Genomic DNA, 576,716 nt, shown 5'->3' on the forward strand with positions numbered 1-576,716 from the left:
ACTTCAGCTAAACGGATCAAAGTTGGAGGGTGGCAGGAATTGTACTTGGAGTTCCTGCTTCTGAAACAGGTGGTGCTCAAAATTGGATGATGCCATGCTTGTTATATTGCTTCATCTACTCTGATTAGTTCCTCTCCCTTGTTCACCAGCAGAATTAACAGCAGGGTGGTTGGTGTGTGATGAAGAAGCTGAATCACTGACATTATGTTACTTTGAAAACAAAATAATTTCACAAAAACTACCAGAGTCAAAATGATTAACTCCCCTGATGCTAACAGTCATTTGTGTATCCTTTTGGCTAGGAAACAGCCACAAGGATACGCGTGTGTGAGGCGAATCTCTCAATCTCCTCCAAATTCGCTGGTCTGGTATGAACCTGTGTCTTTGACAGTCCGGTCCACAACATTCACTTTGGTTTTCTGGTGGTAGCTCTTGACCAGGAGTGACACATGTTGGGGGTCACTGTCGTGTTGGAAAACAAAGCGACAACATAGATACAGTTTTGTTGCTGAAACTTGTGGTCACATATCCTTCTTTATTCATGATTCCTTCCACCTTGACGAGACTCCCAGTTCCAGATGCACTGAAACACCCCCACATCATAAAACTCCCACCACGTTTCACTGTGGGGACGATGCTCTTTGTATTGTTCACCGCTCCCTTTTTTCTTCAAACACAAACAGCCTCTCTGTGGGAAAACAGCTCTAGTGTCGTCTCATCTGACCAAAGGATGAGCTTCCAGTATGCATAATCTTTCTCCAGGCTGTCCTCAGCATACTTGTATGCTGAATTATGTTGAATTTGCTTGGAAGTGTCTCTTCTGTAGAAGAAGTTTTTCTTGGTATACAACTTCACAGTTCAGTCCCGTTCAGGGTTCTAGTGATCGTCTTCTTTGAGACCACAATTCTAGTGTCTTTGCAGTTGTTCTGGGGTATCATTAGTTTTTTCTCAAGGATCTTTGAAACCTTTTGCTTCTGTCTGGTTTTGTCTGTTCTTTGAATTTCTTGATGATACTTTTCTCCAGTTCTTGACCCCCCCACCCCCACTCACTAAAATAGTTTTGTGATTGTGTGGAAATAGAAATAAGTCACGCTTCCTAGAGAAAACTAGCATGTTTAGAAATGCTGTGAGAAAAAACACTTTACAAATACTTTAAAATCCGGATGATTTGCTGCTAGCACTTTCATCTGTTGCAGTTCACCGTGGCTCTGACTTCGTGTCAGGTTTCCTATATAAAATGGATCACCTCAAGCATTTCCTCCACACATCGCATCATCTTTTGTGCACGAAAAACCAACAGCATATGATCTCATGGTGTTTATCTAAAGAGGCTTAGTAAAAACTGCATGTGCTTAATTGTGCAGCGTAGCAGCACAGAGCCCTTGTTTATGTGAACTTGGATGTCTGTTCTCATCCGAAGAAATGCCCCCGATCCCGAAGACAGAAGAAAAGGCCACCCACAGGGCAAGTAGCTGTCATCGTTGATTCACTGCAGGATGAATATAGTAAATTCTTAAGCAACCTCTCTTGAAAAAACACCTATTGAGAAACTTTACAAAAGAGGCCTCTTACATTCTCCGGGTGGGAGATTACTGGGATGGTTGGTGCAATTATGCCTCCTCGTTCTGAATGAAGTGGAGCAGAGAGTTGTAGCTAATCTGCAACTCAAACAAGAGTAAATCCAAGCTAATCAACGGAGAATTACAATGCCAGGCACAGGTGAAAACATAACAACTCGGGATGGGTGTGTGAGTGTGTGTGTTGGTGATTCATGCTATGCTTTTCACGGTGAAATACGCCCCAGGGCAAGAAACAGCTTAGTCAAAGAGACACTCAACACATTTGCAAGGAAGTAAACACGCAGCAGCTCAAGAGCAGGTAGAAATGTGCATGTCAGAAATATCAATCAGAGCCTGTCACAGCAGCACTTAATAACAGAGGTGTCAAAGACTATGTGTGCCTGAATATAAACTCAATAAATGATTTCACTGGTAGTTGTCTGAGCATGCAGGTCTGGAAGGCTCGCTGGAGATTTGGTGTTTTTCTTTTTTAAAGCAAGAGAAGATGTGCGACGAACCAGATCCATGACTCAACTCATCGAGAAATTCTTACCTTTATCGTTCAATCAACTGAAAAAAAAAAAAGGTGTTGACTTTGGGGAAAAATCTTTAAAAACTAGTTTAAAGTCGTGTGGTGAGCTGGGAGCACAGACACAGGCCAGCTAATCTGTGGTGTTATGACTGAAAATACCCCTGCTTCCAAGGGTTTTCCTCCATGTGGGCATGTTGCTGCAGGTACAGCAGAGGAGACGAAATACCATCCGAGCAGCTGAATGAGTTGCCGAGTCTGAGGGCTTATCAGACGGCCGTTTAGGGTTGAGGAGGGACTCTGAAAGGTTATCGCGGCAGCAATAACTCTCTCTGTGCATTTAAAGACTGCGGGGGAAACAAAGTAACCGACACAATGCTCAAGTTTACAACGTGTGGACCAGCCGTATATTTGATTAGTCTAATCAGCGTGTTGCTGGGTGATGTTAGATCACGCTGCAGGAACATGATCAATTTTTCTGCCTTTGCCCCTGCTGTGCCAATGAAACAGCTTCATTGAAATTAATGAGAGGGCTCTGTGTGTGTGTGTGTGTGTTTTTAACACTGCTATTGTTGGTCTAAATGAGGCCTTAGGTGTGAGAAGGGTAATGACAGGCTTGCTTCTGTTGAGAAGAGATGAACCGCATTTCTCCTGTGGTTATTATGCTCTCAACTAAAAATAAAGCTAAACTCATTTTTCCCCTGTCACCTCATTTAACCAGACAGGTTAATAAAAACATTAAAAAAAGAAAATGATCTCTTGTGCCCTGAGAAAATGGCATCATTGAAACATTTCAAAAGAGTCTTTTTCATTTTGCCAAACGCGTTCTTTAATTGAAACAAGAAAGCAAATTATTTATGCATTCACAAAAGGTGTAATCATACAATTTTGTATTCTATACAATTAACTAGGATTGATTAATTAAATAGAAAATACCAGGAATTCAAAACAAAGACCAAGCTGATACTAATAATATGTCAGCTCTGGAAACTCCTGGCAAAAATAGTGGTGGTGGGGGGAAAAAGTTGCTTTTTTGTCCTCTTCAGCTTCTCCTTTACCGTCAATCTGCAGCTGATGGGACCAGTCCCTTCTTGGCACCCTGATGGTAGTGGCTCTCCAGTTTCCCTGTGAGAAAAAAATGGGGGTGAAAGGGAAGGGTGGGAGTGGAGAGAAGAGGAAGGGATGAATCAAAACACCATCAAAGGGACAGGGTGACCTTTCTGAGAGCTCAAGGCCCGCTGATTACAGGCGGACTCGGGTAGATGCACAAAGACAGGCCGAGAGAGAGACGGAGGCAGTGAGATGATGAGGAAAAAAGACCGGGGAGACCTTTTATTCACTGACAAAGAGAGATTAGCCCACAGCCTTTTAATATACATATACAGCCCTGATTTGGATTCAGTATAATTCAACAGCAACCATGGCTAAACACACAAAGCTGATAAAAAGGAGTACATGTATGGATCTAACATCACCTGAAATGTAAAAGAGTTTCATATAATCCTCTCTTTCACCACCACAGTGGATTTAAAATGAACCAGTCAAGCTTTAATTCAATTGGTTTAATATAAACATTGTAATAACTGTTTAGACTTAAAGACATTTTGTATGGTCTCATAATTTTTAAAGGCTCATTGGACAGTTAACCCGTTTAGGTTAAAGATCAAGATCAGCCCTCTTGACAGAAATCGTCACAACGCTAAAAAACAAGCAGAAAACGTCTGGAGTTTCCAAACGATCAGGTGAACAGTTTGGGAGCTCTGCTCCATTATTTTCCAAGGGGTCGCCATAGTGGATGGGCATGTGGACGTATAACAGAGATTTATTTATTTTTTTTAGCACTGATGTCTTTCCTGATGCAACCCTAACATTTATCTGGTCATGAGCACACTAGCTTGTTACCCCTGAGGCTGGGTTTGTGTCTCCTCCTGGTCTCAAAGTGGGGATCTTTCGAATGTAAAGTGAAAAGTTGAGGCTCACTAGAGCGCAAAACCACTGGTGTGCATGGTCATATTACTGGTTCCTCAGTTAAGAAAACCTCCTTCACATCACACATCAGGAAGAGAAGAAGCTACCTGTATCATCGCCCTGGTCTACAATCATGAGGCGTCAGGATGTAAATGCTGAGGGTTTACCTCAATATGCACAGATGCCAAAGACAGGAAGGACTGATTAGACTTTTGCAAAATTACAGAAAAAAGCCTGGGCAACTCTGGAACAAAATCCTTTCATCTGATGACTAATTCAGACTTCTGCAGGTAGTAACCTGACGTGCACCTCCTGAGTAACTACATGTCAGGTCGACACTGCCAGCAAAACTATTGTGGTTCACCTGTTCAGCAGCGTCATTTCCTTCTGTGCACTTACAGCTTCTTTTTTACCACAGTTTTTGCATTTTTAGAGAGACAGTAAGAACCAGAAAGAAAAAGACCACAACCAGGCCAAATAGGTTGCATCATAGGCTCTACAACAGCTAAGTCAGGCCTAAGATAGCCCAAGAGGAGCTTAGAGGAAAATAACGGGATGAGCCTGGAGAGCCACATCATCTGATAATTTTATGGAAATTTTCGTTATGATGTTGTCGTTATGTAATTAGTTGAGCTGATCCTGTAGCACTAGCTTGGTTTAGTTGATTTTTTTCCACAGCTCCTGTATCCTCACTGCCTCGCTGCCCTAACAGTCGGCATAAAAACTGGATACTGCAGTGTGCAGAAAAATAAAAGTTATTTATGTGTGCAGTAAAAAGTAAGGAGGCTAATATTGATCCTTGTGTGACACCTCTAACACCCAACTTGACTTAAGTCCATCTGCACAAACAGTCTTATCTCCAGCAGAAAGACTGAATTTATATCAGTAGCAAACACAATAGCAGGAAGTCAATGGAAATCAGGAAATATGAAAAGTCAGTAGTAACTAATAAATATTACAAATTTATGTCTGTGCATGTCTCCCAATCTGCCAAGAATGCATCAGTGAAGGATTTCTTGGTAATCTTTTTGGATTTGGTAGTTGAGGCAGCACCTGCACAAACCTGCTGATTAACGCTCTTCTATTTGTAAAACCATACACCATCAGCCTCTTTTGTTGTGGATCCACGGTTACAACTCGTTGCTCACCAAACTCATGGGAACCTCTGCTGCGACTGTTTACACAGATGAAACAGCTGAGAATGTTGAAGAGGGATTTTATCGAGTTGCTATTTATACGAATGCCTGTAGCTATGGCGCGTAAACAAAAACCCTTGCAGCCACTGACCGGAGCTGACCTCCTAATCTATCGCGAGTGCAACTTGTTGTCTGTCAGAACGGCATTCCGAATTTTCATCACATTCAGAATTTCTCTATTACAGCCCACGGTCTACTGCTCCGTCCCTATTCTGCACAGGACAACCTCTGCCGGTTTTCGATACCTCTTGTTGACCCCGTCTCTTACTGCGAAGCAAATAATAACCCGGCGTCTCTCAGCCTCACACAAGCCTCCTGTTTGTCAAACTACGACATTAACTGGCTGCTTCCCCCCCACCCGGTGGCTGAGGCAGGGGGAAAAAATGATACAAGTGTGACAGGCAGGGGCGGTGGTTGTCACTTATGCTTTCTTTTCATGTTGTCATGTTATGGCTGAACTCTGTGGGTAGTAGCAGCATAAACAAGGTGTTAAGGAGAAGTGCTGTTTGCTCACCATTTCCAAACCTCTCTGAATGGCTGTCAGTGTGTGTCTGTTCTGCCAGGAGCGAGTGCTGCTTAGGTGTGGAAACACCCCTGGAATTTTGTTAGGTGAGTGCTGCCAAAAGGTTATCCAAGATTACTGTAATGATACATTCACCCACACAGAAACGCAGCCTAAGTTAAAAAGGCTTTTCTGAGCCATCCAGCAGACGAGGTCTAAGAGTGGTTATATTGTAGCATGTATTTTAGGAGGAAAATAAATATTAGATGTTAAGAGCGCAATGACTAAACCATAAAATATCGAGGTGGCAGCTGAACTCCGGAGAGCTGAAGTCAGAGCGGTGTTGTGCCAGCGTAAGCAGACTTTTTTTTTTCCCTTTAGTGTTCTCCAACACTTCAACTTCTCTGACTTGTTCAGCCTTAAAAAAACAAAAAAAAATCACAAAAACTTCCTTTTAGAGCTGTGTGAGTGACAGCTGGGATCAAAATCGAGGAAAAATTGCCACTGGCAATTTGACACAGTGACATTTGTGTATATTTTAACTGAAACAAACATGATATTGAAACAAGCACTTGAATCATTCATCAACTACACTGTCCATGTTACTTTATGTCGGTGACAATGGCAACCTGACGTAAAAACAAAGGCCCCGCCCTGACACCCTCTAAATCATGTTAGTCATAATGAAAAACACATACAGTTCTCCAGGCTTTCTGAAAGTCTTTCAAACTGCTTCTTTGTACCAGTGTTGTGTCTTCACATGGCAGACAACTAAAAAGAATTTTATTTTATTTTTTTAAATTCGCATCAGAGAGAGGTACAACAGTGACAACAGTAAATCATGCTTGATGGAGGCTCTGTCATGGTTTAGGCTGCATTTCAGCCAATGGTGTTGGCAATTATGTCAAAATTTATGTAATTATGAATGCAGAAAAATACCACTAGATTCTGATTCACCATGCAACACCAACTGGAAAGCATATGACTGACAAAAGCTTCATTTTTCAGTATGACAATGATGCCAAACACACTGCCATTGCATTAAAAATTATACTTAGATAGAAAAACACACAGCGGAAGACTATCAGTCTTTTTGGATCGGCCTCCCCAGAGCTTGGATCTCAACTTTATTGAAGCAGTGTGGGATCATCTTGACAGAGAACACAACAAAAGGCAGCCAACATCCAAAGAAGAGCTTTGAATGTCCTTCAAGAAGCCTGGAGAAATATCCCTGAAGACTACTTAAAGAAAGCTAGCTTAAGAGAGTTTAGGCTGTCACCAAATACTGAATTTCGAGCTTGTTAAATTTGTACAAGCTCTGTTTTTGTGTTATATACTGCATTACCATGCATGTTTCCACATTTCAAAAAAATAACTGCACCTCAAATATTTCCCATTTTCCTAGCAGAAACTATAGAACGAAGGGTAATTCAAACCTTTTTCACAGTACTGCATAGTCATGCTAATTTCTCTCCTCTGCTGTCCACAGACTTCAGTCTATGGCTGTCACTGTGTATGAGAGGGGGAGGGATGGAGCAGAGCACGTAGCACAGTAACAGAAGAGACGAGGCACAGAGTTACTCAAGCTGATTAAAACTCTTTGCCTACAACAACAGTTTTCCAACCTGTGTTAATTCATCTAAAACCAAAGATGGAGCGATGCTGGCTGACTCCAAATGTCTGTAAGCCTGATGAACACAAACCACCCAACCCCACCACAAAGAGGTCAATCTGTGGGAAACATTGGATTTCCTTATAAAATGACTAGTTATGCAATTTTAAGGACAGCCAGCGTGCTGCATTAATTCATTTTGTGAACAGTTGAGTAAACCAGTAGTAGGTCGAAGACGGCAGGTTATTCAAAAAAGCTCCAATACTCTGTTTAATTCAGAAAATGTGGGCTTCTTTACGTGACACTTAAGCTGCAGAGATCGTCTTAAGGTCTCAACTTCGGGAGGATCTATTAATGAATCTTTAAGCCACCTGGGTTCAGTGCAACAAGGTGACAACGCGGCATTGACATATCACCTCCTGAAGGTGTTATGGTGAATGTGTTGGCAAACAGTTCCTATTCACACCTCACCTCCAGCAGACACGGAGAAGAATTAGCATTTACTACAAATAACAGGCACCTGGTCACTGTGAATTCAATCTTCACTTTGTTTTTGAGTCCATCTGGCCCTTTGGCTGATAAATGCTCTGCTATGTTCCACTTACCAAAGACAATTTCAGACCTGTAAACAGCTTTAACCACCAAGCTCACAGTCTGCGATGTCAAATTGTACTCATGTGAGAACACTTCACCTAACTAGACAGTTCGTGGTGAATGGGTGCATTTTGTGCTTCATCTTGCACACGCTGTGTACACAGTAGCCTCGGCTCACCCAAAAGGAGTATTCTCAGTAAGAATGAGTCTGAAGCAGCGCTGAAAGTGAGAAAGGGCGACTTTTAGAAATGTAATGCCGCGATTCTCCCAATATTGTCCAGAGTTTATGTGTGAAAATGGATGTGCCAAACAACTTAAATCTGTTTTCATAAGCCTTTTCTCTGAGCACAGTAGAGTGCTGTGATAGAACCTCTGATAAGAGAAAGTGAGAGAAAACCAAAACTCTTAGGGAAAGATATCAAAGACAAGCTTAAAAAAATAAATAAGAAATTGAAAGCTCTGTAGAGAGCTGTTCATTTGATCTTGTGTTAATATAAATATATCCAAATATATTTGTATTTATCCCAGCTACCTCAGGGCGAGAGGAAGGGTACACCTTTGATAGGTTACCAGTCTGTCACGGGGCTAACACAGGTGATGCGTTCTAGATAAGTCGGAACTCAGATGTTGGGACTCAAGAGTGACGTCATTCGAGAGTTGGTGCTTTCCAGGATTTGTTTTGGTTCTTGGCAAGGTACGGCCATGCACGTAACACTAGCAACACAGCATAATACTTCTATTTTGTGCTTAAAAAGACGCATTTATGGATCGAGCCTGGTCAGTGTTCAGCGACTTATCAAGTCAGTCGAAAATACAGAGCAGTGGAAGTACAGATCCAAAGATTACAGTTCAGTGTCAGCATCTTGGATTGCTAACTCGGGGTATGTTGGTCTACTCGGATTTCCCACTCAACTTTCCGAGTTGAGTTCCACAAAAGATTTCCGACTGGGAACTCAGAATTTTCAATTTATTCGGGAATGCACCAAGACAGACACACAACCATTTACACCTATGGGCAATTTAGGAACACCAATGCACCTCACCTCTTTGGACTGTGGGAGGAAGCCGGGGTACCCGTGGAAAACCCACGCAGACACAGGGAGAACAGCTCCACACCTAGCCTGATGGTGGATTTGAACCCAGGGCTTTCAACAGTACTAATCCCCTTGATGCTGTCCTACATAAATATAGCGATTTATCAGGAAATCAAGAAAATGAAAGCTGTTTCTTTTGTTCAGTTCAGCCTTTTTAAAAAGTTATTTTTTTCATCAGTACCTTCAAGAGTTAATCTGAAGAATAAACTCTAAAAAAACAAAAACTCTTTGACCGTTCGGTATTTACTTTGCTTTTAGACTAGCTGTTGGAAACCACTTGGTACTTAGTCTAAGAGTTTGAGAAGTGGCAATTTTGTAAACCTATTAAAATACACCCTGAAGCGAAATATGGAAAAATAACATCGTTTTATGCAACTGGGCACTGACAACCAAGGACGGCAACAAGGGGCACAGACGCTGGGCTTCACAACAAGTTCGACTCTCATATTCAACAGGAAAGTCGGTCCGGTAATGTGACATGTTCCATGTGTGAAGGCGACTTTTGTTAATGGAGCTGCTGAGCTGTCGCATTTCAAAATAGGCGCAGCAGAGCTGAGAGAGCTAGAGGAAATGCAAGTGAAAGAGGAGGGGGGGTTGGGGGTGAGGGAGTGGGTGGAAAAAACAGAGAGACAGCAAAAATGAGACAGAAGGGATGAGGAGGAGAAGTGTGTGTGTGTGTGTGTGTGGGGGGGTGTACAGGGAGAAAGGGGATACATACAGGAGGACAGCAGGAGAGGTGGACAGAGGGAGGAACAGAAAGGCTGGCCCATCGATTGGCTGAGATAATTTCCCATTGATTGCTGCACTGTTTGGAGATTGCTGGAGAAAGGTTTATTGCCCACACGCTGCAGCTGGGGAGGAGGCCATAAAATAAGCACCGATTGTCTGCAGAGGGCCAGCTCCATCATCAGCCCTGTAAAACACACTGTGCAAGAGAGACGGATACGCACCGCACTTGGATACTTTCCTTACGTATTAACAAATATGACTGCATGCATACTATTCCCATTACGCGCAATGGGAGAACGCGGCTCACTGTCGATGGAAAGCGCTCTTGCATAACCCCCCTTGAAAATCCAGGGGCAGCAGTGCAAAGAGTATTTATTGGATTGAAATGGAGGTCCATTGACATCCTCCCTGACATCAATAACATGCAGGCCCATCCGCTCCCTTGCAATAATAATCACAAGAATAATTGGCTGGTTGCTGTTTCTCTTTCTGTGAGAGTAGCTGCCTACGCACTCAAGGATACAAAAAAAAAAAGGCTGATTTTGGTATTCTTATTGTGTCTTTTTATTACACACAGATCCCAGTGCACCTGAATAATAAACCTTAGAACAACTATGCATATACACATTAACCACATGTTGACACACCTTATGAAGACAGTTTGACAAGAGGAAATTACTTTATGCCTACAAACGATGACACCGCTGAAAAGGAAAGTGGAAAACCATCAGCGCTGTGATTGAATATAACACCTTCAACGGTATCTCCTCCCCACTGGGATCTCACCATAACCAGTGCAGAGTCTATGACAGGCATAGTGCTTGGAGAGCGGGGCTGTGACGGCACACAGAAATCGTGGTTGGATATTAATCTTGGTTTCTGAGTCACAGTTTTGTATGTTTTCAGCACAAAGGATCAAACAAAAATACAATTTTTAAACTGGATTTTTAAAAATTCTAGCTTCTTAGAGGACCATTTGAAGAGCTTAAATGTTGCTGAACTCGTTAGTAGTAACCCATTTGTTAAGTCATTTAGATTTTTCTATGCAAGATAAAAAGTCCCAGCCCTCTTTTTGAATGTTACCCTGACACGAGACGTTAACGAATTAAACCAGACGACACAGGAAGCTGGAAAAATCAAAAATAATCCAAAGTCTGAGTAACTTTGAACTCTAGCAACCCATCAGTGAGAGAAGCTATGAAGTTTGTCATTAGCCAATTGATACTTTTTTGTAAGACGTTCCCACATAAAGTCATTTGCAGCCAAATGGAAGTTACAATAATAGATGCTTGGAGGAACCTTTTTATCTGCTGTTGCGCCTAAAACATGGCCGTAGTATGAACTGACTGACCACTAGTTCCTCACTGAAAGCTGACTGGACTGTACTGACCGAGTTTCAGCCACAAACACAGAGCTAGAGCCTTGGGATGAAGGATTCTCTTGTGATCTATGTGATCAAATCCAGCTGCCTCGCAAGGCAATTTGAACATGTGCGAGGCACCAATGCGTAATCCAGGGTAAAGTCCAACATTCTCCTTTATTACTTTATGTTATCAAAGATTTAAAAACCTCTAGACTAACATGACAAAAATGGTCCTCATTTTTCTTTCAATTTTTAACTTGAGGATGTCAAACTGTGTCCTTCCTTGAAATGATTGTGGTTTAGCAAATGGATAAACAGTGCCAGACAAGAACTCCACTGGGTTTACGAGAAATTGTTGTTTGATCACAATCAAACAACATAGATATGAAAAAGGAGAAGTCACCAGCATCGCTAAGAGGGGCAAATTTGCGTCTGCCTGCACTGAGAGGGGATTTTTGCTTGATCACTGAAAGGGTTTGTTGCTCAATGATTTGGGCCAAAATAGTGCAGCCTTTAAGTGCACTCATGCACCAGAAAGTGATCAATGAACTATGTTTTTTGAACAGAGTTCTTTGGTTGTTCTTAATTCCGTCATTGCCTACCTGTTTTTCTTTGACTGCATCTTTGGCTGATTTTTGGGTTCTGCATCACATATAAATGATTTGAGCTGGTTAACAAAGCTCAAATGTTTTAGGGAACTCAAAAATGGCAGTGGTGTTTCCCATATCTCAGTAAGTATGACGCTGGTCCAGTGGTTTTTGAAGATGGAGAAAAAGGGCGCCCAATTAATCACAAATCCTGTAGCCTTTTTCATTCTACTCCAGTTCAGCAGATCTGCCCTTTTATCTTCTTTACCATATCTGGCCTCAGCTTATGCACCTCCAGCTCAAGTCATTCTGCATGTGAAACCAAGCTGACAGCCTGCAGCACTGCAGGAAAGTGGATGTGTACAAAGCCCTCAGTAGCCAGGGGAGAACAGCAAGAGAGGAGGGGAAAAACTGCCTGGATTCCCATCTTGCTGTTAGTCACACCTAATTTACATTCCCTTCCTGTGCTGCCGAGCTGGTGAATTTACAAGTGGATAGAGAAGGTGCTGTTTCAGACTTGTGTTGGCATGCTGTTTGCAAGGGGTTAGGGAGACGCATCAACCATGCTTCCCACTGCAGTGAAAACAGTCTCTCTCCATCTCTTGGTCTTTCCAAATCTCCTGCCTGAAGCTGTTTTCACAGAAACTGAGGGGCCGTAATGGCTGAGTGATTTCTCCAACCAACAGCGGGCTGCTGAGCCGGTTTAGTCACGCACATGACAGTTCGTCACAACTCGCTAGAGAACCAGTGTCTGACAAGGCAGGGACAGCAAAGGTGCTGCTGGTTGGTGGGAGAATGTAGAGCAGTGAGGACATGATGATAGCTCATTCATATCGGTGCTTCGAAAATCCCACACAAAACAGAGCTCAGACTCTGTTACTGCTTCATTTACTTTTTCTTCTTCGATGTCGTGCTGTAGTTTGAGTTGTAAGAACAAATATAAATAAAGAGTTTAAATAATTTAGCGATCTTGCTGTAATACAATTTTTGACATCTTAAAAAACCCCAGTCTGGAATTCATAAGCACTATGTACAAGTATAAAGTCTGGTTATAACTAGACATGCAGTACTGTGCAAAAAACAGAAGTGGGAGGCCTAAAAAATATATCTATAGCAGAACAGTAAACAGTTTCTGAAAGTCATGTCCTTAAGAAAGTGGAAAGACCTGACAGACTTGAGAGGTACCTTCATCTTATCCGTTGGCTTTATAGAAGGGAAACGGGGAGAAAAGACCCCAAATTACACAAGATCTGTGCCAAAAGAGGCAACAGGTCTTATGGGTTGATGAATCCAAATTTGATTTAAATCATCCTCAATATGTCTGAAGGTACAACAGTGAGTGTATACGGCTATCTGTAAAACATGGTGGAGGCTCTGTCATGGTTTGGGTCTGCATTTCAGGCAGTGGTGTTGGGGATCTTATCAAACAACACCTTCATTTTTCAACGTGGCAATGATCCACAGTGATCCACAGTGTTCCTTATATACTGTACTTTCTCCAAGCAAAATATAAAGAAATGAATGGTGACTTAAGACTTTTGCACAGTACTGTAATTGTTCATTAATTTCATTCATAAGATAAGAGATGAAACACACTTACTGATACTACAACATATGTTTTCATATGAAACACTGCAGACTGATAAGCACTAAAAAGCTGCTTATTAAGCACCTACATGGCCCCAAACAGGGAGACTTAAAGTGCTGCCAGTTAATTTTCAAACTTGCCAGTGGCCAGTCTTAGTCATCCACAATCACACAGCTCCATTAACATTTCAAGCAAAACAAATAAATACTGAGCATTCCCTCATGTTAGAGCTCTTAAGTTTATATTAATTTTTAAAGCTGCAGGGTAAAAAACTGATTGCCATTGTAAGGCGAGTCTAAATTCCAATTTCCTGCATTTGACAGAACAAAGACTGATGTCTGTGTACTACCAGCTGTGTCACTCTGATACAGAAACCTAAAGTAAAAAGATGAAGGGGAGAACCTGAATATCGCTGCACATCAGTCCTGGTTTTGTTCGGAAATTGTTTTCAATTTCAGTCTCACTTCTCCTGCTTCTTTTCTGAAAGCAGAACAACTCAATCGCTGCCAGCACCGACAAAAGTGTTACAGTTCACCCACAAACATAAACAGTGGCAAAAGCAGCAATGTGAGGAATGTGGAGGGAAAAAAAACCAAAACAGTTTGGAGCGCTGCCCATTTTTACTCAAACACAAACCTGGCTAGCTTCTGCGGAAAGCGAGCATGACTGTCAGTTTCTGAACGTTACAAACTGAGTGATGAAGACATCCTCTGACAAACTGAAAGTAGACGGTTGGAAAGGCCCTATCCGTCTGGCCCCACAGGTTAACAGTTCAAACTTCAAGATAAGCAGACAAAAACTGAGAGTGCTGAATCCTAACATCGTCGTTAAAGGGCTGCACTGGGAGATAAGACATCTGTCGACTCTCCTGGCCTTTGGAAAATGTCTTATAGCAGAATTTTGCTTCAAACAAACTACAACTCAGCAAAAATGAGCTAAACTAAACTGAGACAGAGGTGGAGTCTCTGCAGACGTTTAGTGTTTATGTAAGTCTACACAACCCCCCCAGAACTGAACAATACAAAAGTGTCATTAGTTTTAGGGAAAGAGGCCCGTTGGGAGTAATCAGTCTAACTGTGTGAGCTGGAAGCAACATTGACACAATTGTGCCACACAGTCTATATATTGATTACACAATGGAGGTGATCCCGTGTGTGAAAACGAGACTATGGTTCAGTTTTCAGAGCTTTCAGGGATGTCCGACAAAGAGTACTCTGACCATCATCAATGCTGCATATTTCACATTTCACTTAAATATCTTTTCAAATTAAGGTGATGTCATAGTTAAAAACTTCACACTGAATTAAGCACAAAAACGTCGCTATCCAATAGCAGCTGTTTTCTCCTCCAACAAGGAAAAAGTGAGGCCTCTTTTTTTTTAAAAAAAATACAGATCGCCAACACCGATATAGTCCCTAATAAAGACTTTATGATTTACTAATTTACAAGATCAAGTACAAATTTTGCAAGGCAATGTTTTATAAGACATTTACACAAAAGCTCTTAAGAAGCTGTCCCTGGAAATTATTAGGAAAAGGGCAAATGACTGGATACACATGTATCACAGGGTAACTTCAACCTGAGGAGTCTGAGGAGCTCTGAAAGCCAGTTACCTTTTTAGCACGTTGGCATACAATGAGTGCTATCTTTATAAGAAAACACTGCACATAAACAGCCTGCTAAATGTGTCTGCTTAGATCTTAGGAATACATTTATTAATGTTAACACATTCTTCTTCTTGTTCTTGCTTTAGATCCGTTAGCTCAAAAAGTAACATGTAACTGTTAGCAAGTAAAGAGAAATGCTCGGGAATGTGTGATTATGATATATGAATATTATTGTAGCACAAAGGAATTGTTACTAAAGCTTTACTAATGGCATAAATGAGTTACATTTTGTGAATGTATTTGTAAAAAAGCTTAAACATTAAGTTCTATAAGGATTCTGTATTGTGAGGCATACAGGTTTCTAGTCTGTTCTTTAGATCACTTTACATCAAACTATCATCATCAGTCTGGTCCAGTTGTGTTCTTGCTTGCTGTTGGTGAGCCAATCAGCTGTGCTTCAAATCTCATTGATCTTCTCTCATTCTGCCTGTTAGTGTGTCATTCATACGACCTGGCTCTAGGGCTGTGCGATATGACCAAAATCTCATATCCCGATATTAAGACATCTATCGTCCGATAACGATATAAATCACAAAAATGTAACATTTTCTGTAAATTATGTGAATGTCGGGCAGCTCGACTTGCGTGAAGTGTTTCCAGCTGGGCGTCGCGTACCTGGAGTCGAGTGTTTTAACTGATGCATGAAACGATACATTTTTAGACATAGGTTGTAACAGCCGCCGTTTTCTTTGTATTTATTACACAGCGTGCTGCGGGGAAAAGCCTGTTCTAACGTTTGAGTCTAAGGTTTATTTTTTAGCATCTGACGGCTCTTTTTTGCTTCTCATCCGTAAATACTCTGCATCTTTCACGTGATTCAGTTTATTTTGAAAAGTCTCAACAGGATCTTGAGCTTTATTGTGAAAGGTTTATGTGGAAAATAAACAAGCGGACACGAGGTGGTTTTACCGTCGTTGTTGCTAACGACAACGCATAAAAACAAGCGCTTGTCCGTCTGTAGTGTGGTTATATTAAATATAAGAGAAAGAGAGAACTTTAGGAAATTAATATAGCCGATACAGTGACCATCAAAATAATGAAAAAATATTGCCGTAAACAGTTTATTTTGCGACACCACGAAACAAACAATAGCGTAAAATGAAACGATAGACGTTTTTCTATTGTCATCCGATATATATCGTTATATCGAACAGCCCTACCTGGCTCCTCCTCATCCAAGTCGCTGTCTGCTATTTTGTAATATGTTTAATAGTTAGCCTGATGTGATGCAATAACCTCCCAATTTTGGGTATGAATAAAGTTCATCTTATCTTGATGTAATCTTATAACATGTTCCAAGCTTCTCATTAGAGCAGGGCGATATGACCAAAAATATTTATCACGATATACATTTGAAAATTTGCGATAACGATATAACTGACGATATAATTGACACTAGACAAAATCCTTTACAACTCCACAACTTTATTAGTGCAAAAAACCCATCAATGTATTTTCACTTAAACAAGCAGCTGTTTTTTATGTGCATTAAAGTTATATAAAAATGTAACAGTGCAAATTCCTTGCTGACAGTTTAACCGAAAGGCATTTCCAGTGGAAATTGGCCGACATATCCTCAGCATAACCATGTATAATATCCACAAAACTTAAAAAGAGGTTATACACACACAATACGGTAATATTATGTTGAAGCACAGCACGATATCACTCCGCATGAGGCGCCTGCCTCACGATAGCCTTAATGCTCCGACAATCCATCAAGCGGTGTGGCTTCGGAGCTTAGCAAAGTCGTACTAAAACATTTGACAGATTTTCGAGCGCCGTGTACCACATAAAATTGTTTCGAGGTCAGTAAACCCAACCAGAATTCATACATAAGGCACACGGGATTATAAGGGGCACTGACGATTTTCAGAAAAATCAAAGGATTGATTTTAAGTTTGCCGTATTTTCCAAACAACACTGTAATAACGACGGCCCGCTAGCATGCTCTACCAAAAATAGTGCTTTGTTGTGTATCTGACAGACGAAAGCTAAACCAGTTCCACACCACTGAAGTTGCAGCATTTTTACAAACCAATTCTGGTTCATCCGTTTCATTTAACGATCCACTTTCGCTCTTCTCATTCTGCGTCGCCGCCATGTGCGTATGTAAACATAGGCACTGCGCATGCGCGTTTTACCCATATTCTATCGCGATATTTCATTTTCCTATCGTTGCCCAAATTTACACCGGTATTACCGTGAACGGTATGATATGGCCCAGCCCTACTTCTCATTAGACGCATCCTTTACAGGGCTCGCAAAATCGCTAGCCCGACGTCCCGGGGCTAGCGATTTTTCCAGTCGGGCTACCAAAATCTATCTCTGCCCTGCCCGTCGGGCTATAGGAAGGACAAATATATGTCAATGCTTTCGCATGCTTTCGGACATGTAGCTGGGTAATTATGTCATTGGCATCGGTGAGCCACTGTCACTATGTGACATATTGAAATCGCGTTTGAATTTGCTCTTGTTTTTTGCTTTCACTTTGCAATCGCGCGAACTGTGTATAGAGAGCGGCAGTACTGATTGGTGAGTGACGATAATTTGCGCACCAATTCCTCTGACATCGTCTTATCAATCGTTAGCTTACTATGCGAACATGACAAGTGAAATCTCCGCAGCAAGCTTAAACATGTGAGAGGTTGATCGCGCGAGAGAATCGCTCAGCGTTATGTGAGTGCGTGTGTAAAAGCAGCAGGATATATATTTTAGTTCTGCTGAGCCAAATAAGACAGGTCAGGGTGAAGAAAGGACAGCCAAAGAAAAGCTTGCCACAAAACGGAAAAAGTTATGACAAATGAGACTATGAGGGGAAAAAAGAAAGTGCAGCTTTATGGTTTCATGGACAAAAGAATTTCTGTGGCTGCAATATGACAAGCTAAATAACCAGGGCTGCACATAAGTGGTCCGCAGGTGCGCATTCACTGTCAAAATAATTAACGCAAGACAAGATAAGAAGTTGCAATGCGTGTTTGCGACATAAGATTTTCTGGAGGAGGACAGACATTTGTTAAACTCTTAAAGATGTCGAAGAAGCTCCTTTAAGCAATTACTTTGGTGTTCCTCCACCTCCAAAGAAATGTCAGAAGGCGTCCGAACCACAAAAGAAGTGCGTATTCTCTGAAAAGTGGTTGTAGGAGGTGAGCTGGCTTCAAACAAATGATGAACGCACAGAGATTTGGTGCAGAATGTGCCGTGAAAATCCCACTCTAGCGGACAAAAACAGTGCCTTTTATATGGACGCAAACGCGTTGCAACTTCTTATCTGTGCGCGCGTCTTTTTATTTTGACAGCGAATGCGCACATGCGGACCACTTATGTGCACCCGCTTAAATAACATAATGTTCTGCCGGGTGTGTTGTTGGTTTCCCTCGATTTCTGAGTCGACAAGCGCCTTTGTTACTGGGACCAGTAATTTTAAGAAAGGCCCCATTAGAACCCATGAGAAATGCAAGAAATGCATTATTGCTCAGTCTGCAATAACATACTAAAATCAACCTGAAAAATCTGTTTAGAACAGCGTACTGTGTTGCAAAGAGTGAACTACCATTGGCAAAATTTAGCAGTCTTTGCAAACTTCAAAAAGCAAATGTCCTCGATCTTGGTTCCACTTGCCTCTTACCCGTGACTTCAGTGGAAATTTCAAATTCAGGATCTGACACAGACTGATTCATGTTCTACACAGTTCTTACAAGTTCATAGAAATTTCTGTTCAATTAGATCCAAGTATTTGAGTTGATGATTGTAATTTTTATACAATGTTGTAATTTGTGTTTCAACAATTTTATAATTAATGTTTTGTTTCGTTACAATATTATACATTAAATTTAATATTGTAACGGAAACAAAACAGGAAACAAAACATAAAAAAATTGCTCCCTTTTTTATTCGGGCTACTTAAATTTATTTTGGGCTACCAAAAACTGAAGAGTCCCTGCCCGAAGGGCTACCAGGGATTTTGAAATTTTGCGAGCCCTGCTTTATGTAATCGTGGTTCTAGTGATTGTTTTTCCTTCCACGTTCATCTACATTCACACAGCAAAGACAAATGATAAAGAACGTCCAAAATGTAGCTTAATCTTCTGATAAACTGGACAACCAGTAGAGCCGAGCTTAAATCCTGTCAGACAAAGAATTTCAAATTCCCTGCATGTATTCACACCTCTGGAGCCAGATGATAAAAGTTTCAGGAACTGCTTGGAGCCAAATTCCGTTAGCTCAGGAAATTAACATTCACTAATTTTTTGCTTTTCCACATTTGATGAAAATAATGTTTAATTTGATGCCCTGCAGGTGATACTGCCGTGGAAAAAAAAAATATCTTCTCAAAGTTGAAAACTTCTATATCTGCCTGAGACTACTAAACATTTTTTTACACTTAGCTGCATCCACACCATAAACAAAAGTAAACAAAAAGTAAGCGAAGTGGCAAACACACAAGAAAAACATAAAAAGAACACTAGCAGTGTGTAAGCTAATCTGTTATCAGCTTCAAGGTGAGCGACTGAAGTGACTACCAATGACAGCGAAGGATATCACTGATTGACATATGACAAGGTAGTGTGGTACGTTAAGGGGTTACCTAGGTAACTAGAGCCTAGAAAGTCCAGTGTGAGCTGACAGTCACCTTCAAAGCGACGCACGAGGAGCAAACTGTTCCCTGTGTGGACGCAGCTTCAATCAAAATAAAGAAATAGCTCAGGTGATGAATCTGGTGTGCCGGTATGACAATTTCCGAACGCCTCTAAAAATGTTTTACACTTCTTTGATAAAAGACATAAAAGCTGCTGTTCATCTTTTACTGTCACAAAAGAGAACAAGAAAAAGTGACTGAAAAGGAATTTTGAGCAACCAAACATTTGTTGTAACAGCTTACGCATTAATGAAGTTCATCTTGTTCATTTTTCCTTTTACAAACTTTGCAACTGTCTTTCACACCAAATGGCAAATTGTTAAGAACAAGAGGAGATTCAGAGGAGTGTTTTTTTTCTACAGAATTTTACTGTTTTGTTTGGTATTTGCTCACACCTCATATCCTGCTGATAAAAGTGAATGAGCAGATGGATGTTCCTTTTGGAAGGCGTGCATTACATGTCCCACTTTGCCACAGCACTGCTGACGCCCGACCCTTCTAACTGACACGTCGTTAGTTTAACGCCGCTGGTATAAAAGAAACAATAATGCCGGCTTTTCAAGCACAATTACAGGGGAGCCTGTAATGAGGTTTGTCGCTTTCTGAGAGCTGGCTGGCTAATGTGCCACAAAAGATTGAGCAGGTTCGTCCACAAAACACCATCAGACCGTCACAGATTAGCATGTGTGGGCAGTGTAAGTTTGTGCCTGCTGCAGAACTGTTTGTTATTGAGAATTACTTCACAATAACTTACTTCCTTTAATCACCAACAGACAGAGGAGTCTGCAAACACAGCTTTGAATTTGGTAACGAAAGCTTTGGAAAAAAATTTGATCAATTCCATTTAGATTTTTTAATCACTTCGTTTTGCCTTTTGGAGTGAGCTTTATTGAGGTTTTATGTGGTGTAAAATAAAGCACATGGTTTTATTATGTGTTCCTTTCAAGTAGATAATATTGTCAGGGCCACAGGGTTCTGATTCTCATTCGCAATAGGAAACAAAACAAAGTCAGCTGGAGACAACATGAGTGCCGCAGAAGAAAATAAAATGAATTCTGCAGACTATGTCACTTCTTGTTTAAAGTATAAATAAATTGTAAGATCACTGACAGGGGCTCACTGTGTTTTATGGATCTATTTAGCATTTCCCCACAGAACTGTGTCTAAGCATTAATGTCCTCTTTAGTCCTTGACTAAAATCCCAGAGAAAATTAAAGACCCTGAGATGCAGCTTAAACAAATTAGAGTTTCAAATTTACTCACTTGACCTGACTTTACCATTTTGGCTTTGTGCTTTACAAGAAAGAGCCACAGTTAGAATTTTATCAAAGCTACTCATTATATATTTCTATTTTTAACAAAGAATACCATATTTTTCGGACCATAAGGCGCACCGGATTAGAAGGCACGCTGTCGATGAACGGGTCTGTTATGCTAACATAGCGGAGTCGCTAGCGATCACGTAGCACGTCATTATATACCAGCTAGTCCAACTTCAGTAACCCTACAAAACCCTACTGCTGTTTAGTTTTCTGTCTTCATTTATGTTGGAAGTAATAGCAGAGCTGTACAATTTAATTTTTTCAGAAATCTCTCAGTCAGAACATGCTATATCATGCTTAGGTGGAAACTAGCGAGCTAACTTCCTGCTAACTTCTAACTCCGTAAATTTAATAAATCTGTTTTCATGGATGCCTGGATGTTAAACTTAATTGTTACACTTGGTAAAGCAGCAACACTGACCATTTTATTAAAGATGAAAGAACTTAGACAGTTTTTAACTCTCAGTGATGCCGCAGTGTTCGGTTGACTTTGGGACCTGAAGCGGAGTTTGAACCCGGGTTACTCAGTGAGGCTCCTGACTATGGTAGCCGTAATGCTCCGACAATCCATCAAGCTGTGCGGCTTCATAGCTTACCAAAATTGTACTAAAACATTTTTTGACAGATTTTTGAGTGCCGTGTATCACATAAAATCGGTTCGAGGTCAGTAAGCACAACCAGAATTCATACATAATGCGCACAATTAAAAGGATTTTAAGTGCGCCTTATAGTCCGAAAAATACGGTACACCGTGAGCTATACGAGATGTATTATGTGAAGATAATTATCCTCTGTTGTTTATTTCCATCATTTCCACTGTATCACTATACACTGTAATCCATAAAGGTCATATTAGACCTAAAGAAGAATTTAGAAGCCATATTGGACCAACCATTTTTCTTATAGCTGAATTAAAAACCAAATCAGTTTCTTAAAGTTACAAACACCTTTTCAGATTATTCCAATTATAGGTTGTGAATGTTTACACCTTTGATTAAGCCTTTACATGTAGAAAGCTTAGCCCAGTTGCTGTTGACATGTGAAGGCTTACAGAAATACAAAAAAATGCATTTCTGTACTAATAAAGTCAAAGAAGTCATATTGTAATACAGACTAAAATCCTTACATAGGGTTTATTTCATATTTAACTTGAAGACTGTGATCACGATTGCCAAACTTAAATAGCTGAATATCAAAGTGTAATGAAATGCTGAATAGATAAAAACACTGCTGGTCATTAGCTGCAAATGCCCCAATATGACATATTATTATTATTATTGTATTGCAGCTTCATAGTCATGTCCGCTACACCAGATAAGGACAGGTAATGAGTGGTCTGTCGCTTTTAGAAAGTAAAACAAAGTGTAATAGTGATTTGGAAAAATGACAGCACTTCAAAATTATGACTCAGTAATTGACGAGAGCAGAAATTCCTCTTACCGTTTGTGCTGTTCAGAAGACACTAACATCACATTTCAATTGGTTCAAAACGAGCTGTGATGTGTGTCGAATAATTTTACTTTAAAGCCGAGAAGGACATAGCTGTTCATTTTTAAACATGACTTTTGTAATTAGAAATACAGTTAAGAAGGAAAACCACCAATCTTCTCCCACAGCTGGTGAAAGCACCTATTGCCAGCTCAAAATGGAAATCAGGCTTGCCACCGTTGAGAGAGCATTTACAAGAGTGAAAATGAGGGCAGTCATCCAGAAGATGTTTTATTCTTTTCACATTAGCTTCTATCAAATTCTCTTGTTAGAGCAATGCGTTGTCACCAGAACACCAACACAGGCAGCTATATCCAAACACTCTGAAAGCCCTGTCACTGCGCGTTGTTTAAACAGCTGTCAAGTCTCAGCAAATTAGGAAGGACAATTTTCATGTTAAAAGAGCTGCTAAAAAACACCTAAATGCTAATCTAACAGTGAAAGCAGGCCAGACTGATACAGTGACGAATGGATTCAGATAGTTCTTTGAGATTTTTCGTTTTAGCAAAAAAAAAGGGAAACAATTTGTTGAATTACTGATTAGATCAACACCAGTTTATATTTTGATGACTCACTGTTTGAACGTTAAAGTTAGTTTTTTCGAATAGTGTGAAGGAAAAAGTGAAGCTTGAATACTAATCGATTGGATTAGATACTCATTCACATCGGCATCGATACAAACAGTGCTGTCTTCGCCTCCTCCAGCTGACACACAACTTCACATGACACTGCTGCACACAGAGAGGCACGCACCTCGCCTCGCTAATAAATTAAGTAGTTAATGTTCATAACACTGGCAGGACTGGAGGAGGAATTTCAGAGGTCAGTAAAGCTCCTGTTTCAACAACAATGAAGTATTGAAGAGTTTTCATCAGTGTTAACCTGGCTGGCACTCACATTAACATTGGCCATTTAACTTTTAGCAATTACCCCAGTAGCCACATTAGCTGTCGGTATAATCATCGCTAATGTTGGAGCGGGGCAGCAAATGTTATCAAGTCCTGCCCGTCTGCAACATTAACAGACACTGTTAATTTAAGGATAACACAATTATGTAAAAAGCTCCATGTTTCTCTTAAAGCCCCAGACTGAAGCTGAGAAAAGACTGGGAGTTTATCTAACCTACACTATTTAAACTGACGTGAAAATGCGGTGCCAAGTTACAGCACGACCTCAGACAACCAAAAAATTTGTTTTGGGTCCCCCCCCCCCCAAACTTTAAAAAATCTTATTATATCTGATGTATGTATAACTTAAAATAATGTTTTTTGGACAAGTTGAAATAAATTGCAAGCAATGCAATCACTGATGTTAATCTGTATTTTTTTTAAAAGCTGCTAAATATTTTGTCTTTTACCCCCGACTATGACTTAAGTGGACTATTTCTCGTTGTATACTGTCATGTGAGAAAGAAAAACTGTGGAAAATATGTAACTTACTTATTTTTCTCTTTTGTTTTTTTACAAAGGAGAAAATGCTATGTTTTGCTTTCATATAAAGATTTTTAACATTTAAACAACTTTTAGTAGTCCAAGAAATGAATCACCGAACTTAAAAATGAGCTTCTAGCAGATTACTAATGAAATCTTTAATTTCAGTTTAAATTTGTTGGCATTATTAGAAAGAAGTGTCAAGTACTTACTTAAATAAATAATATAACCGATTCTGCAGGGACTACAATTAAATGTTCTTTATGCCTAATTATGGACAAAATGGAGCCGATGTGCATAGTCTTATCATTTTATGCCTGCGCTGACACCACATCTCCATTTCTTACAATTCTTTTTATAATTCATGCTCTAGAGACAAGAAAACCTCTTGTCAGGCTACACACACTCATGTGCCAAGGGCTTTGAAAAGCTACTTAAATCCTCACTAGCCACAATGTCAAAGGGACAAAATATAAAGTGTAGCCTACTTTTCTACAGCCGCAATGGGACTCTGAAAAGGTGAATACAGCCATGTTATTAAAGAGGGTCCTTATAAAGCGGCCTTGGCCACATCTAATTAGAATGTAAATGTAGTGCGGGATGGGGATGGATCACAGAGGATAGACATTGGCATTTAGATTATGCTGAGACTAGATTACTGATGACACTGTGTGTTGGTGAGATAGCCTTTTTGAGAGCGGCTTGGCAACTGACTAATTGTGTTTCACCACTTGCAATGTAGGCCACTGCTGTTATATTGCTGGTAATTCACTAAGCGAAAGAGAGGTAGATTGCTGCATGTGCACAACGCTCACAGTCGTTAACGCTAAAACATACATACCCAAGCACGAATGCACAGGTGAGAATATATGTACTTAAACGCACACACTCCAGCAATCCGGCTCGTCTTGTTGTACTAGATTGAAAGAATGATGTGCTTCTTTGCGTCAAGCTTAGGCTGGAAGCTGCTCAGAATAAATCCTCCCTCAATTCCTCACTGAGGGCATATGCCATGAACAGAAGACCAAACAGAAAACCAAAGACAGAATGGAGACAGCTAGAAAGAGGAGGAGAGAAAGAGACAGCGGCGAGAGCGGAGAGGGAAGGAGGGAGGGTGAGTGCAGAGAGAGCAGAATGGAATAAATTGAAGCTGATCTGGTGCTCTGCATTCTGAGGAGGCTGGATTTGCATATCTGTGCAGCGGTGCAGAGGGAGAAATGTGTCGGTGCTGACAGCAAGCTGAATATCTTAAACCTCCGCTGACACCCCTGCAGGCACTCTCTCCTCACGTACTCTGATACACGGTGGAAGGAACACAATCACAAACACACACACACACACACACACACTAGATTTAAGGTCAGGAGATGGGAAGCTTTGTGCATTGCTTTGTTCCTGCACAGTGATGTACAGTAGTGCTTGTTGTTTAACAGTCAGTTCAAGTACAAGACTCATCTCTAGGGAAAGGAACCAGTGAGGCAGGCCATTCACTGCTGCCACTCAGAGACATAACTATTCATATATACACACACCAATGTGTTCATATATACATATATATATATATATATTTATTAGGGGTGCAACTATACACAAAATTCACGGTTCGGTTCGGTTCGATACTTTGGTGTCGCGGTTCGATATTTCTTCGACACAAAAAAATGTTCATGCTTCTTTAATTTGTCATTTATTAAAATTATAAATATATATTTTAACTCAAAAGTACAGTTTTTAAATGTAATGTTGCTGAAACAACAAAGTAATAAAAAAATAAATCTATCTGATCGAGAAATCCCTCATCTTTGGAAAAGACAGTTTATTACAGAGAAATGGCTCTTTCCAAAATAAAAGCTATACTATACGCTTCTTCTGGGGTATATTCTCAGCAGCATATTAAACATATCAGGTCCCCATAAGGAGAATCATGTGCTGACGGCTGTCTAAATGACTCGGGTAAAGTTTGTAGCATGCTGCTTGTTGTTTTTGTCTGCTTCCACTTGTCTTTGCACTAGGATGATGTCGCCGTAAATGTGCAGTCATATTCATTGTGTTCCCACTAGTGCTGTCAGCGTTAATCTGAAATGACGTTAACACCACAACACGGCAAATCTCCGTTAACGAGCTACCGCGGATTGCCCCGTGCGTGTGGCTGGACGGAGTCAACACGTTAACGAGCAAACTGCGCTAACGCAGTAGTTCCCACCCATGTAATTGAGCATTGCGTGGCACATCCGACATACTGTTTTACTTTTGTCCATGACGCGCTTACCTTCAGGGTCATACTTCACATGAAAACCAAAATAGTTCCAAAAGCCAGATCTGAATGCCGGCGGGGGAGGTTCAATTTGCCATGTTGCAATGAGCTTAGCTTCTGTCTTGCTAGCTTGCGCTGCGCTCAGTGGATCTGCGCTCGACAGTGCAGCCTAGGCGGAGTAGTCGAACGCAGATCCACTGAGCTCTCAACACAGACAGCATCGTCAGAAGAAAAGTTGATAAAATAAATTAAAAATGTTGTATTGTTCGATACACATGCGTACTGAACCGAAAGCACTGTATCGAACGGTTCAATATTGATATGAGTATCGTTGCTCCCCTAATATATATATATATATATATAAATAAATATATATAAATCACTGTCTATTTTCCCTTATATGGTATAAAGTAAATTGCATTTGTGGGTTGAGCAGCAGAGTTGAGTATGTGGGTTACACCCATGAAAAACTTGCCATTGCCAAACAGTTTATCCCGCTACTGCGTCTTGTTTTGAACTCCGTGTCTTGTCCACACTTTAACCCTGTGATCCAACTGCTGTAGGCAGAATGTGGGCTCATCACTAAATAGTGCTAATCAGGCACCTGATTGTCTGCACCTGGGGTAACAGAGGCTCAACCCACAAATGCACTTTCCTTCACTGTATATATAGACAGAGCTATACTGTATACATATCAGTATATTAAGCATTTTTGGGGGGGCATGATGCTTGGCTTTCTTTCCAAGACAACAGTGATGTCATTCTCATGCTTGTGCAGTATCTCTAAAATCAGCTTTGTGTAAAATAAAGGGATGAAGAGCTAGCCTTGCACTTAAAGAAAACAAGTTCTTCTAAGCTCATTAAACAATGTTTTTGCAGGACAAGTAATTACCTTTTCTAATTTTCATTACTTTTTCTCAGAGTAGGGTTAGGGTTCAGTCTTAGACGTTCCATAAATCTGCACCATATGAATCTTGTGTTTCTCTTCTGACTGAGTAGGATTTGACCAATAACAAGGAGCAAATGGACAGCACAAGTACATTATTGATTTTGCTCGGATAATAGACATGTTAATGCACTATACTAAATAATTTAGTAACATGTATACCATTATAGTTTTTTTTTTGCAATATGGGCAAATAGGCTGTGTATTAGCTGCTGAGCTTTACACCTAATATCCTAATGTTTTTTATTTTTGTAGTATCACACTATGTGTCTCCGGGGTCCTTTCACAGGATTATATGATATCTGCATAATGCTAGCATGAAGCTCTTTGCAGCACACTTGACGTCTTTCAAATACTTAAAATCCTCAGTGGGTGAGTGGAACAAAAACCTCTGCTTCAAATGTCTGAGACAAGACATTTGACGGGGATGAATTATTTCTTTTGACAGACAATTTCAAAGACCTAACACTTTGCCAGACTATCTTCATGCTGTTTATCAAAAAAAGCCCGGAGGGGATTTAATTTGGCAAGTTGTGCTCTTGCACTGCCATCAACAAGAATCACGGGAACACATTTTATTTGCCTGACATTGTCGAACAGCCACCATCATTCTCTGATTAATCTTACACCGCTCGAGGATTTATCTATCTGTGTGCTCCATGTGGTGCTGCACGGCTCAAATGGGAGAGAAGAGCACAAGCGGTGCCAGGGTTGGTGCTTCACACTCCCACTGCACATAATTCTTACTACTTTGGACAAAAGCCTGCACCAACTGGTGCATGTGTGTGTTAACGTGTGGGTGAGAGGAGAAGTTCTGACAATAACAACAACAGTTGAGGCTTTAAATGCGACCAACCCTGTTAGTCGCATTTTTCTACAAACGCTTTAGCGTCAAGTTTGAACTCATTTCACGACTGAGCTCGAGCACCCATCTCTAATATCAGGAATCCCTCCAGTCTGGTTAAACCGATCATTCAACTCAAGGTTACAGCTGGGTGTCTACGCAGCTGAAAAATTGCGGCTGGACCTGTCACACGTGCTAGAGATAGGGAGAGAAGAATGTGAACTTGTGAAAAATGGGAGTATGAATATCAAGGTGTAAGTACTTGTGTGTGTGAGACTATGCTGAAGACAGTCTAAAGAAGTGGACAAGCTCCCTGGCATGCCTGAGGCAGAATGACATTGATCCAGCAGATCTCTCTCCATCAGTCTCCCTGACAGAGGCTTGTTCATAAAAATGGAAATTGAGCTATGTTATTTTCACGTGTGCAGGCTGACACTCGGCACGGCGGCAAATCCATCCAAAAATAAATATATCCACACACTGGTGTGCAAAAATAAGGTGTGCAGCTCGGCAAAGAAGTGTGCACATATTCTGTGCAAGACTCATTAATATCGTGGCCCCAACGTCTCCCAACAGTCAGGGGAAATGTGTGGTGTTATTTGAACATATGGTAAATACACAAACATTTCCTCCACCACTGTTTCCCTCTGCAATTCATGCAAAGGAACACTTCAAACATATGGAGAGCAAATAAACTGAGAGGCAGCTGAGAGAGGGAGCACACAGGGTTGAAGGAAGTAAGAGCCCTTTGCTGATTAACAGATTGCTGTCACATGTATGATGATTATACTTAAAGGGTCTAAAATTTCAGTAGCGCACGGGTGGCTGCAGAGGTGGGCGGGGTCGATAATTATGGCAAATATGCCACAACATGAAATTAGCTCTGTTATTTGCATCATTTGTTAGTTTAGCAATGTTCCGTGTCACATGCTAATTACCCACAAGCACTGCAGACATGTGACAAACGCTCAGTGAACAGACACCAGGCGTGCCGACACCGTTTCATCATTATTTCAAAAGCTGCGGCAGGCACGGGTTACACGCTCATGTTTATTTTATCGCAAAGTTACAGCAAATAATGATCTATACAGAAATCCTGAGTGTGAATGCATTTATCACCTAGCTCGCATTTTACTGTCTCATCAATGTGGACAAACTGTGGATCATCTCTAAAAATAGACGGATACTTAATCAATTTAGCTCCCCCTCTGTTTGTCTCCTTCAGCAACGAAGCAGGCTTAACTGTAGGGTAGCAGATGCTATTGATTTTTTTTTTTTTTTTTTTTAAGAGTGGGGGGTGGGGAGGCACAGAGGAGATAAGGCTAATGATGGAAATTTTCAAAACGACTTGATGCTTTTACAGGGAGTGGTGTTAATGGGGGGGCCTCAGTTCCGCTGGACACGGTGTAACCTTCAGAAAGGAAGCGTCATTGAGACGGGACTTCGGGCAGCATCAGCAGAGCAAGCATTTTTATAATTGCTGCTGAATATTCCAGGCTTTATTGTGCCTGAGCCGAGCATGATGGGCACACTAATATTTACTTCACAGTGCTAATAAGATGCACTGTTGTCTCTGTTTACTTTGATGTGTAAATATTGATGTAGTTAGTGGCAAAGGAAGGGGAGTACAAGAGATTAGCTCGAATTCAGACGGGCTGCCTGTGCTTTACTTCAGATTTTTTTGGTTTTTTTTGTCATTTGAAATCTAATATCTAATATCTAGTGTGACAACATATATATATATCAGAGATTAGTTGCCATTTGATATGTATTTTACCCAGCTAAATAGTGTCAGGCACCAAAGTTTGAAGCAATTTGTTTCACTACAGCAAATATGCAAAAGGATAGACTTGTTATTTGGAATGAAAGCTCAACATTTAAACAGTGGGAAGCCACACTTGGATCAAAGCAGTGCAATACAGCCACAAATGTGTTTTGGGTAAAGGGTGTGTCTCCAGCCATAAAAATGTCACATTTGTGATTTAGTTCAGTCACTTTTAATGCCCGTGTGGTCACAGAATTTTAATGTCTATAAATACAATTTAGGTTCATGTCCGTCACAAAATAATTACTGCTTACATTTAAGAATGAAGAGTCTTTATTAAAACTGAACGACAGATTTGACTTACGTTAATGCTTTCATGAATAAAGCACTTCGATGGTGGATGAATCAACTACAGGCAGCGTCAGACCTTTTCCATGGCACCTTTATTTAGTTCAGTTCCCAGCAGGACCACAGCTGCTTCATCCACTGGGTTGTGCATCATAACTGAAGTGGAAACTAAATTAAAGGCCAGTGCATGTTTATTGCATGCTGGTGAATGATCGCAGACACTTCTATTGCTCTACAGTGGGATATGTGTACGCAGGCGAGTACACAAAAAAAGGAAGGCAACAAGTTGGAGGAGGTCTAAATAAGAGCTTCAAATGGGACACAGAACATACAGTAAACATACAGCACGTGAAATGAGCATCCAGTGGGCTTTTTCTAGTGGTTTGTTGAGCTGCCAAGCCTTTGCAGTCACAGATTTTGGGACATCCCAAGACCTTTCTACTTCAGCAAATAATAAATTCTCTTTTTGCGAACCCCCAGAAGCTCGAGGACTTGGAAACCATGAACTGGCCTCAAATCTTAGATATGAATCACCAGAGTTTAACTTAGTTTGTTCTACAGTATCATAAAATATTTGCTACCCTAAAAATGCATTCTGAAAAGAAAAAACAGGGCATGGTCTAATTGTCCCTCATCCATTGCACCTCAGCATTAAGGGTTTTTTGCAGTGATTTATTACAGAAGCATTTGGCACAAGCACTTACAAACATTAGAGTGCCGTGCTTTTTTTTCCTCTTGTTATTTTTATGTCTACAGCACACTGTAACAAACCCGCTCTGTTATGAACAATATGGCTATATATCACTGCGCTTCCCCTTGCAGTGTTTTTCTTTTTTGTACCTCAAATGCAGGTTTTGTGTCTAATATATAGAGTGTTGTGGAGCTCACTAGGAAAGAGAAAAAAGGAGTAATCAGCGGGGCTTTAGCCTACAGGTCTGCATGTAAAGTGGGTCAACTGTGCTCCTGGAGAGCTTAACAAGCTGCTAGAGGAATAAGGCAGTGCACTCGATAATTAGCAGGAAGAAGAAGCAGTGTGTTTGAGGGAATCGGGTGCAGATGAGAGAACGAGTGGGTGTAAGGCTGGACTAGCAAGTGACAAATCTAAAAATCAGACTATTTCAATCATGCGTTTCTATTTTTCTCCTATGAGATTCCCCTAGTTTTACAGCTCAGCCACTATTTTTGAATCACTTTGTGTGCTAATATTCTAGTTCACATGCCCTCACTGAACTTCATACATTTTATCAGTGTATAATAAAATGCTGTATTATTTCAGCCTTCTGTGATCATTTCGTTCAGTGTCATCTGTCAAAACTGTTAAGCTGTGTGAACTCACACATATACGTTTAAGTTTTCAGAGAACTCTTGCCCTTCTATTTTGGCTGCTTTGTGAGTCTGACACTGTTTCACATTTGCTTTAACGTAACTAAACCATAAAATAAAAAGGAAAAGATTTCACAGTAGCAAGGCGATGCAAAGCTGATTTTGACCTTTGAGGAAGCAGCTCTGTTTGATGTGAGTGCAGACAGCAGAGGAGGAAATGGTTTCAGAAGCAGTCTTTGTCACATATGCTCTGGCAGTTATTCTTTTATTTCCTACACTGAAGCATACTTCAGTGAATTTTTTTTTTTTTAATGATCTGGGCTTACAGTTAGGACCTACTTTTAGTAAAATACACAAAATACAAAACCTAATTAAGACCAGCCTTTCTAATCAGAGCGTCAGGTTTTGAATTTTGCTGTTGGTGTCAAAGTGAATCCACAAAAATGACAAAACAAACATCAGTAAGGGACAGTTGGTGCACATCACCATGACAGGAAAACACCAACCATCAGGGTTAAAAACACAAAACACACCAGGTCCTGAAATAGCCACTCCAGACTGGCTCTATCATGTTTCTTTTTTAGATAAATTACTCATTTCAGTTGCACTTAAAGGTCAAAGTTATCGGTTTCAGGTGTGCGGCAGCTTTAGTTGACTAATGTTTCGATATGGCTGGTAGTTAGCTAGGCGTCGGTACTGCCCCTCTCTACCATGTTCAATGTTTGCAGTGTTGTTTTCTTATGGAGCATTTTTAATTACATTTTCTGACAGATAATAGGGTTCATTTCGTTCTTAACTGCACCAACAGCCATTTAAAAAAGATCTATGGTCTAGCTTTAGTAAGTAAAATTCTAGTATTTTATTTGTATGTTGTTTTGCGATTATCTGTGCGGTGTATCTAAAGAGTGTATGAATGCAACTTGCTAACTAAGCTTGGCATCACTGCTTAGAACTGAAAAACTACTCCAGATATGTCCATATATACAGAAAAGAAGACAAGACATAAAGATGTAGTTTAGCAACATTATATTGACCGATATTTTTCAGTAGCAAACCTGATGGTGTTGGGTCAAATCCATTCCCAGCCATCAGTAATCGGGCTATTTCCACAGCTGAAGGAGGAAGATGCAGTCGTAACACCACTATAAGCAGGGGAGCTCAGCTGGAGTTGGTGTGTATGTCTTTTGTGTGTCTGTGAGAGTGTATAGATGTGTCCTTTCCTAAAAGCTCAGGTGCTCTCAGGCGAAGTGTGAAGAGGGTTTTTTGAGGCAGAGAGAGAAAGAGAGAGATAAAGACTTAAAAGCTCATACAGTGAAAAGCTGCAGAGCCAGTTGAAGCGAGAGGAAAAAGTCACTCCCTTCCCCACTCCTGTAAGCTTAAGAGACCTCACTGCCTCTGTTTCTACTGGAAGCTGACTCAAATCTCACATCATACATCTTTCCGTATTTGCCTCCGCTATCATCAAGCAATATACATTTTACTGGAGTTTTCCAAACCACAAACTCGCCTTAACCATCCACGCGTTTAGGTGTTCTTGGTCTCACAGCACAATAAATGAAATATTTTTCATTTCTGGACCGACATTTGATTAAATCACCCGATATGGAAGCATGGAAGATTATTTAGAGGTTAATAAAAGCTTAGTCACGTATTTGCTGGATCTTTCATTATGTTAGAAACATCTTTCTGCAGACTAGAACACGTTCACATATTCCATCTTTTATTTCCTTTCGATTCATTTTTTTACACCATTGCAAGCAGCAATTTTTCAACTAGCATGATACTCATACACATCAATATCACAAAAAAAGAAAAAAAGAAGACACATTAAATGATAAATACCTACTATTAGGGCTCCACAAATGCTCAAAGGGAATCTGTTATGTTTTTTCTCTAATATATCACAGTGTTAGATCTTCATATTAAATGTAGCCACAATTTCAGGTGACTAAGCTTGATATTTTATTGAATGTCTTTATTGAAAAAGTGTCAGGTGAAAATGTGAAAACCATTTGAAATGGGTCACCTGTACTTATGGGCCATCAGTTCCGGTAGATTCAGCTGCCTATTACGCTGTCTAGTATGTGACTTTAGTTTCAGTTTATTCATAGTTTCCAGTCCTAGGTGTCAGAAAAAAGATTTAAAAACCACTGTATACTCTATATTATCCATCAAATGACAGGCCAGCAGATTAAGTGACAAGCTAGGGAACATAGTGGAGGCAGCCATTTCAAAAACAGAGAGTACCCCTGGGAGCCCGGAGCATTTCCACATGAATGGCAAAGTGCTTTGATAACTGCTGGATGTGTATAAGCAACAGTTTGCTGACTCTAATTTTGACTGAATAAATGAAGTGAAAAACCACCATCGTAGGTTTAATGACAAACTAACAGCATAGAAGAGAAACTCACATTACTCCACAGACACACCACAGGCAATGAAAGCACCCCCGGAGTCGTGCACGACGCATACAGAAACAAAACTGACGTCGATCAAGCTGTGCGAGTCCGAGGAGGCTTGAAGGCAAATATAATCAAATACAAGCAGAATCAATAATCTTTTTACTCTGTTATTCTTCAGAAAAAGGGGTAAAATTAATCCTCCTTTCAAGCGCAGTCCGCATACCATAATCCACTGGCTGCTACAATAATGTAAATGTACCATCGTACCCTCACTACCACTTTCTCCCTTCTTTCCTCTCTAGTTCTAGCTTATTCAGTACAAACATCCAGTTCATTACACTTTTGTTTTTAAGCCCTAGACAACAATCAAAGAAAGAACAAAAAAACTGAAATAAGACAATTTGGTCAGATCAACAAAAATGATATAATACTGGTTTTGCCAAAAGTGAGATTGTTGACATTTTTTAACATTTAAACTGACATTAACAAGTCTAACAGATAAACTAAACACCACACTGATGTAAAACACACACACGCAGCAGCTGGGTGCAATAAAGTAGTGCTGCACAATGAATCGATTGAAATCTTGATCACAATTTCAGCTTTCCACAGTAAAACGAACGTGATCGAGTGATGTTCAAAATGCGTGCTCCACCAAAAGACCGCAAAGCGAAAGCAAACCAAGCGCTTCATAAATCAGTGCCCGAACGCGTGCCTGCATGCTCCAATCATAGCTGTTCCCTGCAGCGTGCAACTCCAAGTTTCCTGGACTAGTCTGTACGAGTAACGCTACGTTAAAAACAGATTTATGCAACAAAATTAAAAAGCAATAAACATCTTTTTGTTACCAAAGTCAACAATCGTGACAAATAATTCTCAATCTGATTCTGATCCCAATACTGATTAAAATAATTGTGAGGTTCATTAGGGCCATAATCAGGGAGCCCAACAAAAAAAGTCTTGAAAGATTATGAGAGTATTTCAATGCGATACTTAAGAAATAGTCCCTCGACTTTTCCCTCGACAGTTAGTGTTTATGTTATTCGCCAACAGCAAATAATATATATCACAGTGTATAGCTCCTGTGGAAGAAGTTATGTTCCCAGGGAAATGGTATGCCTCTATTATCCCTTATATTGGGATTCTTTATTCATGAAATCATGAAGTTCACATGCTTTGTGTGTGCTCAATATGGAGTAAAAGGAGATGCTGAGAGGAAAAGGAGAACCTAGCGTTACTGTAAATAACAGCTACAGTCTAAAAACTCACAGTGGGCTGAAATGAGACGAGTGGATATAAATCCAGTGAATAATGTGAATACATTAGCTTATTTTTAATTCATTTTTGTCATGTTATAATTTATAATCTTATAAATAAATACCAGTTCAGTAAAATTGTGTTCTTGGATGTATTTATTTTACCTTATAAAGTCATGAAAATGATGTCTAAGTAAAGTCTGATATTGCTTTCCACATAAAGGATGACTTCCAGGCACAGTGAGGACTACAGCTTATTCATTTAAAACAGGTATCAGAGCTACAGTCAGTATGAGCAAATGTATCTGTATTAGATCAGAAGTGGAAAAAGCTGGATCAGTGCATCCCGATCTCAAATATGGCTCATTTGAAATGCACAACCACAGTTTGGCAGAAGCATCTTTTACAGTCTTATGTAGTGCTTCACTGATTCATTGAGGGCTTTCCAGTGATTTATCTCTGTAACCAGCTATTTGTAACTTTAGTACTTTGGTTTGGGAGAGTACAATGTTTCTCTATCTATCTATCTGTGATTTGAAACACACACACACACACACACAAAAGAAGTATCCCCTGTAGATCGCCATTGTTAGATTTTTCGTGTCTGGCCAGAGAGAGCACACACAGCCAGCTCAGTAGAGTGAGCCACTTACAGTTGCTCAATAATCCATTTACTTGCATTTGCTGCTGCCATGACTGTAATTTCAATCACACAGACACGAGGCAGATAAGTGGGGAGCTCGCTACTGAAAGCTGCCTGGTGGTGACATGGGTTGAAATTGACCAGTGGTTCCTTGCTTGCTCGTCTGGTACACCACAATGATGGGAACAGAAAGGCGTAAAATTTAGGTTAGAGCCTGGACTTCATTCATTCACAGTAATGGATGGATGGGAATACAAAGCTGCTAAACTTGCCAATGGAGCGATTCTTTACCTTACTTATTCCAGCAGACACCAAGGATACTGTAGAGGTTTCTTCTCATTATAAACAGGCATACTTTTATCTCCCTGAATAAACTATCAACCAATTTTAAGACTGAATAATCGTTCCCATTATTAATAATTTAGATTATGGATGCATGTTGGATTTTTCATTGAGCCATTATTTCCTGTGTTGCATAAACAAAACGTTGGTACTGCACTTCCACACCTCATTAACAACATTGTGATCACTCAAGAGGTTGTAGATTTGGTGACCACTCTCATATCATGCGATGAGATCTAGTAAAAATTTACATGATGACACCATGTATGCAATAATATATTGCCAAGAGAATACTGCCTGTGTGCCATAGTGAGCCATAACACCACTTCACCGTGTTTCCAGGCAGCTTCTTTTCCCCACAAACCATTTCTTGCTGCCTCGCCTCATTAGCATTGCAAATAGCACCTAAAGCAAGAACAGCGATGGCAGCAGCAGCAGAGGAAATGGGACAGAATTAACAAATTATGTAAGAAGTGTGGAAAGGAATGAAGGAACAGAGTGTAGCAACAAGAAGGTGGGTGACAACGAGGAGGAGGTGGGAAGAGCTTCTTACAAATCTGATTACACCTTAGACTTGACAGTCTGAGATGACATCCACTTTCGCTGGTGCCATACCTCAATCTTGCTGAGATTAGACACATTTCTGTACACTGCCTTTCTGCCTGACAATAAAAGAAAGATGCACCAGCGCTCACAGTCAGATTACGTAACAAACGATTTCTACAGAGTGGAGGATTTAGTCTGATGTTCTCTAATATTTACAGACAATTTAGAACTTCTTTCACAAGTACATAATGATTTAAACACATTTTCAAAGTCACATTATTGATTTACGATCGAGAAAAGAACAATTTTTTATGCTACGGTGCCAGAGAACATCGCCTGAGAGCAGGAGCCTATTTCTCTGGGAGAAAAGACTCAAAGACTTGAAAGCTTTATTCCTTTAAGATGCTCATGTTTAGCTGCCATATGAATACGCCTGAAAATGAATTCTAGCAGCTATTAGGGGTTAATACAACTGTACAAGCAACACACAAAAGGAATCAATAGATGTGGGAGTTGAATACATTAAGCAGACAAAACAAAAGCGACAATAAAAGACAACAACAAGATAAAAAGGTAAGTTGGAATGCAGCCTATAACCTGTTTATTGACACTTCCACTGCTGTCAGACAAAAACAAAAAACCCACTTTGGTTTTTATGTTATACACCTACTTTATGTGGACTTTTCATCGTCGCTGACTGAGAGTCTCCGCTGTTATTTAAGGTTGTACTATTTTCTCTACTTACCACTGAGTGCCTGTTTCGCTGTGTGCACTCCTCGAAACACACAGCGCAGAACAAACAGAGCAGAGAGTAGAAAAGTAAAGACATCTCTAACTGTCAGAAGTACAATATCAAGGTCAGAGGTAACCAGAGCCAGTGCTGGTTATCTATTTGGAGATACACACTTGCACCACACTACTACTAAAAGTTTTGAACCACCCCTCATTTCTGGTCTTGAGCAATAGTTCTTCAACCGTTCTGAAGATATTTTGTGGACACTGTCTGCCTTCTCACATATTTTTTTTAAGTCGTTGTACGTGACCATTTTGAGAAGAAAGTCTTTGTTAAGCAACTTAACACCCACCTACGAATCATTCAGGCATAAAACAGTCACCTAACTCAAAGGAAGAACCACTGTTGTGGTGCATCTTTAGTCACTTTGTTGCTTGCAGATTGTCACAAAAACATGTAATTTGTTCCCATTTCTTTAGCTGAATATAAAAAAAGATCATGCAGTTTGACAGACACAAAATAGTATTTTTGCACCACCAAGTTGATTCCTAAAGTGCTATTAGCTAAAACAAAAAAACTAAACAAAAAAGAAGCTGCAGGCCTAAAAACTACCTATACTAGATTAGTATCTAAAGGTTATGTCCTTAAAAAAATGAAAAAAAAAAAAATACAAGAACTTGAATGAAAATCAATGCTAATATGTCCTTTGAGTAGTGAATCCAGAGGTCATATTTCTGCCAGGCAAGTAAAAGTATACCTCGGTAGAAAAAAACACATTGGAACATTATTAGTCATGGATTGGCCTCCCCAATAACACAACATTATTAAAACAGAATAAAAAGGCAGACAACATCCAAAAAAGAGCTTTGAATGCCCTTCAAGAAGCCTGGTAAACTAATCCTGAAGACAACTTAAAGAAATGACAAGAAAACTGAAGAAGAGTTCGAGCTGTGTTGAAGAAAAACGATGATCCTACCAAATACTGACTTTGAAGTTTGTTCGAACTGTACAAACTCTGTCTTTGTCTTAAATATTATATTTCCACATACTATTTCCTATTTTTTGGTAAAATATATGGGTCAAGGCTTTTGCATACTACTGTGGATATATAAATATTGTATTTTAAACACTATGAGCTGCAATCCTAAAGAGGCTATACTGCACAGGAAAAATACTGGCTGTGCTGAAGTGAGCTCATGTACTAGTGGGTAATGCACTCTGAGAAATGCTGTAATGAAACGGTATTGAAAACGAGGCCAGAAGGAAGAAAAGGACAGGCCCTGATGTAAGTGTCACTACTCATCATCTGGTGAAGTCAAGGTCAGGACCCTATGTGGTCCCATGGTATTTCTGTTTAGCTTTTAAAGAAATGGCCAGAGAGAAAGATTGGTGCTCTAAGATTGCTGACCAAGGCTCCAGCTGATTGCCCTTTATTTCACTGATCTTGCTCAGAAAGCTCTCTTTTAACAGAGAGCTAAAACATTTCACAATAAAACCATTTTCAATAAGTATGGCTGCTGAATGTTGGCGTTTCCTGAAATCTCTGCCTTCCTTTGCTCAGTCACTAGAAATAATGCCAACGGGAAAAAACCCCCCAGCTTCATCAAAGATCTGACGGCAAAGAAAAACAGTAACAATGGTTTTAAATGTCAGCAAATATTTCTGTCTCTGCACTTATTGTAATTGCTTGTGACATGTAATGAGGCAGGGTTCTCTCTGAATCAGTCTGCCAATTATGTGGCGTGAAAGCTGGTCTGGTTTGTGTGGTGTGTCTAACAAAATGTGGAGGCCCCTCTCGCAATGGGGGCAGGCTCGACTTGGATGCTTCTGCACCGTGGCTGCAACTGCTCAGCACTCAGTGGGGGTAACACAAGGAGCCCTATAGTGCGGTAATGCAATATTCATGGTGGGGTGTGAGCAGAGCAGTTAAACACAGCAGAGTTGTGAGAAGACCTTGCAGCCCTCTATCAGGGAGCAGCTGCAGCTCGGGCTTGTTCCCCTCTCCAAAGCCGATCCTCACGCTCAAGTATTGTGTCTTTCTTTCTCTGCCCTCCCCTGTTCCCTCTCTGCTGCCTCTCACTCAACCATTAATTTTTAATCACAACTTAAATGGCTGCCTTGGCTGTGGCTGTGGGGGCAGCGAGTCAAGGGCTCTTGCCTCTGGTTACAAAGTAGGAAATAAATTTGAGGAGATCAAGCTAAACATACATGGAGGGTGAGGACTGACTAGGGAGAAATGTAGCAGGAGGAAAAATATCAACTTGCTGCTGCCATTACAGCTTAATTAGAATTTCAACTCTTTCATCTTAGACTTTGCATTGCGACTGCTACAGGAAAATGAGATGAAATTAAGATAGAGAATTGGATTTTTTTCCCTTTTTTGAAGGATTTTTGGAGGCCATGAGACAGAATGAGAGGATGAAGTGAGCGGATTTAGATAATATAAGACAGATATTTAGAGTTACCAAATAGCAGACACATGCTGATACCAGAGCTTAAAACAATGAATCGATTAACAAAAAATAATAATAAGCAACAACTGCATTACTCCAGCTAGTAAATTACAAATTTGCTTCTTCTCTTTGCAATATGCAATTTTAGACTGTGTGTTTTGGGGTTACGCAGTTTAAGCAAGCTCAAAATATCAATTAGGACGTGAGGAAATTCTAAGTGTTGTTTCATAGACACAACAAATTAGTTAGGTGTGACGATAATCAGAAAATAAATGCTCTCAGAAGCAGCAAAATGCCGAGAGTATAAAAATACCGCTCACAGCAGGAGTATATAAAGAGCTGAAGCACTTCTCCGTGAAGGACGAGGTTGTGTCGATGTTGTCATGAGGTGGCAGCACTCAGGTTTTCCCCTGCATTATTTATTTTCCGTACTGGGGTGGTCTGACCCACTCTTATAATGAGAGCTAGAGTCACGGTCTGTTTGGAGTCCCGGGGCAACGGCGTGCAACCGTGTCCCTGGATCACTGCTCAACCACACAGGCCTCTACACAGCCACTGTTTGCTCAGACTTCACTTGGACTGTAAAAGTCAAGCCTTGTTGACACATCTGTGCCGTCTCTCCCCGAGGCTAATGGCTATTACATCTGTCTGCTTCTTTTCAGAGCGAGAGGAAAACTACAAGAATCAAATGCTTTTTTTGAAAACAGGCAAAGTGAAAACACTGACAGATGATGGAAAGCTGACAGCCGCCTCTGAGGGGAATTACTGCTGCTGATATTTTCTCGCAAGTGCACTCAGATGATCACATTAGTTAAGATGTGCTTTGAAAGAAATGTTGATGGCTCTGTAGCATCAGAGTGTCAGTGTTTACACTAATACCACTGTGCTTTTCACAAGTCTGTCTTTACATTAATAGGTAACGCAATATTTCTCTCAAGGGCGCCTAACATAAACATAACAATATAATAACATCTGGCAACAAAGCGCTGCAGGGAGACCCAGGATATTAAGAAACGCTGCTGTAAGACTATTATATAAACATTTAATAACACATACAGTTTACTCTTAAAAAGTACATTCCTTTTTTGATTCATGCATTTACTTGACAATATAAAAAGCTCTTAACAAAATTGATTTCTTAAGTCAGATTTTCATACATAGCAAACCTCCAGAATTTGGCATAAGTCAAAGTTGGTTTGCACGTTCTCCCTGCGTCTGGGTGGGTTCTCTTCTGGTTCTCCAGCTTCCTCCCACAGTCTAAAAACATGCCTGTTAGGTTAACTGATGACTCTAAATTGGCTGGAGTTGTGGGCGTGGGTGTGAATGGCTGTTTTTCTCTCTGTGTTAGCCCTATCATAGACTGTTGACCTGTCCAGGGTGTACCCCACCTTTTACCCTTGATAGCTGGGATAGGATCCAGCCTCCCTGCAAACCTGAACTGGAACAAGCAATTAAGAAAATGGGTAGATTATATGCTATATCTGCACTTAGACCTACACTTATACGTGAATTAAAGTGCTTAGATTTTTTTTAATTACACAAAAATGAAGTATCCCTGTAATTCCATTACTTCAGACAGGCACAAGTAACCTAACTAACATCTTAAAGTGAATACGCAATTACAGCTATTTAAATGGGATCATTATTCATGCATAGAGCCTTATTAGGAGTGATTACTGACTCTTGACAAGCATCGGCAAGACAGCTTGAAAATGACTTCAGAGATCTTTCCTTTCTTCATTTAGCAGATTGACAGTTAATCCTGCTACCCAATCAGCTGATAGTGTTACAGCTTTGCTATTCTGACATGAAGGGGAAATAAAACACACAGTCAGCATTTGAACTGCGAACATAATGGGACCGGCACAGTACAGATCAGTATCATAGAGCATGCATAATATTCTAGCTAACATCCATAATTTTCTACTGCATACCAGGAAGTTCCCTGACACACCACATTTGGATGCTATAATATTAATGAAAAAGTAGATAATTAATAAAAAAGCAGTCTGAAAATATACTTTTATGTGGGGCTTATTTTAAAAAATGGCTCAAGTTATTAAATATATATTGAGTTTCATCACCTCAAAAAGGGAAGTTTAATAAGGCAGAATTTTAAATGTTTTCAGGCTACTTCATTGATGAGATTATGACGTGTTTATACACCACTCTGCAATCATTAGGTAATCAGTAGTTATTATTAATCTCAGGCTCTTTTCCAAAGTGCGTCTTTCATCCCGTCTTCAGCCCCTCACCCCCAGCCAGTCGCAGCAGATGGCTGCCCCTCCCTGAGCTGGTTCTACCGGAGGTTCCTTTAAGTGAAGGGAGTTTTTCCTTCCTACTGTCACCAAGTGCTTGCTTAAAGGGGAGTGTTGAGTTTTATATCTATTATTGTACGGTCTTTACCTTACAATATAAAGCACCTTGAGGCAACTAGTGTTGTGATTTGGTGCTATATATATATATATATAAAATAATTGAACTAAAATTGATTTACCTTGACTCTGCCTTTACAGTGCCCCAATCAAACAAACTTAATTTGACCACATTCTGCACAACTGAATGTTCACTGTTGATGCTGTTATTGTGAAGCAAGGTCAACATTGGCAAACAACTGAATATACTCATTAATTCTTCATGATTTATGATACATTACTCACTGGCTAAGATAAAATGGATCAGCTCTAATTTTAGACAGCGTTATTACAGTTTCTGTTATGTTCAAACTAATTTCTTCCAAGTTTTCTTTGAACGAAAATCGCAACATCTAAATTATTCAAAAACGTAAAAACACATAGCTGGGTAGGTAAACACTCACCAACACTTTTAACAACAGCTTATTGGCCATGTCTAGTTTAACATCCTCACCTCGATCAGCTACTCGAACTGTGCAAATAATCCACTTATTGATCTTCAGTTCCTTAACTGACAAATAAACAAAATCAGGGCCGCAGCCCAACTGCAGTCTTGCTAACTAGCAGACCGCTCGTAATTACTTAAACGCAAACACAGAGGCAAATGTGCACGCACACACCTGCTCATGCACGCACGCACGCACGCACACACACACACACACACACAGACAGAAGTAATCGCTCACTAATCAAGGACATTGATTACATCGCAAAACACATCTATCTGCACTCAACCCCCCATCCCCCGCCGTGCTGACACCGATTGATTACTTTGGCAGGCTTAGGACACGGACAAAGCCAAAGAGGGAGAAGAGATGGAGAAAACATAAAAAGCAAAAGGAAATGTGGGAATGAAAACACAAAACTGAGGCCACACAACATAAAGGTGGAGCTTAAATGGAGAAGAGGGCCAGATGTTTTAAACCGGTCTTTTGAATTATACATTTCACAATAAGTAATCTGTACTAGAGTGTTATATATTTACAATGCAGCTAGAAAAAGGTGCTATTAATGTATAGTGTGTTCACCAAGTAATATAAATGCTGCACACGAATGGAGACAGAAGAAAGTGTGTTGAGTTTGCTGCTTTGTTAAGTCGATGAGTAGCTGAGTGCTTGAAACCCTGGATCCGGGTAGACTGCGCATAAATGATTAGCTGTGTTCTCTGTAAGCCTCAGGTAAGATTGAAACCAACTGTGTGATGAGCCAAGCAGCCATGTGAAAAAAAAAGAAGTTTTTTTCCCGCTCTCGCCTGGAAAAAAGTAAAGACTATTTGTAGCATTAAAATAATTTGGTTACAAAACCTCTAATTTGGAACTGAGTGTAAGGTACAAGTATTACTCTCCTGCCTGCCACGTACCTGATGAGAAAACTAATTTTTTAAGTGTCACCCTCTCAGATACCATCAGAACTTGATCCAGCGATAATCTATAGCTACTCGATGCATCTCGATGAAGAACACAGTGCAGTATATTCAAATGCCTTTATCACACAGACAGGGATACAAGCTGTTCAAACCAGTGCCACATATGGTGTGTTCACACATTCACTGCAAGGATTAAAATAACAGTAGCATTATGAATAAAAAAAAAAAAAAACAGCCATATGAATTGTACAGAAAGGATGCTGCACACACAGCGACGTGACACTAAAGAAAGCAGTAGCACGTCAAATGCTGATTGATATGTATTTTGTAACAACGTCCGATAAAGGCAACAATTTCTTTATGCTGCCTTTTCACCCTTTAGTGAAATATAAAGCCAGAAGGTTTCATTACCAAGGGCAGCTGATAAAACCTCTGAGCTCAACTGCAATCAAATGCTACAAAGCTCCCAGGCAAAGTGTGTCCTGCTGGGGCTACACAATATTTAAAAGTGTCTTTTAAAAAATACGCTCTTAATTAATTTTCCAAACCAAGATCTAGCTTCTACTTCAAAGCTTCTTTTCCCTTACTCAACTCAGTGAAGGGAAACAAACATAGCAAAAAGACATATTCAACATATCATGTCTCAAAATGTAAAGACATCCTTTCAATATCCTGTCAGCACCAAGACGAATCGCTTGCTCTTTTCACTGGGGCTGGGCAATTAATCAAATAACTCCATTAATCAACATTATGACTTTCTAACCGACCTAATTTTACTCATGTCGATATATTCAATAAATTAAATCTTTCACGCAGGCAGTCAGCCAATCTGTAACTACTGTAGCTGCCTTATTGTGCCCAGTTAGTGTATGCTCATAACCTTTGTTAACTGGGGTGTAAAACAAATCTGTGTAAGATACTAAGCCAAAATGTAAATAAATAAATACTTAGTTGGGTTCAAAATTTATGTTTGTTTTTTTTATTGCACAGTAAAAACATAAAAATATATACATTAAAATATATTTTGTAGTGAATTATGTAACAGTTACATCACTGTAATATGGATTTTAGGTCAGATCTCCCATCGCTATCATTGTAGTCTGTTAGACTTTTGTAATATCACAATGTGCATGACAAGCATAACAACCAATCCCTTAAAGCTCATAAAGTTAATCGGTGGCAAAAGATGCTCACTAAATGTTAAACTCTGCGCAGACCTGCATGTCAAACATAGTTGGAGGACTAGTGAGTTTAGATGAGCAAAGAAAAAAAGTGTAATCCTTTCCCAACACAAGTCAAAAAAAGAAGCCCATGCTTGTGCTAACACATTCCTCTGTGTGTAAAGTCTTGAGTAAGTATAGTATGGAAACGACTGATCGCAGAGCTTTCTGCCAGTGTTCATTTACTGAAACATTTTAAAACAAAGCAAAAACACATTGTTATTCATTCATTTTTTTACAGTTCCTAATTTAGCATGCAGGAGTGTTGTTACTGAATCTGTAACGACAAGCAGATCTAGTATGGCAAAGTTTATTGCTTGGGGCTCTCTCTGGCTCCCATGTCTGTGTGCTCTGGTCTCTACTCAGCGGCTCAGCTCCCTCCTCTCTCTTCTCCTCTCCTCTCCCCATTAACCGGCTGACAGATCAGTAATAAACACAGCCTGTCACCTTCATGGCCTGCCTCTCATTTACTAGAGAACACATGAAACCCCACTTGCTCATTCCCCCTCTCTCTCTCTCCCTCTCTTTTTTTTTCCCTTCATCTGCTGGGCTCATTGGAGCTGAAACCCGATTTTTGGCCCCTGCAGCCTCCGAGGCAGCAAATTCTCTTCTGCACCCAGATAGTCCTGAGAAAGGCATGAATATTAAATGGAAAATCCATGAATAAATAACCAAAAAAGGACTTCCGTTGCTCTAACCTATTTCTGTCTCCCAGCAGTGGATGACAGAAGAAGAAGAACAGCACAGGGGAGAAACAGAGAAGAGAAAAAAAAAAAGAAAATCACGACTATCTCAAGAGAAAAGATGGACATTTGTTAGGTAATTGGCTCTCTCTGTTTGCAATCCCATGGTGCAGTGATTTCACACTTAAAACAAAAACGGTAATCACAAAGTAACAGTGTAGCTGATGGTTAGTAGAACTAAATTAAGATGCAGTATTTTCTCAGGGTATATGTTGTGTTATTTCCATATTGAGTAATATGGGCTATACATGTTGCAAGAGCTCAATAATGTATGCACACGGAAAATTATAATCACACTGAAAGAAGAGCAGGAAGTGTGATGTTGAATGTTTAGCAAATAAATAACAAGAAATGTGTATTTTTGATGTATAGTCCCCGGGCTTGTGGCTGTTACACAGAACATGTAAATATGGATTTCTTTGCTTTAAGCAATTCCCTCAAGAGTACTTAATAGGTTCTGCATTTTTTACAGAGCAACCTGGAGATAAATCATACGATAAACATGCAATGGAGCTACTACAAAACAAAGTACTGTGTGTGTGTGTGTGTTACTGGGATATTATGTGTTTCTGTGGGATAGTGTTACATACACTGTTAATTGAAGTACCATCTCTAATACAATTCACTTAACTGAATATCAGGAGTAAAATAGTAGTTAAACTTATAATCTCAGCAACAACACTGGTGCAGCTGAGCTGTATTAACTTACTGAGAATGGAAACTCCTCTGCATAAAAAACCCAACTGATTATAGGCAGAGTAAACTGAGAAGCCTCAACTATGTTGTGTTTTCTTCTAAAATAAAAGGTAACACAGGAGAGAAAAGGAATAAACAATGAGCTGTGTTTTTGGCAGGGGTAAACTGATGGACTTATCATTATCCGAGCAGTGTTTTACTGTTTACTAACAGAACGTGTGTTCAAGTAATTTAATTTTCCCCGCTGACAAAGAAATACCAAGTTAGACCGTTCCAAGAGTGATTCATGTAAGCTTATCTGAAACCACGAGTTACTCAAGACATCCAATATGATCTAGTGCTACAGCCAATCTCGGGAAACTGGTGGCTGGAGACCGCGTCGCAAACAAAATTCTGTAAGGAAATGGCCTTACAAGCTCGCTGCCTTTGAAATGGTTGCTTCAAAAATAGTTTGCAATAATAATGAGAATAGCAGGTTAGCTTGTCTGCAAAGAGACACATTATGGACAAGCTGCACTGATTACAGCGTGTTAGCAATCTGTCTGAAAGTGACTGGAGTTGGTCTGAACTGGACTGCAACTGTCTAGAGACATATGATCGAAAGCAGTCACCCAGATGTTTGCTTATTGTCTTGGTGCTTGTTGCAACTACTTGTCAACTAATTGGAAAAAATTCAATGCAATCACTGGAAAACCACTGATTTTTCCTTATGAGAAGGTTGCTTTAAAAAAAAAATCTAGTATGGCAAAGCATAACTAACAGTGGTAATATAATTACTAATAACATCTCTCAGGAGTGCCTGTTGTCATCAGCATTCAACAATTTAAGTTAACATTTCTATCATAGTTTCTATCAATGGTCCACTGGAGAGAAAAATATTACCAAATACTTTGGAGAAATTGCTTTATTGTATAATGTCAGCATAAAAGTAATGCTCTGATATTATGCTTTCCAACTATTTAGAGGGCTTTTAAAAAAGATAGAAGAAAATGTTGGTGACACTTCAGGCTTAAAGAACTTCACTGTCAACCTTGAGGTCCTCGGGGGGGAAAAAAGACTCCAGTTTCCAGTGATTTTCAGATTATATATGTCAGTGAATTACACTACTTGAGATTCCATCATGACCTGGTGTCGAAGCTGAATTTCTCATCTTGGCAATTATACCCTTGACTTCCTTTCTTGTCGTGAGAAACCTCAACAAAAGAGAGCTCCATTGTATCTGCTGGAGAGCCATCAGTGTGACTAATCTGTGTAGCAGAAGATAAGCTTTGTTCACAAAGTACTCAGTGGAGTCATATGTTCACAAGTTACTATATGTTCAGTGGAAACTGAATGAAGAGCTCTTTAAAAGCTGTTAAAGGACTTTGTATTTACATCTCTAATAAGGAACAATTGCATTTTGGTTCTATACTGTCCAAAACACTGCATGTGGTTACAGAGATTCATTTACATATGTAGCTTATGTGCAAATAAATTATTTCCATCATACAATACTATGCAAAAGTCTGGAACCTTCCCTCACCCCATATATTTTGCCAAAACAATGGGAAAAGGTGTAATCATTGATTGAAACATGTGCAGTATATAAAACAAAAACAAAGTTTATACAATTCCAGCAAGCTTAAAAGTCAATATTTGAGTATTTAATTTTAAGTAGTCTTCAGGAATAGTTCTCCAGGCTTCTTGTAGGACATTAAAAGCTCCTCTTTGTATGGCTGCCTTTTGTTCTGCTCTCTGTCAAGAAGATCCGATACTGCTTCAGCAGTGCTCCGGGGAGGCCAATCCAGGACTGAGAGAAAAACAAACAGTGGGAGACTATCGGGTATATTTTTACTGCATTGGCAGTTTGTTTGGGAACACTGTCATGTTGCCAAATTCAATCGTTGCCAATCAGACACTTTTCAGATGGTTCTGTATGGTGGATCATCTGTGTTCATAATTTCTGATGAGGCTTCAATAGATGGATCAACTCAAGAGCCAGATGCATCTCTCAGGTCCCGTGTCAGGTCTTTGCTGGACTTGTTCCATAAATTTCAAGGACATGACTTTTAGATATTGTTCATATGCTGTTAATAGTTTTTACGTTGCCAATTCTTTTGTCCAGTTCGTCTGATTGTTTTAAGGACACCCTGCTGAGACATGTCAAGTGTTCATCCTGTTAGTCCAAAAATACCATTTTAAGCCTATCAAACTGTTTTATCTGTTTTTCATTGACTCAACTAAAGAAATAGGAGCAAATTATGCGTTTTTGCATCAGTGCCTAAAGATAGAATTTAAAATTGGTTTGTTGCTAGTGGTCTGTTATCTACAGACACAACAGTGAATTGTGCTTTAGTTAGATGCCTATTTCAAGTCTGAATGATTCATAGGTCAGTGTTAAGTGGAAGAACAAAAGATTACTGACTGAAAATGAAGTGAAAGAGCAGCCAATGTCCAAAGAATTACTGTGAAACACCTTCAGAAAGCCTTGAGAACTACTGCTCAAGGCCAATACAATATAAATAATATATATTTTGCTTCTCGGAACCAAAGTACAAAGGAATGAAGGGTGGCTAAATACTTTTGCACAGTACTGTATAGTACGCTGAATAAAAGTCCAAGAATCCCAGTAGAACAAATACACACTGTAGCACAATCAGCCAGCAGTTCTTTGAAGCAAGCAAATTAATGCAAGATGGAAACAAGGCATTCGCTGCCTGGAGCTAATGAATGAAATCTGTACACTGATCCTCAACTGTTGCACTTCTAAATCATTGCTCAAGTCAGATGAATATAGGAATGCTTGTACATTTTTTTCTCTTATTTGAGAACTCTTAGACAAAGGCTTAAAGCCATGTGATTCACTCATGGAGCGTTACACTGGGAATGTACTCCTGCTTTAAAGCAATTGAAATTTACATTTTTGGATGCATCACAATAGGAAGGTCAACCCTGAATCTCATTACTTTGTTCTGCAAAAACTCAAGTAGCAGCTTCAGGCAGTCCAGTCAATATGTCTGACAATATAAGACGTGATGGAGAGTTTAAGATAATAAAGGGCACAAACTACCTGTGCATGAAAACAACCAGACTAATAGTTCAGATCTCCAGCAGGCTACAGCAGCTACAATTCTTAAATCAGTCTTGTTTGGTGGCTATTTGTGATGAATCCAACTGGCTTGAGGTTCAGTGGCAAGACCGCAGATTTCATGCATGGATCCCCGAGTGCTACGACATAATAAACTGTTCAGTGGTATTTGTTCTATTTCTTTTTATAATGCTCAAATACAGCCAGCTGTTATGACCCAGTGAACATTATGATTGCTTTTCACATCCTTTACTTTGTTTACATCTGGGTTATTTTATGTAAGTGTTTTAGACAAGCCCCTGTCAGTTAATATTAGAGTTATCAAGCAGTGTATGGTTAAATGTCTTAAGTAGAGCGGCATATGGTCTGTGTTTTACTCTTCCAGCACTGTGTATGTAGCCACTTCATACAGAGGATGTCAGGCTTAGAAAAACATAGTTGAGAGAAGGCTATCTACATGAGGTATAGGAGAAGGAAATGTGGATTCATGTCACAGAGTCAAATAGCTTTCAAAACCCAGACTGACCTTCAGCTCACAAAGACGCAAACATACAGATACAAATGTACACAGGATGTGACCATAAACCTTAATGCACATCCCTTATTACATGAGTGAGTCTTGACTGTACATCATTTTAAATGTCACAGACTCCTCCGCAGGGTAATGACTAATCAACTGAGTTTGCATCTCGTATTGCCATCACATACCAAGTAATGCAACTGGCTGCAGAAAAGGGCAGAATTCGATTCGATCTCAATCTCTGATTTGAGTATTGCCTATCGCATCCAATATCGTTCGTGTGTACAGTATTTGGATATGCTAGGTTTGCCCTAGATTTTGCCATGTGGCCTGGAAATATGAAAAATATCAGCATTTTAATCACATGAAATGCAGACAAGAGCACAAAAATGACAAAGAACTAAATGACCACTGCCTGGTGAAAAAATCCTGCACGGCAATAACATGATAATATTTAATTGTTTCAACTGTCTTAATAGGATCGGATCACTACTGTTTCCATGAAAGGGATTATAGATGTTGCACATATATTTCAACATAAACCCTAACAGAGCCTGGCAGAAAATTTCAGCAGTTAATTCCTAAAAAAATGGGAATCTTTAGTGAGAAAAGTAGCCTTTGCAAGCTGGCTGACATTCATTCAAGCTATATTTCCACAGTACTGACAGCAGAGTCCATCCATCAGTTTCAACAATTCATTTTTATATACAGAATGACACATTGCAGCACATTATAGTTTATTAGAAATAATTTTTAACCATTATGTAAGACAGCGGCAGCACTGCTGTTTGAAAAGCTGTTCATCCCTTTTCTTGCTCATTGTGATGAGGTGTGACATAGTCAGCAATGACAGGGATAGCAGATCTTGTCAACGTAAACTGCTTGAGGAGCAAGAAAAAAAAAAAAAAAAAAAAATACTAGTGCTAAACCCCGCCGACTAAGATGAGCGGCAATGCCCTGACCCGTGAGATGTGGTGGGAATTGAGGTAGAAGAGGAGGCGAGAGAGCAAGAGCACGGCAGAGTGAAAAGCTAGCTGGTGACAGAAGGATAACACAAGTGGGACTGTGTAGGTCAAGATAACCAATTTAAAATACCGAGCTAACATGCACAGCTGGGAGCATCTTGTTACACAGAGTATAACATGAGCCAGTAATGCATGGCTTTAATACTCCGTGTTACAAACAAGGAGAAAATGTAATTAGGAGATAGGTAAAGTGACCTTGTACACGATGAAATAACTTTTGTGTACTTAATTTTTTTTTATTTGACATTATTTGACACTGCCTGATGTCTGTGCCCATTTTTAGATTATATTAATGGAAATAACTTATTGGGTCTTTGAAAATGATTTGAGAGAAGGCAAATCAAGTGTGCTAATGTTCCTGGACTAAACAGTCATCAAACATCTGTGACTGTTTGGATAGTCTAGATATGGCAAATTAGGCATGAGCTGGAACAAAGCAGGAAGGGACCTTGGCGACAGACTATTACACTGTGAAATATCTCAGCAGGTAAAGACATGACAACATAAAATTACCCATAAAGAAATGTCTATTAGGTTAACAGAAACGTAATGTCTTAAAACAGACCACAGGTTAAGGGCTTGCTAAAGTGTGTGTCTTCTGTAAGAGGCAGGATATAGTGATGGATTATTTTTCAGACCTGCAACTTTCAGTGTTTGACACACAAATCCAGTGACGGATGTCGGGACGGAACAAATAAAATGGAAAAGACGCAGGCTGCTTTTTCTCTGAATAAAGCACAGCTTGGAGCAAAAGTTGCTTGAGTCAAATACTGTTAACAGCATGCAAAAAGGCCATTAAAGGAAACTGGGGCAAGCAAGAGACCTCAACAAGTTGCTGGCAGCTGCTGAAGACATCTTTCTAATGGAAAACAGTCACATTTGTGTTGAGCAGCAGAGGGAAATTCAAGGTAGTAAGATGGGACGAAGCTGAGAACAAACCCCAGCAGAATAAGACCAGAAAAAAACTGCGGCATGACCCAAAGAGGTCTCGGTCAATCAAGACGTCCCAGAAATATCGATGAACTGAAAGATTTTTAGGACAAATATTCCTCCTCACTTTTGTGCAGGAAATATCTACATTATACAAGTCTCTAAATCCAAGTCCTGACATGCTTTGGCCATTTTGTCATGACTATCTTCTGAGTTTGGTTTCGTATCTTCTTGGACAAAGATCAGGTTATATTTTATTAGCAATTTCAGAATGTTCACAAATGTGTGCATGCAGCTGTAGCAGGAAAAAAAATTAGCTCGGGGTACCGTTAAAATTAAGAAAATGAAATCTATTAGTGGTTATAATTTCCAGCAGGGAACTTTAACAAAGCCATATTTATTTATTCACCCATAAAAAGAAAACTGCTGATTCATAAACCACAACCTACAGCCAGTTTAAATAATGCAGGACCAGATTTTCCAATCTGCCTCTACATCAGCAAGCTTATAACAATGTGTCAGCACGTTTCGACCTTTTATTCAAGAGCATCAGTTTAGGTTCACTAAAACGTGAAAATTAAAATAAAAGAACAGGTGTACACGAGCCTTTTTCCACTTCACGTGTCATGTGGCAGGAAAGTGCAAAATTGTGAAAAACAAACAAAACAACCCCCAAAAAGAGCTTTAAAAGTACTCAGTACAAAAAGTAGACTTTTAAAACCCTCCAGACCAGTAATAATTTCTTTAAGACCTGTTGACATCCTACTTAACAAGAATTTCATTTAATCCTTTGATGTTCAGGTCTGAGCTACACCTCCAAAGCCTTTTTTAACTGCTCATTATGTTCACAAAAACCGAGACAAGGTGATCATATCCAGTTTTGTAGGGAAAAAAGGGGGGGCGGGGGGGGGGCAGGGTGTCATGGCTACTGCTACATTTTATCTCGAGAATCTCAAAAAGAATTCTCCGTCGATATCAAACGATCTGAGAGAGGCACAGCTGCATAAACAATCCTCTCAAGTCTTTAGAGGGTTTAGAAATATTAACAAAGGAGCTTGCAGGTACATCATTTTTGCAGTAGCAGCTATGGCAGCAGAGGGAAAATGTGTTTGAGCTCTCTTATAAATCACACAATACAGCAACAACATTGCACATCCAGACCTAGCTAGTCCCCCAGGCAACCTGACAGCAAAATCCTGTCTTTACAGATGGCTCTCAGAGAGAAACTGTGTGTGTGTGTGAGCTTTGTGTCCATGTGTGTAATTTTGTTTTTATTAATGACAATATAGTAGTTGTGAACTGTAGACACTTTCACCTGTCTTTTTTATGAATAGGTGTAAACATAAATACTAAAGATGATTTTGAAAAAAAAGGAGGAAAAAAAAATAAAGCAACTCTTAGTTAGCTCAGGCTAATTTCATCCACTCCACTTCCACGGACATGAAAGAAGCAGGACTTACAGATCTTGTGCTTCCCTTTCATGGGGAATTTCACGAGCAGCTCCTGGGGGTTTTTGCAGATGAAGACGAATGGAGAAGCAGACTCCTCACAGGTATCAGGGAACTGCAGGGATGGTGGGGGGAGGGATAATGAAAAGAACAGTTTAGCATCGTCTTACACAGGACTAGCATGTCAATACTGTGCACAGAAAATATGTTGGCGCTCATGACAGTATTACAGTTATGAATCATTCAGTGAGTCCCTGTTAATACGCCTACGTCGTGCAAACTGTCCTCCATGCCTGATGTAATACTACGGGCCTGACAGCAACTGATAGTTATGAGTCTCGCTGGGTCTTATGCACTATAATTGCACAACTAATGATGCAGTCGCTAATGAGAGCAGCTGCAGCACTTGTGAGCAGCAAAGACGACGCAAAATATATGACAACCGGCAAGAAATTCCTTTTTCAGACGCAGTGTTGTGTGTACATACTAGAAACAGAAAATAATGAATATCAATTGGAAAAAAGAAAGAAAGAAAGAAACATGTATACAATGTTTGTGTTCATTTATTAATAAGACACGGAATATTTGATTTCAAAATCAAACACATTCTTCCACATCTACAGAAATCCATCGCATTTAAAACATACCCATAACATATTTATCTGTCTCACATGCTTTAGCACATTCCTGTGTAAGAGTGGGCGTTTTACAGCCTATAAGTGACAGCAGCCCACAGCATACAGAGGCCAAGAGACAAGAGAAAACCTCTCTCTCTCTCCCTCTGTTATTGATTGGTCTCTCAGGTGAGAGTAGGGAATTGACTGACACAGTGACAAAGGAGTCATCTTTCCCATCACAGGCAGCCAACAGTTCTCAGCTCATCCAATTTCCTCCAGCACTATCAGATAGTGCCCATGATTGCATCTAGCCAGCCAGGAAGCGGCTCTTTTCATGACAGCATGCTTTTTCCTCTCCCTCCCCCCCCCTCTCTTATTCACAGCCTCTCTATCTCCCTCAAAGGAGCACTGAAGGTTGTGACAAATTTGGGGCTTTTAAAGGAAATCAACAGAGTCTGCAACCCATCTGTAAGGTCCCTGCAAACAGGGGACAGATGATAGAGATGCTTATTTCTGATTAAACCCCATGTCGACTTGAATCTCATTCACGGGCGAGTGATAAAATATGTAAACAGTCCTGAAAGAGCCCCTTGATTGCTCCCTTCCTATGGCAAATGACACAGTGATTCCAATTAAATTAGATTCCCCCGTTGGAAAATTCTCCTGACTGTCCTTGAACAAAATTATCTGTAATTTTGCAGGGGTTAAACAAGGCGGAGGGAACGCGGGGACGAGGTTGGCGATATGGAAACATCAAAACCAACACTGGAAATAGAGCCTCTCTTCATCACTCAGCTGTGTGCCAAAGAAGTTCCTTCATTAGCAGAGGCACAGGTGTTGGAGTTTATTTCTTTGTTTTTGTTTATGGGATGGCTTAGAAATTCAGAATGTCTTGGTCTTGTGGTGTGAACCACTAAACTTAAATGTGAAGCATACAGAAAAATAAAACTAAACCAAATAATAATACATTTTGAATAATAATGAGGAATTTTCATAAAAAAACTCTGTTGGAAATAGAAAAAAATCTCTCTATATAAAATATCCATGGTTCCTTAATATGGAATATTAAATAGTGGATATAAGACGGTTGTAAATCATCATTCTTAGGGAATGTGAAATACATCACTGATGTGTAATTTGGCTACTGGACCAGGACTGTTTTCCAAACTACATCTTTCCACTTTAGAAGATTTAGAAAACAGTCCTCCAATTAGAGTCTTCCCATATATCACTTTGCACACAACCACAAATAGTTACATAACAAATTAAAAGAGCAAAAACTTCAAACGCTGCACAGTTGGACTTCATCCTATCCTTCGATACAGCTGAGTTCTGAAGTTAAGCGTTCCCTATGTTCATACAACAACCTTACTAAGTGGGGTTTAAAAGATGGACGTAGCTACAGTGATGTCACTCCTGGGTTTCTGAAATCGTGTTCTGAGGCCTTGAGATAAGCGCTTGTGCCATCGCCATCTTGGTTGCAAAAAAATGAATATGATGAGGAGAGGAGGGTCTGACTGTGAACAAACAATCAAATAAAATTTGTAGGTGGCCCCACACACTAACATTTCCCTACCAGTAGTGGTTAACGCACTCATCTAACACGTGAAAGATCCCTGTTTTGAGACTGGGAGGAGACACTGTTATATCAGGAAGTAACCTCTTGCAAATAAGGCAGCAGCCAAAGGAAACTTCTTCTCAGTCTCAGTTAAATCATGTCAAAGTATTTTTCCTGTAATGGTTCCATTGAGGAGATCAATTATAATTAAAGCTTTATGGTTGAATCATCCATGTGAAAATAAAAGGCACCAAAAATCAGTATTGTCAGTTTTTGGGGGTTTTCATATTCCTTTTGTTGTTTAGTTTTAGTTATAGTGTTATTAAACATGAAACATGACATGGACATGAAACTTTAACTTCATAATTTTGTTCCCTTTGACATTTGTGAACATCAAAAAACAAATCACTCTAATTAGCTCTTCCAAGTCCAATATTTACGCCAATTTTAAGAAATTCAAGAAATGCTTCTTAACCCATTAAAACCCTTGAAACATAAGAAGACCCTTTTACACACCCTTCCCTCACTGTACACTTTCATACTTGCAAAATCTATTAAGTCTAGGCGACAGAGCTGCCTGGGTAGAGTGCAGGAAGCAGAACACAGGACAACCACTCACTAGCTGCAAACACAACAGACTATAGCCTAGAGGCACGCTCTCATCTGTGCACATCAGTTACATGGACTACGAACTTGGCAGGTTAAAGCCCGTTTAATGTCTGATGTCTGACGCAGCTGTGTTAAACATTTGTGCTCATCAGGTTATTTCTGCAAGACTTTCATGGCTGCACTGCATATGTGAAAATGGCTTAATACTGCAGCTTTTTACCAACAATACAAAGTTCCTTGAGATCACTTTTGTGAAATGGTGCTACAAAGACAAAAATAAAACTGTATAGAAGAAAGAGAGCGCATTCATCATGCTTGCAGTGGTCATTATCACATTAACAGGAAAACAAGCTCCAAAATCCTTCAATAATGGAGCCTGTGAAAGGTAATCTTCCTCGCTATTGTAACATTGTTAACACACCACTTTCTCACACAGCAGATGCAAAGTACTGTGCAGGCATGCTGCTCTTTTTTGTCTGAGTAAGACTACAAGGAGCAATAATCTAAAAAAAAAAAAAAAATCACTTTAACAGCATGATGAACAATGTGACTTGGGCCACAAGTGAAAGAGTTTATCTCTGTGTATAAGTGGGCTGCCTGCAGCATAAGAAGCACATAAAAGGAAAACTATACTTGACTTCAACGCCTGTGAGAATATTCTGTGATCTTAGAATAATTACATAAGACGTGGTAGATAAAAGAAGAATATATCACAACTAAGAAGTGAGAGATAAAAATTGGGAATAAGAGAAGATTCAAAAGGAAGAAAGAAGCACAGATCGTTTAAGATCATTACAAAAAAAAAGAAATCTCTCGTTACACAAGATGGCTGTATTGTCAGTTGTACTCAAGGAAACAAAATGGTGGTGGTCTGAATTCAGATGAAACGAGCCTAGCTGCAGCCAGTGCTCGAGTGTGCTCATGTGAGACCCTGCCAGTTGCCTGCTCTTTCATCCTCCATTAGCTAATTAGCATTTAAAGCTGTTGAATGTGCTGCTTTGCCTCGCTACCTCCCCCACTTAATTGTTTCCATTCCACGTTAATCAAAAGGGCACGAAACATTGTGGTTGTGTGACAAGAAGGTTTTCTAAAGCCCTCCATATTCATCAGGAAGGATCTAATGTAGTCTGAGTGGACCTGCTTACAAATACAATTAAAGTTAAACACAGGTATTGAATTAGGAAACTGTTAAGTGAATTTACACGAAAACACCGTGGGTGACTGTCACGTGACCTCACAGTGGCACACTCGTTCGTTAGTGAGTCAGTTTGTTAGTATGGTAGGTCATGCTTACAGCCCTTGGGCATTCTGGGTAGACTGCTTAATGTGTTCGACATGGGGAGAGATCTGAGGGCCTGTGTGTACAGCTGCATTCAAATGCCTCAGCTCGAATCGTGTATCACTAGTTGATCTCTAATTTACTTGGCCTACTCAATCGTGACACAAAAAGCTTCCGCTCTGTCACAAACATCGCTGACATTTTACTCGCGTTCGGCATAGGAGTGCACGTCCGCTGCATGGCTGCGTTCCACAATGCTTTGAAAAGGTGGATGCAAACACACCTCGACCTTGTCGGCGTGACAACTGATGATAATTCTTGCTAGTGTTTCAACAAAAGTGCAGCTCCACTGTCCTAGCAGTGGATCAGACTGAGTGTGCATAATTCAATCATCTGGTTAGCTCTCTTAAAGCAACAGCTTGACATTTTGGGAAATGTGCTTATTATTTTTTTTCCCCCTCAGAGACAAGAATGATGTCACTCTCACATCTTCACAGTTCATTTGAAGCTACTAACTGCAGCCATTTTGCTTTGCTTAATGTGTTCAACATGGAAGAAATTTTCCTGGTGTGATGTTAATCACCCAGAAGGTTCTGGACTCCACATTTTGTATCCTCAACTTTAGTGTTTTAACTGATGCCATGTTTCGTTTTTCTTTTTTGGAGACACAAATGATCATATCTGGATGAGAGGTTGTTAAGATATCAGCTAAGGTTAGCAAGCTTTGATAGCCACCTGCATTCATTAACTATATGGTGTTACCCACACATAGATATTGGCACTGCTAAGTCACAGAATTATGAAATACTAGAATTAAACTCACCAAAATTAAAGCACAAGCTTCTTGAACAGGTGGTACAACACAACAAGTAATTCCTAAATCCTTCTATATACATCTTAGCCCAATAGTTTGCAGGCAAAAGCATCAGTTACACAGACCTAGAGACCAGTTGATGACAGCTGGCAACCTCTGGTTAGGAATACATATTTTACCCTAGTGAACTAGTTGGTAGTGGTTGCTGAGAAAAACTGGTAGTGCACAGAATACCTTCTTGCGAGCGTTGTGGTTAGTAGTTGACTGCACACAATGTTGTCTGTAAACACTGAGCAATATTTTTAAAGCTGTGAACCAAGCCAGAAAGTGAGAAATTTCACCTTCAAAATAAAAGTTGTGCCTTTCCGCTGCAAACAACATCAGCATCATTCAAATGGCACAGCTTTTGCCCCGGATGTTCTCCACTGCCTGTTTCTGTTGTACGTTCACCGTTTCTCTACTTCGCGATTAACTGGTTACTGGTTGCAGACAAGTCTGCATTTTCCATGCAAGCTACAGGCAATCCCATGGCAACCTGTTAGCAACCAAAACAAACACAAGGAAGGAGACGAAGGAGTGTTGTAGGAGCCATTTTTGGTTAACACCTTATGTTGCCGCTAGAGGTCACCTTTTTCTGTTTTCGTATGGTTGGTTCATGTAAAGGTATTTAAGGTAGACGCACATAATCAGCATCAGGTGTGTTGTTTATCGCAAGAAGGCAAACAGTTTGTGACTGCTGCGCTGTTATGTTAAAAATGTTGGAATAAAGACCAAAAGGACAAGATAAGTACTACTGGAGTTATTGGACTGTTTAATTAATTCATGCATACCAGTGACATCGCGTCACCCCCGTTAACAAACACCTCAGTGGCTTCAAGCGTAGGCTTAGCCTCTGCAAGTGTCATCATACACTTCATTCTTACTTAGCAACAGCCAGCAACCACACTCTCCCCCTCAGATGGTTCCTGATGGCAGTTTTACGTCTAACTGCTTTAACACATGAACAATGCCCAGAGTTGCTTTTTGAGAAACATAATGGAAACAGGGGATTGCTCTCCATTGCGGGAACGCTCTACTATTAGAAATACTCTTTTTTTGCATTAGGTAAAAGGTGGTTTTTAAGTAGAGCACACAGAAGGCAGCCAAGAGGTCCTTAACACACACGCATACAGAGCTGAGTTCTCTAATATTTTTCTGATCTTTCACACGTGGGATCAATTGGAATGGACTCCATTTTTGTAGCAGGGAGCTGACAATGTAAATCTGTTATATGTTGGCGTACTGTTTTCATGCACAGCTGTCTACAAAATTAAAAATGGGTATTTAAACATCACAGAGGTTGTTTAATCATTTGTTTGTGCCAGAGGATAAAAAGCAAGGCCCCAACAAACTGAAACATCTTTTTATTTGCAAGCTAGACATACTGCAATGCTTTGGAAGTACATGCTGAAGTGGGATGTGTGGGAGTTAAGCAGGCAACATGCTGCAAATATGGACTCAAAATATTTAACAGGAGCACAGCTGAATGAAGGCTGATATAACATACTAAACAGCAAAATGAAGAGGTGAAAAATTCATAAAGCATCACAGCCTCTTCAGAGACTGCCAGTTCAATAAACTGCCCACTATTTAATTTGCTGGGATCAAGCCGGAGGGGATTCAACAATAACCAAGTGCAATAATATGAAATTCACAAGTTCATTGGAAAAAGTAAAAAGGGTCTGCTGGAAGGAAGCCTTTGGCTATAAAAGAATAACACTGGCTTAGAGGGCAGTGAGAGGGCACAGTGACCCCACTGCTCTTACCACACATCTTTATATTAATGTAACATGGACTGAGGTTTATGAGTTTTATATTTCACACGCGTACTTTATCAGCTTTCCTTTCTCAACAAGTCATCTGCGTTCAATATACTGTACTATTTATTCAAAATACAGTCCAAATACCACGAGCTAGCATCAGCATTTTAAGTAAACAACATCCATCTTAATAAAAACAGCTAAAACAGAGTCAGGATTTGACAGCAGGAACACAAACCTTTAAGCCCAAGCTTGTCAAGTAACAGCTCAACAAGCCAACACTGTTCCCTCTCCTCTTTCTACAATGTCTCTCTCCCTCTCTCTGGCTCTTTTCAGCTGCTGTCGGCAATTAAGGGCAGCAGAGACAAGTAATCTCCTTCTGGGCGACAGGGCCAGACCAGAACAGGCATGTGGAGTGGGCTGTGCAGTGAAAGGGGGAGGGGTTGGGGGACTGCGAGGCTGGCCCCTGCCTCAGCCCTAGCCAGGCCCTGCTTGGCTGCACTCAATCTCAGCCCAATAAAAAGCCCTTCATTGGCAGGGTGCAACTGAGCCAGACGGGCTGGGAGCATGTGGCTTTTAAAAATGAGGAGGGTGGAATAAGGGGAATGGGAAGGAGGGGGGACCAAAGAGTAAAAATGAGGAATACGATTCGGGAAGAAAGACAGATAATAAGAATACAGAGGCAGAGACTCTGATAGATAGGGAACTACACAAAACCAACTGCGTCTTCCCTGAGAGGACACTTTTGAAATACTGCTTAGCCAGTTCTGTCAAGGCTGGTTTCACCCTGGGAATGCAGAAACAGATGGGTTGTCTCTGAGCTATGGGCTACATGTGGGAGGTGAAAGGGTGTTGTTGGGAACTGTATGCAACAGCAATCCTTTGCCAATCGTTCTTTAATCTATTGTGTTCCCCAAACAACACAAGCCTGTTTCTGGCATTCATTAACCCGCCAACAAATGCAGCTGCCCCGAGGAAACTTGTACTCAAACTGCTTTTCAGCCTTTTACACGCACTAAGTGTGTTATTTGTTTTTCCATCGCCGAACAACACAGGAACAGAGCACATACAGGCAGCACAGACATTCAAAGACAACAAACTGCACAGACATGACTGCACAAACACAGACACACAATTGTACATTTTCCTTGCTCTATAAGTAGAGCTTTAACTGAATTAAATCATGTGCTGTGCCAATTTGTTTTCATGCTGTCTTGTTACATTTCTGTTTCAAAAAATGAATTAATGAAGAAAACACAAACAAACATATAAATGTGATTAATTATAAATCATTTTAAAGGATCCCATAAACTGTAATGGTCTATCAATAAGCAATCACTGAGATTGTAAAAGTCCAAGTAGCACCAATGTGACTCTACTTTTGTCTCTGTCCTAAAATCTGTAACTGATGAGCTGCATATCAGTGCCTGTAAATCTGATTTATCAGCGATGGATGAATTTTTCTTTACAAGCTTCTAACAACTGAGGACTAGTGCGGTGAACAATAGGTGCTCAGATAAGATTGAAAAGCTGGCAATGTTCCATTTCTCTACGCAGAAAAGTACTAATTTCCGCTCCACTGCCTATAAACTGGGTGGCAAACTCATGAGCATAGACTTTTGTTGTCATAGTAAGGTAACCCGATTTTTTCCCCGCAAAGCTGGCATGCAGCCTTATTTTTGTTGGCAAGATTGTCATCGAAGGTTTGAAGCTCTAAATACGTTCACACATCGCTTTTCTCTTCTGTGTTTGAATAATCAGCTCAGCAGAAAATGGCCCTCGATATTTTCTTCTATTTATTAGTTCACAAGTCGACAGAACATGTTTAATTTAATAGTGAATTTTAGATTGGACATGAAACGTTGCATGAATTAGACACACGATAAACATGTCTACCAGATTTAACACTGTCCAGGAAGCTATATTTAAAAAATAGGTGTTTAAAGGTAAAGTTTTAGAGCTTGTGTACAGCCTTGCCTGAGTACACCAAATGGTCCCTGCCAATAGAATTACATTAGTTTATGTTAGCAAACTAGGGACTGAACCAATTAATTAAATGGAAACCAAGTACATGTAAGCTTAAAAGCAGTCTGCAGGAGGTCACTTTTGTACTGCCCCTGTCTACAACAATGAGTTTAATGTTAAAAACCAAGAACATGCTTTCACTCTTTGCCTCTTAGGTAGTAAAGGGTTCTTCAGTATTGGCAAGCTGCACTGAATTGGGAGACTACACCTATTAGCCATAATGTTAGGGTTCATAGATCACTTTATAAATGAGGAATCTGTGCAGCAGAGACTGTTTGAGCCAGGTGCAGCGGTCGTTCACAGGGCCGATCAGCGCTAGTTTATGCAACATTAAAGTTTAGGTTAACCTCGATAGAACTGGGGTTTAAGTCTTTCTTTTCACAAGCGCATCCAACTACGTTAAAAATGAAAAAGTTCTCACATGTGCATCACACCAAAACTACAAGTAAATTTGTTTTCGAAGGGCAATTGGGAATCCATCAGCATCTCTGCAGGAAAAGAAAATTGCCACCTTACAGTCTCCTTCAGTTACATTTGATTGACTGATGCATGCGATGGACCACAACCCCCCCCCACAACCAAAAATACCAGGAGCCACAAGGAAGAAATGACATAGCTTTTGGAAAGCTTATTTCCTTGTTTTTGACCTTGAATTGAATTGGAAAAACAGAAGAAACAGGATGGAATAGGTGAACTGCTACTTCCTACTAGAAGTGAGGCAAAAACAAAGCCCAAATGTAGCTTAAGTGGCCTTTTTTGTTCTTATTCTCCTTTTCTTTTTTCCTGTGGAGATGCTGATAGATAGTTGTGGTTCGTAATCTAGCTTCACGGACAGTGTTAAATGTGTGGCAGGCTAGAATAGAGCTCCATGGCATAAACATGTAGTACATGTAGTGTTTCATGTCCAAGGTTCTACCAGGCCATAGGATAAACTACATGAATCAATCAGTCTTTACATTCACTGTTTTCATAACTGCACCAAAATTGTTTGGTGGAATAATTTTGAATAGAAAACAACTTTTTTCAATAAATGCATTTCAGCCCTGAAGTTCTCTAGATATTACTCAGTGGAGGTGGATGGACATTGGCCATTTCATGTTCCTTACCCACCACCTCCACAGTACAGATGTAATGGTCTTATCAATTCAAAGTGAACAAGTTATATGTCCTGCCTCCTGCACACTATTTAGGCAGCATCCTTACCCAAACTAAACCGAGAATTTCTACCAGTGAGAATGTAGCGGACACGAACCGTCTCCTAGACAAAGGGCAACTTCAGAAAATGTCAGTCTAGTAAAATTTTATTTCCACAGCACCTTCTAAGACAAATACCACAAAGCGCTTCACAAAAAATGCTAGAACATCAAACTAAAAAGTCACCCAACAGCAGTTTCAGCAAAGATCTACATCACTGTTGAAGTAAACCACCAACAATGAGGCGTTAAGCTGCGACTGCCATCAAAGACGGAGACGATTTTAATATTTACAAAAAACAATTCCAGTAGTTTAGCAGGGATCCTCCATGTTTTCTGATTTGCCACCATCTGTCGTTTGCTGTTAATTCAAAGTCGTGCCTTCATCTGTTTGACATTAAAAGCCTTCCAGCAGTTGAGGAGAAAAAAATATTTTCACATCACATTTACTGTTAAACATCTGCAGGAAGTGTTGAGTTTCATTAAGAGAAACTTAAAATGATGAAAGAGCAACAAAGAGGTGTTGACTGGAATGAATGAAACAGCGAGTACAAACAGCTTTTCTGTTTGAAAGTGAAAAACAGCAATAAGTGCATATGTCTTAAATGTTCCTTATAAATATCAAAATGTATCAATGGAGCCTTCACAATGAGAACTACAGTTCACACACTAAGCATTTTGCATTTACAGCTCTTCCTTCCTGTACATCAATTCTGATATTCACTTATGCAAATGTATTAATGCATCAAATGTAATAACAGATGTTACTAGCATTAAAAAGCTGACTTTTTTATTTAGTGGCTACATCAATAGACATTAGAATGCAGGTCAACCATTTGTGGGCTGAACAGCTCAGGTGGATAGGAATATTGTGTTAACTGGTTTATTCATGGTAACAAAGTCACTCAGCTGCACGGTATCAAGGGTACATGTAAACAGCCCTACCAGAGTTTGGCTAGCGGCCAAATTGCACAGTACATGTAAGTGTAGCCTGTGGCCTCTTCACAGGCATCATACATTTCAGTTGTCTTTTAGACTCTCAGCCACCTTTTTTTCCAATAAATCCCAGTTGGCTGTCAGCAACTATTCTGATAAACCAATAACGGTCATTAATTAATTAAAAAAAAAACAAAAAACATTTACCAATGACAAATATTCCCAGCTTTCAACTACTTAACGTGTATCAGCAGCAACTCCTTTCAGCTATGTTAAAACCATGTAAAAGTTCTTTTAAGATGAAATAATGTGATCAACTGAATAAACAGCTTGCAAGTTAATCTATGAACTGACGCCTTATAACAATCAACGTTTTTACCTTTGCTTACAGAACAATAATTCCCAAACCTTTGTCAAGACTAAAACTAGAAGCGCTCAGCTTGTGCAAAACACAGGATTAAGATCATACTTGCTCATAACCCAAACCGATACCAGACAGCTACTGCAACTCATTTAGTCTCTTTCAGTGGAGCTTAGGCACAGAGTTGCATGGTGATGATTAAAAATTTAGCATACTCCTTCACCTACAGAATCAACTGGTGTCAAGTTGGAGAGTGAACATTAATTATCCAGGAGTGTCCAACACTGGCTCCTGAAATTTTTTACATTATTAATATCCTCAACGCAAGAGACATGTCTCATTATTAGAAGCTCGGCACCAAGGCCACGATTTTCCAATTACTGCCCCCGTGTCAGTCTGTGTTCAACTAAAAAAAAATTCCCTAAAAAAATACTTCCGGTTTCACTAGATATGCAGGGTCAGATATAAGTTTGCACTTTGCCATAAATTAAGTTAAAATTCATTTTCAATTCTAATCAAACCATCAGAGTTAATGTGAAATTCCATTAAACCTGGGGCAGCCAACATATTTTTGTCATCACTGGACAGAAAATGCATAGTAAATCCCGACAAAGCCTAACTCGAGCGCTCTGAGAGTGAATTAAACTGCATCTAGATTGTAACTGGGGAAGTAAGAGGCAAAATGGGCTATATCTCAATTCTACCCAAAAGTCTATGCAAGGTTTACTATATTAACTGTGTGGTTTTGTGGTTTTGATTCAAGAATCAACTCAGTCTGTCAGTAACGGACGATTCATTTTTTATTTTCATGCAAATAACTTCAAGGTGTCACTAGCCCAGTACTGAGTTATTGAAATTTCCCATAAGGACTAAGGAGCAAAAGGTATTTATCAATTTTCTACCATTGTGACTCATAAGCAAACACTTCAGCTCTGCAAAAGAAATGTTGGTAAAGGGCAAGCCGCACATTAGGCTTTTCAGCCAGTACCAGTGCTGACAGGTGTAGTGAAGTCATGTGTTTTTGCAGTGAGATTCACACAGACTTCCTCACTTAGCCCAGTTCCACTTTCCCAGCCATGTTTATGACTTCACCTCCTGCGGTGGCCCTCGGGCAAGAAGAAAACAAGACTGTCTCACAACAGTCAAAGCCTTTTAGACTCAAAAACACAAACTGCTGGAACTTTCCAAGGAAAAGGCTCCTCTCTTTTACTCACAGTCAAGCTTCTGTTTGATGACTGCTGGACTCTGGCAATACTGAAAAATAGAGTTATTTCAAATGTGCAGTGAAAAATATAGTACCATTTTCATTACATTTAAACTGCGAGGAGATACAAAACAATGCATTTAATAGTGCAGTTAAGAAGCTGCAAGTACCAAACATGGAAAAAGTGGATGTTATAATTATCAGACAACCTCATGGCAAGCACTTCTACTTGGTGGTTTCCTTTAAAACGCACACGCACACACACACGAACCCCTGGAGACAATTACTATGTCTGCCTTCAACCCTCGACTTCAAAGAAAAATTCCAGGGAATCTAAGGCATTAAAACTTCTTATTTTCCACCACAATCTCCTTTTATCGGTGCCACAAATCCACCTCTCCTTTACACAGGTGCTGTCAGCAAAAATGCTTGTATTTTAAGTAAGGTAACAAACCACTTCACAGTGGGCATTTGATTTCATAATGTGGAAATTGAGAAGAACTGGGGAGTTTATGAACACGTCTGTCTCTTAAGGTGAATATTTGCTTTGATATTCTGACGTCGGGGTGCAGCCCTGCCATCTGTGTTCACTCAGCCTCTGTGGGAAACAACTGTCTCTTCCCTCCTTCCTTCAAAGCTGGCAGTAAGCATGGTTTGAGAAAGGAGCACAAAAAGAACCCTCGATTCTTATCAAAGGCATGTTTTAGGTTTCTCTAAGCCCATGGGTTAGTACTATACCGTACAATAGATAAGGTGATCCGACTGATATGTTCTAAAGGAGGGTACAAGGGTGCTGAATAGGAGCCCCTTTTCAATTTATATCTCTACAGCCGTTTCCAAGTAATCCAAATTTTTTGAGTGGTTAAATACAACTAAGAGACGGAATGAATACTTTACATTTCTTCGCATTGTTGAATTATCCTTGGCTCTAATTGAAAAAACAAACAAAAAAAGATTAGGCAATTGGGAATTTATTATTTCTTTAGTTGCTATACGTTTTTCTGCATTGCACATAAGCAGCTGACAATAATACAGTGACAGTTATCACCTACAGTCCTTCTTGAAACTATATCCTGATGGCAATTCAAGTGTTCTTTTTTCATGTGATCTGCTGCTGCTGCTCTTTATGGATTTACGCATCTAACTTCAACCACATGTAAACAGATGTTTTGTGAGTTGTCTTGGCTGATTTCCATCCATCCAGTATACTGTTTACTGGTTTCGTACTCGACAGTATAGTTAGTGTGAAGTTAGAATTCAGTCACTGAATCTAAGCATCTTTAGCTAAAATGGAAATTCATCTCTGCTACACTTTATGTAACCCAACTCTGGCCATGAAACATCAGACACTCTGACGAGACCAACACACTGTTCTCACTTCAAATCCATCAGAGTACAACAAGCTAACCTGTTTATCCTGCACTACACTGCAGAGTATTTTCATGCAATCTCTATTTCAATTCAATTCAATTGTATTTATGTAGCACCAAATCACAACAACTATTGTTTCAAGGGATTTTGTGTTGAGAAAAATCCAATTTAAATAGCACAAAGTAAGTAAGTATACCTTAATTTGTTTTGCAGGACATTTCACAATATGAAAAATCATAACTTCACATCATATACAAAGCCAACATCTGGTTACAAAAAACCCCCGAGGACTTTACATTAATCTTTAAATATCAAGTTTATCAAATGCTACTGAGCAATCAATATCTGGTCGCAGCAGATGGCCGCCCCTCCCTGAGCCTGGTTCTGCTGGAGGTTTCTTCCTGTTAAAAGGGAGTTTTTCCTTCCCACTGTCGCCAAAGTGCTTGCTCACAGGGGTTCATATGATTGTTGGGTTTTTTTTCTGTATGCATTATTGTAGGGTCTACCTTACAATATAACGTGCATTGAGGCGACTGTTGTTGTGATTTGGCGCTATATAAATAAAATCGAATTGAATTGAATATCTTTAAATATAAGCTCTTTTCTATTCCCTGTCCCCCGTCCTGTCTTTCTTACATCTCTGAGAGAAATCAGTCGTCATTCCTTTCACTCCCTGAGAAATACACCGGCACTTTCAGCTAACAGACACAGTGTGTGACAGACTGCACTGAAAAAGTTTGTACGTTTGCTAATATTTGTTGAGCTGATAGAAATGTTACAATGTTGAAATTATCTGTCACTTAAACTTTATAAACTTTACTCCTTTTATTCTCACTCCTTTTCCATAGGGCTAGCTAGATGCTGAAGTACCGGTACCATGGCTTATGGACATCTACACAAAACAAAACAAAACATCAGCCCACTTTAACCTGTAACTACGGCGATATAAATTATGCATAACTTACAAGGTTTTGCTTCTTTCATCTCTTTGCATGCGATTGATTGATACACCGTTAGGATTGCCTTTCCTGTGTTATTGTTCAGGCTCAAATCGGTTTGATGTTTAAAAGCGTGCAGTGATGTGAAACAACAACTCCCCTCAAATGTCTTAAGCCAAACGTAATGAGCCTGTTTTGAAAATGTAAGGAACAGAAAGATATTTATGTGAAAATGTACACAGCAAAACAAAAGTGTTGTCAGAAAAATAAATATAAAAGTAAAGTACAGACACCTGAAAGCTCTATTTAAGTACAGAAACGAAGTATTTGTACTTTGTTACTTCCCAGCCCTGCTCTTGATATAGCCTAACTGATACCAATTTTGGCTGGCAGAGATAATGTATAAAAAACAACAGAAAATCAACAAAGAGCCATAACTTTTCTCTGTAGTCTCAACAGGACCTTGTCAGTACTTGGCTTTGCAACTACACAATGTTCTATACAAATGCCAGCTTCTTAGATCACTTATGTATGATGGATTAAACTTCAAACATATTAGATAAAACTATGTTTTCCCAGACACAGTAAACATTTGAGTACAAATCCGGACGATAATTTTCTGTCTTGTGCATTATCCAACTTTCTGTTAAATATTAAAACTGCATCTTTATTTGAACAGCAGACACAAACCTTTTAGCTTTTAGGAAATTCCAATATTATTACATCTAGACTCAAACAGTTTGACAAAACAGCTCTTAGAAAAAGGTCATCTTTCAAATGGAAGAAAAGATTCTTTCCTCATGGTGATAACATGCCTCCGCACAGACCATGTGTTGTTTAAAACATCACTATTAAAATGTAATTATGTTGAGTCATATTCTTGCATCAATGACCACAAAAACTGTTACATTCCAAGGATGATCTGACATGTAAATCAATACTTCACACAGTTTGCCAACAACAGCAAATCATGTCATATTTGCTTCTTGAGCAATGGCAGAAGGGCTTGTGGAGTGGATGCGCCAAGAAGCATCACTAAATATAGGAAAAGGCAGCAGAATGAAACAGTCCCGGCTGGCGGTGGAGTAACACTGCAAATTCCTGAATATTGGATTTCCATTGTACTGCAGAATACATTTATTTCGTGATGTAAGCTAAAATACAGAAACAGGAGATCAATCTATGAAGGCCTTTGGCCAAATTCTAAAAACACGAGTGATAAAACCTCTCCAGTCAAGGAAACAGTTTACATGTAACTTACCATTCTTTAAATGTACATGTGTCAGAAAATAATTATTTTCTCACAAGGTAGACCTCTGGATTGGCCATAAAAAGATTTATGTTTTTCGTTACTACCTTTAAAGAAACAAACGTCTAACTGCCATGCTCGCTGCACTCTGTAATTCCAACAGTAACACTGTCGAGCACAAACATACTTCTATGACTCATTAATCACTTGATGACTAAGACATAAAACAAGATTTGAAGGAAGCGTTCAAACTCACTATGTTTTATTATGAATAAGGATAATAAGCAGAGAGATATTTGAAGATGCTGTCAGGTAAAATCTGGTCAGCTGTAAACACACGATTGCATTTCCTATGCTAGACCGTCTAATTAGATATATAACATAAGATAACCTTTATTAGTCCAACATGTGGGAAATTTGTTATATTAATATGACACCAGCGTTGATTGTTCTTTTTTTTAAATATTAAGAAAAATCTATCTACTATACAACTCATTTGTTCAGTTCTTTCACCAAGAAAAACATAAAACAACACGACACTGGGCCTACTTTTTAAAGCCTTTTTTTTCCTGTTTTCATGCCTCCGTTAGAAACTGCATGAATCAGTAAACTCACACTTTTTATCAGTGTTTTCATCTTCACCTTCCTACACCCCTAATGCAATGCTTAGCTATAGTAACTTGTTTACACAAAAAAAATAATACTAACAGAAGTGTCCAGTTTAGCACAACCTGGGCCTCTGCAACAGCGACTGCAATAACACCCAGGCCGCTTTAAGTGAAACCAACCAATCTTTAATTGAGTTTGAAAGCTTCACTGCAAAACTGAAATATCCATGCACATTTTATCTGCATAATAGGTTTAGTAACAAGTGAAATGCCTTTTTTCTATTAAAAAAACCTTCTAAAATAAGATAGTGTCTGTGGCTACTAAGGTTGAATTATGGGGAAAATTCTGTATTTTTATCATGTCGGCTTTAAAACCGAAAGCCGATGAGTTGAGCACGAAGGCGTGTCACGTTTGACGTAAATTCTTCTTGATCACACACGAGTACCTAGTGGTGCATATGGGGCAGGCAATCAACTCCCTGCCTCCCACAGCACATATCACTGGAGCCTCATTGGAAATAATCACCCCGCTCCTCCTGCCATTTAAACCGACAGCACCTCATATCAAAAGCACAGTTCCTGTGTTGTGGAATTAAAATGTTGATTGAGTGAGATTAACACACCAAAGACAAATACACCAAAGATGAGCTGTCACAGGCATTCTGACGAATACTCCGGATGACACATTGAGAAAACCTAGATGTGGTTACCCAACATAACAGTACAGACCGATACAGAATCAATTTCCATCAAGATGGGAGCAAGTCCAACTCTGAAAATAGCCCACTGTGTAACAGGCATGTGGCAAAGATGTTATCTGTTCTGTGACTGCGCTTTGTAAAGATGGCTGAACTAAGAAGCCAAATGGCAAACGGCAGAGATTGGATCGACTGAAATGAGACCATCCCTTCTTCATGCGATGAATATCATATGCACACTTAAGGGACAGTTTTAACAGACAGAGAAAGCCATTGTAAATTAACTCTGGGTAAGTACTGATTTGTTATTTACAATAAACAAATGCCCACCCCTACTTTCCATTTATCTCGACACTACCAGGAAGTTGCTGAACAGACGTATCGCCCAGTGGAGTACAATTGAGTTTGTAATCAGTGACCCCGCAGCAACAGAGAGTCTCACGCTCTCTGTCTCTCTGGTTCTCTCTTGAGAAGAGATACTTGTGTTAATACTGACGCTGGGCTGGGCTGGATAAAGATCTTTTCTCAAGTGAACACACACACAGGCATGTGTGACATGAAGGAATTGCATAGACATGCCTGGGGAATGTTGGCAAAAACACTCAAACTCAGCTAGACATAATGAGAGAAGTAATGCCTGTTCTCACATTTGGATGTGAACAGGCATAAAGAATAATGATTAAACTGAGAGCTCTTCCGATTCCTGATAATATCGTAGCAGGGAAACATGGTCGCCCACTGACTTTGCACAAGTACTTACTGACTACAACACACAACCTTCATTCATTTTCCCATTCCAAAACAGAAAATTGGCACAGACACGGGCCTCATGAGGAGCGATTTTGGGGCATCAACAACAAACACCAGATGTGGAGATGGGAGATAAATGTCAAACATATTGATTCTATGCTTCATTAAAGCTTATTATGGGGGGTAAAGTTTGCCTGTGGCAATGGTAATAACAGATCACAACATCAACATCCACCGAGGTCTTGTTTTATGCAAACATTGTTTAACACAGTTGGTGCCATTATCAAAGAGAGTACAAACTGAGAGCCAGAACACTGCTTCATAAAGTAAAAACAAAAATGGTGTTTCTGTTCCAGCTGAGATTTCAAAACTGTTTGCAGAGCCAAAATGAGTGACTTGCAAATACAACTTGTCAAAAACAGCAACAGTTATTTTATTTTATCTTTTAAACAACAGATTTCTGTCAAGTGACTGAATTTGACCTAGAACCTTGTTACACTCAAAGAGTCTCAAAGGTAAATGGACACTTGACAGGCTGTGACACTGGAACTTGTGACTCTTCCCTCATTCTTCCAACAAAAATTATGGTATTTTTCAGACTTTAAGGCTTAAAATCCTTTAATTTTCTCAAAAATCGACAGTGCGCCTTATGTATGAATTCTGGTTGTGCTACCTGACCTTGAACCGATTTTATGTGGTACACAGCGCTCAAAAATCTGTCATGTTTTGATGGATTGTCAGAGCATTACGGCTACCGTAGTCAGGAGCCTCGCGGAGAAATCTGGGTCCAAAACTCCGTCCGCTTCAGGTCTCAAAGTCAACACTGCGGCATCACTGAGAGTTAAAAACTGTCTGAATTCTTTCATCTTTAATAAAATGATCAGTGTTGCTGCTTTACCAGGTGTAACAATTAAGTTTAACATCCAGGCATCCATGAAAACAGAATTTATTACATTTAACGGAGTTAGAAGTTAGCAGGAAGTTAGCTCACTAGTTTCCACCTAAAAATGGTATAGCATGTTAGACTGAGAGATTTCTGAAAAAATTAAAACGTACCGCTCTGCTATCACTTCCAACATAAATGAAGACAGAAAACTAAACAGCAGTGACTTTTGTCGGGATGAATGCTAACTTTTTTCCACTTGATAAAAGTTAACGTGAGGGTTCCCGATGGTTAGGGACAAATACAATCGCATGGCAGGATGCTGTAAACGGACCAAACTTCAGTCAGGAGAACAACTCAGATAATCCATCCACAATACCAGGTTAGTCATTAAAATGCTGCAACAACATGGGAATAGAGCAGCTACGAGAGAATTAAACATTAATGAATCAATGGTATGGAAGTGGAGGAAGCAAGAAGAATGAGTTGAGTAAAGTTTGACTTATCTGACTGTTTTGTTTCGCTTAATGTGCCTTATAATCTGGTACGCCTTACGTATGAAAACAGACCCGTTCATCGACAGTGCGCTTTATAATCTGGTGCGCTTTATAATCCGAAAAATACGGTAAGTAAATAGAGAAACTGGAGTTGACTCCAAGTGTCAGAAAGACCACTGAAAACAACTAAAGGTATATAATGGCAGAAATATTTCCATGGTTAAGAAAAATAACTTCACAGCATCTAATGAAGTCAAGAACACTCAAATTAGTAAGCGTATCATTGTTAAATCAAGAGACACCACGATGAATGGAAATACCAAGGGTTTACAACAAGGTCCAAACCACCAACTGCACTCAAGAACAAGAAGGTGAGATCAGACTGCCAGAAAAAAACGTTCTTTGTACAGAAGAAACCAAGCCTGTGACAGTATGATCAGAAGGAAAAAACATGAAGGAAAGAAACAGCTTATGATCCAAAATATACACATTATCTGTCAAACATGGCGGAACCGATGTAAGGGCATGTGCATATGTGACTGCTAGTGGAACCGAGTCACAAGTGTTTATCGATGATGTGACTGGTGATAGAAGCAGCAGGATGAACTGTGAAGTGTAAAGGGCTATGCTCTCTGCTCAGATTCAGCCAGATGCTTCAAGACTGATCTAACAGAGCTTCACAGAGCAAACGGATAGTGACCCAAAGCAAACTGCAAAAGCAAACCAAGAGTTTCACAAAGCCAAAAATTAGGACATTTTTCAATGGCCAAATCAGGGACCTGATCTCAACCCAACAGAGCTTGCTTTTCAGTTACTGAGGACAAAACTGGTCACAGAGGATTTTCATTGAAATATTAAAAACAATCCTTTTATTTAATGTTATGTTAAATTGACCAACTATTGTTGCGCATGTTAAAATGGGGGCAATGTATAAAAGTGGCAGTAATTCCTAAACAATTATTGTAATATTTTTGTTAAATGCTTGAATTAAAGCTCAGTGTCTGCACTTCAATCACACGTTGACTGATTTAAATCCACTGTGATGGTATACAGAGGCAAAATGACAAAAGTTTGTCATTTGCCATATACTTACTAATGGAATTTACGTGGAATGTGTCGGAACGACTAAAAACTAAAAACTAGAGATGAATCCTGTCAGGGTGAAAACGGAAACATTTCTTCCCCTTTTGCTGATTTTTCTTCTTAGCATATTTTATAACAATCATATTTTCTGTTACAGTCAATATTAGACACCATGTAATATTAAGTACACCCTCACCCTTTATATTCCAGGAGACTACAGTTTAGAAGTGACTAGGACTTCACTGATATTTTATCTCTTCAAAAAAGGGAAAAGACTGCTGTGGATTAGAAATATGTTGAAAAGCTCTGACTTAAAAGAGCAAAAACACATCACACCATTTTTAAAGAGAAAAGAGGGATTTGAACCTGTTTTGCATTCAACACTTCAAGTAAGTTGATATTCAGTTACTCTCTTTGATTCTGACTTATTTTCATCAACGGTGCGGTCTTTCAAACCATCAAAAGGGAGCTGCGTGAAATATTCCTTGCATTGGCTTTATCATTGTTCCGAGTTCCTGTGATCAGCATACTGAGAGAGGAACAAGTCCTATTAAATGAGCAGAACAAAATAGAGAAGAAGCAGAGATAATAAATGGGTATTAACAGGCAGTTTCCCCAACAGTAGAAACTGTGTGACATTTAATGAAGTGGTCTGTGGACTGCAGTGAAATTCTAAACGGTGTATCAGCCCATTTCGAGTCTGGCAGATGGTTCTATGTATTTTTCATGCTGTGGAAAACCTGTGACTGAGGTTTGGTTGGTTGTCATCCAGTGCCTGGGGACCCAGAGCTGAATGCATTCTACACACCACTGCAGAATCACATGATGTCTGACCTCTCTGCCATGGCAAACTGCCCAGCAAGGAACAGGGAGGAAGGGGAGGAATGTCAGCATGTTAGTGTGTGACTGAGGTTGTACAGAAAGAGGCAGGGAGAGAAAGCAAGACCCGAAGATGCATGATTGAGTATGAGCTTGCATGTCTGTTTACTGAGCGTAAACTGAATTCTCTGCACCCACACACAACTTTACCGCACTGACCTGTAAAACATACTGTTAGAGAGGGAAAAATATGGATGGAATAATGCAGGGGGAGGGGAGGAGGAAGAGAGGGAAGCAACCAATGCTAAGGATTCACACAATGTTACAGGGAAAAAGGGGCATGAAAAAAAAAACCCAGCATTGCCTGACTTCCCTTCCTTTGGAATGCATCCAATATATCCTGTGAGTGTGCGTGTGTGTGTGGCATGCTGGCAGGAAGGCTTTCAGCATATAAATATCACATTACCACACAAGGAAACGCAGGCATCAGTTTGAGCTTCCAGCAGGCCTAACAAGCACAGGAGCTCCACTCTGGAGGTCAGAGGCAGAGCTTACACAAATGGAATTCCACAGGAACCAGCAATTCTTTTAACAGATAAGTGGCTGTAGCCTTGCAGCTGTGTGATGTGGTATAAGCATGGTTTCAGTTATCTCACATGTGCTAGTGTGCACAGATGTACCGAGCTGCAGCATATATAATATATATACTGAGCTAGAATAAGATTACATACACAATTCCACAAAAATAGGCTTGAAGCTACATTGAAAGAACAACTTAAAGCCTCGTTTTATTAACTGACCAATGCACAGCAGATTCGATTAGATGAGATTAAGGTAGCAGGAAAGGCAGACATAGAACAACGCTCAGCTTTTTCGGCAGTATGAGTCTGCGATCAGTAAAATCTGAACTGTGAAGCATCTGACTCAGCAACCCATGTTCAATAAAAGGGGGAAAAAGATGTACTGCAGTATATTCAGAGAGACACCTGATCGTCTTAAACTCAGCAGGTCTGCAGCAGGACAAATACCCCAAACATACCACAGCGAGGGTCATAAAGAATTATCAGTGACAAGAAGACCGAGGAGTCCTGCAACAGATGGTATGGTTCCCACAGAGCCCTGATCTCATCAACACTGAGTCAGTCTGGGATTACATGAAGAAGCCAACGGCACTGAGGCAGCCTAAATCCTCAGGAGAACTGAGATGCTGGGAAGAACCTGCTAGTCAAAAAGTGCTCACACCACGTTCTGACTTTATATTTGTTTTTTTTGTGTCATATGTGTCATGCTGAGAGGGTTATTCCAGACTTACTTCATTTTGTATGTGCTTTTTTATTACTGTTAATTATTGCAGTTTAATGTCCCTTTGACTTTCTCACTAGTGTTCAGATGCAAACAATAAATATATGCATATGCCACTGTGGTCAACTAAACATATATGCTGATGATACTATAACATATATATCTATCCATGCAGCAGATGAACACCATAAGAAAACCATTTTATATTCTTGCTTTTGATATAAAATCTTCTTATATTTACTTGTTATGCTGTAAATAAGAGTTTCACCTGAATTAGCACGCACTTCAGTGCTTGTATTTCCTTTTAAAACCCAAATGTAAGTTTTGACTCAGTATGTTGGCAAAGTATCATAACTTCTAACATTAATATTTGCTTTATTCTAGTAATGAAAGTGTGACAGTGAGCATGCTCAAGATCAATACCCCAAAAGTGAAGCTAACTGAAATTCAACCACCATCCTGATTATTTCAACTTGTGTTATTCCTGTTGTGACACATAAAGGCGTGTTCTTGTCTAACAAAAAAAAAAATATCATTACCATTCGTGAAATAAAGGTAAATTTCTTTGCTCTGAAAGTGGAATTAATGACAAAAGAAAAAACAAAACAAAAACTGAGTCTTCAGCAGTTGGTTTCGAGTCATGTCACAAATATGCATTTAACTGATATGTACGTGAGCTGGGAAATGTGTTGCATGCCAGCCGTCAACAGTTCTGAGGTCAAAAACATATGCTTATTTGAGATACCACAGACTGGATTACTGTTCAAAAAAAGAAATGATGCAACTTACAGATTACTATGTTAATATTTTATCATTAGGAAATATGTAGGGCTCTTTGTTCAGATAATGCATGTACAAACACATTGCCCACTTTGACTTCTTGTCCTCTTAGTCATATCATATGAATGAAGACCTTTTTTTTGTATTCACTAAGACATGTAACTCTGCAGCTGGTGATCTGGTCTTTGAAACAGGGTAACAAATCAGACCTTAAATGAGAGTGTGGATTGATCCAATCAATTTTTTCACTGCAGGAGTAAGTAGATGTGTGATTCAAGCTCTGCACGGGGTCTGATGTGCCTTTGTCTGTACTAGAAGCTTTCGTGGAGATAGAGAACACATATGTGGATGTGTTAATTTATGTAAAAAAAAAACAAAAAAACCCAAAACAAATAAAAAAAATAGAGAGAGAAATTCTTTTTGACTTAAAGCATCTTTACTCAACATAAAGAATCTGTAACATTTTTACCACCTATAAAGCTGCTCAGATTGGCTGCACCTCTCTGTTGATGCTTAATTATCTCACTTAGCCTTTTGCTGCAAAAACATTCCCATTTTCAATCTGTAACATACCCATCTCTATCCCAACCCCCCTCTGCAGCAGGCAGGTCAGGCATACATCTCCACCCATTGCTGAGTGAGCACTGGGGGGTAGGAGTGGAGAGACAGAATACAGATCATAATGGCTGGCCAATTATCAGTACTAAGGGGGGGGGGATGGGAAGCTGGGAGGAGTGAGAGATTACAGGGAGAATGGATCAATACACCAGTCAGTTTCTAATGAGGGAAAGAATTGGTCCAAGTCAAGCAGATGGAAATCCTGCTCTGCCTGAGGTGGTCTTTCTACACTGTCTGTCAGCAGGGTTTCAGGTTTTTGGTGTTGTGCAATAGCGCCCCAACAGAGGAACGAGTGCAATGACACCGAATCGCTGATCAGTGACATTTAAGCGTTAAAAACATTTTTTTTCCATTTCTGTGAGTCAGTAGTGTTTCTCTCATGCTCTCCTGATCTTCCCACATTCCACTTTCCCTGAATATTTCATACATCATGAAGAGACAGATTTAGAAGAGCCTGAAGAATAATGGCTGTCTGTCCTTCACCACCCCCCTTTTAACCACCCACAGCTGCCAGCACAGGACAGTAAATCCTACACCTCACCCACTCTCCCAACCCAGCAGTGCAGCTATGTGCTACTATACACTAGCACAACATGCCCTCTTCTACTTACACAAAAGGAATCAAGATTCAAATGCTAAACCATTAATGGCTTTTCCTTTTTTCCAAAATGTCGACACCAATGGGCAGTAGCTAACAGTTCAGCACCATCATTAGGCATTTGGTGCTGTTATTCTTTTCTAGTTGGTTCACTTTTTTTCTACATGTGTCTTGCTTTCTTTTTTTCTGAGGGGCCTTGTGTGAGGTGGGGGTGTTATTTATGGCTGCTCTGTGCAAGTGGTCACACACACACACACACACACACACACATACACACACCCTTTCACAGGATGAAAGGGCAGCCACACTGCCTGCAAACATGATTTTACAGCCCTGGGTGGAATGAGTGGTGGAGGAGAGAATGAGGACAGAGTACAAAAGGGGAAAGCCCTTAGATTTACAGGTCCCAGCAGTCAGAATGCAACCATGAAACAGGACACATTTTTAAGGCTATTTTTTTCTTTCAACCAAAAACACAGCTTCTCAGAAAAAAAAACAAACAACAACAACAGCCTTTATGCAGGGAGATACCGTGTGTGTATGCAGAGATGTGCAGAAATACAACAACCCACAAGCAGATTATTGCCTTTTCTGTGTGTATGCGTGTTTTTTTAAGACTGTGCAGTTTCCAAATGTGATCTGCTTTTGTTTATCACTAAAGATGGCAGAAGATCATGTATGCACATGTGCAAGAGGTTTTCCAGCTTTGCAGGGTGAGAGCATGTTTATGCAATGTGTAGAATTTGACGAATTCCCCCACTTAAATAGTTTAACAAGACTGTTCTACATGGATGCGAGTGTTTCCGTGCGTTACGATATCTATGGAGTATGCCAGGTAGAGGTGTAGAGTACAGAATAAAAAGTAACTAATGTAATCAAATAAGGCATGTACCTAAAGATGAAAATGTAAAGGAAAAAACACAGCGTTTCTTGGCGAAGTGTTATAATAACATATAATACACACATTTAATAGTCTGTAAAAGAATGATTTGAGACGAGCAGTGTCTTGCAAAGCCAGGGGCAAAACAGCCAAAATGAAAATGGCAATGCAATTAAGTTTAAATGTGTTCCATTCACAGCAAATGGGGAGAGCCACTCTGTTTCCACATAATGCTATAATGGAAAGTAGGGTGCATTCTCCAGCTTATATCTGGTAACACTGCAATTAATTCAACTGATTTAGGTGCAAAAGCTCAAGTAAACAGTTTATTAGTCCTACAAGGCAACAGTGACCATGGCACTAATGGAGCAGCAGCACTCTTTGCTACATCACATGTTCACAGTCACTCTAACACTGTGAGCTAAGGGGGGGATTTCATTTCAAGTGGAATCGCTTTTTCCTGTGAACATATCTGAAATACAGACAAAGACTGGCACCACTGTAAAATGTACAAACCACCACTCTGGTGGGAGGTATTTTGGTGTAAAGAGAGCTTGTATTTGGTTTCTGTGGTGGATACTGCCCCTAGTGTGACACACTGTAAACTGGCAGGGAGGTGTTGTGAAGGGTGGAGTCTGCTCTCTGCTGACAGAAAGTGGCACTGCACCAAATTACTCACAATTACACAGAACAGCCAACTACACAGTCACTAAACAGTACTGACATGAAAGGACTAGAGCTTGAGATCATACTCAAAATTATCCACTGGGCATTTCAAACACACTGAGAGGTCTCAATGTTTTACAACCACTACTGTTTTTTACTATAACTGGAACTGAGTTATTACTGAACAGAGTTCTGAATGAAAAGACTTATTACAAAACTCTGTCTCTAACTTAATACAAGTTAGGTGTTTGATGCGTCACTTTAACACTGTCTCCAAGGCTCACATGGACAAATACATAAACCCTATATATGGCCTTTTCATGTACAAACCCAGAATTTCTTGACATTTTCTTAAGTGAATTTATTTATACTCCAAATGTACAACTACCTTAGATCACAACTAAGCACAAATGATGACAGGAAGGCTGTCATCTTTAATCCAGTTGCAGAAATTTCATGTTTCTGTGAACCCATGACTGACTTCAAACAGAACCCATAATATCAATCGGTCCTAAGGAAAATGTTGAGAGTAGTCAAGCCTGAGATTTTCACTTTTTTGGGGTTTTTTTGGGGGGGGGGTTGTAAAAGTTGTGCATCTTTCACTTACCTGTTCTCTGAATTGCTGCTGAGATAGACAGTCAGTCACATTAACGCAGCCCAATAAGCAGCCAGTGGGATAGTCTTTAGGAAACATGGGCTCTGTGGAGATAAGACCAGGATCACTGAATCAACAATGTGTGGAATTAAAAGCAATCAGTATCCCTTTATGACAGCACCATGACATAGAGCCCAGTTTAGCATTAATATTACTTGTATCAGCACTAAATTATGATACCATTATGACATGTTATTAACAGCATTTTATTATGCCCATGAAAAGAAAGTTGTGCTTGTTAGCAAATTTAAACAAATATACTTTTCTGCTAGAAATACTTTACTGTGTGCAATAAAAAAGTTTATTAAATATGCCCTAAAGACACTCTATGTCCTTTCACAGCTTTCACAGAGAAAGCCACGGCTTTGCAATAAGATCCAAAGGGCCTATTACAAAACCTAGCGCTAATGTTGTTACAACAGCCTTTAAAAGGGCCCACACAAAGCTACTGGGGGCATTTTTAACATAAATATTTCTATATTATTTTTTCCTGAGCCAAGGAAAGCATTACCCATGCATTATATTTTGTAGCAGCTTTTTTTCTCTCCTTAGCAGCACCATATTTAAATCTGTTTAAACCAGAAATACATTTTTAGTATTCACAAACTGATTCCTTTGTACGGCATCTGCACCTTTTTTATAAATGTGGCGGTACATGGCTTCCACCTCTGCGATTTCTTGAGGGGTGGGCTTCTTTGCTGCAGCTGCAATCCAAAGTCGCCCACGGTGTGATGTGTACCACGTTCGTCCTTCTACCCTGCATACACACATAAAATGTCAGATATTACAACACTTTGCCAAAACCCAAGTGTCTACAGGAGTTTATCACATATACAACAAACACACACTGCACAGTCCTTACCTCTTGATGCCCTTTACCAGTAGCGAGGCCCACGGTTGGTGCATGCTGAGGCACCAGCCGCCATCGGACATCTCTTGCAGCTCTTTGTCTTGGAGCCTCAACCGGTGTCGTTCTTCTCTTCCCTTGTCCTCCATTGCACTCTTTCCCTTCTCCATTGGTTTCTTGTGGCTTTCACCCCCTCCAACATCAACCCACTGAAATAAGCATTCATTAGAAACATCAGTAGAGTCTGTATGAATGCCCACTGTTTTGTGATGGGAGCAAACTTAAGTGATTTGACTGATATTTCATTTATAAAATAATACAAATGACTAAAGAAGAATTATTAAAGAAGAAATGCTACGTTCAGAATGGATCAAGTTACCTCTGGTGCAGATTGCATTATGTTGGGATTCACCAGATCTCTGAGGCCCTGCCGTCCACCCTTTCTTTCAGAATACATTGGTGATTTAGACACTGAGTCATTGCTCATTGCCTTGAGGGTCTCATCCAACCTGCAAATTATTGGAAACATTTCAGAAAGTCTGGCTGTTTAACACAACCACATAATATAAATCTGGAATTGCTGTTGTGATTCAGGTGCTGTCAGATTATCTTACTTGTTGTAATACTCATTCAGGTTGTTTCCCTCTTCAATTACTTGTCTACCAGCAAAGTCAAGTGTGATCTTCCTGTCTTTGCGAGAGGCATGGCGAAGCTCTCTCAGCTCCTCTTCCTTTTTCCTCAGTTTCTCTCGCTCATTGGGTGACAACCACTGATTGGATTCAGTGGCAAAGTAATCAGACTCGTCATCCAGAACCTGTGTTCTTCTGATACTGGGGTTAAAGAGAGGCAGTGAAGTGTTATTACCAACTTTCATCACTATCTTGTACAGCAATCAAAATGTCCTGTTAAAGCGTAAACACTGCACACAGAGCAGTAAACCTATCCATTCTTGTAAAGCTCTTTTCTTAACTGTGTGTTTTATGATACCTATTCCTGTCATATTCCAGCAGTTTGTCTTTGTGCTGAATTGCTTTCTCCAGCCCAGCCTTCATCGTGGCCTCTTGGTGTGAGAAATATTCTCTTTCTCCGAAGTCTGTCACCAAAATAAAAACAAACTCACAGTATCAAACCAATTGATCTTTTCAAAGAGTTTCTTTTCATAAGTCCTGACTACTTAAGACCCTCACCGCCCATGAGCTTCTTTCTTAGTTTCTGGCTTTTGTTGGAGTCTCGTTGGAGGATCTCCTGTTCTTCTTTTGTGCAGACCTTAATCAGAAAACACTTTTAGCACAAGAAAAATAACAAAAAAGCCCCAAAACAACAACGCAATCTAAGGACCGAAAGTGATATGTACCAGGCTGCCACAGAAGAAACAGGGTCCTGAGCCCTCTTGCTCGCACACAATACGGCCACAGGTGATGCAGTTGTTAATAAGCTTGTGCTTTTGGGCAAGGCATTCACAAGCATGCCGACCTGGGAGTAACACAGCAAGCCTGTCCTGACCCTCTTTAGCGTAGAGACTGACAAACTTTGTTTTCTTCTTTGATGATGATGTATTACCATTTTCCTGGGCCTGAAGGACAATTGAATGAAGAGAAGTGGAAAGGAAGACGTCTGTTTAACAAATGAACACAACAATAAAAAAATGGCACAGGAAATGTACAAATAAACATGATATTGACATCAGTTACAAGTTTGAACCCCGCTTTTTAAAAAAAATGGATTCTTTATTATTTTTATTCTTTTTTGTATCAGAACAAAGAAATATCACCTGAATGTATGAAGAGAAAACAAAGTTTACTTTAAATTATTCAAAGCAGGACTTTAAGATTCCCCTGGGATGCCATAAGCAAGATTCTATCAAGAGGCCATACTTTTGACAAAAAGATATGATAAAAATGATTAAACATAAAAAGCATGTCTGTGACTCAGCCCTTCATGACTGAATAGCAAAAGCAAAATCCACTACTTTAAACAACAAGAAACAGAGTTACAAGTAATTTTAGAAGTCTGCTCATTAATGAACTGGATATTACACCAGTGGAAATCTGTCCGTTGCTTTGTTGAATGCAGTTTTATGTCTTTGTTAGATATGGATATTGTGAAAGGCTGTGAATGCACTGAAGTGACACACCATCCCATCTGACTACCATATTAAGTTACTTCACAGGTTTGATGTCCACATTGTTCTACAATGTAAAAAATATTTTAAAAAAAAAGAAAAAGAAAAAGAAGAAAATCACTGATGAGTAGGCATGTCCAAACTTCTGACTGGTATTTTATAAGTTCTGTCAATTTGATAACAAATTACCTCCATAAAGCAGGTGAGAAGACAACAAAAGTGTGGCATTATTTGTACTCACCCTCATCAGATCAATGGGGGTTTTTACAGCTTCTGGCACAGGTTCTGCTTGGCTCATGGTCATCACCTCCTGTTTGTTGCGTCCTTTGCGTTTAGATTTCTTCTGGGTATCTCGGGTCATATCTTGTGCATCTAAAATATTTAAAAAATTACCTTCATCAACGTTGTTTCAGAGCAACTGAGGCGTTTTTTACTGTAGCCTCTTTTATGTAGTCTATCTGAATGAAATTTGTTTCTTACCTGGTGATGAAACAGATTCTTTGAGAATGAAAAGACCTGTGGTATCTGCTGCCTGTCTTTGAGTCTTCTTCCATCTGCTGAGGAGCTCATTAATGAAATGGCCCTTTTTCCCATCTGTGCCCTGCAGGAGGTCTCCCACATATTCCTCAATCTCTTCAGCTTTCTCGATTGATAGAATGTATCTTGGAAACACAACGGCACGACTTCATTTAATAATATTTCTATACAAATTCATTGCCTAACATTTTAAAAGACCGGAAATAGCGACGAACTGTCATTTAATTATCAATTACTTTTAAAATATGTGTGTCTTTCAGTAATTTTAGAAGTATGTTAATATATCAGGAGCTTAGGTATAAAAAAAAGCATTTTTACGAATGTGTGTGTGGTTGGGTGAACGAAACTTGTAGTAATATATACTGTAGCTATATAAATACCCGTCCATTTACCATATTAGTCAACGAAAAGCTTTTCATATATAATTGGTTAAAACTGCTTATTTTAGGGTACACATTTATGCAGTTCTCCATCTCTGTCTTTATGATAAAATATCAGCTTTCAGGCTGTTGATTTGATGGGTGGAATCTAACTTTGCTTGGTTTATCATACCATACCATACCGTATCATTTGCTCAATACCTGCCAAATGAAAATCGTTATGATTTCTCAACAGAAAACTATGTTCACTGTTTCGCTTACATACACTAAACCATGTAAACCACGTAAAACATGTGTGTAGGTTTTTAATAGTTAAAACAAATAAAAATACATAAAGACACATCAACTCCCACTCGGGACTTCTCATGTAGAAAAAGGTTTAATCTGACTTTTTAGCCAAACCAGCTTGTTCACGGTGAGCCACTAAATAGTCAATACACTGGCATACAGCTGTGGTGTCACAATTAATTAGCTGTATCAAAAACGACAATGACACGTCATATACATACATAAGTACACCACAGTGCAACCTAGCTTACTAGTTAGCTGATCTGCAGATGCTACAATTAGCCAGACGGCAGACAGTAATAACAGGCAGGTAAAATGTTCTTACTGGACGATTTCTTCACACGCCTCCAATCCAAACTTGTGATGTAACTGTTCCACACACCACTGCAACAACTGCTCCGACATTTTTACCAGATGACAGGCTCCACACCTTCAAGTTTAAATCAAAGCGTGGCAAGCACAAACTTATAGCATAAACGTGTTTCCAGTCGGCGAAAAAAACAAATGCACACACAACATTGGCGTTTACCGGGAGTACGTGGCAGAATCCCGTCCTGAAACAACTCACGCTGTGGTGTAAAGGTTCCACCTGACCAAACAGCCAAATAAAAGAAAGAAAGACGGGAAAAAATGACCAATGTAAAATCACGTGTCTTTAATTATAACTTTCTTTAATTATACGCGGGTGTTAGTGAAACTAAACACGCCTTTATTAGTGAAATAGAGATTGTTTGCACTTTTGAGTTCAGTCACTAGATGGCAGGTTTGCAGTAGATTTAAATACACAGGCTTTAGCTGTTGCTTAAATCTACAGGTTCCACTGAATAGTTCCACAATAGGCTTATACCTGGCATAGGTTACTATCGTACACGAGCCAATCAAGCGTATGTCTGAAGTGACTGTATTATTAGTAAAACAAGTATATAACAAGACTATAAAGTATAGTCATCACCAGTATGGTTTCAATGACACCAAATAAAACAGAGATGTAATAAAGATTTTTATTTATTGTTATTACAGTTTATCATTACTATCATTATTTGGTATTATAACTTAAATTTTATATTTTATTTTTTATTATTTATTAATAATTACTACTGAACAATTTTGGGGGGGCTGTAGACAGCAAATCTTCCACTTATGAGGTTTTATTTATCATGGCCCTGAGTCAGTGACCCAGGGTTTATGTTTTGGACTGTTTTGCATCTGGGTGAAATAATATTCTATTGTACTTTTGTGTATTTATTTGATCATTTAGTTTCTGGTTAGGTTGTAGCTTTTCAGGTCTTAGTTATTCTCCCATCATGTTTAGAGTGTGTTTCGGTTTGCCTTCAGTTCTTTGTGATTATAGTTCTCCCTCAGTGTCTAGTCTTCTCTTGTGTTTAGTAAGTCTTCTTCTGTGTTTAGTAAGTCTTGTCTCTATGTTTTTGTCTCCCCAGTCACCGTGTCAAGCTCATTAATCTGATTTGATTAATATATTGCAATATAAACAGGACTGAAATGCTGCAGTAAGACCTTAAAGGATCTGTGCATAAATGTATGTTCTTACATTACATTACCAAAAGCCAAAGAAACTGAACAAATCATCCATTCATCCCTGGACAGGTCGACTGAACAAACCAAAGTAAGAAAATAAAAACTACATCAAAATCTTTTATTCAAAGACAGAAAAGCGTGAAAAATGAATGATGGTCAGACTGTGTTGAGTTCAGTTTCAAATTTAATAGTGTAAGTGTATGTGTGAGAATTAGCTACATATCAAAAGACTGTATAAACAATGTACCAACTTGAGCGGTTTCATCAGTTAAAAAAAAAATCACATTAATCTTCTGTTATTTAGGCTTAAGGCTTAAGGATTTAGTACAGCCCAAATTTTATTATTTTTATTTATCAAAGCTTTTATTTACGAGCTCAACATGGCCGCTCTGTGGAAGAGTAGTGGCTTCTACTAGCAAACCAGCAAACAAATTGGGTGACTGGGAGCCCTTTATATCCTTTATACCCTGCTACCACACCTTGTTCATAACCTGTCTGGCGTTTGTCCACACTTTCCAAAAAAGACAGTTAGCCATGTAAACATTTACATATAATACTTTGTAGTTAAACTAACTAAAAACACCAAATGTCAAATCAAATGAACTGTCCGGTGAATATACAGTATAAAACATGCAGGAGTTCACTGCACTTTGTGGTGTTGCATTCTTTGGCTCCGTACCTTTTCATTAGGTTATTACAAGTTACTCCAAATAAATTGGGAAACTAAATGAAATGAAAATAAAACAGGATGACGCAACAATTTGGAAATCATCTAAACCCTATATTTATTTTGAAAATAGTACAAAGATAACTTATCAAATGTTAAAAATGAAAAATTGTAGTTTCTTTTGAAAACTCTGCCCAAACAAGCAACAAGTTTTTAAATGTGGAGGCACTGTTTACCACTGTGTTGCATCACCTATTTTTTGATCAGTGTACGTGTTTGGGAACTGAGGAGACCGATGCTGGATGGATGGATAGATGCATATGTTTGTCATGTTAAATTAAAAGAAACAGTACACTCCATCTAACATGTTAGATTAATAAAGCATAGTACAATTTTTATGCATCCAGTGTGCACCAATGTAACAACATTTTTCCACTGAACTGAGCTCAGTGGTATTAGGCAGAAACTGAAATTCTTTCTGGTGAAAATATGAGCATAATTAACACAAGGAGGTAATCATCTCCCCTGTTTGTAATCACCCGTAACCAGCTGCTACTTAGGATGGAGGAATTCCTTCAGTCGTTGCCTGATTCATTGAATCAGTGAAGTCTAGCGTTTTCTTCCCATTCTCTCTATTCACCAGCTTCTCCTTTGTGCAGAAACTCCAGTGTGGAAAATGGGGAGATCTTTTGGAGAGAATCCTACTGAAAAAAGTGGACTCACCTGTTTCACCAGGCCTCGGACCTCACTGCAAGAAAACCTCTGCATTGAGAGTAGTGCATTTGAGTTTGTTGGCTGTGACATGTGTGAAAAACTAATTCTGGGGTTTAAGATGACACTTCCTACTGCTAGAACCTCTGTCTAGTTTTCAAAAGGTTAAACTCTTGCTTCATAAACAGCTCCACATTTGCTTTACGTGTATGTTTTTTAAAACAATGTAAAAGTGTAAAAAAGGACATTACTCCCGTTGTCCCATATAAACATCTGTCATATCAGAGGAGAAATAAAAGCTGTGTGTGATGGGATTGTTTTTGTCATGAGACGATGCAGACGCTTTAGTCAGCAGCACCGTAGGTGGAGGCCTCACTCCAGCACATGCACAACTCAGTGTCTAAATATTGTGATTGTAAAAATGAATTTACTTATGAATCTTCAAAGTGGACAAGAATCAACCCATTGAAATTAACTGACAAAAAAATGAAACATACAACATTTTGACCTATGAGAAATCTTTAGTGATCAAATCATACAAATATAAACAATAAGTAAAACCAATTAAGAAAATATTTAAATCAAGGCTTTTGGTTCTACTTATGATCATAATAGAACGTAATGTATAATATAGAAATGTGCTACATGAAATACATTTGAATAGAAGGTACAGTAGCCGTTATGTATATGGACCACATTACACATTACAGAAACATTATAATGCACAGTAATACACAGGTAACACAGCATAACTAATAACAGCATTCTTGCCAGGTTAGCAAATTGCATCGCTGAAGCAATGCTATGTAGTTTAGAGAATCATACAGTAGTACAAGAGCATCAGGGTGTGAAGCCAGGCTGTGTGGTAGAGAAGAGAAAAGCTAATTTTCAATAATGTAATGTGATGCATATATTCAGCTGTTTATGTATCACATACATTCTAGATTTAACTTTGGATTAAGTATGGGTAAGTGTATCCAAATGACCCCGTGTGTTTGAAAATGGTTACTTTGTGAGAACAGTGATTGGTGTAGGCTTTTATATTTGATGAATCATTTATTTCCTGGCAACAACTAAGTGAAAAAGTCTTTGGAAATTGCCTCTACAAAGTTGGGTGCTGACATGAGGATACCAATAGTGCAGAGGATAGTGAAGAGTGAGAAAGCCATGAGACAAAGCCTGTCGATAACGGAGGCGGCGAATTTCCACTCGTTGCACACGGACTCACCCTCGTCCTGGTCGCGGAACCTTTTCGCGATGTAGCGTACCTCATCCAGGATCTTGGCCATCTCTAATTCTATGCTTCCAACTGGGGTGACCTGACCTGCTGGGAGGAGCATCTCGTCCTCGCCCGCCCGTCCAACCAGGCGTCCGCAGAGGACCCCGGAGTCAGACGAGGTGGCAGCAGTGGAGCAGTGAATGCTCTCCAGGCCACGCAAGCCGACATAGAGCATGTTGCCGTTGGTGCATTGGGAGGCTGAGGTGCTCATGTTGAGGTCTATGCTGGTCAGGCTGCTCCGTCGAGTCTTGTTGTGACAGGCTGAACGCACTCGCTCCTCACCCGGACGCCTCATACGCAGGAACCAGGCACACCAATGCAGGAGGATCACACGGGTCTTTGAGATAAAACGGTGAATGAAAGAGTGGATTAAGGCTGTAATTCACTTTAAATCTGCCATTGAAGAAATAAGAATTAGTGCAGAATATCAGCCTCATTTGTATGGGTTAGACACATTAATATTTACAGAGATGCTCAACTTGTCATATTAACTTTTCCCAAATTGACAAATCACAGTAAGAAGTGGACTGAGTAAACACTCACTGGCCACTTTATTAGCCACACATTGCTAGTACTGGGTTGGATCCCCTTTTCATCTTCAAAATGGACATACCTAATGAACTGTCCAGTGAGTATATAAAACATGCAGGTGTTCACTCCACTTTGTGTTGTTGCATTCTTTGGCTCCATACCTTTTCATTAGGTTATTACAAGTTACTCCAAATAAATTGGGAAACTGAATGAAATGAAAATAAAACAGGATGACGCAACAATTTGGAAATCATCTAAACCCTATATTTATTTTGAAAATAGTACAAAGATAACTTATCAAATGTTAAAAATGAAAAATTGTAGTTTCTTTTGAAAACTCTGCCCATACAAGCAACAAGTTTTTAAATGTGGATTCACTGTTTACCACCATGTTGCATCACCTGTTCTTTGAAGCGCTTGAGAACTGAGGAGCCCATTAGTGCAGTTTTGAGAGCTAAATGTTTTCCTATTCTTGCTTCATATAGGATTCCAGCTGAACTTCTCTGGGCTTTATATTTCATATTTTTCATTTCATAGTGCAGATAATGCAATATTTTCACCATGTGACAAATCCTGAGTGCAAGCAGGTTATTGTAGATTGCTGAAAAATGTCATCTGGATGGCAGCATATGTGGCCTTTATAGATTGTTGAGCACTAACACGGCCTTTATAGATGATTACTGTGAATTTCTATCCAATTATGTTACTAATCTGTTTCTTAATAACCTGAGTTTTTAACTGTTAGAGATTGTTCTGTTCCTCTTTCCCAGCTTTTCTGAAATATCTTTCCAAATAACTGATGGATACATATATACATTACATACACTTATGTTATATTTGTTATATATTTGATATAGTTTTAACCCTTATGAATTCGCATATATATGTTTAATCAGTGTCATAACTGCTATATCCAGCATTTGTTTTTTCAATTTATTACTTAAAAATGTGCATTTTATTTAGGTTTGTCAACAGTTTGTTTTTAATGTATTCCATATTTTTGGGTGTGTCTATAGCAAAACTACATAAATAATAATTTCATAGTCAAATTCATGAAAAAATGATTATTGTTTGAGAAAACACTCACCCATTTTGGCATCTTGCCTCCATCAGGGTCGTGGTGATGATATTGCAGGACCAGAACTGTAGCAATTACTGAGAGACCAACAATGACCATTGTAGTGGCAAAATATTCAGCTGCATAAAAAAGAAATGCAGGCGGCAATCAGAATGGATCAGAAAGAAGTACTGTGTAGTAAAAAAGACAATGACAAAACTAGATGATAACATCAAGGTTTTGCATACAAGAAGAAAGGCCGGGCCGATCATTAAGGACAGCAAATATGTCTTCATCCCTTGAGCATTACTGCTCACTTAAGTGCCTCAAGAAGTGCTTTCATTTCACTGATTCAAACAGACTGACTCAGATCCCTAAACCAAAACGATATCTAAATACTGGGTAGCTGCTTGAATTTGGCTACACTGTGATATAAGGAAATCCCTGATGAAAAATGACTACAGAAAATTTCACCCTTTGCTTCTCTCTGATAGTAGTTGACACCCATAGGAACCGCTTTTAACTTTGGCCTGGCTTACCTATTAAAGGCACAGAGTCTGATGTGGCGGGCATAATCTCTGCAACTAGCAGCATAAAGACAGTCAGAGAGAGCAGGACCGTAATACCTGGGGAGGAAACCAGATCTCAGTTATCAGCTGACAACAAAACTTAGTTCAACAAAAGTATTCACACACGTATGTTTTTGATCTTTCAATCAGCTACAAATCACCATAAGCTGTTTTATGTCACAAACAGACACAAAGACCCTCTAATATTATAGCAATAAAAGGCAGAGAACTGTGTGTACTGTTGCAGACTTTTTAAACTTTAAAAAGACCGTTTTATCATTTTCAGGTGTTTCCAGTTGCTTTGTACCCAGATTTATTCTATTATTCACATTTTGTTCCTATTTCACACAAAGCCATTCAATTTATTCCATGAATTTGTGACACCTTATACTCTTTTAGTCTGCTAATTTTGCTTTGTTTTAAGGTTTATTCTACTACACAGCAACTGGTTAATTCACAGTAGTCAAATGTGAAAAATTGAAACATATAATCTATAAATCAAAATTGGGGAGTGATCGAACCTCAGTGTCGCAAGATGACCTGAAAAGGTAAAAGCAAGAGCAACAGGTATCTTTAGCTATGGGGAGACACATTTTCACCTCACCACTGGCTCTAATGACTAACTAACTTCACAACTTCCCCCATGCATGCCCGTGTGCGTTAGATACCTCTGAAAAACACTTTAAAAGCGGCTTGAGTTTGTCATAACTGCCACTTTAGTCCTTTCTTTAGATCAGAGAAGAATATTTAAATCTGAAAAGGACTGAGGAGAGTATTAATGTTCTTCAACATCTTAAAAAGTTACTTTTTTGAATTGAGAGACAAAAGATATGGGGAAAAGACCAGGCCAGTGACACAGGAAATGCAACATGAGGATCAAATAAGTACACCCTTCCTGCTTCCATAGGAATTAAGAGGATAAGTAGCAGCTAGTTGCCGTTAATGTACGTGATTAATTTATTGTTAGCAAGTGTGAGCTCATCTATAAAGCAGAGGTTTTGGTTGTTTGCTGGTCTGGAGCCTTCAGGTGTTTTAGGTGTCCCAGGTGTCTTTGGTGTGGCTGTGGTTTAGCAGGTAGAGCGTGTCATCTACTAATTGGAAGGTTAGTGGTTTTTCCAGTCTACACGCCTTGGACAAGATACTGACCCCAAGCTGCTCTCTGATGCATCTGTCAAAGTATGAATATGTGTAAATGTTAGATAGAAAGCACTTATGTAGAAAACTGTATGAACGGGTGAATGAGTCAAGTTGTATAAAGTTGTGTTCAGGTAGAGTAAAAAAGCGCTGTATAAGAACCAGTCCATTTAACACCAACCTACGTGTGGACAACCCAGCAAATTCATCCCAGGGTCAGACCATGCAGTACTCAGAGAAACTGCAAAAAACCAAGAGCTACATCACACACACTACAAGCCTCAGTTACTGTGTTAAATGTCAAAATTCATGCCATGACAAATAGGAAAAGAGTGAACAAGTATAGGTTGCTTGGAAGGATAACTAAGAGAAAGCCTCTTCTTTCTAAAAAGAATACGGCAGCACAGCTTCAGGTTTCAAAGTTTCTGAACAAACTACAAGACTTCTGGAGCACCAAAGTGGAAACTGACAATAGCGCCATCTACGGTGAAAAACAAACACAGCATATTAACACAAACACCTCATTTCAACTGTCAAGCACTGTGTTTGAGGGATGATGATCTGAGCTTCTTTTGCAGCCACAGGACCTGGGCACACTGCTGCACCATATATTCCTCTATGTACAAGTATTCTAGAGTCAAGCACAGTGATGTGAGGCCATCAGTTCAGCAGCCCAAACTGGGTCATGCAATGAATCATGGGTTGTACTCTCTTCTTTGCATGACTACACGCACACTAATCTTTCTTAAAAATGTCATACTGTAGTTTAAATAGCATAATATCAAACAGTTAGCTATTCAAACATTCAAAACATAACTAGTTTCATTTTATTTGGCTATTTTGTTGTTTTTCCTTACATTTTCATCTTACCATTAAATGCACTATAATGTTCCTGTTGATCCATTTATAATATCACAAATCACACTTCTCATGGCAGCTCAATTTAACTGAAATTAAACCGGGCAATAAATGCTGGCATTAAAACACATTTCTCACTCTGTGTTCGCCATTCTTAAAAATGCTGACGTTGAGTTGGGTAACTAGATATACTGACTTCATTTACAGTGGTTTTTATGACATAGTCAGCACACACACACAGATTAAGAAGAAGCTATGAGACATTGAAGTGAACTGCATTATATGTAAATTTTTTTAATACATTTTGTGTTTTTCATACTTTCAATCCTCATTTCTCTTTCCTCTTTAAGCTTTGAAAACATAAAAAGCACCATGCAGATGAAAATGCACATTAGGCATCATTTGGTTAATGAAGGAATCCAGCTGCAACACAGGACTCTAATCATTTGAAAAAGGCAGAAACTACATAAATTAATAGCCTCTACTGAAACATGCAGTACACACACACCTCAGATACTGTCTATATAAAGCATTTATAATGAATGCATGAAACACTCAGTCAACTCTGACAACTGCGATAAGATTAAAGGTTTTCAGAGGTCCTCTGACAATCCTGTTCGTCAATCAGTGGTTATAATCAGGTCACTTCATAAAGCCACGGAGCAATAGGATTGCTGGAAAGCCATTGGTTTTCATAAAACCACTCATTACCCAGGAGAAAAAGGGCTTGGATATGAAGTTTTCTAAGACGGAGAAAAATTAAAGAATAATGAAAAAAGGTTTGGCTGCGTGTCAAAACTACTTGGGCTGTAAATGATGTAACCTGGTTATGATCTCATTAATTCTTGGCCATTTTGCTTCATTTTTCATATCATAGTTATCACAAAGATCACAGTCACGTTAGCATAAGGTCAATTACAAAATGATCAAACTTTCTGTAGCATGGGGGTTTAGGAACATTTGATTTTTATTTATTTTTTTTTACAATAATTGTGACATTGAAGCTTTTTGGAAGGACTTGCAAAAGAACAAAATTGAAAATGTTTTAACAGAATTATGATTTTAACCTGAGGATGGCACACATCATCGAGAAAAGTCAATGTTCAGAAACAATACTGGGGTCACTCATGACCTAAACAGAACACCTAAACTCTAAAGTCTAACTGAAAAAGATGCCACGGCAATTGAAGTATCAAAGGTGAAACAATGTCTGAAAGGTACACTCTAAGTAGCAGAGGTGCAGACATGCCTCTGAAAGCCCAATTAGAATTAATAACGTCTTATGGTTCTGGCAAAAAAACGCATATTACAGAAGGCTGCTTTAGAGTCACACAGGATATAAATCTGGAATATTGCACCACAGCAAAATCAGCTGCCCAGATGAGCTCATCAGAAGAGAATGGATCTCGATTTCATCTTGAGAAAAAAAAAGAAGTTAATGGAATTTTAGTTCAGTGTTAGGTGATACGACAGCTTAAAAAAATGTAACGTATGGCTGGATTGCCACAAGGATTTCTGCACTAACAAAATGCATTCCAACTGAGAGTGATATCCCAAATCAATTCATATTAAAAAGGAGTCTATATGAGTAGCTTTGCTAGAGTTGTAATTTGAGTGAAATAACAATATTGGCAAGCTCATAATGACAATGCTGATACAGTGAGTTTAAACATATGCATGGTTTATTGTTCTCAATGTGAATTGATGCTCTGTGTTATAATTGTATTGGAATCTATTACAATTAAGGTTATGTCTTCAGCTCATAGTGACTTTGCTTGGTAGCTCAGAAACTTAAAGTTTTAATTTTCTCAGTGTGGCGGAGAAAATGTTTTATCTTTTCACTAATTGCAAAAGCACTAATGCAATTAGTGACATTCAGAAATGTGTAACTTGGAAGTTCCTGGTTTCTAAACTATCTGCATTTTTAATTCGGAGCCACATCTTTAGGTAGATTGTGTCTAAAAAAAAGTAGAACCACATTTGGCGCTAGCTATGTGTTCAGAGTGGGATTAAAGCTTTCAATATTGGTTAACAGACTTTCAGTATGGTTGTGATACTGAGGTGATATGCATTAACTTGCTTCTTAAATAACATATTGCAGATAAAGAGTTTTGGAGTAATTTTAAAATAATGCCATCACATTGTTTCCCCAACTTTATTATTTAAAAGTAACCTCACGATTGTCTTTAGCACATATAGCAGCTGAGAAAACAGTGGTAAGGAGTCAAGAAGTGTCTTCGCTGTAAACTGTCCACTTAGTTAATATGTTGTTTTTCTGTGGCTGCTCTAAAATTCTGCCGCCAGTGCTATCCTTCAGCTTCCTAGCAGATGCACCTTTGGTATAAATTTGAAAATCCTAGTTGACATCTTTCTGAGTTCCTGTGTTCAAAAGATTTTCAAAAAACTTGACCTTTCATCTTGAGGTGAAGGTCGAAGATTCAATTAGATTCAAACTCCTCTGAGATTTTTAGTAGATGTACCATTTGTATCAATTTGAAAATCTCACATTGCCTCGTTCCTGAGTTATTGCATTGACAAAATACCCAAACAGCTTTTCAGGCTGAGGGGTGAAAAGCACAAGGAAATGGATCTGACCGTGTGTCAGCTATCCAACAATATAACCAAAAATGCATGGTGGTTTCAGTAATGTGAGTATAGTGGGCTTTCACATGGTCTTTGTCGCTTGTGGTTTGTTGCTAGTGGACATTCCAGGCTCCGGTTGCCTAGGTAACCCTGTAATGTAGGTAACTGTGGTAGCTGCTTCATTTACTCATCTGAGGGTTGAGAAAAGATGGGACACGCCTTTTTCTACTATCAGAAATTTTTTTTTTGCCTGGTGTTGCCTGAAGTAGCTGGATGTAATTCAATTTCTATGACCTCTGGTTGCCACATAACTGCTAGTTTCTTAATATGTGGACTCCCATTAGCGTATCATGGCCATCCATTGCTTGCTAACTTTCGATGGGTTTCCATCTATAATGCAGGTTCTTAACTTTGCAATTGAAGTCTTGAGATTACAGTTCTTACAAACTGGTGTTACAAAAAATTGCTGCCAAACTGAACTTTTTTTTTTTTTTTGAATGAAGCTGGTTTTACCCAGTGAGATTTTCTCTCCAGAGTCAGCAGGGAGGAGGAAGACAAGCAGGGCCAGAGTAGAGATCAGGACACATGGGATGAGAAGATTGAGGCCATAGTAGAGCGTCCGTCTGCGCATCACCACGGTGAAGGTGACATCAGGGTACGGTTCCTCACAACAGCCGTAGAAATGCTCATTCCTTTGCCCTGGAACCTCTGATTCAAAACAAGGCATACATTTACTCTGGTCAGAAGGGTTACAGAGCGTTGGAGAGAAAGATTAGAGCAAGATCGTTTCAATGATTTTACTGACAACCTTACTTACCAACAAGATCCCACTCTCCGTTGGCAATGTAATTGCTGATATCTGCATCCATCACCTTTAAGTCCAGAGACCAACCCCCGTATGTCCAGGAACCAAACTTCAGGTCACATCTTTGGACATCAAACGGGAACCAACGCACATCGATGTGGCAGGTGCTCTTGAAAATCCCTGTTGTGGTGAGAAACACTGAAAGATGCCGAAAGACTTGCTTTCATACATATTGTACTTCACCTGTAGATAGAAACGGACACATGAATATTCCAAGCTTAGTTAGAGAGTGCACTCGATTACTCTGGTATATAGGAAGCAGAGAGAAACTGAAAAATGAAAAAGAGAGGCAGCAAAGAGTTTTACTCTGAGGAGATGTGAAGTCAAAGTGCCATCCATCCTAGTAAGAGTACAAAATCCAATATGACAATGCGATGAAAGTGGAGGGTGATTCTTCAGGACAGGCAGCCACCAAACTATTTTCATCCATATTTAAGAAATAAAGAAGACACTGGCAGTAAACAATGCCTCTGCTAGCGGCATGAAGGTGGCAAACGTGAATATGAAATGAATATAGACAATACTGAAGAATGAGTCCGATTTACTGTAATGAACCTCAGTCACAAAGACAAATGTCTGGAAATTCAAATGATTTGTCCGATCTGCATACAGTTTTATCCACTTAATGCAGTTGAGTTCAACTCAAGCATGAAATGATTATTTGGTACCAATGTGGCATCCAATGAGGAATCATTTGGAGAAAAGTTGAGAGGCAATTTGCTTGTGACAGAAGTAATCAATCCAGAATAAATCCAGCGATCAAGCTATTTACGTGGGTATTGATTAAAGATGCTAAGGGAAAGCCAGCCAGCGCTTTTGCTGGGTAAGGAAAAAGGGGAAGAGCTTGGCAGGGAGAGCAGTAATCACCAGCTATGATGGTAAGGCACTCTGTTTGAGTGTGCTCCCTTGAATCCATGCTTATACTGCGTATGTAGAGTGATCAGCCATATCATTAAAACCACAGGTGATGTAAATAATTACACTATTATTTTTAGCCATGTTTTTAGCCAGTTACACTGTATCACTTCACATCATATTTTCCTTTGTCTAAAGAAAGCAACGAAAGCTTGTAGCTTGTGACTTTTTGATGACTTCTTAGCATTACATGGGCTGACCTCCACTCGTGGGTACAGAGGGACACCTTGTCATACTTTTGTTATTTAGGTTTTTATCTTTATTTGTGGTTCTCTTTTGATATTAATTGTGTTTAAATGGTTGTACAATGCTATATAAAGAAACTTTACTTTCTTACTTACCCTATGATGGGTCAGACATAACCTTTGCAATATTTAAGCAGTCGGTTTTAACTTTATGATTGGTAGGCGTGTGTTGGTTGGTTTTAGAGAAAGATTTATATATAGCAGGGGTGACAAACATAAGGTCTGTGGGCCAGAACCAGCCCAGCAAAAACTCCAATCCGTCCCACAGGATGGCTTTGGAAAATGTGAAGGAGGACGTAAATTTCAACTTTTAAACTGCATTTTCACAAGTTTGACATTTTCTACTGATAAAGACCCCCCTCATGGACATTCATACTACACCGAAGCAATTAAATGAGACATTTCTTTCTTTTACAACAGCAGCATGTCTTTATCGGGTAGAAAAACTGAGACAAACTGGTGAAATTGCATTTTTTTTTCTTATGTTAAGATATCTCATTGAATAAATATGTAGTTAAATTTCTGTACATTGACAGAATGTCCGGGCCACATAAGATTAAAGTGAGCTGTATGTGACCTGCAATGTAAAATGAGTTTGACGTGCCTAATATATAGCATCAAAATGTGAATGGTGTCTCAGAACCAGGTGGATTTGAAAAAAAATGCCATTCTGCTCTAAGAAAAACATTAGAAGATGATGCTTTCTTTGCAAGAATGAGATGAAAAGAGTAATAACACAGTTAAACATGTGACCAGACTTGCTAAATGAAAAACCACATTTATATGCTAGCCAAAGTTGAGAACTCCTGGCTCATATTTCATACTTAGCAATATTAATCTTCTCATGTAACACGCCATAGAAAAGACAAAAAAAAAAAAAAGAAGCTAAAAACCTAACATATTAAAAATACATCTGTGGGGCATTAAGTTCAGGAAATCAATTCAAAGCTGCAGCTTATGAGAGCTCATTAGCATCTGCTGTCCCCAAGTCATAGTTTGTCATTTTACTGCACAATGGTAAGAAGCTGCTGGGTATAATAATAATAATAACAGGTTTGTTTTAGTTCATAACCAATCTTAACTAAAACCTCTTTTTGTAGAAAATAATTCAACTTAAAGTAAATTATGAATCAAACACAGTCACCCGCTCTGAGATTTTATTGTGAATACTGCAAAAATGCTTTGAGTTTACTACAAAGCCAATATGAAAAAATAATGAGACTTCTTGTTCTTTATGTCAAATAATGATATACTATCATAATTATTATGTACAAGTATTCCAAAAGCCCTCCAGGGTTAAAATTTCATATGTTTGCAAAGCCACACCAGACCCACATTTGTTCACTGCTCTGAATTATTAAAGTTGGGTACTTGTCGCTATAGAGAGAAGTGACAAGTACCTCTTCAGTAATACTCATGGGGGTGTAGATGCGCATTAATGGCAGCGAGTTGCTGTCCTCTGAGGACGAGTGTAAAGCAGATGTATTTTGATAATTAAAGAATAACGAAACATTTGCAAAGCTTTGGATTTTAGGCATCTATGATTTAGTCACACAAACAACAAATATAGCATAGGTATTTTTTTTAAAGTATCATATAAAATGTCAGTTAATTTTTGCCATTACATGTAGGTTTCTGGTCACAAAAGACTCTTCAAGTCTTGAAATGTGATCGAGTGGTTATCTGCAGCCTCTAAACAGTGGCCTGTTCTGTTCTCTAACTGTGTTTGACAAAAGGTTTTATTAGGACATCATTCTTACTACCTGTGTTTATATACAACACATATTTATGTGTGTTGCATTTATGTTTTTGGGGATTTAAACTGCACCCACAGGAGGGTTATGTAACATTATGCATCATTCTAATGCCCACTTCACTGGAGGCTAGCACAGGGAAATGTTTTCTTGTCTTTTTGGATGATATGTAGAGCCTATGGACCACTTTGTGCTTACACCCCTGCTGTATAGAAAGCATTACCCGCACATGAGCCGGCACAGAGGTAAAACACTTGGACTGGATCTGGAGTAAGGTGTAACAATTAATGCTTTAACATACAGATGATCTTTTTAGAGTCAGAAGATTCAGGAGCCATGTATTTATTTTAAATGTGCCCAGCTAATATCTGCTCCTGACAGGACAGGCAACTTCTGTGGGTTGTTTCCACATATCATTTGTTATTGTTTTTGTTTTCATATTTCATACAGTAAGTGTTGCTGTGAAGGTAAAAATGTTTTTTCCCCAGTCAATATCTGTCAGTGACTAAGATATGGCTTTTACCTGGAGGTAGGTAGGAACAGGTGCCCGAGGAGTTGACCAAAATGTTGGTACGGAACGTAGCATCAAACCTTTCGTCCGCACTGTAGACAACATGGAACAATTCCAGCATTTAATGTTGAGTTATCTGTCACCAGTATTATTTCAGCGTAAGTCACCTGAGCAGATTCATCCTGAACATTTGGAACAATATCGCAGAATTACATGAATACAATATTAATTTGTATAAGACACAAAGTGAGGAGGGGCAGTGGTGGTAGGAATATATAAATAATTCTCTAAGTCATTATTTCTGCAGATACACAACAAACAAGGAGTCACATCTCATGCAAACCTTCCCAGGAGATGAGTATTTAGTCGTTACCCTGCTACCCACAATGCACTCCATCTAAATAAATTCCCAAAGGCTGGGGCACGGTTGAGCTAAAGTTGAATGAAGAAAATGACATTCATATATATTTAAATAATTCAAAGAGTCTCAAATCAAGGCTTTACTCTGTGGGGCAATGACAAAAGAAGTACAATGCTCTCTCTCTCTTATTAGCTCCCAGGGGAGTAAGGTGCCTTTAATGTATTTTGTTCAGATGTTCTAAAGATTGATTAATGGTGATCGCTATAGCTTTATTTCATTTGGGACATATAATGAAATGCTCTTCCAACCATTTTTATACAATTTTATTCATTTGTCTAAATGATTTATTGCAAAGTGCTTTTCTAGCGAGCAGTGCATTTACTTAAAGTGCACAGCTCCGCTATCCTTGAAGTGTAATATCCCAGCCGTGTAACCAACCTACCAATAAGATAAGAAGATAAAGTTAAAATCTTTTATTTGCCATTTGTACACATAAACTGGGTGTGGGTACATAGGAAATCTTGTGCAGAGCTTAGAGTCAGAGGGGAAAAAATGAAGATAAGAAAGAAAGAATATGTCAAATAATTTCAAGTATAAAACAGTAGTTTCTGTATTGCACTTACACTAAATGACTGTGGCATGGAAAAATATCACACGTTATTGAGATTTATATTGCACAGTAAATGTGTACTGCACATAGAAATATATGTTACAGTGAATAAATCTAAAATACACACAAATACTAACTGACTAACTAACGTTTTTGACGTCAGTATGACTGTGACAGGGAAAACTTCAAAAATGGCATTGAATTGCATTTTTATAACAGATGTATTTAAGCTGAGTTTCTCATTGCAAAGAAAAGGGATATAGTTTAATAGCAAAGTCCATCACCTGATCTCAACCCAGCAGAGCATGCCTTTCAGTTACTTAAGACAACACTGACATCAGAGAGACCCACAACAGTCAGTGGCTGCAGTAAAAATCAGGCAGAGCATGTCAAGGGAGGAAATATCAAGTGTTGATGTCTATGTGTTCTGGACCTTAATGACTGTAGAGGATTTTCATCCAGGTATTTAAAACCATCCCGAAATCCTGAATTTAAAATGATGTCAGTTTGCCCAATTAATTTTGAGCTTCTGAAAATGGCTATTCATTGAAATAGCTATAATTCCATTCCATTCAATCACATATTATTTGATTTAAAATCTGCAAAATCTGCTTGTCTGTCTCAGCAAGATAGTCTTAATAATGCCTGTGGCAGCACGGGGTCTGATGCTCTCCAGATCTCATGAAACCAGAGCAGAAGCCTGAACACAGTATGTTTTCACATGTTGCAACTTGAATAAACTTATTCTATTCAGGCACTCCCACTCTCTTTGGGAGCTATTTCATAGTAAATAAAGCAGTCACTAGTATATGCTCATTTTACATTCTTATGTGTCCTTTCTTAATAAAATATCTAAATGTTTGATGGGATATTTGTGCTGGTTGCACCCAATCCGTTGTAGCCTATCTCACTCTGCAGCTGGAAATCTGATGGTGCCAGGTTACATTTTTAACAGCATACACACACACACACACAGTGAACCTTTAGGTCAAAAAACAGATAACAGCCTGCCAAATACAGCAATGATCGAACTGTAATTTGGGAGACAACAACATATATTAAGTTGGAGGCTATAATTACATATACTTAAACTTAATGTCATGGTCCTGGGTCGGTGACCCAACGTTTGAGTGTAGTGTTATTATTTTCTAGTTCATTCTGATTTTGTATTCTGTTAAACAGTCTGGGAACTTCCTGTTTTACTTTGTAGATCCATGTGTGACTTCATTGTGTTCAACTTATGTCTCCCTGTCTCATCATGTCACTTAGGTTCAGCTGTGCGTCCCACCTGTGTGTCATTTCCTGATTACTTTGTATAGTGTTTGTCTGCCTGTGCTCTTGGTCAGCTCGTCTGCATTTGATGGTGTTTTGTTCATCGCTCTGCATCTCTCGTCATGTTTTCAGGGTTGTTTCATGTTTTCAGTATAGGTTTTGGTAGCTTTTTGTTCCTCATTCCCTGTTTTGCCACTTTGGTCACTTAAATAAACACTCACTCGCATCACAACCTTTGCCTGCATTTCGGGTCCTTTCCTCCACAAACACCACACCGTGACACTTAATGCCATAAAAATGGGAGGTGTTAAAAATATTACTAGCTATTAATGTTTAATTTAGTAACAGGTTTAAATTTCAGGTTTACTCACAGAGCATCCAATAATTACAAAATTTTATAGGTACCTAGATTAACATTTTGTTCATACCAAAGATATGCTAAAGATTATACAGTATTCATTGCATTTTGTATCCCCTGTACATCACATCCTTCAAAATGAATATAGTAGAGGATGAGGCACAACAGTTTTCTTTATTCGCCATTTTTAAACAAAAAGATATTCTTTACAATATTTGGTCTTTAGTGTATCACAGACAGCGTGAATAACCTCTGGAGCACCAAAATCTAAAAATGCTGTGTTATGTAGAGGAAGATGCATACACACTAATACTTACTTAGGCTTCTTTGGGAATCTATATTGTAACTTACAAAGTAACCAGAAACTCCTTTTAACCAGACGCATCCAGAGAAATGTAACTACACTTCAGGTCGACGCAGTCTGCAGAGACTGAATGGCATGGTAGCGTATGGGTTAAAAGTAGCTTCCCTCTATGTTGTAAGTTATGATGCAGATTCGCTGCAGAGGTCTAAATCAGGCATAAGTCTAACACCACATACAACTACAGTTTATAATCCAGCAGATCAGTGCCTACCTGTTATACAGCAGAATGTCTGGTTTCCAAATAAGATGGTCAGGAAATCTCACATTGGACACACCCGGATAATCCAATGGATTCCACTGGAGGTAATAGTCAGTCCAGTACTGCAAAATGCAAACACATTTGGCACCTTGCCTTTCACATTCCACTTACTTATTTTTAATACATTTAAAGTCCTACTGGCTTATTAAGCCTTTTTAAAAGCTCAGGGATTTAACACGGTTTCCTCGTAGCAGTGACACTTACTATAAAAGCCAAAATAAATGTATGTGACAACATCACAGAGTGACATGGAACAAGAATGAGACTTGATCTCCGCTCCAAGTTTCGGCAGCACGTCTGGAAGGTTTTCTGTTGAGAAAAAATGCTGCTAAGCGCATTTGAAATGTCGACATAATTGGAAAGCTCAGATGATTACAGTTCCAACTTGTAGCTGTTGAGACATTTCAACCCAAAATGTCAGAAGATTATTATATTTCAGCTATAATAAGCACGAGTACTGTTTAAAGGGCTCTTAATATCTGCTGTTCCGTGACATCAGACCTGGCCTGAGATTTAACGTGGTTATTGTGATGGTGAGGGTGCCTTGGCTAGGCTGAAGATATGAGTTTACAGTTGTGTTGGTCTTTACTGCCATGTCAATGATATGTGACCACAGGGGCTGAAAGACTCAAGGATTATACAGAAGGTGGTGCTGTATATGGATGAGGCAGGCTGTTAAACATTTAAACTAAACTTTGGTACTTAGTGGATTCTTGGTTTACACGCTGTGGGAGATATAGTGTCTGTTTATTTATAGACAGTATATATGTAAATATCCGAATGTATAATTAAAATGGATAAATATGGTGAGCTAAATAGCTTAGTAATTAATAAGCATTTGATTCCTTTTACTCCATTTCTAATTGAAAATTGTCAATATTTGTCATCATTTCATGTTAATTTTTTCTTCAAAGGTGCTTCAACAAAGCATTTAGCATTTTAGCAATATATTTTAGTTTTTTATTTTTAATAAATTTGTGAGAATTTTAAGCTTTTTTCCCTTTGTCATTATGAGGTATGATAAAAAAACGTGTGGAACAAGGGAAGCGGTGTGAATAGTAATGTTAGAAGTTTATGCCTTTGCTTTATCATTCATATGCATCTGGCTCTTATCTGTGCACACATGGTTTTACATCTTTAGTTTATTTAATTGTCTGCCTGGAACTGCAGGAACAGCAGGAACTGCAAAACAAAACTGAGTCTTAACTAAATCTGACCTTAATAGAACTAAGAGGTCAAATTAATTAATGTGGATTCCCCTTTCAGATAAAACATATTCTGCACTAGAAAAATGCACACAAATTTCAGAGTATCATTTCCTTTAATGGCAGCGTATAGTTTAAGTAGTATGAATTCCAGATGTTTCTGCAAAATCTGATAATCTAAAGCCAAACTGTGGGTTACACAGCCCTGGGTTCAAATGTAACGGGACAAAACAATATAAGGCACAAGAATGACTTTTGTTTTACAGATTATTTTCTTAAAACACACTGTGAATGGCATCTATCCCTGAGGATAAATGAAGGTACTGATTACACATAATGTTTAAAATGAAGCTCCAGAATTTCTTTTAAAATATAAATATGAATAGAAAGGTGAATATTTCACCGAATGCAAAACTCAAACTCCAGGTCCACAGCCGTGGTGATATGTATGAACACATACTGTGAAGACACTTCTCTTGATTACATGGCCTTCATAAGGAGTTTTCTAATCCGATCTATAATTCACTTTTAATTAACTCAAATTGCCATGTTGAAAAATTGGCTGTTGCCAGGATAATGAACCATAAAGGTCAGTTAATGATAAAGGCAAAGGAAAACAAACTGAGGAAGGATGTAATTGCCTGTGCATCTCACATGGTGATTTTGGAAAATGGCATTTCCACAGCCAGAGAACCCTCTTTAATTTGCATCACTGTTTAACAAAAAACTTTCCACCTACTTTTTAATCTTTACAACAAGTCTTCCATTCATTTAACATCGACAAAACTTACTGATCTATTATTTAATTTGAGAAATAACTGGCCTTAAAATGACCAGATGTAACTCTACTCTCCGCTCTGTGCTTTATTAGTATGTGTATACGACTATGCAAATTTGTCCATGTCTCATGCCAACTCTTGCCTGCAGGCTTAAATGCAGCCCTGTGTCTTAAGACAACTGGTATTACATGAAACACAGCACTGCACAAGAATTTGAGGGCATAATCGTGCTTAATAACCAAAATACTTGTGTACTAAATTATCTTCACTGGGTGTATAGAAGAGGTCATCCAGTGTGTTGGGCATTGTGAGATTTATAGTACAGTTACCCAGTGGCACTGATGGAGGGCACATTTAATCACATTTAATGTTTCAACATGTAATCTTAAAGAATCCTCCTCAGTATTTCAAAGTCGTATATGTAGCCATGTATGCATCTTGTATGCATCTTTAGGACATTTTCCTTTTTTCCCCTTTTCCTTTTCTCAAAACCTACACAAGTAAAAACTTCCAACAGATGCTGGATTGATGCTAAAACAAAGTACACTGTGGATGCTATCGGCGCTATCATGTGCTTCAGAGCTAAAATGAATTTTGCAGGGAGCAGAAGGAGACAGAGTGAACAAAACTCCCGCTGCGATGCCCCAGAATGATTTAAAACAGACCAAACAGCCTTGGTTCAGCCTTGGTAGAGCTGCTGACGATGCAGCAACAGGGATCTATTGTCACTGTATGGACAAGCTGTAATAAAGCATCTGCGTTAATACACTTCATCTCGCTGCATGAAGGACAAAGTGCTGTACTGCCCGTGTGGAAGACGAATAGAAAGTCTGGGTAGCACAACGTGTGAGTTACACATTTCATCACATGCTCACAATATGATAAATCTCTTTGTGCCGCATGTATATGGTACATGTTTGCATGAACTAAATACCAGATTAAATGCCAAAAGTAAAGGTACAATGTAACACTTAGGTGAAAATGCTGTTAGAGTTAACTGAGAGGATTTATATAAAACAGATGGCTCTATGATTAAAATGCATGATGTGTGTAAGTGCGGCCCTAAAGCTTTGCAACTCAGCTTTTCTGTGACTTTACATAAATTATACTTACCAGCTGTAGCCAAATGTTGGTTGTTAAAACCTGGTTCTTCTCATCCTGTTAGAAAAACAGAATTATTCATGTTTGTAATTAAGTAGTACTTTTTAGAGTGATTTTTTTATGAAGTTTATGCTTCATAAATGGGAAATCACACTACTAGAAATGTACACATCCACAGAAGCGTCAATTTTCAAACCTTTTATAACGCCTCGCTCACACTAGAGAAAACAATGTTTGGAGACTGTGGCACAACCAAAACTGCTGCATCAGCACTGAACTTGGGATCTTGCTGTTTTTGGAATAGTTGCTTCAATGATGGGGATCAGGTCTGCTGTCTTTAAATATATGAAAATTGCTTACATAACCATGCATGAGTTATCACTTTACCGGCTTGTATAGTATATGTAGTAGAGTAGTATGTAGTATGTATAAACAGCAATAGGCATGCTGTGTTTAAAGGGCAATTATTTACGCACCACATCCATTATTTGCATGAGGGTGAGGCCAAAGGAAACAATGAGACTCTGAGAGTCATTCTGGACTGGTCTCACTAGTGGGTTGTAGCCATTCATCAGGTCACTGTACAGTCTGCGCTGGTTTGGCCCTTGATGAGAAACTACAGAAAAAAAGAGGAACTTACACAAAGAAACATCCATCCATCCATCCATCCATCCATCCATCCATCCATCCATCCATTTCAGGGTCTGGAGCCTATCACAGCTGTCACAGGGTAAAAAGGTGGGATGCACCCTGGACAGGTAACCAGGACTCCAACAACAATTAATAAGTAAAATAAATTATAAATATAAGCAAGAAAGACATCGTTAGTCACATCAAATCATTCCTTAACTTCCAGCAGCCATATTGCAAAACAATTCACTGAATTATTTAAGATTGTGTAATAACAAATCCATGTGCATCTACACAGTATTTACATCATAGAATATGAAGTGTGTACATTTATTTTTTTAGATGTTACTAAAAACCTGAGTAAAAACAATGATATTTCTAATACGCTGAAGTTCAGACAGTTATGCTATTTATATCAAACATAAAGTACACACTTCTTTGTGTCTTGTGCAAACTGAAATAAGGATCCCCTGCAATGTGAAATGCACAAAAGTCATTAAAATCTATCCTCTAGCTCTGTTCATTTATTAAACATTATAAACTCTAATGTGGCTGACAAAAAAGAAGTAAATAAATAAAAAATAAAAACATGACCTACAGCCTGTCTGTAGCTTTCTTTTCTACATTGCACACTAAGTTGTCTCCACCCTACACACACACGTACTCAACTGTAATGAGAAAGAGCCTCACCAAGTCACATTGCTACACTGTACCTTCACATGTAAGAAGAAGAACGTCTGCACTGATCTACAGGACGATCTATCCAACAGCTGTTGACATCTTCTAGTCTGGACTGGTGTGACAAGACTGACACACAACCACTGCCCTTAGATACACAATGCTGTCATGGCTCAAATGATCAATAAAACAATTTATTTGAAGTGAAGTTTACATATATTTGTGGACGAGACTGAGACAGCTAATTGAATTTAACTCAGCCTCTCCACTCTCCTCCACCCTCTTACATCTTCCCCTTTTGCAGCCACTCACTACTACTCCACTTCTGTGCAGGGTCAGTCTCACTGCGTGGTGCTGATCCACCTCCTGCTTCATACAAGTTGTAAATCTCACACTTTAGAATAATTTTGCAATTGATTTAATGCATCTAAAGCTGGTGTTGGAGTTATCAACATTACCTGGGGTGGTGAAACAAATGCAGCCCAGACATGGCAATCTTTCAAATGCCGTATTTGGGCATGATTCATCTCCCAATCTCAAATCAGACCCGTCCCTCATTTTAACACACTCTTAGTTCCTCTCCTGAGTTATGGAGCGTTTTTGGCAGCATTTCTTCACTTCACTAATGGCCCAGTTATCCTAAACCTCCTATGAGAAGCACATTACCCTGATGGTTTGGCACAGAGCATACTGTCTATCTGCATATCCCTATTCCTCTGTTCTCTGTTGCATCCACTTCTTTCATTAAAAAAAGGGTTAGCTGAAAGCTTGTCTTTGTCCATATCCCAAGTGGATATTCCCCCCACTCCTGATCTCACCGTAATCAAATTTCAATGCAAGATGACATTAATGTGTTGTATTGTCCACATACTGTAATACACCCCAGTACCATGCTGTCCGAAAGACCACAGCAAGAGATGAGAACAAGAACGAGAAATGAGCTTGGAGCCATAAAAGGGAGAAGGAAAGTCTCTCAACCTCTTAATCAAATTTATCAGCCTTAGTAATATCAAAGGGCTGGACAGGGCCTATAATTACTCCAGACATGCCCTGACATTTATATGTGCATGCACCGTATGCACACACACCAACAACACTTGCTTCGCTCTCAAAGAAACCTTCATTAACTTCTGCCTGTAAAGTGCAGACTAAAGAGCCCCAGTCAGTGATTATCATTAAATGAATTGCCTCAATTAAAATATTCAGACTCAGAGCAGATTTGAGTAAAACTGATGAGAGGCAGTATTCAATTAGAATAAAACATAAAGCATTGGAGATTTTGCACGGTTTGCTTATGTCCCTGTAGAAGGACCAGAGCCAGGATAAGATGTTCATACATATCGCAATATCTTGTGAAAGAAAAAAGACTTAAACATAGAAGCCTCTGTCCAGTCACTGTTTGTCTCAATCTCTTTAACACTCATAAACCACAATATTAGAAATGCTGTTATCTTGCAGCTTTTTATTCATTTAGCATAATATTTTTTCTAGTAACATCACGAGAAACCGCACAGTTCAATAGCAAAAGAAAGTTCAGAGCTGACAGACAAATCAGCCACACGTAACATGTAGTATAAGACATTACAACATGTTTGTTCACTGTAAGCTGCATATTGGACCTTACTTTAGTATAGTAATATTACTTCATAGCTTCTGAACCCATGAAAAACACACTTAATATCAAATACTAATAATGATGACTATAACTACAGTCACACCGAATCATAATCTGGATTATTGATTTATTTAATGAGATTTGCACACACACACGCGCGCGCACACACACACACACAGACACACAACACTTTCATATGATTGCTAAGGCATCTAGACCAAAATTGTCTGAAACTCAGTGTTTGGCACAGCAGGTTTGCAATCTCAGCTAGGAAACCGCTAAAATCAATCCACAGCGGAGCAAGGGTAAACGCACATTAACACGTCTCGTTCAATAAGACACACAAAAAATTTCATTACTCCTAATTATTTTAAAAATAATAATAATTTTTAAAATTTATGGCGCGCGAGAGAGTTAATTAGCCAAATGAAATGCATGCAGACTGCCTACCTTTCACTGTGCAGGCGGTGACTGCAATAGAGAGCAGAAAATTTACTAAGTGCATGTTGAAACGCGTGAGGAGTGAAAACAGAAAGACTCTTCTGGATGCAGGAACGGGAGTGATAACACTGTGGGGCGGTGTGTGTGTGTGTGTGTGATGAGAGGGAATTCTGCCAATAAATAACTCCTCCTCCCAATGAAGAGCCGCTGTTTGGCAGCCCATTAATGATTTAAGCTAAAGGATCAAAACTTTCTGCCCACAGTAGAATTTTATATCCTTACCTTTAACATATTTTGCGGCACTCTCTCATTTTTACAAGTGAACATTTTTGACTTTCAGCACTGTTGACTGGATCTCCGTGTCCCCTTTCTGTTTTTTTGCGCATTGTAAATCACACAAATGACTAAATAGGCTACACTAAATCTAGTGAGTTTATATCATTTATGTAATTTAAATATTTTGTGGTTTTATATCAACCTACACTACCTCTTGCATAACTTTTTCAGCCAAAAGCACGAGGACGCGTCTGCGTAACTAGAGGCCATCTACTGGTCTGTAAAAACCACTACAATTATATTGCAATTGTGGGATGGAGTCTGTTTAAATATCAGTTTAATGTTGCAAACACTGTACATATTTTTTTTTTAAAATTTACCCCTATTTTAAATTCCTACACACAGAATGTGTTTAACATGTCATTAAGACACACCAAGCAACTCGTGCTGCTTTATGATAGAAACTCTAACCAGGGTGGGCAATGAATTCTCCCAAGGGGCCAAATGAGTAACTGGGAGTTTGAGATGGGCCAAAACAATAAGCTGAGTTCTGCTCAATATAGATTTGACCTCTTTACAAGGTTATGGGTATGGGCCTCCATAACAATCCCGGTTTCTCATGTGGCTCCTTGGGAAAATGTACTACCAACCTACCTCTCATTTATTTTAAAATTTCAGTTTAGTAATAAAAATAATATAAAACAAAGACCCCCCCCCCCCATACACCACTCAGGTCTCCATAACTAATCTGGTCAGATTTCCAAATTAGAGACAATTACAAAACCATTACTGGGCTACAAAAAGCAGCAACAACCAACGTCAACTAATGTTCTACTTCATACGACTTGTTCTGCATGTGTTTCATGTACATTAATACTGAGAACGAATAAATACACCCCAAAATTATTACAGGACTGGCAATGGATATTGCACAAAATCTAACAAACTAGACTCCTGTCTTCACCCATAAATGATAATCATTCTGTACGTGTCCTGAACAGGTCTTTCACTGTGTTTTTGTTTTACCATCCAGAAGGTAAACAGCAGCACTCTTTCACTAATATATGCCCACTTTAAAAATAATGAGTCTATATATTCTGCCACAGACAGATTTAAAGTGGCTGATTAAAAGACAAGTGGCAGAGCTGAATGTGATCTGCATGTCAAATCATATGTTTAATCAGCTCGTGACCGATAAGATGAAATGTAATCATGGAATAATTGCACAGGCAGTCACTTTCAGTGTACTTTTATCATTCCGAAACAGAGAAAGTAGATAGAAAGTTTGCATAAAGTCTATATTATAGACTTTATGCAAACTTTCTTCATTATATTACTGTGAGCTATGTGCATGAATTGACAGCAGGATAACACATTAATATTTAGCAATTTAAAAGAAGTCACAACAGATATGTTTACATTTAAGGCTTGTTATTTACTCATATGGTAATGTAGTCATAATAATTTCCTGATATGTTAATGTTGGTACTTTAACTACTGATATCAGGTTGAATATCAGCCCAGCCTAATATGTGAGAGTGCAGAACATTTTTATAAAAGAGGCCAAAGAAGGTCCATAAGCTGAATTTTCAACTCCTTATATGAGTTTTTATCCCTTTTTTCTTTCTCACCTGACATTTTAATATAATATACAAAGTTTTAATGTCAGTATATATCTTTTATTGATATTAGTATTGGACACTTATGTATATAAGCCACTTATTTACCCTTTTTTTTTTTTTTTTTACCATATGCAATTTAGGGTTGAAGTGGAGCAGCAGTAAATCTCAGCTGACACTGGGTGAGAGGTATGGTAAACAATGGGTAGGTCACCAACAAGGGACCAACAATCCCACCTCGCATTCACACCCATTAACCAAACATGTATGTCTTTAAACTGTGAGAGAAAACTGGAGTACATCAAGAATCCATACAGTTACAAGAACATGCAAACTTTTTGACATAGAAAGGCTCCAGCTGGATTTAAACCAAAGCTAAACATAGGTTAAATAGTTTCATGCCATTCTGATAACTTCATTTTTAAGAAGTCAGCATGCACTGGCCATTAAGGAGGACAGATTGTCAACTGTTTATGAATGATAAAAATATGCAAAATGCATACAAGACTTTTATGAATTATGTAAACTGAAAATGGACAGATTTAAAAAAAATCCTTTAGCCCACTGGTAGTTCTGCACAGACCAAAAACTCATTAAACCAGTCACACCCTCTAATTAACACCCCAAAAATTAGCAGTGCCCAACTTGGCACCATTTGGGATACCTGAGGGGAAACCTAATTAGTCAACACAACTGAAAACGCTTGTATAAAAGATATTTTGCATTTGACTAGTATAGCATTTCCCTTTTTTATATTTCCTGTACGGATGCCCTCTGTAACCAATGTATTGTGTAAAGTTAGTTCATGGGTAACATGAGTGTAGGGATGTATTAGAGATTTCTAGATTGACTTTTGGCTAAATTCCCTTTAGTTGCAGGGGTGTCAAACATAAGGCCTGAGGGCCTAAATTACAGAAAAACCAAGTATATTTGTTCTTTTAGAAAGTGTAAATGTGGAAAACTGTCAAATGTAAAGGCTAGCTGTCAAACTGTTTTCCTGGTTTTTAACCCCTTTAGTATGGAGGAGACTTTGATGTTTTTAACGAACACCTTTTTATTGCATGTAATGCACAAACACACCAACAGAGGGCAGTAATATTCCTTCAACATACATTGTAAAATTACTATTACAACACTCCCACTTAATTTTACCATGGAGTTCACTTACTTGACTGCCATTGCTTATTTCTTTCCAAAAAAACCAACATTATGCACCTATATCACAGTGTTACTAGAAAATAAACATTTTCTCTCGTTTTGAACTCACACAAAAAAAAAAATGTACTGTGTCCATCTTAGACAAAACCATTATTTTTCATTACAGTTATATGCATCACATCCTAACATAAGCGTAGTATAGGCATGTTAAGGATAACCCTTTTTAAACTGAACACAGTCCAATCTTCTCTCTGAGATACTCAAACCTTTGTCTAGGCAGTGGTTTGGTTAAGATGTCAGCCTTCATGTTCTCTGTACAGCAATACTTCAGCTGGATTTGTCCATTTTGCACACATTCACGAATGTAGTGGTAACGAATGTCTATGTGCTTTGTTCTTGCATGATCAACTGGATTTTTGCGATTGCAATTGCTCCTTGATTGTCCTCCAGGATCACTGTTGCTGTGGTTTCCATTCCAAGTTCAGTTAGTAGTCGTCTTAACCAAACTCCTTCTTGTGCGGCTTGGCTCAAAGCAATATACTCAGCCTCTGCAGTTGAAAGTGCAACTGTTGCTTGTTTCTTGCTAAGCCAACTAACTGCACCTCCTGCAAGTAGAAAGATGTTTCCAGTTGTAGAACGTCGATCGTCCTGATCACCTGCCCAATCAGCATCTGAATACCCAATCAAGGTTCCTGTTTCTGTTCTTTGATATTTGAGTCCCAGGTTTAGAGTTCCTTTCAAATATCTCAGGATTCTTTTCACAGCTGTAAGGTGTGTAGTGTTTGGGTTTGCATTGAATCTTGACACCACACTCACTGCTTGTGCAATATCTGGTCGTGTGGCCATGGCAGCATACAATAAACTTCCAACCATTGACTGATACATGCTTGGGTTTACAGGTTGACTGACATCATCACTCTTTCTCAATTTAACATTTGTGTCGGCTGGAGTTCCTACAGGATTGGCACTGTACATTCCATACTTTTGTAGTATGTTTTCAATATACTGTCTCTGATGAAGCACAACATGGTTTTTGGCCTTGTCTTGGACCACTGAGATGCCCAGAATGTACGATAGCTCACCCATGTCCTTCATTTTGTAGTGTTTCTTCAGAGTGTCCTTTAAGTTCGTCATGCTCTCTGCTGATTCTGTAATCAAAATCAGATCATCAACATACACAGCCAATATTTCCAACTCCTGACCTGTTCTAACAAACACACACTGATCTGAGGTACTCTGTGTAAAACCAATACTTTTCATGAACTCTGTAAAAGCTTTGCTCCAGCAACGTGGAGACTGCTTCAGTCCATATATTGACTTGTTTAGTTTGCACACTAGATGTTCCTGTCCAGGTTTGATGTAACCCTCCAGCTGCTCCATGTAGATTTCCTCTTCCAGGTGTCCATTCAAGAATGCAGTCACAACATCCATTTGATGCACATTCAGGTTGTTTTGCACAGCAAATGATAACAATGTACGAATTGAACCAAATCGTACAACTGGAGAGAATGTTTCATCATAGTCTGCACCATAAATCTGTGAAAACCCTTTGGCAACAAGTCTGCACTTGTATCTTTCCACTTGTCCATCACTATGATGCTTAACTTTAAAGACCCATTTTGATCCAACTGCTTTGCGATCCTTTGGTAGATCCACTAAGTCCCATGTGTCATTTTCCAGCAGTGACTCATATTCCAAATCAGCTGCTTCTTTCCACTCCTTTGCATTTGGACTTGACATAGCCTCTTCCAGTGTTTTTGGTTCTGTGACACAACAGAGGTTTGCATAATGATCAACTGTAGCTACATCAGCAAACTCCTCAAATCCATATCTCTTTGGAGGTCTTCTGATCCGCTGATCTCCTTTTGCAGCATCACTGGCGACAGTCTCCTCAGTACTTGTTTGTCTTTCATCCGTGTGTAGTGTCACCTCATTCCCAAGACAGAGATCATCTTCACTTTGTTTGCATTTAAACTCTGTTTCATTGAAGACCACATCTCGTCGAATCAGTATTTTTCCTTTTTGCTCATCCCACAGTCGGTAGCCTTTTGCATTGGTTGCATATCCCAGGAAACGAACTTTCACTGCCTTTTTGTCCAGCTTCTTTATTCCATGTCATGTGTTTTGACGCTCCTGAATCAATTAACCATTCTTCTTGTTGTGCATCACTTTTACATGACTCATTTACAACAAAAGCTCCCTCATATGAGTCCTCTTTGTCTTTATACAGCACGCTTTTAGCCTTGTGGGTTTTGTATTTCTTTTTAATGCTTGGACAATCACGCTTGATATGTCCTTCCTTCCCACATTTGTAACATCTCCATGAGTCGGAGCTGTTTGCTCCCCCTGTTTTTGATCCACTCTGCTCATTTCTATGCATCTGAGATGACATAGCTGATACACTACTGGACACAGTGGTGTTGTCAGTAAGCACTCGCTTTTGTTCCTCATTTATCAAGGCTTGTTGAACAAACTGTAGTGTCAGACTGTCCATCTTTGTCTCCAAAGCAGTAACAACAGTTGCATAGCTGGGTGGCAAACTACCTAGAAGGGTGACAATTTGATCTTCCTCTTCAATTACAGAACCTATTGCCCCTAGCTGATCAGTAAGTTCCTTCATCCTTTTTAAATGATCATTGAGATGTTCTCCTTCCTTCATTTCACACCGGAAGTACTTCTTCTTCAGAAATAGCTTGTTGGCAATAGTATCTCTTTCAAACTGTGCTTTTAGCATCTCCCATGCTTCTTTGGGGGTCTTACAGTTTGTTATCAAGTACAATTGGGGTGTACTTACATTCAGTACCAGCACTGAAAAAGCCTTTTCCTTCTTCCGTTCAAATTCAGCTCGTACTTGGGCATTAGCATCCGCAGCTAGCTGCTCCGTCTCTTGTACCATACCCCACAGTCCTTTTGCCTTCAACAGGTGCTCCAGTTGAAATTTCCACGTTGCCCAATTCTCCGGTCCGTTCAGCTTGTCGATAAACATTCTATCTTCCATTGTGAATCCCACAATCCTGTTTATGACTCCCAAAAAACGTGTTAGCAGCTTCCCTTGGCGACCTCTGGGCCCATAACCTGATGTTTTTAACGAACACCTTTTTATTGCATGTAATGCACAAACACACCAACAGAGGGCAGTAATATTCCTTCAACATACATTGTAAAATTACTATTACAACAGACTTGAGCCCTCCACAAGAGCCCTCCGTATAGTCCAGCTGCCAATCCAAATGTTAATCCCTGAGCTAATCCATGAGCGAACAGGAAAGGGAAATGGATTTTGAAATGAGGAGTGGAATCGCCATTTTAAAAAGTATTTTGAAAATCATTTTATTAAATTGGTATTCAAAAAAGGTTTTTGAAATGAAGTTTTTAAAAAACATTTTGAAAATCAGTTTTTTAATAAGGAAGTCAAAAATGAGTTTACAGTTGCAGAGTTTATTCTACAATTCATTATTTAAGGGCAGAGTTCTTTATAACAACTTTGAACTTGTGACTAAAAGACATCCTTATAAGTTCACTTATTTGCTTATTTATTTATTCAGACTTCGAAGACTCTATTTTATAATTTTTAATCCGTAGGACTGAAGTTGGTAAAATTGAGCTGCCTAGCCTACAAATCATAACTCGGGGTGAAGTGTGCCCTTCCCACATCTAGTGTCTTTGCTGCAGTTTGATTGGTGGATTCTTCTGATGGGCGGAAACAAGGGGACAGCCCGGAAGCGACTGCGCTCTTGACCATTAACTGTACACAAAAATGTTTAGGGTAGTTGAGACCCGCTAGCTTTCCACACCTGTGACCACGGAGCTGTAAGAGTAGGTACAGTAAACGGGACCATCGGCTGTCTACACGGAAACAACGATGCAGACTGTACGGAAGCGTCAAGGCAAGGATTTACACCTGAAGAGGTTTGTACTCTAAACATGAAGATGTCGCTGCTGTTATCGTCGCCTTGCTGAAGCGCAGTCGGCTCATAAACAACAGAAAACGTAAAGCTTAAAGAAACGAACGTCTGTAAAACCCCGAGAATAAAATTTATCTACAGTACAGTATCACTTCTTCTCCTGCATGTATCCAGGAACAGATGCTGGAGGCTGGACTGCGCGCCAAGTGAATGATTGGACGTACAAATGAAAACTAGGAGGCGCGCATGCTCTGTTTGATAGCGCCTAACTCGGGGTGAAGTGTGCCCTTCCGTTATTTCAGGCGTTATTTCAAGCCAAATGTTGTAGAAACAAAATCCTGGCTTCTTGCGGGGAAGCCTGTTGTTGTATTTACCTTGCTCTTGTCTTCAGGCTTCCTGATTAGTTTCATATTTTGGACTTTTTAGTTGTTGTTTCCTATTATCACATGACAGGAACAGCAACTAACTCTGGAAAATCTCACACTGGCTGTGTAGCTGATCTGGATGTAACTAGTCTGTTTTCAGTCTTCAGACATCTGGCCATCAAACACAGTCATGTAAAAAGAAGAAAAAATAGATCAGTGCAAGCAAAAGCAAAAAATCAAAAGGGGCTATAGGAAAAGAACACTACAGCAACTACAGCATTTGAGACCTTAAGTCATATAAAGCTTGACTTGTGTCTTAAAGGTCTAGACCAGTGGTGTCAAATGTCACAGGCCATAATCGGCCCTCCAAAGACTCCACTCTGGCCTACTGGAAAATGAGAAGGAGGGCATAAATTCTTGGACTATTAAATGCAAAGTTTTGAATGTTTACCTAATAAAGCCCTCCCACATGGCCATCTTTACTACACTAAAGTAATTACAGATTTTACAATTGGTCCACAAAAACTGGGCAGTTTTTGTGACTCACTTACTCCTGTGAAACTTTATATTTTATAATCACATGGCCATCAGGGCAATGAGCTCCCTCAATTCCTTTTGTAATTTCACATATTTAGTTGTTACAATTCAAGCTCAAAGAGTCAAGCTGAAAGATCTCTTTCACCAGCAGCATTTCTTTATCATTTGGAAAATCTGACATGTACCATTGAAATTGCCTTTCTTTTTCTTATGGTTATATATGGTCCATAATATATAATGAGTTTGACATCCCTGGTCTAGACACATACGTTAGACTGACACAGCTTTAAGCTGAGCCAGCAGTGGTTGCTACTAGCAGCAGTATGTTGAACTGAAACCAACAAGTGGCTGCAAAAGTTTCCCAGCAGCTGAGTTTTGCAAAAAATCTGTGTGGCTTCATTAATGTTTGCAGTTTCATGATCAATATGTCAGGATGGCAAGAAAAAGGATTTCAGGCAGATGCAGATGGTCACAGCACTCTTTGTGGTAAATACTGGTTTTGCTGGTGTTACAACGGAGCCTGTAATCCTTGAGGAAGGCTGAAGAGCCCATGGGGGATTTATCTGCACTCATCTCCCCGCTTTCCCAGTGCATATGTTGAACTATAGGGACTGTGCTCAACATGCTACAGGAAATTGCACAGCTGCACACAATAAACAGCAGGTTGGATAGTTCAGCAGTTTCACAGCTGCTGCATAATTATTACTCTGAAATCAAAGAGTGGAGGATGCAAGGGGGGTGAAAAGAGAATACACTTGTGTTTTAAAATAACATTTTAAAATACTGTAGTTTTACCATCAATGTAAAATACTCGAATTCGAGTAAGGAAACCATGTGCTTTTAACCTGAGATAAATGCAGTAACATGTCTGTTAAGTGCTCGGCATCTGTGTTGCCCTTTGCTTTGGTAATGCTTGCTCTATTACAGTGACTTACTGTATGTTTACAGCACTCCTGGTGTTTCAAAGGAAAATGTGCCGCAGAAGAAAAAGCAGCGCTTCCACTTTGACCTGTGGCTGTGTCTCACTGTGCAGAACTGGATATTAGACTTTGGAAGGCCCATTGTTATGGTAGGGAGACTCAGTGCAATTTCTTTGTACCTCTTGTGGTTTAAATTTAATGAAGGAAAAAGAGGCAAATGGATGGTTACATCAATATTTTCAATTTCAGTGGAAACCAGTATTTTCTTACATATGTTTCAGATCATTCTTCCTCTGGAGTGGTTTCCACTGAACAAGCCCAGTGCTGGAGACTATTTCCACATGGCCTACAATGTCATAACGCCATTCCTAATGCTCAAGGCAAGTCTTAAGGCAACAGAGTGTCTTAGTGATTGTGAAGACAACATCAGGTCTTCTGTATTCTCTCCAGTGAATAATTTCTATGTGAACACTTGACCTACTGTGGTAACACAGATCCTACTGTGTAACTCTTTATTTCAATATTGTTTTTACTGCAGTTGCATCAGGCCAATGTGGTTTTCTGTTGCTTTACAAGCTGAAATCTGTGCTGACTTTTAATGTTTCATATCTTATTGCTTATGTGGCATTCCTATACAGTTAAGACAGTTCAAGACACTCAAGTCTAGGAGAGGCAAAGATCTCAGCATTCCAGATCTTGTCATTCATTTTCTGCTCTGCATGTTATGACTGCTGGCTGTGTTTTGATTTTTGATAGTTTAGTTTTCACTAATAAAAATCTAATTTTGGGCAGGCCCTAGTTAGAAAAACCTTCCAGGGATTACTAAGCTTGTTTACTACCTGCTTTAAGAGACTGTTTCTCAACATGGCAACATTATATCCAACATCATTTTGGGTTAATTTTTTTTCTCAGTTTCAGGAATCAGAATTGCATCCGTTAAAATGTCGTGTAATAATTTTGTGTTATGATTTTTCCTTTGATATAAAGTAATCAGGTAGCCACTTACCTTCATTTTGAGGCAGACTATTTAGGTTCTTGCAAACCAACATAAAAACCCATAATTCAACGCCTGACTGGCAAAGAGACAGTATTACTTCTACTCAGTGTAATGACGCAAGTTGCATGCTTTTGTTAGAGGATGTAGGTCATCCGTGTGGTTGTGTTATGAAACAAGCTATTTGCGCCGTAATATCCATTACCTTTAAGGCAGATCTATATTTACGAGACAGGAAGAACTAGGCAGGTGCAGCTGAATAGATAACACAAACACACCTACATAAAGTCAAAAACATATTCAAGAAAAGAAAAACAGCACATTAACTTGTAGGCTGTGTGAAAAAATGTCTCAGAGATGACGCACAGGCGCTGTGGTTGATGCCAGTTCTTAAAGGTGTCCCCAGAATAATTCTTTTAAGGTATACATGTTTGTTTCTGCTCCATTCAGCTGATTGAGCGCAGTCCGAGAGTGCTGTCTCGCACAGCCGTGTACCTCTGCATCATCACGTTCGTCATGGGAGCCAGCATCCACCTGGTGGGAGACTCCATCAACCACCGGCTCATGCTGAGTGGCTATCAGCTCCACCTATCAGTGAGGGAGAATCCCATCATCAAAGACCTTAAACCAGCTTCACTGGTAAGATGGCAAACAGCTAAGATCCATGGTGGGCTTAGTGGGAATACTGGAATACATGGAGAAGGTTGTCAAAGTGTGTCTTTGTATGTTATTTATGTAAGTGGGACAACTTCGTGCATGCTGCTCGTACAAAAAATATTGTTTGTCTTCAGCAGTTTAAAAAAGCTGTTCTTTTTGAACTGACGGTACACCGCAGCTGTTTAGATGCAGCAGACTTTATCCTGCTGTGTGGGAGTGGAGCTTATTTTTCTCTCTGCTCCTTCGTCGTCATCATCACATCTTTTATTGTCACATCGACTAGAAGCAGAACATCGTACCTTTGATAGTGTGGTGTTTGTCAACACTTATATACTGTGGGTTAATGTAGCAGCACAACAGCAGTCATGTTAAGATTTTATACCCTGGCTCGATTTGTTCCTGATTTATTTCCCTGTTTGTTCCAGGGGAAGAAATCACTGCGGATCTTATTTATTACAAAACCAAGATTCATATGTAGTTGTTCAAACATCTGATTGATGCACAACTCCTTACCCCACAGTTAGACCAACAGAGAGTCAAAGAAGGTTTTTGAAAACATCTTTTTACACTGCATTCATGTGAATTTCATTGTGAGGTTTAAACTCATTTACTGCCTACAGAAATGTAAGTTTGCTCTCATCTTTCAGCGTAGTACTTTGAGGTGTCGACTGATGTTCCAGATCTCTACATTCATATTTTTCTTCAATTATTATTACACGCCTTTATTTATCCAGGTAAAAGTCTCATTAAGATTTAAATCTCATTTCCAAGAGGGACCTGGCATCATGGCAGCAAAAGTTACAAAACATACAACACATGACAACATAACAACAATCTGCACAAACATGGGAAAAATATGCAATAGCAGATCATTAAGAGACACATTAAAAACAGTCACACTGACTAAAAGAGTTATTCTCTCGCTTCTTTAAAATGCACTTAAACTCCTTTATGGCAACCAATTCTGACAATCAGTTGTACGATGTGAGAATGAAAGCTGTATTAGTTGCAGTTTAAACACATATAAACACACAGATAAGAGGAAACCAGCCAAGGAGAGATTTATAGTTAAAAACCAACCAATGGGAAAGTCTGTGGATATACTGTACAGAGATGGCGTTTAACAGCAGCATACAGAGAACAGTGATGTACATGATTTCCATAGCCAACAATAAAACATGGTAGACAGTATCTAATCTCTTTAGGTACTGGACTGGTGCATTCATAAAAAGCAGATCGCCGTAATCCAATAAAGAAAAAAAAAAGGTGCATCAATTTAAATGTTTTCTCACTTTGAGAGAGAAACGAGATTGATTTCTAAAAAAGTAACTTAGTTTTAGTTTCAACTTGGACACAAGCCTTTGAATGTGAGTTTTAAATGACATATTCTGATCTATAATGATACCTAGATACTTGTAAGATTTGACCATTTTAATTGCAGTCCTTTGTATGGTTTAATCTTAGGAAATGCAGATAACAACTCGTTGCCATTTGAGAATAACATGAACTTGGATTTCTCTAGATTTAACGCCTGTAATTGGCAACTGTAATCAGCAGCTTTTGTGTGTGTGTGAGGCTTCATCAAATACTTAAAGTCCTCGGGTCAACAGCTTTCAACAACTCATCATCTCATGAAATGTTGTGATTTTACACATTTGGAAAAACATCAATTGTTCGGAATCTTTTCTTCAGTTAGTTACAATATTTTTAATATACAGTCACCTCAGGTAAAGCCAGTGTCTTTTTATATTTTGATAGTATTCAATGTTGTTCACAGCTGGGTTTTTTTTAAAAATCTTGTTTTGCTCTCTGTGAGTTCTGTAATAAAGTTGAAGTTACACACCAGAACACTAGGTGGCACTGTAGCATAAGGTTGTGTGTCTGGGAATGTTTTAATGAATTTCATTTGGCCTTTCTCCCTCAGATTGACTCCTTTGAGCTGCTGTATTATTATGACGAACACCTGGGACACTTAATGTGGTATGTTTACAATAATTATGTCACATGTACAGAAATGGATCGCTATGAACCACAATTTCCCCTTTTACCCCCCTTTTTTTGGGGAGCTAAATTTAATTTAAATTTAATTTAAAGATTTTTATAAATCATGGATATGATTTATAAAAACATACAAAGGTGAGTAAAGTAATTAGAGCAGAGATTTTGAGAATTTTAACACATAAAATCTGTAAACAGTTATCATTAAGCTTTAATGTGTGACCAGTTTTTGTCTCTGTAAGATTAAAAAATAAAACAGATTTTTAGGATGCGCAGGCTGAGTGACTGGTTTGAATCAGTTGAGTGTTGCCTGGAAAATGAATCCTATTAAGTGCAGGAAAACTGACAATTTTTCCAGATCACTTGGTTTTATTTTAAAATGAAGAAGAGTTATAGCTCTCCTGCTATTTCTTATTATTGCACAGACTTTTAGTTTTATGGGTTTGTTTATGTTTTATTCCCCTCATAATGTTCTAGCATTGCATTTTCACTGCTGAGGTAAAGGAATTACAGTTTTCAGTGGATGAGTCTGCTCTTCACTCAGTAATGCAGATATGGGTGTGGTTTGAGTATTGCAGTTCTGGAAAGAAGATAGAGGGTGAGTAGGGAGATTGCTAATTCGTTGAATCAGGATGAACTGTACTGTAGTTGTCTTTTTACTCTCTTGCTCACCGGTGCTGCCAAAGAGCTCATATAAATTTAGATGAGTGAGTTGAGACAGTGTTTAAGCTTCCTTTGCTCAGGCGTTACATAAGCAGCCTCATGAAGGGTTGAACTGCTTTGTGACAGATGACAGGACACGAGGGAAGGTGCAACTGTGAACTGTTCAGTGCCTTGGCCCCAAAACCAACAGGTTTATTTTTATACATATTCTTTTATTTATGTTTTAATATGAAGAACATATGGTACACATATCCAGGATCCTTTGAATTCTAAGTTGCAAGCATAAATTGTAGTACTGATGTGATTTGTGATACACTAATAGTACGCAAAAATCTGTGTAGTTGTCAAGGAAGCAGGAATATGAGCAGAGACGATGTTAAACTCATATAGTCGCTTTCTGTACTCGCCAAATTAGTTTGACAAATATAATGAAAAGCCGTTAATGGAGCAAATAAGTGGGAAAATAATGTTCCTTTTAAATCTTTGGGCTCATCCAAATGGAGATAATCGTTTTACAGGAGATGAAACAGCTACAGTCTGACTAAATTTACACAAATAAGAACCATCAATAATAATTACAAACTCTAGGTGGTATAAAGGACTCGAGCTTGAGACCAGCTGACAGTTTAATAGATTTCAAAGGTGTTGTTAACTGACCATGTACAGCACATCCCTGTAACATTTACTCTGAAAATAAAATGCAGTTTATTTTATTACATTTTTTTCCATCTTGTTTTTAGTAACTTTGATCAGCGATTAGATTCATTTACTTTTACAACAATTTGCCACTTTCATTTTAATTCACTGCTTAAAAATGTACTAATAATTCTTGCAGATGTTAAGTTAAACAAACGACCTCATTATTGTTATCACGTCTGAACATTTAATAACAAAAAGAGAAAGAAATGGGGGTTTTTTTCTCCATCAACTTTTGGGGTTTGTTAAATACTGTTTACTTTTTTTAGGTTTTAAAGGGTCTTGCTAGCTGCTAGCCTTGAGCCGAGCTCAATAATTTTTTTCATTGCCCGTTTATAAAGATGTACTTGAACATAATGTTCATCCTGTGCAGAGGATAAGGGTTTGCTTCTTTTTTCCCCCAGGTATATTCCTTTCTTTATCATTCTGTTCATCTACTTCACTGGTTGCTTCTCCAGTGGTGAAGAACAGAAAAAGGTTCCTCTTGCTGGTTGGCTGTTGCTGGGACCAAGCGCTCTCTACTATTGGTCAGTCTATTCTTTAGACGTACTACATAGATTACCAGACACACAAGCTCACCATGAATACATTCAGTTGTTATTAAAGTGATGAAAACTGTGAAGGACATCTGAAGTCTAATCATGGGCTTTAGAGATGCCCTCCCTACTTAGAGAAGAAATGCTTAACACTAATTGGGATGATTACAAATAACTTTCATAATCTAAGCTGAGATAAAGAAAAGACAGACAGCAGTAACGCTCACATTTAAAGTAAAGCCAGGGAAACATTCAGTACTATAAGTGAAGTTAATAGCTTATGAACAGTCCCTCCAATTATTCTGCACTCCAAACTATTTTAATTTTTTAGAATGACCTTTAGTATTCTGAACTTCAGTATTTTCTAACCTATTTCTAAAATCAATTTCTTTCTGACTAAAAAGTCTGACAAAAATGAACATGTGACTAAACCAGATAAATGTTCTAACAATTGTCCAAATTGAATTTTACGCATAAAGAAAGATATAGACGTTGTGCTTGAGAGCAGCTTTGACGATCCTCTGAAACCTGTGCCATTTTGGAAAAGCAATTACTTTTCTTATCTGACATCTAAACGGTAATATAGTTAGTAATGTGAATAGGATTGTTGCAATATATAGCAGTATTGATGTTTCCATAAAGATTGCAATTTCCTTATAATAATATTTTGTTGGACATTTAGCATTTGGTTCTCACTGATTTTCTGACTTCTCCTGTCTCTTTTTAAAAATTTCTTCTAGGTACTTGGTCACTGAAGGACAAATCACTGAACTTTTCCTCCTCACCTTCGTTGCTATGGTTGCTATCGTGATATTCCAACATCATAAAGGACTTGGCCCCGACAGTAATGGTCTGTTCCTGTTCTATAGTTTCAGTGTTACTGTGTTGCTTGTGGCTCTGTGGGTGGCCTATCTGTGGAATGACCCAGTGCTACGCAACAAGTACCCCGGGCTCATTTATGTGCCGGAGCCCTGGTCCTACTACACTTTGCATATAAAGAAGAGCCACTGAAAGGTTTCATCAGTGTTGGATGTTTTTTATAAATGAAAGAAACTGCTCTTTTTTTCTTTCTTTTTAAAAAAATACATTTTCTCAAATTTTGTGTGGCAGAGACATTAGCTGTGCTTAACTATGGCACTTAATAAAACTCACTGATGTGCACTGGTTTTCACTGTTAAACTCAAGGATATTCTGCCTCCTGCCCCAGTACTGAGCAGGGAATTTGCCTCCTTTGTAGATTTTTATATTGATGTATGAAATGTTTTGTTTTGTCTCACTTTGATTAGGCAATGGGATTTTTTTTAATGCTTGAATCTTGTGACATGAGAAATCATAAAAGAGACCAGCACTGCACACTGTCATGCATCATGTTATCAATATTAGGGCAGATTTTGCAATTCTCATGTCATACATGTTTAATTTACTAATGCAAATGGGGAATAAATCTGTTCATCGTTTTTAAAATATTTTGGCCAAATGGGAATGTGTTAAAATTAAAGGAGACAAAGTGAGCCCCTATGGTCCTTTATTTACCTCTCAATTACCATTACACATGTTCCATTTTACTCAGAAACCAATCACTGCCTCACGACTGCTACCAGTCATTCAAATATAACTTGTGAATGTGTTGCATTTAAAAATCTATTGCACAGAACCCTAAGATCAGGCACAAATTCAAGCCTCGCTGTTAATTCAAATTAATTAAGTGCCACTAAAACACCTGTGGAGCATTGACATTTTGGGAATGTTTGGTAATGAATTCTTTTTAAAGAATTCAATTAATTTGACATATGACGGTGCCACAAAGCAATCTGAATGGAAAAAGAGAAAGTTGACCTTGCATAACCTCAAGGAATCCAATCTATTAACAGCTGAATGCTGTAATATTGATTTTAACACCCCAGAAGAAACAGGTGCTATGGTTACACATGGTCCTCTCTCGACTGTCGGAAAAGATAGAAAGAAGTAGTTACAGTATATAAGAATATTACTTTATCTTAAAATATGCATATTTATAGAAATTTTGTTGCATGGCAAACAAAAAAACCCTTAATAGTTGTTGTTTTTTAAATGTAGAAAGTATTCACTCATCCGCCTTCAAATGCATTTGAATTTCAGTGACATGCCATTCTTAATCCATAGGGTTTGAATATGATGTTGGTCCACCCTTTGCAGCTATTACAGCGTCAACTCTTCTGGAAAGGCTTTCCACAAAGTTCAGGAGTGTTAATGGGACTTTTTGAACACTCTTCAAGAAGTGTATTTGTGAGGTCAGATACTGAGAAGCCCTGGCTTGCAGTCTCCACTCTAATTTACCCCAAAGGTGTTCTATCGGGTTGAGGCCACGACTCTGTGCAGGCCAGTCAAGTTCTTCCACACCAAAGTTATCCACGTATCCATGTCTTTATGGACGCTGGTGCACAGTCATGTGGGAACAGGAAGGTGCCATCCCCAAACTGTTCCCACATATTTGAGAGCATGAAATTGTCTATGATGGTGATGTAAGGCTCGGATGCAGCTGCTCAGCCATGGAAGCCCATTGCATGAAGCTCTCTACACACTGTTCATGAACTAATCTAAAGGCTTCATGAAGTCTGGAGGTCTGTAGCGATCGACAGCACACTAAGTGCCTCAGCATCTGTTGACCTCGCTCTGCGATTTTTACGTGGCCTACCACCTCGTGGAGTTGCTGTCGTTTCCAGTCGCTTCCTCTTTTCATAACACCACTAACAGTGACTGTGGAATATTTAGTATAGAGGAAATTTCATGAGTGGACTTGTTGCACAGGAGTATCATGTCACGGTACCATGCTGGAACTCACTGAGCTCCTGAGAGCGACCCATTCTTTCACAAATGTGTGTAGAAACAGTCTGCATGCATAGGTGCTTGATTTTATACACGTGGCCGTGGAAGTGATTGAAACACCTGAATTCAATGATTTGGATGGGTGAGTGAATACTTTTGGCGATATAGTGTATATGGATTTATAAAAGGTAAAAAAAAAGAAGAAGCTAAAAATAGCAATACAATGACAAAATATTAAAATAACAAGATTAAACCTGACTAATCTTTAAGTGGAGGCCACTATAAGAAGTCTCAGTATAACATGAAACATCAGCATTACATAAATAACAGGCTCTCTGTTGATTGGTCAGTCAGTCTGGGTCATATGACTGGCTGGCATATGATCCAGCTTAAGTGATTTAGGATCTTTTCACACCTTCTTGTATCACCTAGTCAAATCCCATACAATGTCTTAGAATAGAATAGAATAGAATAGAATAGAATAGAATAGAATAGAATAGAATAATCCTTTAATTGTCCCACAAGGGGAAATTGTAACAGGTTTGGTTGTAACAGCAGCCAGAAAGACACATATACAAACAAACAGTACACAGGACACAGAACAGAAACATACACAATTTTTTCTTACATATTTACATTAAGGACAATGGTTACTATATACAGAGTACTGTACAGTTATTAAATTAAATATAAATAACTACAGATAAGAGGCAAACCAGGTTGTAGTGCGAATCGGTTGATTAACTTATTGCAGTTACAGCGCAGATGTAAACATCTATGATTGTTGGGAGCAGTTCTGATTGTACAGTCTGACAGCTGCAGGGAGGAAGGACCTGCGGAAACGCTCCTTCATGCATCTAGGATGCAGCAATCTCTCACTGAAGGAGCTCTGCAGTTCAGCAACATTTACATGCATGGGATGGGAGACTCTGTCCATCAGAGATGTTATTTTGGCCAGAGTCCTTCTGTCTCCCACCACCTGCACTGGGTCCAGGGTGCATCCCAGAACAGAGCTGGCCTTCCTGATGAGTTTATCCAACCTCTTCCTCTCAGCTGCCGATAAACTGCTGCTCCAACATACCACACTGTAAAAAATGACAGATGCCACCACAGAGTCATAGAAGGTCTTTAAAAGCGCTCCCTGTACTCCAAATGACCTCAGCCGCCTCAGCAGGTAGAGTCTGCTCTGACCCTTCCTGTAAAGAGCATCAGTGTTGTGGCTCCAGTCCAGTTTATTATTCAGGTGAACACCCAGGTACCTATAAGAGTCCACTATCTCAATGTCCACTCCCTGGATGTTCACCGGTGTCAGTGTGATGGGTCTGCGTCTCCGGAAATCCACCACCAACTCCTTGGTTTTCCCGGCGTTGATCAGCAGGTGGTTCTGCTGACACCAGTCTACAAAGTCCAGAGTCCACTGTCTGTACTCTGAGTCGTCCTCACTTGTGAGGCCGACTATGGCAGAGTCGTCAGAGAACTTCTGTAGGTGGCAGCGTGGGGAGTTGATGGAGAAGTCTGCAGTGTAGAGGGTGAAGAGGAACGGTGCCAGCACAGTTCCCTGTGGGGCCCCCGTACTGCAGACCAGTGTATCAGAGACACAGCCCTGTAACCTCACATACTGTGGACGTTCTGTGAGGTAGTCCAGTATCCACTGGGACATGTGGTGGTCCACTCCCGATAGCTCCAGCTTGTCTCTCAGAAGTCGTGGCTGGATGGTGTTAAAAGCACTGGAGAAATCAAAGAACATGATTCTCACAGTGCTTCCAGGCTTCTCCAAGTGAGTCAGAGCTCGGCGCAGGAGGTAGATGATGGCGTCCTCCACCCCAATGCCTGGCTGGTAAGCAAACTGTAGTGGACCCAATGAAGACCTCACCAGGGGGCGCAGATGGTTTAGAACCAACCTCTCGAGGGTCTTCATCAGATGCGATGTCAGGGCTACCGGCCTGTAGCTGCTGAGGTCCTTGGGATGGGAGGTCTTTGGTACCGGTACCACACAGGATGTCTTCCACAGCTGTGGTACTTTCCCCAGTGACAGGCTCAGGTTGAACAGATATCCTAGGATGCCACACAGTTCATCTGCGCAGCACCTCAGGAGCCTGGAGCTGATGCCATCTGGACCTGCAGCCTTCCGCACCTTGATCTTGCGAAGCTCGTTCCTCACTTGAAGTGCTGAGATAGAAAGAGTGGATTTTGGGGGAGAGGGGTGTATGTTGGAGTCCACAGAAGCTGGGGGTGGGTGTAATGACTGGGAGCTGGGAGGTGTGAAGCTGAGAGGTGTGAAGTCCTGAGATGAAGGACAGGCAGTCCTTAGGCAGGCCTTAGTAAGAAGGCTTTCTATTTTGCCTGCACCCAAGCACCCGAGTCTTTTGCACCTCCTGCCTTTTAAGGACACTAAATTCTCTTGTTGATGTTTTGTTTCACTTCAGAACTGAAGTATTAAATATAAACCTCAAGCTGAAGTATATTTAATCCCCTGCTGAATTTCTATGTTTGCTCACTTAGAAAAAAAAGTCTCAAATTTTTATGGTAGTTTGATCTTAATGGAGAGACACAGAATATCAGCACAAAATCCAGAAAAAACACAAATTTATAAATTTATTTGCATCATTACAGGTGGGTTTGGATGTCTGTAAATATTTTTTTCCTGCACAGTTTTTTATTGCGAAATTTGCATTCTAATATGTTTTCTATAGCATTGCTCAATGGTGAATTTGATTTTTTTAATGTACACTTTAAATAAATAAAAAAACGTCATACTGTTATTTAGATATTTATCTGAAGTTATCTGGAAGTTTTAAATCTTGCTTTTAACTTGATGTCAGAAAACGTTTTTATGATGTGGCACTGTGGTAACATATGGTAGTTGTCTAGTAGTAATCGGTCCCTTCCTTTTATTGGAGGGGTGGTAAGAGGAAGGACAATGCAGCGCTGTGGATCCGATATCTGTGTTTCCACAGCAACAGATATTAAATTACGACGGGTGGTGGACTTTAAACAGAGGTGGAGGGACAGGTGACGCAGGCTTCAGTAAACTGTCTTCTTCCTGAACAGAAACGCAGCAGTCTCAGACATGGTAAGAAATTCCATTTTCCATTGAGCCTTTTTGTGTATTTTCTTACACAACAGACCATTTTTCTGTATTTACCTAACAAGTGATGCCACACTATTGTCACCTTGCAGGCTAAATTCCTCACACAAGCTCAGATCAATGGTAAGATTCATCTACAGGTGCATGTTGTCGATCACTGTTTCACTCTGTTACTGATGTTTGAAATGATTTATTTGTACAAAACAACCAAACTCTCCTCTTGTTCAGTCTAATTAATTCCTGTTTACCGAGGATTTACTGTGCTAAAGCTCTTCACTAATTACAACAAGGAAAAAAAAAGTACTGTCATTCAAAAACTTTCTGTTTTCCCCACTGCAGAGTACAAAGAGTGCTTCTCATTGTATGACAAGAATCAAAATGGCAAGATAAATAACAAAGACCTGATCACAGTTATGCGCTGCCTGGGTACAAGCCCCACACCTGGTGAAATCAGGAGACATCTACAAGTCCACAAAATTGGTAAACTATAACATGCAGTAAATCAAAGTCTTTTTGTCTTTGAATAACAGCTTGTTGTGGGTTTAGACACATAAGTGTAGCATAAGGGACAAGTCTGAGAGGTGACGTTTAAATGACAGTAATTTTAAATTGCACTTGCAGTCTTTACTATCACTGTTTAAGCATAAGCTGGTAGTTTCGTTTGTGCTTTAAAAGTCATGGTTTTGTACATTTTTCTTACAGCTTTCTTAATCTGTGCTACACACAGTATAACAATATATATCCTTAAGAAATGCAGGGAAAAGACAGCAATACAAATAACAAAGGGCATTTTCTTTTTAAACTTACATTAATCATCATGTAAAGGTTAAATAAAATGTACCACCTGATTTCACATTTGTGTTTAGAAAAGTCTGCTGAGGTGGACTTCTCTACGTTCCTGTCAATAATGCACAGACAGATACAACAGGAGGATCCCAAAGTGGAAATCCTGGAGGCCTTGAAGATGACGGACAAGCAGAAGAAGGGGTACATCGAGGCATCCGAACTGCGGGCCAAGCTCACCATGTTAGGAGAGAAACTCACAAACAAAGAAGGTAGAGCAAATGAGGTTTCTAATTAATGAGCTGTTAAGTTTCTACTGGCCTACAGCTGAGCCTTTTTACTGGTACCTCGCAACAATACGGCCAATATTCGATGATTACATAGTGTTTCATAATCCAAAGTGAGTTTTTCAGGTCTCTAATATATATCTTGAGGAAGTTTCGATCTGAGCTCAAATAGCTGAGCTTGTAGGGCATTACACGGCAGAAAGCACACCACTATGGTCTGCCTCTCCACAAAGTTTGTGAAATTCATTTTGGTAGTTTTAATCCTGCTCACAGGAAGATGCAAAGAGATGCACCTCTCACCTTTGCAGGGAAATAACCAATAAACCATTTCCATATTTCTATAAGTACAAAGAAGTTGTTAGAGCAATTCTTTGCTTCAGAATCCAACATTGCAATGCCAATAAACCACCATTTATCTGAATACTTTATGACTGCAGTAAATATCAAATGGTGAACCAGGAGGAAAAAATGTATTTATAAATGAACTCTGAACCTGATAGTTTTCCACAGTTGATTTCTTTAATGATACACGTGTTCTGCATCTTGACACAGTAACTAACCCACCCCTCAAAAAGTGACTAATCGCAGGAAGTTTGTCTTTAGAGCTGAGCTCAGAATCTCTTAGGTAATTACAATAGTTTCTCTCCTGGTATTTACTCCTTGGCTCATAAAGGCCACTCCCTCCTTCCTGTCAGGAAATGCATTTGCTGTTGTGTTGCATGCTGATTAAGCGTCAATTTGTTTTCCCATCAGAGAGATATTGTGTGAAATATTTCACTAACACTACCCAACAGAATATTATGAATACTAGTAAAGCCCTAGCAATAGCAATGTCAACAAAGACATATGTTGAGGGTTATTTATAAGCTTTGTTCTCTGAAGGGGTTACAGCACAGAGGTGTGTAACATCATCTGTGACCTCAACAAAATGTGTTTTTTCAACTTGAAGTCATAGCTGAAGTCAAACCCTGGCAGATGTCTGACCGTAGAGGTCATTTCAACAGGGGGCACACGTGTTGTGACACCAGGGGGACAGACTGGGAGACACCACCTTTGTACTGAACTTGTCCCCCTGACAAGCTGCTGAATATTTGATCCACAGGCTTTGTTTTAATTTCCACAAAAAGCTAATATCTGTGACTGACTGGCATATGATGCAGCTTAAGCGATTTAGCGTCACAACTTTTTGTATCGCCTAATCAAATCACAGACAACGTCTTACTTAGTAAGAAGGCTTTCTATTTTCGCCTGCACCCAAGCACCTGAGTCCCATGCACTTCCTGCCATTTAAGGACACAGTGAATTCTCTCGTTGATGTTTTGTTTCACTTCAGACGTAAAGCGTTAAATATGAACCTCAAGCTGAGAGTTTTAATGGAAGGACTCCTGCTGGGATTCGGATATCTGGCTAAATCTCCAGGGCGGATTTTTAAGTTTTTCAAAGCCACCTCATTCACACAGTGACGGGTCTCAGAGCAACATAAGCCGTATTTCAAAGTCTGTGGATGGGTTCTGTGTACATAAAGCTGTTTATAGTTAAATGAAGCTCAAAAGGCTTCTCAGTGGGGAGACATTTATCAAGTTTTTGGATTCCCGAACTGCTGAAGAAGATAGTAATGCCAATTTCCTAAAAGAAGGGACAACAGACAACCATTTTGAGTATTCAGGACATTTTCAAGACATGAAAAAGAACTGGAATGCCAAATCTTTAACTACACTTTTGTAGTTAAGTCAACAAGGGTCCATGGTGCATGATATGAAGAGACATAAACCCTTATGAAACTAGTATGAGTACAGCTCACAGACAAATACTGGAAGGGAATATTTGTGACTGAAATATAATGTGTTAAGTGTTGTAAAATATTCTTTTCCGTCAATGTTCTTTTTCTTTATTTCATCGCTGTTAAATATCTCACAGTAGCAACAGCAATGACACTAATTATAACCATAATTTATGGTGAGATTTGGCTGCTTATCCACTTATGCACTCATGTTTTCTCCATCTTCCTCGTCTAGTGGATGACCTCTTCAGAGAGGCACACATCAAGTCAAATGGGATCGTCAAATACGAAGAGTTCACAGCGATGCTGACGCTGCCACCTGTTGATTACTGATTTTTTTTAAAAAGAAAACAACTACGTCACACTTCAGGACAACAAGCTACGTTGGAAAACTGACTCTGAATATCAAGAACGTGACATCATTTTGCACATGAAGTTCGGTTGTATTAAATTTGCGTGTTGGTACAGCAAAGGTTTTTCACAATGATTATTTCTTGAATATTTTATGATTAATACACAATACAATACTTTAATTTCTTTCCATAACTCTCCTCTGTAACTGAACACTACACAGTACATGTTAGCATGTGACCCTGGTGTAAAGCCATTAAATCCTCAGCGCCATAGCGGACCACGTTTCACCCAATTAAATCCTAGCCCTTGGGTGTTAATATTTACTACTGAGTATGTACCAATCTCATCTTTTATGAGAGTTTCAAGTGTTCACACATCGTTGTTCAACAAGCTTGTATGTAAAAGTTGTGGAGTTTGAAAGAAAATAAATTCTAATTCCTGCTGGTATTTAAAAACCCTGACAGTTCCAATTTCTCTGTCATCTCAAATCTCGCATGCATAAATAACCGTCTCACATTTGACATTTATTAAAACTCTATTTAAATAAGTGACATCTCATATTTATTTTTCCTTTTATGAGGGCTACCGCCATAAAATCTTTCTGTTTCACAAGTTTTAATTAGTAGCGTTTAGCACAGTGTAGCAGTATGCATACTTAATGACAAAACACTCACAGGCTAATTAAATGAATGCCATTTTCTCCACATTTATTGTATGGGTTAAACTTTAATAGGTCATTAAAGTTAATTATACAACGGTGTAAGTGCTGTGAAAAGATGCTACTTAACAATCTGACTGCTTCAGTGTGAACGTGTTTAATGACTACTACACATGTGGCATTATGTCCATTCAACATAAGTGGTTGATCTTGTGCTTGGAAACCAACATTTTCATTAAATGTACAGAGATGAATCTTTAAAAATACAACAAAGTACGGGAATAAATCACTAACAAACTAAAAAAAAAATAATAACAATAAAAAACAACAACTATACAGCTAAACATGGCAGGTATGTCAAGTTCTTTACTCACCTAAATTGTCTCTAAATATAAAGGTTGTACATGTCGAAGTACTGGTTTGTTTTTGCCTTCAAAAATAAGAACTACTAACGAGAATAAATGAGCAAAGGTGTGAAAAACAGAACATTTTGTCTTAGTGGTAACAGCAAGGCTGATATCAAACATATATTAGTAAAGTCTAAGTTTCATGCAAGTGTAACCTGAGTTCACCTGTGCCTTCCCCATTATGACATATCAAAATGTTGTAAAAAAACAAATTAAATAGTGTGTCTGCTCCAAGATAAACAACTATCATTAGCATGCCCGAATACTACCTAAAGTAGGCCAGGCATAATATCCATCACTTTGAGTTACAAGATAAATAACCCTGGTCTCTAGGCCTAACGTTTCAGTGGTCTTAATTGGCCCCAAATGCTTCTATGTCAGTGCTTAGTGGTTTTGTCCCATCCTTTCCTGGAATCAGACAGGTTAACCAGAGATACATTTGCCAAACCTGTAGAGTCCTCATCCATTAGCCTGCTGTTTGGTAAAAAATGAAACATGCTCCCTTCTACACACATCAATAACCACCTTTACCAGGCAGCTTTACCATGTAGCCTTCATTCGTCATGGTTATATCTTAGATTTATCATGGTGTCACAGTCCTTGGCTCTTTGTCATGATCCAGGCAAAAACTTTTCCCTATACAAAGTTAGGAGAAAAATCATTACATGTGTAATCCAGCAGCATGCTTCAGAGGTATTTCAATGGCCTTACTGACGTTTTCAATTTTGGTGAAATAATAAAATGCTTGCCACGGCACAACCAAGAGACTGTGTCTCTTCTCACCACTGTTGTGGTGAAGGAATATTTTGTCGGCTGTGAAAATACTGGAATTACAACTTTGGAGTGACTGAAAACAACAATGCAATTATAGTTTAAGACACAACATGCTTCTGGACAACAGATAAAAAGATTATTTCACTTAGTAAGCTTTGATATGTGATTAAACATCAAAGTTGGATACAAAGTGTCACAAATACAAAATTTGGTAACTGCAAAAGTAATTTACGAGTTCTTTCATTTCCCAAGAACCTGCTGCTTTGAATCACAAGTGAATCCAACAATAATCCCGTTGACAGTCACACAAAACACCAAAACGTTCACATGTTTACTTGATATCAAGTTGATAAATCTGCCACAGCATACATGTAAATGCTACAGTACTGTGCAAAATTCTCAAGCAACGCCTCATTTCTTTATATTTTGTTAGGAAAATGGGACATAGGTGCAGCAAACACATGGAAATACAGTATATAAGGCAAAGCGAGTCTGTACCTGTACTCTTGTACAAGGAATACATTTTATATTTGGTATGAGGACCTTTATTCTTCAACTGAACTCTTAGGCAAGCTTCCTTCTCATTTCTTTAAGTAGACTTCTAAGAATAGTTCTCCAGGCTTCTTGAAGGACATTCAAAGCTCTTCCTTTTTTGTTCCATTGTGTCAAAAATGATCCCACACTTTAAGAAAAAACACTACACTACAAGAAAGTTTAGGTGTTTGGAAGCAGATTTTAAATGAAATGAGGGGTAGATCGAGACATTTGCACAGTAGTGTGCAATAACATTAAAAACTTGTCAGACAGAGCAACAAGCAAATGAAAAGGCAGGGGTACACAATAATCCTCCCTAATTGTAAAGTCATCATACATTCTGATGATGTATGAATCTTTGATAATAACAAATATATAAAAACTTGGCAATCACTGGAGAGAATTTTAGGTATTACAATTCTATTCAGCTACACTACATACATTTGTAATTTGGTCCTTTTATTGTGATTTTTGACAAAAGGATATAGATATGTGCTGATTTTTCCCCTTTACTCCTTATCATCCCTCGTTTAATAGCTTTACAGAAGCTGTTTATTGGTTTTTAATCATTAGATATGTAAGACCACATATGAGCTGCTTTCCAATTTCTGAAGATAGTTTTTAATGAATATATAATTATCATGAATTCTCATAACAGAACATGGCAATAATTAAACACCTAGAAAAGTATAAAATACCTCATATTACTGATTCTTCCACTAATTTACCCTTCTGAATCTATTGTATTATGATCTGCTATGTTATCTTAATTTCCCTCCATCTGACTATTATTTTTAATCAAGAGTTTAATAATATTAATGACATCAAATGATCCAGTACTCACGAAGTTAAGGCACTGGCCTGCCAATACCTGACACAATATATTTGGAGCCTATGTGGCCTCGAGCACCAAGTATTGACTGCAGCTTTTCCTTTTGAAATTTACATTTTACTTTGTGAATTTAAAGCCACAAAGTAAAAGTAAAGCCAAACTGTGACAAAGTCACAAAAACAAAAGGGTTCTTACAGGCTGCAGTACACATGTAGCAGTCCAAATAACTGTTTGCTTAAACTGTCCCCCAAAGCGATTACAGTATAATAATCACAGCCTAAAACTTAAGCTTCACATATCTGCTTGCTTGTCAAAATTTGGAAGAGTATTTTTATCCTTAGCTATCTTGGAGCCAAAGGTGACCCTATTTGAACAGTCGAAGTGCTATGTTTGCAGGTAAAACTAGATAGCTCGATTTGCATAGTGTAGCCATAGATTGGATAACATACAAAGAAAATTCTTGAATTTAGTTTAATAAACTGCAGCACAGACTTAGTGTGGGCAGGGTGCTAATTAAATAAAGCCATGTATAGCTTATCTTATTAGCATTAACAAGCTATTTCAATCTGATATTCAAAAGCTGTAAGTTTGTTGGTGTAGTGGCTATCTTATTTTTTTCTTAGAGTTCTCTATTTTTCTTATATCTAAAATAATCAGACTCTGGATGGACAAGAGACTCTTTTACGCGTTGGTTTGTCAGCAACAACGATGGTAAAACCATCGTGTGGCTCCGCCATCCGTTTATTTATTTTCCACAAAGTTTTCACAATAAAGGCTCGATATCCCTTTGAGACTTTTCAAAATAAAACATGAAATAACTACAAATGGCGCTTGCAAGTCAGTGCAGCGACTGTTTCTCTGTGCTGACATTCTTTTTTTGGTAAAGGTCATTATAAATACAGTTTCAGAGACTACCTTTAACTTTTTATTGAAATCATTTTTCATGTTCACATGTGTAAACATTACTGGGTTGCACACATCTCCTAACCACAACACAGCCACATTCAACATGTCTAAATCGGGAAGAGTGGCTCCTTCGGTCTTTTCTGGACAACACTGAACACTTATGAACTGCTGATCTGAATAAACTGGCAGATGTGTCGGGTTTCTCTGTCATCAGGGTCATGTCTGTGGGCTTTTTATCAAAGGCAGCAACTGCTAGAATGAATGGTTTATTGCTTACAAGGAGAGCATTTAATGTTACCAGTCTTTGACATTTTTTTTAAATCTTGATTTTATGTGCTTTTCAAAGGTGTTTAGACACATTCAGTTTTCTGTAAACTCTCTTAATCATCTAAATTCATTATGCTTCAGGAGAGAAGTGCCAAAAACACAAGCACAGGTCTTTGTTCATGACCTTCAGCATTTTCCCACCTATTTGTCTTCTTCCTATCCACAGAAAAACCGAAGGCTAATATCCATTCTCTTGTTTCCATTTAACTGAAAACCACAATCAAATGCAGCACAGTGAGGCAGGTTTTTAGGCTTTGTAAACTTTGAGTGGTCAGGAACAACAACTTTGTAAAGGCTGTGATGCAACCAAAACTACCAGTTGCAAGAGTGGGGGTGTGGTCACTAAACAACGGTGGCCTTCATAAGTCATGATAAATGTTAAAGGTGTAGGATTTGAAAAGAATGAAAATATTTCATAAATGCCTGCATTGGTAGAAGAGCACATTTATAGCATGTCTAAACCTGAGAGCCAAAACACCCACAATAATTAGAAATATAGCTGGTTAAAATAAACTGAAATCACACTTTAAGGGACAGGGCTCTGCAAACAGTCAGTTATTTGTTACTTAGCAAATATGCACCACTTATTTTTTCTTTATGACATCTGTACCACTTCATGCTGTACGTAAAACCACAGTGAGAGCTATATCCTGTCGATTCTAACGTGTACAGTCTCTGTTGCTGTCCAAAAAATAAAGCACTGTACCAGCCATAAAGATACAATAAATGAGTGGTTTGTCTATATCTAAAAATGCATCATACTGCTGGCTACATTGATTGGATACTCCCATGTGTAATGTAACAAAGAAATGTGCAGCAAAAAAATATTTACAATCTCGCTGCTTTGCTTGTTCCATTTCCCATTAATTTCATCAGCACAAACATGCAGAGTCAAGGTGTGTGTAAGATTCATAACCAGTCCATAGTTCAGAAAAAGGGCTCAGATTGTTGACTTTTAATGATGATTAGATTACATCACTCAGTGGTACAATCAGTGTGCTTGTGAGCGGTTAGTCTGCTGCACCTTAGCTGCGAGGCGTGCTGGAGTGGGAGCGCTGGCTGCAGGATTTACAGCACTGTGCTTGTACGTTGGGGAGGTGGCAACGGCCGAGCCATCGAAGTGTCTGACAGAAACGAAATGTCAGCCGATCGTGGAGACAGACTGTGCCTGTGTAGGTGAGAAGCAAACAGAGGTCACACACGCAAAGGTTAAATACAGACCTCATTCAGGACACACAAAGTAACATTTACTGACAATTCAACAAGCTGATATAAGTAAGTAAGACCCCCTGAAATGGCACATAGAGTGGATACAAAAGGGGATTAAAAAAAAGGGATCAGTAATTTTAATTTGTTCTTAAGTTCAGGAGAAAATAGTTTAACCTCGATTCTGAACACAGAAGTTAAAACACGAACAAGAGCTCTTTGAGAAAGAACTGTGGAGATAAAATCAACTAGTGTTTTTAAGCCTGTATGCCTGTTTTTAAGCATCAAAAGCACGATAAACTGTATTAAGGCAACTCTTAACACTAACGTGGGAATTCAAGTAAAAACACAGCTTTATGTCTACTTAGGAAAATTAACTTTTTTTTCCACTCCCGATGTAATTACTGCCTAGCATTAGTCCGTGCTTCATAAGCATATTTCTAATATATTTAAAGACTGGGATCACATTTTCCACAAAACAACCCGACTTTGAGGTGTCTGAGATGTAAGCTGATAAATCCTGAAAGAATGTTAAAAAAAAAATCAGTGTTGTCAATCCAAACTAATGGTCTTTTTATGCTGGGGGGGAACTCATGAGCCCCTTTATTAGCACTAATTCTAGTGCTCAGTGTTGCTGTTGCACGGTCATTTGTTTTAGACAAATTAAGTGTTTCCTGTGACTGTGCCAAAGCACTTCTTGCACCAGACTCTTAGATTTCCTAGACCCAGTCCATATTGTGAGAAAGTCATATTTCATCCACCAGCAAGACACCCTTGTACCATTTCCTACATGTTGTTTCCCTCTACTCTCTAGTATCCTGTCCAAAAAAGGCTAAAAATACCTCCAAAATAAAAGGACCATTTGTGACTGAATGTGGTTAAGTTGGCATTTATATCCAATTTGCTATGTGATAAAACAGCAGTTAGCTTTGATAGATCTGCAAAATTTGTAAATCTGCTTTCATCTACATATACAGAATTCACACAAACTACTTACATTTAGAGTCAACTTCATACAACATCCCTCCACAGTGACGTAGCTGCTGGAGGATGGTAGCTAGTGGTATGGAACTTTTATATAGGAATATAACCAAAACACAACTGGTTGGCAACCGCTAACTAATGACCCTATTGAGATGCTGACTGACTCAGATTGATTGCAACATGTTGACAATCTGTCTGTGTTTATAAATTAGAAGCTGAGCTCTATTTCATGTGATGACATCTGACTTTGAATAAGCAGGAAAAAAATAGATGGATCTCACACAGCTGAGCTGTATTAAGCACAGAGCTCCTTATAGTGAGCACGGACAGGAAGAACATTGACCAAAAAAAAGGGATGTGCGTTTACCTGCTTTAGACTGTGAAGACACCTTTAAAGTGGTAAATGTTCCAGCACTTGCATAACACATTTCTACTGTTAGTGTGCACTGAAAGAGCTTTTATAATGCAAGTTACACTTGATTGTCATGCGCACACAGGCACACCAGTGGCTGCATGGGTAACATTTCTTAAGAGCATCTAAGGAGCTGGGTTTTTTTTCTCCCTTCCCTCCATTTTCAAACACCCACTACTGCTGAATAACTATTAAGGTAGAGAGAGAGAGAAAGAAAAGCAGAAAGAAACCCAGCCCACACACTGCTGCTGAAATCTCCATTTAGTGATTAATATCAACATTTCGGAGCAACAAAGGCAACTATTAATGGCTTAAACAGACAAAAATCTTTCAGTGCTGTAAATCCTCCCGGCCTTTGAACCCATCCCCTCAATCGAGATGACTAAAGAGGGAAAGCTAGTGCAACAAACCAGCAATTCTCACTACCAAAACCCTCAAAATCAAGATTATTTGATAATCACAATATTCAATCTGCTTTTGAAGTGTGACATTGCCATTATCAAATTAGACTTTTCAAATATTTTTTTTCACGTAAATTTGGAGTGCTAAAGCTGTGGGTGTTCACAGACAGCAGATGTTAAAGGCGAATGTGAAAAGGGGGAAAATGGTGTTAGATAAAAATCATTGTTGCTTACTCAGTATATTTTTTTATACATCGAGGTGGCCTATCAAGATAAAAATACTTTTTCATAACAACACACCGTGCTAGGCTGTGCTCTAAATATGGTTATACTATTTCAACATTTTCTCTGCATAATGTAAACCTCCACAAAACTCCACTATGTAGAATTTGCAATGTCACTCAGTTCAGTTCACAGCTGCCTCTCAGTGCACAGTATTTCCTGTTTACTGCACCTCTCTTTCTATTCCTCTTTCTGTAAAGAATAATAAACAACAAAAGGGAAGAATGGGACTATGGGACTCTTCAGTTATATGTATTTTTTCACTGTCTGTGAATACAGGCTTGGATTGGATATCAGTCAGTCTGCAGTGGATGTGTCTCTGCGTCTGTGAGCTACTATCTATAAACTGTACAGACATAAATATTCTAGAAATATATTTATATTATAAAGCTAGTGACAAATAAAAAATAAAATGAAAATAAGAGCTGAATGACCTAAAATATGTAGAACTAAAAGATGTCAAATATAACAAATAAATAGAATAAAAGTTTTTTTTTTTTATTATTCCCAGTTTATGAAACACTGAACGTTAACAATAGTTTGGCATAATGTAGCGAAAGCAACGTTCTTAATCTGTTGGACTTTAAATTACAAACTTTCGTTCACCACTGACAACAGCTGTGTGTTTAAATTAGTTTGGAGTAATTATGTTTTTGACACCTGTGAGAGAATCAGAGCCAAGTTGGGAAAAAACATTATCTTTTAAGTTTACATTTGCATATTTAATTTCAGTTCTCAGTTTTCATTTATTTAGGGCTTTTTCTGTGCACCTTGAATATCCGTCAAGGACTCACTCTTGTTTAGCTCATTTTTCTTTGCGTGTGTCTTTACCAACTCCTCACTGTTTAGCTTCTAGCTTGTATTTAGCTTTTTGGAGCTCCTGAAAGAGATGCCTGCCAAAAACAACATTATGTGACAAGTGAAAGTGAATCAGAACACTAAAGATGGAGGAATTATTCAAAACTGAGCGAAATTTTAGATTTCAGGTTCAACTTCCTGTAATTTTATTAGAATGAATTATGCATTTAATATTGTCATTTTCTACGGTACTAGTGCAGTTGCAGTTACACCGAGATTGTGTGTGGATATTTTACATTCTCGTGGCCGCCTGACCTCACACACCTTCTCATCACCAAACACCCGCTGAGTCTGAAGTAAATCTGATGAACGAGTGATTACCGTTCCCTCTGTAACACCACTGATGATGTCGATGTCACAGCATAAGAGAATTTGATGACGATGCCTGATTGCATTGAGTTCCCAGGAGCATAAAAAAAGTTTTTATTCAAATGACATAAAGTTTGAAACGGATGAGGGAACCGTTGTCCTACATTGTGATTTTAAATTGAGGACTTTTTTTCCTCTCACGTCAAATGAAGAAAGAAAATGTTTCTGCTTGGTCTGCGGAGTTTAACAGCAGCTGGAGAATCGTTTCATGCTTTTGTGGCCTCCAAACTCCTCCACTGGTGAATGATGTACCATTTCAGTAAAGTATGTATGCTCTCTGAGGGGCATGTGGGCTGCTAGTTTGCAGATGAAATTGAGGAACAGACCCCACTCCCACGCCCTGCCCCATATATGGCACTTATCTATTATATACTCCAAGTTTTGGTGTTTGGATTTTAATTTTCAGTAAAATATTATGAAACCAAGACAGAAACTTTTTTGTACCACGAAAGCTTCATTAGTATCCTGCATTAACTCTGTGCCGTGGGAATGTTTGTCTGCAGACAGACTTTTAGACTGTATGTAGGTCATGCATCTGCTTGACCTCCCACTATTCTCCCTGTGGCCTTTCCCAGACAACATGCACAGACTGCAGAACTTATGTCACAGTGTTGCTGTGCTGGCTTGCAAAATCCCTCTGCCCTGCCCTGAAGATACAACAAACAGCACATGTCTATTAAAGCAACAGTCCAGCATTACTTCAAAATGAACTCAAGACTGACAGATCCCCATCCCAAGACCAGCACCCTCTTATTTCCCTAACATTATAATAGCCTACACTTTCATACCACTAATCTCTCTGAAACATTTAAACAGACAAACATAACAACGAGAAATATAACCTGCAGGCTGTCAATACTTAATGAAAACAAAGCAGCAATTAATGTTTATGCTTACAAAAAATAAATAAAAGAAAAATTTCCAGGTTTAAGTGTATATTATGATCCTACTTCAGGCTACGCTCGTACCTTGAATTAGGCCTTATCTCTTGGGTTGCTTAGAAGTTGTGATGGTGCAAAGCACAAATGCAATTCATTTATGACAACATGACAATAAATAAATAAATAAAGTCAAGATGAGAGAAGCGTCTTAAAAATTTGGCAAAACTGTGTCACTGACTCTGTGCTAGATCTAGATTTCACAGAAAAATATCTATTTCTAGCACATCATCAATCTGCTGCCACTTTTATCAACAAGAGCACCGTGAACCCTGAGAGGCTGACAGAAGAACTTGTAAATTAAAATGTAAATAAGCTGTTTAATTGCCAGCTGATTACCTGTAAAAGTACACTATAGATGGTATATATGGAACTTAAATAAATAAATGGGAAAAAAAGTACATGTGTAGGTTTTTGATGCATCACATACAGGTTTCTAACGTTCTGCTTACAGGTGACGTTCGTTTTAATGCTATACGTTTGTTTTGTGAGGGCATATCCTCGAGGATTTTTTAAGCTACTTCTGACAGTACTTGATGAGCTCATACAATCTGGTTGACCTCACCAAAAACAGACTTGAGATCTACAGTGAGTTCAGTAACAAAAACCTGACATATTCAATTAAAAAAAACAGTAAAAAGGGTAAAATTTGATTATTGATGTCCAAGGAAAACGTCCATATTAATTCTGCATTTAGAGTTCATGATCAGGACTTCAGAGCACTGCTGTGGTTAAGGTTGTAGGGGGAGGCGTACGGCAGACTGAGCTCTCAAAAAGAGCATAATTAACAAATCCACAGAGAGAAAATGCCACACTGATTTTGTCCCAACGAATGCATCCCTGCTTCTAAAGCACGTGTCATGTCCATGTGAAGGATGACCTCGCATCAATTTCATCTCATCTTGGTGAGAAGAAAACCAACCACTGCTTCCTAGTAGGATATTAATGACACGCAGCCTCGGTATATTGTCTGGCATACAGGAGTCAAAATATATCCTGGTTTCACGCAGCTCCACACATGTCTTTACACGTTTTTGTGCCACAGCACAGCGCATTCTCAATGAAAGTCAAAGGGTTTTTTTCTTCTTCATCTTCCACTCCACATCTCGTAGGATTTTAATTAAAGACGCTTTTGGAAATCATGAACTTGAAAAAAAAAAGGGTTTGATTTTTTGGTCTGTTAAAATATCACAGTGGTAAATTGACATGTATCCAGATTTCATTAGATTTCAGATGGCTTGTTGTCTAATTCATATCTGAAAAGATTCCCGCACTTCCCCACTAACCACGCTAACGCATGCCACGCCTTTGAATTTGTGGCAGGAATTTAACGATCGTAATTCTTTTCTTAAGAGAACTGTAATTAAAATATATGGATCACAGAAACGCATCTCCTCCATCGCTTTACATTTCCGTCACGTCTCGTCCCCTGTTAGCAAGAAATGTTTATGATCTATGTCCAGTTTATAATTGTGATCACTCTCGGTTCGCTGCAGCGACTGAATGGCTCTGAATTAATACCCGTCTCTAAGCTTTGATGTGGAGCGATACTTCAAGTGATTAGACAGGAGTACTGCTTTATGTCACAAGAAAGTGGCTCATTTGAACAGATGCCAAAACAGTGGTGCAAGGTCAGACTTAACTCCATTAAAATCTGTTACTGCACGCTCCAAATATTTTCTATGTTCATCATCTTCAGTATTTCCCTTCAATATCATCTGTTTAAAAAGGTCATGACGGAAGCTTTGTTGCTTTTATGTTTCCTTAGTGATCCTAATCATTGTTTACAATAACATCCTTTAATGTCATATTTAAAAAAATATGATAAGTCAACATTTAAAGTGTAGTATCATTAGGCTTTCTCCACTTCATGTTAGCTAGCACACAATGAGCCACTGGTTTTAGTTTGATATGCTATAATCATGTGCACTACTCAATAAACCTGTCCTATGCTAATAAAAAAAGGAGCTGAGATTTGATGTTCCTGCTCTGTACTCCAACACCCTGACAGGGCATTAATCAGTTCAAACAGGCTTTATTGACAACAGGGAGGAAAAAACAACCTTTGCCAGCATCTGATTACCTTATTCGAATGAAAATCCACAAACACATTATTGACTGTAACTGAGGGTGACACACAAAGCTAACATGGCCAAATATTTGCTGCCACGTTACACAAGCCTCAAATATTTATCATTACACTTTTACTCCTCTGTGCTTTCAAAATGTCAGCAAAGATGGCATTCAGACTCCAACAGGCTGCCCTCTGAGGAACACTGTGATTTCATTTCTGATATATACAGCAGAAATGCCAATGAACTGCTGTGGCCCAGATCAAAACAACTGAAAGTAAACGTGCAACGGGTGATTGTTTAATGACAGAAGAGACGCATGTAAACAGGAGACGGAGCAGTGATGGACAGTTTTTGGAGGTTAGTGCCTTTTATAAAAGCGTCTTCTACACTAAACACCTTCAGTGCTACTGTTATGGCATAACCAGGTGTGAGTGGGCATACTTCATCTCACAGGTATACACTGAATAGTTAGCAGTGAGAGAACCACTTATGTTATAAAACAGCTGCTATACCTCACTCTGTGCAGATGACCTTCGTCTACAATCATCTACAGCAACGAGAGGCTATTGTAGAGCCAGAATGTACTTAATAAAAAAGATCAAAAGTGAAAACTTTGATACAATAAGAAAGAGTAAAAAAAAAGAAAAAAAGATGACGCACAGCCAGCAATTCTCCAGTTTTGAATGGTAGTTTTGAATGTAAATATCTCCTTCTTGTCTTCGTTTGAAGGCCTTTCAGGCTAACGTACTCAGTCTTTCCACTCATCTTGTGATGTGGCATCTTTAAAGAAATGCTGATAGTTCCTCAGTCATGCCATTGTTACTGTTCACAGTCAAGTACAGCAACCTGTTCTACGCCTTATGTCGACATTTTGTTCCAACGGTTTTATGTGGATTTGCTTCGATATCACCTTGTAGATAAGATAAGATAAGATGACCTTTATTAGTTCCACACGCGGGAAATTTGTTGTATATTATTATGTTAGAAATTATAAGCAATACATGAACGCTATCATTCTAAATATACTTTTTAGAAGTTCTAAATTAGTTCTAAACTAGTTTATTATAATTGAATTTTGTTACTATTTTCATCACTATTTTGATGGCACAATACGGAAGGGAAAAGTCCACACAAGGCTCAACTGGGAGAAACAGACATCACATAAACTAAGTCACCCAGAACGTTAATGAAAGAGCTCATATCATGAGTTTGGACAATAACTTTAGACAATACACCAAAGTGATTCTCCTGACATCACCGGGTTTGCTTTCCTTTAACCCCTTATGCAGTCTGTACATTTTGTTCAGCCTTAATGTCACTTAAGATTATGTCGGAATTACAATCTTAACTCATGTTGAAGCTCCACGTAATTGCCATTTTAACCAGTACCCTCACAGCCAGAAGAAGAAGCAGTGGATACTGAAATTTTATCTTCAGCTTACTGGTGTCAGACGTTTTCTCCCGTGTTAACTGAATCAAACTCATGCTGCACTCTCCCTCGGGATTTCAGGATCTGACACTAAGCAAGAAAGTTCACACACCGATCTAAGCACTGATCACGTGGGCTGGTAATAATAAACACCACGTGTCTCAGCAGGTAATGCTCGATATGAGCCACACTTGTATCACATCATTTCAGGAAGTCAACAATAAAAGGCAAAATAGCTCACAATGTATGAACTCGGCAGCCTTTACCTCATAAAATGATTACAAACAAGCAACGGTGTGTGTGTATGGGTAGGTGTGTGTGTGTGTGTATGGGTAGGTGTGTGTGTGGGGTGGGGGTATTTATTTTCCTATAGGAGAAAAGTTTCTTTAGTTTCTTCAGTTTCTTCAGCCCAAGGCTGTCAATAAAGGTGTTAATCAAAAACTGAAAACTAGACGGTTTTAATTAATAATTTGTATAAATATATAAAAAAGACCCTCCGGATACTCCGGCTTCCTCCCACTGTCCAAAGACATGCAGCTTGTGGGGATAGGTTAATTGGATAATCCAAATTGCCATTAGGTGTGAATGTGCGAGTGAATGTGAGTGTGAATGGTTGTCTGTCCTGTGTGTTGGCCCTGCGACAGACTGGCGACCTGTCCAGGGTGTACCCCGCCTCTCGCCCCTATGACAGCTGGGATAGGCTCCAGCGCCCCCCGCGACCCTGGAAAGGATAAGCGGAAGCGAATGGATGGATGGATATAAAAAAGAATCTAATTTGACATTTTTTACAGTTAGAAAATAAAATGATTCCAAGCCTCACTGAAAACTGTACTTATTGAATAAGGAAGGTATGAAGGTTACATCGCTTCACAAACAACTTGAAGGCTGCAGCATCAGCAGCATAAAGTATGGCTCCCTTTCAACTGCAGTGTCACACCCAAGGTAAATGATAATCTTGTGGATTCTCTGAAGATGCATCACAGAAAGCAAAATGCAAAATAAGAAACTGTTTGTGTAACACACAAATTGCGATCCTTCCACCGAAGGTAAAGTGATGTTTATCCGTCTGTGAACTGGCCAGGTTGGTGGAGTGCTGGATTTGTGTTTCATGTAAATTACACATTATTTCTGTCTGATCACGTGTTGCATATGAGTTTGTTCTGTCACACTACATGATGCAGACCTACATTTTGCCATTTGGCGTGTAACTACTGTACAAAAGCTGATTGGTTCAGCTGGAACAAGAGAACCTTTGCTTTGGATCGGTTTTTTATCATAATGACATTTTGACTAATTTAACATGTTTAGAACCAATTATTTGCTATCAAACAACCTAAAGGAAACACACAAAAAAAACAACCCACATCTGCTTCTTAATCAGTTTCCTCTACTTGTATAAAATGTCAGATTAGCTCGGGACTGGAGCCGACCACACAAAGATATTTTAATGGCTGCAGGACATTGACCGTAACAGCAGTGTGTTTTGATCATTCTTAGAGTTGCAGCTAAAATTTAATTAACACTGACATATAATATTTAGGGAAAGTTAAAAAAAAAATCCCATCTTAGTGAGAGCAACTACACTTGCTGCCAGCAGCAAAATATAAATCTGTTAATCCTCACAATCTTTTTAATTTAATCTTTTAAACAGAACCGTCGGCAACAGGCGCGCTGTCTTTAAGTGCTCTTTGTAATCATGATTATCACAATAATTCTGTTAGTGTGTTACATAAATGGAGGATTAGCTGGATAATCATTATATAAACATAAACACACATTATGCAACCCTTAATTCAAAAGTAGTTGGGGCACTATGTAAAATGTAATTGGCAACAGAATGCAATGATTTGGACCTCCTAAGAGCAAATTTTAATCACAGTTGAAAACATATTAAATGGTTAAAGTGAGACATTTTACTATTTCATTCATAATTTCAGCTCATTTTGAATTTGGCAGTAATATATCCCAACAGGGCTGTATCCCAACTGTGGCATCCACAAATGCAGGTTAAACCTTTATCGTGCAGACAAGCAGCCAAAGGTGAACTAAGTTAAAACAAAACAAAGTTATTGTTTTGTTTTAACTTTTTTTTTTAATTTTGGAAAACATGGATGGAGCGAGACCATCTGGCTTGTTCTCAGGCAACAGTGCCTATGACATTGGCAGTTTGCAAAGGGGAAGGCTGTGCGTGTTTAAGCTAGACAAAGCTAAACTAAAGTGCATACTGCAGCTATCATGGCACGGCTTGGCAGCAGAAGACTCCAGGGGCCCGTTCTTCGTACCTCGCTAAGTAAGTTAGCCGGATTTGAATGTTGACGATTTCGCGTGATCTTAGATCGTTCGGTTCTCCGAAGCTCATCTGGGACTTGCTGTCATAGCAACAGATCCGTAAGCGTAAACCTGCTCGGGAGCAGGCTTACTTTATGTAAACAGGATTAGATCGCGGCCACTCAGGTATGTCCGCTGCAGTTATATGAAAGCAAGAGCGATTTCGCCACTGTTTTACCATAAATAAATATTAGCAATGTAACTAAAGATAATGCAGCATTTGATTCTTGTATTGATGTCATACAGATACATACAGGTCATTTCCGAAAAAAAGGGAAATGTACTATTAATCATTCTATTACATGTAGTAGATCATGTCAGATGTAATTCATATTTTAGAGTAGTAATAGTAAATTACTACGTGCAATCAAGATGAGAGACCACGACTATAAAAGCGAAGGTGGATTTGGGAAGTCTGTCGCAGCCATGTCCTGTCCGTTTGTCGCGAGCAAGCAAGAAGGTGCAAGATTGATAAGGAGAGTTTACAGAATTTAGCGTATATTGCGGGATAGACAGGATCCTTTAGCTCAGCGCGACAGTGTGCTCATAGAGAGATATCGATTCTCCCGTGAGGGTATTATTTACTTTCTTCCTCTCTCTCTCTCTCTCTCTCTCTCTATATAAAAAAAAAACACCCAGCACGCCCCTGCGGGCGGTTTTTATCCTTCAAGCTCGGGTCCTCTACCAGAGGCCTGGGAGCTTGAGGGTCCTGCGCAGTATCTTAGCTGTTCCCAGGACTGCGCTCTTCTGGACAGAGATCTCCGATGTTGTTCCCGGGATCTGCTGGAGCCACTCGCCTAGCTTGGGAGTCACCGCACCTAGTGCTCCGATTACCACGGGGACCACCGTTACCTTCACCCTCCACATCCTCTCGAGCTCTTCTCTGAGCCCTTGGTATTTCTCCAGCTTCTCGTGTTCCTTCTTCCTGATATTGCTGTCATTGAACCGCTACATCGATCACTACAGCCGTCTTCTTCTGTTTGTCTACCACCACTATGTCCGGTTGGTTAGCCACCACCATTTTGTCCGTCTGCATCTGGAAGTCCCACAGGATCTTAGCTCGGTCATTCTCCATCACCCTTGGGGCATCTCCCATTTTGACCTCGGGACTTCCAGGTTATACTCGGCGCAGATGTTCCTGTACACTATGCCGGCCACTTGGTTATGGCGTTCCATGTATGCCTTGCCTGCTAGCATCTTGCACCCTGCTGTTATGTGCTGGATTGTCTCTGGGGCATCTTTACACAGCCTGCACCTGGGGTCTTGCCTGATGTGATAGACCCCAGCCTCTATGGATCTTGTACTCAGAGCTTGTTCTTGTGCTGCCATGATTAGTGCCTCTGTGCTGTCTTTCAGTCCAGCTTTGTCCAGCCACTGGTAGGATTTCTGGATATCAGCCACCTCCTCTATCTGCCGGTGGTACATACCATGCAGGGGCCTGTCCTTCCATGATGGTTCCTCGCCTTCCTCCTCTTTCTTGGGTTTCTGCTGCCTGAGGTATTCACTGAGCACGCTGTCAGTTGGGGCCATCTTCGTGATGTATTCGTGGATGTTTCTTGTCTCATCCTGGACTGTGGTGCTGACACTCACCAGTCCCGGCCCCTTCCTTCCGCTTAGCGTACAGCCTCAGGGTGCTGGACTTGGGGTGAAACCCTCCATACATGGTAAGGAGCTTTCTTGTCTTTATGTCAGTGGCTTCTATCTCCTCCCTTGGCCAGCCTATTACCCCAGCAGGGTACCTGATCACGGGCAGGGCGTAGGTGTTGATGGCCCGGATCTTGTTCTTACCGTTCAGCTGACTCCTCAGGACTTGCCTGACCCGCTGCAGGTATTTGGTGGTTGCAGCTTTCCTAGCGGCCTCTTCATGGTTCCCATTCGCTTGCGGGATCCCCAGGTACTTGTAACTGTCCTCTGTGTCTGCAATGTTGCCTTCTGGTAGTTCAATCCCCTCAGTTCTGACTACCTTCCCTCTCTTTGTTACCATCCGACTACACTTCTCCAGTCCGAATGACATTCCAATGTCATTGCTGTATATCCTGGTAGTGTGTATCAGTGAATCGATGTCTCGTTCACTCTTGGCATACAGCTTGATGTCATCCATGTACAGGAGGTGGCTGACAACCGCTCCGTTTCGTAGTCGGTATCCGTAGCCAGTCTTGTTAATGATCTCACTGAGGGGGTTCAGGCCTATGCAGAACAGCAGTGGGGACAGAGCATCTCCTTGGTAGATCCCGCACTTGATGGTGACTTGTGCTATGGGCTTGGAGTTGGCCTCTAGTGTTGTGCGCCACATCCCCATTGAGTTCCTGATGAAGGCTCTTAGGGTCCTGTTGATCTTGTACAATTCTAGGCATTCCAGTATCCAGCTGTGGGGCATTGAGTCATAGGCCTTCTTGTAATCAATCCAGGCTGTGCACAGGTTGGTCAGTCTGGTCTTGCAGTCTCGGTTGACTGTTCTGTCTACCAGTAGCTGGTGTTTTGCGCCTCTGGTATTCTTGCCAATCCCTTTCTGTGCCCCGCTCATGTATTGACCCATGTGCCCGTTCATCTTAGCCGATATGATGCCTGACAGGAGCTTCCATGTAGTACTGAGGCAGGTTATTGGTCGGTAGTTGGATGGGACCGGTCCCTTCTTGGGGTCCTTGGGGATCAGGACCGTCCGACCTTCAGTTAGCCATTCCGGGTGTCTCTCGTTAACTAGCATTTGTGCTGCCAGACGCTCGTGGAGTGCAGTCAGCTTCTTCAGCCAGTAGGCGTGAACCATGTCGGGCCCTGGTGCTGTCCAACTCTTCATACTGGAGACCCTTTCTTGGATATCTGCCACTGTGATGGTTACTGGACCCTGTTCAGGGAGGTTGCTGTGGTCTGCCCTCAGATCCACTAGCCACTGAGCATTGCTGTTATGGGTTGCGTCCTTCTCCCATATGCTCTTCCAGTATTGCTCCGTCTCCAGCCTTGGTGGTGCTGTTCTCTTATTGTTCCCTTGCCACTGAGAGTACACCTTTGCTGGTTCTGTGGAGAACAGCTGGTTTATTCTCCTGCCTTCTATCTCTCTGGTGTACCTCCTCAAGCGGCTTGCCAAGGCTGTGAGTCTTTGCTTGGCAGTTTCCAAGGCCTCAGGTATGGACAGATTGCTGTATTTCTTATGCACCTTCTTTGTCGCGCCTTTCTGCAACTCCGTTAGTTGGCTAACCTCCTCCATGCTACTTTGATCTTGCCCTCTAGCCTCCTTCTCCATGGAGGGTACTGCCCCTGTGGCTGTTCAACTTGTAGCCAAGCATCTCACTGATCACTGCTGCCGTAGTGTAGATCAGCTTGTTAGTGTCGGTAATCGTGGTTGTAGGTATCATCCGTAGTGCTGCATTAACATCATCTAGCAGACCTTCTGAGGGTACTTCACGTAATCTTGGTAACCGGCTACGGGGGATCCAGGTTTCAAGCTTGGCCATGATCCTATCTTTCAGGTCAGTTCCTCTTGCACTCAACGATCCTTCTCCTATCGCACTTGGGGCTATGTACCCAATCTCGGGTGGGGTGATGATATCTCCCCTGACCTGGCGTCCTGACTCCTCCTTGCCGTAGCATTTATGTTGTACCTCGTCAATCTCTAGCTGTGAGAGCAGTCCCTTCTTTCGAATGTTGGAACACTGAGCTACTAGTTGTTTCGTATATATATATATATATATATACTTACTGTACTGTATATACTTACTCCCGACTTACTGTGCATGCTTCAGTCACCCCTTGCATGGGAACAGGTAAAAGTGATGGAGTGTTATGTCAAACTACACAAAAAAAACCCACAATGTCAATAAATGTCACAGTACAAAAAGGGGTGTGACGAGGGGTGCAGGACCACCACCTGTCTTTATTTGCTCTGCCCTTTTCTTGGTTGCTGTTATAAACAAACAAACAGATTATTCCAGGGTCTCTTGTCATAGACTAAAAGCAATATAAGTGATAAATAATACCATTCTGTAGAATATTCTTATATTTCACTTTTACTTGTTCCCATGTTCTAGTGGGTCCTGTTGTGGCTCTAATGTGAAAGAGGATATGATGTAATATAATATAATGTGGTATAATATAATATCACATGATATAATGTAATATCATGGATCACTTACGAGTTTAATTTGTCAGCAACTTTCTGCCAGCCCTCTCTCCTTGCTTTTGCAGCCTTTGCAGTGTTCCCCTGCGTTTTAATTAAACTCTGAAACTCCTGATATCCCTCAATCAAGAGTTCTTGGTCTGCAGCCGTGAAATACTGAGCGCGCTCCTTCGACATTTTAGCCGACCAATCACAGGGTTGCCGATCAATGTTTCTACTATCGATGCGTAGCCCCTTTTAAGCCACCCAGTGATCTCAGATTACTTCATCCAGCTATACTAATCGTCAACAACAGGTGTGTTCGGAGAACAGGATTAGCGAGCTCAAAGTTAGCGCGATGATTTGATCTTGGATGTGTCATTTGATCTTGGATGTAGTAAGCGAGGTACGAAGAATGGGCCCCAGGTTCGGAGCATCATGATACAAATAATACAACAAAAAAGACACAGAACTGTTTAGCACCAAGAATCTTCTATCAAACAAGAATGGACCAACATTCATATCTAAAACTCCAGCAGCTGCTCTCCACAGTTCCCAGATGTTTACCGACTGAGGGGAGATGCTTAAAATGGTACGTCTTCTCAATTTAAACACTGACTGTTTTATATGTTGTACTGTGGACAAAATATGTGTTTATGAGATTTGGCTTTTATTTACATTTTTCACAGCGTCCTAACTTTTGTGGAATTGGGGAAATATTAGTATTCAACCAAATGACCACTTTTTTTCCTTCAAACGTACTCACCAGGCTGTACGCGCTCACACTCTTGCGTGTTACACTTTCGGGCGCTCTCAGGCGGTGGCTCGTGGTGACATTGAGCTTGATCAACTTCTCCATCTGTCTCGGCCCTGGTGTCAACACATTTAATAAGTCGATGCTGCACTCCAACTCCGCAAGAAGCTGAACACTGCACGAAGAGAGGCGAACAATTTTAATGTGTTTTAAAGGCAAGTGAAACAACGTTTATCTTGTTACAGGTTACATTGGCAATACACTGTGCATAGTCTGCAATGAACTCTTTTATAGGATTGCAATTTTTGTTTAAGGATTTCTACTCCAGAAAAAAAAACAAAAAACCGCTGTATGAAATGAAGGACATCAAATTATTTTGTGGACTTCTATGCAAGGTAATCATGATCCTTTCGTACCTCAAGCAATAACACTTCATCAACAACAGGGATGTTCTCATGATTTTGGTTTTTAAATTCAATCAGCAATGCTTTCGTAGTACCTGTCCCCATGATCCGGTAAGCCACTGAGCACAAGGATGGCTATTACATGACTGGATGGTGCTGGGCTCATGGTCTCTGTCGCATTGATCCTCCTCCGGACAGGTGACGATACGCTGCTGTTGACCTCCTCCGCACACCTCAGAGCACTGAACAACCCAGAGCACAACAGCAAACACATGGAGGCTGTAAATCTCAGTGTTTAGGTTCACTGATTGATTCTATGGATTTCAGACATTAAACAAATCCAAGGGGATAACAGAGATGTTGAAAAATCCACAAAACACAGCACCGCATTTTAAAAAAAGAACAGTAATCCCCCCCATCAAAAACACCCGAGTACAACTAAAATAATTTGATGGCTTAAGTAAAAATCGAAAATAGATTCCATAAATACGCCACAGCCTGACTCCTATAAGCCTCTTTGGTTTTCAGCATCTAGATGTGTAATGACAGCCTTTCATAGCATTGTTAAAAGAAGAAAAAACATTATGGCTGTGTTACTGGCACAACACACCTACACCAAATCATGACAGCCATGTGGACGCACCTCTATTATCTGTCAACTATATTGAGGAGCATGCCCATATTGTACAAGTAATAGAAGCCCTGTTCTTATACTTTGAAGTGTAAAGTCTTACAGCCTTGACTGAGACGACTGCTAAGCTTAGACGCAAGAAGAAATTTGAATTCAACAAGATGACATTTAATGCCCTTTTTTCCCTCTAAACTTTCCAAGAAGCTAATTTTTTTTAATTGATTTGATAAAAATTAAATTGTGGAGGCTTCTTCGACATTGATAATCCATTAACTGTGACCATTTTCGTTACGTAAAGATTATGAGGTAAACCACTTAAAAGAACAAAGTCTTCGGAAACGTCACATTCTTCGGGGAGTTGAAAAATGTTAACCCTGCAGCCAAAGTCATATTCTTGGGTGCAGGCAATCATAGACAAACAGTGTCTACCAGCTGACTGTCTTCCAGATTTTTTTCTTTTTTCCACTCCAATGATAAAATCTAATGTTGCATTGCCTTCAATTTTATTGGATTTAGAAATTTTATCTGTGTATACAGAACTGCATTTCATCACAAAGTCACTAACCCTTTGTTTGATATTACTGACCTGACCCCAGGAGGAGGTGTACCATTCAAGACATGGCTGAAGGTTACAGGGCATCGTCGTTTGGGGCCTGGAGGACATGGCTCGGCAGTGGAAAGGTCGAAGGGGTCTTTGGTCCCTCAGGTCAAAGCACTGAACCTCCCGCAGTTTAATGCCGCCTTCACAATTCTTGGAGCACTGTGAAAACACATGGCCCAACAATTAGAGACAGAGTAAAGTCTTCTGGCTCTGTGCTCCCCCCTTAAGGCAATCATGTGAATTTGACCACGTGTTTTTTGTACCAGCAGACTTCTCTCCAGTAGTTTCTCTTCATTGAAAAAGGCCTTTAAGCCAAACGGTTGTCTTTTCCACTTTTTGTTCATTTTTTTTCTGTTGAGCCTGAAAGAGCACATGCCAGTAAGCAGTAGCCATGTGTTGTGTTGAGCTTACCAGTAATAGTTTTGTGTAACAGTTGAGAAACGGCTACAATTTCAGTGTGTTAGCCCATTTTCAATGTAATGTTAGCCTTGAGCTAACTGCTAGATACTTGGCGAAAATAATCAGTAAAGTTTTCGGGATATGTTTTGTGTTTACGTGAGATGTGCATGAACTTTAATGACTCAGAGTTTGATATTGTAAAAGCAAGTAAATGACATCATAAATATAACATATTGTTTTTTTCTTTCTGTATCGCAGTGCCTCTGACAGTAAACACCTAAAACGTACCAGTTGACTCCTGGATGTTTATTGCGGACTTGTTGTTACAAATCAGCTTTACAACTTAGTGAAGGCAGAAAAGGCACAACTTCACCTACTTCCAAGGTCTACAAAGAGCAGAAAGTCTGAAGAGGGTAAATCATCAGCAACACTTTCAGTATAAAGGGCAGCTTTATTGTCTTGCTCTTTATTAGCCTGTAGTCTTCATTAGGGTAACCCATGAATATAAAGGAGCTTCATTTGCAGTGTAATTTTAATGTGTTTTTTCCACCCCAGAAAGCTGGTACCTAGTCAGGTTAGTCAATGGATGGCTTTAAAAATGTATTACCAGCAATTCTTGTTGCCTTTAATTTAGTATAACTTCAACCAGATGATCAGAAGTGTATTAATCCATGAAATCTTTAAACAGCAAGCACAACTTTCTTCTCATTGCCCTACCTGTCCAAAAAGGCACAACTTTAACCTATTGAGGCTCATCACTTTCAGTTTTACACAGAGAGCTGGAAACAAGAAGATTTAACACAAACAAAATGATGGTTTTATTCTGCCTTTTGTACCATTTCCATATGGTGCTCGTTTTCTTACCCAAATCTGCGTTTACAGAACCACACAACTCGATTTCTTCCGTTGTATGGAACAGGTCCATTCCACGTATGAAAAAAGTGATGTGAAAAAATATTTTCACATCACTTGTTTTCTAGTGCTGGTTTAGCTTACTGCGTTGGACAGGCGACCCATAAGTATACATGCATTGGTCTTTCTCCTGTCTTCTCTCTTCTACCCCATTACAACAGAGTCAAACTTTCTCTGTATGTATTATTGTAGGGTCTACCTTACAATATAAAGCGCCTTGATGGGACTGTTGTTGTGATTTGGCGCTATATAAATAAAATTGAATTGAATTGAACTGAACTCGGCACAGAAACAATGGTCTAGCTCTTTTTTAAGAGATCCTTTTGTAAAATGAACACTCGTGTTACTTGAGGCAGATTTTTTTATGAATTGTTTTTTATAAATAGTTTATAAATCAGCAGTTTTCTTAGTAAGCATTTCAGGCTCCAATATCTAACAGCCAGTAATGATATGGATGAAAATCATGGTTTACTTCTATGCAAAAGGTAATATGTCTAAAGTCTGCACTAAGATTGAGAGTATGAATCCATCCTCATGGGGAAAAACAAAGGTGCCATGGCAACAGGATCTAACACTGACCTCCCCAGGTAATGTTTTCATATTTCTCTTTGCATTAAACAAAGTCTGATTCAGGTTAAATTGGTACATCATTTGCACCGCTCAACGGTTAAACTTGTAAAAAAAACATATCCTAATGTTACCCCAGCATGTTTACACTGCCACGAAGCTCCAGCTACTCAAGCTCATATGTTTTGGGACTGGGAATTTTTGACGATTTTTTTTCAAGGCCCTGCCATTTTTGTGCAGAAAAACAATAACACTGTCCATACATCTTCATTTTCAAGGTCTCTCTTTTAGAGGTCATGGTTCCTGCAGCACAACCAAAAACAATCGCTTTTGCTTCTTTATTGGCCTGAAAACATATTCTCTCTGACAAAACTCCATCTTTCAACATGTGGATGAAAGAAACGCTTTCTGTGACTTTTCACTGAATGTGTAAAAAAAGAAAAGGCAGCAAAATCACAATGCGATGATGTTTACTCCTTCCATAAATGTATACTATCTTTATCTTATTCATATCCACCTCCATGTATTATATCAAAGCTGTTTTCTTTTTCTTTCCATCGTGTATCTGTAATCCCAGGGGTGGCGAACATTGCATCGGTTTGTTTGTTTGTTACTGAAAAACTATAAAATAAGGTTGCAAAAAAATAAATCTACAGCCACGTCAGAGTCTGCTTAAGGCTGAGTAAACACGACACTGAGCTCAATGCAAACAAAATGCCAACATGCCCACATTTATTACACCATGCATAATGTTAGCTGTTGTCCAACTTTGAACGAGAATATCAGACACAAAGCTTTGACTTGCAAATCCATATTAGAGTTCAGTCTAGACCAAAGTCGTAGACAAATCACCGTTGCCTAAAATCCTGCTGTAATAAAAAATAGTAAATAGAAAAACCCACCTTATTACAATTTTATTTATTTAACTTTTGATTTGTATATGATATATGAAACAAGTAGTCTCACCTTACTCCATTCCCCAACTTTCCATGTTGAGCATGGGCGCAGGTAACACCTCTGGGCAGGTGCGGGCCTCTTTGTGGGATCACAGTCCGACTGTGATCCAGTACTGCAAGTCAAAGTTCTCCAGATAGCACCGAGTCCACAGGTGGTGGAGCACTGCCCGTAAACATAATAACTCATATTAGAATCATTTTTGTGCTGCACAATTTGATGGCTGGATGCACAAAGAACACCAGCATGCACAAGAAACCCCCGCCTCTCGCCCTATGACACCTGGGATAGGCTCCAGTGCCCCCCGCGACCCTGAAATGGATAAGTGGAAGCGAATGGATGGATGGATGCACAAAGAACACCAGCATGCACAAGAAAAGCTTGTGGATATGAACACAATTGAAATTTAGAGATGTTTTCGGTATTAAAGCAGTTTATTATGTACGTTGACACTTGCTGTGTTAACCCTAGCTCAAATCTTGTCCCTAAAGAAAGAAGATAATGCTTTTATTTTGTATTTTTTATTTGCCTGGAAAATAAAAGCAGGTGTAATATGTAAATTATTTCATACGTACAGCACTCCAGTTGCCAGCAATCCAGTAGGCAGCTGCAGTGTTTTGTGTGTGGATGTAAGTTTGGACAGATGTTAGGACAGCTGGAAGGGTTGGCAAAAAGGGCACAGCAGGTGTGGGCGACTCCGAGTCTTGTGCTGATGTTGTGCTGTGTTGAGGAGTGGCTCCTGAGCTTGTTGAAACCTGGTACGAAGAGCCAGGATCACTGTTAATGCCGCTCCTCACCACGGGTGGAAAGGCTATTTCGTTGTAGTCATAATTCACTACATCAAACAACGGAGCTTGAGATGTGGGATACGTCCCAGTTGTTTTAGTGAACTCTGGCTTTGATGGAATCGGTTTCATCGTATGCGTTGGGAAATCAGCTGGAGAAAACTGAGTAGGAGGTATGATTGCTGTTCCAGTTAATGATGTGGAGGCCTCTTGGTTACCTGAGATTAGCAGAGAGGAAACAGGGGGAGGAACGGATTTCTCAGAGGCAGGAAGTGAGGTTGTGCTGAGGTCTCTGTCGGTATCCCGTGAATAATTCTCGGTAGTGGCGTATAATGTATCAAAATTAGTCTGATCCGTGTTGACATCCTCCATTGTGAAGACATTTGAAAATAATGTTGACCCACTGGGTCGAGGTATTTCTGCAGTATTTTCATCCAGAGGAGCTTCAGTCTTAATCTGAATTGTAGTTTTTGATGTGGGGGGGCCTGAAGGTTCTGGACTCTCGACATCCTCTTGGTCTACAGAGATATAATCATAATTATCATATCCCTTTGTTTCCCGAGCCCCTTCAACAGTAGAGTCAGGAGTACTGATAGCTGTTAGTTGTCTCGGAGTAGAAACAGTCTGCTTTGGAGTCATAGTGACATCCTCAGTGTGATTTTCCTCCTCACTGAAGCTGTCATAGTTATTTTCAGCCTCCTCCGCATATTGCCCCCATTTCACATCCTGTAAAGGCTGCTTTGTAGTGGAACCCAGACTAGGCACTGCACTAATGTTTTCAGGCAGCCACAGAATGCCATGCTTCTCTGCCGCTGGTTTTGATTGCTGAGTTGTAGACGATAGTGGAGAGTGAGTGGTCGACACAGGCAGAAGAAAATCCTCAGACAGATAGTCATCCAAGATTTCAGAATTTGTTTGCGAAACCTCTTTTGCCGCTGCATTTTTACTGTCCTTAGTTATGTTCACTTTTGTGTTCTGAGGATTTTCGGTTTCCAAAGTGTAGGCAGTGGGCTTTGGAACGGCTGTAGTAGCTGTGGGAGTGGCTGCAGTTTCTATGTGAGCATCTTCTTTCACACTCTGGGTTGGCTCGACCTCCTGCGAAACACTCAAACCGTGACTGTCTGAATTGTTTCCATTGCTCTCAAAGTCATCTGACAAGTCCTCATGGAAGTTGATAAAGTTGTAGTCATAGTAAAAATCATCCACGGGGACATAGTTGTCCTGAGAGTGATCAGTATTTTCAATGTTGTTGTGGTAGTGGAAATCTCCCTCAACGATGTCATTAAGGTCGTTATGAACTCTTGGCTGCTCTCTGGTGGTGCTGTACTTGGGAGGAGGTTTGACTTCGGGTATGGGGTTTATTTCATTAAGCACTTCTTTGCTGGACCAGCCGCTTCCAGACCAGTCGAAACCTCCAAAATTATCGACAATCTGTGGACATTCCTGGATGTAGCAGGTACTGACAGCTAAAGGTTTCTTTTGGGGGTCACAATCAACCCCTGTGTTTCTAGAGCAGGTAACATTACGGTGACGTACTCCACTTCCACAGGACAGTGAACACTGTAAGGGAAAAGAAAAGACCAAAGCATTATTAAGCAATGCAACAGCTCTGTTGACATTTTCCCAGGTCTACAGATTTACAGTGTGCTTAAAAAACATAACAAAGACTATAAAATGTGTAAAGGTCTGTTGGAAAACAATATGATGATGTCTTCCACAGCACTGGTACCCGCAACAAGCTCAGGTTTAAGAGGTGTTCCAGGATGCTAGACAGCTGGGAAGCACAGGACTTCAGGACCTTAGGACTGATGAGATCGGGGGTCTAGACTTGGTGTAGATGATCGAGCTCTCACCTCATCAGTCATGACAGCCATGTGTCTAGGCAGGTTAATCTGAGAGGAGGATGGACAGCGGGGAGTTCTGAAATGGAGGTAGCTGAGGAAGGCTGAGGAGGTGTTAAGATTGGTGCTGTGCGGGGAAGGGCATCAGCCACACCTTCACTTCATGCTATATCTTTCTCAACGTGTTCTTGTCCCAAACAGGCTGAGCAGTTAAGACTGTGAAGGAGATGAATATCTAAACCATACATTTATGGTCATCCTTCAAACAGTTGTGGAGAAATACTTTGGTCTGGACAAAAGATTTCCATATATCCATTCAAAAGGCCTGGCAGAAGTAATAAAGTACAGAGAATGCTGAGAATAGGTCAATGCTCACATTTAAACACCCTTAAATCTGGCTTCAGTTTTAGCCAATACCGATTACCTTATTTCACACTGTGTCTATGTGTAACAGAGACAGAGAAATAGTTACACAAAAGACATTTAAGCAACCAGCAGTGTCTTAAATGATCAGTATCACTAAATGTGTATAACAACTGAATTGGATATCAAAAATGTTTTGTGTGAACGAATGCTTTCAAAATAGAAAAAACTAGAAAACTTTCTCCACGATTGGTAAATAATTCATTTCCCCCAAATGTGAAGCTTGCTGTAAGAAATTCTGGTTAAACCTGAACCTCAGATTCTGACCCACACTCACCTTTGACCAGCTGCCAGTGGTCCAGTCTGCTGGGCAGGGAATGTGTGTGTTGCAGGAGGATAGTGACTCAGGTTTGGGGATGTGTTCACAGTTACTGGGCTCCAGGGCTTTCTGCTCCTCCACACTTAATGCTTGAATGCAAAGAACTGTCCTTTTAGTTTGGCCTGAGCTCCCACAGCTCGCTGAGCATTTCTGCCACTCCCCAACCCACCATCTACACAACGAGACACAAAAGATTACACTGATTTCAAATGCAATGCTATGCTTAGGGTAGAATAAGAGTGTATTTAATGACTGTGACAATACAGATGACTCTCGGTGGTTTTAGATGGCTGTGTTACAAAGGTTCACTGAGTTTGGTTTTATGGTCCCAAGCACATCATGTCCACACTGTGCCTCCAACAGAATTGCTTGTCAATAGTAATATCTCAAGCTGTGCTTCACTAAAGGACATTTCTGGCCACAAGTGAGCATTTTGAAATTATAATGATTAACTATATTGTCACAAGAAGACACTGTAGTTCAGATAGAACCAGTGGAATGGACAGATATATATACATTTTTTTAATTATTATGCAGCGATGTAGTGAGCATTCATTGTATATTTGTTTTTTTGTTTTTTTATGTTTGACAATTTAAAAAAAAAAAAAGCTTTTATGCATACATAACAGTATAGTTACCCTTTATATTGCTGATTTTTCACAGTGAGAATGTAACCATCCATCCTTCCATCATGAATATAAACCTCGCTCCCTGTTTTTGATGTGTGTCTGTTGTAATTGACTTTTACAGATTACCATCAACACTGGAAATAAATATTCTAAAAAAAATCTGCTGTTATAATGTTTCTACATGCAAAATCTTTACTGGCATGTTTTACATCTAACAGAGAACTAAAGAAACTATTTTTCACTCCCTTTTTAACAAGGCATGGGAACAGCAGGGAGCTCTGCATATTTGATTTGTGTAGATTTATTTTATTTGTTTTACATCGGATCTTCATCCTTATGCAACTCCAAAGTTTCCTCACAGACAACTAAAAGTGGCTAAACTTTGTCTTTGTAAAAAATCTAAATATTACTAAATATAGGAAAAAAATCATCTCCACATGAATATGTCAGTGAAGGTTCTCTGTCATCCAGGCCATTGTAGTCTAAGGAGCTTGGAAAGAAGGCGCCTGGTCCTTGAAGTCGGTTCACCTCTCATCCGAAGAAGCTTCTCGGATTAGAGGTGAAATGTCTTCAAGAACGCCTTCTTTTCAAGCTCCTTAGACTCTCCACATGAACCGAAACAAATAAACAAACAAATAAATAAATGATTAATTATTTCTGCAATTTTTTTTTTATTTTTTGTTGTTCATAATTCAAGCACCGTCTTTTAAACATCAATTCTAATATCCCACAAAAGCGTGAACGACGGCACTCCTGCAGCTTCCAGAGCAAAGGGTGGATCCACTGGCCAAACATCCTTTTCCAAGAAGACACTGGGCTCTTAACACAAGACGTACTTTGGTGCTGTCAAATGCATGGAAGTAAAAATGCCTGCTGGCTATTTCACTTCTCTTGTTTTGTCCAATTAAAAAAAGAGTCAAAAGGTAATTTTTTTGAAAAAAGAAAACACATAAAAAACAATTTGTCTTCAAAGGCTTGAAAAAATAAATTAAAATAAAGGGCAAACTGCAATTTTTGAGTTAATTAAACCTGTTACAACATGGAAATTTATTCTGTAGACAAATATTAAACTTGCTGTAACTTTAGGTTTGGCAGCTTTGATTGTTTGATGATTGTAGAACACGCAGAATCTTTTTATGTGTGCGAGGGTTAAAGCACCAACACTGCAGGTGTCCTTTTGTAAATCTGGGAGACAAAAAAACCAACTCACATGGCTGGACAAGGATCCTTATTACAGCTGGTTTGGTTGTGGTCAAGTCGGGTTAAGTGGTCACAGAAATGCTCCTCAACTATCCCAGTTGTCTTTTCCACACAGTGGATAATCTGCTTCTGAACACCTGAAATACAGAAGAGAGAAACTTTCTGTGACACCTAGTACACAACTTATAAATGATTATAAGAAGCAAAACAAAAAGTGTCGACATATTTATCCGTTACACATTTAAAAAACTGAATCCGATACGAAGGGCTGTAAAAAGATGTTAACAAACCAGCCAGGTGGTTTCACTGTTCAATTATTATTTTAAACTAAAGGATTACATTTAAAGGATTTGCAACATAATTAAAAATATGTGTATATGTGTGGAAGTGGAAAAACAGAGCTGCCCATGTTAATGTACATTTTATTTGCGAACCCGTTCCACGGCTTCCACAACAGAAGTCATTTTGAACCATTTAACATTAAGAAAAAAGACTGCTACATTGGCACATCTGTGTTTTGATTCATTCGCTTCATTGTGAAATGATGTATGCCGAGATAAATGCTGCTAGCAATGTAAATGAGCCAAAAAACAAAGAAGAAGAAAAAAAACATATGAAACACATTTTGAATCTTTGCTTGAAATCCATTTTTCAGAACATCACTTTAAACCCAAACATAGTCAAAGCCTATTCCAGTTAATTTTAGTTCATGGAGGGGTTGGTAATTTGTTTACCAAACACAAATTAACTCACTTGTACTGCTCAGAATTGGTTAAATTTACTACAGTATCACACAACTAGTCTCAAAACCCACATAAAACCCAGTATTTACAACACTGTCATGTTGAGCCACCATGTTGCAACTGACTGAAGGCGACTGAGGCCAGACTGGTGGCTGAAAGCCGGCACTGCTGGCAAGCCTGACTGGACAGAGGTACCAAGATGAGGTTATCCAAGCTGTAGCTGTGCCACTCTTGTGGCAGCACACTGTCCTGTGGCTATTTCAGCAGGACAATGCCGCCTGTCAGAATAGCGCCAGCCTTTCAGGATGACACGTATCCAAAACCTTCCTTGGCCAGCATTCAGTCCCGTTTGTTCCTCCTATTGAACATACCTGGGGACACGCTGGCTCGAGGCGTTCATGAGAAACATCACAGTCAATAAACCATTTTGCAGATAAACCAAGAACCTGCATTTTTGTGACTAATATATAAAACCTTGATCTAAATCCATATGCCTGTGGTTAGACAGTTAAGAGCTATCGTTCTATTTCAAACATATGGACAACCTTACAAGATATATAAACAAACGCACTGGTAAAAGTAATTTAATGGCAATGATTAAAACAAGGTAAATAAAAATAGTGACTCAAGATGAGTTAAGAAGAAAGAAAGAACTGTGACAAAAACATTTTAATGATGACAGGTTTCCTTTATTTAAGCGATAGAGAAAACATTTTAAAGCCATTTTTTAAAAATCTCTGTAGGCAGAGTGTTTGAAATATGTGCATGTTTAAACGTGAAAGGATTCTGAATAAATGTTAAACGTTTGAACAGTCCTCTTGAATTTTAACATTATGCTGAGTACCGTCTATGCAAACTGCTCCTATTCCAGTGATACTTTCACTTTTACAACAAAAAATCGACCAAATTCTCAAAGCTTTTTTCATCCCATATTTTACAAATTTGTTGGTTGTTAATTTTAGCCGCCTAAATGGTTACACCACAAGAAAAGATATCAACAGAATCGTGGTGTGCATATACGGATGGTGAGTCTTTATGGTTTCAAACAGCATTGCACAAACTGTACCTAATAGGCTGACAACAGGTTTATCTCATGCGAAAACGCTCTCCATCATTCCTCTCACTCTCCTGAGGGGACTTTCATCCTGTCGAAGCAGAAGACAACCCTCGGCTCACAGCGCCCTCTGCTCTGATCCTGCTGAGGGCCACAATGCACATTTGATAGCTAATTTACACCTTCAAAGATACGTCTTAAGGGTCATGACAGCTATGTGAGATTGGAAGCTGCACGGAGACAGAAAGAAGAAAAGAAATGAAATGGGGGGAAAAAAATACAGAGAAACACCCCATATTGATGACATGATGTTTGTGGCTAAATTGAAACACTACTTGGACAAATAATGTTCTCTTGTCATGAATTCTTGGTACACCGAGAAGCTTCTGAATGTGGGTAAAACAGGGACACCCAGGGAAGATAAAGGATCTCCAGCTAGATATACCACTGTACTGTCTTGTTAGCGTGTACTAACTAACGAATACTAAAGCAGGTGAGGTTACTGTATTAGCTCGTCTGCACTTCTGCTGCTGCTGCCCTTATGGTATTTTCAGAATTAAGCCTTTCACTTCCAAATCTCTGAATCCCACCAAGTCTAGACAGCCCACTCAGTAAAATGATTTCCACCAACATATGCAGATGTTTCAGCTTTGGTGATCAGGATGTAGAAAGGATGTAGAAACTGAGTGGCATCCAAATATCTCTGATGGAAAATGAATCATGTTTTAAAGCCAGGAGCGATCTGAACTCTGGGAAGAAATGGTCAACAAACACAAGGAAAACATGCAAGCGCCACATTAAGAAGAGCGCTGTTATATCGTGAAGCTCAGACTTTTTTTGTGTATAGCGGCGATATTTATCAGTGAGTCACCATGCTATGAAAATTGTAATCCTATTTAAAAAGAAAAAAAAAAGACTAAACAATAAAGCATTATCAATGCTTTAGTAAAGGAACACAATGTGGTTTGTGTCAGTTTTTACTTGAAGCGAGGCTCAATAGGAATTTCCTCGCTGGTGGTTGTAAAGTGATATTTATGAAAGGATCAACAAAGGCAGTAATGAAAGACACTCGGTGAAGCTTGTTATTGTTACAAGCACTGGCATGATTAAATTCATCCAAGGCCATCACTCTTGAAAATGCATTTCAAAGCAAAGTCAAATCTTATTTTTCATTTGTCTCCGAGAACAGGACAACAGCTTCACTGATTTAGTTTGATTCTCATTGAAAAGGCTCTGACTGATCTTCAAGCTCAAAACAACACCCCTATTTGGGAGGTTAATACAGATTTCCAAGTTATACAGATAAATGATGTCTAATAAAATAAAAGCCTGAAAAAAGAAGAGGAAAGAAATATCTAAACACTGAGCTTGCTTGGCAAAATTGGACAAGCTTTAGCTAACGATTAGGGCTTGCAGAAACTTGTTTTACCCATTTTTACCCATTTGGCTGTTTAAAGTGGATTTCAACTTCTTGCATTTCTGAATACCATTCAATTACGTATTTTCATTTCCTTTTATCTTATTGGAAAAGAAGACATACACTGGTGTTTTCCAGAAACAGAAGTCAAAAGGGATTTTTACATTATTTAAAACAACATTTAAAGAGCTATATGACAAATAAAGAGTTACATAAATAAAGAATAAAGAAGTAAACCACATAAAAAATACCAAAGATGCAATCCCGAAAACGAAAAAGTAAACATTGAAGCAGAGGAGAAAAATCTCCCAGCTTTAATCTTTATGTTACAATCTAACATCTGAACTTCAATCTTGTTACCAGATCATCCAAAACCAGAGGCAGACTGGTGCTCACTATGTAGTGACTTTAAAACAACAACAAAAATTACACTTAAAAAAGACAACAGAAAACCTTTCATGCCCACATTCACCAATCACCAATAAACCTAAACCCAACTACCTGGATGTCTGTGGACTGTGGGAGGAAACCCGATTACGCCGAGAGAACCCACACAGACACGAAGAGTCCACACAGAAAGGTCTCAGCCAAACGGTGGATTTAAACACAGGACCTGACTGCTGTGAGGTAATATTTCCAACAACCATGGCACCATGGTGACAAACAACTGACAAGTGATATTTGCTGATCAAATGTTATGCTATACAGCAGCGGTCCCCAACCCCCAGGACACAGACCGGTACCAGTCCGTGGATCATTTGGTACCGGGCCGCAAAGTTGTCAGAGTGGTTAGTCGGGTGTGAAATTTATGGTTTTCAGGGTTTTTATCGTTAGCTCGGTTTCCCTGGGTCTTTTCGCGTGTTGTAGTTGTGTGTCTTATTTTGAAAGAAAGTGTTACCATAGCAACCAGCGCGCATTAAGGGGCAGAGAGGAGGATGTTACTCTCAATGTTGTTGGCGCATTTCAGGAGAACGCTGCTAATAAAGTTACACAATTACACAGTAAATTCCCGTTTATTATTATATTTACAACATACCACAGTTTTTGTTTTGGTCATATCATTTTATTTTGTTGTATTTATCCGCGTCACCTTAAAGGACGGTCTGTGAAAATATTGTCCCAAAAAAGGTTGGGGACTGCTGCTATACAGCATCCAACTGGGCACTAAAAGTCCTAAAGCCCCACCAACTCCATCAGTCTATTCTTGGATACATTAAAGTACAGTTTCAGTGCTACGACAAGCTTTAAAAGTTGAGTAATCTAGAAAATCAATGTCAAATCTAAAAGAACCACTCGGTCAAGGTGTCCGCGAGTGTATGTAAAAGGGATGAAAGGACTTGTCAGAAAGGCATTTCTTTCTTCTTTAGGAAACTTCCCACACATTGGGAAATGCATAAGTCCAGAGTGTGTTTACACAAGGCTGACAAAAAAAAGTCTCCACCTCCACCGTAATCTTCTGTATTTCTCGTCTTTGTAACCTGCAAAATGAGTTTGATTCATTACGCAACAATTTGACAACCTTGTGAAACTCTGAACTGGAAAATGAAGCCATTACAGTATAAAAGGAAGAAACCCAACTATCCCCAATGAGCAGATGTGAGAAGAAATTAAGAAGATGAAATCAGCTGCGGGGCAAGGCTCTGGGAGGGGGTCCATCCACCAGGGCCACACGGGAGAGTGGAAAGCGATAAGAAGCAAAAGAGATAACAGAATGGTGCAGCGAGGGCAACAAATAGCAAACAATTGATCAAACTGGCCTTTTTAATCTTAACAAGATTTTTCTATTTGAAATGTGTGAAGCAACAGCATAAATGCTTCTTAATCATTCTTCATTCTTTTGTTGTTTCTCAGAAACTATTATTCTGATTTAGAGTCAGATCAAGGATTTGACTGTCTTGTGACAAATTAAAGTCACCTCATGTTTGACCCCTATAGTGAGCTGATGTAGTAGCTCTGCTTTGCTGGCTAGAGCAGAATATCTGTAAATCAATACAAAACTGTTCTGAACAATCACTTTTATCCTGTGAAGAAACACTTTTTGTGTTGATGGGAACGGCCTCATCCAGGATAACAATGTCTCCACGAGAGCTCAGTCATGGGTTTAATGACTCTGAAGATGAATATCAATCATTGATTTCACTGGTCTTCACATCATTAAACGCCTATGGGAGATTTTGAACAGTATGATCCACCACCATCATCAAAACAGAATTGTCTCCATTCCTCCACATGCAAAAATAGTTGCATGTGGCACATTTTCCTCCACAATCTCTCTCACTCCCCGTACGTCTGCCCACTTATGTATAGAAAAGCTGTTTCTCTTACCTGTTCCGCAAGTAACGCTGCATTCAGTCCACGAACCGTATTTCCAGTAGAAAACTGACAGCAGGGTGTTGTTCTTTTCTGAGACATTTTGACTGATGGTGTACTCGTACCTCACTCCTGGATTGGCCTCCTGAAAGAGAAGCTGTAACACACGAGAGAAGAAACAAGAAACGTTTCATGGCAACAGAAAGTGAGGTGCAAGGTAGAATCGAAAATAGTTATGCTGAGTGGTAAAATTTTGCTTCCCTTATCCTCTCTTATTTGCACAGCTGTAGACTATTTCCAGTGTTTATGCAGTCTAAAGACTTGGGTTTAAAAGTTTAAAATATGATAGTTACCCTTAAAAACCACCGATGCAGCTGAAACCATTTTTTTTTGTCTTAATGAAAGTAATCAAAATGCAAAGGACTTTGTTTCCCAGCCTTTTCATATGGGAATAAACAGAGTCTTTCCATATGACTTAGAAAGGGATAGAATGCATTTAAAACCGTGGGTCTACTCATACCTGAATCCACAGAAGCTCTGTAGTGGGCCCTGGAGACGTCAGGTTTTCAAGCTGTCCGGTCCTCTGGTAGGTGAATACTGTTCCAGCTGCCTTGTATTCTCCATTCCACTGTATCGTCCAGCCACCATTCAGGAAATACTTGCTGGGATTGTCACTTCGGAGTGCCAAGAAATTTCTAGCTTCACCCAACTCCTCAATGTGAATGTCCCAGGCTCCCTCTGGGATCAGTCCAATGTCTACATAGCCTAAAGAGATGTCAAATTTTAGTGAAAGACCAAACTTTGTGAAATAGAAATATTCTGATACGTGGTGAACAAAAAGTGCAGATTATGGTGGAGAAAAAACAAATACTTAGTGTGTATTATGCTAACGTAAGGGCATTTAGAAAAGAGGAGAAAATGGAGTTAAGTTGTAAAATAGCGACCTATGGTTCCAAATTTGTTTTCAGTCACTGTAACAAATGTGCAAGTCAGAATTTATACCTGGAAATCTTCCAGGTGTTTTAAATGATGTATCCACAAAAAAGACATTCAAAAATGTTACAACTGTAAAAAACATACTATTTTGAGAGGTTATAATCTGTTTTTTTTCCCCCAGCAAAGATTTTGTGGAATAACATGTTAAGACAACAACAAATAAATCCTGAACTCTGAAACAGAAACAGCTCAACTCAGTTTACCCATCATCCCTTTTGATTTCTTACATCTGTTCTTTGTACAGATCTTCGTGCTATGTCAAAATAACTTTTGTGAATAGGGTTAATGTAAAAAACAGAAAAGAAAACAACATACCCAGCCCTTCACTCTCTTCAAATGTTTTCCTCACAGTTGTACAGGTGGAGCCGTTACCATTGCACACTCCACAGCGATCCTCTACAGCAGTGGAATCTATCGCGTAATCACAGCCTATATTCTGTTAGAAACATGCCACAAGAATGATCAGTATCACGATAACGGACATTATGTAGCAAATGTGACTTGGTAACCCTTTGAACAGTGGTAGTTCCTGTGTACATCGCTTTCTAAAAGCCAGAAAAACAGCAGAGACTGTCTCATGTACCTTTGACTTGTTTGGAGTGGGCAGATGATGCAAATGAAGCTCAAAGTAATCCTTAATACTACAGTGTACTATTTATTTATTTACTTTTTAGGTTGGGTTTGCTGGATACTGTACTCTTGCATGGTGCAAATGAAGGCACAACATGTAATCCAGATAAACACAAGGCAGCAATCGAGCAAACCCTGTAAAAGTGCTTCTTTTACTTAATTCCATGTAAACAAAATTTGACTTTGGTAAAAGTGCAAACACAATAGCAAGAAAACATGCCTTTTTTTTAAGTATGCATTATGCAGAATTGCATCTATATAATATAATAAATCATATGCACTGATGTTTAATTACATCACTATCTTGCTACCTATCTTATGGATTTAGCTGCCAAATCAATAAATTTAAACTGTGCATTTCAATATATTTCTTAATTATGTACATGCAAAGGCAGAAGGCTATTCAATTCTATTTTATTCTAAAGTTAAAGCTAGGCAAAATAGCAAATAAATAGACATTCATAGCACAATAATACTACTGAAAGAGTCGAAATCAGCAGAAAACTGAGTACCTCAAAGTTGCATTTATATACAGTACTTGAATAAAGGTATGTACTTATTTTTTATTTATTTATTTGACCAAACTTAGGATGGGAACATGCTTCCCGTGGTGTTCCTAGATTACACATGTGATTAATACTTGCTTTTTATGTTACGGAGAATCAAATTTCTTGAATCGAAAACCACAAACGGGCCATCTTAGACAAAGAGCGTGTGGGTGTGTGACAAAAATGTCACAAAATGTCATGAAGTCAGATACCCAGAGTCAGAGACTGCTGTCCACTCGGTACCCAAATAGTGTCTGTTTCAATGACTGGCATTTTAGCCCAGGGTGATAGGCAAGAACAGGCTGCTATCTTAAGATAACAGCCTCCAGATTTTTTTTCCCCGTCTTTCCTTCTTTCTTTTCTATTTTTTTTTAATCAGCATGCTTATTGTCACCCATAATGTCAAATGTACAAAATTTGCCAGCAGAGAAAACAAGACGAGCACCAACTCAGTTTACTGCATGAGCGACAAAGCACAAACGCAACAGAAGAAAAAACACCCCCATCAATCAATACAAAGTTTTGCCAGTCAAGAGAGGAAACACCTTCAAACCTGAGGACAGTATATATGGAATGCCTCGTATTGTTTTAATACCTTACAAATGCTGTTGATGCATATATCTCGCTTTTTGTTGCCTTCATAACAAGGTGTCCCATCAATGACAGCATCGCGCATCTTCTCAGAAAAGTTTTCATTCAGTGGACGGCAGTGCAGCTCACAGGGGTTCACTGTTTTCAGAGAGAGAAGCGGTAACAAAGTGTTGGCGTGAAAATGGAAATTTAAAAAACAGAAGCAACAGCGGCTGACTTAAATTTAATCTGCTCACCCGTGTTGATGACTGCCTCCCACTTATAGAACTTGCCCTTGTATGGCTGACTGTTGAAGTGACTACACTGGATGTCCCTGAACGTGGGCAGGTGATGAACACAAGGTGCGGTGTTACAGATCTTGTACCTCCGTCGCTCTCCCAGACAATACTTCCCTCTGTACCTAGGACTACAGAACAGGGAACAATGTTATTTGAATGCTTTTGTACTTTTTTTTGAACAAGCTTAGGAAGCATTTGTCTCTGAAGCACAGAACCAGTAGACAAGCAGCGGGTAAATTTAGACATTACAAAAGCCTACACAGATGTATTAGAATAGGCCACATAAACATGTGAATAACAATTATGGGTTGGCGGTATAAAAAGGAACTTTATACTTTTATCTAATCACCCTAAGATCATTCGCCTGTCCAATTTTATGAAACAAGCAGTCAAATGTAGACAACATACCCTTTCAAGCTGCACTTATTTGCATTTTCACTGCCAGGCTTTAGCAGAGCTTCAAATACGTTTCTCAGTTTTGGTAAATAGCAAAAACATTGCATGTTTAAATCTTTGATTGCAGTGAAACTACTGTAAGTGTGGTTGGGGTTCTGCAGTTAATCATGTTTATTGTCTATCGGAATATTGCATGACATCACCCTTTGCTGACATATTGTTGACATATTCCAGTTATTTCATTTTCAATTCCACATTATTCACTTGTTTATTCAAGAGAAACAACACAGTTTAACACAGATCCACTATAGAGCAGGAAACTGATCTGCTGCATGTAGAGAGCTTCTACAGCTGCAGTGCAAAAACTGGATTTACAAGATTCAATTACATAAATCTGTAATCAGCCATAAATGCAAAACTACAACAAATACACATATTAGAAGAATATAATATAAAACAGTTGCCTGCGTACGATTTGTGATTATTATATTTTATTTGAGTTCAAAAATATTTTTTACTTTTACAAGGAAAAAACCAAAATCGCTCCACCATGTATTTTTCCTACTTATACAGAACTAGTCTTTGGTAAAGCCTGTGTGGGTGCTCGTCTTATGTGTAGGGTTGAAAAGTCACATGCCTTCACCTTCAGTTTCACTCTGTCTCACTGCCCAAACCCATCTCAGGTCAAATAAGAGCTCGAAGCCTTAACATCAAGACTTTTCTACATTTCGGTATCGACACGGATCCTTAAATCACTTCACAGAGTTCAGAAGTGGTGTTTACTCTGCAGAGTCACACACAGATCTGCTTGTACGAGCTCATCCTCACCAGAATGCCATCCAGGTTTACTGCAGCTACGTAAGGTTACCTACAGGATCTATGTGTGCACTTAGCCATATGGCAACAGTATAACTTCAGTAATTAGTGACAGCTGTTAAGTATTACTGACACAGCGATATAACTGATGAGGGTCATAGCTGTAAATGTACGCAATGTACACCTGAGTCAGGATAAACAACCGCTACAGAGTTACACAGCAGGTGTCCACACATTGAGTCCTAAAGTTTAATAACATTAACATGAAAATTTCCTTTTAATGTTAATACAATTAATTCAAGTACATTTTTCTTGTTTATTTTTTTCTTTTTTGTTCAAAGTCAGCATTTGGAATAAGGATGATTGTTTTATTACTGTGTAGCATAACCACATATAATGTATGACCTCAATTAATCTAAAGTAACTACTGAAAATGGTGTCAGGCATCCGAGCGACAATTAAAACACATCTGTGTGCACGACGTTAGAGTTTTTTTTAAATCACTAACAAATTAAGGAAACAAAACTGAATAACGCACAATAGTGATAAATAACATAACCAAACAAATACACCCTAATAATAAAGGCAGTTGCAATACACCACAGCGAATATATAATATTCTAATATGCATATATATCCAATATGATGTATTGTTTGGACTCTTTTGTTCCAAATTAATCCACAGAAGGCTACAGGAGAATAAAAATGTATGAATTATTGCTGCTACTTTCATTATTTACACATCAATCAAATTACACTGTGGTGTTTTTTTGTTATTATTTTATTTTTTGCTCAGAATCGGTTGCTCTCTTCATTTTACTCATTACTTTCTGAAAGTGTGTCTTCTTGGTAAAAACAAGCATCACTCTGTTTTACAGGACTCTACTAATAAAAACATGATGTAATTTTTTTAAATAGTATTTTTTGAGGCATTTTTGCTTTTGTTGGATAGCGCAGCGGTGAAGGTTTGGCAGGAAAATGGGGAGAAAGAATAGGAGGAAGACGTGCAGGCAAGAGCTGTGTTATAGCCGTGCGGCATATAAACACCTAAAGCTTACTTTAAATTTAATCAAAAGATCACAGTGTTTGTGTTCTTTTCTTCTACAAAAAAGGGAAAATATCAGGACTGCATGCACTAAATAAATATCTTTGAATCTTACACTGGGTTATCACACTCTCTTTCAGCGCTCTGGACACCAACACCACACGTCCTCGAACAGGCTGACCACGGGCTCCAGGACGCCCAGCCGCCATTTATGATCTCAGGGTAATATCCAACTGCAACGCACTGCCCACCGAAACACCACTAACGACAAAGGACACAAAAGTTTCATCATTAAATGCATGAGCACAAAAGAAAGAGTTTCATTGTTTTGTTCTGGAACGATCATAAGACAGTTTGAACTCAACATTTAGATTTTTCTCTTGTGTATTTTGTCTTCTAAGTAATGTGGATGATGGAAAAGTGGGAGTACTCTTGCTCCACTGATTTAGTGTTATTTACTACATTGAATATGACACAAGATGTGTCAGTAAAAAAACTCACGGGTATAGCTATTACACTCCTTTCTCTGAGGAATACAAATTTAAACAACTATTTGTAGGAATGGTGGTCGACTTTCTACGGATGCTTCAGCAATCAGATTGTCCTGTTTCCAAATTTTGACTCCAATATTCTCAGTCAAATAAAGATACAAATCAATACTGCAAACAGAAAAGACTCCCCAGATACAAAACTCTTCTTCCTAGATATAAAAAACACCAATATAAGCAATCTCATCACGACCATCTTCCTGTCACGGTCATGAGAGGAAAAACTCACTTTGTCCTCCCCACAACTTGTTCCATCCACAGCCCCATCCAGCTTTGAGTGGCAGGTTGTTCCCACAGTGCACCACAGAGTGCTGCATACATTCTGGAAGAGCAAATAAAGATTAATGTCTCACACCCACAGCACTTTTTTTTGGCTTGTTTTTCATATATTTTTACAGTACATCACACAAGTATATACTGTATAAAAATAGTGGACAGGCATAACTATTGCATTTCACTGAAAATGTTGCATGTAAGAATGTTGATTAATTTCCATATTACCTTGCAGATAATACGTGTTTGATGCTCTTCTATGAGTGACTGGAGTTGCTAGCATCTTATCTTATATGCCAAATATCCATATTTTTAACTGTAGTTAAAAATAATATTAACAATAACGATAGATGACGCCTACAGCCACTCATAAAGCCTAATGTTTGCTCTTACTCTGAGTGATAAGACGTGTCCTCTCTTCAGACACGGCAGATCAGATAAGGATTACCGGCTGCAGCTATCCAGCAGGGATGTCTGATATCGACTTCTTCTAGAAATGCATCACAGTGCCTTATATGAAATGTGATAACACTATGAACGGATTTCTATTCTTTCACTTTGTCATCCATTATGCATCATACACTTCTGAATGACTTTAATGGTTTAAAAAAAAGACATTTTATGAAATATGTATTTAATTTTTTTTAAGTTACAAATTTACAATCCTATTACTGAGAGTTAACCTGATGTCCATATGTAGGAAGCTAATGAGATTTGCTTACACTGGAAACAAGAATCCTGACTTTGTCTAAAAAAACCCCCCAAAAAACAAAACTATAATTGACTTATTAAAATATGTTTGTTTGCCTGGTCCAAAAACTAAGAACTCTTAATCAGGCGGCTTTGCCAAGCAATCCTCAGAACTCCAATGTTGATCAGATATAAAAATCAATGAGCCTTAGAGATATCTGGCTGATCAACCCTGATTTAAGCTAAGCTGAACATCCCCTATAGCGACACATTTCCTGTACAAACATGCTCAGCTTCACAGCCAGCCTCTGACAAGTGATTGTATTCCCCAGAATTATTAAGTCTTCTGTAATACTGGTCATGCTGTATGCGCTGATTGACAGTGTGAAAGGAACTCTGACCTGCATTTGCACAAATAATCAATCCAAAGACCTACAGAGGTAGAAATTTATGGCTGATAACACACCAAAAGGTCAAACATATCTAGGAGGTCCCCGACTGATTGCTCCAACTGTCTTGACCCTTTTCCTTTTGCATCTCTTGACATTTGTGATGAATATGTGGATGACAGGAGCATGATGTAGATTACATTTCTGAGATGTCAAAGATTTCAGCTTCTGAAACACTCAGGTTCTTACCTAGTTAAGTCACAGTTAAAACCAAGGAAAGACTAAGAAAGGCATGCATAATTAATTCTCAACATAGAGATAAACGTTTAAGAGAAACAGAAAAGTGACGGCAACTGATAATCCCTTTATGGATGAAATTTAAAAGACTTGCGCTTTCAAAAATACAACCTGGATCAGAATCCTGGACTTAGCCACATTTAGCTTTCAGCATGTAATGTCATACAAAAAAGCACAGAGAGTCAATACAAAAGAAAAACAGACCTCAAATCATTCAATCTGTCTGAATCGAGCAATATATGTAATGTATATGTATGTATATGTATTTATCTCGAAGCAATTGAGACTTCAATCATTGATACAGTTTTAAGAAACTGTAGCCCCAGCTAGTGCTAATGACCCGTACTACTTTGAAATGTCTAAAAACCCAAAACCTCAAATGTGTGATGCCAGAACAGGTTTGATTTGCATCGCACCACAAAAAATTTTTTAAGGAAAAATTTAAATCTAACTCAAGTACAACTGACAAATATTGTGCATTTTTGTGTGTGTTGATATCGTATAATAAACAAGCGGGAATTTAATTTGTAAAAACACAGACCATTTCACGCGTTAGGTGGCTCCAGATTCCTCTAAATGTACCATTTTATAAACAGCAGTCATTCCATGAAAAGTCTGTCAGTGTTAACATAAATGTATGTGATTACAGGAAAACTGAGGGCACTCCAAGAGCAGTGTAAACAAGCTGTAAAAAAAAGAAAAGAAAAAGGGATTTGTCGAATTTTCATAACAGTAGGCTGTAGGTGTTGTAAATCTCCGGGCCTCCCACAGTCGTTTTTCCAGTCAGGATGGCGCTTGTAAAATCCACACACTTTACTGCTCTTGCATTGTTCGTATAAAGAAAATGAATGTGTGTGGTCCTCATCTGTCCAGTCTTTTCAAGACCCTGTTGCTTGAGGCTGTATATGATTTATTTATATGTGCTCCCAGACATAAAGAACAGCAGCCTTGCTAAACTTTGAAGTACTCCGAGCTTTGAAAAAAAGAGGGGACTCAATTAAATTCACATTTATTTTGCACAAAAAAAATCTCCCCATGAAGAGTCGTTTTTTCCCCTCTTTGTCTAAAAAGGTGAGAGGGAAACAATGCCAAGAGTGCAGGACACACAAATGCCCAAAGGAGCAAGACTTCCCTGCTGGCTGGATCATCTGCTGCATGCCATTCCACTATTGTGTCTCCATGTCCTTTTAAATACCCACCAGACATCATGCAGTGATATACCAAGTTCTCTGTTAGGCTGTCTGTTATGCACAGACAACACTGGTTCGGCCTTTTTATGCTTGAATGATTCATAGGTCAGTGTTGACTTACAGTGTTATGACTTAAGAAACAAGCAAACTAAAACAAAAGGTCATCTTAAATGGTCAGGTACAAGCAGACTAAGTTAAGAGCTTCTTTAGCACTCAGCTTGTCTATCAACTATCAGCGACACAGTATGTTAGATTCACTCTTCTCTTCTTTTTCTAGCAACACACTAATTTCAGCAGTACAATACTGTTCAACTGATGCTCACGAGGGCATCGTACCACGGTGTGTTCCAGCATTGCTTTTATGCAGACAGAGCAGGTTGTAAGTAATCCAGAAAAGTTGGAACACCTGTAGGAATTAGTAGCACCAGCTTCCAAGGCTTGATCAGCCTCCATAACTGCAGAACAGATTTAAATTGTTAACACATTTTGCGTTCCCTGAAAAAGGCCTTTTTGTATAATTCAGAAATGAACATTATTTTTCAGTTTTGGAGCTTTGAAGCTTCATTCATTGGACTTGAACGACTTGAATTGCAATAAATAACTGGAAAAATTGAGGTATTCTAAAACTTTTGACTGGTAGTGTATGTATGTGTACTCAATGTACATGTTGTGGACACAAAGTTAAAACAGCCACATGGAAGAACTCAATATTAACTGACTGATACCACTGTTATTTTATAATGGCTGTTTAGTCCATTTAGATTAGTTCTTTAGGCTATGTTTTGTTCGCCTTGTGTGTTATTAAAAGATTATAACTGTAATCAACACATTTATGTGGTTGTTGTGAGGCTGGAATTAACATTTTGTTATTTCATTGCACTCAGAGGAATGAGGTTAAAGAAAAGCAGAAATTGGTGCAGAGAGGAGGATGTTTTCCTTATATGCTCTCTTAGTTTAATTTAAGCCGACAGACAGTTCTGAGGAATGGGCAAAGATATTGCCAAAGTCAGTTTCTGTGGGGTAATATTTTAAATCACACTATTAAAATTTGTCAGAAATAAGACAGTAAAACCAAGGAAAAAGAATGAAACTCATGTCAAGAAAGAATAGAAGATCTAAAAGATTGAACTGAATCGGAGAACAGTCGTTAAGGTTTTGGGGTTAATCAAAAACATCATAAGAACATTTTTAAGGATTACGGGAGAAAGACTATCATTTAATTGTGTAATTTTAGAGAATCTTACATCCATGTCATCACAGAGCAGGGATCCTGATCCATACTGGAGCCGACACTGATGGACAGCACTGTACAGAACGCCAGGAAGCACCGTAGATAGAGACAACTTATCCTTCACCGGGGCATCATCGAGGCACCAGCCCCAGCCACGGCTGTGAGGGAGGAGGAAGGCAGAAGTTAGAGAAAAGAACGAAATTATCACAGTTTATGAAAATGTCAGCGGCTGTGGTGTACAGTGGCTTGCAAAAGTATTCGGCCCCCTTGAACTTTCCCACATTCTGTCACATTACAGCCACAAACATGAATCAATTTTATTGGAATTCCACGTGAAAGACCAATACAAAGTGGTGTACACGTGAGAAGTGGAACGAAAATCATACATGATTCCAAACATTTTTACAATAAATAACTGCAAAGTGGGGTGTGCGTAATTATTCAGCCCCCTGAGTCAATACTTTGTAGAACCACCTTTTGCTGCGATTACAGCTGCCAGTCTTTTAGGGTATGTCTCTACCAGCTTTGCACATCTACAGACTGAAATCCTTGCCCATTCTTCTTTGCAAAACAGCTCCAGCTCAGTCAGATTAGATGGACAGCGTTTGTGAACAGCAGTTTTCAGACCTTGCCACAGATTCTCGATTGGATTTAGATCTGGACTTTGACTGGGCCATTCTAACACATGGATATGTCTTGTTTTAAACCATTCCATTGTTGCCCTGGCTTTATGTTTAGGGTCGTTGTCCTGCTGGAAGGTGAACCTCCGCCCCAGTCTCAAGTCTTTTGCAGACTCCAAGAGGTTTTCTTCCAAGATTGCCCTGTATTTGGCTCCATCCATCTTCCCATCAACTCTGACCAGCTTCCCTGTCCCTGCTGAAGAGAAGCACCCCCAGAGCATGATGCTGCCACCACCATATTTGACAGTGGGGATGGTGTGTTCAGAGTGATGTGCAGTGTTAGTTTTCTGCCAGCGTTTTGCATTTTGGCCAAAAAGTTCCATTTTGGTCTCATCTGACCAGAGCACCTTCTTCCACATGTTTGCTGTGTCCCCACATGGCTTGTGGCAAACTGCAAGCAGGACTTCTTATGGTTTTCTGTTAACAATGGCTTTCTTCTTGCCACTCTTCCATAAAGGCCAACTTTGTGCAGTGCACGACTAATAGTTGTCCTATGGACAGATTCCCCCACCTGAGCTGTAGATCTCTGCAGCTCGTCCAGAGTCACCATGGGCCTCTTGGCTGCATTTCTGATCAGCGCTCTCCTTGTTCGGCCTGTGAGTTTAGGTGGACGGCCTTGTCTTGGTAGGTTTACAGTTGTGCCATACTCCTTCCATTTCTGAATGATGGTTTGAACAGTGCTCCGTGGGATGTTCAAGGCTTGGGAAATCTTTTGTAGCCTAAGCCTGCTTTGAATTTCTCAATAACTTTATCCCTGACCTGTCTGGTGTGTTCTTTGGACTTCATGGTGTTGTTGCTCCCAATATTCTCTTAGACAACCTCTGAGGCCGTCACAGAGCAGCTGTATTTGTACTGACATTAGATTACACACAGGTGCACTCTATTTAGTCATTAGCACTCATCAGGCAATGTCTATGGGCAACTGACTGCACTCAGACCAAAGGGGCTGAATAATTACGCACACCCACTTTGCAGTTATTTATTTGTAAAAATGTTTGGAATCATGTATGATTTTCGTTCCACTTCTCACGTGTACACCACTTTGTATTGGTCTTTCATGTGGAATTCCAATAAAATTGATTCATGTTTGTGGCTGTAATGTGACAAAATGTGGGAAAGTTCAAGGGGGGCGAATACTTTTGCAAGCCACTGTATAGTATAACTTTTCTGATTTCTCTATATAGATGACTGAAGCAAATGTACAATAACAAAGGCTACATTGGTTATTACTAAATCTAGAGGGGTTCATTAATTAATTAATTTTTTTATAAAACAACATGCCGAATGTATAAACTTTAACAAGTTGTAGCTTTAAAAATTTAATGTGGGAGTAACACTAGCCCTTACACAACTCAGTGGATAGACAAATACATACAAATGACAACTTAGATGAGGGCACCGTAATTAAAAGGCGGAAAGTTTGAGAAAGCCACAGTTGATACACAGCTACAAAGCCCCTCTGAATATAATAATCAACTGCAGGCATACATTCTCTGCATGACATTTCATTCAAAAGAGCATTTCTCTTTCCCACTCCATCCACAGCTTGACAATCAATTCGCAATGTGCGAGTGTTTAATTATGTGATTACGGCAGTCAAGTATAATTATAGACTCTAACAGAAAAATTATTTACTGGCATCACAGTGTCAAGTGGAATATGAAGACAAAGATAAGTGATTTGGTTTACTTCATCCTGTATTTTGTTTTTAGTAACACAAGAATTTTGAGCCCCATGAAGGTGATGCAAAGAAGGATCCTCAGAAAAAATATGACATGTAGAATAAGGTCATCTTCCTCTTGACCTTAGACTGGCAGATACATTATCAATAATGCATCACCATAACAGATTTACACATGTAGAATATAAATACATACAGTTTTGTCTTATACAGACGTCCTGTTAATGATGACAAGCCATGTTTGTTAGAACTTGCTCAGTTAAGAAGACATTCAGTCAGCTGTGAGGCTAAAAACAATGGCAGCATTGATATATTCTTCTGTCATATACAGAGAAATCTTCTTTATTGATTCCATTTATATTTATATCTATCTTTATAAGTGTATTTAAGAGAGATTTGCAAAACTTACTAGTCTTACCTTGTGTGAGACATGCTTTTTAGAAATAAGTATATGGATACAGATAAATATAACATAAAGTTACAAAATATACTCATCAGCCACTTGTCAGTGGGTAAGAAAGCTTATTTAAAAGACCTGAAACCTGGCTGTTGGTGCAAGACAAGTTCCTAGTAGATCCTAGTAGAATACTCAGAATAAGATCTCTGAGTGCAAACTGGATTACATCTCGGAAGGGCTAGCTCGGAATAACATCTCTGAGCGCAAATTGGAAGACATCTTGGGGAGGCACACTGTTGTGAGTTCTCAGAATCGGCTCCTTGAGCACAAGAATGACAACATCACAGAACGCAAGTATGGCGAAGCTCGCGGCTCTCCAACGGGAGATTGAGAGACCAGTGTTGGACTGTAGAACAGCTTTGAAAAATCATGTGAGTTGTTCGCACTAAACTAAAAAGCACCATCACTTCATGCGGATACCCTCTTGGCGCCAGCTGCGGTCGCAAGACTGGAGCCGAACAAAAATACCCTGATAACGACTGTGTTGTGACTGTTCTTCCCATTCCATGCAAGGCCACCTGGGTTGGCTGGAAGACTGTTTACTTAGCCTAGCAGGGCGAAGGACACTGTCTCAGCTGAACTCTGGATATGCACACACATACATATTCACTGATATGCACACAATCATCCCCCCTCCCTTTCCAAACGCCTTCGACGCTTATTCCCTTCCGATGCTGACGGTGGATCATGGAGACCAGCGCATAGGCTGCAGGCCCGGATGTACTGTCTAAATCGGCTGTCTCTCACCCTTTACCCACCCCTGTTGCTTATCATGTGTTTCTTTGGTGTATTAAGAGTTTTTTTCATGTGCTATGTGCTGAGGTGTTTTTTTCTGTTCTCAAACTGATCTCCCTGTTGGAGCTCAGTCTGGGGGGAGTTATTTTTTCTCCTTATCTTTCCTCATGTGGTGCATTTTCCATTGTTATACCTCTCTGACCTGTCTTCCCCATGTGATGTTTTGTGTAATGTATGTATGGTCGGAGGGTAAGATGGCGCCGCCATTGCGTGCAATAGGTCGGCAGCCTTATGAAATTTCCCCTTGTGGGACTAATAAAGGTATATCAAATCAAATATCAAATCAAATCAAAAACTGCCGATCTACTCAATCATCTCACACTGGTTTCCAACGAGCAGAATGAGAGATTCACATCATATATGTGCAGCCAACAAATCTGCATGCATCATTTTAGGAGACTCTAATTATCCTAACCAATCACTAAAATATATAGAGCTTGAACACTTGGCCTATGTTAGCCTGGCGATGGCGCTAAATAGCTAATTGATAGTCCACCTGTCAAGCTTGTTGGACCACCTGTTTTTCAGCTAAAAACCCCTCTATATCATGACAATAGCAGACAAATCCATCAACATCCTGGTTTAAGAGTGTCGGCCAAGGAAAATGTTGTTTGATGTACGGATGAATCACTTTGATTCTTTGGATCTTACCAGGACTTTGATCTTTGTGAAGATAAAGTTGTGATGATGTTTAGTAATGTGAGCTTTAGCTACATCTATGGTCAAGCTGCTAAATAACTGCATTTAAAACTGCATTTCCCAACATTCATATACTGGAAAGACACTCGAAAACCAAAAATAACAGTTCTGCTTTAGTGAACCCAAAAGAGTTGTCCTGCATTGGTCTTTAATGCTTTAATCAAAAAGGTAATAAGCATGTGAACTGGCTAATAGACATTAAATGGTAAATGGACTGGTACTTATACTTTTCTACTCCAACTGAGCACTCAAAACACTCAAGAGAGCCAAACAATCTGATGTATGTGAAGTAGCAGAAAAAAGAAAAGAAAAAACATATACATAATAGAAAGATGAAAAGTGGCCTCTGTCACATTACCGCAAGTAGTTTCATTCAGTCTTTGATGTCTCCAGAGTTTCTGTCTTTACCAACCAGTCAAGTTGCAGCTTACATCAAAGTCTGTCCAGATTCATAATAAATTTAGCTGTTTTCACACTTGCACTTCAGGCTTGAACTTTTTCAGACATAACCCTCCTTAACTGCACAAGAGAACACGAATGAGTTTTAAGTATCTTGCTTCCTGCTTGCTCTGCTCAGGTGCCACCCCCCATAAAAATGCAGTTCAAGTCCTGTGAATCTGTGAAAGGGCAACACCTGGACCTAGTTGTGGAAAAATACTCTTTGTACATTACAAGTCAGCGCTTGCAATTTGACAGAGGTCACTTGTTTTTTGCCCAGTATGAGTAGCAGTCCATTTACCATTTAATCACAGTTTTAGTCATTTCACTAAATACACATGCTTATTATCTTTTTAAATTAAAGCATTACAAACGAGTGCAGGATGACAGTTTTGGTTATTTACTTTTGTTATTTTTGATTTTCAAGTGTGTTTCCAGGCTGTATTTTTTAACAGCATAACTAGATACATGCAGCTAAACTTCATGTTACAAAGCTCACATTACTTAACACAGGCCCATCATAACTTTATCTTGATGGAGACTCTTATTTTAGCTCTAATAAAATACCAGTCCTTTCACCATCTAGAGCTTTTAAGAATTCATAATTGAAAACAACGTAAGTGTCAACAATTCAGTGTCCTTCACAATTTCAAAAGAAGGGCAAAAAAATCTTGTCTGCTGATTTGGGATATGATGTTCAATACCCCCCCCATCAATATACATAGATGGACAACATGAAAGTCTAATGCATGCCTCTAGCCATAGTTGGCACTGTGTTAATGTTACAGGTATTAGTGAAGACCCAAGTCTTGTCAGGCTCTCTCAGATCCATCTATCCATCTATATCTATATCCATCCATTCATCCATCCATCTTAGAGCTGGGCGATAGAAAGATAACGATATGTATTGCGAAATAACTTTTTCTCGATAGAAAAATTAAACTATTGCGATAGGCCTCATCTCTCTTGCCCTCTAAAAAAAAAAAAAAAAAAAAAGAACAGCCAATCCAAATTAAGTAGCGCAGAGCTGAACCAATCACAGCCGCAGCGTCACGTCACGTGACTTGTTACGTACAGCACAAGTGCCAAGGCGCACATGTGTATTTGTTTGGGAAGCAGCCAGCCGGGCTGCCCAGGTAATGAAGGAAATGAGTGTGCCGAGTCGACTAGAGAAAAAATCAACTGAGAGCGTGAGCGAAGGTTACCGAAGAAAAAACCCAATGATGGTTCCAATGCCAGAGAGATTGTCGAACAGAAGGGCCATAGAAGTTCCGTAGTGTGAAGGTATTTCGGCTATTTCAAGTCTGACAAAAAAACAGAGTAGCGCGCACTGTAAAATGTGCCGAAAGCAAGTCTGGAAATACAATAAAGCGGTGCATGCTCAGTCTCTGACTGAAAGCGCTAATTCGTCATTCGGCTTTTGTCAGACTAAAGTAACTGTTAAAACTGTTTGAAAAGCTAAGCTATACAACAAGGAGAGATTGAGAATTTCCTTTTAGTTCTCAGTTTATTTGACATTGACAAAAGTTAGTCAATTTTGTCTGTTCTTCTGTAAAACGACCTAAGATTTATTTTTAGAATTAAAATTTTGTTTCTTATTTTGAAACTTAAACGCTTTAGCGGCTGCGTTTTGTGTAGTTTGCAATATTTGCCTTTATTTATCTGAAACTGAAGTCTCATGTTCCTTAAGTACATCTACCCTGTTGAACTTATTATGGGAAATAAATATTTAAATTAAAACAAGCTGCTAATTATTTCACATTTTACTTGTGAGCAACGGCACATTTAAATCTTACAAATGTAGTTATTTGGCTTATATCGTGATATATATCGTTATCGCCTGAAATGAAAAAAAAAAACATATCGTGATATGAAAAAATCTTATATCGCCCAGCTCTAATCGATCTATACACTATGTTATGTGTGAGCTTTCTTAGGGCTTCTTTCAGCAGTCTGGACATTTAAGCGAGGCTCTGTTTAAACGTAGCCCATCTATGTGATTATATCAGTCGTCAGCTCAGTGTGACCTTTCACTTTCCACATGAAATGACACCTACAGATCAGACCTCTGAAGCAGTGCGAGCTATGGAGGCCCGCTGGGACAAATGAAGCTATATATACAATACAGACTTTGTCTTCAGTCAGCAGCAGAGACGTGGCAGAGAAAGATGGGGTGAGATGGGTAGAGTTAAGTGAATAAAATGGGAAGAAAAATAAAACCTCACGTTAACCATGATTTAATGCATTGTGGCTTTGAGCACAATGCTAAAATATATGTTAACACACTATAGTCGAAATATTGCAAAATACACATAGGCGAGTTTTTTTTGATTAAAACACATAGTCAGACTGAACTAACTGGAAGTGCTGGTTTTAAGTGGTTTTAGACTCTTTTTTTTTCCACTTTAAACTATCTGTCAGAAACAGACACACAAATAAACACATATAACACATATAAACACACAAACCACTGGCTTTTGTGCCGCAAACTCCCACAAGTGTAAATATCACCGTGAACTCCCACAGTGGAGTCAAGAAGACCATACTGTCAAGTAGCTGAACACCCACTAAATGAATTCCAGATGCTCGGAGCAAAGAAACTGGGGCAGTTATGGTGAAATATTTCAGACGTTCAGCACATGTGCTGCTGAAGCAAGAATCAAGTCTTTGATGGCAGCTGTTTGTACAGCTGAGAGACACTGGCAGACTGTACTGTAAAAGTAGCCAGATGATGGAACATATGATGGGGTATACAGACATATACTGAAAGTTACACTACTGAGGATACATTGTTTTCATCAAATATTATTATCAATAATTTAATAATATTGAGTATAACTTAATATTGGCAAGACAAGCCCCAAAACTGCACAGTTCAACTGGAACATTGCAAAACTGATATCAGTACATGATGTAAAAAGCTCACTAAAGACAGTCACAGACAGAAATGTTTGTTTCAAAATCCATTCAAACCAAGCTTTGATTCAAGAAAAAGAAGCACTCTATTTAGGCTTTTACTCAACTTCATCACATATGAATTACTGACTGTCCAGTGAACTTTAAATGAAGTTATAAGTTACAGTTACTAGTCCTGGGTCACTATCTGACTATCAGATGTAGAAGAGAGGTGGGTTAGAGGGCCTTTTTTTTAATGTCAGTCACCAAAGTAAGTGGGTGGCATTAACTGTGCTGCTGACCTTAAGGGGATCAACAATGACGTGGCCATTGCCCTTCAATATATATAATTTTCTAAGATAACATTGCCACAGTAATAAAAGCATTCAGCAGTGAAGAACAGCCTCTCTTCTGTACTATTGTGAAAAGCCATTATTACCCAAAGGGCTCTAATGTTAAAGGTCATTTGAAACAGTGTTATGAAAGTAATTTTCAGTGTTTTAAACTGCAGTGTATCTTGGTCAGGAAATTTTATTATGTAGTGATGGTTTAGTTTCATGATCTGCTAATGGTTCTAGATGCTGGTGACAGATTACAGCAAACAGGGAAATTGCAGGGAAATCCAAAAAGGTTAGGGTACATGAAACCTCAAGCCCATAAACATGTATGTTACACAGCAGCACAGTCATACAGAACAAACAGGCACTCACTCTAGGAAGCGGGTGATGTATTGGCGACTGCAGCGTGACCACCTGGGCAAAGAGGTGCCGTACAGGAGCTGTGGAGACATGACGAAAGGTCGTTTCCCAACGGGTTCACAGTCATTACCGCTGCCATCATGCTGAATCCCAAAACTGTGATAAAAAGAAACAATTCACAAAAAAAGGAAAACAGCAATTAAAGTGAGGGAGCACAGCATGTAGCATGTACATCAAGGCAAAGCGCCACATGTCATGTGCAGTATTAAAGAATTATGAGCACTCAACATGTTTAAATTACATTAAAACAGGCAGAACTTGTGTTTTTTTATTTATGCAACCATTGTTTATACAGGTAGTCCCACTGAGACTCAATGTCTCATTTACAGGAGACACAGAGTTTCTCTCTTCTTGCAGAGAGCGTGACTACACAAACACTACTAATGTGAATATGATGAGGAAAAGGCCGTTCACCGCCTTCTTTTTAGCCTGAAATTCTTTTTCTTTTTTATCTGGAGCTCTAGGATGCATTTTCTTAGATACTACCATTGCACCCTGAGAGAGAATGTGAACAACAATAGATTTAAAATTATAAAACGCTGCAGGCTGTCTTTCTGTTTTTGGTTTTGCATTGTGCTTATGCTTCGGATGCGTTTCTTGAAAGATGCCGAGTTCACATGAGTTTACGAGCGCTTAATACTTTTCAAGGTTGAGAACAGTAATGCCAATGAAAACTTCAGCGATGACTGGCTGCCAGGTTTTCAAAATCTGACAGACGTCGATTAAGAAAAGATGAGCGCGCGAAAGAATATCCGCTTCTTTCAAGCACAGCAAATGCATTTCATCATCATTTTCTAGGAATTAATTTAAAAAGGAAATTGAGGTTTTAACACGTAACTTCTTTTAACATGTGACAAGTTCCAAGAACAAGTTTGGATTTTAATTTTGAATTGAAAAATCTGCACTTTGCTTATCGATGAATGAGCATGAAGAAAACTAATCTGACTTCATTAAGTCATTAAAATCATAAATGAAGCTTGATCAAACAATTACATGTATGATCATGTGTATTTCAGTATTTTAGTTTTTCTTCGTTTTAACAAAGCATAGGAGCATTAATTTTTCCCAATTTTAGCCAGAGACCCTGTAAAAAGGAGAAGGCTTTCTGTTATACTCTAGTAGGTATATTACATCTACAGAATAGCTGTTTTCCAAGGTAATAATACAACTTTACAATACAACAGCTTTTTTAAGATGATTCGCAGCACCATGTTTATACAATATAGTAGCAGGAGACAGTGATGTATGATTTTCATGGTAACTGGAATGCATACAGTACACTTTCACCATATGTATCCTTATCAGTAATATAAAAAAGACACTCAATAAAGTGGCAACAAACCAAACAATCAGATAAATATAAAACACAGGCAATAACACAACTTTAATACAATATTTTCTTTTTACCCTTTTAAGCAGTCTAATTGTAACATTGTGGTTTTGAATGGTGAAAATAACTTTCATAGCCTTTCATGCTCTGAATTTATTTTGTCGACATAATAAGAACAGCCTTGTGTTCACAATAGGCTCTCTTCAGCCTAAGACCTGTTCAATCTTTCAAGAAAATAACCTTGACATATATTCAAGGGTAAAACCAAACAAACCAGATATATATATTGTGAAAAATAGGGTCTCTTCAGCACATTTTCAAGGACAAAGTTCCTAAGGTGACTTAATAAAAGTTGTACAAGTACACATTTGTAGTATAGGTTGAGCTGAGTACAATAATTAAGACATACATTAAGCTCTCAACCACTCACTCTTTTAAGTCACAGGAGTCAAGTTGAATTAGCTTGAAGAGGGTGTGATTTATGATTGTATAGATGCAGTCCAGGTGACAATAAGACTATAATGACAGACTCGACTCCTTCGCGAGTCTCTTGTTTGCTTTCTCAACAGCAGTCCGTCCGATCTGCCTCAGACCTGATGTGTGTGTTGACGTAGATTCGAGAACATGCAGGACTGAGTTGTTTGGTTGTGCGATGTTCATCCTTTATTCATCTCAAAGAATAATAAAATCAAGTTTTTGTTTGATAATTTAGCAGCGTATGGCTAGGTTAGCATTATCTATAACCAAGCTGGTCCTCGGGTTCACTTTGGAGATTTTGTTATATCATTTACCTTCAATGCATGCACACACACACACACACACACACACACACACACACACACACACACACACACACACTTTTTTGGTGTGTATGCTCATAGCAGTCGCCAGCAAGGTCTTGTGTAGTTGTGTGTAGATGGAGTCCAAGCGACAATAAGAGCATAATGAGAGACTCAGCTTTTGCGCGCGTGTGTGTGTGTGTGTGTGTGTGTGTGTGTGTGTGTGTGTGTGTGTGTGTGTGCGCGTGCGTGTGCGCCTGTTGTTTGCTTTTCTCAACAACAGCTCATCCGATCCACCGCAGATTTGATGCGTGTATTGCTGTGGATCCAAGGACAGGCAGCGTCGAGCATGAAGTTGTTTGGCTGTGCAGTCCTCCATATTTTTTATGTCAACAAAATCTACTATATACACTACTATATAAGTTTATTCTTCATTCACAAATCTTGATTAGAAATGTTGTCTGCATTAGCTGCTCTTTATTAAACTGCCCTTACTGGACTTACACATTCAGCACTGGCTCGTTCTTGTGGGCAGCCTGAATCAGCTGCGAATTTAATAACACGTTCTATTTATGTGGTGACAACTGACTTCAAGCACTCGCTCTTACTTTAAGCCAATAACAGCCAGTTCTGAACAGACACTCTTTGAATGAGTGCTGCACTAGCCGAATACAAATAGCAGTCTGTGCTCGAGGATTATGCGGCTGTAGAAAGGTAACTTTTATTTTTTTAAATTTGTGTTAATGTTTAAACAGTTTGTTTGTTTATTGGTCAATTAACCAGAGGGTAAAAATCAAATTAAATCAAAATGAGTTTAAATTGAGCAGAAAGTACTAATGTTCTCAGCAAACTGGTTGCTTTGGAATATCAAATATTTTGTCTTCCAAGGTTGTTTCATCCTGTTAAAATTAATACCTGACAAGGGCAACTTTGCTGAGTTTTATAGACAGAGCAGAGTGGTCTAATTACATACATAATTAAATGCTTAAATACACAATTTTCAAATATAATTTGTTTCAGATAACAAGAAATGTGTTAACACCCTGACTTGAGATCACTTTAGAGTGTTGCTTTTATTTCATGTGTTAATCTGTTCTTTAATGTCTTGTGTCGTGCTATTTTTCTTCATTGCTCGGTCTATTGTTATTAGACCATTAGTTAAAAGAAGAAGGGTGATATTTAAGAAGCTCTTAGTAAAGTAGTCTCCCACTTTCAGAGTCGTAATGTCTAATGAAAAAATAGTAATTTTTATATTATAGTGATTTTCTTAAAAGAAATGTACTGATATTTTTTTTTTTACATATCGAGAGTTATAGTAGATTTATTTTAGAATATGAAAAGTAGACTCCAGGATCAAGCTTCATGTTTTATAAAGGGGCTGATGAACAAAACACTAACAGAGCATTTGTGCTGACGAACATGACTTTGGCTCGCTGGTGAACCTCGGGGTTAATCGCCTGAATGTCGGCACTGACTGACCTTCCAAAGACTAGAATGCCACAATGGTTGTGTTTGTATGTGTGCATGCCCCAAAACCTTACTTGTGTCCTAGCTCATGTGCTACAGTGAAAGCCAGTGGGAGGCCCGTGTCCTCGCTAATGCTGCAACTGCGATGCGGCTGACACATTCCCGCCACATGCGACAGACCCAGGGTTTCACAAGGTGTGTTGACGGATGCGCAGATGTCCTTCCTGTGGAAAGAAGATGCCAGACTGTTGTTCACATATCAGACAGAAGGGGGTGATTATAAAATAACAATGATGATCTTCTAATGCCTGGAAGTATTCATTCATTCGAGACATGAATGAATGAATAAAATGCGTAAATGGATTTTACATATGCATTACTTCCTTCTCAGATCTTATATTTAAAAATATTTAATATCTACGGTGCCCCTTAGAGGCCAAATGGACTGCAAGAAAACACCAGCAATAAGAAAAACGCTGTAAAAGCACACAAAACACAACAGAAATAGGAAAAAAGAAAACAGAAATAGGGAAGGGAAGTGTTTCTGGGGGGACAATAACCTGACGGACCAGTTGCAGGAACCAAAATATGCTAAGAATTGCACTAGGAGACAGTTAAAAGAAGTGGAGGATCTATCGGTTTTGTGAGGAAAGAAAAGATGAGAGGTAAGTGTGTTAGCCCAACTATTAGCCTGAAAATTCGTCATCAGTATTATATGAATCATGATAAAAGACACCTGGCATGTTTTGGGTTCCTGCAACTGGTCCGTCGGGTTATCGTTTCCCCTGAAACACTTCCCTTGTGTTTTTTCCTATTTCAGTTTTCATTTTTCCTATTTCCGTTATCGTTTTTCGTATTTCTGTTGTGTTTTGTGTGCTTTTGCAGCGTTTTTCTTATTGCTGGCGTTTTCTTAAGTTGCAGTCCGTTTGGCATCTCAGGGCCACCGTAAATATCAGCAGATAACAGCTGTAAACAGCGAATCCAGCTGTTTAAAGCCAGAAGAGTGTTTTAACATTTTTGCTACCCCACTTCCTCCCCTTACAGTGACTTTGTGCTGTGTAGACACAGGTGGAGCATATGAGCTGCTGCTGCTGACACTAAAACTTTACTTAGACAAGGTTCATCAGCTAAACAAGGTAGAAAACAGAGAAAATGTGGTAATGTATCATCTAGGGAACAAGAGGAGGACAGAAGAAATAGGAAAGATATCCGAGTGGTGGGATCATGAAAAGCACAAATGTTTGCCTTCCTTAAGAATGGCTTCTTGAGAGGCACCATTTCCGATGAGGCTTCAGTGAACAGTAGATGGATCCAGGTGCATCTCTCAGGTCCTGTGCCAGGTATTTGATGAATTTTTCCCTGTTTCTTAAGAACACGACTCTCAGATGCTGTTCATCTGCTCTGGATAGTTTTTTTAGGCCTGGCATGTCTTCTTTAATCTTCCACCTTTGTCCAGTTTCCTCAATTTTTTAAGGACGCACTGCACATTGTGCTGAAATATACCAAGTTTTTGGGTAACAGCTCTTCAGGAATCACTTTGATGTTGCAAAGATACTGTTTTATGTCTGTCAAACAGTGGTTTTTTTGGCATATTTCATAGATTTCGAGTAAAGAAATTGGAACAAACAATGTGTTTTTTGGCAGGTTGTTGTTAAATTAGTGCCTAAAGATACAATTTAAAATTGTCTCTTTGCTAAGTTGTATAAACACAACACTGGTTCATCCCTTGAGTTAAGTGCTTCATAGGTCATTATCAAGCGGCTTAACTAACAAAAAACATTCCTCTGAAATTGGTTAGGTACTGCTTGGAGGCAAACTGCAAAGAAATATGTGGGCACAGTACTTTTGTGCAGTACTGTACAAGTGTCTTTTCCAAAAAGTCAAACTATTACTTCTGAACAGTGACAGTAGAGAAAGGTCGTGCAAACAAAATCTCAGTCATATCACAGACGTTTCAATCCTGGTCGAATGTTATTAACATTGAATTCTAAAGGCAACTAAATAATTTTAGTTTTAATAACAAAATCAGGCATTAGTTGGCCTTTTGTCATTGTTTTGAGAAAAAAAAAAACATGATCTGATTTCAAGCTGCACAGCCCACAAACTGCAGGGCTACTTTTCATGTAAAAGCTAAGGCTGCGTCTTCTTGTTCCATTATACCCTGCAATATCACAAAGTGATGCCCTGTTGAATAATGCAGAAATGACTGTGGTACTCTTTGGTTCATTTCATTTTTGATATTCACCTTGCATTAGCTGTAAGGGTCGCCACAGACACTCGCTTTGCAGAACTGCAAGTATATAAATTTAGCAATACTCTAATCAGTGAGCCATAGGTTTAGTCACCATTGTGTGATCTCACGTTGCCACAGGGCTTAACAGACTAATTTAAATAGGAAACTTTATGATTGCCACTTGCACACCAATATTAACATTACACGCATAGCTGGGCTTTGGGCTCAAACAGTAAAAAGATAAACGTACTACGTGCTCAACATTAAATATAAAATTATGGTGGACTGTTTCATCTGAAAACACAATGAGAGGGATGCAGTATTTTTTATTTGCAACCATCTGAATCTGCAACTCTAATCTCGCTCTATAACTGTAAGAAGATGATAAAAAAAAATTGTGCATCGACTCTTCTGAGAAAGAAGGAAAGCAGTGAATCGGGTTTATATGTTACCTGGTGAGCAGAACAGCGACATCGTGGTGAAGCGGGTGCTCGTCCCCTTTCATGTTGAGTTTCTTTTGCCACTTACAGAAGCTGTTTAAGCTGTTGTCAGCGTGGTGTGTAATCTTCAAGTCATCCTATTGGCGACATGTCACAATCAGATGAAGAGCAGAAAACATAACAGCAGACAAATCAATCATTAGCAGCTAATGCACTCTAAGTACACAAAATTGCCCGGAATAAGTGCACAGCACAGAGATAAATACAGCTATAAACTGAAATGGAAAATGAAATGGGAAAACCAAATTGCAGCATGACTTTCACATTCGATGAAGATAAGGTGATAGCGTCCTTGTCAGTGTGTTGTACATCTCGGCTATTACTAAGAGTGAGTTTTGTAATTCTAACAGCTGTCAGCAAAACATTTCTGTACATTTTACTGCTTACAATCAGTTTGTACATATAGTACAGCAATCAGAATGACTAAGAAAACCCATTTTCATTTATTTATTGCATAGTTACAAGTTGCAAGTGTTGACTGCACCCAAGAACCTAAAAGCAGGAAATGTTTAGTAGTTTTCAGTCATTCTGAATGAGATTTCATTCATTAAATGGAAAGAAACCCGGCGAGTAAGTAAAACAAGCCATTCTGACCCACACTTAAAAAAAAATAAAAAAAACAAAACTGCTAAAACTAACTTTCAGGACACCAAACTATTGAAGAATTTCTGCAGTCAAGAATTTTGGATTTGACTCCTTATATGGAAACTAATAAAACCACCCTTCATTAACGTACAGAAATCTGTTTTTACCTCGTCCTTCTCCAGCAGGATGAGTCGAACAACCACGATGTTGATTGCATTCCCAATACTGGCGTCTCTGTAGAGACCTGCAACCTGGAAGAAAACTTCTTTTAACACTATATTAAAAATCAGGGCAATGGCCAGAAAAGATAACCAAACCCATGAAATATGCTGTTATTTTTCTGTGTATTTACAACAAGAACAGAGACTTGGCAAAGTTACTTGACTGCTAAATTTTCATTTATTAAAAACATCTCTGCTCAAAATGACAGCCTACCTAAAGTATCAGTCTAGACGGGACATTTTAGTTTTCAGTTAATAATTTGCGGTTTTCATATTGAGTTCAATTCTTTATTGTCAACATTAATTATCATTTGCATTTTACAAATATATTATTTTTTTAGAAACCTTTTTTTTCTCTGCACTGGCATTTTAATTCTAACCTTTCATTGTTTTTCTATGCATGAGCCATGATCTGAATTTTTCAAAGGGAGTCTGTGAGCGGGGAACTGTACAGCTTTTTAATACTTTTAACCTCTTAACATCAAAGCTTTCAAATCTATTTATTACACCTAGTCTCTTCAACTATCAAAAGCCTAAGTACCTGGGTATTTAAAAAGAAATAATTATAGGCTGTAATTATGCACATTTAAAGCAAAATACATCAGTAGTGGTATCCACACAAACAGCAAGACTACATCTGACGTATTTTTTCACCTTTGGGTTTTTGGTTTGCACTCAGGAAATATGAAGGATGTAAAAAGTGTGACCGTTTTTAAAGTATGGTTCCCTTGAGCACTTTGTCACAAGGTTATTTATGTCTAAAGTACCAAAATTTAAAGAGTTTGCCACTGTTAATGCTACTGAATCAGTCGTCAAGCAGCAAAGAGGCTCTGGGTTGGGGTAAGGGTTTGACGTGGGCTGGGTGAATGCATTAGTCAGTGTTCTTGTAGCCTAAAGATCTCTAGGTGCAACTAGAAAAGCTGTATATAAATGCTAGCCTGTTTTCCATTTCCACAGAGAAATCCTTTACAAAGGGCAGAAAGCAGCATGAGGTTAATTACTGCAGAACAGGGAAGGATCAGTTGATTCGTGAAATCTGAAGTGAGAAGCGTGAAAGGAACTCACCTCAGATCTTTGTTGGTCAGTTGATTTGTGAAACCAGAAATGAGAAGCATGAAAAAAGGCCTGAGAGGTGGAAGGAACTCGCTGGGATATAAAACTCTAAGCATCATTATCAACAGAGACTGATAGAGCAGCATGTTTCAATGCATTTTTTGGGGAAAAGCATGAAAAGCTGCTTACAACAGGTGGAGATTATTGCTTTAGCGTTAAAAAGAAATGGTGTGCTTCAGACTGTATACTTTTCGGGATGTAGTACAAGTCTGGAACTGGGGTGTCTGAATTTGACCATTTATTTCCTAACTTAGCACCAGGTTAGTTTTGCAGAGGTGAAGCAGGAATTCAACTCTTCCCTCTATATTGCCTTATTTTCTTCCTCACATACAGCACCATGAATGCCTCTGAGAGGAGACCATCGAAACACACGCTCCTTGTTTGTACAAAAATCACATTCTGCCCCTGTTTACAAAAAGGTCAACCTTTCTCCTGCCTTTGACTACCTCTATTCTATAGCTATAAACAAGCATTCTGTAACTATGATTGTTTATTGGATGCCATACGGAGCGGTTCGTTCCACTGCTCCACTGATCCAGGCTGCGAAAGTCATTGTAATTCAGATGGAAATTCATTTTAAATGAAGGTTTTCTACCAGTTTTACAGATAAACCCTGAAATATGCTGTTGATTATGGGAAGCATTTACATTTGAGCAAACATAGTTAAAAGGGGGAAAAAATTTGAAACCTCATTTTATAATGTACTTTATTTTATACTTTCACCCCCAGTTTAAATCCATCGGCATGTTTTTTTGCACATTAATTGTGTATTCATGGTTCATACCATGTGAATCTCCAGTTTTTCTAAATCCAGAAATGCATCATTTAAAATGTATTTCACTGCTTGTTTGAAGGTAACACATGGCAAAGATACTTTGTCAGTAAAACTGGTTACAAGGTGGTGATGATGCCAGGAAGCATATATCAACTTTTTCTGCAACACAGCTAACTACAGTTATAATCTGAATGACGACTCTAATATACATATGCAGATTTGCAGAAAGAGCACATGTCACTGGACGTATTCCCTTCATTTTCTTGATGCTGGACAAAATCCCTACAAACTAAACCTTCAGTACAAATCGTAAAACTGAGGCACTTCAGACAGAATAACTCCGGCACTGATAAAAGACTTCATTCATCAAAAATTCTTTTTATAACCTCACTGTTGTCGTCATTCAAAGATATTTTCAGTGCACATAACAAACAACAGCAACATTTTTGTTAAACAACCTTATCATCATTACATATCATCTTCATCCATTTTTTCCTATTCTGTGACTTGTGAGTACAAACAAAGCTGTGGCTTTTTAAAGCTCATGCATTTTTCTCCACAACAACGTGCTGTTGTTGTAACGCGTTTCCCCTCGGCCCACAGAGTGCTGTGCATTTACATTTAGTCCTGAAGTGCTAATGTTTCGCTCGACTGTTAGCTCAAAGTGATACGAGGGTGTCATCCTTGTGAATATACAATGATTTTCCATTCGATTGGCTGCGCTGTGGTTATGTTTTTTTTCCTAAATCCTTATTCTGTGTGGACAGAAAACAGCAGAAGACAGAAAACACGAGCCTCTTGCATGGTTGACAATTTCAAGACATCGCTGGTGAGGAGACAATGGAGCAACTGGCGGATGAGGAAGATGATGACATTGTTTGAACGGTTCGTTTCCCTTGAAGCTCTGCAAGCTTGTTTTTGCAAAACTGAATTGTTTGGGCGTTTAAAGTTCAAAGCTATGTAAGCTGCTATGTAACACTGTAAAGAAATTTAAAAAAGAACCGCAGGAGGATGTGGAGAATAATAGCTGCTTCCTCCTTGTATTACTGTGTGCTAGGTCAGTATATCTGTGTCCTTTTCTGTCAGTGAATTGCATTTCCTGATATTATGTCCTCTGATAGAACTTTCAGGTGCTGCGGTCTGAGTTAACATGGCACTAATTTGGAAAACTCCCTCATGCGCTGCTCAATAATAGTGAAGTCACTTTACTAGACCCATGAATACGATATAGTAATAACATTGATTGCAGAGTTGTGGCATGACATAAAAAAAACGTCTTTTCATCATGATGCTTTAAAGAAAATCTGAAAACCTTCAATCAAATCGTTGCACATATTCATCCTTCAACTCTACATTAAAATAAATTCTGGAACTATTCCTCTATGTGCTAATATTAATTTAAATCTATCAGAACATTTGTCCAGTATTGCCTCCATAGTGTAGTGGTTAACACATTCCCTGGAGACACAAATCCCCTTTCGGGTTAGATAAAATGGCCCGGCTGTGTCCTCCCTACTTACATTAATAACTGTTCATTTTTATAGATAGTCCCCCATTTTCAGAGGTACAAAATGAATTGGACGATTTATTGAGAAGCAGTATTTGGTAGGACTGTTTTTAAATATATCGATATATTTTTATACGAGATATGAGATGTGACAATATCGTTTATATCGATATAGTATATGTTACGTTATAATTATACTTGCGGAGCTGCAAGTTTGCCTCTCTTTCGTCCACTTTTGTCTCTACGCAACGTTACTCTGCCTCGCCTCTCTCCTTCACTGAACACAACTCCCCCTCCCCCATCACTTCACCTGCAGGCAGCGACAAGATAAACATGGTAGCTATCAAAGAGGAGCTGGTCGGTAAAAAGAAAACATTTGGAGATTACTATCTTAGTGCTGGTAGCGTTAATCTCGTTAAAATGACGTTAATGCCATAAGTACATTAACGCGGCAAATCTCCGTTAATGAGTTACTGCGGATCGCCCCGTGCGTGGGGCTGGACGGCGTTAACGAGCTAACGAGCTAACCGCTCTAACGCGTTGGCGCCATGCAGCTGTCAAAAATCGACACCGTGCCTTATGCATGAATTCTAGTTGTGCTTACTGACCGCAAACTGGTTTTATGTGATACACAGCACTCAGCAATCTGTCAAAAAATGTTTTAGCACGACCTTTGTAAGCTACAAAGCTGCACCGCTTGATGGATTGTCGGAGCATTACGGCTACCGTAGCCAGGAGCCTTGCGGAGTAATACCTACTGTGCTTCAACGTAATATTACTGTATTGTGTGTGTATAAGGACCACAAATGGCACCTGTTAAGAGACACGGTTACGAAACGGATTTCAAACTTAAGGCTTCAGTCACGCAGTAGAACTTGGGAACAGAGCAGCTGTGAAATCTGTCTTTGTTATTATGCTCAGCGTCTTTTTAGTTTACATTTTGACTGCACAATTCAGCTAAAGAATATCGAGATATGAATTTTGGGTCATATCGCCCAGTCCTAGTATTTGGTAACTTATCACTGGAACTCTCCATAGGAGGTCCAAAAAGATGTCAACACAAGTAAAGAGGACCGAAAAACCAAAGTAAATGAGTGAGAAATCTTCTGAAGGCCAAATCAACAATCTGGAACATTCTTAAAAGGGAGTGAACGTGTCAGCCAGCTCAGCAACACCAAAAGACCTGAAAGACCACATGATCGAACAATTCAGTCTCTGGTTAAGAAAATCCCTTCGCAACGTCTAGCCAAGTCGAGAACACTCTCAAAGAGAAAGGTGTATCATTAGCAAAGCCTTCAATCAATGAAACCAGTGAAACAGAGTCAATAGTGTTTACTTATGACGTGACTGCTGACAGAAGTAGCAGGATGAATTATTTAGAGGCAAGAGTTTCTTTTTTAGATTCAGCCAAATGGGATGAGGTGTTGCTTTACACTGGAAATGGATAATGACATAGAAGTAAACTGCCGAAGATACCCAAGTGTCAGGGACTGTCTGCGACCCAGAGTTTATTTTTGTATTTGTGATTTCTTATGTTATTGTGAAAGGATGTTAAGTTCTAGTATTATTATTAGTTTGCCTTGAGTTTTAAGTCTAGTTTAGATTCTTCTATGTCTCCTTAGTTATGAGTCTTTTCTCAGTGTTTTACTTTCAGTTATGCCTGTGCGTTTGTCTCCACGTGTTCTATGTTCTAATTGTCCAGCTGGTGTTTTCATGTCTACGTCTGTCCATGTTTTATTTTGAAAAGTCTGGTGTTTCCATGTTTAATGTGTTTAGTTTCACTTCCCCTGTGGTGTCATTATGTTTATTCCAGTCAGCTGTTTCTCCATGTGTTTCCACTTCCCCTGATCACCTCCTGTGTGTATTTAGTCTGCGTGTTTTCATTCAGTCTTTGTTAGGTCGTCTGTTTTCCTTCCCTCCACATTACATCAAGTTTCATGGACTTCATGATTCTGCTCAGGTCGTGTTCATCTTTCATGTTCTTGTTTCTTCTTCTTCATCATCATAGTTTCTTGCACATTCCTGGTCAGAATCATGTTCATGTCTGTGTTCATGGTTACTACAGTTTAGTTTTTAGTTTCGTCTTCAACCCTGCTGATCGCCTTTTGCTTTACTTTTGTATTCATGTCTAACCAGCCGTAATAAACGGCTCGCTTTTTGTTTAAACCCAGTTTCGTTTCCTTCCGTGTCCGCACTTGGGTCCTCCTTCTCACTCCCACCAAGAGCTTCTCAAGGCAAGTGAATGGTCTATTATCCAGTAGCCAAGTCAGTCACCGTATCTCAGCCCAGTGAAGCATGCTTTTTAAAGACCCTCAGACAAGCAGCAGCTGAAGGCTGTTGCAGGAAGGGGCTGGCAGAGCATCTCAAAGGAGGAAACGCTGCATTTGCACAGGCACATTAAGCTACTGCTTCAGCTAAAGTCTGTTGATAAAGATACAGGCTGGCAGTCATCGCTTCATTGTTGATGCCTGTACCTGTAGCGTAATACTATTATTAATATCAAATACTTACAATATTCATGACAGCAAGTATGTAGCTTTCCGCAGCTTTGCTCCCATGATAATCCACCATTTTGGGGTCAGCCACCACCAGCGTTTCCACCCATTTCTCTTTGCTGACAGAGCGTTGACGAATTCTTCTCCTCCTTCTCTGCTGCCTGCGCTCCCAACGCTCCCGCTGTCTCTCAATGTCTTTAAAGCTTTGATGATAATCTGCAGAAGGAAAATATAAATAGATATTAAAATCTTTCACACAACACACAAGAACAAACATTAACTGTGACTTTACCTTGTCACATGTACTACACAGTGCTGTTATACAAATCTTTGCCCTTTGGCCTACAGACGCCTTGGTCATCCTCTTCAGTAATCTCTAGCTGATCTTTCTGAGTATTTTCTGATCATGTCTTTATTGGATTAGACAAAAACACGTATGATAGATATACACATGCACACTTGGAAAATGCTTAGCACTTGGGCAGCAACCGCCAGACACACACAGACATACGGATGACAAACACGGCATACAAATGAACACAAGTGAAGAGAGCTCAGAGAAAAGGTCACGTGTTGTTTGTTTGCACAATAAAGGCCACTGTGTTTGTCAGCTGCAAAAAGTCAAAAAAGTCAAGTTCATCCTCCTTAGTATATTGTCAAAAACTTTAACATTTACGTACTCTGGGACAGGAAGCACAGTGGGCAGACCAACAGCAGACACACACACACACATTACTGTGGCTATGATGACGCTGAAATATCAGCCTTAGAGATTAATGAGAATTACCGGATACACCTCAGTTCACAGACCACTCCTAAGGCTTACAGGGTGAATCAGATCATTCTAGTCGTAGTGTTATTTTTCAATGAGTTCAAACTGACATGGATGCAATGGTTAGCATTTTGTGTTGAGAAAGCCAAAAACATTTATTAATCTAAGGGTGCAGTGAAGCATGGAGTATGTCAGATGTAATGTAGCAGTTTGCACAATAGCCAATTCAATTCAGTTTTATTTATAAAGCGCCAAATCACGACAACAGTCATCTCAAGGCACCTATAAATAAAGATAAAGACCTTACAACAATACAGAGAAAACCTCAACAATCAGATGACCTCCTATGAGCAAGCACTTGGCAGCAGTGGAAAGGAACCGCCCCCCTTCTCTCTGTGACTGGTAGGGAGTGAGGGCAGGGAGACAGAACAAAAGACATGTTATGGAAGAGCGCCAGAGATTAATAACAGCTAGCGATTAAATGCAAAGTGGTGTATAATCACATATTGAGTGAGAAAAGGTGAGTGATGATGCTGTCCCCAACGACATCTAGATGAGTTGGACAGAGATAGAGAGATGAGTCTGCTGTCAGATGCTGTACGAAGATCATGACATCAAGGAAGACCCAGCAAGCGGAAGTCTCTTAGTCCTGATTTCAAGAGGAGACACAAATCCTTTGTTTGCATCAAAAAGAGCAGCAAACATCAAAATGCTGCCAAATAGGGAACAATCTGCTGTAGTGAGCTCTTTGAATAAATAAGCAGCTGAAAATAGCTTGAGCAGTTGTTCTCAAACCATTTCTTCCATTTCCCGCTTCAGAAGCCAAAAAAGTCTTCAATTCAAAACATGATCCTATCATGGTTATATGTATATAAATGTACATATAACGGTCATAAGATAAGCAACGAAACTAAGTTGAAGGTTTAGTGAAATAATAAGGCATTTCCCCTACATAAATCATCTTCATTCAACTTACTCTCAGTTCATATTTGTGCTTCACACACCCTCGCAGTTTATGAACCACAGCCACACAGAAAGAAAAATCTGTAGGACTGGTTGACATATAGCGATACAGTGATTAAGTGCACAATTTAAACACAGGCCTAGAGGGGGACGCGCTTAATGATTTGAAAATTCTGATATTACAGAAACTGTTTAAGTCGACGTTCAGACCTTATCAGTCTGTTCAGCAAGCTAAAAAAAAAAAGACAAACTAAATGCTAAATGTGTATTTTACCAATTAAAACCACACACAAGCTTCTTTGTCCTTGAAAATGTGTCTGTGCTATGATTCTTTAGAAATCAAAACAAGTAATTTACTTTGCAATTTGGAAGATGCGATGAAGTTCATGTATTTCAAAGCAAGTAATAAGCTAATACATACTCTGATCTTTCCAAATACAAAAAACTGAGCTTGATTGGTGTTTAAAGTAGTACTTAGGCACAACTATAACTCTGCCCTGATATTTTGTTGTTGTTGTTGTTGTTGTTAATCTGATTCTGAAAGCAAAAACTCAAATCCTCGAGGACATCTAGTTTTTTTTCCAGGGCCAATTAATTCAACTCAGAATTTTAAGCAGCTGGTTTACAAGCGTCTGCATTTCAGTGGCTTTATTCTTCTAACCTCGGCAGATTATTACCAGCAGACAAATGAAAGACAAGAGATTAGTTATAATCTTCATTCTCATCATTCAGTGCTTAGTAGCTAATGAGTTATCAGTATTTTGACTTTTAAATTAAGCATTTTCATTGAACAAGTAAAGAGATTTAAGGCCTTAAGATATGTAAATATAGTACTTATCTCCACTGCTGTTACAAAAAAACCCAAAAACTTGCCCATCACTCTGACCTTAATCACACTGGGAGCTGTTGGTAATTTGCGGTTTCTGTATTTGCAAGAAAAAAAGTAATGTACTGACGCAATGTGAGGGCTTACATTTTAGCCACAAATGTTGTCTTTACAGTACGAACATTGATCACTTAGTTTTCAAACTGCCACGCACAGTTCTGTCGACAGGTCCCAGCGGCCTACTCGAATGGGGGAGACATGATAAGATGATGGAGGTCAGCTGCGTGGGTCAGCCTCCTCTGGCACCACACTCTGAACCCACTGCTCCTCGCCTTCCCTGCAGCTGAGCCACAACCCACACCCTGTCACACTCATTTTTAAGATATTAGCAAATATTAGCTTTGCCTTAACTACAGAAAAAAATCTTTCGGTAATGTTTATGTGTTTCCATGAATGCTCAATCATTCAGGGAAGGAAGTACCGGAACACAATCAGCTTTCTGGTGCATCTGTTTATACTACAAATCATTAGTTTGACATACTGTTTTTTTTTTTAAAAAACGTATAATTTCTATGCTGTGCTTTCTTTGCTAATGTAAGTAAATGTGCACGATTTACCTTTGGTTCCACAGGTACCGTTGAAAGGTCGTTTCCCTGAGATGGGCTGTATGACTGGGCTCCAGGAGGGAGGAGACACATGCCGTTTGTAGATGGCATGGGCCTGTGGTGCTGATGTTTCATCACTTGATGTTTCCAGAGGCTGAATAAAAAACTCTTCATCAGACAACTTGAAGAGTCCCGTCTAAAGAAACAAAGAGCTGTAAGTCAGTTCTTCAAATCTCTTTAAACTATTTTAACTGTTGCCAAAGAACGAACTGCTGAAATATTGAGAAACAGAAAAAAAATTCAATTCTTCAAAGGCACTTTTAAACAAAACATTGCTCTTGATTTGCTCTTCTGTCGTCAAAGATACAGGATGTAATGGGTAGGCAAGACATCACACAACTGCATACAACATTAATTAGTAAGTTAATCCAAGTTTTTGACAAGAAAATTGATCAGAAGCATTTTTATATATTATGCTCTGCAATAAGGCGTTTGCTCTCACCGTGCCATATTTAATGATCTTACTTTAATGAACTTACATCATCTTACACCATAAACAACTGAAGATGTCCGTTTTTGAGTATTTTGATTGGAGCATTACAAAAAGTGGAGACACTGTGTTTGCAAAGTATTTAAAATCTACATGTAGCCAGCAACATCTTTAAAGACAAAAAAAACAAAAAAACGTTGGAACAAGAGGATTTCTCTTTACCATGCCAGGTGTTTGGAAACTGAGATCAGCTGCTCTAGTTCTCTAGAAATTGAATTGTTCTTTTTCTTGTTCCAGCTTCTCCACACCTTCTTTGTCCATTTTCCCCCCATTTCATAATGTATCAAATGTTTTCAGTGGGAACAAAATCTGGGCTGCAGGTCGGCCAAGCAGTTCTCTTTAACTATGCAGTCCTCTTTCTTTATGTGCTGCAAGTGTCCAATCCAAGTCCCTAATTTTTATGGTAGTAAAATGATGCATTTGCATTTTTAAAGGCAAACTGGCCCCAGAGTATACTCCACCTCTGACCCACTAACAGCTGAGAGGCTCCAGCCTGGCACAACCCTGAATTGGACAAGCAATTAAGAAAACAGCCTGAATAAACACGCTAAGTGGTACTTTCTAAAACGGTTTTTCAAAAATTGTTAATATTTAATATAATTAAATACAAATATTATTGTTAATATATATAAACATTACATACAGTACTGAAGACTAGTGAATAAAAATGTACAAGCACATGAAAACACATCGAGTAAGCTCCCACTGAAACAGCAAAAACAGCCCCAAGTCATAATGTTTCTGTCGTACGACTGAGCCGGGGGAAAGATCAAATGTCTTTTAAGCAACTGCATAGTAAATCGTGCAGGCACTATGCCAAAACCAAATTCCCCTAGGCCCCCTGTTGACCATCGCTGTCTTATATTTAATTCTTATCCACCCTCTGCTCCAGTTAATCCCTTTTTCATCTTACACAGTGTCCAAGTGAAGCTCAGGCAGAAGGGCTGGCCGTTCTATCCGAAGCCTACACACTAAAAGCTGAGCAGCAAAAATAGTTTTCATCCCATCTCCAAAAAAATACAATATCAAAGATACACTGGCTTTAAAGGTTGGCTGTTGTGTGTTGGTCGAGTCATGACAGAACGCTTCTTAAAGACAGGCAGACGTCAACAGAGCAGCACACAGCAGAATCAGAGCAGCTGGTTCTTCTGCTAAGGATGCATTGCTGCTATTGTCATGGTTCCTTGCACTGCAGGAATTGAAGAACGTGCAAGCGTGCAAGTGAAAAATAAAGTGTAGAAAATAAACAGTGGTGCTGACATTTCCCAAAATGCTGCATCATTCCAACTTAGAGTCAAGTGTACTGACTCAGGTAACAGGTTGAGTAAATAACACAGAACCTTCAAATGCAACATTTGAAATGTAAAATAAGCCATTAAACACGTCAGTTAATCTAACACGTTCTTGTTTTAATCTGTCTCTTGTCTTAATAAATGCAATCACAGCTCGATGGATAACAATTTCAGTGCTCACTGGACCAGTGCAGTAAATCAGGGGTGAAATGAAATCCAGTCATTAAAGTACGTTTCTGTTGTAACAGAGTTTCATTTGGAAATCTGGACAATTTTGAAATACCTGCATACCATTTAAGCTGTTTTAGCCTGACCATGGTGCTGTGCGTATGGAGGCTGATCTACAACTTCGGCCCAGCTCCTTTTCTTTCTCTCTGACTCAGTTGGTGTTTGTCTTGTGTGGGAGGCTCTTTCTCCAGTTTGAAGGAAATGCACGGAGGCAAGAACAATAGTCATGCCGGGAAATATAAATATTGTGGTTGGAATAATCTTTTTTTGATTTCGTATTTGGGAGGGAAACTTACACAGCATCTCGAGGGCAATAACATAGTTTACATATAACTATGTAATATATTTCAGTAAGAAAGGGAGGCTTGTTCATCTGAAGTTTTGAGTCATTTGGGAAGTGTTGTATACTGTCAACATGATAGTGTCACAACTACAGGAAGAAACCGTCCTGAAACTGCAGGTTTCTGGCTGTGATCTAAAACATGAGGACTTATGGGACTCCTTTGCAAGATGCTCTTTTGTGCAGCACTTCAGCTTTGAATGTGAAGAATAAACTGCAGACAATCAAAGAAGATGACGTACGTAAAATCGACTCTATCGACGTTAAAGATCTGTAACTGAATTTTCTATCAAATTTTCTTCATCTGTAATATCAGTCAGCTTTTAAAAAGGAAAAAAGGATCACATTGGAAACTTTTTTTACTTTCATCAATATCCTTTGTTCTTATAAAGCAAACTGTCCTTAATAAGTGCCTTCAATATTTAAAATACTCTTAATCTCATCACTGGCAGAATCAGCTTTTCTGTCTGTGTTTTACCAAAAGCAGACAGGCTGAGCTTTGGCAAGAGAACCAAGTTGAGGTTCTGGCAGAAGTTTACTTGCTGCTTTGCACCACAATAATTAGTTACCTGCATAGACTGTGTGCTAAAGATCAGTACTTTGAACCTGCATTCTTTCTGGTGAGTGCCAGCAGTGAGCAGCTCCTCATGTTGTGAAAAAGAAGTCGTTGTATAAAAGTCTATGAGAAAACCCCAGTAAACACTTTCCTAATTAAATTATGGCTTCAGTTGTTGGCCTAAAGTTTTACTCATTACAACATGGATGCATTCGTTTTGGAAAGAACGATAAACAGGGCGTACTTTAGGGCAGGCCAACCTTGTAAATGTCAAGTCGCTATCGTGCGAGTGTGGAGTGTCGCTCGAATTTTTTCACTCAGATCCACCAGATGTGACATCTGGTTTCAAACAGGATTTCACAAACTAATGTGTGACATCACTTTGGCTGTGTCAGTCTTTTATATATGGTTTGTGGTTGTCTGCAAACTGGCAAAAGCATTTTGCACTTTTTTAGTTTGTTTTGTGTTTTGATCAACATGCTGAAGTGTTGAAAAACACACATTTATGTATGCGAGTTACCCAAGAAATAAAACTTTCAATTTTACTTACTGTATGGACATTAGTTTCTTTATCTACAGGCAGATAACCCAAATCATGCAAGGAGAGAGGCGGAGCGCTGGCAGAACACCAGCAATGTGGATACCATATGTCTGCTGATGTGTTTCTGACTTAAAAAAACCCCAAATGTCAGTAAAGAGTACCACTAATTATTAAATAAAATAATTTATTTAGTTTGTTTTTTCTACACTAAATAAATGTTATTATACCACATACCTAAGAGTTTTTGACTGATACTAGTGCTGCAAAGCACTGCATTGTAAAATATGCAGTCCTGCCAGTAAATAAAGATGTGGGTGAAGATTAGAAGCAAGAAAACATGATCGCTTTTTAAGAGGAACCTGTCTTCTGGGAGGAAAATATTTCTCATTTTATTGTAATTCAGCCCTGAGCTGAATAATAAGACAGCATTTTTGGCTTTTACTATCACACAAATTCTTCTTGTGTCATGTTCAGCAAGAGAACATAATGAACTTCATCCATGTGACCTTAGAGGGCTTCTCTATTAATTACACTATGTTTAAACCAGAGTGAGTTTACATGTGCGTGGAAATTCTGCTAAATGGGTAGATACTCATTGACCACTTCATTAGATGCAGCTATTCGACTACTCGTTAATGCCTTTAGGCATGTAGACATGGTCAGGACAGCTTGTTTAAGCATCAGAACCATCAACAAAAGGTCCTTTAAGTGACTTTGAACATGATTACTGGTGTCAGACAGGCTCGTCTGAGAAACTAAGAAACCTGATAACCTGATGCTGAATGATTTTTTATACACAACTGTTAGTCATCAGTCTGTCAGCATTACAAGACAGTAACGCTTCACTTTTGAGATCTGACCTTTGTTTCAAAACATGCACTGCAGTTTACACACTCACTTAGGCACAGGGCTAAACAGCGTCTAGCTAATCTAAAAAAAGTGCTCTCTTTCTAAAACTACAAATCAAAATGGAGAACAGTTTGGAGCATATTATAATAAACGTGAAATAGTGATCTATGTTGTGATTATTTTTTATTGTGATCGATGTGAATAATATCTCCATTTGGAAATTTCAGACAGAGAAAAGAGAGGTGGTGAGTAAGTATCTTTTGAAAGCCCTGGTCCAGATCTAATTTGGAGAAATACGACTGCAGCATTGTGATAATGTAGTGTCAAGGATCTAAGTGGTCTGAATGCAAATCATGCCCACCGTAGCTACTTGTGGTCTAAATAATCTCTCTTTTATGAGCGCACATCTGTTACAGACACAGTGGAGAGCATAAATCACCGGCCTAATTTTGAACAAACGCAGACAGAGCAGGATGCGGACTGCAGGATTGCTCCGTGATTTTAAAAAATGCACCCATGAGAGTGACACTTCTGTGGCGACAAAGGGACAAAAATGGAAGTTCAATATAAACTTAGTACAAAATATAAAGGCGGGCTCCATTGCTCACAATACTCAAGTTTAAACCCTGCTATAAAATAAAGTGCATCAGGCACAATTTTCCGTCTGATGGAATACGCTCCCATGAGAACGTCTGCAAATCAGGGAAATGCTGCATCCTTATTATGTGTGCAATGCAAATCTCTAAAAAATGTTACAACCAATATACATCTATATATTCTATATATGGCTGAGTCTCTTCATATCCACTCGTTGTGTATAAATGTGGGATTAGCTGTGGTTTCAAAGTGTCTTCTAGGCTGATAAGCACAATTAGCTTTCAAGTCTAAAAGGTCCTCCTTCTTAATGCTCTGCCAGGCCTTCACTGCAGCGGCTTTCAGCTGCTGTTTGTTTGTGGGCCTTTCTGTGCAAAGTTTAGTCTTCAACAAGTGAAATGCAAATTTAGTTGGGTTAAGATCAGGTGGCTGACTTGGCCATTCAAGAATATTCCACTTCTTTGCTTTAATAAACAGCTGGGTTGCTTTGGCTGTATGTTTTCGGTCATTGTCCATCTGTATTATGAAACGCCGCCCAATCAACTTGACTGCATTTAGCTGGATTTGAGCAGACAGTATGTCTCTGAACACCTCAGAATTCATTCGACTGCTTCTGTCCTGTGTCACATCATCAATAAACACTAGTGTCCCAGTGCCACAGGCAGCCATGCACGCCCAAGCCATCACACTGCCTCTACCATGTTTAACAGATGCCATCATTCTGGTACAGGTTGAACTTGGCTTCATCTGCCCAAACAATGTTTTTTTTTTCCAGAACTGTGCTGGCTTTCGTAGGTGTTTTTTTTTATCAAAGTCCAATCTAGCCTTTCTATTCTTGAGGCTTATGAATGGTTTGCACCTAGCAGTGAACCCTCTGTAATTACTTTCATGTAGTCTTCTCTTTATGGTAGACTTTGATAATGCCTACTTCCTGGAGAGACTCCCTCACTTGGTTGGCTGTTGTGAAGGGGTTTCTCTTCACCACGGAAATGATTCTGCGATCATCCACCGCTGTTGTCTTCCGTGGACGTCCAGGTCTTTTTGCATTGCTGAGTTCACCAGTGCTTTCTTTCTTTCTCAGTATGTACCAAACTTTAGATTTTGCCACTCTTAATGTCGTTGCAATTTCTTGGATGGGTTTTTTCTGTTTTCACAGCTTATGGATGGCTTTGTTTCACCTGCATGGAGAGCTTCTATGACTGCATGTTGTTTGTTCAAAGCAAAATCTTCCAAATGGAAGCATGATACCTCAAATCAATGCCAGGGCTTTTATCTACTTAACTGATAATGACATAGCTAAAGAATTGCCCACACCTGCCCATAAAATAGCCTTTGAGCCAATTGTCCAATTACGTTTGGTCACCTTTAAAAGAGAGTGGCACATGTTAAGGAGCTGAAACCTTTAAACCCTGCATCCAATTTGAATATGAATGCCCTCAAATTAAAACAGAGTCCACACATTATGTCCATTTCCATTATATAACCATAATAGGAATGAGTTTCATAAACAGGTTAAAAACAAAACAAAACTTGTGTCACTGTCAAAATATATATGGACTGAACTTTTTCTGGAAAAAAAAAAAAAAAAAAAAATCACACCAGGGCATGTTGCTGTTTAAATGACCCTTAAGTGAAGATGAAATTTCACAGTTTTGGAAATAACTTCTTCTTGCACCCAGCTCTGATGACAGCTGCCTGGTCACCTCACCTGCTTATGCTTTTCAAACAATTTTAAATAGTTTGCTTATCCACTCACCAGGCCATCACAGGTACTTATAGCTGCGCTCCCTTTCACAATGGCATCATCCCACACTTCACCCAAGAAATGACACTGGGAGGATCCAGCAGGTTTGATCCGTGCCCCCTTCAGGCCACCAAACCTCGTCTCAGTCATGAAGCCCGGAGCCAGCAGGTGAGGATTCAGAGTGAGGTTGAAGTGCAAGTTGTGGCCGCCGTGCCAAAACTGGTAGAAGATGCGATCTAGTCCTGCTGGTTCCACTGAGGCTTCCCTGCGCTGTAAACGGCGAGCATGGTGAGACAGGAAGTTGGACAGGAAGTGACCCTTGGCATCCACTCTCGTAGGGTGAACCACCTCGTACAAAGGGAAGTCATCCTGAAATCTTTCTGTAAAAGCGGTGGTGGGAAGAAGACTCGTTATTAAATTAAACAATCATGTGGCTGCAAAGCTGTAAACAAAACTGCGGAAACTCTAAACACACCCATATGTGCTAATCTGTCACTTTTATCTTTGAATATAACTGACATATATGCAGCACTTCTTAAAAATATATTCTTTGACGCTTCACTCTCCTGTTTAATAGTTTGCATTGTTGTTGGAAGACTAAGTTTCACAAACCATCATTTGCTCTGATCTGGAATAGCTTTGTCCGTTGCAGAGAGAGCAGTGTGACAAAATTTAAAGTAACTGTGCCTCAAGAAGCAGGATGAGCAGTTTTTTCATCTTATTTCTATCCATACAATTTCATTGTAGCTAGCTAAACCTTGCTAAACAGTGTTTTCTTTTTTTAGTTTGCAATACTCAGTAATCACTGTGTATGTCTAGTATCCACTGACAGTACACCCCCCACAGCTGCGATGCTTATCACCACATACAGTCACATGAAAAAGGGGTTTTTCACAGGACTCCATGCAGTCCAGTGAAAAACTAAGTACACCACATGATTCAGTAGCTTGAAGAACCACCTTTAGCAACAACAATTTCAAGTAGTAATTTGCTGTATGACATTATCAGACCCTCACATTGTTGTGGAGGAATTTTGAGCCCACTCTTCTTTAAAACATTGCTTCAGTTTATTGAGGTTTGCAGGCATTTATTGTGTTGAGGTCTGGACTTCAACACCTTAATTTTCTTTTCTTTTTCAGCTATTCTGTTTTAATTTGCTGCTGTGCTTTGGATAATTATCCTGCTTCATGACGTAATTTGTGCCATGCTTTAGCTGTTGCTCTCACTCTAAAATACTCAGAGGAGCTCATGGTTAACTGAATGAATGCAAAGTGGCCATGTCTTGTGGTTACACAACAAGCCCAAATCATCACCCCTCCACTACCGTGCTTCACAGTTGGTATGAAGTATTCATGCTGATATGCTGAGCTTAGTTTTTGCCAAGTGTGCCGCTGTGCGTTACGTCCAAATCTCCATTTCATCTTGTTTGTCCAAACCACATCGTTCTAGAAGTCTTGTGCCATGTGATGATGCACCTTTGCAGACCTAAGATATGCTGCCTCCCGTCTCCTGGTAACCCTTTCAAAGACCTCATACTCATATTGTGTGTTTCTCACTGAACTGTCATGAACATGAACATTTAACACACTAATGGAGGCCTGTAGAATCTGAGATGTAGCACCTGCAAGGTCTGATTTTGTTTGACTTTGTCAGGATGTCCACTCCTGGAGAGAATTTAACAAACTGCTAAAACTGTTGCTTTTATAGAGGTATTCATGTTTGCTGATGATCAATTAATCAACTGCATTTGATAGCATAGCTTGGCTGCTACTTACCCTGTTAAATCCTATAGAAGTAGTACTTAGTTATGAGTCCCCATAAACCTTGTTTCACACACGACAATATGCACGTGTTTTAAAATTCATGAGAAGAGTTTAAAAAGTTGCATATTAAAATGATTTTAATGGTATATTTGCACTAAAGGTGGGTCATAAATCAATTACAACTTTTTTTTCAGTGATAAGAATTTTAATGATAACAACACTGTGAAATATTGATGTTTTTATCCATGTGATGGGCACTGTACAAATTAAATAACAATTATTACCACTGTCCAAAAAAAAAAAAAAAAAAATCACAGCTACTATCTGTTTCACATTCTTTCACTTATTCTGTGCAACTCAAAGTACAAGGGTGCAAACCCTCACACTATCATTATTGGCTTTATCTCATTCAAGGGAAATGAAGGAGTGATTACACACAGCCTTGCTGACTGGAGCTCTTACCCTGTCTGCACTGCACAGGATTATCTGCACAAATATTTTCAAGCATACAGCACTTGTAGATGATTTGGACAAATATTTGAAATGTCTGACTGAGGAGTTTTCACCTTTTTATTGGCACTTTAATACTGTACGATTATTTTATCGAATTCTCACTTTAGCACATGCCTGAGTATTCCAGCTATGCACTTCTTTAATTCGCACTTTTGCTTTTATTTATGAAGTTTTGACCAGCTACAAATGCCAAATAGTCTTGGATGGATTTGAATTAGTGTAAAAGACATGGCTGCCTAAAGCAATGGGCTTGACTGGTTTTCATTTATGTGTATTACTGATGGCAAGAGATTTCTGGAGAAAAAAAAAAAATCTTATCTTCTACTTAAGGTCAAAAGAAAATATAAATATCTTCTTGTAGCCTTAACAATGCACAACAAAGGCATGGAAGGCATTCTTCATGAAAGCAGTGACTGCATATCCATTCCTACCTTTGTTAAGGCAGCAAGAAGATATCTATATTTTCTTGTGACCTTAAGAAGATATTCTTTAAGCAATTTAAAAAAAATATATATATATTATCTAGAGTGAGCCAACCAGCAAGTTACTCTCCTTAGGAATTGGGCTGTGGATTCGTGGTGATCAGAAACCATCACATTCATCAAAAATAAGGTTTTTTTCAGTGGAGTGATTGTGATAAAAGTAGGGATCCTTAAGATTCTTTTAGGATTTGCTAAGACAAATGAACAACACTGATCAGGTTCAGTTAATTTACTTTTTATTCTATAGTCTTACAAGTAGGTAAGAATAAAAAAAATGTCTTTAAACACTGTCAAGCGGAAGCCCTTTGCTTATCAAAGTGCTTTTCTAATTTGGGAAACAGTTTCAGACAGATGTCGATAACTCCTGTGCAAACATTTAACACCTGAAACATCACTATCTGACAGGTCCCTCCCTCAGTGAGTCATCCCTGCCTAGAATGCCAAACAGTAGCTAGTTTTTTTCTCTCTCTCTCAAGAGCACACAGCTGATTTGTACAGGATGAGACAGAGTGCACCCACACTTCTTGATCTGTTTGTTTGCCTAATCTCTGGAGAACCCGGGAAGTCTGAGTGGATGAAAGTGCATGAAGTGAAGGCAGGGGGTGCTTCCTACCAGACATGAGGGGTTTAATCCTCTGATGTGATGATATCCACTGGAACAGCTAATACACTTTCTGTTGAAACTGGGTGTATTAAGAGAATAACAATAATGCATCCTGTCTATTCCCTTAAGCGAAACTCTGTTTCCTGCCCTTGACTACTGAAGTCAGAGGTCAGTGTCAGTCACACGGCAGCAGCACTGCACTGGGATTCTGCGTTTTGATCAAGGGCACTATAACAAGGGCGGACCAGGCTTCAGCCTCTGATGATTCATTCAGAAACAGCTCTCTCTACCGCACTTGGTTATAAAAGTTTGGGCATAATTGCTATGGCTGTCCCCAAACTTTGTAAGCATAAGTTCCAGCTGGCTTCTCATCAGGGAGGAGTGTGACTGGATTCACTCACGGAGCAAATGCGCACAACAAAAGCAGGCAGTGTACGAGAGTGTGGTGGCATTCAATGTGTTTGAATCTGAAAATGTTTAAAATACTTTAGTTTTCAGGCTCACTAACCTGGTTCATGTGATAATCCCAATCCCAAAGTTTTGCAGTTTTCCAGGACCACCAGGACCGCGATGAAGAAGTGAATGGAAGACGCTCTTTGTCCGAAAGCGTGAAGCCCGCAGTGCAAACGGGTCATTTTGTCAGGACGGTAACTTATATTTTCGAAACATTTAACGCCTTTCTGACACCGCGTCGACTGTCAATTCAAATAGTTCAAATCCATCTGTGCTGGGTGCGTTTCTCGCTTTGTTGCGCCCGTGCACTTACGCTGTGACAGCAACAACAAACTTCTTCACTTCAGGCCTGAGCATTGTCTGCCTCCGCGGGGGGCTTTTGCTGCATCTTTTTTTTTGTGTGTTTTGTTTTATGTCGGTGTAAATGTTTGCTTACAAGTTGCTGGTCCCCCTGTCCTCCATCAGCCTCCTCCCGACAGCCAGTGACAGCTTAAAACTTTGCTGTGAAAACTTTCGCAGAGCCACCCCCACAGATGGGTGGACTTAAGACAATGGGCTCAAGAGAGAGCTGGAGGGCTTAAAGGGGAATGCTACTCCGAGAGATCGGATACAGAGATACAGTCCAATTGGAAGTTCCTTGAGGTGATTCGGGTTCTCAGTGGGTCAGATGAGGACCAGACTGTTGCATTCACTTGGAGTAAGACAAATGACTACGCATCGGGGGTCGCGCTCTGTACGTTTTGACCGGAGGTTCAAAGCATAAAAACAAGTGTTTCCCAGTGGGAACTGTGGGAAAAGCCCGAGTAAAGTCTTAAAAAACAAAAAACTAACCAGCGACTGACATCATCGAGTTCGAGAGATTCCTGATTTCAAAACACATCTGGAAAACCCAGATCTATATCAGTTATATCCCCAAATGTGTTACCACCTTAAGCTAAACTGGAACAATTAAGAATTATGTCTATTTGGAGGTGAAACACGATGTAACCAAACTCTATGTTCGACCGTTATTATCCTCTCCAAAGTAAGCGCTCCCTCTAGTGGAAGAAAAATGTCACTCTATTGCTTGTGCTTACGAAAGTTCTACATGTTGGCCATCAGTTTTGACCTATAGTATTCATTTAATAATAATTATAATGAAAGCATTTAAGAAGTACGTTGGCATTTTTGAAGGCACGCTCATCTTGGTTTATTGTGTCTGCAAAGACGGGGCGTGTTGGAGCGCGTGAACAGAAATCAACAGGTGTACCGGGTGAGAGAGGCAGGAAGAAATGGAAAATAGATCTACATCTTGATTGATGTATTCGTTTGAATTGTCTGGATAAAAATTAATTTTCATCATTTATTTTCTTTTCCTATTTTGCGCATTTACGCACGATTCCTGTGAGAAATGCATTCCTTCATAAGACTTTAGCTGGCGGATAAACTATAACAAGAAATTTAACCTGTTCTTCCTTAAGAGCTACCGGGACCGTAATCATCTCTGTCACGTCTCACTCGACCAATCGTGGCTCAGCAGAGGAGCGACACACCTGTATAAAAGCAGGTTTCTGGTCAGCTGTCATTCAGAGAGGTGTTATGACTACGAATTTGCATCTAATAGAGATGAAAGGGCTTTTTTTCATGGGGTGCATCGTAGAAGAAAATGTTGTGAGTCCAGCTTTATAAATTTCATGATGGAGGAAATGTTTAACCACAGCGGAGCGCTCAACCGAAGTTCAGTGCTCGAAGACATCGATGTGAGCGCGGATGGCACCCCCATCCTGAGGATACTCATATCGGTTGTGTACTCTGTAGTTTGCGCGGTGGGTTTAGTGGGCAACCTCCTCGTCTTTTTTCTAATGAGGTTACGACAAGGTCGAAAGAGGTCCACTATTAATGTTTTCATCATCAACTTGGCAGTGACGGACTTCCAGTTTGTTCTCACTCTGCCCTTCTGGGCTGTGGACACCGCGCTGGACTTCAGCTGGCCGTTCGGAGACGCCATGTGCAAGATCGTCCTCTCGGTCACTGTGATGAACATGTACGCCAGCGTGTTTTTCCTCACCGCCATGAGCGTGACCCGCTACCTGGCCGTCGCCTCGGCTCTGAAGAAAAAGGCGCACAGCAGGTCACGGTGTGTGAAGTGGGTGTGCGCGGTGCTGTGGGTGGCGGCGACAGTTGCCACAGCTCCAACAGCTGTCTTCTCCACTGTGACAGTGGTGGCTGGCGAAAAACTATGTCTCCTCAAGTTTCCCGAAGGACACGACTGGCTCGCCCTCTATCACATCCAGAAAATCCTGATCGCTTTCATTATCCCCATGCTCATTGTCTCCGTTAACTACCTGATGCTGCTGCGCTTCGTCAGACTGAGGAGCATGGACAGCAGCAACCCTAAACGGAGATCTAGAGTCACCAAATCTGTGGCTATAGTAGTTTTGTCTTTCTTTTGCTGCTGGATGCCAAATCATGCCATCACCTTCTGGGGCGTGTTGGTCAAATTTAACGCAGCAAACTGGGACACGTCGTATTACATGGTGCACACCTACGTGTTCCCGGTCACCGTGTGCTTGGCGCACGCAAACAGCTGCTTAAATCCGGTGCTTTATTGCCTGATGAGGCCGGAGATCAGGAAGATGCTGAGCGGATTGTTTTGGAAAGCCTCCACTCCGTCCTCCACGAAAGGTTGCGCCACGCGCTCCATGACACAGGCAGAAACCCAGGGAGCCGCGCCTCTCCAGATTATGGACAATGCGGAGTACACGCTGTCCATCATAGACCGTAAGGGTTTATCAGCCTCTAAAGTCCTCCCGTATACTCGTTAACTGTAGCCTCATGATAAACAAGACGACGCTTTGTGGTCCACCTGTAGCTGTCTTCATTACGCGCGCGTAAAACGCTTTCGCATCTGTTCCAGTCTAGATGTTTGAATGGGTTTGCATCGCAGATTCACACCGTGTGTGCTTTTTTTTTTTTTTTTTGCACCGCGACTCAGAAAGGCGCAGAGTGGTGTTTGTTTCACTGTGACAACTAAACTTTGAATTTCTCCCAGTCTTGCTCTCCAGCTCGCATTTCTCCTTGTCGTGATTGTTAAAGACAAACAAGAAATAACCGGGACGAGAGGGAGACACGGGACAGCAGAGGGAAGAGAGAACGTCCTCGAGTGGAAATCCAGCTGGGGACATTAGGTTGGGGGTTTGGGGGATTTTGATTGTATTTTTTGTATTTTTAATTTTCAGTGGTTTTGATCGTGTTTGCTACTATGATTTAATTTAAAAAAAAAAGCCATGTTCATCAGTCCTGAGGCATCTCTTAAAGGACTGACGTGTACTGTATAGTGAGCCTGCAGTCTGTGAAAATAAAACAAACCATGTTCTAAAAGTGTATGCGCTGAGGAGAGTCTATTATTTGTTTTCTCACCTAAACTGACATAAACTAAAACTGTGTTTTAACGCTGAATTTTTCTTTCCAGTCGGCAAAAAGTGTGTAACCAGTTTGCTGTCCTGTGCTTACGCTTTTCTAAAGGTGGATTCTTTTCTTTTATCGTCCCAATAATAAATGAATTGATCCTTTAGCTTCAACTCGTGTCAATCAGGAAATGGCTCAACGGCTACAATAAAATAAAGAAGTCACGTTAAATGCATTATATAGTGTCAGCACCTCCAAGACGCTTTTCATCACATTCAGTCCTTTCTGTTGTAAATGTTGAATTCCTATCCTGGCACATGTCAAAAAACAAACCCTGGGCAAGCCCGGGTAGCCCAGGAGAATAAGCTGACAATGGCTGCAGAGGTTCCAGCACTCGCTTTGGCAGCCGTAGTGACGCAGATCTTCGTCAGACGATTCAGCGCACAGAATGCTGGCCAGCTCGAGGTTGAGGGAGTCCGCAGGCCGCAGGCAACGGGCACCGGTGCCAGGTTTGTGTGCTAATGATTTTCTGTCCTGCCTTCATCCTCCTCCCACCCTGCAGCCTCTTTGCTTTGTTTACTGTGGCCCTGCAGGGAAGCTGTATGATCCAGAGTGTCCAACTTTTCTCTGATGAGTGCTGGGAATCTGTAAGCATGAACGCTCTTTAATCTTAGTGTCGACAATCTAATTAGTCAAGTCAAAATGAATTCATACAGTCCAAAATCACAATCCACAGGGGGGCTTTAGATTCTGAGTGCCATCATCTTTACCAGGACAGCAAGATTTAATGAAGCGCTGATATAACAATGAATTATTAATTCACTTTTTTTTCTGTGAGGAAACATTTCAGCAAACTGACGCGTGCTCATTTGCATTTGGGATTTGAGCAAACTGTTCAAACTAAGCATGCATTTTGCAGGTTTCCTTTGATGATTCCTGCAATAAAGGTTTATTTTTGCTTTGTTGTGGCCACAGGCAAAAAGGAAGAAACCCCAATTAATACATTTTGTACTTGACTGAATAAAAACGAGCACCTATTTCCACTTTTTCACAAAAAATAAGTCACTTAATTTTCGTGAAAATGTTCGGACTTTCATATTTCTTGTCTACTAATCCACATTTACAGTGGGATGTGGTAATATATGTTAATATAACCGCACTTACATTGTATGGTAATATATTCTGCTGCTTGCCTTGGGCTGTGTTTGTGAGGCTGTTTTCTTTTAGCTACCTCTGTCGTTTTTTTCTTTTTCTTTATCAGATATTGCGGCTTTTCCTCCTCGGGGATCAATATGCTTTCACCAGCACTCTTGATGCCAGATTGTGCCCATGCGTCCGCTGGTTGAATGCAATCTGTTATCACAAAATACTTAATATGATGTAAACACTCTAGAATTCGTTTAGTTATTTATGTTTTTTAAGTCAATATGAAGCATTTGAAATGATTCTTCTGTGTTTATAGATTCAAATTTATTTTGATGTATTGACAGCACCTAAGCCTGGCAGAAACCTGTAGAATTTAAATTGCTCTGACCAACAGGTGGCTATGCAATCAGTGCTGTTTAATAAAATGCAAATTTCTTACTTTATTCTATTAATTTCAGTTATTGGTTGGCCTGCTTGTTTTTTTATTGATATTTTGTGTAATTTACTGACTTCTATATTAGGTACATCTTGCTAGTACTGGCTTCGATCCCCTTTTGCCTTCAGAACTGCTTTAATTCTCCGTGGCACAGCTTTAACATTCCTCAGGGATTTTGGTTCATATTGACATGATAGCATCACACAGTTACTGCACATTTGCAAACCCATGATGTGAATTTCTCATCATGGCTTAATGTGTTATCCTGCTGAAAGCAGCCATCAGAACATGGTTACACTGGTTATAAAGGGATGTGCATGGTCAGAAACAGTAGTCAGATAGACGCGGTGTTTATATGATGCTGAGTTGGTTTTAAGGGGTCCAAAGCATGCAGAAGAATGCAGTCCCGGGAAAAGCAAAGATACTCCATAGGACCCTCAAGAACACACACACACACACACACACACACACACACACACACACACACACACACACACACGTATATATAAAACGTACATGAGTTTCAATGACTTGGCCATAAGGCATTTCTTCTTGATTGCATAAAAGGAAATATGGAATCCGATAAGTCACACTTTAATGAATGTAGAACACAGAGTTAGTCAGAGTACTGCTTTAGGCTGATAAAAGAAATAGGTCATTGTTTTGGGAGATACTTCTATCTTCTTCATTTTCTGGCAAAGATGAGAAGAGTAAATATGAAGCTAGCAGCAGGTTATCTTTAACTGAAAAATATAGTTGTTGGGCTCCCTTTAACCCCCAGTATGTGTGACTTTCAGTATTTCCCCTGACGCACAGAAGCATAACCAGGTCTCTTGAGTTTTTGATGATTAATCAACTTTATGGGAACTGATATGAAAAACTTTTATAGTCTTCGAGCAAAAGAATTCAGCCAGTCTGGTCAGGCGTCCCTGATGTGAATATTTACCTGTTTGTGTTTTCTCACTGTTAGTCAGAGAAACAGCGAACTATATTCACATGGGCTTTAGGACCTGTCCTACTTGATATTATGCATTAGTGATGAACATTTAAAGAAACAGGACTGAATCAAGCAGGAATACAGTAAACATGGGCTGCTGGAGTTTGTGAGGGTCTGGTAAAATTGAGGTTATGCTACTGTCTTTAGTTAATAGTGTGGTCCTCCAATTTAAGAGCATGATTTGTTGCTTTCACTTGTGGATGTTATAATGATCCCTTATTCTTGAATACTGGAGTTGTCCCTGTCCAATGTTAAAACTGAATTTTGCGTCATAAGTTATTTCCTTCGGGTTTGGGTATACACCATGTAAGTGCAATTTCTTGAGGAGTAATCCCCCAGTTTTAATCCTAACAGTCCTCTAACTCTATTCTCTCAAACTGCTCTTTATTCCTGAATTCATCACAAGTACTGTACTGCTCAAAAGTCATGATTCACCCCAGATTTCTTTATATTTTAGGAGAATGGGAGCCGGTGCAGTCATCCATTAAAATGTGCAAACACCAATGAAAATATACTATATAAGGTAAAAACAGAGATTTTACAGTTCTAAAAATCTTGAAAATCAATATTTGGTATCTTCACCTTTATTCTTCAATACTTTATTTTCTTTAAGTAGTCTTCAGGAATAGATCTCCAGGCTTCGTGAAGGATATTCAAAGCTCTCTTTAGATGTTGGCTGCCTTTTGTTCTGTTCTCTGTCAAGATGATCCCACACCGCTTAAGTATTGTTGAGGTCCGGGCTCTGGAGAGGCGAGACTTTTTTTTCCCCTGTTCCTTTCTTAAGGATGGCTTTTTGACAGCCATCTACTCTCCACTGAGACCATGAGGCCTCAGTGAAGAGTAGATGGATCAACTGAGAGTCAAATGTAACTCTCAGGCCCTGTGTTGGGTCTTTGCTGCATTTTTTTAAATTCTTACTGTCAGATACTGTTCACCTGTGGTAGATATTGTTTAGCCTGTCATTTCTTCTTTTCACCTCCACTTGTCCAGTTTCCTCAATATATAAGGACACACTGCACAACATGCTGAGATATTCCAGGTTTTCAGCTAATAGCTCTTTGAAAATCACCTTGTTGGTGCAAAAATAAACATTTTATATCTGTCACAAACTGGGTTATCTTTAACATGTTTCTGCTTGTTCAGCTAAAGAAATGGGAACAAATGATATGTTTTTGTGACAGGCTGCTAGTAACAAAGTGCATAAAGATACAATTTAAAAATGGGTTCACATAACAGAGAGTTGTCTGCTGTGTGTAGACACAACACTGGTTGTGTTGGCTGCATTTTTAATGCTTGAATGATTCACTGTTCAGCATCACAAATAAAAACTCTGAAAGCCTTTCAGAAAACTATTGCTCAGGAGCACTTTAAAAAAAATGAAAGTCTGACTCATTGAAGGTAAAATATAAAGAAACAAGGGGCGACTAAAGACTTTTGCACAGTATTGATGAACTTAATGAACTTGTCTTTCTTATTATTCTATAACCATTACATCTTATTCATAGTGAAAGGTTAAAATTGTCCATTGCTTCTTTAGGTAGCAGAAGTAAAGAGGTCATATTAAAACTGTGTCTGATTACTAAACTAATGTGAGGACGGTTTATTTCCAGCAGTAAAACTGCAGTAAACACGTCATGTTTCAAAACACATCAAACAGCAAACAGTCTGTTCATTTAGTCGTTAACGGTTTAATTATAAGGCTCGGAAATAAAAACATGTTTTAATGCGAAGTTGGTAAAGGCTTTCCTTGTGTCGGGATCATATTCCTTCAACTGTGAAGCTCAGAAAAAAGATTTAATATGTCTATTGATGCCCTGCCATCTACTTCCTGGCTTTTGCCCTTTGACAACTGTGATAGACTCCAGTGCTCCCGCAGCACTGAATCGGATGAACAGAAGAAAATGAACAGATGGATGTCTATTTACTTTTTTCTCTCTGTTATTTGTCAATCCCAGCTTCTGTTCTTCCTTTCTGTATGTGAAGAATTGGAATCATGCTTGTTGAGGCCTGTTTCTATGCAGCTGAAAGCCCTCAGATACTTGTGAAAAAGACACTCATAGACCTATATCGTTTTATTTGTAGGCATATTACAGGTCTTCACACCTCTTCAAAAAGAAAACAACTCCAGACATTGTGCATTCGCTGGACTCATGTTTACGGCTTCTGATTATCGTTTACTTACATTTCTGTTAAGAATTGCTTCAAATGTAAATAAAAAAAATCCCATTAATATTATAAGCACACCCTTTGCTCTGATGCAGTGCATGTTAAAAGGCACGCAGCTGTAACAGGTTCAGTGAAACAAAGCCAACTTACTGAACTTAAAAAAAAAATAATGCCATGAACCACACTGAAAACTGTCAGAAAACCATTATAGTACTGAAAGGATATAAAAAAGCTAACTGACTATTTACAAAATTCAAGTTAATTTTATACAAAGTAAAAAGTGCATCAAATGTTTTAAAATCACCCTGCATGATTCCCAGGATGTTAATCTTAAAACGAGCAAACTCTTAAGAGATGATGCATTTAGAGGATTCTTCTCCAAGGATTAAGAAGTCTCTAAAAGTTAAACATCATGAATCTTCTTTGTTCTCTGGTGACTTTAGTTCAGTTTTCTGTCGTCATAAATTATTACGCAAATTGACTGAATACATGGCAGATAAAAATTTCTTAAACTTGGAATTTTTAACATACAGTATAAGAGCTTTACATTTTGTTGTAGCTTTTGGGTGGGAAAACACCCTTGAGGTTTTTTTTTTTCATGTACTTTACCATAGGAGTTAAATAAATAGCCTACACATCAGGAAAAGACAAAAGAATGACTGGCTAACATTTGCCTGAAATGCAAATAGTGGCCTGAAAATCTTGAAACAGATCGACTGAAAGTGGCTCTATTCTTCTGTAGAAAACGGACAGAAAAACCACCAGAGCTCCGGCCAGAAACCGAGGCAATTAGAGCTCCAAGATCTCTGAAGAGATGACATCCAGGCCAGTGGAAGACAGACACAGAAGGCCCTAATGTCGCAACAGTGCAGGAATGCTAAGTGAGTGTGACAGTGCTGATTGTTGGGGGTCAGGGGTTGAGGCGCAGGACAGATCCAGTGCACTGAAAAAGCCTTTCTTCAGCAATAATGATCGTGTGGAGCTGTGTACGCGGTGCCACTGCAGCGGTAGGGAGCATGTGGGGGGAGGCGGATTGGTCCCTGAGTGTCGGGTCCCCTGTGGAAAGGGTGTCTGCTGGGGGCCCTCAGCCTGCGTTATCGCTCTTCTGCCACTTTGCCGTTGACCTCCTGCTCATCCTCTTCTCTTCTCTTTTGCCGTTGGAAAAATCCAAGCTGGGTGGGAGAGCAGAGATAAGTTAGATAAAAAGTAATGCTTAAAACACAAATGTGCTACAAATATTGCGAGCACTGTGCAGCACACAGATTGCATCACTTCCTTGTGACTGCAAATGTAACTGAAATTTATGCAAACTTAAGAAAAAGCTAAGAAGTTTCAGAGTGTGCGGCTGTGCTTGCAGATCTGTGAGGCTACAATGTTAATGCTGACATACTGATGTAGTCAACATGTAAAATGCTGACTATGTTCCTAATCTCCCAATAGCATGTTACCATTCACTATGTGGCACCAAACTGTAGGAGATGTAAAGTCAGACGAGGTCATCAGTCATCACCCCCTAAGGATAGAAGTAAGTAAAATTTTATTTATTGAGCAGCTTTCAAGATAAATCTCATAAAGTGATTCACAACAAGAATGGTAGAGAGCTCTGGAGTCTGTGGACCACAAAAACTCTTTTGCCTTTAGTTCTCAGTCTTGCATAAAACCAGCAGGTCGAGATCATGTGACGTCAGGAACGCACTGCGGATATATGGACACAAAAGTTCACTATTGTATGGTGCTTGCCCATGAATAGCTCTAAAGGTCATAACCAGAATCTTAAAGTGGCATTAATGGGGATCCAGTGCAACTGAATTAGCAACTGTGTGACACATGAGCAGTTCGTAGACTTTAGTCAGAAGCCTCGCAGCAGCATTCTGAACAACCTGCAGACATTCCAAGGAGGTTTTGTTAAGACAAGTGAACAAAGTGAATCAATAATCCAGACATGAAGGTCCAAATAACAATTTCCAATTCAAAGTGTGACACAATGGAACTCAACTTGGAGATATTTCTTAAGTGACAACAGCAAGCGCGAACCGGAGATTAAACGCGAGCATCCAAAGTGAAGGCTGAGTCACAAGTTACACTTTCAAGGTAGAAAATGTAGGAAGGGTACCTGGAGTTTCCATTACCTTAGGCACAAATCTGTCAGGGGCACAAACTTCTGTTTTCTCTTCGTTAAATTGGAGAAAAATGTCAGCCATCCAAGTTTTAATAGATTCTAGATGCAAGATGTGCAGCTTAGAAACATCTCGGGGCTTAAAAGATATACGACTGAATATCGTCTGCACGGCAATGATAAGAAATGTCCTTAAAAGTGCTGAAAACATGCTGAAGAAGGAGCAGATACAACAGAAACAGTACAGGCCCAACAGTGTGCTACACAGTAAGCAAGAGATGTGGAAAATGACCTGAAATTAGAAGCAGCCACAGATAAGGATCTTTCAGACAGATTTGAAGAGACCACTCCAAAGCAGACCTCGATACACCCACACAGTGTCTCAGCCTGCCAATCTCAACGCGACGATCAACAGTATTAAAGCCAAAGATCAAGTCCAACATCGGTTAAACAGAAGATTGTCCTGTGTCACATCAAGATGTCTCTGGAGACTCCCAGAAGAGCCGTTTGTGTGGAATAAGCTCTGGAAAAGCCAGAATGGAAATGATCAAGGCTGCTGTATTTGTCCAAGACAGCTGTAAGCTGCTTAGGCACAACCTTTTCTAAAATCTTAGCAATAAATGTGAATTTTGAGATTCATTTGAAAAAACAGGCACAGCAGGTGGCGCAGGAATACCAATTTCACTAATACAGTGTTGAATACCATCACAGGATTACCTCTGCTCTTTGAAACCAGGTATGAAAAACCAGCAGCCCTCGCATCTCTCCCTGAAGCGTTAAAAAACACTGAAAGATCCTTTAAATGAAGGAGATGAATGCGTAGACGACTTGATCTCCACAAGTGCTCAACTTTTTCAACAAGAACGCTTTAATGCCGTCATTTATCCAAGGAGAAGAGTTTCAGGAGCTAATCTCAGTCAAACAGGACAGACTTATCTAAAATAGAAAGACAGTTATCGTTAAAATGATTCAGTGAGAGCTCAACATTGTTATAAGGGGATGGAAATAAATTAAAAGCAGAAAATTTATCAGCAGTAAAGGAATTTAGGATGCCGGAGCTACCCAAATATAGAGGCATGTGAAAGTTAAAGAGAGTATGGGGATGATCAGAAATAAAAATATCTTTAGAATAAATCCAAAGTTAATATTTAAACCCAAAGTAAAAACAAAGTCCAGTCTGTACCCTCGGGGTATGTTTGAGGTCAGGTATATGCTGGGGAAGATTAAAACCACAATGCTGATAAATCGAGGTTAAGTCAATGTGTGTGTGTGTGTGTGTGTGTGTGTACTGGAATCCCCAGCTACAGCCTGCCCAGATATCATGACAGTTCATCAGATCCTTTAGATATCTGCTAAAAATCAAACCTCATGGTGACTATCGCTATATTTATCACTATCACTATATATCATTTAGCTTTTTAACATCTAGTGGATCATATTTGATACATGTGATTTTGCGATTTTTTTTAAAATTTCTGCATCATCAGTGACATTTTTCTTCCCCCTGAAAAACCTAAATAAATAACACACAATACATTTTTACATTTTAATATGATACAAAAACATGAGGCAGATGCTTCGGTTCAAACTGACTTACCCTTTTCCCCATGAAACAATACATCAGGAGATCTTGTGTAAAAGATGACCTTCCCTATTTAATTATATTAATATAAGCACTGACGCTGGTGTGCTAGATTGATGATTTTCTTGTGTGTAGAAATACCACAAAATTAAAATAAGGGCGTGCTTTTAAACAGATTTGTAATATATGATGGGAGACTAGCAGCTTCTTGTAAATGTAAGCATTTCAGCCAGTAAACCCCCTCCCCCAATCACACACATACACACGTTGGGTATTCATATGTTGTGGGGACATCTAATTAACATTATGTTCTCATTAGCCCCTTACCCTAACCCAAACCAAGAAAAATGGATACCTAACCCTAACCCTTACCGTCATTTTGAGTCTAAAAATATGCCTTCAAACTTCTGGGGACCAGGATTTTGGTCCCCATAAGGGCTGTTGGTCCCCACAAAGATATGAATACACGCTCACAAACACATACAAGCAAAACAAAAAGCGCAATTCCACATATTCAGACAGATTCTTCATTTCTGTCAATGCATCCTGTGTTGAGCATAAATATGAGGCTGCCTTTATTGCTGGCTTGACCTTTACTTGACAGTAAAGGATCCAGGTGATGGATATAATACAGCCGCTTCATTATTTTTGCAGCAATATGAAATAAATAGAAAACATGCAGACAAGAGTCAAGAAATGGAAGAATCTGGCATTTTACACAGTTTTGGTACATATCTAAAGCATTTCTGTCAGACTCTTATTTAAAGGCAATATCTTATTCTCAGCCACATGATGGCAGTCTAAACCTACACTACAACAACCATCTGACCATAGCTCACATTTACAGAGCGTAAGGCAGATGAGGTAGTAGAAAAATGAGCTGACTGCAGGTTTTGACCAACCTTGTAAACAGTCATGGCAATTTGCATATTAATGAAGAAACTGACCTCACAGCTCATTGTTCGCCAGTGGTGCTAGTTTCAGTTATTGTGCAAATGTGCTGTTTATAAGGTTGGGGAAACCTGCAGTCAGCTGAGACTGAAGAAGTCACGTGGATGAGTGACAAAATATTTCTCCCACTTAAAACGCCACGTCCAGATGAACAGAATCAACTGTTTGGGAGGCTTTATGCTTTAAGGAAACATTTTAATCCCAGTGAGTGTGTTTTTTTTCCAGGATTATCATCATGAAAATGCTGGGAATCACATGCTATAGCCCCCCAAATTGTCACTCGTCAGTGACTAAAAGTGGGTATTTAGATAAATACCTCTAATAACTCAATAGCTTTTATTAAGCTAACTAAAAAACTGCAAAACGTAACTTACTTTCCATAGAGCGAGACTGAGCAGGGCTAACAATAAGAGTCCTCCCAGCGTGCTTCCAATGATAATCCAAGTAGGAATTCTGTAATCTCCCTCCTTCCTGATCTCCAGTATTATCTGTTGGACAAGATGACAACACATAAAATTTGTTTTCTCTTAAGCACGCAGACTGAATTGTACACACAGGCAGCGATAAATGGTAGTTTTGGCTTAAATATATAAGTTTAAATAAATATGATTTTTGCAGAATAGCACAATGACAATTCATGAATTTTGATAAAGGGCTGAAAAATAGTTCTGCTTAAAAAAACGTTTTCACAGACTGATCAAGTACATCCATTCACCTTTTACAGTCTGTTTAAAAAAACATGATAATAGTGTCTGACCGTTTTAATGACCAATAGATGGCAGCAAAGATTAGTGTTTGAGTCCTGACTCATACATGTTGTGCCGCTGGTCCTTTCGGTCCCTAAGCACCACACAGCATGAGTGCTCCAATACTAACATTTACAGTGTGATTATTCACTGTTTCAGGTCTGTGCTCATGAGCTCAGCTGAAGCAGAAACTTTGTTGTTTTCTTTTTCATTTTTTAACAAAAGAGGTGCTTGATGAAAAATGTGTTTTTTTCTTCTTCTTAGTTTTCCATGAATGGTAACATTACATACGAGACACTATTTGAATACTTAAAGTCTACTGAAATAAATTTCAACAGCTGATCTCGAGAACCGGGCACATGGTAAGAATAAAATCCAGACGAGGACAGAAGTAATTTAGAGCACTGGTTGTTGCCAACTCACATGTCTGACAGGCCTCTCTTCATGTAAAAACATGGGGCTGGAGGAGGGGAGCTCCACTGATGCACTGGTCACCAGTTCCAGGATTTTAAACTTCAGCTGGAGAGGAAATCAAAACAAGCGGGCGCTTTTAACAAACAGATGACACAGCTGAATGCACTGCAGAGCCAAAGTTTTGTAAAAAGTGATAAATAATAATTCATGCAGCCTGTGATCAGGTTTAAGCTCACCGCGTGTAAGGTATCTATTCTAAGTGCTCCAGTGATTCTAAAGGCAACATCTCTGTAGTAAGCCACATTGACTGTGCATTGAATTGGAAGAGTTAGTGTGTTGGATCGGTTCTGTGGGAAGAAGCAGATCGAAAAAAAAAAGTTAAAAGAAAACAAGTTGAGTATTAAACTTTTATCTGGGAAAGAATTTGAGAGGTTTTATTGACTTTACCAAGCTGGAGAAGCGTGACAGGTCTTCAGGTGATGCCCTGCTCTGTGCCACATGCTGAGGTGGTAAACAGTGCGTACCATCTCTCTGAGGTGTGACATGGGGGGCAAGAAATTCCTCTTAGTGCAATAAAATGTTATGTTTCCAGAAAAGCAGTGAAATAATATGCTGATAAGCTGGAGTTTATTAGATCATGTTACTAAAAAGAATGATTATTGTTCAGTAATTAATGTAAAGTAAATGTAATGCACTGATAACATGTGATTAGGTTTGGACACTGTGTATCTGAGGTTAGTCTGCCAAGCTGACTCTGTCCTTCTTCTTTTGGCTGCTCCCTTTAGGGGAGTCCACAGCTTCCATCTCACCCTGTCCCCACATCCTCCTCTGTCACACCAACACTCTGCATGTCCTCCTTCGCTACATCCTTTAATCTTCTCTCTAGTCTTCTTCTTTTCTTCCTGCCTGGCAGCTCCATCTTCATCATCCTTTGTCCAACATATCTACCCTCCCTCATCTGTATACGTCCCAACCGTCTCAGCCTTGCCTCTATTACTTTATCTCCAAATGGCTCAACCTGAGCTGCCCTTCTCATTTCTAATCCTGTCCACTCTGGTCACTCCCAATTCAAAACGTCACAGGCTGAACCTCCAGACTCGAACATGTTAAGAGTTTCAGCAAGCTGACCTTGTCCAAAGTTTTAAGAAGACTTATTTACAGAACCTGTGAATCTGTATTATTCCAGAAAAACTTTTCAGAAATGATGAACTTCAATAGTAGAACAGGTCTGCTCAGTTCAAACCAAACAATCTTTCCCCTAAACAGTAGCAATACCACCACTGCTCTTCTGTTGTTATTTACTGCTGATATTTATGTGATTTTTAGCAGAACAATTGCAAGTACCAACTGATGATACAGGGTAAACACAAAAAAGTAAAAAAGCAAAAAGCAGCATAGGTGGAAAGGAAACTGACTGAAACCCAAGTGGCAGCTCGTCAGCTCCAAAGTGCCAAAATCTCACTGATTACATTATGTCAAGGCTTAGAGTAACAAATGATTTAGTCCTAGCCACTCTAGCAATTACGCTGCTAATTGTCTGTAAGGCATCTTTTATGCAGCGTGTTAATATTAGCCACTGTAAGCGTCTGTTATCACACCATGGAGTGCTATAATATAAAAAAATTTGCCACATGTCCTTCATGTTCTGTTTTTGTATTAACTGACAGTAAGTGTGAAGCTCTGCACACACCTGGTCAATATGGAAGTCGGATATCTGCAGGAGCTGGTTGCCGTTTTTTGTCATTTCTGGGATCTCGATGTTCAGCTGCAAATCCTTTACCGGAAAGTATCCAAGATTCTGGATCTAAGGCACAACAGGGGGAATCGTGTAAACTATTTCCCAGCTGCAGTTTGAATTAAACTCATGGTGGTGATAGAACTGATCTCACTTGGAAGGTGAAGTTGAAAGGAGGACCGATGATGCCTGGCTCCTCCAGTGACAGCTCTGGTTTGATTTCATATCGAGTCGGATTAGAATCCCTGTCAAAGTAAATGAAGAAAAAGTAAATAAATAAACAAGCAAACAATTAACATAAAGTTCCCATTCCAGCTGCACTACTAGCATCTAATTTCCCCCACAGTTACATTCAGTATCTTCCAGATTATGCCAACACAGTTTGTTCTAGCCAACTGCACTTCTAAATTCCTCGCTTCCCAAATCAGCTCAACAGAATGTATTGTTTGGTAAAAAACAAAACAACAACAACTACAACAACACCCACACCCCGAAAGCTGACTAACCTGGTGAAGAGAAGGTCTGCCTCGTACTTCAGCGAGTAATAGATATCATTGAAATTATCGGCTTTGCTATTTTCTTCACCGTCACTGTTGAAAAGACAAAAATATTCAACAAATAGAAGTGATGATCTTACAGCGAGACGCTTATCCTTGTATTATTTTTAAATATCTTTGTTGATCATTAAAACACAGAACATTTGTCTACATGCAAAGCAAAAAATAATTGGGATGTCAATAGATATAAAGTGATGTCCATACCTGTTGGCCTCCAGGATAACCCGGAGATGATCAAGGAAGGTAGTGCGACTGAATTCGAACTCCAGGCGAAATGTTACCTACAAAGAAGAGGAAGTAGAGATTAGAAGCACACACTACCCATTTATTGCTTTTCCTAAATTATATTTCATTTGGCTATAACAAAACTCTAAAGCACTCCAGATGCTATGCTATAGAGCATTCCTAGAATAAAGGACGCAAAAGAAGTCAAGTCCGCAATAACCTACTATAATTCCCGGCTTTGACCCCAGGCAGCTGCTTGCACAGTTGTTGCTGCTTAAAGAGAGCCTGGGAATTTCCCCTCAGTTGAAGACTATGTCCACTACATACACACACATTCACTCACTCAAAACTTCCAGTGGAAGCCAGATTCAGGGCAAAATAAAAGCAGAGCAGTAAAAAGGAGACAGCCAGAAACAGAGAAGGTAATGGGTATGTATCAAAATTGGAACCCAAGTCTGCAAAGGAAGCTTGATTGGCAGCAGAATGCAGATCTAGGAGAGCAGAGTTTAGCTGAGCATTGTTTACAGTCCTCCATGGCGTAATGAAATCCTGAAGGAATGCATAACGAGGTTTACTCCAACTTCCCTCTTCCATATAGATGGACTCATTCTCGAAGCAACCACAGATTTAGCACAAATATAATGATCTCGTTGCGTATCATCTTATCCCAGATGTGGAAAATGATCCCTGTCCTCCTTTGTTAGTCCTATCGCATAACATGGGGAAGAATGGTTAACCTTGACTTCAGCCCGCTGTTTCTCTAGAAGGATGGCTGGATGAAACACAAACATAGGAATCCAGACACGCGCAAACACACATGCACACATACAGTTGTTCTGGGTTTTGAGGGCATGATTGCCCATGGTTGGAGAATGTTCGTGCATCTGCATAGCTGAACACAGAAATTCAAACAGTGCATGTTTCTCCTCTTCCTCCTCTGTGTTTCTTCAGTCTGTCTGCCTCCTTAGGCCACATTCGTTGTCAGTCGTCAAACCGCTAGTAACTAGAACCCTTCTCTCTGCATACATCCACAAAACCTAAAAACACATTTGCTTCCACGATCACGTGCAAAAGGAATCGATTTTTAGACGTCTTGTCGCTGTTGGTTGTAAAGTTTACTGAACAAACTTGTTTTACACGGGTCACAATCAGCTGGTAAGATCCAAACAAGCGTGATAACTGGCTAATTTAAAAAGCTTGCACCGAAGTTCCCACTTTCCTTCAGCTCCACGGTGGTTTGGGCTGGCTTGGCAGTGGCACTGGTGTACAATCAGCCTTGTTTAACTCTGTGCCACATTCTGAAAAGGCTCTCGACCAGAGCACATCAGTTTTGTGGCTCTGGATGCTGTTCAGGGTCAATGAGTGGGTATGAATCACTTAGTGAGCTCTAAAGGGTGACCAGGTCTGCTTGGTTCAGTTGTTTGGGAGCATTACATAGAAATTTGGGTTTACTTGTTGCCCAGGAGATCACCATTGTTTGCGATAATCACATGGTTAGGACATTTCATGAACTCTTTCAGTCACCTTCAGTCCTTCATTCCTGCATTATTAGTCAGCAGACTTCGTGTCAGTATAGAAAGCTGAAAGACTATTGTTCAGATGTCAATGAAAAACACATTTAAAAAAGGGATAACAGCTTTTAATTGCACTGACTGATGTACGACCAGTGTCATCCCTATCAAAGTCAACACAAAGATCACCCTCCTAAAAATAAAAAGTAATGCCTTGCTGTAAAATACCCCGGAAAGTGCACAGCCTCATAAATATTGTTGACTTTATAAGCCTGTGGAAAAGCTTTGTACAGCAGAAATGAATGTGAGAATCACTAACAGATGAGGAAGAAGAAATGCATCTCGGTGTCTTTCGTTCAGTCTCACCTGAATAATGCTGAGAGAAGAGCAAGTCTTATCTGTTGTGTTTACCCCGTTGCTAAGATGCATCTTCCTAATGCAATAACAATTAAATCTGATGTTTTTATACTGAAAAGAAGAAGAGGGGTCCAGACTGGCTGATTTGTTTGTCCATATTAGGGACAGCTACTTTAACCTTTAAGAAAATACCTCTAAAACACGAGAAGTCACTGTCATCATGAGTGACGACAACGGATAAGCTTTGAATGGTGTCCTAGAATCTCCATATTGCAGGTTTTTCCATAACACTGGTATGTTTTCCTCCAAATGACAATGCGCTCTCTTTTTTACATTGTGGAATTTCATTCTTTACATATAAAAAAACAACATGATGTCAAAGTAGTCCAGGTACTTTGATCCAGGTACTATCCCTGCTGCTTTGCTTTCTTAGTTGGATTCGGTGGGTGGATAATCATGTAGGTAAACAAGCACATTTAAGATGAGAATCTCCCGTTCCAGCACATCTCAAACATGCTGCGGAGGCCACTTCAGTACAGTGAACATGCTGATACAAGGAGGATGGATTCATGTTTTCAAGTTGTTTAGACCAAATTCTGAGTCAACCATCTGAATGTTGCAGCAGAAAAAAGACCAGGCAATATTTTCCCAATCTCCTGCTGTCCAGTTTTGTTGAGCCTGTGTGACTTGTGGCATCCACTTGGTGTTCTTAGCTGAAAGGGGTGGCGCACACTGTGTGGTCTTCTGTTCGTCTGTTCCAAGGTTCAAGGTGTTGTGCATGCTCTTCTCCATACATTGATTATAACAAGTGGTTGTTTGAGTTTCTGTCGTGTTTATACAGGCCTTTGTCCTCTGACCTCTGGCATCAACATGGGATTTTCACCCTGAGAACTGCTGCTGGCTGACACATATTTTCTCTTTTTCTCTGTAAACCCTAGAGATGGCTGTGTGGGAAAATCCCAGTAGATCAGCAGTTTCTGAAATACTTAGGACCAGCCCCTCTAACAACTTCAAGCATGTCACATTCAAAGTCACTTAAGTCCATGCCAACAGTCATGTTAATGTTTCAGGCTTGTGGCATTCATCAGAGCACTGATGAATATATGCAATATGATATGATGAAAGGTATAGGGCTGAAACATTAGCATGTCAGGTTGGTGTATTTGATATTTGTTAACTGAGCTGCTGCCACTTCACTGGTTGCTCAGATATTTGCATTAACGAGCACTGGAACAGGTGTACCCAATAAAGTTGCAGCACGTGTACGTGGTCCTCAATGCACGTCGTGCTCGCAGTATGCATGAACAATGACGCATTCAGGTTTAATACGGGACAGGTCTGGGGAACTATGTTTATTATTACGTATAAATGTGCTTTCTGAAGGCGATACTCTACTCATAAACATGTTGTGGCAGAGTTAAAAGTCTGGATGAAACATATTAAAGCTGCAGTTGGCTGAAAAATCTGGAGAAGACCAAAACAGGCAGAACATACAGAGCCAACATCTGGCATCTCCACCCCTTCTCTTCTAAGCAAATACAAGTTGATGAGCACAGGCAGAGACACTGAAAGAAAATTAATGCTGATTTCTGTTTTGACATAGGGGTTTGAGTTCTCTCAGATTTCTAAAGCCTGAAATCAGAGCCCAGACGAGGAGCAAGACTTTAGTTTCTTCTCGAATGATCAATTACTTTATACTGGTGTTTTGCATCAATTTTCTCCAGTGGCACCAACTAATCTTATTTGGGAATTGGTATGAAAACTGGCATACGGATGAATTTCACTGGGCTGGAAAAGCATTGCATCAGCTTTATGCTTTTCCAGACACCTCTTCAAAAACACCTAAAACATTATAATATAATAAAAAGTTACAGCTTATCAACCTGAGATGTTTTTTTAGTTAAATCTCTGATGGCAATGAATCCAATATATCCTTTTGCTGCCAATGACAATAAGCCTTATCTTATCTTATTAAAAAGTCACAACGACATATATGAATTACGTAAAGAAACATGGTTAACTCACCTGTGTTTTGGCCCTCATGAAGGGTGCGCTGACATTGCAGAGCTTCTCATTCCTCAGTTTGTCCTGGCTGTAGCACTCTATTTTGATGTCCGAGTTGTCCTGAATGAAAAATGTCACTGCTAGTCATAAATGTAGAATTTACTTCGTCTAACCTGATGGTTAAACCTCGGACTCTTTGGAGTAACGTAGACCTTTTAGGCTATTTGAGAACATCTGTCCTGATAAACCACATGAAGAGTTTAAGGTCATGATAACACACCTTGACAATGAGGCTAGAAAAGTGCAGATTGGGTGTGTAGGTGATGTTGAGGCGAGCGTTGTATGCGTTCTCTCCTTTGTTCTCCAGCCGAACATCCACCACCATCCTCCGCCTGGTTGCCTCTAGCACCCTCAGAGATCCCTCCGTCTCCCCTTCGCTTTGGCGGCGACAGAAGGCACCACGAGACTGTATGGACTGTGCACAGAACTGTCTGGGAGGCAGCGAGGAAGGAAGGCATCGCATTATTTATTTACTCGTTGCAAGTGTGCAAATAAAATTTGTCCGACTGTGCGACTGTAGGCATGGTGATGAATATGCGTATACCTACTTTGGAGTCATCAGGTCATTCATGCTCTGCAGCGCCAGGTCAGGGATGCAGCGATCGTCCTCGTCACAGCCGTTCCAAAAGGGCAGCTTACCAAAGAGACGAGATCTTTTTACATCACAGAACTACTGCTGCTTCATATTTTACCCAGATGATGATTGATTTTCCTCGTTTTCTGTTGTATTCTCTTTCTCAGGAGGCTCATATTAATCATGGCCAAATTATCTAAATATCGAGGTCAGTATATGTGTTAAACATCTACTGCTCGAACTACTTGGTTGGAGATATTTTTCTTTACAGGCATACAGCTCTGAAAAGCCTCATCCACCTGCTGTCCAAACCTCTTTGAACAATGCTTCATGCAAAGCTAGAATAGCTATGTAGCTGAGCATGTTATGTGCATGTTGAAATATAGGACATGGTCAGATTGTCTCTTACCTCAGTCTTCACCACAGTAGGCCAGCTGTCATCTAGAACTGGTGCGTTTTCTGGATCTTGTAGTGCCACTTGTACAGTGAACACTATGGGTCTGGCGTAGTCGGTCGTTTCCTAATGTAAAAATGTTATTTTCAGAAATTAACCAGCAGATTTTCTGTATTATGACACTTTGTCTGTGACACTCAAATATCTATGTTTTGCTTTAAAGAAGTTTATACATGTAGGTTTTAGATTTTAGCCAGTGACTAATATCCATAGTGATATTTTGTGAGCGATTCTGCCAGAACTGTTTTGATCATGAAATGATTTGTAAGAAGAAAAGCAACCAAAATAACATTAAAACCGAATCTCACCATGACGTGAAAGTAGATGTGTTCGCAGGTCTCTTCTCCCGGAAGCAGGGTCAAGTTTTGAGGCTGCATCTTATTCGGGTTATCCAACATCGCCCGAGGATTGTAACGTTTCTCCGCGATAGAGACATTGTACTTGATCCCTAGTGGGTTGTGGGAAGGATTAATATATTACATTTCTATATGAAACCGTGAAAAATCCTGTTTGTGTTTTTAAGACAGACAGGCTTCTGTTCTTACTTATGTTAGTACAGAGTAATTGATAAATGGCAGCAAAAGGACATGGTAAATGACATCATTGTAGCACTGCAATGCAATATCAGCTTGGCTCTTAACATACGCTACATGTGTGACCAACACATATAAAAATCCAAACCCTTTGGCCTCAGTACTGACTCATTTCCAAACCGCATTGTTTCAGAGGCTTTCATGGCATGAGGAAAAATCTACCAAGGCTAAACTCATGCATGTGTTATGTTTGAGGTCAGCTAGAGAAGCTGACAGAGCTGCAGAGATCTTAATATGTTACGCAAAAAAGATCCGTGCAGATAACGGATATGACATTTGGAACTTTTTCTGTCCTTTTCACCACATCGCAATTACCAGTAAACGTTTTTCCTCTTTAGATGAGGAGAGCTGCAAGTTCCAAAGCAATTTTTCATCCTCAGTCTTTAGCTTGTACTTTTCCACTCTGAAAAAGTGTTGAGATACATAGCAACGCAGTACTTTCGCAGAATTCCTGTAGAGGAATTCTTTAGTCAGTCTGTCTGTTTAAAGAGCTCGCTATAAGACACTCTGAATAGATATTTGCATAAAAATGAATGGCTGAAAAAAAATCATTTTATGCAACAGACCACAGAGATTTCACAAACAGCAGCACATCTGCCATCCATTACTACCCAGACACGACAATGAAAGGAAAATTAAATAAACGTGTTCCACTGTATGCAACCATGAAGGGTAAGTTACCTCCCTCTGTTCCTCCTCTCCTCTGTTTTGGCACATATGATAGATATGATAAAGATGCCACGGGGTCAAGAGGTTAACTCTGAACATGCTCCACTACACCTCTCCTTCCTCCGCCACTGAGCCCTGCTTCACTGTGAAACTGGACCCCGCCATGATAGCTATTAAAACAAACTGCGAGCTGAAAAAAACAGTGCACTTAAATGCATCTGGGTTGCTTTTGGTGGCACAGCACATTTTTGCAGACTTGAGTTATCTGGGAGCTTTCACCACCATCAAACAAATCTCTCTATTTTGAGGAAGCTGAATGCAGCCGAGCAGAGATAAACTTCCAGATGCATTCCTGACAGCGCTCGCACACGAAAAGGAACATTTGATAGCGCCACAGTCGCTCAGATACGGTGGTTTTTTGAAGGCAGCAACATTAGCTTTGGCAGAGGAACAACAGTGAGATCAGAACCTCTTATGCTAGAAAAGAAACATTTTACTTTGGCACCACTACAAGTAAAAGGAGTTTTTATGGGCAGCCATATGCTGAAAAGTGCATTGAAGTAAGGACATGAAAGATATATAAATATATGCATACATGAATTGCCTTTTTTCACTTGAAACCGGTTATATTTCATCTTGTCTTGTACAAATATCCAAGTTGCTGAACTATTAAGTAACTATGGATCCAAAATATACATGAATATTGTTCCACATCAGAGAAAATGATATGATAATGATGTGATAATATCCAGAGCCACTAGGGTATACATCTTTTTTTTTTCTCAAAATCTAAAACTGAGTGCTTTACTGTGAAACAAGTTTGTGTTTTTTTCTTTTATAAATCTTTTTTGTAACCTGTCAGTATTCTAGGGTGGGCAATAAGTAGTTTTATTCACCTTGCCAAGTGCCAATCTTGTCATGTGGAAGAACTAGAGAACTTTGCAGTGGATTATTTTTGCTGGCTTACCAATTTCCTGTGTGGGAGAAATGGCTGTCCTGGCTGTGATGTTGAAACATACAATGGCTGACATACAGGTCACGTCTTTGCCACCTCTCTGGCAGTCTTTCACAAAGATGTTGATCTTACTGGGCTCAAACCTCACAGTGGTATAAATACGAACAACGCTCTGGGACCTGTGAGGGCATAGAGGGCGTGACAGATGACAGACTTTTAAAAATTGCAGTTGAAATGCAAAACTAATGATCATGAAAATCTTTGAATTAATTGCCAAAATAAATTCATAGGAATAACTGCAATGTCTATTTTATTTATTTTTTTTATAAATACTGACCAAAGTAGAACAGCAGCACCGAGGGAGCCTACAGCTAGGTCCACTAAACCATCATCGTTCATGTCCATTACGCCATGGATACTGCGGCCAAAGTACTGCAGGCCAGGAGCCAAATCTGCAGCTGCTATTCTCTAAAACAAACACAGACGGTTCACAGTGACAACAACCAATGCTTACAATAACCTGCTTAAAATTCAGTGCACCCATATATACAATTTTGCAAATGAAAACAAACTTTTTGCAAAGCTCCAGTGTTTGAGGGGTTTGGTTTTTATTAGAGTGAATATTTCCTGCAAATATTGTCTTTGTTACCTACAAAACAAGCAGTCCTCTTCCATGGAGTCTTCTATGTTACTGCCATTTTTTCTACAGTATCTCTGAACAGACAAACCAAACACTGGCTCTAAAAACAGGCTTTTACCTGTGTTCTAATGGAAAGTTGATTTCACTTGATTTCAGTTGAGAACCGTACTGCTAGACACCAATAAATTTTACAAACTGGTCCTTTAATAGCATAGGAGTATTTAATAAATCCAGAAATTACAGAAGAGTCACTCATAATAATTAGCTTACAGTACATGTTGTAAGTTTCACCTACTAAGATAAAGTAGATTTTAACCCATCTGTCTATCCATCCATCGTCATTCACTTAATTCAGGGTTGCTGGGGGGAGTTTGAGCCTAGCCCAGCTGTCATACGCCAGGTACAACCTGTCAGTCTGTTTTACAATACTACTTGTTGCATATTTGCATTCATCTAAGCTGTTACGAGTAGGAAGAATAAAGACTTTAACAGGTTACGTAAATCCACGGCTGGCCAGCTTTGGGAAAGTTTACATGTATGTGCTACAGTGTAATGCACCGCACCACCTACCTGTTTATATTTGCGTAGTATTCTGTTTTGTTGGCTAAAGAAAATATAAATGGCTCCTTTATGCTCATCTTCCAGTGGAGCTCCCACCACCAAGTCATTGAACCCATCACCATTCAGATCAGGGACAGGAGCAAGTGAAGAGCCAAAGCGAGCGTTCTGGACACCGTTGTGAATTTCCAACGATCCTTCAAGGAAGAAACGATTCTGAGGGGGAGGAAAAAATGACAGTTGTAATTGTTACTCCTAATACAGTGGTCTTGTTTCTTTCTTGGTTCCCACACATAAATATCTAGAGGCTACTGTCCCATGGGGGAGAATTTTAACAGTTTGTATTTATTCACACAAACATTCGTGACTATCCACTTTGTTACTGGTGTTGATAAATAGACATTAGCATTAGTGGGGATTCCCATAGTGGGGGATCTGGCTGCTCACCCCCCCAAAAAAATCAGCTACAATAAACAGAGTTAGTGAAATAAAACACTGTTAATCACAGCAAGAGATCAGAATGCTTTTCATTCCTTTCCAAAGCTGGATTCTCCCCTTAGACGTCAGTCCATGTATTAGCAACTGGAGTAAATGACTGATCATGAGAACTCTGGATTATTTTAGAGTTATTTGGATATTTTAGAGCCTTGCTTTTGTTACGTTTACTCACATTCATGAAAGGACTTCTTTCAAAGTCATATTGGCTTGTTGCATTGGTTTGTTTTGACTGTCTTCATGACCTCTTCTTTGCTCAGATTATCACAAACTCTGAGTGGGCCAGAGACAGCAGTGCACATCTTGAACTGCTGCACTTGGATAATAATCTTTAAAGCGGACCTTTGTATGAGAAATTATTTGGCCGAGGCTAGTATGTGTCATTCCAACTTACTCACACTGTAGCAGAACTAACAGTTTAAAGCAGTATTTCCCAACCACTGTCCCGCGGGATATAGGTGTGCCGTGAGAAATGATCACATGTGCCGTTGAAGATTGTCGGGTCCCACTCGATTAGTACTCTAAGCGACCGCCATGAGTATGGGGAGAACAGTTACATTCTCTACCACTAGAGGGCAGTACAACTACCTGCTCCAATTAAATGGGTTGCCAATTGCCAGTAAAACAGAAGAAGATGAAGAATAAATTACAAAGCAGTCATCCAGTGAGTGAGAAAACGGAGCGGGTAATAGCAATCCGGTCTTTAAGTCTGACGTCATTAGCCGTGTCTGGGCCCAAACTCGCTGCAGGGCCATAAGTCAAACGATCACTGCGGGATCACTGAGAGTTGAAAAACTGTCTAAATTCTTTCATCTGTAATAAAATGATCAGTGTGGCTGCTCTACCAGGTGTAGCAATTACGTTTAACATCCAGGCATCCATGAAAATTGAATTTATTAAATTTAACGGAGTTAGAAGTTAGGAGGGAGTTAGCTCGCTAGTTTCCATCTAAATATAATATAGCATGTCCTGACTAAGGGATTTCTGAAACAAATTAAGACGTACAGCTCTGCTATCACTTCCGACATAAATGAAGACAGGAAAGTAAACAGCAGTGACATTTGTAGGGTTACTGAATTTAGCTATATAATGATGTGCTACGTGATTGCTAGCCACACAGCTATGTTAGCATAATATGAACGGTGAAGCTGGAGGATGAACGCTAACTTTTTCCACTCGATAAAAGTTACTGAACTGAACAATACAGGTTACTTCTGCATGGGCTTGGCTGTAGTTACATCGTAAGGTTTTAAAGACTGAGCTGAATGGTAATAAAAACCGAGAGAGGTGGACAGTGATCACTGACTGTTTTTAGGGGCTTTTTGAGATTAAATAGAACAAAATACAAAGCATTAAACATGTTAAAAACACAAAAGACCCTAGCATGAGTAGTTGTCAGAAGAAAGCAAAAAAGGGGACAAACCGAGCATTTCCTTCGGGATTAATAAAGTATATCCGATTCTGATTCTTAAATCCCGCTATACCTGGTGCGCGGGGAAAAATGTATCAATATGCTTTTTGTGACATTTTTGTTTGGTGGTGTGCCATGTGATTTTTCAAATGTGAAATATGTGCCGTGGCACCAAAGGGTTGGGAAGCACTGGTTTAAAGGGTTAACGGGGATGACAGAATGGCTGATAATTTAGATAATTCAACCAAAACATAATCATGACAACTTTCAGTTTGTTACTGCACAGTCACATTCAACCATGCCACTTCAACCAGAAACATCCTTATGAGTGCGCAGCTCATAAAACGTTTAGTGTGTCTGGTACATTGGATACTTGTATATGGGTGAAGGCACCAACAATGCTGGACAATGTCATCCCGATTCCATGTTTCTCAGTTTATTCCATAATCTGCACATCGTAAAGCGCTAAACTAGCCTTCCTGCAGTCCAGACCTGTCGACCACGGAAAACATTTGGAGCAATTTTTCTTTCAAAACAACACAAATTAGGTCTCATGGTTCCTAAATGCCTTTGACTGTTATTTATATTCATACGTAGCATACGTAAATATAAATTATATCTACGTATGCAAAGTGTTCCAGTCTTTTTGTAAATGAAGAACTTACTGTGTCAAAAAGACATTTTTACAAATAGCATGCAAAAAGTCCCAGTGTACCATATGTTCCATTTAACAGAATAATCAGTGCCTTCTGGCTCAGCCCATTTCTTCATTAAAAGGACAGATCTGCTCGTTAAATCATCCACAGTTCATTTATTTAGGCATCTCATAATAAGAGCAAGGAAGTTTTTTTGTTCTCTCTGCCCTCGGTCCAGCTGCGTTTGTTGTTTCAATTACACCAAAACATCTTTAGTTAACCAATCATGTCGTGTTTTAAACAGAAAAAGAAACAATATTTTCTTCTAATCAAACAGATGATAAGGTTTGGCATCGCTTCTGTGTTTTCTACATAAGCCTTTAATTCTTCCTGTTTGAACTGAAATATCTTAAACATCTGGCAAAAGAGAGAAAAATAATGGAGGAATTTCACCTTAGGGCAGTAAAAGAACTAAAGACTGCCATATAACTTTAGTATATTTATTCTGACGCTCTATTCTTAGTAAGTGTTGAGTCAGATGGACGATAGCCACATCTATGAAAGCAACCACCCGACTGGAACATTTTTCAAAGAGGCAATCTGACAGAATGGAGCCAAATAATGGAGTCGATCAGTAGTCATGCATATCATTGCTCCACTTGGCATCCCTGATCATAACATAATTCAGGGCTGGCAGACGAAACATGAGATCACTTGTTTTTTCAGTTGAATAAACGTGAAGGGGGTTGATTTAGGATGGTAGTTTTAACTTCTCGGCTACCTGATGTGTGCATGTGTGACACAGAAGAAGATTGATAGAGAAACAGGGAAAAATACAGTCAGCAGTGTTTAAATGTGAAACACGTGGCTCAACTAGAAGGCCGTGAAGGGTCATAACCAGTCTGTAGTGGCTTAGGAGCAAGTTAAAAAAAAAAGCAACTATTTTTCATCGGCTGTCAGATTTTAGGTAACTTTGGTTAGATTTGGACAGAGTTTTCTTTACTATTTATTTCTGTAATATGGTGTACTTTAAATCATTTTCATCATCCCATCTGCATCAGGCAAACATTTCTTATAAGTGAAGTCATACTATTCATTTAGATGAGACTCAGGATAGTGTTTTAACATACAGAGAGAGAACTGAATGAGACAAAATCATTGCCAAAAATTACACACAAAATAAAATTAAATAAATAACAGAGGAGAAGTTTTGAAATTTCGAATTTGTTTGCATTTTTATTTTGTTTTCATTTTGTAATTTGAAATAAATTTCAGTTCGTTTCCAGAGTCAGTTTAGTTTTAGTTTAGCTTCTATTAGTTTCAGTCTTGTCTCTATTAATTATTATTGTATGGAGGATATATGTCTAACATCAGAACAGCTACTTCAATAACAACACAAACCTTTTTCAAAGTAGTTGACTCAGTCTTGTAGGCATCCAAAGTCTATCAAAGCCTCATGAGGCAAGGTTTGATAAAAAAAATAAAAATAAAATTGAAAAATTACCAAACCACTAAATCTGAGAACATTTCTTCCATATTGCTTGTAATATTTTACTTAGTTTTAATTTAGTTTTATTTTTTACTTTAGATAACTGAAATCTTTGTCACTTCTAGTTTTGTTTTTCTTTTCCTTTAGTTAACTAACCTTCCTTATGACTGAGGTGACTTTTACAGCACTGTATTATCATATATTACAGACATGATGAATGTTTAGGACAGTTGCTATTACACATCCAACTGATACATCACTTTTGTATTAACCCTACTGTGGCCTCCACATTACCAGATAGTGGTTAGAAATTATACTAAATGTCATGGTCCTGAGTCTGTGGACTCAGTGGTTTTGTTTTTATTATTATTATTATTATTGTTATTATTGTTATTATTATTATTATTATCTTGGTTCTAGCTTATTCTGATTATGTATTCTGTTGAGGTTCTCTGAGTTCTGTCAGTGTTTCCGGTTTTACTTTGAAGGTCTGTGTCTCTTGTCTCCTTATGTCAGTTAAGATCAGCTGTGCCTCTTGCCTGTTTTGCAATTCCTTGTTCCCCTCCGTGTGTGTATATATAGTGTGTGGTTGCCTGTGCTCGTTGTCGGTCCGTCGGCGTTTCTTGGTGTTTTTCTGCGTCTCTCTGCTCATCATCCCGTGTTATTATGGTTTCAGGTTTGTTCATTAGTTTTCCCAGTTTAGGTTTTTGGGTAGCTCCTCGTTCATTATTTCCTGTTTTTGCCACTTTGCCACCATTGTCAATAAACGCTCACTCGCATCAAAGCCTTTGCCTGCATTTTGGGTCCTTCCTCCACAAACACCACACAGCTTGCCCCGCTCTGTGACACTAAAACAGCACAGAGAGTGACCTCAAAGTGAAAGGAGACTCCACAGAGCTGAAGAAAATTGAGCACACTTCATTTACAAGAAGTCATGCCATAAAAATCTAAATATTAATTATCAAGTAATTAAAGCTTCTTTCAGCTTCTCCTGTAGTCATGAGCAAATAGATTTACGTACTTTATTTGGCAGAGTTTTACACCAGGTGTCCTTCTTAATGAAACATTTCCTTCTTACCACTGATTTGTGTCTCCTCTCAGCCGCTAACCGTGTTTCTTTCATGTGTGAGCCACTACATTATTGGAGCTTCTATATGAAACAAAGTTAGAGAATAAAAGAATATGCTGTGCATCCATTTTTAGGCTACTGACCATAAAAAAAGAATTTTAGTGTCTATTAAGTGGCCAGCATTACCCTTTCTAAAATAAGACATTCCTGGTTGCTGAGGATTGGTCTCCGGACAATTAAAAATGCATTAGTGCAGAATCACATTTTTGACTATAAATATCAACTATGAGCCCAGCTGCATATTTTTTAAACCAAGGAATTCCAACTTAAGAAGTTTTCCAGGACAATATGACTGAGCAGCATCCTGGAGCGACACCTGAATCAACCACATTATTAATTATCCAGAACACGTGGCATTTCTATCCTGGTGAAGAGAGACTTTTTTTAACATGCGATTTCTGTTTGTGTTTAGTTTTTAAGCTGCCACCTGTGATGTGGTTTGGGGGTACACTGGATATTTAAATGCCCCTTCTACGCCTGTTCAATGGATTTGAGACAGCTGAAGACATTCATTATTCCAACGAGCATGACAGACCTGGAACACCGGGAAATTTCCTTCTATTAAAGAAAAGTTCTCGCCTCCAAATGGTTTGCTGGAAATGGGTTCAGAGGAGAGAGAATACTTTCCTCCTGAGTTCATTCTGCACATCAAATAAAGTTGGCACACTGGCATGGCAGGCTGTCATTTGATCTGCGCATTTAATCTGGACAAGATCGTGTGTCAAATGTTGACAGTGGTGCTGGAAAACAGCAGAGTATAACTGGGAAAGTAACTGGGAAAGGCTGGGGATTAAACATTTGTCGACCCAGTTCTGTGCAGCCGTTGGTTAACGCTCGCGTGCATTTATATACCTACCAGCTCTGTGACTCTGTAGATGTAGACCTTTCCTTTCTCCAAGCCTGCGCTGAAGAACATCGGTGCTGACACCAGAAGGTTATCAGTTATACCGTCTCCGTCGATATCCACAGGTGCAATCTCACTGCCATAATAGGAGCCAATCTGAAAGAAACATTAGTGCGTGCAGTGTGAAGATCTGTATGATTTATCAGTTTAAAAGCATTTCAACCAGATGATGACATTGCCTGCATTTAGTTTGCTAATTAAACCCAATCACAAATGACACACTATACAAAATAAAATACTCTTAAGTTCCCTCTTGTGGTTTTTGCACCACATGATGTTTGGGTTTGAGCTTGAGTGGCTTTTGAACTTCAGTATTGTCAGCAAATGGCAGCTTGCCAGTGGTCAAAAGTCTTGACACTTTTGTAGAAGCTCAGACTGTGGGAGCTTTCCAGAGGGAGCGTAGATCAGTCACCGAAGTGGATGAAACATCATTAGAAACATCTGCCTCTTAAATTTTTATTTTTTGCTCAAGACTTCTCAGCTCAAGAACATTTTCTACAAAAGAAACATCTGCTATTTTGGATGAGCTGCTGCTGACAAGGTACAATGTAAGCTGCTGCAAGATCACTTCAGGCTTGCAGCCTGTGAACCGCTGCCAGTTCTGAGTGTAGTGGTCATTAACACACGGAGCCACATCCCCTTGAAATGATGACCGTCTTAAAACGTAATGTGACTCAGACGGATTAAATTCATAACACATGATCGGTTATCCAGTCAAAGTCGTAAAGTTAAAAATGATATAACAACAATGACACTAAGTGAAGCACAAAATCGTAAAAAACAATGCAAACAGTAATGGAGATTATATACAGCGATTATATACGGTTTCTTATGTATATATAGTTTTTGGACTGCAGCAGTGAAGCACACTCAGTTATTGAGCTTAAATTTCTAAATAATTTTGTTGGCCGTTAGCCTTTTCTGAAAGGGTACTGCATGTCATGATCATTTTCCCATTCATTTGATCAAATTTTATAGATTATTGATTTGGAGTTAATTCAGTGGTTTTGAAAGCTAAATTTACAGGATATACTGGGTGCTGAAATGTCTTTAACAGAGACAAAAAACAGTCCATCCCTTTGATCTGAGATAGAGTCCTGCACTGCCAGATGTGATCCTGATTTTTATACAGTGCTCTACACGTACACCACTGCTGGAGTTTATTAATATACACCCACGTTTGTGTTTTATCTATGGGTTTGATGTTAGAGTGGGTATCATTTAGGAATGGGTGGCACCAAAGGATGATGTCCTGTTCTAAAACCTTAACCAGGTAGTCTGCATATGTAAGGCAAACTCTGGTTGCTATAGCCTCAATGACTGTTATGCTTCCAAGACCAATATTAGAATTGCATCATAGCATCAACTGGCATACAGCTGCTTAAGTATGAATCAGTCGGTTTTTGGCTGTGGATGCTACTGTACCTGCTGGCCTTTGAGGGAGTGGAGGATGGTGAGGTTGCCTGAGTTCTTGAGTGTGAAGATGATCACTTTGCCGGTGTGGTTAAATCGTGGAGCACCCGCTACGAGCAGACGACCATTTCTGGCTGACACCACAGACGTCACAGTGTACCCTGTTTATGTAAAAGAAAAAAACATGACGTATAAAAATGCAAACACCACTCACAGACAAAAAGCTACCAGAGTATGCAGCTTATACTTATCTATGTATAACAATCCTTTCTGCAAGTCATTTTTTTAAGTGATCTCTATGTAAGTTTAAAGTATAAGGAACCTGCCATTTATGTTAAATCTTACAGCAGTGATTTGCATGAGTCAGGGAAAATGACGATAGTGATGCAATTTGAGGACTTAAATCTCAGTAAGCTGGATTCAGTAAAAGCTGGCGTTCTGGTTTCTCAGGTTTCTCCGATTTCATCTTCTATTTCATTTTGTCTTTCCCCACTAAAAATTCCAATTGCTCACTGTATACTTTTCCACCTTCATCTCCCATCTTCATACCTCTCTTTCCCCCAGCTTTAACTTTCTCCCTGTCTGTCCAGAATTCTCCTTCCACCTCATATACGATTCAGACTAGAATGCCTTCTATTGGCCGCCTGCTGGATAAGCTCAGAGACAAAACCACTGATGGCAAAAGCAGAGGCCTGTGGTCATGGAGTGGAGATGGAGCTGGATATGGTGGAAAGCATTTGAGAAATGGGTACACTTTATGGAGATGGTTTGCAGCTAAAACAACTGGTACTATTCCACAGCAGTCATACATCTCAGCACCAGCAAAAACAAAAAAAGGTTGGAGCAGAAACTAAACACTGATAAGAGAAATGGCTCAAAGGTTCTTTGATCTAAAAATAACATTTTTCTTTCCTGGATTTCTTTTATCTTTTCAATCATTTCCGTAAAACGTGTCCAGATTTTTCCACTTTTTAAAACTCCCTTAGGCTGTTGCAGTACTTACCCAAGTAGGCACCGTGGTTTTTGAGCTCTTCGGGAAACTCCTGAGCATAGGACAACTTAGGAGGGACCACCTTCCCCTGTCGTGTTTCCTTCAATACAGCTCCGTTCCAATCATAAGCCCCAACAGCACCCACCAGAGTCCCATCCTGTATGTGACGTTAAGTAGTTAATAAATGGATGTGCACGCAGAGCAACAGAGAAAATCCTTCTTGTGCTGCACATGTTGCATATGGACGCAGCACAGTAATTACTGTGTGATGATGATTGCGAGGACACAGTCATGGAACATAAAGGTTTCCAACCAGCATTATGTGGCAGAGTCTTGAGTGTTTGGCTCACCTTAGCTAGATTAATGACTGTACGACTCACTTATGGTGAAATGTAATCTGGTGATAACTCTGAGGGGAGTTCTGAACTTTTTGTACTACTTCAAACAATACCAGGAAACTCTAATTAGGATATACAGTACCTCTGGCTCCCTCCAGCAGGTCATGGGATAACATTCACGCAGATATCAGGATAACAGTGGAAAACTTTCAACCTCACAAGCTCTTGCACATTTACCAAATGAGTTACCATACTCAAGGTATTATGGTCTGTGGGATTTGTGGTGTTTGTTTTTGGACTTTACTGCTATTAAGCGGTTTCACTTTTTCATGGTTATTCTTACGCTCTTAGGTTTGTTTCATTGTTTCCGACTCAAGTTTGTGATTCTTGTTTTTATTCCTGGTGCGCTATCAGACACAGTTCTTGTAACACTGAACTTTTGGTTCCCATATTTTCTGTCTTCTAGTAATGATTCTTGGTTTTGGCTTGTGTACATTATTAAAATCATTGAATAGCAGTCCCTCTAGTGTTTCTGTTTGTGTCTTGCTCTGTGTGTCTTTTTTCTCTGACTTTCTCTGTGTCTGTCCCATGGATAATTTTTTATCCTTTTACTTTGAAGGTCAGGTTTCTGTTGTTGTTCCTGTCTGTCCTCCCCCGACTTCACTGAATAGTTTCACTTGTGTCTCATTCCTCACCTGTTTGCCATACCCGGTCAATTTTCAGTATATTTAAAGTCCTGTTTTGCCTTTATTCTTTATCATGTCATCTTCATGTCATCAGTCAGGTACTCCTCATTTAGCCTGCTTCATTTTTGATTTCTGTTTGTTTGGCTTTGTTGATTCTGCTTTGGAAAACCTTTCTTTTACTCTGCCTGCTGTGAGTTTGCATTTTTCTCCACTCGGACCTGAAACCTAACAGAAGGTCTCTATTTAAGCAACAGCTTCAGACAATTTGGACACTAATCTTCATCAGCTCGATCCTCTTTGTTGGTAAACATTTTTAATAAACTTTTACAATAAAAATGGATTTTCATCTTCTGAGTTTCTTATGTTAAAGGTACACAAGTTTTTCCAGAGCCCTTGTTAATTTTTTTTTAAATTTTTTGGGCTCTCTGGTATTGCCCCTGTGGATTCTTTTGCCCGCTGAGCAACTATAACAAGCCTTTCAGGGAAACACAAGTTTATCCTAACCTCATATTTCCTGTTATTCCTGAACTTCAGAGCTAAGTACTAATATAAAATAAATGAAAGCATGCAAAGAAACCAATCAGATCTCTGCTAAATATGGTATTTGTAAGTTAACATTCAATGAAGGAAACAAAGCTGTAAGTAGAAATCAGCTGTAGCCACGAGGAGGGACTGAGGGACGATTTTCTGTATTCCGTAGTTCACCATACTTTGTATCAGCGACACTGAAATTATAGGGTTCCTCAGTTCAGTGGGCCCATTTTTTTTTCTCGCTGTACAGAATATGCCGACAGCACACTTTCCAGTATTTGAGCATGAGTTGGAAGGTTTTCGATTCCTTCCTAAAAGATGGAATTGTGTGCTTACCGCGCTTGCACTACGTCACTCTGTAACAGCAACGTTATGCCAGTGTGGTTATGTGTTTTGGTCAAAACGGTCTCCATGGCATATAAATGAAAGTCCAAAACAATTCAACCTCATAATCCAGTGACCTATTTCTACTGCAGATTCATTTTTGGACATAAAGTATGCCTTGCTTTTATTTTGAGATTGTGAACCCTTTACTCTACAGTCAGAGCTGCACAAACACACAGCTTTGTACTGGCGATGTACATTTTATCCCAGCTAAAAAACAAGTAATGGATATTCTGAAAAGTATTAAACACCGGAAACAGTTTTTGTGCAAAATGCAGATATGATTTTTTTCTGTTTTAACATTAACTTTTATTTAACCAGCAAGTAAAACTCATCAGTTTAGGTATCAGTCAGCACAAACCTATACCCGTCTTTTTTTTAGGGGTGAAACCGGAACTCCTTTAGAAATCCTTTGCTAGCACAGGGAGAGTATTCAAACCACACAGAAGCACCCTGTGTGGGTTTGAACTCAGGAGCCTCTTGCTGTTAGGCAACAGTGCTAACCACTGAGCTCGAGCGCTGCTCAGAAAAGAAAAAAAAAAAGCACACTGAGAAGATGCTTTATAAGAAGTTGCATGGGACGGCTAAAAAATATGTGACATAAGAACCCTTCCTAGCTGGCACTAGTTCAGCAAAACCATGAGGGACCTTAAAGCAGTTTTTCTCCTTTAAAGCATGGACATTCTTTCCGATGTTATCCTGCTCTCAACACTCTGAATGGCGATGTCAAGCATCTTTGGAATCCAGCCTTGTGGACGAAATTTCCAGCTACCCCTGCCACCCAGCCGCAAAGGCTGCATATATTTATTTTTCAACATATACATGTATGTGACATATTTATTTCTCCCTTGATAATCCTGCTGTGAAGGCGAACTGGAAAAAAATCAAAGCAGTTGCATCAGCCAATGTCTCTAATGAGCCAGAAAGCAAGGAATGAAAATCGATGAACTGGTACTGTATGAACAGCAGGTAGAGGAGACTGACTTATCGTCCTCCTCCAGCTGTGTGTAAATCCAGCACACCTGCGTCTATCTGCTCTAAGATACAATCAATGTCTATAGTGAGTAAAAGCGAAAAAACCTGAGCCAGTCTACACCACAACTGTCTCGCTTTTGTCTCAGTGTTTCAATAATATGCTTCCTTAGGGAGTGAGGGCTGTCTTCACTGCATAGCTGAAGTGGAAAAAGGGCCTGTTTCTCTTGTCAGTGGCTTCTAAATCAGGGTGACCTAAACCTCCAGGGCCACACATCACCTCAGCACCCCAGGAGGGACTGGAAAGTAATAAATGACAGGTTTTGGGAAGGAGTTATGATGGACCTGAATTTGAGACAATGTGTGTTGTCCTACGCAGTGACAGATGGTGTGAGACTAGGAGGTAGCAGAAGTCAGACTTACCTCAAGGCTGTGAGCGGAAAATCCAGCCTGAGACATCTGGAGGCCAAACGCTGTCCCATTCTTACTGGTTCCTGTGTAAACAAGTCAGTTTTTAGAGTTTTGAACCACTCCAGCGGCACAGACGTTTTCTTAAAGGTGAAGGAACTGGAGTCTCAATGTAAACAGCATGACCACTAAGAGTGTAACAAATTATTGCTTTGAGTTTAATTTAAAACTTTTACTATTTAATATTTATTATTACTATTATTATTATTTATCATTTAATATGAGATGTTTACAACATGATACCCTTTAAAATGGGAATGTTGTCAAAAAGCTCTTTTTAACAATATGTATTTAATTTAAAGTTACACAACAGAGAAACAATGTTTTTATGCATATTGCTATTTGTTTAGTTTCTTTTTAACAAAAGGACATTTCTGCCCAGAGACCAATACATTTATTACACTCTCTCTTTGCAGTTGCTATAGACAAGATTATTATTTGTTATTTATTAGTTTATATTAATCATTTATTGTTTATTATTTTTGTTCTTTCATTATTATTTCTGAATTTTGCCGCATAAACTTAATCGTACCCGCAGTGTTGTGAGTGCATCCCTAAAAGCCTCACTTTAACCATGAAATTTTGGTAAACTAAAAGTCTTGTAAAACCTTCCAAACTGAAGATTCGCTCTCCAAGTGCGTCCACAATATCCTTCAGCGCTGACTCATCTGTCACATTAAAGAAGTGTTTGTCATCCGGGTCGCTGGCAATGTACTTGATTTCATTGAGAAAGGCCTCGGGGTTGATTCCTCTGCGGTTGTAGTAGCCAAGAACCTAAAAAGATCAGATTAAACAGTCTGTCACTAAATGCATGAAGCCAGGACCAGCATAACAAATCTCCCATCCTTTAATACCCCTGAACCGAGCTGATATTCGCACTCATTGAGCAGGTTTTTGATAACCAACTCCTGTTGACTTTCAGCCAAATGACTCAAAGGGCTTAGCCACTGAATGGAAATGAGTGCGCCCTATCTCCACAGGAGTAATGGCAAAAACTAAAAACGTTCTGCGGCTTTGAAGAGATCATTCACGCCGTCGACTGCTCCTACACCGAGTGTGTGTTTGGAGCTCTTGGAGGACTCTGAGTGTTTTGGCTCCATTTGTAACTCTTGAGAGAGCTGCTATAATTGAACCCCATGAAGTCACCTCATTAATGTTTATGGTGTTTCATTGCTCCACAGGGAATTTACTACCCCTTAGAAAACCAAGTTCAACCTCAACTATAAGCCATGTAATCCAGTTCAATAACTGATCTAGCAGACTCACAGCAATGGCATAGCGGGTGATCCCGTCCTTCTCACTGTCCTCAATGGCTTGCTGGAGATCAGCACTGTCATGTGACTCTCCGTCAGTTATCACAATCATCACCTTCTTGGCCCCACGTCGTCCTCCGTGTTTGAAAGCTTGTGAGCTGTGAACATGTTTACTATGTTTAGTAAAATGCAGTACAGAACGGAGGATTAGTGAAGTGTTCGTTTGGACTAACAGAGTTACTGTACCGTGCTGTGTTGATGCCCAGAGCTGTGTTGGTCTCCTCACCACCCCGCTGGTCGATACTGCGTGCCCTTTTCACTACTTCCTCTACTGATTTGTAGTCACTGAGTTTGAATTCATGGACAACCTTCTCACCATACTGCACAACTCCAACCTACACAAAGAAATGCAGTGACAGTGATCTATAGCAAGAAAAACATCACCTTCATATTAATGAAACATAATTCTGAGGACACGTCAGCCTACAAAAAACACGGAACAACATAAAATACATTAAAGACTATGAACGAACAGCAAAATCTAGATCTGTTTAACATGCCTTCTCTTAGTATTATTATTTTTTTTACAAACCTGTATTTGACCGGGCCCAATGTAGAACTTCTGAAGAATGTTGATGAGAAAAGCCTGCACTTCATACCAGGGATAGATGGAGTTTGAGCCATCGAGAACAATCACTATGTCCATGTAGGTTTCACACCCTGGAATGATAAGGTACAAGCTCCCAGATAAGGATCTAATCCTTTGCAGAGACTTAAAACCATCAATGAATCTCATCATTTAAAAACGTACTCTGAAAGGCAGGGGCGATTGTTCTGGAGAACTTGAAGCTTGCATTGACTCTGGAGCATATGCCAGTGCTGTAGTACGAGCTTCCACACTCATACGACCATAATGGTCCACAGGCCTGAAAGAAAGCATTGATACAAGCAAGATTATTGACCTCAGCATAATACAAAAAGCAAGGTTCATGCCAAGAACAGCAGCATTAAAACCATGTAATCAAAAGACAATCTTGTGGGAAGTTTTTCTTTTCCCCCTTATTTGGACAACTGCAATCTTATGTGTTCTCACACGCTCAAAATGTTCTGCAGCAGCAGGCCATTAGTGTATGTTATATTTCATAAAACATAACTCATTTTTAAAGGGGCTCTCACCACAAAGCTGTTGTCTTTAGGGTTAGATGTAAGCGTCATTCCCAGTCTCATCTTGTCCTTTCGCTCTGATACGTTTGTCAGAGATATCCTTCCTTAAGGGAAAATAAATTTCACTGAGATCTATGATGGACTGTTTCAAGCACACATAAAGAAATACGCTATCCCAACACAATCTGGGACTTTGGTTTGTGTCAGCAACATCTACATCCTCAGATCTAAATGTTTACTTCACGAAACTTCTTGTGAGTACCTAACAAGCACAACATGTGCAACCCGTATGAAGAGGCATGTGGTAACATTTGCGGCAAATCACACAAGTGGAAATGCACATAAACTGTTTAAAAAAAATAATAAAATGTGGAATGCACGGTATGGTACCCACACTTCTGTCTGACACATGTCATCATGATGTTTACTGACACATGAGGTGAAAAGCAAGCGGGAACTGTAGTAAACAACTTCACAAAGCATGCATTCATTTTGCATTTATGATGGTCTCTGTCAGTGTTTGGACTCTTTTCGTGATGCTCTTTTAAAAATCGAGGGGTGTTTTGTAATACTGCACCTAAATTGAGCTTGGCGCAACCATTGCCGTTGGTTCGTTTGCTCAGTGAGCATTTATAAACATCCCCCGTCTGGTAAGCACCGTTCATTTCATAAGGGGCACCCACTAATAACCTGAAAAACAAAAAACAGAATCCAAAAGTTAGTCACTTAAATGTTTAACAGCAACAGCATCAAACTTTCTTGTATTTAAAAGTAAATTTTTGCCCATTAAGTAACTTTCTGAGGGAATAGAATAGAATAGAATAGAATAGAATAGAATAGCTTTTTATTGTCACTGTTACAAGAACAGTGAAAGGCAGTTTGGCATCTCTCCATGTGTGTGGAGTACACAATAGCGTAAGTATTTACACAATGACAAATTTACATTTACACAAGAAAGATATGTACAAGTTATACATACACCTGCAAACATACACGCACATACATACATATATGTATATATACATATTTGCATCCGTACATGCATACACACACATATTTCCACATACACACTTACATCTATATACATACACATACATGCCATCTAACTAGCAGGTGCATTGAGAGGTGCAGTGTGATCAGTGATATTGCACATTGAGTGGGGTGGGGGGTGCTGTTGGAACTATACTAAATAATGTTATAATAAATACAGTTTAAAGAGGTAGGGGTGTTGTTTGCATTGAAGTATAAACAGAAATACGATTTATAAATAAGGTGTAATGTCCATGAGTGTTGGCAGTGCAGTTATCCTCCAATCAGGGTGGAGGTAGGGCATGTTTGACAGCCTGTGGGTAAAAACTTCTGTTGAGTCTGTTTGTCTTCGACCTGATGGACCTGTAGCGTTTACCAGAGGGAAGGGGGGAAAAAAGTGAGTGTCCAGGGTGTGAGGGGTCTTTAATGATGATGCTGGCTTTCTGCTGAAGTCTGCCAGTATAGATGTCTCTGAGGGGAGTTAGTGAGGTGCCGATTGCCCGCTCTGCTGCCCTCACCACCCGCTGCAGTTTCCTCTTGTCCTCCGCAGTGCAGCAGTTGAACCAGAGTGTGCAGCAGTAAGTCAGAAGGCTCTCAATGGTGGAGCGGTAGAAGTTTACTAGCAGTCTTTGGGGTAATTGAGCCTGACGTAGTTTCCTGATGGTGATGGTGAATATGATGGTGACTGTTAACATCAAAGAGGAACAAAAAAAAAAAACACATGGGCTGACCTAAAATACGTAATCATTCTTTTTTACAGGGAAGTCACTACGTGTAATCTAATCCAGCACTGCCCCATCTCATAATCATTAACAGTTCCACGCAGTCGCACCAGCTGGCCAGTACAACCAGTCACCACTTATAAGCAATATCTTTACAACAGAGACATCACAGGTGCATTTCCTTCAGTAACAATAGGAGGAAATTATATCATTTGCATTTAAGAATCTGATCAAAACACTCAAGTTGCTGCAGGACGTCCACCATTAATGTCAGCATTTTGGAACATAGCATCAAATTCAACAGCAAGGCTAGAAGCCATTCATATTCAGACGTTATCGTAGTTTTTAGCATCGCTTTTTCAACATGCTGCAGTGGCTCACTGAGTGACAATCAAAACTACAGATGCAACAGCAAAGGAAACAAAAACCCTTATGCTTTATAACATGTAGGACAACTTTTGAAGAGTGGAGACGTGAACATTATTTTTATTGCAGGAAAAGACTTTGGTGGTAAAGTGCAAACTGCAGCCAGGACAGAAACAAATGCATTATACTCAGTGACATTAATTTAGTTTGTTGGGGCACTAGGGCCCCCCTCCAATTCATCACCACTACAGTATGATATAAACAACTGACATCAATAAAAAAAATTGCACACTTTACCCAGTCATATTAAATATGTGCTCTGCTGGACACACATGCTCTACTTGCTAGCTAATGTTAAATATCTAAGTAAACAAAGGAAAAATTTGATCTACTAAAAGTAAGATTATTCAAGACTCTCTCTAACATAGTGAATGGTAAATGGTCTGTATTTATATAGCGCTTTTGTAGTCCCTAAGGACCCCAAAGCGCTTTACATATCCAGTCATTCACCCATTCACACACACATTCACACACTGGTGATGGCAAGCTACGTTGTAGCCACAGCCACCCTGGGGCGCACTGACAGAGGCGAGGCTGCCGGACACTGGCGCCACCGGGCCCTCTGACCACCACCAGTAGGCAACGGGTGAAGTGTCTTGCCCAAGGACACAACGACCGAGACTGTCCGAGTCGGGGCTCGAACTGGCAACCTTCCGATTACAAGGCGAACTCCCAACTCTTGAGCCACGATCGCCCCGTGAAGGCTAGAGTAGCAGTAACTGGAGAGAGTGGACTAAGGTAAGACCCCTTGGGTGGGCTGGTTTCTCTTACTGGGACTGCAAGATGCTGCAGTCTAAAGTTTTTCACTCCCCGGGAAACAAGCTGTGCCGCTGATTATGCAGCTAGAACAATATCAGCTACTTTGCAACTACCTATGCAGACAAAACCAGCAAAGAAGCCAGAGTGATCTTAAAGGTAGCCCAGCAGCCAGAGCAACAGGTAATAAAGGGAGTAAAGATGAGTCAGTTTGTAGCTTCCATGTCTACAGGTACATGTGTCTATAGCAGAATCATTGTGGCAACCACTTTAAAGTCTCTTTGGGCTGGTTTTTAACTTTGCTTTGTGTTCGGTAAAGTGGACAGTGTGGTGAAAATGTTGAGAACAGCTTGCAGCGCCAAGGTAACAAAACAAGAGGAAATTAGGCTAAAGAAACTTAAATAATGTTTTCCAAGAAGGAAGCCAGAAAAGGCTGTATCCACAGAGCTGAATACATTTTTTCAAAAGTGAAACTCAGGCTTAAATAACAGGGCTGCTTGTTTCTCCTGAGAAACTCATGATGGCTTGGGTAAAAAAAAAGAAGTTTGGACATTAAAGGTGACCGCGCGAATATTTAATACTCCTGCTAAGTGTCTTTGGATTTGGAGACTTGCTGAAGTCTGAACATCTTAATGTGTTAACGCTAAGGTCTAATCACTGCTACAATAATGGTTTCACTGGGACATCCAAGAGGAATAACTGACTTATTTGAGAGCTGTCACATTACTAAACTGAATTTAGATGTCCTCAAAGAACAGTGCTGAGTGCCAAAGATTCTTTTCACATGACGAATGTTTGTGAGGAGTCACTCCTGTACTTGACTTCACAGTAGGTTTCCTGTGTGGGGTCAGTGAGGTCTAATAAAAGTCACTAAAAAGTTTTAGACGACTTCATTTGATGGAGAATATAAGTCATCTGGTGTGTTTTCTTCAGGGCTGATGGAGGGCGTAAAGATCTCAAGGAGGACTATAAATCAAAGGAGTTTCCAACAAGTCCTCCAAGGTAAATAATCATATCGGTTTCTTGTTCCTACCTTTATATGTGGCCCATTTGCTGAAATAAAAAAATCATATAGCAGAGTTTTATGTCTAAGAAAGAGCAACACAATCCACAAAAGGAGGCTGGAGGTGTCGTGGAGGCATATTCCTGCTGATTTTCAGCCAGGAAACTGGCACGAGATTCCCACTTTGGACCATTTCTTTTTCATTGTTAGTTTTTACATTATTTCTGAATCAAAGTTTGTTTGACTGGCTTTGTTTTCAATTTAACTTAACATTTGGTAAGTTTTAGCCATCAAGCCTTGCTGGTTATAGCTACGATAATATATACTACTGTGCAAAGTTTTGAGCCACATGTCATTTCCCATATTTTGCTAGGAAAATGGGAAATAGGTGCAACGATTTCTTGAAACAGCTACAAACATACATAGAAATACAGCGCATAAGGCAAAAACAGAGTTTTTAAAAATCAGATGAAGTAGTCTTCAGGAATGTGTAATTAGGCATACCTCAGCTTTTTCTCCCTTTTTTTCTTCCTTAAGAATTGCTTTTTGACATACGCCCTTCCACTGAGACAGTTTCTGGAATTGCTGGAATTGCTGCTATTTCTCAAGGACATGACTTTCAGATACTGTTCATCTGCTGTAGACAGTTCCGGCTTGCCACTTCTTTTGTCCAATTGTCCAATTCACTTGACCTATTTTCTCAAAATTTGTAGAAGGGCACACTGCACACCATGTCTTTTAGCTAATAGTTCACGTTTCTGGTATCGTTGGCATATTTTTGTATCTTTAATAAAATGGCAACAGAAGATGTGCTTTTGCAATAGTCTGCTAGCAATAAAATGGGTTTATCAGCTAAGTTGTCTGTTATGTGTAGATGCAACACTGGCTCATCCCTTGAGTTAGGTCCCTTTTTTAGGTTTGAATGATTCACAGGGCAGTGTGAAGTGGTCTAACAAACAAAACACAAGAAATCGTCAGATACAAGACTGAAATGAAAGAGACGACTAAAGAAACCCATATGGAAAAGATATATATAAATCTTATAAAGTTTGTATCTGTCTTGTGTGAAACTTGTATGAAAAGCATACAAGAGTGAAAACAGATATAAGATCCCTTGAAAAATCATATAAATGAAACTTGTATGTTTTGGATACTTACTAAAACAATATATGAAAGTAATGAGAAAGTAGCCACTTTCATGAGTAAATCATATAAGCCTTATATGATTCACTATATGAAGTAGGCCACATCTTATGTAAGTCTTTTATAAGTTTTTACTATTTCTTTTCCATATGGGAAAATTCCTCAAGAAAAAGAAAAATACAAGAAGGCCTTGGTCCTTGTGAGCGAAAAAGAGAAAAAAAAAGGAATAACAGGGATGCTTTCTGTGCACAGTACTGTGTACCTGTTACAATATTAACTCCACTGTAACATAAATACAGTGGTCCCTCGCTTTAACGCGGTTCACCTTTCGCGGTCTCGCTGTTTCGAGGATTTTTTTTGGGTGCAATTTTGCATCCTTTTTTTTTTTGTACAGCGCATTGTGTTCTGCGTCCTGATTGGCTGTAGACCATTGTCAATCATATGAAAACAAACAACAAAAAACCGTGTCAGCTCAACAATATTCTTTATTATTGATCTCTTAGAGTCAAGCATTGGGGTGTTTTGGGTTTTCAGTATCTTTAACTGTCATGATTGTGTTAGATTTAATGGCACATCATTTCTACATAATTTAATCTCAGGCTGCCTTTAGCTCAATCTTTAATTTTCACATGTAGAGCAGAGTCACTATGTACAGCATTAAACCTGCAATAAACCTGAACAGCACCAGTCAGAAGCAACATTTCACAATACATACACTGCCATAATAAGACTGGAGTCTACACAAGACTGTTTTATTTAAACTCCACAAATAAATCAAAGCTAAAGTTGTGAATTAAAAAAAACCCTCAGCATTAGTGGCAAAACCTATAGTTTTAGCCACTAATGTCCGTGTAATGCTGGAATAATGTTGTAATAACAGAAAATTTCGAACTAATTAACCTTTGTCAAATATGGTTGTGATAGAAGTTAAGAACCTTTGATGGATTAGCAGTAGCTGGTATTAGGTTACTGAAAAAAACACACAAAGATCACGGTGATGAAGGAGTGTGACGTACAGTATGAAAAGTTTTAAAAATGACACGAGTTAAATGGGGAAAGCTGGGCTGGTTTTAGATTATTGTCCATTTTGTGATTTAACCACTTTTCATTATTTTTGTCTTTGACACAATCTGCATTATTACCATTAATTAAAAAGGAGCAGATCTGGCAGCCAATATCACATTCTTACTTAAACTATGTAAAATAGTTACTTTTTCAGATTTCCTGAGCTCAACTAATTTGGGCATTAAAAGGCAGGTTGTATCCTAAAATAGTCACATTCCTGGAAAGGCTTCGGAAAATTCTCTAAGTCTGCGACAAAATTAAACAACATTGCAGTCCAAGTGAAAATAACAGGGAAAGCAGCTGGCAAAAAACAGCTGTGGTGCCCCAAAGGAAAGATACTGTACACCACTTTATAGCAAAAACAGACCAGGATCAACCTCCTGCATGGACCTTTAGGCCAAAATCTCTCAATTAAACGAGGACGGATCTTTAGCTTAAGTACTTTGAGGTTAGGCTCATGATTGTCAGACTTTCTACCTTGTTCCAGTACTTGACATTACATGATGTCCATGATTTCAGTGGGAATCAAAGGCTTGCACTACTAAGCACTTAATTAATAACAACATTGTAACACTTTGATATTTACATAAATGTGCAGTCAATCAGCAATCACAGCAGGAAGATCCTGGGTTCAAATCTACTGCCTGGCTCGTCTCTGTGGAGTTTGTTTTATACTTCCTGTGTCTGCGAGGTTTCTCTCCAGCTTCCTCCCACAGTCCATACAAAAGCATGGGTTATATTAATAGGTGATTTTGAAATAGCCATAGGGGGTCATGTATGTTCACCCTGCAACAGCCTATTCACTGAATATCCAGCTAGGTTAGGCTCCAGCAACACCTGCGATCCTGAACTGGATAAGAGGAAGGAAATGGATGGATGGGTGGCATGTGTCTGATATCCCCATGTTGGTGTTGTTCCTACATCATCCTAAAGTTGATCTAAGATCAACATTGCAACTGAACAATCACATTGTCATGATGTTATAGCTTTGCAATGTGGAGGAAAAAGAAAAAAAGTGAAATCCTGCAAGTATTCCTACATAATCTGTATAAAATACATAAAAAGTACCCAATGTTTGCCCTTTAAGAAAATGAAAAGGAATGATTACATTTTGTGTTTTTCCTTTTTATTCGTATTTGTTCACCTGGGAAGCTAGCTCCCGATTAACACAGTTCTTCTGTATTAACTTAATGGACTGTATTGACAGCAAAGTTCCCAAGCTGAACCTTGTGATGGGAATGTTTGATTGTGAGCTTTAGTTGGGAAAGTTCTTCTTGGGCAGCTGTAGATTCACTGTAGCCACATTGTACAATCAGGGCACAATCACCAAAAACTTAGCGCCAGCTGTGATTTGACATTTTACAGCAGCAACTGCAGACAAGGGGAAATGTTGTTGTAACAGTCCATCACTGCACATCAAAGAGGACATCATATGGGAGCAAGCTTCAGTGTTATTGCTCCTGAAGCCAACTTTAAAAGTCTCACAGACTCTGAAAGTCATTTTACCACAGTGGCTCCAGCAGTGCTCATATTTTCATAGCTATTAATATCACGATTATTACTTCAGATATTGCTATCCCTTGGCCAGTGGAGACACAGCAGCTTAAGTTCAGGTCAGGATACATCTACCTTGATGAAAAGGGATCATTGTTGCCTTTGACTTGGATGCCTGCCTTAGGACCTCCTGAATTTCACCAGAAGCTGTTCAAATAATCATGTTCAGGAGCTCATTATGGTCAAACGCTAGCTTTGGTTCATCATCACAGCAAGAATGCTAATGACGATGAAAGAAACTATTTAACCCAAAATGAACACATGGACCTTTTCTACCGTGGTTACCAATAAATACAGGATTTGGGGGTTTGAGGAAGTGCCATCCCAAAGCCCAGCCTGTCATTAATGTGGTCATTTTTTTCATATTTGGAAGCTGGAGATATATTTGCTGTGAAACCACATCCATGCCCCAAACATGAGTGTGCTACTCCAGTGTCACGCTTGCTCATCACATTCTGTCCGTCTGTATTAACAGGATATGTTTCCTTTTGTTAGTGCTGCCTCATTAATTGAGGGGGATTGTTATGGTCACATAATTATTTTTCGAAGACATTCATTTCCCATGTCTGCTCTGCTGGGGGACATTGAGTTGACGCTAGCAGCAATCAGAGGATTATGAGACATTAACAAGCTCTTAATAGTTTTTTTTTTAAACTTACTGTCCTCAAGTACGGAGAGGGAGTGAACATCCACATCCACCATTTTCCACCATGGATTATCTCAACAGTTACTGAATCGATTAGACTGGATGACATTTGGTTCAGACATTTATGGTCTCCACCAAACTTTGCTGACTTTTGTGAGGACTTGTCTTAGCATAACCAGCAGGTCCAAATTTTCAGTTGTTCAATAAGCTATTGTTATATTTACTTGGCACTATTGTGGTTTGGGGATTCAGATGATCAGATGGTGACCACAGTTATACATGTTTGTTTTACAGGTATTTATCATTCCCTGACAATGTAAGGGTAAAAAAACTCAAAACATATAACTGGATCTAAATATCTGAAAACTGCTACAAATTTGTCTGCAGACACTATGGTTCCCAGATGATGAATCGTAATGGATTTGGTGGTAACTTTTCCTCTGGAAACATGTGGTTGACATTTGTGAAAACTGAACATTAAAATTTTGCCCTCACGATCAAATGCAATTTTTTTTCTGATCCTTTCACTCTGTAGCTCCATCATAAAAATATCCAACTTCTACAATAACTTAATTTTCAACTAAACACCTTGGTGTTAATGGACTATAAATAGGGAGTGATACACTATTTCTGTTCTTCATTTTGGGTGTTTTTGTTCCTAGTCACATAACAGATACATTCTGCAATATTATAGACAGAAATTAAGTTTGATAACACATATATAACAACTATAGACAGTAAAAAATATCTGTGTTTCTTCTGGTTCAGAAAAATTAAGCTAATGTGTAAGTGCCTTAAACCTGGATTTTATCTGAAGGCCACCAGATTGCAAAAGTTGTGACTTCAAAAAGACTTCCAGTCCTACAGATGTCTACAGGAAAACAGCTTTGGGACTTGACCTTTTATAAACACTTTCCTGCTGAGTTTATAGGCTCAGTCACTCATTCTGGGTCATGCTGAAGTTTAATTCTACTTAAACTATAAGAAACCGAGCAACCAAACTTGGCACATAGCTTCATCTTCATCTTCACCCTGAAGGTTTTTATCTATTGCATATCATGACATCATCATGCAGCCTAGCAACAATCTATCAATAAGTTAAAATGAGCTGTTATTAACATTTTTGAATCTACAACAGCATCACAACAACAACATTTAATCAATTTTTGAATTATTATATATATATTGAATTATTATTGCTGCATTATTATGATAGGATTGCCTGGCGACTACGTACCAGTTGGCTAAAATCACCTGTTTTAATCTTTATGCACCTGAAATACTGCATGAAAACAACCTATTTTTTACTTCATGACAATACCATCTCGTTTAGGATTACATGCCTAGCAACCACCTAGCAACAGCTAAAATGACCCATCTACTGCCACTATTTTTATTTTCTTTATTTTTACTTTTCATGTGGCTAAATCCATCAGTTGCCAACAGGTAAAAAGCCAAAGAATATCATAGCATGGACCTTTAACAGTTGTAATAACATAGTGTTCTTTTAGTGCCTGAATCAAAAGTGAGTACACTGAATTCTCTTTTATAACCTTTTTTTTTGGTGCAGTTCTGCACAACAAGTGAAATAAAAGAAGCACTACTTGAAGCAGAGGTGAAAGCCTTCACAGACACTCTGTAGTTGTGTTTGGTGTGCAACTTCTAACTGAGCTGAGGAGTAGATGTCAGGTCTCAAAAGAGCAGACCTGATATAACTACAGTAAAATAAACAGTAGAACAGGCAGTGGGGGGCTTCTGCAGTGTATGGCACAAGTATGCAGGTCCGTGTATTCCATCAGATTCAAAGACTCTTTGCCAACTGGAGGTAATGTGGCCTCATTTCAGTAACCCAATGAGCGCCTGCTGTGGCAGGGTGTTTAAATCACCCCGTTGAGCAGACATGTGGAGAAATGGTGCATGCCCTTTCCTCTGTAGCTCCATCAGCAGTAATGCACAGACCTCAATAAATGTTGTTGGGCAAAATAATGTCCTTTACAGTAAACACTTGGCAAATAAAACACCCTTAAAACTCAAAATGACTTTTTGCAACTTTTGCACATTTTAATAACTCCAATGTCTAAAAGCCTCTTAAATACTGGAGATTATTTTTTTTAAACCAGCCTTCATTTTGATCTCGACTATAGACGACAAGTTTCGTGGCTTTATTTTCTATGGTTATGACAAAATCTGTTGGCAAAATCTGTCCACAGACAGACAGAGGGGCCTGCCAAAGTTCTTAAAAGTGCCTTTGTAACAGTTCCCAACTAGCTGTCATTCCAACTGCAGTTTTGCCAAAGCCATTTGGGAACAAGGTAATATTAGTGGATACTAAGGGCAAACACTCATGTCTGAAAGAATAACAGACAGGATGTGGTTAAAGTGACATAATTCACAAGACTGTTAACCAGGAGAGTGCTGTTTGAATCCTGTGTCACTTTTGAACTTTTTTTCATTGCTTTGTTGATGTTTGCTGTTTCGCTTCTTTATCCTTTTCAACTTTCTTTGGTTTTCCTTTTTACTCACTGCTTAGTTGGATCATTGGATCCAAAGGATTCAGAAAAGACAGTAGAAATTTACCCTTTCACAACATTAAATGACACTGAATGGTACCTACCAAATTAAGGTTTTGCTAACAAAGCCTTGACCAAGGCTCTGTAAGTAATGCATGTCTTTTGGCCCGTCTCCCTCACCCCTAATCAGTCACACCAGATGGCCGGCCCTCTGTGAGCCTGGTTCTGCTGGAGGTTTGTTCCTGTTAAACAGGAGTTTTTCCTTCCTACTGTCACCAGCCGCCTGCTGATTTGTGATTGTTGAGCTTTTCTCCGTATTATTGTTGGGTTGTTACCTTACAATATAAAGCACCCTGAGATGAGGGTTGCTGTGATTTTGCACAAACAGAATGGAACTGAATGACACGCACACAAAGACTCATAAGCTGAAGAAAATACCAGCTTTGCTATCAGCTGTGATAATAACCTACCTAAATGCAAAGAAACAGCAGATATCTGTGTCTACTATTCTATTTTGGTTCTCAAGTACAGCCTTTTAAATACAGCTGCATTCTTGCCTAACTTCAGGTTTTGGTCATAAAAGGCTTTTTTTTTTCACAGAGTCACTTTCCAGCTGTGATCCTGTTCCTATCCAAACATTCACAGCTGAGGGAATGAGAATTCAGACAAGTCTGGAAAAGTTGACTGCACTATAGATTGGCGCACAAGCTCACGGGCCTGTCAGTAAGTGTAAAAATTCTAGTTCTCCAGTTGAAGGGAAAGTGGAAGCCTAAAGAGCATAAATGATCTGGAACAATCCACTGCAATTTACAGAATGTGTGTAGTTTATTTGATTGACTTATTTAAATCTTAAATGTTAAACCACATGTGTAAATATACTAAATAAAAGCAGTTTCACATGATTTCAGGTCCATGCAATCAGCAGTTCATTCTGAACATTATACATACATGGAACCCAGAGATAGGGAAAACGGCATCAGTGACAATATACTGTAGTAGATATGACAGGATTTAGTCAAATTTATTCAGTGGAGGTAAACTCCAGAAATCACCCTACAGATGTGTAGCAACTGCATAGAGGAAATACGAACTCATACATGCAAGTCAGTGTGGATAAAATGATGATATAATCTAAACTTGTTTTAATGATCTGTAGCTCTCATTAAAGTGGTATTTTTACATTGGCCACAGCTCATGCGACATTCCTGCATCCAGCTGAGAGCTGTCAGACTATGTACTGTGCACACACTCCCACATACACATACAAATATACACAGACAGTCTTGCATAAGTGCACAGCTGTTTGATCACACACCAACTCTTGCTGCTCTGACTAAACAGTCTTTTAAAACTGAAATTCAACAGAATGTGTAAGATGTCTGGTGAACAGACCGACGAGTCATAACTGAGTAAAACAACTGGAACACTTAGTGCTGCAGGCCACAGTATTTTCAGCCGGGTAGTAGACTGAGTAGCCAATACACAGATACAGTATTGTTACAGTAACTTTACCAAATCACTGAAAAGACAACTACTGAAATCTGCACACTTTTCACCAATTTCTATTTATCATATACGTTATATTAGATGCACGAACACCTAATAACGGTGACTAAATACCAATCCCCTCAACTGTGTTTTGCTGTATGTGGTTTACACACTGTTTGCACCTCGTTCTCAGACATTTACAGACAGATCTGTTGACCTTTATTCCACATGTGTCAGTCTCATCTGACCTTTACATTTCTGGTAGACATGACCGACTGACATGGTTGCTAAACAAGTTGGCTTTTCAGCATAATATCTCTAGTAAGTTGCAGGTCACAGCATTTTTTAGACAGACAGTAGCCAATACACAGAAACAGTATTGTTACAGTAACTTCACTAAATCACTTAGAAGGCATCTATAGAAATCTGCACACTTCACCAAATTGGGAGTGGTATTTAGTTTCTACTACTACTACTGGGACTACTGCTAATAATAATAATAATGATGAGCAGATCCATTGATTGGAAACATAAAGTCCAAAGCTCTCTGTTAGCTTCCAGCTTTGCTGAGTCGCTGAGTCGTGATTTTACCAGGAAGCAGAAGATGGTAGTTTTGTTTCCACCTGGAATATTGTAAAACTGCTTAATATGAACCATGCATGTACAACACTAAAGGCGTCACATGCCGGGCTGCCATAGAAGACGTGCAGCAGAGGATGAATAACTTTGCCAAGGGGAACAACTAAAAACTACACTAAAAAGTACACCATTGTATCACCATTAAGGAAAAACACAGGTATTTAAATTCAATTCTGCTCTTTGATTGAGCTAACTGGAAACAATTTCTTAATGCATTGTACTGCAACAGTAATGAGATTATGTTCTGATTAATCCAGTAAATGTCTCTGAAGTGTGGGTACGTTGGTACTATGGAAGAGCAGGACATGACCTACTAGTCAGCTGCTTTGCAATTTAAGCCTTGTGGGCGACTGCTGTACTACAACAAGGTAAAATGAATGAATGATTGAACGAATAGGTGAATGCTGAGCATCCACACACACACACACACACACACACACACACACACACACACACACACACAGAAAAAAGGAAAAAAAAGCTTCAAGAGCGCAAAGCAGTCATTTTATGTGTGTGACGCCGCTCCAATGTAAAGTATATGTGGGGCAAAACAATGTTTGACTAGACAGAACCAGCAGGAGGGAAAAGAGACCATGACACTATAAATAATCTTCTGTTAGAACAGGTTTATATGCTTTAATAATTAGGGTATATTTAATAATGGGGTATATTTAGAGAGCAAATTTTCAGAAACACTTTAGAGAAAGGCTGCAGTGAAGATATGTCATGTAAGAAAAGCATGAACCCCAAAACATCAGTGTATTCTGTGGGAGAGAATACATCCATTTGGTGTGGACACAAAAAACACAACAAGGGAGTTTATTAAAAATTCAAATAAGAATTATAACGTATAATGTTAAACATGTAAAGCTGTATAGGTCAACATAAAAAATGTGGTCTCACTATTACAATGTTGCACAGTTTCTGCTGTCATCATTTAAACAACTGCAGGAGGTTACTGGTCAGAAAACTGAAAGGGAGGTTATGGAAAGCATTTCATAAAATTCGTCACACTCGTTATTTTCTGGTGAAGGACTCTGGAAGTAACTGAAGTCAAGTTTTTTTTTTTAATTGACATATAATTATATATCTATATAAACACAACTAATGGTTTTTGCACACACACATACACAGAAGCAAGACCTGAACATGGCACGGTGCCAGCACAATGCTGGCTAAAAGATATTTTGGAAATGCCAGAAACTAATTCTGGCCACCACGTGGTGCCAGTTGGCCTAGTGCGCATCAGGAGTTTGTGCTATGAGGTAATATGATGAATGTGAGGTATTCGGTTCAGAGCTACAGCTTGATTTGCAAGCACAAATTACTGGGAGGAAACCACCACAAGAGAGGTGCAGTAGATCACTTGCTTACACAGGGAAAAAATAGAGACATCCCAACATCTTTGCCAAGTCAGCTGTCTCTCAGCTCCACATCTTGTCAGCAAGTATTTTACAGTCATTATTTCCTTGACCTCTTAATCTTAGCAACTGATCACTAAGGTGAAGTTTGACAGTTTTATACCAGGCTAAAAATATGCATTACAGTAAGAGATACTGATATTTTAAATAAAATAAAGACAGTAAAATTCTGCAATGCAATAAAAGTAGCCATTGCACCAGCAGAAACCATCATAATGTCAATATATGAGATTTCCACTGGATGAAGATGTGTATCACACACAAAGAAAGCCAGGCCTCCTGCCACATGGACTAAACTTGAGATCGCTAGCCGTGAGTTGCTCGCCATCACTCAGCAACAGCTTGATTTGAAAGGATATAATATTTGCCAAGCTACAAAACATCAGTAAAGAGAATTTAACATGAAAAAGCTGTAATATTTTGCAAAGACGCCGTGCGTAAATAACATGAGTCCTTACCATTTTTCTCCTCCAGCAGCCACATGTTGCTGAACAGTGTATCCAAACTGTGCTTGTTTAGGGCCTTTAATGATCCTGTATTTCTTTGTGTCGATGTTAAAGCAGTCGTGGAACCCTTTGGAAAAGAAAATACAAGTCTTGTCAGCAGCGATATAAGCAGGACTTTAAATACCATCTCCAATGGCATTAGTATAATCCAAATAGAACATCTAGATTCTGTGGTAAATGTTTGTGCTGAACCTCAGCATCTGGCCTGAATACAACAAAGCGCGGCTAAGTCCTCCTTACTCATCCTCAAAATAATCCCAAGTCTCCTGCTCTAGCCTAAACACAGACTTCCCTCCTAACGAAACAAATATTATTCAGATAAACTGAGCTGTCTGTCATGATTGACTGACACTTTTCCATTGGACATCTGCAGACCCAGAGGAGTTTTGGTTAAACGTGTGTCAACATGGCCACCAACATAGCATATTTTTTTACTTCCATAGGGCATACTTGACAGACATCAGGGTTGTTTACTTCATCCCAGTATGTCAGTCTAAGGCGAAGTAGAAGAAGACAAAAAGAAGAGAAGCAATTGAAACTGACATTATAATTAAAAGCCGGTGAAATATACTTGGATGCAATCAGAGGGCAAGAAGAATACATGTGCACTTAAATTTTTCTCACATTTTAGGCATCTTATAAAAACGTCTTGTGCAAAAGCACAAACCACCAATGCCATTTTTTAAGATTTTGCATGTCACTAACTTAACCTATTATATTTTATTAATGCTGACAGCAAGATTTGGCCTTCAAATTTCCATGAAAGACGAGGATCTTTGTGGAGGTGACGAAACGTTACTTTTGGCAACAAAGAAGGGAAAAAACGTAACTGTAATGCAGCTCTGCTTTCCTCTCAATTCATCTCCCCTGCTTCATCCATCTTCTGCATAATTTGCTCCCGAACTCTCTTCCGCTAACTGCTATACTTTATACTGAAGAGTCCCTGCTCTGTTTTTTGCTCTATTAATATTTCAGCTACTGTAAGTTCAGGACTCACTTTTACCTTTGCACTACATGTTACTGATATCCCCAAAACTACACCGAGTCACGTTTCAGGGAAAAATCATCGCCTAAAGAGAGAGACATAGGAGGGAAACTGAATCACGCTTGGTGCTTAATGAGACAGAGGTTTCCTTCAAATTAAAGTGTTTTCTCACAGCTGGAGCTGCAACGCTGAGCTGAGAGCTCAGAAGTCTCTTCTTTTAACCACCGGGGACCTCTGTACTTCTTACTTTGTGGCTCTTGTCCTCACACTGTAGGGTTTATTAAGTCTCTCACACTCAAGCAAAAAACCACCACACACAGTTCATTCCCCATGAATGAGACTCTGGGGTCACATTGAGTCAAGTGAGACGTTTCTTTCTTTGCCTGGGAAATCTTTGATAAATTCAAGTGAGGGAATGTGCAACAAAGCTGGACACATGTTCAATTAAAGTTACTCAATAAGAAACAACAGTTCAAAATTCAAGACAGCTGACTCACAGAGAAAGATAGGGAGAGAAAACTTGCTGCTGCTGTAACTTAACACACACAGTTTTATTTACTATTTTTAATCTGATGTTGCAATTATGAAAACATTTCAATATTTTACTGTCGAATATTTGCACTCTAATTACATTAACTGGTGATTCTAAATTACCCGTAGGTGTGAATGTGAGCTTGAATGGTTGCCTGCCTGTTTGTGTTATCACCCTGTAGTGATCTGGTGACCTGTCCTTGGTGTACTTTCACCCTGTGCCAGCTGGGATAGGCTCCAGCACCCCAGCCAATCCTGAATTGGATAAATGGTCGAGAAAATAGCTCCATGGAATCTTTTCTCTTCACTTGCATCAATGTATCTGTTTATCTGAATGTCCAGCAGCTGATCACATGGTATATGTACCAGTCTAACATTGTGTACGTTTCTTTGAGACACCTCTCAACAAGTGTTTTCTGTTCATCACCTTTAACAAAAACTCTAAGATCTTCTTGGGATGTTAGATGGATCTGTTGGGTATTCAGGTGTTCAAATTCCTTTTTTTAAAGTATCAAGGTGTTGGTTTGGAAGCAAAATACAAAAATGTGTGGTCACCCAGAGCCTCAGCGTAGCTGTGGCAAGTGTGCCAGGAGTCTGTTTGCTGATTCATAAAGCTGTTTTATTGGCTTACAGACTATTTTAATGAGTGAACTCTTTTATTGAAGCAAATTAGGGAAAACTTTATGTTAGAAACCACTTTGAAGACATCAATTTAAGCGGTCAATATTCTGCCACTGCTCCAAATTTAAAAGAATGTAGAATAGGATCACAAGTATTGTCAGAATGGTTAAATAACAACTGAATTGCTTGTAATTTATAAAGATGTTCTATATTAAAAAAAAATATTGCATTGTTCTTAAATCATAAATACTGCAAAATTACCACTTTAGCATTGCTTAACACAGCAGACCAGATTTCCGTTCTGTTGGTGCTTTGAGATGTAGAGGAGAGGCTGGATGTTGAGTCCGAAGACAAATGGGCCCTCTACAGAAATGTGAATTTGTCTGCATTCCTTAGATAGTGAATATTTAGGCATGTTAATAGGCTGTCTAAACACAAATGAAACTAAATATTTGCCTTCCCATTTCCTTAGCATGCATCTGTAAACTGTGGCCAAAACTGACAGTTTGGGGACTGCAGGCAGTTTTAAAAAAATAAACATAAAAAAATAAATAAACTGAGACCACACTTCTACCACAGCTACGCTTGGATTCCCAACTACACAATGAATAAGTCATTCATATTTTTCTTTCAGTCAAGTGACCTCAAGTATCTCATGATTTGATTGGCATCACCGTAGACTGTTTGTTCTGCTTCATGAAAAGCTCTCTTAAAGTGAAAGGCCGTCTCTGCCACGCAAACTCTTCAAGTAAATATTGACACATGTGCCACATTGCTCATTTCCTGTGGTACGAAAGGTGCACACGACCAGCTCTTCTTTCATCCTATCCCATAACGTCCCATTAAAGTTTCTATAAAGCCACAAACATATTCAGCAAACAAAGTTGAAAATAAGTCACTGCGATGGAGCCGTGTGAGAATAAATTAGAAGGAATCTCTTGAATTTGTAGCGTGGGTGCTGTGCTGCATCATTTCATAGTTTATTTTTTTGGGAGGGGGGATAATTATAAAATACTACAGAATTTTATCTGTTCTGATATCTGATTTCAGCTGCCGGTTAAGCAACGCAAGCAGTTATCCTCCTTTTCTCGGCTGAAGATGAAGCAAGGAATGTTACAGCTAATAATCTCACAGTCCTTGTAACAGAGAGAGAAGTGTCAGGGTAAAAAGCATGAGAACTGAGATCATCCAGTTTCCATTTAAAGACACTAAAGTGGCAAAGCAATTTAATATTCTCAGTAATATTAGCAGCTTCTAACGTAAGGTCAGAGTCTTGCTGGGTTTCCTGTGTACCGGTTTCTTTGCCCAGATAAATAAACCTCAGGCCGGTGGCTGCCGGTGTGACTCACATTAGTCTGCTGCTGCTTTTGGCCCAACACCAAGCCGCTGGAGCTCCACCGCAGCCCCGCTGATATAGAGCAGCAGTTTGGATGAATTGTGCAAACTGCTGGCTTGGACACATCCTCATATCACACACACACGCATGATACAGCACCGTGACGTCTCCTCTTCTTCGCTGATTTTTTTTAATCTATCCTGACAATCACTTGTGATGTGTGTGTGGAAACAGCACCTGACTGGTGTTACATGACCAGGAGTGAGATCTTTGGCACATACGGGTCTTTGCATAAAAGTAAATATCAGAGGAAACAGAATGCAATGATTTTCCATTGATCCATTCTGGATTTCCAGTGATCCAATGGTTTTCTCTGGAAAGATACACTTCATGGTATTTCACAGTTGACAATATACTTTCAAAGATTTCGGCGCCTTATTTCACTGTTATCTATGCCAAAGCAAATACTGTGGGAGGCATGGGGTGTGTAAAACCAGATGCTCCAAGTACACAGGAGCCAACTGGGCACTGCTAGGCTGTTAACCTTCTGAGTTGATAAAAGGCTCAACAAGGATTCAGACTAAATCTCTGTAGCTGGAGGTGGAGCATAAATTGCTATCGGTCAGTATAGCATTAACTAACTGTAACTAAAACATGAGCAGCTTTTAAATACAGATGTAATGGACTGAAATGGTTTTTCATTGATAAATAGGTATCAGGCTCCTTAACACAGATAGTCGTTCAAAGTGACAAAGCTCTCTGGTGCCTGCAGGACTTATAGGTCTTGTCCACAGGGCAATTGAAACTAATTATTTAGCTGTTAATTATAGGCAACATGTGTCTTCAAACCATTAAACCCTGTTACAGTTTCTTGGATGTGGACACACTGAAATGAGGTCATTTTTTCACACAAATGCACAGAAAGAAAAATAAACAGTTCATACTGTATATTCTGCTGGCAGAGTGCAACTAAGGGACATGTGCCTCGTGATGGAGTTCACAACCTATATACATATATAAAAGTTTCATATTCATCACATCCAAACCAAATAGACGTATTTAAAGTTATCTTCATTCAAAAGTCATTTGAGGCCACACACGGCAGTCCACAGCCTCTTGCTTGCTTTCCAAAACATCTCCCACTACATCACATCTTCTGCCGCAGACTCCAGCTACGAGGTCAGTTACTCTATTACTGTGGCATCAATCCAAAGGTTTGCTCCAATAAATTCCAAAACTGATCCAAATATTTACAATAGACATTTCCCTTTCTCCACTCTTCAGTTTCACATTATTTACCAAACTTGTAAATTAAAAACCAGTTTGATTCCTCTTCCAAATAGTTTGAAAAGAAGTGAATAATGCCTTTCTGTTGAGGAAAAAACAGGCAAAACATAATGTACAGCCACAGTGACAAGTTGCCCGGAATTTTATGGAAATGTTTCCTCACATAATTTTAGGAAATGCGGCTGCATTGTGACTATACTGAGCTCAAATGTAACCATACAGAAATCTCCAGTGCAGCCCTGCATCGGTTACTGACGCTTCTACAGGCCATTTAAAGGATGCGGTTGATTTAATTAGCTTTACTAAACACTGGGACTGCATATTACTTTAGACGATAATCATAATAAAGGTTTGGCTTTGAAAAGTACATGCATTTGATGCATTTGACTCCGTCTCTGTCATCCTGTTACTTTCACCCTGTCTGGATGTGGTGCTGCTAAAGTGATTACACTGGTAATTGACCACATTTCTGGCTGAGCACCACCAGTTCTCCAGTCTCTGTAAAGTTGGCACTGAAAAGATGGCATGAGATTTAAGAACATGCCTGCTTCCAGTGTGACACAGAGCTTCTTTGTGGACCTTTAAGAGACAGCGTATCTTTCTGTAAAGCAAATGACCTTTGCCTTGCTGTTTCTTGATACTCATGTGCACAAATACCCTTTCATCCACTGAAGATACTTAAATCTCACTGTTCTAGTACAGAGTGCACAGATTTGCAAATAAAGTATCATAATACTAACAAAATAAGTCATGTAGTAAAAAAAGAAAACCTCTTTATTTTAGAAATGTTTCCTGCTGCTCAAATGAGACACAGTACGATTAAATAAGCATTATATTTCTATTATTATAAAGCTACACAAGGAAAGACGGTTAGATCCACACATCAGTATGATACAAGCACACATATACACTTACAACAATAAACACCTTTAACTCACCCAGCTGCTGGCTGTAGATCCAAAGCAGGAGAAAGCAGTAGTACTCCATATGGTCTGCGGTGCAAGCGTGCGTCAGTGTGATGGTGTACGAGTGATGACTGCTGTGAGGGTGTAAGTGGTGGGCTGAGGCACGCACGGTTAAAGATCCCACTCTGATTGACTCGGAGTTAAAGTGCTGCCTATATCTCGGGGAAGTAGGAGGGGACTGTCGAAGAAGAAGGAGGTACACAACAGCAGGGCAGGGATTCTCCGTCTCTCACCAACTCATTCAGCTCAGTTTGGCCTGACGAATCTTTTGAAATGATTTAACTCAAAGTTTCAGTAGAGAACTTTTGAATGTGGGTTTTTATGATGGCATACATTTGGAGATTTGAGGTGTTGAGGTGAAAAGGAGATACACACATCTAGTTTTCGAACATATAAAAAAAAAAACAATAACCGGTCAAACTTTTAGAGTTAACTTGATTTCCAAAAGATTCTTTGGAAATGGTGTAAATCAGCAGCAGCACCACCTTTCCTTTTCTCATTACAAGACTAAATGCGCTTCTTTCAGACTCGACACCACAAATGCTATCATCATGGCACAACCACAAACTGACAAGTATATTAACAGTGGCAAGTAATTGCGGGGTTGGTATGTTACCTCATGCGCTCTCACTTGAACCATGTTCAAATGCAGAATATAGACTGATCTAATTTATGTAGTAAGGCGGATTTTGTGTACATTAGCTTTCCTGAAATCACTCTGTGGTCACCTGGTAGATTTCCTTGTCGAGCCCCGAAGAGTTTATGTTTCCACACAGCTAAACTGTATTCTAAATAAAGGGGACATAGTTTTTGCCAGGTTCAAACTGTTTTATGGCGTTTTACAAATGTGAGCTCATCAATATGCGGTATCTTTTTTATATATATTCTTCATTTCCTTTTGGTGCTTTACTGGCAACCCATCCTAAATAAAGTGGAGTGGTGCACATGACCCTTGTGACCCAGAAAATAGAGGAGAGATTTTATTTTAACCCAAACCCAAAGATTTTATTTTCTTAAACATATCTAGTAGTAGTGTTGCTAGCAAGTTTTCCCAAGTATTACCTTTTGAGGCTGCTGGATTGACAAGGTGGAAGCTTTCCAACTCCTAGCCATGAGCTTGTAGTCAAAGCACAGTCAGTTCAGATTAATCAGAGTGCGAGCAATTAGGCAATAAAGTTGCAGCTACGGACACATTTTACTTGTTAAAATAAATCTGATCCAGCAAGGGGTTTCTTCAGTGCTCAAAACACCTCATTTAGTGGGTGTCCAGGAGGCTTTCTAGACAGGTGCCCAGAAACCCAAAAGGAGCCAGCTCTACTCTGAGCTGTTTGTGGGCCCAGATGTCCTTTGGTGGAAGCTCATATTTGCTGCTTAAATCCACAGTGTAATTTTTCCTCTCACTAAATGAAGCTAGCAAGTTGCAAGTTGTTCAGAATGCTGCTGCAAAGCTTCTGACCAAGTCCTCCAAGTACTCCCATGTCACACCCCTGCTGATTCAGCTGCACTGGCTCCCTATTAAATTCAGAATCCACTTTAAGGTTTTGACCTGGACTTTCAGGGCTCTGCATGGACAAGCACCGACATATATCAATGAACTTTTACATCCATACATTCCCAGCAGGTTCCTGAGGTCATGTGATCAGGGCTTGCTGGTTGTCCAACATACGAGGCTGAAAACAAAAGGCGACAGAGCTTTTGTAGCTGTGGCCCCCAGACTGTGGAACTCTCTCCCTTTGAGCCTGAGATCTGTGGACTCAGTGGTCGCTTTAAAAAAAAAAAAAAAACAGCTAAAAACTCATCTTTTGCTTTTGGTTTTTTATTTTTATGTTTTAGCTTCTGTGAAGCACTTTGTGATTTTTATCCTGAAAGGTGCTATATAAATAAAATTTTACTTTTTTTAATAGCAGCTATAGGTCACGTTAGCCGCCAACACCACCAACAACTTGAAGGCGACCAAGTTGGCCACTGTGTTTGGGTACAAAGAAAAAAAATGTTTCAATTCATTGCATAAAGTAAACTAAAATGTGTTAGAATTTACACTTACAGAATAACAGTTTTAGCAAGAGTAACATATAAATAAAAAAGATAATAAAACCGTTAGCAAAGGCAAACAGCTATCAAAAACAGCTGTTCTGTATATCTTTCCAGTACAACGCATGCACTATCTTCAAAAGTCAAATGGTCCATGTGAGATTGTGAAATCCTGGACAAACTCACCATGGAATTAATCCAAGCTGACTTGTTTGTATTTCTAGATTCGGCACGTATCCTGTGAGCTGCTGTCTATTTAAAAATCTGGGAAACCCACATCTATGATTCTAACAGACACCTCCTCTTAGTTTGCAATCACAGTCCCTTTCCTTTTCAACACAGAGCAGCCACAGTTCACACAAATCAAGCCAGTGAGTGCGCTCAAAACCACTTTAACCAAAGCTTTAAAACCTAAAAAAGAATCAAGACTTGCTTTCATTAAGGGTGCTTAAAAGCTCATTGGACTTATTCCTCCTTCATCACTTCTTTTCAGTAGGCCGCTGGCTGCCTTGCTTCTTTGAAGTCAGGAAATTAAGCCCTTGCCTACTGTGGCACTGCCTGTGTGGATGTGTGTCCGCATAGCATTGCTGATATACATCTTAAAATTACACCAAGGCTAGGTGAGTGAAGGTAAGTGATATTCCATGGTCCACATAGTCCACATGTCTGGATTTGATGGTGTGGGCTTTCACTCAAACCTACACTGACATGCGATTGTGCTCCCTGCTGGGATTGTACTGTTTTAAAGGAAAAACGCGTTACAGCAGCTTACGTTGTGAGCATGCAGTAAATTCTTAATGCAGACTACCAAAATAAAGGTACACATTCCTCCTCCATCATAGGAATAAAACACTTTCCACATTGGTGGTAAAATTAAAATTGTACAGAGGTTTGGCAGTCAATGTAACATAAAAAAAAGCTAAACATAAAAAGTTTCATAACATGAATTGTTTTATTCAGTATCGTGGGCAAAACTCATAGCTCAAGAATCTCCCACTGTCAGCCTGTAAGACAAATGATAGAGAGAGGAACCTGCAATTATTGGTGCTCTGAATGGAGGCTGTGTGCCAGTGGCGTTTAAGGACTTGGACTTATTTTGTCAGTGTTTCAAGTCCAGGGGGTTGCGAGCATGTTTTACTGCTTACCAAAGCTGCCATGAGGATATTTAACTCCCTGTCTGTAGGGGAGTGTTAGGGTTAGGAGGAGCAGACGTGAACTTAACAGAGTGTGAAAAATTAGGTTTGAAAATCCTATTCTTTTTACCATATATGCCACACAGAGTCCTGCTGTGAAGTGCAGCCTGAAATCAATATTGAACAGAAGCTGCACTTACCTCACCTTTTCAGGGCACCCCACCACAACTGCAAGCAATTACCTCAATCACCCCTGGATTATCTGCTTGTGTGTGATATATGGCTGGCTCCTCAGGCTATAATGGAACAAGTCCTATGGGATCAGACTTAAACAGCCAACCATTCTCAAGGTTCAGGTTGGGTGCGTGCCTCATGCGGATGCCCAGCATGTATCACCTATCATAATGTTGTCAAATTCGAGACCTCCAAGGTTGCCTTCTGGGGCCTTCTTTCAACTGATTCTGTCTGTGACATCAGCGGTTCAGTTAAGTATTAGTTCAGCGGCCAAGGTCAGAGTTGATTGAGAGAGATTTTTCTAGGTTAGCCCAATTCAAATATGACTGTTCCCACAAACATCTTCAAATATGATTTCTGGAATTTTTTTTCATTACTGACCAGAAAAATGCCGGAGAGGGATTTTTGACAGATTTGGACATTACAGTTTTCACTGGCAGCACTTTAAAGCCGCATTAACAGACGTTTGACCACAGGGTGGCAGAAAAAACACCCAATCAAGTCAGTTAAAGTCAACATAATCTTCCCAGCATCTAAACTTACTATAGGTGTCATCACCCATAGTAAGTTCAACAACCCAACAACTTAAAGACCCAGTGAGTCTTATTGTGAAATAATAATAAAAAAAAACTAGTGCTGTCAGCGTTAATCTCGTTAAAATGACGTTAATGCCATAACCGCATTAACGCGGAAAATCTCCCTTAGCGAGTTAGCGCGGACTGCCCTGTGAGTGGGGTTGAATGGCGCTAATGCGTTAACGAGCTAACCGCGCTGACGCCGTGCAGCTCCACGCACAAGGCGATCTGCACTAACTCGCTAACTGAGATTTGCCACGTTAATACGGTTATGGCATTACCGTCATTTTTAACCAGATTAACCCTGACAGCACTAAAAGAAACCCCTATATCTATCTCCTTGGCTTCTTTATTATTTCTGTCTCTCTGTCTCAGCGGATGGAACTTCCAAAGTACATGAGATCTGACTGAAGAAGACAATGCAAGTGAGTGTTTAAGTGAATGAAAAAGATGAAACATGTCCAGATTCTCAGATTTGGGCGTGAACTTTGGCCCTCTAACGACAGCGGAAATTCTTTATGCAGTCACTGTTCTCAGAAGTCTGTTGAGGCCTGAGGCATTGGAAATTACTCTTAAAACAATCACCTGTACGTGCTGAGAATTACTGTCCACAGAGATGTTACTTCCCATAAATCATGGCCAAGTAAGTCAGGAACAAGATAAAACAATGAATGCAATACAGCCCACACTCAAACCCTCTAAGGACCTTTTTTAAACATGTTGCTGCTCCAGCAGCTGTTTTTCGGGCCAGATCATCGGCTACAGGGACAGCAGGGAGAGATCACTGCACAGATCCGGCGAGTAGCCCTGGATAAACCATTAACCTGGAAAAATGTTTCGGAAGAGCCACTCTGCCAAGTAATTTGTGGTGTAGCATACAGGAACCAAACAAGACTCAAGAAACAACAGTTTTCACACTTAATTAATTACTATTAAATTAAATAAAGAATAGATTCACCATGTGTACATCAAAGGCAATCTGAAGGTATTTACACTTGTTTATTTTTCACCCCGAATAAATGGCAGTAAAACGTTATATTGAAACATTTTTTAACAAATGCGTCCTATTTTCATTCAAACAAATTATTCATCATTAAATGTTTAATATTCATTTTCTATTGAAGCCACTAAATGTGGATATGTAGCATTTTTGTATTGATCTGTTAAACATTAAACGATGTTGTAAAGTCGTGGTCAAAGGGAAAAGCTGCTATAGAAACAAGAGGGGTGAATTTAAGAAATTCAGTTTCTAGATACCCCAAAATCTAGTATTGACTGAATAAAGGAGGTCTGGTTTCAACAGACCCCATAAAAAACACAAATTTGTGCATCCTGCAGAGCTTAAATATTTTCAGCACTAACACTGATGCTCGACATAAGATTGCTGTACTGCAAACTATTGGTAATTTAAGTCACTTGGTACTTTTCAATTCAATTCAATTCAATTCAATTTTATTTATATAGCACCAAATCACAACAAAAGTCGCCTCAAGGTGCTTTATATTGTACAGTATACCCTATAATAATAGATACAGAGAAAAATCCAACAATCATATGACCCCCTATGAGCAAGCACTTTGGCGACAGTGGGAAGGAAAAACTCCCTTTTAACAGGAAGAAACCTCCAGCAGAACCAGGCTCAGGGAGGGGCGGGGCCATCTGCTGCGACCGGTTGGGGTGAGAGAAGGATAACAGGATAAAGACATGCTGTGGAAGAGAGACAGAGATTAATAACAGATATGATTCAATGCAGAGAGGTCTATTAACACATAGTGAGTGAGAAAGGTGACTGGAAAGGAAAAACTCACCTATTGCAGCATAACTAAGGGAAGATTCAGGGTCACCTGGTCCAGCCCTAACTATATACTTTAGCAAAAAGGAAAGTTTTAAGCCTAATCTTAAAAGTAGAGATAGTGTCTGTCTACCGAATCCAAACTGGAAGCTGGTTCCACAGAAGAGGGGCCTGAAAACTGAAGGCTCTGCCTCCCATTCTACTTTTAAATACTCTAGGAACAGCAAGTAGGCCTGCAGAGCGAGAGCGAAGTGCTCTAATAGGGTGACATGGTGCTACAAGGTCATTAAGATATGATGGGGCCTGATTATTTAAGACCTTGTATGTGAGGAGCAGGATTTTGAATTCAATTCTGGATTTAACAGGAAGCCAATGAAGGAAGCCAAAACAGGAGAAATATGCTCTCTTTCTAGTCCCTGTCAGTACCCTTGCTGCAGCATTTTGGATCAGCTGAAGGCTTTTCAGCGAGTTTTTAGGACATCCTGATAATAATGAATTACAGTAGTCCAGCCTGGAAGTAATAAATGCATGAACTAGTTTTTCAGCGTCACTAAGAGACAGGATATTTCTAATTTTAGAGATGTTGCGCAAATGGAAGAAAGCAGTCTTACATATTTGTTTAATATGTGCGTTGAAGGACATGTCCTGGTCAAAAATGACTCCAAGGTTCCTCACAGCATTACTGGAGGCCAAGGTAATGCCATCCAGAGTAAGAATCTGGTTAGATACCATGTTTCTAAGATTTTCAGGGCCGAGTAAAATAACCTCAGTTTTATCTGAATTAAGAAGCAGAAAGTTAGCGGCCATCCAGCTCTTTATGTCTTTAAGACATTCCTGCAATTTTAACTAATTGGTGTGTGTTATCTGGCTTCATGGATAGATAGAGCTGCGTGTCATCTGCATAACAGTGAAAATGTATACTATGTCTTCTAATGATACTGCCCAGGGGAAGCATGTATAATGTAAACAGAATTGGTCCTAGCACTGAACCCTGTGGAACACCATAATTGACCTTAGTGTGTGAAGAGGACTCTCCATTTACATGTACAAATTGGAGTCTATTAGATAGATATGATACAAACCACTGCAGTGCAGTACCTGTAATACCTACAGCATGTTCTAATCGCTCTAATAGGATATTATGATCAACAGTATCAAACGCAGCACTGAGGTCTAGCAGGACAAGCACAGAGATGAGTCCACTGTCAGAGGCCATAAGAAGATCATTTGTAACCTTCACTAAAGCTGTTTCTGTGCTGTGATGAGCTCTGAAACCTGACTGAAACGCTTCAAATAAGCCATTCCTCTGCAGATGATCTGTTAGCTGTTTGACAACTACTCTTTCAAGGATTTTTGATATGAAAGGAAGGTTGGAGATTGCCCTATAATTAGCTAAGACAGCTGGGTCTAGAGATGGCTTTTTAAGTAAAGGTTTAACTACAGCCAGCTTGAAGGCCTGTGGTACATAGCCGATTATTAGAGATAGGTTGATCATATTTAAGATCGAAGAATTAATTAATGGCAGGACTTCTTTGAGCAGTTTTGTAGGAATGGGGTCTAAAAGACACGTTGATGGTTTGGAGGAAGTAATTATTGAAGTTAACTCAAAAAGATCAATTGGAGAAAAAGAGTCTAACTTAACATCAATTGTACTAAAAGTAGCTGTAGATAATATTACATCTGTGGGATGATTATTGGTAATTTTTTCTCTAATGATAAACATTGTATTTGTGAAGAAGTTCATGAAGTCATTACTAATTAACGTTAAAGGGATTGTTGGCTCAGTAGAGCTCTGACTTTTTGTCAGCCTGGCTACAGTGCTGAAGAGAAACCTGGGGTTGTTCTTATTTTCTTCAATCAGTGACGAATAGTAAGATGTTCTGGCTTTGCGGAGGGCTTTCTTATAAAGCAACAAACTATTTCTCCAGGCTAAATGATGGTCCTCTAAATTTGTGACACGCCATTTCCTCTCCAGCTTACGAGTTATCTGCTTTAGGCTACGTGTTTGAGTATTATACCACGGAGTCAGGTACTTCTGATTTGAGGCGTTAGTTTTCACAGGAGCTACAGTATCCAGAGTCGTACGTAGAGAGGAGGTAAAATTATTAACAAGATAATCGACCTCTGTTGGAGTAGCGTTCAGATAGCTGCTCTGCTCTATGTTGGTACAGGGCATTGAAGATGATAACAGTGGGTCGATTATATTCTCAACGTTAAAATGGAGATGTTAATTAAAATTACCTAAAGTCTATATCTTTACGTTTTTAAATGCTGTCATAATGACACAGACACTTTTCAGACAAAAGACAACATCTTACTGTCATTTTCTTATCTGCCAAATTTTGATAAACCTTCATCAAAATGTTTGATGATGGATGTGAAATTCTAAATTTCACATCAATTTCAGCTGTAAAGCATTCAGCTCAATGCATGTGGCAATTTATGAATGACGTATGTCTTCGATTTCTCATTATGCTCAGGAAGTGTAATCAGTTCAAATGTTAGCAACCTGCTTCAAAACCGATCTTTGAGGCTATATTGTCCAAAGTGTCTTGAAACCTGTGGCTTAAGATGATTTGTAGGAAAATGATGTGTGTACTTCACATTTAACCAAGGCCATACTGTGGTGTGAGTAAATATACATTGCATGGATCTCTCTTACGTACATGCATGCTGTGTGTGTGTGCGCATGCGTGTGTGTGTGTGCATGTATGTGTTAAAATGTAAAAATATTTACTTTTTTTGCTCCATATGTTCTGTGGATGTTTTCTGAAGATGACATTTAGAATAAACAGTTTATCCTGGATGTAAACTTTTTTAAGATGTAGGGCTTCAAAAACCATCTTCCCCAAGCTCGGTAGAATTGGAAAAGATATAATGAATCCCACATATCATTATGTGCACCGTGGCATCTTTGAGAATGGCAACTCAGAAACACAGATTTGCATGCTGAGCTTCTGTTAATTTGGGGGTAGCTTAGCTAGGCTAAGTTCATTTTTGTTGCCTAATCACTCTTGACACCTCTCCCAAGGTGTGTTACACTGAAAGAAAGATGTTATCATGTGCAAGAGCCTTGCACAAACAGGCAGGCACAATTCCTAGCTTCTGCCAATGTCTTTAAGGAATCAGACCCAAGTCTTGATGAACACCATATCTCAAAAAAGGTAATAACTATGCGCTGTGTACTTCATGGAGCATTTGTTTCCTCACTCACTGCTATTCAATTGGAGAATTTTTCAAGCTTGAATTCACTAGACATTGATGTTAGGCTGTTTTTATATAAACTTACCAGATACTTTGTTAGGTACTGTGGTCAACGGAAATATTTAATCAGCCAATCACATATCAGAAATTCACAACCTGCTGAAGTTTAAATTGAGCATTAGAATTTTGCAGAAAGCTGATTGAAGTTACATGGTTGTTGCTGGGTTTGTAGAAAATGGTATGGACAAAAACAAAACATCTAGTGAGCGCAAGTTTTCTTGGTGAAAATGTCTTGTTGATGCCAGAAATCAGAGAAGAAAGACCAGACTACTCTGAGTTAATAGGGAGGCAACAGTGACTCAAATAACAAATTAATAATAGCCTAGGTATGCAGATGAGCTTCTCTGAACGCAAAACACGTTCATAGTTCCTATTGGCTTATCAATGCTGCACAACAGAAGATTGGAAAAACATTACCTAGTTTGATGAATCTTGACTTACACTAGTGGTAGGTTCAGAATTTGGTGTAAACATCTGAGTCCATAGATCCGTCCTGCGTTGTATCCTGGTGGTGTAATGGTGTGGGGATATTTTCTTGGCACACTTTGGGCCCACAGTCTACCTGAGTATTGCTGCCGGCCATCTCCATCCCTTGTACCCATCTTCTGACGGTTGCTTCTAGCAGGTTAATGCACCATGTCACAAAACTCAGATGATCTCAAAATGGTTTCTTGGACATGACAGCGAGTTCACTGCAGTCACAGGGCCTCCACAGCCACCAGATCCCAATCCAGTAGAGCACCTTTGGGATGAAGTGGAACAGGTGATTTACATCTGGACTGGCAGCCAACATGCAGCAGCTGTGTGATGTTATCATGTCAGTGTGGACCAAAATCCCTGAGGAATAATTTAAGCACCTTGTTGGATCCAAGCGACGAAGGATTAAAGCAGCTCCGAAGGTAAAAGAGGCCAGTAATTCAAACATCATGAATATTTTCATAGAGAGAAGTGAACTTCTAGGATCGGTTCAAGAAGCATCAAAACCTAATCTGCTGTTTAGTTTTGATCACTGTTTCACATTAAATGCTCATGGCTGCCAAAACCAAAAAGGCAGCATTGTGCTTATGCTGTTGACACAATACACAAAACAAAACTAAGAACAACATTTTTGAATCTACAACACTGTGTTTTTAGACACTTAATATTGTGTTTTGGGACACAAATACATCAGTTTCCATGTCATGATCTTGCTCAACATTTCTGTGAATTGGCCACCAAGAAGGTCCAAATCACAATTTGATTTGTGTATCACAGGAATAAAAGAAATGCTTTTTCGTCCATATCAAGTTCTCTCCTGACTTTCGTAAGAAGCTTGACAGTGTACTCCCATTATTAGGTAACTGATACAATCGCATTAGTACTCGAATACCAATGGAAAATCCCATTATATATGAACGTATTAAAGAGCTACATACAACGAATGAGAGAAGTAAATGTTACTGTCTGAGCTTGAGTGAGTCATGCTAACTTTTCCAGATCTCTGGCGGAGCTTTGTGCAGGTTGAGTTGTGCCAGTAGCAATAGTGGGAAATAGACTAATGTGGAAACTAAAGCCACACGCCACAAGATGGACGACAATGGAACACTGCAAAGCTCACACGTCCAGATTCAGGGCAAAGCCATGTCTCTCAACACCAGGCTTAAACACAAAGCCCATATGAAAATACTTGCACGGGCGCGTGTGCTGTAGTGTACGTAAGTGAGAATTTTTTTCCCCGTCTTGAGTCCTAATATGGATACAATACAGTAGTCGGAGGCATATAATTTTCACTCTCTCTCATGCAATTCATATTCTGGTAGTATTACTTCCCAGGACAGACATATAAGGGATATATTAGGGTCACCGCATTCCAATACCCAATCAAGCAACTCAAAACTGAGGTCATTCTGTCTTGTGGCTCAACATAAATTTCTGCCTTCGTCATGTCTTCTTCATGAGAGAACACACGCTCCTGTTTCATTGTGTTAGGATTTACGTTTATTGTGAGACAGATGAAAAAATCGAACCAGGCTTTTTTTTCTCCTCTTGGATCTCGATGGAAAACCAGACTGTCTACAATTTTCTGCTTGTAATTATTAGGTTTCACGATGCTTATATGCAATTATCTGTTGCAGGTCTACCACTCAAACACCAAGTTAAGCCATTCTCACAGAAATTTTCAATGCAATCCTTATGACAGCACATTAACGGTTAATGCAACACATCTTGTGGCATAGCATTTCCAAAGGGGAAAGTCTATGTGTGATGTTATTTTCTGTTGTTTTACACCCTGGCAGCTACTGTTCCAATGAGAGACTGAACCTTCTGTTTATTATTTGACCACACTTGGCAGTTTCTTTGCTCAAGAGAAGACAGATTCTGTTTCCCAAACTATGTTTGTATTTTTTAAAGAAGAGTTTAATTTGGCATTGCCCAAGGTGTCTGCCATAAAAAGGCTATAATTCAGTTAAACGTTGTGCTATACATTGTGTTTATAAAAAATCTGCAGACATTTTCGACGTGCAATTTTATTGCTTACCCTGAGATTTTTTTAAAAAGAAAGAAAATATTATCTTATATTAAATTGTGCCTGATTCAGGTAGAAACATAGGCTAAAGTCTCTGAGATACAAGAATCTAAATGGCTCAAACCATATCCACGTCATATATTCATGAGTACTTAGTTTTAGTTTAGTGGCTTAAACATCTCATATATATTCATGTTTTGCAATTCTCTATATACAGACTCAGTGGGCACTTAATTAGGTACACCTTATAAGTACCAGGTTGGGCCACCTTTTGCCTTTAGAATGCCTTAATTGTTGATGAGTGACTGACACTGATGTATTTATATCCTGAAACGCAAAACTAAGTGGCTAAATACACAGTGCTGTAGATTCATGTTTTTCTTAGTTTTGTGTATTGTGTCAACAGTATAAGCACAATGCTGCCATTTTGGTTTGGCAGCTATAAGCATTTAATTTGAAACAGAGATCAAAACTAAACGGTGGGTTCTTAATCAGGTTTTCATGCTTGTTGAACCGATCCCAGGGGTTCACTCCACTCTATGAAAATATTCATGATGTTTGAATAAGAGGGATACTGATATATAAAACTATAACTCGCTAGACATTTCAATAGGTACAATCTAATAGTATCGTGTTGGGCACACTTCATGGCACGAATCTGAAAACATTGGTCAGAGATTCTGGTGCACGTTGACATGATAGCATCACACAGTTGCTGCAGGTCTGGTGAGCTCTGGTGGAGGCCATTAAACAGTCAAGTCATTATCACAAGCAGCAAACCAGTTTGGGATGATTTGAGCTTTGTGACACGGTGCGTTTTCCTGCTGGAAGCAGCCATCAGAAGGTGCGCACACTCTCATATTGTTTACACCAAATCTTGGCCCTACAGTCAACATGTCAAAGCAGAAACAGGCAACGTTTTTTCAATCATCTACTGTCTGATTTCGGTGAGCCCATGCAAATTCTATCCTTTTCTTAGCTGTGTGGTTTTCTACTGCTATAAGCCAACTGCTTCAAGGTTTGACAAATTGTGTGTTCAGAGATGCTCTTTTGCATACTTTGCTTGTAACCACTGGTTATTTAAGTTAGTTCTGCCTTTCTGTCAGCACAAAGGATTCTGCCTATACTGAAATATAAAGGTAAAATCAAAAGTGGTAATCAACTGCCAATAGTACCCTGGACCCAAAAGGATTAAGGTAATTTAAAAAGATGTTTTAGTTATAATGCTAGTTAGTATCTGGACTACTGTATATCAAATGTATTACGCTCAGTACACACAAACACATCCCAGTCTTGGCTATTATACCAGACATGTTACATTAAATATAGAGTATCCTGAGATGGAAGCTTTGGAACATCAACAGATGTTCTGACCGCAAATGAGATGTTTACCTGGAAATACCAACTCAGACTTTTAAACTTTTTGAACAAACCCCGATTTACTGTAAAGGGACAACATGATTCCTGGAGCGGGGTCCAGAGCCGCACAGGGTTCGTGCATGCTGAGTGTTGTTGCTCTGCCAGGCGCAGGTAATTATGCCCCCGTGGATGTTTGAACTCCCTGTACAGCCATGCATTTTATGAGCATTCTGTACCTCAAGACTTCAGGTTACAAACATGTCTGCAGTTTTATAAACTGTTCCTGCTGCTTTTGTATTGGTACCCATATGCCTTTGGATGTCTCTAGAACAATGCTTTGATCAGCCTCTCTGCCCGTTTGATCAGAGAAATCCAACCAGAAACACACATATTTAGAAAATTAGTTTGTCTCTGGTATTCAACACAAAAAAATATGGAGGCCTTTCATTTAATTAGTGTGGTTGTATTCTTTCTCACAGCTTCAAACATTTGTTCCTAACACCAGCTGTTAATACACAGATGTGACTATGTATATGCGCTATTAGCAGCCACATGATGAAACAGAGTGTCATGATCTCATGCTTTGGTCCTAAGGCTTTTATTTTGTTTTTTAGCATTGATTAGTTCCACAGCTCTCCATAACTGTTCCCATTGTTTTTCTACTATGATGAGCTTCAGTTTAATATCTGGCTTCTGTTGGCTTCTTGTGCTTCTCAAGTGTTTATGGAGTTTAAGCAAAACATGACTTAGTACTTGGTGGAGAAACCCTTGTTGGCAAGCACAATGATAGATGTTTCTTGTGATTAGTCACCAGGTTTGCCCACATCTCAGGAGGGATTTTGGCCCACCAGTCTTTACAGGGCAGGGGTCAGGAGAGCTTGATTTTGGTCTCTGACCACAGCACTTTCTCCCAAGTCTTCCCTGAATCATTTAAATGTTATGTGGAAACTTAGAACAGGCCTGTACACGTGCCTTCTTGAGCAGGGGGACCTTGTGGGTGGTGCAAAATTTCAATCCATTAAAGCATACTGGTGTTCTTGATGACTGTGGTCCCAGCTGTCTTCAGATAATTAACAAGCTGCTCCCATGTAGCTTTGGACTTACCCACCACCTTTCTTATGATCATCCTTCACCCCATGAGCTCATTTAATATTTCATCCATTTCTGAACAATCGCACCAACAGTTGCCATGTCCTCACCAAGTTTCTTGCTTCTTCTCTTTCATCTTGCCATGAAGGTGGAAATGTTGGAATGGAAGAAATTGTTTCTGTGGACAGCTGTGCTTTATCCACATAATGAGTTGAGATCACGACATCTGTAAATGACTGATTGCCACATGGGTGCACAGGTAGTCTGTGGGAGCCAGAATACCGGCTTGTTTGTAGTCGATCAAATACTTATTTTATTCAGTGATGGGCAAATCAATTTATAACTTTTATGAAATGTGTTTTTCTAGATATTTCACTGATGTTCTGTTTGCTCCATTAAAGTGAAACTACCAGTTTGCTGGTACCAGCTTGCGTTGTAAATGAGCAAACTTACAAATTCAGCAGGGGATCAAATAATTATTTCTCATCACTGTATCGATGTCTTCCTATCTGTGCTTCCTTTCTCTCTTCAGGTTTAGTGTGAGAGTTTGATATCTGCATGTAGCACTAGTCTTTTGGATAGTTCATGCTTTACTAGCTTATGATCTTCAGCCCTCTATCCTTTGTGATTTTTGGACTTCGGGTTTTTTTTGGATTTGGAATTCACCTTTAAAGCTTGTCTTTTGCTGGATAATTTGTATTTCTTGCATGCTGTGTTGTCCTCTACAACAGCAGTCCCCAACCTTTTTTGCGCCACGGACTGGTTTATGTCCGACAATATTTTCACGGACCGGCCTTTAAGGTGTTGCAGATAAATACAGCAAAATAAAACCAGTACCAGTACAAAAAAAAAGAAGATTTATTCATAACACACAGGAAAACCCCCAGGGAAACCAAGTTAATGATAAAAACGATAAAAAAATAACGATAAAAACCGATAAAAACCCTGAAAACCATGAATTTCACACCCAAGCCTCAACTCTTGCGGCCCGGTACCAAACGACTCACGGACCGGTACCAGTCCATGGTGACCTCTGCTGTACAACACTGCAGCCACCACACTGTGACATAGAGATCCCAGGACTCTTTCCCAGCCTAACTGCTATAGAATATTTTGCTTTTATGTTTCATAGAATAGATGTGTGAAGGCATTTTGTTCACACTATATGTCAGCGAAGTTATTAAAGTAATTAAATGATTTTGGTGACACCACACTGCCTAAATTATTTTGTTTTTCATCTTTTTCCAAATTTTGATGAACATGTTTGTAACTCACTATGATCTAAAACATTGATTTGTCAGTCATTGTTTTCTTTGCTTTTAGAGAGGTCTATATTTCCTCTAAAGACAAAGCAATTTGGAGGCAGGCTGTCCAACATACTCTACAAATCATTTACACCAACTTCCCATTTGTCATTCCAGAGCAAGCCAAGAATATTTCAGGTATCTGAATGGTTCAAATTTGAAATGAACTCAGCTACATTTTGAAAAAACAAAACTGCACATAAAAATGCATTCAACTTGCACACTGCCTAGAGTAAGGTTTTGATTGAGTAATATCTTTGTAACATGCTTGAGTCTTCCCTTGAGTTTCTAATATGATCCAATACCTCGCTTGTATGTAAATTGCATCTAATTTGCTTTTTGTCATATTGAATCAAGGCAAATGCCCACACTGAACAGCACTGTCATTTGTTCCATGTGGTTGAAATATGCCACCAGTTCCAGGCGGCTGGCACTAATCAGACTTTGCATGCGTTCCAACTTTGATTACCAACTCAATCAAACACAATCAAGAGGAGGGTTGGGATGTAATTTATGCCTTGCAGTTAGGTTTCAACTCTGCAAGAAATAAACAATGCAACAGCAGACAAGAAAAAAAGAGTCAAAGGCCTGACACAAATTTACAAAACAGTAGTAAATGCCCATGTTTTAGGGATCACGAAAAGATGCATCCCCTGGTGCTTCAAGAACCACCCGGTAGGTCTGAGTCGGGCAGATTTTTGAGAGTTTTGTAAGTGATCCCTGTTTTTGACCTTCAAGCATGAGTCAATATTCTGTTTTCACTTTTGGCAATACACCAGATGAAATACAGGCTTCTGTAAAAGGTTCAATAGCATTCCAGAGCTTTTATAATAAGCTGTAGTGCTAAGACTGTGAAATCTTTAGGCTGGCCAACAAGCTGTGTAAGCAATGGCGAGAGCTGCGCTAATTGAAGAAAGCGCACCAGACTTAGTACTGGACTTACAGGCCTGTCTGTCTGTCTTTGCTGCTGCTTCATCTGCGACATGAAGGCCACACAAGGCCATATCGACACCACCATAAAAGAACCATTATTTTTGTATCCTTACACTGATGGAGCACAGAAAAAAAGGCAGATTTAAATGGGAATGTGGTCATTTTTGATAGATGTTTTCTCTCATAAACGATGGCAATATGTGTTTTCCACCACACAAAAGGCTAATTTACACCACTGCTGACTTATTGATTGTTGGTTATTATTAAAAATATGTTTTTGTCTAAAAATATTTTTTTTTATTATTGTTTTTACAAGATGTGTCCAATACTGTATTATCTGTGGTGTATACATATATATATTTCACTGAAAAGCAACTTTATGGCACTGCAAAGATACAAAGAAACAGCTCAGAAAAAGTGTGAGTGTGGTACCCTTCATTGTAGACCCAAATGGAAACCAAATGAGCATAAAGCACATTTCAAATTCATTGGTGGGGCCAGAGCAGACCAGAGGAATATTTAAATGTATGATGTCTGCCAAACTGACTCACTTCACTCAGTTCATTGAGTGATCTGTGGGGACTTGTAAATTTTGAAAGTGTTTATCCCTACTTACTGAATTTTATGAGAACAAAATATATAGCCTTTGTCCATTGTAAGAATAAAATTAGTGAACTAGAGTAACAAATTCTACATTTTTTGCCTTATTAATGTCAATTAGTGAAAGAAAATTTATATCAGAACCAGATAAAGTGGGGGAAAGGTATTTCTTCTGCCTGCTGTATTTGTATTTGATAATATGTTGTGTGGTGTTTCCAGTCTTTTTCTCTGTATTTTATGTCTACTGGATTTGAAAGGTCTGCTTAAGTGCTACCACATGTTAAGCCTTTATACTGCTGTCACTAACTTAATGTGAGCGTGTTGTTTTCCAGACTCTGTGTGTGGTGAATGTGTATGTGAGAGGAGACAGATGCAAAATGACACAGACAGAAAAATAGAGGCTACATGTATACAGTATATGCATTTGGTTACTCGGATCAGGTCTTTTTCCATGTGGGAACAATCTAAACTGTAAATCACAACTATATCACACTTGAAAACATCCCAATTGATTCATCTTTTACCTTTATAGACCTATCTCTAAATCAGCAATGGGGTTAACTAGGTTATTTAGGAAGGTAGGGAGAGAGGTTAGGCATTTTTTTTTCAGTGTAATATTATAGTTCAGAAGCATCTTTTGTTTGACAGTGGAATTAATCAGGATCTGGGAAGGACTAGGTGGAATAGGGGCTTTTTTTTCCACCAGACGACTCTGTAAATCTGCCCCAATGACCGGCAGGTGAAAAAATAGAGCAAATGAGAGGCTCAGTGGAGGGAAATGTAGCAGGAGAGGAGACCTGGATGAATTAAAAACTGGTGGAAAGTGATTTCAAGAGTAGGAGAGAATGGAGTGATTCATGTGATGAGTGAAAAAACTGTGGAAATGTCTAATCATGGCTGAGTTATGCTTTAGCTACTCATATCGGCACACGGTGGTGAGAAAACTGGACTGTGTGCGTGTATCATATTTCTCTCTAATATTGTAGGGTCTTTACCTTACCTTACACTAGAAAGTGCTTTAAGGCAGCTGCTGTTAATTGGTGCTACATAAAATAAGATTGAAATGAACTGAATCTAACTCATGCTTGCTTCATTCTTCATAGGTTTTTATTTTCATGCCTGCTTCCTTATCTCTATATTTCTTCACTCATCCCTCTTCATCCTCACACCATCCCCTACAGTAATCATTATGCTAACTAAAGCTTAGTTTTGTCCTCATTCCTCCCATGATGTGGAACTATTTCCCAATCGGCTATTGTGAGGGGCCTTCAGTTTCTTAATTGCAACTTGAGGAGACAAGGAGTAAGGTCAGAAGAGGCCTATGGAGAAGCTAGAAAATAAAGGCTTCATCTTTAAGATTTCCTACACTGAAATCTAGAGCTGCAGCACGTCTGTGAGGTATGCTTAGCTCGTCACATTTACAGTTGTGGTCAGAGGTTTACATGCACTCATCATGGGAATGGATGCCATAGTAATTTGGGGGTTTTAATGATTTCTTTGAACGTTTCTTTTTCCAGAGTGGAATGATTGTTAAGCATAGACCTTTAATGACTTTAAAAAAGCAATAATTAAATCTACAAGTTTGAATTTATTTTGCATTCTTTTCTAATTCACACAGAGTCAGAAGTATACATACACTCCACTAATATTTGGTTAAATGTCGCTTAGCAGACTGCACCTTGAACAGACACTTACAGTAGCCATCCGCAAGCTTCGGGCATAATTCTAGCTGAATATTTGACCACTGTTCTTGGCAGAGTTGGCAGAGTTCATTTTCATTGCCAAGGACCTGGCTTTCAAACATAACCCACAAATTTTCAATAGGGTTGAAGTCAAAGGTTTGGGAACACAATTCCAGAAGGTTAATGTTTTGATGCGTCTCTGGATCATTGTACTGTTGGAACGCCCAAGTTATCAAGCTGTTGATTAGAGGTGGAGTTTAAAAATTTGGAGCTATTTCCTCTTCATTACTCCATCTAGTTTGTGCAGTGTACCAGTACCACTGGCAGCAAACCAGCCCCAGAGCATGGCGCTAGCACCACTATGCTTGACAGCTGGTTCAGTGTTCTTAGGTTTGAAAGCCTTACCTTTACTCCACCAAACATATCTCTTGTCATTATAACCACAAAGTTCAATAATTCTCTCGTCTTGCCATAAAACTTGGTATTTGGCGCGGGTGGCTGTAAATTTCAATTGAGCTCCAAGGTGTTGGTTTTGGAGCATGGGCTTTGTTGTTGGTCGGCACCCTTTCAGCCCAAGGTGATGTAAGACTCGCTTCACTGTGGACAGCGACCCTGGGGTTCCAGGAGTTCCCTTGTTGGTTACAGTGGTTGTTCCTGAACATCCTAACCGATTTCCTTTCATCTGAGGGTGACAGGTTGGATCTTCTACAACAGTACAGTACATCCCTGTACAACAGTACATCCCCAGCAGGTCCCCGAGGTCATGTGATCAGGGCTTGCTGGTCGTCCAATATACGAGGCTGAAAACGAAAGGCGATAGAGCGTTTTTAACTGTGGCCCCCAGACTCTGGAACTCCCTTCCTTTGAGCCGGAGATCTGTGGACTCAGTTTCATTTAAATTTCATTTAAGTTTCATTTCATTTTACAATTCTCCTTCTTAGATCTTCACTGAGTTCCTTGGACTTCTGATTATCGGTCAGTCCAATGTCAAAGAAATCCTTTGTATGTTTGTAAAGACAAATAGATGTAATAAACCATTTTCACTGACAGAAGTTAATAGACCAAAGTCTATTAAGCATATGTATTTTGACCCTGGGTGGATTAGAGAAAAATAAGAGGAATAGTTCAAACACATTTGATCATATTGTGCCAGTTTTTTTGTTTTTGTTTTTTTAATTTTACAGTTGGCATGGACATATTCTTTGACAGCTGTGTAAAGTCTTGTTGTTAGTTTAATGTAAGTAACAAAAGCCATAACAAAAGTACTAATCTATACATGAATTAGAAGTTTTTAAAGTAATATTAAGAGATGATTTTAAGTATTACTTCTCTATAAGAGTCTTTAAGACAGCAGAATGGTGCAATATATAACTTCTGATGAAATTAGTTACCAACACACAACAGTCTGAGAGTTGAAACAACTGTGCATCTATCATACACTAGCTGATGTTGCTTACAACTGAAATTATGGAAACAAGGATTTCTCATCTTGCAGCATCACCTCTCTCTCTCTTTCTTTCTCCCTTTCCGTCTTTCTAGCATCTCAAGGAAGCAAAGTAAAGATGCAAGTGGCAGAAACAGGGAAACACTTCTTTTCCAGATCCTCACAATCCTACTCGCCTTCTCCCTTCTTCTTCTTCTGCACTTTCCTCAGATGGAGGAAGTGGTTTGTGAGCAGACTGTGGCTGACTGGAACACTGTGCTGTGCACTGGGGAAGCCGAAATCTGAGCTTCTGTGGATTAAATGTTCCACTAGAGCAACAATTTCTGTGAGGGGGAAATCATAGAGTGGGATAGGAACTGAAGAGGGGGCTCGCTCATGGTTCAAATGGAGACAGAAAAAGTTGCAATGAAGGGAATTTCTCACAATTTTAAATTAAAAGTTGGCCACATTGGCAGTTCATTCATTTTCGATGCTAGCCATATTATCAACGTTTGGGTAAAAACCTAACCACTTACCTTTTTTGTATATCACTCTCTTTCTCTGCATCATTCTTATCGCTCTCTCACCCTCTGCTGTCAGCTGGCCAGCAAAGCATCTACAAAAGATAAAGTGCAAGAGAAATCAGGTGACAGTAAATTAATTACGTTCCATCTCAGATAAACTGTGACAGTGAAGGTGATTTAGTAGGTGCAGGTAAAACGTTGCTGTTCTCTACACACATTATAGCAATTATGATATATCTCCCTTTCAGTGTGACCTGCGTTACCATAGGGATGAGGAAACTTTGCTGTAATTGTGCGAATGTGGAGTGTATTTGTTTCATTTTTGTGATGGTTGAGGCTAGTGTCAGTCTGGCCATGGTAGGAGAGAGCTGAAAATTCATACCACAAGCCACTGAAGATGTTCCAAACCAGCATGGTGTGAATATAATACATATAATGTCAGCTTCCACAATAGCAATGTTATCAGTGAACGGTCTGGGGTTCATCTGAGTTTCTTCCATCATAATTCTGTAACTCCATAACACTATAACTCTCTATTATTGAATCCTGTTCAGGAGTTATTTTCTGAATGGTGCTAGAAAGCATATGATTGTCAGTTACAAAATATGATATCTCTGTTTGCTGCAATAAATGTAATGGCATGACAGCAGAGGGGAACAGAAAAAGACTGCAGATTGCAAGCCTTTATTTTGTTACTAAAGCAGGCTATTGCACACAGTAGGCCAATGTTTCTGGTTTTTACAGGCTACATGTTTGTTTTGTGCAGCTTTGTGTAAATTTTGTGTTTTGTGACGGTGTCATCACACGTAAATCTAAGTTGTCTTTTGTTTTTCTTTACAAATTGTGTAAAATGTTTTGCTCTTGTAGCTTCTGAACAGTCTTCAGTCAGACAGTCATTTTTTTCAGAAAAATAGTTTTCTGGTATAAAACAGCAGGAATTTACTCATCAATGAGAAACATTTGAAGACAACACTTCTCACATGCACTGTCATTCTGATGGTATATTCATAAAACGCTTGATTTTATCTTGATTTTACATGATGTCGGAGGCACAGTTTACCTGTTAACCTGCAGTTTGTGCATGCTCATTTGAGCTGTTCTGGGAAATGCTTCTTCAGTGCTTCTCAAATACTTTGAGAAATATACCAGAACAAGAGAAACTATTGGCTGCTAATGGTACAAGTTAGTCTCTGAGATGGGAGAAACTGTATCAGCTGCACATCAAACATGAAATAGCTTTTCACTGCAATTTTAGTCTGCTTGCATTGGCAAGATTAGTCATCTCATTAACTATTAATACAGTGTGGTTTCTGAACAGTGAGTCAGCTGAGACCTTAAGAACAGTGGTCCTTTCTTGTGGCTTACACACTCCTTAATATTTTCTGTGATGGAATAGTCTATTATTAGCTTGAACCAGCGGCACAGAAGTTGGTTACATCATATTATTGTGTTTTGTAACAATAATCTGCTGAGTAGATTGATTAAATAATGGCTACCAAATAATCCTGCTCTACGCTTCAATTACAGTGAAGGTCAATCATGTGGGACTCTGAGCACAGATGTGCGTCAACAGCGAATAACACAGTCTGAGGTCTGCACGCAGAGGTTTAGGCTTCAATTAGTCTAACAAGAGAGCTAATTGCTGCCAAATATTGTCGGAAATGCTGAATTTGTGAGGTTCATCCTCCCTGGAAAGCTCAAAAGCTTTTACCAACTCAAAAACAGAATGATAGAAAATAGATACATAGTTGAAAATGTCTTTAAAATGCTTTTTTCAAGTCCACAATGTTTTGACACCCAATTTCAAATACTATAACTTTTTGTCATTTAACTTAAAAATGTGCAAAAATAATTTATTAGGAAATCAAGTTATTCAAACAATTAAAAAAAAAACTTATTAGCAAAATCCTGTTTTATTATATTTTAGTATCTTAATACTTTGTTTTTTGGTCCTTCCTGCTAATAGATGCAATTTGAGGCAAACTATGGGTAATGTTTTAGCTAACATTAAAGTAAGTAGTAGCTTCTGCACGTTACATGTCTACTACTAATAAAAGAAAACATTACTCAACATTAGCTTGTGCTTCTTCTTCTTCTTCTTTTGTTGACACATTATATATAATCCATTTTGAGTTTTGAAACTAGATGATGCTCAGCTAAAGAGAGAAAGAGACAGCGACATACATATTTAACTCAGTTAACCAGTTATCACTTCCTTAAACATCACAACCAAAAACATCACCGTATAACCTCCATAACTACTTACACTTCTACACTTTTTGTCCTCACCACCAGTATATCACATGAGCTATGAATTTTCAAGGTTTAAGCTAAGCTAACATTAACTGTTAGCTTAGAAACATGGTGTTAAACTTGTATGCCTAAATGCACCACATATGTTAATATGATTACATTTAAATAGTTTCCATGGCACAAGTAAAAGGTATTTTTGCTGGAGAAGATACTGCATATGTAAGCAAGGCTTTCCCAGTTTTCTATTGAAAACAGGAAGAATGATAACATAGCATACATGCTTATATCCAGTACACTTCCACTGGTTATAAAGTGAGAAAATTATTTGAAAATCATCTACTGATAAAGATCCTTAAAGCCTCTGTGTTAATTTTTGAAAATGAAAACTTAAAACAAATGCAATGTTTAGTAGGACCACGACTATTACCTGGAGGTAATGATATCGTTTCACCACAAGGTGGAAGCAAAACGTCAAATATGGGGATCCTCGAAAAGCCTTCAGAGGGTCAGACTGCTAAACAATAAGGAAATGAAGCTCCTAATGCATAACAGACCTGGTCAAATACATCCTCTTCCTCTTTGGAGAACATAGCTAGGCCAGATCAACTGACTGCTGTTGTTTATTATTGCATTTTTCAAGCCTAATGTTGTTCACATCCGTGCATGTTAGCTGTCACCGTTAATGAAGACAAGTTCTTTCCACTTCTGTTTCTTTGAATAGAAGCATGTACACATATGGTGGAACATATGAGCCACCGCGGCACCTTCAGGTTTAATGGTCACAGGATTTGCCACCTCCACCCTGTGGATGATGTCTTTTCCTCCCACACATTTTATATGGCGTAAAGTGGAAAATTTACTTACCTCCAAAAGCCTGAATTAACAAGGTGGTAAGAGATGCAAGTTTCGCACTGTGTTACAGAAACAACCATGGGCTAAAATCCCAAATTTTCTCAAACTTCATCATTTATCTCAGAAATGCTAATTAGTTATGATGTGTGATCATAAACTGAGAAAATCCTGATATAAATAAAATCATCATGTTTAAAATCATGCTGATTTCAACTCCCATCCCCCAGATATTTTCTTCTATATTTGAAAGACCCTCTCCTCCACCCACAGTATGCAAACAGACACAGGAAATACTATTGTTCCAGACAGGAAATGCTGAGAGTAGGGCCATAGATGACACTCCCAAAACTCTGAGAATTAGGAGCAAAGTGACGCGGAATGATTATATGAGTGACATAAAAAACAGACTGAGAAAGAAAACTGCATTCACTCTGGACTCTCTTTGTCTCAGTAACCTTAACTCCAGCATGTACAGACACTTACAGTACACACGCACATGCACATGAACACAAGTAGTTACACATAAATAGGCAAAACAAAGACTGTGTTGTGGCTCGCAGCCACTAGAGAAGAGTCTCACTCAGCTATTCGGGAATTTAAGCCATGGTAACTGAGCTGGAATCTTGGCCTGTCTCTAGCATCCCTCTATTCAGCCAGTTAGTATGACAAAGATCTGTTATTCTGTGAGTGTGGGTGGATGCCTTTGTGCTACTACACTCAGATACTCAGGGTGAGAAATGCTAAGGAACGTACTCCAAAGTGAAGACGTCATAGAGTCTCAGATTTCTTTGAGAAAATCAATCAAAGTTAAAGTAATTGGAGTAATAAGGCAGTGAGATGTTATTAGCATTAGGGCCAAATCTGACTGATGATCACTTATGTTCCTCATCAAATGTTTTTCTTGGTTTGTAACGCTTTCATTTAAAACATAATTTGGCAAAATCAGATGACGATATCCACTGAAAGCTGACGTTGTTCTGCCACGGTTCACCATTAGGTTATAGCATGCATGGATATTAGATTAGTTGGTGTCCTCCAAGGTGCAGCTTCTACAACTTTTACCTGTGTGTCCATTCGTATCTGCTATAGACTCTTTTCTGGTTTTATATGTAGAATTAACACCCCTTCAGTGTAGTCTGAACTTGGTGCAAATATCTAACAGACTCTTGTCTCCCCTCATTATTTCCTGTGTCTTTCACACACTTAGGCACACACACGCACATGGCAGATGACGTGCAGCCGGCTCCATGCCTGAGTAGCAGACTGCGACACAGCATCTGACTCCCCTCCCTCCCTCCGCATCTATTTCTGCAGTCCTCTCCTGTCCCAGGCTCTCTGCTTCCGCCTCCTCCCGCAGCCCTGCCTCACTGCTAATAATCAATAATCTGTATTAGCCCATCACTAATCATATTGTGACAGACAGTGAGAGCGAGTAGTGCAGTCAGGCTTTGAGCACATCATCCGCATGTGTGTGTGTTTGTGTGTGCGTGCGGGCAGCTGGGGAGGGAGGAGGGAGGGGTGTATCCTAGCAGGGAGCTTTTCCCTGTTGTAGTAACCAACCACACGTCGACTGCCAGCCATTACTTCACTGCAGCAGCAATCAGCCCTTCCGTACTTAGTGAGCCAGACACACTAACCTGTCTGTCCCCTCCTCTTTCCTCTCTCTCTCTGTCTCTCTCCCTCCCTCTCCTTGTGTGCATATTCAGCAGAGCTGCCCTCCTCTCCTCCTCATCACTTTGCCACTCCTGTGGCATTGCTCTTTGCTTCAAGGGGACACCGGCCTGCTCCTCACCCACTGATTCTGCATGACTGTCACAAAGGTAAGACCGCTTCGGATCTGGAACAACTTTTAGGATCTTCACGCAACGGTTTGGCTGATGCGCTCAGGAGACTGAAAGCATTATCTTTTCTCATGCATGTGTGTTTTTGAGTAGTGTTGGAGTTCCTGTGTAGAAGCTGGTTGTCAGGATGTTGCTGCCTGAGGATGTGTGTCATGTATGGTTTTAATAATTGGCATTCTCTTACTGTAACTGCATTACATTAAAGGTCAGCAACAGTTCATTCTGGGGATGAGAAGTCATTCGTTTTATCTGCATAGAAACTATTTAAAGTTCATTCAAAAAGTCCAAGATGCTATCCAGTAGGAGGCCTGGCGTCTAGTAACAAAGCGGATGCTTTGCAAGCTGTTATCATGCATGTTGGACTGGTGTGGTAGTATTAATGGGCTGTTAACATGTTTGGCACGTTTCTTTCATTATAAAACATGAGAATCAAATCATGAGGTCGAAAGCAATTTGTGTTGTTTGCTAGCAGCTGTGGGAATAAAGCATGTCTGAAAGCTCTGTGGTGGCTTTCACGAATAATCACATGTAGCGCTAATATGCAGAAAGATTACATTTAGCAAATTATACCTTACATGGATGCTTAGTCCAAGTCCTTCACATGTAAACACATCTCAGCTGTTGGTGGCGTCATTGTGACTTCACCCTGATCTGATGTGCCTTGGATTATATTTACGTTTGTGCAGTGATTGGAGTGAAATAATCTGCCTAATGAACAAGGGTAAAAGTAAAATGCAAAAAATATTGTTCAGACATCAGGGGAACTGAAGCTTTATTAGGGTTTAGACAAATCTGAAAATAAAGACTTGTTTTTTGGTTAAAGTTAGGTGAAGGGGTGGGGTTAGGCAAACAGCAATATGGTGGGAATAATGGTGTATCCTCTGGGGATATACTCTGGGGCATTATGCTGTTCTCTCAACTGACAACAAATGTGTTTGTGTATTAGGAGCCTAAAGCTGATCTTAAAGCAGGGTAAGAGTTCATGTGCACCTAAGTCTGTGCTGGTGGTCGTAGTTTGTGTTGATGTTCATCGGCGACTTGAATCCTCTTAATCAATTTAGCACACACACACATGCAGAGAGAGAGAGAGACAGACAGAGAGAGGAAATTAGCACACCTTCTCCCATGCAGAGAATTAACCTGGACTGAAATAGATGACCTACTGTAGACATGGGATAATGGCCTATTTACACACACTCGTGGTCACACACCTCCATTTTCCACCAAAAAGTGTTGGTAATAGAAAATGAAGAGGTCTGCATTTCCAGGATGCAATCTGCAACACAAAGCTGCACAGATTCACAGACAGTTGCTCTCAAAGCACAATTTTGCTGCCAGTGTGTGTATGTGTGTGAGTGTTTGTGTGAGAGAGAGAGTTTGTGTGGGAGGTGTGTGTGTGTGTGTGTGCTGCTGCGTAGGTGGACGTTCTCCACTATGAGAACTGAAAGAGGAAAAGGTCAGGTGCTCATGTGTTGGCACTTAGCCATAACCAAAATCTGACTGTAGACAAGACCCAAAGCACTGAAAAGAAATTTAATGAATATGACGCTTTTTTTCCTACCTGTAATTATGGAAATGATGTGAGGAGGAGGAAGTGAGGGAAAAAATTGAAAAAAAACAAACATGCTTTGACATCTTTGTTAAAAAAAAAAGGTATGAAAGCATTTTACCCGGTGGTATCTAAAAGCTGATGGGTGTGTGGGAGAAGAAGGGAGAGAAAGAGAGGAGAGAGGGAGAGTCTTGGGAGCTGTGTTCATGGCTCTGCCTGCCAACAGCAGAGAAGTCACCTTGGGAAGGATACAGGACAAGGGCCTCTATGCTGACGGGGCTAAACACCCTTCTTCCCCTCAGCGCATAGATGCAGACTGACAATATTGTGGAGAGGAAAGCCTTGAGATTCCTCTTTAGTATCAGACCAAGATCCGCATTCCCTTGCCTCGCTGTTTATTTAAAAAGTGTAGAGTTGAAATAAGAGTGTAGATATTTACACAGTTGCAGTAATGCTCTCTCTTTAAACAGCAGTGAAGCACAGCTCACTTATGTTGCCTCCTGAGCACCAGCATGTCAAAACACAACAGAATGTGGATCATTACTAAACATCAAAGAGCACATCTGTATATTTGATTATTAAAAATATTAACCAACACCGCAAGGGCTGTTAAAATGTATTTTCTCTATTTTAGTACATTATAAACATTTTAATCCTTATCCTATTAAGTAGGACAAAAGAAGAAATAAAATGGTTATATATGACTTTAGATTTTTCTAACAATCATTAAACCAAAAACAGCTATACTTGTTATTGTTCATTCCATAAAAAGTATGTATTTGATTTGAGGGTAATGAAAGTTGCCGGGACTATTTTTCTGAGACACTACAGGAACTCCTGGATGTAATTGAGAAACAGCAGTTGCTATAAAAAAAGGTCCACCAACCAGAAAATGATCATTGTAAAGGTCAAAGAAGTGTGTTGCTTTCACATTGAGATAGACACATAAGCTGACAGAGTGAGAAGCTACTGTTCAGTCTTTTAAAATGCTGACAGAGAAAATAGGTCATTGCACGTTTAAATCCACAGCCTTTGCTTTCAAACATGGCCTTATTGGACTGAGTTCTCTGTGAGACAGAACCATAAGCTCTTTAGCTTTCAAAGACTGACACTTTAGAATAATTTCTTTAGGGCAAATGCTACCAGCTATTATGCCACCAAATAGCATAATACCTCAGATTGATATGATTTGTAAATACCCGAGAGCATCCCTAAACTGTATGACTTTATTATGCTGTTGGTTTATTAGCAGAATAAATGCCCTGTGTGCAACTGTTCTTCAGCAATATTTTTACATTGCTACAGAGTTGCTAAGGAGCAAGTGATCTACAACTTAGTAGAGTTAATTTTCAAAATGCAAAATAATTATTTTAGAAATATCTACTCGTCTCCCCTTCATGTTTGCTTTCATTTGAAATCGATCCATCCATGAGTTTTTTAAAGGTATGTACACACTGGAAGCAACTTGCAGCAATGTGGTGACTAAAGACCACAGATAGTGAAGATATTCAGAAACTTCAAGCAAATATAGGCAACACAACGCTGGTGACATGAAGTGGGTGGGACCCAACATTAACTTTTCTAATCAATTCAATTCAATTTTATTTATATAGCTCCAAATCACAATGACTGTCACTAGAGGTGCTTTATATTTTGTACAGTAATACAGAGAAAACACTCAGATGATCTTCTATCACAAGCACTTGGAGACAGTAGGAAGGAAAAACTCCCTTTTAACAGGAAGAACTCTCCAGCAGATCCGGGCTCAGGGAGAGGAAACCATCTGTTAAGTGTGCTTAACGTGTTTTTTCTGTGGAGGGCTGAATTTAATATATAAAAAGGGGTGAATCAGAATTAAATAAGAACATTTCAGTTTGCGCGCACACAAAATGTGTAGAAAAATATTGAGTTTGTCAAAATCGACACATTAAGGATTTCACTCACTGAAACCAAGTTAAAATCGATTTCCTGCCTCAATCAATTTCAACTGTACTCTATTTACGATGTTACAACAAAATCCTACGATGTTATAAAAATCCTAAGTGTAGCAGCTTTTATACAGACATACAAAGCAGCACTGCGAAATTAATTATATTCATTTTTTGACAGTCAGTATTAAAACATACTGTTTAAAAATAACAGATATTTTTAACCTATTTAAAATGAATTAAACAGTAAAAGGCAAACATTAGGTTTGTGAAGTCCCATTTTGAGTTTCATGGGCGTTTCTATTTTGTTATTCTGGCTGCAAAACTGTATGCTCAACTTGTTAATCAGCAGTCATTAGCCAATAATATTCCAGATAATCCTCCTTTCTGAAACATATGTACAACATTTGCAAAATGGACTCAAATTTTTATTCAATATGGCCTAAAATAAGTGACTGAGGTGTTACGCTCAGTAACACTGTTTACAGAGGTCCAATAGACTTTTATAGGACCGGAAGTACTTTTGCAACCACATGTAAGTGACTCAGAAGACTCAGAAGCTGAGTCTAAAATCAGTGCTGTGAAAATAAACACATACAACAAGTAAGTATGTACAGTACTGTGCAAAACTCTTGAGCCAAACTTCATTTCTTTATGTTTTGCATCCAAGGATCAAGACTTTCAAATTTTTCTGATTTTTTTTTTTTATCTTGAACTCAGCAGTAGTTTTCCAGACTTTTGGAAAACTTGCTTGGAGTTTTTTAATATAACTATCTCTAACCTAATACTAATTACTCTTGTTCAACTAGTTTTTGAGAGTTGCCTTGATAACAATTTGTGTCCACTGAGACTCCAAAATATCTTCATGTATCTACATGTATTTGAGCTCTGGTGGATAGCTTGCTTTAAATCCAAACAGCAGACCACACGCCTATGCAGTGCCAGCTGAACCAGTGAAGACCACCACAGCTTGAATGGAGACACTTGTATCCAACTGGGCATCTTCTGGCTGCATCTTCTCTCTCACATAAGGCCCATCACTACTTTCTTCATCATGCCTTTAGCCTTCATGTCTGTATTCCATGTAAGAAAGACTTAAATCTACTATTTAAAGAAGAAATGCATTCTAAGAGACATTTCAAAAACACTTGAAGGCAAGACAAGGTTTACCTAAATATGAATCCTCAAGGATCCCACAAATGCGTGATCCTGATTTGACCTGTAGTCCAGAATACGGTTTTAATATCTTAAGCAATATAATTAATTCAAAAATTGCATTGCAACAAGACCATTCCCTTGTGAACACACACATCGCCAAGCATTACATACAATATCCTCTAGTCCAAGAATAATATGAAGCTTACTCTAACCCTAAGCACGCAATATGCAATGGCTTAGAAATGTGTAAAGGCTTACTATGGATTAAAGAGGTGTCAACAAGCAGATGATGGGGACTCCTTTATTTTGTGACGTATTTCTAATAATGAGCAGAATATTACAACAAATTCTACTTACATTTCAGCTGTAAAACAAACGCAAAGAACTCTAATTTCAACATTGGTGCATCAGTTTTTTAGTGATATCAATCAGTCAGAGGAGGAAAAACTGGTATAATTTTATGAATGGATAACATTTTGACATTGATATTTATTAATTATCATTAAATTATTGGTAAAATATCTAAAGCAAGTCTAAAAACAAACAAACAAACAAAAAACTACTATTATTCAAACTATTGCAGATATCAACTTAATTAGAAGTGCATGTGTTTTTTTTTCCCCAATATCACACTGTGTTTATGTTATGCTAACATAGCGGTGTCGCTAACGATCACGTAGCACATCATTATATAACAGCTAGTCCAACTTCAGTAACCCTACAAAAGTCACTGCTAGTTTTCTGTCGTCATTTATGTTGGAAGTGATAGCAGAGCTGTACATTTTAATTTTTTCAGAAATCTCTCTGTCGGTACATGGTATTTCACGTTTAGGTGGAAACTAGCGAGCTAACTTCCTGCTAACTTCTAACTCCGTTGAATTTATTAATTCTGTTTTCATGGATGCCTGAACGTTAAACTTAATTGTTACACCTGGTAAAGCAGCAACACTGACCATTTTATTAAAGATGAAAGAATTCAGAAAGTTTTTAACTCTCAGTGATGCCGCAGTGTTTGTTTGACTTTGGGACCTGAAGCGGAGTTTGGACCCAGATTACTCTGCGAGGCTCCTGACTACGGTAGCCGTAATGCTCTGACAATCCATCAAGTGGTCGTACTAAAACAGTTTTTGACAGATTTTTGAGCGCCGTGTACCACATAAAATCGGTTCGAGGTGAGTAAGCACAAACAGAATTCATACATAAGGCGCAGTGTTGATTTTTGAGAAAATTAAAGGATTTTAAGTGCGCCTTATAGTGCGAAAAATACGGTATAAAATTTTAAAAACTTAATAACTAGATTTACTCATCACTCCTACAGAAATCAATACAGTCAGGTCTATATTTATACACACGCATTACTTACTCTTTGATATTAACGATGCAAAAAAGTAGTTCTGCAACTGGTAGCTCTGAAGATGTGTTAGCTCTACAACCCTCCAACGTTTGTTCCCGCTTGCTATGATTTGAACTTTTTCTGAGATGAGCATGCACAATAGTTTGCAATGAAAGAGTCACTGTTGAAGTATTTACTTCTCATTGGGTGAATACATACAGATCTGCATGTAGATGATCTGAATTTTCTTTGATTCAAATACAACAAACAGGAAAGAGTCATTTAATAACCATAAACATAATATATTTATATTAATCAGCCATATTTATATCTAAGTAATCAAACAAATGCCTGATTTGACTTTGTCGAGTGCAGTTGGGGGTTAGGGGAGTGAGACAGGACAGAAAGACTGAAGAGAGCCAGACTTTTCTCAGCTTTCAGGTTAGTGACTGAAGTGACTACCAATGAGAGTAAAGAGTACCGTTGACTGACATGTGAAAAATACCCACATGTGACCAGCTGTCATCTTCAAAGCAATACAACAAGTAAATTGCTTCCAGTGTGAATGCACTTTTAGTCATCCTTGCAGCTTTGGTTGTATTCAGACCACATTGAGTGAGTTGCAGTGCACACTGTGGACATGTGACCACTCTGTTGCAGGTCAAGCACACAGAGACAAACCATTCACTATTGACCTGGCTAATTTAGAATCACAGATTAATCTATCATGTTTGCATCTATGGGCTTTTGGAGTTAAATGAAGGACCGAGAGAAAACCCACACAAGTACAGGGAAAACATGCAAAATCCACACAGAAAAGCCTCATTGTTATCAAACCCTTTCTGATGGATCCCTAACAGGAAACTAGTGTTTTAGTGTGTTTTACCCCAAAAAAGAGAAAAAGAAAGAATAAATAAGTAAAACAAAACACACGCTTCTCACGGAGTAATTAATACGCTTACAATTATACAGCATACAATTATAGAAGTTTATTCAGTTTAGGAGTTGTATATTTTATCTTCCACCAGAAATCACGTTACAGATATTTTGTGGGTAATCCATTAGAGGTAAGCATACCAAATCATAAATGCTGTGATGAGTTATTTTACAGTTTATCCACAGATTAGAAAAGACATAAAAAATTAAAACAATGCTTTTCTTGAGCGAGCTGCTTCGTTCTGCACACAGCATGCTGCTCTCAGCAGGCACAGCAGAAAGCATACTTGCGCTTGGTACCACATCAGGGAACAGCATGAAATTATCATTACTATATCTGGACACTCTGTTCTCATTTGCTGTGTGATTACGTGTCCGTCTGTGTGTGCGATGAGCCCGTGGACATAGATGGGATGGCACAAATGTGAATTGGCAGACGTGTTATGCGTGGGCTGGTGGGAAACACAAATTACTATCAGATGAGCATAGAATATAAGAGATCTGGTAATACCAGCAAATGAAAAAAACAACACAAAACAGTTTACCTGCTGTGTTTTTACCTTAAAATTAAGGCTTTAGCCAAAAAAACCCTGTGCCTCACAGCTACTCCGTACTCAGACAGTGAAACCACTCAGCCTTTGGTTTGCTTCCTAAAAGACCTCTTCAGCATCCTCCAGCAATGCAGGGGGCAACAGACGCTCGCTTCAGCATTGATTGTTGCCCAGAGTTACCTTCCTGTCAGTTTTAGTTTTACTGTCTGTCCATAGGACACATGGGAGAGTCATATTGGCCACAACGGGAATTCTCTGTGAAAGTAACTAACCTCTCCAGAAGACTGAGGTCACCCAGCCCTCGATCTGCCAAATGACCTCCAGCCAGAGACGCTGGGCAGTAAAAGCACAGAAGGAAAGAATTCGGTTTCAAATTTTAAGCAATTTCTGAGCATTTATCAGACTATCCAAATGTGCCACAGCGCATTAAAGAAAGTTGCCAGTTTAGAAATTGTTGCACAGACCATTAGGACTGTTCTCTTGAATACCCGCTTGATTAGAAAGCTGCAATCCCTTAAATGGTCCAATTGTTTTTGGTAAGTTACCACAGAAAGGGCAGTGTGCCAGGACTGGTGAGTGGGGCGGGAAGAAGAACAGAGGGACACTGAGGGAAGAGATGAGTGACCAAGATAGGGAGGGGCAAGAGCGGCCCCCGGTGTATCCCCTGTTTTGTTTTGTTTTTTTGTTCCTTTACAGACCAGTAAAAATGATCCTCAGCTAACACCATGTGGTGATAAATGATGTCTGGCCCAACAGGGCACAGAAATACGCTTACATCTAAATCTCGGTCCTCATAAAGTACGAGAGCGCACGCATATAAATGCGCGTTATTCACAAGCGAAGGCTTTACATCTAACTTCCTGACACGAATCGAATATAATTCAAAGCAGCATTCCAGCTGTGTTGAGTGTGTTTGCAATTACATATCTGCAAACACCCCAATTATGAAGGAGGCCCAGGCTGCTCTAATGTCAAGCACACATGTGGTCGGAAAGACGTCTGAAAGCCATTTTCAGAGTGTTTATGGTACAGCTTCTGCTGTTAACTGTACGGCAGTTAAGTCTCTTATAGCAGAAAGCAATTCCAGATCTATTTCAAGGTATGGAAGCTAGATATTTTTTTCCTCAGTAGACATGCTGATAATAGGGACTTAACATGTCCAAGTGAAACAGAAAATAAACACTTGCTGCAGAGAAGGCTGACACACGCACACACAGAAATCCACACTCAAACTGCCTAAATTCTTACGTCGCGGCACCTCGCCCACCATAAATCTTAATTGAGTCTGATTTAGACCACTGGCCATTTGTCAGGGGTAATGTTTACCCTGCACGCACACTAACTAACACACACACATTGACACACAGACTGGATCATTAAACTAAATGCTAAATCGCTAGCCTAGCAACACCAAAACCTGCTTTTCCTGAAGCAGGAAAAATACACAACAGCTTAGTGGATTAAGAATGCTAAATCCAGAATTACGCTTTTTTTTATATTCACTCTAAATGGAGCAGAAAAAAGAATTAACATAGGGGAGCAAGTTGCATGAGGAGCAGTGGCTGACAAAAAAAGTGTGAGAAAATAGAGGAAAATAGGGGAATAGTTGTGAGAAAGCCACAGAAAAGCATTCACCACAGGAAGACATTCAGATCTCATGAGCTCATTGCCTGTCAGAAAGCTTCCTTACGCTGCTCTGTGTGTACGTGTCGGTACGTGCAAGTGTCTGTGAAATCTGTGCTTTTCAATTCTGTGTGAAAAACCTGAAGTAGATTTCCAAAAGTTGGGAAACTCTTCTTTCCTTGTGTCACTGCATAAATCATTCCTCAACTGCGAACGCTTTCACACAGCGCAGGCTCCTTTATAGCAGATGACCTTCTTCTCAAAATATGACTTGAACACATTGGGCAAAGTGTGCAGGAGAAAGCTTTGGTGTGGCTAAGTTGGATATGAGTGTTCATTTTTAGATTCCCCTTTGGGAAGCTGCTGAAATGAAAAAAGATGAAATCATGTAAAATTATTTGTGAACATCCTCCGGAGGGAGATAAAAACAGAGTAGAGGCTGACCATTATGAGCATTCCTATTCCACAGCAGCTGAGATTGAATGTACATCCCGTGTGTGTGTGTGTAGGTGTGTGTTTGTGTAGTCTGTAAAATCAACACATAGGATGTGCTTCCTGTTTGTAGGCCTGCGGACAAAGCAATAAGTAACTCTAGAGAGAAGGGGGTTTTACTGTAAGTGCAAGTGTGTATTGTCGAGTGTAAATGGGAGATTGGTAGCAAAAATTATTTTGAACAGTGTCCAGTGTGTGCAGCCTTTTTGTCAGATGTAAGATGAAATATTTACCCGAGAATTTCAAAGTAAAATGTTTTGCATTTAAGGTGTGTGTATTTATTTATTTTTTGCATGCATGAAGAAACTGATAGTAAATGTTTTGAGCCAAGTATAAACATGGCCACTTTATGGGCCGCTTTATTGGGCCAACTGCTCATTAACGCATATATACAATCATCCAATTACATAGCTAACCCAGTGCATTTAGGCGTGTCAGTATGGTCATGTTAAGGTTCTGAGCAGAAAGGGGATTTAAGTGACTGAAGGTGGCATGGTTCCTGGTCTCAGATTGGCTCGTCTGATTATTTCAGAAACTGCTGATCTACTGGAATTTTCCCACACAGCCATTTCTAGGGTTTACACATGATTTAGGCTTGTTTTTCACCCTGCAATACTGGATTCTGACTTGATGACTTAGGAGATGCTGTCAGGCATTCATATGAAGATAGATTTTGGCTTTAAGGGTTTATTAAATAACTGGTTTGTGGACTAATGTTTGAAGGCTTGACTTTGGCATTTTGACCATTGGTGGCTTTGTGCTTTGAAGAATAACTCACTTTTCTCTGATGCATCACTGTGATTGCACCTGTGAAGCTGCAGCAGTCCATGCATGCCCATGCAGAGCACTGCAGAATCAGGGTGGTCCATTTTTTCGCTGAAACAGCAGCTGCCTGTAAGACCAGGCTGTCATGGAAGTATCATGGAAACATTTTGCACAATGCTATCACATTCTCAGGTTGTTATTCTTTCTAGCATGCTTATGCAGGGACAACACACAGTGCAGATGCATAATGTTTTGTAATTCAGGTATGATGCACTGGGACTGTCTTGTGTATGTCACATTTAAACATGCACATTATGAATTCCTGCAAACATGCTTCATACTTCAGATATTCTACACTGAATATGGCGGCGCTATAAAGCTGAGTGAACATAAGAGAGCAGTGAGCGAGGAGTAGGGCAGCTAGGGAGAGCACATCCATGGAGGATGATACTTCCACCCACACTCGCGCTCACACACACACAAACACTCAGACGTTCCACATTAGAGTTCATCGGGGTCAAATTCAGTTCTGTGTTTTGCCCATGGGCACTAATCACAGTGTAAATATAGAGATTAGTTTCTGAAACAAAGAATACGTTAGTTGTTTTTTTCATTTCCTTTCCTCATGTGCCAGGTTTCTTACCACATGTTCCTACTATTCCCACTCGTTTTCCTCTCATAACAATCTGTGTCACAGTCTGCTCAGTGCTGTTACAAATAAGACACATCGCAAGTATTCAAATGGATTTTAGTTAGGTCTGTACAAACTGATGAGCGAGCGCATCGATCTCAGGGTGTCACATACTGCTGTCACATACTTGCATCCCTGCCTGATGTGCTGGGTTTAGAGAATACTGAGATAGATCTGTGCCTTCCAGCTCATCTCACATGGACTCTTTTAGTATCCAGCATATTTTGACCCAAACTACTGCCTTCTTCTAAAAGTAACAAGGTAGTTTTTACCGCTCAACCCTGAAGAGTGACTCAAAACGTAACAAATCAAAGCCCAAAATATCCTAGTGCTGACTTTTTGATCCTTAAATAAAAACCATTAAGACACAAAATCCAATATTGCTAGAGCCTCAGCCAACCGGTGCCAAAAGGAACCATTATTGAATGGCAGTCTTTCACCTCCTGGGTTAAGAATGTGGTACAGCCTGCTCTGATGAAAATGGGATGAGAGGGATGAGAATGGTTGCAGCTTCTTATAAGCTCCTTATAAAGGCTGCAATTTATGATGAAAGCGTCAACTTTAAGCCACACGTAAAGCCTTTTGTTACTTGAGTTTAGCCAAAGCAACACATTTTAATAGAAGGGCTATTTTAATAGAGTTCAGTTGTAATTTGGAAAGATCCGGAATCAGGAGGCAGAGGAGAAAGAAAACACAGCAGAAACCTGAGTTCAATTTCAGCAGTCTCTCTGACTATGGAGTGGTAGTGTTGCTTTTTTGGCCACATTTGTGTCATTTGAAACATGAGGTAAAAGTTGTTGGGTTTTTTATGCTTTACAAGTGACTTTGTGTGGTCGGTGTTGTATGTAGACAAATACAACCCGCGTTCCAAGTAAAAATCTACCATGAAGGCAGGTAAACTCAGTACCTAGATTCTTCTCCTACAAAGCCATGTTGTTGTAATAGATGCAGTATACAGTTAACATTGTCTTGCTGAAATACGAAAGACCATCACTGAAAAGTTGTTGCGTGGATGGGAGGGCGTATTAATCTAAGACTTCTATATTTTTTCAGCATTGATGGTCCCTTTCCAGATGTTCAAACTGCCCATTCCATAGGCAAAGTTCATTCATTTTAAATTAGCTTTGGGCCAGAGAAGAACATGCTATTTTTACATCACGTTCACATACGGTTTCTTTCAGTGACAAAACTTTAACGTGCATTTGTGAACTGTGTTCACAGCCAGTGATTGTACATGTGCAGTGATTTCCATGACAGAATTGTACATCTTTTTAATGCAGTACCACCCGAGGGCCTGAAGATCACCAGTTTCCAGTCTGCCTTGTCCTGTGCACATCGAGATTTCTTCAGATTCCTGGACTCTTGTATGATTTTGTGTGCTGCAGATGATGACATGAGATAAAGTCTTCACAGCTTTACTTTGAAGAACATTGTTATGAAGTTGTTCCACAGTTCCACATGTTTTCTGTTTATGAGCTTTGAAAATCAGCTGTGTTTGTATTTAAATTTGGTGTCCCTTTTTGGAATTGGTGTTTTAGGATTACAGACAAATGGTTTAAACAGAGTATTATCTCCTGAAATGTTGGCGGGTATTAAAATATTAAAATAATAAGAATCATGTGGATGATTACACCCTGCAACAGGCGACCAGAGAAGTAGCTCCTCCGTATAAAAATCAAGGAAATAAATTTATTAAAAATCATTAATAATATGTTTTAATACTCTCAAAAAACCACTAGTTGGTGCACTAGGTTAAGTATTTATTTATTTTTTTCTGAGTAATATATTTGTGGTCCACAACATGACACTGTATCACTGGTTTGATTTATAGCTTACTGGGATTTGTTTCACAGAAGATCATCCTAGATTTTTTTGCCAAATATTTTTGGTCACAGCTGAGAAATGTTGGCATTAATGTCAATCGGCTCTTATGTTTGGAAAAATGGTTATTAACTCCAAGTGTCTGGGTTTCAGTTGCTGTCACTATAGCAACTCAGTGGGCATGCCAGTCTAAAAAGGAACAGTACAACAACTGAGGCGGGAAACAAAGAGCTTTTGGAAATGATTGGGCTTTAGGATTCATAGTTACGTCAAATATGAACTGCTGTAATCGCTGATAGCTCTGGAATCATTAACATTTATGATTACTGTAACACATTAGACACATTTTTCTGGCAATAAACACAGTTTTAAGAAGTTATTATCTTTATGCAATTTCTACAGAAAGCCAACATTGATCTTAATTTAAAGTTTTAAGGAACAAAAAAAATCTTTTTTGCTAGGCACATTTATAATGTTGTGCTCACTTTTTAATAATAAGATCTATATACTTTGGACTAGACGACACATAGGCTGTAGCTAACGGAATTCCTATGGGCACCATATGTTGACTTACTGTATGAATTTTCCTTGTCTCTTATTGTTTATCAGATGGACTCGCCAGCTGAGAGCCAGCTGTGTCTGCATTCCAGCCGCTAGTTTTTTCTCCGTGGGTGGTGACTGCAGCTGGGAGAGTTTGCAGGGTCTATGCTGATGCCATTTATTTATGTAGTTGGTTCGTGGCGAGAGATGAAGTAGAGCGTAGGAGAGAAACAAAAAACACGAGAAATAAGTGAGATAAGGAAAAAAAAGGTAAAGACCTGAAAAAAAATGGCTACTTAAAGTTTCACTTGCTGGGCCCACGTCCTCGTTTGAGGCTTGACAGCATTTTAGTAGATAAAGGTGAATGGCTTGGACATGAATTGAGCTGCAATTTGGGGAAGGCCGGGCCTGCCGGGCCTGGCAGATCCGCAAATACTAAATAGAAGTGAAGAAGTTAAAGAATTAAAAAGAGGAGGGAGCACAGTGGGGCACGAAAACGAACAGCTTGTAGAACTGGGGGAACATATACAGATGAGAACCGGAAGGGGTGTCTTTGGAGGCGTGGTCCCGCTCCTGAAATTCAGATACTTTATCTCCAATCATGTTTGTAGTTTCTTCATTTCGATACATGATTCAAACATTGATGCGTCATTGCCTTTGAGTCTGGGAACCTATTAAACAGAAATCAGTGGATTTTTTGGGGTTATTTCTCATTTTTTGAAAAACAAACATATAAAATATTCTCTAGTGAATTAAACCTAAAATAATAAAACAACCAGTTTTATTGTTTTAGGTTTATTATTGATTATTATTGATTATTTCCCTTTAACTCAGGATTAAACCTTTTTGGGGACACCAAAAATCTGATAGTCACTGATAGCCATGGTTAACGTAGATAATCCCCAAGTTAAAAGAATGACGCATGGTTAACATACTGTCTCGTTACATTTGAATTAAACCTGCAATTGTGATTCCATTAAGCCATTAAGAGCAGACACCAAATTCTGAGGTTTCTGCGTTTCTCAGATTGCTGTTTTGTGTATAGGTTTTCCTACTGGCTGTTTTGGGGAATATTTCCTGATTGTCGTCTATCCACCTGACCATCACACCATGTTTTTGGCTGTAAAAATTAATATTTTACAGTATTACAACCTTTCCAATGCCCCTGACAATGAAAAGTGTGATAAATAGCAATGAAGCAATGATTCCACAGCCTTCACAGCATATAGGAAACAGAAGATAATAGAATTATAATTTAAGCCTTGAAGTTTATCTTAATTTAGGATATCACATATAGCTCAATTAACCCTCATCCCTACAGCCTTATTTCTCTGCTACGTGAGGAAAAAGTAAGATATTTGCTGGTTGAAGTTCCCATCTATCAATCAATAAAATCACGCCACTGCAAAACCCCTTATGGTTTGGCAATAGAAGCTACTGTGCCCTTGCACAATTGAAACCATAGCAGATAACATCAACATTCAAATGAGACAACTTGGAGAGACAGAGAGCTTACCAGGACTGCTGCTAATATCAGCTGCCATGCTCTTGTGCTGACACATTAGGTGCAGTATTTTGGCTTTGGTTATTTTGGTGCAAAACAGGTGCACAAAATGACAAAGAAAAATAACTCCAGCCTAACTACTACAGGCAATGCCTGGCAATGATTTCTGACCTAAATGTACTTTCTATCTACTGCAGAAGTTTTTCATGCACATTTATTTAGTCTAATTTTAGTATTACAAGCATAAACTAATGTGCATTTGTATGCAAGAACACTGAAGTTTATTATTTTGAACTTCCGTGGAAGATGGACTCACTTTCTAATTCATGGTAAGTTCTTGAATGAGGTTGGTATCAGACATATACAACCTCATCATTGTGTAAATAGATTAAGATATGTGGAAATTAAAGGGCGATAAACTTGGCTAAAGTATGACTTGGGAAGCGACCAAATTTAGCATGGTGCTAATTGAGATTCCCTTATGGAATAACATGCAAAATTAAATATTATTCTCCATAGAGCATGGTGAAATTAGGTCTGTGCTTTACATATGGCCTTTAAACTGGGACACATACTGTAGCGTAGAAGCCCAATTAACAAACTGGCAATAGAAGGATCAATGAAACAGACGGAAATATGTGCATGAGTGACTGAGCTTATAATGGATAGCTAACACAGTCCGTGGTCTTACATAAACCTCATACTAAAATTCTTCAGCACGGGAAAACATGTATTGAACATATGGAGGTATGCTGATGCAGAATGACAGCAGCATGAGTGCTATAACCCTGTGGTTGGTTTTCTGTTGGTGATCTCTTCAGCACAGTGGAGGCTCAGAATTAGGTCAAATTCACAACACATTAACCTTCACCCTCATATGGGGATACTGTCATTTCAATGTAGCTTATCAAGCTCACACATAGATGCAAAGGCGATTACTGATGGCTGTTTCTGCATGAGCATGCTCATTTTTTGTAAGAAACGGTCACTTGGCTCATTTTTCTTTCTTTCTTTCTGTCTTTCTTTCTTCTTTTTCTCCTTTTTTTAAAACCCAAAACTGAAGAAGACATTATTTTGGAGGCAATGGAGAAATGATCCTGAATATGCAGAAGTACATACAGGTTGAGATTCTGTATGTGAGAGTCAGAAAACTGAGGAGATGGAGCAGCACGCAACCACCATTCCTACTTATAATCTACGTTGACTTGATTTGTATCCTTGTCTATTTGGACTGGGGATATGACTTTGAGTCAGCTATATTTCAACATGCTCACTTTAGTAGAAAAACTCATTAGACGTCCTTCCTCATGACTGCTGCCCTGGATAAGTCGTAACATCTGGAACTTCCCTTCCCCCACATTGGTGCCAGAATTACTGAAATCTGTCTGTCTCTTTGCAGCTTGGAACTTCTTTGTATGCTGCTTAACAGACTGTTGAATGCCTAATTTGAATTTATTTTAAAGTCCCATAAAAGAAATTCCTCTATATTGATATGCGCTCGTTTATTACTGTTCTCTTCTGAAGTGACTCGGTTCAATTTCTCCAGCACTGGCAAACCACAGCTCACCTTTTCCTGGTGATAGTTTAAAAGGAAAGTGCAAAGACAGTAATTTTTTTTTGTCCTGAACTGAATTTCTTTTTATATTTATATCCTTTCCTAGTTTCCTAGTAGTTGTCATTAATTTGTGGATCTGCCCTCCCTGTATATTAACTATATTATTCAATTTGAAGTAACCAGTGCTTAATATGCAAATTAGGCCATCCACTGAAGGTGCTGTTCAAGCACAGCTGGAAACAGAGGAAGTCATGAAACACATCAGAAAGTGACTGAAACACATTACACAGCATCCCTGTAAACAAACAAAAATAAACAGTTATTCAAATTTAATGATCACAGAATTCTGATATGAATTTAAGATCAGCAGGTGGAGAAAAAAAACGATGTCTTGTATGAACTGCTTCATTAGAGGTAAATGGAATTGGGGCCAAAAGTTGACTTTGCATTCATATAGGAAAAGAAACCAAACTACACCAATCAGACATGAAGACCACCTGCCTTAACTGGTGACCTGCTGGTCCCCCTTTTGCTGCAAAAACAGCCCTGACCTGCTGAGGTTTGGACTGCACTAGACCTCTGAAGGTGTGCTATGGTATCTAGTCCCAAGATGTTATCAACTGATCCTTTAATTCCTATAAACTGCATGGCACCCATGGACTGGAGTTTTTTGTTCAGCACATCCCACAGATGCTTGATTGGATTGAGATCTGGGGAGTTTGGAGGACAACTCATTACTGTCCTCCTCAAACCATCCTGAACCCTTTTTGCTTTGTGGCAGGTAGCATTGTTTCGGCTGAAAAAGGCACAGCCTTTTCCCAGGGAATACCATTTCCATGAAAGGTTGTACACAGTCTACAGCGGGGGTCTCCAACTCCAGGCCTCGAGGGCCGGTGTCCTGCAGGTTTTAGATGTGTCCTTGGTCCAACACAGCTGATTCAAATGGCTAAATGACCTCCTCAACATGTCCTGAAGTTCTCCAGAGGCCTGGTAACGAACTAATCATGTGACTCAGGTGTGTTGACCCACGGTTATATCTAAAACCTGCAGGACACCGGCCCTCGAGGCCTGGAGTTGGAGACCCCTGGTCTACAGCAAGGCTTAGGTAGGTGGTACGTGTCAAAGTAACATCAAGGTTTCCTAGCAGAACTTTGCCCAAAGCAGAACATCACACATTTGAACCAGCACTGTGTGATCCGAATAACTGACATCTATCTTTGTCAAAATCAGACTTATAATATATCCAGAATAGGGAAAAAAGTGATTTACAGTCAACTTCAATTTCAAACAAAAGCATAGATGATAACATTAAATATTACAAACTTTATTGATAGTGATGACGGAGGTACGTGGTGCACTCTGGAAGGTTCTGCATCCTGTCTCAACAGGATGCAGAACAAATTAAACCCTGGAAGTAGCCATAAACTGATTAAGGAGAATCAACATGATGAACTACTATGCGAGAGGCTCCTGTACAAGGACATTGGTTATCTCATTGCTCTGGATAACTATATCACACAAATAGCAGCATTAGCTTCTGGTATCTGTACTGTCACTGATACAGAGTTAGTCTCGCCATCACTCTGATCTAAAGCAAGATATGTCAACAACTGCCATACAGAGTGGAAAGGAAATGTTGAGGCAATTCAAGGTGACCTCATGATGATTCCTCAGATATTTAGCAATTACCTGTCTTCTTGCGTAGCCATCATTAGATGGAAATATTCACTTTTACAGAAGATAAACAAATCAAAAGGAATTATCATTTATTATGAATTATAATTCAATGTAGGACATAACCACACATGTCAGCACAGGGAGATAAACTAATTTTTTGCCTAAAGGCCGACCATGTAATTAACATGCGATTGTCTAAGTGTTAAATATACATTGCAGCTTTGTGGGTGCTCCTTTATTTAATTACCTAAATATGACCTTTCAATTTGCAGTGTGATTGGCTTATCTGTTAATGGACAAAGTACTGACTGACATTAAAACATTAAGATGACTTATTTGTTCTTTGGGTCTGATGGATATTACAGCTTTCTTATTCTCTCCCTTCTTGCATTCATTATCTTTAGCATTGTCTTCGGTATTCCCGCAGCGTGAACTAGTCTCGCCAAGGTTCAGACAGTCACTGTCTGCAATGGAGAAGTCCTTGGCTCGGCAGATGGTCTGGCACTTCTCTGTCTAGGTTTGCTTTTTCACGCTGTCCATCTCTCCAATCCTGTGAAGAGAGACGGAGTGAGAGAACGAGCTAGTGAAAGGACATAGGAGAGAAAAGAGAGAGCGAGACAGACAGGGAAAGATTGAGGAGGCAGTAATACCAAAAGGGTGTTGAGTCCGTCTGGTGCTGACACAGTCGGGCAGGAGTGCCGAGCATACTAAGGCTCTGCACTTCTGAGCCTCAAAGCTGCGCGCTTCGTCCAATTTGGAGTGAGTAGCTTTTCCCAGACATGTGAAAAAAATAATAAATACACTGTAGGCCTTGTGTGAGAAAGAAAAATCAGATGAAGCAGCTGATGGATTGATGCTTTTATGGAAACTGGTGGCTGGCCATCTGTTCCAGTCTTCCCATCTTGTAGCATCTGGTTATTTTTGCCTTCTATTTTTTATATTTGCTTAAGAAATGTTGCAATGCACAATAATAGGCCAGGTTAGGCCTTTCTTCACAGGAGACTTTTTGGCTTGACATTCTAATAAAGCACATGTTTTACTCATAATATTCACGCCCTTTTTTGTCTCAGTAATTTGTAATTCTGAAACTGAAGCAGCTTCTATTAATTCAGATCATTAACGCTGGTTTCTCATGCCGGCATGTCGAAATGTCTCCTGTGGCAAATCCGGGTTATAGAGTTGTTTTCTGCCAAGTATTGACTACAACTTATTTAAACTGATAGGAAACCAGACAAGCTCTTCTTTGTGTTTCTTCAGTGGGTAATCCAGAAATGTGTATGGGTGGTGTGCAACTAATTTTCTTCCATCCCCCAGTGTGAAAATGCTTTGTTTTGCACTCCACAACTAGCAAAGAAACAAAGCACCAACAAAACAGCTCATCCACCTACAGTCTCTTAACTCTTTAGCATCAGACAGAACTGCTGTTTGTATCTGACTCAGAGGAGGGTGGCTCCATGATTAGCACCGTTGCCTCACAGCGAGGGGTTCACTGTGGAATTTAAATGCTCTCCACTAAACACAACTTTTCTACAGGAGCTCCAGCTTCTCCCACCACCCCAAAAAAACCTAGGCTGCATCTCCAAAAGACCTAGGTGGCTGCCTGCACAGTGGCTGCCCACTGCTCCTAATAATTATGATGAATTTAATGCAGAGAAAAACATTTCACTGTAGCAAATCTAGGCATGAATAACAACTTTCATCTTCCTTTAATTGTGGTGTCAGGTTCTTGGCACTCTCCAAGCGCTGGCATGAATGCCTGGTGATCCAAACCTTCTGCAAGTCAATATTCCCCATCAGCATTCACCAAAAGCAATACCTTAACAGATCTGAAATCATAACTCACTCACTGATTAATCATTCCACAGAGCTGTTCCTGCGCTCTTACTTCAGAGATGGATTTCAATAATCTGATGAAAGTGCTCCTTCATCTTCTGTCTCAGACTCTGTGCCATCTTTATTTTTTTCCCCCAGTTTTGAACCGCTGCCAGACGGCTTTCATTTCAGAGCTGATGCGATTCGTGCAGCGTGACATAAAATAACTTTTGCCCATACTGCTTCTGTGAAAGTTTTTTAAACACACAGGATGAATTAGTTTAGATAAGATAACTCTTTATTGCCATTGCACAGTCATACATAGGACAATAGCACAATGAAATTGGAAAACTGTCCCACGTCGGCACTACGTACAACAACACGACACATCACAACACAACACAGTAACTTAACTTAGTAATAAAATGAAGAATAAGTGTAGTTGTATTGCACACTGTTATTATTGCCCATTGATTATTATTGCACCTTCTTATAAATATAAATATTATTATTGTTATTGTTGTTACCCCCCCCCAAAAAGTCCAGGGAGGTAGCCAATCAGGTCAGCTGTTTGCATTGATTATGGCTATTGCCCTGTTGTAAAAGCTGTCCTTGAGTCTATTTGTCCGGGACATGAGCAGCCTGAACCTCCTGCCAGACGACAGCAGCTTAAACACCCGGTGTCCTGGGTGTGTGCAGTCCCGTAGGATGTTGCGTGCCCTCTTGAGGCAGCGCGTGCTGTACAGGTTCTTCAGGGAGAGAAAAGGATGTCCAATGATTTTTTGGGCCATATTAATGATAAAGGATGAAAACTGTGTCTGTATTCAAACAGACTGTATATAGGCTGGGAGTAGTCGCTGTAATGTCAGCCATTGGTTTGTTAAGTCCTATTATGAAGCACTGACCTGAGACTTTTTCCATCCATCCATCCATCTTTTTATATATATATATAATATTATATATATATATATATATATATATATATATATATATATATATATATATATCGCCCAGTAACCAAAGGAGTCGCCCCCTGCTGCCCATTAGAAAGAATACAGGATTAAAGCACTTTTGCACTGGCCTAAAATGTTTAATGGATTTATTAGGTTAGGATTACAAGACATTTGTCCTTTTGTGGGATTGCTGTCAGGATTTTGTTCATTAAATAATGAAGCTTAAGTGCTTTTGGGGTGATAATATTTTAATCATTTGATGGTACAACAGAGAGGTTTTGAATACAGAAAAATGCTCGCTGTGTATGCGCGTGTGCTGCAGAGCAGGCAGGTGGTCTGACAGAGGGGAGTTAATCTCTGTCTGGTAAGAGCCTCCTCTGCTCCTCCTCTCTGTCTGCTTTTTCTTTGTTTCTTTAAATATTTCATCAGTCTCTGTCGCCCAGCCTGCCCTTTTCTTTCTCTTTATTCTCTCCTTTTCTGGTCTTCCCTTTCACCTCAAATACCTTATTCTCTCTCTTTTAGTTAGCTTTTATCTCTATTTGCCTTTTCCCTCTGGACCTCCAGTGTCATCTTCTGGTTCTCTCTCTAGACTTTTCCTTCACCTTAAATCTGCAGCCTCCTTCTGCTATTCAGGGTGTGAGGCCCAGATCGCATCATTATGCTCCAAAAAGCATGTGGCAGAAACTCCTGGGGGGAAAAAGAAAGGCAAGCACAGAGGGAGATTATTAATTTAGACCTTTCTTCTTGGTTTTGGATGACTGACCTTATAAGTGGTGCAGGGAAAAATGTGTCTCTGGTTTGTGTTTGTATGGAAAATATGGCATGCGTTAGTAAGAAGGATAAGCAAAAAGGCTCAGAACTTGTATCTGAAACTATATCAGAATATCTAGGAAATAATATAGAGTGTATCCATAGTAATTACATTACCTGGACGATAGCGCTGCTGCTGATAACAACCTCCTTTTACCCTCCGGAGGGATAGATGGATTCCGGGACACCCACTTCTCCATGTACTTGTGCTCTGATAAGTGCCCTTGAGCTGTGTTTCAGTGTTTCCTGTCCATGGGCAGCGTGCTCTTTGCATTACAGCTGCTTAATGGGCCTGGCTTCCAGCCCAAGAGCAACCATTATCTGAGCTTCTGCATCTCCTGTCATTATACTGAGTGATCCCCTATCATCAAGAAAGCACACTCCAAGAGTCACGCAGCACTTGTTGTTACTGAGGCATTGACAGAGATGGATTCAGTGAGTTTCATGATCTGGTTACTGTATGCCAAGACTAAAGAAGCTGCGAGGTGTTCATCCCCGGGTATTGGCCGAACTTTTAAACAAATGTGCCTGATTTATTCGGTCCTGTCTGATTAGTTACAACAAATATTTCCACAGATATGTTTATCTCTCCTCCTCCACTGTGGCTTTTTAAGATGCTGTATGTCCACTTTAAAGGCTTTTAAAAGCTGGGCTCTACTGTAGCTTTATATGGTACACATGTGGAGTTTATGTAACAACACCCCACCCCAGGAATACACCAGCTACTATTGGCTGAAATGCTGACATGAAAAATGGGAATATTTTGCCCCTTCGCCCAAACCTCGAGTCTTTCTGATGCCTTAATCTGTGTTCTTCACTTTCTGAGAAACTCCAGAAATGATATAATAGAAATTAATGAGCAAGATAAATGGGACCCAGTGAGTTCCAACAGCTCCTGTGACCCTTCTTTTTAACTGATTGAAATTAATGCAGGCTCAAATAAAAGATTAGCTTTCCAACATTCCTGAACAGGCCATCTGGAAAATCTGACAAAAACTCCAGATGGGCCGATTCACTTTAGGCTGCTGGAGCAGGTGTGTTAAATCTATTCTGTTCTGTTTTATTTTATTCCATTTGCCACTCGCTCACAGCTGCTGTCCTGTGCTGCCTCTGCCCTTCTTTTACTTCTGTAGGTGTGATGCTTCAAATTAACTTTGCATTCACAACTTCTGTGAAAAAAATCAGAGTGCTTGCAGTGCTTTTTCTGGCTGCATCATATATTATAATTCAGTTTGGTGTGTCAGTGTGCTTAAAGTATCTTGCAAGTCCACCAAGGAATGAGGGGATAACCTCTCATTTCTTGACAGCACATATTTTCATTTGGGATTTTGATTCAATTGTTTACTTTGGATCTGTATATATAATAAAGTTAGGTATTTACATGCATGTAAAAGTGATGAAGAAGTCCTGCACTCATCTTCGGTGACTGTCTTATCGTAGCTTATGTTGCCATCTGCTCAACAGCAATGCTTGCTACCATGCAAGACAGGCAACTGCTTGTGTGGGGCCCCGAGGGCTGTCAAACTTTAAAGTACAGCACTGGAAATGTGCAAAATTTGAAGTGACATTAGACAAGAGCTGACTTCCCCAAGGGGGAACCACTATTCATTGTAAGTGGCACGCATGATTTTATTTAAGCAAACCTAATAACAACAATGAAAGCCACCCAAACAAAATGAAGAGGCGTTATCCTTATGGGAGGGAAAAAAGAAAGAAAAAACATGAAAAGGAAAAAAAGCAAGCCGGTGGCAAGTAGAGCAGAAAATAAGGGTTAAATATGATGCTAACTAATTGCTGCTAGTCTAGCCTTAAATGTGGGGGAGAGACACTTGAATAACATAACAATACACTAGCATCACATTATTTCATTTATTTACTTTGATGTTTAACATTAGTTAACTTAGCAGAGCAGTCTAGTGTGTCTCAGCTCTGCTGGCTGATGTGACAGAGTCGTAAATCTAGAAGCGAGTAGTTACAATATTAATGCTTCATAACCACTCAGCTCACCCTGGGGCATTGTTACTTAAATACCTGTCATCTCTGCAATTTCTAGTTTTACGTGTCATTTTATAGGGCTGTGTTTGACCTTGTTGCCGTCAGATTATTTATCAGATAAATGTGATGAAAGCTGGTTAGAGGGGTGCTTGTGAATTTTTGCATAGGCCTCCAACAGACACCAGAATTCCCGCTGCATTGTGTTTGATCAGATCTCTGAAGATGGCTGTTTGGCACTAGCTGCTGTTCTAAGCTGCTGCTTGTGGGAAAAGGGAAATAAATTATTTCCTTTTGCATTTAGGTCATTAGATTTGCATGGTAGTATATTTAATCTTTATTCTTCAGTTTATAAAAAGATGTAGTCCACCCATCTGAACTGGACTAAATAAATTTGGGCCAGTTTATTGTGATTCAGGTGTTTATATGGAGGATTTTTATCCAGTTTTGGCTTTTAAAACAGCAATAATTAGTATTATTATTGCAATGCTAAGATTTATGTAAATGTAGCCATTGTTTTCGGCTTGATTTACTTGATGCCCTTCCTTATAGAGAGTCTTTGCAACCAGGCTAATCCCACTTCCTCTAGCTCCTTTAACTCATTGCAATGCAAGTCCAGCAAAATAATCAGAATTAACTCTAAGCTGGAAGGAGTATTCATAAAAACTGGTTTTTGATCCCAAAATATTTCTGTTAGATCAGAATGTGGGAGAGGATGTGCGTTTGTACTCAAACGTATTATTTTACTTACGCAACTAGCTTAGCTTCAGTCGTAAACATGTAAGAAAATCTGCATGAGGCAATGTTAGGATCAGCACTGCTGCTGTAAAGAAGATTAACATCAACCAATGATGCGGACTTTCAGCTGATAGCGTGTAAAATGGAAATACTTTGCTTCAATAATCTGCAGCTTCACAGCACACAAAGGCCTTTTTATAACCTCGACTGTCCCATCAGGCATCGCCATAGCACTGTAGAAAATATTTTAGCACTTTCAGCCAAGCTGTGATACTTCCTGTGTGACTCAGAAATAGAGAGCCCACTTCACGCTGAGACACATTTTGGCTGAAATAACCAATAGTAAAGCTCTCTTTTTGTGGAGTTTGCTCCTTGCAGAGATGGGAAATCATCATAAATGACTGTACAGTGTCAGTGCCAAGGGAAAGGAAGAAAAGACCAAACATGACGCGGTGGCTTGACAGGGCTTCAGTGCGTCTGAGTGACAGGACATGCAATCTCCCCGTGGATTTCCCTTTTGTGTCTACTGAATGGGAACGCAGATGGTTCTACTTCCTTATTTGGCACCAATGCTGATAAAATCCTGATTGGAATATTTGAACCCTGTCATTTGATTTAGTTTTGTATGAATTTCTTTTTAGGGTTTATTAGGAGTCAGCGAGCTGCTCGTTTCACTGCTGCTGAGTACGGCCAAAAATGAATATTCAAAAGAGTTTTTATGTAGCAGTTAGACAAGTAGTTTCAGATTTTGGCAGCTACTTAACTGAGAAACAAAGATCTGCTATTGCATATCAGAAAAAAAAAACCCTCAGAAAGACAAGAGGGGTCTGGTGCGCACAGAGAGCAGCAGCATTGTCTTGAGGCAACATGTAAAAAGCTCAGTAAACACACTCTTCCCTCTGGAGTGCTCTGCCTTGCAGCTATGAACACTATACTGAATGTATGCTGGTACAAATAGACAACAAATGGTCAGGCATGGATGCAGGTGCAGAAACCTGCACAAATGTGCAACATGCTCACACACACACAAACACACACCAAACTAAGAAGCCTCTGGATGTCTCTTTCACATTGAGCCCGAAGGAGCTCGTCCACATTTCAAATACACAGACAATCATCGAGGGAGGCAGTTTTCACTACAACACCTGCTTCAGTATCGACCTGACCTTTTAGAGGGTGTATGTAGTGAAAGAGTGGAAGCTTGCACAGTTATCTCTATTTCCATGAAATCCTTAAATATTCTGTAGGTAGCAAACATTTTTTTTAAGTTTACCAGTGTTGTTAAAAGAAAAACCCTGGAAATCAAATCCTGGAAGAACAGACTTTTTAAATGTAAGTATCTTTCCTGCTAGAGTCAACTTAAATGGGCCATAATTTAACAGGTTTTCATTTTGCATATCAACTGCTTTCTTCTTCTTCTTCTTCTTCTTCTTCTTCTTCTTCTTCTTTTTTTTTTTTTTTTTTTTTACAGCTTATCCATGATCTTTGTCCAACAATTTCATTTTATCCATACTTATCTAACTCCCAGTAATCCATTCATGGCACTTTATAATATGTTTGTTACAGGAAATAAAAATAAATTATACTAAACTAAATTATACTATAAGTACATTAAGTACAGTGTAATTTAACAGTAACTTAGCAGAAAAACAAAGTATGTAAAAAAATTAAGATTAATTCACGCCATAATACAGCCCGCACCCCAAAAAGTACAGCTGTTTGTGATGTAAGGTGGGAAAATACTGTTTGTTTTTCTGCAAAGTTACCAGTTATATGCTGACATGGCATATTTAGAAAGTAAAACTGGTTTGTTGCAGCCATAAAAAACCAAACCAAACAATATTACATTCATTCACAAACAGGTTTTTGTAGTCAGATGTCCACTAACCATGTGACATTAACGTGTTGGCCATTTTGGACATGTTCAAGGAAATAAGGCAGCAGTCACACAGGCCAAGATATTGGATTTGGGAAAAATAAGTATTCCCTGACTGGATGTTGATTGGCTGCCAGCACTTGGTGACAGTGGGAAGGAAAAACTCCCTTTTAACAGGAACGAACCTCCTGCACAAACAGACTCAGGGAGGGGCGGCGATCTGCCGTGACAGAAAAAAGGCATGCAGTGGAAGAGAGCTAGAGCTGAAATATATAGATAAGCTGGATGTAACTGTAGATTGAACAATTGTTTAATTGAGGTGTCGTCTAAATTTCTTGTCTGTGAATATTTCAAGTTTTAGGCAAAATTCCTGATTGAATTTTACTGTTTCTGTTAGCTACAAAGTTCACAGTTGGGAGAGACAAGATTAAAAGGAAAAAGATATAAGGGCTGAAAAACTGAAGCGTTGCTGGGAATCAGCCAGAAAGGCCTTGTGATTCCAAACAAGCAGTGGGTGGGAAAGGAAAGAGGATGAATGGGTACTTCTCTAATGCTGCTAGCCTGCCTGAGCTGGAGTTTCAACTGTAGTGGCCACAGAAAGAGATGCAGAGGGCTGACTGAGTGGCAGGATGGAAGAGAAGGGTAAGAGAAAGAGGGGGGGTGCTGGCCCTGCAGCTATCAGTGCTAGTAGGAGGAGAAGAGGGTGGGAAGAGTGAATTTTAAAGGGGAGGGCTGAGAAAAACATGAGAGAAGGAGGTAGAGTAGACACAGGCCGCCAGCTTACATTCGAAAGGGAAGGAAGGAAGAGAGAAGGTCCTGCGGCTTGTGTGGATAGGAGGGTGGATGTTTGCAATCTCAGAAAGCAGCAGGAACACTGTGAATGGAGTGTCACTATAAGGACACTTGTAAGGTAAGGCGACATTTTCAGGTGTGGAATTAAAATATGTGATGTTCATGAAATATGAAAGTGGTGAAAGTGAAGTTTATATGATTCAAACTTGGCACAAAAACCTTCATATTGTGAAAATATGCAAATCTGCAAGTCTGCAAAGTCCTGAAGGCCTCACAGTGCGTAACGCGAGAAGAACTCATGCTCACAACCCACAAGTCTTGTGATATGATGGATACTAAATCATTTCTTGACTTGCTGTCTTTCTGTGTATGTGCATGCTCTGCTCATGCTCTGCGTGTGAGCTGGTGTGCCGCAAACCCTCGTGAGATAAGAAAGACACAAACACGCTCAGACAGACATCCTCTCTGTGCCATACGCCGGGGACCGATGAATGAGCATCCTTGTAAAGAGAGCTCAAAGCGGACGACTCTCCTCTAACTGTCCCTTAGGCCAGTTTCTGCTGCTCTTCTGTTCCACATTAACTCTTTAACAAGCAGCTACTATTAAGCTTACACAGACCTAATATTGTCGGATCTTTACTTAACAATGCAAAGTTCTTGGCGACAACTGCTTTTTTGAGCTGGAATTAAAGGGATTTGAATGTTCGTGTGCAACATATACAAGTCTTCAAAATGTTAAATAAAGAATAAATGTTTTACTTTTCGTGCTACTGAATATGATAGGAGCAAAATTCATACCAGCACTTTAGAGTTTTCTTTATATTCTGTTTCTTTAGACAGTACATGTGGTTCAAGTGGTAGAGCAGTTTGTTCAGCTTGCTCTGTGATAAAGGTGTTTGTACTGTGGCTCGTTCCCCACGCCAGCCACAGTCCTGGCACAAGACACCGTACCTGCCTGGGCTGCCAATGACAAGCCAGCACTTTGCATGGCAGCACAGCCTCCACTCGTGTGTGAGTGTGAGAATGAAGAGTGAGAAACATTTCACCTGCTTTACATTTACCATTACCATTTGGGTTTTTAGGTCTGTTTGTATTGCGCGGCTACATATTCACATAGCTAATATAGCACCAATAAACACCTTGGACGGTTTATGGTTTTAGAGAAGATGAAGCATTTTTCCTTTGCTCCGTGTTTACCTGCCTGGGACAGATAAACCACAGTAACCCACAGAAAAACTAGTAATATAAAATAAACGTCTTTTTCCTGAATATGTTTGATTTATACGGGGTGTAATTCATGCACTATCTCGAGTGTTGAAGTGAGGAGATGGGGGTCAGCCACCCTATAGCCTCTTGGATGCTACTTCTGCTGTCCAGTGAGAAACAGGAAAAGACAATGGTAGCAGCATGGTCAGGGCATGTTTCTATTTGCATGCATACACCCCTCCCACCAGTTCCCCTCCTTATCCGCAGAACAATGCTGAATAGAGGATTGCCTGATGTCATCCAGAATTGCAGCCACTGATCTGACACCGGTCATAAATTCTCTTCCTCCAGTCCCCGTCACAAACTGATATAGTCTCAATTAAGTGTCACTAAAAATACGTCTTTGAACAGATCTCCCTTCAGAGAATTTTTAAAAAGAAATTCTGTAGCCACATTAATTCCCCACAACTTCTGTCCTGTTGGGTCAAAGGTCATTTAACATCCTTGTCCTGTGGCTGAGTCAACTGTTAAATCCCTATGCAGAGCCAGACCATACCAAAAATCAAGCACTCCACCAGTGCATTCTTGTGGTGAAGAGGCAAACAAAAGAAGCATCTTGAGTCAAGCCCAACATCTTCTCTTTTGTTGTGAGCAGCAGCTGCAAACAATGGTTGCTATTCTGTTGTACAAGATCCATCTGAACCAAAAATAGAGTAACAAACAATAGAATATGATGTGTTTGTCAGAAATGAATGATTTTTGTTCTTGATTGAGATTCAGTTTTGTTTTGTTTTGTTGCACACGTTAATCACTGACTCTGTGGCAGCGTGGAGTAGCATGAAAACATTTTCGCCCAGTTTTCACCCTTCAAAAGTCTCACACCCATGACCAGTTTGGATGATTTCCCACAACTGTATGTGTGACTCTTATCATGTGTGCACAGATGGGACAGCCCACCCTGCAACTGTGCTTGGAAGATGGGAATTTTGACACAATCACAATCATAATTATGTGTGCATGTTTTCTAGCTTCTAATCACCAAAATAAGACATTTTTTCCATTTTTTATTTACATTTGTCTTCTTCTTTTTTTTATATAGACTGTATATAAACAATGTCATCATCCTGATTAACTAGCTTTTAAGCTGCCCTTTTTGAAGCCTCTCCATCTATCATTATGGTCAATACCATCTTTTTTTTTAGCTAGAAGTGATCATATTCTACAACAAGGGTAAATGCTAGGTTTTCAGCTAATGCTAGCCAGCTTCGTCAGAGAACTACATCCATATACAAACACAGATATTTTACGCAACAAAACTCCAGTGTAGACATCAGACAATCGTTCAGTATAAAACAGATCATGTTATTTATCAGAGTATTGCCTTCACTGGAACTAGTTTCCTGAAATGTGAGGCTTTTTTTCCCTGTTTTATATCATTGTGTTTTATAACATCTTTGATTTTTCAGACTGTTTATCAGTGACACATCTCTCTTTTTCAGATGTCATGGCGTCCGACGTACCGAAGCTCCAAGTTTCGAAATGTCTATGGAAAAGTAGCCAACCGGGAGCACTGCTTCGACGGTATCCCCATCACCAAGAACGTCCATGACAACCACTTCTGTGCCGTCAACTCCAAGTTCCTGGCAGTCGTCACAGAGAGTGCCGGCGGAGGCTCTTTCATTGTTATACCTGTATCCCAGGTAACACAGAATTAGCTCTTTGCTCCTATACCCTTCAGAATAAGAAAAATGAGTAAAGATTACAAAATAAAACACAAATAATGGAGTGAGTAGCTCAAAATTAAAGAAAATTTCTTGTAGGATTTCTCTGGATAAATCTGCATTCATATGCATTTTTCCTGTTGCTCTATAAAATTTCTGCTTCTTTAATCTACTTGACTGCACAGTGAAATCGGCAAGTTGCAGAGCTCTTTCCACACAAATGAAGAAGTTTAACTGCCACTGCAAAGCACGCCGGCCTTAAATATTCAAGCCAGAATCTAAGGCCAGCATTGTAACTGGGTTGTGCTGCCAGTAGCACAATATAAAGGCATAGTGATATTGCCTATAAACAGTACAAAAGGTTTCTGTTTTGCTGGAAAGTACAGAATTCTTTTTCTTATTATGGGAAAGGGGATTGTGCCTGTTCTCAATGATATTTCATTTCACACTTAGCAAACAGACTGTGCTTCACTGCTTTTTGTAGGATATACAGGATACAAAACTAGTCCTGATTTGAGTAGCAACGGTAAATAGCAGCAGTAAGAAAGTGAAAAAGTTAGTTAAGACATGTTTTTATGTAAATTTGACTGAAAGTTGTTCCCACATATTATGTGTGTTGGTTATTTTGGGTTTGATAAAAAGTTTCTGATGATCACTTTGGGGTCTTCAGTCGCATCCCAGTTGTCTCCAGCTTTATATCAATTGATGCTGATTCTGTGTGTTTGTGTGAGTTCAGTGTAAGCTTTCAATAAGGAGATGTTTTAGTTTGAATGTCATTCACATTTTTAGATGGCTTTGTGGGCCTTAAAGAGTGCTTTGCCTCTTTAAGAGAGACCATGCCAAAGTGGTTGCAAAGCTCTTGGCTGCCAAGCAGGGTCAAGTCTGGTTGTTATCAGGCAGTAGAAGCATTCAGTAAGCTGAACAGTTTTGCTGTCCGAAGCAGAGAGACTTCAGCTAGATTTTACGTCACATAATCATGAGCTAAGGTGTTCAGTCATGGAAACAGACTGTCTGTGTGTGCATGTGGGCGTTTGCTGTTTAGCTTATTAGATACTTGGTGTGAATCTCTCTGATGATGTCATGCTTTTTATGCATACTCACCCGTCACAGCACTGGCCAGAGGTAATTATGCTTTCTGAGCTGTCAGCGCCGGTTTTGTGAAGGTCACATCTCAGGGGCAACTCTGTTTAATAATGCACTGATAATGTTTTATACACAATAGGTCAAAGGTCAACCTTTCTGGTGATTATTTAGTGCTTTACCACAGGAAGAGAAGGGGAGATTGTGATCAAGTTTCGCACAAATCTTGGGTGTCCACCTTGAAAATGAAAGAAGTCTGAAAACATTGTTTCCATGACTGTCAAGGCTCCAACTTTGTTTCCTATCAGAATCTTCTGTTGTGGTCATAAATAAAGCATAAATGCACGTAACACCTGTCATTAAATGCATTTAAGTAGATCTATTATACGAGCCTGGATATGTGTGAATGTAAAGTGCAGCTGAACTGGTAGACAGAGCCACAGAGTGGTATTTCTAAATAAATCAAGTCCATTGATCGTCAGGTTTGGAAAGTCCAAAGCAGATGATAGTGTTATCACAGAAAACTGAGTCAAGCCACTGTTGCCAGGATGCATAACTTTATATACAGATGTATCGACTACGTAATGTGCACATACACTTAACAAGGCGTTTCATAACTCTTGTCCAGTGAAGTTCTGCAGATCTGCTGTTATATAAATAGATAAACTCAAAAATATTGGTTATATACACTTTTTGTTACATGGATACACTGTGAAATGTTACATTTAATGGAATCTTTGGTAATCAGTTTACACCAAGCACATTTTCCATAATATTTAATTATTCCAACAAATAAACCTTTGACTTTATATAATTCAGCTGCACTTTACTCCAAATAATTGCTTCATCTTTATGAGTGCACAGAATCATTTTTCAAGTGATTGGCTTTGTCTGTTAATAGAAATATTTTATTTCCAATAAATTTAATTAGTAAAAGATGTTATCATTTTGTTTATCCATGCTGCTTTAGAGTCTTTAAAACTGGTGAAGCTGTAGATAACAGTGCAGCACTGTTTATTTAGGCTTTTCAAGGAAGGAAAGTGATGCAGTGAAACAATAACACAAAAATAAAACGCTTTTTGTTTTAAAAAAAAGGGAAAAAAAAGGAAAAAAGGTTGCTTCCACACATGGAAAGAGAAAGTCTGACAGATTTCAGTGACTAAAAGAAACAGCTGAATGTTTTTCAGTCCAGTCAGTCAGTCAGTCCAAGAGGAAGTCTCATGAGTCAGAAAATTCACACACAGTGAACATCAAAATGAGATGATTATGGGAGCAGTTTTATATAAACTGTATTTTGTGACAGGGAAGAAATGTTTTTAATTATTACCCTGTAGGAAAATCACAATAATCTAAATCTTTTGAATCTGAATCTCCAGTAACGAATAAAATCAAACAACCCAAAACTTGTATTTCTCCACTGTACCTTTGCTGCTCTGTGTAAAAACCCAGCCAACGGCTAGAACTTAATAGATTTCTTCCTACAATGAAAGTACTGGACTTAAGCGTTTGCTCAGGTTTCCGCTGACTGGATAAATTCACAAGTGGCATTTATCATATTCAGCAACAGCACAGCTTCTGTGTGATGGAGGCTGCTGTTTAATGCTGTTTCTTCCAGTTAATACAGCAAGTCAGCAAACTGTGCGAACGTTTGTATAAGACAGGAAGACAGACACGAAGTTTGTGTTTTCAATCTTATTTTATAGGCTTCACCTAAAATGAGGCAGCATATATAAGATGGCACTTGCTGTTGTTTGTATGAAAGGAGCCATTACATGGTTACCACAGGAAAACCAAACTGCTGAGTTAAAATCAGGAGGTGTGGTATGCAGAGGTATGATGTCACCACGCTTGTCTTTTTCCCTGCTGAGTAAATGTCATTATCACAGGCTATTCATAATTGTGCCATGAAGGTGAAATCACTCAAATCAGATAAAATACAAACACACTAACCTCTTTTCAGACTTTGAAAACAAAGTAATTCTGATATGTTCTTGCATTTTTTATTTATTTATTTTTTTACTTCTTTACAAAAGGCACCCACGCTATTTCAAAATGAAGCTCTGGCTCCTCTGTTAGATAAACAGACCAATTTTTAGGGGTTTGGCTAATGGTGAGGTATGAGCATGGCTGACATATTACGATGACAGCTGGCGAGACAGCCATATGTTTGCCCCTCAGACAGAGTCGCTAGAAAGTGGACGGACTACTGCTGGCACCACCTGGCACACAGCCTGGCTCTGAAAATGACACACAAGGTCACAAACACCTCTTCATCACCTCAGACAAAGAGGAAATTGCAGTGGGTGTGGTGCGCTGTGAATCACCATACTATTATTCCTATTACTACTGCTTTACTGTGTATGATGCAGCGTGTGGAGGATTTTAATTGGTTGGAATTCATTTCTCTGATAAAGTCATTGAGCTAATATTTTACCCACAGATATATGTTTAATAGTGATGCATTTATAGATAGATAGATAGATAGATAGATAGATAGATAGATAGATAGATAGATAGATAGATAGATAGATAGATAGATAGATAGATAGATAGATAGATAGATAGATAGATAGATAGATAGATAGATAGATAGATAGATAGATAGATAGATAGATAGATAGATAGATAGATATCTCTTCATATTCTAAAGTAATCTCATTTAAACCAGCACTACAAAATAGACATTCCTAGCATGAGTTCGTGAACCAGGATGCTATTTTGTCATGTGGCCATTCAGCTGAACCCTGAGGTCTCTATAAACAAGGTCCTACTGTACAGTAAAACATGTGGGACAGTGACTAAATCACATGACTGGCCAAACACTGCAGACACATATGAAAGAGCTTGTATTAAACCATTAACCTGAGCTAAACCACACCTAAGTTAAGCGTGACTCAGCGGGTGCACTTCAGCTGGCTGAGGTGTCGTAAAGCACATGGGGGATGTGCCACAGAGTATATATAACTCAGCTTGTATATAAGGACACCTCAGTGAGAGGAAAACTGACACAAAAATATCAGGTTTATAGAACAGTATCACCATGGCTGAGTTCGTCCTGTTCTGTTACTGAAACATAATTCCTCGTTCTCATCGGGGGAACCATATTACATTTTGAAAACATGACTCTGTTCGATGTCTGCTGTTAGTATTGCAGCAGTGAGAGAGCAGCAGTGGCATTAGTAAAGATTTATTGGGAATAACAGTTCGATAAACGTCTGCAGCAATCGCAGCGTGGTGCCGCTGGCGTATTGGAGATGCTGGTACCTGGCCAGCACATCTGCTCTTCTCAGAAAGTGCTCATATGTGCCACAGCCTCGGGAAATGACTAAAGACCATCAGGCCTAACGCAGGCCGAGCCGCTTTCCTGTCCGATAAAGTCTAGCGGGTGGTTTGCAGCTAACGAGGGCTATTTTATAATGTTATATTAAATTTCATGCGTGGTAGAAAGATAAAAACTGAGGGTGAAATCCAAGCTGTGAAAAGTCTGTTTTATTCATTTTATGTCCCATTATAAATGTAATTCCTTATAATACCTCTTAGAGCCTCTGAACCCTCTCATTCCCAACGGACGTTATGTTCTGTGCAGGTAATTAGTTCCACCCAAATAAGGAGTCCCTCAGATCCTGTTTCATTAATGATGAAACTTCCCTAATAATAATGTGTCATCAGAACTTATATTGGCACAGCTTGTCATTGTTCTTTGGGGGTTTTTTCAAGGGGAGATTTTATTACCCCAGTGCTCTACATTAATTATAAACTCCTGATGTGCCTGAGTTAGCTGTGTTTATTAAATCGAGTTGCCTTGCTTCGTCATTTCTTCTCTCATGCTGACTGATTGGATGTTCAGCTTAACGGTGGCTGTGTTCTGCCGGAGACTGATTTCTATTGGTTTTGGCTCTTGTTCTTTGATTTGTTTGCAAAACCCTCACTGTATTGGCAATGTGTTACTATGAAACTTAGCTTTATTTCCCGGGTTGACTTCCTGCTTTGCTCTTTTTGAGCTGGATGACTACAGCTAACCAAATTTGGCATTCACATAGACATAAAGAATTCTTTAAATCTAAGCTTCACCGTGAATCTTAATTTTTTTTTTCAATATTTTGTCTCCTGTTGTAACAAAATTACATTTATTGTTTTAGTTTTCTGGGGGAAAGGTCTGCAAAGAAATAGCTTGAAATTTCCATTTAATGCATTCTCAAAGATATTTATTATGAAAATTTTGCTAAAGCTTGGCAATGCCTCCAAAATAAGTCTTAAGGGTTCAGTAAGCATGCAGACACACATGGGATTTCACAGGTGCATGACCCAGTGCTCTTAAGCAAATCTCTAAGGAAATCAAAAAAGAGGTCAGTGGATTGAAAGGACATCAAACATTCATGACATCATGACCGATATGAAGAGCTTCCTGTCATCTGCTGTTATGAGCCAGTGCCCCTCTGTGGACTCTGTAGGTTATTGCAGTAATAATAATAATGTGCCTCGGTTGTCCCTGTACAATAACCAGGTTTGCTTTGTTCAGGAGTGATAGAGACATCTCACTGATGTGAGTCTTTCACGTTCACATCAAAAGGAGCAAAGATGAATTCTGCTCAGTAACGTTCTCTATAAATGAATGCTGTTCTTTAATATTGTCTTTAAAATGTCTTCTGTTTTGACTAAAGTTTTGTGCAATTTGTGATGATTTTGATTCTGATCCTTTCCACTAATATTACTTTATAGTGATGTCATAGCAAACAATACCTCTTCATTTATGCAGTGACATACTGTATGCATTTCATCTGCATGTTGTACGTGCTTTCAGTCTGGCCGCCTGGACTCTCATCACCCGAAAGTGTGCGGCCACAATGGCAACGTGCTGGATATCAAGTGGAACCCTTTCTGTGAAAACATCATAGCGTCCTGCTCCGAGGATACTTCAGTAAGTGATCCACTTTATTCTTTTTAACTCCCATTTTTATGAGTTGATGACTTTTAAGATTCTAAAAAATGTCTTGTATGTGCTTAAATGCTGAGGTTGACAGCCACTAGTCCAGAAGGTGAACGGGTCATCAGTTTAATATGGTCAGAGGTTACTGATTCATACAGTTTGTACTGGACACGAGCTTCTGATCCGATCCTTCGGTGTGTGCTGTTGTTGCTGCTGTGAGGCAGTGGTTTGAAAACGACAAATAAATAGGCAAACATCAGTTAGCTTTCCAGTAGCTTGCTATATTAATGACATTAGGCGCAATATCAAATAGCAATCACTGTTACCCTACAGGCTGTTTTTTTGTGATACATGTACCTGTTACATTAGTCTAGTGAATGCTGCACATCATTGGTAGCACTGTGCTCTGTGTAGTACTTTCACATGTTCAAAGATAATCTCATCTGGTCTGACACAGAGCCTCTATCCACAGCAGTAATCCTGTCTAATCCTAATGCAATGGGCTACATTGATAGCTTGTGCTATTTCTGATCAGAAGATTTCTAGCTGTGTCCTCCTGATTGTGGTTTAGAGTTCATACTAATGTGTTGTGAAAGCATGCAGTAGTCCTGATAAATTGCTAACAAAAACAGAATAATAAAAATATCCTTTGTTATCATGTTTTTGAAGAATGACTAAACTTGTAGGTATATTTGTGTATCCAATAACAGCCTCGGTGTGCGTTGGTAAATGTTGCAGGTGCGAGTATGGGAGATCCCAGAGGGCGGCCTGAGGCGCAACATGATGGAAGCAGTGCTGGAGCTGTACGGTCACAGCAGACGGGTGGGTCTGATCGAGTGGCACCCCACCAGCAGCGGCATCCTCTTCAGTGCAGGCTACGACTACAAGGTACAAAAACAACACAGCAACGCCACCAACAAACACAATTATATCTCTATTTATGATCACTTTAATTGAAGTACAGCAGCCCTCTAACAGCTCCACCAAAACAATTTTTCCCGACTGACTTAGATCCTTATCTGGAACCTGGAGATAGGCGAGCCGGTGAAAATGATCGACTGCCACACTGACGTCATCCTCAGCATGTCTTTCAATACAGACGGCAGTCTGCTGGCCACCAGCTGCAAAGACAAGAAGCTGCGTGTCATTGAGCCACGCTCCGGGAGAGTCCTTCAGGTGAGGCGGACCTGGCTGGTTTTTATGCAACGATAAACCTACATGTTTTAGCGGTCTCTCCATTAATGTTCTGCTTTCTACTGTCACAAGAATATTCTGTTAACATACTAGAGTGTTAATTTCCTTGCAAGTGTATGTTCCCTCACCCTCTCTCTATGTGTGCTGCTCCATCAGCAAGCCAGCTGCAAGAACCACCGCGTAAACCGAGTTGTGTTCTTGGGCAATATGAAGCGGCTGCTAACCACAGGGGTTTCTCGCTGGAACACTCGGCAGATCGCTCTCTGGGATCAGGTCAGACAACACTTCCCCGTGAACCATGCATACAGTGCCACAGCAGGTAGATCAAGTGTGCATGTGTGTTAAAAACAATGTTTGTATATGTTGTTATTCCTAGGAGGATTTGTCCATGCCGATAGTGGAGGAGGACATAGACGGGCTCTCAGGACTGTTGTTTCCCTTCTATGATGCTGACACACACATGTTGTATCTGGCAGGCAAGGTCAGCACCGCTGTCCCTACAGTTGTACAAAAGTAGTCTAAAAACTGTGTTTACTATTCATTTATTGCATATCTAATACATTTTGGATGACTGTGATTGGAATTGATTATTTATTTTTAAGGGTATTTTATATATATGTATACATATATATATATAAATATTCAATTTAACCTGAGTAATAATGGGAAGTAAAAGTCAGAGAAGCATTGCTTGTTCTGGGAATCAGAGCACAGCAGCAAAAAAGATGTAGCTTCAATTGCTCAGAGGTAATGACCATGTTCTGTTGCTCTGGCAGGGGGACGGCAACATCCGTTACTTTGAAATCACCACAGAGAAGCCGTACATCCAGTACCTAATGGAGTTCCGATCCCCTGCCCCACAGAAAGGACTAGGTAAGCCAGTTGCTGAACAGCAGTATCTGATCTGTCCTGCCAGAGGAGAAAGAGAAATGCTAACCCAGTCATTAACTGTCTTTAGAAACGGAGAGGTGGAATGAATCACTGTGAAAATGAGCTCAGCCCTCAACACTGCTCTAATAACGGTGTTGCGTAGCTGAAAGGATCGTATTTACTGAAGAAAATAAAAATGAGGTGTCCGAATTGGAAATTCGCTCAATAAAGCTTAAAGAGCTTCACTAACTTATCCATCAATGTCACGCTGCAGCAGGTTGTTTTTGTATCTTGTTGATGAGACAAACCATGAAATCTAGGAAAGGGATGTTGGCAAAACAACCGTCACCACATGCCTCTTTTCCTGTCTGCAGGTGTGATGCCAAAGCACGGGCTGGATGTGGCAGCCTGCGAGGTGTACCGCTTCTACAAACTGGTCACCCTCAAGGGTTTGATTGAGCCCATTTCCATGATTGTGCCAAGAAGGGTGAGTGGGAATGGAATTAGACTCCATTCTCTTATTATCAGTTACATCTTCAGCAGGTGATAACCAGCATTTAACAAGTCAAAAAAGCTGTTAGATTTTAGCCAACACCTCTTGGGAACACTGGACTTACAATACCTTGGTTTGTGATGAATACAAATACAAAATCAGAGCAAGAAGAAACAAGAACGGGAATAATTAATCTAATGCCATTTATTTGACTTAAGACGTGTGTTTAAAAGCAGACTGGTGAATGAGCAACTCAAAGTCAAAAGCTGGAAAACCTTATGTGATTTTTTGAGATAAAAACTCTTTACCAAAGACATCCAAACGTTGAGATAATCAGCAGTGCTGAGCAAATGGATGCTGAGACATCTGAAAATGTTTGTTTACAGTCAGACACGTACCAGGAGGACATCTACCCCATGACGGCAGGAACAGAACCGGCCCTGTCGGCCAGCGAGTGGCTGAGCGGAATTGATAGAGGTAAGCATCCCGTCAGAGACGCACTTGTCTGGCTTGTTAAGCAGCATTTTAATAGGGGAGCGGCATCTTATTCATTTGCTGCAACTGATTTCCATGATGACTTGCATGCAAGGTTACCTCTAACAAGTAAACAAAGCTAATGTAGATTAATTTACAGCAAACCTCAGTCACTGAGTGTTTTTGTTTTGCTGAATCATGCAGACAACATGTAGCTTGTGTTATGACCAGCATGGTAAAAAAAAAAATCCCCACAGTTGATTTATTTTAATTGATGCAATCCGGTGCAGTTCATTAACATTCAACTGTACTATATTGCCAGCACTAGTTCACAGCAATAGTCATCTCAAGCTTCTACGGTAAGAGTATTAGAGAGAAAATCCTCAATAATCCTCTAACTGACAACAGCAGGGAGGTAGAACTCCATTTCAGCAGGAAGAAACTTTAGCTGGTCTCAGCTATCAGCTGGAGTGGGGGAAATGAGAAGAGAGAAATGTGGAAAGATGGTAAACAAACACAAGATAAAGCACAAACTACAGGACAGAGATGACAAAGTAAATGTTGTGCTTAATAGTGGCATAAAAATGCATGGGGAGTAAGAGACAAGGGAGTGATGGAGAAGTGATCAGTGCTTCATGGGCAGTCCCCAAAGAACCCGGGCCTATAGCAGCATGGCTAATGGACTGGGTCACCTGATCTGATAACAATAAAGAGAGTGTCTGCCCTGAACCCAAGCTGGCTCGACAGGAGAGTAGTCAGATAGATGAAGGTGCTACCCCCCATTTTAACTGTAGACACCAGCTGTAAGACAGTCTTATACAGCATCTAAGCTCTTCATGTTCATGTTTCATGGAGCTTTAAAATGAGAACTCAAACCAAGTGAACATTAATGCAGTTCAGTTCAATTTCAGTTTTTTCATATACTGCCAAATCACCTCAAGGTGCTTTATACTGTAAGGCAGCAATAACACACATGAGCAAGTACTTGGCGACAGTGGGAAGGAAAAACTCCCTTTTAACAGGAAGAAGCCTCCGGCAGAAACAGGCTCAGGGAGGGGCGGGGCCATCTGCCGCAACCGGTTAGAGGTGAGAGGAGGAATACAGGACAAAAGACAAAAGTGAAGGCTCTGCTTCTCATTCTACTTTTAAATATCATTGGAAGCACAAGTAAGCTGGCAGTCTGGGGGCAAAGTGCACTATTGGGGTGGTATGCTACTAAGAGGTATTAAAGATAAGATGCGGTCTGATTATTCAAGCGAAGAGAAATGAAATTCAGGATGTTAAAAGTATGTTTTGAAAGTCTCGTTCTTTCCTTCTCACATTGTGTTTGCTCTCAGTGGGCCTTGTTCGCTGTGCAGAAATATTCTTACCCTGCACAAAAAATATGTGCATTTGCAAAAATTACCATCCAATTCACAAAACCCACACACCTGCCAATTTTGCTCTTATCACCACGCGTACTTCACTGAATCCGAATCATTCTAAATCGACAGGGTTTTTTTTTTTTCATGAGTGTGATTTTAATATGCTCGGCATTTAAAACTATAGTTTGGTCACTATTTTGTAACTTTCATGTCTGTTTAAAAAATAGGAAATTTTTTAAATAAGAGATGCTTTCCAGTCAGTATTTTTTATTATTTACATTTAGTTTTTTAGTTCTGTGAAGATTTTTTGGTTCATGGGCTTTTTGGAAGATTAAATAATGACCTACAGGAGGTTTTATTATAACTAATATTGTTTAGTTTATATTATTTAAATTGTATTTGAAGAAAGTTGTGTCTTCATTATTTGTGTGTAGACGTGGGCTGAGGTAGTACTATTTTTTTTCTTAGAGAACAAATGAACCCAATACTGACACTGAAATACTGATGAAGTCTGGATAACAAAAGCTTAGTAACTTTAGAAATTGCTTTAGGCACTGAATCCATATCCTAATCATGTTGTAGAATAACTAAAGACTTGAATATGTGGATGTCCTGAAGAGCTGAAGACGTGCATGGATAAATGGTAGATTCCCTGGTGCTGATCTGTGGACGGCCTAAGCCTCTTGCTGCTTTGTGTTGGTTTTCACAGGGAAAAGTTCATTTTCTCCCTGCTTTTCAAACAGACCCAGTTTTGATGTCCCTGAAGGATGGTTACCACCGGCCAAACCAGGTGGTGTTCAAGGTCCCGGTAAAGGAAAAGAAGAGTGTGGTAGTGAATGGGATCGACCTGCTGGAGAACGTACCACCCAGGACAGAGAACGAGGTGTGTGAAGGATGACAAGTATCTAATATAAACCAGTGTAAAAGATAATTTAATGGAGTCTAATAATGCTGTAACTGAACCGCAACTTGCTTTTGTTGTACAACTGATTCACTTAAAGGGAACCTCTATGCATTTCTTTCCTTTTCTTCTGTATAATACTAAGTTCAAAATCATCTTTATTACATTTTGGATGCATTAACCGAAACATGTGAAACGTGCTGTTTTAGCTCCCGCCCTTTGAGTCAGCCTTCTTCTGCTTGGCTGCCCTTTGTAAGACTTTGGTGACCATTTTTTGGATATCCACTGTTATACAGTTTGAAGAGTAAAAAAAATCAAAAAAAAAAAAAATCAGAAACTAGCTTTTAGAGCAGTCTGACCTTTCGGCTCATGGGGTCCATGTAGTAGCTGTTCCACAGCTTTCAATCATAAGAGTAGAGCATAATGTACTGGTGCAATTGATTTGAGAAAAAATCTGCGCTCATGTTCTTCCACGTGTCTCCCACCTTTTCCACACAGCTCCTGCGGATGTTCTTCCGGCAGCAGGATGAGCTGCGGCGGCTGAAGGAGGAACTGACCACCAAGGACGTCCGAATACGCCAGCTGGAACTCGAGCTCAACAACCTGAAGAACGTTAGCCCCAACAACGCCTGACCTCTTAGACTCCTGGACTGGCAAAGCCTCGCTTCCTTTGCCCCCCAGTTCTGACCTCCAACAACCTTCTGAGCCCTTCGCCCTGCTTTTTTGATATATTTCATTATATCATAACTTCATTCTTCCTGCTGTTCCGCGTAGTGCACACAATAACATGGTAACCATTGGATAATGTTAACTGATCCAAATACAAGTAATGAAGGCATGACAGATCAGGGATTGCCACTTAAGCATTAAATCACTGATATAGAATGCAGAGAATTTTGGTATTTTCTGTTTTTATAAATGGAAATGATTGATCTAGCAAACTGTTAAGTGTTATTCCACGCCGCCTAGGTATTCGTCTCATTTTGCCTACCCTCTTGTCCATGTGGCAATGCCTTGATCACCGTGCAACAACAAAAAAAAAAAAACAAAAAAAAAAAAAGTCCTGTACTGACCAAACCACCTCCGAATTGTAATTTTTATGTTGAGGTTAAAACTGGAGAAGACTATTACTGCTCCTATTTTTCTTCCCCAAGGCCTTAGACCCTGCTGCGGACCCAGTTTGCAGCGAGCTGCAACATTATCTCAAAATGGCGGACGAGGAGAGCTTTGCAGACATGGACCATGTTTTTCCCACCGGGCTGCTTATCCCATTACCTACAAACAGTGGCTAGAGATTTACTTTGTCACACCGACACTTAGCTACTCCAGACAGTCTTTTCCCAAGGACAGCGCACAGTTCACTTTGTTCAGGTATCTCTTTATTTAAACAGCGGAGGAGACATGGATCCGAGGGAAGCTTTGCTGGCTGTTGCTGGTTTTTAGGGCTAATTTTGATGATGGGGGTAATGTATATTTGCTTTTATTTATTATTTGTCACCGCTTACCTTTTTAGCTAATAACATGTATATTTCTTAATCCCTTTGTTTTTGTATGACACTCTGCGCAAGTAATGATTGTGATGCTTGATAGATTTTGCTGAATGTTTCTGGTGGAAATGGTGCAAGACTTGTGTGAAACGGCACCTTAAAAAGGTATCATTTCTTCTTAGCTCTTTGTCTCCAACAACTTAACTTCAGATAAGTTATGAAGCTATATAATTTCCTACTTTTAAAAGTGCAAACTGTAATAATAACCAACCATTTGACATTTAAACCAAGTATATTACTATTACTGAGAAATGTTTGTCTGTAGCCGTGTAATTTTGTTTTCAAGACTTCAGGTGACGTGCCTCTCCTCCACCCCTACCGACAACACATACAGGAGAAATTTGCGCTGCCTCGGTTTTACCCTCAGACCTTGTTTTCGTTCAACTTTACATTTGAGAGTATCCGAATTTAATTGGCACTATTTTAAGAGCCGAGCTCGAGAAATTCCACTGCATGCGTGACAAGGATGGAAATAGTAAGTTAACAGCGAGTTACGGACTGAAGGTCACAAGTCTTTCCTCATAACATCATCGCAGGCACATAAAGGGCCAAAGCTTCATAGCTTTAGCTAGAGAAAAGAAAAGATGAGCCCTTACAATGAAGACTTGAACAATGGTAAATATCTGTGTTAAATAAAAGGCTACAGTGAAAGTAGACAGATTGATGAGCTGCAGTGACAGACAGGAGACAGGTCAAGTAACTGTTTGGTCAAGACATTTTTCACCCAACAGTTACTGCTGCAGACTCTCAAAGTAAACCCCAACGTAGATTTGCCTAGTATGGTAGCAATGTACTGTAGGCGTATACATACTACAAGTTCAGTATTGTGAAAAAAAAAAAAAAAAAAAAAAAAAAGGCATTCTGTAGATTTTTTTTTCTTGATTTTCCATGTCGACGATCAAAAATGACAACTGTCATCACTCCCTGGAATTCTGTATACACGTTTTTTTTTTTAAACTGTGTTGTACAAGGACCACAAACTTCAAACACATATATAAAAGGGATTTATTGAAGTGAATGGGAGGGGAAAAGAAAGAAATCAGCTGATGACAGTGGATTTAACATGTAGTGAAAAATCACTGAGGTAGGCCAATTTGACCATTGCGTATACTGGAGGAAAACAAAGTCCAAACAGCTGACTGTTTTCCAGAGTTTACATTTTGCAACAATAAATTTTCGATGCACATACGTTGTGGCTGTAACCTCCATTTATAATCAAGCACTTCTCTACACCACCAGCACAAAATTCAAACATTGCCATCTGTGTGTGTCACAGAAAAGAACATGGGGGGGCAAAGAAAGCAATAATGAGCTCTGATGTTTTGTCCTTATGGAAAGATGATGCATACAAAGTTATGTTCAAATTCAAGAAATTTCACACTGCGTATTCTTAGATAAAGCAGCATACATATTTAATATCTTATTACAATTCATAGTTTCACCTCAGTTGTCTGTTCAATGTCTGCCGTCATCAAAGAGAATACAAAAAAATAGATTTGGTCATTATTTACAAGAACACGTAATTTCCGAACTATCAAAGCTGAGGGTTTAAGAGGAGGAGGAGCAGCTTTGACAAGGGCAGACATTTTTTTGCTAGGATTTAAAAATATGTCCCATGAGGGTCACACTGTGCATGTTCAGACAGAAGTTTCACACCAGGACAGCAGAGAGTATTGGCATACTGGTGACACTACAAACACATAACTTACATTAAAAAGAAAAAAAAAGAAGAAAAGAAATACAATTAAAAAATAATAACAATAAGTTTAAGACGAGGAGAGGACAGCCATACATGAATCCAGTAGTTGACTTTAAAATGTATTAGACATGCACTCTTTTTTTTTTCTTGTTGTTTTGTTTGATTTTATCTTTTTTTTTCTTCTTTTTGGGGCGATCTTAAAATACATCAGAAATTGGTCTTACACAAACAGTGAGGAAACAAAAACATCTCTCAAAAAGGTTTATATTTGCTATTATTTGATATTACAAAACTGGTGTCCACGAAGCAGTTAAAAGTGGACAGTAAAGACTGGAACACGGGGGCGTCAAAGGTACACAAATGTAACCTTTTCTTTCCCTTCAGGAAAACCCGTCTACCTGACTGGCCAATAACAAAAAACCCCACTCCTACTGCAATATGAAACTGAGGGGAAAAAATACATGGGGGCTGTTGGGAAGTGACTGGGAGATACAAGTTAAAAACAGTTCACAACTTAGCTTAAAGAAGACTCTCAATCGTCATCATCTTCCTCCCCTTCTTCATCCAGGTCCCTTTTTCTCTTCTGACCTCGCTCTTCTTCTGAGAAAAAATAAATAAATAAGAAATAAAAGTCACATTTATAAGACAAATACAGCAGATGAAAAAAGCTCCACATGACCAAAACATATTATCCTTGTCCTCATTTCACACTTGTCTCCCTGTTTTGTTTGTATCACGCACACATAAGCTCCCTCTGAGGCTCAATATGAAGCCAACACACAGGGGTGAAAACTGCAAATCATTGAATGGCCACTAGAGGCTAACTCCCAAAGGATTCAGTCCCTATATTTATTTTATTTAACCTTCATTTCTACATTTGCAAGAGAGACACGTTTCCGACAGTATAATGAAATTACAATTAAAGAAAGGAATAATAAAATAGCTGGTACATTACTTTCCATTAACTATAAAATACCTGTGTTTGTGCACAGATACCAATACACTCTGTAATGCACCTTGCTAACAAAGTGTGCTAGCCATAGTGGCTAAGTTTAGCATTTTTAGCATTAACTTAGCATTCTACAGTCCCAAACACAGTCATTTCTGGCTCTCCAAAAACAAGCTTGCAAAAACCACAAAGATCAAGGCTTCAAAACATGAACCTACAAGGTGCTGTCACTGTGCCTACTCCGATCCTTTATATACAGTCTATGGTTTATACATGGTGTATATATAGTGGACACAGAAACTGTAGCATCTCTCCATGTTAAAAAACAAAAGAAATATCCAAAGGGCATATTTAAATTTGCAGTGCACCATAAAGAATAGCATCAAGCGTGTGCACTTAATATGTATTTGGAGAAGTTGCTCACCTTCATCATCTTCATCGTCAACCTCTCTGTCATTCAAATCATCCTCCTCTTCCTCCTTTGTTAAAAGACAAGGCAAAGTTAGTGAGATGATTTAGTTTCTTCTTAACTGCTTAGCCACTTCCGGGTCTCGTGGAGTTGGAGCCAGGGGACAAGAGGCGGGATTCACCATGGCAACCAGTCTACGGTGTACTAACAACAGCATTTCTATATAACTATTAGAAAAAGCATATCTCATTTATTCTCATCTCACCTCTCCACTGAGGTCTTCCTCTTCTTCTTCTTCATTCTCCTCTTCCTCGTCCTCTCCTTCCTCCTCCTCCTCATCTCCCGGTGCTGCATCTTCATCATACTCCTCATCATCTACATCTGGGTGAAAGTGGTCAGTTAATATAAATGCCAGCATTAGCGGCCCAAAGAGATACATGAGACCCGACGCAGACTTGGACGTACCATCTTCATCTTCCTCATCATCGTCCAAGCCCTCTGCATAGACCTCAGCATCAGAATCGGGTGCCTCTTTGTCATCTTTGTCGTACCCATCCAGGTACGTGAGCTGGGGTAATAGCTTGAACACGTTGTCTCTGTATTCGTTCAGGTTTGTCACTTCACAGTTAAACAGATCTAGGCTTTTCAGGGTCCCCAGTTCTTTCTATCAGAATAAAAAACAAACAAACAAAAACAATCCAGTTTGATAAACAACAACTAGCTGTTTTGCATGTTGTGCTTTTTTCCCCCTCAAATATTTCTGGGACTCACCAGTGGTTCTATTGTGCTGAGGTCTTTAATCTTGTTGCCACTGAGGTTTAGATGTGTGAGGTTGGGGCACTTCTCCGCCAGAACTTCCAACCCTCCTGAGATCCTGTTATCGCTGAGTTCAAGCTGTTGGTCAATTAAACAATCAAAACCTTGCAAAAACTTTACAGTCTGAAGCTACAGAGTTTTGTCATGTGATGAAAAGCACCCACCTTTTTGAGTTTATTTAGCTTCGGCAAGTGGGCAACTGTCGTCAGACCAACATTGATTGTGCTTAGAAACTCCAGCTCCTCAAACTCGTCTGTTAGACCCTCGATCTTGCCTTCATTTGAGCGACAGTTGTCTAGCACTAGTTCTTTGACCTGAAGCGCAATCAAAAAATTAAACTGGTTGGAATTTGTCAAACTGCAAACATCATATTCATTGATACAATCAATGCATTACATTGTTGCTTTGTTACAGCAGTCAGCAATGGCAGAAAAAATGCTAACGAAAAGCAAGCATATACCAACAACAATCCATACATTTCTGTAAATTTAAGACACCTTTTATTTTCATTACTACATTCGTCTTTGACACTTTAGTTAAATTGTATCAACAATATTTGGAAGCAGGTCTTTATTGTAAAAATATATATATATACATATAAACATTTAAATTGATTGCATTTTACCCTTTAAAAATAAATAAATAAATAAATAAATCTGAAGAAAATAAACAAACGTTCTCCTACAGATAAACCAGCCCAACACTGGGTGGATGCCACACTTCAGTGTAGCAGCAGCAGCAGCGTTAATTTTGGCCCTGCGCACTGATATTTAAATAGTGTGATATGCGGTCACAGGTGGGCTGTTATCGGATATTTCACCTCGGCCTTGAACGTGACTCAGCCAATCAGCAGTGAGGACCGGAACTATAAAAAAAAGAAAAAAAAGAAAACACTGTCCATCAGCGGTCAGCGCGCATTGTACCGCTGTAAATATCGCGATGCGTTGACTCTTTCCATTACGTAAATATGACATTTATCTCGCTTTTTTTTTTTTGACACATTAGTAAGAAAGCGATAAAGTACGGTTGCCGTGTTTAAAGCGCAATAAGAGACGTGCGCGTGAGCTATGAGCGACGCAGATGCACATTAGTCAAAACAAGCCGGAGCCAAACAGACCTACGAGTCGTGCACAGGGTCATTTGTGAGTAGGAGGGGCCGCTAAAGCCGATTAGATAGCTGCCAGGCAAACGTTTTCATTGTTGCTCGCGCTAAACACTTGCCGATTGGACTGATGGTGTGTATAGACCTCTATTAACACGAAGGTATGATGACTGGTTCGTCGTTTGTGTCGAATGAACGGGATTTCGGTGTATTTCGAATAGCCTTTGTTTCTCGGTAAAATGGCGGCTTGTCCTAGTTCTGGAAAACTAGAGCAACAGCGCGGCTCGACGATTTCCCCCCCTGTTTTCACCGGGGGAGCTGGGACGCCTAAGCTTCGAGAAATCCCGATGAAAACGAGTGAATAGCCACACGACAGTTGATAATGAGTCGGGCGTAGCTCGTTTTTTGATCTCTGCGTGGGGTTTTTTCGCGCAGCTTGGTGGCCGCTAACGGTCCACAGTAACGGCGCTTTTATTTCGGCCATCTGTGCGCACAGTGACTCCGGATGGAGGTTTGCAGGCTCCCCCAGCGTAAAAAGCTGCTCCCTGCAGACATAAACGACTTGAACCGGACGGTTTGTGCAACTGTAGCAGCGGTCTGCAGTTGTAAGGCGATAATTCGAGGCTGTGATCTTTATGCATCACTGATAATGTTCACGACTTTGAGTGCTCGCATCCTCAACGCGCCAAGTGCACGGCTTAAACTGTTTTTTTTAGGTGAACGTATTTCCCAGTCCAAGCATGCACACTGAGCCTCAGACAACGACTAAAAACAAGAATCCCGACAACGCGGGGTTCGTGGATCAAAAGTTACAAATATGGCTTCTCACACTGCTTGCCTTGTTTATACCGCTGGCATTAAAAAAGAAGCTGTGGTGCATTCTCAAACTGCACATTAAAACGTGAAGCTGGAGCCGCACTAAAAAGTTCAAGCAGCGGACCCGCGGAGCACCTGCCCGCTGTAAACACGACGGCAAAAGCAACAATGTGACCCGACGTCCCCCATCATCTTTTTAACTTGGAAGAAACTTTGTATCCCCACGCCAAGGCATCACGCGAAATATTCTCCATTAGCCGAGAGTGAAGCGTTATTACAGCGAGCCGCGAGGCCAACTTACGTCTGACGGAGTGCGGTTCCGCAACTCTAGGTGAATTCTTTTCTTCATGTCCATCCTCGAAAGGCTCACCCCGTGATACGATACACACTTTTAATAATTACTGCAAATGCAACTACCACCTCCAGAGCAGACTGCTGCTGTTCATTCAAACTTGATCCGCTCGGTGGGCGGGAGCACGTTTCAGGATTGTCGTCACCGCCGACCAATGGCATGCGCCAAATAAAGAGGGAACGGATTTACAGACGCGCGGGCCAATGAAGGCGCCCTTATCAAACTGGGTGGGGTTTTGTTGTCTAAGTTTGGTTGTTTGTTAACTTAAGTTTACATGGAAATAGTAATACTGTAATGTTTTTCACCGAATACAGGCAGTCGATGCACAACCACCACCCTTAAACCTCCACCTACATCGAAGCCCAGTCTCATACGTTTTTTTTTAAGCTTAATTAATTTTACATTTAATTTGTTGTTAAATTTAACTAATATATTCATTGTACAGCGTTTTAATTTTTATCATTTAAAAATGCACACTGTACCATTCTGCCTCTACCCAAAACCAAAAATCTAAAATATTTTAAAAAGCATAGAATAATGACACACTAAAACATATTTTTTTCCTCCATAAAACGTCTAACAGCTATAAAACAGCAGCAGCTATTGCATGTAATGTTTGAAAATTTGCCAAAAAGTTGACATTGTTATTGTATGTTATGCAAAAACAACTTTAATGACTCATAATATATAGAGAATAACATTTTGATATTAGAACTTACTGTTTTTCAAATATTACTGATCCAGAGTCAGATCTCCACTTACACTACAAACTTTTACAAGTGGAGAAGCAAGAATAGATAACCTAATAGTAAAATAACACCAACCGGGTAGAAAGACCTGATTTTTCTTAGTCGCATGTGATAACTGGCATTACTCGTGTCTTTTAATAATGCTAAGAGCTCCTTGTGTGGCTTTGAGGTACAGTGGGTCATCCACTAATAATAGGTTGGCCAGCACGTAGACTGATACCATGAATGCTTTGGAATAAAGGGCTAGATTAATTTAACTATTCTTCTCCAGACAAATAAAATAGCACCGTGCTGAGTTATTTGGGCAGTCTGATATCCACTGGGTGTCTTCTTCACAGTCTCACTCAAGTGCTAGCAGGTCATGAGTGCTCTGCGTGTTGCTGTGCACACCTTCTCCACAAGGGGGAAGCAAAACCTCAACCGTAGATCCAGTGACCACCAGGAGGGTGTTTAAAAAATTTCAGTTAAACTCAGTTCAAATTTTTTCTTTGTGTTTTTTTAGCAGAAGTAAAGGGTGGAAAGGATCCTAGCACAATGTGATGAAAAGTAATGGCTATTAATATATCACAAACTTCCTGTTAGTTCATTTAACCCTATTTTGAACAGAAAATGATGGAATATATCAGCACAAGGAATGCTTTGTTTCTGCCAAATAAATACATGTCACTGGTTATCAATAAGGAGTGTCCGTCTCTCTTTGCGCTGCTGTCTCACTCCATATCCATGAAACTTGTCTGTGATAAATAACCTGCATGCTCATGATAAGGGCAAATGAGAGTAACCGCCACTAACGGAATTGCTGCCTTTTCATTGCCCACGGCACTCTCAGCAGCCCCTAACACCATCTTTCTCTTCTCTGTTTCACTCCATTAATGGTGAACAAGTTGCTGTCTAACAGGAATGCTCATACATCCTGGTTAACAGAGCTAATCTTAACTATTAGCTTCTATTATAAAGTTATGAAATATGGATTTCACTTTGTGAAATTTGGTGACTCACATGTACCCTAGAGTTTAATAACTAGATTCAGGATGAGGTAGTCAATTAAAGCCATTACCAAGTAACATTATATAGTACAGCTACCTTCTTATATTTGCTCAGTGTTGGGGGGGCTAGCATACAACCACAAAGAGGCACAAAATAACAAAATATTATGCAGCATTAACCCAAAGAGACAGGAAAACACAAGTTTTGTGATGCAAGTAAACACAAAAGAGATTAAAATGCTGCAACAACTGAAACTCACAAACAGAGCTGTATTTTTGTGTGTTTTGGGTGCACTCTGGGTAGGTGTTGGCCTTGTATCAGTTTTTTCCAGATGAAATATAATTCATTATTCCCTCATCAAAATGTTTTTGATTAGTCTCTTTGGAAAAGTTGGAACCTTAACAAAGGTTTATAATGTTTCTGTGTGACAGTGAGCCCAGGTCTAAGAGCTCATCCAGTGTAAACACAGTGTGTACTGGGAAATCCAATTAGCTCGGAGAGGACTGAGGAGATGAATGTAAGAACTCTGCCACTAGAGGGCGACTCTGTGCTTTTTCTGCTTTTTCTCCAGGCACTTTAAACTCTGTGCATGCCATATAAACAATGTGTTTACCACCTTTAGGTGTCACATTGAAGTCAAATAGGTGAAAATGGTTTATAAATGAAACAAAAACCATAAAAAGTATGTATTTACAAAAGTATATAAGAGCTTAACAACAACAGATGCTGTCACATACTGCAGAATATTCAAATGAATCTATTAGTAAAATCTGTTCAACTAGTTTTTTGCATGTGGCCTGGTTTTTCATGCCAGACAAGTTTTTCAAAAACTGCTGAGATTTTCACACAACCCTCTGTAGGGTTTACAAAAAATAGAAAAAGAGAAAACATCCAAGGCACGGTGGTTCTCTGGGTGAAAATGTTGATGACAGAGGTCAGAGGAGAATGACCAGACTGCTTCAAGTTGATAGAACGACAACAGCAACTCAAAAATCAGTTATTACAACCAAGCTGTGCAGAAGAGCATCTGTGAATGCACAACATGTCAAACCTTGAAGCAGAAGATGACACTGGGTGCACTCATGTTAGCTAAGAACAGAAACTGACCTCACCAAAATTGGACAGTAGTAGAAAAAAAACATTACTTGGTCCTTTGATTCTCAGTTTCTGCTGTACATTCATATAGTTGTGTACTAATACACTTCAACTATAAATTACACTAATTCACACAATGTCATCATGAAAAACTTAAAGTAGATGAGAAAATGTTGTTTTCATAAACACTTTCATGAGGAGTTTATGGCCACAGTCACAATGTGAGTGTCACATCTGTATCTCAGTTTTCTCCAGCTAAGCAAAAACAAAACTGAAGTAATAGTCTTTGGAGCCAAAGAAAAACGATTACAGGTCACCAGAGAAGTTCAATCTATACACCTAAAAACCACCAACCAGGCGAGAAATTTGGAAAAACACATTAAGACAATAACAAGTCAATAATAAGTCAGCTTACTATCACATCAAGAATATTTCAAGGATAAAAGATCTGATGTCTCAACAGGACCTGGAAAAACTAGTCCATGCATTCATCTTTAGTAGGCTTGATTACTGTAACAGCATCTTTACAGGTCTACCTAAAAAATCAGTCAGACAACTACAGCTTATTCAGAACTCTGCTGCTCGAGTCCTCACTAAGACCAAAAAAGTGGACCACATCAGTCCAGCTCTGAGGTCTTTACACTGGCTGCCTGTCTGTCAGAGGATAGACTTTAAAGTTCTGATGCTGGTCTATAAAGCTCTGAATGGTTTAGGACCAAAATACATCAGTGACTTCCTGACCCAGTATGAACCTTCCAGATCCCTCAGGTCATCTGGATCCGTTTTTTTTTTTTTTTTCTTATCAGTTCCCAGAGTCAGAACCAGACATGGAGAAGCTGCATTCAGCTTTTATGCTCCATATATCTGGAACAAACTCCCAGAAAGCCTCAGATCAGCTGAAACACTCAGGTTATTTAAATGCAGGTTGAAGACTCACCTATTCTCAGCTGCATTTGAATAAAGCACCAAATCCGCCCTGTTTTACTTTTAAGCTTAAATTCTAAAACTTACATTTTAACTACTGATTTTATCTACTGTTCCTTTCTTTTTTCCCATTTTAAATAATGCTTTTTATTTGTTTTTGTTTTTTAATGTCTGTGTAAAGCACTTTGAATCACCTTGCTGTTGAATTGTGCTATATAAATAAACTTGCCTTGCATTGCCTCAAAACTGAACACAATTTGATCATTTTATAAATGATGGTCCCACCTGGAGTTAAATAGACAGTATAGATAAAGCAGAGTATGATTTAGGATAAAGTATAAAGAATATCACATCCACCCTTTCACACTTTGAAAAAAAGACACACAGTTACAGCACAGTTAATATCAGATTTGTAATAACTGTACCATACAGACTAAAACCAGCAGGTTTAGGAACAGCTTCTTCCCCACAGCTGTCACCCTACTGAACTCAGTCCCCCACTGAACCTTTCCATCCACACCTCCTATCGCTCCAAATGACCATGATCATGACTGGCTTTCATTCTCAACATTCAGCATAAGACACTGACATAGCATAGTCTCTGTTATAGTGCATACACTCTTCACTATTACAGTCTTTTCAGAGAGCTACGCTTCCACTACTGTGAATATATTCATAGGGCTCTGTAGATCTGTTTACCACACACCGGTACGTCTGTATATATGTAGCACATCTGTATATATTTAGTACATCTGTATATATGTAGCACATCTATATATATGTAGCACATCTGTATATATGTAGCACATCTGTATATATGTAGCACATCTGTATATATTTAGTACATATCTGCTTGTCTGTATAGCAATTTAGAACATCTGTATGCTATACAGATCATCTGTACATTGTCTATAGTTCATCTGTATATTTGGTTTCTCTGTACATAATCTGTTCATAGCTATTCCACTATTTACACTACCCTTATCTGTATATATCAGCATATACGTACATTTGCCCATAGTACATCTGTATATTTGCTCTCTACTGAACTTATCTGTATATAATTGCTGTCATTGTTCTTGCTAGTCTTGCACTTCTGATTCGATGCAAACTGTATTTCGTTACCGTGTATTCATACATGTGTAATGACAAAGTTTAATCCTAATCCTATATCTTAGAGGAAAGTACATTGTACTCAACAACATTTATCCGACTTCTTAATTTACAAGCATTTGTAAGCTTTACAGGTTTTTCTACTGCTTTTAGTTTGATATAGAATTATTTTTCACATATGATTCATATACATGATTAATTGGACTGTAGACTGAACTACCCAACAGCGCACATGCAGAGTTGTTAAAGTTAGCAAAACCTTATACACCTACAGCTATAAAATGCTACTTCTGCTAAAAGTAAAAACAGGTGAGGCTGTTTTAATGTAACAATAACTGAAATATGAAGACAGACCATCATTTTTATGTTTTATGCTTTCTGTTGTTATACCGTAAAGTTAAAATACTTTGGTCATTTAAAAAAACAGGATCTAGGAAGAGATGTGTGACGGTGTAATAGGGCTGTGCGATATGACCAAAATCTCATATCCCGATATAAGACATCTATCATCCCGATAACGATATAAATCACAAAAAATGTAACATTTTCTGTAAATTTTGTGAATCTCGGGCAGCTCGACTTGCGTGAAGTGTTTCCAGCTGGGCGTAGTGTACCTGGAGTCCAGCGTTTTAACCAATGCATGAAACGATACATTTTTAGACATAGGTTGTAACGGCCGCAGTTTTCTTTGTGAATATTTATTACACAGCGTGCTGCGGGGGAAAAACTGTTCTAATGTTTGAGTCTAAGGTTTATTTTTTAGCACCTGGCGGCTCTTATTTGCTTCTCATCCATAAATACTCTGCATACTCTTTCACGTGATTCAGTTTATTTTGAAAAGTCTCAAAAGGATCTTGAGCTTTATTGTGAAAGGTTTATATGGAAAATAAACAAGCAGACACGCGATGGTTTTACCGTCGTTGTTGCTAACGACAACGCATAAAAACAGGTGCTGGTCTGTCTGTAGTGTGGTTATATTAAATATAAGAGACAGCGAGAACTTTAAGAAATTAATATAGCCGATACAGTGACCATCAAAACGATGAAAAAAATATTGCCTTAAACAGTTTATTTTGTGACACCATGAAACAAACGATAGCGTCAAATGAAACGATAGACGTTTTTATATCGTCATTGGATACATATCGTTATATTGAACAGCCCTATACGGTGTAATGTGGTTTAGTTTACCAAAGTAAAATTGTAAATCTATTTCTATAACATAATTTTTAAACATTTTAACTCAACTCAAGTTTTTTTCCTTCAATCTGATTGTCTCCACTTTTCAGACAACTAAAGAAGACATTAAAAAGATGCTGAGAAAGAACGCCATCCTTTCTTGAATTAGAAATATTCTTAAACCTACAGAAGACTTGGAGACACAAATCTGTGATCAGATTTTCAATGGTCACTCAGAATCCAGGTGCAGTGGACCGAGGGTGGCTGGTTAGAACTTGACAGCCTTTAGGGAAACACCCAGGGACAGCCTGCATCGACTTAATGAACGGGAATTCAGCCCAGCATCTTCACTGAGCTCTGATGGAAGTTCAATAACACTTTGAGACAGTAACACTCCTGAGGAGCTCAGGGCTATCCTAGTCAGTAGCCTAAAGCCCACTATGTTAGCTACTAATAATATCTTTGTATTGTTTTTGTTCGGACCGATGTTCAAAGGCTTGCTCCTGTTTGTTGTTGTGGAAAAATAATTTAAGCATCGAAATGAAACCGATTTCCTGAGATTTATTGAAAGAAAGTTCAAACCTTTGCAAAGGGACCAACAGGGTTTGTACCAGCATTGACAAAAATGCTCAATTATAGCAGCTCTTGTCTAATCAGTGGTTGGGAGTGAAATTCTCCCCATCATGTAGGCACCAGTTTGGTAATGAAGTGTGTCATGGCCTTGAGCAAAGCTTACAGTTAGAGTGTATGAAGACTGAAAAACAACTACAACTTTGCACAAGAAAGTTACAAATACATATCAATAGTACACAGAGGTTAGAGAAGGTGAAACACAAGTTTTCCATCACATTTGTCATTCCCCTTCATCAAGACCAGGTATTTAAGGAGCGGCTGTGGCAGCAGTTCTCTTCCTGATCATTGTCTCCTCTACAGCATTAACTCATGCACACATCCCTGTGCTGATTATCACTTTGTGAGTCTGACACAGAAAGCTAATAAGTTATTTTGTCCTGACTTAATGCCCCTTAAAACTCACCTATTTCAGACTTACAGTTTAATACTATACAATATAGCAAATCTCCAACTGGACAGTGTTAAATAACATTATTTCCTTTTAAACTTGAAGCTTTGAAAATCTTTTTGCATTGGGACAGAAATTAATATGACAAAGACTCTTTTAAAGATACATAGATACAAGCTCATGTTATTCATCTGAAGAAACAGACAGATCGAATGAGTGTGATAAAGGACATAGTGTGTTGTTACACTGGTAATGCCAGGAGAGGCAGTATCGGTTCTGTAAGAAAGTGGAAGAAGGGAGCGTCCTGCAGGAGGCAGTGAACGGACACTGATGTTATAAACATGTGGCTAAAAGAAGGTTCAGTAAACAAGTAGCAACAATATTCCTGTGTGAGGCTCAGTCATTTCATTTTTATTTTTTGAAGATGCAACATCCTAAAGGTGTATATAGAAAACATGTTGATCCTGAAGCATTTATTGAAGCTTCTGAGCTATTTGTGTAATCTTCTCCTGAAGTTCTCGGGTAGATTTGGCCTTTCCATTGGGAATTTAACATCTCATACAAAGTTAAAGACTTTTATTTGAGTTTGGTAGAATTCTATTTCAAAGAAAAACAAGACTCTCTGCTAAGTTGATGACATCACATTTTACATTCTAAGTGGATGACATCACGCTCCATTTGCACTCCATGACATCATGCTCCAGATCAAAGGATCAAAAGGATAACATTCTCTCAAAAGTGCTTAAATAGGACACCAGCGTGCACTCAGTATGTCTCAGAACTGGGCAACTGTATAGGAGCACACCACGAGCCAACCTCTAGAGAAAGATTTGACACGTTTGTTGTATCCAACAAAACACAAACCCAAACCCCGATCGAATAGAAAAAATATCATTCGACACTGTAAGACAAAAGACAAGAGAAATGCAGCATATGCAGCAAAACCTTGATCCCCAGGAAGGGACCTCATCTGCCGCTGTTCACCCTAAGCAGCAAAACCCAAACCCAAGAGGGAAAAACAAGGCACCAAATGGGGGGACTCCATCTCATGCTGCCAAACAAAAGGGTGCAAACAAGAAGAAGATGCAGAAAAATGCAAACCCAAACCCCAGAGCCAAAAACCCTGGACCCAATCGAGGGCCTGTGCCACATCAGCCCAATGCCCACTTTAAACCCAATAATGGGCCTGGGCAACATTGGCAAAATCCACGGTTTTTGCCAAAACAAGGGCCTTGGCCACATCAGCCCAATGCCCACTTTAAACCCAATAATGGGCCTGGGCAACATTGGCAAAATCCACGGTTTTTGCCAAAACAAGGGCCTGTGCCACATCAGCCCCATCCTCACCATAACACCAACGATGGGCCATCTCAGCCACAGCCTCACTTAACACCAAATGATGGCAGTCGTCCATACAGTGAGACTGATGAACTGGGTGCGCTGAGATTCCACCTGCAGGAGGCTCAGAACATGTGCAAAACCAATTTTTATAAAATGACAGCTGCAAACCACAAAGCTGCTGCAGCTAAAACTCAGAATGATTGGGTTCGCTTTCAGCTACAGTGCTGCAGAGGAAATGCTCAAAAAACCATCCTTGAGCTCCAAACACAGCTGGAAGAGTCTCGTAGAAAGACACCCGAGGAGAAGTTCACCCCTGAGGTGAGTGAGGCTCCTGCTGAAGACAGCAACACAGCTGTCACAGCTGCAGAGCTGAGTGTGGACGCTTCAACACAAACTGCAGAAGCTCCACACACAGACTCTACAGATGTGAAAACCGATCGAGAAGCTGAGTTGGAGATCCAGTGCAAAAAACAGCAAGAAGAGATCGAACAACTCCGTGAGCAGCTCCTCAAAACTCAAAAGAATCTAGAAGAGGAAGTTGCAAAGCGTGAAGATCAGGAACAAAGAGCCAACTGTGAGCTCGCTGAGCTGAGAGACAAACTCAGCACCAGTGAGGCTCTTTGTGAAAAAACTGATTTGAAGGCGCAAAACTTAAAAGAAGAGCTGGAGAAAACCAAAGCTTCCCACCTGGAAATCATGGAGAAGCAAAACCTGGGGAACACAACAATCTGCAACCAACTCAAGCAAACAGAAGAAGAAAAGATCTCACTTCTGGAGTTTTTGCAGTATCTGCAAGAGAAAATAGAAAAGCAAGAAGACCAGTCCAATGTTGCCAGTCCTGAAAATTCTCCAGCCCAAAACGAGACACTCCAGGAGAATCAGCCAGAAAAAGAGGAGGCCAGCGCTACCAAACCAGAAAGTCCAGAGGCCCGAGAAGGCAAAGTGCCAAAAGAAAAACCAGAAAAGAAAAAGAAGCGCAACTGGTTTTTCAGACTATTCACTTAAGTGACTTCCACTCCGTCTCCTATAAAATCACAGTAATATACAACTAAATATTAACAGGCACTTCCAGTGCCTAAACATCCATTTAAAAGCATATTTGCTTTAATATTTAGTTGTGTATAACTTTGTCATCGGTCCCACCACCCCCCAACCGGTCGCGGCAGATGGCCGCCCCTCCCTGAGCCTGGTTCTGCCGGAGGTTTCTACCTTTTGAAAGGTAGTTTTTCCTCCCCACTGTCGCCAAGTGCTTGCTCATAGGGGATTGTTGGGTTTTTTCTTTAGTTCAGTTCAATTCAATTCATTTGTATGTAAATACTGTTGGATTGAATTGAACTGAACTAAAGAAGATTTTTAGGAGACGGAGTAGTCACTGAGTGAACCAGGGTATTATAACATCTTACCCATAAAAAAAATTACCATCAAAAAAATTAAATAAACAATTGGATTTAACAAAACATCTGAAGTCTGAACATTTTGTCTCATTTAAAACATATGAAAATGTCCAATTATAACAACCTAACAGCAGAAATAAAAACATTTACATCTTGGTTGAAAACATTGTTCTGTGAACAATATCCACTGTGTCTGTGTTGTTGATGCATTTTGGGGGGAAAAAACATCTAAAGTATTGTAGCCGAGTACAGCTCCAGGTTTTGTACAGAGTACTTTCCATTTGCTCTAACTTTACTCTGCTATCTCATCAATAAAAGGGAAGAGGTATACCTAGCTGTATGGTGCCCTGACAAAAACCTGCTCCTGAATACCTGAATAATATAGAATAGTCATTTGTCTGTGGAAAGAGATTTCTTTAAACGCCAAATTACTAAATTACTGCAGCGTGAGCTCAGTTTAACTATTCGGTTAACAATATTTTAGTGATTCTGCAGCAATCATGGTAACCAGCATGACTGAGACGGACACTTAGCAGATGGGTCTATGCAGGTCAGACTTTAGGAAATACACCTCATGTCTCTTTGAAACTAAAAAGAGGTCATTAATTCATCAGCTTGTGTAGCTAGTTTTAAAATACGACCCTACTCTGTATCTGCAAAAAAAGTCTCCTGTTTGTCTCCTGCTTTGCCTCTGCAATCTAACGTGAATGGTTTTGCACTTTTATAAGTGACTGCATTTCTATGCATATACTTTTGTAAATATACAAGTTTGTTTGTTTGTTTGTTTGGGAGGGGGAGGGTTGAATAGCAAAGTTGAATGTCCACCTTTCATAGTTGTTTGCCTATGCAGTTCAATAGTTTACTGCCAACCCTGGATGGTAGGGTCAGTATGGGTCTGTCCTCCCTTGTATCAATGTTTCAGGATAGTGATAGTGATGAAACGGTGTGGAGACTCTTGGCACACTTTTGGCCCCTTTAGTCTCAATTAAGCAACATTTAAACCACACAGCCTATTTCAGTATTGTTTCTGAGCATGTCAATCTCACTGATGGCTACTTTCAGAGGAAAATGCACCACATCACAAATGTCAAATATTCCCAAACTGGTTTCTTGAGCATGACAGTGAGTTGTGGCCATCACAGTAATCAGATCTCAATCTAATAGAGCATGTAGGGGAACGGGAGATTCACATTATGAATGCATCATGAATGCACAGCTGAAAAATCTGTCGAAACTGTGTGACGCCGTCATATAAATATGGAGCAAAATCTCTTTCCGGCATCTCGTTGAATCAATGCCACAACTAATTAACACAGTTCTGTAGGCAAAAGGGGGTCCCAGAGGCACTACTAGCAAGGTGCTCCCAATGAAGTGTCTGGTGAGTGTGTGTTATTAATACATACTGAAATCAACTAAATTAAGACACAAAGGCAGAAATAATTCTCAAAAATTATCTTGAATAACACTTACACCTAATAAACATTAAATGCTAAGTATTCCCTATGAATGACATTTTCAAAATCTGGTCAAAATTCACCAATGGTCATATGGTGCTGCAGTAGTGAGGAACAATGCAGCTGGTAAACAAACAAACAAACAAGCAAAAGGAATGGTATCTCGTGCTGAAAATAGTTGTGACTAAAAATCTTGATCGATTTTGAATGTCTGATTATTCATGATGATTTGGAAGGAGCATTTTAGTGCTGTTTTATCCAAAATAAAAAATGGTTTAAGAGTTTTTAATGGTGGTTTCCAGAATGTACAACAACAGACAATGTTCAAGGCCAGTTTTCCAAAGATCAGGTCAGCATTCAGGTGAGTATTTCCATTTATCCAACACAGGGTTAACGCTTCTAGTTTTTCCATGAGCTATAAATCTCTGAAAGAGACAGAGCAAGATTGGCTCAGGCAGGCACACACACACACACACACACACACACAAAACATGTTAAGGATTGTACATTAACATAAAACACAACACACACAATGACTAATTGATATTAAAACACATAATGTATTGTTTGGAGTTTAGTCTGTTACTGTTACTATTTTCACCATTTCTTCTTGGAGCAACTGTAACCCACATTGTTTCCTTTAGGGATTAATAAAGTACACAATCACACAAGTTTGTTCGTTTCTCCTCCTCTTTTTTTCTTTTTCAACAGGTTTTCTGCAAGGAGGAAAAAGACAAACACATAAGTATAAAGCACGTGGACATCAGGACAATGTGTGAATTTAAGCAGAGTAGAACCTAATACTGTTTATCTCTGTACGCTTGTTCCAGCAGAGATATCCTGCTGGAGTTTCTCCATTCCCCTGGCTGATGGACACAAGATGTTTTACATCTTGGTCAGCTTACCAGAAAAATCACAACGTGATATCAATGACAGCTCTCTTCATCAAATTATCAAGCATAAGAGATTATAAGGACACATATTTAAGTACCCTGGCTTCAACTAAATGCTGTAATAATTGCAGAAACATTAGAAATGCTCTTCGCTTTCACTTTATTACTCCCGAGTATCTGATATTGGTTTATTTGTAATATCAGCTTGCTCACCAGCATCAGTGGTATTTCAGAAATTGCATTTGTGAAGTCATTTCTAAAATGTTTTTTCTAAGGCTGAGGCTTTTCAGTTCTTTTTAGATTGTTAATAAAAATGTATGGCTCATCCAAGACCAAGTAATACCAAATGTATATTTAAATCTATAATTTTCTGTCTATAATCAAATGTTAGTGCTTGAACAATCTAACAGCCTCAACTGCACTAAAGAGTAAAACAGTAACATGTGTGGATTATTAAACATTAGGTCTCTTTCTTCTAACTCTCTGTTAGTAAACAATTTCATTCAGCAAATTAATTTACTCTGCCTTACAGAAAAATGGTTACAGTGGGATAATTATATTAATTTAAATGAATCAACACCCTCGAGTTGTACTAGGCATCAGAATCCTTGAAGCACAGATCAAGGAGGAGGAGTAGCAGCAATCTTCTACTCCACCTTATTAATCAACCATAGATCCAGACAGAGGTTTAACTATTTGAAGGCCTGACTCTTAGCCTTGTCCACCCTAATTGGAAAACTCAAAAACCTGTTTTATTTGTTGTTATCTATTGTCCGCCCGGCCCTTACTAAAAGTTTCTATTTGGTTTCTCAGGCTTTTTATCTGATTTAGTGCTCAGTTCAGATAAAATAATTGTAGGGGGTGATTTTAACATCCATGTAGATGCTGAAAATGACAGCCTCAACACGGCATTTAATCTATTATTTGATTCAATTTTCTTCTCTTAAAATGTAAAAGTGCCCACCCACCTCTTTAATCACACTCTGAATCTTGTTCTGACATATGGGATAGAAAGTGAACGGCGTTCTCTGAATGTGTTCCCTTGCTTTTGTCTGATTGTTTCTTAATAAGATGTATATTTACAATAATGGATTACACATTAGTGAGGAACACATTTCACTACAGTAAATATCTTTTTGAAAGTGCTGTAACAAAGTTTTAGGATATAATTGATTCTCTGTTATCGTCAGTGCCATGTGCAAACACGGTGCAGAGCGGCTACTTGAACTTTACTCCCACAGAGGTCAATTATCTTGTTAATAGTGTAACATCTTCACTCTGTACGACTCTGGATACTGTAGCTCCTCTGGAATAGAAAGCCTCAAATCAGAAGTGTTTGACTTGCTAGTTTCAAGTCTCAAATGTGCACCTTAAAGTAGATAATTCGTAAGCTGGAGAGGAAAATGTCATATCACTGATTTACAAAATGATCATTTAACCTGGAAAAAAGGTTTGTTGCTCTATAAAAATAAAAAAAAAACTCTCCATAAATAATCACTGATTGAAGAAAACTGTAGCCAGGCTGACAAAGAGTCATTGTTCTGTAGAGCCAAGCATTTCTTTAACCTTAACGAGTAATGGCTTCAGCAGTTTCTTCACAAATAAAATTTTAACCTCTACAGAGAAAAAAACTCATAAGCACCTCACAGACATAACATCATGTACAGCTACTTTCAGTAACATTGATATTTATTTACACTTTCTCGTTGATTCATTTTTCAAAGTTAACTTCAATAGTTAATTCTGCCAAACCATCAACATGTCTTTTAGATAATAATAGTAATAATAATACATTAGATTTCTATAGCGCCTTTCAAGAAACCCAACATCCCATTCCTACAAATATGCTCAACAAAGTCCTACCATCAATTATTGTTTCAACCTGAAATATGATCAATCTATTAATGGGGTACGTACCACACGCCTTTAAGGTTGCAGTAATTAAACCATTACTTAAAATGCCATCATTTGACACTTATAATTAGCTATCATTTACCTAATTGTAGGCCAATCTCCAACCTTCCTTTTACCTTAAAAAGTTCTTGAAAGAGCAGTTGTCAAACACCTAACTGATCATTACAGAAACAGCTTTAGTGAAGGTTAGAAATAATCTTGTTATGGCCTCTGACCGTGGACTAATCTCTGTGCTTGTTCTTAGTGCAGTGTTCAATACTGTTGACCATAATTTTTTATTGCAGGATTTAGAGCATGCCACAGGTATTAAAAGTACTGGCTGCAGTAGTTTGTATCTTATATATCTAATAGACTCCAGTTTGTTAATTAAAAGGTTAATTATGGAGTTCCACAGGGTTCTGTGCTAGGACCGATTCTGTTTACATTATACATGCTTCCCCTAAGCATTATCATCAGACGACATAGCATACATTTTCATTGCTATGCAGATGACACCCAGCTTTATCTATCCATGAAGTCAGATGACACACACTAATTAGTTAAACTTCAGGAATGTCTTAACCTAAAAGTCTAGATGACCTCTGATATCCTGCTTCTAGATTCAGATAAAACTGAGGTTATTGTACTCGGCCCTAAAAATCTTGGAAAGACTATCTAACCCAGGGGTGTCAAGCATACGATTATACGTGTCAATTATTAATGGCCCATCGGGAAGTGGGAGCCAAATTTTCAGCCCCGCTGAGAATCCATGCAGCCTGGAGTGGGACTTTATTTTGACGGGCACACCATGAAAACAGACTGGGATCATGCCATTATGTGAAAGAAGAAAGGAGGGCAGATGTTCCGTAAACAGCAAGTGTAGTGGTACAGGCCAGGTACACAGAGAGACAGTGGAGCCAGATTCAGATGGAAGCATGTTGGGAAAATGTGAAGAAGCGAGTGAAAATATAAAATGAGCAGTATCTGGCTGCATTTCAATGATACTGGGTGTCTGAGTGTCTAAATGAGTCTCATAGGCCTGAATGTGGCTTGAAGCCACTTTAAAATTCTTAACTTGTTTAATCTGCTGCTCACAAACCAGCACAAGCAGAAATTTTGGACTCTTAACTGCATTTTCATAAGTTTTACAGCCTTTACTGCTGATAAAAAGCTCCCTTATGGCCATTCATACTACACAAAGTATTCAAGCGATAAACAATTAACCCATTGAACCCCGACACCACCATCACGATAAAATCGGACTTCCTGCACAGATCTATCTCCCAGTTTGCTTGAAGACCAATTTCCCATCAAAAAGCTCTATTTTCTGCATTATTCACTTGCTTATTACACACCAGTCTATTTTTGTATAAAGTGTTGTTGGCTGCTGTTTTTTTTTTTTTCTTTTTTGATGTTGTTGTTTTTTCCCCAAAAATGACATCTGACAAGAAATTCTATGTTGTTTCTAATTTGTGCCATTCAGTGCCGAAGAAAACTTTGACAAATTATGCCAAACTGCAAATTGTTTAGCTATGTCTCTAATTAAATCTTTGCAACCTTCTGTTTTTCACTTCTTTCTTCACTTCAGACTTCTTTCTTTGTCACACCAGCTTTTTCTTTATCATGTAGAAACAGTTAAATCTGTATCTTCTTTACACTGAAAGTGACGTTTCACTGGTCTGACACCCCTGATCTAACTCATGGCATTAGCTTGGCCTTCAGTTACTGTGTGAGAAATCTTGAGGTCATTTTTACCCAGGATATGTCCTTCAATGTGCAAATAAACAAATACAGGACTGTTCTTGCATATACACAATATCGCTAAAGTTTCAAAGATCCTGTCTCAGAGTGATACTAAAAAACTAGTTTAAGCATTTATTATCTGTTGGACTATTGTAATTCATTACTATGAGGTTGTCCTAAAAGCTCCCTGAAAAGCTTTCAGTTGATCCAGTACTGACAGGGACTAGAAAGAGAGAATATATTTCTCTTGGCTTGGCTTCTTTTCATTGGCTCCCTCTTAAATCCAGAATCAGTGGAACCAGCTCCCAAATTAGATTTGGGAGACAGACATCTTTTCTCACCTCTTTTCACTCGCCATGCATTTATACACCACTCTGCATTTAATCATATTATTATTATGCCCTGTCTAAATATATTATTAATCTCTGTCTCTCTTTCACACTGTTTCTTTTGTCCTGTCTTCCTCCCCTTACTGTGAAGATGGCTGCCCCTCTGTGAGCCTGGTTTTGCCAGAGATTTCTTTCTGTTAAAGGGGAGATTTTCCTTCCCACTGTCGCCAAATCCTTCCTCATAGGGAGTTGTCTGATTGTTGGGTTCTTTTCTATATTATTGTAGTAAGTATAAAGCACCTTGAGGAACCTGTTGGATTTAGTCTTTGGTGCATAAAACTGATCCATCACAGAAACAAGAGAAAAAAACGACAGTATGTGACTGTTTGTATGTGAATAACGTTATGCATTAACATGTAGGTTTTTTAAGTATGTATTTGTAAGTTTATATAAACATATATAGTATGTGGACAGTAAATGCATGTTTACATATCTTTTGTCATTTGGGCAGTCCATTTCACTTTTACATTAAAATCTGAAATGGAGGATACTGGCAGGATCATTATAACTAAAACACAGTCTGAGAAAATGTTTTTAATACATTGAAATGAAGATAAAAAATTATATTAGACATTAATATTGTGTTTCTTGTGTATACATGTCGTGTTCTTGCAAAACTGATATGGAATAATCTTGAAATAGAATAATCTTTATTGTGGTCAATACAAGTACAATGAAATTTAGACTGTTTGTGCAGGGTTGTGTTAGTCTGCCTGACGACAAAAGGTCAAATAGAGGGTGTCCTGGGTGTGAAGTGTCTGAAATAATGCTGCTGCCCTTCTTACTCAGACATCCTTTAAGTGTGGGAGTTCCAAGGCCACCACACATTGTACAGTCTTCATACTTTGTTGTTCCTTCAACTGAGCAGCTGAGCAGCTGTACAGTGTCTGCACCCCATCATGATGTTGTTTGTGCAGATGCTCTCAGTGGTGGTTCAGCAGAAGTTTCTGGGAGAGCTGCACTTAGTTCAGCTTCCTTAGGAGGAACTGTCTTTGTTGAGCTTTTTTGACCAGGTTTAAGATTTGGAGGTCCATGTAAGCGGACAAGTTGAGTCCAAGGAACTTTCGTTTCTTCACACTGTCTGCTACTTCTTTGTGTATGGAAAGGAGGAGGTGGCTGTGCTTCCTGTTCATCTGAAGTCTACGGTTAACACTTTGGTCTTGTTGGTGTTAAAGACCAAGCTGCTCTTCCCAATCAACCAAGTGCATCTGCAAGCAGTTTGTCATTGTCAGTCATCAGGGCCCTATTACACAAGGCAGGTTTAGCTAACAACTCTGTTTCAGAGAGTTAACTTAGACTCTGAGCTCGTTACTGAGGTAGCAGACTCTGTGAACCTTAGGTCACTATCAAAGTGCATAGAGGAGTGAATGAAAGTTGCAGAAGTTTACATTTTTAGAAAAACTGAAATCCCAAATTTATGCTATTTTGCACAGTTTTGCAGTCATTTTGTTGAAATTCATGTTGAAATGTGCTCACAGACTGAGATTCAGCCATTTAACATCAGTCAACATTTTGAAATTTACGGTGTCTGAGGCTCCACATTGAGGCCAGTTTTAATGTATTTAAGCATTTTATTCTCACCCACAAATTTTATTATAGTCTTGAACTGATGGGAGAAGAGGGTGAACAGTAATGGACAAAGAGGTGCATGTCCTTAGCTGACTTGCTGGTGGAAGTTTAAAACCTGTGACCATAATAAGGAAACCTCAGGCTTTGTAGTTCTGCAGAAAGGGTGCGCTGCCCGGGAATCGAACCCGGGTCACAAGAATGGGAATCTTGCATGATGCCACTACACTAGCAGCGCCTGTACTAGTGGTCCATAGCTATATAAAATAGCATGCATGAGGTACACCTAGAAGTTAGTGTTTGTCAGTTTGGTCAAATATATGACCACGGAAGAAACTTGAGGTAGACAAGTGAAAATAAATGTACCTTTATGAAGAATGTCTTGTCTATATGAGTGTAAAACATGTAGGCAACATGTGCTGGAACACCTGCTCTGACTTTCTTAAAAAATTCTCCTCGTGAATACCCCAACATTTTAATAAAATCAGTTTGAAACCCAAAAAAAAAACTGAATTTTTACAACACAATAAAAATGGATAATTAATCATATAAAAGGATCCTGATAATAATGATAATAATAACTGTCTATACTCACCATTTGGGCCTCGCTCTTGCTCTGGTTTCTGGTTTGCATTCCTGTATTTTTGCATTCAGCCATGTTATTTGTGGCTCATTAAATTATGATTTACAGTCAAGTGTGACAAATAATGTGGCCCAGAAGGGTGCTATATTCTGTTGTCAGTCCTACATACTGGTACGCCTTGTCCAATTTAAACAAATAAATAAATAAGAAATCCTGTTGGTGTTTTAGTGTTTTAGATTTGAGAGTGCATGATGAACTGAATTTTAATAACTGCTCAGTGGAAAATGTGACTGGTGTATATTAGTGTTTTTCTTCATCTGTCAAAGCCGGGTCTGTTCGACTAGAATAATGAGTGCGACCCGGTACAGGGCCTTTAGTTATCTTACCAGATCAGCATGACTTTTCCAACTTCAGTTACTTGGTCAAAATAATGCATGCATGTGAATTAAATGTAAATAATTTCCCCAACCAGGATAAACTTCTATACATTATTTTTAAAACCAGAAAATTAAATTCAATTTTATTTACACAACAACAGTCACCTCAAGGCACTTTATACTGTAAGGTAGACCCTACAATAAATAAATAAATAAATAAATAATATCTGAACAAATATAAATGTAATGGTGCACATGGTATGGGGTTGGGATGCAATGTACAAGATAAAACTGAACAGAAGGAAATATGTGTTGTGTAGGAGTAGGTCTACCACAAGAGGGAGGCATTTGTTAAGGTAGCGGGCATCAGTAGTCAGTAAAGGGGACCTTGAAATGTAATTGGCTAGTAGGCATTAACTTTCAAGATTGACAGGATTAAAGAGCAAAAACAGAATTAAAACCTCACAAACAGGCTCATGTCTGAAAATAAAGTGTCAATCATCCATTTGAATTAGTCTGACTACAAGGAGCAACTTGCAACTTCTTCATCTGTCTTTAATTAATCACAAAACTCATCTTGTTTAATGACATGTGGTTGAAAGAGGTGAGGCCAATATTATGTTGCAGTATTTATGGCAAACTAACAGCAGAGAGGAACAGCTGCTAAAGGAGCAATCCTGCTCTTCCACTTTTCTCCACATGGAAGCACTTTATGCCTGCAGTAACCCCTAACTCAAAAGCTGGCTCATGGTAGCTGCTGCGTGAAGTCTTCTCCGTGATGTTTCTTCTTTGTCAGTTTTAATTACCTCCTCTCCCACCAGCAGCTGCCTGCAAATCCAACAGAATAAAACTGAACAGACCCGATTAGACTAAAAGTTTCCCTCTGTTGGAGTTTGGCAGCTTTCCTGTGCAGCAACCTGATGTTAAGATGTGGAACTCGGGCAGATGTGCTCAGATGGGTGAAGCCAGAACAGCTGCTGCCCTGTCTAAATATCACTTATAGTCTTTCTACTGGTAAAATGACACTGAAGAAACTGGGAAAAATACATGAATCTTGAGAATAGTGCACTTCACAAACAGCAATATGCAGTATTGGTCATGTGATAACACTGTTTAGGTTAGCCCTGTCCATGGACACGTCCTTTGAAATTGTCCACTTTGGCACGTTGACTGTCACTTCCTGCTTTTTTTCCTTTCTCCCAAAAGGATTACATCTTTATGGTTACTGTGAGTCATGCAGTTGTGATTTTCACTTCAATATTTAAATCATTTTTGGTTAAACTGGTAAGAAAGTCGGTGCACACTGATCGTACACCCAGCCTGGGTTTACACAGTAAACACAGCACAGATATTTAATTTGCTATGCAAAGCTAACAGAGCTTCAATAAAAGGGATTATTTTTGAAATGCTAATCTCTGGACTATTTCCAATTTGAAGTAAAAAACTCATTTTGTTTTGTTTAATCACTTACTAAAGCTTTGTCAGTAATGGATTATATAAACATTTTCTCTGTTACTGGTCTCACTGCGCAGGAAAGGATCATTTTGAAGCACGCTATAAAGAGCAAAGTGTCTTCTGGAGCTTGGTGACCACTGCTCAGTGCCTGCTGACTGGGTAATATGTGTAAGCCCTACAGCTAAGGGTGATGCAGTGGGTAAAGTGATATTAGTGGGGCAACTAATGCCATCAGTGTTTCTTGATGTAGTGGATTACATTCCTTCTCCACGTGAATTAGATCCCTTTTAAGAGCCACATTTAGCTGTTGTGGTGAAGGAGAGTGCAGAGGGGTTTTTTGTGGTTTGAGGCTTTTTAGGGGCATGTGATGCCTTTAAAAAAGTCTTAGGACCTACTTCATATCTATAAAAAAAAATTCCGCTTCTTGTACCTGCTGCAAAATTAAACTGTTCTCCTGCATGTGCTGGAACAATGGGAGCCAGAACAAAATGAACACTCAAGACCAACCGCGTCAGAAGACATTCATTATTCATGTTAATTGATTCTGGCAGTTTGGAGACAGTACCTTGTAATGCAACACCCATCCAGGACAGGAAGACGATAAACACACACAAATCTCATCCAGCACGAATACAGAGTAGCCTGCTTCCTTCTCATGTGACTCGTTCTTCTCACGTCAACCTGGAACTGCGAGGAACCGTGTGAGCCGGGGTGTATTGTTAACGTTGGAGTGTGATTTGCATCGTCACTGTGCGTATGCATTAATGTTTAACAGCGAATTGGAAGGCAATCCTTATTTTCTGAGAAACTGAGCAGATTTTTTTCTTTTGATTTGAATTTGGGAAAAAAGGACTGAACTATTAAAATGAACGAGAACGTTTTTTTTGTGAGATCATTTCAAATAATCAGACCCTGCTAAATTGACAAGAGTACAGATGAGATGCATGCGCTCATTTGCTGGAAATGAGAAATGTGAAAAAAGAAGGTCACATGCATCTTGATGTAGATGGCAATGCACTCAACATCACGCCGCAATTAAATTTTAATGAGGCCTCTCCATTCTACTCAACTGGAGTTGCTACTGTGCAGAGTCGCTGCTCTTCAGCCTCTCCCTCTTGCATGACTTCTCAGCACCCAGTAGCTTATTTCCACTGGTGTGCACCGTCAAAACAGACCAAATGTGAGGCCCATTGAAGAAGAATTCAAGCTCAGATAGATCAGACTAATGTAGGATGAGATTTCTTTTGTATTGTCAATGTGAGATCCAGTACAGGTAATGGAAGATTTTCAGCCTATTTCTCAGTCACTGAGAAAATGTGGAATACAAATAAGGTAAAAATATTCACATTCACCTGCGTCATGATTTTCGAATCCACTCCTGCTATCTTCTGTTTGCTGTAGCTCGCTTTCATGACATTGTTTCAGTCTACAGTGTTTCGCCTTACACTAATACATAGGAATACATTAAATTTCTGTATTTTCATATAGATCGTCAAATATCTCCGCCTGTGGCCAATTGCATTTAAACATGGTGAGTGATGCATAGTTACATATTTGCCTTGTGCTAATGTGCAGCAGTGTCCTCGTGCTAATTATGTGTCGGAGGAGCATTTGACACAGATCTGATCATCTGTGCAGGTTGTGGGAAAGACTCTCAGAGGCTCAGAATGTGGGTCAGTGGATGACAGTTTCTACTACAGATGAATTAAACTCACCTTAAGACAGATAATACCTTTTGTAGCACTTGCACAGATTACAGATTTCCTCTTTTCTCTCTTGTTTCTTCTTTTCATCCATTGTCCTTTCGCTGTTTTCAGTCTTAGACTGTGAAGCAGTTTGTGATGGAAGTTTTATGAGACCAGGTTTCTCTCTGAAGTTTATAATTCAGCAGTTTTATTTATCCCCTTCCTGTGCCTGCACTCATCTCCTGATAAGAAACACAGTGAGGTTGTGCCTATAAATCCCAGCACAGACAGCAAGTAACCAGGCTGTCCTTGAGAACTTGATGTAGGCAAAACAGAAGGTTTCGACGAGGCTGACCCTTTGAGGCACAAATCGTGAGGCTTCACTACACAGAGGGGTCAGTACCAACACACACACAAAAACTCCACTGCACTCTGAACATACATTCAAGTCTCTGTTTGGTGACTTTGGTGGTCACCCTGTATTTTCCTTTAGCAAACTAGCTGGCTGGATTCCATCAAGCTTAGGTACAGTAGATGTGTTCATGTTTACCTCAGGATACTAATAATACCTCTAGCTTTACTATCACCAATAATACAATACCCTGCTTTTCATTCATGAATAAGCAACAGAAAATAGGATAGCAGTCCTATTAGCCTCAGCTTTACTTTGTATTTTAAACTAATTAGCAACTGCTGCCATGCTGCCAAGTAATAGTTTTTTGGTTTTTATCTGTATGCAAGCAGTAAAAGCACAGGCATTTACTGTTCTCATCCCTGACACAAATCAACACTTGTAGTTGCAAGTCTCCCAGTGCTCTAACTGTTGGGGTTTTCTCTATAATGTTGTGGTTTGAGGGGTGATGTTAAATGTTTGCGCACCCCAAAAGTTGGATGTCAAGTAGAAGAGAAAAGGGAATTCTGGAGTAAGCTGGATGAAGTGGCAGAGAGTCCTCCCAGGGGGAAAGAGTGATGATTGGAATAAGGGCGATGAGGAGGTGTTGGGTGGGTGTGGTGTTAAGGAGAGAAATGCAGAGGTTCTTTGCAATCTGAAAGAGATACAAGACTGCAAGGTGGTGTCAGGAGAGAAGGTGGCAAGGTGGCATTGGATGGTTGGCTGTAGGATTGTTTTGGAAATCAAGAAGAGGAAGGAAGTTAAGGTGGAGGTAAGGACCAAATGGTTCTTGGTGGTGTTGAAGAGTAGCCTGATGACTGGGAAACTGCCAAGAATGTGATTGGTATGTCCTCTGGACACTTGGAGAATTGGTGGTGGAAGGAGGAAGTACAGGTAAGTATTAAAAGGAAGTGATTAGCAAAGAAAAAGTGGGATAGTCTGGAGATGAAGACAGTTAGGGATGGGTATCGTTTAGGTTGTATCCGATACCGGTGCCAAACCGGTACTTTTGAAACGGTGCCGGTGCTTAAACGGTGCTCAAACCGGTGCTTAAAGAATGGAGAACACAAACTTTGTCCAAAAACCTCTAATGTTCAGCTGTTTTTTTGTAAAAAGATAACAATGTTAGCCTTTTCTGCAGCTATAGGGCATATATGGTATCACTCTTGGTTGGAAGCAGTGCTTAAACAATAGAAAAAACACAAACTTTGTCCAAAAACCTCTCATGTTTAACTGCTTTCCACTTTTTCTTTGGTCATTTTAGCCTTTTTGGCCAGGGTGAAGGGAGTATCTGCCATCAAACAAGAAGACAGCCGCATGTAACTACGACGGTGTTTGCTAGTTCACCTTACATGCATTAATGTAATAATGTGGTTAGCGTACTCAACGTTAATTACACACGAACAACATGAAGCTACTCACGCAGAGGAGAACGGCTGCTGCTGCCATCATCATCCATCATCATTTCTGCTACGCTGACAGGGCTAGGGGCCAGGACTCTACTCTTCGGGTTTTTGGGGGGATGTTGCTAACTCCGGGTCCGATAACAGGCACCACACCCGCAGTAGATGTGCACGGTGTGAGGTCTTGCAGCAAGCTATCAAACACGGCGCATTTCTCGGCTTTAAAAAAAAAACGCTATGCGTCGCCAGGTGTTTCATCAGATTTGAGGTGTTGCCTCCTTTGACAGTATCACAGTATCAGCTTAAAGCACTTGTTGCAGGCTGCTGAGTTTGCATCTTTTGCTGTGAAGTACAGCCAGACTTTTGACCGCTTCGCCTTGGGCATTTTTAATCTGTAGCTCTGCTCTAAAAGAACATACATACCTGGACCCGCCTACTATCCTCAGAAACGTAAAATGATTGGCTAGAATTGGCTCAGGAAAAAAAAAGCACCGAAATAAAGCACCGAAATGTGCACTGCTTTTCGGTCTGGTTACTACCGTTTATGTCAGAACCGGTCCCATCATGGCACCGGACACCGGTACCCATCCCTAAAGACAGTAGACATGAGGAGGCTAGGCATATGGCAAAAAGAGAAGTGGCAAAGGCGAGCCAAAAGGTTTATAGTGAATTGCTTCAGAGGGTGGACACTAAAGAAGGAGAAAAGAGGCTTGTATCGACCGGGTAGGCAAAGAAATGGAGCTGGAGAGAAGAGGAATAAAAGTCGGTGGGAAGCAAGACAGAGTACATGATGTGTGAATGAGAGAGAGACAGGTGCAAGGACAGGATGAGCTGCAAGGAGCAGAGATAGTGAACGTAGGCGAGTTTAAATACCAGAGGTCAGCCATCAAAAGTAACGGACGGTGCAGAAGGGTAGTGAAGAGGAGAGTGCAGGCAGGGTTGAGAGGGTGGAAACGAGTGTCTGGGGTAATTTGTGACAGAAGCATAGCAGCCAGAGTGAAAAGGAACATTTGCAACATAGTAGTGAGACCTGCTATGATGTAGCAGATGTGGACTGGAGATGGTGGCACTGACAAAAAGACAGGAGGCCGATACTGGAGGTGGCAGAGCTGGAGATGTTACGATTTTCACCGGGAGTGACCAGGATGGACAAGATTAGAAATGAATATATCAGAGGGACAGCTCAGGTTGAGTGGTTTGGGAAGAAAGTTAGAGAGGCAAGGCTGAGATGGTTTGGACATGTGCAGAGGAGGAATAGTGGATAACGAAGGGTGTTGAAGATGGAGCTGCCAGGCAGGAGGAAAAGAGGAAGTGCACATAGAAGATTCATGGATGCAGTGAAGGAGGACATGCAGAGGGTTGTAGTGACAGAAGAGGAAGCCAGAGATAGGGTGATGATCTGCTGTGGTGACACCTGAAGGGACCAGCTGAAATAAAAAAGAAGAAAAGCAAGAAGAAGAAGCACATTTACACTAATTAGACATATAACTGAACTGAAGTAAAAAAGCTACGCTGGACTCGTGTCAGCTGCGATTGACAGTTTGTTCCTTCCTAATTAAAGTACATTTTGTAATACGGCAAAAGCACAATCACAACCATATAACTCGGTGATAAATAACAAGCTCCTACCCTGGTGTACCGTGCTTTGACAAGCTAGCTTTGCTACTTTCAGTGTACTGCAGCTAGTAATGTCAAAATTATTTCTATCTCTGACAGCAGTGTCTGTGTTTTGGTCCAATTTAATGTCCATGTATGAAAACGGCACTCTGTCAACCACAGCTACGAAGCAAAGCACCTTAAAGCAACATAATAAGTCATTACGTCACCCACGAACAATCTTGCACACAGATGTTTCGCCAGTTTGTCCCATAGACACTCTTTACTTTTACTTCTTTGCAGAGGTTTGATAACCTTGCACTGAAGCACCCTTTGTGATATGATTGACATTTGAAGACAGCCACTTGTTCCTGTCATACTTGTTCCTGTCATACAGGTGCACGATGCCTTTAGTGTACCGAGAAAGAAAAAAAAAAACAGTTTCAGCTGAACTACTCCTAAAGAAATCACTGCAGTGCAAAGCGATTAGTCAGTTATAATTTTTCCGGTATCAAGAACTTTTGTAATTTGCATGACTTCTCCCTGTGTTAATGTTTTTTCAAAGTTTAGTCCTCATTTGCATAATTTTCATTATCCCATAAGAAGCGGCCCCAGCTTCATAAAGCTGCTCTCCATTCCTGCTTGTACCAGTTAGTTCTTACTGTGTTGTAGAAAATTTGTCAGCTTTGCTAATTTTACAAGAAAAATCAGGATTGTAGTTTTTATGAGGGAAACATTCCATATTAAGACTCATCAGTGCATCTGTAGTTATTTGTGCAGTATGTTTTTATCTTTTATACCTCTCACTTGTGGATATCCCTCATCTTTCTTCAGTGAACGTGACACAAATATGAATTTTACTTTAAAAACTGCGGCGGATTTTCTCTGAATCATGACCAGCTGCCAATGAAAACACTACAAAGCAACAGCCAGTTTTATTGTTATGTGTCTGAAAAGCGTTATCTGTCCTAAAGCATTGCCATTTTAATTTTCCAGTACTTATTCCAGAGTGTTTGCATAGCTGTAACAATGGCAGCGCTGATCTGATGACACAGCTGTAGCCTACTCTCCTATCTACTTTATGCTGTCTCTTCTCGCCTGTAGGAGGTAAAGAAACAGGCAGCCGGTGGTAGATAAACATGCGAGCATGACTGTTTTCTCACCAGTGGAAAACTGGACTGAAAAATGGAAATTATTATCACAGTAACAGAACAAAAAGTCACCAACCGCCTGTTCAGCCATATAAGAATAATAACCAATGGACACGTTTCATTAACATGCTGAGTAAACTAAGCATGGGCCAGAGTGTGGCCCCTCGAATATAGTGAGAAATATACCATAAAGACAAGCTTAGATCTGTAGGGAATGTATTTACTGCTCTTTACAAAGCTACCTTTAGTTCAAAAGGAGCATGCTGACTACATTAAATTGAATTACATTTACAAAGGTCCTGTTATAGATTAACATGTCACGTGTTGTGGAAATGATTATTAGTATTAGTATAAAGGCTTCCATTAGGTGATCTTTACCAATAAAACTAATATCAATTAGTCACTTTCTCTTGCAATAATCAAAGTACTGAAATTTAAAGTTTTGTCAAAATTTTCCATCCACTTGTTATGGGCATAAATGTCATGATAATTTGGGGCTTTTAACAATTTCTTTGAACTCTTCATTTTCGATGGTGGAATGATTGTACAGAGTACATTTTAATTACTTGGATCCACAGTTTTGAATTTATTTTGGATTTTGTGTAAAAACGAAACATGCAGGCTCAAATATATACATAGGCTACACTCCCACTAATATTTGGTTAAATGTTCCCTAGCAAGCGTCACCTTACAGAATTGGTAACATTTATTTGAATTAGTTGGTTTCCTTGTACAGACACACCTTTTAAGCACAGCCCACATATATTCAATAGGCTTAAAGTCGGGGTTTTATGAAATCCATTCCCGGAAATTTCATAGTTATCTGAAAGTACTATGCTTAAAATGCCTTTACGTTCTAGATAAGAAATTAAGTAAGAGAAGCTTAAAGTTCTTTTCTTTTAAAATCCAGGAGGTAACCAAAAGCTCATTAATGACCAGCTACATTTTTATTACTATATTAACGCTAACTTTTTATAAAGGTGCAATCCATTCTACCTCAGTAATCCAAATATTTCCCACAAGTCCTGGTAGAACGTGATATATTTTTAATCCACTACTAAAAGTAAAATGGCAGAATGTAAACAGCGACCACGATTTACGCCTGCTGTCTTCTCTGACTTTGGATTACCTCTTAAAAAGTCACGACAGGTTTGCTTTCAGTGTAACTCTGAAAGATACAATGTGTGCACCCTCTGAAAAGTGCACAGACTCAGATTTGTCAAAGTATGCCTTGGCTCCGTGATGGATTGTAAGTGAAAAAGCTGAGCTTTCATTTGGCTGTCAGGAGGAGCTGCCAGCTTCAGCAGTTCTATAACCTTTTAAAAAATGAACGGCTTTATGGTAATGGCTAAAAAAGTCATAAATAACAGAAATGAAGTGTTGCAAGTGTTTCGGCCAAAGCAAGCAGTTGTATTCAAATCAGGTGGGGTAGGAGCACAGTCACATTATAATTGTTGAGTCTTTCCTTGACGCTTTTCAGAATTTCATCCTGCTCAAGGATGCGTTTTACAATGACTTTGTTGAAAAATGTATAATTTGCATTTAATTTAAATTGAGATGCTTACACTTCTTTTGCCTCATCTCTGAATCTGTTGTACAATTAACTCCACTGGAGTTGGTGAAAAACAGTCGTCAACACAGCAACTGAGCCTGTTTGCAATAATTTAAAGTTAGAGCTGAGGGAGTGGGAGTCAATTTGCATATAAAGATTCAAAACTGGCAATGTTACTTGGAAAATTTAGTTTAAAAATCTTGTGTTTCCTCATTCATCAACTATATTACTTTACCTTTAACATTAATCAGCTTAATAGACCTTTTTTTGTGGATGGAGGATGTGTCAAAAATATATCATATATAAAATCAGCTCGCTTCTGTTCTGTCTTTGCGGCTCTCTGTTTTACGCTACTTAATATAAGTGAAATAACATTGGAAGACATAGTACATGAATCTTTTATGATCCTGAGACAGCAGATAAAGTGGAAGACAAAAGAAGCTCTGCTCACAGTGCACTCCGGACGCTGAGATCAATCAAATGTCAGTCAGACAGACTCACCTCTGTGTGGAATCTTAATCTGAGAGAGTGTGCCTTTGAGGTGAGCCTCAACTTTTAAAGAGCTGTTGTTCCATGCAGAGGGATATAAACTATATATAAACTATATCAGATGACAGTGTGAGAAGCTGTTTTGCTGCACTGAAGATTTAACACTTATGCTGCACAAAGTGTTGCCATATTGATGTACTTGTTCACTCGTGTTTCTAAACTGACTCCTAAAAGTACATTTTCACAGTATGATTATCATAGTGAATGTATGTATCTGTCTATGTCTGCTCCCCAACTCTTCCTAGACGCTCAAATCTTTACAAATTATATATATATTATCCATAGTAGCTGATCTCAAAACATTACGTGTACGTTACATACTTTTTGCCAAGCACTTATTAGTGGAGTGGCACTTTGGGGTCACTGGAATGTGTTATGTGCATATTTATAAATAAGTGTTAATCAAACAGTGTCTGTAATTGATCACTTGGTCTTATGTAATGAATCTGTAGTTTGCAAAGAGGAAGAAGAATTGCTGTTCCTGCCATCTCACTATATATATATATATATTCTATTATAATGACAATCAAAGGAATGGCATGATAAATGAACTACATGTCTCTGTGGTCATGCATGAGTGAAGCCAACAAAGCAGCACACGCCTGGTGAAAAATGTTCCCTGCGTGGAACAAAATGTTTATGTGGGACAAAAGTGTGAAACAGATAGTGTTTTAATTCAGATCTTCCATATGCGCACTTACATGTTGTTGGTTACTATTTGCACACCATAGTTTGTGATCTATTGCATGAATTTTATTAAGATATGATGATGTTTGCAAAGTTTGACTATATTTGTGGCACTACCACATGAAACTCATCCAACTTGTTGTTCATGTGAACGCAGTGAACAAAAAAAATGCTGTTTATTAGCTAGCTAGCACTGGGATCAACACTAATGATGTTGAAGACACATCGCAAGTCTACTGGCTGAAAATGAGGAGCGCTTATAGTGTGATTCCCATTTAACTTTTTGAATGTAAACCATACAGGCACTCACAGAGCATTTCATGTAGCCCTACTTGACAATATGAATGTACTTATGTGCCAAAAATAGCACAAGCAATCTAAGCCAACAGGCACAGTAGAATAACTGTAGAGTTCAGACCTGCACAAAATATGCTATGAGATGTTGGATGAAAAGAGCAGGTATACACAGACAGCAGATGATTGAGGGTGTGGGTGTGACAGACGGGTGACTGGACAGAACATGTGGAGGATGGATGGGGTGATAAGGGGAGGTAGGTGTGAAGAGTGGAACATGAAAAGAGGCTCAGAGTGAAACTGACATGTGCCGCCTCTGCAGTGAAAGATAGCATTATTGTTTTGGACAAACTGGAAATCCAAGTGTTTTGTGTTTTGTAAAGCGCCCTTATGGTGGAGCCTCAGATAAATCGGCTACAGCTGCAGAAGCAGGTATAGCTGATAGCGTTGGTATCAATCCAATATCAGCTATACCTGCTTATGAGGTATTTATAAGATGAACTGTCATCAATTTGCATATTCTCAACACTAAATCAGTGTCATTCTTACTTTCCTCAATAAATAGTTAACACAACAAAACACAACTTTCAGATTTTCATGTATTTTGGAACTGGATCTTTTCCCCCCAAGACCTGGAATGTAAATGTGCTTGTCTCCAAAGCACTCTGGGTTCAACTTTGGTTGATGTGCTATAAGCTATAAATCAGGGGTGGGCGAACTCCAGGCCTCAAGGGCCAGTGTGCTGAATGTTTTATCCAACACAGCTGATTTAAATGGCTAAATTCCTCTTCAACATGTCTTGAAGTTCTCCAGAGGCCTGGCACTGAACTCATCATTTGATTCACATCTGATTCAGGTGTGTTGACCCAGGATGAGATCTAATACCTGCAGGACACCAGCCCTTAAGGTCTTGAGTTCCCCACCCTGCTATAAATAAAATAGATGTGATAGTCAACACAGTTCGAATGGTTCAGACATTTGTCATTGTCCGTATTTGTGGTATATTTTTGCCATTTCCAAAAACTGTTATTTATTTAACACAATCAATGCTACTGATACCATGTTTATACCTATATATGGACCGATTCATATTGGACTGATATATTGTTAAGTATAAAGCTGTATATTCTTCACCTTCAGATGTTTTGTCATTGCAACATTATGGTTGCTGTTCAGGCTCAGTTTCATTTTAACTCGAGCATCTGCACCCTGCCACAGACGTCCTTTTCGGCAACATTAACCGACTCCTTCAATCTTTCTTTTTTACTTGCTCTTGATGAATCTGTCTCTGTGCATCTTAGAAATATAATACAGAAGAGCTTCCAGGCATATTAATTTGTAAAGCTTGCTGCAGCCAGGCCTGTATCAGACACGTCCCAGGGTGCCTTGTGTGAAAATTAGCATTTGATTATTTCCCTTTGCTCTCTTCTTCCATTAGCAACACAACTTTACTGTTCTCAAGGACTGAGAATGCAAATTAGCTATGTAACTAACAAACTGTTATCAGTCTGAATGGTCTCTGTGGGTTTTGCCATCTTTTACGCGGCGGCGAAACCACTCTTCATTAGTGCAAATTGTATTACGTTCAGCAATTGTGGGAAATAAGTGGTGGCAAAACCTCTGAAAAAGAAATTATGTTGTCGGACTGAAGAAAGAAATGTGTTTTGAACGCCTTCATCCACAGGAAGACCTCCCCTCCACCCACTATCTCTGTCCACACAGAGCTGTCAGTCAGTTTATATCTCTTTCTTGTGCCTGAGGTTGATATCAGATACAGAGAGCAGCACATTAAAGTGGTGCCCCTACCCTTCTTTTCCAAAAGTTAAAATGAGAAACAGAGTTGGAATACAAATAGCCACAGATCAAATGAATGGTAGGGATTTTGAGCTCCTTATCTCACTCAGTCAGTCATTTTGGAGCACAGACACCAAAAGGAGAGACTATGGCCTCAGAGGTTCTCTCAGCAAGCCCTCTGGCTGTAGCGCAAACAGGGACATCTTACACACACATCGCATTCAATTTTGCCTTCAACATTGTTATTATATTTTTGACAGTTTCTTCAAAGAAGCTATTTTTCTGCTCACGCTTTTGCCATATTTCGGCCTCCCTTTGCTTTTGGGAAATCCAGAGAAAAGTTGAGCCTCTGAGACTTCACTTTGTGCATCATTTGTAAGAAAGGATTTTGATTTTTAAGACAGGGCGTTAAGCCTGCTAATCCCCAATTTATGCTGCCGTTGCTCTGGAACGGTTCCTGACAGGTATTAAAAGTAGGACTGGTGTTTGAAGTTCTTTTCAGCAGCTTCAGTGAGTCCACATTTCAGTGGTGAGGTTAGTTTAGACTTTGAGTGTTTGAGCCACAAAAACACACTCAGAAATCTCCTCAGCTGCGATGTGTTTAATCAGCCTTTGAATGAAATTAAAAGCGAAAAAACAAAGAACGAAAAAAGCTTTTAATTTCCATAGAATTTAGTCACTGGACAGGGCAATGGTTCTCAGCAAGAGGGGTTTAATCGAGAAGGTTGCTGCTGCTTGTCAGAAATATGATTAAGCTCTGAAATAGTCTCTGCCGACTGAGCGACCCTTGTTGAGTGTTCACCAAAAGCAACTCATATTTCAGCCCTGCTCCTTGGGTTCAACAGTTGAAGAAATGAAAAGAGAAAACGATCTCTTTTGAATTGCCTATATTTAATACCACATTCAAATTCTTGGGTGCGTGTGTGTGCATGCGTGTGTTTCTCTTCTTTTCAGCAGTGAACGTGCAGAATATCGCTCTGCACAGAATGAATGACTGAATATCATCTGTGCATGCTGACAAATGGGCTATAAAACCACATGTTTCCTTTACATTTCGGTCCGTTACCAGTCCCATTGTTGCGTTTTTGAGTTTTTGACAGTTAATAATGTCCCTTTTGATCCAAATACGTTTTTTGATTTTAATCAATAAAGTTTATCAGAGTACTCATCACAGTACAGGGACACAAATACACAGCACAAAATCAAATAGCTTTTTTGTACCACGTTTAAATATATTTCGACACACTCAAATATCCTCTTTCTTCATTTATTTGGTAATATTGTCTCTCATAAAACCTCTCCGAGAGGTAATTACATTAACTATAAAAGAAGATGTAATATGAAGTTTCTATTGCCAAGTTGTACATAATGAAAATAAAGTCCCCTCCCCCGCAGCGTTGTATAATGTTTTAGGCGTGAATATCGCAAGGATTTGTGTATGTGTGTGTGTGCACATGCGTGAGTGTGTGCATTTTTCCTTTGGTTTTGTAATAAAGGAATATTAGAAAACTTATAGAAAAACAACACTTTAAAAGGAATGGAAAATAATTAAACTCTGGACTTCAAATTGCTGCTCAGAAAAACACATAAATACCTCTGTGAGTATAGAATTATCTCCATCTTCCGGACTGATTTTGATGATAGTTATGTCTGTGAAGGTTCTCAGTCATCCAGGTCATCGTAGTCAAAGGAGTTTGCAAAGATGATAGTTATATTTTTGCTTCTAGCTCTATGTGGCTGTAGTATGCCCTTTGGAGCAATAAATGCAACCAAGCTACCATATCTTAGTTTAGTGGTTTATCATTGCTAACATCACCAAGTGTTAGATCCCAGTTACAAGGAAAGTCTAAAGCAAGTGAAGGAAGTAAAGGAAAGGAAGTCTGGACCGGCTTTCCATCTGAAGGTCAGAGTCTGGTCCTTTTCCCTAATATGTTAATAGAAACTGATAGTAGTCGGTGTTGAAGAGACTGGCCTAGCTCTAACTGCCTATGTCCTAATGCCAATCCCACTAAAACTCTAATGATGCAACTCACTAGCAAACCTCGAGTGCAATCAGCTGCCACACCCGTTAGCGGCAGCTCTCCTCATTGATCCTTGCACTTGGAAAAATTGCTAGGTTAAACATTAGTGACCAGCAAACAGCCCCCAAGGATGTGTTCAATTCAAGGGCTGGAACAACCCATTTAAACTATTTCTGAGATGTAACATAAAAAAACAAGTTTTACCTTTGTCCACAATGTTAGACTTTAAAACCAAATGGGTATGGTAAATGGCCTGTATTTGTATAGCGCTTTACTTAGTCCCTAAGGACCCCAAAGTGCTTTACGCTACATTCAGTCACACACACATTCACACACGGTGTGTGTGCAAGCTACATTATAGCCACAGCTGCCCTGGGGCGCACTGACAGAGGCGAGGCTGCCGGACACTGGCCCCACCAGTAGGCAACGGGTGAAATGTCTTGCCAAGGACACAACGACCGAGCCAGGGCTCGAACTGGCAACCTTCCGATTACAAGACGAACTGCCAACTCTTGAGCCACGATCGCCCCATGTTATATTTAGGAAGTTTAGCAGGGGTAAAGCAACCGAACAAATACTAGGAATCATGACATGTGATATTCACTCATAGAAAACCTGTCATTTACTTTCCTTGTAGCTAAATACAACCGTGTTATTATATCTTGGTTTAATGGTCTATCTTTGCTAACATTCCCCAACTAAACGATCATATAGCTAAAACTATATAATATATAGTCAATAGAATTTTTATTAGATTAGATTAGATAATTTTTTTTAAGTAATGGCAGTCCTAGATAATTTTTTTTAAAAGAAGGAAAAAGAAATATGTTGGTGTTGCCATGTATGATTTGGTCCATTTGTTTTTGCACAATGGTAGCTTTGCCTTCATAAACCACCACAGCGGATTTTATATCATGCAGTCAATATGTGATTGAAGTGCAGATTTTCACATTTGATTGAAGGGATAACAAAAATGTTGCATTATCTGTTTAGCACTTACAGCCATTTTGAAACATGGTCCACAGTTTTGAGAGGGTCAAAATAAAACGAACAACCTAAAATAATTTCAAATATCATTGTTTTTAATAATGTGATGAATACTGTGATGACCCTACCCACTCAGCCTTCTCTGTTCTGCCTCTTTCTGGTCTTGTGTTGAAGGCAGCAGGTTGTGAAAGGCAGATATTGAGAGACAGCACATCTGTTGGCACTTGGCTAATGGTTTAAAACGGCTTGACGCTAATGTTTTCACTTCTTTCCAGCAGGCAGGAGAACAGTTGGTTTGGGTTTGGCTTTGGATTAACTTCACTTTTCTTTCTTTTAGAGACCTTTGCAACATATGTGAATTCACACTCTTCAAGTGACTGATCTAGCCATTACATTTGTATTTCTTTTAATTTTAATTTAATTACAGTTTTATTCCTCTAAGACAAATTTATATATATATCTCCCTCCCTTTGTCTGACCTTTGGGCTGGTTCGTGACAATATACTTTGCAGTCAATGACTGCCTGAACCCACAGACACCACCAAATGCTGTCTTTCCTCTTTTGAGATGCTCTGCTAGGATTTTACTGTAGCCACCTTTATTTGTTGCTTGTTTGTGGGTCCCTCCAGTTTTGTCTTCAGTTACTCAAATGCATGCTCTGCTGGGTTGAGATCAGATGACTGACTTGGCCATTGAAGAATTTCCCATTTCTTTGCCCAGAGAAACTGCTAGGTTGATTTTGCAGTTTGTTTTGGATCATTATCCATTTGCGCTGTGAAGCAGCATTTATCTGAATCTCAGCAGAAAGTATAGCCCTGTAAACTTCAGAATACATTCTGCTGTTCCTATCAGCAGTCACATCATCAATGCTAGTGACCTAGTTAAAATGCCTATGCCATAACACTGCCTGCACCCTGTTTGACAGATGATGTGGTATGGATTTGATCACCAGAGGTTCTCTTCCCATCATTCTGGTATAGATTAATCTCAACTTTATCTGTCCAAAGACACAATTTTTTCAGAATTGTGGAAAAATAACAGGGCCTTCTTGATCCTCAGTGTAGTCAGTGGTTTGCATCTTGGTGTAAACACTTAATCGTTTCCATTCTTGAAGGTCTGTCTTGATTGTAGTTTCACAATGTCTCCTTAAGAGTGTTCTTGACTACACTTGACTTCTTGACTAGAAAGTATGAACACTTTTGAAACCAGTGAAATAACTCTGCAGTCATCCACTGTAGTTGTCTTCTGTGGTCTTCCAGGAATTTTGGTGCTGGTGAGCTAACTGGTGGATTACTTCTTTTTTATGAATGCACCAGATTGTTGGTTTGGCAAAGATGATATTCATGTTCTGGGAACATGAATATCAGCACAAAGAGAGTCATCAGCTAAGATAGAGTACTTCACTACAGACCGACGTAGGGGACACAGCAATGTTGCCTTTGTGAAAAAAGAACACCTCATCAACAAAGGCAAATGCCATTAATTATTTAAATGATGTCTCAACTGACAGCAGTTAAATTTTAAAAAATATATAGAGTCTGGTCACAAAGATCTTATAAACAGCCTAAAATAAGCCAGTTTTGTGCAGCTTAAAGTGTTGTAATGTGATGTGATGTGCTGGTTGTGGTTTGCTTACTTTAGGTGATCCTGTTCATTGACTTCTAATTCACCAAAACAAAATGATTTCAGTATTCAAACCATAATGAAAGAAAAACATACAGGCTCTTTCCACACAAAAAACAGAGCTGACTGAATTTTTAACATATTTTTAGATGAAAGAAGGGCTGAAGATGTTGGCTTGCTAATCTTAAAAGTAAATTTAAAAAAATAGGAAGAATTTAAAATAAAAGAAATCTGGATCCCTCTGAGTCCACTAAACTATTAAGCACCAGTGGACTGGTGAATCTATACCTGATTTTAATGAGCATCCACAACTAGGACAGCTAAAGCTACTGAGACTGCATTAGTGCCCGTTAAGTTAACTGCGGGGATATGCGACACTCACAGAGAAAATGTGAGAATGCTCAGATGTTTTTTTTTCCCCCATCAGAGAGTGGTGCAGTCTTGCATCATGCATGTGCTGCACTCTGGGTTCTTTTTGCCTATGATGATATCATCTTCTTTTATTCTTTCTCACGTTGTACTTCATAAGACATGGGATCAGCATATAGTGAAGAGGACTGGATTTCTCATTTATTTTAATGCTTTACTGAAATACCCTCATGCAGTCTCTTGTAAAAGATATTAGAGGTCTAAGAAAACTTAAATAATCTCATCTAATGTAACACATCTGAGAAGTTCATCAGTGTTTCCTCATTCTAGTGAAAAATACTGCAGTGCATTCTGCCTCCGTCATTTACAATATGTCGAACAGTTGCTTTATAATTCTTGTGTCCTTTCTCTGCATCGCACACACTTAATAGGCAACCTGAGGCTGTTTTAGCTATCAACTGATGCAGTTCTCCACATTTTTCTTGAGGCAGAAGTACGTGCAGATTGTAGCAGTTTGGCTTTTGATTAATGCAGTGTTGACTTAATAATAATCACTTGGTCACTTATGTTCATGTTTTAGTATTTTATTTCAGGTAGTTTTTAAAAAATGATTTGCCTAATGTTAGTTGCATTAATAATAATAATAATAATAATAATAATAATAATAATGATGATGATGATGATGATGATAATAATAATAATATGTAAAATGGGTTTCAAGTTAGTTAAAAGGTATATTAACTTTAGAAAAATAAAAATGCTTATTTTATTTTATTTTATTTTATTTTATTTTATTTTATTTTATTTTATTTTATTTTATTTTATTTTATTTTATAGAGAAGCAGACTGTCTCTCAGACTTTCACACAAACCCTAACAAAAACAAACGCTTCGCTCCAGCCGGCTACTGTGATTGGTCCGTAGACATCCCCGAGTTCTCGCCCTATCTCGCGATGCCAAAGATTCTTCCCAGTGAGAAGCAGACGCTGAACTGTATTCAGTCGCTGTTGTGGCTGGGAGGCAGCAGAGTCAGGCAGTATCTTTCGTTGACCGTGATCCAGCCAGAGGTAAAGCAGGAGTCTTTTAAACTGACCGACAAAGCGAAAAGAAGCTACTGACGTGTCTGGCCAAACTCCGACTTTGCACGACACCTTTCATCCTCCAGGTAAGGTTGCTACCCTTATCGTCCTGTTGGCTCCCGCTGTCCAGACACTCATATGCAGGGCTAGCTGATATTTTCACAGTTGAGTTTTACACCAGCAAAGCAACATTTAACCCCCCCACCAATCTTCGCGTCCTCTTCTGTCACATTTTAAGTTATCCTCGTAAAGCACTTTGTCGATAAGTCATGAAGAAAGCCTCCAGCTGGTCGGCGTGTGTTAACGGAACCAGAGGGGGGGAAGCAGCAACTTCAAAGCCCACTGTCGACTCTGTCTCTGGAATGCATATCCCTGTTAGCTTGTATGCTAACGATACATCTGCTTAGTATAAAGTGGCTTGGCTGGCTCACTACCTAGCTGGCTAATTCGCTTGCCAACTCAACACAGTGATAATAGTTCTGGGTCACTGTCCTGTCGATGAGGCGGTGGTGAGTTGGCGAGGCGAGGGAGCCATGGCAAGCTTTTTGTGAATGAAACTGACAAACTTGTTCACCGGTTAGCTAACCTGCAGGCATTGATACTTAAAGCGACAGTTCTGCTCTTGGTTTATAGTACCTTGAATAATTTTAAACCCATAAGTCTTTGCAACAGAATAGCGACTTTTAATGCTAGTACCTCTTAAGGTTAAAAAGAAGGTATCTTTTTGTGCACAACCTTCTCTACAGAGATGATTTTACTCCACACATGCCTCTAGCTGTGAGTTTGGTGTACACTAAAGATAAAAAACCAGCTATGTGTAAAAAGGCTTTTGAGGAGTAGAGAATAATCAGAGATTGAACTTAAACAGCCTGAGCTCTCTGCTGTGGTAACTAAACAGCTGTTAACAGTGCGCGTTTGTTATGGATCTTCTTTAAATGGCATGGGGTGATTTTAAGGAACTGATATGTCCATCTTGTTGGTTTTTCTACATACTCTAAAAATGTGTTTACTCCAGGCAAGAAAAGTTACGAGCCAGACAAAGCTGTCGGAGGAAAGGAAAAAGTTCTGCAGATTATTTGGCCACAGTTTTAAAATTTAACTCTTAAAACATTTCTATATGGGCATTAATTTTATCTGTGCTGATTTTGAGATCATTGTCACCAAATTCATAGGTTTGGTCAGGCTCTACAAAGTACACATTCATTGTAAAACCAGACACAATAACATAAAATAAGCTATATTATAGCAGTGACCGTGTTATATGTAAGATCCTGGGTGTGCCTGTTTTTCTCCTTGACGTGCTAGTCATGTAGCCCGGAATGATGAGGGGGACTGAAGGAGAATCTTTTATATTTTGTTTTTGTCTTTTAATGTTTTTTGTGATTGCCCAGAGGAACAATTATTCCTGTAATAAATGCCTGGTTGTTCAGGAAAATTTTTAAATAAGTAAATTTTAAAATGCATTTATTTGTTAAATGGTGGTTGCATTGTTACTTAGCATTAAGACTTAGTCTGTTGTGTTTGCATTATACGGTCAAAAAAGGCGCATACGCCTGTTGAACTGAGCATGGAATCTGGCATATGCACCAGCTGCCTCTTTAAATGGTGTGCAGACTCTGCCTACATGGTGTACTGCATGTGTTTATGCAAGTGCGTGCCAGTATTCAGGATCTCCTACTAAAAATCTCTTCCCACTTTGGGTGTGTCTCTTCCTTTCTGTTTGATATGATGCCGAGAAAGAGCCAGCCAATACCAGTCTACTCCACTTTTGAACAGTTTTCTGCACTCTAAGTGTTAGAATAGGGACTGATCTTTAGTAGACTTATATAATATGTAAGTTCAAAAAAGGATGTTTCTGCAAAAGTCTTAAATGAAACAGCAGTTGTCAGGTGTGTTTCGTTCATGCCGTACTGCTCTCTGCTCCCGGGTCACTGTGCAGAATTATGAACCAACACTCCAAATATGATCATGGTCAGTCCTGTGTTGCCAAAGCAGTTTGACCTACCTAGGCGTAGACTAAGTGTAAGATCTTTGAAATCATCATTTGGCATTTGGTGATGAGACAGCAGGACATTGTTTTTAAGTATTAGAGAGAGAACTGCAGCGGTTCAGACTGTGTAGGTTATTTATCCTTCCGTGAACTACTGCCGGGAGGTTCTTCTCAGTTGTTACTGGTTGTACCCCTCAAGGCGTACTGGATTAATTGATCACTTAATGCCTAGTATGTTACAGACCTTGACATGCGCTATTGCGTTGAAATAATCAGAATTATTCTCTTCACCTGTGAGATGTCATAATGTTTTAGCTCATGTGTGTTTGACAGTTTAAAGTGAATCAAGCAGTTTAAAGTGAATCCTAGCACAAATAATAGGAGCTGATGGCACATCCATTAAGAATGAATATTAAGGGAGGTGAGACCTACTGTCTTCAGTAATTAATAAAAATGCATATTGATTTGTACATTTTTTTTGTAATTGTTGGAGCAGGAGTAGATAGCTGTTTAAAACTCTGTTATTGCTGGTCACCTGTGGTTATTCCTCTGAAAGTGAAGATAACTCTCTTGTATACTTTGCACCCTGTTGTATATTCTCCGTTGTACACAGCAATACTATCATTCCTAAACTAAATCCTGTCAGTATATCTTCCTAGCTGATTTATGGCTCTAGCTTTAGTCTTATTGATCTAGCAGGCAGTCATACTGTGTATCGATTCATTTGTGTGAAAATGAGGATTTTTCTCTAAAGGAAATTAAAATCCACTTATCTAAATGTAAATCAGACTTATGGCATACAACCTGATTTACATTTAGATCGATGGCCCCTACACTATGTTCATTCCCATAAGCGTTGTTTGTTTGTTTGAGGTTGTGAACACATCAGAAGACATTTGTGTGGCACGATTTTTCTGTTTTAAACAATAGATTTGCAGCTAGGGCTGCGTGATATGACCATAATCTCATATCCCGATATAAGACATTTCTCATACTGATAACGATATATATCACAAAATCATTTTCTGTGAATTCTGGGCAACTAGACTTGTGTGAAGTGTTTTCAGCTGGGTGTTGTGTACCTGGAGTTAATTTTTTTCTTATATTTTAGATATAAGTTGTAATGGCCGCCATTTTCTTTGAGAGTCCTTATTACACGGCGTGCTGGAGGGAAAAGCTTGTTCTAACGTTTGAGTGTAAGGTTTATTTTGAGCACCTGATGGCTCATTTTTGCTTCTCATCCATAAACTCTGTCCATACTCTTTCACGTGATTGTTGTGTAGGTGGTAGAAGAGGTTTGTCGTGTTTGCGTCTGAGGTAGGGACCGGTTTGCGGCATAATTTGCATAGTAAAGTTTTCTGGTCCGTGCCAGAGTTTTCATAATCAAACCATGTCCATGCTACAGGTAGCTGCTCGTTTAGGAGGAAGTTCCTCGATTTGACTGGTCCTTCTGTTTGGCACAAACGATAGATGTTTTAATTTTGTCATCCAATATATTTTGTCATATCGCACAGCCGTATTTGCAGCTCATGTTCAGTGATGAATGCCCTTACCTTTATATGGGTAAAAATCTTTGAATTTCATACTTTGTTGAAATTTCTACATAGTGGACTTATCTTTGTTTTTTTTTCAGTCAGTAAATGTAAACTGTGGACGCCATATAAAAATGAGATTCTGGAAATCCCTTTAAAAGCATTTGCAGAAGCAGGAAATTCATCATAGTAAAAATTTACCCTTTATGTTGTTGTTGATTTGAGTGCACTTTCAGTTCTGGCATTGAAAATGTTGACATGACACAGATGCAGTGGAAGCCCCTGAAAATGTAAAGTTGTAGTTCAGACTTAAACTGAAATACGTTGTGCAGTTATCCAGAAACTTTATCACCTCATTGTCGTTGCTATTCTGTCAACTTTGGCAATTGGCATTCATCCCCTTCTAAAGCTTGGGGGCTACGTGGTTCCACTTGGTGCTCTGATTTTACATAAAGTAAAGTATTAGTGTTGGTACATTTTTCAACACAAATTAAAGCTTGCTTATTCAGAATTATAGATGTTTACTACAAAGGCAGTTTTTCCACATGAATTTTGGGTAGTGTCAAGAGATTATTCTCAGACAAAATCTCATGAATGGAAATTGAGCATTTGGATTACGGTGGTTCTTGGGTTGGGCATCGAGGATGTACAACACATGAATCCCACTGATTCACTGTGAAGTTTTTGGACACATGGCTGCACTATTAGGCTCCGTTACACACACTCTGTAATCAGAAGCTGGCAGGGTTAAAAGTGTGTTTAGTGTCCAGTCTGACTGATTCAGACATTTGCGTTCTTATGTACACCGCTGGGTGATATCTGGAAAACGTCAGGGCTGCTGCATATGCGTGAAAACTCATTTAGTGACTAAAGCTGCTTAAACGTTACCGGTGCCTCAGTCTGTGCCAGCCAGCTGGTGGGAGTAAGCAAATAAACAAATGTGAATTGGTGCCAATTAATAGAAAAGAAGTAGTTTATATATTGTTGTTTAAAAGCCAGCGAGGGTGTATAGAAATGTGCCTACATGGTTAAAGAAATAAAACCATATTCCGTGGAGCGTGAATTCATACTATTTTTGAGCTGTGGCAGATTGCAGTAATGCTGGCAGAAACTGGCAGTGTGCTGATTACAGTCAGCCAATCAGAACAGAGAGCTGATTTAAAAAAATAAAATCCTATAGAAGACAGAAGATGGTATATACTAATATTTGTACAAATATGTGATCACTGTGAATGAAATTTGCAATTTAATCATTTTCGATCCAAACAAAGAGCAATAAAATCCATGAAGCACTTTCAAAATAATCCCTCAGTCGCTTGTGTTGATCAGACAGCTTTACCTGGCTGTCTTAGATGCATTATAGCCATTTCTTGATGTGATGCAAAATGCACCTTCTCATAAGTTACTCCTTCAGCATGATTGTGTTTTTTCCACTTTTCCACTAAAATATTCAGATATGCATGCACCCTCTGATCTCTTAGCATGTTCGCGTTTTCTCCAGTTTCTGGTGTCCTCTGACAGAGCCTACTCACCCAGCCCACAGAACACCAGAGCTGTTGTTCATATGCTAATCTACTGCACTTGCAACAAATTCTTTCTGAACTCTTTGTTGAACCCACATTCCTCCATTTAGTCCATTGTCTTCAGTAAATATTAAACACAGTGTCCCGTCTAGGGCTATCTGCTGAATTCGGTATCCTGCAATTTTATGTCATTGTGCTTTGATTTATTGTTGACGTCTGTCCTTCCACAGCCATTTCGGTCTCTTTTCTGATGAGTGCCCTTAATCAGCACATTTCACCACACTGCCTGGAACTGTCAAGTGTCCTTGTGGCTGAAGTAGAAAAGTGCAGAAAGCTGTTAAATGATAACAATGTTTTATACTGAAATCTACTCATTTGTCATTGTTTTTTTTTTTGTTTTTTTTTGTGGTAGGGGTTTCACGGAGAGGGAGTAAAGTGGAAACCAGATATCTATGATGCAGTCTAGTGCTGGGCAATATGGAAAAAATATTTATCACGATATGAATTATTTTATATCACGATATACCACCTGACCTGTGGTCATCTGGAAAGTATGCAGTCTGTAAACAGCGAGTGGAGAGTAGAGCAGGGCGATATGACCAAAAATATTTATCACGATATACATCTGAAAATTTGCGATAACGATATAACTGACGATATAATTGACACTAGACAAAATCCTTTACAACTCCACAACTTTGATGGTTTTTTTGCACTAATAATGTATTTTCACTTAAACAAGCAGCTGTTTTTTATGTGCATTAAAGTTATATAAAAATGTAACAGTGCAAATTCCTTGCTGACAGTTTAACCAAAAGGCATTTCCAGTGGAAATTGGCCGACATATCCTCAGCATAACCATGTATAATATCCACAAAACTTAAAAAGAGGTTATACACACACAATACGGTAATATTATGTTGAAGCACAGTACGTATCACTCCGCGAGGCGCCTGCCTACGATAGCCTTAATGCTCCGACAATCCATCAAGCGGTGCGGCTTCGTAGCTTAGCAAAGTCGTACTAAAACATTTGACAGATTTTCGAGCGCCGTGTACCACATAAAATCGTTTCGAGGTCAGTAAACCCAACCAGAATTCATACATAAGGCACACGGGATTATACGGGGCACTGTCGATTTTCAGAAAAATAAAAAGGATTGATTTTAAGTGTGCCGTATTTTCCAAAAAACACGGTAATAACGACGGCCCGCTAGCATGCTCTACCAAAAATAGTGCTTTGTTGTGTATCTGACAGACGAAAGCTAAACCAGTTCCACACCACTAAAGTTGCAGCATTTTGGTTCATCCGTTTCATTTAACGATCCACTTTCGCTCTTCTCATTCTGCGTCGCCGCCATGTGCGTATGTAAACATAGGCACTGCGCATGCGCGTTTTACCCATATTCTATCGCGATATTTCATTTTCCTATCGTTGCCCAAAATTACACCGGTATTACCGTGAACGGTATGATATGGCCCAGCCTTAGTGGAGAGAGTGCAGTCTTTGTTTTGAGTTACCGTAAAGCATGTCGCAAATCCGGGTGCACGTAAAGCAGCACCATGTCGCAAAACCACAAGACGGAGTTTCTTTGCGAAAAATATCATTTTTTTTATACTTTTAACTTTATGCAAGACAAAATAGAGCCAGAGCTTATCTTTACATTTTACATGCTGTAGTGCCATTTGTGGGAGCATTTCAAGTTGCTATACATCAATACAACCATTATAGCCCAAATTTTAATAATATGTATGCATTAAGTCCATAGTAACTACATAAATTGCAAAAAAGTGCAATAAACTACAAAAAAATTGAAAATCGTTATTGTTTTTTTTTTTTACATACATTTCTAGTTAGAGAAATTTAAGAGGCTCTTCCCTCAAAACTGTAAATACAAAAAAGTTGCACAAAATAGTTTCCAACCACGAGAAATTTATTTTGAGTGTCTTCATAGTTTTATTTTTGAGTTACACTAATTTTTATGTACTACAGGAAAAATGAAAATAAATATTATAATGCAAATTTGCAAAAAAAACAGCATGTGCATCAAAATAAACTATTTCCAACAGTGTAATTTGACTCCTAAGCATCCCAGAAACGATACAGAAAAGCATAAAGTCAAACATGACTTTTAAAAACACCAACATAGGCTTTGAAGGTAAAAAACTACATTTTGCGCGAAAATGACGTCACTTCCGGTTTCGGACAGGTAATGGCGGAGATGCGATAGTTCGCGCTGACTTATATTCTAAAGTAGGAAGTCTTATGAACAGCTGATCGGATCGGCAAAGCGTGTTTCTGGAATATTATCTTTTTTGTTGCTGCAAGTCTGGAATATTATGTTTTTGTTGCTGGAAGTGCTTTTTATGCAATTTTTGCAAAGCTATATGTGGAAGGAAACCGTGACCTAGGGCAAGCTAATGGAATAAGATGTAAGTACAACTCCTACGGTTTCATATGCAAAAAAAATTATTGCGCTACCTTAAGTGGTTCCAGTTCTACAGGGATTTAAAAATAGTTAGGCAAACGGAGTGTGCCTGTTCTGACCGGTTGTAAAGGGTTAATGATATATTTTATGTAATAATTTATAAAATTAGGGTTAGAAACAATAGAAACGATAGAAGACAAATGGCACGATAGACACTTTTCTATCGTCCACACGGTATATATGTTGTCATATCGCCCAGCACTAATGCAGTCATCATTATGCTTAAAATTGAGACCAATCTGAGACTACTTGTGTTTGATCTACCTGCTGTTTGTATTTTGCTGTTGTATGTGAATAAATATCATTCCCTGTTATTTTACTAGTTTAAGTCCAAGCACGTCTATCTCTACAAAAGACTGCAGCAGAAGAGATCTAAAGGCTGGGTAATATCTCCCAGAACTTGTTATTAGGACATGTGGTCCAGCCTCATTGAAAATCAAGTGTTTATAGTTGTGAGTCATACAGAAGGGGGAGGGTTGTGGAGATCAGATATTGTTCAAAAACAGCCGCGACGGTGGGCATTTCCAGGCAGTCACTCTAGAGAAACATGCGTGTGATATGTGCCGGTGTGGTGAGTGAGGAAAGAGGGCTGGATTCAAAGGTCCAGGCAGCTTTTTCTTCATCTCCACACAGCTGGCTAGTACAAAATTTCAAGTTTCTGTCAAATTCATTTATGTATTTTAACAGAGCGCAGATTTTTTTTTTTTTAATGCAAAGCATAATTTATTAGTCTTTGCACACAATATCAAGTTAAAACTAAAACTGTGGATTATCTTTCAATTTACACACAGTAAAAAACTTGAGCTGTCACTTGTGAAGGCATCATGGCGGAAACAAAAGAAATCAGTTTAGACTTGAAAAAAACAATTGTTGATGCTCATGAAGCAGGAGATAGATATACAAAGTTATCACATCATTTCAAAATGTCAAGAACTGGAGAGATAGAAGTGTCGTCAAAAAATTCAAATTAAGCCACACAGTACAGAACAAGCCTGGCTGAGGTATGAAAGGAATGATTTCAGATACTCTGGAGAGAAAACTAATGAGAGATGTGTCTAAAGAGACCAGAACAACTGCCAAGACTTGAGTGAAAGACTTCGGCAACCAGGAGTTGTAGTCTCAAAGAAGACGGTTACTAAAAATCCTAGAAAGGAATGTACTGTGAGGTTGCATACCAAGAAAAACTCCACTTCTGCAAGAAGAGACACCTTCAACCCTGAATGAAGTATACTCAGGGCAACCTGGAGAAGGATTATGCATACTGGAAGCTCATCCTTTGGTCAGATGAGATGCCACTAGAACTGTTTTCCAAAAGAAAGGCTGCTTATGTTTGAAGGAAAAAAAAAAAAGGGAGCGGTGCACTATCCAAAGAACATCGACCCCAAAGTGAAACATGGTGGAGGGAGTATTATGATATGGAGGTGCTTCAGTGCATCTGGAACTGGGAATCTCAACAAGGTAAAAGGAATGAATGAATAAAGAAGGATATGTGAGATTTTGAAAGAAAACCACAAATAGTAACAAAACTGGGTCTGTGTTGTTACTTTGTCTTCCAACACGACGTAAACCCCAAACATGTGTCAGCCCTGGTCAAGAACTACCTCAAGAAGACCAAAGGAAATGTTATTGACTAGACTGTCAAAACCCTTATTTGAATCCCATTAAAAATCTTTGAGGTGAACTAAAGACCAAGGTTCATGCCAGACCATCGAATCCGGAGGAGCTAGAGATTTGAATGGGCAGCAAATGCTCAGGAGACGTGTGTAGGACTTGTTGAAAACTATAATAGATGACTGCAGGCTGTTATCCAGCAACAAGGATACGCGTATGACTGTTAGCATCAGCTTATGAGTTGGACTCTGGTAGTTTTTGGTTTTTGTGAAATTTTGTTTCTCTGTGCAAAATAGTGTAAGCAAAATAAAACTCAAGATGTCTGGAAAAACTCTGTTAAAATTCCTTGCTCTGCTTAACAGCAATAATTTAGTTCTTTGTAGCATGTGTGGTGTTAAGGTGATATTTTTCCATCAAATATGCAGCTCACTCAGACCACACATCCATGTAATATTTAGGTGTTTAACTGTATAACAGTCATCAACCTGACTGTTTAGAGCTGGTTGTGTGGCATTTCTTCAAAAATCTCTGCTGTCTGAGCAACAGTTGATTTCAGACTTCCGCACAAGTCCTCCCTACAGCATGGCAAGTCATTGTATTTTTTTATTTTTTATTTTTTGCCTTGATTATCGCAACAGTCAGTGTGATGAGTCATTCTTACACGTTTCTCATGGTTTCTGTCAGAAACACAAGTGATGGGGAAAGCCAGCGCAGATGGGGGAATATTTGCCACATGTATAAAGGACTTCTTATGCTTATGGCAACTATCATTGTCAGCATGACATCTAGTGAAGTGCAGCCACACTTTGAACATTTAATTCTCTATAATTGCCAGTAAAATCAGTGTTTGTGCAGTGCTTTTTTTTTTTTTCTTTTTTGCAAATTAATCACTGAGTTGGTGAGATAACTTGTCTCCAGAACAGTCCTGTCTTTTAAGCTTAGCAACTTAAAAAATGTAAGTATTTATAGCATGCTTCTGTGGTGTTTATTGACCATTCAAAGCACTTCACATCTCAAGCCACATTCACCCATTCACATAGCACTTTATTCTGTGCATACAGGTTCTACCCACACACCATTGGATATATTTGCAGCAGTTGCTGGGGCTCGAACCACTGACCTTCCTGATTAGTGTATAACCCCCTTTAAATACTGAGCCACAGCCACCCACTAACATATGAGCCTTGTGTAGTTGTGATCTACATGTCTGTCTGTTAAGGTAACTGCATGGAGTTTTGACTCAGACTATAGTTGTTTCAAAAAACATAAATTTCTGAAAAAGTCATGGAAATTTGCATTTAAGTAGTATAAGTGATTATATATTTATATATTTTTATACTAGTCATTTAACTTTTTGTGGAGATTAATTGTGTCTCTTGATGTTAAGTAGTCTTGTGTGTCAGACTCCAACGTGAGTTGTAGCCTGCAGTTTAAGGAGATGTGGACCAAGGAAATACAGATTTAAAAATGTCTGGCTTCATGGGGTATGGATTGATTCCAGGACAGAGGATTGGTAAATTGTGGAAGTAAAAAGGTTTGACATTTCAAATATGGCCAGCTAGCCATGATCAAGGAGCATTTCCCATACTGCTGCTCTGCACAGACAGACTCTCATCTTCATCACTAGCTGTGTTTTCTTGCCATCTGCCATCAGGTGCCGTGTCCAGAAACAGAAATAAATTGCAGTTACTTTGGTCACTAAAGGTAGCTAATTACCAGTACTATAGGTTATGTTGGGCCTGCACAGTTAATCACATTTTAATCTTGGTCATGGTTTTGGTTTCCCACAGTTAAATGAACATGATCATGCAATACTAAAAATGCAGGCTCCACCAGTCGAACACAAGGCAAAAGGAAATCAAGTGGTCCGCACCTGACAGCGTGTCTGCATATCCATACTTAGCTGTTCCTTGCATCATGCAGCTTTAAGTTCCACGGACTTCTCTGGAAGAGTAACACTACAATAAAAGACACATTTATGAAACAAAATTCATATGTCTGGCACAGCACAAGGTGAACAGATTGTCCCTTGACATTGGATCTGTTGTTTGGAAATGCATTAGACTTAGCACAAGGTATGTTAACCAGGAGTAAATCATATGCAAAGAGTGCTGTAGTGCTGTGTCCTCACTGCAAAGAAGCATAAATAACTCATTCATCCACAAAAAAACTGTACACTTCAAACTGTAATATAATTAATTCATGAAGTCCAAGAAAAACAATGGAATGATTGCTAACATGAATTGTCCCAACATTTCATATCCACATTGAGCTCACGCAAAGATGCACTGAAATCACCAACACGGGCATATTTCATTTGGCCAAAGATGTGTTTTCACTAAACTTAAAGAGCTTCAGGAAGACTGTCAGCGTACTGGACAAAAGGGGGTCATCACCTTGTACTGTTTCTGTTCCAGAGTGGAAAAACCTGTGCTGTATGTAAAACAACGCAGAGGAAACGGACAGGGGTGTCATAGCTGTTGAGTACTTTGCTGCCAGTGTTGTTCAGATCCATCATTCATGCACAATAAATGGAGTGAAAGAATTTACATTTTGCTTTAAGGAGATGCGCTTGGGTCATGTGAATAAGCAACTTGTTTCTCTGCAAAGATTATTTTATAAAGATGAAATTACAGGAATGTAACATAGCGTAAAGGTGAAAGTGGCGCCCTGTTGATTTAAATTTATTTTTCTTTTTAATTATATTTTATTTTGATGCAAAGATTTGTACAAATGTGAAAGTAGAGTTCTGTGTGAGTGCAATAAAAAGACATTTTTTTTAATTTAAAATCAGTTAATCACAATTGTGACTGATTATCATGATCTCAGTATTGATCAAAATTATGATAATAATTTTAGCCTTAATCAGTTTAATCAGCTTACTATGATGACTGTGACCTAAGCTTGTGTGGCGTTAGTGGAGGAAAAAAGTCATGCACAGTAGAGCTGCAATACCAGGATTCACCAAGATAGCAGGATTAAATAAAGAGCTCTATTTTAATCTAAGGAGCTAGAAATATAAATGTGTATCATGAATGCGGACCATGATTTCTATCCTGAAAAGGGAGAAGAGAGTCGTTTTATTTGCTGACATTTATTCAACAGAGAACAGCCCAGAAGATCTAGAGATGAGCTTACCTCATCTCAGGGTTAACAAACCTAGTTTTCACATTGAAATGCATGTTAAAGCTTTAGCTGTGGAACAATGTGTTAGCAAATTTGGATGTGTACTTTTTTTAAATTTTTCACACTCATACAGATACTTCAGAATGTGTTGTCTGGAAATCTTGCATCCTGTGACAAAGTTAAAGAATAGTCATGAAACTGTGCTGTTAAAGTGTGTAAGAACTGTGTAGTAAGCTCACCATCATTACTTTCATAGAAAAGGCTTTAAAGCTGAGGTTTATATGCAGTCAGAATAATGGCAAGGAGCACATGTCTAAAAGGGTCTTTCCCGCTGCTCTAGCTACTATCTCCCGCTGGGATTTTTGTCTCCAATGCAGGCAAAGCTGGGTTTTCCCACAGTGTTTAATAATGGGCTAACAGACAAAGGTCTTCTCTGTGCTGGATGCATGGTTGACACTTCCGAAAACTCAAATCCCTAACGTGTAAAATCTACCCTCGTCACTGGGATCCAATCCTCTGATAAGTGGCTGACTGATGATTGCACGCTGGAAGGTGGAGGATCATTTGTGTCTTTTGTGCAGTTCATGTTTGGGTATTCAGCGCAATAAAGTTGAAAGAAAGCCCCCCTGATTATATGATTGTATGTAATAATCTCCAATTTTCAGATCAGCACAGTCAGATTAAGCAATCAGTCACAAATTCTTGCAGTGATCAGGCCAAGAGACTCGGCAGACTCCACAGTGGACCCCTACCCGTCATAGTTTACTGTTGCGGAAGTGCCAGGGACTGGTCTCAGCGTTCCACCTGACAGCACTGAGATTCATCCTTTTACTGCTTTGCCATAGTTACACTTGAGCAGTGAAGCCACTTGGTGCTCTCTGTCCCTCTGGGTCAGTGCTCTGAGATGAGTTTGTTGAACCATGTTAGAAAAGGCAAGCCATTTGGGCGTGCTAGTTTTTTGGTGTAACGGCTTGTTGCAAATTCTGTAAATTATGTTAAACTGTTTTGTTTTTAATTGCTTGCACTTTCACAATGACAGTTCCTGTGAGTCTTCAGCATTCATGTTTATGTTTTTGTAACCTTTGCTCTTTGTTCGTTTTAACAGTGGGTTGAGGGGGGTTGGGTGGGCCCAGTCTCTCTGTGGGACACCGCTGTTGCTTTGCCCTGTGACCTCCACAGTACAGCCAACCATAGCCTGCTTCAAAGGCAACATGCAGACAGCTTATGTTTGCATTCTTTGGAGCCATAACCCTCCCTTGGGCACTTTCTGCTATATCCCTCCGGCCCACCAAGTACCACCATGCAGAGCTAAAGAAAGTGGGCCTGAAAAAGGGACACAGTCCTATCGTCTTCAGCACTTTACTTTTGAACTTTAGGTAAAACAAGTCTTAAAAAATCTGTCTAACACTAATTTAGCATTATAGATGCAGATCGGATTAAAAGCTGGTGGGTTCAACCAGGCTTTCCAAGGAATTGTAACACTCTACAGGGAGCGAGTTGCTCTGGTTGGCTGGCTCATGATCCTGTGTGGTGTGCTTGTGCCTTCGCCTTCTGTCCCATCTTTCATCAGTACTCAAACCAAACAACCCACTGCCCACCACTTTTTTATAGTCATGAGTTAATCACACATTTAAACTAGTAATGTAGTATTGTTCTTGTCTCTTGCCTTACTCCAAGTGCCTTTCCAGTGGCATTGAATAGCGATGCCACTGTGTTGTCTCTCAGCTTTTGTTTTGTGCAGTAAAAGTTAACAATGCCTTTTGTGTTACACTAACAGGCCAAATGCTTCTCACTTCACTTTTACTCACTACAGCCATTCACTTGTTCAAATAATTGTAATGAAACAGAGGTTAAAAAAAACCAAACAGAGCAAAAATAACTTGGCACAAGCTGCACAAACAGCATGTTTGTCGAGGCTGCGCTGGGTTGGTGGTATTTGTGCCAGGGCAGTGTGTGTGTGCTTTTCAAAATCCCCTTTCTTTATAACTTGGTTGTGTTAATTGTGCACTCAGTCATACAGAGTTTGAATAGACCATTCTTTTACCTTATTTTGTTATAAAAGAAATGCACAAGCTTGAGGAAAATTGCTTGAATAATAATTGGCAACACATAAAGCAGTGATTCACTTGGCTCTTGCTCAAGAAGCATCTGCAGGAAGTGTTGTTTGTGTTAGTATTTGATTGATATTGAGAGTTGAACATACTTGACTTCTTAAGGTCTGCTATTTATGCACAGAAAACTGCAACAAGTTTGAGACATTTTTCAAGCAAAAATGCCAAATGTTTCCTGCCTGACTTGTGTCATAGTAAACAAAATATATTAGCATTTTATTTTTTAATAATGAAAGTGGTTAAGTAGTTTAATATGCTCGAGTTATTTATTCTTCTTTTTTAAAGGATTTTTATGGACGGAGTGAATGACCTCACAGTCAGGTTCTTGCGCTGTCTCTTGTAGTAACAAGCAAAAGTCTGTGTAGCATTACACTGGCTTTTATCAAAGCAGGGGCAAGAATAATTTAAGGCTACAATTGTATTTGTGAGAAGTTCTTTTCCATCCAGCTCGATAATTGAAGGGCTCAGCGCATGAAGCTTGACTAGTGAAATTTCCCTGGGCTACCATTTTGCATTCACTCTCATAAGAGCTATCCACTCTAACTACCCAATGTGGATAAAGAATGTCTTAGTTAATTGTTTTAATAGCCATCTTTACAACTCGACACCCTCCAATATTGCAAAACTGGGAGACTCGAAAGCTGTCTCATCTTCCCCGAGCAAAATTAGCCTTCCGCGACCTTCCTTCGCTATGCCCCTGTGACGTTCACGCTTGATTAGGCCTGCAAATGAAGTTTTCCTTCTTTTAGGGTAGGAAGTGCGACCTTGGGCCAAGAGACCTGTTAAGTCTTTATTGGATTGGCTGGACATACTAAGCTCAGAAGACGTCTCAGAAGAATTTAGTTGCAGCTGCTGGACCTGCTTCATCAGCACTTGTTTCATATTTTCATGGCTCTTTTGGAGCCTCATGTCTGAACACATGGTAGCAGGTAGCAGCCAAATGCTTCAGATCAAGACTCAGTACTTAAGATCATAAGACCCCCAATTAGTCAAATTACAAACTACTGAACTACCGATTTTGCTGTGTTTTTAAATGTGAGCAGTCATTGAAGATATTTTTGATATGAGAACTAAAGCAGTTAAATGGAATGCCATTAATGTTTTTTATTTGAAATGCCAGTCACAAATTCTTCACTTAAAAAAACGAAACATGTATTCCAGCTTTCTGCAATTGTATGCATGTATGTACGCTGACAAGTGAATATCGGAAAGCGCTGGAATAACATGTGGCAGCATGTCCAGGAACTATAATAGAGCCAGGTGCTTTGTACACTGGTGCACAGACCAAAGCTTTAGGCTTCCTAATTTACTTTCTGTAGCTATTTTCCCACATACAAATGAGCAGGACATTTTTTTTCTAATTTCAGCAGCCTCTGCACTAATGAGCTTCTGCTCAAACTGGCAGGCCAAAAAGGATTTAAGCTTGGGCTAACTAGTCATGTACAGGCAGTTTTTGTTTTTTTTTTCCCAATTATTACCACAAAATTAGGAAGGCATTTAACACACAACGGGGCAGCACAATAGCTGAGTGGTGAGCACTGTTGCCTCACAGCGAGAAGTTTTAAATCTGTTGGCCTTTCTGCATAGTTTGTTTTTACTCCCCAGGAGTGGGACCCTTCTGGGGCCTCTCGTTTGCTGCAGTTCACCTAACCTGCTTGTGGTAACAGAGTCCCAGATGAACGCTGCAAATCAGTGCTGGCTAGTGCACGTTAGAGGGAGATCGAGACTCCGTGAAGACTTGAGATTATTGGTGTTTTGACCACGTTTTAGTAAAAACACAATAAGATCGACTTGTAAAGATTATGTTCCATAAATATGTCCTTTATGTTTGTGGATGCTCGTAATAATAAAATAATAAAAATCTGTCATTCGTAATGATTCGTTAAAACTCTTATCAGTTTTCTTCCAAAGACATTGAATACCTGTTTGTGTTTTTATACTAGTGAGTATCAGTGTCAAGCTTAGAGACTTGTGAATTGTTATTTGCATAGAAGTTTACTGACTCCCGTTGTTGTCTTTTTGTTTTCTTCAATATTGTGGCATCTCATTATGAATACTGCACAAATGTAGGAAAGCCGGATGGAGAAAGATGAGTGAACTTACTGCATCTCTTACACATGAAGAAGTGCAGCTGCATAAATAGGCTTGGCTTTACCATTACAGTACAGACATGTCTCCTCTCCTGCTTCTCTGCTGCCTCTGTCTACTTTATATCTGTCCCCATGCCTGACTAGTATATTTGCTATTCAGCTCAGCTCTGACAGCCCTGTTAGCAGTGACGAATGTGATGGAGCCTGGCTCTTTCAACGTCATATCTTCAAGTGACTGTATGGATCTTATCTATAAGGGACACTGATAGTACTACCCAGGGAACAGCCTTGTTTGAGTGTGATGGTGTAATTAATTGATACTGCATGTATGGATGATCATAAATAGACAGTTTCTTGACTAAGGGTTGTTTAATGGACGTTTTTGGACATATAATTTGTGTAGTTTTTTTGTTTTTATTCGTTTTTTTGTGTCATTATCTGCAACCTTGTCTCTCTTTACTGTGTGCACATATATAAGACAGACAGACAGTGAACCATTCAGAAAAGCAGCTGTAGAGCGCTGTTAGAAGTCAAAAACTCCCCTGATTACCCTCTTTACGAGTTCGCCTGCAGTTTTGCAACACTGTAAGATTTTGAACACTTACTAGTCATCATTTTTCTTCAGGGGGTAAGAACTAAGATTTGTGGTATTGCATTAATGTTCATTTTGCTTCAATTCAGTGCTAAAGGGTTAGTGGATAATAATGGCAGTAGTTACAAATGGAACAGCTTTCGGTTTCCACCATGGTAAAATTCCTTGTTTATGCCGGGTGGTTAATATCACCTTTTGACATTTTAATTATCATCAAAACCATGTTTGATTAACATGCTTTTATATAACTCTGCAGACACAAAGTCAACAGCTTTCTCTCCCAGATGTAACTGCACAAGCAGTGTGGGTTTATTTTAAGTCTATAAAATATGGTGGAGATTTTTGGAGCCTTCTGAGAGGAAGAAGTGCAAAGTTTGGTTGTATTCCTAGATTGTGTTGCGGAAGACTTCTGTTGTACATGGAGGAGGGAATGATTTCATTGTGTGCATATATCTAATGGGATGAAATGGTATGCAACAGCGCTATAAATAACCATATTCATATGTAATGACAGCTGCTCTGGAATTGTCAAAGAACCTCGCCAATGTCCCACAATTAGTACATTTGGTTTTTCCTTTTATGTAAACCTGAGTGTTCTAAGATGCCCCCACACACATTCAGCCAGTTATCATGACTGAGTTTGAAAAAGCAAAAACAGGCATACACACACCTTGATCATTTTAATGAATCTCAATCTAACTTGCACATATACCAGTTTGGCTCATGTCTCTCATTCGCAATTAAATTAAAAATAATGTCATCATACATTTCATGTGTTTATACATAACTTGTCTTGGTGTTAAAATACACAGTGAGAGAAGGAGACATTGCGGAGACACTGCAGATACTCTGCTTCTGAAATGCTTCCAGTAGACATTTGGACCATGACAGAAGTGTTATAGCCACGCACATGGACATTCTGGGTTACAAACTGAGTTACAACATGAAAGACTTCTGAACAGTGTCAACAGAACTGGCATGGCCTTACTGTGCAATCTGTAAAGCTCGAACACTGCGTTCCTTAATCCCCATAATTAAAAACCAACAGAATTACAATCTCCCTTATTGAGTTTGAATATTTCTGGACCACTATAGGCACATATATCATGTGCGAATGAACTAAAAGAGATTTAAATTGCCTGAAAGCGGCAGAAGAAAATTGAGCAGAAATATCCACGAGCAATTGCATTCAAGGCAGAGAAAGCAGAAGATTGGCAGGACACTGCAGCCTTGACAGGAGTAATAATTTGCTTGGTAAGGCCAGTTAAAGGTAAACCTGCAGGATACGGTAAAGTCAAGGTCAGCTCGAAAGAGACATTTTTTAAAAATCACCTCAGGGCTTTTACTTTGCCTCTGAACAGCTTTTTTCTTCATTGCCACACATGTTCAACCTTGTTGCAGTCTCTTGACATTTCTGTCAAATTCTTTAGCTGTGTGAGCCAATGTGCTTTACATATTAAATCCCACAGACTTGACCGTCTTAACTCTCTTTTTGGGTCTCAAACAACTTTGTTCCCTTCAAATTTAAAAGTGAGATTTTGCATATATCCCTGAAAGAAAGCCCTTTATATTGGCAACAACCTATTTTTACTGTGACTGAAGGAAAGGCATATTGCAGGAGACGTGTTATTATGCTTAATCTAATCTCCTCCCAAAGCGATGGCAATTCTCTCAATGCAACAGGGTGCTGTTATTAAATCAACATATTTGTCTTGGAGCGCACCAAGAAGCATGCTGTGCACATTCGTGTCTTTAAAGATTTTTAGAAAGATGTAACTGTTTCTCTAATTATTCAGGCATCTAGTAATCATTTCATTATTTTAATTATTTTTAAACAAACTGTGCTACCAGGCCTTAGATTTATGAATTATTTAACTTTGCTCTGCATTTGTATATTCCTTAAAGTGAGACTATATTACTTGAGTGTGTCTGATGACCTGAAACATTTGGTGTCCCATTTCCCCATTTTTAGTTTCTATTTCCGTCTCTCGCTTTCTCGTCTTTTCAGTCAGAAGTCTTGACATTTTAAGAGCAAGACACTCTGATTGAGGAATAATGATATATGCATATTCAGAACAGAGAGAGAAGAATAACCTCTGCCTCCCTCCTCCCCAAGAGGCTCTTTGTTCTCCTGTCTTTATTTTTTCATCCTGTCATATCTTCTGGAGATTGAGCGATATATACCATCAAAGCCTTTTTGAAACTTCCCACTCTCTCCCAAAATCCTTTTGATTTCCGACAGCACGAGCTGCTTAATATTCCAAACTAGTCGGTGGCCTTTTCAGAGAACTAACAAGGTTCTGAAGATGCAAGTCTTGTCTTCATGTGAAAGGCAGCTGGGGCACAGCCCTCCTCTTTTACAGAGCTCACACCGAGGTGTCTGTGCTGCGAACAAGTTCAGAGCTGTTCGTCAGATGCACAGAGCCCAGAAGGGAATGTTCTCATGTGATTTGTCTTTATACTACATATCAGAAATCTACAAAGAGTCTGTAAAATGACCTGAAGACTGTAAGTAAGAGCTTTGCCATCCTACAACTACAGCCTGCATGCTAACTATGGCTGTCCGCTATGGCATTGTAGGTGCATCTGTCTGTCATCTCTCTCCCTATTTAGACCTGGATAATTTAATAACTGGAAGGTGTTGTTAGCTGCAATCTTGCTCATTTTTTTCCTCAAATCAAGATAAATCTGAATATGTCGATTCTAAGTGAGCAGCGCTATCTGCAGTGACCTCTCGTGGACACCATAACAGTTCAGTTGTGCTAGATACTGAGATAATAAGGAGATAATAAGGTCCCTGAGCCGTGTTGATTGCTGCTGCTTAACGTTGTTTGTGTATGTTTACACTCTCATTCCCTAACATATCGCTGGCATCTAATGGTCCGCTCTTACTATAACCAGTGTTTGCCTGCTAGCATGAAAAACGGGGTTCACTACAGTCCTGACAGGCAGCAAGGGTATTTGCTGTGCTTCTAAAAACTTCCTAACTCTTATTTACTTTCATCTTGGCTTCCTATTGCAAGCTTGCTTTTTGCTGCCTCCCACTCTGAGACTTATCCTCTCATCCTGTTTTCTTCAGTTTAGAGTTGGAACGCAAAGCAGGAGTGGCTCTCAGAGAGTTTTCCAAGTATCTGTTTTGTATGGCTTGCGCAGTGACTCCACCTGCCTCCCCAGAGTCTGCCTGTTCTTGTTGCCTCAACCTTTAACTGTGTCACTCTGACACTGACATTCCCACAACTGAATGCAAAAAGCATCTCAGAGTGTAGGTGTATTTAAAGGGTAAGTACCTCATGATGCTCCAGGGGAAATCTAGAAGTATGGAGATTTTTTTTTTAGGGAGGGATTCACAAATGGAAAATTGTTTCTGCATGAGAAAAGGGAGAGAGCAAACAGTGGAGAACAGCTGCACCCAATCTGGGAGTAAGCTGGTGCAACAAAGCTGCATTTCTTTACAAGCACAAAAAAAGGGAGTGACACAGCCCATAAATGTATGCAAAGCAGCACTAAATAACATCAGATTTTACTATCTATATCCCTAAACACTTGTGACAACCACAACGCATCTCTCAGCATGTGACGAAGGCCTTCTGAAACCCTCTTTGTTCACTAAATCCAGTATGAAAATTAGCCTAATGTTTTGAGAGTTGGGAGATGTTGGCATGGGACTGGTGCTTTGGGAGAATGTGGCCAACACGGGTGGCTAGCATGGGCCTCCAGGATTGTATAGAAAAGCCCTTCAAGTAAAGATTTTTGTCTTTTTTTGGTTGAGGTTTGCTCTGTGCAGATTTAGTTATTTATTTATTTTTTAAAAGTAACAGCAGCTCTAAGTAAAATCATTCTCTTCTGTTATAGCAGACCATATAAGGATGTACACAGTCCTATTTTTCTGAGTTATCTTTTCAAGGAGTGTTTTGTATATAACAGGTTATTGTGTAAATTTGCCTAAAAAGAGAAGCTTTTGACTCCAGTCCAACCACAGATTAAATCATCTGGAGTATTTCTTTGAAAACACGTATTGCAGAGTGGTTCAGACTATTATTTAGTTTTGGGATATAGATGCGTTCACCAAGCAATTCATTTAGATTATACTATGCAGACTATTTTTATCCAGTGACCTTGGCATCAGCTCATATTGATTTTATTTATTTATTAAACTGTGCATCAGAATACTTCAGACTTGTGTGCGAGTGTGTGTGTGTTTGTGTGTATATGTGGGCAGAATGGAGTAGATTATTTGTATGATAAGCAATCGCATTTAATCAGTTCGCTCTCCAGCTCTGCAAGCAGAAATCTCAGCTAATTGAGCGCTTCACTTTGCAGACGCAGAATTCTTGGATATTGCTCTGGGCATCAGATGGTCAATGATAGCTGGCTCCATGGTGGCATCCGTGGTGCGATCATTCAATGTTTGGCCAGCCATTGACTCCCCAAAGAAAATGAATGTATTTATGAATGCCCAACAGATGGGTCTCCATCTCTCTCTCTCTTTCTTTTTTCTTTTTCACCCTCACAAGTCATGATAGATGGCTGCATGTGTGGTGGCGCCAGCAAATGAGTAGCGACTTGAGTAATTAATGGCCTAATATCATTCTCAGTCAAACCATCATAAAAGAAATATCCTCAGGCTAATGTTCAAAATGTATTCACAGGAGACGGCCATAAAGTTGATGTCCGTGATTCATATGCAAGGTGTCAGCCCCTTGCTTAGGAAAGGTCGATTGAATGGGTCAGTATGTACAGGCTGTGAAAACGGTGTCACCACAGAGCAAAGCCTGGACATGCTAAACCGCCTTAAAGAGGAGTTGGAGTGCTGCTCAGCTTCCTCTGCTCTTGATTACACATCCTTAAGAGATTATATATATTTTTAGAACTCATACTGATTGAGCGTTTAACTTCTTAGAATTTCAAATATTGGTGTTTCTTGGAAAATATCTGTCATTCCTTCAGTCTGTTCTCTTACACAGTGAGTAGTTTATAGCATGGCAGCAGTGCTCGTGTGTAATGTGTGCAAATATCAAAACATCTTTAAAGTGTTTATGATATATATAGCCACAATCACATAAACATATACTGAAAAAACACAAATGTTTCATAAACTCATTCATCAAGTCCTTCAAAGCCTGTTGTATAAAACCTCATACACAGGATTTCCCCTAGGAAATCGGTCACTAGTGTTAGTAATCAATCACCCCCTGAGCCCAATCAGACAGATCTAGAGTATTTAATCTCTCAGTGTAGTAGTCACCTCACTCAGTTGTTGAATACATGACCTTTACTGTTGATGCAGTGCCACAGATCATTTTCCTTGAAGTTCAGTATGCTTCATATTATGTTTTAATTAATTTCATCTGATATAAGTGGATTTTTTTTCCTCCAGCCAAGCCTTTTTTGCCACAATAATAAACCATCTGAGAAGGACAGATAAGGTTTATAGACTCTTAAAACACCACTAAAGGCACCTCTGAGCTCAAGTTTAAACTGTGCTTTTGGTTCCATTTGATGCATGAAACACGTGTTTGTTTCTTTTTTTTTCTTTTTTTCTTTTCTTTGTTTTTTTTAGAAACTGGTTATCCACTTTGGACAGAAGGGTTGAGGAGAAGAGATGGAGAAACATAATGGCACCTTCACAGTCATCTTGAAGCATTTAGCACAAGCGCGTGTGTGAGGTTGTCCGTGTGGGTTACGGTGCATGTGCACTAGGCCATCTACAAAGATGCTTATTCAAGCAAAGCAACACTTTATCCAGATGTTCAGAGAGAGATGTATAGAATGAATTGCTGGCATGGCTGTTGCAGGATTAGCTCTGGGGAAAATGAGCTGCCCCAGGCTGATGTTTACTCTCATTTCTTACCATCTGCCTGCAGCACACCTGCCTCTAAAAACATCAGTATCCTCATAAAGTAGCCAGAGAATATTGATTAAGACTCCTGACATTTCTGTCTCCTTTTCACTCAGGCTCGATGGCAGTGTGCTTTCTTTTAGATAAAAGGCCACAAACACACATGTTCTGTCCTCCTTTGATGACTCAAGAGTGTCATTGAAATACTTCATTAACGTATTTTCTTTTGTTTCTTATCCAGGATACATCTTTTATGGCAACTTGTTATAGACCAGCTGTAGCATGAATAGACAGAATTGTGGCACAACAGGTCATCAGTATACTCTATGACGAAAGCTAAAGAGGAAAAAAGCAAAAATATACTTGCTACTAGTTTGAGGGAGTGGTAGCCATCAGATAGTTTTGCTTAAAATGTTCCTGACTGAATGATCTAGAAGGATCTACGTAGATACCTCAACATCACTGGAACAATTTTACTCTTGTGTAACTGGATACCATTATATTTTAAAATATTGTAATTATTGTGGATTTGTCAGTTTTAAATTGTTAGTGGCCTTGTCGTTCTGCTTCTGTCACATTGCAGTTGGCCGTGCACTGACAGAATGAAGCTCTGCTGGTTTAATTTCTTCAATATCTAATTTAATTGCTCTGTCAATAAGCACTTTTCATAAAAAAGATCAATATATTCTCTTTGACGTAGCGATTTAGTACCTTCTTTAATTTAATAGCTTGCCACTACAGCAGCTAGAAATAAACTAGTAAGATTAATTGCAGAGTGACGTAGCCATGTAACTGCATATTTGGACTGATAGATTGGCGTACATTAGTGACCCTGCAATAGCTGCAATTACAAATATGCATCGGTTTTCTTATCGTAATTTATTGTGCATCTGTGTCCGTTGCATTAATTTAAAGTTATAATTTGCCACATTGAGGGGAAAAAAAATAAAAGATACACTGGCTAATTTTGCTGCTCTCTGAAAAGGTGGTATTGAAAAGCTGCTTAGGAGCAATCAGTCATAATTTACCCCAGGAAGCGTTTAGCCAGTTAAAGGATTTCATTTGAGTGATGTAGAGCCTACTTAAACCAGTGCACAGGAGGAATTCATTCTTCTCTACTATCAGCTAATGCTAACTGAACCTTTCCCATTCACATGTGAGTATTTTAACCTGCCTGAAGTGGGCCTGTAACCAACAGCTGTCTAGTGCATTTCACTTGGTGCATTTTTTGCCTTCATGTGACCCTCAATAGCAATAACAGATTCTGGGAAATGAATTTCAAAATAATGTTTGAGTAACAAGGTCTGCTTATGAGGCTGTGGGTTTTTTGTGGCTACATTAATGACAAATGATTAGAATTGAGTGAAGAGCTCAGTTCAAATAAAAGCAATTCAGTACAGTACATCCCATGAAATCTGTCAGCTTGCATTTAACATGTAAAAAAGATGTTTCTCTGTAGTGTATTTTACTCTTTTACACACCTACACATACATCGTCCTCATCATGCACGCAAAATAAAAAAATATGAGGTCACCTTTGAGAAACAATACTGACTTTTCACGTTTTGTGTCTCCTTTGTTGGTGTTACAGATACTGCAGACAGAAAGTACCAGAAGAGCAAGCCAGGACAGGACGCTGGGTGAAGTTCGACAGGATGTTCAGCCAGTTGTTTATCTCTTTCTAAATGAATAGAAGAGGTTAGTATCACTGTCCTTACAGATGTCACTGTCAAGATTTAGAGTGAGATAGTTATATTTGTGGTCCAGCAAGCACGGACGGAGGAGAGATTGTCCTTTAAATGACATTTTGTGTAAATATTTGGTTCATGCACGCTCCTTGACTGTGACAAGTTTTAACATTGTCGATCATAAAAAAAAAAAAATAATGAAATTAACCAACACACTGGATGTGCACTAAAACCTCTTCCACATGCAGATTGGTGCTTAACTGCATTACATGGGCAAATTAAATCTGCTCTTATATCCACTGTGAAAAATGGCCTGGTCTCGCTTGTGTGATGAAATTATTAGGCATATCTGTTACAAGCCCCTTTAAGCGCTGCATTTCTCTTCTGAAACATTTTTGATAGCATAGGGAAAGACGGAGCTCTTGGAACTAACTGTTCATTTGCTTGCGTAACAGGTAATTGTGCATCTGTGTGAGGAGAAAGTGCTGGCCTTGAGATATTGAAACACCCCCCCATGCAGCCCTGCTTTAAGCGCTAGATAATCGCACAGCATTTCAATCCACGGCTGATGTTTGAGGCCGTAACTTATATCACATTGTAGTGCTGCGTAAGATGTTTTTGTATGTTTTTGAACTTTAAACCAGTTATGCAGTGTTTCTCTTTAGAGATTTAATTATTCTCTTTGGCCCTTATTTTTGGTGAAATCCTAAAAGTGTTACTCTTTAGAATACGCTAAAGCTAAATAGTTGATTCAGTACATGGTGTCCATTTAAATCAGTTACTTAAGGAAGTACTGAGAGACCTACATGAAACACTTACATGAAGAACATCTTGAAATGTAGTTTCACATATTCTCACAGCCACATGCTAACATGTAATTAGCATGGAAGCTCTATGCTATGAGTGAAGGCACAAAGTTGGCCAAAGTAAACAGCACGTGAACACCACAAAACAGTTCACAACGACAAATCTGTCCAGACAGTTAAATCACCCTCACCAAGCTGAAGCCAGCTAAAAAAGGCAAAGTGGGCAACGCTAGAGCTAGCCAGCAGCCTCGGTATGAGCAAGGAATCAAAGTGGTTACAAGGGAAATAATGGAGATGAGTAAAAAAAGGCAAAGGGTCGGTGTCTTGTTACCTGGTGTTATAGTTATAAACATGCTGGAAAATTATGTGAGTAACACACATTTGTGTAATTACATACATTTCTTGCACCTGCTTTTGCTTGGTAAGGTAAAATATGTTATATGATATTTTAGGGCTGGGCGGTGTAATTTGAAGCATGTGCTGTAACGATATATATTGCGATATATTCTTTTCTTCTGTATATAGATATATGTCATTAATGACTGAACAGTATAGAATGCCATTTTAAGAACATTTATTGTGCAAACATTTTTTTGTTTGTTTGTTTTTTAATTACAAAACTTTTCAAATAATTTTTAAGATGTAATAGATCTTTTTCCAAACAATGTAACACAAAATTCTTAAATAACAAATAACAATGAAGATAAATGCGCAAAAATGTTTGAATAAAAAAATACAAGTAAAATATCAGTAAAACACTAAATTCTAAGTTGTTTAAAATAAAGTGCAAAATGTGCCTTTGGAAAAGATCAGTCTGCTGGTGTGTAGGGCCACCTTTTTTCTTTCCACTTGACTGACTGGACGTTTGTGGAGTGTGCAGTTTTTGGCTTTTCTCATATTCCAAAATGTGCTTCGTCTCTTCTCTATTACTGTCGCCCAGCGTAATTTGCAGATGATATTTTTCTGCTTAACATCAAACTGCTTAAACCCAAACCAGGTGCATGTGACCGATGTCGCACCGGCCTTCTTCATGAGCACCTCCTCCTCCTCCTCCCCACGTGTAGGCTCCATGCTTGCAGGCACTGCGATGATTTCGACCAAAACAGGCGCAGCTTGATATCAGCGTTATAGTCAAAAATCTCTACCGCTGGCCAAATTCATATCATTTCTACTGTATACCGTTTATACCACCCAACTCTATGATATTTGTACCTTTTTCCAGGAACAGAGTGCTTTATATTCAGTTGTTTCAGCGAGAGCCAATCCTGGTAATTACAGCAGTTTTAGGGAATTTGTAAAATTTAATTTATTGTTTTGTTATTATGAATAATATTGTTATGAAAATAATATTTTGCATTGAAGAAAAGTAGTAGTTATAAATCAGTAACAGAACAGAAGAGAAAAAGTAAAACAAAAGTAGATTTTTTGTTTTTGTGTGCTGGTAATTATAGTTCTGAGAAAAGAAAATGACAGTTGGCGATCAGCAGGTCACACTTCAATCAGTGCATCTCTTCTTAATATAAGCCATACAATGCCATTTCTCCCCATCACTGCTGTCAAGTTATTTGTTCCTCAAAGAAGAAGACCACTAAATAACAGGATAAAATGAATTATTTTTTACTTTGAGTTGAAATTCAGCTGACATTTACTTGACCCCAATAATCTGCTACAACTTTACACCATAGGTTAGACTTCATTCCCTTATTTTAGATCCCTTTGCTTCTCTGTGTTTAGTAATCCTGCATTTGTTTCTATGGTATTGTAGCACCAGGCATGACCCTGTATTTTTCTCATCTCCCCTCCATTTGATTAAGAGTTGGCTAAAACTCTCAGCAGACCTCAGTTATAAGCTTTTTAGTAATGACCTGCTTAATCCGCCAAGCAGAGATTAAACACACAGGCGCATTAACTTCAAAGCAGTGCACTCACTTTTCCGCTGCCTCCAAACAAACCTGAATAATTTTGCGTGATGAGGGTTTCAAGGTTTCTCATGTCTGTTTAGGACCGATAGCTGCGATCTACTATTACTGAGTATTTGAAGCGACAGTGATAGGCATACCTTTTCTGGACAGACATAGATATAGGTTTAGGTGCATTTCGTCCAAAACTCAAATGAGGCAGTGGCGGAGGAACACGGAGTGGCGGAGTTTGAAATATTACTCTTTCTGGATCACAAAATAAACTTTTAAGATATTTTCAGGCGAGAATGTTGCTGTGTAAACTTCAAATATCTGCTCGATTTATCAAGACATCACATATTTGCAAATTATATATTTGCAAAATATTTGCCTTTTGGTTAAACTGTCAGCAAGGAATTTTCATTTGCACTGTTAAATTTTTATGTAACTTTAATGCACATAAAAAAACAGCTGCTTGTTTAAGTGAAAATACATTGATGGGTTTTTTTTTTTTGCGCTCATAAAGTTGTGGAGTTGTAAAGTATTTTGTCTCGCGTCAATTATATCGTCAGTTATATCATTATCACAAATTTTCAAATGTATATTGTGATAAATATTTTTGGCCATATTGCCCTGCCCTAATCTTGATGACAGATTGTTTTATGTTTGCTAATCCTCTGAATAGTTTCTCATGACAGTATAATGTATAATTGATTTTGCATGCAGAGTATAGACTGTGCCTCATATAACGGGCGATACACGCAGTTCTGCTGCATGCTGAGCGATTCATGGTTAAAGATGTAAGTTGTTTATTTTTCCTGTCAGTTGTTGCCTTGAATTGTTCTGTTGCCTACGCTATCATAATCAGGCTTAAAAACACATCCAGAGTGTACACACACATACACAAACTCCATCACATCTCTGCAGGAGCTAACATGCCTCAGAGCTTCAGCATAAGCTGATAATTTACAGGCAGTCTCAAACCCCTGCCTTACTTTACCCCCGGAGGAAGGCAGTGAAATGCCAGGAGTTTAGTTGAGGCTACAAAAACCTGCACCTCACGCATTCTGGGCTTCTGCTCCAATAGCTCCCCAAGGATATCTCACGAGCACTCAAGCTTTTATTGCTGTGATGACTGCTTGTGACTGTTACCCCTGGAGCTGGAGAAGAAAAACAACTCCATTCACCCATCCGTAAGCCCAACGCCACAACAGTTTTCACTCGGTGTAAATGTTGTACATTCTGCACTGGGGACCTGGACTGAGATTTGTAGTTAGTTTAAATTGAAGTCCCCATTCAAGAGATGTGATTTTTTTATGGGGGTCTTTAAAAGAAACACCCACCTAATCCTCTGTCATTAGCAAACAAAACTGCAGTATTAAGTACCTGGTAACATTTCCTTACCCTGGTTACTGTAAAGCTTGGTGATAAAGGACTGTAAAGGACATATTAGGGTTTGTTTAACAAAATAAGGCTTCATTCACATTTAGAGATTAATCATGTGTTTATAATCCAGCACAGCTCAAAGGTAGATTTTCAAGCCTCTGATCTGCATTAGCAGCAGTGAATCTGTGTTTTGTTAGACATACGAGTGCCATGTGACCTCAGGGACTCATGACTGTGAATTTGCTAGACCTGTGTATTTGTGAAGCAGATGTTTTCTCAGGCCGCTACAGTGACAACTGTCAGCAGTATCATTTAGGAGTTTTCAGTTGGGTGTAAAGTCAGATGTGATTTACCAGCAGCTTTTCATTTTACATGTAGTTGCATATACAGTGGCTTTTTATAATATTCTGGTAATTAACAATAACAACAGAATAATATTAATTGTCCCTGTATGTCAGCGTGTGGGTTGTCAGTGAAAAACACCAGTAGCCCATGATTGTATCAGAGACTTCTGTAAGGTTTCTTGAGGCTTTGTGGCACCAACAGAAAACTCCAATCTTTGCAAGTTAAAAAATAAAAGTGCCAATGCCTGACACTGAAAAAGCTGGAGTGTTTGACACATCTGTCAGAAAAAAAACAAAAATGATTCAGTTAATTATATTCTTGCACTCAAGTGCAGAGAGTTGCATCTGTGCAGATTCACTGCTCGGTCTGTACCACACGTTTGCTCACATTTGTATTGCAGGGGGCTGTCGGTACATTAATTGGGTGCTGTGTTTGTGATTCCAACATTCGTCTAGTCATGTTGAGTGAAGGGAAAATTAGTTTGTAAAACTACAGGTTTTTGTTCTTGGTATTGTTGGGATGAAGGATACAGATTGAAATGAGAGTTGATGTGGGCAAAAATACAAAACATAATTTCAAAAACAATTTACCTTTGCAAGCTAATAGTGCCATCGTATTATACTATAGAATATAGAAGAAAAAGGCTTCACCTGTACTTACAGTCGCTTCTCATTTTCCATAGCCAGAACAGTGGGATGCTGTAAGCTGAAAAGCTGCTTTTGTTTTCCAGTGGCTTTCTCCCTAATCTGTCAGGCATGGAAGACTTTTATCCTCCAACAGGATTGTCTTTCACCTGCTGTCCAGCTGTATCTGCCTGTTGTAAATATACTTTTTAGTGTCGTGTGCAGTGTAGTTTTCTTCCAGATCAAAGCGGTGTTATCACCAAAGGGAGTGCATCTATGCAAAACCTCCGGAGCTTATCCGATAACCAGTGGATTACACAGATGTGTATCGTATAAACAAGTCCTCAGAACGGCTTTGGCTGATCTTCCACCTCCATGCCCTGTGCATGATAAACTAAGTAACAAATGCAGCTTTTTTAACCATTACTATAATCTTAATATCTTTAAGGTAATGCTTTAATAAATAAACTCCATCAAATACAATCGATGGAGTTTATAGTGCTGAATTTACTCAGCTGTCCCCCGCTGTTGTCATTCATCAATACCATACAACTACTGCCTGTTCTGCTGTGTCATAGCAGCCATTCATTTACATTAATTCATATGGAAGACATAAACATGAGTCTTTTCAATGATAATTAAAAAAACACTGCTGTCTTTTATTTGTTTCTTTTTTCTGATGAAAACAGATAGATGCTGATAGATGGAAGTGAATTTGGGTCAAAATACACCAGAGACAATGCAGCTAGTGTCTGCATAACGAAGTGTTGTTTTTGCCTTGTAATTAACATAGCGGCAGAGATGATTTGCAAAGAAGTTCATTTGTGGAAACGGAGTCGAGGGAACAATAAATCAAAGTAATTTTTTTTGTGTGTCAGCTTGGTTTACATACTGTAATACAGACAGTTCACATTTTTCATTTGGACGGTGTTTTCCAATAAATATAAAGCTTCTTCTGACTAAGCGGGGATTCAGACAAAAAGCAGTCCTGTGTTCTGACACAAAGTAACAGATTCATTTGTTTAAAGATTAACTGGAAGTCAAAGCAAAAGGTAAACATTTGGTCTGTAAATTATGAGCTCATTTTATATTTCTGCCATGATCAAGACAAAAGAAAAATCATGGTGACAACAGAGAAAACAGGTGGGCGTGGCTTACATAAGGTGTTTTGATCTGCTCAGGAAGGTGCCCTGCTTCACCTGTTGTGGAAAGACAGATGCCCGTTCTTAAAAACTGTTAACTTTCTGATTTAAACATGCTTGATGTTGCAAGTGCTACACCACTCTTTCACTGATAAAATTTCAACACTGTCTACTCATTTTTCTGTTTATATTTATTGCCAAGAATTTGATGGAAATTAAGTTTTAGATTCTAAGGAGGGCATGCTTTCCAGTTTCTATGAATAAACCGTTTTTAAGTCTCTCAGTTTTCTCCATCTCTGCTGTTATTTACAGTTTTTTAGGGGGGTTTTTGGCTTTCTACAGCTAGTCCCAACCTTACAGAAACTTTGCAAATGCTTATTTGGGTGTAAGACGTGGCAGAGTGCGAGATCTCAGACAGAACATTCATGGTTTGTGATCCGTAAACAAACTGCATCTTGTAATTTGCTCACCCGTGACATTAACCTCTCTTCCAGTGCGCCTACTGTTCTAGCGTGAAGATGTAAATTACGTTTGAGAAATGGGACATGCCTTTAGGTAAATCAAGTGAGCAAGAGGTTTTAGGATACTCCTCATGCTGCCACGCTTAAAGCCCGTGTATATCCACCTTTAGCCCGAGCCTCAACGCTAGCAACGAATCACTATAAAAAGAGCCATTTATTTATAGTTGGTTTCCTTGACAGGGCTGTTTCTACTTATCTTTCAGGGTGCAGGCCCCAGTCTTTCCGCCTCACATTTTCAGCATTGTCAGAGCTCCCATCAGCCTCATCTTTTATCACTGCACCATGCTGTCATTTTTCTAAATATCAGTGATGGTTTTTAACGTGTGGCAGTAAGTTACCAGCCGCAGAGATGCACCAAAGTCTTTTCTTTCTTATAAAATCCAGCTGAAAACTTTTTCCATCCAGTAATGGAGAAAATACCCCCCGCTGTGCATGGAGCCGCAGCTTCATCTGCTACAGCATGCGTTCCTTCTGTGTTTGTATTTCAAAGCATTTTTTCGTTGCGAGTAATGTAACACTTTAACTTTCTTAAGAGGCCACTAGTGTGATTATTTGACTTTGCAACGCTACAGAAGATTACTTTTGTCCAATTAATGCCCATTGATTGAGCTGACCTTCAGTTGTGGCTAGTTTAAGCTGAGATAGTGAAATGAACTTGGCGAATAATGATTTTCTCCCTCTCCCTCCTCTGTCATCACAGGACAGGGCGCTGTCATCAGTGTAATAGTAAATCCTATCAGCAGTAAGCTGTAATTAGTGTGGAGGAAGAGGAGAGACCTAAGGATGTGTATTGATTTCTTGTTTGCTTGGCAAAAATGTCAGAGACACACAGAGGACATGAAAACAGAAGACTGATGCAGAAAGTAACACGTCTGATTTGCATGCTGCTTTTTAATTCAAAATCTGAAAAGCAGCATATCAACCAAAGTGCACCCAGATAGTTTACTGTAATAAATTTAACATCCATAAGGTGGAAATGCACAGAGCACATAATTTGATACAGAATATAAATGATAGTGACAGTAACCTTTATGTAGATTCAATTAGGGGGGGAAATATCTCTTAAGACTGGAATCAAAAATGTCAATTTAAGACATGAGAGATGGTTTAAACCTTTTGAAAGGGTAATTGAGGAGCGCCTCTAAGGGACCTGCAATATGGCCTGAGCAGGATGCAATGCTTTAAAATTAAACAAAATGACCTTAAATTACATTTTGTCTGCAGCAACTGATGGTAAGCCAGCATCAGGAGGATATGGTTTGATTTGCCTCTATTATTTATCTAAGGAGAAGTTGTGCATTGTCATGATGGGAAATGCATGTCTGATGTATTGAGGTTAAGTGATCATAAAGGTGTGGCTTTGATTTTTAAAAGAGTTTTTTGCAGTGTTGTCCTCATTTTGTTTCATTATAAATCCAGAGTCACATCTGTTACATCTGTGCTCTTTATCCAGTCCTAAAGGTCACTCACTGCTTAGACAGAGACACCGTTTAAGGAGAAGTATGACAGTCAAAGAGTGATGATCTGAAATCTGTGAGAGAACTTTGCAGCAAATATTGTTGTACAAGTGTAACTTCAAGGGAGGTAGACTTTTTGGCTTAAGTTTTGACTTCACCATATTTGACTGTTTATTCTATAGATCCAATGTTTTTTTTTAACTCAGTGACCTTCGATAAGTGCCTGGAGGTGTTTACTAAAGGACTTTGGTTTAGTTCAGCTCAGGTCATTATGAGATGGAAAAAACGCTCCCACCTGGCACTAACCCACTACCAAAAACCGTCTGCTCTTCACTACACCCTCATCTTATTTATTTATAGGTTTTTAGTTCAATTATATTTAGAAATTAAAGAAATTTTCAGTTTAAAATACAAGATTTATTTTTAGTTTGGTCATAATGTTTTTTTAAGATAATAGTAATTGTAGTAACTGTGTTGCAAGCAGTTTTGCTCCTGATACCTGCATTGTCCAAATTAATGATAATTATAAGGATGTTTGCTGTAGTTCAGTAAGCCCTGGTGTTTCTTGGGCAGGAGCTATAACTTCCTGGAGTCTCTGCTGGTTGCTTGGCAACTGCTGCTGGCCAAGAAGTAGCCCAGCATATATGTAAGCTTTTGTGGGAGTTAAAAAGCTATAACATTATTATTAGTTAGATTTAAAGGTTCTGCTTGGTGGATTCTGTGATCTGAGCCAGGCGAGCTACTTCCCAGTTTTCAGACGTGATGTAGACTTAAGCTGCCTCTTGCTGCACAGAAAGCTCAACATATTGTACTACCCCTTCATATGCAGGTGTGCTGATTAGAGGAGTTTGAGTTGCAGTGAAGACCAATATTGACTCGATTCAAAAGGGAGGGGGAAAATAAAAATCGGTTAGACTACACAAAATTAGTTTTTCTTCACATTGTTCAGCCTTAATTACAACATGAATGTACCAGCTCTGTCTTCAGGTGCTCATGACTCATCCACGGCAACACGGTCTCCTCACCAGACAAAAGTGGGTAAAACTCTGGGTTTGACACAAATTACAACATGTCATCTATTTAGGGAAAATTGTTCCAAGCAGCTTTCACTCAGGTTTATCTGGAGTTTGATGATCTGGTGTGAGAATCACTGGAGAACAGCAGCACTTTACACTCTCCAGGCACTTACAAACTGATGTTCACCATAAAGCTTTAGTGTTATATGCTAGATTGTATCTTTTACTAGTTTCTCTTGGTTATGTTCTGACTTTTTTTAGTACAATAATGACCTCATTCCATTTATCTACTCAGTGCAAGTGCTATTAATGTGAATCAGCTGACTTTACTCATTTGTAAAATTGAAGTCATTGTAAAAGATCAGGGCAGTTATGTTACTCACATGCACTTAAGTAACCACTTTAGTCAACTCTCTCCATTAAACCGACTGTAAACGAGGAACAAGGTTTCAGTGATGGCGGTGTGGGATTACAGATTTCTCCTGCACCCAGCTGATGTCGCGGCTATGTGTTTGGCACCACGGGATGAAAAGAAAGCTCACACAGCAGTGCGATCCTTGTAAACTTTTCACCGTCTATAAATTTCAAATGGATTCTTGCAAAAAGAGAAACAAACTCACAATATAGGTTCTTTCCTTCTTCCTCCAGTTGCTCAGATGAAAACACTTTTTTTATAACTTTGGAGGAGAAAACATGTCTGATGCAGTTCTGCTTTATTATAAATGCAGATTTTAGGTGTGTGCAGGTTGCTTTTTAACCTAGAGCATAAAGTGCAGGCTGCTGGTGTATAATGGCAGAAGTTAAGTATAAATATATTTGCAGGCTACTCTGACTCCAATGAGAGTCTTCTAATGAGTTGTTTTTGTTTGTGCCGTACAGGCAGGTTGTGACCATGCGCTGCCTGGCTGCTCGGGTGAACTACAAGACCCTCATCGTTATCTGCGCCCTCTTCACACTCATCACTGTGTTGCTGTGGAACCGCTGCTCTAGTGACACCTCCATACGCTTCCTGCCCCGTGCTGCCCCGGTGGCCACGATTTCTCAGATCGGCGATGCTAGCATCAGCAGCCAGCAGCATCCCCCGCAACCTCCCGAGCCCCCGCCTGTTGTCGGAGTTGTCGGGGGGATCAAGTATGAAGAAATTGACTGCTTAATCAATGATGAATCGACTGTCAAAGGCCGGCGAGAGGGGGGAGAAGTCTACCTGCCCTTCTCTTGGGTGGAAAAGTACTTTGAGGTGTACGGCAAAATAGTGCAGTACGATGGCTATGATCGTTTTGAGTTTCAGCACAGCTATTCAAAGGTTTACGCCCAGCGTGAACCCTACCACCCCAATGGAGTCTTCATGTCGTTTGAGGGATACAACGTGGAGGTCCGTGACCGGGTCAAGTGTATCAGTGGAGTGGAAGGTAAGTCTTGTTTGTTTAGGTTTCGATTGCACGCAGGTTTCAGGTTTTAAATTCCTGATGGAGGTGCTCATGCATCTGAATATTAATGTTCCTTCTGTTGTTGAGATCCTACTGAACCAAGGCTTTCCACAAGTGGTGTCTGATGTGTGTAGCCAAGATGAACAGCTCATCTTATAAGAAAAAATAAAAGAGACCAAAAACTCTTAAAAAAAAAAAACAAACCCAAACAAACATCTCAGAGAAATGTGTGACTTGTTTAAGTAAGCATATTGCTGTAAAATGGCACATTGTAAATTACCTGTTTAAACAGTGAGGCGAGACTTGATTAGCAAGATGGGCCAGATTTCAAAAAGATTTCCAGAGCACCTTCTCACTCTCTGCCACCCGGTTCCAAACACCTTTTGCCTTTCTTTAACACTAACACTGTTAAATAGGATTTGTGTCGACTCCATTAAAAATGTTTCTTTTCTTCACTCATTGTCAGTATTAGCCTGTATTGATACAAGCAGCTGGGGCTCTGATAAGTGGCCGTATCCCTCCATGTTCCTCTATGCTTCTGGTCTGTCCTGAAAGTTGTTTTCTTTTGAAGGTTCCTTTTAAGATAATGGCCAGGAAAGATCAATAGCTCATTTTAAAAGGCTATTAGTTGAAACCACTTTGTCATCAATATAGTTCTGTTCCTCGCTTGCTTGAAGAAGTAGCTCTTTGTACTTGCTTGAAATTACAAAATAGATATTTATTATCTTTCTTTTTTTGTCAAATAGCTACAGTCACAAAAAAGGGGAAAAGGAGATCGTGTCGGCTACGAACACAGAATATGTTGTTTGTTTTTCCCCCAAAAAAATAATCTTATAAATCCAGACATATCAGTGTTCTTATTGGAAATGACAGAAGCAGGAGGTAGAGGATTCACAGTTAGTCGGCCACAGTTTTGAGTCCTTTACCCATCTTAGAAGAAAGCTCTTGTGGTGGCGGGTAAATGTGAGGAGGAAATGTTCAGTAGCAAAATGTCAGGTGCAGAGGTAAGCTTGATGAATAATGATGGCTACTGTCTGTGAGAGCAGTTTCACAGCAGCAAATTAGTTTTCGTTTTTTTAACTTGTAGCTGTAGCTGCTGAAATGGAAAGTGCAAATTCCCACATGTTATTTTAATTTTTGTACATCACGATTGAAGTCTTCCCCCCCATCTTTCGTCGAGACTTATTTTAAATTCTTATTTCAAATTCTCCATAAACTCTTTAAGAGATTGTGTTTCAAGCAAAACAGTAGAGAATAATGACATTAAAAGGCTTGGGTAGGTCAGAAGGTCACATTTAAAGCTATAATTCTGTTATGTTTATTTGGTTTTCAGCAATTTATCTTTTGATTTTATTAGTTCTGCAACTTAGCAATATTTTAGTTATCACATTAAATCATTGATTATTTTCTCAGTTTGTCCACAAAGCACAGTGAGTTGCAATCAAAGCACTTGTTTTGAGAGCCTGACCGATGCAGGCTGTGGGTTATAGAAACCGATTTTTAAGCACTAAAAATAATTCAGTGCATTCAGTATTATGGGTTATGTGTCCTATATACAGTCATGTAAAAAAGAGAGTGGAAAAAATGATTCAGTGGCTTGCAGAACCACCTTTAGCAGCAATAATTTTGAATCATTTTCTTTGTGACTTGATAAATCTCTCAGATGTTGTTGTGGAAGAATTTTGGTCTACTGTTTTTTTTCTTGCAGCTTTGCCTTAAATTCACTGACGTTTTTGGGCATTCATTTGTCCACAGTTCTCCTAAGGTCTCGCCGCAGCACTTCAGCCTGATTGAAGTCTGGAATTTGACTGGATCACTGCAACACCTTGATTCTTTTCTGTTTCAGCCACTGTTTGCATCATTATCCTGTTGTATGACCTAATTTCAGCCAAGCTTTAGCTGTCTGACAGATGGCTTGACATTTGACTCTGGAATACTTTGAGTTGATGAGGAACTCCACTATATACCAATGACTGCAGGGTGCCCAGGTCCTGTGGCTGCAAACAAGCCCAAGGTGGCTGTGTTTTTGCCAAATGTGGTGACGTTCGTTCTTGTCGGACGTCTTCATTTTGTTTTTCCAAATGACATTGTTCCAGAAGTAATGTGGTTTTTTCTGATGCAGCTCTGCAAACCTAAGCTGTGCTGCCATGCTCTTCTTAAAGGAAAGAGGCTTCCTCCTGGCAAACAAGAGTCATACTTGTTCAATCTTTTTTCTAATTGCACCATCATGAAGTTTAAAATTGAACATGCTAATTGAGGCCTGTAGAGTCAGAGTTGTAACTCTTGGGTTTTTGCAGTTTTTCTGAGCATTATACAGTCTAACCGTCCACTAGATTTGAAGGGATATCCAGCCCTGGGTAGATTGTGGCATTGTGTTAACCACCTAAATACTCTAGACCAGCAAGCTGACAAAACTTCTATTTTTAAAGAAGGCTCACATTTGCTGATCAGTTAATCATCTTCATTTGATCAGCAATTCCTATAGAAGCAGTACTTAGTTGGCTACTGTCTGATCTGTCTAATCCTGAAGTTAGTTGTTCAGCTGTATGTATGTGTGTTGATATATGCAGGACAAGCACATACTTACTGCACACACAATTTACCAAGGTCACTTAATGAAGCTCCAGGCTTCTTCCTGTTTATTCCTTCACATGTACAAGCACAAACACCAATGTTCTACTTAACATTTTTTACAGGTGAAAATAGGTGTTCATTAATTAGCCTGTCACATTCAGATTTACCGCAGGGCTTAAACAAGGTCATGAAAGATTTTTCCTCAGTGCACCCCTGCGAACCATGAAAAGGTTATTTAACAGCACCAGTGTTTTCATAGAGATTTTACTCAGGCAGGCTGACAAAGTATATTTAGTGGCCTATTTTAGCCTTTTTTCTTTTTTTTATTCTTATTTTAGAATCTGGCACAGTGAATGAGCCCATCCACAATCTAGTCTTTCCCATATATCGATTTATTTGAGGCAGTTCACCCCCACTATTTAAAGGTGAGACGGGTGGAAAAACTAAAGGAGAAACTTGACCTGACCTTAAACATACATGGGGGCAAGTGGGGGGATAAAGTGTTTCTCTTATGGTGTGGGGTCTATTTGATGGTTTGGGTTTGATTTGATTGATCTCAGTGAAAACAGAATACAGAATAAAGATTACCACAAAGCAAAAAATCATGAGACAAGGCTAATCAAAAGGTATTGGCTGAAGCATTTGCTTCTTACGCCAACCCTTTAAAAAAAAAAGGGCTCGAAGCAAAGAATAAAACAAAGCAAAGCAAAAACAAACAAACAAACAAAAAAACTTTCCACCTTAGATAACTACATCAAAGCAAAACAATCAAGAGTTTCAGAATTATTATTTTTGCTCTTTTCATTCTTGATTAATATATTTTTCTAATACTCTATTTTTAAACATGTTTTTAAACAAGGAAAATGAACTACACCTTTTTAAATCACTGTCATAACTATTCCACAGGTTAACTCCTCTAACAGAAACGCATCTCTGCTTTATGTTTGTCCTTATCTTGTTTTTTTTAAAGACATCTGTTCCCCTTAAGTCATATTGACTCTCTCTGACTTTAAACAGCTTCTGAATACTGCGGCAAAGCAAGTTATTTTGTGCTTTATACATTATCTGTGCCATTTTATATTCGACTAAATCATAAAATTTTAGGGTATTCAGATTAATAAACAAAATGTTTGTTGGTTCTATATAGTTTGATTGATTTATAATTCTTATAGCTCTTTTTTGTAACTTGAAAATAGGAAAGAGTATTTGTTTTATATGCATTACCCCATATCTCCAGACAATAAGTCATATATGGAAGCAACAGAGAACAATAAAGTGTGTATAATGATTTTTTGTTCAGGACATGCTTTGTTTTGTAGAGAATAGCAATGGTTTTTGACATTTTTGTTGTCACATGATTTATATGAGACTTCCAGCTCAGCTGGTGCCTTAGAGGAGAGGGTCACTTCAATTTATTACAAAGTTGTTATAATGATAAACTGGACATTGGTTGATTTGCCTACCACACTGAGCTCACCACCCTGCACAAAACAAATATCATTTACAGACCCTCACACATTAACTTTATTTATCAATAGGAGGTTTGTAATGTTATAGAATAGTAACTTTATAATTAAGACTGGTTATGAGCAATATAAATAGCCAACACAGCAGGAGACTTCTGCTAATTTGTGCATGGAAACAAATGGAAAGCATTTTAGAAAGGTAGATTTTTTTTTTCCCCCCCCTCATTAATGATGTATTATTTCACTCACTCACAACTCATCTGCTGCTAATCAGATGCTATTAATCATGTTAATTTTTATGACCTGGCCCACCCGCTCTGCTGATTAACTGCAGTGCCGGAGGATGTTACTGCGATCAGCACATCACTTTCAGCTTGTGATGAGATGGCTGACTGCCGTCGCCAGCTGCAGCCCAAGACAAAGAGGACGCAGCTGAGTATATTGATAAGTAATGCATTTGTCAGAGTGCACAGTCACAAAGCCCATTGGCTATCATCTCATAATTTAGCCACAAGGGACAACAGCCAGTGTTTCAGGGCTTCAGTTGCGACCAGCCAATGACAGATAACGACTATCTGGGACAAAACGTCCGGTTTCATATGCTGGTGAATTTTACAGTCCAACTATGAATGCAGGCGTATTTTAAAAGGCATTAACTGATCTTCTTTGTTTTTTTACTCAAGACTGAACATTTACTTGCTTGCATACAGAGACTGCTTAAATGTCAGGGTCAATAAATCCTGACATGCAAGTGGAAATTCTTTTTGGCTTCCTTGCTTACAGATAGTAAACACAAAATGCAGTTTTTAAATGAAGGTGTTCATAATTAAGGGGGAAAAAAATACAAACCCACATGGCCCTGTGTGGAAAAACTGACTTCCTCTAAACCTCCTCTGACTTCCTCTAATGACTGGTTGGTCCACCCTTAGCAGCAACAACCGCAATCAAGCGTTTGCGATAACTAGCAAAGAGTCTTTTACAGCGCTGTACGGTGGTCCCTCGTTTATCGCGTTCCAAAAATAACCCGCAATAGGTGAAATCCGCGAAGTAGCCAACTTTATTTTTTTCAATTATTATAGATGTTTTAAGGCTGTAAAACCCCTCACTACACACTTTATACACTTTTCTCAGACAGGCATGAACATTTTCACACTTTTCTCTCTTGTTTAAAGACCCTCAAAGTTCAAACCTTCATAGAAAAATAAGTCCAGTATTATAGAATGACACCAAAGACACCCGCGGTTGCCTTTGACGGTGCAAAACATTTCATCGACATTGTTGTGTTTGTTGGGGAGAAACCTTACAAACATACAGTACAGCACTTCAGAGTCACACTGCTAGCGACCGAAGATTTATGTAAATTTGACAAGCTGAACGCATTCTGTACTGTACAGGAGACACGGCACGAGATTGATTGACAATGGTCTACAGCCAATCAGGACGCAGAACACAAAGCGCTGTAAGAAACAGGGGAAAAAAAGAAAGCATGTAGAATTCCACCCCAAAAAAATCTGTGAAACAGTGAGACGGCGAAAGGTGAACCGCGTTATAGCGAGGGACCACTGTACAGGAATTTTGGCCCACTTACCTTTGCAGAATTGTTTTAATTCACCCACACTGGAAGGTTTTCAAGCCTTTACTGGTGTGTTTTGGATCGTTGTCCTGCTGCAGAACCCAAATACACTTCAGCTTGAGGTCACAAACAGATGGCCGGATATTCTCCTTCAAGATGTTTTGGTAGACAGCCAGAATTCATGGTACCATTTCCCATTACCAGGACCTGAGGCAGCAAAACAGGCCCAGACTACCACCACCACAATATTTTACCACAATATTAGCTTTTGTCACATCAGTCCACAGAGTATTTTCCCAGATCTCTCAGGGATCATCAAGATTTTTTGGGGGGGCAAATGTGAGATGAGTTTTTGTGTTCTTTTTGGTCAGCAGTGCTTTTCTCCTTGAACTCTCCCATGGATGCCTTTTTTCCTAATCTTTCTTATTGTTTATTCTTGAACTTTGACCTTAACTGAGACATGTGAAAGCCTGCGCTTCTTTAATGATGTTCTGGGGTCTTTTGTGACCTCCTGGATGGGTTGTCATTGTCCTCTTTGAGTAATTTTGGTCGGCTGTTCACTCCTAGGACGTTTCACCACTGTTTCAAGTTTTCTCCATTGGTGTATAATGGCTCTCACGATGGTTCACTGAAGTCCCAAAACCTCAGAAATAACTTTGTAACCCTTTCCAGACTGGTAGATGTCAGTGACTTTGTTTCCCAGGTGTTTCTTTAGATTGTGGCATGATGTGTTGCTTTCTGAGATCTTTTAGCCATCTTCACTTTGTCAGACAAGTTCTGATTAAGTGATTTCTTGATTCAGCAGGTCTTTCAGTAATCAGTGTCTTTAGTGAAACTAAACTCAGATTTCCAAATAATGTGGGTAATTAGAGTTAATTCATGATTTAACAAGTACACCACTGTAGTTAATACTCTGCAGTAACACAACCTTAAATCACGTTCGGTCTCATTTTTGTCTGGTATGTTTTTTCCACCTTCCTCTATCCTCTCCTATGTTGATTGTTTTAGTGCAGACCAACGTCACTCCAATATATGCACAAGGAAAGAGCCCTGTGTCATGACAAATTAAATCAAAATACAGGTTGGAGTCATTCTTTTGATCTGTGTAATTATCCACTAGCCTTCCACCTACAGCATATGCTGCATTTAGAGCAAGTTCTTATACACACTTGCAGAAAATTGTAATGTCCACGTGAATAAACAGAACATCATTTCCCTTAAGTGCTTCTTGATGTATTCAGCTGAAATACACAGCCATGATGCAAAAGTTAAAGCTGCATTAAGCCTTTTTTAGTTATCATACGGTAGAATTGCAACAAAACTTCACAGAAACACGTCCTTAATATATCATTCATTTATTAAATTGTTAGTAACTGTTTTCTACTTTATTTAAGCTCCCAGGAGAAAAACATGAAAATCCCACTGGCATCATATGTCTGACAAACTGACAAAGAAGGCACTTGAATATTCAGATATATTTATTTTCTTTAGCTCTGCTTTAGGCAACCACCAACATCTTTACCTTAAGCTCCTACTTGCTGAATGTTCTCCATCAATGTACTTCGGCTGTCTTGACAGTGAGTTATTCTGAGGTGTTTTATAAAAAAATATTTCATTTAGACAAAGCTAAAATCTGCAAAAGTGCTTGAAATCCCTCTAAGTTCAGCACAACAACAAGTTACAAATTACCGGGGGTGGTTCACTGTTTAATATGAAAGATTTTACTCAGTGGAGCTTACATATTCCTGACCTGTTAGAGGTCAAAAACAAAGCCTTTGTTTGGTTTTTTTAATGAGAGGAAAAAAAATTCACGAAAACATTTTGTATCAGTTTTCCTCTCCGTGTAAATTCCAGTAGGCGTCGAGCCTCAGAACCTACTGCAATTTACAGACCAATCTTTTTCTAGAAAAGTCTGCTCTTTGGAGTCAGGAAAATATATGGAGGCTTAACAGTCATTTCCATATGGATTACTTGGTGTTATGTAGTGGGTAGCACAGCGTTAGGGTTTTGACAGTCATTTTCCTTAAGTTGTCAAGGGAGATGCCGGTAACAAGCCAGGCAGGGAGTTAAGGCATGGTATGGAAGTGTGTGTAGGAATGTATAAATGCGTACAAGCTGTCTTTGTGGGCTCTTATTTATGGACAGTATAGTGAAATATCAGTTCTTGGGGCATCGCTGCATCCTTTGTGCTTGTCTCTTGAAATCTAAACATTAAAATAAGTTCCTGACAGGTTATTAACAGAGTTCAGTGCATCGTCGGGTCAAATCAGACACCACATGAACTTGTTCAGTGCCTCCTAACTTGTTTATACTGCCATCCAAAATCAAGAGGAGGAGGATAATTGGAGCAGTCAGATGGCACGTATTTATTGAAGCCGTGTGCCCCCGATTAATGTTAGCTATTAAAAATATTTTAGTCGTGCATGTTGCGACCCACTAATGCATGAACTTTTTAACACAAGAAAAATGAAGTGCATCGTGATAAAGCTGTTATAAAGCATAACTGTTAATTTAAGCATGCCTCACGGGGTTCAAAGCACGTAATTGAGTGGTACGGGTGGGGGTGTTGGCGGCAGAGCTTTAGCTCTGCTTGACCTGCTGCAGCAAGGACGGACTGCTCACACAACTTATTGATGGCCACTTCTATGTCACGTTGACTTTTGAAAGGGAAACCATGAGTGCAAGCACGTGGAAAATCCTCTGTGGATTGGAGTGAATGTGTGCGGCTAGGCTGCGCTGGAAACACTGCGGGGAGCAGCTGAAAATTGTGCCACATTTTCTGCCTGTCAGTGTGACTGCCAGTCTGCAGTTAAGAAGAAGAATTCTCTCTGAAATAATTCTTCACACTTACGCACATGCAGCCCGTGAAATGTAAGCTATTAATCTCTTAAGAGCTATTTGTGTCAAGTTTTCTACATGCAGAAGTAAAGACTGTAAACAGAACATGTGGTCAGACCCCTGCGAGTGTGCTTCGGTAATGGATGGGCAGCCATTGGTTACTAATACCTGTGTTTTTGAATAGAACATCAATAAGTCCTTGTTGCTGCATTAACTCCTGGTGCAGTGTTTGTTTGGGAACCCTGTGCAGAGGATCAATCGAGGTGGAGAGGTTTCGATAAATCTCCTTGCTGCCAAGTAAAAGGCAGAATTGTGTGTTGAATAAAAGGAGAATAATTAGAGTTTCTTTGTATATTTAATGGGGGTAAGAACTGAAAGACTGCTGCATGATCCTACTTTGACCAGAGTGTGCCTGTATGTGTGCAAATGGATTTTTTCCTTTCTACGTGCGTGAATAATCATCCATTGTCTTTTTAACTGCTGTTGAAATTGCCTGCTCTTTTTTTTTTTTCTTATTTGTGAGCTGAGTTTTATGTGCAGAGGGTCCTGTAATAAAAACGTAGTGTCATTATTAAAATTGGGCATTTGCAGTTTTTTCAGTCATAAAAAGATTGAGCTTGCTTCCTGAGTTGGTGTCGGGCAGCTGGACTTCTACACTGTACAAGAGGAGATACTAAAATGGACTTGCTATGTATGCAGTGGTGATTAGTTTAGAAGGAGGCGGCGTATTGTCAGCCCTAATCGGAGTTTATTACATTCTTCTTAGAAGGATGGGGTTTGGGTAGCACGTGTGCATTCCCTGTCACAAGGTCTTAAAATGAGCTATCTGTTAATCAGAGTGATTCTCCTGGCTGAGCTATTTTTGGCTGCATGAACATGGAAGCTCGCCTCCAGTGAAATGCAATAGATTAGGTTGAATTTCACCACACAGTCTAATCATTTATTGTAGCTGGTGGTATTTATTTTCAAGCCTTTTTCTTCTACTCTCAAACAGTTTTTTTTGTTTTGTTTTTGTTTTACTAAAGGAGTATTTTTTTTTATTGCCCTAGTCGGCCTCTAGTCTCCAGGAGATGAGAAGTTCTAAAATTTATAGTGTTTGTATTAATATTTAATTTTGGACCAGTTTCTTTTTATACTGTGGTTATGAACTCGGTGTCATGCTGCACTTAACAGATTTAGTCATTCTTCAACAAAGTAAAAAAAAAAAAAAAATAAGGCAATGTTATGACAAGTGCCATCTTAAAAAGAACATCTGCTTGAAATAAACTGCAAAGAGCTTAAAAGAAAACCCAGCTTATCATGTCAGCCAAGATTAAGAACCATCGCTGTGCTTCATAAAAGTTCCAGCCAGTTTTAAAGCGACTGCACTTCTTGCATATCAGGCTATTTCCAGTATTTATTTAACATTAATATCCTCCTTTTTGTCCTCCTTTCTTTCCACCCAGGCGTGCCGCTGTCCACTCAGTGGGGCCCTCAGGGCTACTTCTACGCCATCCAGATCGCCCAGTACGGTTTGAGCCATTACAGCAAAAACCTGACCGAGCGCGCTCCCCATGTTGATGTCTACGACACGGCCGAGGAGAGGGACAGCCGAGCCAACGCCGCGACCTGGAGTGTACCGAAAGGTTGCGGGCTCAGCCGCGTCCATGACAAGACCAGGGCTACCTCTGTGCGGCAGTTCAGCGCTCCAGGTATTTAAGCCTTCCATTAGCCCAGATGGCCTCTGGGCAAGAAGCTTATCTCGTGTTAACTGTGGCTGTAGCAAGCATACCCTGAGGACAGGATGATAGTCTGCAGTGAGTCAGCGCCACAGGGAGAGTACGCTGACAGGCTGTCTGGTCTGACAGTGGACCCACAGCATAATGATATTCTTAGACACTGTGATGGTTAAAGAAGCACACATTTCATCCTGTTTTGTTCCATTAATCAGACACTGAAATTGCAGCTGGTGTTAGAGACAAAAACACTTGATGAGATTAGTTCAGTTTTTCCCTCTCTGGTAAAACATAAATATGTAAATGTAGGTGTTGAAATGAAACTTCACCATCTTTATTAGTCGCAGGCAAAATCAAGCCATTATAGGTTATTGTGTTCTTTGTAAGGACTTGTTTTATGTCACGTTTTTTTTAACACAAGAGTCACAAATGTGTACTTATACCGTTTAAAAAAGAGCTATAATTTCCTGCCGGGACCTGTTGTAGCAGTCAGTATAAAAAGTATCTGTTTTAGCCTATTCAAAGTACATTTCTACTAGACTGTATTTGGGTATTTTAATTGCATGTGTTAATAAACATATGTAGAATAGATTAACCCTTTAAAGCATATTGTTTTTAATGTACTTAAAGCAGATTTGCCTACTATATTAGTACCGGCATTAATACTGTGAAGCTAATGGTAGTTCACTATGCTGCAGTCTCAAGCTAGTGTCACTGAGCGGTCATCAGATAACTGTCACACTGTCAGAAGTGATGTATTGATGATTTTTATCACTGTTGCCCAGAGTTTATTCATCAACAATTAGTTTTTTAACGCTTAATTAAAATGTGTTTTAGTAACACAGTACTAGCAGTATCATAACAGAATGTGTTATTAATAATACATGAAGGCTTGTGACAAGTCAGGTTTTTAGTTGATGTGAAGGCCACCGAAGACGTTTTCTTTGTTTGTTGTCGAGGCTTCAGTGAGATTTGAATGTTGCCGTAAGAACCGCAGCAGAGACTGATGAATATTAACATATACTGCCTATTTCTCCATAAGTGCTTAGTTAATAGGGCTTCAGAAAATGGAGAATTTCATCACTTGTAATAAAACAGACTGAATAATGGGGCTGTCCTTGCTGCCATTTCGCACTGTTTCAACTATGAGGAATCTCATTTCATTCAGCTCACTCACTCATATGGCCTTCTCTCTTATGCATCTAAAAATTGATCTATAAAAAGGGGTAAAAAGAAAAAGGAAAAAGTCTCCCACTTCATGTTTTTACATTGTTCCAAACAGAGTTGTATTGAGGGCTGCAGCATGTGGTGGGTATGAATCAGATACTGCAAGTTTGAGCAGGCGACTCTTATTCTCACCGAGTGGTTGACTTGGAGGAGACACGGTGCCGTTTAGGGAGAAATAAATTGCTGTTATATGTGCTTCAGTGTATGCCTGAATAATTGCATATATGCATATTTAGACTGAAATTGTTGATCTAAGAGTGCTTAGACTGTGGCTTGTATTATGATTTATTAACTCTCTGTGACGTATTTACTCAACTCTTGTCATGTCGCGTTAATCCTGTGAGTCGGCAAATCAAGAAAAAAAGGAGACACGGCTGGTGCTTGATTAATGTGCTCTTCTTTGTAGCTTTATGCTCAGTTTTAGGTTATTTATAGAGGTACAAATATTAACAAATTTCCTTATGTTTGTTTCAGATAAGCTTGCAGGTAGCACAAAGTTATTGGATTTAACTGTCAAAAAACTAGTGAGCACAGATGCTCCCACAGAACCATTAATCCTATTATTTAATACTTTTCACAAATATGTTAGTACATGTATTTCAAATTGTTCCAGTTTTGTAATAAAAAAAAACAGAGTTTATAGTTTAAAATTGGAAGTGTGAGATTAGTCTGAGAATCCTAGGGGATGATAAATATAGAGGATCCCGTGGGAATGCTGCAATATGGGCGTCTCCCTCGACACTATACTTTACTATCGAAGACAGCACTGCACCTGAGATGTTCACTCTTTAGCATACCTTATTCCAACGATGATCTAACAACAAGCACAAAATACAAAGTGTGAAACGGGAGCTATGCACTGGCTGTTATAAAAGTCACATTTATTATCTCTACAATAAAAGCATCAACCACTGACACGAATAATATTCACAGGAAAAGCAGGATTTGCACAGGCTAATGTTCATTTAGGTTAACTGTAAGGTACCAGAGCATGAAACGGTGGTCTCAGCTAAAGTGCTCTTCTGCTTTGGGATTCACACGCTCAAATAAATACTGTTACCAGCTTGATAAATGTTATATTTCATGTGTCTAAAACGAAAAAAAAAAAACCATCAGCTGATAGGAGATTTTTAAGTCACCAAATATAAGATAAGATGAACTTTAATATCAGTAATGGTCTTAAAACTTGGTCAGGCTCTATTGTTAACACATGATCAGACTCTAGACAATGCACAGTGTTTTCTGTTATTATGTTGTGAAACAAGAAATGCAGCAGCATTGTGCATCTTTCGAGTGGTAAATTAAAGCTCCGTTCATCAGATTGTTTGTTACAGTAAAGACTGGAGATCTGGCCTAGTTTTAGAGCTTTAAAGTGACCGAGGCCAGGAGATAGCTGGCAGAGTTATTTTGGGGATTGGAAGAAGTCAACATCTTATACCCGGTGCTGACTGTGAGCTGTCTTTATTCTCCTCTGATCTCCTGCTGATGTTTCCAGGACACACTCTCCATCCTCTGCCGAGCTCCTGTCTTTACAGTAATTTTCCCATCCCCCCCAATTCTTCCACTTTCAACCTCTCATCATCACCAATTTTTGTTTTTTTCCACCGCCCTCCACTTTTTTTTCTATCTCCCTGCTGCTTGCTCACTTTGCTTTAAAGCTCAGCTCACCATTATTGCTCTTTCCTACCTTGACTTCATGTTATCATCATCATTTCTCAGCCCTCACTAAGCAGCCTTCATTCTCCATTAATCTTCCCTGTCTACTCCAGATTTCTGTCAGTCTTCCACCTCTGTTGACTTATTTCCACCCACTTATCGCCCCTCAGCACTCCTGTGCTTCCTAAACATTGCAGTCATATTTCCCCAATCCATTCTGATGCCTTATTCTTGTCTCTCATCAAACTTTCCTCATTTTCTTCCTCTGCTGTCAGTTTTCCTTTCTGTCTCTGCCTCCCTACACTTCCTCCTCCTACTCCCTTCTTCCTGTTGCAGTCCCTTTTTTTTCTTTCCTCCTTACTGTATCTAGGGCACGAGTGTTGAGCAATCTCTCCAAGCCTCTGACAACTGGATCAATCGTCAGTCCCCTGATAATAACCTACCATCCACCATCTGCACTTTCCTGCCCAAACGCTGTCTGCCACTGAGCACCTTTATTTTCTCAATCCCCTTGTGGTTGGTTGATAGTTCACAAATGCATTTTGTTCCCCTGATAAGGTGGAATCACTCTATCAAAGAAAAATGGCTTTTGTGGTGACGACGGACGACCCTGCGTGGGTATCTGTGGTACCATCTCCACGGCAACTTTGGCATGAACAGTGCCGTCATTTGTGACCGCAACGAGTCACCCTTCGCCACTCGTTCAGTCGAGGAAAAGCGAGTTGGCCTTCTGTGTCTGAGTTTCCAGCCTTTTACTGTATCATTACTGTCATGTTGAGACCGTTAAAGAGCAGCCTAGTCCCTCGGCAAAAGAGCAACACTACACACACTTACTAGTTTTGCTACAGAAACAGTGTTACTCATGAGAAATGGGTAATAGCTACACTGCTCGTAGGATAAGCGTTATGGTTGGCATGTCTCTGATTAGTACAGAGCCATGGTTTCACTTTAGTAAATACTTAATGAAATAATGTATGTATATGGAGTGGAAGAACAGCTAGGATTAGCTACAGGAGGTTTAATGATGATACTGAACCACAGCCAGGTTACTTTGTCTTTTTTTTTTTTAATTTACGAACACAAAATATCCTTTTAAAGAATCTTTCTTCCTTTTCCAACCAAACACAGTCAGCGATCTAATAAATATGTCAGTCAATAATAACTGCAACCACAATCTGATTTCATGCTTCAAACAGAACAAGTAGTTTTTCCCAGATCAGCGGGGATCATTTAGGTTTGTTAACTTCCAGCAGCTGCTCTTTGCTCCATTACATCCTTGCAAATCTTGGTGTTTTTTTTGTTTTTATTTTAATTGTTATAGTCCTATTTTGTGGGCGCTCTTTTGCTGAGAAGTCGCCCACCTCTCGTCTGATGGCTGAATGTGAGGCTGCAGAGATAAGAGATGTGGCGTTTGCATTTGAGCAGCTTAAAACGGCTCTGATAGAGGTGAAGGAGACTGAACTGTAAACGATGGATTCGACATCAAAAGCGGTAGCACCGGGGTCACAGTTGTGAAGCGTCTTTCTTTGAATCCTTTGTGGATTATTAAGCAATCTGAACCCATCACAGGAAAAAGACTGCCACTATACCGAGAGATTATCCTGCATGTAAATACTTTGAGGTGGTGTTGCAGAGAAAGGTGTGATTTTCAAAAAAATCTTTAGAATTTATCTTTTCATATCAAAGTCAACAGTGTCTGTCGTGGCTGAGTATTTATCGAGATTTTCTAGGGTCTTGGAAAAATGCTGTTCGCTCACAATCTCCGTGCAAAATAACACAAAGTTTCAAAGAAGAATGGTGCGGGGGAATTGCAGAGCATTAGGTGTAAAGCTGCTGAAGAGCTTTCTGCACAGACTGAAGTAACCAAAGAGGAATTTTCTCACAGTTTGGGGGAAAAAACTGACTGATTAATCAATATTGGAAGAAAAAAATCTGTTTGCAGACCTAAATGCATTAAAACTTTCCCAAAAAACACCACTTATTTTTTTTTTTTTATTAAATTTGCTGTTTTGGCTGTGCGTGTGCTGAGCGTGATGGAAAAATCACACTTCCATCGACTGTTCTCTCGTCACTTGTCACGTCTTTTGTTGTCCGCACATGTACTGCAGGCACTGTGCACGTTTTCAAGTGTTCGTCTCACACGCTCGGTCATGTATACAAGCGTGATTTGCTCGGGCGTATTTCTAGCCGCGTGTCATCCCTGTCTCCAGACTTATTGCTAAACAGCTAGGGAGCCCGAGCGGTGGAGGTGGAATCTCGTCTATATTCCCTGCCCATCCTTTATTGATGGCAGAGTAATCACAGGGCCAGAGTACAAATCCACTTACTCTCTGCATTGCCTTAAGTAATGGATTTATGAGTGCATTAAAGAGCCGTAGTCATCCAGAGGCCCCTGCCAGACTGTCTCTCTCCTTCATTCTCTTCCTGATCGACTGTCTTTGAGTCTCACTAGGCCTCATCTGCTTCTGCTTTCTCAGCTTATGTGATGTGAGATCTCTCCGTCTTCTGATTTCAATTGTCTCCTCACTATTGGCTCATTTTCACCCTCTCCCATCTAGGCCTGGCTTTAAGAGCTCTTGTGTGAGCCATCACTCCATTACTCTCCTTTTCCTTGACTTTTTGACCCTTTCTCTTCTTTATCCTTGGAGGAGCCTCGATTAGAAAACATTCTCCTCGTTTTTTGTTGTTTTTTTGCTGTGCACACCAAAGAGTAAGGCAAAAGCAGAGATCATTCTTGAACTGCTCGCTGCTTCGGGGTCTTGAAATGAAGTCGCAGCTGAACTATAGTAACACAAAGGTGATCCAGTGTCGGAGGTGGCAGTGTGGAAAGTGAAAATCATCGAATTTCTACTTTGAGCTCTGACTGGAGGAGATGTGGGGATGCAAATAGAGAAGTTGGTGCAATATATCAACTTCTTCTTTCACTCTGTTGTTCCCTCATGCTGCTCCTCTATTCCTCTCCACACTGTCTTCCCTCTCCTCTCTGTCCTCCTTATTAAGCTCAGTGTGCAGTGACACAGCCATACTACACATCCCAGGAGAAGCTCGTCCTAGTGTGTGTGTGTGTGTGTGTGTGTGTGTGTGTGTGTGAGAGTGTGTGCACACTATCTCTCACACACACACACAAACAGCAAGGGACATCACACGGGTAATAATACAAAATCCAGGGTAGTTAAAATGTTAAGCTTCTGACCAGTGATTGATTTTAAAGTAGGCTCATTGTGATTGATCATTGAGAGTATTAAAAAAAAAGATGAGTCGTTATATAAACAGACCACCAGAGGAGTGTATTAAGAGACAGACTCGGATTTAAAAAGCTTCCAGTAAACTAAAAATAGCACGTTGTCAGCCAGTAATCATTAAGTTCTTAAAGAAGTCAGTCAAATGAGACCAAGTGTCTTTGAATAAATGTTGTTAAATGTTTTTTTTGCAATTTTGACTTATTTATCTGCTGCACCCGCCCCACTCACTTCCCATTCCCACAGACTCCTCCGAAGGCGTGTCCCTCCAGCTGGGCAACTCCAAAGACTTCATCCTCAGCTTGGACCTCAAGTTTATCTCCAACGGCAGCGTGTCTGTAATCCTTGAAACCACAGAGAAGGGCCCCCCCTTCACAATCCACTACGTGACCAGCACACAGCTCATCGCCTTCAGAGAACGTGACATCACCTACGGGATTGGACCGCGAACCGCTTGGAGCACTCTGACCCGGGATCTGCTCACCGACCTCAGGAAGGGCGTCGGGCTGTCCAACACCAAGGCTGTTAAGGCCACAAAGGTCCGTTTAACTCAAAGCGCTGATTCAAAAAGCACCTCTGCTGAAATATTTGTGGTCTATGGACGATGCACTTGCAGCTGGGATAATTAGTTGAACTGGCAGCTCTCATTTTTAAAGCAAAAGTTCCACAAAAAACCATTAATGCACTTTTTGTACATTTTTCACTCCTTTCTCACATTTTATAGAAAACAGTCCATTAAGGAAGTATAGTTATATTTATGGTGATGATGTATGCATTTCATTATCAAAGCTACTTACAAGTCTTTGCCACTTGTATTGTGTCAGAGGGTTTCTTTGTGTTACTAAATACTGTTGTTATTATTTGGCTTTATGAAGACTCAATCTGCAGTATGTAGAACTCATGAATGCCAGGTCCTAACTCCCTTCATCTACTGTCTCTTTTCAGATTATGCCCAGACGTGTGGTGCGATTAGTCCTACATGGGCGTGGATTTGTTGACAACATCACCATCTCCACCACTGCCCATATGGCCGCCTTCTTTGCCGCCAGCGACTGGCTGCTGCGCAACCAGGACGAGCGAGGCGGATGGCCTATCATGGTCACCCGTAAACTAGGCGAAGGCTTCAGACCTCTGGAGCCCGGCTGGTACTCGGCCATGGCTCAGGGCCAGGCCATGTCCACCCTTGTGAGAGCCTACCTCCTCACCAAGGACCAGGCGTACCTCAACGCTGCCCTGAAGGCAGTAGGACCTTATAAGGTGCCTTCAGCACAGCATGGGGTCAAAGCTGTGTTCATGAACAAGTATGACTGGTATGAAGAGTACCCCACCACACCCAGCTCCTTTGTGCTCAACGGCTTCATCTACTCCCTGCTGGGGCTCTACGACTTGACTGAGACAGCTGGAGAGAAGCTCGGCAGGGAGGCAGGGCAGCTGTTCAGCCGCGGCATGGAGTCACTGAAGGCCATGCTGCCGCTCTTTGACACCGGGTCTGGGAGCATTTATGACCTGCGTCACTTCATGTTGGGCACTGCGCCCAACTTGGCTCGCTGGGACTATCACACCACGCACATTAACCAGCTACAGCTGCTGGCATCCATAGACAACTCCCCCATCTTCAAGGATGTGGTCAAGCGCTGGAAAACCTACTTAAAAGGGATTCGTGCCAAGCACAATTAGACTAAACTCCAACCCACACACTATAAAGGCTGAGATGAGAAGAAGATCGATATATTCTGTGCGACTGAAGGAATGAATGAGCGGCCTATGCTCGCGTTGCGTGTCTGTGCACATCCTAGATCTGGTTGAAGTCCAAAATCTGAAGTATGAGTTTAATCAGCTGAAGCTCTCAATACTCTCTCGTGTGCTCTGTTGCAGGTTTTTTAATTTCTGCAACATCCACTGTAGCTCTCCTCTCCCTGTTTCTTTTCTTTTCCTCCCTCTCTTGAGTTAGTGTTTGTAGTTATGCACAAACCTCATTTCAAAGTGAGAGTGTCTGCATTCAGGAAGAAAGTGTGTGTGTGTGTGTGTGTGTGTGTGTGTGTGTGTGTGTGTGTGTGTGTGTGTGTGTGTGTGTGTGTGTGTGTGTGTGTGTGTGTGTGTGTGTGTGTGTGTGTGTGTGTGTGTGTGTGTGTGTGTGTGTGTGTGTGTGTGCGCGCGTGTGTTTTTAAAAAGAATATATGACATTGGTGAAAGATTAAAAACTCTGTGAATCACATTTCAGACATTCTTCGATGCATCCAGCACATTTTTCTTCTGCAATTGTATTTTTTTAACGTCATCTCAGATTTGCAAAGTTCATTAAAACAAACTGTATATAACAGAATATATTATAAATTATTTGAAGGAAAACGTTGCCAAAAAACAAAAAAAGCGCATCTTTTCATTATATAAGAAGCATTCGAATATGTCACCACAACATTTTTAATGCAAATTACAACACAGGACTTTTTTTTAAGTGTCTCACATTTAATGTTTGGTTAGAGATGTCTATTAGAGAATTCATCCCTTTGTGGAAATGCTAGAAAATCAAACGTTTTATGCTTCCAAATCCACTTTCTCTCTAAACACAGATTAATGTTAGCCAATAATTATAGTATTATGTCTTTAGTAGATTTATCTTTTCCCCTCTACAATAAATATGAGGTTTCTGTTAAGCTGCTTGAAAGCCGCTCTGAGTAATAATCAAGCTAGTTCTCAGTAGCTATGTGATTGTTCCTGTGGTATTCACTGAGATAAATCAATGCAGCCCTGCAATAATGCTTAAAAATGATGAAGTTATCATAATTAGCTGTGAGCTTCTGTAATGTTGCTACCTGTATCCGATGGTCAGGCAGCGATACCCCTGTGTAACCGTTTTTGTTCAAGGTTGCAACTTATGATTAACTTTGAGTTCAGTGTGTTTATTAAAACGTGTGTCCCATGTGAGAAATCCCAGCTGGCTGAATTTAAGACCAAGATAAATGCTCGCTTCTTTTCAGCTGCACAATCTGAAGTTTTGTTTCAAAAAGAAAAACTGTGTTTACTACTTACACGCGTGATCGCAGGCCTGAACGAGGCTAAACGTTTAATACTAGATTAACCAAGAGGTTAATCTAGTATTAAACAAAAAGGTGATACTAATGTGAAACTTTTTAAATGCCAAACTCCAGCTCCCCATGGAACCGTCATTGTTATAATTTCAGATCTTTGTTTTTTGCTTGGTGTGAATATCAGCTCCATCAGTCGTAGCCACATTTTAATTCATTCTTGTGCCCACCCCCCCTCGTTCCCCTCCTCCTTTTTGACCTTTTCAGCTCGTTGTTTACTCGGGAGCTCGTCTGAAAAGCTTTTCTTCTGTAACTCATACTTGGAAAATGATAATTGCAGGATACGAGCGTAGGTGGTGTAGATGTCTCTGTTGTGTATTGGAGGAGATGAACGTGGGCAGCAGAAGCACAGCTGCATCTCACTACAATGTTAATTCACACCATTTAAATAGACAATGCCAGGAAGTACTAAAGCTGGAGGTAAATTCCTGACGAGCATGCAAAGGCTCGGTCCCAGCAGGCTCTCGTTGCTCCTCTCAGCCGCTGCGAGTGCATGAACTCGGCGTTTTTAATCTGAGCGCTGCCCTGTTGACCGCCGAGCGCAGAGAAAGAGGCCCGCCCGTGCTCTAACAATTCACCCGGCTAATAGGCTGGAGAGCCTGTTCACGGTACAGTCGCTGCTCACGGATGAGTCAGCGTTCACCGGCATCGTACTCACAAACAACACAAAGCGGAGCCCTCAGCAACAATGAGGCTTTCATTGATCCAGCTTTGAAGATTTAAAGAAGCAGCAGATTGGTTTCTTCTTCTTTAAATCTTGTTAAAAAAAAATTTTAACGCCAGTTTTTTGAGACAAAAATCGGTTTCCCACAAGGCCGGCATTTCAGGTTATTTGAGTTTGCACTGGCAGGACAAAAATCAAAGGAACGCTGAACATCCAGGTTCCTTTTTTCCAAACTGATTAATAAATCCCGACCTTCTGTGCTGAATTATTAAAGCCGCTGTCAAGTATGAAGACAGAACACAATAATGCACATTTAAACATCAAGTTTAATCACAAAAAAAACTGTTTGGTTCTTGAAGTAATGCTTCTAATGTGTAAGCATGTCTCTAATCTATTTTTTATATAACCCTGCTTTGTCATTTATTGTTTTTGTACTCTTGTTTTATAATTGAAAAATTACAACTGTGTCCAATAAAAGGGGAACCTTTTAACTTTTTAACATCATTTATTTTCAATCAATCTTTTTTTTAATGATAATTATATTCATTTTTATTCATTTTTCTCCTTTATAGGTTGTGGGAATGTTTATACCATAAAAGATGTTTGAGATCTTTGGATAATCTGTTGGGGTTTTTTTTTTTGGTTGTTGTTTTTGCTGATTCTAGTTTTCTTTACTTCCTGTTGGCTTTTTCTTCCTGTAAACACTTGCATAATTTATACACGACGAGTAGAAATATGTCCGTTGAGGGCGGGGGTGGGGAGGGGGGTAACGTTCAGGAATAGAAGTCTTTGTGTGAGAATAACGAGCTCCATGTTGTTTATACCAAAGTCATTGATTCGAGTGTATTTGTATATTTTTGTGCAAAAACCGACTTCCATTCAGCATTTAATGATGTAAAGTCTCCTCGGAGATGTCATGGAGAGACACTGCCTTTTGAGAAATGCTACTTTTTCAGATGTAGGTTGAGTAGATTGTCGCAAAAACAAGATATGTAAATGTGCTTATTGTAAAAGGGGTTGTGTGCAACTAGAGATTAGTGTTTAGTAAGCTACTGTTTAAAGGGAAATGAGCCAATAGCTGCAGGTTCTCCTTGAGTTTTTAAAAAATTTTTATTTCTTTTTTCCTCTGCAGAGGAATAAGAGTTTTTCTAGTTAGACAAAAGCACAACTGTCGGTTATCGTCACATGAGTTTAGTTGTATTTCTTTTTTATGGGTTACTTTTTTCTTTTCAGGACAATGTGCAACGCCTTCATTAAGAAAGCTGCTATTGTTATTCACTGTGTAACAGGTATGAGAGCTTCTTTCTCCTCATTTCAGTGCTACCCTTTCCTCTGTCTCTACACTCTTTGTTTCAACACGTCAGCAAATGGCCACTGAGGTCAAATGTGATTTATGCAATAAAATGTTTACTGGGGTCGTGACACCACGAGAGACCCAGAGTTGTTGTACAGACTTTGCAACCGAAGCACAATGTGCAAATGCTACCATTTTTTTAGTCCAAGGAAGAGAGGTGTTTATATACAGAGTAAATCTTTGTGCTTTAAGATTTTGCTTTTTAAAGGTGTTTAAAAAAAAAAAATCAATAAATAAAAGCATTTTTTTTCTTAAATTCCTGGTATGTTTTGTTTTTCAGAGGTTTGACATGAACACAGCAGCCTAATGAAGAATAGATAAAAGAATAGATATGGCTAATGAAGCCATAGATTTATGCGATTATCAATCAGTTGTCGATAAACGGTGATCGGTTTTGGCCATTTATCATTTCCAGATTTCTAGGAAATATAAAACCATTTATTGGTTCTAGCTTTTCATTTCTGACAGTTTTATCATTGTTGCCCTCATATTTGATTAACACCTGAATATATTTGATTTGTAACGCAAAGATGGCACCATGGACTTCAAGAAATTAGAACAGTGGATCGATGGAAATCAGTAGAGATGCAAATAAATTAAAAGTTATTATATAAAAAAGAAAGTTACAATTTCAATAATTGAATATTTATAATTATATCTTAAGGATACATCTAAATTGTATCCTAAGAAGTATTATTTTGCAATAGAAAGTGAAAAATAGAGCCTGCAAACACTTGGGTGCTGACATTCATGTTATTTTGGCATGTTGCCTAGAGACTAGCACACCCACAGCAACAAGATTGCCCGACAGCAGCAGCTTTCCCAGCAAGTTCGTGCGCTGTGCCGTGTCTTACAATCTCAGGAGCAGGTCGGGGAACACAAAGAACCACTAGATGCACGTCTGATCGACGGTATGTGCTAAACAAGCCCAGCGCACACCGAGAGGTTCCATGTCCATACAACAATGACTCCAACTGATTATCCTACAGCTACACTGGGGGGATAAAAACAATGGTTGGAGACTGGAGCACCACCTAAATTACTGCAACTGCATGCAGTGAAGTTAAAGTGGTTGCTTCAATGACAGGAAACAAGTCTGCGACAACTTGCAGGGATGATGCATCGTGACCACAAGAACTTCAGTCTGCTATTGGTTTCTGGATAAAAGGGGTAAAGTTGCCAAATACAGTGATTAACTGTGATGAATCAGGAAAATCGGAAATCTAAAGCAAGTAAAATCTGTAAAACCTTGGGACTCCAGTGAATTATGGTGAGTCATTATACACAAATAGAGAAAAAGACTTGGAAAAGTGGTGAAACTTCTCGGGAGCGGCAGGCCTGTCAAAGATACTCCTAGAGTGCATCAACGACTCATCCATGAGGTCACAAAAGACCCCAGAACAACATTAAAGAGGCCTCACTTCGATCAGTTAAGGTCAGAGTTTAGAATTCAACAATAAGAAAGAGACTGAGGGAAAATGACATCCATGGGAGAGTTCTAGGTTAAACCCACTGCTGACCAAAAACACCCCATAAAGACTCATATCACATTTGCCAAAAAAATCTTGATGATCCTCTGGGAAAATATTTTGGAAGCTATGAGTCCTGGTACATCTGATGAAAAACTAACACAGCATTTCATAAAAAGAACATCATAGCGGTGGTGGTAGTGTGATGGTCTGAGGCTGTTTTGCTGCTTCAGGACTCGGACGGCTTGCTGGAAATCTAACTCTGGATGGCTCAAAAATGAAAAGTCAGAAAGTCCAGAATTAAAGATTGAGATGCGAACCTTAAACACGCCCCCATACTTGAAATTTCTCTACAGTGACTGAATTAAAACAACTCTGCAAAGAAAAGTGGGACAAAATTCCTCCACATCATTATGAAAGACTCGTTGCCAGTTACTTGAACTACTTGATTGCACTTCTTGCTGCCATAACTGGCGCAACAAGTTATCAGGTTTAGGGGGCGACTGCTTTGTCACATAGGGACAAGTAGGTGTGGGTAACTTTTTTCCCTTAATACACGAAATCATCATTTAAAAACTGCATTTTGTGTTTTTGTAGGTTATTTTTTTTTATCCAATATTGAAATGAATTTGATGATCTGAAACATGTAAATGTGGAAAATATGCAAAAAACTAAGAAATCTGAAAGTGGGTAAATACTTTTTCACAGCACTGCATGCCAGCATGAAACTAAGTAAGTTGGAATTACTGAGTCGCAACGAAAAACTCTGTTCAGGTGAAACCAGACCAGCGGGATTGATTTGATCATCCGTGTAACCATTTAGTCCATCACTCAAGCCTGCACCCCACTAATGTCATTTCTGCCTGCTCGGGTCTAATGGCAAACCCTTCTGTGTAATTTAATTGTGCGCCTCATAATCAAACCACCTGCTCTGCCATCCTCTGTATTAACATCTCTAATTTCTGATTCGCTATCATCAGAGAGGGTTGAGTGGCTTTTAACTAGTTCCCAGTTATTCCAGATATACTCCAGTGCCAGATTGTACATGTCAACTGATGCTTCAGCTCCTCTCTGTACTTTGAGTGACACTCCAACCCGATCAGATCTTTTCCTTTGAACGACTTTACCTGAGGTCTCTGGTAAAGTTGATGTTTGTATCAGAGCTCTTTCCAACATTTCTAACTCAACTTCACATATTATTACGGGTGACAGGCTGTATTTCTGGGTTAATTCTGATCAAAATTTCTTGTGTCAAATGTTAAGCATTTCTGACTGTATTATAGAAACAGTTTGTCCATACTGAACACGGTCTCTGTGAAACTGCTGGGAAGGAAAACAATCCTGATTAATTATTAATCCTAATTAGGCTATTCTGATCCAGTGAAAAAGCGCAGACACCTGAGAAGGACTGTATCTCCTGCCACCCGCTTGCATTTTTCATTACCTTTTGGCATTAATACAATCCACCCATAATTTCTCCCTCACTACCCCACACATCACATTCCTCCTCTTTTCTTGACGCTAATGATGTTACTGTGCCTCCTGACAGAGAGTCTGTCTCCCAGTCCTGTAATTAGCCCTACAGAAACCCGATAAGCTCGGCCTCTTCACGGCCTTTGTATCAGCCTCTTCTACCTCCTCTGCTGCCATTCAGATGCCTTTGAGATGCCCATGATAAAATTACAGTGAATACTTGGTACTCTGGCGCCCAGAAGCCACAGGCTTTATAGTGTCCATAAATTTACCCACTTGATGAAATTAACACACCGTTGAACCCTGCGTTATTGGATTTGTTTGTGTGTTGTCTGGGTTCTCAGGGGAGGTGGGAAAAGAAAAATGGAGGTGGAAATATCGAGCTGAAAGAAAACAGAAACAATGCAACAGTGCAACTTCAAAACTTCCATGGGGTTTGTAGTCTTTTATACGTTGATCTAAATACTTGTCCATCTAATCTGACTGAGCTGGAGCTGTTTTGCAAAGAAGAATTGGCAAGGATTTCAGTCTCTAGATGTGCAAAGCTGGTAGAGACATACCCTAAAAGACTGGCAGCTGTAATTGCAGCAAAAGGTGGTTCTACAAAGTATTGACTCAGGGGGCTGAATAATTACGCACACCCACTTTTCAGTTATTTATTTGTAAAAATGTTTGGAATCATGTATGATTTTCGTTCCACTTCTCACGTGTACACCACTTTGTATTGGTCTTTCACGTGGAATTCCAATAAAATTGATTCATGTTTGTGGCTGTAATGTGACAAAATGTGGGAAAGTTCAAGGGGGCCGAATACTTTTGCAAGCCACTGTACATGCTGAAAAAAGCAGTCGGAGATTCTGGTCCGTCCACTGACATCCTAAAGGTGCTCAATTGTCATGTTCAAGAAACCAGTCTGAAGTGATTTGAGCTTTGTGTCATGGTGTATTAGCCTGTTGGAGGATGGGTTCACTGTGGTCATAAAGGGATGGATGTGGTCAGCAATACTCAGGTAGGCTGTGGCATTTAAATGATGCTCAGTTAGTACAAGTCAAAGTTTATTTCTATTGAACAAATGCTGTACAAGTTTGCAACATATACACAATACACAGTCACTAAATCAACAAAAAAATACAGTAAAAAAGACCATATTTGCATAATAATAAACAAACACAAGGCTCAAAAACAAGCAAGAATAAGCAGGTTTTATGATGTTTGAGAGACTGGGCAGCTCTCGTGGAAAAAGAGTAAGTTGTTCCAAAGATTAGGAGCCACCACTGAAAAGCTTCAATCACCTCTGCTTTTAAGCTCGAAACAGCTGCTTAGTAGACCTCGGTGCTCTGATAGGACTGTAGGGTTACAAACATTCTGTCAATGATGGGGGCCCAAACCATTGGCACTCTTAAATACAAGTAATCAAGTTTTAAACTCAATCCTGAAATGTCTTTATGCATGCTCAATCATCCAGGTAAGGAAATCCCAAAAAGTTGAGTCTGTTCATCTGGACGTAGCTTCTTTTCTACAAGCTTCTAAATTCTACAAATTATAGCCTCCATTTCCTGTTGTTAGCTGGCAGGAGGACACCCGGCGTGGTCTTCTGCTGCTGGGCATCTGCTTCAAGGTGCGATGTGCATTCAGAGACACTCTTCTGCATACATAACAAGGGGTTATTTAGGTTACAGGATATTCCAACCATGCTACGTTCAGAGTTATTTAATTGATCTGCATGTATCAGGCTACAACCAACAACCAACGAGCTTAGCAAGAAGAATTCATAGGTCAGGACAGCTAGCTTTGCCCTTCCAATATGCTAAACCTCAAACTTCTATTTATTGACATGTTTCAGTTTGAACTTTTTTGTAAAAACTGAGCCAATTAAACACAAAATAGCACATATATAACACATCCCTGTAAGCCTTAGCGCTACTACCAGGTTGATTTTCTTGCCTTTGGAAAAACCTTAAAGAACCTAAAGAATCAAGAACCACCACCACCCCCGCTTGAGGACCATTTTGAAACACCTGTGCATAGTTCAGTTACATAGTTAAGATTATCCTGTGTTAGCTAGAATTTGGTCACCAGAGAATAAAAATGTTTAGAATCACCACTCAAATATGATTAAAAACTTTTGCCTCAAAATAAAGTTTTCTTATTTTGCGTGAGGTTTTCTCCTACTTCAGGTTTCTTGGAGTGTTTGCTTTCTATCTTAAAATGTGTCTGGCTTCACTTGCTCCTCACAGCCTTTTGGTTAAGCTAAGTGTATCTTTAGCTTTATATTCAGCTGACATATAGACACGGAGCCGTGTCGATCTGCTCTCTGAAAGAGAAGAAACACATGTTCCAAACTGTTGAAGTTCCTTGAAGTCCTCATTAGCTTTTACCTACTGTTGTCAGGCAATCTGTTTCTCCCTGCGCTCTGCCAAATCATTTCCCAACTTCACTTCTTATCTGGTTTCATTTGTGCTATTGAGCTGACGGTGTGTCAAATTCAGCTCGGCCTCATCCTCGCTACTAAAAGAACACCAGAGACAAAGAAGCAGTCATTACTGTAGAATGAAATGAATCTACTGTTTCAGTTTCTAAGCCAGGTAATTGCTTTATTTTTTGCTCATTTATAAGAAGCTGACAGACTTTGGTTTACGCAGCTGAGAGAATAGAAGCCTTCGCTACTAATCAGCAGCTGAGTCAGGTATGAAGATGGAAGCTGGTGGAGAACAATGGGGGGATGGGGTGGCGGCAGGGGGTAGGGTAAACAGGAAAATGATGCAGTGATGTACAGAGGGGGAAAAAGCAAGTGTGTGGTGGGAGTGTTTCTAGACGGAGTGAAGAAGAAGAAGCTGTGAAGGTCTGAAATTCAACAGAGGGAAGAAAAGAGCGCCTGGAGTCTAGCAACTATTAATAATGTATCAGGGGGGTGTCTGCCACACATGCTCCTCATTTGGAGACACAAACTACACCTCATCAACCAAAACACCAGGGAGGCAGCAGAGTCTTTGAGCAGCTGCAGCACAGCAGCCCGGTTGGTCTCTTTGTATTCCCCGACACTCGCACAAAAAAACACAGAATCAGCAGAACACAATCACTACTATTATTAAAAATGGTAACTGTGAAGCAGGAAGATGATTGTTTGATTGTAACATGTGTATCTTGCTATTTTATTTGTACTTGTGTGTATTGTTTAATGCCAGTTCGCTCGTGTGTAGCTGTGAATTTTATAACCTGCTTGTAAAAACATGATGTATTGTTACAGGTTTAACTCCCTGACACTGAATAACAATAGAGGCACCTCCATCAAATACAACAATAAAAGCTGCTTTCATGATAATTTATGAGTAGTAGTAACAACAGCAATTAATCTGTACCGCAAGTGCAAGATTCAAGTTTTGAACTATCTCATAGTATTGCTTTTACTTGAGTGAAGTCTTGTTTAAAGGCACCAAACATTCTGATATTGTAGTTGGTCATGTGTGTATTATAGGTACTTTATAGTGTTGTGCACCCTCACTTTTTATATCTCGCTTCGGATGAGGAGCATTAGTTCTCCAGGCTATCTGAAGGTTTTAGACATTCACTGCTTTTTTACTCCATTTTCAGTGTTTTTTGATTTTGTTTGTGACACTGATCTATGACCCAACTAAAGGGATGAGCCAGTGTTGTGTACATAACCAATGTTGGCGAGTAACGGAATACATGTACCGGCGTTATGTACTTAAAATACAAAATATGAGTAACTGTATTCATTACAGTTACTTTGTTGAAATAAATGGATTACACAACAGTCTTTTCCTGTTTCATATGTTAGACTATGCCCTCTCTATTTTTGGTAATTATTAGAAAAAGGAAAGTAGAAAAGTACGAGTTGTCACCGACCAGAAACGGGAGCTGGAAGCATGTAAATATAATAATAACCACTGCAGCCAAAAAGAGTGCCTGACGAGCGCAGTTGTAAACAAGGTATTAAGACTCGACTGTACACCGTGTTCGTGTTTTCCTCTGAAACAATAAGTTGGAGCAGCCTTTCAACGCCTCTCTCTGTCTCTCGCTAGCAAAATTGACCCAGACAGGAAAGTAACAAAAACTATAGTTTTCGGCTATGAGCCCGACACGAACCCGACGTATTAGCCAGAGGTCCCTTTACTACGGTTCGGAGCCGCGGAGCTGTTTTATAGAAGCGCGGAATAGTTTTCTATATGAGATCGATTCAAAAAGTGCAGCCTTACCTAATGTCCACCCTACTGTTACTCATTTATATTAAGATTTAAAAATCTAGTTGGTATTGGTATGGCGAGTAACCTTCGGTAATAGTCAAAGGAGTTTGCAAAGAAAAGCGTCTGGACTTCTTTAAGTTGCTTGAAGATGTTTCACCTCTCATCCGAGAAGCTTCTTCAGTTCTAAGGTCAAATGGCCGAGAGTCCCAAATTTAAACCCAGTGGGAGTATCCCCCCAAGGAGGGACAAAGGACCCCCTGGTGATCCTCTAATCATCAAGCTTCTCGGATGAGAGGTGAAACGTCTTCAAGCAACTTAAAGAAGTCCAGACGCTTTTCTTTGCAAACTCCTTTGACTACGATGACCTGGATGACTGAGAACCTTCACAGACATACTTCAGTAATAGTAATAAATCACACAGCAATAGTACATTCATGTAGTTGTAAAAAGCATGACAATATATTAAGTAATCTAAAGTATTCAGAATACGTTACTCTCATTAAGTAACGTAACGGAATACGTTACAAACTACGTTTTGGGGCATGTATTCTGTAATCTGTAGCAGAATACATTTTCAAAGTAACCTTCCCAACACTGTACATAACAGAAACAATTTTAATTATCAACATGGTTTGCAGTGTGTCCTTAAAAAAATGAGAAAACGGGACAAGTTGAGAATAAATGAAGAAGAGATAGGCCTAAAAAACGGTCTGTAGTAGTATCTGAAAGTCATCAGATAATAAACCTGGCAAAGACCTGACACCGGACCTGAGAAATGCATCTGACTCTTCAGTTAACCCATCTGCTGTTCACTGAAGCCTCATCAGAAATGACCTCAGTGGAAGGGTGGCTTTCAGATGCTGAAAATTAAATACACTTATTTTTTCATTATTTTTTTCTTCCATCAAAATGAGAAGACTGATTTTAATATTTGTGCAGTCATCCGCAGTAAGCAGAAACCGACTTCTCTTAAGTACGGCAATGTTTGCCTCAGCAACAATGACTCAATGAATGCTTAATGCGAGGAGAGCTCCACGGTGGTTGTGCTGATGTTACACGAACATTCAGGGCTCGACTTGCATGGGAGAGGGGAGAGGGAAAAGGGAGGGGGGCTCTAGCCTGAAGCGAACTTGTTACTTTTTCTCATTAACAGTCAAAAGGAGCTAGCGGCACACGAAGACCTTTCTCTCCCTACAGTGATCTGCTTTAATTCCCTGTGACATAAGGTTAAAACAAAAAAAGGTAGCTGTGCACTGACTGATAAATTAATTAATCCAAGAGGAAAACAAAGGTAAGAATGCAAAATAAAAATGCAGAAACCTTCTGACAGGAGAAAAGATAGAAATGAAAACATTTGGCTCTTCAAACTATCATCATAACCAGCTGCAGAACCTGCGGAGGTCGGCCCGAGCAGGTTCTCTTGGAAAACACTGACACCGTGTGGTAAGATGTGAAATTACAAGTGCAAATCTAATAAAGAGTCTTATTTTGATTTTGGGTGTCCGTGAAGTAAAATGCGCTTCCCTGCTACCATCCACTCATATCAGTGATTATTCACATTTGAATTATTTCCCTATAGATGATCCTTAAAGCGGTGCTTGACTGATGATGGTGGAGACAGCTGCTTCACACATCAGAGTCATCTATAACAGTCTTCAGCCGGCATAAAGGTCACAGCATTCGAGCCACGTTTTCGGTAAACCTTTCAGTGACCCTGTATGGGATCATCATCATGCCTTTGTTATGTCTCTGTGCTCATTAGCTCAAGTTTATCCTTTTAATTTGTCATCACCTTCATGTTTCACTTCAGTTGATATCACAGCTCTTTTACTGCACGTCAGCTGGTCAGTGTGAGGGGAACTTATGAATGATGGTGTTTTATGTATATTAGAGTTAGACAGATCATTGATGAGATGCAGGATTGTTTGGCTATTTTTATTTCATTTTTGTAGCAGTAAAGTGCATTTTTATAAATTTAAAAATAAATTTGCAGTTTATGTTTTTATATCTTCTCTCATTTCTCCAGCTGTTTCTTTTTGCCATCAAAGCTTCTCCAAGGCACTTTAGATGGACCACATCTATTTACAGTTATGACTTTGAATAGGTTTTTCAGTTGTGCTGCATAAACCAAGCTTGAGCTTCAGGGCATGAACCGATGACTGGACGTTATCCTTCATGATGTTTTGGTAGAAGAATTCATGGTTCCATTTACCAAAGCGAGTCTTCCAAGTCCCGAGGCAGCAAAACAGCGCAGACTAGCACCACCATGTTTGACTGTTGCTATGATGTTCTTTTTTTGAAATGCTGTTAGTTTTACGCAGATGTGGGACTCAAACCTTCCAGAGAGTTCAGCGTCTGCCTCATCAGCCCACAGAATATTTTCTGTGGGGGATCATCAGGATGTTTTATGGTAAATGTGAGACGAGCCTTTGTGTTCATTTTGGCCAGAAGTGATTTTCTTCTTGAATATCATCATGCCATAGGTGACATTTTTGTCTATTTTCTGTTTTAATTGTTGATTCATGAATGCGGAACTTACCTGAGGCATGTGAGGCCTGCAGTTCTTCAGATATTGTTCTGGGTTCTTTGCCAGCCTCCTGGATGAGTCACCCCTGCACTGCTTTTGGTAGGCCAGCCTCTCCTGGGCAGGTCCACCACTGTTTCATGTTTTCTCCATTTGTAATTGATGGCTCTCCCCGTGGTTCACTGAAGTCCCAAAGCCTTAGAAATGACTTTTTACCCTTTTCCACACTGTAGATGTCACTGACTTTGTTTCTTAGTCATTTCTTTAGAACGTGGCATGATGTGTTGCTTTTTGAGATCTTAGTCGTATTTCAGACAGGTTCTGTTTAAGTGATTTGTCTGTCATTTCCATTTTATATTCACTCAGGTTGTCTTTGTCTAATATAATTGTAAGGAAGAGGACTCCCTTACTACATTTATTTGTATTATATTATCTGTATAGCACTTTAGAGCACACCTTTCACTTTATTAAAAGCACCTTATCAAGCACTTTATTTAGCATTGCACTTTAAGCATGGATTTGCACAGTAAAACATTTGCACACAAGAAGTTTAAATATTTATTGATTATTTATTGGGAATTTTAAAATCAGTTGGTAGCCTTGATTCAGATCCTGCACAGCTGCTCCTCATCAAGGAATGTGGTGGTTGTCTGTTAGGAGAGAAGAATGGTGATTGAGATGATGATTAAGGTTTACCAGTAAGGAAAACTAATGCAAATGTGTGTGTGAAATCTAGGAAGAAAAGTGGCGCAAATAGGTGTTTGTAAGTTAATGATTACTCACCTTTCTTGCCTGTGTCCTCTTCAGGGTGTTTGGGCAAATGTTTCCCCGGGGGTCCAGACACCATTTAAAGGTTCCGGGAGAGACCATTGGTAAAGAGAGTGTGGTGAATCTTTTTTTGTGCTTGGGTTTCTGGGTTTTTATAGTATTGGGTTTGGTGTAAAATTAAAGTGTGAAATATTTATTAATATGAAAATGTGAAATGTATTTATGTATTTATTTATTCTAATGGATATATTGTATACTGTGGTGGAAGGTTGGGATTTAAGAATTTACCTAAGAGTGGAATAATGGTTTGATCTGTGACAGCTGAACATATTTAAGGCTGCCGGTTGTCATTAGAAGGGATATATTGTGCTGTGAAGAAGCTCGAAGTGAATTGTTGTAAGGAGAGCTGTATGGCAAATAAATACTTTGTTCCACTGCACTTGCCTTAGTCCATCTCACTGTGTTTCCAGCCGCTAAGGGCTGCCCTATTACAATAATAATTTTTTTTAAAAAAGAAGAAAAATAAGGGGAGGGGGCTTTTTCATGGCACTGTACATAGTAGGTAGTAATAAAGAGGAGATAAAGAAACTAAACACTGAACACCCAGACAGCTATCAGATGACAGATTTACAACTGAAGATGTTTTATACAACAGAGATCCCACCAACCCACCTGTCTGTACAGGAGCAATATTCAGCATTATAATGTTTCAGTCAGCTCTGTGTTACCAAAATAATTAAGGCAGGTATCAGCTGCTAATGCTACTAATGCTGTCATTAATTATACATGCCTTCTTTGTTAAAGATCTAAGATTAAGAAACACAAATTTTAAAGTGCAGGGAGTGATAGTGGCACTAGTGGAGAGAGACAAAGTGTATTTAATGTGTATAAGAGCAGCTGGTCTTTGCTTACTGGCTTGTTGTTGTTGTTGCCTGTTGTTAATTATTCCTGTAATATGAGAAGGTGGTTTGAGATTTGCAGGCTGTCATAGGGTGAAGGCCTTGCAGTGGTAAGAAAAACTAATTAAACAGTGGGCAGACGGTATATGAGGTGACAGGTTTGGTGCAGACTCTGTCAGCTGATAAACAGCAGGAAGTGGTAGAGACACTGTGATAAACTTTATCTTTTTACAGCGTGCAAATGTTTTCAGACACACTATAAGAAATCACCCCTTTAAATTACAGTAAAGTACTCCCAGCTGTATTTGTTATTTTAAAGTTTATGTACTATAACAGGCTCCCAGTGTAAAAATTACAGTACAAACTCCCTTTCAACTACATCCCACGGGCGCTCTATTAGACTGAAATCTGGTGAGATATGGAGACATGATGTTAATATTAATAAAAGTATTATCTGCTGAGCTGTTGAACTCATTATCATGTTCAAAAAATCAGTTTGATATTACATGATGACATGAAGACTCCAGCGACACTTAAAGTATGAAAGAACAACTTTATTAGTTGACCAACGCGTTTTGGCTTGTGGCCTTGGTCACTCCAAGATATCAAACAGTTTGTGTTTAAATAAAATAAACAAGAAGCAGAAAAAAATCCAAGTGGATCAATCACACATTCACAAATAAACAAGCTGACCAGTTAGCATTTAACGAGGTAGTACTGGCTGATTGGTTAATTGGTTAAACCATTGGTTAAAAATTCCCCACATCCTTCTTTTTGTTTTTCTTTTTTTCTTTCTTTTTCCCCCCACGTCCTTCTTCTTGGCATGACACTCCACCATCACAAGATGGGTACACTGTGACCACACAAGGATAGACATGGTGAGCAACAATACGTAAATAGGAGATGGAGTTAAAATAATGCTCAGTTGGTAATATGGAGCCCAAAGTTTGGCACGAAAATATCCGACAAACCATTACAGCAGCACCAGTACTGACACAAACAGCTAAACATTTCAGACCAGCAGTGTTTTCCAAATCTTTTATTGTCCAGCTTTGTTGAGCCTGTGTAAACGGTAGTCTCAGTTTCTTGTTCTTACAGGAGTGGCACTCAGTGTGGTCTTCTGCTGCTGCAGCCCATCTGCTTCAAGGCTACACTTTTTGTCTATTCAGAGATGCTCTTCTGCATACCTTTGTTTTACCAAGTGATGGTTTTGGTTACTGCTGCCTTCATCAACCAAGCATTTTCACCCAGAGAACTGCTGCTCACTGGATATTTTCACTTTTTCGGATGAGTCCCTGTTAGAGATGTGGGAAATCTGCCGATGAAGCATATCAACAGTTTCCAAAATACTCAGACCAGCACGTCTGCCACCAACAACCGTGCCTTGTTTAAAATCATTTATATCACCGTTCTTCCACATTTCGATGCTCACTCTGAACTTCAGCAGGTCCTCTTGACTATGTCTACCTGTGTAAATACACCGAGTTGCCGCCATGTGATTGGCTACTTAAATATTTGTGTTAACAAGCAGTGGAACGAGTATAGCTAAGAACGTGGCAACGTAGTTTCCTTCTGTGAAGTTATTTCATGATGTTTCAGTACTTTAAATGTTTAAAAACACCTGTCCCAGCACTAAACAGAGCCTTAATCATGTTCATTTAGCATGAATTCAGTATATTGTCGGTCTTGAATTACAGTATGATGGTGGCGGTTTCAGCTTTTGTTGTGATTCGCCTCACTGGCTTGTTGCTAGTTAAATGTCAACCTTATTCTTGTTCACACAAACACTGAAAAAAGCCACATCACACCTTCACATCAGTTAAAGTATAATGATAGCAACACAAATGAAGTCTTTGTGCTCTCCAGGGCAGAGCGTACACAGCTACAATTTCATGCACCTATTTGTTCACTTCTTCACAGTAACCATGTGCTAAATGAGACAATCAGACTTGCTGCAACATGATTTTGCACAGATGACTTATGGATGGAGGTAATTGAATTAAATACACTTCATTTAATTGATTTGTGACTCACCAAAGAAGAAAACGTACTGTAAAACTGTACAGTACCAGTACTTTGTAGTTCCTGTAAGTACAAAAACCAAAACAACACTATAGAGGATTTTGTTTGTTTGTGCAGATTCAACCACAACATCGCCACAAGAAATTTTCCATTAGCCTGTACTGTTCAGGATTAAGGTAGCGCGTGAAATGTGTTGTGTACTAACCACACCCGTCAGTAAAGCTGGATGGGTGTGAGCAGAAACTTCTGGAAATTTGTTTTCTCAGTGTTTTTTTTCCTCCCTTGTATTGAATAGTTTATGAGTATAATTATATTAAAACAAAAAAATTACACGTAATTATAAAATTCAGACATCATGTTTTGTCCGTTTCTCTCTTTACTCCGCAGGGACACCATGAATTCACTCTCACTGGGGTGTGCTTTGGGGTGTCCTACAAATAACCTTGTTTTTCTCTCCTCTACCAAAGTCATAACCCTCTGCACTTGACTTTGTTTATACTGTTGGCCCTAAAACTCTTAAATACTTACATATTAACTCACACTTTAACTGTAACTGACCTCGAGCCAAGCCAAACTCCCGGTGAGACGAGCAGCTCCTGTTGGTGGATTTTCTTTGTTTTAAACCCGAGGTGTTGCTCTGGCAGCTCTGCTCCACAGAGGGAACGCGGAATGAAATCCCAAGGTGCTCCACAGCATGCACGCGTTAGTTCATGGCACTGAGCTGTTGCGATTGCAGCTCACAACCCAACACGGCAAGGTGGATCACTGATGGTGTAATAGTGATGGTTTGGAGACCAGTACAGGATCGAGTGGTTTAAGGGACTTTGTGTATATTTAAAACAAACCGGGTCCAGAATAGTTTGAAGGAATGTGAAAACAGAAGCTTGATAACAAGGATTAGAGGATAAAAACAGATGGATGATTAACTTGCTGTCTATTCTTAAGCCAGCATGACATTTTTATAACAGCTTAATGATTATTGTAGTTTTACTCAGATCAAAAACTCTTGTGCGCTTTAAAATAATTTCACCAAAATGAAAATAGAAAAAGAAAAAAGAACCAAATTGATTTTCTCTCTCGTGTGCAACACAAAGGATCTAACAAGCCACATAAAAAGGCTTCTCCTACTTTCCCCTGCCTAATTCTGCAGGAGCAGTGAGACATGTTTGCTTTCATTGCTTCAGAGTTTGAACAAGATAACAGGCCCGGGGAGGTCTGACTGGGCTCGGCCGTCTCTGCCGGGCGTGACGGCTGATGTCGGTTTGGGGGTGGGGAGGTGGGGGGTAGATGGTGACATGTCAGTTTAATAGGGAGGCGAGCAGCAAAGTGGCGTGAAAGGAACTCTGTTGACTTTTCTGCCAGGCTGATTTACACTCTACATTCATGATGTCACCCTTATCTGACCTGCCTGAAACTCTGAACTAATGTCTAAAAATATTGTCCTCCGTTGCAGACCATTAATGTTAAACACAGCTGCGGTTTTGTCATTGAAGGGAGTCTTTTACCGAAACCTGCCTTACTGGGCAGACTGTCTTTGCCACAGGAGTGTTACGCAATTACAAAATAACAATAGCTTTGTTTCATAATGCCAATGTCGCTGTGACATGAGTGATTTTGGTCCAGTCTTGTCAAACTTTTTTTTTGTGGCCAAGCAGCAGGTGTGTGTATGTGTCTGTTTGTGTGAGCATACACCTGTGTGTACATACCCTCTGCCTCCAGAGAGACAGCAGGAGTAGGAGTGGCACAGGTACACTGGATATTCTCGTTGGGTTTGAAGAGGGAGGACACGATAGGGGAGGAACCTTGAGAACGGCATGACAACGCAAACCTTATAAAAGACGGAGGCACACCCGGCTTATAGCTTCAGTTAAGCTCTCCTCTCAGACAGCAGCACCTTGCCGTAGTCATGCTCAGCCTCATCAAATTGCCACGAGTCTTCACCATCAATCAAGTGCCCAAAGTAAGTTTACCTTCACTCAGTCTTTACAATTTTTCGCTTTTCAGACTGGATAAGTGCTAGAAATTTGAAAAAAGAAAAATCAATCAACAAGCTGTTCATTTCAAAGACAAAATTAAGTCAAAACTGCAAAATGTTGAAAAAGAAACAAACTGCTCTTATGTTTGAGAAGGGCGATCTCCAGCCTTGGTTTGATGTCATTCTTAAAGGATCACTGTGAGATTTGTACACTGAACAGGAACTTAATCTTCTAGAAATTTCCTAGTCATGCATTCTTTGTTAAACTCTCAGAAGAGGTGAAAACAAAATTGGCCTTCTCACATTTGGGCAGAGCACTAACTGCAAGTGTTTCTTCATTGAGGTTTTCCATGAGGACAGCATTATTTCTGGGTACCGGCACCCCCGGAGCTCAGCCACCGACTGCATCCTGAGCCTCTTCCAGATGACCAATGAGACGCTCAATATCTGGACCCACTTCCTGCCCACCTGGTACAGCTGACAATTTTTTTCTCTTGTTTTTCTTTCACTGCAAAGTTGTTTTGCCCCCCTGCTGTGCGCTTGGAAAGATTGACAACACGCGACACACCTGACAGCATTTAAATTCAGCTGGCAGGTGGCCTGGTTTGTACACGAGGTGACAGCTGAGCGATCAAGTAGTCTTGATCATAGTTAGTAAAGTCTTTCTACTATTTTCTCTGTGTACTAAATAAAAATATTAATACAGAAGCAAAGGAGAGCAGAAAAGCGGGGCTCCCGGCTGTGGTGACCCGTCTGTGAATAAGGGGGCAGCAGAAAAGCAGCTTTTTAAAGCAGAGAAGAGTGTTCGTGATTTTGCACTCCCTGCTGGCCAGCCTGGTCAGATTCATGAAAGAAGGAATCTTGCACATCTTGTAAAGCTCGTAGGACTCTGAGTTTTTTAGAATTTTCTTTGAAAAAAGGACGACTGTACTGATAGAGGTGACTGACTACTGCTGCGGTGTCACTCTGCTTGGAATTCATGGTATGTGCATGGTATGCGGGGTGGCTGTAGCTCAGGAGGTAGAGCAGGTCACCTATTAATCGGAAGGTTGGTGGTTCGATCCTTGGCTCCTCCAGTCTGCATGTCAAGTATCCTTGGGCAAGATACTAACCCCAAGTTGCTCTCCGATGCATCCATCGGAGTGTGAATGTAGTTGGAAAAAGCACTAAGTACAGATAAAGTGCTTGTGTGATTGGGTGAATGTAATATGTTGTATAGAGCGCTTTGAATACTCCGGGAGAGTAGAAAAGCACTATATAAGAATCAGTCCATTTACCATTTACGTCTTGATGGAGTTCAACAGATGGCAGAGGATCAGTGGCACATTATAGTACTAACAGTTTAAAAGTAGCGTGGACAGTTTTCACAGAATGGAGATCAAATGACTCACGGGATCTGCAGCTTCAGCAGCATCTGTTTGCACCGACTTACGTAACACGAGGACTGAACATACACAGAGGCTTGTTTTGATTTTAGCAACGATGCGGGTCCCCCATCACCGTGCCTCCCTGTCACTGTCATTTTACGTATGACGATGCTCAATCTTAATATGAGCCTGTTTGTGTTTACACAATTCATTATCAGCACTGTCCTGTTGACGAAAATTTGTGACTATTTGGGACGAAGGAGGATTACAAAGCTTTCCAGACAACAAACAAAAAAGTTTTCGAATTTGTAAAGTCGATCAGTAACTCATTAAATCTAGTTAGCTCATCATCATTCATCCTGGCATTTACAGAAAACCTTTCATTTTTCTACTTGAGCATAGTTATGATGGACACTACATGTCCTTTTTTATACTCAAGACTCAAGTGTACATGTGGTTTCAGCATGAACTACACTGATTAGGCAGTGCGCTACGTGAGGGAATTACTAAAATCTGAAAACTGCGATAAGGAATCCAGTCTGACGACTGCGCGCAGTAATTAATCCTGTCCAGTTTAAAGCGTGTCAGTTAGCACAACGATAAACCCAACGTAACAGTTTGTATGACTAACAAACAGAAGCAAAGGTGGAGACAGAAAAATACCGAGGACTCTTTTCTAAAGTAGTTTTGGCTCCTCAGCCTCCTCCTAAACTTGCGATTCCTCTCTGTCTGTTTGAACAACATGACGATAGAATCTCTCCATGACCTGTGGCAGCTCTGTAGCTAACGTCTTGATGCTGTTCTTGTTGTGTAAGGATTCAAAGTTACTTCAGAGGCTTCTTTTCCCAGTAGTCGCTCTGCACTTCCTTCCTTTGATTGCATGGGTGGTGTGGGTGGTTGTGAGTGTCTTTGTGTTCGGAATAAGCAAAGGACACATGGGTGTTGGTGTCCAGGGGCTCTATGTAAACCTAGGTAGTAATGAGCAGATCTGTACTGAAGACTTTTACATAAATTGCCACAATTAGTTAACTGCTCAGTGATGGGAAAAGCACGAGTAATGTTGATTTGTTAATGAGGCGCTCTGAGAAGTCGAGGCAGTGACTGCAATACACAAGGCAATACAGTATCCTCATGATAGGATAAAAGTATTTGGAAAGTCAAGTCAGCTGCAGAGGTAACTGCCAAATACATCATTTTCTGATTAATAATGTACTTTTTCTACTCTGACAGGTGCTACATACACCTTTCTGCTATTATATGTGGTTTTTCTGGCCTCCTTAATGTTGCTGTGTCGCTTCAAAGCAGGGAGCCAGTTGGACGTTCGGGCTACAGTTAATACTTCTGGACACTTAAACACTTGTTAGCTTTCTTGCCTTGAGGAAAAGTTGGACTCTCAGCTCAGTATACAGATTGAAGGAAGGGAAAACAGCTGGGATGTCAACTGTTAGTCCTTGATACTTTGCTTTGTGGTTTTTTAATCCTTCGGCAAACAGAAATGTGAAAAATGACATGATGTGGTTGTACAGAAAGCCGTGTGAAACATGGGAGCCAACGTGTGTTTGCTGTGCTCACAGCTGATGTATAGAGCATATTATTTCATATTTATATGTGACCACAAATGGTATGACCACAGTGAATTCAGCACTGAGCAGCTTACTAACAAAACAGAGTTAAGATCGAAGTTGGGTTTAGTCGTCGATGTGAATCTTTCAGCTTTGACTGCCAGATTCTTTTTTAACCTTATAATTATCAGTTAGTTACAGTGTTCTCTAGTTAATAATTAACCTTTTCCATGGCTGACGAATGAAAGGAAAACCCCACCTAAAGTGTCACCTAAACGGACTCAGAGCACTGTTTGCCACGGCTGGAAAATCTGCCATGTTTGTTCAGCGGCATTGATTTGGTGACTATAAAAGCCATAGCATTCGATTTATATCATACCCATCAAACTATTCATTAACCCTTCCCGTATGAAAGCATGTGCATCGTGTTTCTCTGTTTCTTCTTCCTGCAGTCTGTCTGTGCACACAGCCCTTTTTGTTCTGAGTACACCATCAAATAATCACGCTCCAAAACTAAATGAATTAAAACTACTAAATACACTCCTTATAACTAGACGCATCTGTTACATGCATGCGCTACATCCATTACTATTTTATCAACCCGGTCTTTCTCCCGGCAGGTACTTCCTATGGAAACTAGTAACGGTGGTGCTGATGCAGAAAGCGTGGCAGGACTCCTTCACCTGGCCCATGGTAATCTTCCTGTTCACCTGCTGCATTTATCCACTGGCGTCGAGCTGCGCTCACACCTTCAGCACCATGTCAGTGCGGGCACGCCACATCTGCTTCTTTTTTGACTATGGCTCTATCAGTTTTTACAGTCTGGGTAAGTGAAAAACAAAAGCTGTTTGAGGAAGATACACGATGGGTGAATTTGTACTTCTACTCGAAAGGGGCAGGGACATCCACTGCACAGTAGTGGGTGCACATTAGAACGTGACACGGCCATTGTTGTAATACCATTGTGTGCACTTGTGTGCATAATCTAAACATGTTCAGTGAAACCAATGTGGATTCCCTTTTCTAAAGTTCTGATTCAGGCGCAGTCTAAACTTGTGGTAGTTTTCTAGGTCAGATTTTATTGGAATTGGCAACTTGCTGCCGTATTCCGTCTCCCTCGTGTATATAAAACAAACTATCCTAGCTGAGTGGACAGATATCTTTTTCTAATTAGAAATATGGAGTGCTGGAAAACTAGATTTTCATGCTAATGGTGTGCTCGGCTGCAGGCTCAGCAATCGTCTATTCAGCTTACGTTTTCCCCGACAAGTGGGCGAACAGCTCCTTCCATCAGTCCTACATCACCATCGCTGTGTTCAACACCATCATCTGCACCATCCTAGCATGCTACTCCAGGTAAACTGAGAAAATGACTTTTACATCCCTACTGCTGATGCTCTTTCTATCCTAGATTTATGCTTTTATTATGCAAGAACAGGTCTCTGTACTATGCAATTTAACATGCAAGCCTTCTTAACAGCAGACGGCTTCACTTTGTGCTTTTAACAAAATTTTCCAACTGAAAAAAACATTACGTCCCCAGCTCAAAATCAATTTTTAACTGATTCAAGCCAATCTAAAATCTAAAAGCTCATCTTACGCAAGATGAATAAACTATAAGTGCCTCACTGTGTATGAAAATAAAAAAATAAATAAAAAAACGGGATCGATCATCTCCATTGCATAAGAGTGCAGATACAATAAAACTAACAACAGTAAAGCTTTTTCTTGCAGATGCATGGTGCAGAACTGAGCAAGGACATGCTGTAGGTCATTTTTAGCCTGTGTGACTGTGTGTTTGATCTAAAAGTTTTTGCCCATTTAAAGCTCCAGCTGTGGGTGAAACTTTGAAATGGAAAGCCTTAGAGGAGTCCTCTGAGATCTGGCAGCACCTTCAAGGAGAACTAAAAAAATTCAGTTAAGATCTAACATTTGCATCTTCTCATAATAACACACTAAATGCTTTTTCCTTTTCCCATGCTATACGTAACACTGCGTAGGCCAACATGCATGTTATTGTGTCGTCATTAGCACAGTAACACTTTCTAGGAAGCATACAGTTACGCAGTCAGTGTTTCAACTCCAGCTGAACTAATAAGAAGGGAAATATGTTTATAGCAGTTGGGTGAACCTGGTCCAAGACAACATTGTAATGTGACAGCTAACAAATATTTGTCGTCTTTGTATCTTGAGGTTGTACTTGAGTACATGAGTCACGTAAATCTTGTCAAACAGCCTGAGCACCGTGTCTGGTACAGCACAATGGTGGGCGTGGCTTACATCAAAATCTAGATCATTCTCAACGACTGCAAATCAGAACTCTTGGAAAATGTAAAGTTTCCTGGAGTTTTGATCATAAGATCCACTTTTCCACCTCGTGCATTTACAGCAATAATCATATTTATTACCTGCTTTATGTACTGGAAAATGTTGGCTTGGTCTAGCTAATGATTGTTCTTTCACTTATCTCTCCCCCACCGCTAAGGCTTGGCTTACCATTTCTACAATATAATCACGACATCATAAAGAGGTAAACAAAACGTATTTGCTAACAATCTGCTCCTCTGTCTCGTTCATCTTCCTCTGAAGCGTATTTTTCGTTACATTCTCATTATTTAAATGCAAGGTGCCTACGTAAAACATGTGAGTCATCTATTTAAAGTATTGACAAGTCTTCAGACACACCACAGAAGGTGAATGGAATTTCGAAGGTGCAATTGAGCAACTTGCTTCTTAACACAACTGATGTTATGTAACTGTAACTATACGGATCAGCCCTGAACGGTGACTGACTCCAAGTACAGTTTCAGTTGGAGCAGGTTGGAGGAGCTGACACACAGGGCAGCTAAACGTGTTCTGTAACAGCCTGACTCACTGACTTCATTCTGGAAAAAACAAAGTCAATCCTGGCTTCACGCAACAATAGGAAGGAGCGGGCACTGCATTAACGTGCTGCTCAGAAAACATTTCATGGTCCATATCCTTCGTAAATTTAAATATATTTGCGTGTATTTATATTTTGAGTTCTTTAAAGAAAGATTTGTTTTATTATCTAGACATTTCTGACTCATTCAGGTTGTTCTCAGCTGTAATTCCATTTAAATTTCTGTTGAGTTTAAAAAAAATGTAGCAGGTTAATAACCAGTTCTTACATAATGTTTTCATTATCGATGATGATTCTGTTTCTGTAGAGCTTCCTCCACTGAAAATGCCTTTCCTTCTTTTTTTTCCTCCAGATTCCCTGAGTACCAGAGTCCAAAGTTAAGCAAATTTCTTAGAGTCGTAGCCTTTGCCTACCCTTACCTGTTTGACAACATTCCTCTGTTCTACCGGGTAAGGCACTTTAAACATCCACTTGCCTCACAAGACACACCTGAAACAGTATAGAGCAAAATATGCGGTTAGTTCTAGAGAGGTAACCATACAGTAGGTAACAGACTGAAAGCATGTGTATGTTTGTAATTTTCTGTGTGAGTATCATCTTCAAACTTCTTTGCTACACCAAAAAATACAGCATTTTTTAAGGGTTTTTGACCCTGGTGCTCAATGTTCCACTTCCACTTGCATACCTTAGCCATCAACGCTACCTCAGATTTAACTTTAAAGCTGTTTCTGCTTTAAATAAACAAAAGTAACAATTCTTTCCCTTACAGAAGTTATGCAGAAGTTAATTTTATCATCACACTGCCTTTGAAAGTTTAGCCAGCAAACACTGACGCGAAACAACAGAAAAACGTTGGCAAATAGCATCAGATGGCTACACAGAAGCTATATAGTACGGGCTAGTATTCAATATATTGCTGCATCCCTGGTATAATAATCTAAAATTATGTATGTTACATGGTAAAATCCACAGCTACTACAGAAAAGGGCATAATAACAACTATTATTAATTACTTACTCTCATTATTACTGCACATTGGACAAAAAGATACAGAGGTTACACATGGTTTGGACCTTGTATTGAAATCAAATAAAAGAAACATTAAAAAGATAAAAATCACTAACCCCTGAAGAAAATATTTTATTATATCATAAAACAATAAACTCCTTTTATTGAAGGCGGAAACCTTTTATAAAATGACGTAACCCCTTCGGTGTATATCAAGAGGAGCCGAGTATTTTCCTTTGAAAGACTTACCAAGCAGAAGCCAATTGCTCATGTTTGGAACCCACCTGAATACTTTACAACCAATTAGCTCCCTGTTTAGACACATGCGTTTGACATTTAAGATAAAAAAAATGTGAACAATACTCTTGCTTTTTTTCTCAATCTGTGTTTATGACAAGAAAGCAGCTCCACTGGCAGATGCAGAGAGTTTGACCCTCATTAAGAAATTTTGGGGTGTTAAAGTAAAAAACAGTCATCAGCTATTTAACCACTGAAGTTGAAAGCGATTGTGCTGTGTCGTGTTTGCAGGTGCTCCTGTGTGAAGGGGAGGGCTGTACAGATAACGCTACCAACATCCTCCACTACTACCACATCACCCTGGCTTTTCTCACTGCTTTTCTGTTTGCTACCCATTTACCCGAGCGCCTGGCACCCGGAAGCTTCGACTTCATAGGTAAAACAGATCTGACGAGCACTCTTTATAATTATTAGCATGTTTAGCTTTTTCGGCCTGTTTACTGATAGAGCGTTATCACCGGTTCCTCTTAGCTGCACGTAGTGTTTCACAAAAAAAACAAAGAAACCACTGTACATGACCTGCTCAGCACTAAAAGGAAGACAGACAAATGAGACATTTAAAAGCTACTGAAAGCAGAGATCTAGCCATGAAAGAACTTTAACTACTGTCTCTTTGTTGGCAAAGATTACGTTAAAAATGCTCTGTGCATCGCTGTATTTCTTTTCCTTCAGCATGATTTTTTTTTAGCTTTTTTGAATGTTCAATGTACTATTTATTATAAGTCATTTGTTTTGGCTATTTTTTTGCAATAACTCTGTGACTTTCAAGTCTTTATGGTTTTTGTATTTCAAATAAAGTGAATTTTAATGCTAATTTCTGATCCTAAGGTGAGGTTAATAAGCATTCACCAACACTAAGGGGTAATTAATCAGTGACAAAAAGAAACAGAAAAACACCCACCAATTAGAAACCAAACCAGCATTGAACAAATGTTTGACTAGTTTGACTTAATCATTTTCCAGCACTGCACTTTATTAAGTGGATATTAAAAAGTATTCTCTCTGCTGTGCTACAACAATAATGCATAATCACCTCTGTTTTTTCACATATCCTGCGTTAATGTTGTGTTTCCAATGTGAATCATTTGCTCAGTGCTGAACGTTTGCAGTCTACCTCTTTCCTCTAACAAACGCATATCAACTGCTCCCTCTGCAGGTCACAGCCATCAGCTTTTCCATGTGTGCGCCATCCTTGGCACTCACTTCCAAATGCAGGCCATGGAACAGGACATGAAGATACGGCGTTCCTGGCTCGTGGAAAACTCAATACCCATCACATTTGCCAACTCAGTGGGTCCGGCGCTGCTTTGTGTGGTGTTGAATTTGGTTATCATCTTCCTCTACAGTCTACCTCTCCTCTTGGGCCCAGTCTGCAAAGACATGAAGTACAGTAGAGGACCAAAGAAAGACAAACTCTGCCCCCACAGCTGAACCTCCAGCTTCATTGGTCATGGTTTAAGGGGCTTTAACTCGTCCAAAACATACACTTTATATGGTCCCAAGACTAAAGAAATTGCATTATGGGTAATATAAATGTAAAGAGTGCACCAGATGAGGAACTGACATGATGTTTAAATGAATCACGGTTGCATTTGGCCTTTAATTATCAATGAGATGCCTGCTGTTGTGCGGATAGGCTGAAAATATAGGTGCAAGGTGCACAAACATAGCATGAAAGTTAACAACGTGTTTGTTAAGTTTCATAATATGTAACGACTTTTAAATGTTTCTGAGGAAACCTGTTTCTACATGAAGCTACAAATGTAGCAGGTTAGCTACATTACAAGGCAGCGCATTGTGTATTTATCTTTTCGCTTCTCCGATTTCCACACTTGTGGTGTATGAAGAGACTGCAGGGAACAAAAACTATGTAAAATACTGTTTTTTCCCTTTCAATTCCAGGTTTTGATGCTGAACTGACTGTGGTTACTGAGCACAGAGCTAATGTCCTCTGAGTCATTTATTTCCCTCAGAATGTCTGATGTTTCTGGTGTTACATTTTTCCTTGATTACAAAACTGAAAGTATTTAAGAACAAAGTTATTTATTATGAGTTTTTCAAATAAACTGTAAACTACGTCTGTCTGGGTCCCTTTTATTTTAATTAGGAGCATCCTGTTGCATAATGCTGGCACATTAGTGTTTATCTTTCAAGTATTTACATCCTATAACAGGGTGACCAGATCCCAACAAAGTAAATGTGGGACAAACAGTTTGTTTGTCTGAGAGAAATATATGAGTATGAGTGTGAGACACGTGAGGCCTGGAGTGTCCAACCTAAAAGAATAAACAGATGTGAGCTATGCAGGTCAAATGTGAGGGACAAATATAGTATTCAAATACATAGTATTCATACGGGCAGAGTCACGTGAGCAAAAACAGGACAGGAACCTGCTACAAAAAAAATGGCCGGCTAATACTGATTGCAACTTGTGGTGACTAAATGGTTACCCAGAGGTTCTGGATGTTTTACAGTCACAACCACTTTTGATCCCAAGGTAATTGCACAGGTTGTCTGGTAAGAGGCAACTTTTCTGCAAACACTCGTAGCCTGAGTTGGACTACTGGCTGGAATCACTCTCAGAGAGATTTTCAAAGGGCCAACCACTGCTGTCTAATTTCTAAATGCAGACATGCCAACATGTCGCCAAGACTGCTGGCAATCATGGAAAATGACTCCCACCTCCTCCATAACACACTGGACAATCTGAAGCACAGTTTCAGCAACAGATTCCTTCAACCTTGCTGTCTGAGGGAACAACGCAGGAGTTCGTTCCTTCCTGCTGCTATCACACTCTTTAGTTCATCCACTTGGGTCAGACCCACACATACTGAACCAGACTAAACATTGCTCACTGCACTCTGTCAATTTGTACTCAATGTATACTTGCACACCTGTACACTAATATCTTTAATATCACAGAAATATTAGTTAATAGTGTCCTTTTATATTCATGTATGTAGTTATTTTTATATTTATATCTCTATAAAGAGAAAATTCATTTAATGTGATTTGTTGTGTGCATGCTGCTGTGACAATTCACAGTAGCATTCTTTTCTGGGATTAATAAAGTTTCTCTGATTCTGATCAGTCTGCATAACTTGAGGGGACTCGACTCAACTGCCTGTCTGTTGGTTGTTTTCTGGTTATATACCCATAGAACAGGACGGTTATTGAGCACAAATGTGAGAGCTAAACGTTTGGGTACAAACGTGTCTTTGTACCCAATAACAGATGATTTCCAAGGACCCATTCAAACACAGACTTATAGTAGACTGACTCCCTCTTATGGCAACATTTGCAGGTTTCAGTGACAATCTCATTTTATAACTTTATACAATGTATAAAATGATTTATCCATTAACTTTCTTATTGAATAAATGTATACTGGCAATGTTTAACTGGGAATGTTTGCAATAACATTGTATCATGGAGTGTATCGTGGTGATTCCCAGCTGTACTATTTGGTCACTCCATATCATGATCCTCTCCTGTATGAAACTGAAAACAATGATAACTTAGGAAAAACACTGGAAACTGACTTTCACTGACTTCACATACTTATAAGTACTTTTCCAGTCTTGTTGCATTTCACATGTGGTAGCTTCCATGATATTCATATTTATTTTGGTCAGAAAATGACATGTTATCCTGCAAATGACCCATGATGACAGCCTTTCTGCTTTCTTCATGGCCGTTAAAGGCCAGATTTTAGAAAAGTGTCTGCCATGTACTGCTAATTTTTGTATACTAGAGCCAATCAAAATAAAAGACTTTGACTCAGAGGGTGGAATCAGGGGACCAAAATGCTGTGCTGTCCCACAAAATTGTATCATCTGGTCACCCTTATAATGCCAGTACCAGAAAGTTTGCATCGTGTCAACATTTTTCCATAATAAAGAGACCCAGTGAGGCCTACTACAATATAAATGCAACCTTTATCTACCGTTTGTGTAATTCTTTAACCAAATAAACAGATTGCACAAAAAAAGGGGGTTGGGGTATAAAATGTAACAGAATACAGGAGATCAGGCAGGTGTCTGACGCTTAGACAACTCACTCAAGTGTTGGAAAAAATAAACTGTCGAACTAATTAATTGCAAATTAATTAGAAAAATAAGTTATTTCCCCAAATAGTCACTCTAATATATTGTCACCCAAGTCCCCCTTCTTTAACATCACAGGTGTAATTTAATTAAGGTTAATTACTAGTTTCAAAGTTCAGAAATAAAACAGAAGTTAAATGTTACGACATTGCTCTAAAAAATAGGAATGAAGAGGAAAATCACGCTAAACTTATCAAAATACCGCTTACCAGATTTTCGGACCTGTCTGTTTGATCCAGAGCTAGTAACTGAGTTAGGAGGCCGCGTAATTAAAACTGTCTGGTAACTACTCAACTGGCTTCCGAGCTCAGATTCAACTCCTCGGTTGTTTCTGACAGTGTGTTGACATGAAGAAAGAAAATGCTCTCAATTATGGAAACATCCAGAGGGTTTATTTATGTTTCATGTGTGATTTACATGTGTGTGGCCTTTAATAAAGTCTGCCACTCTCTAGGGGGCGTGTGCGTTCATCCAAAATGGCTGAAGGCTAATGTGTGTTTATTCCTCCCTTCGTATCGTCGGTGAAGTTTGCCTTGCAGTGGATGATGGACGGAAGCTGCTGGGGATTCTAAGAAACTATTACGCAGGTAAAGGGAAGCCTTGTATAATTAGCCTGTATACAGAACTCACTTCACTCCAAAAGTCCAGCAGTGAGAGTGTGACTGACTATGTGATACGAGCAGAGAAAACTATCACAGCCCTGAGAAATGCTGGAGAAACATTGAGTAATGCGCTATTGGTTTCAATGGTTTTGACAGGACTGCCAGAATCATTCACACCGTTTGCTATCCATGTCACACAAAGTGAAGTGACTTTTGCTGAATTCAAAACGTAACTGCAAAGCTATGAAGACACAGAGAAAATGCACGCTGTGGCGTCAGATGACAACGTCATAAAAGCACGTGCACGACCGAGCGACAAACCCATTTTTGATAATTCGACTGACCGGGGAGCTGGCAACGCAGACATAGTGTGTTTCTCTGGCTCTTGACGAAGGTGGTCGCACTTTCTCCCTCTCCCTTCTCTTATCTTTCCTGCTTGGCTTTCTCATGTCTCTGTCTAGTCTCGTCTGCTTCTCTCCCTCTACCCTGGAAGAGTCTCACAGTCTGTTCTCTAAAACCTAAAAGAGGAATTATGGATTTCATCAACTGGTCCCTGAATGTAATTGACACCCTCTTCTCGATGAGAAGCCTGGGTTCGGGAGAGCCCATTGAAGACACCTGTCTTTTTGGAACCATGATAACAGGGTTCTTGCTGATCGGCGCTGGCTTGGACCTGGCTTATCGAAGAATAAAGAAAGCGGAAACAGCTGTTCAAATCCCCCTCAGGCTGCCCGCTATGTTGATTGGAACGATGGAGCGAGCCATGGCTTCTCAGAATGGGCTCATTAGACGCAGCACGGATGACATTTTGGAGAAGCTTGCGGCTGTTGTGAGTGCTGAGACTCTGACAACATCTCACAAAATCTTGGAGAGGCTCACAGCTGTCATGAACACTCGTGCTCTATGAGCAAACTGGATAACATCTCGGTGTAGCTGGATAACATCGTGGAGAGGCTCACGGCTCTCCAACGGGAATGGTGAGGAACCAGTGATGGACATTAGACCGACTGTAAAATTGACATGCAGTGGTTCGCACTAAAGCAAGAACACCACCATTATTTCATGCGGCTACCATATCGGCGCCAGCTGCGGTCTCAAGGCTGGAGCTGAACATAACAAACAATTTCTCCCCTGATAACAAACTGTGTTTAGACTCTTCGTTCCAAACGCCCTCGTACCCTCATCTCCAAGGCCGAGTCGGACGGCGGGTCTGGGCCCAGCGTTGGATGAATAGCTGCAGGGCAGGATGGCTGTGTCTGGATCGGCAAATAAAGGCTTTCTTGACTTGACTTGACTTCAGATGCAGACTAAAGGGACACAAAGCCAGGAAGTGTCAGCACAAGAAGTGGTGTAGCGAGTGTAAAAGCACCACCCATTGGGACTCAACCTGCAGACGGAAACGGCGGCAGGACAACGCACGAAAAGTTTCCGAGGAGTCGGGCAGTAAAGACTACGCATTCCGAATAAGCAGCGAGGATGCAGAGTTCCAGTCAGAGCATGGCGTCAACAAAAAGGGTCTGATGGTGGACACAGGGGCAACTTGGCATATTGTTACAGATATGCGAAGTTCAGAAAATTCGACGACAGTTTCCAGCCCAAGACACACTACGTAGAGTTGACTGACGGCACTAAGTGATCAGAGTTGCAGAGCAAAGAGGGGAGGCAGAGTTTTGCTTGATGGACAGCAGGGGGCAGTTCCACAAAACAACCTTGAAACAGGCACTGTACATCCCCTCATACCCACAAGACATCTTCTCTGTGAAAGCAGCTACCTCCAATAGAGCAACTGTGATCTTCAAGCAAGGAAAAGACACCCTGCGACACAAAGAAGGCACAAAGTTCCCAATATATGAATACAACAGACTGTACTACCTGCAAACAGTAAACACTGAAGGTAAAGACGAGTGTAAGGGTTGCTATGACATGCAAACATGGCATGAAATACTTGGGCACTGTAATTATGATGACGTTCAGAAATTACAGGGTGTTGTTGATCGTATGACAATCAAAGGGAAAACAGATAAATCCGTCTTGCATTGTGAAGTGTGCACACAGGGAACGTTCGTCCAGACTAGAAACAGGGACCCTGATGCACGAGCCAAAACTGCCTTAGAGCTGGTACACACAGATCTAGCTGGACCGGTAGACCCAGAGTCCAGAGATGGATATGGATTTGTACTATCATTCACTGATGCCTATTCCAGTGCAGTGTTTGTGTATTTTCTGAAAAATAAGAGTGACACAGCAAAAGCAACACAGAAGTTTCTGGCTGATACAGCCCCATATGGGCAGGCTTCTGAATTTGTGCGTGCTTCTGAGTTTTTACGTGTTTTGGAGTTTATGCGTTTTTTTGGAGTTTGTACATGTTTTGGAGTTTGAACGTGCTTCTGAGTTTTTACGTGTTTCGGAATTTTTTACGCGTTTTGCAGTTTGTATGTGCTTCTGAGTTTTTACGTGTTTTGGAGTTAGTACATGCTTTGTCTCTAGGGGCCACCGTAAATATACTTTTATTTATTCACTCCACATAAAATGTGATAAATAAATGATAAAATACAAAAACCAACTATTTACATTTCAACTTTTAACTATTTAAATTTTCACCTTTTTCCTTTTAAACAAATTTAAAGTGAAACAACGAAAAACACTGCAAACCACAACACAAATATAAATTAAAATATGCAAAACCAAAAGAAGATGCATATTCTCTGTCATATAGGCCTGCATGAATAAACTTTCTGAATCCTTTATCATCCGCAACTGAAAATAGTTGTGGATGATTACTATACCTTTCTAAGGTGACTTATTTCAACCTTTTTGAGCTCTTTGTTATTACCATGCCAATAAACTGTTGAGATTTGTTGCCTTGCTTACCTTATTTGTTAGTAAACTGAATATTTGGATTTGTACCGTTAACTGAGCAAAATGGCAAACTGGATGTTACTTGGACTTGAATTAGAAAAGTTTGACACATTTTCAGTGTTCTGGGGTTTCAGAAACTAAACAGAAACTAAACAGTTAATCATGTGACTGGTCTAAAGAATTGTTAGTTGCAGTCCTGTTGAATAATTTTGTCCGTTTTAAGCTCACAGAGAGACTTCAAATTCATATACATCCATAAATTACCCTCCATCATGGTGGAGGGGTTTGTGTGTTCCAGTGATCACAGGGGTTATGTTTTGTTTCTAGTAGGGTCTCAAGACAAATTGGTCCTGCGTGGGGGCCAAACAATGAGCTTTTATAAAAACAACTTTATTGTAGGTGTACTGCCCCTTGGATCAGAGGATGAGGAATGCTGTGTTGAGATGATCAGCAGCACCACCATTCAGCTGCATGCTCCTGATGGCCTTAAAGCTAACCGAAATGGGGAATACAAGGAGGTAAGTGTGTTTTATAAAAATGTAAAACAAGCTGGCCACTCATACTTGATTAGTCCCCCCCCCTTTCATGACCTCAGTTTTTCGCTGTTAAACTGTGCTGAAAATTACAAAACAATACTGAACCCAGCAAATACCCAAATGCGGATACCAAAGACTTTCTTCGACAGCGATTTCATACATTGTAATAACTGCTATTATCGTCTCTATTCTTCTTAATACCATTGATGTATGTTCTTGTTTGTTTACCCTTCAGACACAGTACTCCTTTAAGAAAGTATTCGGTATTAACACCACTCAGTTGGAGTTGTTTGAGGATGTTGCCAAGCCGCTGGTAGAGGATCTAATTCACTGTAAAAATGGTAAGTCACTTGACATGTGTAATGTGTACTTTGAAGACTTGCCAAAAGATTACTGCTAGTTTGCCGAGAAAACCAGCACGGCAGGTGTTCAAACCAGATGATAAAAATGGCATGGAGATCCAGAGTTTGTTTGGGGATTTATTAGGACAATGGGAACATTATAATCTCGATATTTTACAGCATAATACGAAGAATATCTATAATAAAATTAATTTCCTAATTCAATATGCATGCAGACAAAGACGAAAATCTTTTGATAATTAAGAATATACAAGATAAAATAATATCTGAAAGCATGAGGGATGTGGTATGGCTCATCTCGCTCGGACAAAAGGAGACTTTTTTGGTTAATAATGTGTGTAATAAACACGCATATTTGAAAATCCCGTGCCAAAGGGGTAACAGAGCAAAAGATGATAAGTAATGATGTGGTGAGTAAACATATCATTACAGATTTAGGAAAAGAAGAACAATGGACCTCAAACTTGGGAAAGCTTTGCCCTGAGATGTATTGAAACTGTAAGTTTAATAAGTGAGTTGTGGGCTCTGATGCTTGATTTTTCTCTTTTGTTTTCATTTTCTTTGATGAGTAATATGTAATTGTAATTTGTATGTGTAATTTGTATATATATGTCAATTTTATATGTATGTAATTTGTATACTTTAATAAAGTGTTTAAAAAAAAGAAAAGAAAAGTAAGACCTTCTCTTCTCCCCCGTTCTGTAGACATGATCTTCAACAGCATTGGACCCTTTCAGGCTAAAAGATTTGTAAGACTGGACAGGGGTTTTTTTGTTGTTGTTGTTGTTTTTTGTAGAGTGAGGCATTTACTGAAATTACTGAAATGTTTTTTCTACTCCTCATCAGGTGTTCAAACCAGATGATAAAAATGGCGTGGAGATCCAGAGTCAAGTTGATGCTCTCCTCGAGAGGCAGAAGCGAGACAGTCAGCAGGCAGTTCTATGATGCAGCAAGGGGTGCAGGATAAATTTCTTGGCGTCTGAAAACTGTCCTTGGAAAGATTCGTCTCGGATCTCCAACACCACCTAATAGGTTGACAGACAGTTCTTCAGGTGGCCCAAATCTCCAAAGGACTGTAAATGTTATACACCAGCTTGATGGGGATGCTTAGTAGGAGGCCACGTCTTTGCTCAAACATACTACAGACAACTCTGTGATTTTCCAGAAGATGAAAGACACCTTTCAGCACCGTCAGAGGCTTATTAATGACCCAAGCAGAAGCTTCTTAGATACAAAAGGACCGGTAAGTTAGAATTCATTTTTTAAATGGTTTGGAATTTGGAGCTAGCAGTTGTTTCAAAATACAATTTTCTTTCTTAAAGGTGGAGCAAGACTTCACTCTCCTGTTCGATGACGACACATCCTCCAGGTTGCTTCAGAAATGGAATACAGTCTTCAGGCCAAATGCCATAAAAGAGGCTGCGAAGTTTATTTCAACACCAGAGTTGCTTAGCTTGGTGCAGTCAGCAGAAGGTCACATAGAAAATCATCATCATTATTCTACAAGTGAGTTATATTTTTTTGTATATTAAAGGTTAAAGCTGCATTCAGGGGCAAATAATTTGTTTCTGTGTTTTTTAACATTTAAATTCATTCAATTAAGACAAATTAAATCTTTGTCCACTTTTATAGTTTTGCTCTTGAAATATAATGTAAAGTCAAACAAAGCATTGTCTGTTTTGTTTGTATGTTGATCCTGAACTAATAATCCTATATTTTTTTTCTTTTTGTGTATCTCTAAAAGTTGACCTACTTTTTTAAACTTTCAACAACAGATGGAAGACTCATAAGTCTCTTAACTTTCCCCTGTTTTCATCGTAAAACAGATCAGTACATTTGATGAAATGGTATTAATTTTGTGTCTTTTCATCTTCAGCCTTTGAACAAGAAATGGCATCGCTGTTGTTGTTGTTGTTGTTACATCTCCTTCCACCACCACCAGTAGGACAAAGGTCCAAAAATCAGCGAAAGTGATGCAAGTCAGAGACTTGTAGTCTTTCATAAGGTAATTAAATCATGAAATTTCAATAATATGAATGTCTTTGAGCAATCTCTTCCACATTTATTTTTTTTTCTGTATTTGGACATCATTTCTGTGAATAATTTTCAGTTTCTTTATATCAACGCCAGTCATGCTGCAGTCTGGAAGAGCATCTCTGCAATCAACAAGGTCGGCAACCATACCTCCTCGCTGTCAGGCATCAGAAGAGCATGACTGACACCTTCGACATCACCATGGATAAGCATCTCATTCCATGCCAGGCGAGCCACTCACTTGGGGCATTTGATGAACTTTTCAAAGCACATTTTGTGTTTAATTTGTCCCAAGATAATATAAAGCTGGACTTGTTATTTGCAGTGCTGTGGAAGAAGACATGCCAGTCTTTTGCCAAACAAGTGATTTACTTTTGGTTGAGATGACATTTTTTTATGGGAAACAAGTTGTTTACAGAGTGTTTTGATAACCATCTATATGCATTCAGAGTTGTACATACTGAGGAGAGATGTATAGTGAAAATGCCAGATCTAAAGTCTTATAAATCTTTTGAGATGCAAAGGTCACACAATGTTTCAGATTAGACAGTGTACATTGTACCCTCTTAACAATTTTTTGATGACAAAATAAATGTCCTTTTTGGGAAAATTTATTGTGTGCAATGTAATTCTTTCTCAAAATTTAATTTTAACACTTTTCGGTGTAGAAAGCCTGACACTATAGGGAGAGAAGCCAACACTAACCAGAAGGTTAAAAATTGTATCTCAGCAGAGTCACTTATTCAGTCTCTAAAGTGTTATTTTAACTCTGTTTTGAGAGTTAAAACATGAACTCTGGCACAGTGTTAAATGTTTTAACTATTTCAAAACTGTTGATTTAACTCTAAAGAGTGTGGAGCTATATAAACCCTGAATAAGTGTTGAAAATGACTGTGGGAGTTAATTTAACACTGGTCATTTTGCTGTCTACATTTGGGTATAAAATGTAACAGAATACAGGAGATCAGGCAGGTGTCTGACGCTTAGACGACTCACTGAAGTGTTGGAAAAAATAACCTGTCGAACTAATTAATTGCAAATTAGAAAAACGAGTTATTTCCCCAAATAGTCACTCTAATATATTATCACCCAAGTCCCCCTTCTTTAACGTCTCAGATGTAATTTAATTAAGGTTAATTACTAGTTTCAAAGTTCAGAAATAAAACAGAAGTTAGATGTTACGACATTGCTCTAAAAAATAGGAATGAAGAGGAAAATCACGCTAAACTTATCAAAATACCGCTTACCAGATTTTCGGACCTCTCTGTTTGATCCAGAGCTAGTAACTGAGTTAGGAGGGGGAGAGGATGGAGGCGGGACTTCCGCTGCAGAGGATTGCGATTGGCTGGAACATCTGATTTTCGGAAGAACGTTTACAAGAGGGAAATTTTCAAATCGAGAAGAGGCGCTCCTGAGAACAGCGGAGAGGGTGTTCACAACACAAACAATGCAAAGACCGGGGTCAGTATAATCATCGTTTACACGTCTAACAGTGAACAGGTAGCACATTTTAAATGAGAGATGTATTAAAATGACTGTAGTTAGTTTACGGTTGTTCTCTGAAAAGGGAGCTTTGAGATTATCGCCGCGTAATTAAAATTGTCTGGTAACTGCTCAACTGGCTTCCGAGGTCAGATTCAACTCCTCGGTTGTTTCTGACAGTGTGTTTCCTAAACTTTTTTTTAAACCTATAAGGTAACGTGACTTCGGTTAGCTTAACGTTTAAAATATAATATCGAGTCAGGAAAAAAATGACGTTACCATGTTTAACGAGTTAGAAGCTAACTTGGCTAGCTAGTTAGCGTAATTCATAAGAAGACTCCATTCATCATACACGTCAGACCCTCACTGACAGTTTTTTTTTTTAACCTTCCGCCTACCTAACCCTGTCTAACTGTGTAGTTTGGCACTTTAAGCACACGTCTGCCTTTACATAATACCGCACAAAGCCAAACACACACACGTTAAGATGGGTTGGTTATTCCGTAACTAAATAATGTGTTTGGTGTTGATGGTGTTGTACTGACACTTCCAGCAAAGGGAAGACGCCTCGGAGGCCTGGGCCAAAGAAGGCGTCCAACACAGAGAGAGATCCTGTGGGAGTAAGTGAACTTATTTACTCTTTAAACATGAAACTAAAGTATAATTAATGGAGAAGCCATTACTGTCAAATTCCCTTTTTTGTAGTTTAGTGCTTCGTATAAACACAGAGAAAACAAGGTGATCGATGTAGTTCTTTAGAGCTGCCAGTACTTGTGACAGATAATTGCTGTTTTTCAAACAAAAATGAGAAAAGGGTGACTTATTTCAACCTTTTTGAGCCCTTTGTTATGACCATGCCAATTAACTGTTGAGATTTGTTGTCTTGCTTATCTTATTTGTTAGACTTGAATTAGAAAGGTTTGACACATTTTCCCTGTGTTCTGGGGTTTCAGAAACTAAACAGTTAATCATGTGACTGGTTGAATTAAAAACTTCCAGTCTAAAGAATTGTTAGTTGCAGTCCTGTTGAATAATTTTGTCCGTTTTAAGCTCACAGACAGACTTCAAATCCATATATGTCCGTGAATGACCCTCCATCATGGTGGAGGGGTTTGTGTGTTCCAGTGATCAAAGACAAATTGGTCCTGCGTGGGGGCCAAACAATGAGGTTTTTTAAAAACAACTTTATTGTAGGTGTACTGCCGTATACGGCCCCTTGGATCAGAGGATGAGGAATGCTGTGTTGAGATGATCAGCAGCACCACCATTCAGCTGCATGCTCCTGATGGCCTTAAAGCTAACCGAAATGGGGAATACAAGGAGGTAAGTGTGTTTTATAAAAATGTAAAACAAGCTGGCCACTCATACTTGATTAGTCCCCCTTTCATGACCTCAGTTTGTTGCTGTTAAACTGTGCTGAAAATCACAAAACAATACTGAACCCAGCAAATACCTGAAAGCGGATACCAAAGACTTTTTTCGACAGCGATTTCATACATTGTAATAACTGCTATTATCGTCTCTATTCTTCTTAATACCATTGATGTATGTTCTTGTTTGTTTACCCTTCAGACACAGTACTCCTTTAAGAAAGTATTCGGTATTAACACCACTCAGTTGGAGTTGTTTGAGGATGTTGCCAAGCCGCTGGTAGAGGATCTAATTCACTGTAAAAATGGTAAGTCACTTGACATGTGTAATGTGTACTTTGAAGACTTGCCAAAAGATTACTGCTAGTTTGCCGTGCTGGTTTTCTCTGTGTGAGTCTCTGTGAGAGTTGCTTTACTGTGATGTTGCAATGTCCTACGTTCACAGGTCTGCTGTTTACGTATGGTGTTACTGGAAGTGGTAAGACCTTCACTATGACTGGCTCACCTGGGGAAGGTGGTCTTCTCCCCCGTTCTCTAGACATGATCTTCAACAGCATCGGACCCTTTCAGGCTAAAAGATTTGTAAGTCTGAACAGTTTTGTTTTGTGTTTTGTTTTTTTGCAGAGTGAGGCATTTACTGAAATTACTGAATTTATTTATTTATTTAATTATTTTTAACCTCTTCAGGTGTTCAAACCAGATGATAAAAATGCCATGGAGATCCAGAGTCAAGTTGATGCTCTCCTCGAGAGGCAGAAGCGAGACAGTCAGCAGGCAGTTCCCAAAACGCCGTCTTCTAGGTAGCTAAGGAGTCATTTTAGTCCACTCTTCACTTAATGCTTTCATGGTGGTCACGAGCACTGTTGACATTTGAGTTTAAAGTTTGCATTTCATTGTTGGGTTACTTTTTCCTTTCTTTTCTTTTCTTTTAGGCAGAAGCCTGACCCTGAATTTGCAGATATGATCAGTCCAGATGAGGCCTGTAAATCGGAGAATGTGGATGAAGACGGTTGTTACAGCGTGTTTGTTTCCTACATCGAGATCTACAACAACTATATCTACGATCTCCTTGAAGATGCTCCGTATGACCCGATCAGACCAAAGTAAGAGATTAGAAATCAACGTATGCTTTTTGAAACATAACGTCTTGTTAAAAAGCTCTGTGTACAAAGCTACCCAACAGCACCTATACTTGTGGTGCCAACTAATGAATCCTGCAGAAATTCTGGTGTTGTGTGCACATGAAGATAGCACAGTGTTGAAACTGAGAAAGTATAAAATGAGACCATGTTTTTTTGGGGGGTTTTTTGTGCTTCGTAGGTCTTTAATGACAAATTGTACTTTTAAAAACCCTGTTTTTTGTTAGGTGGCTCGGTGGAAGCACGCCTGTGCGGAGCAATGAGTATGTGTATGTGGCCAGTAAAATAGCATTACACAGTACTGTTTTTCATAGGCATAACTTGGCTGTAGCTGATAAGTTGTTTAGGTAATCAGTGCATTCCCTTCCCATTAATCCAGTCGTCTGTCTGTAGCATAGGTGTAGCTTACTGGCTTGTGTGTTTTTTGTTTTTTGTTGTTGTTGTTTTTTTTTGTTTGTTTTGTTTTGTTTTGTTTTTTCCCCCGCTGTTGTAATTAATTGGCTCTCTGTAAACGTAGAGGAAACGGTGTCTCTGAACATTTCAAGCTGCTTTTGTGCAAATGCTGTGTGCATGTGTCTGTACCCCTAAATGAATGTGTATGTCTTCCTAGATTGCAATTTTGTTTTTGTTTTTTTAAATAATGGCACTAACAATTATTTGGCATCTGGCTTTTGCTGCTTTGCTTACTATACCAACACGTAATTGCGTTACCTCACTGGTGTTTGCTGATAAATATTTTGAATTTGTTGTAGACCACCTCAATCTAAGATTCTACGAGAAGATCAGAATCATAACATGTATGTGGCTGGCTGCACAGAGGTGGAGGTAAAATCAACAGAGGAAGCTTTTGAAGTCTTCTGGAAGGGTGAGTAGAAGTCAGAACTTGAATGTGTTGAAACATTTTAAACAGTGTTGTCTGTTTGGTTTTTTTTTCTTATGACTTAAATAAGTAAAATATTTAAATCAAACAGTTCTTATGAGTTTTTAAAGAGTACAGATGCTGAGTAAAATGTAAATAACAATAAAGTAAGTGGTACTAGAAACAACCAGCTGGAGGAAGATTTTGCAACTAATTATGATATTTGGCTACAAAAGTAAAGATGGGCTTAATATCATTATCATCAGTACCTGATATCATCAAAAGATTGAGAATCTCTGTGCGCAGGGTACAGGGCCGAAAATCCGTATTGGATGACCATGACTTCTGGGCCGCCACGAGGCACTGGATTAAAAATGGGCATGATTATGTGGTTAAAATCCCCGCAGAGGCTCAGAACAACTTTTCACTGTGCCATCTACAGATCCAGTTTAAAGCTATCATGCAAAGAAGCGGCCATATTTGAACATAATCCAGAAATGCTGCCATCTTTTTTGGGCGGGACAAAGCTCATTAAAAAAAATGGAGTGAGGCAAAGTGGAACACTGGTCAGATAAATTGAAATCTGAAATTATTTTTTTGTAAAACATGAGCTTTAAAAGAGCTTCTATATTGCATGTAAATGGAAAGTAGTGACTTAGGTTTTACGATGTTTGTGCCATGCTGGGATTGCCGATATACAGCAGAACAATTTTGAGCTTTCTGCAGATATATGGCAGCATTTATAATTATATAAATTAAATAAATTAACGCAAATAAATGGAAATTATAGTAAATTAAAGTTGTTACTGCTGGTTTTTGAGCTCATAGATTGTGTTAATGATCTCCTCTCTGTCCAGGACAAAAGAAGAGGAGGATAGCCAACACTCAGCTCAACCGTGAATCCAGCCGCTCCCACAGTGTCTTCACAATAAAACTGGCCCAGGCACCACTAGATGCTGATGGGGACCACATACTGCAGGTGACGCGCAGCCCTTATTTGAACATGTTTACATATGTCAGTGATATCGGTATCTTCAATGATACCTTTTTATTAAAAGAAAGACTTTTTGTTTGTTTGTTTGTTTGTTTTTATAATACTTGGTGATACTGACACAATATCACTGAACCACAGGACAAAAACCAGGTAAATGTGAGCCAGCTGTGTCTGGTTGACCTGGCCGGCAGTGAGCGCACTAACAGGACCAGAGCAGAGGGAAGCCGTCTCCGTGAAGCGGGTTTGTCTGTTTTTTCTTTCAGCTTTGCTAATGTTAACCACATTCTGAAAGTTACTTTATGTAGAAATCACTTTTGTTAGGAGACCAAGCATTTTTAGTGATGTCTCATTTGCAGGAAATATTAACCAGTCCCTGATGACGCTGCGCACGTGTATGGAAGTCCTGCGTGAAAATCAGATGTGTGGAACTAATAAGGTTCATGTTTTATCATTTTCCTGCCTCCTTGAGGCATGATCTGTTGTTAACATTTGGATTTTTCATTCATTGCGGTTTTAGAGCTGTTGTTTTCTTTCAGATGGTGCCATACAGAGACTCTAAAGTTACCCATCTATTTAAAAACTACTTTGATGGGGAGGGAAAAGTCAGGATGATTGTTTGTGTCAACCCAAATGCTGATGATTATGAAGAGACTGTGGTAAGACATTTTCTTTTCGTGTAGTAGAATGGCCTACAAACTTTTCTTTTGCAGCCTTGCTGGATGCTTTATGAAACAATGTGTGTACTTTATTGATCCCCGTGGGGAAATTCCCCTCTGCATTTAATTCATTCACTCAGTGAAGCAGTGGGCAGCCATTGGGCGCCCGGGGAGCAGTGTGTAGGGACAGTACCTTGCTCAGGGGTACCTCAGGGTAGCCGTTCAGTGGATTCGAACCCCCGACCTTCCGATCATGGGGCCACCACTCTACCTACTGAGCTGTCCCTGCCAAGTATACTATTTCTAAGGAGTCCTCCATATTGTGTGTTGCAGCTGGTGATGCGCTTTGCAGAAATGACCCAAGAGGTAGAAGTGGCACGGCCGGTTGACCGTCCAATCTGTGGCCTTGCTCCTGGACGCAGGCACAGAAACCAGGCTTTCAGAGACGAGCTCTCACGTCGTCTGGAAGAACGAGGAGGCCCTAGCAATGCTGGTAGATCACCCTCGAGTCTCTGCTGCTAGCTCATTGTGCTGTTATTATGCTGTATTCATACATTTAAACTTAAAGCAACTGGAGATGTTTTATTTTTTGTATGTTACTCGGTTTAAACAATCTTTACCATATCTGATTCTCATAGTAGATGACCGAGTTCTGATGACTCAGCTTATAGAAAGCCTACCAGATTTACCTACTTGCGAGCTGGTGGACCCAGCTGATGACCAGACGCTGCCCCGCCTGATTGAGGTCCTGGAAAGGAGGCATCAAATCCGACAGATGATGACAGAACAATTCAATAAAACCGGTACAGGCCATTTTTCTCCATCACGCATAGTTTGGTATTCCAGGATTAGGCTGTTAGAGCAGATTTACTCGGTACAGCAGTGATGCATCAGTCTGAGTGTTTTCAGTATCTAAATTGTTTTTCTGTGATATGGATTGTGTTTTTGTTTTCACAAACGAGTAACATTTCTGTTTAAAAATAAATATAAATCTACATCTGTTAATATCAGTGTGCTTCTTCCTACAGCTAATACAGTGAAATCCATGCTGCAGCAGTTTGACAGCCAACTCAGTGCAAAGGATTACTTCCTCCACGATCAACAGAGCAAACTGAATGAAAAAGACAAAGTCATTCTCAGTCAGAAGACAGAGATAGAACGACTGGAGAAAAAGTCCAAAACGTTGGAGTATAAGGTGCTGTCTTCTTTCTACAACTGACACAAAACACGTTCGTGGAAATGTGCATTCAGTTAATTTTCTTTTAAATAATGTCCTGCATTTAACTGTTTGTGTACGCTGCTCGTTTTCAGATCGATATCCTGCAGAAGACGACGGACATGTACGAGCAGGACAAACGTGCACTTCAGCAGGAGCTGGAGACCCGGGAGCAGAGGCTACAGAGCGAGCTGTCAGAGAGAAAGCGCATGGAGCAGCGCATGCAGGGCGTGGTGACGGACACCAGACTCAAGTGGGAGAAGGAGTGTGTAAGTGGAGTTGTTCACTGTTTTGAGCCATTAGGATATCAGGTATTGTAAATTATTTTTCTGCAATCAAATGTTAATTTGCATAATTATAAGTTATATTTCACAATTGCATTTCAAATATGCATTGAGAGCCCTACTGTTTGGAAACATGTCTATGGGTACACACACAGATTAACCCACATTATCTACAAAAACATGAACAGTGCAATGTAATTATACCAAAAACTCCACTTGGCAATATCCCTCAGATCGTTCATGTAAGTTTGTAATTCCAGTTGTTAGATATGAAACGATCAAATAAGACTTTAAATATTTTCTTGTCCATGGTTTCTGATCAGGAGAGACGGGTGAACGCAAAGCAGCTGGAGATGCAGAACAAGCTGTGGGTAAAGGATGAGAAGCTGAAGCAGCTGAAGGCCATAGTGACGGAGAGCAGCAGCGGTGGCAGCGCTCCCACTGAGCGTCCAGAGAAGCCCGAGAGGCCCTCAAGGGAGAGAGATCGAAACATCCAACAGAAGAGGTCTCCCTCTCCACTTCCTGTGAGTTATTTGCTGATGCTGCATGTTTCGCCAATGTGCACCTAATCATTCTGTCAACCCGATTGAATTAGCATGTTTCTAATCATCGTGATAATCATGACATGTATACGCTTACTGGTCACATCACTTTGTTTTCTACTTTGTCTGTTGTGAATTTGTGTTAATCTGGAGCACCTAACATCCACAATACCTCATCCCTTTCAGGACTTCAGCCAAACTCCTTCCCACCAAAATAAAGCCAGAGTTAGGGTGTTTCAGGACCCCACCTCCACACCATCCTCCTCTGACTATCCTTCAGTAGCCTCCAGCATCTCTAGGTGGGAGCAGAGGTTCCCTGTAGATTCAGACAGCCAGAATAGGTTCACCGGGACTCCCCAATGCAGGAGCCGGACTCCGGCCCCATGCCACAGCACCAGCAGTGTGGGTCACAGGAGAGGCCAGCGCAGGGCCCCAGGCACTGAGGTCCCTGCCACCACTCTTGTCTATGGACTAGACCTAGAGGCAGGCACAAGGGTTAGTGTGTGTTAGAACCTAGATGTTCATCTCTGTGAGCCTGTAGTTTAAGCTTCGCATTGGTGTAGAACTGCATCTGTAATTCCAACAGCTGTTGCCTTGTTTAGAAATGCATTGAGTAGCAGCATCAGTGTAGAGTGGTGTGTCTCCTGTCCTCGCTCTTAGGCAGACTGATCTGTCATGCTTGGAAATCTTCTTGGCTTGCATCTTAAGGCTCATGAGTATTTACATCATGTTTGTAGATCTTTCTTTTTCTGGATGCAAACTGCTCTCTAGAAATGCTTTTTTTTTTCTTGTACTTTAGTAGCATCATGTAAAATGGCATAAACATGGTATTGATATTGAAATGAACACAAACATCTTTGTTCAAAAAAACCAAAAAACACTGGTGAGTATTAATAGTCCAGGGTCTAGGCCGTCGACAACGGTCTTCCGGAGTGCTCGGTCTTGAGCCTTATAGCAGCACCAGTGTTGCTAATTTTCAAATTAATGCTGAAATTTGCTCAATAGAACTGGATAATAAGTCGGCCAAATGTGGGTGGGGAAAAGATTGGCTTTTGTAATGGGTGTCTGCATTACAAGATCCATTTCCTATGCTACCTTTGTGCTTCTATGCATGCATTGTCATTAATTTCTTAATTCTTTAGAGTGCTATCACTTAATCTAAGGGCATTTTCACACCTATAGTTTGTTTACTCTGGTCTGAATCAGTTAATGACTTTGTAACTTTAAGCTTTCCCCTTTTGATTTGGTTCGCAAGTGGACTCCAAGCAAACCAAAATGCGTCACTACAGACCACGCGAGACTGTTCAGTCTGCTTATTGGCCAGATGTGTCTGGGGCGGGAGCAACAAAAGTAGATGGAGGAAGAAGTTGCTGGGTTTTGAAGTCTTGGAGAACACAGAGAATTTGCATTCATTTCACAGCTAGTTGCTGACCCGTACAGATCTTTACACATCTCTAGTACCCTGCCACATTCCAGAATACAAAGCACACATGGCTTTTTTTTTTTTTTTTTTTTTTTTTCTTTTTTTTTTCTTGTAAGTAGCTCAAACATGTGGATTGAGGTCGGGTCACATTCACACCATGAAGAAACCCCTTAGTTCATCTGTATTGGTCTGCACCGGAGTGTGATTACTGTGTTAACACCTGCACAAGTGAACCACACCAAGGGGGAAACGAACCAGAGTTCAATATAAACTGACAAAACACTGCAGGTGTGAAAACACCCTTTGACACTGTGTATTGCTGGAAGACAGTTAAACTTTTAAATAAACTATTAAACTTTGATTAGAAATTTCCAGAAATAAAGTCTATAATGCATCAACTTCCTGTTACTTCCAGTAATACATTTATTTTCCTAACAAGCTAACACCTTCTAGCGTTTCACCTTCCCTACTAACCCTGACAGAGTTTGATTGGAGTCACATGTGAATAACTTCCTGGTTTGTCTTTCTCACATTGGGATCACCAGAAGGCTCTTCCAGTTCATCCAAAACACAGGCGTTCACACTCTGCCGGTGGGGAGAAATGGGTAGACCACAAACCACCTTCTAATTTGGAGTTAGACACTGTCATGCAGCCAATCATACCCAATGCAATCAAGGTGTCCACCCCAAGCGAGAAGGCTCTGTCTAAATGCCACAAGTATGTGCTTAGACATCAAGAGCTTGCCTCTGACGGGGAGATCGAAACCAAACTGATTAAGGTAAAATCAAAAAGTGTGACTAATTTCTGGTGTTTGATTTAGATAATTTTAGATGTTGCATGAATTTCACTTGATTACAGATTACAGTGTTTTAGCGGGACGCTCCTTCCTATTTATTTACAGATTTAATTCTGATAACACTTTCTTCTTCTTTTCTTTTTTTTTTTTTCTTCTTTTGTTGTTGTTGTTTAAACCTCATCAGGGCAATGTGTTTAAGACCAGAAGTGGCGGACAAACTGTGCAATTTACAGACATTGAGACTCTCAAACAAGAGTGCCCATTAGCACCAAGGTACAGTATTATGTACAGAAATGTGATATATTTTTGTGTGCACAGAGAAATACGACTATAATACCAAAATATAGCACTTATTAATGCTAATCAAATACAAGTTATTAAATGTTCCCAAATAGAGACTGGGAAAGGTTGAATCCTTACGTTATAAGAGAACTGACTTAAAAACAACCCTCTTTGTTTCAGTCGCAAAAGGCGATCAGGATCTGCAGAAGGACCAGCTGAAGTGGAGGACATAGAAAACAGGGTAAGCTCTTAAAAAGCGTAAATACAACGACGAGCAAAACTTTAACGATGCTTTCTAATCACTGTTCAAACTTTCCCTCCCTAGGCTCCAGTGGCTAGCACAAATTCATCCCATGGGTATCAAAAGTAAGCACAAAGCATGTGTTTGTTTTATGTACTTTAGATTTTGTTTTTCAGTTTAAACTAAACTCTGTTCTTGGTTGTCTTTGTTTTCTTTCTTCCAGACGCAGAAAGCCTTAAATTGCCCTCAATATTTTCATCTTGCTTTTAAAATACAAGAGTGGGTAATCATGAGGAAATTGAAGGGAAACTATGCATCTTTTTGATACCAAGTTGGGTCTTTTGTTTGTTTTGTTTTTTTTGTTTTTTAATATATCTATCACATCTTATTAGGAATTATTTTGGTGGAATTTTTCATTTTTTCAGAACTAGAGTAATGTTGAATATTTAAGTTGTAATTGCTGCATTTGTGTTACTTTTTGAATTCTGGAAATATTTCTCCTTAAAAACATTAACAAACTTAAAAACACTCAACAAATGGAAGCTTTTATGCTTTTGAATGCTTTGTACTATCCAAAGACGACCATATGTCTCTATAGACCTGTTGTATCTGCTTCTTTTTTTTTTTTCCTATGTCATTGTTTTTCTTTTCAAAGGTCATTGATTGATCAAATGTCAGACTAAGCATATTGCTGATTATTAAAAAAAACACATTTTAGATTATACTGTGTAGAATTGAAACTGTAAATATTACACCATTATGTAGGTTTTGAACTCGATCCCTGGCCTGCATGTAAATAGGTGTCATGGAACTTTTTACTTTGGCTTATTGAAACATCTCCTAAGACATGTAGCACACTGCTCTTTCTGGTGGCATTAAATTCATTCAAACACCAACATCAAGCCTCATTATGATTTTTCTTTTTTCCTCAATCGCCAAAGAGAGAATGGATTAAACTGACTTTGGTCTTAACCTTTCTAGTCCTGGGATTGACCTCACTTGCCTCCCAAAGTCTTAGTTCTTCATGGCAAAGATAAAACAAGGTGCTGGAAACATTCCTCAGAGGTTTTGGTCCATGTTGACATCACATCATCACACAGTTGTTGCAGATTTGTCAGTTGATGTGAATCTGGGTACACTGTGGTCATACTGATGGACACGGTCAACAACAATACTTATGTTGGCTGTGGTGTTTAAAATAGCGGTCCCCAATCCCCGGGCCTGGACTGGTACTGGTCCGTGAGTTGTTTGGTACCAGGCCGCGAGAGTTGAGGCTCAGGTATGAAATTTATCGTTTTCAGGGTTTTTTATCGTATTTTAGCATTATGTTTTTTTTAATATCATTTTTATCATTAACTCTGTTTCCCTGGGTCTCTTCCTGTGTGTTATGAATAAATCTTCTCTTTTTTCTTGCTACCGGTACTGGTTTTATTTTGTTGTATTTATCCGCGACACTTTAAAGGCCAGTCCGTGACAATATTGTCGGACATAAACCGATCCGTGGCACAAAAAAGGTTGGGGACAGCTGGTTTAAACGATGCTTCGTTGGTAACTAAGGGGCCCAAAGTGCACCAGGTTGTTTGTGCCATTTTTTTTGATCCAACGAGATTTTGGTGAGCCTGTGCAAGTTGTTGCCTCAGTTTCCTTTTCTTTGGGTTAGAGTCTTTGGTGCTGTAGCCCATCTGCTTAAAAGTTTGATGTGTTGTCCATCCAGAGATGCTCCTCTGCATGACTTGCTTGTAACGAGTGCTTGAGTATTTGCCTTCTTATCAGCTTGAAGCAGCTGATAGCCTGTGTGTTTAAATGCTTTGAGTTGCTGCCATTGGCTGATTGCATTAATGAGCAGCTAAACCTAGTGAAGTGGCCAGTAAGCATAGTTCATTGTTGTATTTAGCATTTTTGTTTAATGTGATTAAATTAACAAGAAAAATAATAGTAATGGCTACAGGTTAGTGTGAATGAAGAAGTTACTGAGAATGATCCTTTTGATTATTCTTAAAGGTGGGGGACTTCCTGTTAACTTGTGTAAAGAGAAGTTGCATAAGCTAAAACTCAAACATATATTTCCCTGACAGCTTCTCAGCTTGAGTTCAAGGCTTCCTTTTACACTCGGCACACAGATTGCCTTGCTGACAAGTAGACACTTTATGCTTGTTTGTGCAACATTTTTGGCCTGTCAGCAGGTGAAAAATGTCAAACCAAACTACCAGCTAGACGTACACACTAGCAGCTCTGTCCTCACCTCTGAGAGGAAAAAATCCCGTGGACTGAGGCTCTGCTTGCATTTTGGGTTGTATAAAATTCCATCAATATTTATTAACTGCGTTGGCAAAGCTGGTGCAACCGGAGCATAACTGAATTTTCAGATGACAGATTAAGTTATGAGAGCAGCGTGTCATTGATTGCAAAATGCTAAAGCTTGACATCTTTATGGAGCACAGTTGATTCTTTTCCTCCTTATTAATCATTTTATTTTCTTATACTGCTGTTTAAAAGGCTTCTTTCATTTCACTGCACTGAATGCTTACTTACCTGCAGTTTACAGTCTGAACAGCAGATGGAACTAAACCGCTTTAGAAAGCACACCCAATATTTCTAATTGCAGATCAGTGAGGAGTGTGTGCTTCTGATATGCTTCAGATGCGGGTTTCATTCTCCTTTAGGCTAAATCTGATCTGCTATTATTACCTTAAAATGTTCATCTGGCCTTTATGATCCATTTTCCTTTCTGCATGTTACTCGCCTGACCTGAAATGACCCGGTAGTGAAACGAGTATGACAGTCATCCATTTATGGAGGTTTAATGCTGCCTGCTCGTTCACCGCCACTGACATTAGACAGCTTGTGCCTCCCATGATGCCCTGCTGCCTCAGCGGTATCATTTCACAGTGAATGCCTGGACAACCAGGATGATGAGGTCACTGATTTGATGAACTACTTTTCTGCCTGGATGATGAGCTGTCATTAGATTGAAATTGCCTTATTTTCACTTCACAGGAAATGAAGCTGAAAAGTATGTGTGGTGATAGCTAATGTGCACTTGGCAAATTGACTATGGAGGGCAATTTGGTTACTAAAACTGGCTGATGGAATATGAGCCTTTTTTGTTTTGTTTTTTTTGTTTAACACAAAACATGATGTTACAAACAGTGCTCAACTAAACATGATTTTTTTTCCCTTCCATCAGGAGGCTCATGATATAGGATTTTAAATTTTCTGGCTAAGTAGGTTTACCTTCGTCATCTGATAGTTAGTGTTTCTAACAACATTTGATGTGTAAAAATAAATTGGTGAACAGGAAACTCAAGTGAGTGTATAGAACTGTGCAAAAGGCTTTACCCACCCTTCAGTTCTTTATATTTTGCCAGGAAAATGGGGAATAGGTGCAGAGATTTACTGAATTAAACATACATTCAAATATAGTATATAAGGCAAAAACAGAGATTGTGTAATGTTATGAAAGCTCTTTTAGGCAAGCGATCTTGTCGTTTCTTCAAGGAGTATTCAGGAATAGTTCTCCAGGCTTCTTTAAGGACATTCAAAGCTCTTCTCTTGACTGACTTTAGTTATGTTCTCTGTCAAGATGATCCCACTCTTCAGTGTCTCTCTTGACCTCCTTCATACATATGAACAAAGATTTCAACCAAAACTTTAAATTTGATTACACAACACTTGCTGCCACTGATTTTCAGTTTAGTTCTTCAGTAATTTGGGAAATCTCTGCCTTTTTTCCTGTTTCCCTTCCTAAAGAATGGCTTCTTGAAAGCCACCCTTCCACTGAGACAGTTTCTGATGACCTTCAGTGAACAGCAAATGGATGAACTGAAGGGGCAGATGCATCTCTTAGATCCTGTGTGAGGTCTTTACTGCTTTTTCCCCTCCTGTTTCTTCAGGACAGGACTTCCAGACCTTATTCTCCTGCTGTACATAGTTTTTTAGGCCTGTCACGTCTTTTTCTGTCCTCCACTTTTCCAGTTCTCTAAAATTTTTAAGGACAAACTGCACACCATGCTAAGATATGGCATGTTTTCAGCTAATAGCTCTTTGGGAAACACCTTGTTGGTGAAAGAATCCATTGTTATGCCAAACTGTGTTATATTTGGCATTTGTCAAAGGGGCACAGGCTAAATAGGTTTTTTTTCTCTTAAGTTGTCTGTTATCTGCAGTGACAACACAGATTTAACTCTTGAGTTAGGCACATTTTTTAAGATTGAATAATTGATGTGTGTTAAGTGGCTTAACAAACAGACAAAAAATAAAAACTAACCTGAAAATGATCTGGTGCAGTTACTGGAGTGAAAAAGCAGCCAATGTCCCAAGAAAACCTACGAAAGACCTCCAGAAAGTCTGGAGAACAGTTGCTCTCCAGCTTGGAAATCTAAAGAGATGGCATCTTTTAACAGAGCTTTTAGCATTATACATAATTTGCACATCATAGTATAGGCTCCAGCACTTGTAACTTATATCAAATAATTATGATTAATACATCAAAAATAAATGCTTTGTTTTAATATATGAATCCCCAGGTGACTTTGCACTGTACTGACCTGATAATAATATTTGGCCTGACAGTATTATGGCTACTTACATACAGCTTTACCTGTGTAAGAAAAACTTATGACAGGACTTATCTATTGGTTTTTTCTAATTGGTCCTTAGTTATTTGATCCTGTGGTGATTTCTGTTGCCCTGTTGTCCATCCTGCCTCGTAGACTGGTTTTGTGGTAAGAACGTGGTACGTGGCTTTCAGCCAGTCTCAACCTCTTTCCACGCTTGCATCTAAAACATTGACATTTCCTTTCCTGGTTGTTTAACTAGCCAGCCTTTGAGCAGTGTGGAAGCAAATACCATATGACAGGACTGCTTTATGGCTTCCTTAAGTCAAACACCTGCTAATGGCTGCTTAAATACAGCTCCTCTTATCCGTTGTGGACTTTGTGTTTGCTTTGGTTCATTGTATTAGACTGGTCACCTTTTTGTGCACTGCCGTGTGAAAGTGAGAGATTACAAACCATGTATTTGATGTTTGAGGCTTTTATTTTCTGGGTAATTTTCTTTCCAGTGTAGCACAAATATGATGTAGATACACAGCGGCTGGTGGGTTTTGTTGGCCTGTGTACACACACAAAGACGTGATGTTCAAGTAAACAGAAGGCTGGAAAAACAAACACGCTGTTCAGTAAAGACTGTAGCGTGACAGACTAAATATACACTAAGCCATAAAGTTCAAACTCTGACTTGGCTTATGTGAGTGATATTTGGTAATTGATACGTGTAGACTTTCTGTTAGACCCGTGGTAATAACTGCAGCTTGCTCACTTTAATGACTTTAATGTGCTCGTGCATCTAACTGTAGGTCAGAAGTACAGCAGTTAGGCTTTAATAACTCACAGACTTTTGTGTGCACTGAAATCTTTTTAGATATGTTTTTGTTTATAGTGCAAGACAACAAGACCTGTGACCTGATCTGAAATCAGTGGTGATTCAAGCCCAACAAGCATTTTTCTTTAGGTGATATGTAATATTTTTCTTCTTAGAATACCTGGGATCATTTAAGATTGCTGTTATTTTACTACTTAAATTTAACATTTACTTAAAAATGACACTTTGTGTTGTTTGCATTGTCTTATGAATCTTGATTTTATTTTTATTCAAGACTGTAAGATTTATTTGGTTTTTTTTCTTCTTTCCTCTCTGAACTTCTTTGCCTTTTAATATTTACAACCCTATTAGTTGTTCAAATATTTTCTTTTCTTCCCACGAAGGGAGGAAATATGTATTTGGTTCCATCTGTCTGTTTGTTAGCAGTCTAGCGTCCACAGTTTTCAAGACATCACTTTCAAATTTTGTGTGATGATCGATACCACTAACAATTTGAGTGGATTTAATTTGGTGAAAATCGTGTCAAGGATCAATCAGTAAAAACTTTATATTACCCACATTTTTTTATGGATTGTCTTCATACTTCAAGACAATAAACCTTGTTGCCCTGAGGCAGTGTTGGGAAGGTTACTTTTAAAATGTATTCCACTACAGAATACTGAATACATGCCCCAAAATGTATTCTGTAACGTATTCCGTTACGTTACTCAATGAGAGTAACGTATTCTGAATACTTTGGAATACTTAATATATTATCATGCTGTTTACAACTACATGAATGTACTATTGCTGTGATTTATTACTGTTACTGAAGGTCCGCGGCTCCGAAACGTAGTAAAGGGACCTCTGGCTAATACGTCGGGTTCGTGTCGGGCTGGTAGCCGAAAACTAGCTTTACTTTGTTGTCTGGGTCAACTTTGCTTGCGGGAGACAGAGGGCGTTTATCAATATGCGTACTTGTGCGTACTTGCGTTCTCGTGTACTCGTGATACGTCATCAGTCGGAGACCAAGTACTGTTCCAATTGGCACGCATCACACCGAGAATGCGAAAAAGTCCCGGATGTGTTCTCGATCCGCCCATTTTATCGAGCATGCATCGGTGTAGACTTGGGACAGCTATATATCCCAGAATGCATTTCGTCCAAAACTCAACAGCGGACTCCCGGTACATCGCCCCCCCCCCTCCCGCCCGCTCGCCGTCATGGTCTTCTCACTACTCAGGTTAAAGAAACCCCAGCAGCTGTCTATAGTATTGAGTGTCCACTAGAATAGAAATAAAAGCGTTCTAACATCTCACCTGCTTGTTTTTATTAAGGTATGTACACGTATGTACATGTACACTATTTTTATTAATAGAGGTTTCACTACTGAGGTTAAAAATGATATATAAGTTACTTAGATCACTTCTAAATGTTAATGTTTGGTTTATTTCAGTGTTTTATTTGTTCCTGAGTAAACCGGTTTGGCTGTGATTAAAGTTAAGCTGCATAACATGTTACTCACAGTTAAATTAGGAGGGGACGGCAGTAAAAACTCCGGACCTGTGACATCATCACGCACGCTGGTACAAATCACGAGTCCGTGCTCGCGCATTTCGAGAATTGAGAAGCGGCCGACGAGTCCGTGCTCGCGTTCTCGGCAGTATGCGTACTCGCGTGCGTTCTCGGCGGGTACGTACTCACCGAGCACGCGAGTACGTACTCGCGTACTTGGGCATTGATAAACGGCCAGAGAGAGGCGTTGAAAGGCTGCTCCAACGGAACTTATTTTTTCCGGAGGAAAACACGAACACAGTGTACAGTTGAGTCTTAATAGCTTACTTACAAATGGGCTCCTCAGGCACTCTTCTTGGTTGCTGTGGTTATTATTATATTTACATGCTTCCAGCTCCCGTTTTGCTCCGTGACAGCTCGGACTTTTCCTTTCTCTCTCCTCCCTCGCTCACAGACACATAACGGGTATGGTAGTCCATTCTCCCTGCAGCACGGACTACACTGCCCATCAGGCTACATGCTTTAGAGCTATGCCTGTAGCATTCTGCCTATTAGCTTAGCACAACAACAACAACAAAAAAGCGCTCTCTCACCCAGGAAACACGCAGAGAGAGAGCGCGTCACCCTGTAACCATGGCAACCGTAACGCTGCCGCCTGGAACAACAGAACGTAGCTGTCAAACAAACCCAAACAATCCTGACCCGCGACAATATGAAACAGGGAAGTACCGCCGTGTATTCCATTTATTTCAACAAAGTAACTGTATTCTGAATACCACCTTTTTAAACGGTAACTGTAACGGAATACAGTTACTCATATTTTGTATTCTGAATACGTAACGGCGGTACATGTATTCCGTTACTCCCCAACACTGCCTGAGGCAAATGAATACATAGGTTGGCTAAGCATTTGACCTTCGCCTTCATTGTTGGTGGGGTTAAAGTTGATTTTGAAATAAATTTCAAGAAACTTTATTTAGTAATATCATATGAAATGGAATGGATGTACAATATCGCCCTATGATGTAATGCAAACATGCTGACGTCAGCATGTTCTAATAAAAAACACCATAAAACATCAACGTTTTTGCATAGCCTTTGCTCTTTGGGGGGAGTTATGCTCTGAGTGTTCTTATTTCTGTCTGGATTGACTTGTTTTTGGAGCCAACCTCAGTTGGTTATTGGAGGAGCTGTTTTTTGTTTTTGTCCTCCCCACAGGGGAACCTCCAGGACTTGAAGAGAATTCCTGTCAATGAGAAGGTGAGAAAGCAGATAACTTAGCAGAGGAATCTGTTCATGAATGAGACAGAGATACTGAAAAAAGACTATATTATGGTGGGAAATGATTAATAGTGATGGCGAGGGATCTGGGATGGGTGAAATACCAGGTTGACATTTACATGTAATACAAAGGAAAGTAGGGGAGGAAAGAAGCACTGGCTCTGGTAAGAAAGAACAAGTCGTCATTAGTAGTTTGAGAATAGGACTCACTAATTTAAATAGCACACATTTGTTATTATGAGGAAACATCTGACTGGTTGTTATAATTGGTGTCATGAAAGCGAGTCAGGGGAGCACGCACTGATATCACAAAGGGGGGGTATAAAGAAACAAGGGGAAAGATAAGTGCCAGCATGCAAATATTAAGGCTAGGGAATAGTAACATTAGCAATATGTTTATGTGTGGGAACTAAGCAGTGGGAGGAATGGTACTGCTGAGGTTTCTTTAAACATTGGGAAAGAATAAAGAATACAGTTCATTTGGACTGCAGATTAAACTATGACTGGATAATGTGACAGGAGGCAGTTATGTAACACGTACAGATGTATTTAAAACCCTGAAAAGAAAAAGAAGGTTGCAGTGTTTAAATGTTAAACTAAAATCGTCTACCTTGGTGAATTCTACTGGGACTTTTTGAAAAGTCATGTGGGTTGGTGTCTAGTACAGACTACCCAACAAGTTTTTACTTCACTTGTGGTGGGAGAAAGTCGAACATTTTATCAGATTGCTAACATGTATGTCTGTGCAAAGCACCCATAAAGTTTATTGATTTAACCATCATAAAACTTCTGGCTTCAGAAAATGGTTATGAGTTGGTTACAGTGGCTTCTTCTATATATTTATCAGATCAGGTTAGAGCTAGGTGTGTTAGTCAGTTCTGATGAGTTTCTGACTTTGGCAAAACTTGTTTCTGCTAGTTGCAACCAGAGACTGAAGGGCGTAGTTGTGGGAACCCTAAGACCAGATGTAGCAGTGAAGTGAGGGAAAAAGAATTACTTCAAAACAAGTGCCATGAGAGGTTTTTTTTTTGTGACCTCCAAAAGATTTTTCCTAGTCTGGACACTGTCTTCAGTTGACCCGTGGTGCTACGCGAATACTCACTGGTATTTGTGGATTTACCCAAGTAAATTCAACAAGATATTCACAGATGTTTCACAAACTGATTGACAGGCTTATTTACAGCCCCAAGACACTTAAAAACTGGTATAAATGTAGATATAATGATCAGCATCATCGCCTTAATTAAAGATTGATGTCTTCTACCCTTAATGCAGTGGTTCCCAAACTTGTTTTTGCCAGGCCCCCCCTTTTTCACAAGAAAAATGTTCGCCCCCCCCCAAACTCCATTGCGGTTTATTTCACACCTCAAACATTTAGTAAACAATTAAGCAAATACAAGTAAACGGCAATAAATTACAGGTAGTAATAAAATAAACTACTAACTCTTTTACGCTACGTCCACACCTACACGGGTATTTTTGAAAACTCAGCTGTTTCTATGCGTTTGGGCTTTTCGTCAACACGTAAACTGCGTTGCGATTCACCGAAAACGGAGATTATTTAAAACTCCTTTTTTGCGTTTACGTGTGGACGAGGATTACAGAGTTCGTCACGCAGCGTCAAAGGTATGTGCCTCTTTTCACGTCACGCTGTGCGCCACGTTATTGTTTACATGAGATGAATTGCAGAATGGCAGATAGAGACAAAATACTGTTAATCTGACTATCTGCAGGTTTTACACGCTTACATACACACACACAGTTACTGTCCCTGCATTTAGAAAGGCAGAGGCGTCACGGTGTAATTATTTTATGTGTAGTTGTTTTTTTTCCCTGTGTAATAATATTCAACATTGCTATCAATACATTTGTCAAAAAATGCCTCTCTGTGCAAAATGGATTTAAAAACATAGACAGCTGTGGGATACTGTTTGTCCGTGATTTGAACCGGGGGAACAAATTACGGCAGGATCAGCCTGATATTATTTGTATCCCACTGTAACTTTACTGCATATAGAGCTAACATGTCCAAGATGTCAGGAGTAGTTAGTCATTACAAGAAGTGTTTGTGAACTAAAAATCAAGAATGTGGGATATTGTTTGTCCGTGATTTGGAGAGCACAGCGCGTGCTCCCGACGCAGGGAAACTAATTTTGCAGGGGAGACCTACCTTGGCACTTGTGCAGGTGAAGCCAAAGGGAAGATATGCTTCACCATATTTTCTAGTCTTTGGTTTGGAAGGAAGTTGGTTTGGAAACATATTTGGCGATGCTTCATCTCCTGCTTTGCGTTTGTGTGGGAGCCCCGTCAAAAACCTGTCCATTATGCTAGCAGTGTCCAAGCTTTCTTTTTTTTTTTTTTTCTTTTCATCCCACGCCCCCCCTGCAATGGCTCTGCGCCCCCCCTAGGGGGCGGGCCCCACACTTTGGGAACCACTGCCTTAATGTAACATAGTAACACATCAAGGGTAGAACTGTTCTCACAGCATTACACACTGACTAGTGTCACCTGCAATAAACTGCCTGATATTTTCACACAACCTTTGAATAACATAAAATTATGAAATTAGCCAGCTACAGCTTGTTTTGCAAGACAATAATCTGCAACACAGATCCAATATCTGATTTAAAAACTCTAAAATGAATCAGGGGATAATTCCACAAACTAAAAAAAACCTGCACACTTATTGACAGCTGAGGTAAACAGCAGACTGGCAGCCTGCTCTCACTACATATAGACAGCTGCTAGAGTTGTTTATGATAGGATTGTGCACTTCAATTGGGAGGGGTAAGGAAACAGAACTCAGAGGTGACTGCAGACTGCTATCTACTGACATCTAGTGGTGAGATTTTTCACACTGCACCTTTAAAGTTCATGTGCAGATAAATGGGATGCTCCTTTCTACTCTGAGCATTCAAAGCACTTTATACAACTTGCCTCATTCATCCATTCACACAAGCTCTTTTTTTCTATGCTTAGATGCTTTCTAGCTAACATTCGCACTCTGATGGATGCATCAGAGTGCGAACCTCCAACCTTAGTTGGTAATTAGTAGGTTACCTCCTCTACCCGCTGAACTACAGCTAACCCAGAAGACGTATAGTTAGGAGTCTAAGAAAAATACAAACCAACACTCTAAATAGCAATAGATGGACGGAGCAAAGGCAGGGGTCGATGGCTCTATAGGTTAAATGTAGAATTATTAGATGCAAATTTCAAGCCAAATTCACAGCACTTTATCATCAAACTACCACAGACTGACGCACACACCCCACCTGACAGCTTACAACTGTCAAATTCTACAGGAGCTTTATGAACACAAGGATAATTAGCTTAGCTGTGGTTAGTTTTGAATTTTATAGTCTGGAGCCTACACAGCTGCAGCTGAACACTTGTGCAAATTTGAAGTCATTTACAACTGCCATCAGTTAAAGGTGGTTTGACGGTTAAAGAACCGGGTATGAAAATGTAAATTCAAATGAGTTTGCATTTTACAGAGAAGGGTTTAAGATTACATTAAATCTAAAAAAAAAAAACCAAACAAACAACCTCTTGGCCACCATATACAAGTTCTTTGTTTAAAAAAAGAAAGAAAAGGAACTAAAGGCCATTTTAGGAAGTGTCTGACTTTGTTATGTTGCTTTAGAACCAAACAGTTCAGGGGACTTCCCCAATGTAAATACCCACTGGGAGAACAACATCAATTCCAGGGAAATTTTTTTCTGCCTGCTGATGAAAAAAAAATGTAGCTAACTGTGCAGCTGCATCAATGCTGGGATAGTACCTAAATTGTAAAACTAGCTAAGAAATACCCTTAAAACAGCGTTTTAGGATCTAAGATTGTCTGCATTTCCAACAGTTATTAGAAGTAGAAAAGCGCCTTGCATTTTATTTAAGTTTTTTACGTGTAGCCCATTGGTGTCGCCAGGTCTGTGATTTCCTGATGAAGCTGTGGGTCATACTTAGATTTCCATATGTTGTAGCTGTTTGTTATGCTCTCTGCACTCAGTCTACTGTATGGCTCATGGATTCCTTTCAGTTCAAAAACTGCACAGTGGGGGTGCCAAAGCAGTTGAACGTGGCTCCACTTTTGCCCTGACACAATGTGGCAATATCTAGCAATCATTGCCAGTCAAGTATGTGCATGAAAACATTCCTGGGTGATTGCTTTGTAAAGTGCGGAGTATTATTCGGCTGTTTGCTTTGCAATCATAGCAACGAAAGATAAAATATATTCTTTGTGAAATTCTACCTGGTAGCATTATAAACTGTTTTTCAGTGTCTTGGTCTCCGATAAAACTGTACGCAGATTCATGTGATAAACTCGACTTTTAGTGGTGGCATTTTTGATCTGAAGGTGCATTTAGGAAGTCAGAGAACATGTTTTGCCTCCTGGCTTTTCAATCTCTCTGTGTTGTGTTTTAGCTTTGTCTTGATGAACACAATGGTAAGGGTGATGAGGTAGTTTTTGGCTGATGCTGTTTTGTTAAAAAATAAAAAAAAAAGGGTGGGGGGGCATTCAGAGCACGGTATTTCCCCTTGTTTTTGTACTTATGTTGTGGTGTGCGTTAATAGGACTGTCTCTAGCCATGATCAGTGTATTTAGTTATTGATATCAATTGCTGATGTGTGTGTATGTGTAACAGAGGGGTGAGAGTAAAAAAAAACATTGTAATAGTTAAATGTGTTTATTTAGCTCCAACATCCTTCTTGATTGCACTCTTTGCCACCAGTGTTTAAAAATATATGACTGCACTCTTCCACATCAGCTCCCTCCTCTTTCCACTTACTTCCTTTGTCTCTTCCCGAGTCAGCAAAGAGTGTTTGTACAGCCGTGTGTGTGTGTGTGTGTGTGTGTGTGATCAGAGTAAACAATGGCCATGCAAGCAAGGGCTACCTCGTCTCTCAGTTCATTTCCAAGTTGGTGTCCATGTCCACTGCGTGACACTGAGTAAATGTTAACACAGTTTTATTACATTTTATTACAATTATTACACATTTATCTCACATCGATTGTGAGGCAAATGTGTAGCAACTGTAAATAACATTGTATTGATTGGTTGGAGCTAATACGATGCATCGATCATGGAAATATGAATTGCAAATTTGTTGTTTTAGAATTTGTCTCAGAAAAACATGGATGTGGCCTGCTGTAGCGTGAACACGTCACATGTTGTGTAATGATCCTCTTTGTAATGTGCCCCCAAAAAGACCTAAAAATGCTAGTTATACTTTAATTGGCATCAAATAAAATTATAGCAGAACCTAATTATATGATATAAATAATGTTACAGCAATAAAGTCAATAAATACATTTCATGTAATTTATAGGACGCATGACTTCACAAACTTATCAAGGTGGTTTTTTTTGTGTTTCATCGCTTACCTAAATTACTGTGCAAACGTCTTTATATTGTTTGTAAGCAGCCAGACTTTTTAAAGTGCTCTTGAGCAATAGTTCTCTTGTCTTTCTGAAGGTCTTTCAAAGTTTTTCTTTGGCTGCTTTTTCACTGATTTTCAGTGCGTTCCTTGTATCTGACCACTGGAAATCACCTCAAGCTGATTCTCAATGAGCTATTAACTGAAACCTTAGCATATCTCAGGAGGTGTGCAGTGCATCCTTTAAAAATTGTGTAAATGGGAAAAATGATGGACAAAAGAAAAAAACTGTTTGCCTCATATACTGTATTGTGATATATGTTTGCACAAGTTTTAACAAATGGCTGAACCTATTTTCAGTTTTTCAAGCAAAATCGAAGAAACGAGCGGTGGCTCAAGACTGTTTTTTTCAGTGTTTAGGAAAGGCGGCACTAAATCCAGCTCGGTGTCAGGTTGTTTGAGGTTTGTTTAAAAGTTCCATTATTTTGTGACTGGCAGTGTTTATCACTTGGAAGAATGTGAATTTTAGTATTATCACAGAAAAACTGATGGGGACGTTGACAAAAAATGTCTCCCAGTGACCACAGATTTCATACCTGTAAACAAACCAAACCAAAAAATGTGCTCGACCACAAACCAAAAGTTTGTGGTCGACGACTACGCGTTTGGGACAGTAGCTGAGAGACGGCTTGGTGAGGCCTGGGAAAGTCCTCTTATATCATGTTTTCACAGTTTGAAAGTTAAAGGCAGGGCCTGTGTGCTAGGTAAAGCTATAACATCCTCCACAGGTGATAGCCACCGTCGAGCCTGTTTACCCGCTTTGCCTGTTGATCTTGCTAAAAGCCTTTCACACCCCATGGATACACACACAGACACTAAACACAAGTGTGTGTACCCAGTTTAAGCACACACATTAATAACAACTGTAATGCCATTCTTTGTCGAGTGCTTTTACAGGTTCAACATTGACCCTAGTGTTTAATCTTCCTGCACAAACGACCGTCACTTAACATGCAAACAAATCTTTAGTCACTGTCAGCCAACTCCCATGTTCTTTGAGAATGTGAGCATGAGGACAAAGCCAAGACCCTTCTGTCCCCCGAGACAATTAAAATAGTAGACTCTCAAGCTAACATTAGTTAAAGTCAGCGCTCTTGTAGCAGTGTTTGTCCACTGAAAGACAGACGAGACTTGAGATTCAGTTTATTTTAAAACCACTTGTGTTCTCCATCAAACCTTACAAATATTAGAACATGTTCAGCTCTTTCATTTCCTACAGAATCCACTGTTTACGCTGGAACAGACTGAAGGTCATGTTGGACACTTTACTTGTGTGTCCCATTTACGATCTGAACACAAGCAATGAAGAACAGCTGTTAATGCTTTCCAGCACCGCTTCAATTCATTTAAAAAAGAACGCCTGGATTCACACATTTCCCCACCCTACCCTGCGTTATCAGCTGCTGCCACACGATGTCACTGTGGCCTGTGCCTTCTTTCATTTCCTTTTTTCCACCTTCCCCCCCTTCAAACTGTTGACTCCCTTTCCAATAGGAAACAGATGGGAGACCTTTGCTGTGGGCTACTGCCAAATGGAGCAAATTCTCATTACAACGTCTGCAAGCTCTGTTTATTCTCTCCAAGCCTCACCTCCACCCCTTGCACCACTTTGCCATCTGATGTGTTCAACACTTGTTTCCGATGCAGACGTGTCATTTTGCTATGCCTCGTTTTGCTGATTACAGGATATTTATCACCCTCAGCACAGAATGGCAAAAACAGACATCATTTGTTTTGTGGGGCTGTTTAGAGTGATCTGTTGCATCGCTGCTGGGGCTGGGTAATAAAATGATCTTGATAATTATCATGAACAAGTTCCCACAGTATCGCTAATAAATGGAGTAATTTGTGATGAACGTGAACGAACAGTTAGAGGAGAGTCAGACGTTGGCACAAGATGGTGTATGACCACATTTCGATCTCTCCATTAGTGATTTGGAAATAGTTTAGGATGACAGCGCTATAGCATTAGACCTGCAGCCATGTTTCTTGAAATTTATACATTTCTATTTACATCCCAGTTTTAAAAGCTTGATCACAGTGCAAAATAAAAAAACAAATACCAAATAAAGTGATTTGCAAATAATTTGAATCATGCATTTAATTGAAAATAATGTACAGGCAACATATTAAATAGATGTCTTTGTTTGGACGTCGGCAACACATTGGTCGAAAGAAGGACTAGAAACTTGAAAGACCAACAAAGAACCAGTGATGAAAAGAGCAACCCAGGACGCTCACAGTGGAAAAGGTTGTATGGGCATATAGTTCTCAATGTGTGGTTTTAATTGTCATAATATGATTAAAAGATTCAGAGAATCCAGAGAAATCTGTGTGTGCAGGACAGGACTGGAAACCAGTGTGGAATGGCTGTGACCCTTGAACTGTCAGGTGATGCTGTATTAATAACATCATTTTCTACATATAACTGCATAGTCACAGGAGTATTTCTGAAAACGTGTTATCAGTGAACACATATTGTCACTGCAGCCAAAAAATAAATATAAATAAATCATAACTAAACAAGAAAGGCTACAGTTTCCTTTGAATCGGGAAAACTTTTTTTAAGCAATGATGCCACACTTTGTGATGGTATTAGGGTGCAGTAGTCCACATAGCATGAGTAATGTTTGAAGGCCTCATTAATGCTAACTGGTATATAAGCAGATTTCAGCACAACAGCATGCTGCTGTCCATGTGATTTCAGGCCTTTACTGATTTCAGCAAGACACTGCCAAACCTCATTTCTGCATGTATTACAACGCCATAACCTCAGTAGTTTTGGAGTTACTTTAGTGGCCATGATGATGAAATTGTCAGAAGTTTTTCCGTTGGGGACTTAAGCTAAAAATCAGGGGTCTTATGTGTGTTTGTGCAGCAATTTCCCAGAGAAAAGTTTAATCTAGCCATGTTGTATTTTAAAAAAAATCTAATCACAACTGCTTTATTGTAAAGAAAAAAACAATTAACCTTATGTAATATATATGTTTGATTATAAATGTTTGATCGAGCTGCTTACATGCAAAAGATGACTCCAGACGGTGCTTCATATTAAGGTTTTTGACTGAGAACTGTTTGCTATTTAATGTATTCAAATGCATATACGTATATTACACTTGGCTCTTTACATCAAGTCATGCCCACTCTCACATATAATAAAACCATTTTTTCACTACCTGTTCACCTCCGTCCTCATTCACGCTGACTGTACCTGCAAACTTTTTCTCTCAGTATTACACTTGATCACAGACAAATCCCCAGCTCTGTTTGAGTCCCCAGTCTAGAAAGCGAGCACTTTGAATGGAATATAAATGACATCATTACGTAATATTCAATCTGTTGCTGCAGCAATATCCTATTCCACAGATAGCCACCTTCACCACCCTCCCCATATGCTCCTGACTCGTTGGTCTCCTGTTCTTTTTTTCATGGAGAATATTAAAGAGTTATTAAATTAATCTGTGCTCGCTGGCGCATGTTATTGCAGTGCAGAGATTTGTGAGGTGAATGAAGCCGTTGGGCCGCACCCTAAGCTGATTTATTAAGGGTGCCAGGGAATCACCAAATAGACCTGATAACCTGTTTTATTTTGCATAAGTGAACACTTTCCGTCAAATCCTCTTATGTGGCTCCCGTCCTGCCTTTTATTTTTTTTAATACAAGTTTAGCTATTCTTGTATTTTTCTGTGACCTGAGGCTGTGCACTGCTATCGTCACAGTCTCTTTGTTAATGCTATTAGGAGAGAGTAATAATCACAAAAGAGTGAATTGCATGAGACATGCTTGTGAAAAGCTTTTTATATGATGTAATATTTCTCCTGTGATTGATTGTACTTTATCTTGTCCCTGCTTTGGCCGGGCTCTCCTGCTGAAAATCAAGCATTTCTCCTGGTGGATTTTTTTCTTTCTTTCTTTGCTAATAGGCATGCCGACTCTATTAAACTCTCTAAAGTATGCAGAGACAGTGTCATCCTGACCGTCACATAACCACGGAAGTGCTGCTGGACGATCAGGAGTACAATGTGACGTTCAGAGTAGGAAGAGCAAAACACAGACTCCATGCAAAAAATGCAAAATGTGTTTGCTCGATTCATTTAAAAAGACGTTTAACGTGAATTTTCTGACTGATGCAGGTGCATCGACATCTGTATTCCTTCACTACGTCATCAGTCTCTGAATGAAGAGTTTACATACTTCATGCATAGACCGCTGAGGGATGCAGGTTGAAGCTGCTCAGCCCTGTGCATGTGTTATATGCATAGCAGGGCATCTGTGTGTTCTCTCACCCCTACACAATCAGCAGATTTAACACCCGCTGATTCCACCCCAGATTCCTAACCTCATTTATCAGAGTGTATGCCAGCAGTGTAGACATTTAATCCAGCGTGAGATTTTTGGGCTCCTCTGGGTCAACAGTTTAGCTGTTGTTTTTTTTTTTCCTTCTTGTTCTTCAGCTTCTTTCTTTTTTTCCAAGCCTCGAGACAAAGTCTGCTTTCAATTATTTCTGCAAAATTGCTTTACAGGGTCCATGCATGATTAAATATTCATTATGTTAAACTAAGCACTTTCTTTGTATATAAATCCATATTAGATTTGGCTGGCAGGCTGCCTGAAGCCACATGAGAAGGATTCCTGGAGCAAAAAAAAAAAAGGGAAAAAAAGCCTTGGACCTCCTTAGCAGCTCCTTTCTCCTGGCTCTGTTTGTTTTTATTCTGATGTAAATGATGACTTGTTGATATTTTCCTACCTTTTTTGTCCTCCTGGCCAGGCACACATGGATCTTCTTGGCTGTGGGGTGGAGTGGAGGGGGATGTTGGAATTTAAAGTGGGCATGGGAAAAATAAACAAGCGTGTCAGTCGGTGCAGCGGCAGGGGAGCTGATCGTTCGGAAAAAACTGGACTGTGTCTAAAAGAAAAGCTGTTTGTGTATGCATGTGTCTCCAGCGCAGCTTTGTGCGTCTCCCTGTGTGTACACTGCGTGTGCTTGAAAAAACAGAGGGCAGGGGTGAAGAGAGAAGCCATTTCATTTCAAATAGGACCAGCTTCCCTGAAAATATTTACCTCATAGTTTTCTCTTTCCAAGTAAAATTGACCTCTTTGATTGCCCCAAAGACTTCATGGAAAATAAATTCAAGAGTATTTGAAATTCCTGAGTGGATTCGCTGGGGCTACCTAGCGTGAGCCCGTGTTTATTTGTTTTCCAACTGCAGGCTGGATCAAGGTTGTGTTGACTCAGAAGGTATTTGGTTTGTCTTCTGTTACAGACGTCGTGAAGGGGCTCCTACTGCAAATGGACAGAGATGGGACGAATCTGAAGCAGCTGTGTGCTCTTGTTTTATTAGAAAGAAAAAAATCTTCTCATCTCGCTGCCATATAGTATGTTCAAACATTTGCTGCTGTGGTGTTGTGTCTATAGCTTTTTATCCGTATTTTCCACAAACCCCTGTCCAATAACTGCATCTGTATTTGCAGCATTCTTGACTTAGGCAATGCAACCTGTTCTGCGTGGCTTGCGGTGCAGGTGGTTTGAAGTGGCTGATGAATCCATATCATTCCGGAATGAGCTGATTGAGCTGGACAGACATAACAGAGAACATCATGTTCTTTAGAATAACATCCAAAGAAAAAAAATTCAGTAGCAGAAGCTTCAGTCCTGACCTCCATGCTCCAAGCATGCAAGAGGCAAGAGCACACACAGGCATAAGACTGGAAAGACTGGTAATGGAGTTGCTTCACTAGAAACACAGGATGCACAGTCAGACACATAACATTTGATTATTGCATCATTTCCTTTAAAAATGGAAAACCATCCACCATTAAAAAATTGGGTGCTAACTTAACATCTTTTTCGATTTTTGGTCACTTAAATTTGCATTTTTGCATTTTGTGACGCTCATAAAGTTTTGTTGATTTTCCAGTGCAACTTGAATGAAAGCAACACTGACTAACTATAGATAGAGTTAATATTGCCAGAGTCAATAGGAACACACCTAGTAGGAGATGTGACACTTTAATGGTGGTTAATGGCGGTTTTACGCTTGTCATGCATGCATGGTAATCCGCTGCGTTGTGCTGCTGTCGCCGCAGCAGGGCTGAAGACACGAGTGTTTAACTGTGTCAGTGTTTTACCACCATTCTAACGATACATCAGCACATAAGCTCAGACATCCACTGATTGTTTCTGTAGTTTGAAAACACGAGATGTCCTGCTGTTTCAGAGCTGTAGTGGCAGTACTGTCTGAGCGGTGAGTTTACCAGCAGCTATTGAATGTGGGGGATATACTGGCCTGGCCTTTAGCGTTCAAATCGTTGTCTTAGTATATACAAAGAGACTGCAGTGACAAGACTGCGTATACGAGGCGTGAACTCTGAAATTATATTTATGTTGATATAACGTTATTATCCATCCATTCCCTTCTGTTTATCCTTATCACGGTCATGGGGGGGGCTGGAGCCTATCCCAGCTACCATAGGGCGAGAGGTGGGGTACACCCTGGACAGGTCGCCAACCTGATGCAGGGCTAACACTATTATATTATATTATTAGATTAATTATATTTTTATTATATTCAATTCCAAACAAAAGCATGTCTTATTCTTTGCGCTTGATATTGAAATATAATATTATGTTGTGTTATTGTAGGTCTGGCAACTTGTTGTTGTGATTTAGCAACAAATAAAACTGAATTGAACTGACAATAAACCAACTGTGCTTAACTTATGTAAACCACCCATTAAGCTAACCTCATCTATGATCACTATTTCAGGATTGTGATCAGTTGCTGTTTTGCCCCGTTTAGTAAATCTAACCCTCAGATTCAAGACCAGCAATTTAGAGTTGAATTAGTGAATAACAACTTACTAAAGTAATTAGTCTTTTCTTTTTCCTTTTTCCTGCATGCTCGACTTGCACATACAACCGTTGCATGTGCATCTCACAGGACTGAACTGTTGCCTCAGTTATCCAAAAAAGTTCAATTGTATGAAGCGTGCAAAACTCGCTGGCTTGAAATGGGCTCCTCTCTGGCCTCGATCATGTCTATTTGGGATGGAGGCTTATCATAAGAAATGTTACTAATGTTGTTATATGGATGCAGTTCTATTTACCAGGGCTCTAAAGCACACAGTGTTTGAATCACAGGGACAGAAATCGAATTTAGAGTTGCATATCTGTTGCTAAAGTATTGATTAAATACTGGTCACTTTTACGTTGACTGTGCGTTGTCCTTTATCCTGTGTGTCTAACCAAACGCTGTGATTCCAGTTGAATATGAAACCTCACTCACAGGATATGACTGGCACCTGGAATGAAGAGGGCAAATGGTGAACAATAGAGGAACAAGGGCTTCTCCATTATGAGAATTAATCTAATCGCAGCTTCTAGCTGCGAGCAGGCTTTGTTAATGGGGCTTGTACAGTCAATTATCTTAATTGTTCCATTCACAGAACCTGCTGCATGTTTCACCAGCGTCGCTGGAACTTGAGGGATGAGCTCCATCACTCTCCTTAATTGTAATCGTCAATAGATTCACTTATGAATGTCAGGACGTCCATAAGGAGGATGAGAGTAATGGCAGGGCCATTCAGGGGTGGAGCCGTGGGTTACTGATGTGAAGCCGATGGAGGCTTATTGTGAGCCGGTCTGGACATATGGTGAAATTCCACCGTTTGGTACTGTGTGCAGATGTACCCGGTTTAATTAGGTCACAAATAGCGTGTTATTTTTTGTTTTGTTTTCCTGCTAAGCTTTCAAAAAAGACATATTCATAACATTTTGATTTGTCAGATCCTGGTTGAACAAGAAGAATATTACATATATAAATGAGAGTGGAAGTCCTGTTACCGTGGATATCCAGCCCAGTTTGCAGCAACACTCGTGCCCTTCATGCCAAAATGTTATTGCTGGCAACGGCTAATGCAGCTTTCAGACTCATCCAGTAAGTAGGGTGGTCTGCAGCTCTCCTTTCTGCCCACAAACTTTACACGGTGAAATACTCAGAGACGCTGTCACACTATCGCCCAACTGGGAAACCCACTCCCAAATCGGTCGGCTATACCAGGGTGGACTGAAGAGAGAGACCCTAAGGGAGGGAGGTGAAATCTCCAAAGTGCTTCCCCTCTCTCTCTCTTATGTGTACTTTCTAGTCCGCCTCTCTCTGCACACATTCACTGGCTGATGTGACTCGTTCAATTTGGAATTGCTGGAGAATGACTAAAATGGAGGCCCTGTGAAGAAGGTCAAGCACTGGCAGCTATTAAATTCACTTGTCTGAGATATCAAGTGCTCTGTTTGATGAGTTGTACCACTGTATAATCACTTGTTCTCTCTGCCACGGTGGCCTTTCTGAGCAGCGCTTCAAAATGTTAGAGGTGTTATAAATTTGCAAAATTTAAATAATAATAATTTTTTTTAAAGCTTGTAAGTTGTTAGGGGGATAGCGAGGATGAGTGCGGATGCTGAAAACATGTTAGAAAAGGACGAGACCATTGTGCTCTTGCATCATCTGCTGGTTTTGTTGGAATGCATCTTGCTAATTTAGCTTTTTTTCTGTGGGGGGTGTAATTGACTTTTAATGCATCAAATTGTGCAGCAAGCCGCACCCTTCTCGGTTGCTGTTGGTGTGCCTGCCGATCTTAACATTCCTGCATGGCACAGTCGTAATGGCAGATTTACCACTTTAGCTTTACACCTTTTATAGTATTATAAATGGAAAGTGTTTAAAATCAGAAGGAGGAAGACGATCACATCAGCAGGTTATATAACGTTAACTTTGGCTGCAGTTATGTTTAAAGAGAACTCTGTAAAAGGCTCTTTAAATAAACTCCAAGGCCACATCTGTGATATTACGCAGGAAGACTGTGTTTAACAAATGAAGCAGTATGGAGATGACGAGCAGGAGGGAACTGCTAATTCTTACCTAAACTCTGATTCCATCCAGGTCACTTAAGCACCTTGTGTCAACTGTTGTGATCTGGCGCTATATAAATAAAAGTGAGAAAGAGAGAAACTAGACTTAACTGGAGATATTAATGATTGTAGCTTATGTTGAAGCAGAGAAATGCACCGTGTAAGGGATTGCTCACACTTTTGCTCTTGTGATTTGGATTTTGGAAATCCTGAGCAAACCTGGACGGCAGCTCTTTAAATACAAAGTAAAGCTCTCATAATGCGTGAAGAAATGCAGAGTTTAATAAGCTGCCAATTAAAATAGTATTTCTACTAACTACACTGACAAATGATACACAATTTAAAGTGTGGCTGTACCTTATTTGAGTGAAAATTGTTCTAATTTACATATTTCTCTGAAGCAGGTTATGCTACGGTGCAGACCAAGAGTTTCATCTGTTCTACATTCACTGCTTGCCAAAGAAGATCTTGATTTTCAGTGACCCTTCGAACTCATCAGCAAGCTTAAGCACACAACATTATTTGGCTGGTGCTCAGTCCAATCCAGTAATCACATTACCTCTGAGCGGAGCTGAAGACGTTTTTATAAATAAGCAATCAGCGCAGTGGCAAATTAAATTCAGAGCTTCATAATTAACCTTGGTAGGAAAACTCATTTAAGTCTCTTAAATCATCAAATGAGCTCAGGTAAAGCTAAACTTGATTATGCTCGGAAGGAAAAAAATCCTGTTACAGTCTTTGAGGTGAGAAAATACTGTCATTTATGGGAGCCAAAGCAGCTCTCTATTTGAGCTGTTTAATTGTGGCTCACACATCAATGCAATTAAACTCGTCAGAGGAATACTGACTTTCTGGTTGAATTCACAATGTTAATTAGCCGGTTGGGATTTTTTGAAATAAGTTATTGCTCTGCTTTATCTTGTGCTCTGGGTGAGTGATTCTCATAAAGACTAGAGCTTTTCTCTGTGCCTTCCTATCATATGCAATGTGTGGGGTGAAGTTGCAAACTAATTGCAAGGAAGTGTGTAACTAATGATTTCCACAAAGCTGCAGCACATAATGTGTTGCTGTTTAAAATGCAAATTTCTCTTTGTTTATTCAGAGAGCATATTCAGATTCCAGCTTACAAACCTTGTACTGTTTCTCGACTTGGATGCAGTTCAGTTCTCTAGTTTCCTTCTAACTCTGCTCGGGAATTATAGATGCTTATGCCATGTTCTTTGCTTTCTGTTTGTGACATCAGATCAACATTTCCTTATGATATACACAGAGAGAGAGAGAGACTTTGCCTAAGACTGAGCATGCATTATCTGTGCAAAAAATGGGTCGTTTCTTAGTTAAAAGCTATTAACATGCATAGTGAAAGTTGTCTCGTATACCACACTTTGCCTTGTGAACACTGTCAAATGTAATTACAATGGTCACAGGCAAGTTTCCTTTAAAATCAACTTAGGCTGTGGTGGTTTTCCCAGCTTTGCCCATGACCTTTGAAGCTGCCACTAGTGGCCAACTGTAATTCATCAAACTCTAAACTTTCCCCAGCGCTTGGTCAAACATATGCCTGAGAGTGGCCACTGACATTAAAACTCAATTAGCAGGGCCACCTTCTAAATAAGACATTAGCAAAGGGCATCAACAGTTGCCCAGTTTTTGTATATATCAGGGCTACGACTGTCTTGGAGCTAATGTTTTGAAATGGGGGACACTGGGATGCAACAATGTAGTTATATGGCTGTATTCTCGTGGTTTCTACCTCTCAGCTACTGTTTTGTTCACCCAACAATCTGTTGAATTGTGAAAGCAAGTCTCTAGACGACTGCCAGGAAGTTTTAGTACAGGGAGTGCAGAATTATTAGGCAAGTTGTATTTTTGAGGAATAATTTTATTATTGAACAACAACCATGTTCTCAATGAACCCAAAAAACTCATTAATATCAAAGCTGAATGTTTTTGGAAGTAGTTTTCAGTTTGTTTTTAGTTTTAGCTATTTTAGGGGGATATCTGTGTGTGCAGGTGACTATTACTGTGCATAATTATTAGGCAACTCAACAAAAAACAAATGTATACCCATTTCAATTATTTATTTTTACCAGTGAAACCAATATAACATCTCCACATTCACAAATATACATTTCTGACATTCAAAAACAAAACAAAAACAAATCAGCGACCAATATAGCCACCTTTCTTTGCAAGGACACTCAAAAGCCTGCCATCCATGGATTCTGTCAGTGTTTTGATCTGTTCACCATCAACATTGCGTGCAGCAGCAACCACAGCCTCCCAGACACTGTTCAGAGAGGTGTACTGTTTTCCTCCTTGTAAATCTCACATTTGATGATGGACCACAGGTTCTCAATGGGGTTCAGATCAGGTGAACAAGGAGGCCATGTCATTAGTTTTTCTTCTTTTATACCCTTTCTTGCCAGCCACGCTGTGGAGTACTTGGACGCGTGTGATGGAGCATTGTCCTGCATGAAAATCATGTTTTTCTTGAAGGATGCAGACTTCTTCCTGTACCACTGCTTGAAGAAGGTGTCTTCCAGAAACTGGCAGTAGGACTGGGAGTTGAGCTTGACGCCATCCTCAACCCGAAAAGGCCCCACAAGCTCATCTTTGATGATACCAGCCCAAACCAGTACTCCACCTCCACCTTGCTGGCGTCTGAGTCGGACTGGAGCTCTCTGCCCTTTACCAATCCAGCCACGGGCCCATCCATCTGGCCCATCAAGACTCACTCTCATTTCATCAGTCCATAAAACCTTAGAAAAATCAGTCTTGAGATATTTCTTGGCCCAGTCTTGACGTTTCAGCTTGTGTGTCTTGTTCAGTGGTGGTCGTCTTTCAGCCTTTCTTACCTTGGCCATGTCTCTGAGTATTGCACACCTTGTGCTTTTGGGCACTCCAGTGATGTTGCAGCTCTGAAATATGGCCAAACTGGTGGCAAGTGGCATCTTGGCAGCTGCACGCTTGACTTTTCTCAGTTCATGGGCAGTTATTTTGCGCCTTTGGTTTTCCACACGCTTCTTGCCACCCTGTTGACTATTTAGAATGAAACGCTTGATTGTTCGATGATCACGCTTCAGAAGCTTTGCAATTTTAAGACTGCTGCATCCCTCTGCAAGATTTCTCACTATTTTTGACTTTTCTTAGCCTGTCAAGTCCTTCTTTTGACCCATGTTGCCAAAGGAAAGGAAGTTGCCTAATAATTATGCACACCTGATATAGGGTGTTGATGTCATTAGACCACACCCCTTCTCATTACAGAGATGCACATCACCTAATATGCTTAATTGGTGGTAGGCTTTCGAGCCTATACAGCTTGGAGTAAGACAACATGCATGAAGAGGATGATGTGGACAAAATACTCATTTGCCTAATAATTCTGCACTCCCTGTATGGTGATAGGAGTGATGATACATAGATGATAAATCCTAGTTACCTTGTGGTTTATTGTGTACTTTCCATTAAGGTAAATGAAGGTTTTCCCTTCTCCTGTTAAGTATCTCTGCACACAGTTCTCAGTTCTTTGCGCTTTTGGACCAGGATACATTTTTGTACTTTTGCCTCTGTGTACTATCATGATGGATTTTAAATTAAACCATCAAGATGTGTAACTGGACAATTGACTGGTAAACAGTGTCATGACTAGGTGAGGCCTGTTGCCTCGTTTTAAATGACAGTTTGAACAGATAAAAGATTTGTAGCTTTTCAATGAAAGTCTCCACATGAGGTCCAAAGAGATGTCGATTCAAGTGAAGCAAGTAATTGAAAATCCAAAGTAAACCAACCAGACAGATAGAAAAAAATGTATGAGTGGTTAAATCAACAATCTGGTACATTCTTAGACAGAAGGAGTGGACTGGCTAGCTCAGCAATGCTAAAAATGACTGAAAGACCACAGAAATCAACTAAAGCAGATGATCGCAGTTTCATGAAGAGAAAAACCCTTTCATAACATCTTGCCAAGAACACTCTTTCGGAGTTGGGCATAACATCGTCAAGGTCTACAATCAAGATGCACTCATGAATGTAAATACAGAAGGTTTACAACAAGGTGCCAACCATCTACACTCAAGAACAAGAAAGATAGGTTAGCCTCTGCCAGGAAACAACGAGCCTGCAAAGGTCTAAAAAAAGAAAACATCTCTGGACAGATGAGACCAAGATTAAATTGTAGCTTGTATGATTATCATTTAAATGTAAAATGTATGTATATAAAAGAACTTGTGGACCTAACTGCATGAGGGTATATGATGGATTTGTTTAGGCATTTAGCTGAAAGACCTTTTCTATCACCATAGAAATTTTCCATCATTACCACGAAGCTCACATTTGCTAGGAGTTATTTTTAAACATTACATTTTCTAGATAATTTGTAACAGATGGTTGTCTAATTTTTACTTAGTTTCAACCAAACCATATACAAATGTGTTCAGTACTTTGGTTTACAACAATTACTAGCAAACTATCACAACGGAGCAACTCTTAGGTCAATGGTAGTGGATGAATGCAGATAAGACATGGGAAAAGCCTGTCTGTTATAGCAGCATACTTTCATTCAATGCAACCTTTTCATTTTTGCTTAAAATCTCATTTTAAATAAATGTTTTGTGCCTAGTGTTTTTCTCTTATATTCAGCTGACACTTTAACTGTGTCGGCTGAAGCTAAAAGATGGGGACGATACAGTGAGCAGAGACAATATTTTCCTTGGATTTCCCCATAACCCTGCTGTAGCCATAATCCCCACATTACTGAATGTGCTGTGGTTTATACACCACCATATTGGTAACATTATGAAATGAAAGCTGCTCTAAAATGCATCCGCTTGTGGCACCCTCATAATACCATATCCATAACTTTGAATTTGACTGAACTAAATCCCATTCAGGACTACCACTGCTGAGCAGGGCTACACCATCTGCCACAGCACAAACATAATACAAATACTATAAATAGATTACAGAAGGCCTTATCCTTTATCCACACAAAAAGATGCTCTCTGTATTTATTTAGGGGAGAAAAAATATTCTAATCTGGCTTTGTTTCACTTGGAGGCCTCATTTGTCATCCGTTCGCTCTGCCTCTGGGTAATGACTCCTTGGCTCAAATGCACACCAACTGGTAAAATGGCTCATTGCAATGCAATGGGTCACCTAAGCTGTTTTCCAATCATGTAAAAGCATCTGCAAGTGTGGCTTCACACCTAATTCTTTCAGTTAAGTGTGAAGCCATCCCCAGGTCAAGGTCCTGATCGAACAGATGAATTAGGGTCAGTTCTGATCAAACTGGAATCGTGGTTTGGTTCATTTCTTGTGTATTTCCTTTTGGATGGCGGAGTTTTTGGACCTATAAATGTGCCAATGTAAATAGGAAGTATAGCAGACAATTATCAGAACTGGAAAAAAAGCTGCAGTAGCACATGGTAGATGAGGAAACCATTATTTAGGACAGCGATCCTCAACCCCCAGGCCGTTTGGTACCATTCCGTGAGAGTTGAGGGTCGGGTGTGAAAACTATGATTTTCAGGGTTTTTATCCATTTTAATCATTAACTCGGTTTCCCTGGGTCTTTTCCCGTGTGTTATGAATAAATCTTCTGTTTTTTGGTACCGGTACTGGTTTTATTTTGTTGTATTTATCCGCGACACCTTAAAGGTCGGTCCGTGAAAACATTGTCGGACGTAAACTGGTCTGTGGCGCAAAAAAGGTTGGGGGCAGCTGATTTAGGATAAATGTTTTGACAATTAACATAAGAGAAATCTAAGTCCCAACACTTTACATGTGTGCTTTCAGAGCAAATACATGAAAATATATCACACCTCTTTTCATTCCGCTGATTAAAATATTCATGCAAACACAGTCACAGCGATGCTGCTGACTTGACAGTTGTACACATGATTATCACTGACCCTCTCCACAAGGAGAATAAGCAACAGAAGATTATTGCTGTAATCTAGTGCTGTATTGAAGCATGTTAATGGTAAGCTGACTGGAAAGGAAAAGTGTGGTGAGAAAAAGGTGTAAGAAGCAACAGCGATGGCCGCAACAATCAGAGGATTGTCAAGAATAGTCAGTTCGGGAGCTAGAAATAACTTGGCAAGGATTGGACTGAGGGTGGTATCAGCACATCAAAAGCAAACCTGCAGTTGGTTTAACAGGTCAGGTTCTTGATTGGCTCTTATCGTATCTAAAGGGTAGAATTTTTAGTTTTTCAGATCTGCAGAACTAAAAATTCAATCAGGTGTTCCTCAAGGGTTTGTCCTTGATCCATTACTCTTTAACCAATTCTTTTACATGTACCTACTTTGTACTGTCATAAAGATCATTACATATCCTACCATTCTTATGCATATGAGACACAGTTCTATATATAATTTTCCTCTGATGATCTAACCCCTGTTTACAAACTATTGAGTTGCACTGATGACATTGACTGCTGGACATCTCAAAACTTTTTGAACTGAACAGAGACAAGATGGAAATACTGGTTGTTGGTCCAAAAAGTCAGAGAAAGAAAATGTGTTCATTTAGATCATCCCTGTCTATGAAACACAGTAGGCAAGTCAGGAACCTTGAGATTATTTTGCACAGTGAGCTCGGTTTTGAAGATCATGTCAATCACGTCACCAGAACTGTCTTCTATCATTTTAAAAATATATTAAAAGAGAGAAAATATTATCCCGAACTGTCTCTGAGAAATTGTTCCATGCTTTCATTCCAACCAGAGTCCTTTCAGGTACACAAAATTATTGTGACTTGCTCCCTGTTTACAACCCGGTCAGACCTCTCAGGTCATTGGGTACAGATCTTCCTAGAATCAGACTGAAGTGTACTGAGGATGCTCTCAGTTACTGTGGTCCTGTTCTTTGGAACAAGCTGCCACTGACCTGAGACCATTTACATTTTTGCCTCAAAACCTTTTTGTTCACACAGGCCTACACTAAATCGCTTTGCATGTATGGTTTTAGTTTCATTTTTCTGTTCTCACTGCACTTAAATGCACTATATAAATACAGTTGCAATTGTCTCATATCAAGCCAGTCCTAACCCACAGAAAACATTAGAAACACCTTACCTGGGCTAAGTAGGAAAAGACCTGCACGCTTGCTCAGTGGTCCAAAGTTATCTTTTTAGACGAGTCTGGAGGAAGAGCAGAGAAGCACATGGTGTCCAAAGTCCAGCATGAAGTTTCTGTGGTGTGTCATTTCATCTACTGGTTTTAGTGGTGGTTGTTTCACTGTTCTGTCCACAGTCCCATATCTACTACCAAAAGGTTTTTTGTCCATGATTGATTGGCCAGCCAGCCTGACCTGAACCTTTTGGAGAACTTATGGGATATGGAGAAAGACCTGACCCAAAAATATTGATGAGATGAATTAAAGCAACCTGGGCTTCAATAAATCCTCAGCAGTGCTATAAGCTGAATGCCGAGCCACTTTTTTCACTGCATTAATATGTGAAGTTTTTATCATGTTTGCATACTTGTGAAACCAAAACTAACGAGGTTAAATGTAACAAAAATATACTTTGGTTTGGACATTCGAGTGTGAAAAGGGCCCTAAATGTAACTTTCCTGAAGGAATCTCAAATAAATGCCTCAACTCACAAACACTGGCTTCAGCCTTCTGTAGAAAACATTTAGCAATCGTGAGCAATAAAAGATAAATACATTTGTAAGTGATTGCTGTTAAGCTGGTTCCTCATCAACACCAACCAGGACACGAAGGGCCCTGCCAAGAACAATGAAAGCTCTGGGTTTTTGCATCCACAGAAAATATTGGAAGGCATTGTTGAGGGATAAACACTCTCAGCCAAAGTGGGTTGGATGTTTTCCTTGTGTTCCTGGCACAGCCTTTAGTTTCTGCAGCTGTCAGTGGTGTGGTTTTGCTAAGGCGCTGTGAATCCCAGGCTGACTTTTCACTGGCTGTGGTTGTCTTTGTGATGACAGTTTTGAGACTGATCCCCATCCGCCCACACTCATTAAAGGCTAGTATGCATGGTTTTCTATCGCACTCCCGCTCTGGTTTTAAACTCCCAGTCTCCTTTTACTTTCAAGCGTTGAGTTTTTAATGATGCTTTTGTTGAGCTCATACAACCACTACAAAAAGTTTAGAAGCTTTTTCATGATGTTTTACATTTAATGACATTATCAATGCAAATTATCCATCTTTCATCTTAGCACAAGCCTTATGTTACCCTCAGCTCTCTTTGGGATTTGGGGAAATCCTGCCATTTTATAATACAGCAGGACTGGGACCCGTACGCAGGAAAAGGTGGTCAGTGGAAACAAGCAATATGGTGAGATTATTTACAGTGTTCCTGGTTTTCTTAATATTGAGAAAATGGCTTTGTGCTAAATGTTCCAGTTCCTAAAAGTAGCTTTCAGAAATGAATGCCAGGCTGGCGGCCAGCCACCAGCGTTTGGTTGCCAAAGCTGACAGAATGGTATTCCAATCATTTTTAATTGCAGTGATAATGGGGCTGTGTAATTGTACCACATATCTGATTGCACTAAGAATGGTTTAATATGTCCAACACATGCAGACACGCATACAGTGGCAAGGGCAATGGCAACAAGAAGTGTGTTAAGCAGTTTAGAAAAAACACACATCCAAACATTGTTTCTGTAACTCTGCCTCTTAGATAACTTGCTTTTATATTTGCAAACTCCCTCTGCTAGTAATTTCCTTACAGCCCTAACACTCTCCACATGGCCTTCTTGGTCCTCGCCATCTCTTTGAACTGAAATTGAAAACCATTTTGAATGCTGGCAATAAAAGAATCTTCAAATAAATTATACATCCTTGAAAAAAATAAGGCCCTGAAACAGAAAACTGCTCAGTTTAACCAAATCTGATCCTTAGAGCTGAACAAACTAACCCATGAAGTTGTCTGATTCCCAATACTCAACTGTCATATTCATATACAGTATACAGTACACTGTGTGTGCATATATATATGAATGAGTGTGTGTGACTTTAAGATGATACACATGGATAAAATTTAGTTTGAAGTACGTTTTTGAATGCAGACTTCAGACATCCTGATTTAATGTTGAAATTGAAATTTGAAATTCAGTCATTAAATGATGCCAAGCAAAATTTGCAAGTTACATTGTCTGAAAATTTAAAATCCTTGATCTCTTTTCCAGTAAAATCCATGTTAATCAGTCTCACTAAATAATATCACAGGTCCTAAAATAAACTGTTTATATGTTAGAGTAGTATTTTTATTTTAAGTTACTGTTACCTACATTTAGTCCCTGTTGCTATTTATTTACGTGTTTGTTGCCATGGTAAATTGTGGTATTGGAGCTCCACATATGATGGTTTTCTCTCACACACATGTGCTTAACTCAGGGTGAACAAGCTGAACTAGCAGTGATCAGCCTTTCTGGAATTGGAAAGTTGTCCATATTAGAGTTCATTGACTCACATTATATTGTTAGGCTCCGAGTTTGTTAAGCCTGTGTTGTGGAACAGCGCCCCTGTTTGTACTGACATAATCTAGTTTCAGTAATCATGACACAGAAAACGATGAATCATTTTAATTAGCAAATACAAATGGCTCTTGTGTTGAGGAGGGATTTTGTTTTCATTTTTTTATTGTATTTGTTTGAATTCAAGATAAATATTAGTCAGGATTAAGATCCTTTTTTTTTTACTATTGCACAGAAAGTGCTCCAGTCCCTTGGCCTGGAGCTGGAGCCTATGTGAGCTGTCACAGGGTTAGAGGCAGTGTGTAACAGGGCTAACACAGACAGGCAGACAGACAATCATTCACACTCATATTCACACCCATGAGCAATTTAGCAATTAACCTAACCCCACTAACTGCACATCTTTGGACTTTGGGAGGAAGCTGGAACCCACGCAGGAAAAATCACACATAAAGGGCGCGGGCAGATGGTGGATTCACGGTCAGGACACTGCTGCAGTGAGCACCGTGCTGCGCTCAAAGCCATTAACCACACCTACTTTCTTCCCACGTATTTGAATTCTAGTTACTTATATATCATAATTTCACCTAATGAATGTTAACTTTTAAAATCTGAACTTTTATGTGCGAGGTCAGAATACTAGGAGAGTTATGGTTTGTTACCATATCAGGTTGATTTATGCAGGTTTTTCTATTTTTTAACATAATTATTAAATAACTTTGTTCCCTCTACCACCTCAATCTATATACAGTTTCTTCCACCCTTTGTGTGGTGCTGGATCATAAGTCATGTGGCAGCACCATCGTTGTAAACATCCAGTGAATGACGGTTTGGTGTGGATGGCTGAAATTAATGTTTAACTTGCCCTATTGAAAGAGACTCAAATACATACCAGGGTCACCCTTATTTCAAGGAAGTACAAATTGTATTTTCTGGAAAGTTATATTGCTTGTTTTGAGTACCTATTTTTACAAGGGATGCATGACCTGATAGCAGCTCATAACTACTTAAAGGATATATGGGTTTGACAGCGAGCCCATAAAGTGTAGCAATAGTTCATGTATTAAAAATAAACCCTTACAAAGTATTACTCGAGGTAGGTTATAATAAATCAATAAATCAATCAATAAAAATCACTCTAATCAATCAAAATTTTAAATTAATTAATATAAATGCCCATATAAAGCTTGTCTTTATTGCCATTTATTATTTTCATGATTAAAAAAATTATTCAACAAGCGAAAAAATTTGAATATAAAGTGATCTTCCACTCGAAGCAGGTACAAGTAATTAACTGAAAATCAGATGGTGTACAGCCATCTTTGTTTGATATATTTTACCCTGACAAACAAAGGCAGGTGAAACAGATTTATAGCAAAACAAATGTCAGGTATTTGCAACATTTTCTGTTATGTTTATAACTTCACAGGATATCAGAATATTGACCCTTCTCTCTTTTTTATTCATTTCTATAATTTTCCTCATAACCGCTTTGATTTTTTGCTCATACAAAGACTGCTGGCTTGTGTCTGGCTCTGACCTTTGAATAGCTGAATGTTGCTAAAGCTAGCTACCCAGAGGTCAGGCTTTTTTAAAATGTCCATGTTTAGCTGCGTGAGAATGACTTAAGTTTTTGATTAGGTTTGTTGTGTTTTGTGGACGTCTCATGGTTCACTTTATGTCTTCAGTCACAGCGAAGAACAAATGACCTGTTTGCATATGGCTGCGAGTGTGGGTGCATCAGTTTGTCTGTACCACTGTGTGAGTATTGCGGGTTCGTGCTCTTTTGGAAAAATTATTAATAGGGATTGTGGTACTTCAAATTGTTGTTTTCATGTCTTCCATATCTTGTATCTTGGCACATAATTTCATCTGATGTGTTGTTCTTTTTGGAGAACCTAATTTTGTGCCAGATGGGTGCTTCTATAGACAAACCAAGAGCAGAGGAACCAACAATCAAGATCATGCTTATAAAAACTTTATGCTTGTTGCATAACTAAATGTATACAATATATAGATTTATATGAGATTGTGATAATGTCCCACTATAAGTACATCGGTGCAGTTTTCTCTGTTAAAATGCAAAGGACTTTTTCAGTGCTAGATGCTCTATTCTAAATCACACAGTTATTAGGGCCTTAGTTGACCTCACATGGAGAAGATACGAGAGTGGAGGAGTGCGAGTATAATTGCACCAAAAGCTGGCAGGAGCAGTAGTGTAGTGCATTTTCAGTCGCTGGATGAAAATGAGTAGAAATGAGTCATGTATGAGTGGGGCTACTCACAGGATGCCACAAGAGCTGTCCAAGTGGCTTTTCAAAAGAGACATAATTGCTTTTCTTTTCAGCAGAGCACACAAGAAAATGGCATACCAAGCCTTTTCATCCCCCTGCAGAGTGTGTTTTAGTGAAGCTCTTTTTAAAGAAGCCAGCATTGTCACATTGGATGTGATTAGGAGAAATCACATTGTAACTTCTGTTTTAAGCACGCTGACGTGGCTTTCATGTCAGGTGCTGTTTTTTCTAACACGCTCTACAATTTATGATTCAGATTAAAAAATATATAAACTGAGGCTTAGCCCAGTAAAAGCCACACAGTTAATATTCATTATATTTCACATACATAAGACCTTTGCAGATATATTTTTAAAATTGGAACTCGAAAAGTGCAGCTCTTTAGACAGATGCCACAGCTCTTTGAGGAGCCATTTTGGCTCAGTAGCACTATGCAGCATGGTGGGCTTTAGTTCAGAGCTCTGTTCTGAAATGAAAAGAGCCATTTTCACCTTTATGCTTTGTGAGCTACGTTAGCCAGACAGCTGCCGTGCACTATAGTCTTATGTTTTGAGAGATTTTGAAGGTAGGCCCTCGAGTGCTAGCTACCTGCTTTCTTCTGTGATTCTGTTTATGTCACGGCCAGGCGGATCAGCTGATCAGCACTCTCTCTGTTTCTCTCTCTCTTCCTCTCTCTCTTCCTCTCTCTCTCCTTCTCTCTCTCGCCGGGGCGGAACTCACTGTGGGTTCACGCCCTCGGCCCACGCCCTCGGGAGATGAGACACCTGGGTCTCATTAAGGTGATCAGCATTTAAGCCAGGAGGTGACTGCTGTTTGTTGCTGGATCGTTGTCTACCACGCGTTAGTGAAGTCAAGCTACAGCAAGTTTAGTTAAGAGTGTTTTCCTTTGTGCGTCGTACTTAACCCTGTCTCCCTGTCTACAGAGCTTCCTGGATTTTCCCCCGTGTGATTCCCGTGTGGCAGTGTCGAAGTGTGAGCCTGTGATCGTGTGAGTGGATAATCTGAAGAACGCGTGCTTTCCCCTGGACCTCCCTGGAGACCCCTTCTCTCCTCACTCAGCTGTATATAGCACCCCCCGCACATTCTTGTAAATACACCTGGTGAATTGTAAATGTATTACATACATACACCCTTCTTGTGAGCATCAGAACCGGAGTCCTGCACTTGAGTCCTCCTCCAAACCGTAACAGTTTAATGCTTCTAAAAAACATATATACACATAAATATAACAACATTGGATCCAGGATTTAGAAAAAAGTTTAGTAGTCTAATCACTTTGGCAAAACTGTATTTTTGACAGCGTTTTTATATGGAAAAGAAAAACCACTGAATTGTAGTTCTGGCTACTAGATGTACAGTATTTTAAACCTATGTGTTTGTGAGCAAACAATCATTGCTATTTCTACAGTTGAGAGTAATAAAGTTTGGCTAACCTGAAAGTGTGTTTTAATCATGTCTGGCCTCATCTAACCTCATACTGCCATCACTGAAAATAGTTTTAAATAGGTATGCACCGATCAATCAGGCAGAATCAGTTAGTAGGTCACTGCTCAGATAAAAGTCGACCTTAGATTTATCCCATTCTATGCCGATTCACCACAACCTGACGTTCACCTCTCCAGAAACGTACCGGCACGTTGCTGAGGAGCAGAATAAAGCCACTGATTGTTCCGCTTGGCAGCAATATCCTGTGCAAACACAGAAATCAATAAAACATGGCATATTGATTCGTGCAAAGATATTGAATTGGCAGGTCAGGCCTTTAAAATATCAAGAATTGCTATCTGCCAGGGAAATACAAACCAGTGCATCTACACAGATACAAACAGAGATAAACAGAGATATGCAAATACAAACTGAGTCATAATAAATTCTGGCGAGATCCAATTATTATTGTGCAGTTGTTGTGCGAGTTTGTTTTAAAGAACTCTTATGTTACTCACTGAGGTCACTGATATATAAGGACACACTAAACTCCTCCTATTAGTGGACACAGTACTCCACCCTCCATTGTGATCCCATTGTCTTTGTCCACTCTTTATATGCAGTAGGCGACTCTATAAACTATTCATTAAGGCCAGTGACTTTATGTTTTCTGACGTGATGTCCTGCCAGAGCTAATATTTGTTTAAGATTTTGTTAGCAGCGGCAAGTTGAGACAGTGTGGTTACACTGTTAAGTAATATTTTTTTAGAAAAAGGTTTGCAAGTAATAACTGCTATGATTTGCCAAACTAGAGAAAAAATAATTACCTTAACTGAAATATAGCAGAGGTATATTGAACAGTGACATTGTTGTTGCTGGTTTTTATTTGGTGGCAGCTTTTCCAAATACCATGAAGTGGATGCAGAGGGTTTTAACAGCCAAGTCAAGTACATATTCGATTACAGCTCCCTAAATTGCCTTTCCATTTATTAGACATCTTGCGTGTCTCTGCACTACTCAGAAGCTGGGAATTCTGCTGGGAATATTTGCATCCTTGCACTGGGGCACCTCTGTCAGTGCGCCCCAGGGTGGCTGTGGCTACAATGTAGCTTGCCATCACCAGTGTGTGAATGTGTGTGTGAATGGGTGGATGACTGGTTGTGTAAAGCGCTTTGGGGTCCTCAGGGACTAGTAAAAGCGCTATACAAATACAGGCCATTTACCATTTTTAATAATGTCCTATTTCAAGCGCCTGTATCATCAGTGTTACTGGAAATGCTTACGATTTCTCTGAAGCATTTGGACAGAGAGTTTTTATTGCCTCTCGTTGCTCACAGCATAACGAACACTCGTTCTACCAGTTTTGCAAACAAGTAACTGTTAATGTTGCCATCGCTGTGTGTATCAATGATTATAGAGTGGATAACTGTGGACAGAGGCAGATAAGAAAACGATACGTTTGAATTCAGGGACATTATCAAAGCTACAAGTTTACCTCCGGAGAACTGCGTCCATGTTTCCATAAAAAATAAATGTTATTGTGATGCTTGTGACCTGTGGCATTGTAGCTCGGTTCTCAGAATGAGACCACAAGGAAGAAAAATATACTTAGTCAGACATCAAATATTGCTGAAATACCAGAGATAACAGCTTAGGTAACTGCCAAGCAGATTCAAGCTGACCTTCAGGCACAATGTAAATCTTTTTCAGCCCAGGCCATCTGCTGCCAGCTCAGTGAAAGGGGGGCAAATAATAAAGAGTCCAGAGGAATATCAGTGCTGAAAAAGTGAGAGGAAAGTGAGACTTAACTTTGCAAGATCACCCCTTACCAACCTGAAATCTCATCCGCAAGGCACGGTGACTCCAGACATTCCTCAGAAAGCCGCCAGTAATTACTGCAGTGAATCCATTGATTCAGTTGCTTCGGTCCAAACCCAAATAACATCAGAAGCCTGGAAGGAAATCTTAAAGTTGTGTTGTGAGGCTTACCCATCAACTTGTATTGCAGTGGCTTTCGCAGCTTAGACATCAACAGACAACTCGTGTATGTACTTTCACCTCTTCACTGTCAGTTCAGCTACTCTTAGGTCCTTCATAGAAAATCTGTCAGCGTCGAAACTGAGTGTTCAAGTGCCTTCAGTGATTAGATTGAACCAGATTTAATACACAGCTCTTCAGTTTCAAACCTTTTCAGAGCTGCACTTTTGATTGTTTCAACTACTACACTAAATATGTGGTTTTCTTTCAAAATAAGTCATCTTAAAGTTAACTCAAAGTATTTACGGTTACACTATTGTCATCATCACTCTTTTTTTTTAACCTTTTTTTGTTTTGCCTAAGTAGTTATGAACAAAACTACACACATCAGAGTCTGTTAAATCAGCAAGTGAAGTGAAGAGCTTGATGTTTTCTTGTTTTATTAATAATAATTTTTAGTTAATACCTCGGCAAAAATATGAAGACTTTTCTGTAAACTCACACATTAATACAGTAAATTAGTCGCCATTAGATGGCAGTACTAACCACGAAAGATGCTTTCTTTGGTCTGTAATGCTTTGTACCTGTTGTGTCCCACCCACCACCTACCTCTGGGGTTCTCTCTCGACTGTCTCGACACACACACACACACACACACACACACACACACACACACACACACACACACCCTTTGATCTGTTAGCTTTTCTTTCTTTATCCATGTCAGCCCTCATGTGACCTGCTCAATGGTGACAGACCTGTGGACAGTGAACTCTGCCTGTTGGCTATCAAAAACAGTAAACACTTAACCTGAACAAACACAAATTCAGGCTAATGTTTTACAAGAGACAAAACAGTTCCTATTAGCTCAGGTTGTTCCACAAACCTTCGCTTTTCCAGTCGCTCAACTAGACGACTGACATGATGTAATTGTGCTTATATAGATGAACTGGTCTCCTGTCACTCAGTTGAATTTCCAGTAGTTTATAAATTTGGAGTTTGACTGTGAATTATACTAAAGACAACATATGGATCCAGTTAGCAATCTGTTTGTGTTCCATTCATAGCTTTTCATGGCAAGCAAGAAAAAGCATAGAGAAAAAAGAGAAAGATACTACACACATGAATCAATCCACACACCTCCACATACACTAAAGGCCAGAACAAAGAAAATCCAACAACGAAAAATACTGACTCACTAAATGTTTAACTGGTGTGAAAAGATGCCATCAGCTCACACCCCTCTGTCTTCCTCTTTCTATCTGGGCCGCACCCTGAGGGACTTATTGCCCAGACGGTGTTTCTTCACTGTTGTTCTAATACTAGTCAAACATTATTTTGAATGGCCAAACTCAATAGTGGCAGTGTTCAGTCTGGCAATGTAAATATTAGCAGAGCACACAGAGAAGCTGGAGTTGCTATGTGTATTTCTGCGTGCTAAATGTCCTCTCCCTGTCAGCTCTGTCTACATAGTACACAGCAGCAACAATGAAGTCGGTGGAGACCAAAATAAAGGCCGAGGGAAAACAAAGAGGCAGGTATTTGGGCTGATCTGGACTAAACCGCTTCCTTGTCTGTCAAAGAAAATGTCGTTTTTCTATTATTAGCTGTTTGTTCTTCTGCTTCAGTCATTGTGGATCATAAATTGTTGCCATTATCCTTACTATTTACTCGCCGAGTGACAAATCAACTCATCCCTGTTGAATTTTAGCCTGTTCTGAATGCTTAACCCACAAAAATGGTTAATATATTTGCGATTTAGAGGGAAAGGGAAGGTAACCTATTAACAGTCTGTTCCTAGTGAACTGTGAAGTTTAAAAATGCTTTTTTTGTCAAAACACACCATATTATGTAAAACGGGGATGCGCTCTGCCTCGCCGCGCTGTGTGGTAGTGGCGTTGAGGGGTGTTTCATTATGGTACACTGTTGTGTATCTGCAGGACAATGACTCACAACCTTTCCTGACAAGAGAAGGAGGGTCGTGAAGGTGAACCATTGGCATTTCACTGCTCGGTCACACTCAGAAACTTCAGTGGGAAGAGTATATTATTTGAACGCCTTAAAAAAATGCACTGAAAAAAAGAAAGTTTTTGATAGAACTTTTTACCACTGTATAAGCTGCCTGATTAATTTTTGCGCCTCTTAAAGGTCTCTAGTTGCCTCTGTCTTTGTGCTGGGGGGTCTGGGTGTACCTGAAGGATTTTCCTCTTCTTCCTCCTTTGCTTCTTTAGTTCTCTTTTCTCTTTTCATGGTGTTTACATGTGTTAGTATGAGTTGTTGGCGTTGCCACAGTAGTGTATAGTCTTCCTACCTGCATTGCAGTTTGAAATGCTTTCATTTACAGATAGTATCTCCACAGGCCGCTTCTCTTGAATTAGAGCTATCATGCAATCAGTGCAGTCTGCATGTGTCTGCTGATGGCGCCGAGTCACATGATTGCACGACAAAGACGTAAGAGGAGTGGTATTTGCACAGATGTGTCTGCTTTTTGATGAAGCAACGTCGGGCAGCCTGGTGGCGCGGTGGTTAGCACTGTTGCCGCCTGCCACGCCTTTCTGTGTGGAGTTTGCATGTTCTCCCCGTGGTTGTGTGGGTTCTCTCCGGGCACTCCGGCTTCCTCCCACAGTCCAAAAGCATGCAGTTAGTGGGGTTAGGTTAACTGGAAACTCTAAATTGCCCAGTTGTGTGAATGTGAGTGTGAATAGTTGTCTGTCTCTCTGAATTAGCCCTACATCAGACTGGCGACCTGTCCAGCGTGTGCCCGCCTTCATGACAGCTGGGATAGGCTCCAGCCCTCTGTGACCCTGCTAAGGATAAGTGGAAGTGAATAAATACAATGCCAATGCCAACAATTCCATGGATGCAAACCTGTCGCAAAAACCACTTTAAATATATACTTTAAATACATTTTTATTGCATATATAGTCTTTTCTTTTTGCTGGGAAACATAATTATTGCTTTGTTTTCATGTACATTTATCCCCTGATGTTGCTCACCTGGAGGTTACTCTTTGTTTTCCCTCCTACACTTTCTGCAAGGACCTTCGACTGCTTTCACGTGAACAAATCTCACAGTAGTTTAGTCCAGTTTGTGTGTACAAATCAAAATGAACTGCTGTGCAGCCACACGTCATGTGTACAACATGTCTGTGCTGCATTCTGATTACGCCTTCTGAACACTAAAAAGCGGTGCAGATACTGTGCTGTGCAGAGCTTCCTTGTGTACTCCAGTAGTGCAAACCAAGCCTTTGGAGATGGAGCAAATTCATGTAAAACAGCAGCAGCAACATCATAACCAACAGAGCCTACCGGAGCTGGAAGAGCCATAAAAACCAGAGCTTGGCCACACTGAAAGATGTGCCGTGCCAAATAGAATTAAACATATATCAGATATATCAATAAAATGCAACAGGCTTATCAGGTTGTCACCAGTCATGGCTGATCAGCAGGAAACTAGAGCAGTCTGGTCACTGCTGATCAATGGGTGTATCTTTACCTGTTAGCTTACATAAACAAGATCAGGCCTGACCTTTGTAAACAAAAGCTGTCGTCACTGAAGTTCACTGACCATCTGTCCAACAGCAAAGTCCAGGACTCTGATCACTGAGTCTACATAGCACTGTGTGCTCTGCAAATGACAAATGGAGAAATTGGCCTTGTTTCCACTGGGGAAAAGTTTCATATCTATAAATGATACGCCTGGGGGAAAAACCTTGCCCAAACCATTTTCCACACATAGCCTAGTATTTTTTGATAGAATGACGTGCTGTTAGGAGCTGTGCACCTTGTACTTTAAGCCAGGTATATACACGGTTTTCTAGAGCCAGCTACAGGTGAAGTACGGCCATCAAGAAGAAACAAGAGAGACGTAACCGTGTAGTATCTTGCTTCTGTTTAGATGTTTCTACCAAACCTCTCTCAAATGTACAGTCTCAAAAATGTGAATCAAAGGTTCATTTATAAGCTTAAATTTAATTTGAATTTAAATCAAGATTAGTATATTTTGTTTTAAACAATTTGAGAAAGAGAAAACAATTAGCTTGGTATGTTTATGTTTTTTTAAAAAGACATGTATAAACTCTGTTCCCAGGTCCAAGCCTCTGCTCTGTTGTATGAAACTCTTGTCAAAACTTCCCAGTGTACACCACTGCCTCTGGACTCTCAGCATACTGGACACAAATATTTAGACATATTCAGTGTGGACATTCATGATAGGGGTGTGACTTTGTGAAAACAATAATTTAAACCAGCACATTTATTACTAAATTTGTGTTGCAGATGAATTCATCTGTGTTTATTTCTTCTTGTTGTGTAATGGTGCTTATCTTTACCTGTCAAGCCTTCACAGGTGCTATAACCCAATGAATGACTAAGTGTGAACATTTACTAAGAACACCCATAACCTTTACCGGTGTTTCTTTGTTTTGTTTTGTTGGCCTAAAAGCTAGTGGCAAGGTGGCAGCCTAACTTCACTAAGCCTCCAAAATCTTACTTTGTTTTGGTCTTTTTAGGAATCTGTGTACCACAACATGTCATGTAATTTTTAGTTGACAACTTGCTTCTTGGGTTCTGCTAAACTCCAGTGGATGTCTGCACAATACTGCCCGATTGTTACACCTGGGAGAAAAACTACAATGAAAGTCTTGAAAGAATTTGGATCATTTTAGCCCTCAAAGGTGGAGATTATGATTAGGAAAGGTCAGGTGAGGCAAATTTCAAAGCGTTGGAAATAACTGGCACAGGTGAAGTTGAAATCAGAACCAAATGGGAAACTTAAACCTTTCAAAGGGAATGCTTGTAGGAAACACAACGAGGGAAAAAAATAGCAGACTCTGTGGAGGTGGTCCACTGTTCTCTGGAGTGACACCTGCACAAATATAATCTTCATGGTATAGTCTTTAAAAGAAAAGCGTTCCTGCAATTTCACCAGAAAATACAGGATCAGAAGTTTGCAAATAAGCAGTTAGATAAGCATGACGCATTCTGCAAGCAACAGTTCCTGCCCTGAGCAAAGGTAAGTTTGGAGAGACAACAAAGTCTAAGAAAAAGAATACCTCTCCAGTTATACCCAGGTTTTGGTGAATCACACTGTGTGCTTTGTTCAGGGAAGTGTGGATTCAATTAAATACCATCAGGTTCTTGAAAAATATCACAGTTTCTGTAAAAATGCTGAAGATGAAATGAGGATTACTCCTACAGCAGAATAATGATCCTCAAAAATCCTCAAGAGGTGCAAACTGAAGCTTTTGACCAGGCTCTCACAGTCTCCTGGACTAAACATAATTCTGAATTTTGCGGATAGATCTCCAAAGAGCAGAGCATGGAAGATGGGCCGAGAATCTCACAGATGTCTCTTCCTGGGACAATCAGAAAAACCCCCAATGCAAGAACTGAAGGACCTCAAGCTAGCTGTGTGTATGTATGGTCTGTACTAAGTGTGGATTATGGGGTGTCCAAGATTTTGCATTGCGCGTAAAGAAAGCTGTCTTAAAGACATAACAGAGTTGGTCAACTGCACTGCTACCGTGTACTTGGCACCTGACCAACCCCAAGAAATTACAGTACAGAAAATATATGTTTGACAGAGTTTCATCACCATATAATTTTGCCATAGAGAGAGCTGACAAATATGTTGTTCTTCTCTGATGTAATTTTCTCTCTCCATATATAAATATATCCATATCCTCTGTAACTATTCTAAAAAACCTGATTTAAAAGTTCTCTAGTAACAATGTGTTAGATTTTTTTAGTTAGTTTGTTTATATAGAAAAAGACTGCAAAAAACAAAGATTTTCTGAGATATGCTGTTTTGGCCTAACAAATTAGTCGCTGACTTTAAAAAGAAACATTTTTTTAGAACAACTTCTGTCTAAAAAGTCGAGTGTGTTGCGGTATGATTGTTGGCACTGCTCATTTTTAAAATGTCTTAGCCATTTATTGTTTGCCAGTGTTTGCTGGGTGAATAATTGGATGCTTACAAAAAGCAGCGTTTGCTTTTCCTCTGTGCTGAATGATGAATGTGTTTTAAGGCCAGTTTTGAATAAAATGCCTGCCTGTCAATATGCTGATGAGTTACCTTGCCACCGTGGCTCATATCTGCTTTCATGCAAATTAAAAGAAAAATCACGGCACTGGAGAACTTTGCTGTTGCTATCAGTTTGAGGAAACAGAAAGAGCAGCTGCGAAATGTTTACAGTTTTATCTCAGGGGAGGTGGGCGGGATGTACAAGCTTCTTCAGCTGGTTGAGAAGCATTCTCTTGAATTACTGTTTGTTCTGGGCACAAACACTAAACACCAGTGTAAGTGATGGGCTATGCAAGCAAATAAACAAACGGGCTAATATTGACAGAAGTTTTGTTTGTTCGTGGGCCATATGTGTCTGCTGCTCATGCCAAACAAGTCGAGCAATTTTCATTTCAGGTTTTTTTTTTCTGTTTATTTCAATCAAAGTGTTTGGCTTTACTACCACAGCTAAAATTGTGTCACCAGATAAAACTAGCGTTTTTTGTTTTTGTTTTTAATGAATTATCTAAAACTGACCTTACAAATGTCACCTGAATGATTGTTTACAGTCCTGGGAATTTAACTTCCAGATCAGGCTCTTCTGAGAACTTACCTGACACTGTTATTTTGCCCTCTTTCACCCTCAGGCTGCAGCAGAAATGCTACCTGGTCTTGATCTTGGCCACAGGGCTTCACCTGTCAGTTTCAGCAGCTTCATTTCCAGCCCATGTCTTCCCTGCTTAAACGTGCGCCGACACGTTGCGTTTCTTAAATATTCAACAGTTCCAGTGTCTCTGTTTGAAGGAACTAGCACTGGAGGACGGTACTAGCATACTATAGCTTCGTCCGCCTCCCTCCTTTGGTATGTGTGAGCTAGGCCATGCATCCATCACTCTGAGTGTTGTATGTGCATGTGGTCTGTATTTCCAAAGAGAGAACGCCAGACGTCGAGGCATGGCCCTGGGCTCATTCTCATGCAGGCCCATGGTGTGGGGCTGAGGCTAAGAGATAATTGCTGCTCTGAGGAGTGGATGGCCTGGGAGCTTTCTTCATCTACCGGTGCCAGGCACCAAGCTGTCCATCATATGGGCCTGACGAGTGACATTCTCCGAGGAGAAACAAAGGCTATTAGCAGTGTATGTGCTCAGCTGATGCACAAGCATACGAAATTAACTTCACATAACTTGGCTGCATACAAAGTGAGACACCGGCACGTATACCGTCAACATTATCCTTGTGTTTTTCTCCCCTTCCCTTCCCATTATCGTCCTCCATCCCCTCCTCCTCTTCCTGTGCTTTCTAATCTCACTTCACACCTGCTGTCTCTGACATACATGTTTCCCCCGAGAGAAGAGACTGAAGCTTGAGTGAAGGGCTAAGGCTTAGTGTGGGAGGTGGAGAAGGGGGAGGCATATTGAGCCTATTTTATACCTCACTGTGGCTCTAGTTTGGGCTTCAAAGATGGGGTGTATCCACCCACAGGCAACACGGGTGCGGGATAAAGCCATAAGGGGTGTGCGATAATCAAAGTGGACATCACAGAGGTGTGAATTTTTCACAATGCTTAAAAGGAGGGAAGGAATTAGGATGCAGATGGATGCAAACTCAGTGGTTCATCATTTGATGGTTGTTGGGAACAATTTGCATTTGGAAATCTGCTCAAAGGTGCTCACTGTGGTCTTCGTGTGTTAATCCGGGTCACAAAATCTTATGCTGTAAAATAGTTTTATATTAAAATGACACAGTCTACTGAAACTAGATGCGTGAGGAGGTGTCATAGCTAGCAGCAGAGCGATCCTACTGTTGGTTGATTGGCAAAATTTCGAAACTGGTGTGTATTTCAGGTCTCTCCACAGGGTGTGGAGCGCTAATGAGGTGGAAATTTGTGCTTGCTAAGCACGGTCAGATTTATGAGCCAGCAAGTCTCTCCAGCTCTGCACTGACAATGGATATAAATATAAGGCCTCTTCAGGGGGCTGTATCACACAGGGAATTAGGACCCTCCCAACATGTTTGTGTGTGGGAGGTGGTTTCACAGTGAGTGAGCACAAATGATGCATTTTACTAATCATTGTAGGTTCAGTTTGTTATCATTTCACTCTTTTTTTCTATGCTAAGTTTTAGCATGGCAGCTGTTACTGTCTTTAGCAGCAAGAAATATACTCTGAAGCCATGGGCGTAAATAGCGAGCTAATAACTAATATTTTGGTTGCCAATTTCAAACCTATCAATAAAGCTATAACTTGTGTGTGTATCTGAAATATGCAATCAGCACAGATAGCAATTAATTCTAATTGGAGGGATTCTTTCAAAGCCAACAATCCCAGTATAGGTTTCGCTCTGCTAAGTTTCGTTTTTATGATTATTTTTCAGCCTCAGCGTGTATCTCTTCCCACGCCGTTTTTCTCGTACAGACACCAAATTAACCAAGTCAGTGGCGAGATGACTGCTATTACTTTTTCGGGCACACATGTCATGGTTCAAGTGAATGGTAGAGTTGGAGTGGGCTAATTAGCTGACAGAGCGGGAGAATCTGAAGAAAATATAGAAAGAAAAATGCCTCTAACCTGGTGGTGAGCCCACAGGTTTCACTCTGCAGACATTATTTTACCACCAAACTGAAGGAAAATTTGTCTTCTTTCAAATTCTAATCTGCCTCAGTGCCGGCAGATGCAGAATTTTATCTACAGCTATTTGAGTGAGAGGAGTGCCATCTAACTGCCCCATAGAGTCCCATTAAAATTTTTTCAAGGATTTTTGGACATAAGCAGAAACTACCTCTTTCCTGCTTGCTTCCCTGACCACATGATCTGTAGAGCAACTGCTTGGAACACTCAGGGTTTTGAAACTATGTCGATGCAAGTTGTTAATCTGAATTTGTTGGCTTGTTCTCATGAGCAGTGCCGAGTGAACACAGATTTCACCATCAGTTACACAGAACGATGTCACCGTGGTAGCATTAACTGCTACCACTGTCTTTCTGGGTCTGCAGATGTTTCCAGGTATTTGTCTCTATCTCAGACAAATGGTTGACTATGACCATAGTGACCAGCCTGAACTGCATTTGAACACCCTTCATCATTCTGTTTAGGCCTGTTTGTCATTGGCAGTTTGTGATTTTGAGTATGGGCATGCAGTATGTGGAACTGCGCGCCCATACTCAAGTTATTTTAATTGCATCTCCAATGATAGCGTAGTTTCAAGTATTCAAGCTGAATCATTTCAAGAGTCTCTGGTCTAATTTTTTTGTCACATGCACATAATCATGGACCATAAATAATAGTCCCAGACCCTGAGAGTGACCAGTAAGAAGGATAAGATATCTGCCAGACCTTCAAAATAAAAGCCAAAGTTTCTTAATGAAAAAGCATTGTGCTTTAGAATTTGTTGAACTGTCAGAATAAAAGTCCCCCAGATAGTCAAAATAATTGAACAGGATTATCTAGAAATTGTGCAGTTCATTTTACTTAATAAATGGGAATTTTCAGCCTCTTTCTGTTTGTTCGTTACTAATCATTTCATATGGAATTTTTAATTTTCTTTTATTTTGCCATTTTCTCAAATCTTGTTTGACAAACAGCTTGATAAAATTATGAAATTTTGACTACTGTGCACCAACTTGAAAATGATTCAACAGCTAATATATTTACTTTGTAAATTCTGATGTCACCGTGGAAAGTGTGTTTTTCTTTGTTTGATAAATGGTTAAATATGACCATCAAAACTACAGCTGCCATTACATTGTTAACTGCTGTAACTGTACATTCTCCAGAGAATTTAGGCATGCTAATGGAAATTACATTGCTCCATATGTTCTGTACATAAATGTCTGAGCAATCAGGCTTTGGGTATTTTGTTTCCTTCATTCTTTGTGGAAAGTGTGTTGGGTTTCATAATGGCTGAGACTTTTAGATGTTATTAGTGGTTTCCACAGGAAGAGGCTGATTAAATGTGCATATGTATCACAGTTACCATGTCTTGGCTGAAATGGTGTTTGCATGCATGGTGTTACTCTCCTTGGGACTTGACTCTTATCCTTTTGTTTTCTTTGGATGGTTAGACTGAAATCTAGGGTGAAATGACTTTGGACCATGTTTCCTTTGCAAAATTTGAATATGTCATCAAAATGTCATTCGGTTAATTGCATAGCTTTCCTTTTCGGCTGCTTTGACATGCTTTTCACGCAGTCCTCGTGTTTTGATAAAGTTTTACAGAGCCATTTAAAAGCCTTTCTGTTTTCCGCTCTCTGAATTTGCACTCATTTCTTGATTTAAATCAGTAACCTTTTTTCAGTCTGTGGCCACACCACTCTTAGGCAACAGTGGAAATGAGCTGTAGTGGAAAGTAATCTTTTATTTTTAAAGAAATGGCTCAAAACCTGACCTCTCTTATGGTGGTAATGTGGTCAGTTAATACCCCACACTTTAAATTATGATTCTTTATCTATTGTCTAGATTGTAATAACACTAAGTCCCAACCCATTTTCAGGCAGAACCCAACACTTTAAAATGTTTCCATGTGATTTAAAGTGTTTCGCTGCTTGTCCAGGTTTTAAAATTCCTTGGCATACCGTTTCCCCAAACAGTTTCCTCACATACAGATCAGTGACATTGTACTTTCAGAGCTACTGTTATGCATGAGGCAGGTCAGTTAAATCCAAATGATCTGACCTTGGATTCTCAATACTTTGTTTTACTATATTTCACAAAACCAATTTCCAATCAGTTCAGAACAGTTTACTACCCCAAGGGGCTCTGTTGTTTAGGACTGTGGGCACAGGTGCACAATCGAGCTGAGTGTCTTAAAAATAGACACTCGAGTCAATCTAACCAGGAAGCTTTAATGCTAGAGCGGTCCTTGTATTTCTATTCTGTCGTCTTCAGCCGGGACAGAGCCATTAAGGAGCCCACTGGCTGTCAGCTGGATGGAGTTTCTCTTCCCTGCGTTACCCTGACAGGCGAAGATTTGTTCTCTTGCTAAGAGAATTGGTTTGAGTTTATAGGTCTATTGTCCCCAAGATGACAGCTCTCCTAACAGCTTTGCTTTAGCCTACACCTTGAACACACTGCCATCAAAACCACATCACCCCAGCCAAAGAGCCACTTGAATTCAGCTGTCTCTCTGTTAGCCACAGTATGTACAATGGTGTGGCATTATTACTCACAAACCTTTGATTAACACACGTTAGGTGACAAATATTTATGAATTGGTTGTTTCCTTTGTGTGACTTATTGTTTTGGGCTCAATTTGGGTATTTGAGATGTGAACTCAACTTTCTATTGAGTAGGTTTTTTCCCCCCTTGCGATCAATATTTTAACCTGATAGTTTTCATATCAAAAGTGTGAAAGTACTAAAACAAAGAGGAGGTTCTTACAGGCTCCGGAACAGTAGGAAGCTTATGATGGTGATATGTAAGTTTCACCAGTGAAAGGGTTTCACTTTTTGCAACAGAAATGGGTTTATGCTAACTGTGAAATTAATTTAGAAAGTGTGCAAATTAAAATCGATACAAATATCTCCCTTTTTTTGTTCTATAGAAAGCTTGACCAGACATCTTCACTTTAATGCTTCACTGGTAAAAAGCAAACAGGAATGCTTCAGCAAACGTACCCATTCGCCACGCTTATTGGTGAAGCTCATTTCTTCCGGTATGTTTTACACGGAAACAGGGAATCTGTACTCAAACTGCTAGTTTAATTTCAAGTCATTGTTTTTAAGGTTTGGTTAGGAGTTATTTTTGAAAATGTAGATTTTAATATTATTATAAAAAATACATTTATTAATAACGCATACGTTTTTATGGTATGCTTACCTACCCAACCAAATATAAAGTAAAGCTGAAATTGTTGTTTTTTATTACCTAGTGCCCAGTAAAAGACTGACTTACTGGTGTAGGAGCAAGTAAAGGATTATAGTTACTTTGGACACTGGCAGTTATATAGCAATCACATTTTCCTGTGGGACTAATTGAATTTTATTTAGATAACTATTTGTTAGTTTATTCTGTCATTAGGCCACAAACAGACAGTGAACGCTTCTTCCAGTCACCCTTGAACATAGGAGCTAGAAGGACTGGCTGAAATTTTGAAAGATACCAGGCATCCAGATGTGTGTGGAGTATAGAAAATCTTTCTTACAAAAACAGTCTGTGCTTGGAGGAGTGGGCTGACAGGGATTGTAAGAAATTGTTTTGTCACTGTAAAATTATCCCTTCACTTGTTGCAGCACTGCAGTGCACCAGCCTGGGCAGTTATCTGGGGTCGTGACACTTTGTGTTTTTCTGTGTACATGTTTTGTTCCTAGAATTGTGTGTATATCTATATCTATATCTATATATAGATATAGATATAGATATATATGCAGGTATAAACATGTATTCTTAAAAAGTTACATTTGAATTTCATGGAGATTTATGAGATATCACTGACTATTTGCTGATTTTATGTTCTAGACATTTTGCAAATAACATCTGTGCCTCCTTCCTCTCTAAGAAGAACTGAATCTGTAAGTATGCACATGTTTTTTTAAGGTTTCATTGCTAGATTTGAGATTTCAAAGTATAAATGTGCAGGTAGAGTTAAAAATGAGACCTCCATAACTAGCCCCATGCTTATTTCAGGTAGAAGTGGTTTGACAACTCTGGGCAGCAGCACTTGTTACCTGAGAATTACATTTTCCTCCTGGTGTAGGAAAGTTGGAGGAGAATTAGTATGTTCATTGACTTTTGTCTGCGAATTATGTAGCTTATGTTCTATGTTCAGCTTTGGGATTACAGCAGTCATAATATGGCATGCTAACACAAAGCAGGAAAAAGCCTCCTTGTTATCAAAGGCCATCTCTTCTGAGACAGATCGCTTACAGGAACTCAAAACTAGACTTGACGCCAAAGTTGAATATTAGGAACCAGCTCTAGTCTTGAGTTTTGCTCACTGGTTCTTGCGGTTTGCACCTAATAGTTTCAGATGAACCTCACCAAAGACAGAAATGAAATTTCTTCATTTGAGAGAAAAGGATGCAATAAAGCCTAAATATGCAGTGTGTTTGCAGCCCTAAAGCCCCAGTCACACATGCCTACAGAGACTGGGTTGAGAGTGGTTGATCGTGGCTCCTGACTGTTGATGGATTAATCACTCACAGAAAAGGCACTGCACCAAAAACCTCCTAGTGATTGCTTATGTTACTAGTAGACTCCCACAGTCATTGATAGTTTGTGTGGACGATGCTCACTTGTCTACAAACACTTGCCAACTGCTTGCTGAGCTGGAAACAAAGATCGTTTGCCTTCAAAGTAAAAGTTGTCTCTTACCATACAAACCAATCAAAAGGCACAGATTTTATTTTGAAGGCAAACACTCAATGTTACCAGAGGCCTTAGTCGGTGAAGTAAAGGTAGTAGTGTTTGAAAAGATGGTGTTTTACTGTAGTTTAACATATGTAACTAGTTTGATAAAACTATTGTGACGACTGTTACAATGAAAATAACAATTTTTACATTTCCTCGAAAACAGAACCCTGTTAAAGCTGCTAACAATAAAAAATGTAATCAATAAAAAAGTGGCGAGAATCATTGTGTAACTCACAGTGCAGTGTTATTACAATTCACTGACACACTGCCAATGAAAATATTGCAAAGGCATCACGATACTTGATTCTGTGACACATGGTGCAAAACCTTTATTAATATTGTGTATTAAATGTATTAAACTTCAATTTAAGGAGTCATCAAGTATGACATTTCGTCCAGCCTCCAAGAAGTTTTCTTAAATCAGTTTTATAAAATGAGACACCTTGGACAAAACTGGCAAAACATGAATCCCTTCAGAAGGTTAGATAATAATTTAATCTTTGCTTTATGCAATATTTTTAATAAATGATAAATTAGTCTCAGATGACTTCAAAAAAATCCTAACAAATATTGGTTAGTTGAACAAATTACAAGAACAGCTTCATAATTTCCCCTAAAAAGTGTTCATTCAAGTCATTAAACGTATTTCCTTGGAGGAATTACTAATGATATTCTGAAGCATTAGTACATCGGGCATGCGTCGTTGTACATCATATGGTGTTTAAATTGAGCATAAACACTTAGGAACTGGGTGCAAATGCTCCTGTGATGCACACTTTAATAGTTCTATTATTTTAGGTACACTAATTGTGTTACTGTAAATAAAAAAATAAAATAAAATAGGAAAACATAGTATTTTTTTTTCTCTTTTTTTGTCATGTCGTTTAGAAAATTTATCGGATGGCGTTATGTTTGGTCCATGAACCTGCTTTGACTAATGGGGATTTAATTTGGGAATAATAATTTCACAGCTCAACCAATAATTAAATGACGAACATTTAGTTATTTCAACTAATGACTCCATAGCCTAAGGCTGACTTTGCTGGATGATGTCATCTTAACTTCAGAAATAAAAACAAAAAAACAGGACGGGTCATGTGATAGCAGGAAAAACACAGACATGACTTATAACACTGACAGGTGACCACCGTTAGCTTAATTTTCTTTTTACCTGTACTTAACCTGAAAAGTGAAAACACTGAGAAAAAGTGAAAATTAAAAATTGTTGAACTAAACATTTCTCTTGTTTCGTTCTGATTCTACTGTCCATCGCTACATTAGTTCATTCCACTGTTTTGACCCTGACTGAGATGCCTGAAGAAATACTGGATGAATATGTAGTTTCTGTTCATGGCACTCAGTAAGTAAATCCTCTTATCTTCTGGCATTTCCTACAATTTACATTTGCATTACATTTAGAGTGAAATGTCTCAGTAGCTGTTGGATTGGCATGCACTTTGGTACAGACATTCATATTTACCATATAATAAATTCTATTAATTTAATGAGCTACGGACGTCCTTTGGTGCCATTATATAAGATATAATTTTAAATTTTGCTGTTATTGTCCTGTGAGCTGTTATAGCATGACTTCAGACTCTCGGTCCTGTTTATTGTCATAATCGTCCACTGATGGTCATGTAATCAATTATTCAATTATTATTATTATTATTATTATACATTAAAGCAAAACAATTGATGACATTCAACTGTAAGATACTATAATTACCATTTCTTTCTTTTTTCCAGTGTTTTTATGATCTTAGATTTTTAGTTTGTCTTTTGCCCATCATCTGAGATTCCCATCAGATTCCATCAGAGATGGGAATCATCTGAGATTCCCATCTCAGATGATGCCTCCACCTTGGCTGAACATCACTCACCTCACACACCTCTTATTCCACTGCTGCCCACACAGTTAGCTACCGCTAAACCACAAATGGTACAAAATGTCTGGAATGCGTCACATTGTTGTCAAATTCTAGCGTGGGATACAGATGAGTCGGCGCCCTTGGGTTTGTGCCTCACACGCAGAGATAAACATCAGCAGTCACTCCCTTCCTCTTATTTTTTGTTTCCTACGATTAAGCAAGTGTTGTTTTGCCACTTGTAAGGCAGATGAGACCAAAATAGTGGCCGCCCTTATCTGATGGCTGATTACTTGACCCTGAAAGAAGCAGACCACACACTCGCCCACATGATTGTCACCACCAGGTAAACACACACACATACAAACATGCTGAACTGACAGTGTAAAAACACACTGGATAGGTTTGCTATACTTTTTGAGTAGTTAGATCAACACAAGCATCCATTGTAACCATTGAATATCCATTGTAACGAGCCATCAGCATCAGGCATTTAGCTGCTTTGTAAAACTGTTCACAGTTGAATGAGTCTGTTTAGTGTTTTACTCAAGGACACTGACATTGCTAGCCGTCTCATCCACTTTCATTCTCTGCCTTAAAGGTAGTCATAACAGCATCTTTGTACATCTGTGCAGTATGAGCTAATTTTTCCAACTCCAGTAAAACTACATTTGTCTTATAACTAAGAAAATCTTTTTGCAGTATATAGTCAGCTCTCTGTTTTTGAAAATGTTTCATACATTTGTTTAATCCAAAAAGCACAAACATGAGAAGGACCCATAGTACTGTAAGGGTTCATAATGACACAGTGCTATTGCTATTCTCTGTCACTCCATTAACATGGAGCTACCATTTAAATTAGAGACCGTTTTTTGTAAATGAGCAAACTTACAAATTGAGCAGGGGGTCAAATAACCTTTTCACCAACTGAACAGCAATAGAAAATACTGACACTACCTAGGTTTCTGTGGAAAACAAGGACTCAATATGGGATTGCATCTTAAAATCTAACCAGTGTTATTCACTCCGCCATTTTTGGTTTATTTCTTTTTTCTGTGCACAGGACTCAGGCGCCTAATTTTTTTTCTTCTTGGTTCCTGCATGCTTGAAAGCATGCTACCTCTTCAGACATGTTTTTATGCACTTTGCATAACCCTTCATGCAAGAGCACTCTTATTGATGTTTTGAGGCCATGCACTAATGTGGGTGCATTCAGACAACAACCTGAAAATCTGTAGAAAAAATAAGGTTAAAGGACAAAAGGACAACTGAGCTACAGTAGGGATTTTTAAAACAGGGAGATGTAAAAAAAAAGAAAAAAAAGAAAAAACAAAAACATTTAAATGCTAAAGGGTAGGTGAAATTAAACATGCATTGTAGCTATGTCACTGCAATTAATTTACTTTAAGATTACATAAAAACAACTCTGTTAAAACCAATCAATTTCTTCGAAACAATCAATCAAAATGACATTAAATATGAAAATCACTGACTAGGAAGTTTGTAAGTACACTAAACCGTCTGTCATAATATTGCATGGCTACCTTAGGCATGTGTTGACACATTAACAGAGCACATAACTCATTTTTTTAAATCATGAACTGCCATAATCTGCCAAGAGGTGCTGAAAGAAGTCTGTGCAGTTACAAAGTAAGGGGACCAGTTCAAAACAAAATCAGACATAATGAAAGTTGGTTAGAATAAAGGTAGAATAAAAAGTAAAAGTAAACAAAAGCTGTCAAATAAGTCTGAAAGCTTTAAAGTATCTTATTTTAAGGATGTTAAAAGTGATTTCAAAGATGTTACTGACTCAGCCAACCTGATTCCTTCAGGCAGGTCGTTACAGAGCCCGGCGGTCTTAACCTCCCTTTTCTTTGTCAGCCAGGCCTCTGGAACAGATAACACCTCTGCCTGAGGATATCCATCCAACTACAGTCTCATATGGTACTGAGAGGGTTTGTTTTTTTCTGCTCCATGTCCAATATTTTTTTCTTTCTTATTTCTCCTCTCAAAATCAGAAAATAAAACACACTACATTTATCTGTAGCACTCCCGTAGTTTTTTTTCAGCTATCTTCATGATGGTTAAACAAGTGTGACATTTTCAGGACCAGAAAAGAGGCGGTGGCATCTATCAGTTACGAGGAGTGGCAATATGGGCAGAAGAAAACCCCATGCATCATCAAAGCACCTGCAAAAGGATCATTCCTTTCTCTTTTACACTCAGATAACACAAAGCTAGCAGCAAAAGAAGCCCAAACCAATTCTGAGTGTAATTCTGACCCCGACCAACACAATGAAGCTTGATTTTTAGCAGTTCTTCCTGCATTCGTTTCTCCAGTGCAAATGTCGTGCTTTTCACGTTTTCAACCGGAAAATCCTCTGTGTGGCCTCGTCAGGTGAATATGCATTGATGCTGGGTTGTTAATCAGGGTCACTTGCAAACCAGTGTCAGGAAGTTTGATTTTGATGGTCACTCCATGCACAAATGAATAATGGCATGTTTGGCCACTTGTGCCTGAAAATATAGAAAATAACCTTATCATGAGGGTAATGAGCACAGCATTGCAACATCACAGTATTGTTGTGACATATTGAGCCTAGTTTGCACCTGCATCTGGCTCTTTTGCATCGAGAACAAGGGGGTCCTCCGAGACTTCAGTAAATGCTGTTTACACAGTGGCTGAACACAGCTCAGCTAACACTTAAACTGTGGTGATATCTGAGAGCTTACACACTTTACTATACTTGGGAGAGCAGAGTCAGGCATGTTGCTGCCAGTGTCTGTATGGGCACATTTTGCCCAAGGATGAAACACTGCAGTCTCTAACATGGATTTCTAGAAAGATAAAAGGTTTGATTGAGACATATGAAACATTGCATGAATGAAGAACAGTCATGACAAAATGTAGAATCCACTAGTACAGATTAACTCCTAAGACTGTGAATTCTTAGTAAACATAAAATGTTTCAGTGTTAGAAAGTGACAAAACCAATACTGCGGTAGATTTTATGATTCTGATGTAATCCCTTTACTTTTTCACCCTGTATCTAATCCCTTCTTCTAGTCCTCTGCCCCAAAGCTCCCCTCCCTGAGCTCATCACAGCTTGTCACATCATTTTGGGGTCACTTCATTCAGAGGCCTGCAGCAGGAGACCTCTGCAGGTTCTAAAAACAGATGTGACAGGCCTATTAAAATGAGTGATCTCCGCTGCCCTGCTCCTCTCTGCTGCCGCCAGAACGGGTACTAAGCTGTCTTCCCCAGGGTACAGACAAGGGAAGCAGCTCGCAAAGCCCTGGAAGATAAGGTGACAGTCGCACATAGCTGGCATTGTGGCAGCTCCCAGAATTATCTCCTGATGAGGTTTTTAATTTTGAGGAGGGCAGTGGAACCTGAGCTATCATGCCTAAAGGCGGTGAGGCATAGAGTCCAAGATAAACATAGTGCAACAATATGCAAATACAAACATGTCTGAGCTATGAAAAAGATATATTATAAAGACTCTGTAAATCAAAAAAATAGAGCCTGGTAAAAACACACAACCACGAAACGCCGCTAAAACATAAAAAATGTTTTTTAACTTATGCGATGCTATTCTGTTTTTCTGTACTGGGATAGTAATAAAACACTGCAGACTCTGGAGCTGTACCAACTCACTTCAGGACTATGTGAAATAACAGTATGTACTGATGTTGGTTGGATGTGTTTGTCATACTAGCATTTTTAGCAGAAAACAATGTTTAAAAATTAAACTTGTTCCACTCAAATGTTTCCCATAGAATTATTAACTAAAATTTAGAGCTGGCTTAACTCTAAAATGAAGTAAAACATTTACATTTTAAATTAAGTGCATGACAGGAAAAAGTGGTTTATTAATTATTAATAAATAAGTTAGACTGTCAACCTGTCTCATGGCGCTTTAACACCAAGGCAAGGTTTGGTAAGTTACTATTACGTAAGATCTCAGGATGAAAAAAGAGACAAATCTGCATCTGCACGAGCTGAAAAACATGACAACTTTGGCAGAAAATGCAAATCATGAAAGCCTCTCAACTCCTGATGAAATGAAGGACAAGATAACCAACTTTAAGGTCAACTGGAGCTATTCATGGTTCAATTTTATGTTTTGCATAATTATGTAATATAATGTATTTACATTTATATACCACTTTGAGTGCTCAGTAAGGGTAAAGAAAAGGCACTGTAAAATCTACTTAGTTCCCAGAACTTAAACAAATGATGTAAAATAACTATGTAAAGCTTACTTAAAATAACTAAGTTAGGGTGACTCATTCATTATGAGAATTGAGAAAGAAAGCAGTGGCTCTAGAAGAAAGTGATAAGTTCTTAAATGTTGCTGTAACCTGACTGTTGATTCGGGTTGTTGGTTGTTGGGGACAAACTTTTGTGCATTTCAAATGCAACCATATCTGTGTAACATTAGGTCAAACTGTTTGTTGAGGGTGGATGAATGGACTTCTACATTGTGCTTATAATGCTGATGTTAAATGCTAAAACACATATTAACCATGCTTTGCTCTCTTTTGATCTTGAGCTCATGTGCATCAAAACTCCACTACAACCAGATAAAATCACTGTAAAGGGTGATTTAAATTCCTTTCAGGACCTGCACTGTTGGGGCTTTCCTTTGTCCAACCTCTGTCAAATCTCTTATAAAAACAAATCAAAGTGTTTTCGATCATCCCTCTTCAACACCTTGTTCCATGTTTGAATTGTAAATTTGTTGGCACGAGGTGAAAGTGGGAACGGCTGCTGCAGAATTATCTATTCTGTTGGAAGGCCTGCCAGCATGTATGAGAGGGTCTTCCTCTTAGGACTGCAGCTCTGAGCCGCTGTCTCCTGCAATCCAGCCTGATCAATTGCTTGCTCTCAGGAGCCAACTGCCTCACTGATTGTGGGGCAGAGAGAACAAGGTCAAAAAAGGAGCTCTTTTTGTTGCCTCAAACTTGGAATAAAAGGGTAAAGTTTACACCTACAGTTTTTCATCGTTACAATGTGCAAAGACTCAACATATAAATTCAGGCTCATTTAGCTTCACAAAGCAATGTGTAATCAAGGTAATCAAAATGCACTTAGTTGAGCCATAATCATAGAATCTTAGTTTAAAAAGATCACAACAATCATCATCCATCCATCATCATATGGGCGAGACCTCAAATATCCTGAATGTCACGGCAGTGAAACAAAGCACCAAACCAAAGGGTGGATCAATAAACCAAGTTTGTTATTCTCGCGCTCCATTTCGGGCCAAGAAACGAAATAAAAGCAAACACAGAATGCACATATAATATTCATAAATGCTCCTGCAGATAGATGACCCGTGACGTTTCTCTGCAAAGGGACAAAGAGGAGGAGATGAGAGAGGACAAGTGTACCAAAGACAAGGACTTGTGTCATTGGGCCTGTGGAGGGAGCAAGGGGGGTGATGGAAGCTGAACTAGCATGAAACTGCCTTCCGTCACGGATTACCAAGGCAGCGCTTTTCATTACCTGCCTTTCATAACAAGATATTTATGGCAACAGGAGGTGCGAGACACACGCAACCCATTTGCCTCAGAGATCCAATGCCCGTGTGTATGTGAGAAGGAGAGAGAGAGAGTAAATGGTGCGGAAAGAAAGTGAATTGTGTAGGGAAATGGCTGCTGTGATATGCTATATTATTGTCTATTTCACACTTGTATGACTTTGCTGACTGGATTGTATGAGGGTGTTTTTAACACAAGTATGACTGGGTTGAAAAATGTAGGCAAGATCATTTAAAAGGGGGAGCTTGAGGCTGGTTTTCATGTCACTTCCAGATGCAGTACAAATATTCCAGTTACTTTGTAGTTTCAATCTGAGGCAAAGCTTATTACTATAGTGTTAATGAAAGTGTGACTGAAATTTATCAAGAACTTCTATCTTTGTTTCACATCCTCAATTAGAAACGACCATTCTCTCTATTTAAAGTTACAGTGTGCAAAATCTCACCACTAGATGTCAGTAGATTGCAGATTGCTGTCAACAGAGAGCTCAAAAACATGAGATGAGACCCCAAACAGACATGTTCCTACTACTGTTTGTATAAAAAATATTTGTGTACGCATATTTCAACATATTCGAATAATATCATCAGCCAGCCACGTGTAGCTAGATAGCAAAAGGACTCTGGACTGGATCTGGTCCTTTCTGGGTTGGCTGTCAGTTCACCATTTATCTCAGCTATCAATGCTAGGTAAGAGGCAGCCACATCTTTTTAATATGAAGGACACTGTGAAACTTTGTAAAAATGGTCTAACATCTAATAATACGTTAGTGAAGCTCACTTTATTCTGATGATAGTGATATTGGAGTGAGTTGTAGAGGATATGCTCAACTTTTCTTTTAGAAAAGCTGCTGTTTTTCCCGTTGTTAGCTGTTATTAAACAGAAATAGGAAAAAACTGATTTCCAAAAGCACAGGGGAAGTGTTTCTGGGGAGACAATAACCCGACGGACCAGTTGCAGGAAACAAAATATGCTAAGAATTGCGCTAAGAAGTGGGTGATCTATTGGTTTTGTGAGGAAAGAAATGATGAGAGGTAAGTGTGTTAGACCAACTATTAGCCTAAAAATCCGTCATCAGTATTATATGAATCATGATAAAACACACCTAGCATGTTTTGGGTTCCTGCAACTGGTCCGTCGGGTTAATGTCTCCCCAGAAACACTTCCCTTTGGCTTTTGGAAATCTGTTTTTTCCTATTTCTGTTGGCGTTTTTCCTATTTCCGTTGTGCTTTGTGTGCTTTTGCAGTGTTTTTCTTATTGCTGGTGTTTTCTTAAGTTGCAGTCCGTTTGGCCTCTCAAGGCCACCGTATATTTTGGTACTGGAAACTTTTTAGTTTTTTAGATTAGATTTTAGATTCGTCAGAACTTAAAGTAGAGGAGTATATCCTGTGAATATGTAATACTGTTGTACTTTGAGGCACAGTGGTAAATGCTTTAGTACCCTGATATTTCTATCATTGTGGGTTTACTGTAGATATCTGAAAGCAGGTGTCCTTTACACACACTGACACACATTAACAGGAGAGGGAGTAACTTGGAAAGACTTTTTGGCAGAATGTTTTCTTCTAGGTTTCATGCACTTTGATATAGATCTGTGGTTATTTATGCAGTCTCTGACTATATTGCTCAGTGCTTAATGCTTAGATTTTAATTCCCCCCCCAAAAAAAGAGACACTCTAAAGGAAAAAACAATGACACTCATTGCTTCTCTCCCTTTTCTGATTGTGAACAATGTATGACCCGGCTTGTCTGTGTTTATTTTGGAGGTGGTCAGTCCTTGTTTACAAGAATGGCAAGAGTCAAAATGCCCAATATCTTCAAGATCAAAACAGCCGTGTCCTCCATTCCCCCTTTCCATTTTCATAGGCCACCAGTTTGTGCATGTGGGTGTCAGGAGTGTTGTGTGTGCATGGACTTCGAATCAGTGCAAGCCGTGGACGGCCTGGTGCCCTGTGCTCGGAGGCAGCCATCTGTCAGCTGATGCTTGGTCGACACAGCAATCAGAAAGCTCTGCGGCGGGTCCAATCTGTTTCACCACAGGTAGAGCTGTGGGAGGGCGGCCATCAATCCACACACACACACATACTCTTTATTCCTTCTCTCCACTTCATCCTTTTGTAACACTGTCTGTCACTCCTCACCTTCTTCTTTTTATACCTTCTGTCCTTTACAACGGTTTTGTCACTCTTCTATCTTTAGGCAGTTTTTATTCTCTTTGACATTTTGCTTTTAATATTGAATTTCTTTTGAGAAACCTTTGATAGCCGCCTCTTTCCATTACTGGGTTTTTGTATGTCAGCATGCACTAGCACTGCTATTTCAGAGTCATCAGAAAACACTGCCGTATGATAGAAAGCATACCAAATGATATACAGCAATGAATAAAGTTACAGGGGTGGTGACTGCTAATGTAATGAAACCAAATAAACAGCACTGCTGCTGTGATTAACCTACACTGATTCCCTTTCCTGGCAGGGGTATCACACCACTTGTGTCACCATGATGGCAGTGTGCTAAGTGTAGTGGTAACTCCAGCCTGCTAAATGTGCTGTGCTATATCCAAGCCATGCCAGGCACAGCTCTCCCCCCACTAATTCCTCTCCGTTGGCAAAAGGCCAACTGTTAATCTGATCAGAGCCATTCTAATGGCAGAAGGCAGCCCTCCCAACCAGACTGTAGCCTGGCCAAGAGGCCTGTAGCAGTGGAGGTGACATCCTGAGCTCTCCACTGCAGATGAATTATTGAACGGGACCCAGAACAGAGATTTAGGAGGATGAGTTGGCTTGGCTGTTTTGTTAAGCCAATCAAACAGATATGAAAATCTCTCTTCAATTACAATTGAGGATGAAGAATAAATGTATTCATGTTGTGAGACATTTCGGATGGCCTGGCTAATTTCATTTTTTTAAAGGGACCGTGACTATTTCAGCTCATGGTATGAGTGCCCTGTCCTACTAAGCTGTCTGTATATCTGGTTGCACTCCAAAGTTGCTTTTCCCACAACTATACACCCTCACTGCTGCCACAGGAATTAAGAGGGTAGCTAGCAGCCAGGTGCTGCTAATCTAATGCACTTTATTAATTAATCATCAGCAAGTGTTAACACCTCTATAAAAGCCAACGTTTTGGCAGTTTGCTGGCCTCGTCTCGTCTCTCTTGGAGTTTGTTTATCAAACTCTCCAGGCCTCAGTTAGCATGTTAAATGTTTGAGTTCATGACAGTAAAGTTAGAAAAAGACTGAACAAGTATGGCTTGTTTAAAATAAAGTCTTTTCTTTCTAAAAAGAACATGGCAGCACAGCTTAGGTTTGCAAAGTTGCATCTGAACAAACCACAAGACTTTTGGAACAATGTCCTTTAGACAAATGAGACGGGAATCGAGATGCTTGGCTATAATGCATAGCATCATGTGTGGAAAAAAACAAACTCGGCATAACAGCACAAACAGCAGCTTTGAAGCACGGTGGTGGAGGAGGTGATGATTCAGGATTGTTTTACAGACACACAGTGAGCACCTTGCACTCAGTGAGTTGACCTTGAACTCCTGTGTATACCAAAGTGTTCTAGAGTCAAAGTAGAGGCCCAAAGCTAAAGCTACAGCTTTGTTCTTGGCATGTCTCTCATGATCCATTTCATGGATTTCATTGGAAAAAATAACTGCTGCTGGTTATAAGTGATGACCAATGCAGCAGCTACAGATGTCTTTGTAGTTGTGGTTTCTGTTAAGGCAGCGGTCCCCAATCCCCGGTCCCAACCCCCAGGCCACTTTTGGTACCGGGCCACGAGAGTTGAGGCTCGGGGGTTAAATTTATTGTTTTCAGGGTTTTTATCGGTTTTTATTGTTATTTTTTTATCGTTTTTATTGTTAACTCAGTTTCCCTGGGTCTTTTCCCGTGTGTTATGAATAAATCTTCTTTTTGTTGGTACTGGTACTCGTTTTACTTTGTTGTATTTATCCGCAACACCTGAAAGACCGGTCCATGAAAATATTGTTGGACATAAACCGCTCCGTGGCGCAAAAAAGTTTGGGGACCGCTGTGTTAAGACATCTGAGTAATTGTTTGAGTGTTCACTGGTTGCATGCACAGATACAGTAAGTATCAGTTTGTTTCACTTTTCATCACATAGCAGCGCCACACTCATGTTGCTATGAGTTTTTGACTGCATCTGTGATGCATTAATCTGTCAGGCAGAGAAGCCAAGTATATGAGGACACTTATGTTTTTGATGAGATATCCTAAAATAATAACGCTGTTGTAGCAGCACAAAAAACAAGCCTTCTGCTATTCTTCCTTTTACTATGACATCTAAAGATTTGAATATTTAATGATATTCAGTCAACAATGTCAAATGTAGATTACTACTTTTTTTTCAAATATATTCTTATGACTTCAGACTTTTGAATTTTGGAACTGCTGGCTTGTCCACATCCATTTGCCAAACGCAGTCTGGTGTTTTCATTTCAGCCAATTTAAAAGTCATCTATGCCAGAATAACCCACTACACTTAAAGATAAAGATCATGCACATAAAGTTATGTCTCAAAAACCCTGTTTTTGGACTTATTTCTTTGCAGCTTTTCTGCCAGTTCTTTCCCCTCTACTGGCCCATGGATACAACTAAGCGAGCGGAAGGGACTGGCAGAGTAACAACGCCAAAATGTAACTAGAAGTACATTTGGAGAGTGCGTCCTCTGCCAAGGTCAGTGTCCTTTCTCACAACTTGAAAGAAAGTAATCTGGATCGGCGTCAAACTGCAATGAGTTCTTACTTTGCACAAACTCCATCTCTCCATCGAGCTTTGTAAAATTCAGCTTTGTAGCTTTTGTATAATCTTGCTGACAAGCAGTCAGACAAACAGATTTGACACAGCAGAGGAATAAAATCTCCCATTAGTCGCTGGCTATTTTATAATTTGTAGATTGTAAATTTTGGGAATACTTTGGACTGTAGCCTGTGGGAGAATGCTGTGACTTTTCCAGCATTTACAGGACAATACCATAAACAGGTTTGGTAACCACAGTAAGGGCTGGCTTGCCAATGAAATGGATTTTACTGCATGTGTTTACGTTAAGTTCAGCCAAAACAGTGGAGGCATGGGGTTTATATCCTCAACATTGTGAGCCAGACCGCTGTTATTCAAAACCCGACCACAAAACACAGTTGGGTTATGCACAGTGGAACATAAACATGGACTTTTTTTCTGGAGGCTTGTTAGAATTGGCATTTCCTCTTTTTCTCTTCTTTGAACTAATGGTTGGTGGTACTTAACAAAAACTTTAGGGAACAAACTGTTCTTTATTCCAGTAACTTGGTTATAAAATGTCTAAACAAATTTCAAGAAAGATGAACTGGGAAGAAACTCAATGGGACACTGAAAAACACTACAGACAAATCCCTGCTTTGTCCAAGTCAGTTTTTCTTAAGTTGTCACAATGCTGGAGTCCCTATTTCTGGGTTTTAAAGGATACATAGATGGCAAAATTCAAAAATCACACTTAGTAATAACTGGAACAGAGTTTGAGTTATCCCAAAACTGAATTATTTTGAATGAGGATTGAGGTTTATCTACTGTTCACCACACAGAAGTTGTTAGCACAGGCTGTTCATGTCATTTATTAACATTGCAGTTGATTAAAATTGTTCATAAGCGCTGCATTTAAAGATAGCTTTATTCAGGAAAAAATGTGTTTGCACTGTAGATTGACATTCTGGAGGCATCTGTGAAAGTGGTTTTGGCTGTTTTGATGTGGTGCACTGTAACCTACATTCAGCCAGCCTCAACTAATGAACATGTCAGTTTGTAAACTGTTACCATAGCAAACGTAAAGCCCTTAATGTCTTGCTATTAGTAAAGCTGTTAAAGAATTTAACAAGGCTCTATTTATATGTTAAAAAGCATCTTGGCTAACCACATGGCTTTTAGACTTCTGTTAACGTAAACATTAAGTAAATTAATTGTATTTTATTAGTCTGTTTCTTTCATATGGAGCATACAGACAAGAGTTTACAGATTTTTTATACTTAACTCTATTAGGCAACATCAGCAATGAAATCTTCCCATATCTCTGATCCAATTGTCATTTTAACTTCTTCCTCTATGATGACCTCCCCCATAACCTTAATGACAAGTTTTGACAGTAGATATCAGTATAGATGATATGATAAGAGCTTCAAGAGCTGCTCATAGTTGGCGTTCAAGGGGTAAAGAGTTACCTATACCTATCATGCTTTCCCTTACTTTCTGTCATAATCACCAAATACTTTACTAGGTATATCTTGCTGGTATTCGTTTGGACACATGGCTCAGATTCAACAAGGTGCTGGAAACATTCATCAGAGATCCTTAGCATCTGAATATCGCAACAGAAATGGAGACTCAACAGACTTGCGGTGTTTTTCCATTCTTCTTTTGTCCGGTTTTGATGAGCCCATTTAAAATGTAGCATTAATTTCCTGTTCTTAACTGACAGGCGTGGCACCTGGTGTAGTCTTCTGGTGCTGTCGCCCATCTCCTTCAAGAATACCTTCGTTGGGACGAGTGGTTATTTGAGTTACTTTTGCTTTTCTGTCATCTCAAAGCAGACTGGCCATTCTCTTCTGATGCAATTTCTGCCTGAAAAGCTACCACTCATTTTTGGACCATTCGAATATAAACCCTAGGGATGGTAAATCACACTTAAATCACCTTTTTTGCAAATTCTGATTCTCACATTTTAACTTCAGTTCGGTCATCCTGACCATGTCTACATGCTTAACATGAGTAGATGTTTGCCATAACATGCAGTTAAACAAGTAGCCAGTGAGTGTTTGTACTCTGACAGTTGTGGAAGCTCAAATTAAACAGCTCAAATTACAAACGCAGAAGGCCCGCCCACCTGCTGTTCAAACATTGTGTTTATCAAGGGCAGCCAATCAGAGTTAAAGGGAAGAAGACTTCAGATTTTTCAGACTGGGGAGGAATTTAAGTGCATGTACAAAGGCGAAGTAGTAATAATAATTATACTGAACCGTAAATCCTGCAATGCTACTTTAGTAATGGCCAAGAATAAAAAAATACGGTGTTGGATTTGAGCTCAGTAGGTCCCCTTTAACCAACCAGTGTTCAAAAAAAAAAGAAGTTCAGACTGCTGTTTCAACTCGATAATATTTATACGGTCAAATATCAGATATTCACAGTTTAGCTCAAGGCATGTACAGTCTGTAACACCCTGATGATTATTCTCAAAATGTTTTAGGAGACATAATAATGCTAAATAATATTTATATTTCCCAAATGGCCATTATCAGTTTTCGTGAGAAAGTCAAGGCATTTTACCTAACAGGAAGTGTAAATGTCATCTAATCATTAAATGTTTTGACGGCTTAATTTTGTTTTTACAGTTTCCCGCTGCTATGTTACCAAACAGTGTGACAGTGCGATAGGGGGAAAAAAAGTTACGGCTTACAGAGTCATTGTTAAAGAATTCAGTAACTCAGAAGGTAAATACAAGCGTCACGTGTTGCTCTGTGGAAAATACCTGTGGCTGATTTCCAGCTGCTGTGGTTTTTGTGGCTTTTCGTGTGATGACAGGTGAATATAATGTTTAGAGGAGGCAGAAGGAAAACAGTAGAGAAGAATGGGTAGATTGTTAGTCATAGCTATGATACACTGTTAAGCACATTTTCTTATAGACAGGTTTATGCGTATGCTACTTTTGGCTTGTCGGGTAGGGAAACGCCTTTCTCTTCTGGTTCGCCTGTTGAAAAGATGACAATAATCTTTTGTTGAATGGCCAAGCCCTTGAGATAAAGAAGCGTACAAACAGAGCTCAATAGACAGAAGGTGGCACAGAGCAACACATTTCTCAGTGGTTGTATGAGAAAACACTTTTGTTCAGCATCTGTCAGACGCTGTTATAAAGCCGAGGTATTATAGCGAATGGATTATGACAACCAAAGGGAAATAATCTACTGAAATCACACAATTTAAATCTCAATAACCCAACATTTAAACAGATTAAGGGTGTTGCAGAGAGTTCACGAGCCTTGTGTTTGTGTAGTGTGTGCCTATAATAACCAAAAAATGTGTATCCATATCATCGCCTCTTTCCTTCTGCTTTAATGTTAAGTCCTTTAACCCTGAAACGCATACCTGGGTTTTGTTGGTATTCAGTTTGCGTCACCGTAAAATGCTTTGTTGTGATTTGAATGTAAAGTCTTTAGCACAGAACATCCCTCACTGGTATTTAGGTATGCAGGTATGCACGGAAATGAAAACAGTCTCCTTAAGCTCTTTGTGTATGTGATTTGTCATGACGAACCAACTGTTTTTTAGATTTGTGTCTGAAGGATATAATTAAGATACCCCTGGTAGTGACAGCATCCACTGGAGGCATAACCCCCCCCACAGGCCCCTCCCTTTCAGCTGTAAATCCTCCCTTCCAACTCTCCTCCCCGCCTTCCATCACCCAACCCCCCCCTCGTCAGCTGTTTCCCTCCCACTCCAAGCTATAGCTGTCACAAGGCGGAACCACAGGGAGTCTGCCGGTTGGTATTTATAGCATGCCAGGGCTCTAAGTGATAGATGTCACCTTCACGCCGCTGCCTTTGGGACACTGCACCAAACATCTTGCCCCACTAACAAGCTGCAAAGTGCTGTGGATGCACAGGGAAGGGACAGTGGGGCAGTGGAGGACATGTGTCTCTGGCTTGTGTGTAAAAGGAAGCCAGGGATGCCGATGCAAACAACCAGAGTTTATCAAATGTGTTTACATTTCTCCCCACTTGACTTGTTTGCTCCTTGGTGTCTCGCTTGTTAATTAAAACCTCTCCTGGTGGGAAGTTTGTTTAGGAGGTGAAGCAGTTTGCGTTCACGGCAGCTCTGAGTGTCGCGCTCCTTCCTTCAAGCTGCAGTCGGATGATGGATGGGAAGGAGATGATCGATTCTGGCCTGACCGCGGTGGTGTGACGTAGCACCTGAACCTCTCGGCTGGACTCGCAGTAGGTGCGGATTTATAGGGCTCATGCACAGGAAATTTACTCTTGAACTAAGTGCAGTAGAGAGGAGGATAAAAATAGAATTCACGTAAGCATGGCTAACATAAAAATACAGCAGTATGACATATGAACGGTGGGCAAACAACACAGCACATGCAGATACCACCCACAGACAAACACATAACAGACGCAAACTTTTATTTTTCCACAAAGAGCTAGCTTTGTTCCTCTCAATGCTAAAGAAAAACCCCATAGCTACTGTCACTGTCGCGAGGCGTCATCCTGACATTTTCAATCATCTCCTTTGACAGAGATATTTTTGGCCCAAATGGTAGAGTTCTCCTTTGAAGGCGTCTGTAATACAAAATATAATTCAGGTCTGTCTGACAAGTGGAATAAGCTTGTCAGGAAGCTGAGGCTTGAGGAAAGGAGCTTTTGGCTCAAGACTCAACTTGGCATTGTTCACATATCCAAACTCCTACTCCGAGCCCAGTAAAAGTTGGTCATGTGTCAAACTTCAAAACCATCAGTGACCTCACATGTTCTGTTGAAACCTGTGCTGGTTATATTAGTCATGTGTGTATTTCACAGTATATTTCCTAATAATAGCACTGCAGCTTGAACAGAAAGGATGCAGCTCCAGTGCTTTAATCTGTATTTAAGACAACAGACATGTAAAGACAAAATTATCATTTGGAATATTTTGCTCAATTTTGTTACACTTTCTTGTAACGTCCAACTTCTTTCATTTTATTTCTCCTCCACATATAAGACTTAAAAGGTATATGGATAAAAAGCAGTGATGTACAATAATTCATTCATGCTGGGCTACATCCATGGAACCTCCATGCATTAATAAACATAGCGCTCGGGTGTTTATTGGTCTTGTCAACATTTGTTTCGTGTCAGCATCTTTTCGTGTGTGTTTGACACAAAACATTGTGAATTACTGACAAAGAATTTCTCTTAGGAAAACAAAATCACGTATTTTCAAAATTGTCATTTTTCAAGTGACAACCAAAACTTCATTCTTGCTTTGAATGTGCAGATGCTTATTTTTTAAAACAGTGTCTTTTATTTCAGGCTAAAAGAAAGGCAAGGTGATAACATTACATTTCCTTTTACATTTTATATATACAGTAGGTTGTAGGAAGAAGAAGAACCTAAAGGTGATCACAGTTTGGCCAAAACATACATTTAAAAGAGTACGCATCTGAATATACATTTGGTGTAAACTGCAGCCAAAAATGTTTGGTGAATGATTAAAGTAAAGCAAAAAAAAAGAGCTTTTTGTCATTCATTCTTCAGCCCAGGCTGCTTTAAAGTTTGGGTGTCAAACAGTCTAAATTGCTGAAAATAACATGTTACATTATCTTTGACTGATATTGTTTAAAAAAAAGCACAGGTGAGCATGATACGTGGTGATCAAGAAAATCAGACATACTTTGTATTTATAGAAATGAAAATATTCACATTTGTGTTTGGTTAAATTTGATGAAGTCTGTGCTTCTCAACACGCGGCTTCCTAATGCATAGAGTACATGCATGCCTTTAGATGACAGTGACAGAATGGTCAGTGAGTTGCTGAAATTCATCCGTGCCGCGGTGAATGTGTTGACATCGCCTTAATTCAGCTTGCCATCTGACACTGTGCTTGGTTCTCCACTCTGAGGGAGTAGGGTGGGCACGGATATAGGCTGTCAAGCTCACATAAGCATGTTAAAATACTGCATAGATCGCAAGTGAAAGGGTAGAGTCAGAGCTGAAGCAGCACCGCACCTACATTTTTATGTGAGTTGCTTTATATACTAAACGCTACTGCATGAAACTGTCATTCATTTTTGCATTTGTAATAAAAGGATACATCTGCAGAGTAAAATTGTCAATCCAGTCTTAAACCAGTGCGTAAGTATTTGTTCTTACACACTGCTTCAGCCCTCTCAGTCTTCACATGGTTTGTCGAGCATGTGTTCACCGAGTGCATTGATTGCCGCTGTTCAAACACTCGTATTTTAACCCTGAAACACTTATCGCAAAACACGGCAGAAGTTGCAGGGTGCAAGCTAATTAAAAGGCCTTTAATGCGAGAGAATAAATAAGACTACGAAGTCTTTGCAAACCACTATTATAACAGCTGCAGCTGGCAATGTGTAGCTGCTGTGGCTGTAGGAACGATCCATGACATAACATTAGGAATATAGCAGAGAAAGACTGAAAAGCGTTGATTGAGTGGAGTAATGCCACTATGTTTACAGCACCCGTCTCATTTACATCTCATTAATCTGAAGATTGAGTCATTTGAAGACCGTTCCATAATGAAGATTTCCTTAAAGCACTCAGCACAGTCAAGATGTAAACCCAGGAGTTTTTGTTTATGCCTTTAATATGTTAAAACTAAGGATAGGACAAAGTATTGATATGGCAGTATAGTGGATTCCTTTCTCTCGCAATGGATTTATCGATACAGTGGCAAAAAATATTGATATTTTTCTGAAAACATGAGCACAAGAAACATATTCCCCTTCAGTGAACGCTCATCAGCACCTCATGACTCCTCAAAAGGTGTTGATGGTCTCTTCTTCGTGAAGAGGAGGAAGAAAACGGTGGACAGTGGAGGGTAATCAAAAAGCTAAAAACTGAACTGACGTGATAGGACACACACATCGACACAATGTAGAGTGAATACACACGTTATGTCTGCATTCTTCTTTTTTGTGTCTCTCTGCTGTACAGAATTCCCTGGCAGTGTCTGTATAATTGCATTGTGATACATCATTATTGTGGGTAACGCATCACGATAGTGTAGTGAGTTCTTTCGCGATTCCCACCGTTAGTTTAAAACCGTGTCAGCGCAGTGGCGTGCCCAAACTGCAGCGCGAGTAAAAGTGTGTGTCTGAGCGAGCTTTGTACGGTGCATCGTGTCTGTATAACACGTAAACCGTGTGTGCATTTGTGTGCATCGGCTTTGTCTCAGTCTCGTCTTACGCGTACAGCCTTTCTAGAATGATCTTTGACGTATACTGTCAGGAGGTGTCAGAAAATGCGTGTGCGTGTGTGTGAACATGGACATGTATGAAGCTTGTAAGTGTGTGCATGAGTCTGAGAGGCTGGAGTCAGACACAGTGGACACTATCTCTTTGCTGACAAGTGTCATCGGCTCCAGCTGCTCGGGGGTCTCTGCTGTCGTGTGGGTGAGAGGGGGCAGACAGGAGGTGCTTGTGCTGCAGGGGGAGTGGACGAAGCCAGAAAGTGGGGGGTTGGCAGTCAAACAGTTGGGAAGGGGGGATGACAACATGACCATGCTGAAAGCAACCAGCAGGCCCCCCAGTGGCAATCCAGGTTTCATGACCCAAGTGTCCACCTGTCGTTTCCTCTTAGCCAATCTGCACTCCCCCCCCCCTTATTCCCCTTTAGAGAAAAGCAGCGTACGGGTGGCTGTACTCCACAATCCAGTTAAAGGCCACTGCTACAAACCTAAAATGAGGCGCGACATAACTGTGGCATGTTTGCTTAGATTAGATTTGCATCGTCAGATGTTTTGAGGTGGACCGGTGCGAGGCATTTACACCTCTATATATAGTGAGCGTGCAGGCTCCAACCCAACTCAGATGCGATTTGTTTCACTCGCTTTCGTGGCTATGATGCGTACCCATAAAAGTGCCACACAGTGTATGCTGTGCATTGCAGCTTAACTGTGTGTAGCAGTGCTGACAAAGCAGGATGGGATCCCATGTTGTCGGTCACCTTGGGTGGTGTTTGAGGTTACTAATAATCTCACTTTTGCTGCCCTGATTAAATCAGCAGTCATTGCGGTGTGTGTTCTGGACGCCTGCCACGCGTTCTCCTGTTAATTAGTGGGTGGTTGACTGCGGTCTCTCCTCGTATACTTTACCTTATTTTGCTGCATCACTATAAAAACTAAATAGGCTGATAACAAAACGCGTCTGGACACTAACCTTTAAACCTTTACTTGGGCAAACACAGAGGACAGCGGAGTGCCAGTTGAACCTAATTTCAGTTCGCATACCCTGAGACCCATCTGGCCTCCCATAAATCTGCTTGTCCATCAACAGTGAAATGCAGCTGGCACACACACATACACATATCACACCCCCTGCACACTCACACCAGGAGTCAGGGTTTGCTGGGAGTGTGAAAATAAGATCCGCCAGCTTCAATAAATGCCTCTTAGCACTGTGATCAGTCAAAGGCTTTCCAGCTATGTTTGGCCTCCTCTGGCTAAACCGACTCATTAGCAACAGGGGACCTCATATTTGCAGCGCAGTTTAACACCGTTTAGATTTACACTTAAAGCCAGTCTGTCTGCTTGGCCAGATTAGTGCCTAGGGTTGCATGTCTTTGTTTTTTCTTCTTCTTCTTCTTCTTTTTTTTTATTTAAGTAACGTTTGTGTTATTAATTTAGCATCCAACAAGCACCAACCTATCCATGAGCTTTGATATTGCAGATAGTCCAGGGTCATTTTGTGTTGTCAGTAAAAGTAGGATGTGCGTCTGTGTGGACACGCATGCACGCGCATGTCACTGTGCAGACCCTGAGCCCCTACACTGCCAACGTGTCGGAAGCATAATGCGTAATGAAGTCAGACACATGATCTCAGGCCACTGTTGTGTCACCGCAGATGTCCGTCTACGCTTGCTGAGGCATTCTGGGAAAACCTCCAGGACTTCATGACCTCTTGTCGACTCTATTAGACACTTTTAAAATGGTCCATCACAACTCCATCTTTCCTGTGCAAACTAACAACATATTTAATGATAATTGTCACCCCAATCCAGTTGTTTCTCCTTATGGTTTTACACAGTCATTCTTCACCTTCACAGCTTGAAGCCATTTGATTTTGTTTTAAACCCTGCTGGATTAGCATTACTGCATATGGTTTTTGGTTGGAAAAAAAAGGTGCTAACTATCCTGCATATGTTGTTTTGCTTGATAGCCTATCTTCTATTTCTGAGACAAATTACTCAGTCTTATAGGGCCACACAGGACTGGATCTTGATGAATCTGAAAAACAGAGGCACAGCAGCAAGTGGCAATAATATATTCAATATTATGCGCAGGCTAACAGAGACATATGGCTTTGGATTCAAGAGCTAGGAATTTCCAGGCTAACACCAGCAGTTATCTGCAATGAGGACTGTGATGAGCACAGGCACGCTGCACTGGCCAGGTGGCTCTTTGGAAGATAGTGCCAAAAGATGAAACCACCTCAGTGTCAGCATTTTAATTTGATCTGCCATGTGCACATATGTCTTTAAAGTCTGCGGGGAGTCTCTTAGCCATTGATGTGCTTCGCCAATGGTCTGCAGTCGCACAGGTTAGCACTGCAGGCTAATCTGTAGTGAGTCTGTCCCAAAAGCCTGCGCCAAGTTGATGGCAGGATGAGTGATCTCCTCTCCTCTGATCCCCGGCCCTCGGATGCCCAATGTGTGCCAACTATTCAGCTCCTTTGTAGTTGGTGCCAACATGCCCAGACGGGTAGAGGAGGAGCGCAAAGACCCAAACAGAATTTGAAAAGCAGTAGTGCTCTACTCCTAGATATTAGGAAGTGGGCACAGCGATTTCAGCAGTGCCAAATGTTTTGGGGCAGCAGCCATCCTGTATATTGGTCTAACACTAGCACACTGGCAGATTATCTGAACATTCAGAAGTTTCAGAAATTAGTGTGATGTTGCACTGCCTCGTTGATGGAGACAAAATTGAGTGCAAGGTGACCCCCCCTGTAGCCTTAATGACGAGTTTGGGCACCTTCAATAAAGATCTGGTTTGATGACCATTAGAATAGTTTCTGGGTTTTTCCAGGGGTAGCTGCATAGGCAGAGACCACCCTCACGAACTTGTGTTGCAAACCCATTTTTTTATATGCAGGCAGAAATATGACAGAAACAACTCAGTGCTGAAAAGAGCTTCAAGGTTAACTCATCATACACTTTCAAGGGATAGAGTTAAATGAATTCAACAGAAACCTGTGCGTCCTTGTATTTCTTCTTATAGCAACAAATGAAATCACACTGTAGAGAAAGAGCAATTTCATAGAAGTCACCCAGATCAGTCATTATTTGCGAAAACAGATGAAAAGCTGAACTGCAGTTATAGGTAATAGTATTCTTGTATATACAATGACTGTAGTTGAACAATCGCCAGAAGAAAGTCGGGTCAAATCTGAGTTTCTGTTTCTGACTGAGGTGCTGATGCATAGATGTTCACTGGAGCTCTGCATCCCACCTGGTTTGTTGGTGTTATTTTTTGATTCAGCAGCCAACCAAAAGGGCTCTGATTTTAAGGACCCTTATGGGCACGCATCAATACCCGACTGGCGACCGACCTGCTGTCATGAGGAAAAATGTCTATTTTCTTTCCTGTGAAAACATTTCTATAAAAACCTCTGCAGAGAAATGAACCTAACTACATTTTTTAGAGTGAGTCACGGCCATGAAACACAACATCTCAAACATCCATTCAGTGTCAGAACAATTCCACCATTAGAGCCGCGTGAAGAGCCCTTGAAAGCGCTACACCGACGATGGAGTTCTCGCTCCTCCTTTCCTCTCCACTCTCCACAGCCTGCCCACATTAACTCTCCAGCCCATTCAGCTGTGATTAGAAAAGCCTCTCAGCTTCTAGAGTTTGCAATCATTTGACCATAATGAATTCCAATCACTCCCTCCTCCTACCCTCTGCTCCCACTTGTACTCGAGAAGTTATAAAAAGGAGAGTGCCGAATGGAGAGACAAAGAGGCCGTGCAGTCCAAGGGATTGAAGTGTTTAGCAAAAGAATCACACGCAGAGAATTGAGCCTGAAAAAAATGTCTGAAAGTAAAATTCAAAAATAGCTCTAACAAAAATATTCTATGGATTTCATGGATAGTAATGGGGAACAAAAAATATGACTGAAAATAACTGTAATGACAAGCAAGTCTACAGCAATTTATTGGTAAAAATATAGTACTTAAGAGATGAACCAGATGTATGTGTGTGCATATAAATATATATATATGCATGCAGAAATCTGGAGGAGGCAGGATAAGAATTTCATAATGTGAATGTTTATGTTGATATCTGGACCATCGGTCTGGAAAGCCACTGGCTGATTACTCTGTTGTAGCCCCGAATATCAACATTTCCTGATCCATGTCCTGGTCATTGTTTAAATTCTACACACATTTTAATAAGACAATAAACAGCTCCATTGTTGTCAGACGTTAGCCAATGGCTTTTAGGTTGTACTTTGCAAAGGCGTTTCTGCTTTTGCTCCTCACATGTGCTGTTTACATACATGTAACTAAAGCCTGCTCAAATGTGATTAGTCACCGTGAAGCGGAGTACCAACGTCAGACAGAAAGCTTTTACTGCCAGAAATCTTCCCATATGTGTGTTTATAGAGATTACTGCTCCAGTAATGGAGCAGCATGACTTTCAAATGAGCCTGAATGTTATTTGGAATGATAATATCGAGAAGCCTCGCTCAATTCTTTATTAATGAGGTAATGTTTTGCCCTTAGAGGGACAAAAATAAATATATAGCTGAAGCATGTAGCGGTTTTAGATGCCAGTCATGTGAGGACTTAGATCAGATCCTTGCTTGGATAATAATGGCTTTAAAGCCATTTAATAAGCTGTAGGATTTTTTTTTTTTTTAACTCAGCAGTGTTTTTTGTTTTATGGGCTTTATAACAATCTGAGAAAAACATTTTTCATTTTTAAATAATCCTTACTTTTATTTAGCAAAGCCCTTTTTCCCAAAATGAGACGTGTGAATGTGTTGGAGTCTCCTTGTTGTTCTCTTTGGCTCTTTTGTCACAGTGTCACAGTGATGATGCTGACATTGCTGTGGTAATGACCTTTCACCATTGCCATGCCAACTTTCCCAGGTCCCTCTGGCCAGCAGTGTCCCTGTCACCTATAATCAGCACCACAGTCTGGCCACCGAGCTGCCTTGCGAGTACGACCAGTGGAGACACAGAAACAAGCCTAGAGACTCGTGCAGTTTGTCCCTGAATAGGGGTGAGCGGGCTGTGAGCACCACTTCATTCAGTGGATTAATGCTGGCTAATGGAAATTAGGCATGTAATAATATTCACACTATTACACGATTAAATGTGCATGTGGCATTGGCTCCCCCCTTTTTTTGGTCAATTAAGATGACAGCCATTTCAGCTGGACCAAACAGGCCGGGAATAAACAAGAGACCAAGACATTACAAAGGATGGGAACAGATGATCTGTTGGTAATTACATTAATAGCTGTATGAGGGCTCATTCTGGTTAGCCTGTATACATGAAGGCTTGATGCCCTCCACTACTGTTTGTGGTTTAAGTGAAAGGAACAACAAAGGCCTGTAAGCGTACCAGACGTCACTGGAATATATAAATCAGAGTGTTGGTAATGTGGCGTTGGCGATCTCACATAGTGACAATAAGACACAGTCAGCCTGAGTGTCTGTGATAGTGAGGGTGATGGGGAGAGGACTAGGTCAGTCACTTACTAACCCAGTCACTGTTACTGTGGGGAGCTTTGTGGCTCAGCCATAACCAGCACAGATTTGAGCTGCTTGTGAACTCTACGAGGGCCAGCTTTGAGGACGATTGACTTCTAACTCTCACGCTCGCTTTCATGGAGAGCCCAGTCCAGGTTCACTCTGGTGGAAGATTATGGAGGTATTGAGCCATGTATATGTCTGCCTGATATCTTAAGAGAAGATGACACACATCAAAAACTGTGTGTGTATGTGTGTGTGTGTATGTGTGTGTGTGTGTGTGATGTCTGACTGAGGCTGACAGTTAAACCCATGTCCTCGGGGGGGGTGGCTTGTTGATGACGATTGCTGACATGTAAACACAGCAGCCAAAAACAAACACATTGGTTCAGTGTTGCAGAAATGCAGAACATGCATCTGTGCAGGCAGAGCTAGAAGTTAGCAGGGCTGAGTTCAAGCAAGGATAGAGTAATGTGACTGATGTTTGAGTGATTAGATTGCAACCTTGCTTTATGTGCTACGGAAAGTTAAAATGAGCATTTGTTTCGTCACTGCTTTGGATGCGCATACAACAGTTGAATATGCGAACATTCGTCTTGTGCTGTGTACTTTACGTTAACAGAAGCAATGCCTCAGATTTGTAGGCAGAGCTTGAGGGAATTCCTTTAAGCGTTTGTTCAGCTGAAAAAACAGCTGTCCTGGATTTGAGCTGATCAGATTGTATTATTTAAAGCTTCAGCTAGTGACCAGTGACAGCAGCAGGAGGAATTCACTTCAGTTTTGTGATGATACATTTCTTTTGCCTATCATTGGGCAGAATCACAAGCCCAAACTCTGGCAGCCAATCCACGTGGGTGTGATTTACTCATTTTTCAGATTTTTGTGACACGAGGCACAAATACATAACTGGCAGCTGAACTGAAATAGTGGCTAGAGCAGGAGGAATACATTATATTGCATTTGGCAGATTAAGTGTAAGCCTGTTGAGTTGGGTTGACTTTTAATATTGATCAGACGCATCATTTACACTTAAGTGAGTTTATATCATAGTGTTTCACTGGACATTAGCTGCTTTTTCAGTCCAGTCCTTAGACCTGAACATTTTTAGATGAATATGTTTTGTTTGTTAAGCCGCTTAACACATACATAGCATTCTTTAGCTCAGGGGTGGCCAACTCCAGGCCTCGAGAGCCGGTGTCCTGCAGGTTTTAGATGTGTCCTTGATCCAACACAGCTCATTCAAATGGCTAAATTACCTCCTCAACATTTCTTAAAGTTCTCCAGAGGCCTGGTAATGATTTGATTCAGGTGTGTTGACCCAGGGTGTGATCTAAAACCTGCAGGACACTGGCTCTCAAGGCTTGGAGTTGGCCACCCCTGCTTTAGCTGAATATACAAGAATGCCGAAGATAACACAGTTTGACAGGCATAAGATAGAATTTCTGCACCAGCAAAGTGATTACTAAAGAGCTATTAGCTGAAAAATTGGCATATCTCAGTATGGTGTCCAAAGAGGACAAAAGACGAAGTGGCAGGACTAAAATCTGTCTGCAGGAAATGAAAGTATCTGAAAGTCATGTCCTTAAGAAATATGGAAAAAATCGAGCAAAGACCTGACACAGGACCTGAGAGATGCATCTTGTCCTTGAACTGATCCATCTACTGTTCACTGAGGCCTTGTCCATTGTCTCAGTGCAAGGGTGGCTGTCAAGAAGCCATTCTTCAGGGAGGGAAATGGTGTGACAAGGATGCCAAGTTATACAAGAACTGGACTGTGGCAGCAGGTTTTATGGAGTGATGAGATTTGTATTCATATATTTGTCAATACGTATGGAGGACGTCAGGAGAGAGGTACAACGGTGACCGTTGGAGAACTGTTCCTGAAGAGTACTTAAAGAAATGACAAAAAAACTGTCTAAAAGAGTCCAACCTGTGCTGAAGAATAATGGTCATACCAAATATTGACTTTCAAGCTACAAGAGTTGAACACTTGTATATTGCTTTTCCATTGGTTTTGCACATGTTTAAGAAATTACTATGGCGATGTCCCAATTTCTAAACAAAATATAAAGGAATTAGGGGTGACTCAAAAATCTTGAATGAATTGCAAAACACTTCACAAACAGCTCAAAACAGCTCTTTAGTGTGGTGACTGAAAAAAAATCATTGGATGGCGTGTTGGTAAAATCTAGATAAGTGTGCCCCAGGAGGAAAATGATCGGAATTATCCTTTAAGGCATATTTCTGTCTGAGATAAATGGATCTTTGAAGAACACATCAAGTGGAGTAAAACCTACAGCATATGGCAAAAGCTAAGCAGCCTGGGAAAAATATAAGAGAACGATGGATCTGAGTAAACATGGAAACAATCTGTTACTCCTGCTCGTATGATGCACTGTGTGCATCCTCTCTTTTCTGCATAAACATTGTGTAATTGGGAAGATTGTCTGATAATGGCTGAGTAGCAGGGACACGTCTCAGGTACTTGAGAGATTTCCATTTTGTTAGTGTGTTTATTTTGTATAGTCTGTGCATGTGCTGTGTGTGTGTGTGTGAGTGAGTGAGTCATTGGTTGCTTGGCAGCACTGGTGCTAGGTTCATTACCCTCCTAACGACAGACTGATAGAGGTGCCTTAAGAGGCTGTCCTTTCTCTCGCTCTCCTTCTGTTTCTCTTCTCCCTGCTTTCATCTTCGAGACACATCTCCTGCTGATTGCCATCTCTGTGACTTCGCAATACCAATATTGAGAGAGAAAGAGGAGCGAGACGCTGCTGGCCACCTATGCTTGATTCAGCCTCACCTTATTTTTCATTCCTGCTCTGGCCGCCTGTTTATGCGCAGAAAATTCATGTTTCCACTGGGAAGCCGCGCGTTCTCCATCAAACCTGAAACTAGTCTCATCCGAAACACTGCGCGCAAACACATTTAAATAACGCTGCGCTAACAAAGCAATACGCATTCCTATCCGCATTCGGTGTGTGCACTTTAATGCGTGCCACATTGCACGTGCATGCACACAAAAAGTGCGTCGATACCCGTGTCAAAATCCAGTTCAGACCAAGAGCTCTGTCTGTTTTGTGTCCTCTGTCATTTTACATGAAAAGAAGTGGTACGGGAACAAAAGGGCCTGGCAAGCCACCCCGCGCTGCTACCCACAGATAACATTCACTTATTAATTCGTTCCCATTATAAAAACAGCCAGATTGTACATTTAAAGCCCATGGCAGCCCATGTCAGATGCTTCTATTCATTTTACAGAGAAATGAGGGGGCTGAAATGCCCACCGCTTGGAGAATTTACCAGAGAATTAACCGTGATGGTGGTAGAGAAAGGCAAAATGAGGAAAAGAAACAGGCATTTCTTCAGTGTGCACTCAGAGCTTTTTATTTCTAATTAACCATCTGCCCATATTTCTCAGACTACAGTCCAGAATGGTTTATAATAGGGATAAAGACAACGATTAAGAGAAGGCAGTTGCCCTTTGCTACTTCTTGCCTTCAGCATTTTTTTCTTCTATTCTATATGATCTTTTATTTAACTCCAGTGTGGTTGGCACCAGGAATGAAAACGTCCGCCATGAACAAAATAAACACATCTTTTAAACATATTTGGCAAAATTAAAAGTCCTAACAATCTAAACCGAGCTGGATCGATTTACGTCCGAAGCTGAGACTACTCAACAACATCAAACTTGTGTGTGAATGTTGTGTCCAAGTCTAAGCGCTGTGACTTGTGTGCTCCTTGGAAATAATCTGCTCTGCCCTCCCCAGCATTGCTAGTTATGCCTTTGGCATAATATTTCTGGAGCTACTTGTAATGATGTTTCATTGGAGGCCTTCTGGCTCTGCTCCATTTGTTTCAGCCCATTTTGCTCTCACATGAACACACACTCGCGCACACAAACAGAATGCATTGTCTTTGTAACCATTCACGCACACTCATCTGTGTGATATCCTTTCTTCCCCTCCCTCGCTCTTGCTATCTGCCTTTTCTCATTCCATTAGTAAGGGATTTTCAAGGCCCTGGCAGCGAAAGCCCATTTTCTCCATTTTCCCCCGGTGGCCTCATCATCAGAATTCAGCCGTACAGCCTCAAGCTAATGTTTTTAATTCAATCCCAGCAATCCATATCCAAGCACCCATTCCTTTCCCTTCCTACTCTTTTCCAGTGGGGAGGAGGGAGGCTTGAGAAAGGGCATGTACATGTTTTTATGTATCCGTGTGCACGTGTGTGCGTGCACGCGCATAAATGGGACCCCTCTTTGACCTCGGGGCTCACATCTGGCAACCCTCGATAAGAGCAGTCAAGTGTCACACACATGCCCCAAAGAAATGAATCAAATGTGCGTGTACGTGCACTCACGGACAGACTCTTTCTTTTTTCTGCAAATACACAAAACGAAAAATGTTTGCGCAAAAAATAAAAAAATACAGAAAATCAGCAAAACTGAAAGATCCATAACCCGTGGCGAAGAGCGCTGGACAACCGAGGCAAAAACGAAGTATTTACATCAGCTTGCTTTCTCTCCCTTTGTGCTAGAGGCGAGTCAATGTGCCAACTATTTATACATAACAGAACACAAATGGCTGTAGCCTTCGCTTTATGCCTGCTGAAGTAGGGAACTGTCTGGCGGAGGTAGCCGGCGAGAAGAGGGGTGAGGGAAGGCAAGGTAATAGGGTGCATAAACAAGAAAAAAGTGCGCGAGCATGTGTGCATGCAGGGGGATTGAATCATGCTTCGGTGCCTATGGAACCCAATCGTGTGTGGAGTGTGTTGTTTATGAATTAATAAAGGCAACTTTTGAAGCAAAGCAAAGAAATGATGGTGGTAGGGAGAGAGAGAGAGAGAGAGAGAGAGAGAGAGGATACCAGAGAAGCAAGATGGGATGAGAGGAATAAAAGAGAATGTTAACAAAAATGAGATGAGGGGAGGACAAACAGAGGAAAAGGGTGAACAAGAGACAAATAAATTGGCAAGCTAGCCCCTCAGCCCTGCAGTCAAAGAGAGACCTAGCCTACACAGCACCCTGCACCACACACACACGCACAAGCACACACATGCACACATATATACACTACATATACCCACCCTGTCGGTCCAGATGACTATCATTACCCAGGTAAATACATCTGGCCTTGGGTGCTGGGCGCACTCTCATCGTTTCTCTCTCTGGTGATGTGATTTTTCTCCCTAACCTTTTTCATGCTCCACCTCCTGCCCATTACTTTGCTCCCCCACCCCGTATGAGGCGCACACTTTGCAGGAATACATGGCAGAGCGAGATGGAGAGAAAGATGGAGGTGCAGAGATTCACCTGCCTCATCAAGTAACCAATTATTTAGACATGATTGCGTTTGCATTGTGCTGTACCAAAAGGCACTTACAAAGGTCAGTGCTTCTGGATGTGTTTCTGTTTTATTTTCTTTAATACACAGACACACACACACACGCACACACACATCCATACCACACATACTACATGCATATGCACTAAGATGACCTACACTTCCCCTCCGCCTGTCCTCCAGTCGCCTCTGTTGTCTTTTGTTTATTTAAACTGTGGATTTTTTGTCTCTCGTCTTTCTTCTTTGACAGTCGCTCTCTCACTCAAGCTCTCTCCCAGGGGTCTGTTTCACAGATGAGTCCCCTAGTTACAGCATCACTCATTGATTTAAGAACTGCCAAGGGCATTGATCTGAAACATGCTCCAAGGTGCAGAAAAAGTCCTTTCTGCTTGCTAGACTGCTAATGACATGATGAAATGCGCCCTGCCCAGCACATACACAGAGACACCCCATGAATCACTTGCTAACGTGCTTACTAAATGTTTACAGACTGAATGAGTTTTGTCACACTTAATAAACAACAGGGATTTTCCTTATTTCCTTATTTCTGTAGTTACTGACTGAACATGCACTGTGTAATATGTGTTTGCATGTTAAATTTAAGGAGACAGTTTAAAAAAATGACAAGCTTGTAATGACCCAAATACAGTAAGCACTCACAGGGTTGTAGTTTGACAATATATAGTTTGAAATTATTTCATTTTGCCATTTTTATCACATTGATTAATTATAATTATGTGTGTTGGGAAAACATCTTGAGCCACCTTCAATTTCTTTATATCTTGCTTGAGAAATGTTGCAGCTATTTACTGAAATACAAACATACATGAAAATACAGTATATAAGGAAAAACTACCAATCCAATGCTTTCCACATAGTTTTCCATGGTGGATCAAAATCTGACTGTACTTTTTTGTGTTAATATTTTCATCAGTTTTGTCAACACCACTGACTGAAATGCAGCCCCAACGCATGACAGAGCCTCCACCGCATTTTAAAGATGGCTGTAGAGACTTGCTACAGTGATTTAAACCAATAATGCAAAGTTTGGATTCCTTACTCCATCAGACCTGTTTTCACTGATTCTTTCAGTGACAGTTCTTGTGTAATTTGGGCAACTTCAGCCTTTTCTTAATTTTTTCCTCCCTGAAGACTGGCTTCTTGACAGCCACCCTTCCACTGTCACCATTTCTGATGAGGCTTCAGTGAACAGTAGATGGATCAACTGAGGGGGCCAGATGCATCTCTCAGGTCCTGTGTCAGGTCTGTGCTGGATTTTTTCCATATATCTTAAGGATGTGACTTTCAGATACTGTTCATCTGCTCTAGACAGTTTTTAGGCCTGCCACTTCTTCTTTTGTCCTCCACTTGTCAAATTTCCTCAAACGTTTTAAGGACTCACTGCACAGATTGCAGATATATTCCAAGTTTTGAGCTAATTGGGAATCACTTTGCTGGTGCAAAATTCCTACAGACTTGAGGCCTGTCAAACTGTTATGTTTTGGCATTTTTTGCAGATTGCCAAGTTGTGTGTTTTGTGTAGACACAACACTGGTTCCTTGACTTTGGTGCATTTCTTATGCTAGAATGATTCATGGGTCATTGTTAAGTAGCTTAAGGAACAAAAACACTCAAATCTTCAGGTGCTGTATTTAAAATGAGTGAAAAAGCAGCCAAAAGGCAAAGCCTGGAGACTTTTTCACAGTACTATAATTGTGTTTGTTTTTGTTTGTTGGGCTTTTGAAGGCCACAAATCAAGTATGAAATCATTTGTGGATCATTAGCAGTAATAAACCATTGTTTCAACCCCTTAGTTGGCTAAGATGTTTACTTTGTAGTTGTGGCTTCTTGGTTTCAAATTCAACCTCTAATCTTTCATCACAGCAATGCAAACATTCTTTTATGCTCTGTTTTGTAAACTGTATAGTTTACAGCTAAAATGAACAATGAAGATCAGCTCTGGGAGCTCTACCTAAAACATGTACTATGAATTGAGGAGTCACAGGAGACGCTGTTTGTAGTGCCCAACACATTTCCTTGAGCTTATAGTATAACACATATCCTGTTTTTGTCAGAACAGCTTGTGTTGACCACCAGACGTTTCCTGGACAATACTGACGTATTAGATGTTCATTGTTACTCCTTAACTTAATATAAAACATCCCATTTGAGATTGCTTTTCCATCTGCATCTGCTTATTGTGACATCACTGATCTCTCACACAAACCTGGGTAACTGCATGAAAGCAGGCCCCTTGCCCATAAATCTAAATGATACCTTTGAATATTTTATATATATTCGCAAATGCACATGTATGGTGAATTTTACACTTAAACAAACTGCTCGTTATGAAGGTTTATGTTTGGTGCACAACTTTATGACCACTAGAGTGTTAAAGTAATGTTGAATGAGAGTGGTACTGATGCCCAAATTAGAATGGATGTCCATAAGTTTGGGTGAATGCATTTCTTCTCTGCACACATACACACACACACACGCACACACACACACATGCATACACACACACACAGAGTCCAATACTTTAATGGTGGTTTCCCTAGAAACCACAGAGAAGAGAAACACTTCTCACACACACATTCAACTATAGACACATGCAATCTTCAAAGTCCATCAGGTTGGGCAATACAGAAGCAGAAGCCCCACTAGAGGCAGTGGATGACAGGAATGAGGAACATGGAGAAGGAGAGTCTGTTTGGAGGCGTGGGGGGGTAAATAATGAATAATGCATGATGGCTAGCTCGGCCTGGCCTTCTCAGATGGATTCATTATGGGGGGCTGGCCAGGTAATATAAGGACTGTCAAGAAAAACACTAGCAAAACAGTGGAAATGGTACCAAATGAAAGCAGTGTGTGTGTGTGTGTGTGTGTGTGTGTGTGTGTGTGTGTGTGTTGTGCACTCCACCTGCTCCTGCCCTAGAGCAGTAGTGGAGAGGTGACCCTGCTATGGTAATAATGTGCTGGGGATTACAATTTGATGGAACCAAGCCACAAGGGTTCTTTCCTGCCCACTCTAATGACAGCTTGTTGCTGGTGGGACCGCTATACAAGGCCCTCTTGACACGCACACACACAGACGTGCACATGTGCACACAAACGCACACAATCTTCCTCACCGTTTTCCTGCCGCCACGGCTGGTTGAAGTGATACAAAGCAAAGCGTAAAGAGATGGTTATGAGAGATTTGAGAGAAAGGTGAGGAAGAGATGAGACAGATGTGTGAGATTTGTGTAGCTTGAAGACACGTTTAAAGAAAATAGCGGTGATAGGTGGACATCTGAGAAGCTGATCACGAGAGCGGGAAAGGAGGAGTGTTTGAGAAGGAGTTCGAAAGTGGTTGTCCAGGCAGATAAGTGTCAGGAGAGTGCCGCTGACAACAGAGGTACCTGCTCCTTGCCTTGTCCGCCTGTCTGACTGCATTGATTCACTGCTTCACTGAGCCAACAGCGGCTGACTGACTGAGTTCCGCTGTCTCACTAAAGGTATTTTCTTTCTTCCCATACTAAGGATGTGACAGTCCAGACGCTTTAAGCAATTGTTCTGTTTCCCTCATGTCTGTCTTCAAAAGAACTGCTAAAGAGCTAAAAAAAAAAAAAAACCCAAAAAAGAACACAGTCACTTTACTGCATGCGAACATCACAAGTTTCACCTCTCCTTTTCTCACACTGAGAACAATTACAGCTCTATTTATCTTACCAGCAGCCTCGGCCTTAAACTCGCTTTTCTTGTCACCGCTAACTACCTGCTCTTGTAGCAAACACATCTAATTAATTAGACAAATGTGATTTTGTTGTCGAGGATAATTGTTTGCCAACGCATCGGGAAGCTGAACATAAGCCAGCCAACCAATTAGATGGAGACTCAGACACAGACAAACTGTCAATCAGCAATTACTCAGTCAGTCAGGTGGTGCACAAACTGCTGCTGGTGAAGAGAGATGTGACAGCGCCTCTGAAAGACCTAAGCACAAATGTCTCCTTTCATTAGATCCACCTCAGTCTCCTCATCCATCAGCTTGTGTGTGTACAGTATTCACGTCCCGTACATTTTCTAAAAAAGGAGGTCACCATCATCTTTGACTCATATTGCTCATCCATCCTGAAGTTGTCTGAATTGAAAACAGTCTGGACAGAAAGTCTCTGCATTTTCAAGAAAACACTGTGTTTAAAAACAAGAGCAGCAGAGACATGGAGACGAATGATGGAATTTAGCCAGTTCACTAAAGCTGTCAGCACTGTTTCTCAAGCCTGAGCTGGTGCTTAGGATTTAGTGGCTTGTCGTTACATAGAGGGGATTAGGCCCTTGACAAAGTGCCTATTGATTTACCTACCTGTTGTGTGTTGAATTAGACCAAATATATTAAATACCCCTACCCCCACCCCCACCCACACCCCCTCGAAATAAGTAATATGGGCTGATGGAGGGTTTTGAAGAAACCATGATTGTGTCAACTGTTGAAAGGCATCCACACAGACTTGCAGCCATGTAGACACCATGAAATGTCAATGAAATTCAGTGACGTTCACTGATGACAGTTCTGAGTAAAACTGAACTTGGTTTTAGCAAATAAAGCATCTGCCAACAAAAGTTCAGTGTAGCCTTCACTTACATATCAAAGACTGTCAGTCACAAAGTCATACATAACCAGGTGTTTGTCCAGGTGTTTGTTTGTCAAGGTGTTGCAGACTATGGTGCAGGACTATTGCTGATGCATCATCCACTGATCGGTTAGGGCGTTATGCAAACTGTAGGGGGTCTATAAGTGTCCGGACCCATGTGCTTGATGTGTGTGAACCATTTTTTCTAGACACTTCATGACGACTGGTGTGAGTGCCACTGGCCTGAAGTCATTCAGGGCGGATGTATCCAGTCTTTTGAGGACTGGTATGATGGTGGAGGACTACTGCCTGGGATAGTGACAGGTTGAAGATATCAGTGTGTTCCCCACAGGCCTTCAAAACTCTGGACTACAGCTCTGCTTTCAACACCATCCGCCCGGGCAAGCTGATCGAGAAGCTGACAGACCTCAGCATCCCGACTCCCACCTGCAACTGGATTCTGGACTTCCTGACAGACCAGAGGTGATGAGAATGGGAGGACGTGTCTCTGCTGAGCTCTCCGTCAGCACAGGAGCTCCACAGGGCTGCTGCCTCAGACTCAAACTCTTCACCCCGTACACCTATGACTGTGTCTCCACCCAGGACGACTCCATCGTCATCAAATACGCTGATGACACCACCACCCTGGGGCTCATCAAGGGGGCGAGGGGACGAGTCTGGGTACAGGAACCTGGTAGACAACGTTCTTGAATACGGAGAGGAGAATGACCTCATCCTCAACACAGACAAGACAAGGGAGTAATACTGGAGCTGTACTCTCAACACCACCGCAAAAGTGAAAAAAGCCCAGCAAAGCCTCATTTTCATTCGGCTGCACAGGAAATTCGCCAATATTCTAAATGTCAAAATGTGCAATACCATGTGTGCAATAACTAGAATGCTATTTAGATTCTCGCCAGTGAGTACTTGTATTACCACCCTCTGTGGGTGGTGTTTATATATATATATATATATTTATTTATTTTTTTCTTTGTCTTTCTACCTCTCAAAAATGTAACTTGACCCTGAGAGCTTTGCACAAGAATTCCAATGTGCATGAACTATTGGTCCTATGTGCAAATGGCAATAAAAATGTTGAATCTTGAAATCGTTTAATATGTGAACAGGATTATATTTTTTCTGGTTTTGTTACATTGTACAGCTGTGCCTGTATAGGGCAGTTTTCCTCTGGTTGTGATTTACTTGTTTTAGAGCTTCAAAGCTTGTACTCGGAGATTATGAAAAACAGTCACATGGGTGCATTCTTAGGTGAATTTTCTCACAATCTCAAAAAATTGCCAAAAGATAAAAGAAAAATTGCTTTCCACATCAGACATCAATCAATCAGACCTTTATTTGTCACATGCAAAGTTTACACCTGCAGTGAAATCAGAGATCGGTAAATGCAGCGATGAAGAAATTGAAGAAGAATGTTTGATGTATGGTGAGTAGGTGTAACTTTGTTCCTTTATGCAATATGTGATTTGACTCTGTCAACTCAATGCATGGACAGTGTGGAGGAGTGGTGCCAAAATCATTTTACATCATGGGCCACATACAGCTCAGTTTCATCTTGAGTGGGCCAGACCAGTGAAGATTTTGTCTAATAACCTTTTTTTTTTTTTAAAAAAAAAATGAAAAAAAATACACCTCCAAGTTGTTACTTTCAGTGTAAAGGAGATTAACTACATCATTAATCCCTGAGATGTCTTAACATTATACAGTTTTTTTTCAAGATTACAAAGAAATGCTGTTGTAGTATACCAAAGAAACCTATGAGAAAGGCTCACTGAGCTCATACTGTTAAAGAAATGAAGGAATTCATTCTGAAAAAGGGGAATCCTATTGTAAATAGGAAATAGGAAATAACTTTTCTGTTATTAAATCGAATACTAACAATAAAAAATCTATTATTTAGCAGTTAATGCTTTAGCTGGTACTTACTCTAGCGTGTAACAGGTATTAGGTTATGTCTTTATTGTGTCTTTTTTTTGCCCTTCCGTGTAGCCAACCTTAAATGTGGTTGTACTGAGAATGGGCCTTTGTGGGTGACTACCCATGTAATACAGATTATTATTATTGTTATTGCCACTTTATTAACCGTTTAACTGTTCAACCGTAAATATCTAATCAGCCAATCTAATCAGTCAATCCTCAGGTTCAATCAGAGATTGAGAATGGGTGAAGAAAGGTGATTTAAGTCCCTCTGAACATGGCATAGTTAGACCACACCGGAGCTGCTTGGAGCTAATAGGAAGGCAACAGTAACTCAGCAATAACTCACATAAACACATGTTACAATTAAGGTATGCAGAAGAGCATCTCTGAATGCATGTGTTGAAACTTGAGGCCTATGGCCTGCAGCAGCAGAAAACCACATTGGAGGTATTTGCACTCGTTGAGCCCCTCGAAACAGGGTGTCGTTTAAACATTGCCACCTATCTGAAAGTTGTTACTGTTCTAGTCCATCCCATTATGAATACGGTGTAACCATCTTCTGATCCATCCAGCATGATAACAGATCATGTCCCAAAGCTCAAGTCACGTCAAACTGGTTTCTTGAACTTGACATTGAGTACATTGTACTGCACAGTCAGATCTCAACCATATAGAGCAGCTTTGGGATGTTGTGGATCAAGAGATTCACATTGTAGAAGTGCAGCCAGCAAATGTTCAGCAACTGTTTGATGCTGTCATGTCAATATTAAACAAAATCTCTGAGGCATGTTTCCATCACCTTGTTTAATCTATGAACATGAAGAGTTAATGCAGTTCGAAGGAAGTTTCGAGTGGGTGGTCCCAACCTCTTAGGTTTGGTCTACCTAATAAGTATCATTGGCAGTGAGTCTGTCCCCAAGAGATTTGGGGGAAGGCCAAAACCTCTTAAGGAAAGACCAAATTTCTGTATACAGAAAGATCCTGGTTTTATTTGAACATGTTTGTTGTTAGCAATATGCCGGCTTCATATTACCAGCATTAGCAAGTATTCAAGGGGCTATAACTCACCATATTTACCAGTCATAACTATCAAATCCATCTACAGAAGGATGCATTGTATGTTAATGCTGGCTGTTGCCAAAGTACGTTTCAAGTTGCTTGTTACTATACAAATGGGCACTCAGACTGAATATAACAAGTAGAACCAGTTGATACAATTTCAACATATCACTTGTTTGGGATTATACACATAAAACCTGAGTGCTTGGCCTTTGCTTTTGCTTCTCTCAATCCAAACCTAAAAGGTTTTGCCACCATTTTACAGTCCTTACCCCTAAAATTAGAACAAGCCCCAATTATTTCCCCAAATCCCTCTTAAATGTTCATAATCTCTTTTGTTACACAAACTGTCTGCAGTGTTTTTTCCTCCCATTTTCATGTGTTGACTCATTCACTGAAAATAAGCTTTAATCCTTCTCTTGTGGCTGGGTTTTCCCTGAAAGCTCAAAGAAATTAGAACATAAGAGTAAGAAAGAGGGCAAAGTACTTCAAAAAACACTTGCTGTTAATGGAACTAAATCACTACTAACAATGTTTCTGTTTGCCAGGCAATGTCTGATCTCCCATTTCTTTTTTATAAGGGAGGAGATTAGAGCTACGTGCTCAATTTCCAAAAAGCAACTTGTAATCACACAAGTCCCATTATGCAAATAGGCAACGAGAAGACAATGCTAAAGCCAAGGATGCTTTTTTTTTAGGTGGGGGGAGCAGGTTCCCATTTTTGTTCATCATTTCTCTCTCTTTGATTAAAGCCCAAGACAGGTAGGATGGATTTTTTTTCTGATCCCAGCATGAATGGGGATTAACGCTCCAATAGCTGATTTTATATTCTATCAAATTATTAATCCCTAGCAATAAAATGTCAAAAATGTTACAGTGCACAGCATTGTGTATTTTCTTTCCCCTACAAACGCAACATAACGTGTCACATGGCAAGCAACCACGAGATGAAAATGAAAAACAAAACAAAAGAAAGCAGAAGTCTGGCACAGTACAGGGGTGAGTAAGACCAAAAAATGAATGCAGGAGGACTGCCAAGCAGCAGTGGAGAGAACTGACACCCATGATTGGGTCCATACCAAAGAGGTAAATAAAAGAAGCCCCCTAAGCCCTTGTAATCAGCAGAGGAACAGACAAGGCCGGGCTGGTTTTTCCTCCTTAAGCTCTGGTTGAGTTTGGGGTCCAATGCTAGTCTTTGAGGAGGCCCAGCCAAATGGCACAACACATCAAAGTCTTTAGCTGTTAGCCTTCTTGCCTACTTACGTCAATGTCCCAGGGATTAGCATTAGCATAATTGAGGTTTATGTACAGATGCTTAGTGCAAGGGCTTGATGGATCTCTATTCTGGAATGGGAATGTGTTGTGTAATGTGGATTTTGCATCCATTCTGCTTAAGACTACGAACACCACCCCCGTAGCCCATTACACCATGTAGTGTGTGTGTGTGTGTGTGTGTGTGTGTGTGTGCGTTGAGTGTATGTGCATGCGCACGTACACGCAGAAGAACAATCACACTCTCACTGTAATACTGATCCCATGTGCACACAGCACACACACTTTATTCTGTCTATAGTTACAGTCAAAGGAAACGAGTGCAGTTTGTAGCCTTTAGGTCACAAAAATAACTAGCAACGCACTGCATTGCACACTGTTATAGATGACAGACCTCTAGGTTTAATAGCTTCATGGTCCACACTCCTAACTTACTTCACAGCAGGTCACACCAAAAGGATTATCCTTTGCAGTATTACTCTGTAGTTTGATTTCTTTGTTATGGCGGGAGGAGGTGCTGGTATCCCATTTTCATTCTGTAATTACAGTGGCCAAAAATATCACTGTGTCAGACAATTATTAGTGATAGAATGTGGTAAAAATTATATTATTATTATAACTTTTATTATAAAAAAACTAAAAAGTTTAAGATACTGTAGCTGACTGGAAAGTAATAGGACTGCTTCTTGGAAGCTAAAGTCGAAGCATAAGCTGAAGATCCCTAATTCGACTGAGATATTTAAAAAAAATTTGACTTTCTTATTACACATAACAGTACGCGCTGCACTCATAGGCTCAAATCTGAAGTAGACCGTTACTCTGTGACCGCTGCCGTGTAATGTAGTTGCCTTGTTTTGCAAAGTTTATGACAGAAGTGAAAAGCAGCTTGCTAACAATATGATCAAATTACTGTTTATAAACCTTAGTTTAGATAGATATATAGATATGTAGATATTCATAAGCTTCAATGTAAAACCAAAAGTAGTGCATCATTGTTACCGCGTTATAAGAAAGGATATAAAGGTCCTGTTAAATCAGCATTGCAATAGTTTCTCTCTTCCTTCCACTTACTGCTGGAGAGGTGGTCCAAACAGGAAAGATTAGCAGCTAATGAGCCA

The 576,716-nt window shown here is 39.6% G+C and overlaps 14 protein-coding genes, 1 long non-coding RNA gene and 1 other non-coding gene across 27 annotated transcripts; 10 read left to right on the plus strand and 6 right to left on the minus strand.

The window, feature by feature from the left end:
- Nucleotides 1–2,892: 2,892 nt before the first annotated feature.
- Nucleotides 2,893–84,632, minus strand: trip4 (thyroid hormone receptor interactor 4). Its single transcript, XM_031744578.2, has 13 exons — nt 84,438–84,632; nt 83,388–83,569; nt 83,149–83,279; nt 82,140–82,358; nt 81,973–82,051; nt 81,773–81,878; nt 81,400–81,615; nt 81,165–81,294; nt 80,801–80,994; nt 80,571–80,695; nt 79,891–79,982; nt 53,161–53,263; nt 2,893–3,213 (listed from the first exon to the last, which is right to left on the minus strand). The coding sequence occupies exons 1-13, from the start codon at nt 84,515–84,517 to the stop codon at nt 3,149–3,151; spliced, it is 1,722 nt and encodes a 573-aa protein (XP_031600438.1). The 5' UTR covers nt 84,518–84,632; the 3' UTR covers nt 2,893–3,148.
- A 2,914-nt stretch (nt 84,633–87,546) lies between these two features.
- Nucleotides 87,547–109,131, minus strand: LOC116314040 (neuronal acetylcholine receptor subunit alpha-7-like). 2 transcript variants are annotated; one of them, XM_039600652.1, is made up of 11 exons: nt 109,010–109,131; nt 106,113–106,252; nt 105,649–105,693; nt 102,756–102,860; nt 102,504–102,613; nt 99,340–99,419; nt 95,855–96,022; nt 95,551–95,745; nt 90,433–90,519; nt 89,924–90,033; nt 87,547–88,642 (listed from the first exon to the last, which is right to left on the minus strand). In XM_039600652.1, the coding sequence occupies exons 1-11, from the start codon at nt 109,062–109,064 to the stop codon at nt 88,100–88,102; spliced, it is 1,638 nt and encodes a 545-aa protein (XP_039456586.1). In that variant the 5' UTR covers nt 109,065–109,131; the 3' UTR covers nt 87,547–88,099. The 2 variants fall into 2 exon arrangements, with proteins under 2 accessions (XP_039456586.1, XP_039456977.1); XM_039601043.1 differs by lacking the exon at nt 102,756–102,860.
- Nucleotides 109,132–115,740: 6,609 nt separating this feature from the next.
- Nucleotides 115,741–124,836, plus strand: cln6a (CLN6 transmembrane ER protein a). The gene is made up of 7 exons (XM_031744517.2): nt 115,741–115,962; nt 117,809–117,929; nt 118,062–118,160; nt 119,225–119,413; nt 121,356–121,411; nt 123,193–123,315; nt 124,065–124,836. Exons 1-7 carry the CDS (start codon nt 115,916–115,918, stop codon nt 124,333–124,335), a joined length of 906 nt encoding a protein of 301 aa, XP_031600377.1. The 5' UTR covers nt 115,741–115,915; the 3' UTR covers nt 124,336–124,836.
- A 4,280-nt stretch (nt 124,837–129,116) lies between these two features.
- Nucleotides 129,117–132,969, plus strand: calml4a (calmodulin-like 4a). The gene is made up of 5 exons (XM_031744536.2): nt 129,117–129,202; nt 129,310–129,340; nt 129,557–129,697; nt 130,084–130,272; nt 132,303–132,969. The coding sequence occupies exons 1-5, from the start codon at nt 129,200–129,202 to the stop codon at nt 132,398–132,400; spliced, it is 462 nt and encodes a 153-aa protein (XP_031600396.1). The 5' UTR covers nt 129,117–129,199; the 3' UTR covers nt 132,401–132,969.
- A 158-nt stretch (nt 132,970–133,127) lies between these two features.
- On the minus strand, nt 133,128–213,965 carry LOC116323964 (A disintegrin and metalloproteinase with thrombospondin motifs 7). Its single transcript, XM_031744472.2, has 24 exons — nt 213,231–213,965; nt 209,373–209,740; nt 202,679–202,862; nt 199,517–199,716; nt 193,557–193,640; nt 192,757–192,881; nt 190,146–190,295; nt 186,448–186,591; nt 178,106–178,250; nt 174,252–174,344; nt 173,590–173,735; nt 171,176–171,345; nt 170,944–171,077; nt 169,486–169,606; nt 168,695–168,939; nt 168,190–168,331; nt 162,661–162,787; nt 160,780–160,993; nt 158,029–159,798; nt 157,466–157,618; nt 154,607–154,780; nt 153,485–153,631; nt 152,998–153,160; nt 133,128–138,027 (listed from the first exon to the last, which is right to left on the minus strand). Exons 1-24 carry the CDS (start codon nt 213,355–213,357, stop codon nt 137,885–137,887), a joined length of 5,469 nt encoding a protein of 1,822 aa, XP_031600332.1. The 5' UTR covers nt 213,358–213,965; the 3' UTR covers nt 133,128–137,884.
- An 801-nt stretch (nt 213,966–214,766) lies between these two features.
- rxfp3.3a2 (relaxin family peptide receptor 3.3a2) lies at nt 214,767–216,505 on the plus strand. Its single transcript, XM_031744473.2, has one exon. The coding sequence runs from the start codon at nt 214,849–214,851 to the stop codon at nt 215,977–215,979; it is 1,131 nt and encodes a 376-aa protein (XP_031600333.2). The 5' UTR covers nt 214,767–214,848; the 3' UTR covers nt 215,980–216,505.
- Nucleotides 216,506–221,866: 5,361 nt separating this feature from the next.
- Nucleotides 221,867–273,007, minus strand: itga11a (integrin, alpha 11a). The gene is made up of 30 exons (XM_031744474.2): nt 272,878–273,007; nt 267,132–267,246; nt 252,849–252,961; nt 252,284–252,375; nt 251,919–252,033; nt 251,700–251,827; nt 251,354–251,502; nt 251,121–251,265; nt 250,463–250,628; nt 249,810–249,880; nt 246,488–246,632; nt 245,497–245,645; nt 244,024–244,167; nt 238,021–238,224; nt 237,148–237,278; nt 236,823–236,989; nt 234,902–235,041; nt 234,549–234,659; nt 234,114–234,199; nt 233,786–233,996; nt 233,527–233,625; nt 229,613–229,689; nt 229,358–229,441; nt 229,006–229,096; nt 228,807–228,920; nt 227,564–227,647; nt 227,353–227,463; nt 227,126–227,221; nt 226,331–226,444; nt 221,867–222,479 (listed from the first exon to the last, which is right to left on the minus strand). The coding sequence occupies exons 1-30, from the start codon at nt 272,924–272,926 to the stop codon at nt 222,402–222,404; spliced, it is 3,579 nt and encodes a 1,192-aa protein (XP_031600334.2). The 5' UTR covers nt 272,927–273,007; the 3' UTR covers nt 221,867–222,401.
- A 25,099-nt stretch (nt 273,008–298,106) lies between these two features.
- Nucleotides 298,107–342,360, plus strand: coro2ba (coronin, actin binding protein, 2Ba). Of its 2 annotated transcripts, none has more exons than XM_031744489.2 (12): nt 298,107–298,278; nt 328,101–328,301; nt 334,204–334,320; nt 335,068–335,217; nt 335,341–335,505; nt 335,680–335,796; nt 335,900–336,004; nt 336,300–336,396; nt 336,768–336,880; nt 337,273–337,363; nt 339,468–339,607; nt 340,124–342,360. In XM_031744489.2, exons 1-12 carry the CDS (start codon nt 298,264–298,266, stop codon nt 340,256–340,258), a joined length of 1,446 nt encoding a protein of 481 aa, XP_031600349.1. In that variant the 5' UTR covers nt 298,107–298,263; the 3' UTR covers nt 340,259–342,360. The 2 variants fall into 2 exon arrangements, with proteins under 2 accessions (XP_031600349.1, XP_031600348.1); XM_031744488.2 differs by lacking the exon at nt 298,107–298,278 and adding an exon at nt 325,311–325,513.
- anp32a (acidic (leucine-rich) nuclear phosphoprotein 32 family, member A) lies at nt 342,164–348,627 on the minus strand. Of its 2 annotated transcripts, none has more exons than XM_031744492.2 (7): nt 347,265–348,627; nt 345,210–345,359; nt 345,001–345,123; nt 344,695–344,893; nt 344,495–344,610; nt 344,245–344,299; nt 342,164–343,468 (listed from the first exon to the last, which is right to left on the minus strand). In XM_031744492.2, the coding sequence occupies exons 1-7, from the start codon at nt 347,316–347,318 to the stop codon at nt 343,404–343,406; spliced, it is 762 nt and encodes a 253-aa protein (XP_031600352.1). In that variant the 5' UTR covers nt 347,319–348,627; the 3' UTR covers nt 342,164–343,403. The 2 variants fall into 2 exon arrangements, with proteins under 2 accessions (XP_031600352.1, XP_031600351.1); XM_031744491.2 differs by having other exon boundaries at nt 342,164–343,471; nt 347,265–347,939.
- A 6,538-nt stretch (nt 348,628–355,165) lies between these two features.
- LOC120434672 (RNA-binding protein 33-like) lies at nt 355,166–356,952 on the plus strand. The gene is made up of 2 exons (XM_039603105.1): nt 355,166–355,521; nt 355,612–356,952. Exons 1-2 carry the CDS (start codon nt 355,308–355,310, stop codon nt 356,727–356,729), a joined length of 1,332 nt encoding a protein of 443 aa, XP_039459039.1. The 5' UTR covers nt 355,166–355,307; the 3' UTR covers nt 356,730–356,952.
- Nucleotides 356,953–365,223: 8,271 nt separating this feature from the next.
- Nucleotides 365,224–365,294, minus strand: trnag-ccc. The gene has a single exon. It is a non-coding gene; the product is annotated as a tRNA-Gly (tRNA).
- Nucleotides 365,295–384,523: 19,229 nt separating this feature from the next.
- On the plus strand, nt 384,524–440,390 carry glceb (glucuronic acid epimerase b). Its single transcript, XM_031744439.2, has 6 exons — nt 384,524–384,737; nt 409,144–409,250; nt 419,314–419,843; nt 429,758–430,003; nt 436,396–436,688; nt 437,095–440,390. The coding sequence occupies exons 3-6, from the start codon at nt 419,327–419,329 to the stop codon at nt 437,824–437,826; spliced, it is 1,788 nt and encodes a 595-aa protein (XP_031600299.1). The 5' UTR covers nt 384,524–384,737; nt 409,144–409,250; nt 419,314–419,326; the 3' UTR covers nt 437,827–440,390.
- Nucleotides 440,391–456,305: 15,915 nt separating this feature from the next.
- On the plus strand, nt 456,306–465,786 carry paqr5b (progestin and adipoQ receptor family member Vb). The gene is made up of 8 exons (XM_031744568.2): nt 456,306–456,573; nt 456,932–457,059; nt 460,138–460,343; nt 460,747–460,873; nt 462,003–462,047; nt 462,754–462,850; nt 463,938–464,082; nt 464,863–465,786. Exons 1-8 carry the CDS (start codon nt 456,520–456,522, stop codon nt 465,135–465,137), a joined length of 1,077 nt encoding a protein of 358 aa, XP_031600428.1. The 5' UTR covers nt 456,306–456,519; the 3' UTR covers nt 465,138–465,786.
- Nucleotides 465,787–469,640: 3,854 nt separating this feature from the next.
- Nucleotides 469,641–472,391, plus strand: LOC116323975 (kinesin-like protein KIF23). Its single transcript, XM_031744483.2, has 3 exons — nt 469,641–470,308; nt 471,673–471,791; nt 472,045–472,391. The coding sequence occupies exons 1-3, from the start codon at nt 470,092–470,094 to the stop codon at nt 472,207–472,209; spliced, it is 501 nt and encodes a 166-aa protein (XP_031600343.2). The 5' UTR covers nt 469,641–470,091; the 3' UTR covers nt 472,210–472,391.
- Nucleotides 472,392–472,769: 378 nt separating this feature from the next.
- On the plus strand, nt 472,770–474,900 carry LOC116323967. Its single transcript, XR_005611210.1, has 5 exons — nt 472,770–472,920; nt 473,018–473,414; nt 473,494–473,677; nt 474,048–474,176; nt 474,302–474,900. It is a non-coding gene; the product is annotated as an uncharacterized LOC116323967 (long non-coding RNA).
- Nucleotides 474,901–475,560: 660 nt separating this feature from the next.
- LOC116324017 (kinesin-like protein KIF23) lies at nt 475,561–486,386 on the plus strand. 9 transcript variants are annotated; one of them, XM_039608085.1, is made up of 24 exons: nt 475,561–475,666; nt 476,241–476,307; nt 476,882–477,010; nt 477,260–477,365; nt 477,503–477,639; nt 477,745–477,857; nt 477,990–478,160; nt 478,424–478,465; nt 478,949–479,061; nt 479,913–480,034; nt 480,188–480,290; nt 480,406–480,485; nt 480,586–480,705; nt 481,039–481,198; nt 481,347–481,508; nt 481,734–481,900; nt 482,017–482,190; nt 482,529–482,729; nt 482,934–483,242; nt 484,716–484,949; nt 485,152–485,240; nt 485,430–485,490; nt 485,575–485,615; nt 485,714–486,386. In XM_039608085.1, exons 1-24 carry the CDS (start codon nt 475,653–475,655, stop codon nt 485,727–485,729), a joined length of 2,931 nt encoding a protein of 976 aa, XP_039464019.1. In that variant the 5' UTR covers nt 475,561–475,652; the 3' UTR covers nt 485,730–486,386. The 9 variants fall into 9 exon arrangements, with proteins under 9 accessions (XP_039464019.1, XP_039464013.1, XP_039464018.1 ...); XM_039608079.1 differs by having other exon boundaries at nt 475,562–475,666; nt 481,344–481,508; XM_039608084.1 differs by having other exon boundaries at nt 475,562–475,666; nt 481,344–481,508; nt 484,719–484,949.
- Nucleotides 486,387–576,716: the final 90,330 nt, after the last annotated feature.

Source organism: Oreochromis aureus, linkage group 1 (genome assembly GCF_013358895.1).
Source record: "Oreochromis aureus strain Israel breed Guangdong linkage group 1, ZZ_aureus, whole genome shotgun sequence".
Taxonomy (NCBI): domain Eukaryota; kingdom Metazoa; phylum Chordata; class Actinopteri; order Cichliformes; family Cichlidae; genus Oreochromis; species Oreochromis aureus.

Coding starts and splice junctions, on each gene's coding strand:
- glceb (XM_031744439.2), top strand. CDS start 419,327: ATGCGCTGCCTGGCTGCTCGGGTGAACTACAAGACCCTCATCGTTATC. Junction 430,004..436,395: donor GCGGCAGTTCAGCGCTCCAG/GTATTTAAGCCT, acceptor CCATTCCCACAG/ACTCCTCCGAAGGCGTGTCC. Junction 436,689..437,094: donor AGGCTGTTAAGGCCACAAAG/GTCCGTTTAACT, acceptor GTCTCTTTTCAG/ATTATGCCCAGACGTGTGGT.
- calml4a (XM_031744536.2), top strand. Junction 129,341..129,556: donor CACACAAGCTCAGATCAATG/GTAAGATTCATC, acceptor TCCCCACTGCAG/AGTACAAAGAGTGCTTCTCA. Junction 129,698..130,083: donor TCTACAAGTCCACAAAATTG/GTAAACTATAAC, acceptor ATTTGTGTTTAG/AAAAGTCTGCTGAGGTGGAC.
- anp32a (XM_031744491.2), bottom strand. CDS start 347,318: ATGGACATGAAGAAAAGAATTCACCTAGAGTTGCGGAACCGCACTCCG. Junction 345,124..345,209: donor AGCTAAATAAACTCAAAAAG/GTGGGTGCTTTT, acceptor ATTGACCAACAG/CTTGAACTCAGCGATAACAG. Junction 344,894..345,000: donor TCAGCACAATAGAACCACTG/GTGAGTCCCAGA, acceptor TTATTCTGATAG/AAAGAACTGGGGACCCTGAA.
- itga11a (XM_031744474.2), bottom strand. CDS start 272,926: ATGGAGTACTACTGCTTTCTCCTGCTTTGGATCTACAGCCAGCAGCTG. Junction 251,828..251,918: donor AATCGCCCCTGCCTTTCAGA/GTACGTTTTTAA, acceptor TTATCATTCCAG/GGTGTGAAACCTACATGGAC. Junction 245,646..246,487: donor AAACCACGGTGCCTACTTGG/GTAAGTACTGCA, acceptor TTACATAAACAG/GGTACACTGTGACGTCTGTG.
- LOC120434672 (XM_039603105.1), top strand. CDS start 355,308: ATGCAGCATATGCAGCAAAACCTTGATCCCCAGGAAGGGACCTCATCT. Junction 355,522..355,611: donor AAACCCTGGACCCAATCGAG/GGCCTGTGCCAC, acceptor TGCCAAAACAAG/GGCCTTGGCCACATCAGCCC.
- coro2ba (XM_031744488.2), top strand. CDS start 325,484: ATGGAGTGTCACTATAAGGACACTTGTAAG. Junction 328,302..334,203: donor TTGTTATACCTGTATCCCAG/GTAACACAGAAT, acceptor ACGTGCTTTCAG/TCTGGCCGCCTGGACTCTCA. Junction 336,397..336,767: donor TGCCCCACAGAAAGGACTAG/GTAAGCCAGTTG, acceptor TCCTGTCTGCAG/GTGTGATGCCAAAGCACGGG.
- paqr5b (XM_031744568.2), top strand. CDS start 456,520: ATGCTCAGCCTCATCAAATTGCCACGAGTCTTCACCATCAATCAAGTG. Junction 456,574..456,931: donor CCATCAATCAAGTGCCCAAA/GTAAGTTTACCT, acceptor TTCTTCATTGAG/GTTTTCCATGAGGACAGCAT. Junction 464,083..464,862: donor CGGAAGCTTCGACTTCATAG/GTAAAACAGATC, acceptor CTCCCTCTGCAG/GTCACAGCCATCAGCTTTTC.
- cln6a (XM_031744517.2), top strand. CDS start 115,916: ATGCAGACTGTACGGAAGCGTCAAGGCAAGGATTTACACCTGAAGAG. Junction 115,963..117,808: donor AAGGATTTACACCTGAAGAG/GTTTGTACTCTA, acceptor GTATGTTTACAG/CACTCCTGGTGTTTCAAAGG. Junction 121,412..123,192: donor CACCTGGGACACTTAATGTG/GTATGTTTACAA, acceptor TTTTTCCCCCAG/GTATATTCCTTTCTTTATCA.
- rxfp3.3a2 (XM_031744473.2), top strand. CDS start 214,849: ATGATGGAGGAAATGTTTAACCACAGCGGAGCGCTCAACCGAAGTTCA.
- trip4 (XM_031744578.2), bottom strand. CDS start 84,517: ATGTCGGAGCAGTTGTTGCAGTGGTGTGTGGAACAGTTACATCACAAG. Junction 81,879..81,972: donor AAGAAAGAAGCTCATGGGCG/GTGAGGGTCTTA, acceptor TTTTGGTGACAG/ACTTCGGAGAAAGAGAATAT. Junction 80,995..81,164: donor TAATGCAATCTGCACCAGAG/GTAACTTGATCC, acceptor TGCTTATTTCAG/TGGGTTGATGTTGGAGGGGG.
- LOC116314040 (XM_039600652.1), bottom strand. CDS start 109,064: ATGCACTTAGTAAATTTTCTGCTCTCTATTGCAGTCACCGCCTGCACA. Junction 105,694..106,112: donor TCATGCAAATAATGGATGTG/GTGCGTAAATAA, acceptor TTTTTCTAACAG/GATGAGAAGAACCAGGTTTT. Junction 88,643..89,923: donor GAGGCAAGATGCCAAAATGG/GTGAGTGTTTTC, acceptor TTTATCTCAAAG/ACCCGTGTGATCCTCCTGCA.
- LOC116323964 (XM_031744472.2), bottom strand. CDS start 213,357: ATGACCCGTTTGCACTGCGGGCTTCACGCTTTCGGACAAAGAGCGTCT. Junction 160,994..162,660: donor AAGGATCCTTGTCCAGCCAT/GTGAGTTGGTTT, acceptor CTCGTTGTGTAG/ATGGTGGGTTGGGGAGTGGC. Junction 153,161..153,484: donor TTACCGGATCATGGGGACAG/GTACTACGAAAG, acceptor CTCTTCGTGCAG/TGTTCAGCTTCTTGCGGAGT.
- LOC116323975 (XM_031744483.2), top strand. CDS start 470,092: ATGGACAGCAGGGGGCAGTTCCACAAAACAACCTTGAAACAGGCACTG. Junction 470,309..471,672: donor GCAAACAGTAAACACTGAAG/GTAAAGACGAGT, acceptor ACTTTATTGTAG/GTGTACTGCCCCTTGGATCA. Junction 471,792..472,044: donor GAAATGGGGAATACAAGGAG/GTAAGTGTGTTT, acceptor TTTACCCTTCAG/ACACAGTACTCCTTTAAGAA.
- LOC116324017 (XM_039608079.1), top strand. Junction 478,466..478,948: donor GTGCGGAGCAATGAGTATGT/GTATGTGGCCAG, acceptor AATTTGTTGTAG/ACCACCTCAATCTAAGATTC. Junction 483,243..484,715: donor ACCTAGAGGCAGGCACAAGG/GTTAGTGTGTGT, acceptor TGGGATCACCAG/AAGGCTCTTCCAGTTCATCC.